The following is a 557,030-nucleotide window of genomic DNA, read 5'->3' on the forward strand; positions in this document are numbered from 1 at the left end:
CAGTGCCCCGCTTCGTTAGCCAGTCGTTAGGAGGAACCTGTGACAGATCTGGGCGAGCGGCCGACTCCCTGGGGACCTGTCCCCTATTGAGAGGAAAACAGCTCTGCTTGCACTGCCACACTCGGCCACCAGAGGGCGCCACAGGGCAGGTGACAGGAGCCTGTCCCGTCTCTCTCTGTGTGCTGCACAGCAATAAGCAACCTGCAGTAAGAACAGGCAAGTGTGATAAAGCTAATAATATTGACAGTTAATGATGAAATGAAGATGAAGATCTCTGGGCTGGACTCTGCTCTCTGGGCTGGACTCTGCTCCCTGGGTCAAGCTCTGCTCTCTGGGCTGGACTCTGCTCTCTGGGTCAAGCTCTGCTCTCTGGACTGGACTCTGCTCCCTGGGTCAAGCTCTGCTCTCTGGGCTGGACTCTGCTCCCTAGGCAAGACTCTGCTCTCTGGGTCAAGCTCTGCTCTCTGGGCTGGACTCTGCTCTCAGGGCTGGACCCTGCTCTTTGGGTTGGACTCTGCTCTCTGGACTGGACTCTGCTCCCTGTGTCAAGCTCTGCTCTCTGGGCTGGACTCTGCTCCCTAGGCAGGACTCTGCTCCCTGGGTCAAGCTCTACTCTCTGGACTGGACTCTGCTCCCTAGGCTGGACCCTGCTCTCTGGATCGGGTTCTGCTCACTGGGCTGGACTCTGCTCGCTGTGTCTGTACGGGCTGCAGGCTGGGACAGGAGCTGCCTCACTCTCTCCCGTCACTCGGGGGACCAGTGTGGAGCAGCTCCTGTGCACCCTTCCCACCCCACTCCGCTGTGTGGCTGTGAGTGGGATCGGATGCCCTGCCTATCTTTCTGTGTGCTGCTGCACTTACTTCACACTCCGCTCCTTCTTAATTACCACACTCGTTTGTTTAATTAACTGGTCGAAATTCCTGTGGCTTCCAGAGGCTCTTTGTATTGGGAAAAAAATAAAACTGTGTAGTTGAATCATGTCCCCCAAGACTCCCCGGCCCAGTCTATCCTCACTCTCTGTCCTCAGTCTGTATGTCCTCCGTCCTGTCTGTCCCTACTCTGTGCTCAGTCTGCACATCCTCAGCCCAGTCTGTTCTCAGTCTGCACGTCCTCTGCCAAGTCTGTCTTCAGTCTGTACGTCCTCAGTCCAGTCTTCCCTCAGTCTGCACGTCCTCAGTCCAGTCTGTCCTCAGTCTGCACGTCCTCAGTCCAGTCTGCATGTCCTCACTCCAGTCTGTTCTCAGTCTGCACGTCCTCACTCCAGTCTGTTCTCACTCTGTACGTCCTCAGTCCAGTCTGTCCTCAGTCTCCCCTCAGGAAGCTGAACACTGAGGAGGTTTAGTAATGAAGGTGTTTAGCAGACTGAGGGATCAACAGCAATAGGTCTTGTACATGAGCTCTGGGTGGTGAGATGCTGGTGTGAGGCAAGTGTTTGGTGCCTCACTAGGACAAGCGATGGGCTTGTGGAGCTGCTGTGGGGAGTCCCTGAGGGACCAGCCCACTCAGGATGGTGACATGCGCAGTGGAGTGCAGTCTGCAAGGACATGGGTCCCCTCTCCTGCAGTGTTTTCCTGCTCGCTGACCGTCAGTCCACGCTGGAGCAGCAGCTGAGGTCGGGGAGAAGCCCAGCACTCAGCACTACGTGTCGATGGGGAAATCAATGGTCAGCAGGACTGACCGCTCACCCCGAGCCCCACCTGCTGCTCCCGGGCCAAGTCCACATCAGCAACTCACACTGTACCCTGTATTCACCTGTACCCTCTAGCACTGTCTCCAGTCCAGTCAGGTGTGTGGCAGTGTGTGAATTCAGGGGGAGTGTGAGAGGAGAGGGACAGCAGTGTCTCCAGTCCAGTCAGGTGTGTGTCAGTGTGTGAATTCAGGGGGAGTGTGAGAGGAGAGGGACAGCAGTGTCTCCAGTCCAGTCAGGTGTGTGTCAGTGTGTGAATGCAGGGGGACTGTGAGAGGAGAGGGACAGCAGTGTCTCCAGTCCAGTCAGGTGTGTGTCAGTGTGTGAATTCAGGGGGAGTGTGAGAGGAGAGGGACAGCAGTGTCTCTAGCAGTGTCTCCAGTCCAGTCAGGTGTGTGTCAATGTGTGAATTCAGGGGGAGTGTGAGAGGAGAGGGACAGCAGTGTCTCTAGCAGTGTCTCCAGTCCAGTCAGGTGTGTGTCAGTGTGTACAGTATGTGATGATGTCATCATTCATTGACCCTATATATTTTTAAAACTTTTTCTTAGATTTATTTAATTCCCTTTTCATACATGGTATGCATGGTATGTGACCATGGTCAAAAACTCTGCTCCCAGCTGTAGCCTTAGTACTGTCCCAGCAATGGATATATGAGGACCCCTGAGCGCCCCCTGGAGGATTGAGAACACTGCTGGCCACAGGGTCCCGGGGGCCCAGTCTAGTGACACAGCTGGCCCGGACTGGACTCGCGGTGTCCTGACGCTGGGGCTCAGCCCGCTCCGTGTTCCGGGCCGGGGTTTCTGCTGCGTGTCTCTGCGGTTCTTCCTCGGGCCTGTGGGCTGGGATGAGTGAGTTGTGGTGGAGAGGTCGTTAATCGGGTGCTGGGAAGTGCTGATGGCGAGTTCATAGTGCTTACTCCACAGCTCAGGCCTGATTGATCAGCACATCAATTAATACACAGTCAGGACTGGCATGGCCACCTTTAAAAACAGCACAAAACAGCCAAAAGCACAGCAGAGACCAATCTTCTAATTACTCTGGGCTGGTGATGTGTGTGGAGACCGCTGACTATCTATCTGTGTGTGTGTGCGTCTGTTTCTCTTTGCCTGCCTTTCTTTCTGTATTTGTATTAGTCTTACTCTGTATTTCTCTGCCTACCTGTCTGTCTCTCAGTGCCTGCCTATCTATCTCTCTATATTTCTCTCCCTGTACCTGCCTGTCTCTCTCTCTGTGACTGCCTGTCTGTCGGTCTCTTGCTGTGGCTGTCTGTCTCTCTCTTTGTCTATCTCTCTCTGTGCCTGTCTGTGTGTTTCTCTCACTTCAATTCAAGGTGCTGTATTGGAATGCCCGATGAGTACAATCAGTGTTGCCAAAGCAAAACAAATACAATTAACATAAAACAAAAAAAAATCAACAGAGATTTACAGACATTTACAATATAGACACATCATAAAATATTTACATATACACATATGGAGCATTATAGGAAGACAGACTCCCTGTTCCTCAGGCTGTGACAGGAGAACACATACTGGGCTGCCAGTTCAACTGAGTTCCCTCCTCCCTCTCCCAGTACGATTGGGACCCGTTGTCTCTGTCTCTCTCTGTGCTGCCTGTCTTCTGTCTGTGTCTGTACACCTGTCTCTATCTCTGCGCTTTCTGTCTCTCTGTGCCTGCTTGTGTCTCTCTCTGTTGTGTCTGTCTCTCTCTGTGCCTGCCTGTCTCTCTCTTTGCGCCTGTCTTCTGTCTGTGTCTGTATGCCTGTCTCTCTCTGTGCCTGTCTTCTGTCTGTGTCTGTCTCTCTCTCTGCGCCTGTCTTCTGTCTGTGTCTGTACGCCTGTCTCTCTCTGTTGTGTCTGTCTCTCTCTGTGCCTGCCTGTCTCTCTCTTTGCGCCTGTCTTCTGTCTGTGTCTGTATGCCTGTCTCTCTCTGTGCCTGTCTTCTGTCTGTGTCTGTCTCTCTCTCTGCGCCTGTCTTCTGTCTGTGTCTGTACGCCTGTCTCTCTCTGTTGTGTCTGTCTCTCTCTGTGCCTGCCTGTCTCTCTCTGCACCTGTCTTCTGTCTGTGTCTGTACGCCTGTCTCTCTCTGTGCCTGCCTGTCTCTCTCTCTGTGCCTGTTGTCTGTCTGTGTCTGTACGCCTGTCTCTCTCTGTGCCTGCCTGTCTCTCTCTCTGTGCCTGTTGTCTCTCTCTGTCAGTCTCTGTGAAGCACCCCTCTGCAGGGCTCTCTGGGCTGGGGCTGTGGGGCAGGGTGTGCTGTGGGCACTGGAGAGCGGTCAGGAGGCAGGAGCTGCTGCTCGGAACAGCAGCGTCTTGCCCTACTTGCCAGCCGCTGGGCACTGTGGGAACTGTTAATAATTGCAGCTGTTTAAAAATGCATCTCGCTCACTGCTGCAACACGAGTCTGCGTCAGCCCATTCACACGCCAGCCCCCTCTGACTGGACCGGGCCGGAGAGCCGCCTGGACTGCCCTGTCAGCACTGACCCACTTCAGCCTGCTTTCGGAGTAACTGAAGGAGCTGTCAGGATAACGCCTCTTCTCTTTTTCTGCCAGAAGTGAATGTGCTAAACCGTAGTGTAGAGAGAAACTGAATTCCTGACGCCAGGCTCTCCTTGGCACTACACTGAGCTGTACTGGAATCTGTCCTACTGTGCTGTACTGTACTCTGTCCTACTAGAGCTATACTGAGCTGTAGTGCACTCTGCCTTACTGTACTGAGCTTTACTGGGCTGTTCTACACTCTGCCCCACTCTACTGGGCTGTACTGAGCTATTCTGAGCTATACTGGACTCTGCCTCACTCTACTGTGCTATACTGGACTCCACTCCACTGTACTGAGCTATACTGGACTCTGCTCCACTGTACTGAGCTCTACTGAGCTATACTGGACTCTGCTCTACTGTACTGAGCTGTACTGAGCTATACTGGACTCTGCTCCACTGTACTGAGCTATTCTGAGCTATACTGGACTCTGCCTCACTCTACTGTGCTATACTGGACTCCGCTCCACTGTACTGAGCTATACTGGATTCTGCTCCACTGTACTGAGCTGTAATGAGCTATACTGGACTCTTCCCCATTGTAATGAGCTGCACTGGACTATACTGAGCTGTACTGGACTCTGCACCACTCTACTGAGCCGTACTGAGCTGTACTGGACTCTTCCCCACTGTACTGAGCAGCACTGGACTATACTGAGCTGTACTGGACTCTTCCCCACTGTACTGAGCAGCACTGGACTATACTGAGCTGGACTGGACTCTTCCCCACCGTACTGAGCTGCACTGGACTATACTGAGCTGGACTGGACTCTTCCCCACCGTACTGAGCTGCACTGGACTATACTGAGCTGGACTGGACTCTTCCCCACCGTACTGAGCTGCACTGGACTATACTGAGCTGGACTGGACTCTGCACCACTCTACTGAGCTGCACTGGACTATACTGAGCTGGACTGGACTCTGCCACATTGTACTGAGCTGCACTGGACTAAGCGGTACAGTAGTGGATTTGTATCGATGTCATGTAAGAGTGAAGCAGAGACAGCCCCTCAGCCCGGGACCTGGGTGACTGGTCCAGACTGCGGGCTCGCAGCCCACTGCGTGACGTCACCCTGAACGGGAGTAGGCCAGGGGATGTAGAGCCTGCACGAGGACAGCGCCCTCTGGTGCTGGTGCACGGCTGTCAGTGAGAGCGTCTTCGCTCCTCCAGCTGTGGAGGGTGGAAGGTGTACAGGGGCTGTAGCCACGAGCAGCGGCTGGTGCCAGATAGCAGGAAGTGTGAGAAGACAATGATGCTCCTCACACCGTGTCGTACTCAGGGTGTGTAGACGAGAGGTAAGATGGTTACTGAGGGTGGACCTTCAGGATGAATTCTGTGCTGCCTGCTCTGCGCTCTGTGGTGTATATTTTCTGCTCTGCACTCTGTTCTGTGTGATTCCTGCTCTGCGCTTTGTGGTGCTGTGTTACTACCTGCTCTGTGCTGTGTACTACACTCTTACCATGAAATCCCACTTTAAACCTTGATAGGGGACACACACACAGCCTTTTGTTCAGTCTCCAGAGACCCTGCTGTGCAACTATAAATACCTTGCTGGTATACAGAGAAGCCAGAGGAAGACAGAGCTCTGTACTATAAAAGCATCTCAGCATATCTCTGCTGCTGGGAGCCCAGGGGAGGCGCACACACCAGGACACGAACCAGTTCCAGTCGCACTCATCCTACCACTGCGATCTGCCTGGGCTCGGCATCCCTCTTCCTACAGATCCATGCATCTTCAGTCTGTGTGGGTGCTCTCTGTCTCTCACACGCTGTTTCATCATCAGATGAATCTGTCTGTCTGCGGAGTGCAAACCCGGGACTGTGTTATTCTGCTTGCTTCTGATCAGCCGCGGCATGTGTCTGCCCTGCTCAAGGTGCTCCTCGTTTCACAGGTTCAAGCAGAAGCATCGGAGATAAGATTAGGCAACCTGGTATCCCCCACTGCACCCCGGCAGCTGCGAGCTGTAGCAGAGGCTGAGTGAGTGGACTGACGCTCACAACCCTCCCCCACCTCTCTGTGTTCACTCAGAACCCCTTCCCTACCTCCTGCTCTTGGGCTCGGCAGGAGGGTAGTCGGTGCAGTGGAGTAACCGGCTGGAGCAGAGAGGGGATTAGTGCTTGAAAGGGAAGCAGCAGGCGGTGTTGGGCACACCTGCTGAATGACAACGCTGCATGCCGAGATCTCATCACAGTGCAGTCTGAGTCCGGGGACACTGTGCCTCCCACCCGCTGCAGTATACAGCACACAGGGCACTGACACTCACTGACACACGTGGGACAGAGAGCACTGACTCTGCTACAGACCTGGGACGCAGAGCACTGACACTCTCCTACAGTACATACTTGGGACAGAGAGCACTGACACTCTCTTACACACCTGGGACTGTCCTACACACCTGGGACTCAGAGCACTGACACTCTCTTACACACCTGGGACTCAGAGCACTCACACTCTCCTACATTACATACCTGGGACAGAGAGCACTGACATTCTCCTACACACCTGGGACTCAGAGTACTGACACTCACTGATACACCTGGGACACAGAGCACTGACTCTGCTACACACCTGGGACGCAGGGACTGACACTCACCTACAGTACATACCTGAGACAGAGAGCACTGACACTCTCTTACACAGCTGGGACTCAGACCACTGACACTTTCCTACACACCTTGGACAGAGAGCACTGGTACTCTCCTACACACCTGGGACACAGATCACAGACACTCTTCTACACACCTGGGACACAGAGCACTGATTCTCTCCTACACACCTGGGACACAGAGCACTGACACTCTCCTACAAACCTGAGACACAGAGCACTGATTCTCTCCTACAGACCTGGGACTCAGAGCACTGATGCTCTCCTACACATCTGGGAGTCAGAGCACTGATACTCTCCTACACACTTGGGACACAGATTACTGACACTCTCCTACACACCTGGGACTCAGAGCACTGATTCTCTCCTACACACCTGGGACACAGAGCACTGACACTCTCCTACAAACCTGAGACACAGAGCACTGACTCTCTCCTACACACCTGGGACAGAGAGCACTGATGCTCTCCTACACACCTGGGACTCAGTGCACTAGCACTCAGTGACACACCTTGGACACAGAGCACTGAATCTCTCCTACACACCTGGGACACAGCGCACTGACACTCAGTGACACACCTGGGACACAGAGCACTGATGCTCTCCTACACACCTGGGACACAGAGCACTGACACTCAGTGACACACCTGGGACACAGAGCACTGATGCTCTCCTACACACCTGGGACACAGAGCACTGACACTCAGTGACACACCTGGGACACAGAGCACTGATGCTCTCCTACACACCTGGGACACAGAGCACTGACACTCAGTGACACACCTGGGACACAGAGCACTGATGCTCTCCTACACACCTGGGACACAGAGCACTGACACTCAGTGACACACCTGGGACACAGAGCACTGATGCTCTCCTACACACCTGGGACACAGAGCACTGACACTCAGTGACACACCTGGGACACAGAGCACTGATGCTCTCCTACACACCTGGGACACAGAGCACTGACACTCAGTGACACCCCTGGGACACAGAGCACTGATGCTCTCCTACACACCTGGGACTCAGAGCACTGACACTCAGTGACACCCCTGGGACACAGAGCACTGATGCTCTCCTACACACCTGGGACTCAGAGCCTTGAATCAGCGCACGGACACCTGACTGCGCCCCCCTGGGATTTATTAACACTGTATAGCCGTAATACTAACGCGCAAATCCGGCGGTTCGGGGTTTGGCGGACGGGGCGGCCGGTTCGGTGCGAGGGTTAAAGCGGCGTGGAGGGGGGGGGGCGGGGTGGAGAGGCCGCGCGAGCAAATCAGCGGCCGCAGCGCGCGTCATGTGCTGCGAGGCTCGGCCGGGGATTTGGGGACGGGCGCTCGTGCAGTGTTAAATTGATCAGGCTCTCATTACTGCTCAGCCTGCCAGCTCTTCGGAGGCGCTCCGTCTCTCTCTTTCTCTCTGTCCCGGGATTGTCTTTCGGCTCGGAGATACCCAGCCCGGCACGGCCGAGCCGAACACGCAGCGCAGCGCAGCAGCAGCGGCGGCTCAGAGGAGGAGGAGGGGTGGGGGGGGTGTGCGCGCGTGTGTGTGGAGGAGTCCGAGCATGCGGGACTCGCGCGGGCTTGCGGTTCCTCTGTAGCGCCCCGAGCTGCTCTCGAGCTGTCGCGACCGGCCGTGTGGGTCTCCGCTCGCCGCCGGCTGGACTGACGATGTCCCAGCTCCGGCTCGTCGAGCCCCGCGGACCGCGTCTCTGCCGGATGTCCCCGCTGGCTTTGGAGATCAGATGATGGGAATGACAGCCAGGATGTTGCCTTGTTTTTGAGGAGAAAAAAAAACCCGAAAAGATCCACCGCGTCTTTTTTTAAAATAAAGTAGATATACAGCAACGAGCGAAAAGGCTGCGATAGCAGAATTCCGCCGAGCCCGAGCCCGAGCCCGAGCCTCCCGCCCGGCGCGTAGTCACAGATGTCGGTGTCTCGGGGAGTGCTCGCGGAGCTGGGAGGAAGCAGGTCGCTGGACTGTGTCAAACATTGCGGATCTGGCAAAAAAATAAATAATTAAAGTGTTTTTGTATAGTCAAGCCTCGGATGGTTTTTTTTTTGTTTTTTTTGTTTTTAAAAAGCCCACATTCGAATCGAAGATGCACAGCTGAAGCCACGAAAATCCAGTCGTTCCCCTCCTGTCGACTCCGGCGTGTAATTGGGGGCTGATGCGGGGGTCCTGCGCCCGGAGCCCTCAGGGTAAATCTGCGGAATCCGAGCAGCGCCTGCGGGGCACCGAGAGCGGTGGGGAGGCTTCGCCGGGAGGACGTGGGGGATATCCGATCTAAGAGCGGGGCATAGGAGCGCGCAGTTTGCTTCGAGTGCTTGAGCCGCGAGGCGGGGGAGCGCGGAGGGACCCAGGCGCACACGCGACCCGCCAGCTCGCGCCGAACCCTTGGTGTGGAGCACGGTGGCCGATGGGCCGTGATGTGGCAGTGCTGCTCCGTATATTCGCCTTCTCTGCTGCTGCGTAACGACTGGCGCTTGGCGTCGTTAGAATGGCTCGGTTCGGAGACGAGGTGCCGTCCAGGTATGGCGGAGGACCCGGCCAGGGGGGACCCGGACGCGGGGGCAGCAGGCAGGGGGGCCCGCCCGGAGCCCAGAGGATGTACAAGCAGTCCATGGCCCAGCGCGCCCGGACCATGGCCCTGTACAACCCCATCCCGGTCCGGCAGAACTGCTTCACCGTCAACCGCTCCCTGTTTCTCTTCAGCGAGGACAACGTGGTGAGAAAATACGCCAAAAAGATTACTGAATGGCCATATCCTTTACCGCTGCCTAGCGCAGTGCGGGGCGCCCTGCGCGCTGCGGGCGAGGACGCGGGTGCTCTCTGGTGTAGAGACGGGGGTGAGCGGTGGGCGGGCGGGCGCTGCTGTGCCGGCCGCAGGACAGGGGCTACTGGGCTCCCAGCTGTTGCTACAGCTGGCAGGGGAGGACGGAAAGGGACATTTTATCGAATGAGAGATCATTGCATAAGATGGTAGGCTACTCATCGCAATATTACTGCATATTGCTGCCTCTGCCGCCCTTAGAAATACGAACAGCGTGTTAAGCAGGCGGATTATCCTTCTTATCGCCGTTCTGCACCAGTGTTGATGTGTTTATTAACAGGCTTATGTTTTAGGATGGAGACAGCAGGTATCCGTTTACAGAGCCGGGCGATAAGACGCGCTGTAGGAGAGAGAGAGAGATTTCGATTTCCTCTCGTGTGCGCGGGGAAGAGTGCAACAGGACCGCCGCGCTGTTCTCGGTTTCTCAGGATGCATGACCTTAGCGGGGTGCGCGTGTGTGCGTGTGAGAGAGAGAGAGAGAGAGAGAGAGAGAGAGAGAGAGAGAGAGAGAGAGAGAGAGAGAGAGAGAGAGAGAGAGAGAGGCGCGTGTGCTCGGTGCACGCTCAGACACAAGCACGCACGGACGCGGGCAGAGCAGCGCAGTGGAGCAGCGCGTGGGGGAGTCGGTGGATCTGGGCTGCGTTCGCGTCCGCGCTGGCTGCTGCTGCTGCTGCTGATGTCAGCATGTGTGACTCTCAGCTGCTGGCAGGGAGGGAGGCGCGCCATCCATTTCTGTGGGCTCTGTGCAAAAACAACCTTAGGCTGTGTGTGTGGCGGGGTCCGGCCGTGTGGCCACTACCACACCCTGGGTGACGGTGCAGCACAGGTGTGCAAGCATGTGTGCAGCAGGCAGGAGGATCTCAGGATACCTGTCGTGTTCCGAGTGCGAGGACAGTGGCTCTCTGCGGGCAGAGAGGCAGAGCTACAGTCTGGGTCTCTTCCTGGGCCGCTTGAGCGATGAGGGTGGTGCAGAGTAGCACATGAAGGAGCTCTGCTTGCAGTGCCTCTCTGTAGGGCCTGCTGACAGGCTGTGGGGCGTTACTGGGCCCGAGAGGCACAATACACACTGGCTGAGCCAAAGACAGCAGGGAAGAATAGACCCCGATGATGACCACTGCCTAGAAACTGGACACAGGCAGACCTGGCTGTCCAGAGAGGACAGGCTCAGTGACCACAGCCTGGCCATAGTAACTGGACACAGGCAGACCTAGCTGTCCAGAGAGGACAGGCTCAGTGACCACAGCCTGGCCACAGAAACTGGACACAGGAAGACATGGCTGCCCAGAGGGAACAGGTTGTGCTCCTGCTGCCAGCAGGGAGAAGTAGAGAGGTGCAATTTCTGCTGAAGTGTGAGAAATACTCTTGGATCAGACAAACATTCTTCCTGAAAATAACAAAACTAATCCCAGAATTCCCCCACCTGTCAGAATCAGAACAGCTTCCAATCCTGCTGGGGGAAGAATCTGGAGCTGCAGCCCAGTAAGTGATCCCCTGTCGCAGCTTGAGGATCAGAGTGCCAGTCTCCATAATATGGGTATGCTGTTGTTTTAAGTATTTACTGTTATTGCATTAGCAACACTGTAATTCACTGGAAGTCAGGCCAATGAAGCAATCTGAAGTTTAATTTTAGACAAATATATATCTTGTGATTCTGGCCTGGTCGAATCTGGTACTTGCAGGACACTCAGGTGTTTGTCAGTTGTCAACAATCCAAGTCCTTAGTGATCTCAACAGTGGTGCTATTTGTCTGTACTGTACTGGAGCTGTAGATCAGTGGTGTTGCAGGTCTGTACTATACTGGAGCTGTAGATCAGTGTTGCTGTTGTTCTGTACTGTACTGGAGCTGTAGTTCAGCTGTTGGTCTGTACTGTACTGGAGCTGCAGATCAGCTGTTGGTCTGTACTGTACTGAAGCTATAGTTCAACTGTTGGTCTGTACTGTACTGGAGCTGTAGATCAGTGTTGCTGTAGGTCTATACTGTACTGGAGCTGTAGATCAGCTGTTGGACTGTACTTTACTGGAGCTGTAGCTCAGTGTTGCTGTTGGTATTTACTGTACTGGGGCTGTAGTTCAGCTGTTGGACTGCACTGTACTGGAGCTGGAGCTCAGTGTTGCTTGTTGGTCTGTACTGTACTGGGGCTGTAGTTCAGCTGTTGGTCTGTACTGTACTGGAGCTGTAGATCAGCTGTTGGACTGCACTGTACTGGAGCTGCAGATCAGTGTTGCTGTTGGTCTGTACTGTACTGGGGCTGTAGATCAGCTGTTGGTCTGTACTGTACTGGAGCTGTAGTTCAGCTGTTGGACTGTACTGTACTGGAGCTGTAGTTCAGCTGTTGAACTGCACTGTACTGGAGCTGTAGCCCAGTGTTGCTGTTGGTCTGTACTGTACTGGAGCTGTAGTTCAGCTGTTGGACTGTACTGTACTGGAGCTGTAGGTCAGCTGTTGGACTGCACTGTACTGGAGCTGTAGCTCAGTGTTGCTGTTGGTCTGTACTGTACTGGAGCTGTAGATCAGCTGTTGGACTGGACTGTACTGGAGCTGTAGATCAGTGTTACTGTTGGTCTGTACTGGAGCTGTAGATCAGCTGTTGGTCTGTACTGTATTGGAGCTGTAGTTCAACTATTGGTCTGTACTGTACTGGAGCTGTAGTTCAACTGTTGGTCTGTACTGTATTGGAGCTGGAGCTCAGTGTTGCTGTTGGTCTTTACTGTACTGGGGCTATAGATCAGCTGCTGGACTGTACTGTACTGGAGCTGTAGATCAGTGTTGCTGTTGGTCTGTACTGGAGCTGTAGATCAGTTGTTGGTCTTTACTGTACTGGAGCTGTAGATCAGCTGTTGGTCTGTACTGTATTGGAGCTGTAGTTCAACTATTGGTCTGTACTGTACTGGAGCTGTAGATCAGCAGTTGGTCTCTACAGTACTGTAGCTGTAGATCAACTGTTGGACTGTACAGTACTGGAGCTGTAGTTCAGCTGCTGGACTGCACTGTACTGGAGCTGTAGCTCAGTGTTGCTGTTGGACTGTACAGTACTGGAGCTATAGTTCAGCTGTTGAACTGCACTGTACTGGAGCTGTAGCTCAGTGTTGCTGTTGGTCTGTACTGTACTGGAGCTGTAGATCAGCTGTTGGACTGTACTGTACTGGAGCTGTAGATCAGTGTTGCTGTTGGACTGTACTGGAGCTGTAGATCAGCTGTTGGTCTGTACTGTATTGGAGCTGGAGCTCAGTGTTGCTGTTGGTCTGTACTGTACTGGGGCTGTAGATCAGCTGTTGGACTGCACTGTACTGGAGCTATAGTTCAGCTGTTGGACTGCACTGTACTGGAGCTGGAGCTCAGTGTTGCTGTTGGTCTGTACAGTACTGGAGCTGTAGATCAGCTGTTGAACTGCACTGTACTGGAGCTGTAGCTCAGTGTTGCTGTTGGACTGTGCAGTACTGGAGCTATAGTTCAGCTTTTGAACTGCACTGTACTGGAGCTGTAGATCAGCTGTTGGACTGTACTGTACTGGAGCTGTAGATCAGCTGTTGGACTGCACTGTACTGGAGCTACAGATCAGTGTTGCTGTTGGTCTGTACTGGAGCTGTAGATCAGCTGTTGGTCTGTACTGTATTGGAGCTGGAGCTCAGTGTTGCTGTTGGTCTGTACTGTACTGGGGGTGTAGATAAGCTGCTGGACTGTACTGTACTGGAGCTGTAGATCAGCTGTTGGACTGCACTGTACTGGAGCTGTAGTTCAGCTGTTGGACTGCACTGTACTGGAGCTGTAGCTCAGTGTTGCTGTTGGACTGCACTGTACTGGAGCTGCAGATCAGTGTTGCTGTTGGTCTGTACTGGAGCTGTAGATCAGCTGTTGGTCTCTACTGAACTGGAGCTGTAGATCAGCTGTTGGTCTGTACTGTATTGGAGCTGTAGTTCAACTATTGGTCTGTACTGTACTGGAGCTGTAGATCAGCAGTTGGTCTCTACTGTACCGGAGCTGTAGTTCAACTGTTGGACTGTACAGTACTGGAGCTGTAGATCAACTGTTGGACTGTACAGTACTGGAGCTGTAGCTCAGTGTTGCTGTTGGTCTGTACTGTACTGGAGCTGTAGATCAGCTGTTGGACTGCACTGTACTGGAGCTGCAGATCAGTGTTGCTGTTGGTCTGTACTGGAGCTGTAGATCAGCTGTTGGTCTCTGCTGAACTGGAGCTGTAGATCAGCTGTTGGTCTGTACTGTATTGGAGCTGTAGTTCAACTATTGGTCTGTACTGTACCGGAGCTGTAGTTCAACTGTTGGACTGTACAGTACCGGAGCTGTAGTTCAACTGTTGGACTGTACAGTACTGGAGCTGTAGTTCAACTGTTGGACTGTACAGTACTGGAGCTGTAGATCAACTGTTGGACTGTACAGTACTGGAGCTGTAGTTCAGCTGTTGGACTGCACTGTACTGGAGCTGTAGTCTAGTGTTGCTGTTGGACTGTACAGTACTGGAGCTATAGTTCAGCTGTTGGACTGCACTGTACTGGAGCTGGAGCTCAGTGTTGCTGTTGGTCTGTACTGTACTGGGGCTGTAGATCAGCTGCTGGACTGTACTGTACTGGAGCTGTAGATCAGCTGTTGGACTGTACAGTACTGGAGCTGTAGATCAGCTGTTGGTCTGCACTGTACTGGAACTGTAGTTCAACTGTTGGACTGTACAGTACTGGAGCTGTAGATCAGCTGTTGGACTGTACAGTACTGGAGCTGTAGATCAGCTGTTGGTCTCTACTGTACTGGAGCTGTAGATCAGCTGTTGGACTGCACTGTACTGGAGCTGGAGCTCAGTGTTGCTGTTGGTCTGTACAGTACTGGAGCTGTAGATCAGCTGTTGGACTGCACTGTACTGGAGCTGCAGATCAGTGTTGCTGTTGGTCTGTACTGTACTGGAGCTGTAGTTCAGCTGTTGGACTGCACTGTACTGGAGCTGTAGCCCAGTGTTGCTGTTGGTCTGTACTGTACTGGAGCTGTAGTTAAGCTGTTGGACTGCACTGTACTGGAGCTGTAGCTCAGTGTTGCTGTTGGACTGTACAGTACCGGAGCTATAGTTCAGCTGTTGAACTGCACTGTACTGGAGCTGTAGATCAGCTGTTGGACTGTACTGTACTGGAGCTGTAGATCAGCTGTTGGTCTGTACTGTACTGGAGCTGTAGATCAGCTGTTGGACTGCACTGTACTGGAGCTGTAGTTAAGCTGTTGGACTGCACTGTACTGGAGCTGTAGCTCAGTGTTGCTGTTGGTCTGTACTGTACTGGGGCTGTAGTTCAGCTGTTGGACTGCACTGTACTGGAGCTGTAGCCTAGTGTTGCTGTTGGTCTGTACTGTACTGGGGCTGTAGATCAGCTGCTGGACTGTACTGTACTGGAGCTGTAGTTCAGCTGTTGGACTGCACTGTACTGGAGCTGGAGCTCAGTGTTGCTGTTGGTCTGTACAGTACTGGAGCTGTAGATCAGCTGTTGAACTGCACTGTACTGGAGCTGTAGCTCAGTGTTGCTGTTGGACTGTACAGTACTGGAGCTATAGTTCAGCTGTTGAACTGCACTGTACTGGAGCCGTAGATCAGCTGTTGGACTGTACTGTACTGGAGCTGTAGATCAGCTGTTGGACTGCACTGTACTGGAGCTGTAGTTCAGCTGTTGAACTGCACTGTACTGGAGCTGTAGCTCAGTGTTGCTGTTGGTCTGTTCTGTACTGGAGCTGTAGATCAGCTGTTGGACTGCACTGTACTGGAGCTACAGATCAGTGTTGCTGTTGGTCTGTACTGGAGCTGTAGATCAGCTGTTGGTCTGTACTGTATTGGAGCTGGAGCTCATTGTTGCTGTTGGTCTGTACTGTACTGGGGCTGTAGAGCAGCTGCTGGACTGTACTGTACTGGAGCTGTAGATCAGTGTTGCTGTTGGTCTGTACTGGAGCTGTAGTTCAGCTGTTGGACTGCACTGTACTGGAGCTGCAGATCAGTGTTGCTGTTGGTCTGTACTGTACTGGAGCTGTAGTTCAGCTGTTGGACTGCACTGTACTGGAGCTGTAGTTCAGCTGTTGGACTGCACTGTACTGGAGCTGTAGATCAGATGCTGGACTGCACTGTACATGAGCTGTAGATCAGCTGTTGGACTGCACTGTACTGGAGCTGCAGATCAGTGTTGCTGTTGATCTGTACTGTACTGGAGCTGTAGTTCAGCTGTTGGACTGTACTGTACTGGAGCTGTAGTTCAGCTTATGGTCTGTACTGTACTGGAGCTGTAGATCAGATGCTGGACTGCACTGTACTGGAGCTGTAGATCAGCTGTTGGACTGCACTGTACTGGAGCTGCAGATCAGTGTTGCTGTTGGTCTGTACTGTACTGGAGCTGTAGTTCAGCTGTTGGACTGCACTGTACTGGAGCTGTAGCCCAGTGTTGCTGTTGGTCTGTACTGTACTGGGGCTGTAGAGCAGCTGCTGGACTGTACTGTACTGGAGCTGTAGATCAGTGTTGCTGTTGGTCTGTACTGGAGCTGTAGTTCAGCTGTTGGACTGCACTGTACTGGAGCTGTAGATCAGCTGTTGGACTGCACTGTACTGGAGCTGCAGATCAGTGTTACTGTTGGTCTGTACTGTACTGGAGCTGTAGTTCAGCTGTTGGACTGTACTGTACTGGAGCTGTAGTTCAGCTGTTGGACTGCACTGTACTGGAGCTGTAGATCAGATGCTGGACTGCACTGTACTGGAGCTGTAGATCAGCTGTTGATCTGTACTGTACTGGAGCTGTAGTTCAGCTGTTGGACTGTACTGTACTGGAGCTGTAGTTCAGCTGTTGGTCTGTACTGTACTGGAGCTGTAGATCAGATGCTGGACTGCACTGTACTGGAGCTGTAGATCAGCTGTTGGACTGCACTGTACTGGAGCTGCAGATCAGTGTTGCTGTTGGTCTGTACTGTACTGGAGCTGTAGTTCAGCTGTTGGACTGTACTGTACTGGAGCTGTAGTTCAGCTGTTGGACTGCACTGTACTGGAGCTGCAGATCAGTGTTCTGTTGGTCTGTACTGTACTGGAGCTGTAGTTAAGCTGTTGGACTGCACTGTACTGGAGCTGTAGCTCAGTGTTGCTGTTGGACTGTACAGTACTGGAGCTGTAGTTCAGCTGTTGAACTGCACTGTACTGGAGCTGTAGATCAGCTGTTGGACTGGACTGTACTGGAGCTATAGATCAGCTGTTGGACTGCACTGTACTGGAGCTACAGATCAGTGTTGCTGTTGGTCTGTACTGGAGCTGTAGATCAGCTGTTGGTCTGTACTGTATTGGAGCTGGAGCTCAGTGTTGCTGTTGGTCTGTACTGTACTAGGGCTGTAGATCAGCTGTTGGACTGCACTGTACTGGAGCTGTAGCCTAGTGTTGCTGTTGGTCTGTACTGTACTGGAGCTGTAGATCAGCTGTTGGACTGCACTGTACTGGAGCTGTAGCCTAGTGTTGCTGTTGGACTGTACAGTATTGGAGCTGTAGTTTAGCTGTTGGAGTGCACTGTACTGGAGCTGTAGCTCAGTGTTGCTGTTGGTCTGTACTGTACTGGAGCTGTAGATCAGCTGTTGGACTGCACTGTACTGGAGCTGCAGATCAGTGTTGCTGTTGGTCTGTACTGGAGCTGTAGATCAGCTGTTGGTCTCTACTGAACTGGAGCTGTAGATCAGCTGTTGGTCTCTACTGAACTGGAGCTGTAGATCAGCTGTTGGTCTGTACTGTATTGGAGCTGTAGTTCAACTATTGGTCTGTACTGTACTGGAGCTGTAGAACAGCAGTTGGTCTCTACTGTACTGGAGCTGTAGTTCAACTGTTGGACTGTACAGTACTGAAGCTGTAGATCAGCTGTTGGACTGTACAGTACTGGAGCTGGAGCTCAGTGTTGCTGTTGGTCTGTACTGTACTGGGGCTGTAGATCAGCTGCTGGACTGTACTGTACTGGAGCTGTAGATCAGCTGTTGGACTGCACTGTACTGGAGCTGCAGATCAGTGTTGCTGTTGGCCTGAATTGTACTGGAGTTGTAGATTAGCAGTTGGTCTCTACTGTACTGGATCTGTAGTTCAACTGTTGGACTGTACTGTACTGGAGCTGTAGATCAGCTGTTGGACTGTACAGTACTGGAGCTGTAGATCAGCTGTTGGTCTGTACTGTACTGGAGATGTAGATCAGCAGTTGGTCTCTACTGTACTGGAGCTGTAGTTCAGCTGTTGGACTGCACTGTACTGGAGCTGTAGATCAGATGCTGGACTGCACTGTACTGGAGCTGTAGCCCAGTGTTGCTGTTGGACTGTACAGTACTGGAGCTGTAGTTCAGCTGTTGGACTGCACTGTACTGGAGCTGGAGCTCAGTGTTGCTGTTGGTCTGTACTGTACTGGGGCTGTAGATCAGCTGTTGGACTGCACTGTACTGGAGCTGCAGATCAGTGTTGCTGATGGTCTGTATTGTACTGGAGTTGTAGATCAGCAGTTGGTCTCTACTGTACTGGAACTGTAGTTCAACTGTTGGACTGTACAGTACTGGAGCTGTAGATCAGCTTTTGGTCTGTACTGTACTTGAGCTGTAGTTCAGCTGTTGGACTGCACTGTACTGGAGCTGTAGCTCAGTGTTGCTTTTGGTCTGTAATGTACTGGAGTTGTAGATCAGCAGTTGGTCTCTACCGACTGGAACTGTAGTTCAACTGTTGGACTGTACAGTACTGGAGCTGTAGATCAGCTGTTGGTCTCTACTGTACTGGAGCTATAGTTCAACTGTTGGTCTGTACTGTATTGGAGCTGTAGTTCAGCTGTTGGACTGTACAGTACTGGAGCTGTAGTTCAGCTGTTGGACTGCACTGTACTGGAGCTGTAGCTCAGTATTGCTGTTGGTCTGTACTGTACTGGAGCTGTAGTTTAGCTGTTGGACTGCACTGTACTGGAGATGTAGCTCAGTGTTGCTGTTGGACTGTACAGTACTGGAGATGTAGATCAGTTGTTGGTCTGTACTGTTCTGGAGCTGTAGTGCAGCTGTAGGTCTGTACTGTACTGGAGCTGTAGATCAGCTGTTGGACTGTATAGTACTGGAGCTGTAGATCCGCTGTGCTGTAAGTCTGTACTTTACTGGTCCTGTAGATCAGTGGTCCTATTGGTCTGGACTGTACTGGAGCTGTAGATCAATGTTATACAATATCTGTTGTATACTCGATCTTTAGATCACAAGTACTGTTGGTTTCTTCTGGAGCTGTAGATGAGCTCTGCTGTTGGCCTGGACTGTATTGCAGCTTTAGATTAGCTGTGCTTTGTGTCTGTACTGTGCTGGAGTTCAGCAGTGCTGTTGGTTGTAATGTACTGGACTTGTGTTGTTTGTCTGGACTGTACTGAAGCTTAAGATCAGATACAAAGTAGGACAGTAGATCAGTGGTGCTTTTGGTCTGTACTATAGTGGAGTTGTAGATCAGCTGTTGGTCTGTGCTTTATTGGAGCTGTAGTTCAGCTGTTGCTCTCTACTGTACTGGAGCTGTAGATCAGTGTTGCTGTAGGTCTGTACTATACTGGAAATCTAGATCAGTGTTGCTGTTGGTCTGTACTGGAGCTGGAACCAGCAGTACTGTTGGTCTGTACATTATTGGAGCTGTAGTTCAGCTGTTGCTCTCTACAATACTGGAGCTTTAGATCAGCTATGTGTTTTCTCTGTATTGTACTGGACCTATTGATCAGCTGTACTGTTAGTGTGTACACTGCTGCTGCTGTAGATCAGTTGTGCTGTTGGTCTGTACTTGCTGGAACTGTAGTTCAGTGTTGCTGTTGGTCTGTACTATGATTTGTCAGAAATCTAACTCAGATGATTACAACATTCAACATTGGGTCGTTCTTACCAGACCTTTAAATGGAAAATCAAACATACAAATTGTACACTTTCATTTGCTTTGCCTGTCCTAGTCATACATTCACACGTGAAGTCCTGTTCTTCTGCAGTACAGTTAACTTCATCAGGAGGTGTTTTCATGAAAGAGCGGAGAAGATGTGCATGTGAAAACTGATTACTCCTGGTGTTTTCCAGCATTGCCAGAGATTCCCTGGTATGTAGCCAAGACCTCCCAGACCACACTGTAGCCCTTGGAAGTAATGGCTTCATGCAGAGCAGTAATCTAGAGCAGTAGCTTTGAGCTGCCTGACAGAGCTGTCATCAGCTCAGTAGATCCACAGTCAGACTGCAGTTTGGGCTCATTCCTAGTTGTATAATTCCAGGTCTCTTCCTTTCAGCCGTTCCTGGAACTGGACGTGAAAGGCTGAAATGGGCCGCCTGCTTGTCGGGCGAGGCTGGGTTCTGGTGGGTCCGTTTGGTGCTGCCTGTCTCCTGTGGCTTCTGGTTGTGGCCATTGCTGTTTCAGTTCATGTGCTGTAGCGCTGGGAAAGTGTACAGCACCGCTTGTCCAAGAGCGTGTCACTGTATCCTGGCTGCTGTGATTCAGTCTGGTGTGAGAGAGTGTGTCAGTGTGTCCTTGCTGCTGTGATTCAGTCTTATGTGAGAGAGTGTGTCAGTGTGTCCTGGCTGCTGTGATTCAGTCTGGTGTGAGAGAGTGTGTCAGTGTGTCCTGGCTGCTGTGATTTAGTCTGGTGTGAGAGAGTGTGTCACTGTGTCCTGGCTGCTGTGATTCAGTCTGGTGTGAAAGAGTGTGTCAGTGTGTCCTGGCTGCTGTGATTCAGTCTGGTGTGAAAGAGTGTGTCAGTGTGTCCTGGCTGCTGTGAGTCTGGTGTGAGTGTGTCAGTGTGTCCTGGCTGCTGTGATTCAGTCTGGTGTGAGAGTGTGTCAGTGTGTCCTGGCTGCTGTGGTTCAGTCTGGTGTGAGAGAGTGTGTCAGTGTGTCCTGGCTGCTGTGAGTCTGGTGTGAAAGAGTGTGTCAGTGTGTCCTGGCTGCTGTGATTCAGTCTGGTGTGAGAGAGTGTCAGTGTGTCCTGGCTTCTGTGATTCAGTCTGGTGTGAGAGAGTGTGTCAGTGTGTCCTGGCTGCTGTGATTCAGTCTGGTGTGAGAGAGTGTGTCAGTGTGTCCTGGCTGCTGTGATTCAGTCTGGTGTGAGAGTGTGTGTCAGTGTTTCCTGGCTGCTGTGATTCAGTCTGGTGTGAGAGAGTGTGTCAGTGTGTCCTGGCTGCTGTGATTCAGTCTGGTGTGAGAGAGTGTGTCAGTGTGTCCTGGCTGCTGTGATTCAGTCTGGTGTGAGAGAGTGTGTCAGTGTGTCCTTGCTGCTGTGAGTCTGGTGTGAAAGAGTGTGTCAGTGTGTCCTGGCTGCTGTGATTCAGTCTGGTGTGAGAGTGTGTGTCAGTGTGTCCTGGCAGCTGTGATTCAGTCTGGCGTGAGAGAGTGTCAGTGTGTCCTTGCTGCTGTGATTCAGTCTGGTGTGAGAGAGTGTCAGTGTGTCCTTGCTGCTGTGAGTCTGGTGTGAAAGAGTGTGTCAGTGTGTCCTGGCTTCTGTGATTCAGTCTGGTGTGAGAGAGTGTGTCAGTGTGTCCTGGCTGCTGTGATTCAGTCTGGTGTGAGAGAGTGTGTCAGTGTGTCCTGGCTGCTGTGATTCAGTCTGGTGTGAGAGAGTGTGTCAGTGTGTCCTGGCTGCTGTGATTCAGTCTGGTGTGAGAGTGTGTGTCAGTGTGTCCTGGCTGCTGTGATTCAGTCTGGTGTGAGAGAGTGTGTCAGTGTGTCCTGGCTGCTGTGATTCAGTCTGGTGTCAGTGTGTCAGTGTGTCCTGGCTGCTGTTAATCAGTCTGGTGTGAGAGAGTGTGTCAGTGTATCCTGGCTGCTGTGATTCAATGTAGTGCAAGAGAGCGTGTCAGTGTGTCCTTGCTACTGTGAGTCTGGTGTGAGAGAGTGTGTCAGTGTGTCCTGGCTGCTGTGATTCAGTCTGGTGTGAGAGTGTGTCAGTGTGTCCTTGCTGCTGTGAGTGTGGTGTGAGAGAGTGTGTCAGTGTGTCCTGGCTGCTGTGATTTAGTCTGGTGTGAGAGAGTGTGTCAGTGTGTCCTTGTTGCTGTGGTTCAGTCTGGTGTGAGAGAGTGTGTCAGTGTGTCCTGGCTGCTGTGAGTCGGGTGTGAAAGAGTGTGTCAGTGTGTCCTGGCTTCTGTGATTCAGTCTGGTGTGAGAGAGTGTGTCAGTGTGTCCTGGCTGCTGTGATTCAGTCTGGTGTGAGAGAGTGTGTCAGTGTGTCCTGGCTGCTGTGATTCAGTCTGGTGTGAGAGAGTGTGTCAGTGTGTCCTGGCTGCTGTGATTCAGTCTGGTGTGAGAGAGTGTGTCAGTGTGTCCTGGCTGCTGTGATTCAGTCTGGTGTGAGAGAGTGTGTCAGTGTGTCCTGGCTGCTGTGATTCAGTCTGGTGTGAGAGAGTGTGTCAGTGTGTCCTGGCTGCTGTGATTCAGTCTGGTGTGAGAGAGTGTGTCAGTGTGTTCTGGCTGCTGTGATTCAGTCTGGTGTGAGAGAGTGTCAGTGTGTCGTGCTGCTGTGATTCAGTCTGGTGTGAGAGAGTGTGTCAGTGTGTCCTTGTTGCTGTGATTCAGTCTGGTGTGAGAGAGTGTGTCAGTGTGTTCTGGCTGCTGTGATTCAGTCTGGTGTGAGAGAGTGTCAGTGTGTCCTGGCTGCTGTAAATTCAGTCTGGTGTGAGAGAGTGTGTCAGTGTGTCCTGGCTGCTCTGATTCAGTCTGGTGTGAGAGAGTGTGTCAGTGTGTCCTGGCTGCTGTGATTCAGCATGGTGTGAGAGATTGTGTCAGTGTGTCCTTGTTGCTGTGGTTCAGTCTGGTGTGAGAGAGTGTGTCAGTGTGTCCTGGCTGCTGTGAGTCTGGTGTGAAAGAGTGTGTCAGTGTGTCCTGGCTGCTGTAATTCAGTCTGGTGTGAGAGAGTGTGTCAGTGTGTCCTGGCTGCTGTGATTCAGTCTGGTGTGAGAGAGTGTGTCAGTGTGTCCTGGCTGCTGTGATTCAGTCTGGTGTGAGAGAGTGTGTCAGTGTGTCCTTGTTGCTGTGATTCAGTCTGGTGTGAGAGAGTGTGTCAGTGTGTCCTGGCTGCTGTGATTCAGTCTGGTGTGAGAGAGTGTGTCAGTGTGTCCTGGCTGCTGTTATTCAGTCTGGTGTGAGAGAGTGTGTCAGTGTATCCTGGCTGCTGTGATTCAATGTAGTGCAAGAGAGCGTGTCAGTGTGTCCTTGCTACTGTGAGTCTTGTGTGAGAGAGTGTGTCAGTGTGTCCTGGCTGCTGTGATTCAGTCTGGTGTCAGTGTGTCAGTGTGTCCTGGCTGCTGTGATTCAGTCTGGTGTGAGAGAGTGTGTCAGTGTGTCCTGGCTGCTGTGATTCAGTCTGGTGTGAGAGAGTGTGACAGTGTGTCCTGGCTGCTGTGATTCAGTCTGGTGTGAGAGAGTGTGTCAGTGTGTCCTGGCTGCTGTGATTCAGTCTGGTGTGAGAGAGTGTGTCAGTGTGTCCTGGCTGCTGTGATTCAGTCTGGTGTGAGAGAGTGTGTCAGTGTGTCCTGGCTGCTGTGATTCAGTCTGGTGTGAGAGAGTGTGTCAGTGTGTCCTTGTTGCTGTGATTCAGTCTGGTGTGAGAGAGTGTGTCAGTGTGTCCTGGCTGCTGTGATTCAGTCTGGTGTGAAAAAGTGTGTCAGTGTGTCCTGGCTGCTGTGATTGAGTCTGGTGTGAAAGAGTGTGTCAGTGTGTCCTTGTTGCTGTGATTCAGTCTGGTGTGAGAGAGTGTGTCAGTGTGTCCTGTTTGGTGTGATTCAGTCTGGTGTGAGAGAGTGTGTCAGTGTGTCCTGGCTGCTGTGATTCAGTCTGGTGTGAGAGAGTGTGTCAGTATGTCCTGGCTGCTTTGATTCAGTCTGGTGTGAGAGAGTGTGTCAGTGTGTCTTGGCTGCTGTGATTCAGTCTGGTGTGAGAGAGTCTGTCAGTGTGTTCTGGCTGCTGTGATTCAGTCTGGTGTGAGAGAGTGTGTCAGTGTGTCCTGGCTGCTGTGATTCAGTCTGCTGTGAGAGAGTGTGTCAGTGTGTCCTGGCTGCTGTGATTCAGTCTGGTGTGAGAGAGTGTCAGTGTGTCCTTGCTGCTGTGGGTCTGGTGTGAGAGAGTGTGTCAGTGTGTCCTGTCTGGTGTGATTCAGTCTGGTGTGAGAGAGTGTGACAGTGTGTCCTGGCTGCTGTGATTCAGTCTGGTGTGAGAGAGTGTGTCAGTGTGTCCTGGCTGCTGTGATTCAGTCTGGTGTGAGAGAGTGTGTCAGTGTGTCCTGGCTGCTGTGATTCAGTCTGGTGTGAGAGAGTGTGTCAGTGTGTCCTGGCTGCTGTGAGTCTGGTGTGAGAGAATGTGTCAGTGTGTCCTGGCTGCTGTGATTCAGTCTCGTGTGAGAGAGTGTGTCAGTGTGTCCTGGCTGCTGTGATTCAGTCTGGTGTGAGAGAGTGTGTCAGTGTGTCCTTGCTGCTGTGAGTCTGGTGTGAGAGAGTGTGTCAGTGTGTCCTGGCTGCTGTGATTCAGTCTCGTGTGAGAGAATGTGTCAGTGTGTCCTGGCTGCTGTGATTCAGTCTGGTGTGAGAGAGTGTGTCAGTGTGTCCTGGCTGCTGTGATTCAGTCTGGTGTGAGAGAGTGTGTCAGTGTGTCCTGGCTGCTGTGATTCAGTCTGGTGTGAGAGAGTGTGTCAGTGTGTCCTTGCTGCTGTGAGTCTGGTGTGAGAGAATGTGTCAGTGTGTCCTGGCTGGTGTGATTCAGTCTGGTGTGAGAGAGTGTGTCAGTGTGTCCTTGCTGCTGTGAGTCTGGTGTGAGAGAATGTGTCAGTGTGTCCTGGCTGCTGTGATTCAGTCTGGTGTGAGAGAGTGTGTCAGTGTGTCCTGGCTGCTGTGATTCAGTCTGGTGTGAGAGAGTGTGACAGTGTGTCCTGGCTGCTGTGATTCAGTCTGGTGTGAGAGAGTGTGTCAGTGTGTCCTGGCTGCTGTGATTCAGTCTGGTGTGAGAGAGTGTGTCAGTGTGTCCTTGCTGCTGTGAGTCTGGTGTGAGAGAATGTGTCAGTGTGTCCTGGCTGCTGTGATTCAGTCTCGTGTGAGAGAGTGTGTCAGTGTGTCCTGGCTGCTGTGATTCAGTCTGGTGTGAGAGAGTGTGTCAGTGTGTCCTTGCTGCTGTGAGTCTGGTGTGAGAGAATGTGTCAGTGTGTCCTGGCTGCTGTGATTCAGTCTCGTGTGAGAGAATGTGTCAGTGTGTCCTGGCTGCTGTGATTCAGTCTCGTGTGAGAGAGTGTGTCAGTGTGTCCTGGCTGCTGTGATTCAGTCTGGTATGAGAGAGTGTGTCAGTGTGTCCTGGCTGCTGTGATTCAGTCTGGTGTGAGAGAGTGTCAGTGTGTCCTGGCTGCTGTGATTCAGTCTGGTGTGAGAGAGTGTCAGTGTGTCCTGGCTGCTGTGATTCAGTCTGGTGTGAGAGAGTGTGTCAGTGTGTCCTGGCTGCTGTGATTCAGTCTGGTGTGAGAGAGTGTGTCAGTGTGTCCTGGCTGCTGTGATTCAGTCTGGTGTGAGAGAGTGTGTCAGTGTGTTCTGGCTGCTGTGATTCAGTCTGGTGTGAGAGAGTGTGTCAGTGTGTTCTGGCTGCTGTGATTCAGTCTGGTGTGAGAGAGTGTGTCAGTGTGTTCTGGCTGCTGTGATTCAGTCTGGTGTGAGAGAGTGTCAGTGTGTCCTGGCTGCTGTGATTCAGTCTGGTGTGAGAGAGTGTGTCAGTGTGTCCTGGCTGCTGTGATTCAGTCTGGTGTGAGAGAGTGTGTCAGTGTGTCCTGGCTGCTGTGATTCAGTCTGGTGTGAGAGAGTGTGTCAGTGTGTCCTGGCTGCTGTGATTCAGTCTGGTGTGAGAGAGTGTGTCAGTGTGTCCTGGCTGCTGTGATTCAGTCTGGTGTGAGAGAGTGTGTCAGTGTGTCCTGGCTGCTGTGATTCAGTCTGGTGTGAGAGAGTGTGTCAGTGTGTCCTGGCTGCTGTGATTCAGTCTGGTGTGAGAGAGTGTGTCAGTGTGTCCTGGCTGCTGTGATTCAGTCTGGTGTGAGAGAGTGTGTCAGTGTGTTCTGGCTGCTGTGATTCAGTCTGGTGTGAGAGAGTGTGTCAGTGTGTTCTGGCTGCTGTGATTCAGTCTGATGTGAGAGAGTGTGTCAGTGTGTCCTGGCTGCTGTGATTCAGTCTGGTGTGAGAGAGTGTGTCAGTGTGTCCTGGCTGCTGTGAGTCTGGTGTGAAAGAGTGTGTCAGTGTGTCCTGGCTGCTGTGATTCAGTCTGGTTTGAGAGAGTGTGTCAGTGTGTCGTGCTGCTGTGATTCAGTCTGGTGTGAGAGAGTTTGTCAGTGTGTCCTTGCTGCTGTGATTCAGTCTGGTGTGAGAGAGTGTCAGTGTGTCCTGGCTGCTGTGATTCAGTCTGGTGTGAGAGAGTGTGTCAGTGTGTCCTGTCTGGTGTGATTCAATCTGGTGTGAGAGAGTGTGTCAGTGTGTCCTGGCTGCTGTGATTCAGTCTGGTGTGAGAGAGTGTGTCAGCGTGTCCTTGTTGCTGTGATTCAGTCTGGTGTGAGAGAGTGTCAGTGTGTCCTGGTTGCTGTGATTCAGTCTGGTGTGAGAGAGTGTGTCAGTGTGTCCTGGCTGCTGTGATTCAGTCTGGTGTGAGAGAGTGTGTCAGTGTGTCCTGGCTGCTGTGATTCAGTCTGGTGTGAGAGAGTGTGTCAGTGTGTCCTGCTGCTGTGATTCAGTCTGGTGTGAGAGAGTGTGTCAGTGTGTCCTTGCTGCTGTGAGTCTGGTGTGAGAGAGTGTGTCAGTGTGTCCTGGCTGCTGTGATTCAGTCTGGTGTGAGAGAGTGTGTCAGTGTGTCCTGCTGCTGTGATTCAGTCTGGTGTGAGAGAGTGTGTCAGTGTGTCCTGGCTGCTGTGATTCAGTCTGGTGTCAGTGTGTCAGTGTGTCCTGGCTGCTGTGATTCAGTCTGGTGTGAGAGAGTGTGTCAGTGTGTCCTGGCTGCTGTGATTCAGTCTGGTGTGAGAGAGTGTGTCAGTGTGTCCTGCTGCTGTGATTCAGTCTGGTGTGAGAGAGTGTGTCAGTGTGTCCTTGCTGCTGTGAGTCTGGTGTGAGAGAGTGTGTCAGTGTGTCCTGGCTGCTGTGATTCAGTCTGGTGTGAGAGAGTGTGTCAGTGTGTCCTGCTGCTGTGATTCAGTCTGGTGTGAGAGAGTGTGTCAGTGTGTCCTGGCTGCTGTGATTCAGTCTGGTGTCAGTGTGTCAGTGTGTCCTGGCTGCTGTGATTCAGTCTGGTGTCAGTGTGTCAGTGTGTCCTGGCTGCTGTGATTCAGTCTGGTGTGAGAGAGTGTGTCAGTGTGTCCTGGCTGCTGTTATTCAGTCTGGTGTGAGAGAGTGTGTCAGTGTGTCCTGGCTGCTGTGATTCAATGTAGTGCAAGAGAGCGTGTCAGTGTGTCCTTGCTACTGTGAGTCTTGTGTGAGAGAGTGTGTCAGTGTGTCCTGGCTGCTGTGATTCAGTCTGGTGTCAGTGTGTCAGTGTGTCCTGGCTGCTGTGATTCAGTCTGGTGTGAGAGAGTGTGTCAGTGTGTCCTGGCTGCTGTTATTCAGTCTGGTGTGAGAGAGTGTGTCAGTGTATCCTGGCTGCTGTGATTCAATGTAGTGCAAGAGAGCGTGTCAGTGTGTCCTTGCTACTGTGAGTCTGGTGTGAGAGAGTGTGTCAGTGTGTCCTGGCTGCTGTGATTCAGTCTGGTGTGAGAGAGTGTGTCAGTGTGTCCTGGCTGCTGTGATTCAGTCTGGTGTGAGAGAGTGTGTCAGTGTGTCCTGGCTGCTGTGATTCAGTCTGGTGTGAGAGAGTGTGTCAGTGTGTCCTGGCTGCTGTGATTCAGTCTGGTGTGAGAGAGTGTGTAAGTGTGTCCTTGTTGCTGTGATTCAGTCTGGTGTGAGAGAGTGTGTCAGTGTGTCCTGCTGCTGTGATTCAGTCTGGTGTGAGAGAGTGTGTCAGTGTGTCCTGGCTGCTGTGATTCAGTCTGGTGTGAGAGAGTGTGTCAGTGTGTCCTGGCTGCTGTGATTCAGTCTGGTGTGAGAAAGTGTGTCAATGTGTCCTGGCTGCTGTGGTGTCAGTGTGTCTTTGTTGCTGTGATTCAGTCTGGTGTGAGAGAGTGTGTCTGTTTGTCCTGGCTGCTGTTAGTCTGGTGTGAGAGAGTGTGTCAGTGTGTCCTGCTGCTGTGATTCAGTCTGGTATGAGAGAGTGTGTCAGTGTGTCCTGGCTGCTGTGATTCAGTCTGGTGTGAGAGAGTGTGTCAGTGTGTCCTGGCTGCTGTGATTCAGTCCTTTGTCCCGTCCAGAGCGTATCCTGCCTTGTAGCTGTAGCTTGCTGGTTCTCCCCTGTGACTGTGTATTGGATAAAACAGTTAGAATATGGGTGAATGGATTTCTTTGAAATCTGCTTAGCCTGTCCATGGGTCAATTAGACGCACACATTTACAGAAAGGTCTTCTGAAAGATTACAGGAAGGTATCTAAAGAGGTAAATCAAAGGAGACTCCTTCTGCACTCCAAATGCAGAGCAATTTGATCCACTGCACGTTTTAGTGTTGTCAGTCAGACTCTAACTGCACAGTAGTCTGATAGATTGCAGGGTTCTTGTGCAAACAGGAGTGGGAGAGCAGGAAAGCAAGACATGACCTAATGTCCACTGTCCAGGGTTTATGAGGTTAATCCTACCAACACTTTTCAAAAGAGCTGTGGCTCCCTTAAATGTCCCTCTCCATGCTCATCACCGTGATAGATCTCTCAGTCATTAATCACTCAGAATGAACCTTGAGGAGCTTGGTTTGGATGCAGGTCACCAGTGTTAAGCACTTTATATTTTTCTGTGTGTAAATTTTCACACAGAAGAGGGTCATCAACTTGGACTCTGCATTTCCTGGTGTCAGTCTTTTTACCAGAGGCACACAGCTTCTGAAACTTGGACTGGCTCAGACTGCAGAAGAATTGGAGTCTGGTCTGGCCAGTGATGTAGCATTTAAAGGGCTTTGGTTCTTCCACTTTGTTTCTGGTGTCAGTGTGTCTTTGTCCGTGTGTAGGAGGTGAGATTTTATTAACATTGATTGCATTAGCATGCACTGATACTCTTTGTCAGGACCCAGAGCTCACTTTTGGCTGTTCACTTTTCAGATGTATTAGGAATTGCTGTTTTATATTTATCTACAGAAGATATGCATCTTGTGTAGCTGTTTGGATCTGAGGTAGTTAAATGTGGGCAGGATTTGTCAGAGCTGTGATCTATGGGAGTGTGGTGTCACTTGTACAGTCTGTGTGCTGTACAGCACTAGGGCTTTGCTGTGCAGTGCAGATGTGCACTAGGGCTGTGCTCTGCAGTGTAGATGTGCACTAAGGCTGTGCTGTGCAGTCATTGTCCTGTGCAGTGTAGATGTGCACTAGAGCTGTGCTGTGCAGTGTAGATGTGCACTAAGGCTGTGCTGTGTAGTCAGTGTGCTGTGCAGTGTAGATGTGCTATCAGTGTGCTGTGCAGTGTAGATGTGCACTAGGGCCGTGCTGTGCAGTGTAGATGTGGACTAGGGCAGTGCTGTCCAGTCAGTGTGCTGTGCAGTGTAGATGTGCACTAGGGCTGTGCTGTGCAGTCAGTGTGCTGTGCAGTGTAGATGTGCACTAGGGCTGTGCTGTGCAGTCAGTGTGCTGTGCAGTGTAGATGTACACTAGGGCAGTGCTGTGCAGTGTAGATGTGGACTAGGGTTGTGTTGTGGGGTGTATATGTGGACTATGGGCAGTGCTGTGCAGTCAGTGTGCTGTGCAGTATAGATGTGCTATCAGTGTGCTGATCAGTGTAGATGTGGACTAGGGCCATGCTGTGCAGTCAGTGTGCTGTGCAGTGTAGATGTGCACTAGGGCTGTGCTGTGCAGTCAGTGTGCTGTGCAGTGTAGATGTACACTAGGGCAGTGCTGTGCAGTGTAGATGTGGACTAGGGCAGTGCAGTGTAGATGTGAACTAGGGTTGTGTTGTGCAGAGTAGATGTGGACTAGGGTTGTGCTATCAGTGTGCTGTGCAGTGTAGATGTGCACTAGAGCTGTGCTCGACAGTCAGTGTGCTGTGCAATGTAGATGTGCACTAGGATGGTTCTATGCGGTCAGTGTGCTGTGCAGTCAGTGTGCTGTGCAGTGTAGAAGTGCACTAGGGCTGTGCAGCGTAGAAGTGCACTTGGGGTGTGGTGTGCAGTGTAAATGTTTAGCAGGGCAGTGCTGTGCAGTCAGTATGTTGTGTAGATGTGCAGTAGGGCTATACTGTGCAATCAGTAGTGTTGTGCTGTGTAGATGTGCACTAGGGCTGGGCTGTCATTGTGCTTTGTAGTGCAGAAGTGCATTAGGCGTGTGCTTTGCAGTGTAGATGTGCGCTAGGGATGTGCTGTGCAGTCTAGATGTACACTAGGACAGGATTGTGCTGTCAGTGCGCTTTGCAGTGTAGTTGTACACTAGGGTTCTACTTTGCAGCATAGATGTGCATTAGGGCTGTACTGTTCTGTTAGTGTGCTGTGCAGTGCAGAAGTGCATTAGGGGTGTGCTGTTCTGTGTAGATGTGCACTTAGGCTCTGCTGTGCAGCTTCTTCTGCTCCTCTGCTCACTGTGTGGACTAACTGACCCAGCAGTCTCTGTGCTGCAGCTTGTGGACTGACTGACCCAGCAGTCTCTGTGCTGCAGCTTGTGGACTGACTGACCCAGAAGCCTCTGTTATCTGGCCTGTGGACTGACTGACCCAGCTGTCTCTATGCTCCAGCCTGTGGACTGACTGACCCAGAAGCCTCTGTTATCTGGCCTGTGGACTGACTGACCCAGCTGTCTCTGTGCTCCAGCCTGTGGACTGACTGACCCAGAAGCCTCTGTTATCTGGCCTGTGGACTGACTGACCCAGTGGTCTCTGTGCTCCAGCCTGTGGACTGACTGACCCAGCAGCCTCTGTTATCCGGCCTGTGAAAGCAGTGATCAAGATTCAGCCTGCAGAATCTAAATTATTTATCATCCCTCTCTAGTGAGATCCTGCCTGCTGATAATGTAGTGGCTGTCGAGCCCTGGCTGGTGTGCAGAGGTCTGAGTAACAGGCACCAGCTCTGGGATATAGACTGGGTTTGCTTGTATACCTCTTTCTATCTGCTTGTTTGTTTCAGCAAACATGTAGAGAAGGAGACCCTAGACACTCTCCCTGAATCTCCCCCTCCTCTTCTTCACTTCTTGTTCCTCTCCAGACCCTCCATGTTCCTGTCTCTATCTGCTTCAGTGTCCCCCGGAGTGTTCCTCTCCTTCACTGTCTCCCCCAGGTGTCTCCTCTCTCAGGGCTGTACCCCCTGGTGTCTCCTCTCTCAGGGCTGTACCCCCTGGTGTCTCCTCTCTCAGGCTGTACCCCCAGACCTCTCCTCTCTCAGGGCTGTACCCCCAGGTCTCTCCTCTCTCAGGGCTGTACCCCCAGGCGTCTCCTCTCTCAGGCTGTACCCCCAGGTGTCTCCTCTCTCAGGCTGTACCCCCAGGTGTCTCCTCTCTCAGGCTGTACCCCCAGGTCTCTCCTCTCTCAGGCTGTACCCCCAGGCGTCTCCTCTCTCAGGCTGTACCCCCAGGTGTCTCCTCTCTCAGGCTGTACCCCCAGGTCTCTCCTCTCTCAGGGCTGTACCCCCTGGTGTCTCCTCTCTCAGGGCTGTACCCCCTGGTGTCTCCTCTCTCAGGCTGTACCCCCAGGTGTCTCCTCTCTCAGGGCTGTACCCCCTGGTGTCTCCTCTCTCAGGGCTGTACCCCCAGGCATCTCCTCTCGCAGGGCTGTACCCCCAGGTGTCTCCTCTCTCAGGGCTGTACCCCCAGGTGTCTCCTCTCGCAGGGCTGTACCCCCTGGTGTCTCCTCTCTCAGGCTGTACCCCCAGGTGTCTCCTCTCTCAGGCTGTACCCCCTGGTGTCTCCTCTCTCAGGGCTGTACCCCCAGGTCTCTCCTCTCTCAGGCTGTACCCCCAGGTCTCTCCTCTCTCAGGCTGTACCCCCAGGCGTCTCCTCTCTCAGGCTGTACCCCCTGGTGTCTCCTCTCTCAGGCTGTACCCCCAGGCCTCTCCTCTCTCAGGGCTGTACCCCCAGGTCTCTCCTCTCTCAGGCTGTACCCCCAGGCGTCTCCTCTCTCAGGCTGTACCCCCAGGCGTCTCCTCTCTCAGACTGTACCCCCAGGTGTCTCCTCTCTCAGGCTGTACCCCCAGGCCTCTCCTCTCTCAGGGCTGTCCCCCAGGTGTCTCCTGTCTCAGGGCTGTACCCCCTGGTGTCTCCTCTCTCAGGGCTGTACCCCCAGGTCTCTCCTCTCTCAGGCTGTACCCCCTGGTGTCTCCTCTCTCAGGGCTGTACCCCCTGGTGTCTCCTCTCTCAGGCTGTACCCCCTGGTGTCTCCTCTCTCAGGCTGTACCCCCAGGTCTCTCCTCTCTCAGGCTGTACCCCCAGGTGTCTCCTCTCTCAGGGCTGTACCCCCAGGTCTCTCCTCTCTCAGGGCTGTACCCCCTGGTCTCTCCTCTCTCAGGCTGTACCCCCAGGTGTCTCCTCTCTCAGGCTGTACCCCCTGGTGTCTCCTCTCTCAGGCTGTACCCCCAGGCATCTCCTCTCGCAGGGCTGTACCCCCAGGTCTCTCCTCTCTCAGGCTGTACCCCCAGGCCTCTCCTGTCTCAGGGCTGTACCCCCTGGTGTCTCCTCTCTCAGGGCTGTACCCCCTGGTGTCTCCTCTCTCAGGGCTGTCCCCCAGGTCTCTCCTCTCTCAGGCTGTACCCCCAGGCCTCTCCTGTCTCAGGGCTGTACCCCCAGGTGTCTCCTCTCTTGGGGCTGTGCCGTGCACTCTCTGTGGGTAGTGTGCGTGATCGGGCCCAGTGAGGGAGGACTGCTTGCTGTTGCCTGAAGAGCATGAGGAAAGATTACTATGCAGATTTATCCCGGGAATTCCGGGAATAGAAATATTGGCCGAGCTGCCTTCCGAGGTTCAGAGTGTTAGACTGTCAGCGGCCGTGGCAGTGCCTCTCAGAATTATGCATTCCCGATTCCAAGTGGATGCTGCGATCCAGGATACAGGAATCCGGAAATGCTGCTCTTTAATAAAGGAGCTGATGGATCCTTCAGGTCAGGCGACAGGAGTTCTGTGTCTCCTGTCCCCTGGTCCAGTGAGCTCCCGCTCCTGTTATCTCTCTGTGCCCACGGGGCTCCATCTGCCACCGAGCTCCTCGGCATGGGGCGTCCCTTAGGGAACCCCGAGGCTCAGAGTGGGTGTGTCTGGCGCTGTCCTGCCCCAGGGACAGAGGGGCCGGGGCTTGGGGCGGACCTCCTCCTGCCCGATGGCCCCCCGGGCGCGGCTGTAGACGCCTGTCCGTCCCGTTTCTCTCGCCCGGCTGCGGGGGGGTCCGCGCCCCGCTCCGCGCTGCCTGTCTGCTCGGCGTGCCACGCGTGTGAGCTGGCTGTCTCCCCTCCTCGCTGCCCGTGAATAATTCAGGGGCGCAGGCCTCGCTAGTGTGCTGGTGTGCGGCTGTGCAGTGACGCGGGAGCGTGGCTATTTTTGGGAGCTGAGCTCTGAGAGCCGGTGTGATGGATTGATTTTTCATGCTCGTGTTCGCGGAGTCACATGTGGTTCTGCTGCTGCTGTCGAGCCCAGAGACCAGCCAGCAGACCTGCTCTCCTGCGGCTGCCAGGGCCCGAGATTCCTGCAGCTGGGAAAACCTGGAGCTGCGCAGTTGGAGTCTGAATAACACAGTAAAACCTGGAGTGGATCAGACTGTTCTACAGTTGGAGTCTGAATAATACAGCAAAACCTGGAGTGGATCAGACTGCTATACAGCTGGAGTCTGAATAATGATACTGTAAAACCTGGAGTGGATCAGACTGCTGTGCAGTGGGAGTCTGAATAATAATACAGTTAAACCTGGAGTGGATCAGACTGCTGCGCAGTGGGAGTCTGGTCTGATTCCTTCTAGTCTTGCCCTGCTTGAAGAGTACTGTGTCCTTCCTGGCGGCAGTTTCTCCTGTGTTCTCTCTTCACCTGTTAGTCTGTAACAAATGTGTCTCTCTCCTGTGTGTCGGCTGCCTCCCTGCTGGCCTCATTCTGAAGTTCTTGGGAAAATGTCAAGGAGGTGTTTATTCGTAGAGAAGCTATAAAGACCAGGCCTGGCAGTCAGAGAGCCAGTGTGTGGGATTGTGAAGCCCCGGTCTCTTGTGTTGGGGGTGAACTGCGGTTCTGAGGGGGTGTCTGCTGTCCAGGCCCTTCCCTTTACAGCAGTTAATGGGAATCCCAGGTTGAATTCTGGGGTTCAGGGAGTCTCCCCTGTTGTCTGTTGTGAGGGCCTCTGCTGACATGGTGTGTCGCTGAAGGGCGTGATGCACTCTGATCCGCCCCAGCTGTCACTGGCTGCAGCGCTCTTGTATCGAATCCAGAACCTCCTGTACTGTGGAGATTTCAAGCCTGTTCATTTGCTGTGGTTCCGAATTGATGCAGACAAAGGTCGTGTGTGCCTTGTGGAATAGTGTGTGCAAAGTGCCAGACGACAGGTCTTGATCTCCCGAGCTGGGCTCTGGGTGACACTCAGGGGGCTGTGCAGTAGGGGTACCCACTTTCACGGACTGGCGGCCCCCTCACAGTAAGGGGAGCTGGAGAGACCCAGCCTGTCCACCTCCCTGTTGGGCGTCTGTCCCGCTCCCCTCTTCCAGCATGCTCTGCTCCTGCCTCCAGACAAGCCTGGGTGACTGGGGTCGAGGGGTGTCCGGTGCAGCCGTGCCCTGAGTCCTGGCTTTCAGACACTGGCAGGGCGCAGGGGGCGGACAGGCGAACTTGGCGCTCCTGACGGAGTGACGCAGGAGCAGGGCGGGGCTCCTGTGGCCTCGGGGTGCTCACAGCTGAGCCCCGCTGGCCCGTGCCATGCTGTTCCAGGCATCAGGGCGGCTGTAGAGGGTCTTCTTATCCCACCTGCCCCCAGGCAGGATCCGGCACGTGGCTGGATTAAATTGGGTCACTGCGGACCTCAGCCAGAAAGCTGGGATCTTGTGAGATACAGCGCAGGGAAAGTGCTGGAGTCTGGGAAAAGACGCTGCTTTAAAAAGGCAAGCGAGAGGGCGAGAGAAACGCACGTTCCCTTCCCTGCTCCGAGGACTCGCCTCGCTATTTATAGCCGCGCGGGGAGAGCAGCAGAGACTCCCAGCGTCCTGGCAGCCGGACCTCTTCCGGAGCGCCGGGCCGGAGCACGCAGGAGTGCAGCAGGGGCGAGGATCTCGGGTTTCGGCCCGGCCTCTTCCGATTCCTGCTCATCGATCGCAGAGAGTGAAGGGATACGGCCGTCGGGCAGCCCGATCCTCCGCTGGTCCTGCTGTGTGCCTGCGAGCAGGAAATGGTTTTGGCCAGGCTCAGCTCTCGGCAACAATCCTGCACTGAGTGGCCCCTCTGTCCCCCTTGTCCCCCCCGGCACGTTCACCGGTTCTGATCTGGGTCCAGCACCACACCCCTCTGTCCCCCTGTCCCCTCTTGCCCGTTCACCGGTTCTGATCTGGGTCCAGCACCACACCCTCTGTCCCCCTGTCCCCTCCGGCCTGTTCACCGGTTCTGATCTGGGTCCAGCACCACACCCCTCTGTCCCCCCTGTCCCCTCCGGCCCGTTCACCGGTTCTGATCTGGGTCCAGCACCACACCCCTCTGTCCCCCCTGTCCCCTCCGGCCCGTTCACCGGTTCTGATCTGGGTCCAGCACCACACCCCTCTGTCCCCCTGTCCCCTCCGGCCCGTTCACCGGTTCTGATCTGGGTCCAGCACCACACCCCTCTGTCCCCCTGTCCCCCCCGGCACGTTCACCTGTTCTGATCTGGGTCCAGCACCACACCCCTCTGTCCCCCCTGTCCCCTCCGGCCCGTTCACCGGTTCTGATCTGGGTCCAGCACCACACCCCTCTGTCCCCCCTGTCCCCTCCGGCCCGTTCACCGGTTCTGATCTGGGTCCAGCACCACACCCCTCTGTCCCCCCTGTCCCCTCCGGCCCGTTCACCGGTTCTGATCTGGGTCCAGCACCACACCCCTCTGTCCCCCTGTCCCCCCCGGCACGTTCACCGGTTCTGATCTGGGTCCAGCACCACACCCCTCTGTCCCCCTGTCCCCTCCGGCCCGTTCACCGGTTCTGATCTGGGTCCAGCACCACACCCCTCTGTCCCCCCTGTCCCCTCCGGCCCGTTCACCGGTTCTGATCTGGGTCCAGCACCACACCCCTCTGTCCCCCTGTCCCCTCCGGCCTGTTCACCGGTTCTGATCTGGGTCCAGCACCACACCCTCTGTCCCCTCTTGCCCGTTTACCGGTTCTGATCTGGGTCCAGCACCACACCCTCTGTCCCCTCTGGCCCGTTCACCGGTTCTGGTCTGGGTCAGTGTAAAACCTGGAGCAGATCAGAGCGCTGTGCAGTGGGAGTCTGATTCGCAACCCCGTTGGTGTCTGACTCCAAGCTGAGTCCTGGGTCCAAGTGGAAAGTCTCCATGAGTCTGATTGGATAGCTGCCTCTCTCACCATCGATTTCTGACCCCTGGGTGTGGGAATTAATTAAATGTCGGAGTCGGAACGTCGGGAATCAGCGCCCCCCCCCCCGAGCCCGTCCACTGACTCAGGCTCTGTGTCGGAGCGCCGCTGGCCCCTGCCTGGCTGAGTCAGTGCTCGGAGCTTTTTAAGAATGAACGGGGCGTCTCTGCGTGCCAAGCCGTCCTGCGAGAGCCAGCCCTGCCCGTACCGCCCCGAGATCCGCAGGCTGGCTGCTGGCTGCCGACCGCGTCTCCGAGCCACTTTAATTAAACAGAGAGGCTCGGCTGAGCGGCTGGGGGGGAGGGCTGGGCCATCACTCTTGCTGATTATATTGATACTAATTGGACACAGTGGAAGTTTTATTTCCTCTTACAGAACACACAGGGCCATTACTCAGACCACGCTCCGGGGCTGGCAGTGCCCCCAGCCAGTCCCAGTTACAGCTGCCAAGAGGACTAAGACCCGGGTCCTATCCCAAGGGAAAAATTCCATTCCCGGACACTTCCGCTCTGTTCCAAACTCTAGTTACCATTACTTGAGTCAGCAGGCTGATCGCCACAGTGTTCTTAATTCCCTTAAATTCCTTACCTAGGACTGTGGACTGCTTTAACAGAGTAGCACACTCCAGTGCAGCAAAGCCTAGTGAGATCAGGGTAAAAGCACAGTGCAGTGCAGTGAAGCCCAGTGTCAATGTTGTAAAAGTGCAGGGAGGCCCAGGTGATCATGGTTAAAGTGCAGTACAGAAGGGAAAGACCTGGTGAGACAGTTACACACACCAGGCCACAGGGAGACACACTGCAGCGCAGGGCTGTGAGTGAGCGTGTTCATGAAGCAGCAATGTGAGCTGTAGGGCCTGGGCTGACTGAGTGACTTGGACAGATATCGCCATCTCTTAATGGGATGCTCGTTAGTCGCTTAGCTCTGATTAACTTCTCTTCGGGCTGGGAGAGCAGCTCCTCACCCATGGTCTAGGGTGCTCACTTCCTTACCCAGGGAGGTCGAGTGCCTAGTTCCTGCAAGATCCAGCCCCTGTCCAGGCCAGCGTGCTCACCGTGGTATAGAACATGACTGGACGTGTATTTCAGTCTGAGAGCAGGGGGGAGGGGCATCTGTTCTCAGCTCTGCTTGCGATTTGGAGAAGGTTCTGAAACAGGCGTTCAGGCTGGGAACGCTTTAGTGCCCCCTCTCTGATGGACAGTGCGTTCGCTCTGTTGTTTTCCTTAACCTTGCCTCCCTCACTCCTTTTGAATACATGATCTTAGCTACCATCATTGCCAACTGCATCGTCCTGGCTCTGGAGCAGCACCTGCCTGACGGGGACAAGACCCCAATGTCAGAACGCCTGGTGAGTAACACCCCTTCCCTACTGTTACAGATGATAGATTTATTAGCCATATACAATTTCTTGTATTAGGAATTTGTCACATACCCCATCTTGCTCTCCATGAGACACACAGACAGGGATAGAAGCGCAGGGTCAGCCATTTATACGGCACCCACTGGAGCAGCTGGGGTTAAGGGCCTTGCTCAGGGGCCCAAAGGAGTAGGATTCCTCTGCTGGCCGCGGGAACTTAACCACAGAGCCACCGCACTGCCCCAGAATATACAGAGACTGTTACCCCTGCAGGACAGCTGGTCCAGTGGGTAAGATACAGGACTGTCAAACCAGGAGGACAGTTGGTCCAGTGGGTAAGATACAGGACTGTCACACCAGGAGGACAGCTGGTCCAGTGGTTAAGATACAGGACTGTCAAACCAGGCGAACAGCTGGTCCAGTGGTTAAGATACAGGAAAGTTACATGTGTGTTGTTATGTACTGTATACTTTGGTATGTTGGTGATGTTGTGTTGCCATTGCAGGACGATACAGAGCCCTACTTCATTGGGATCTTCTGTTTTGAAGCTGGGATTAAGATTCTGGCTCTGGGCTTCGCTTTCCACAAGGGCTCCTACCTGCGTAATGGCTGGAACGTCATGGACTTCGTGGTCGTCCTCACTGGGTGAGTGCCTTGCCAGAGGGTTGCAGTACTTGCACATGTCCTGGGGTGAGGACAGTGGCTCCTGCACCATGCATCATGGGTCCTCAGTCTTTACTGAGCTGCAGACAGGCAGTACACGTAGTACAGCACACAGCTGTCTGAGGGGGTGTGTGTGTTCTGCAGTCTGTCCTGTATCTGAGGTGTGTGTGTTCCTCTGTGCTCTTTGAGTAAACACACACAGCTATCTGTCTAGTGAGTGTGAGAGTGTGTGTGTGTTATTCTGAGCTCTATGCTTAAACACACACAGCTGTCTGTCCTGTGAGGCTGTACTGTATGTATCTGAGACTGTGTGTGTGTGTTATTCTGAGCTCTGTGGTTAAACAAACACACAGCTGTCTGTCCTGTGTCTGAGGTGTGTGTTCCTCTGTTGTCTGTGATTAAACACACACACAGCTGTCTGTCCTGTGTCTGAGGTGTGTGTTCCTCTGTGCTCTGTGGTTAAGCACACACAGCTGTCTGTCCTGTGTCTGAGGTGTGTGTTCCTCTGTGCTCTGTGATTAAACACACACAGCTCTGTCCTGTGTCTGAGGTGTGTGTTCCTCTGTGCTCTGTGATTAAACACACACAGCTCTGTCCTGTGTCTGAGGTGTGTGTTCCTCTGTGCTCTGTGATTAAACACACACAGCGGTCTGTCCTGTGTCTGAGGTGTGTGTTCCTCTGTGCTCTGTGATTAAACACACACAGCTCTGTCCTGTGTCTGAGGTGTGTGTTCCTCTGTGCTCTGTGGTTAAACACACACAGCGGTCTGTACTGTGTCTGAGGTGTGTGTTCCTCTGTGCTCCGTGGTTAAGCACACACAGCGGTCTGTCCTGTGAGGTGTGTGTTCCTCTGTGCTCCGTGGTTAAGCACACACAGCGGTCTGTCCTGTGAGGTGTGTGTTCCTCTGTGCTCCGTGGTTAAGCACACACAGCTCTGTCCTGTGAGGTGTGTGTTCCTCTGTGCTCCGTGGTTAAGCACACACAGCTGTGTGCCCACTCTTCCTGGAGAGAGACAGGGGTGCGTGCGGTGAGGCCCATGCCAGGCGCTGGGCTGTGTTTGATTAGCGCAGCTCCTCTCCCTTGACTTAATGAGGACGGAGTTCGCAGGGAGACATCACAGCGTCACAGCGGGAGAGACTGGCTGGAGCTGCAGGAAATGTCACTTCTCCGTGCGGGGAGGGAGCGGGGAGGGAGCAGGGAGGGAGAGGGGCCAGGGCGCACCTGTAGCCTCCTCTGGGGTGACATCTGGGCAGGGGGCGCAAAATAACCGCCGAGCTCCAACCCCCTCTGTAAGAACCCCTTGGCAGAGGGGAAACTACTTGTGAAGTGGAATCCCCGGAGCTTACAATTTCGGGTGAGAGGCCTTTGTGGAGCTGGTCGCCAGTACAGTCCCTCTGCGGGGTCAAGACACGGTCACTCTGTAGCGCCCCCCAGAGGCCACGCCTGGCACACACACGAGGCTAGCTGCACTCCGCCCAGGCAGGGTCACGTGGGGCAGTTCCACCCATCGCGGCTCCACTCCGCGCAGGGCGGGTGGCCTGGCGCTCGCAGGCGTCTCCCTCGGATCGCTGGCAGCTGGGCCGTTCTGCTCTCGTCAGCGGTCCACTAGCTGACTGGTCCAGGCACAGCTCTGAAACAGTCAACTGCTCGGATCCGGATCCCAGAGACCCTGCCATGAGCTCTGGTGCCGTTTTCTTTACATCTGACGTCGACCCGTGTGCTTTTCGGCTGCGTCCGGGGCCGGGTGAACATGCAGGGAGAGAAGTGGACACAGACGAGGACAGATAGGTGGATGCATGAATGAAATATTAAATGGGCGGCCGAGCAGCGCGGCTGGTTACTGTAGTGTTGCAGTGCCTGAGTGCCTGGAATGCCACGTGACTCTGTGCGTCTCTCCACTCCCTGGGGCTTCGGCAGAGCAGGAGGGGGGAGGGGGAGGGGGTGGGATTGGAGCGCCAGAGATGGAGAGAGAGGAATGAGAGTAAGTTGGGAGACAGGAGAGGGGTGGGGAGAAACACAGAGGGGGAGATACAGAGAGAAGGAGCAAGATGTGGAGGGAGGGAGGGAGTGAGAGGGGGCTGAGAGAGAGTGTGATGCTGCAGTAACCTGTTTTCTGCTGCTGCAGATGATCAATCATCCATTGCAGCCCTGAGACACTGGAACACCGAAACACACAGCTGTAGCATACACATATATATACACACACACGTACACACATATATACACACACATACACACACAGCTGTAGCATACACATATATATACACACACATACACATATATACACACACATACACACACAGCTGTAGCATACACATATATATACACACACATACACATATATATACACACACACATACACACATATATACACACACAGCTGTAGCATACACATACACACAATATACACACACAGCTGTAGCATAAACACATATATACACACACACACGTACACACATATATACACACACATACACACACAGCTGTAGCATACACATACACACATATATACACACACAGCTGTAGCATACACATATATATACACACACACACGTACACACATATATACACACACATACACACACAGCTGTAGCATACACATATATATACACACACACACGTACACACATATATACACACACATACACACACAGCTGTAGCATACACATATATATACACACACACACGTACACACATATATACACACACATACACACACAGCTGTAGCATACACATATATATACACACACATACACACATATATACACACACATACACACACAGCTGTAGCATACACATATATATACACACACACACGTACACACATAAATACACACACATACACACACAGCTGTAGCATACACATATATACACACACACGTACACACATATATACACACACATACACACACAGCTGTAGCATACACATATATATACACACACACGTACACACATATATACACACACATACACACTTATATACACACACAGCTGTAGCATACACATATATATCCACACACATACACACATATATACACACACATACACACTTATATACACACACAGCTGTAGCATACACATACACACATATATACACACACAGCTGTAGCATACACATATATATACACACACACACGTACACACATATATACACACACATACACACACAGCTGTAGCATACACATATATAAACACACACATACACACATATATACACACACATACACACTTATATACACACACAGCTGTAGCATACACATATATACACACACATACACACAGAGCTGTAGCATAAACACATATATACACACATATACACAGAGCTGTAGCATAAACACATATATACACACACATACACACAGAGCTGTAGCATAAACACATATATACACACATATACACAGAGCTGTAGCATAAACACATATATACACACACATACACACAGAGCTGTAGCATAAACACATATATACACACACATACACACAGAGCTGTAGCATAAACACATATATACACATACACACAGATATACACACACATACACACAGCTGTAGAATACACACATATAAACAAACATACACATATACACACAACTGTAGCACACACACATATACACACAGCTGTAGCATACACACATACACACACATACACACACAGCTGTAGCATACACACATGCACACACATACACACACAGCTGTAGCACACACACATGCACACACATACACACACAGCTGTAGCACACACATATACACACAGCTGTACCACACACACATAGCTGTATCGACAAACACACACATACACAGCTGTATTGACAAACACACACATACACACACAGCTGTACTGACACACACACAAATATACACAGACAGCTGTATCAACAAACACACACATTGAGACACACAGTGATATACACAGCACAAGCACACACAGCAGTACTGCCATACAGACACACATACACAGACGGCTGTACCACACACATACTCACACATAGCTGTACCATACACACATAGCTGTATCGACAAACACACACAGATGTTCCACCACACACATACCCAAATATACACAAATAGCTTTAATGAGACACAGACACACATAGACTTGTACCAATACACACTCCATACACACACCTATATCGGCAAATGTCCACAGCTGTACCACCAAACACACTCCTACACGCATATACACACACAGCTGTAATAAAACACAAAAAAACACACACACATAGCTGTACCACCACACATAAACACACACATTTGTACTGCAAACACACAGCTGTACTGACATGTGCAGCTGTATAGAGGCTATTTTAGAAACACACAAATATATGCACACAGCTATGCCACCACACACAGCCGTATACTCACTGCTGTACCAACAAAAGTTACTCACTTGGCACAGTGTACCCTTGCATGCTCTGTACAGCTGCCTACTCTTGGACCAGTAACTCGTGCGGCATGGTGGACTCTCACTCTGTACCAGTTACTCATGCGGAGTGGTGTATTCTCACTCTGTACCAGTTACTCATGTGGCGTGGTGTACTCTCACTGTACCAGTTACTCATGCGGAGTGGTGTACTCTCACTCTGTACCAGTTACTCATGCGGCGTGGTGTACTCTCACTCTGTACCAGTTACTCATGCGGCGTGGTGTACTCTCACTCTGTGCCAGTAACTCGTGTGTCGTGGTGTACTCTCACTCTGTGCCAGTAACTCGTGTGGCGTGGTGTATTCTCACTCTGTGCCAGTTACTCGTGCGGCGTAGTGTACTCTCACTCTGTGCCAGTTACTCATGCGGCATGGTGTACTCTCACTCTGTACCAGTTACTCATGCGGCGTGGTGTACTCTCACTCTGTGCCAGTAACTCGTGTGTCGTGGTGTACTCTCACTCTGTGCCAGTAACTCGTGTGTCGTGGTGTACTCTCAGTCTGTGCCAGTAACTCGTGTGTCGTGGTGTACTCTCAGTCTGTGCCAGTACTTGTGCAGTGGGGTGTATTCTCACTCTGTACCAGTTACTCATGTTGGGGGGGGGAACTCTCACTCTGTACCAGTAACTCGTGTGGAGTGGTGTACTTTCACTCTGTACCAGTAACTCGTGCAGCATGGTGTACTCTCACTCTGTGCCAGTACTCGTGCGCCATGGTGTATTCTCACTCTGTGCCAGTTACTCATACAGCGTGGTATATTCTCACTCTGTACCAGTACTCGTGCGGCGTAGTGTATATTCACTCTGTACCAGTACTCGTGCGGCGTAGTGTACTCTCACTCTGTGCCAGTACTCGTGCAGCGTAGTGTATTCTCACTCTGTACCAGTACTCGTGCAGCGTAGTGTATTCTCACTCTGTGCCAGTACTCGTGCGGTGTGGTGTACTCTCACTCTGTACCAGTACTCATGCGGCGTAGTGTACTCTCACTCTGTGCCAGTACTCGTGCAGCGTAGTGTATTCTCACTCTGTGCCAGTACTCGTGCGGTGTGGTGTATTCTCACTCTGTGCCAGTTACTCATACAGCGTGGTGTATTCTCACTCTGTGCCAGTACTCGTGCAGCGTAGTGTATTCTCACTCTGTGCCAGTACTCGTGCAGCGTAGTGTATTCTCACTCTGTGCCAGTACTTGTGCAGCGTAGTGTATTCTCACTCTGTGCCAGTACTCGTGCAGCTTAGTGTATTCTCACTCTGTGCCGGTACTCGTGCGGTGTGGTGTACTCTCACTCTGTGCCAGTACTCGTGCAGCGTACTGTAGTGTATTCTCACTCTGTGCCAGTACTTGTGCAGCGTACTGTAGTGTATTCTCACTCTGTGCCAGTACTCGTGCAGCGTAGTGTATTCTCACTCTGTGCCAGTACTCGTGCGGTGTGGTGTACTCTCACTCTGTACCAGTTACTTGTGCGGCGTGGTGTACTCTCACTCTGTTCCAGTTACTCGTGCGGCGTGGTGTACGTTCACAGTTGTATCAGTACACACACAGTGCAGGGGGATTAACACTGTCTGGCCCAGATGTCCTCTCATCACAGTGTAGCACAAGGACAGAGTGTCGCCCCTCTTTTCCCCCTCTCTTCTAAATCCTCTCCCTCTCTTGGCCTTTTGTGAGTTTACTGTTGATGTTTCTTTCATTTCCAAAGCGCTTTGAAGATGAAATGATTCTCCCCTCCGCTCTGCTCTCCTCTCCTTCCTGCCCTGTGCCTTTGATTTCTATTTACGGCCTGACCGAATCGCACTGGCACGGCGCCCCTCCCTCTCTGGCATGCCGATCCTGTTCCCCACGCCCGTGGACACGGAATGCCACTCTCCCGATGCCTGTTCTCCTGGTCTCCCTGCAAACCCTGGCCCGCTGGGGACGGACTTTCAGACGTGGCAGCGTGTTTGTGTCTTGGCTATAGTAGCTGTGTGTCGTGACTGTGCCCGGCTGGCACGGCATCTGTCTCCCCAATTTCACTGCCGGCACGGCTAGCAGCACCAGGCTTGCTGAATAGACACGGTGCCTTACGCCACACGCTGGCAGGCTCATGACTGGGAGGCCTGGACTACTGCCCCTGTGCCCCCCCCCTCTCTCCCTAATGCCCTTGTTCAGCCCCTGGTCTCTGGCATCTCGCTGTGTCTGGTGTTGAGTATCTGCGCCGATCCCGTGTTCACAGCGGGGTGAGGGACTGGAGAGAACAGCAACTCGCTGAGTGAGCAGCACTAATGGAGAGAGAGAGGAGGTGGAGCTGGTGTAGCTAATGGAGGCTGTGTGTGTGTAAGAGACAGAGAGCTGAAGCGAAGGATGGAGAATTGTACTGTATTTTTTGCTTTTTCTGCTGCTTTTGCTCCTACTACAGCTCTGCGCAGGGGGAAGGGGGGAGGGGGAGGGATGGGCAGTGGGGAAGGAGGGAGAAAGGGAAGAATGCGAGTCGACAGGGGAGGGAGAGGAGAGCGACAGGCAAGCCACTGGAAATGATGGAGAGCGAGAGAGAGGAGGGAGGGGGAGGGGAGAGGGGGGAGGGGGAGAGAGGCAGTTTGGCACAGGCTGGGTGCTGGGCTATCAGCTGAGTGAGCCTGTTCTGCTGAGTTCAGCAGGAACGCAGGAGAGGGAAGAGAGAGGGGCAGAGCGAGTGTGCGAGAGCTTGGAGGGGGATGGTCTGAGGACACAGGCGGATGGAGAGATCGCACACGAGCTGGTTTATCCGGTATCGATCCTCCGGCTCGCGGCACGCCTCTGGGCTGCAGTGGGCTCTTCCGATTAAGGGATCTTCCCCATACGCTGTGTAACAGGCTGTACTAACGCTGCAGATCAGGGGGGCGGTAGGGCAGCGGTGACACGTGTTCACTACTGAGGGAGCCTGCCAGCACTGCTTCACGACGGGCCCAGTATCTGTTCTGTAGCTCTCCAGCCTGCCCTCTCCCTCTCCACTCTGTCTCCAGCCAATGGGGAGCTTTCTTTCTCCGTTTCGAATCAAACAGTTCCAGTGAATTTGCATCTATCAGTTTTTCCTTGTGCAGGCACCATCTAACATATGTATACTGTATATCATTAACAATGCACCAGGGTGGCTGGTATTTCTAACATGAAGCACCAGGGGGCGCTTGTCTTGAGCTGTGAGTTTGCTATTGCATGCGGAATGTGTGCTGATTCTTCCCTTCCCTTCCTGAACCGGACGGGTCTGTGTGGGTTGATGGGAGAGACACAAGCTCCCCTGGGAAAGGCAGGACTTCTATTCCAATTTTCTTGAAATTCTGTAGTGTTGTAGTATTCCGGTATTCCATAGTAAAGGGAACTTGGCAACAGAAAAAAAATGATTTTTGCAGTAGTCTTTGTCATAATAAATATTAAGGAACTTTAATTGTTATTGTTACTTTATTAATTTTGGCTAACTATCAAACTACATTAACAGCACCTGCTGAAGCATTAAATTATTAATTTTATTTTTAATAAATATATATTTTTTATTTTATTAATCACATTCAAAAAGTTTTAAGGCTGATCAGGAGGAAGAAGAGAGTAAATGAAAGATATTATCCTTTAGGCAATTAAAATCTTCACCTTAAAGAATAACGCACGTGAGGTTCTGGTCAGTTGTTCACACTAGGTTGACTGCACAATACAGACGGGTCTGGAGCTGTCCATGGTTCTGAAACTCAGTTTTCCCTGACTTACAGGCCAGCGTGCACTGTACAATATAGACGGGTCTGGAGCTGTCCATGGTTCTGAAAGTCAGATACAGGCCAGCGTGCACTGTACAATACAGATGGATCTGGAGCTGTCCATGGTTCTGAAAGTGAGATACAGGCCAGCGTGCACTGTACAATACAGATGGGTCTGGAGCTGTCCATGGTTCTGAAAGTGAGATACAGGCCAGCGTGCACTGTACAATACAGATGGATCTGGAGCTGTCCATGGTTCTGAAAGTCAGATACAGTCCAGCGTGCACTGTACAATACAGACGAGTCTGGAGCTGTCCATGGTTCTGAAAGTCAGATACAGTCCAGCGTGCACTGTACAATACAGATGGATCTGGAGCTGTCCATGGTTCTGAAAGTCAGATACAGTCCAGCGTGCACTGTACAATAGACGGGTCTGGAGCTGTCCATGGCTCTGAAAGTCAGATACAGTCCAGCGTGCGCTGTACAATATAGACGGGTCTGGAGCTGTCCATGGTTCTGAAAGTCAGATACAGTCCAGCGTGCACTGTACAATACAGACGAGTCTGGAGCTGTCCATGGTTCTGAAAGTCAGATACAGACCAGCGTGCACTGTACAATACAGATGGATCTGGAGCTGTCCATGGTTCTGAAAGTCAGATACAGACCAGCGTGCGCTGTACAATACAGATGGATCTGGAGCTGTCCATGGTTCTTACTGTCAGATATATCTATACGGCCTAATCAAGCAGGTAGCCAATAGTTTCTAAAGATTTATTTTTGCATAATATAGTTAATTTTGAACAAACATCTAAATATCTGAAGGACCAGTGTTTCCTTAATTGAATTGCATGCATGTTTTCTTAATTGCCTTGTTAAATTGAACAATAACTTACAGGTTTTACAAGTATTTTGAAACAGATTATTCAGGATGCTCTATAATACGTTCTACATTGGTACTATTGAACTGGATACTCCAAGTACGGAATATTAGAGTGTGGAAATATTCTGTTTCTGTATCCTAGCTATAGAATAGCTATAATACGGATAGTGTACTGACAAAATAGAAAAGAAGCTGTGTGCCAGTGAAAGTGCAGAGCTGTCCATTGGGCTCATTGCCATACAGTACAAGTGAGAGTGTGCAGAGCTGTCCATGGTGCTGACCACCATGCAGCACAAGTGAGAGTGTGTGGATCACATGGAATACAAACCAATGCACACAGGGATTAAATTACAAAAGTAGGATGTGGTGCTGGAGATTAGAGCTGAGACCCAGGGAGTGGGTAAGGGAGGCAGTGTGGTCTGGAGATTAGGGTTCAGGGAATGACCCAGGGAGTCAGTGTGGTCTGGAGATTAGGGTTCAGGGAATGACCCAGGGAGGCAGTGTGGTCTGGAGATTAGGGTTCAGGGAATGACCCAGGGAGGCAGTGTGGTCTGGAGATTAGGGCTCAGGGAATGACCTAGGGAGTCAGTATGGTCTGGAGATTAGGGCTCAGGGAATGACCCAGGGAGCCAGTAAGGTCTGGAGATTTGGGCTTAGGGAATGACCCAGGGAGTCAGTGTGGTCTGGAGATTAGGGCTCAGGGAATGACCCAGGGAGTCAGTGTGGTCTGGAGATTAGGGCTCAGGGAATGACCTAGGGAGTCAGTATGGTCTGGAGATTAGGGCTCAGGGAATGACCCAGGGAGCCAGTAAGGTCTGGAGATTTGGGTTTAGGGAATGACCCAGGGAGTCAGTGTGGTCTGGAGATTAGGGCTCAGGGAATGACCCAGGGAGTCAGTGTGGTCTGGAGATTTGGGCACAGGGAATGACCAGGAAGGAAGTGTTGACAGGAGATCAGGGCTCAGGGAATGACATGGGGAAGCAGTGTGGGTTAGTGGCTGGTAGAAAGGGCTAGAGAAAGAGGCAGCATGAAGGCGAGAGTCTGAGAGCTGCAGTGTGGCCCATCAGAACAGCAGCAAAGTTCTGATGACCCACTTCGGCAAGTATGTCTCTCTGTGTCATTGGGAGAGGGCTGGGCTCCTCCTGGCGGAATGAGTCATTGGCGCGCGGAGCAGTGAGCCTGGCGCGCAGCAGGGTGGCTCTGAGTGGACAGGCGCCCACACTGAGTGAACACATGGCACTGCCACATTGCCAACCACACACACACTCACGCGCACGCACGCGCACGCACACACACACACACACACACACACACACACACACACTGATACCGAGGCATTCACGTCTGGGACACACTGCAGAACGCGCAGCTCTGTAAGTGTGTCCATCTGTGTTTGAAAATGTCAGGTTTTGTTATTGTGTCATAAAGCATATATTTAGAAACAGGGAGCATTCTGAGTTTTAGTGTCTCTGTGTTTTTGTGAATGTGTCTTCTGTAGCAGCAGAGCAGAGACTCCAAGCCTTTCAAAAAAGAAAAAATAGAAATCAATAGCATGGGCCCCTCCCCTGGTCCCGTTGCCGCGGCAATGCTGAACGGGCTCAGAATACTGATGCCTCCCCAAGATTCTATCAATGAGCAAGGGCCCTGTTGCCGTGGAAACAGTTATGAATGAGAAGAGGCCAGTAACCGTGGAAACTGTGTGAATGAGAAATGACCGGTTGCTATGGAGATGCGGTGAATGGGAATGGGAAGAGACCCAGAGAGGTGGTGTGATGCAGTCAGAGAAACTACGTTGTTAATAATAATAATAATAATAATAATAATAATAATAATAATAATATCCTCCAAATATAATACACTTTTATGCCTAGGCATGCTCACACACTTACTACAAATATTGTAATAATAATGATGATAGAGTAAACTTTTGTTATCATGTTACACTGTACCATCCAGAACATCTCAGACAGAAAGCAAAGCTGAGCTGAAACGATAGTATTAAAAATAATTATCCTAAACTGTAATAATAAATCCAATGCAATGCATAAGTGACATGATTGAGGCTGTAGCTCCTGCAGGGGTTTCCATCACTTTCCTCAATCTCACAGACACACTAACACACACACGCTAAAGCACATGTACACACTAACTCAAACAATCTCACAGACACACTAACACACACACGCTAAAGCACATGTACACACTAACTCAAACAATCTCACAGACACACTAACACACACACGCTCAAGCACATGTACACACTAACTCAAACAATCTCACAGACACACTAACACACACACGCTCAAGCACATGTACACACTAACTCAAACAATCTCACAGACACACTAACACACACACGCTCAAGCACATGTACACACTAACTCAAACAATCTCACAGACACACTAACACACACACGCTCAAGCACATGTACACACTAACTCAAACAATCTCACAGACACACTAACACACACACGCTAAAGCACATGTACACACTAACTCAAACAATCTCACAGACACACTAACACACACGCTCAAGCACATGTACACACTAACTCAAACAATCTCACAGACACACTAACACACACACGCTCAAGCACATGCACACACTAACTCAAACAATCTCACAGACACACTAACACACACACGCTAAAGCACATGTACACACTAACTCAAACAATCTCACAGACACACTAACACACACACGCTAAAGCACATGTACACACTAACTCAAACAATCTCACAGACACACTAACACACACACGCTCAAGCACATGTACACACTAACTCAAACAATCTCACAGACACACTAACACACACACGCTCAAGCACATGTACACACTAACTCAAACAATCTCACAGACACACTAACACACACACGCTCAAGCACATGTACACACTAACTCAAACAATCTCACAGACACACTAACACACACACGCTCAAGCACATGTACACACTAACTCAAACAATCTCACAGACACACTAACACACACACGCTAAAGCACATGTACACACTAACTCAAACAATCTCACAGACACACTAACACACACGCTCAAGCACATGTACACACTAACTCAAACAATCTCACAGACACACTAACACACACACGCTCAAGCACATGCACACACTAACTCACCAGAAGTACAGAAACACACTAATGCACACATTCTTATAGAAACACTTACACACAAAAGCACATGCACACACTAACTCAAACAATCTCACAGACACACTAACACACACAAGCACACACACATGGTAACTCACACAATCTCACAAACTAACTCGCACAAGTACACGCACACACTAACGCACATAAATCTCACAGAAAAACACCTGCTGGACAATATGGAGAATCAAAAAAGGATAATCAACACATGAAAGCATAGAGTTAAAATGCAGAATTGAAATCAAAGGATTTGTGTTTAAACTGCACAGTGCACTAGTAAGATGTCATTCAGTATTATGTGCAGCTTTCTTTACCATATTGAATAAAAGTTATTGATGCTATGGAATCAATCAAGAGAAGGGCCACCAGATATATTCCTGGATTTAAGGGAATGTCATATACTTGCAGGCTGAACCAACGGAACCTTTTCAGGCTTGAACAGAGAAAACTGTGGGAGGACATGATTTAAGTTTTCCAGGTTCTTGCTGATACATTTAACCCAGAAGACTCCATCAGAATGTTCAGTAAAACACCGGAGGCCTAAAGCGAAAACTACTAAGACATAGTTTTTTTAATTGAGAATTGGAGGCATTACTTTACATACAGGGTGGTGGGAGTGTGGAACAAGCTGCCCAGCCATGCCCTGGCTTCATTCTCGAGACAGCTGGATGAGATTCTTGTATCATCCATCCTTTCAGCCACTTCATCCAATTCAGGGCCGTCAGGGAGCTGGCGCCTATCCCAGCAAGCAACGGGCACCAGGCAGGGTACACCCTGGACGGGATGCCAGTGCATTGCAGGGCACAAACAGACACACTCACACCAGGGCCTGGAGGAAACCAAAGCACCAGGAGGACACCCACATAAACACAGGGAGAACATGCAGACTCTACACAGATAACATCTCAGGTTTTCAACCCAAGGCCTCAGTGTTGCCAGGCAGCAATGCTAAGCACTGCGCCACCGTGCCACCCATCCTCTGATCAATAAACTACCAATTACCAAACAAGCGAGGTGGTCCAAGAAGACACAGACAAGAGGCACAAGTCTCCAGTGCAAACGCTGAGATGTGTGTCTGAGCTGTGGCTCCAGGGCGGATCCGGTTCGGTCCGGCGCGCAGCTGGGTGGGGAGAGAGCTGCAGGCTGGCAGCTGGTGCTGCTCCTCTGCCTGGCAGGAAGGAGATTGGCAGTGAGTCCCTGCAGAATTCCTGGGCTGACGGCTCCACAAACACCTCATCTCTCCACTGATGTTCCTTCAGAGAGTGTGAATCCCTGTGTTTAACCCGGCGCACACAAGCTATCACTTCCCTCCCCTGGGTGACTCCTGTTAGACTACCTGCGTCTCACTGCTGCTGCTCGACTCCCGTTTCTCACCCCTCTCCTCCTCTCATTCCTCTCTCTCTCACTCCGCTCACTCTTCTCAATCCTCTCTCTCCCAGTCCTCTCTCTCACCTCTCTCACTCCTCTCACTCCAACCTCTCCCACTCCTCTCTCTCCCACCTCCTGCTTCTCTCCCACCTCTCACTCCTCTCCCTGTCACTCCTCTCTCTTCCACTCCTCTCTCTCCCACCTCTCTCACTCCTCTCTCTCACTCCTCTCTGCTCCGGACTCTCTCCCTGGATGTGGCTGTGTTCCCCAGATGCTCTCGATGGGGCTGTAGGAGAGACCAGGGCTGACTCACAGGGCTCGCCGCTCTCTCTCACTCCTCTCTCACTCATCTCTCCTCTCTCACTCTCTATCTCCTCTCTCACTCCTGTCTCACTCCTCTCTCTCCTCTCTCACTCCTCTCTTACTCCTCTCTCTCTCCCCTCTCTCCTCTCTCACTCCTCTCTCTCTCCTCTTTCACTCCTCTCTCACTCCTCTCTGCTCCGGACTCTCAATTCAATTCAATTCAAGGTGCTTTATTAGCATGACCGATGGGTACAATCAGTGTTGCCAAAGCAAATAAAATAATGAAATTCACATGAAACAAAACAAAAAATAAAATTAATATAAAATCTACAGACATTTACAACAATGACATATTATAAAATATTTACATATACTGTAGACAGAAGAATGAGAGAGACTCTCTCTCCTCTCTCACTCCTCTCTCACTCCTCTCTGCTCCAGACTCTCTCTCTGGGCCAGACTTGGCTCTTTGGCCTGTGAGGAACTACAGTCCAGCTCCTCGCAGGGCCTGGGCCTTTCCGTCCGCGTCTCCTCCCAGCGTCTTGGCTCTGTCCCATCCCTGCTGGGGTTCCTGTCCCTGGTACCGGAGAACCCGGCAGTTGGGTCGGACAGTGGGCAGGAGGAGCAGGGCTGGCCAGAGAGGCCAGGGCAGACCTACCGCCCAGTGTGCGGCCTGGCCCGGCCCAGATTCAGCCCTCGGCCACGTGGGTTTGAGGAGCAGGGAGCTGTGTGCTGCCGTTTGACTTTAGGAGCGCAGCTGTCTGTTGTGGAAAAGAATATTAATCTGATCTGGCTGTTTTATAGCACTGCGGCGACAGAACCACCAAGAGGTTCTGGTTCCCCTTTTGTGTGAATAAGGTCACACTTAGCAGCCACAGACAGCTGCTCCACCAGTATCTAGGTGCGTCAGTAAGACATATCCGACTTCCAGCAGGGAAAAGGATGTGCATGCCGATCTAACCATCGACAAGTTTAACAATTCAGCTGTTACACAAAACTGCTGTAACACCATAACCCTGAAAGGTGTTCCTCGTAGGACACCAGTGTGTCTGTCTGGAAATTGAAGACATACCTGCCTGTTCCCAGTGTCTGTATGACCCTGTACTGAGGCCAAGATCAAAAGCACAGTCTGTACCAGCTCTCTGTCTGCGGGGACTCCGGTCAGTGCAGCACCCCCTCTTGTGGCCACTCTGTGTCGGTGCAGTGGAGGAGACTACAAAATTCTCCATGAAAAGCCCCTAAGCCTCCACCGTGACCACAAAAAGAGCCAGTATGAAGGATGGGGAACACGTTCTCTCGACTGTGGGGGAGGGAGGGGCAGTTTTGGTACAGAAGCAGTGTAGTAGTGCAGTAGTGGAGTGGGGTGTCTGGTGTGCAATGCAGTGTCTGGTGTGGTTCTGTAGTGTGCAGTGGGGTGTCTGGTGTGGTTCTGTAGTGTGCAGTGGGGTGTCTGGTGTGATTCTGTAGTGTGCAGTGGGGTGTCTGGTGTGATTCTGTAGTGTGCAGTGGGGTGTCTGGTGTGGAGTGGGGTGTCTGGTGTGGTTCTGTAGTGTGCAGTGGGGTGTCTGGTGTGGAGTGGGGTGTCTGGTGTGGTTCTGTAGTGTGCAGTGGGGTGTCTGGTGTGGAGTGGGGTGTCTGGTGTGGTTCTGTAGTGTGCAGTGGGGTGTCTGGTGTGGAGTGGGGTGTCTGGTGTGGTTCTGTAGTGTGCAGTGGGGTGTCTGGTGTGGTTCTGTAGTGTGCAGTGGGGTGTCTGGTGTGGTTCTGTAGTGTGCAGTGGGGTGTCTGGTGTGGAGTGGGGTGTCTGGTGTGGAGTGGGGTGTCTGGTGTGGTGCTGTATTGTGTAGTGGGGTGTCTTGTGTAGCAAATTGTGTTATGTTGCATGAGCTGTGTAGCAGATTGCTCAGTTGATGCCCAGGGTACATCTGTCATTTGCAAGGAATTGATGAGCTATGAGGAAATCAGGTCTTGATTGAGGGAGGGTGAATTCCGTCCTGTTGTGTCTCTGCTTTTAGCTGACTCAAGTTTTCGGTTGTGACCCCCTCCCAGGTTCAGCAGTTAAATAGCTATTGATTGAGTGAGTGGCTAGGCTGTAGATCACAGCTGCTAACAAATGAGCTTTTACCAAAATTAACAATCTTGCAGGTCGAGCACAGAGTGGCCAGTGGGCCAACAGACTGACACACTGCTGGAGTGAACAGACTGTGAATAGAGCACACTACAGAACAGTGTGAATACAGCTCACTGCAGGACAGTGTGAATACAGCTCACTGCAGGACAGTGTGAATACAGCTCACTGCAGGACAGTGAGAATCCAGCTCACTACAGGACAGTGTGAATACAGCACACTACAGGACAGTGTGAATACAGCTCACTGCAGGACAGTGAGAATACAGCTTACTACAGGACAGTGTGAATACAGCTCACTGCAGGACAGTGTGAATACAGCTCACTGCAGGACAGTGTGAATACAGCTCTCTGCAGGACAGTGTGAATACAGCTCACTGCAGGACAGTGTGAATACAGCTCACTGCAGGACTGTGAATATAGCAGACTACAGGACAGTGTGAATACAGCTCACTGCAGAACTGTGAATATAGCAGACTACAGGACAATGTGAATAGAGCAGACTACAGGACAGTGTGAATACAGCACACTGCAGGACAGTGTGAATACAGCTCACTGCAGGACAGTGTGAATACAGCTCACTACAGGACAGTGTGAATACAGCACACTACAGGACAGTGAGAATACAGCTCACTGCAGGACTGTGAATATAACAGACTACAGGACAATGTGGATACAGCTCACTGCAGGACAGTGTGAATACAGCTCACTGCGGGACTGTGAATATAGCAGACTACAGGACAGTGTGAATACAGCTCACTGCAGAACTGTGAATAGAGCAGACTACAGGACAATGTGAATAGAGCAGACTACGGGACAGTGTGAATACAGCACACTGCAGGACAGTGTGAATACAGCTCACTGCAGGACAGTGTGAATACAGCACACTACAGGACAGTGAGAATACAGCTCACTGCAGGACAGTGTGAATACAGCACACTACAGGACAGTGTGAATAGAGCTCACTGCAGGACAGTGTGAACACAGCTCACTACAGGACAGTGTGGATACAGCTCACTGCAGGACAGTGTGAATACAGCTCACTACAGGACAATGTGAATAGAGCAGACTACAGGACAGTGTGAATACAGCTCACTACAGGACAGTGTGAATACAGCTCACTGCAGGACAGTGAGAATCCAGCTCACTACAGGAGTGTGAATACAGCTCACTGCAGGACAGTGTGAATACAGCTCACTGCAGGACAGTGTGAACACAGCTCACTACAGGACAGTGTGAATACAGCTCACTGCAGGACTGTGAATATAACAGACTACAGGACAGTGTGGATACAGCTCACTACAGGACAATGTGAATAGAGCAGACTACAGGACAGTGTGAATACAGCTCACTACAGGACAGTGTGAATACAGCTCACTGCAGGACAGTGAGAATCCAGCTCACTACAGGAGTGTGAATCCAGCTCACTGCAGGACAGTGTGAATACAGCTCACTGCAGGACAGTGTGAATACAGCTCACTGCAGGACAGTGTGAATACAGCTCACTGCAGGACAATGTGAATAGAGCAGACTACAGGACAGTGTGAATACAGCTCACTGCAGGACAGTGTGAATACAGCTTACTACAGGACAGTGTGAATACAGCTCACTGCAGGACAGTGTGAATACAGCTCACTACAGGACTGTGTGAATACAGCACACTGCAGGACTGTGTGAATACAGCACACTGCAGGACTGTGTGAATACAGCACACTGCAGGACTGTGTGAATACAGCTCACTGCAGGACAGTGTGAAGGGCACAGATAGGGCACTAACATCATACATTTACACCCATCTTCTCTCTCTCCACAGTATCCTGGCAACAGCTGGGGCAGAATTTGACCTGAGGACCCTGCGAGCTGTGAGAGTCCTGAGACCCCTGAAACTGGTGTCAGGGATCCCCAGTACGTGAGGGGAATAAGCAGGGATGGAAGAGGGGGGGAAGGGTTGGTTGGTGGGACAATATCCCAGAAAATGTCCTTACGGTGTAAATGACATTTCTTATGACCCAACGGCATCTTCTTGTAAACCTGTTTGTTTCAACCCTTGTCGAGGTTCAATTGAAGGAAGGTTGGAATAGTAAATAAAAATAAAAATAAAAATTAGCCTGTCATAAACCCCTCAAACATAGGAGTGCAGCTATATACACTATAAGTGTTCGTGCGTCAGTGTCTTTCTCCTTCTTCCTAACACTTCTCCTCATCTCCTCTCTCCCACTCTCTCCATCCCTCTCGATGTCCCTCTCTCTCTGTCCCTCTCCCCCTATGAATCTCTCTCTCCCTGTTCCTTCTCTCTCCCTCTGTCTCTGTCTCTCCCCTGTTCCTTCTCTCTCCCTGTCGCTGTCCCCCTTTCTCTCCCTCTGTCCCCTAACTCCCCTCTCTGTCTCTGTCCCCTCACTCCCCTCTCTGTCTCTCTGTCTCTGCCTCTGTCTCCTCATTCCCCTTTCTGTCTCTCTTCCTCTGTCCCTCTCCTTCTCTGTCTTTGTCCCCTTCTGTCTCTCTCCCCTATGTCCCTCTCTGTGTCCCTCTTCCTCCCCTCTCTGTCTCTCCTCTGCCCCTGGGCCTCTGCTCCCCAGGTCTTCAGGTGGTGCTGAAGTCGATAATGAAAGCCATGATCCCCCTGCTGCAGATCGGCCTGCTGCTCTTCTTCGCCATCCTCATGTTTGCCATCATCGGCCTGGAGTTCTACATGGGCAAGTTCCACAAGACCTGCTTCGACAACATCACCGGTGAGTCCTGCCCTGCCATGCTGGCATTGGAGCAGTCCTGTCTCTCTCCTCTCTCCTCTCTCACTCCCTCTGTCCTCCACCCAGCTCTCCTCTCCTCTCTCTTGCGTCCTGCCCTGCACTGTCTGCTCCAGCTTTAGAGAGCTGCCCACAGCTCTGTTAGCTCATTGATAGAGATGTTGAACAGTGTTGGACCAGGAGTTCAGACTGTTCCCACAGCTCTGTTAGCTCACTGATAGAGATGTTGATCAGTGTTGATCAGGAGCTCAGACTGTTCCCACAACTCTGTTAGCTCATTGATAGAGATGTTGATGAGTGTAGGACCAGGAGCTCAGACTGTTCCCACAACTCTATTAGCTCATTGATAGAGATGTTGATCAGTGTTGGACCAGGAGTTCAGACTGTTCCCACAGCTCTGTTAGCTGACTGATAGAGATGTTGATGAGTGTTGGACCAGGAGTTCAGACTGTTCCCACAGCTCTGTTAGCTCATTGATAGTGATGTTGATCAGTGTTGGCCAGGGGCTCAGACTGTTCCCACAGCTCTGTTAGCTCATTGATAGAGATGTTGATGAGTGTTGGACCAGGAGCTCAGACTGTTCCCACAACTCTGTTAGCTCACTGATAGAGATGTTGATCAGTGTTGGACCAGGAGTTCAGACTGTTCCCACAGCTCTGTTAGCTCATTGATAGAGATGTTGATGAGTGTTGGACCAGGAGCTCAGACTGTTCCCACAGCTCTGTTAGCTCATTTAAAGAGATGTTGATCAGTGTTGGACCAGGAGCTCAGACTGTTCCCACAGCTCTGTTAGCTCATTGATAGAGATGTTGATCAGTGTTGGACCAGGAGCTCAGACTGTTCCCACAACTCTGTTAGCTCATTGATAGAGATGTTGATCAGTGTTGGACCAGGAGTTCAGACTGTTCCCACAGCTCTGTTAGCTCATTGATAGAGATGTTGATCAGTGTTGGACCAGGAGTTCAGACTGTTCCCACAGCTCTGTTAGCTCATTGATAGTGATGTTGATCAGTGTTGGCCAGGAGCTCAGACTGTTCCCACAGCTCTGTTAGCTCATTGATAGAGATGTTGATGAGTGTTGGACCAGGAGCTCAGACTGTTCCCACAACTCTGTTAGCTCATTGATAGAGATGTTGATCAGTGTTGGACCAGGAGTTCAGACTGTTCCCACAGCTCTGTTAGCTCATTGATAGAGATGTTGATCAGTGTTGGACCAGGAGTTCAGACTGTTCCCACAGCTCTGTTAGCTCATTGATAGAGATGTTGATCAGTGTTGGACCAGGAGTTCAGACTGTTCCCACAGCTCTGTTAGCTCATTGATAGAGATGTTGATCAGTGTTGGACCAGGAGTTCAGACTGTTCCCACAGCTCTGTTAGCTCATTGATAGAGATGTTGATGAGTGTTGATCAGGAGCTCAGACTGTTCCCACAGCTCTTTTAGCTCATTGATAGAGATGTTGATGAGTGTTGGACCAGGAGCTCAGACTGTTCCCACAACTCTGTTAGCTCATTGATAGAGATGTTGATCAGTGTTGGACCAGGAGTTCAGACTGTTCCCACAGCTCTGTTAGCTCATTGATAGAGATGTTGATCAGTGTTGGACCAGGAGTTCAGACTGTTCCCACAGCTCTGTTAGCTCATTGATAGAGATGTTGATCAGTGTTGATCAGGAGCTCAGACTGTTCCCACAGCTCTTTTAGCTCATTGATAGAGATGTTGATGAGTGTTGGACCAGGAGCTCAGACTGTTCCCACAGCTCTGTTAGCTCATTGATAGAGATGTTGATCAGTGTTGGACCAGGAGCTCAGACTGTTCCCACAACTCTGTTAGCTCATTGATAGAGATGTTGATCAGTGTTGGACCAGGAGTTCAGACTGTTCCCACAGCTCTGTTAGCTCATTGATAGAGATGTTGATGAGTGTTGGACCAGGAGCTCAGACTGTTCCCACAGCTCTGTTAGCTCATTAACAGAGATGTTGATCAGTGTTGGCCAGGAGCTCAGACTGTTCCAACAACTGTTAGCTCACTGATAGAGATATTGATCAATGTTGTTTCACCACAGGACTCTGAGTAAAGAACTTACTGATTGCTGAGAACAATGACTTTGATGTTGTAAGGTTTACTCTCACTCCCCTTGAGACGTTTGTGAATCAGTACTTCATGCCTAATTGAATCAATGCTGTGCAAAAAGAAGTAAGACAGGTAAGTTTTTTTGTCCTTTTTCTCATTCCTAACCCCTTTTCCTTTCTGTTTTCTTCTTGTCTCTGTACCAATCACTCAGGTGAGATCCGGGAGGAATTCCCCTGTGGAAAGGAATCTCCTGCACGACTGTGTCCGAACGGAACAGAGTGCAGGGAGTACTGGATCGGTCCCAATTATGGCATCACTCAGTTTGACAACATCCTGTTCGCAGTGCTGACTGTGTTCCAGTGCATTACAATGGAGGGCTGGACAGACCTGCTGTACTATGTAAGCCATTTCTAAGAGCCATCTCCTCCTCTCCTGTCTCTCTCCTTTCTCTCTGACCCTCTCTTCCTCTCCTGTCTCTCTCCTCTCTCCTCCCTCTCTGACCCTCTCCTCTCCTGTCTCTCTACTTTCTCAATTTTTTCAATTCAATTCAAGGTGCTTTATTAGCATGACCGATGGGTACAAATCGGTGTTACCAAAGCAAATTAACATGGAACAAAACACAAACATATAATAAAATATTGACATATACTGTAGACAGATGGAGCATTATTGGGAGACGGACTCACTGTTCCTCAGGCTGTGACAGGAGATCACATACTGGGCTGTCAGTTCAATTGAGTTCCCTCCTCCCTCTCCCAGTAGGATTGGGACCCATTATGATTCTGGCAGGTGTGGGAACTCTGGGATTAGATTTCTGAGTTTAGGGAAGAATGTTTCTCTAATCCCAGAGTATCTGTCACAGTGCAGTAGGAAGTGCACCTCTGTCTCTATTTCTCCTCGCTGTCTCCTGTCTTTGACGTTGACTTGGAGTGAGTGGACAGGCAGGGAGAGGGAGTGAACTCTGTCTCCGGGGTTAACAGGGCAGAGGTTCGTGAGAGCGACACAGAGAAACAAGCCAAGCAGCTGCATTGTCCTGTCTTAGAGGGACCTGTAGGACACAACACTCTGCTCTCTCAGCCCGCTGTTCTGAGGGTGAGGTGGAATGACTGCTTGTCTGTCTGTCCAGAGCAATGATGCCGCAGGAAGTGCCTGGAACTGGCTTTACTTCATCCCCCTCATCATCATCGGCTCCTTCTTCATGCTGAACCTGGTGCTGGGTGTGCTGTCTGGGTAAGTCTCTCTCTCCCTGCCTGTCTCTCTATCTCCATCTATCCCTGCCCATCTTAATCTCTGTCCTTCTCTGTCTCTCCCTGACTGTGTCTCTCTCTCCCTCTGTCCCTGCTTGTCTCTCTGTCTCTATCACTCTCTGCCCCTTCCTGTCTTTGTCTAATGGTCATACCTGTCTCATGTTCTCTGTCTGTCTTTCCAGCTCTCTGTGGTTTCTTGTCATGTGTGTCTGTGTCCATTCTGCTGCTCAGACTGTGTGTGTGTACAGTACTCCTCTGTGTGCTGCTCAGACTGTGTGTGTGTACAGTACTCCTCTGTGTGCTGCTCAGACTGTGTGTGTGTACAGTACTCCTCTGTGTGCTGCTCAGACTGTGTGTGTGTACAGTACTCCTCTGTGTGCTGCTCAGACTGTGTGTAAAGTACTCCTCTGTGTGCTGCTAAGACTGTGTGTGTGTACAGTACTCCTCTGTGTGCTGATCAGACTGTGTGTACAGTACTCCTCTGTGTGCTGCTCAGACTGTGTTTGTGTACAGTACTCCTCTGTGTGCTGCTCAGACTGTGTGTGTACAGTACTCCTCTGTGTGCTGCTCAGACTGTGTGTGTACAGTACTCCTCTGTGTGCTGCTAAGACTGTGTGTGTGTACAGTACTCCTCTGTGTGCTGATCAGACTGTGTGTACAGTACTCCTCTGTGTGCTGATCAGACGATGTGTGTGTGTACAGTACTCCTCTGTGTGCTGATCAGACTGTGTGTGTGTACAGTACTCCGCTGTGTGCTGATCAGACTGTGTGTGTGTACAGTACTCCGCTGTGTGCTGCTCAGACTGTGTGTGTGTACAGTACTCCTCTGTGTGCTGCTCAGACTGTGTGTGTACAGTACTCCTCTGTGTGCTGCTCAGACTGTGTGTGTGTACACTACTCCTCTGTGTGCTGCTCAGACTGTGTGTGTGTACACTACTCCTCTGTGTGCTGCTCAGACTGTGTGTGTGTACAGTACTCCTCTGTGTGCTGATCAGACTGTGTGTTTGTGTACAGTACTCCTCTGTGTGCTGCTCAGACTGTGTGTACAGTACTCCTCTGTGTGCTGCTCAGACTGTGTGTACAGTACTCCTCTGTGTGCTGCTCAGACTGTGTGTGTGTACAGTACTCATCTGTGTGCTGATCAGACTGTGTGTGTGTACAGTACTCCTCTGTGTGCTGATCAGACTGTGTGTACAGTACTCCTCTGTGTGCTGCTCAGACTGTGTGTACAGTACTCCTCTGTGTGCTGCTCAGACTGTGTGTGTACAGTACTCCTCTGTGTGCTGCTCAGACTGTGTGTGTGTGTACAGTACTCCTCTGTGTGCTGCTCAGACTGTGTGTGTGTGTACAATACTCCTCTGTGTGCTGCTCAGACTGTGTGTGTGTACAGTACTCCTCTATGTGCTGCTCAGACTGTGTGTACAGTATTCCTCTGTGTGCTGCGCAGACTGTGTGTGTGTACAGTACTCCTCTGTGTGCTGCTCAGACTGTGTGTGTGTACAGTACTCCTCTGTGTGCTGCTCAGACTGTGTGTGTGTACAGTACTCCTCTGTGTGCTGCTCAGACTGTGTGTGTACAGTACTCCTCTGTGTGCTGCTCAGACTGTGTGTGTGTGTACAGTACTCCTCTGTGTGCTGCTCAGACTGTGTGTGTGTGTACAATACTCCTCTGTGTGCTGCTCAGACTGTGTGTGTGTACAGTACTCCTCTATGTGCTGCTCAGACTGTGTGTACAGTATTCCTCTGTGTGCTGCGCAGACTGTGTGTGTGTACAGTACTCCTCTGTGTGCTGCTCAGACTGTGTGTGTGTACAGTACTCCTCTGTGTGCTGATCAGACTGTGTGTGTGTACAGTACTCCTCTGTGTGCTGATCAGACTGTGTGTGTACAGTACTCCTCTGTGTGCTGCTCAGACTGTGTGTGTACAGTACTCCTCTGTGTGCTGCTCAGACTGTGTGTGTACAGTACTCCTCTGTGTGCTGCTCAGACTGTGTGTGTACAGTACTCCTCTGTGTGCTGCTCAGACTGTGTGTTTGTGTACAGTACTCCTCTGTGTGCTGCTCAGACTGTGTGTGTACAGTACTCCTCTGTGTGCTGCTAAGACTGTGTGTGTGTACAGTACTCCTCTGTGTGCTGATCAGACTGTGTGTACAGTACTCCTCTGTGTGCTGATCAGACGATGTGTGTGTGTACAGTACTCCTCTGTGTGCTGATCAGACTGTGTGTACAGTACTCCTCTGTGTGCTGATCAGACTGTGTGTGTGTACAGTACTCCGCTGTGTGCTGCTCAGACTGTGTGTGTGTACAGTACTCCTCTGTGTGCTGCTCAGACTGTGTGTGTGTACAGTACTCCTCTGTGTGCTGCTCAGACTGTGTGTGTACAGTACTCCTCTGTGTGCTGCTCAGACTGTGTGTGTGTACACTACTCCTCTGTGTGCTGCTCAGACTGTGTGTGTGTACACTACTCCTCTGTGTGCTGCTCAGACTGTGTGTGTGTACAGTACTCCTCTGTGTGCTGATCAGACTGTGTGTTTGTGTACAGTACTCCTCTGTGTGCTGCTCAGACTGTGTGTACAGTACTCCTCTGTGTGCTGCTCAGACTGTGTGTACAGTACTCCTCTGTGTGCTGCTCAGACTGTGTGTGTACAGTACTCATCTGTGTGCTGATCAGACTGTGTGTGTGTACAGTACTCCTCTGTGTGATGATCAGACTGTGTGTACAGTACTCCTCTGTGTGCTGCTCAGACTGTGTGTACAGTACTCCTCTGTGTGCTGCTCAGACTGTGTGTGTACAGTACTCCTCTGTGTGCTGCTCAGACTGTGTGTGTACAGTACTCCTCTGTGTGCTGATCAGACTGTGTGTGTGTACAGTACTCCTCTGTGTGCTGATCAGACTGTGTGTGTGTACAGTACTCCTCTGTGTGCTGCTCAGACTGTGTGTGTGTACAGTACTCCTCTGTGTGCTGCTCAGACTGTGTGTGTACAGTACTCCTCTGTGTGCTGCTCAGACTGTGTGTGTGTGTACAGTACTCCTCTGTGTGCTGCTCAGACTGTGTGTGTGTGTACAATACTCCTCTGTGTGCTGCTCAGACTGTGTGTGTGTACAGTACTCCTCTATGTGCTGCTCAGACTGTGTGTACAGTACTCCTCTGTGTGCTGCGCAGACTGTGTGTGTGTACAGTACTCCTCTGTGTGCTGCTCAGACTGTGTGTGTGTACAGTACTCCTCTGTGTGCTGATCAGACTGTGTGTGTGTACAGTACTCCTCTGTGTGCTGCTCAGACTGTGTGTGTACAGTACTCCTCTGTGTGCTGCTCAGACTGTGTGTGTACAGTACTCCTCTGTGTGCTGATCAGACTGTGTGTGTGTACAGTACTCCTCTGTGTGCTGTTCAGACTGTGTGTGTGTACAGTACTCCTCTGTGTGCTGATCAGAGTGTGTGTACAGTACTCCCCTGTTGCTGCTCAGACTGTGTGTGTGTACAGTACACCTCTGTGTGCTGCTCAGACTGTGTGTGTGTGTACAGTACTCCTCTGTGTGCTGCTCAGACTGTGTGTGTGTACAGTACTCCTCTATGTGCTGCTCAGACTGTGTGTACAGTACTCCTCTGTGTGCTGCTCAGACTGTGTGTGTGTACAGTACTCCTCTGTGTGCTGATCAGACTGTGTGTGTGTACAGTACTCCTCTATGTGCTGCTCAGACTGTGTGTACAGTACTCCTCTGTGTGCTGCTCAGACTGTGTGTGTGTACAGTACTCCTCTGTGTGCTGATCAGACTGTGTGTGTGTACAGTACTCCTCTGTGTGCTGATCAGACTGTGTGTGTGTTCTGACAGGGAGTTTGCCAAGGAGAGGGAGCGGGTGGAGAACCGCAGTGAGTTCCTCAAGCTGAGAAGGCAGCAGCAGATTGAGAGGGAGCTGAATGGCTACTTGGAGTGGATCTGTAAAGCAGGTACGGAGTACTTACATACACTAATATACACACAGCCACACACACACACACACATATATATATACACACTATATATACAGATATGGAGTGGATCGGCAAAGCAGGTTCAAAGCTGTGACACACAAAAAGAAATTCACACCCCCATACACATACTGTATATACATAAACAGACACAGCCGTATTCTCGTCCAGAACGCCTCTATTTGATTTAACCCCTTTCATTCTGTTTAGAAGAAGTGATCCTGGCGGAGGATGAGAATGATTCGGACGACCGGATGCCCTTCGATGGTATTTGTGCCGTGTGTTTCGGGCCGTGCTTGCTCGCCTGGGCACGGCAGTGATATATATACACACGCCTGTATATATGGATCCACCTGCTCATCTGCTATCTCTCTGAACCTTCTGCTGACACGTGTGATGAGGGAAGGGGTATCTCTGACACACAGCTACTCTTGTGTGTGTGTGGGGGGGGGGGTTGGGTGGTATTGGGCTTTCTCACACCAGGGCACGGATCAGAATCAACAGAATCCAGAGATGAGTGGCTGCTGCTTCTCTGTCTGTCTGTCTCTTATTCCTCCTCCCATTTGCTTCATGGAGGAAGAAGGCCTCCAGCTTTAGCTCACAGCTTCTGCTCTCCCTGACTGTGTGTGAGTGTGTGAGTGTGCACAGTTTATGTGTGTGAGAATGCGTGTGCACAGTGCACGTGTCAGAGTATGTGCGAGGGAGAGTGTGCATGCACAGTGCATGTGTGTGTGAGAGCATGAGAGTGAGAATGCATGTGCACAGTGCACAAGTGTGAGAGTGAGAATGCATGTGCACAGTGCACGAGTGTGTGTGAGTGACTGAGAATGCATGTGCATTGTGCATGAGTGTGTGTGCGCCTCACTGTCCCTGTGCCACCCCAGGATCCCGGAGGAGAGCCACCATTAAGAAGAGTAAGACGGACCTGTTGAATCCAGAGGAGGGCGAGGACCACCTGGGGGACATCGCCTCTGTGGGTGAGCGATGGGGGGGGGCCCACAAACCAGCTCTAAACTGACCCCCACAGCTACCATTCCAGCCCCAGACCTGACCCAGCCCACCACCAGTCCCTGCTCCAGTGTGCCTGGGTCATCAGATGATCGTACTAAGACTGGCCTGTAGTTGCCTCCAATGTATTGGTGCCCAGGGATGCCCTGATGCAGTCTTGCACTGAACTGGTCATCAATAAAGCAACACAGCACACAGTGCACAGTGCAGGGGCCACTATCACAGTGTGCATCCTGAACCCTTCAATGTGCACCATAAGACTAAACCCATCTTCCTTCTGCCGCAGGCTCGCCCTTCGCCCGTGCCAGTATAAAGAGCGCTAAGCTGGAGGGCTCTTCGTTTCACAAGAGGGAGCGTCGGCTACGTTTCTTCATCCGCCACATTGTCAAGACTCAGGCCTTCTACTGGACTGTGCTCAGCCTGGTGGCTCTCAACACGCTATGTGTGGCCATCGTGCACTACAACCAGTCTAAGCTGCTGTCCGACTTCCTCTGTGAGTCCAACTGACTCTCCCCGATCTCTACCCTGTGTTTATGATTGGAACTCTAGACCCCTTGCTCCTGATCAGTAATCTCTACATCAGAAACTATACTTTTCACCCCTGATCTGTAAACCCCACAACTGATCGAGACCTCTCACCCCTGATCTGTAAACCCCACAACTAATCTAGACCCCTCAGCCTGAACTATAAACTCCACAACTGATCTAGAACCTGTACCCCTGATCTGTAAACTCCACATTTGACCTTGAACTTGCACCCCTGACCAGTAACCTCAAGAACTGATCTAGAAACTTTCAACACTCATCTGGAAACTCCAACTCTGATCTAGAAGTTTCACCCCTGACCTGCAAACTCTACAAGTGATCTAGACCCCTCACCCCAATCTGTGAACACCACAACTGATCTAGAACCCTTGTCCCTGATTTGTAAACTCAACAGCTGATCTAGAACCCTCACTGTTGGCCTAGTACGTCTTCTCAGCTCTGATGAGTTCTCTCTCCTCACCCTGTCTCCAGACTTTGCGGAGTTCATTTTCCTGGGACTCTTCATGTCAGAGATGTTTATAAAGATGTATGGTCTGGGGACCAGGCCTTACTTCCACTCATCGTTCAACTGCTTTGACTGTGCGGTGAGTTACAAACGCACACACACACATACTCTGACACACAGCACTGCGCTTTCACAGACACACAAAAGTAGTTATGAAGGCCGAGTATTGTACTGTTTTTCATTGGTAGCTGATGGGTGAGTGCTTTACTGTGTTCCATTGGTGTCCTGTGGATTGTGTGTCCCTGTGGTGCGGAGGACTGATGGATGAGTGTTTTGCTGTAACATGTTCCAGGTCATCGTTGGCAGCATTTTTGAGGTGATCTGGGCCGTGGTGAAGCCAGGGACCTCCTTTGGGATCAGTGTCTTACGAGCTCTCAGGTTATTAAGGATCTTCAAAGTCACCAAGTGAGTCTGTTGGCTGTTCTGAATGTCTACCTTGCATAACTGTACCTGTTAGCTCTGGACATTACTCTTTCTTTCATGCCCTCTATGTCCACTGACCACCACTCTCTCTCCCAGTGACCTCTGTCCAGTGACCACCACTCTCTCTCCCAGTGACCTCTGTCCACTGACCACCACTGTCTCCCACTTCCACCCTCTGTCCAGGTACTGGGCCTCCCTGAGGAACCTGGTGGTGTCTCTGCTCAACTCCATGAAGTCCATCATCAGCCTGCTGTTCCTGCTCTTCCTCTTCATCGTCGTCTTCGCCCTGCTGGGCATGCAGCTCTTCGGGGGGCAGTGAGTACCCCATCTTTGTCTCTCTCCGTACCTGTGCCCCGCCTCCCCTGCACCCACACTGCCCTCCAGCCTCTCCCTCTCTCTTATCCCGTCTCTCGCTCTGTTTTCCACGGCTCAGGTTCAATTTCGACACCGGAACACCTCCAACCAACTTTGACACCTTTCCTGCAGCAATAATGACAGTGTTCCAGGTAAGGGGAGGTGGGCGGAGTGGAGGGGTGTGTGTGTCACGGACTCTGCCCAGAGTGATGCCGCTGTATGTCTCTGTGCACAGATCCTGACGGGAGAGGACTGGAATGCTGTGATGTACGACGGGATCGAGTCTCAGGGCGGAGTGAACTCAGGAATGGTCTTCTCCATCTACTTCATCGTGCTCACACTCTTCGGAAACTGTATCCTGACAGCACGGTCCTCGAGCGCACAAGACACACACAGTTAAACACTCTGTTTCATATACACACTCACAACACAATCCCCTGAACACAACACACACACAGTAAAACACACTGATGGACACTCTCAGTAAAGCATAGCGATGCACACTCTCAGTAAAACACAATGATGCACATACACAGTTAAACACACTACTGCACGCACAGTCAAGTAAAACACTTGGATGCACACTCTCAGTAAAACACTGTGAGGCAGACTCTCAGTAAAACACAGTGATACAAACTCACACTCACAGTAAAACACACTGATTCAGACACACAGTAAAACACACTGATTCACACACTTACACACACTCAGACACACTAGTGACACTGCCTAGTTGTAGGATAGGTTTTTAAAACGGCATGAGACTCAGGTGCTATGTCTGTTGACTTTGACCCCTGACCTCAGACACCCTGCTCAATGTGTTCCTGGCCATCGCCGTCGACAACCTGGCCAATGCACAGGAGCTCACTAAGGTACAGCGCAGCTTCGCTCCATTAATAAGCTGTGAAGAACTGCATTACAATTATGTAGATAGAGCCTGTTCTGGTAAGATTAGAGCATTGGGCTCTAAAAACTTCCTGGAGTCAGCTTAAATTTCACACAGTGGAAGCAAACAGTGCAAGGACTGCACCTGCAACAACCACAACTTTTCTGAGAAAAGGGTTAGAATTCACAACGCAGCAGAACGAAGCAGCTCATCGGTTGCTACTTGCGATGTGACCTGTAGAGGGCGGTGCTGTAGCATAGTGTTGGTGACCCCGGTTTATAAGCTGGTAAGGTGGAGAGCAAGGTCACATGATCAGGAATGAGATTTTAATGCTGGATGAGTTTTGAGGGGTTGATGCTTTCCTGGCAGTTGTATTCTGTATTCTTCCTCATCCTGGTGCAGCTCAGCCCCACAAGCTCACAGAAACAAACTACAACTCACGTTCCTCAATGACTGAAGGACAGGAAATAGGAGTAGTAACACCAATTTAGGCATTAAGACCTCAAGCAGAGATGAACCAGCAGACCTTGTGCCTCCCTGGGACCAGGAGTATAGATCACTTATTCAAATAATCAATCACCGAGTACTGGATCAAATAGTCATGGGAGGTCATCAGGGGAATCGATCACTGAAAACTGGATCAAATGGTCATGGGAGCTCAGCAAGTGAATCGATCACTGAATACTGGATTGAATGATCATGGGAGATCAGCAGATGAATCGATCACTGAATACTGGATCGAATGATCATGTGAGATCAGCAGATGAATCGATCATTGAATACTGGATCAAACGGTCATGGGAGCTCAGCAAGTGAATCGATCACTGAATACTGGATCAGATGGTCATGGGAGCTCAGCAAGTGAATCAATCACTGAATACTGAATTGAATAGTCATGGGATCTCAGCAAGTAAGTCGATCACTGAATACTGGATTGAATGTTTGTGGGAGCTCAGCAAGTGAATCGATCACTGAATACTGGATTAAGTGGTCAATGGAGCTCAGCAGGTGAAATAGTTCAGTTTGAGGGAGGAGGTACTGTGTCCTGTATACTGTACCCTGGAGGAGAAAAGGGGCTGACTGATGCTGGGAGTCACTGTAAAGCACAGTATTGTCTCTCTCTCCCTCTCTGACCAGGATGAGCAGGAGGAGGAGGAGGCGACCAATCAGAAGATCGCTCTCCAGAAAGCCAAGGAGGTGGCAGAGGTCAGCCCCCTGTCTGCGGCAAACCTGTCCATTGCAGCGTAAGTGTCCCACAGTGCCTCTGCTTCTCTATGGCACGTCCCCCAGCTTTCTGCAGCACGTCCCCCCCTTTCTCACCTGCTGCCTGACTGTCTGCCCTGTGCAGGAAGGAACAGCAGAAGAACCAGAAAGGGGTGAAGTCAGTGTGGGAGCAGCGCACCAGTGAGATCCGCCGGCAGAACCTGATGGCGAGTCGGGAGGCGCTATATAACGAGCTCGACCCCGAAGACCGCTGGAAGGTGAGGGCACTCCTTTTCTCCTCCCCCAACAGTGTGACTCTTCCTCCCCTGTCTTCCCCCTGCAGGTGTGACTCTTCCTCCCCTCTCCTCCCCCTGCAGGTGTGACTCTTCCTCCCCTCTCCTCCCCCTGCGGGTGTGACTCTTCCTCCCCTCTCCTCCCCCTGCGGGTGTGACTCTTCCTCCCCTCTCCTCCCCCTGCGGGTGTGACTCTTCCTCCCCTCTCCTCCCCCTGCAGGTGTGACTCTTCCTCCCCTCTCCTCCCCCTGCAGGTGTGACTCTTCCTCCCCCTGCAGGTGTGACTCTTCCTCTCCTCTCCTCCCCCTGCGGGTGTGACTCTTCCTCCCCTCTCCTCCCCCTGCAGGTGTGACTCTTCCTCTCCTCTCCTCCCCCTGCGGGTGTGACTCTTCCTCCCCTCTCCTCCCCCTGCAGGTGTCGTACTCTCGGCACATCCGGCCAGACATGAAGACCCACCTGGACCGGCCGCTGGTCGTGGACCCCCAGGAGAACCGGAACAACAACACCAACAAGACCCGGCCCAGTGACACCAGCTCGGAGCAGCGGCTCAGCCAGCAGCGGGCCGAGGAGTTCCTGCGCAAGCAGGCGCGCTTCCACGAGCGGGGCGGGGGCGGGGGCGGCGGGGGCGGGGGGGGCATGCCGGGCCGGCCGTACGAGCGCGCCGACTCCACGGAGACTCGGAGGCTGGGCGGCCGCAGCAGCAGCAAGGAGCACGACCCCGGGCCCCCCCACCCCCAAAACCACATGCACCCCGACTGCCCCGAACCCTCCCCCGGGGAGAGAACCCGGGACCCCCATCGCCGGCACCAGCACAGGGCCCCCGCCGGCCGGGGAAAGGACGGGCGTAGCATGTCTCCCCGCGGGGAGGGGGGCGCCCCCGAGCCCCGCCGGCCCCGCCCGCACCGCCGCGCCCCCGAGGACGAGGACGGAGGGGGCGGGGGCCGCGGGGGCCGGCACAGAGGGGGAGCAGGGAGGGGGCAGGACGGAGGGGGCGGCGACTGCGAGCAGCCGGACCTGCCGGACCTGGCCGAGAGGAGGAGGCGCCATCGCCACGGCGCCCAGTCCACCATGGACAGCGACGGCCGCCGGGACGGGGAGAGGGATCGCCGGCACCGGAGGAGGAAGTGAGTGACCGGGGAGGAGGGGGGCGCCACACGCCTGCCGGCTGCCCGCGGTGCTCTGACCGTGTCCCTCTGTCTCTCTCTGTCCCCCTCTCAGGGAGGGGCTGGGCAACGGGCCGGCGTCCGGCCCCAGCCTGTCCACCACGCGGCCCATCCAGCGGCAGGACAGCCAGCACAGCGAGCACATCGACAACATGAAGAACAGCCAGCTGGCCACGCAGCCCCCCGCCGCCCGCAACCACGCCAACCACAGCCCCTCCGCCGTGCCCAGCCCCGCCAAGCCCGCCAACCACGCCAACCCACCCCCCTGCTCCGCCCTGCCCAACACCCACAACGCCCTCAACCGCAAGACGCCCAACAGCCCGCAGCCCCCGGCCGGCAGCCCGGGCAAGACGCCCGAGAGCAGCCTGATCCTCACCAACCCCCCCTCCACGCCCAGCGGCGCGCCCAAGAGCAGCGCCAAGAAGCCGGAGCACACGGCGGTGAACATGCCGCCTGTCTTCCCCAGCGAGAACGCCACGCTGCAGGGTGAGGGAGCCTCTGGAACTCTTTAACGGGAGTGCCAGCTCTTGGTCGTGTCCTGTACCCACCCGGCTCGTCAGATGCCAACCGGATATGGCCGGCTGGCAATGACCTATGACCTTTGACCTGGGCTGGCTGGCTGGCTCCTCTGTTGAAACCCTAACCCCAATCCTGTCAGCGCCCGTCTTCGGGCAACAGTGCCCCGTTCTGTGGGCCTCGGCCGCTGACCCAGGCTGCGTGTGGGTCTCTGAGAGGCTAATCAGTGTGCCTTTTCTCTCTCTCTGCCTTTCTCTGCTTTTTTCCTTTTCTACCTGCCCCCTGTGTTGCTCTCCTTGTGCAGAGAATAAGAATGCCAACACGGAGCCCCTCCCGAAGAAGGAGGAGGAGAAGAAGGAGGAGGAAGAGGACGATGAGAAAGGAGGGGAAGATGGACCCAAGCCCATGCCACCTTACAGCTCCATGTTCATCCTGTCCACCACCAACCCGTGAGTCAGTGTCGTGTCAGGTAGGGGTGGGCGGTGCCTGTTGGCAGTGTCAGGTAGTGGTGGGAGGTGCCTCTTAAACAGTGTCAGGTAGTGGTGGGAGGTGCCTGGGCAGTGTCAGCAGTGGGCTGAGCCTGTTGGCAGTGTCAGTTACCAGTAGGGTGGGCCTGTTGGCAATGTCAGCAGTGGGCGGTGCCTGTTGGCAGTGTCAGCAGTGGGCGGTGCCTGTTGGCAGTGTCAGTTAACGGTGGGCGGTGCCTGTAGGCAGTGTCAGCAGTGGGCGGTGCCTGTAGGCAGTGTCAGTTAACGGTGGGCGGTGCCTGTAGGCAGTGTCAGCAGTGGGCGGTGCCTGTAGGCAGTGTCAGCAGTGGGCGGTGCCTGTTGGCAGTGTCAGTTAACGGTGGGCGGTGCCTGTAGGCAGTGTCAGCAGTGGGCGGTGCCTGTAGGCAGTGTCAGCAGTGGGCGATGCCTGTAGGCAGTGTCAGCAGTGGGCGGTGCCTGTTGGCAGTGTCAGTTAACGGTGGGCGGTGCCTGTAGGCAGTGTCAGCAGTGGGCGGTGCCTGTAGGCAGTGTCAGCAGTGGGCGGTGCCTGTAGGCAGTGTCAGCAGTGGGCGGTGCCTGTTGGCAGTGTCAGTTAACGGTGGGCGGTGCCTGTAGGCAGTGTCAGCAGTGGGCGGTGCCTGTAGGCAGTGTCAGCAGTGGGCGGTGCCTGTTGGCAGTGTCAGTTAACGGTGGGCGGTGCCTGTAGGCAGTGTCAGCAGTGGGCGGTGCCTGTAGGCAGTGTCAGCAGTGGGCGGTACCTGTTGGCAGTGTCAGCAGTGGGCGGTGCCTGTAGGCAGTGTCAGCAGTGGGCGATGCCTGTAGGCAGTGTCAGCAGTGGGCGGTGCCTGTTGGCAGTGTCAGTTAACGGTGGGCGGTGCCTGTAGGCAGTGTCAGCAGTGGGCGGTGCCTGTTGGCAGTGTCAGCAGTGGGCGGTGCCTGTTGGCAGTGTCAGTTAACGGTGGGCGATGCCTGTAGGCAGTGTCAGCAGTGGGCGGTGCCTGTTGGCAGTGTCAGTTAACGGTGGGCGGTGCCTGTAGGCAGTGTCAGCAGTGGGCGGTGCCTGTAGGCAGTGTCAGCAGTGGGCGGTGCCTGTAGGCAGTGTCAGCAGTGGGCGATGCCTGTAGGCAGTGTCAGCAGTGGGCGGTGCCTGTTGGCAGTGTCAGTTAACGGTGGGCGGTGCCTGTAGGCAGTGTCAGCAGTGGGCGGTGCCTGTTGGCAGTGTCAGTTAACGGTGGGTGGTGCCTGTAGGCAGTGTCAGTTAGTGGTGGGCGCTACCTATTTTAGCAGTCTGACAGACTGCTATGCTGTCTCCAGATTCCGGCGGGTCTGTCACTACATTGTGAACCTGCGCTACTTCGAGATGTGCATCCTCATCGTCATCGCCATGAGCAGCATCGCACTCGCTGCTGAGGATCCCGTCCAGCCCGACTCCCCACGCAACAATGTAAGTCCATCTGACTGTTCAGGGCTCAGTGTCCTCAGCTCTGCCTGTCTGCCTGTCTGTCTTCCTTTGCCCGTACACTGTCCTCTGTTCTGCCGTGTGTAATGTCTGTAAAGCTGGGGTTGTACCCTGAAGGTCTTTGTGTTTGGCCTGCAGGTTCTGCGGTATTTTGACTACGTCTTCACAGGAGTGTTCACTTTTGAGATGGTGATCAAGGTGAGGCAGCCTCTCCTGGGCAAACATACACACAACATTTGACACAACAGCTTGTTCTTCAAGAAAGGCAGCTTTGTGTGGACAGCGGACAGTGTGGGCAGTGAGTAGTGTGGGCAGTGTGGACAGTGTGCAGTGTGGAAAATGTACAGTGTGGACAGTGAGTAGTGTGAGAGAAATGTGGACAGTGTGAACAGCGAGTAGTGTGGACAGTGGACAGTGAGTAGTCTGGACAGTGCACAGTGTGGACAGTGAGAAGTCTGGACAGTGTGCAGTGTGGAAAATGTGCAGTGTGGACAGTGAGTAGTCTGGACAGTGCGCAGTGTGGACAGTGAGTAATGTGGACAGTGTGCAGTGTGGACAGAGTGGACAGTGAGTAGCTTGGACAGTGTGAGAGAAGTGTGGACAGTATGAACAGTGTGCAGTGTGGACAGAGAGACGTGTGGACAGGGTATGAGATACACTGGAGTCCAGCTGTAATGACGGTCTCTGTTTCAGATGGTTGACCTGGGCCTGGTTTTGCACCAGGGGGCATATTTCCGGGACCTGTGGAACATCCTGGACTTTATAGTGGTTAGTGGTGCCCTGGTGGCCTTCGCCTTCACGTAAGTGTCCCCTGAACCCCTCCCTCCTTCTCTGCTTGCCTGCTGACCCACACTGTCTCCCCCTGCTGGTCACATGCCACAGTGCAGCCTTGTCCCGCTGCCACCCTGGAGCCAGTGCTCCTTCCTCTCATCACTCAGTCTCACTTCCTGCCAGATTCTCTCATCCTTCATCCTCCAGCAGTCTGCACTGTCCCTCTGCACTGTCTCCTCTCTCTGTCCCTCTGCACTGTCTCCTCTCTCTGTCCCTCTGCACTGTCTCCTCTCTCTCTGTCCCTCTGCACTGTCTCCTCTCCCTCTGTCCTTTTGCACTGTCTCCTCTCTCTCTGTCCCTCTGCACTGTCTCCTCCCTCTGTCCCTCTGCACTTTCTCCTCTCCCTCTGTCCTTTTGCACTGTCTCCTCTCTCTCTGTCCCTCCGCATTGTCTCCTCTCTCTGTCCCTCTGCACTGTCTCCTCTCCCTCTGTCCTTTTGCACTGTCTCCTCTCCCTCTGTCCCTCTGCACTGTCTCCTCTCTCTGTCCCTCTGCACTGTCTCCTCTCCCTCTGTCCCTCTTCACTGTCTCCTCTCTCTCTGTCTCTCTTCACTGTCTCCTCTCTTGGTCCCTCTTCTGTCAGTCTCTCCCTGTCTCTCTCACTCCTCTAACCCCTCTCCTCTCTCAGTCTCTCCCTGTCTCTCTCACTCCTCTAACCCCTCTCCTCTCTCAGTCTCTCCCTGTCTCTCTCACTCCTCTAACCCCTCTCCTCTCTCAGTCTCTCCCTGTCTCTCTCACTCCTCTAACCCCTCTCCTCTCTCAGTCTCTCCCTGTCTCTCTCACTCCTCTAACCCCTCTCTTCTGTCAGTCTCTCCCTGTCTCTCTCACTCCTCTAACCCCTCTCCTCTCTCAGTCTCTCCCTGTCTCTCTCACTCCTCTAACCCCTCTCCTCTGGGCTCATGCACTCTCGTCCACCTGCCCTCTCTCACTCCATCCCTCATTCGGGATCCGGGGCAGTAGTCCGCGCAAATCCGCCCCAGACTCCCATCAGCATCCCCCCACCCCCCCCAGAGCCGCCGCACCCTTCCGTGTGAGTGACGACCCCAGGCACCTGTAACCCTTTAGTGCCCAGGGCTGTTCTAGCTGTTCATGTCCGTCGGAGCAGCTGTGCGCGGGATCGAGGTATTTCACTTGTCCTTTACTCTGCACGGCGGGAGCAGGGTGTGGGGGCGGGGCATAGCAGGTGGGGTGGGGCAGGGCATGGGGTGGGGCGGGGCGCGGGGTGGGGCATATCGCAGGGGCGGGGCGATTGGGAGGTAACAGGTGGAATGGTTTCTTGTGTGTGTGCTTTGCCCTGTATGTAGACAAATAGATCTCTCACCACCTATCAAAGATATATGATGTATATACAGCAGAATGGCCAGAGTGCATATATAAAGTATATATATACTGTGTGCCTATATACAGTCTGCTTCACCAGCGGCTACTGCACTGCTGATCGTCAGACATACTCTTAACGAGAAGCTGTTCATCAATACTGGGACACTGGTAGGAGCTCCAGGGCTGTTTGTACAGAGGGCGGGCTTGTGAAGCAGGCTGCATATACCTTTCTCTGTATTTCTATATATGTTTGATAGGTCTGTCTCAGGGCTCCGCTGGGGGAGCGAGAATCGGAATCACTCCGCCCTGCATCGGCTCCGGCATGTTTTCCGGAGGGAAACCCCTCCCTTTCTCCCTCTCTCCCCCTTGGCCAGTCTCCTGGGGGTCAGACATGTGCCACCTTAATGAGGGCAATAGGAAAAGGGGGAGAGAAAGGAAATCTCCGAGTGTAGGAACATAGGCACGAGACAGCTGCCCCAGATCGACAGGTGCCCCAGGGTGACAGCGGTGCCCCCTGCCTGTGAGCCTGGTACCTGCCTCCCCCCTCCTTCCCCTGTCTCCGTGCTGTATGTGGACTGGGATCTGCTGGCTGTACGTGCGTCTGTGTCCGTGTCGGGCCTGGGTTAGGGACTAACCACAGCAGCAGCGTGTTCGGTCACAGCCCAGGCCACAGCGACCGCACAGGTGAGGCAGCCTGCATGTCCAGCCCGTGGGAGCCCAGGACCTCCCGAGAGCATCCGATAGACGAAGCATCAGGACAGTGACACCAGGCTGCTGGCTCTGAACGCCAGCTGATTCGGTCTGACTTCGATATGAGAAATATGCTTGACAGATGGACGGGCAGATACATACCTAATAGATGGGCGGTGTTATCTAGACTGACAGCAGCATTTCCACCTTGAGGCTGAGCAGGGCTCAGCAGGGCCAGCCCGGGTCTGGAGCTCTTTGGAAAATCAGCTTGCTGCTGTAAGTGGTGCTGGTGGACCAGTAGGTGGCCCTCATCCTGCTGGACCAGAACCCCTAAACCAGTGTCCCAGTACAGGGACTGGGGCCACGCGGCTGTGGGAGCTTCCTTCAGAACCTCCTTTGGATGAGACATTAAATGGAGGCCGTGAGGTGGCCATTAAAGGTCCCAGGGCACTGTTTGTCAGAGTCTGGTGTCGTGGCTAAACGCCATTCTTAGCCTCATCAGTCTGGCCCCTCTGCTGTCCCCTTTACCCAGCTGGTGCAGCAGTTTTTTCCTGGGAGGGACTGCACCTCAGTGGGGAGGGATGCGGGTGCCCTGCTCTAGGCCCGGTCCACCGAGATCCTTGTGAATGAAACGTGCTATTCACACGTTCGCCCCTCGAGTGCAGATGGAGGACCAGGGGCCCAGGGGGACAGGGGAGCTGGCCGGAGAGACGAGTCTGGACAGTAACAGGTTTGGTCCAAGGCCAATCGATTCGTCCCCAAGCTCAACCCACGAGAGCCACCTCCGTCTGGAGCTCAGCGGACCGTGCCAGGGCGCTGAGGAGCTGCCGAACAGTCGGATCCGATTCGCTGGTTGTTTGGATGTGGTTCTCTGCAAGCTGAAAGATGCATGAGTATTTCTGACTGGCTGGCCGAGCGCGCCTGCCTGCCTGCCTGCTCTGCAGGACTGAGCTGAGGCTGCGATTGTCATTCTAGGCTGGGGACAGAGAGCCCAGCAGCAGGGGACTGCCTTCCACACACAGGCCTGTCTCTCTTTCTCTCTGTCTCTCTCATGTCAATGTGTTTCCTCCCCTCCTCTTTCTCTCTCTCTCGCTGTCACTGACCCTCTCTCATCTGTCTCCGCCTGGTCACCCACACAGGAGCAGCACGCGGTAAAGTTCCTCTTTCTCTCTCTCTTGTCTCAATGCTGTCAGACAAACGATGGCCTGTCTCCCCCTCTGTTCCCTTTCCTGCTGTTAAGCTCTCTCTCTGTCTCTCTGGATCTCCTAATTTGTCTTTGGTTCAATTCTGATGTTTTGAGTCAGATGAGTCACAGTGAGAGCTTTTGCCACTGTATCTTCCAATATTTCTACCTGCTGTGGGTTTTTTTTCTCTTGGCTAAATCAACCAATCAATTAATTAATCAATTAATCCTTGGTTCTAACACAATTAGCTCTCCATCTGGAGCACTGCTAAAGTCTCATCAATAAATACCTCTAGCGGCAAAAACTTGGCAAACACAGGGTGCCTACATGTGTCACAGGCCATCTGTTTCATTTTTTTACTGTGACATGTTTTTTACCAGCCCATGTTTTAGAAGTAAGCAAAGAGCAATGGGCTCTGGATGTGTAGCTCTGACCATGGAAACCAGGAGCAACCAGCCAGAATCACAGCACAGGAAGTAGAATTATAGAGCAACCAAAGAGGATCACACTACAGGAAGTAGACTTATAGAGCAACCAGAGAGAATCACACCACAGGAAGTAGAATTATAGAGCAACCAGAAAGAATCACACCACAGGAAGTAAGGTTTTGGACCCGCAACATCAAAGGAAGGCAGCAAGGCACCAGAGGAAACACTAGAGCACAGGAAGTAGAATTATAGAGCCACCAGAGAAAATCACACCACAAGAAGTAGAATTATAGAGCAACCAAGAGAATCACACCACAGGAAGTAGAATTATAGAGCAACCAGAGAGAATCACACCACAGGAAGTAGAATTATAGAGCAACCAGAGAAAATCACGCCACAGGAAGTAGAATTATATAGCGCACAGAGAGAATCACGCCACAGGAAGTAGAATTATAGAGCAACCAGAGAGAATCACACCACAGGAAGTAGAATTATAGAGCAACCAAGAGAATCACACCACAGGAAGTAGAATTATATAGCGCACAGAGAGAATCACGCCACAGGAAGTAGAATTATAGAGCAACCAGAGAGAATCACGCCACAGGAAGTAGAATTATATAGCGCACAGAGAGAATCACACCACAGGAAGTAGAATTATAGAGCAACAAGGGAGTATCACACCACAGGAAGTAGAATTATAGAGCATACAGAGAGAATCACACCACAGGAAGTAGAATTATAGAGCAATCAGAGAGAATCACACCACAGGAAGTAGAATTATAGAGCATACAGAGAGAATCACACCAAAGGAAGTAGAGTTATAGAGCAATCAGAGAGAATCACACCACAGGAAGTAGAATTATAGAGCAACCAAGAGAATCACACCACAGGAAGTAGAATTATAGAGCAACCAAGAGAATCACACCACAGGAAGTAGAATTATAGAGCAACAAGGGAGAATCACACCACAGGAAGTAGAAGTATAGAGCAAACAAAGAGGATCACACCAATGGAAGTACAATTATAGAGCAACCAGAGAGGATCACCACAGGAAGTAAGGTCTAAAGCTGCAGCACAGGACGTGCTGTTATAGAGGTGTGATAATGAAGGGAGAGCAGTGAAGACTAAGACCTCCCTTCTCAAAACAGTATAGTACTTTGTGAGTCATATGACGTAATTTATCCTATGGAAATGCCACCACAAGAGGTGACAAGATCTGATCTTGTTTTAGTCATGTGTGCAGCAATGAAGGGGTTAAAGTGTTGAGGGCATGGCTGTGTCTCCTTTCGAACCCCAAGCCCCAGTCTCCTCTCCCTGTGGAGCTCTATCTGGAGAGCAGAGTGCAGGGAGCTGCCTTCTCTCCACAGTAACAGTGGCTAACACTCTGGTCACGGGCTCTAGGGCTGACTGGTCTGTACCCATGCTGCCCTGCGAGAGGACGGGTGATAGGAGACACAGCCAGCCCGAGGCTGTGTGAGTGAGCTCAGGGCAGGGCGAGTGATGGATCTGTAAGAAGTCATGTCACGTAAAGCCATTGCTCGTGTAGTGCGCCAGGGTGACAGTGTCCCCAGCAGCCTCTGGGGGATGGCGCTGTATGGCGCCCATCAAGCCCAGTGCCTGCCTGATTGGCTGTTCCTTGTCCGGCCTGCAGGGGGAGCAGCAAGGGGAAGGACATCAACACCATCAAGTCCCTGCGTGTCCTGCGAGTGCTGAGGCCACTCAAGACCATCAAGCGCCTGCCCAAGCTGAAGGTATGAGTCGGAGCGCACGCGTGTTCCTGTCCCGCGCCTTATAGGTGTCACAGGGCGGACTCGTGCGTCTGACCCCCGTGCCCGGGCCTGTCCCTGTCCCCGTCCCCACAGGCAGTGTTTGACTGCGTGGTGAACTCCCTGAAGAATGTGCTCAACATCCTCATCGTCTACATGCTCTTCATGTTCATCTTCGCCGTGGTGGCTGTGCAGCTCTTCAAGGGCCGCTTCTTCTACTGCACCGACGAGTCCAAGGAGTTCGAGCATGACTGCAGGTGAGGGGTGTGGAGTGTAGTGGGGGTGAGGTGTGGGGGGGAGTTGGGGTGTAGCCTCAGGGTGTGGTGAGGTGTAGCCAGGGTGAGGCTGCAGTGTGGTGAGGTGTAGCCTCAGGTTTGTGGTGAGGTGTAGCCGGGGTGTGGTGAGGTGTAGCCTCAGGGTGTGGTGAGGTGTAGCCTCAGGGTGTGGTGAGGTGTAGCCGGGGTGAGGCTGCAGTGTGGTGAGGTGCAGCCTCAGGTTTGTGGTGAGGTGTAGCCGGGGTGTGGTGAGGTGCAGCCTCAGGGTGTGGTGAGGTGTAGCCGGGGTGAAGCTGCAGTGTGGTGAGGTGCAGCCTCAGGGTGTGGTGAGGTGTAGCCTCAGGGTGTGGTGAGGTGTAGCCGGGGTGAGCCTCAGGGTGTGGTGAGGTGTAGCCTCAGGGTGTGGTGAGGTGTAGCCTCAGGGTGTGGTGAGGTGTAGCCGGGGTGAGGCTGCAGTGTGGTGAGGTGTAGCCTCAGGGTGTGGTGAGGTGTAGCCGGGGTGAGGCTGCAGTGTGGTGAGGTGTAGCCTCAGGTTTGTGGTGAGGTGTAGCCGGGGTGTGGTGAGGTGTAGCCTCAGGGTGTGGTGAGGTGTAGCCGGGGTGAGGCTGCAGTGTGGTGAGGTGTAGCCTCAGGGTGTGGTGAGGTGTAGCCTCAGGGTGTGGTGAGGTGTAGCCGGGGTGAGGCTGCAGTGTGGTGAGGTGTAGCCTCAGGTTGTGGTGAGGTGCAGCCTCAGGGTGTGGTGAGGTGTAGCCGGGGTGAGGCTGCAGTGTGGTGAGGTGCAGCCTCAGGGTGTGGTGAGGTGCAGCCTCAGGGTGTGGTGAGGTGTAGCCGGGGTGAGCCTCAGGGTGTGGTGAGGTGTAGCCTCAGGGTGTGGTGAGGTGTAGCCGGGGTGAGGCTGCAGTGTGGTGAGGTGTAGCCTCAGGTTTGTGGTGAGGTGTAGCCGGGGTGTGGTGAGGTGTAGCCTCAGGGTGTGGTGAGGTGTAGCCGGGGTGAGGCTGCAGTGTGGTGAGGTGTAGCCTCAGGGTGTGGTGAGGTGCAGCCTCAGGGTGTGGTGAGGTGTAGCCGGGGTGAGCCTCAGGGTGTGGTGAGGTGTAGCCTCAGGGTGTGGTGAGGTGTAGCCGGGGTGAGGCTGCAGTGTGGTGGGGTGTAGCCTCAGGTTTGTGGTGAGGTGTAGCCTCAGGGTGTGGTGAGGTGTAGCCTCAGGGTGTGGTGAGGTGTAGCCGGGGTGAGGCTGCAGTGTGGTGGGGTGTAGCCTCAGGTTTGTGGTGAGGTGTAGCCGGGGTGTGGTGAGGTGTAGCCTCAGGGTGTGGTGAGGTGTAGCCGGGGTGAGGCTGCAGTGTGGTGAGGTGTAGCCTCAGGGTGTGGTGAGGTGCAGCCTCAGGGTGTGGTGAGGTGTAGCCGGGGTGAGGCTGCAGTGTGGTGAGGTGTAGCCTCAGGGTGTGGTGAGGTGCAGCCTCAGGGTGTGGTGAGGTGTAGCCGGGGTGAGGCTGCAGTGTGGTGAGGTGCAGCCTCAGGTTTGTGGTGAGGTGTAGCCGGGGTGAGGCTGCAGTGTGGTGAGGTGTAGCCTCAGGGTGTGGTGAGGTGTAGCCGGGGTGAGGCTGCAGTGTGGTGAGGTGCAGCCTCAGGGTGTGGTGAGGTGCAGCCTCAGGGTGTGGTGAGGTGTAGCCTCAGGGTGTGGTGAGGTGTAGCCTCAGGGTGTGGTGAGGTGTAGCCGGGGTGAGGCTGCTGTGTGGTGAGGTGTAGCCGGGGTGTGGTGAGGTGCAGCCTCAGGGTGAGGTGAGGCCGCGGGGCGTGTGGGTTAGCCGCAGCGATGACACTGCCGCAGTCACTGGATGTGTGCTGTGTGCCCACAGGGGGGAGTACCTGGTGTACGAGCGGGACAACGAGGTGAAGGCGCAGAGCCGCGAGTGGAAGAAGTACCAGTTCCACTACGACAACGTGCTGTGGGCTCTGCTCACGCTCTTCACCGTCTCCACCGGCGAGGGCTGGCCTCAGTGAGTACTGCCGCCGCACACACAGCCGACACGTCCCTCGCTGCGCCCAGCCACTGACCTCCTGTCTCTCTCTGTCCCTCTGCCTCCTCCTGTCTCTCTGCCTGTGTCTCTCTGTCCCTATGTCTCTCCTGTCTGTCTTCCTGTGTCTCTCTGTCCCTCTGTCTCTCCTGTCTGTCTGCCTGTCTGTCTCTCCTGTCTCTCTCTGTCTCCTCCTGTCTCTCCCTGTCTCCTCCTGTCTCTTTGTCTCTCTCTGCCTATCCTCTCTTGCTCCTCCTCCCCTTCGCCCCATCTCTCTCTCCTCGCCTCAGAGTGCTGAAACACTCAGTGGACGCAACTTATGAGAACCAGGGTCCCAGTCCGGGCTACCGGATGGAGATGTCCATCTTCTACGTGGTCTACTTCGTGGTGTTCCCCTTCTTCTTCGTCAACATCTTTGTGGCCCTCATCATCATCACCTTCCAGGAGCAGGGAGACAAGATGATGGAGGACTACAGCCTGGAGAAGAATGAGGTGGGCAAAACAGGACACAGACACCTACCTGTGCTTGTCTGCGTGTGTCTGCGTGTGTCTGCGTGTATGTACATGTATCTACGTGTATCTGTGTGTATCTGTGAGTATCCGTGCCTGCACATGTCTGCGTGTATCTGTGTCTGCACATGTCTGCGCATATCTGCGTGTATCTGCATGTATCTGTGTCTGCACATGTCTGTGTGTATCTGTGTTTGTCATGTCTGTGTGTATCTGTGTCTGCATATCTGCGCATGTCTGTGCATGTCTGCGCGTGTCTGCGCATGTCTGCACGTGTCTGCGTGTATCTGCATGTATCTGTGTCTGCACGTCTGTGTGTATCTGTCTGTGCATGTCTGCATGTAACTGTGTCTGCGTGTGTCTGTCTGTCTGCCTGTATCTGCGTGTCTGCGTGTCTGCGTGTCTGCGTGTCTGCGTGTGTCTGTGGTTACCCCAGGGTAACCTGCCTGCTGTGTGTCTGTGTGTCTGTGTGGTGTGTGTGTGTCTGTGTGTGTGTGGAGTGTTTGTGTCTGTGTGTGTATGTGTATATGTCTGTGTCTGCATGTGTCTGCATGTGTCTGTGTGTGTATGTGGATGTGTATGTGTCTGTGTGTCTGTGTGTCTGTGTGTCTGTGTGTCTGTGTGTGTATCTGTGTGTGTATCTGTGTGTGTGTATTTGTGTGTGTATGTGTCTGTGTGTGTATATCTGTATCTGTCTGTATCTGTGTGTGTGTGTGTCTGTGTGCATGTATCTGTATCTGTCTGTATTTGTGTGTGTGTATGTGTATGTGTCTGTGTGTGTGTATCTGTATCTGTCTGTATCTGTGTGTGTGTGCGTGTGTGTGTATGTGTCTGTGTGTGTGTATCTGTATCTGTCTGTATCTGTGTGTGTGTGCGTGTGTGTGTATGTGTCTGTGTGTGTGTATCTGTATCTGTCTGTATCTGTATACGTGCGTGTGTGTGTGTAGTAACTGCCCTGCTCTGTCCTCTCCAGAGAGCCTGTATTGACTTTGCCATCAGCGCCAAGCCCCTGACCCGCCACATGCCGCAGAACAAGCAGAGCTTCCAGTACCGCATGTGGCAGTTCGTGGTCTCGCCGCCCTTCGAGTACACCATCATGGCCATGATCGCGCTCAACACCATCGTGCTGATGATGAAGGTGACAGCTCGCCACTGCAGCGCTGCTCCGCGCCCTGACTCCGAGCCGGCTCGGGTGCTGACTCTCCTCTCTCTCCCCTGTCTGTGTCTGTGTCCGATGCCTCCAGTACAATGGCGCCTCTTTGACCTACGAGTCAGTGCTGAAGAACCTGAACATCGTGTTCACCACCCTGTTCTCCATGGAGTGCCTGCTGAAGATCATTGCGTTCGGGATCCTGGTGAGTGTCCTCCGGGCAGGGCCCCCTCACTGCGCTGCGCGGGACAGCTGACTCACACTGTTGTGCTTTCTCTCTGTCTCGCCCCTACCCCTCTCCCGACAGAACTATTTTCGGGACGCCTGGAATATTTTTGATTTTGTGACAGTCCTGGGCAGCATCACAGACATTTTAGTGACTGAGCTCGGGGTAAGTGCCCGCACGGGAGTGTGTGCGTGCCCTGCGCAGTGTGCGTGTGTCAGTGTGGAGAGGGGCAGAGGGCTATGTAAGTGTCCCTGCTGGCTGAGCCCAGCCTGAGGTATGATGACACCCTTGAAAACCCCCCCATCCTGCTACAGGACCCCCCCAGTTCGGGCCAGGAGATAGCGGCCATCAGCCAGGTCGCTGCTCTTGCCTGGAGTTTCCCAGTTCTCCCAGTAGAGCAGTCTGCAGTTCCCCAGTTCCTCCAGTAGAGCAGCTCTGTCTGGAGTTCCCCAGTTCCCCCAGTAGAGCAGTCTGCAGTTCCTTAGTTCTCCCAGTAGAGCGGTCTGGAGTTCTCCAGTTCTCCCAGTAGAGCAGTTGTGTCTGAAGTTCCCCAGTTCTCCCAGTAGAGCAGTTGTGTGTGGAGTTCCCAGTTCCCCCAGTAGAGTGTTTGGTCTCTCCTGGGGATTCCCAGTTCTCCCAGTAGAGCAGTCTGCAGTTCCCCAGTTCTCCCAGTAGAACAGTTGTGTCTGGAGTTGCCCAGTTCCCCCAGTTGAGCAGTTCTGTCTGCAGTTCCCCAGTTCTCCCAGTAGAGCTGCTCTGTCTGTGTTTCCCCAGTCCTCCCAGTAGAGCAGTCTGCAGGTCCCCAGTTCCCCCAGTAGAGCAGTTGTGCCCAGGGGTCCCCAGTTCTCCCAGTAGAGCAGTCGTGTCTGGAGTTCCCAGTTCCCCCAGTAGAGCAGTCTGCAGTTCCCCAGTTCTCCCAGAAGAGCAGTTATGTCTGGAGTTCCCAGTTGGCCCAGTAGAGTGTTTGGTCTCTTCTGGGGAGCCCCAGTTTTCCCAGTAGAGCAGTTGTGCAGAGCTCGTCTGTCCCTCTCTGAGTGTTTCCACCTGGTGTGTGACTGAGCACTGTGTGAGCTGCTTGTCATGTGCAGTATTCTTGAGATCAGTGTTAAACCTGTGTTAAAGAACTAAATGTATACATGCAATTATACTTTATTGTATATATAGATGATTATATATACAGCATCTAGTGTAGCAATTATTTCGCTTTTTAGTTTGTAATATTATAATGATTATTTATTTCTTGTTTTATCTTTTTACATGCTTTCTTTAAACTGTGCTTTATTGGCGCCTACGCCTCTGATAAATTCATCCAATCAAAATGCACTATGAAACTCATGTGTCCATCCATGAACTGGTCTGTGTGTTCATGCCAACTTAATCTTTACACACTGGTTGCAAATCAAACCCCCTCTTCCCTCCCCTAAACCCCCTGCCCCCCCCCAAAAAAATGCCAATATAAACCATTCATCTACAACATCTACCTGTAGAACCTGGTTGGTTTGTAATTTTTGTAGCCCTAATGCAACCATTGACTTATCTAGACCCTCTGCATGTGCTTCTGTCTGCGTGACCCCTGACCTCTGACCCTGCTGCCTGAGTGTGCTCAGTCTGCTCCGACTTCCTCCCAGCGTCACAGCTGCGCCACAAGGACACACTGACCCGCGCTCGCACGCACACACACGCACCGACGCCTCCACTCTGCTCTACTGGGTTGTGTCGCGTTTTTCTCACTGCTGCAGCACTTTCGAGACTCGCTGCCACCATGAGCTGCCCTCGGCCTTTCCGACAGAGCCCACCTCTCTGTTTCTACTTCCTTTTCTGTGTTGCAGTTTCAATACAGACAGATGCTAAACACCTAGAGGGAGTATTTCGCTGTAATTATGCCTGCCTAAGCCAGAAAACACTCGGTCCAGTTCTCTGCGAGTCTAATTCAGGAGCTCAATCAGAACTGAGCTCTTGGGCTTCCCCGTGTGAGTTCCACATGTCCTAGCCGAAGAGGGATTGTCCGCGATTTCCTTTGCTCACTGCACCACAGCGCCCCCATGTGCTGACTGGGGCACTTGTGAGCCTGCAGTGCTGTCAGTGAGAGCTGTGTCCCTCCTGCAGGGGGCGCTCACTCTGCTGTGGGCCTGCAGCGCTGTCAGTGAGAGCTCTGTCCCTCCTGCAGGGGGCGCTCACTCTGCTGTGAGCCTGCAGTGCTGTCAGTGAGAGCTGTGTCAGTCCTGCAGGGGGCGCTCACTCTGCTGTGGGCCTGCAGTGCTGTGAGTGAGAGCTGTGCCCCTCCTGCAGGGGGCGCTCACTCTACTGTGGGCCTGCAGTGCTGTCAGTGAGAGCTGTGTCCCTCCTGCAGGGGGCGCTCACTCTGCTGTGAGCCTGCAGTGCTGTCAGTGAGAGCTGTGTCCCTCCTGCAGGGGGCGCTCACTCTGCTGTGAGCCTGCAGTGCTGTCAGTGAGAGCTGTGTCCCTCCTGCAGGGGGCGCTCACTCTGCTGTGAGCCTGCAGTGCTGTCAGTGAGAGCTGTGTCCCTCCTGCAGGGGGCGCTCACTCTGCTGTGAGCCTGCAGTGCTGTCAGTGAGAGCTGTGTCCCTCCTGCAGGGGGCGCTCACTCTGCTGTGGGCCTGCAGTGCTGTCAGTGAGAGCTGTGCCCCTCCTGCAGGGGGCGCTCACTCTGCTGTGAGCCTGCAGTGCTGTCAGTGAGAGCTGTGCCCCTCCTGCAGGGGGCGCTCACTCTGCTGTGAGCCTGCAGTCCTGTCAGTGAGAGTTGTTGATTACAAAAGGTCAGTGCTCTAGATCTAAACTAACTACTAACTCACACCTGCCAGCACACAAACACAAAGGCCTGCAGCTCACAGAGAGCCAGTGGGCTGTTAGGGGTGACACCCGGCAGGGAAGTTGCCTCTCCAGTGCAGCTGGGATTGAAGTAAAGAGTCAGACTCCCTTCCCATGAGGAGTGTGCCCAGCTTCTTGTGCATGCTCTGAAACTGCAGGCCTGTCTCTGGCTCTGTGACAGTGAAATATCCACACCCTGACTCCCTGACACCCTGACACTCTGACACTCTGACCTGGACACACTGACACCCTAACAACCTCACTCCATTTTACACTGGCACGCTGACACCCTGACACTGACACCCCGACTCTCTGACACTCTGAGACAGTTCTATTCTAACACAGACACCCCGACTCTCTGACACTCCAGACACTTCTATTCTAACACAGACACCCCGACTCTCTGACACTCTGGACACTTCTATTCTAACACAGACACCCCGACTCTCTGACACTCTGGACACTTCTATTCTAACACAGACACCCCGACTCTCTGACACTCTGAGACACTTCTATTCTAACGCAGACACCCCGACTCTCTGACACTCCGGACACTTCTATTCTAACACAGACACCCCGACTCTCTGACACTCCGGACAGTTCTATTCTAACACAGACACCCCGACTCTCTGACACTCTGAGACAGTTCTATTCTAACGCAGACACCCCGACTCTCTGACACTCTGAGACAGTTCTATTCTAACGCAGACACCCCGACTCTCTGACACTCTGAGACAGTTCTATTCTAACGCAGACACCCCGACTCTCTGACACTCTGAGACAGTTCTATTCTAACACAGACACCCCGACTCTCTGACACTCTGAGACAGTTCTATTCTAACACAGACACCCCGACTCTCTGACACTCCAGACACTTCTATTCTAACACAGACACCCCGACTCTCTGACACTCTGGACACTTCTATTCTAACACAGACACCCCGACTCTCTGACACTCTGAGACAGTTCTATTCTAACGCAGACACCCCGACTCTCTGACACTCCAGACACTTCTATTCTAACACAGACACCCCGACTCTCTGACACTCTGAGACAGTTCTATTCTAACGCAGACACCCCGACTCTCTGACACTCCAGACACTTCTATTCTAACACAGACACCCCGACTCTCTGACACTCCAGACACTTCTATTCTAACACAGACACCCCGACTCTGACACTCTGAGACAGTTCTATTCTAACACAGACACCCCGACTCTCTGACACTCTGAGACAGTTCTATTCTAACACAGACACCCCGACTCTCTGACACTCCAGACACTTCTATTCTAACACAGACACCCCGACTCTCTGACACTCTGGACACTTCTATTCTAACACAGACACCCCGACTCTCTGACACTCCAGACACTTCTATTCTAATTCAGACACCCCAACTCTCTGACACTCTGAGACACTTCTATTCTAACGCAGACACCCCGACTCTCTGACACTCTGAGACAGTTCTATTCTAACACAGACACCCCGACTCTCTGACACTCTGGACACTTCTATTCTAACACAGACACCCCGACTCTCTGACACTCTGAGACAGTTCTATTCTAACACAGACACCCCGACTCTCTGACACTCCGGACACTTCTATTCTAACACAGACACCCCGACTCTCTGACACTCTGAGACAGTTCTATTCTAACACAGACACCCTGACTCTCTGACACTCCGGACACTTCTATTCTAACGCAGACACCCCGACTCTCTGACACTGAGACACTGTTCTCTCTGGCACCCTGGCGCCCCGACTCTCTGACACTGAGACACTGTTCTCTCTGGCACCCTGGCGCCCCGACTCTCTGACACTGAGACACTGTTCTCTCTGGCACCCTGGCGCCCCGACTCTCTGACACTGAGACACTGTTCTCTCTGGCACCCTGGCGCCCCGACTCTCTGACACTGAGACACTGTCCTCTCTGGCACCCTGGCGCCCCGACTCTCTGACACTGAGACACTGTTCTAACTCTGGCACCCTGGCGCCCCGACTCTCTGACACTGAGACACTGTTCTCTCTGGCACCCTGGCGCCCCGACTCTCTGACACTGAGACACTGTTCTCTCTGGCACCCTGGCGCCCCGACTCTCTGACACTGAGACACTGTTCTCTCTGGCACCCTGGCGCCCCGACTCTCTGACACTGAGACACTGTTCTCTCTGGCACCCTGGCGCCCCGACTCTCTGACACTGAGACACTGTTCTCTCTGGCACCCTGGCGCCCCGACTCTCTGACACTGAGACACTGTCCTCTCTGGCACCCTGGCGCCCCGACTCTCTGACACTGAGACACTGTTCTAACTCTGGCACCCTGGCGCCCCGACTCTCTGACACTGAGACACTGTTCTCTCTGGCACCCTGGCGCCCCGACTCTCTGACACTGAGACACTGTTCTCTCTGGCACCCTGGCGCCCCGACTCTCTGACACTGAGACACTGTTCTCTCTGGCACCCTGGCGCCCCGACTCTCTGACACTGAGACACTGTTCTCTCTGGCACCCTGGCGCCCCGACTCTCTGACACTGAGACACTGTTCTCTCTGGCACCCTGGCGCCCCGACTCTCTGACCCTGAGACACTGTTCTCTCTGGCACCCTGGCGCCCCGACTCTCTGACACCGAGACACTGTTCTCTCTGGCACCCTGGCGCCCCGACTCTCTGACACCGAGACACTGTTCTCTCTGGCACCCTGGCGCCCCGACTCTCTGACACCGAGACACTGTTCTCTCTGGCACCCTGGCGCCCCGACTCTCTGCCACTGAGACACTGTTCTCTCTGGCACCCTGGCGCCCCGACTCTCTGACACTGAGACACTGTTCTCTCTGGCACCCTGGCGCCCCGACTCTCTGACACCGAGACACTGTTCTCTCTGGCACCCTGGCGCCCCGACTCTCTGACACCGAGACACTGTTCTCTCTGGCACCCTGGCGCCCCGACTCTCTGACACCGAGACACTGTTCTCTCTGGCACCCTGGCGCCCCGACTCTCTGACACTGAGACACTGTTCTCTCTGGCACCCTGGCGCCCCGACTCTCTGACACTGAGACACTGTTCTCTCTGGCACCCTGGCGCCCCTCAGGGTGTCTCTCAGAGTGTGGATATTTGCATCGCTGTGCTGTCATGCCGGTTCGTCTCGCTGCCGTGTGCAAGCCTGGTGGATCAGCATGCTCTTGTCAGGAACCGCATGCCCCCCTCCCCCGGCCCCCCCTGTGTGTCCCGCTCGCCGCGCAGCAGGGGGCGCTCACGCATGATCACTGGAGTCCCATGTGTCGCTCCCCTCCGCCGGGCGCCAGTGTGAGTGTCGGTCAGCCAGGGCGGGCGGGAGCCGTAGTGCCCAGTGCAGGGGGGGGCTCCAGTCCGGCGGGTCCGGGCCCCTGGGGGGCTCCAGTCCAGCAGGCCGCGGGTCGGTGTCGGGCACTGCAGAGCGATTCTGGACTGGGGCTCTCCGGGACCGGGGCTGCAGTAGTGGAGCGGAGTGGGGTAAATCCCGGAGCCGGAGCCGGAGCCGGAGCCGGAGCCGGAGCGACGCGTGCACATGTGCGGGATCTGTGGGCACTCAGGCGTGGCGCCTCCCTGTGTCTGTGGCTCTGACACGCGTGACAGACTCCATAGTGTGTGGCCTGCTTGTCTCCGAGATCAGTGCATTTGGTTGTTTCAAAAAACGCAACGCTACTTAACCTGATTGGATGATGGTGGTTAGAGACTCCTCTGTTTGCTTCTCAGTTTCGTCCTTCTTTTGGGAGATGTATGTGTTTTTGTTTTTGTTCTGTCCTCTGTCTTCCCTTTACTTTCCCTTCCTTTTGGTTCTGTTTCGGTGAGTCTCTCGTTTCGTTCCTCCTCTGCGTTCTCCTCCTCCTCTCTCTCCCCTGCCTCGTGTGTCTGTCCGCTGTCTTTGCTTTGGGTTTGCTGCGTGTGGGGGGGTGGGGGTGGGGGTGGGGGGCGTAGGCTGATGCAGCCTCTCTGTCTCTCTCTCTCCCGCCTGTGTTTAAACGCCCTTGTGTTTGTAGAACAACTTCATCAACCTGAGCTTCCTGCGGCTGTTCCGGGCCGCGCGCCTCATCAAGCTGCTGCGCCAGGGCTACACCATCCGCATCCTGCTCTGGACGTTCGTGCAGTCCTTCAAGGTGCTCCCTCCCTCCTCCTCCCCATCTCGCCCTCCAGCTCCTCGGGGCGCCCGTGACCCCTGACCTCTCTCCCTGTCTCCCCAGGCCCTGCCCTATGTCTGCCTGCTTATCGCCATGCTGTTCTTCATCTACGCCATCATCGGGATGCAGGTGAGTGGGAGAGAGCTTAGCGTGTGTGCAGTGTCTTCAGGACAGGGTGTTCGTGGGATGCAGTGTGTGGACAGTGTGTGCGTCGCCTAGTGTGCAAGGTGTCGCACAGGTATGGACAGTTTCCATCCAGTTCGCTGTGCAGTGCTGTCTGCAGTGCAGTACGTGCGCACTGCAGTCCGCAGCAGAGTGTGTATGCAGTGGAGTGTGTGTGCAGTGTGTATACAGTGTAGTGCAGAGTGTGTACAGTGAGTGTGCAGTGTGTATACAGTGTGTGTGCAGTACAATGTCAGTGTATCACTGTGTAGTGCAGAGTGTGTGCTGTACAGTGTTTACAGTGCAGTTCAGTGTGTATACTGTGTATATACAGTTTGTACATTATACAGTGTGTACAGTGCAGTTCCCTGAATATACAGTCTATGGTGGTCCTCAGGTGTTCGGGAATATTGCAATTGATGAAGAGGATGAAGAAAGCGCCATCAACCAGCACAACAACTTCAGGACCTTCTTCCAGGCTCTCATGCTGCTCTTCAGGTCAGTCAGTGTTTCCATCTGTATGTCAGTTTGTCAGTGTATCACTCTGTCAGTGTATCATTGTGTCAGTCTGTTGTGTCAGTGTAACACTGTCAGTGTATCATTGTGTCAGTCTGTTGTGTCAGTGTATCACTGTGTCAGTGCTCAGGTGTGCCAGTCTGTTGTGTCAGTGTATCACAGTGTCAGTGTATCACTGTGTCAGTGCTTAGGTGTGCCAGTCTGTTGTATCAGTGTATCACTGAGTCAGTGCTCAGGTGTGCCAGTCTGTTGTGACAGTGTATCACTGTGTCAGTCTGTTGTGTCAGTGTATCACTGTCAGTGCTCAGGTGTGCCAGTCTGTTGTGACATTGTATCACTGAGTCAGTGCTCAGGTGTGCCAGTCTGTTGTGACAGTGTATCACTGTGTCAGTGCTCAGGTGTGCCAGTCTGTTGTGTCAGTGTATCACTGTCAGTGCTCAGGTGTGCCAGTCTGTTGTGTCAGTGTATCACTGTGTCAGTGTATCACTGTGTCAGTGCTCAGGTGTGCCAGTCTGTTGTATCAGTGTATCACTGTGTCAGTGTTCAGGTGTGCCAGTCTGTTGTGTCAGTGTATCACAGTGTCAGTGTATCACTGTGTCAGTGCTCAGGTGTGCCAGTCTGTTGTGTCAGTGTATCACTGAGTCAGTGCTCAAGTGTGACAGTCTGTTGTGTCAGTGTATCACTGAGTTAGTGCTCAGGTGTGACAGTCTGTTGTGTCAGTGTATCATTGTGTCAGTGCTCAGGTGTGCCAGTCTGTTGTGTCAGTGTATCACAGTGTCAGTGTATCACTGTGTCAGTGCTCAGGTGTGCCAGTCTGTTGTGTCAGTGTATCACAGTGTCAGTGTATCACTGTGTCAGTGCTCAGGTGTGCCAGTCTGTTGTGTCAGTGTATCACAGTGTCAGTGTATCACTGTGTCAGTGCTCAGGTGTGCCAGTCTGTTGTGTCAGTGTATCACTGAGTCAGTGCTCAAGTGTGACAGTCTATTGTGTCAGTGTATCACTGAGTTAGTGCTCAGGTGTGAAAGTCTGTTGTGTCAGTGTGCCAGGGTGGCAGAGGATGAGTGTGGTCTTGTTGCTCTCAGTAACCCCAACTCCCTCCACCTCTCTCTGTGCCAGGAGTGCCACGGGTGAGGCCTGGCATGACATCATGCTGTCCTGCCTGGGCGGCAAGCCGTGTGACCCCCGCTCTGGCATCCAGGCGGATGAGTGTGGGAACGAGTTTGCCTATTTCTACTTCGTCTCCTTCATCTTCCTCTGCTCCTTCCTGGTGAGTGGGCACCCTGCCTGTGTCTCTTGATCGATGAGCGAACGAGTCGGATTCAGACTGATGAGCAGGATGTAGAAATGTCTGCTCGGTCTAAGGAACGCCAGGGCTCAGTGCTGTCCTGGAACTGTGCTCCGTTCCGCCCCTGTGAGCGTGTGTCTGTGTGCAGATGCTGAACCTGTTCGTGGCCGTCATCATGGACAACTTCGAGTACCTGACCCGGGACTCCTCCATCCTGGGGCCCCACCACCTGGACGAGTACGTCAGGGTGTGGGCAGAGTACGACCCTGCAGCCTGGTGAGTGGCACCGACCACCTGAGCGGAAACACTGACAGACTGGCACACCTGAGCACTGACACACTGGCACACCTGAGCACTGACAGACTGGCACACCTGAGTACTGACAGACTGGCATACTTGAACACTGACAGACTGGCACACCTGAGCACTGACAGACTGGCACACCTGAGCACTGACACACTGGCACACTTGAACACTGACAGACTGCCACACCTGAGCACTGACACACTGGCACACTTGAACACTGACAGACTGCCACACCTGAGCACTGACAGACTGGCACACTTGAACACTGACAGACTGGCACACCTGAGCATGGACACACTGACAGACTGGCACACCTGAGCATGGACACACTGACACACTGGCACACCTGAGCACTGACTCACTGGCACACCTGAACACTGACAGACTGGCACACCTGACTGCTGATGCACTGACATACTGACAGACTGGCACACCTGAGCGCAGACACACTGGCAGACTGACACACCTGAGCACTGACAGCCTGGCACACTGACGGACTGGCACACCTGAGCATTGACACACAGACAGACTGGCACATCTGAGCATTGACACACTGACAGACTGGCACACCTGAGCGCTGACACATTGGCACACTGATGGACCCAAGCGATGGCAAACTGATGGGCAGGCTGACGCCTGCTCTGTCACAGCCGGGTACAGCCTCACTGGCACACAGTGGTACAAAGTCTCTTTGAGCCTGGTGCTGTGCCGACTCCAGCCCTGTTTAGCCAGCTGGCTGACAGAGATGACGCCAACAGCGCCAACTGCGCCGTTTTGCAATGCAGAAAGGAGGCTGGGTATCAAGTGGAACCCGCTGCCCTTCTCCTCTATTCTGTATAACTCACCTGTACCCCACCCCCCTCCGCCACCACTGTGAGGAGGGGGCAGAGGCAACACGCTCCAGACCCGGGCCTCTCTGATCCATAGCACCGCAGTGAGGGATTGTGGGAGGACAATCCCGCTGTGCACTAATGGCCGCAGTGGAGCCGGGCTCTGCCGGAGCTGGACTCTGCCGGAGTGACTGGAGAAGAAGACCATGAAGCTCCCCCGTCTCGGAGGGCCACTGTGCCTCCCTGTCACCCTTCCCATCTGCCACCAGGGCTAACAGCACTCTGCTCAGTGTCGCCCCCTGTCTGCAAGCGGACTGCCTGTGCCTTCTCTGATGCCAAAGGGCCAGCTGACCTCCACTGGCAGGTGGGGTGGAGGCTGACCCCCATCAGCCACCTCCCTAACCCCCACTTCTGTCCCCCAGATCGCAACCTCCCCACCCAGGTGTGTGTGAGTTTGTGGGGTGGCTGGATGTGGGGGCTCAACGAGAGCCAGGATCACAGTGTCTGCAGTGTACTGCTCCTTCCCCCCTTCTCCTTTGCCCTCTCAGGCTGTCCAGTTTGGTAGTGGTGACCGATCCCCCCCTCCCAGCTGGAATCTGCATACCGCCCAAACTTATTGTGCCCCCTGCCCCCCAACTCCCCACACACAGGATAAGTTTCCTGGTATCGGATTTCCAGGGCCGAGTGCCCGTCGTCCTGGTGCTGTTCTGGAGACTGGACAGTAGGGGGCAGCAGTGACCATAGCAAGAAGAAGACACAGCCTGGCCGACAGGAAGAGAGGAGAGAGGAGGGGGGTGCAGGGGGGCTCAGAGCCTAGAGCAGAAAGAGAGTGAAGGAGGCAGGACAAGCTACCAGGGCTGTGCCAAAACACTGTCAGAGTGCCAGGAGAGGGCCACAACAGGGATGCCTAATCAGTTCTAGGAGAGTGCTGAAACTGAGCCAGGCAACGCTAGAACAGTTCCCAAGCAGTACCAGAGCAGGTCCAGAACAGTTCTCGAGCCGTGCCAGTACAGGCCCAGTAGCCCTGAGCGGTGCCAGTACAGGTCCAGAACAGTTCCTGAGCAGTGCCAGTACAGATCCAGTAGCCCTGAGCAGTGCCAGTACAGGCCCAGTAGCCCTGAGCGGTGCCAGTACAGGTCCAGAACAGTTCCTGAGCAGTGCCAGTACAGATCCAGTAGCCCTGAGCAGTGCCAGTACAGGCCCAGTAGACCCGAGCAGTGCCAGTGCAGGCCCAGTAGTCCCGAGCAGTGCCAGTAAGGGTCCAGAAAAGTTCCTGAGCCATGCCAGTACAGGTCCAGAACAGTTCCTGAGCAGTGCCAGTACAGGCCCAGTAGCCCTGAGCAGTTCCAGTACAGGCCCAGTAGTCCCGAGCAGTGCCAGTACAGGTCCAGAACAGTTCCTGAGCAGTGCCAGTACAGGCCCAGTAGCCCTGAGCAGTTCCAGTACAGGCCCAGTAGTCCCGAGCAGTGCCAATACAGGTCCAGAACAGTTCCTGAGCAGTGCCAGTACAGGCCCAGTAGCCCTGAGCAGTTCCAGTGCAGGCCCAGTAGTCTTGAGCAGCCAGTGCAGGACCAGGACAGGTGCAGAGCAGTTCTAGAACCGTTCCGGGTGGGGGTTGGGTAGAGGTCTAGATCAGCTTAGGAATTGTGCCAGGACTGTTCCAGAGCAGTTCCAGACCTGTGCCAGGACCGTGCCCAGGGAGGGTGAACTGCTGTGAAGGAATCTGTGTGACTTTTGCTGTGTTTTCTCTCTCCGACTGTCCCTGCTGTGTGTCTGTCTGTTCTAACTCCCTCTATTCTTCTTTCAGCGGGCGAATTCATTATAAGGATATGTACAGTTTATTGCGTGTTATCTCCCCCCCTCTGGGCTTAGGCAAGAAATGTCCTCATAGGGTGGCCTGCAAGGTTTGACTTCCACTAAAACCTACAACCTGCTCGCATTGAAGCGGAATGAATGTCGCTTTCTTACTTCTCTCTCCATTTTCTCTTGCATTCTGACACAACCAAGAATGTGCGGGACAATGCAGTCACCTGTAGAAGCATGGAGTGCACTGACCTTTTTATGTTGTTAGGCCACCGAACAGGAAAGGCCAGCCCCAGCCATCTCTGCTTGCTAGACGTTATGGGGATAGGAGCGTGCATTGTTCTCGCTGGGGGGACAGAAACTGCATTGACAAATACCTGCCACCCCTCCGCACTCCCACAGGGGGCGCTGCCTGCTGTGGAAGCCCACGGCTGTTCTATGCAAGAGTTGGATTTGCATAGAATATTGTTCTAATACCACAAGCAAATATATATATATATATTTTGAGATATATATACTTACCAACGTCTATCATTATAGATCTATGAAAACGTCAGATCAACTCAATTTTCTCTCACTGACAAGCCCAAAATAACCTTGTTTTGTTTTGTTTTTGTTACTTTTCTTTTCCGTATCTTTGATTTACATACTGTTTTTCTTCCTTTGCCTGTTATCTTTGTTAATTTGGCCCCCTGGGACCTTGTACCTTCCCTGTTGTTTTGGTGGTATTTTTGTATTTTTTTAATGTTTGGCTCATTACCGCCCTCCAGTGGCCGCATCAGTTACAGTGATATGTATGAGATGCTCAGACACATGTCTCCGCCGTTAGGCCTGGGGAAGAAATGCCCAGCCCGGGTCGCATACCAGGTAGAAGGTCCCTTCCTGGCAGCGCTGTGTTCTGTAGTGTTGGTGTTTTGGAGGGGAGCGCTCTGGGGTGGGAGCTGTAGGGGTCAGAGGTCAAGAATCCACAGGGGCAGTGGAGTGACTCGGGGTGAAAGGGACCCCTGCTGTGTGGCACTCACCTCCCCTTACCTCGTTTCTCCTCTTTGCAACAGGTCTGCACACACACACACACACACACACACACACACACACACACACACACACACACACACACACACACACAGATCATACAGGTCTGCACAAACACACAGATCATACAGGTCTGCACACACACAGATCATACAGGTCTGCACGCACACACACACACACACACACACACACACACACACACACACACACACACACACACACACACACACACACACACACAGATCATACAGGTCTGCACACACGCGCAGATCGTACAGGTCTGCACACACACACACAGATCATACAGGTCTGCACACACGCACACAGATCATACAGGTCTGCACACACACACACACAGATCATACAAGTCTGCACACACACACACAGATCATACAGGTCTGCACACACACACACACACACACACACACACACATACACACACACACACACACAGATCATACAGGTCTGCACACACACAGATCATACAGGTCTGCACACACACACACACACAATGATCATACAGGTCTGCACACACACAGATCATACAGGTCTGCACACACACACAGATCATACAGGTCTGCACACGCACAGATCATACAGGTTTGCACACAGGCACAGATCATACAAGTCTGCACACAGGCACAGATCATACAGGTCTGCACACACGCACAGATCATACAGGTCTGCACACACGCACAGATCATACAGGTCTCCACACACGCACACAGATCATACAGGTCTGCACACATGCACAGATCATACAGGTCTACACACACACGGGCTGATCATACAGGTCTGCACACACACACACAGATCATACAGGTCTGCACACACACGGGCAGATCATACAGGTCTGCACACACACACACAGATCATACAGGTCTGCACACACACACAGATCATACAGGTCTGCACACGCACAGATCATACAGGTTTGCACACAGGCACAGATCATACAAGTCTGCACACAGGCACAGATCATACAGGTCTGCACACACGCACAGATCATACAGGTCTGCACACACGCACACAGATCATACAGGTCTGCACACATGCACAGATCATACAGGTCTACACACACACGGGCTGATCATACAGGTCTGCACACACACACAGATCATACAGGTCTGCACACACACGGGCAGATCATACAGGTCTGCACACAAACACACAGATCATACAGGTCTGCACACACACAGATCATACAGGTTGACACACACGGGCAGATCATACAGGTCTGCACACACACACACAGATCATACAGGTCTGCACACACACACAGATCATACAGGTCTGCACACGCACAGATCATACAGGTTTGCACACAGGCACAGATCATACAAGTCTGCACACAGGCACAGATCATACAGGTCTGCACACACGCACAGATCATACAGGTCTGCACACACGCACACAGATCATACAGGTCTGCACACATGCACAGATCATACAGGTCTACACACACACGGGCTGATCATACAGGTCTGCACACACACACAGATCATACAGGTCTGCACACACACGGGCAGATCATACAGGTCTGCACACAAACACACAGATCATACAGGTCTGCACACACACAGATCATACAGGTTGACACACACGGGCAGATCATACAGGTCTGCACACACACGCGCAGATCATACAGGTCTGCGCACACACACACATGCGCAGATCATACAGGTCTGCACACACATACCCAGATCAAACAGGTCTGCACACACACACACTCAGATCGTACAGGTCTGCACACACACACGCGCAGATCGTACAGGTCTGCACACACATACAGATCATACAGGTCTGTACACACACATGGGCAAATCATACAGGTCTGCACACACACACACAGATCATACAGGTCTGCACACACACAGAGATCATACAGGTCTGCACACACACGCACAGATCATACAGGTCTGCACACACACGCACAGATCATACAGGTCTGCACACACATGCATAGATCATACAGGTTTGCACACACGGGCTGATCATACAGGTCTGCACACACATGCACAGATCATACAGGTCTGCACACACATGCACAGATCATACAGGTCTGCACACACGCAGATCATACAGGTCTGCACATACACACAGATCATACAGCTCTGAACGCACAGACACAGATCATACAGCTCTGCACACACATGCGCAGATCTATAGGTCTGCACACATGCACAGATCATACAGGTCTGCACACACACACGCAGATCATACAGGTTTTCACACACACGTGCAGATCATACAGGTCTGCACACACACACAGATCATACAGGTCTGCACACACACACACACACAGATCACACAGATCTGTGCACACACACGCAGATCATACAGGTCTGTGCACACACACACACACACACACACACACACACACACAGATCATACAGGTCTCCACACACACAGATCATACATGTCTGTGCACACACGTGCAGATCATACAGTTCTGCACGCACACACACACAGGTCATACAGCTCTGCACACACACAGATCATACAGGTCTACACACACACAATAGTGACCCTTGCAGGAGGAGGGCGTGGCACTGTGGTGGGGTGGGATCTGAGGCGGGGAGCCTTGTCGTTTAATCCCTGACCTCAGGAGTGCTCTGGTTCCTGTGGATTGACATGTACACGTGCACACTCTCACACTGCTCTCTTGTTAGCGCGATAGAAGACTGACGAACAGAGATTGTTAATGGTTTCACTGCCATTCATAGAAGGACAACGATAAAAGCAACGAAAAAAACAAATAAGATCCATGGTGAAATTACCTCTCCATTTACGCAAAGGACAGTCCAATACAAAAACTGCCACTAACTTTTCCACCTGTCCTCTGTTTCTCTCTGTCAATGCAGTTCTAGTCTGTTTCCGGTCCCTCCTCTCTAACGTACTGTGCCCAGCGACCTGTTCCTCCTCTAGTGCATGCCCACTCTCACCCTGGCTCAGTCATCTCCACCTCGCACCCGTGCTCGCCCTCTGTCACTCTCGCCGTGCCTGTCGGTTTTGTGGCTGATGGAGACTCACTGTCCGCCCCCCCTGCCCCTCCTGTCGCCCTCTGTCCTCCGCGCTCTCCTCTCTCCCTCCTCTTCCTCTCTCCATCCGCCTGCCCTCTCTGGGGCAGCTCTTCCTCTCGATCTTTTAGCAACGCGCACGCACACACACACACACACACACACACACACACACACACACACACACACACACACACTCACAGGCCCCCCCATACCCACCTCTTCGGGATTCCTGCCCAGTTTAGTCCAGCCTGGCTGTCAGGTGCCAGTCCTGGAGAGGGCTGCCCCCTACAGGTGGGTGCGGGAAGAGAGACCCGCTCAGCACTCAGAGTCCTGGTTTGGACTGGGGAGAGGCCGGGCTCTGGTGGTCCTGCTGGCCTGGCTCAGTTCAGACCCGACTCCTGCAGCCCAGCTCGTGGCTGGGCAGCCCTGTGCTGTGCCCATCTGCGCGCCCACAGGCCGGCCGCCCTGACCTTCGCTGGCTCCTCCGAGAGAATGGTGCCGTCAGCTCAAAGCCTGGCTCCAGGGAGAGAGAGCAGCTCCTGTCTGGACCAGGGTTCAACCCTGGATCTCCTGATCCGCCGGGGTCATGTGGCCTGGTCCAGGGTTCGACCCTGGATCTCCTGATCCACCGGAGTCACGTGGCCTGGACCACGGTTCGAACCTGGATCTCCTGATCCACCGGACCAGGGTTCCAGAGTAGGCTGATGTTATAAGTTAGGAGCTGTCCGCCCCTGTAAAGACACACTGTGGGCAGCCAGACTAGCGGCTCACCCTACAGTCACACCCTCCCACCCCCATCTCTCTGTCTGCCCCTCCTGCCCCATGAGCCTGCTGCCCCAGTCTCCCCCTGCCCCTATTCACCGTCAAGGAAGAGAAAGTGAAACGATTTCAAAACCACTCACAGGCTGGTCTGGATTTAAGATCACCTGTTCTTACTGGTTGCTCCAGTCTGGCTCCAGTCTAGTTTAACCTGCTGCAGGTGAGCTGTGCTATAGATCTAAACTCCTGTTTCTCTGTCAGTGGAGCTCTGTCTGGGACAGTGACCCCTGTATCCTCACACCCTGTATCTCTATGTGGGACAGTGACCCCTGTATCCTCACACCCTGTATCTCTATCTGGGACAGTGACCCCTGTATCCTCACACCCTGTATCTCTATCTGGGACAGTGACCCCTGTATCCTCACACCCTGTATCTCTATCTGGGACAGTGACCCCTGTATCCTCACACCCTGTATCTCTATGTGGGACAGTGACCCCTGTATCCTCACACCCTGTAGCTCTATCTGGGACAGTGACCCCTGTATCCTCACACCCTGTATCTCTATCTGGGACAGTGACCCCTGTATCCTCACACCCTGTATCTCTATCTGGGACAGTGACTCCTGTATCCTCACACCCTGTATCTCTATGTGGGACAGTGACCCCTGTATCCTCACACCCTGTATCTCTATCTGGGACAGTGACCCCTGTATCCTCACACCCTGTATCTCTATCTGGGACAGTGACCCCTGTATCCTCACACCCTGTATCTCTATCTGGGACAGTGACCCCTGTATCCTCACACCCTGTATCTCTATGTGGGACAGTGACCCCTGTATCCTCACACCCTGTATCTCTATCTGGGACAGTGACCCCTGTATCCTCACACCCTGTATCTCTATGTGGGACAGTGACCCCTGTATCCTCACACCCTGTATCTCTATCTGGGACAGTGACCCCTGTATCCTCACACCCTGTATCTCTATCTGGGACAGTGACCCCTGTATCCTCACACCCTGTATCTCTATCTGGGACAGTGACCCCTGTATCCTCACACCCTGTATCTCTATCTGGGACAGTGACCCCTGTATCCTCACACCCTGTATCTCTATCTGGGACAGTGACCCCTGTATCCTCACACCCTGTATCTCTATCTGGGACAGTGACCCCTGTATCCTCACACCCTGTATCTCTATCTGGGACAGTGACCCCTGTATCCTCACACCCTGTATCTCTATGTGGGACAGTGACCCCTGTATCCTCACACCCTGTATCTCTTTGTGGGACAGTGACCCCTGTATCCTCACACCCTGTATCTCTATGTGGGACAGTGACCCCTGTATCCTCACACCCTGTATCTCTATCTGGGACAGTGACCCCTGTATCCTCACACCCTGTATCTCTATGTGGGACAGTGACCCCTGTATCCTCACACCCTGTATCTCTATCTGGGACAGTGACCCCTGTATCCTCACACCCTGTATCTCTATGTGGGACAGTGACCCCTGTATCCTCACACCCTGTATCTCTATGTGGGACAGTGACCCCTGTATCCTCACACCCTGTATCTCTATCTGGGACAGTGACCCCTGTATCCTCACACCCTGTATCTCTATCTGGGACAGTGACCCCTGTATCCTCACACCCTGTATCTCTATCTGGGACAGTGACCCCTGTATCCTCACACCCTGTATCTCTATCTGGGACAGTGACCCCTGTATCCTCACACCCTGTATCTCTATCTGGGACAGTGACCCCTGTATCCTCACACCCTGTATCTCTATCTGGGACAGTGACCCCTGTATCCTCACACCCTGTATCTCTATCTGGGACAGTGGTTCTCTTGCACACTGACTCCACTATCCTCTCAATCTTTTGCCCTTTTTCTTCGAAACCCCTCTAACAATGTCAGACACCCCCTGTCCTGCACCCCGAACCCCCGCCATGCCGTCTCTCTCTCTGTGTTTGATAGTTACCCCCCTGCCGCCACCCCACGGCCCCGTGCCTGTAGCGTAGCCTGTAGACTTGCACCACTGCACTGAGAGACACGTCTATAGCACAGCTAGGAGTCTCGGCGACGGGACAGCGCATCGACACCGGGAATACCGCGGCGTCCGCTGCACGGCTGCTCGTCCTGTGACGCGTGCTGCTTGGCTCTGCATGCTGCATGTGACTGTGCACGGGTGTGTCTGCACGGCTGGGGTGTCCTGTCCAGCGGCGATGGCGATGGCGCTTGTGTGCCCAGCGAGCTCGGCCCTCCGCGGCTCGCGAATGCTCGGCCCTTCCCAGGAGCAGCCGTCCGATAACTAAGGAAACAAACGCAGTGGCTCCCCCCACCCCACACCCTGTCACTGGGCCTGTTTGCTTACTTATCGGCGGGTCGAAGTGATCGCTGTGGTCAAGCTGAATTCTGTGAGACCAGCGGACCTCCACCAGGGGGCGCTCTGTAGCTACGGCCTCAGCACTGCGAGTCTGTGAGGTTGGTCTCCACCCACCAGTGGAGCATGGGGAGGCACGGTGGCCGTGCACAACTGTGCACGGGGGGGACACGTGCACCAATTCCAAATTGAAAAGCAAGCACGTCGGAAAAGCACCGCAATCAAAACAGACACGTGTCACATTATCGGTTGCCAATCAGGTTGGTGTTTACTGCCCCTGCGCCTGTCGCCCCCACTGGGTGCTTGTGGACTGATCTGTGCCCAGGCGAGGCCTGGTGAACTGCGGGATCTCTGTGCCCGACAGGGATATTTCCATGTTGGAATGTTGGAGAATCCGGGCAGAGTCTCGAGTCAGCAGAGCAGGCCGGTGTCCAACAGAGCGCCCCTAACCCTCCCCACCCCCCCACTGCCCCCCCCCCCCCCCGGAGGTTCCGGACGTGCAGCCCCACCCCGGACACGCCCCTCTCTCACCTGCTCTGCTGTGCTCCCCACAGCGGCTGCTACGCATGGACCTGCCCGTCGCCGACGACAACACGGTGCACTTCAATTCCACCCTCATGGCCTTAATCCGCACGGCGCTGGACATCAAGATCGCCAAGGGTATGGGAGCCGGGGCCTCTCCGGGCCTGGGGAGGGTGAGGGGCGTGAGCAGGGCACCCAGGCGAGCCCCGGGTTCGAGCCTGGCTCAGTGGAAGAGCACTTCTGGACAGAGAAGCAGCTGCAGTTTGTTTAAATCACTCAGTGCAAATTCCCTGTCTGTCCGCCTGTGTCCGCCTGTGTCTGTCTGTGTCTGTCTGGGTTCACCTGTCTCTGGATGTCTCTGGATGTGTCTGTGTCCGGGTGTCATGCTGTGTGCATCGGTGTGTGTTTGTGTGTCTGCCTGTGTCCATTTTTGTTATGCTGTGTATGTCCGTGTGTGTATCTGTGATTATGGATGTGAGTTTGTGTGTCTGTGTGTGTTTATGTGTGCTTTATGTGTGTCTTGTTCCCAGGAGGTGCAGACAAGCACCAGATGGACGCAGAGCTGAGAAAGGAGATGTCAGCCATCTGGCCCAACCTGTCACAGAAGACCCTGGATCTGCTTGTCACTCCTCACAAGTGTAAGTTCCCAGGACACTGTATCACCCTTCGGTAGAGAGAGCAGTTTCTGCTGCTCACCGCTCACTGCCCACATCTCACTGGTCACTGCCCACATCTCACTGCCCACTGCCCACTATCCACTGCCCACATCTCACTGCCCACTGCCCACTGTCCACATCTCACTGCCCACTGCCCACATCTCACTGCCCACTGCCCACATCTCACTGGTCACTGCTCACTGCCCACATCTCACTTCTCACTGCCCACTGCCCACATCTCACTGCTCACTGCCCACATCTCACTGCTCACTGCCCACATCTCACTGCCCACTGCCCACATCTCACTGCCCACATCTCACTGCTCACTGCCCACATCTCACTGCCCACTGCCCACTATCCACTGCCCACATCTCACTGCTCACTGCCCACTGACCACATCTCACTGCCCACTGCCCACTGTCCACATCTCACTGCTCACTGCCCACTGCTCACATCTCACTGGTCACTGCCCACATCTCACTGCCCACTGCCCACTATCCACTGCCCACATCTCACTGCTCACTGCCCACTGACCACATCTCACTGCCCACTGCCCACTGTCCACATCTCACTGCTCACTGCCCACTGCTCACTGCCCACTGCTCACTGCCCACATCTCACTGCTCACTGCCCACTGCTCACATCTCACTGCCCACATCTCACTGCCCACATCTCACTGCTCACTGCCCACTATCCACTGCCCACATCTCACTGCCCACATCTCACTGCCCACATCTCACTGCCCACTGCCCACATCTCACTGCCCACTGCCCACATCTCACTGGTCACTGCCCACATCTCACTGGTCACTGCCCACATCTCACTGGTCACTGCCCACATCTCACTGCCCACATCTCACTGCCCACTGCCCACATCTCACTGGTCACTGCCCACATCTCACTGCTCACTGCTCACATCTCACTGGTCACTGCTCACTGCCCACTGTCCACATCTCACTGCCCACTGCCCACATCTCACTGCCCACATCTCACTGCCCACTGCCCACATCTCACTGCTCACTGCCCACATCTCACTGCCCACTGCCCACATCTCACTGCTCACTGCCCACATCTCACTGCCCACTGCCCACTGCCCACATCTCACTGCCCACTGCCCACTATCCACTGCCCACATCTCACTGCTCACTGCCCACTGCCCACATCTCAGTGCCCACTGCCCACTGTCCACATCTCACTGCTCACTGCCCACTGCTCACTGCCCACTGCCCACATCTCACTGCTCACTGCCCACTGCCCACATCTCACTGGTCACTGCTCACTGCCCAATGCCCACATCTCACTGCTCACTGCCCACATCTCACTGCTCACTGTCCACATCTCAGTGCCCACTGCCCACTGTCCACATCTCACTGCCCACTGCCCACATCTCACTGCCCACTGCCCACTGCTCACTGCTCACTGCTCACATCTCACTGGTCACTGCCCACTGCCCACATCTCACTGCCCACTGCCCACTGTCCACATCTCACTGCCCACTGCCCACATCTCACTGCTCACTGCCCACTGCTCACATCTCACTGGTCACTGCCCACATCTCACTGCCCACTGCCCACATCTCACTGCCCACTGCCCACATCTCACTGCTCACTGCCCACATCTCACTGCCCACTGCCCACTATCCACTGCCCACATCTCACTGCCCACTGCCCACTGTCCACATCTCACTGCCCACTGCCCACTGTCCACATCTCACTGCTCACTGCCCACTGCTCACTGCCCACATCTCACTGCCCACTGCCCACATCTCACTGCTCACTGCCCACATCTCACTGCTCACTGCCCACTATCCACTGCCCACATCTCACTGCCCACTGCCCACTATCCACTGCCCACATCTCACTGCCCACTGCCCACATCTCACTGCTCACTGCCCACTGTCCACATCTCAGTGCCCACTGCTCACTGCCCACATCTCATTGGTCACTGCTCACTGCTCACTGCCCACATCTCACTGCCCACTGCCCACATCTCACTGGTCACTGCCCACATCTCACTGCCCACTGCCCACATCTCACTGCCCACATCTCACTGCCCACTGCCCACATCTCACTGGTCACTGCCCACATCTCACTGCTCACTGCCCACTGCCCACATCTCACTGGTCACTGCCCACATCTCACTGCCCACTGCCCACTATCCACTGCCCACATCTCACTGCCCACTGCCCACTGCTCACATCTCACTGGTCACTGCTCACTGCCCACTGCCCACATCTCACTGCTCACTGCCCACTGCCCACATCTCACTGCCCACTGCCCACTATCCACTGTCCACATCTCACTGCTCACTGCCCACTGCTCACATCTCACTGGTCACTGCTCACTGCCCACTGCCCACATCTCACTGCCCACTGCCCACATCTCACTGCCCACATCTCACTGCTCACTGCCCACATCTCACTGCCCACTGCCCACTATCCACTGCCCACATCTCACTGCTCACTGCCCACTGCCCACATCTCAGTGCCCACTGCCCACTGTCCACATCTCACTGCTCACTGCCCACTGCTCACTGCCCACTGCCCACATCTCACTGCTCACTGCCCACTGCCCACATCTCACTGGTCACTGCTCACTGCCCAATGCCCACATCTCACTGCCCACTGCCCACATCTCACTGCTCACTGCCCACATCTCACTGCTCACTGTCCACATCTCAGTGCCCACTGCCCACTGTCCACATCTCACTGCCCACTGCCCACATCTCACTGCCCACTGCTCACTGCTCACTGCTCACTGCTCACATCTCACTGGTCACTGCTCACTGCCCACTGTCCACATCTCACTGCCCACTGCCCACTGCTCACTGCTCACTGCCCACTGCCCACTGCTCACTGCTCACTGCTCACATCTCACTGGTCACTGCTCACTGCCCACTGTCCACATCTCACTGCCCACTGCCCACTGCTCACTGCTCACTGCCCACTGCCCACTGCTCACTGCTCACTGCTCACATCTCACTGGTCACTGCTCACTGCCCACTGTCCACATCTCACTGCCCACTGCCCACATCTCACTGCCCACATCTCACTGCCCACTGCCCACATCTCACTGCTCACTGCCCACATCTCACTGCCCACTGCCCACATCTCACTGCCCACTGCCCACATCTCACTGCTCACTGCCCACTGTCCACATCTCACTGCCCACTGCCCACTGCTCACTGCTCACTGCTCACATCTCACTGGTCACTGCCCACTGCCCACTGCCCACATCTCACTGCCCACTGCTCACTGCCCACTGCCCACTGCCCACCTCACTGCCCACTGCCCAGTCACAGTGCTGGTAAATCCTGGCAGCGGGAGTCCCAGTGTGGCACTTTGTGCCCGAGCCTGGCTGCGGCCTTGTTGCGGCCAGCCCCATCTCCTGCTCCAGGGCCCATCTCGCCCCCCGTCATCGTCCAGGGTAACTTGTCTCTCCTCCCGGCAGCGACGGACCTGACTGTGGGGAAGATCTACGCGGCCATGATGATCATGGAGTACTACCGGCAGAGCAAGGCCAAAAAGCTGCAGGCTCTCCGGGAGGAGCAGGTACTGCCGTAGCGACGATCACTCGCACAGCCGCAGAACAAGCTAACTGCATTCAGCAAATTCTCCTCCTGCTGTCAGAGCTGTAACAAAGAGGACCACTCCCCGCCCTCCAGATCCCAGCGGATTCTCCCAGCACATCCCAGTCCCCAGAGGGTTGCGCCTGATCCCAGCACAGTCCATCTCCCTTCCGGCACAGAATTCCCCGCCCCAGTCCCATCAGGATCCCCCTGCCCTGGCCAACTCCCAGCCGAATCGTCCAGTGGTCCCTCCGAAGTCCAAACGCTCACCCCACTTGCAGCAGAGTTCACCCCAGCTCTCCCAGCAATTTGCCGACAGAATTCCCTGATCCGTGCGAGCCTGTTAATCCCGGAGTTTTCCCCAGCTGGTAGGACAGGTGTCCATCACAGCGGGAGGAAGAGGCACCGCGGGGGACCGGCGCCCCCCTGCTGTCACCCCGGAGAAGAGATGGCCTCGGTTTGGCCTGTCGGCATTCCCAGTCTCTCCTCGGATCAGCAGGCTTCCTGGCTTCATCCGCCCCCTGGCTCCCGAACTCCAGCCAGGCCTTGCCCCCTGCACGCAGCCCGAGGATCAGTCCAAGCTCCCTGATGCAGAGGGGCGCAGTTCGGGGGTGAGGGACTGGATTAGAATAAGGACTGAGGTGACTTGTAGGAGGATTAGGGGTTCAGGGTCACGCCCAGTACTGGGAGTCAGGATCAATGTCAGAGGAACTTAGGAATTGGGGTATGGGGGTGATGAGCAGGTTAGGGGGCAGAGGTGGGATCGCTGGGGCGAAGCCTCACCCTGATCTTAACTCCAGAGCAGCCCGACGCTGAGAGGGAGGAACTGTGACAGCCGCTCCAGGGCCAGGAAGTCGAACCCAGGGCCAGGGGCCGTCTCTTTGTTACAGCTCTCCCAGGCACCTCTGAACCTGCTGTGCTTCCATTTCCAGCTCCCTGATGTCCAGCCCTCATTCCTCCCCCCTCTCCTGCCATGACTGTGTCCCGGACTGTAGCCCTCCTCCCTCCTGCCCGCCTCCCTCTGGGGCTCCTGTCGCCCTGTGCCGCCCACTGAGAACCTGTACATATGTAGCCTGACGGTTTGTAAAACTTTGATTTGAAACGTTCAAGTGAAGTAAAATAGAATCGAGTCAGAACCAGATCTGAGGTGCTGAGCCTTCTTCTTCCTTTTGGGTTCCTGGTGCCCCCTGTGGCAACACGAGTCTTCCTGTGCTGCACTTACCCCTCTGCTGTAACGTCGGTGTGTCCCCGAGACCCCCGCCCCCCACTGGTGGGGTCCGTTCTGTTCTGGGGCAGCGTCGTGAGAGGCAGCCCGCAGGACCGCGTGACCCAGGCAGAGCTCCGATCCACCCCCCCACCCGACGGGGTTAAAAACGCCTCCTTTCACCCCTGTTTTGGTCCCCCTTGGCCTTAGCAGCATCTCTGGGGTAACCCCCACTTCAGCACTAATATTCCCCTGTCTCCATTCGTCCTGTTCAAGAGGCAGCCTTCCAGATTTGGGATGGGGAGGGAGCCGAGAGGGAGGCTCTGTCTGGGTCCGCAGTCCCAGGCGCCAGACCAAGGACGTCTGTTTTAAAGCAACACTCCACACAAAACTGTCTGCAACACTGGCTGAGTCTCTGTTCATGACCTCCAGTCCTCTGGAGGAAGGGTGCGTCTTTGTGCAGCAGGGGTGTAGGTGGGTGGGGAGGCAGAGGACAGGGACGTTGTGATGTATGACATCACACTTTGAGCCAGAGTGGCATCACACATTGAACCACAGTGACATCACACTCCAATCCAGAGTGACATCACATATTGAACCACAGTGACATCACACTTCAATCCAGTGTGACATCACACTTCAATCCAGTGTGACATCACACTCCAACCCAGTGTGACATCACACCTTGACCCAGAGTGACATCACACTTCAATCTAGAGTGACCTCACACTTCGACCCAGAGTGACATCACACTTTGACCTGGGCCTGTGGCTCTTTGATTCAAGATTTCATACCTTTGTTCCTTCATGACACTTCTGCACATGACCAGCCTGACCTGTCCTGATGAAATAGAGGCTCTGCAGGCCATTGGACAGGTTGGAGATCAATCCCCGAAACAGAGAATGCTAGGCCCCCTGCTCGATCTTCCCTGTGGGTCCTGTATCGGGTCAAGGGTCACACTAGCTACACCCCCTCTCCCAAGTCTGACTGCAGCTTTCCGTCGAGGAGCACCTGAATGCTCTGCAGGAGTCCCCTCTCTCCCTCCCTCCTCTCTCCCCCTTCTCTTTTTCTCCTGAACTTCATGCTGGAAGAGTGTTGCATTCCTGTCCCTGAAGTCACCCGCCACCATCAGACTAACACACCCACCACAGTCACGCGCACCAGCTCCTACCTCCATTCTGCCTTCACATATTCCAGTCGGCCGCCATGTCGAAACAGCCAGGCGCTAGCCAGCCGGCCAGACACCACAGTCCGGTACCTTCCACTGAAATGACCGGTTTTCCTGGGTCAGTCTGCCAGCAGCTGAGACAGCTCTGGTGGATCTACCGGACCACAGGTCATACGACTGCTGAATTACTGGAATGAACCGAATCAGTCACACTGGCGAGCAACCTGGACTGGTCACTACGGGGCCCACTGGAGCACAGCACCCCCTGCTGTGAACTGCGGGATCTGCACGTCTCCTCAGTGCCGGATCTTGGAAAGCCTGCCAGGAAGTGAAATGGGATGAACGTCTCCGCTTGCTGCTGTTGTTTTTTTGGGCTGGGGAGAAGCAGGGGGAGAATATGGTGGCCTGCAGTGCCACTGCCGCTGTTAAACTGTTCATCTACAATGATGTCGACCAGGGCTGCTGGAATCTTGGAAAAGACACAAACACAGGGCTACTGTCTGTAACAGAGCTCAGTGTTGACGAGTAAAACCAAGGCAATGTGTGTCTGTAAACCCCCAGAGAAGGAGAGAGACAGGCTAGTGGGGCCATGCTCCAGTGAAGACAGACAGAGCAGAGCTGGGTGACGATCTGATGCACAGACAGACAGTAACACACACAGACAGACACACAGACACACAGACACAGACAGACAGACAGTAACACACACAGACAGACACACAGACACACAGACACAGACAGACAGACAGACAGACAGTAACACACACAGACAGACACACAGACACAGACACAGACAGACAGAAACACACACAGACACACAAACACAGACAGACAGACAGAAACACACACAGACAGACAGACACACAGACAGACAGACAGACAGACAGATGGGATTAGCGTGAGTCCCAGCAGATACACAGACAGACAGGGTTAGAATGAGGTCCCAGCACACAGCAGTTCCCAGCCGGGTTTGGGGAGAGCTGTGCTCTGCTAGGGTGTCACAGTGAGCAGAGGCCCTGAGAAAGAATGAAGCATCTCTGCTCATTAATCACAGAGGTTTGTGAAGCGAAGGACCTGAGTGCCAGGGTGGGCAGCTCGAACCCTGGGCCTCTGCAGTGCTGTGGGACACGAGCCCTGGATGCTAGACTCCCGCTCTCTGCTCCTGTGGCAGCCCACGGGCCTGGGGTCAGGACGCAGACCAACAGCTTGACTGGCTCAGACCACAGCACAGCAGGAGTATGGACAACGCAGACTCAGCCCTGCTGCTCCCTCACAGCCGGGCTCTGACCAATGGCCTCTGACCTCTGACCTCTGACCTCTGACCTCTGACCTCGGCGTGGGAGCCCACCTCCAGAGGCTCTGGCCTCTACCTGTTCCTCCCCCCCATCTCTGCCCCCACCTGTCTCACCTGTCCCTCAGAGGGCCGCTGGGATACGCAGGGCAAGTCTTTCCTGTCCTGCTGTGAGCTGCAGCCGAACAGGAAGTAGAGAGAAGATGAGCGAGAAGACAGGACGCCGATTTTGCAGATGCTGAGGCATCCCAGAACGGGTCACGGATCAGGATCGGACAGGACATGAGGGGCTCCGTAACGGCATGGGGATCGGCTAAGATAGGGGTCACTCCATGCTGCGCCTCTCCCCTCCAGGACTGTGCAGCTCTCCTTCCATTGGGCTCCCCCACCCCATCGCTCAGCCTGTCCAGTAGGGGGCAGTGCTGCCCTTTCCCGGCTCTTCCCGGCGTGTCCCAGATTCTTTTTTCTCCTTTCTTTGATTTTTCTTCTCCTGGTTTAACCACTTTGCTGCTAGAGGTCTGGGTCAGCAGGTGTGCTTGGGTTTGCCCTGCCGGGGCACAATTTCGGCACAGTGGGGTGAAGGGGCGGGCAGTGGCAGGTCCTGATTCCCCCAGGGGGGCTGCCAGGCTCGGGGGGGGGGGCCGCACCACCTGCGGTTCAGCACAGCAGGACTGGTAACTGAGCCAGGGTCTGGTCTCCCTGATATTTCTGCAAGGGCGGGTCGCTGCAGGCTCAGTTCTGGCCCACTGTGGTCGCAGCTCTGCCTGGCACGGGCCTGTGATCCTGCCCTGCCCTGCTCCAGGAGCAGCTCCTGGCTGAGGATCCGGGCCAGCCCAGCAGTGTGGTAGGAGCTGTTTCGGGGCAGGGTGTGTAGGTGACAGCCCGCACACATTCCCGGGAACGCCAGTATCCCCCCCCACCTCCTCCTCCACGGATCCCCACACTCCCAAACCTGAGTGAAGCGTGAATCCAGACCCGCCACACCGCTGCCCTCACCCCAGCACCCAATTGGTTACTCCTGTCCGTGCACTGCTCGGGGGGCAGCGGGCACCCCCCCTTCCGGACTCCAGACGGCGCGGCCGCGAGGACTGCATGCGGACCCCAGACGCCGCAGGACCCCCAGTTCCCACAGTGCCTCCCGGCCGGCCCCGCGGTCGCCCCGCAGCCGGCGGAGCCCCCATTTGCACTCTGGATGTTGTGACTCCATTTCCCATAAGTCTGTCTGATACCAGCTGTAGGCCATGTTGTATCTCACACAGAATCGAACGCCATTAATGTTTCAGCGCATGGAGCCCCCTTCCCCACCCCAGGACGCTGGGCAGGGAGTCAACAGTCTGCCAGAACCACAGCAAGACCCCTCCGGCAACCTGTAAGTAGCCTTCTCCCGTCTGTGTCCCGGGTGCCCAGGTTCCGATCTCGGGGTGCTGCCCCGGCCCTCCTGTCCAGTTTTCTGCCGCAGCAGCTTCTTTCCAGGGAATGAAAGAAGGGCGCAGGTGCCGAGGGTTTAATTGCTCGTGCTGGCGGTGGGAAGGCCAGCTTCGTGGAGCTGAGACAGCAGCCTCCTTCTTGACATGAAGCTGTACAACAGTCCAGCTCCCGGGAGATAATAATAATAATAATAATAATAATAATAATAATAATTACTTACACTTATATAGCGCTTTTCTGGACACTCCACTGAAAGTGCTTTACAGGTAATGGGGACTCCCTCTACCACCATCAATGTGCAGCCCCACCTGGATGATGTGACAGCAGCCATAGTGCACCAGTGTCCTCACCACACATAGCTCTCAGTGGGGAGGAGAGCAGAGTAATGAAGCCAGTTCAGACATGGGGATTATTAGGAGGCCATGATTGGTAAGGGCCAATGGGAAATTTTGGCCAAGATGCAGGGGTTACACCCCTAGATTCCTGTCCCCCCCCCGTCCTGCGAGTGCGGCAGGCGGGGAGCTGCTACCGCTGGGATCCCGCTCACCCAGAGGCGAGGTGCTCAGGGCAAGCTGCCTGCTGCGCTTGGAGGCTCCCCCAGACATACTCGAGAGGGGTTCGAGTTTGGGGGTTCACACACACCCACCCCGGTGTTTCAGCTTCATAGCTGGTGTGCTTTAGAAAGCAAAAGGGGCCTTAACACAGCCCCCCCAGCTGCTGCAGGGTACGATGACAGACGCGCTCGTCACGAACAGTCTGCTCTGTCAATAGCTGGTCAGCCATGCTGCTCACCTGCACCGCAGCCAGACAAACCCCATTCTCGGAACAGACCAGACCCTGCAAACCTCCACTTCCTGGTTTGAAATCATGTGACGAAGGAAGGCAGGTCCTTCCAGAGCTTTGTGGGAAATGTAGTTCGGACGAGAGTCGCCATCTTGCCTGAACCCACCGTCTTCTCACTCGGCCTCTGGACAACGGGAATGGGGGAACGAAAAGGAACTGCTTTGCAGTCTTTTCTGTGGAGTGCAGACGTGTGTTTGCGTGTGAGCCTGCGTGTGCCGCGAGAGTTTAAAAACAGGGCCCAGGTTCAGGACAAGTGCCAGCAGTGCCCCCATCCCTGCCCTGGGGAGCAGTGGAGAGTGGCGCCACCCTGCAGGACAGTGCAGGCTCCGTCTAACCCCCTTCTCTTTCCCCCAACCCCTTTGTCCACAGCCCCCAGCAAGGGGGGATGACGGAGAGCCAGTCGTGGGTGACAGCCAGGGCGCAAGAAATGTTCCAGAAGGCAGGAAGCTGGAGCCCGGAGAGGCCTCATCCCGACGACGTGCACAACAGCCGGCACAACCCGCAGGTAGAGCCACGGACGGCTGTAGGCGCGTCCGCTCAGAGGGCCACGGGAGCTGTTAAAACACTCACACAGACCTTCCGCTAATCCTCTCCTGGGGAGGGGGGACAGGGCTTTGCTGAGGGGCGCTCAGGCCTGCCGCGAATCGAGCTGCTCGCCTCCATCTGTCTGGTTCCCCGCTTCATCCCCATCCACAGGCAGACGTCGGCAGAGCCGAGCTCCCTCCCCCCAGGGAAAAGGGGCCGCCTGTCCCTCCGTTTCCCCACCCCCCACCCACTCCGGTGGGATTCCATACACCACCCTCACCGTCACTCTGTCTCTCTCTCTGTCTGTCACTCTCACTCTCACTCTCACACTCGCTCACTCTCGGAGTCGGGGCCCAGTCCACTGTCCCCTCAGCTCATGTCACTCCATGGCCACTCCTCGCCCCCTGCTGGGGCTCCCCCGGCCCAGCCCCATGCCCGCCAACACAGGCACGTCCAGGAGGTAGCCCCCCCAGCGCAGCTCTCTCTCGGAAAACCAGAGCCCCCTGGCTGCCCTCTCTCAGAACAGGGGTGCTCCTCTGTTGTCAGCAGCTGGGTGGCGCCATTGGCACCCCGAGAACAAGCTACAAGCAGAATCGCAAAGAAGGCCCCCCAAGGCTCTACTGCTGCCCCACCTGCAGCTCGTAACATCTGCACCACCACGGACTTAAAGACACCCCAAAACTGATCCACAGACACCCCACAGACACACTCTGTCTCCAGTGATATCCCAGTACTGATCCACAGACACTCTGTCCCCACTGATACCCCAGATACTGATCCACAGACACACTCTGTCCCCAGTGATATCCCAGTACTGATCCACAGACACACTCTGTCCCCAGTGATACCACAGTACTGATCCACAGACACTCTGTCCCCAGTGACACCCAGTACTGATCCACAGACACACTCTGTCCCCAGTGATACCCCAGTACTGATCCACAGACACTCTGTCCTCAGTGGCACCCCAATACTGATCCACAGACACTCTGTCCCCAGTGACACCCAGTACTGATCCACAGACACACTCTGTCCCCAGTGATAGCCCAGTACTGATCCACAGACACTCTGTCCTCAGTGACACCCCAATGCTGATCCAAAGACACTCTGTCCCTAGTGACACCCAGTCCTGATCCACAGACATTCTGTCCCCACTGATACCCCAGTACTGATTCACAGACACACTCTGTCTCCAGTGATACCCCGATACTGATCCACAGACACACTCTGTCCCCAGTGATACCCCAGTACTGATCCACAGACACTCTGTCCCCAGTGATACCCCAGTACTGATCCACAGACACTCTCCATGATGAGAGCTGATCCATGCTACTGAAAGATACCCCAAATCACTTTCTGTCGCCTCTGCGTCTGGTGGTCCTGGGATTTAAGGCTCTGCAGGAATCTACTCGTTAGTTCAGGTGGCCTGCGGACGTTCGTGCCCAAGCCTAGAGACCTCCCCCAGGAGGGGGCGCCGGTCCATTACAGGGTTCCCCCCAGCAGTGCTCGAGCCCACAGCCCAGGGGCGACAGCGGAGACGTTGCCGGAGCCCGCCCCCGTGTGTCGGGGTGCTGCGTCAGTGTGTACCCCGGAGGTGGTGACGCTGATCTCCCTGTGTTTTGCAGTCGGTAGAGATGAGGCAGATGGGGCGCGACGTGCTCTCCGACACTGAGCGCCGCCCCCCAGTGGAAGGGCACGGGAGGGCAGCTTCCATGCCGCGACTTCCTGCAGACAACCAAGTGAGCACCTTCATCCTCTCGCACCCGCATCCCTCCTCCTCCTCCTCCTCCTCCTCCCCAGCTCGCGCTATCCGATCTGCCCTTCAGAAGGTCCGGGTCGCGCAGTGGAGATGGAGAGAGGGCCGCCCCGTATCGGGGTTCAGAGGCCACCCCAGGTTTGTTCTCCAAGTCCGTTCCTCGAACCCCTGTCCCTCTGTCCCACCCCAGGAACTTCTCCCTATCGGTCTGTGTCCAGCTTCCCCCCCCCCCCCCCCCCCCGGGGTCCCCCCTTCGCGTTACCGGGACGCCCCGAGGTGCTCAGGTGTGCTGAAGGCAGACCGGATAGCCCTTCTGTCTGCGGCAGAGCTCTTCCTCTTCCTCCTCCTCATCGACCTCAGGATCTCATCGCCTGTGTGTTATAGCTGTTGTTCACCCATGGCCATCGCTCGAGCGCGCTCTCTCTCTCACCCTCCAGTGGGCGCCAGTGCACCCCTCGAACCGTGCACCTACACAACATGTGGAAGCTCTCTCCTCTCCTCTCCTCTCCTCCCCTCCCCTCTCCTCCTCTCCTCCCCTCCCCTCTCCTGCTCTCTCCCCTCCCCTCTCCTCTCCTCCTGTCTCCTCCTCTCTCTCCTCCCTTCTCTTCTCCGTCCCCTCCTCCTTTCTCCCCTCTCCTCTCCTCCCCTCTCTCCTCTCTCTTTTCCTCTTTACTCTCTCCTCTCCTCCTTTTTCTCCTCTCCTCCCCGCTCCTCTTCTCTCTACTCTCCTCTTTCCCCTCCTCTCTCCCCTCTCCTCCTCTCCTCCTGAGCTCCTCTGCGCCCCTAGCTTGGCTCCTCACAGGTGAAGGTCTTTGTTTCAAGCTGTCCTGCTCTTACCTCACACACCTGGTTTCCATCCGCTGCTCTGGCCCCAGAAATTAGTACCTGTCGCAGCAGAGGTCACGTGACCTTACAAGTGTGTGAGTGTGCACAGACAGGCGAGTGAGTGTGTGAGTGTGTGCACAGACAGGGGAGTAAGAGAGTGTGTGAGTTTGCACACAGACAGGGGAATGAGTAAGTGTGTGAGTATGTGCACAGACAAGGAGAGAGTGAGTGTGTGAGTGTGTGCACAGACAGGGGAATGAGTGAATGTGTGAGTATGTGCACAGACAGGGGAGTGAGTGAGTGTGTGAGTGTATGCACAGACAGGGGAGTGAGTGAGTGTGTGAGTGTATGCACAGACAGGGGAATGAGTGAATGTGTGAGTATGTGCACAGACAGGGGAGTGAGTGAGTGTGTGAGTGTGTGCACAGACAGGGGAGTGAGTGTGTGAGTATGTGCACAGACAGGGGAGTGAGTGAGTGTGTGAGTACCTCCTGCTCTTACCTCCTGTCCTGCTCTTACCTCACACACCTGGTTTCCATCTGCTGCTCTGGCCCCAGAAATTAGTACCTGTCGCAGCAGAGGTCACGTGACCTTACAAGTGTGTGAGTGAGCACAGACAGGCGAGTGAGTGTGTGAGTGTGTGCACAGACAGGGGAGTAAGAGAGTGTGTGAGTTTGCACACAGACAGGGGAATGAGTAAGTGTGTGAGTATGTGCAGAGACAAGGAGAGAGTGAGTGTGTGAGTGTGTGCACAGACAGGGGAATGAGTGAATGTGTGAGTATGTGCACAGACAGTGGAGTGAGTGAGTGTGTGAGTGTATGCACAGACAGGGGAGTGAGTGAGTGTGTGAGTGTATGCACAGACAGGGGAATGAGTGAATGTGTGAGTATGTGCACAGACAGGGGAGTGAGTGAGTGTGTGAGTGTGTGTGTGCACAGACAGGGGAGTGAGTGAGTGCGTGAGTGTGTGCACAGACAGGGGAGTGAGTGAGTGTGTGAGTATGTGCACAGACAGGGGAGTGAGTGAGTGTGTGAGTGTGTGCACAGACAGGGGAATGAGTGAATGTGTGAGTATGTGCACAGACAGGGGAGTGAGTGAGTGTGTGAGTGTGTGTGTGCACAGACAGGGGAGTGAGTGAGTGCGTGAGTGTGTGCACAGACAGGGGAGTGAGTGAGTGTGTGAGTATGTGCACAGACAGGGGAGTGAGTGAGTGTGTGAGTGTGTGTGTGCACAGACAGGGGAGTGAGTGAATGTGTGAGTATGTGCACAGACAGGGGAGTGAGTGAGTGAGTGTGTGCACAGACAGGGGAGTGAGTGAGTGTGTGAGTGTATGCACAGACAGGGGAGTGAGTGAGTGCGTGAGTGTATGCACAGACAGGGGAGTGAGTGAGTGTGTGAGTGTGTGCAGAGACAGGGGAGTGAGTGAGTGTGTGAGTGCGTGCACAGACAGGGGTGTGAGTGCGTGAGTTTGTGCACACACAGGGGAGTGAGTGAGTGTGTCAGTATGTGCACAGACAGGGGTGTGAGTGAGTGCGTGAGTTTGTGCACACACAGGGGAGTGAGTGAGTGTGTCAGTATGTGCACAGACAGGGGTGTGAGTGAGTGCGTGAGTTTGTGCACACACAGGGGAGTGCGTGAGTGTGTCAGTATGTGCACAGACAGGGGTGTGAGTGAGTGCGTGAGTTTGTGCACACACAGGGGAGTGAGTGAGTGTGTCAGTATGTGCACAGACAGGGGTGTGAGTGAGTGCGTGAGTTTGTGCACACACAGGGGAGTGCGTGAGTGTGTCAGTATGTGCACAGACAGGGGTGTGAGTGAGTGCGTGAGTTTGTGCACACACAGGGGAGTGAGTGAGTGTGTCAGTATGTGCACAGACAGGGGTGTGAGTGCGTGAGTTTGTGCACACACAGGGGAGTGAGTGAGTGTGTCAGTATGTGCACAGACAGGGGAGTGAGTGTGTGAGTGTGTGCACAGACAGGGGAGTGAGTGAGTGTGTGAGTATGTGCACAGACAGGGGTGTGAGTGAGTGCGTGAGTTTGTGCACAGACAGGAGAGTGAGTGAGTGTGTGAGTGTGTGCACACACAGGGGTGTGAGTATGTGCACAGACAGGGGTGTGAGTGAGTGTGTGAGTATGTGCACAGACAGGGGTGTGAGTGAGTGTGCACAGAAAGGGGAATGAATGAATGTGCAAGTGAGTGAAAGGTGCCTGCAGGAGTGTGTGTTCAAGCAGAGTTTTTGTGTGTATATGTAAGTATGTGAGCCTCGTGAGTTTGTGCATTGTGTATGTTAGTGCGTGTAGTGCGGGTGTTTGTGGGTGTATTTAGTAAGTGTGTGCAGTGTGAATATTTGTGGGTTCAGTGTTAGTATTTTTGTGTGCAGTGTGAGTGTGTGTTTGTGGGTGCAGTGTGTGCAGTGTGAGTGTGCAGTGTGCGTTTGTGTGTGCAATGTGGGTGTTTAAGTGTGCAGTGAGTGTTTATGTGTTTATGTGTGTCTGTTTGTGCAGTGTGAGTGTGTGTGCAGTGTGTGTTTGTGCAATGTGTTGTGTGTGCAGTGTGTGTTTGTATGTGCTGTGTGACTGTATATGTGACATTTTTATGTGGGTGCAGTGTGTGCAGCCTGAGTGTTTATGTGTGCAGTGTGACTGTTTGTGTATGCAATGTATTCATGTGTTTGTTTGTGTCTGTGGGTGCAGCGTGAGTCTTTATTTGTGCAGTGTGTGCCTGTGGGTGCAGTGTGCGTATGCAGTGTAACTGTTTGTGTATGCAGTGTGTTTGTGTGTGCAGTGTGAGTGTTTATGTGTGCGGTGTGACTGTATTTGCAGTGTGAGTGTTTATGTGTGCATTGTGTGTTTGTGTGTGTGCCTGTGGGTGCAGTGTGAATGTTTATGTGTGCAGTGTGTGTGCCTGTGGGTGCAGTGTGAGTGTTTATGTGTGCAGTGTGTGTGCAGTGTGTGTTTGTGTGTGTGCCTGTGTGTGCGGTGTGAGTGTTTATGTGTGCAGTGTGTGTGTGTGTTTGTGTGTGTGCCTGTGGGTGCAGTGTGAATGTTTATGTGTGCAGTGTGTGTGCAGTGTGTGTGCAGTGTGTGTGCCTGTGGGTGCAGTGTGAGTGTTTATGTGTGCAGTGTGTGTTTGTGTGTGTGCCTGTGGGTGCAGTGTGAGTGTTTGTGTGCAGTGTGTGTGCCTGTGGGTGCAGTGTGAGTGTTTATGTGTGCGGTGTGTGTGCAGTGTGTGCAGTGTGTGTGCCTGTGGGTGCAGTGTGAGTATTTATGTGTGCAGTGTGTGCAGTGTGTGTGCCTGTGGGTGCAGTGTGAGTATTTATGTGTGCAGTGTGTGCAGTGTGTGTGCAGTGTGTGCAGTGTGAGTGTTTATGTGTGCAGTGTGTGTGCAGTGTGTGTTTGTGTGTGTGCCTGTGGGTGCAGTGTGAGTGTTTGTGTGCAGTGTGTGTGCAGTGTGTGCAGTGTGTGTGCCTGTGGGTGCAGTGTGAGTATTTATGTGTAAAGTGTGTGCAGTGTGTGCAGTGTGTGTGCCTGTGGGTGCAGTGTGAGTATTTATGTGTGCAGTGTGTGCAGTGTGTGCAGTGTGTGTGCAGTGTGAGTGTTTATGTGTGCAGTGTGTGTGCAGTGTGTGTGCCTGTGGGTGCAGTGTGAGTGTTTGTGTGCAGTGTGTGTTTGTGTGTGCCTGTGGGTGCAGTGTGAGTGTTGCTCAGTGTCTCAGTGTGTCGTTCCTCCCTGTGCTCTGTGCCACAGCCTGTGTGGTCTTGCTCTGTGATCTGTGGCCTGGGCCAGGTGCCCCTGTCCCCACTGTGTCCACACCTGCTGGTAAGTGTGTAGCTCTGAGCTCTGTTCTGTCTGTCACTCTGCTGCTTAGTGTCTAACTGGGGTCTCTTCTCTGCTCTTCTCTTCCTTCTTTCTTCTGTCTCTATTTTGTTTGTTTTTTATTGTTTTTCTCCTCTACTCCTCCCTTCCCTCTTTCCTCCCCACTTCTCCTGTCTCTGCCCCTTTTAACCTCTCCTTCTATATCACTTCCAACCATCTGCCCTCTCTCTTCCCTCTCCCTCTATCTTTCTCCACCTGTCCATCCCCCCATCTCTCTCCCCCGTCTCTCTCTCCCCCTGTCTCTCCCTGTCTCTCTCTCCCCTGTCTCTCTCCCCCGTCTCTCTCCCCCGTCTCTCTCCCCGTCTCTCTCCTGTCTCTCTCTCTCCCGTCTCTCTCTCCCGTCTCCCTCCCGTCTCTCTCCCGTCTCTCTCTCCCGTCTTTCTCCCTGTCTCCCTGTCTCTCTCTCCCTGTCTCTCTCTCCCTCGTCTCTCTCTCCTGTCTCTCTCTCCTGTCTCTCTCTCCCGTCTCTCCCTCCTGTCTCTCTCGTGTCTCTCTCTCCCGTCTCTCTCTCCCGTCTCCCTCCCGTCTCCCTCCCATCTCTCTCCCTGTTTCCCCGTCTCTCTCTCCTGTCTCTCTCTCACATCTCTCCCCTGTCTTTCTCTCCCGTCTCTCTCTCCTGTCTCTCTCCTGTCTCTTTCTCCTGTCTCTCTCTCTCCCGTCTCTCCCCTGTCTCTCTCCCGTCTCCCTCCCGTCTCTCTCCCTGTCTCTCTCTCCCCTGTCTCTCTCCCTTGTCTTTCTCTCCCGTCTCTCTCCCCGTCTCTCTCTCCCTGTTTCGCCCGTGTCTCTTTCTCCCTTGTCTCTCTCTCCTGTCTCTCTCTCCCTGTCTCTCTCCCGTCTCCCTCCTGTCTCTCTCTCCCGTCTCTCCCCTGTCTCTCTCTCCCGTCTCTCCCCTGTCTCTCTCTCCCTGTCTCTCTCCCGTCTCCCTCCCGTCTCCCTCCCTGTCTCCCCCTGTCTCTCTATCCCCTGTCTCTCTCCCTTGTCTCTCTCTCCCTTGTCTCTCTCTCCCGTCTCTCTCCGTGTCCTGTGACTTCGTGTGTGTGAACCTGGTGTCTGACTCTTGCCAGCGGAGGAAAGGCAGACCACGCGGGAATAACCTCAGTGTATGTACCCTGTCTCGCTCTTCCCTTCCTCCTTCATTTCCTTCAGCCTTCTCTCGCTGTCAGCGCTCTGCATGTATTTCCCATCTCTGTCTGTCCACTCTGTTCGTCCACCCTTGTCCTCTCTCTCTGTCCACTCTGCTCGTCTACCCCTGTCCTCTCTCTGTCCGTCCCCTCTGCTCGTCCACCCCTGTCCTCTCTCTGTCTGTCCCCTCTGCTCGTCCACCCCTGTCCTCTCTCTGTCTGTCCACTCTGCTCGTCCACTCTGCTCCTCCAACCATGTCCTCTCTCTCTGTTCACTCTGCTCGTCAACCCCTGTCCTCTCTCTCTGTTCACTCTGCATGTCTGTGCATGTCCTCTCTCTGTCTGTCCTCTCTGCTCGTCCAACCTTGTCCTCTCTCTGTCTGTCCCCTCTCCTCGTCCACCCCTGTCCTCTCTCTGTCTGTCCACTCTGCTCGTCCACTCTGTCTGTCCACTCTGCTCGTCCTTTCCTGTCTGTGCTTGCCTCAATGTGTGTGCGTGAGTGTGTGTGTGTGCATGGGCGTGTGTGAGTGTGGGGTCAGTTTGAGAAAGTGGCCCCTCGGGTACAGTGTGGGGGATCTTTAAATGGACACGCATGCACACTGGTTCGGGTGAGTAGAGACCTGGGTCCCCACAGAGGCAGGAATACAGATGTGTGTCAGGGGTCATCCGGACGTCCCGCCAGATCCCAGAGAGGCCCCAGGACAGCTCCTCCTTGTCAGAAGCCCCTTTCCATCATTCTGTTAGACACCCCCTCTCCTGCCCCTGCGCCAGACTGTCAGGACCATGTGCTGGCTCTGCATGGCAGGCGCAGTGCTCCTTTCTCACCACCAGGGGGCCCCCTCATCCTGCAGACTGGGGGGGTGCTTGGGGCTCTGGGGGGGGTACAGGGGCGCCCGGGCAGAGCAGGCAGCACAGGTAAGACAGGGGTGCATGCTGGGGCATGGCCTGCGATCAGCCCTTTGGGGGCAATGTGAGAGAGCAGGGGAGGGGGCGCCAGGGTCCCCCTCCCGGTCTGACCGTCTCTCGGGTCCCGCATCGCCCCGGCCCGACGGAGACAGACCCCCGCCTCGCTCTGTCCCGCAGACCATCGCCGACGCCAGCCCCATGAAGCGGTCGGCGTCCTCGCTGGGCCACGGGCGCTCGCGGGGCCTGCGGCTGGACGACTACTCCCTGGAGCGCGTCATCCCCGAGGAGAGCCAGCGGCACGGGCACCGGCGCAGGGAGCGCAGCCACCGCGCCTCCGAGAGGTCGCTGAGCCGCTACACGGACGCCGACACAGGTCAGGAGGACAGCTGGGAAAGGGAGCTGGGCCAGGCGCGTGCTGGGAAAGGGAGCTGGGACAGAGGCATGCTGGGAAAGGGAGCTGGGACTGGCGTGTGCTGGGAAAGGGAGCTGGGACTGGCGCGTGCTGGGAAAGGGAGCTGGGACTGGCGCGTGCTGGGAAAGGGAGCTGGGACAGAGGCGTGCTGGGAAAGGGAGCTGGGACTGGCGCGTGCTGGGAAAGGGAGCTGGGCCAGGCGCGTGCTGGGAAAGGGAGCTGGGACAGAGGCGTGCTGGGAAAGGGAGCTGGGACTGGCGCGTGCTGGGAAAGGGAGCTGGGACAGGGGCGTGCTGGGAAAGGGAGCTGGGCCAGGCGCGTGCTGGGAAAGGGAGCTGGGCCAGGCGCGTGCTGGGAAAGGGAGCTGGGACTGGCGCGTGCTGGGAAAGGGAGCTGGGACAGAGGCATGCTGGGAAAGGGAGCTGGGACTGGCGCGTGCTGGGAAAGGGAGCTGGGCCAGGCGCGTGCTGGGAAAGGGAGCTGGGACTGGCGCGTGCTGGGAAAGGGAGCTGGGACTGGCGTGTGCTGGGAAAGGGAGCTGGGACTGGCGTGTGCTGGGAAAGGGAGCTGGGACTGGCGCGTGCTGGGAAAGGGAGCTGGGCCAGGCGCGTGCTGGGAAAGGGAGCTGGGACTGGCGCGTGCTGGGAAAGGGAGCTGGGACAGAGGCGTGCTGGGAAAGGGAGCTGGGACAGAGGCGTGCTGGGAAAGGGAGCTGGGCCAGGCGCGTGCTGGGAAAGGGAGCTGGGCCAGGCGCGTGCTGGGAAAGAGAGCTGGGACTGGCGCGTGCTGGGAAAGGGAGCTGGGACTGGCGCGTGCTGGGAAAGGGAGCTGGGCCAGGCGCGTGCTGGGAAAGGGAGCTGGGACTGGCGCGTGCTGGGAAAGGGAGCTGGGCCAGGCGCGTGCTGGGAAAGGGAGCTGGGACTGGCGCGTGCTGGGAAAGGGAGCTGGGCCAGGCGCGTGCTGGGAAAGGGAGCTGGGACTGGCCAGTGGGACGGACTGGGTAGGTGAAAAACAGGAGTTTCACTGGGGAAACCGTGATCGAGGAGCGGCAGGCAGCTGGATTAAGGAAAAGCTAATCTTATTTTAGGGAAAACATGCATGACGGAGGAGCAGGATGCTACCGGATCTGTTGTCGGGCTCCAGGGGTGGGATTGGGGAGCGGAGGTGTGGAAAGTTAGGGAGCTGGCTCGGAGCTGGAATTGGGTCGGGGAGGGTGCGTGCGGGGTGCCGAGCCAGCCGTGACCCGTTCTGACCCGGCAGGGCTCGGCACGGACCTCAGCACCACGACGCAGTCCGGCGACCTGCCGCCCAAGGAGAAGGAGCGGGAGCGCGAGCGCGAGCGGGAGCGCGGCCGGCCCAAGGACCGCCGGCACCACCACCACCACCACCACCACCACGGCTCGCTGGAGGAGGAGCGCTGCGGCCCCGAGCGGCCCGAGCACGGCCACAGGACACGGGACCGGCGCTGGTCGCGCTCGCCCAGCGAGGGCCGGGACTGCCGGCCACACAGACAGGTGGGCCCTTCCCTCCAGGCACGGGGCCGTGGGGACACGGGGACACTGGCCCACGGTCACGAGGACATGGGGACACTAGCACTGGCACACCGGTCACAGGGACACTGGCACACTGGCTCACTAGTTCTGGTACACTGGCCCACGGTACCCTGGCACACTGGCACTTGCACACTGGTATACCAGGGTCAGGACATTATTACACATGCACATGGGACATTGGCACACTGGTACACTGGCACACAAGGCACAGCAGTACACTAGCACTGGCATACTCACACACTGGTACCCTTTATGGGGGCTTCAGGTGGATCAAACAGTGCCAGGGGGTGTTTGGAGATCTGGCTTAGGGTATTAGTGGATTTCATTGAGCAGCAGGCAGCACCACTGATTTTGGGTAGATGCAATGCTGTCAGTGAGAGCTGTGCCCCTCCTGCAGGGGGCGCTCACTCTGCTGTGAGCCTGCAGTGCTGTCAGTGAGAGCTGTGTCCCTCCTGCAGGGGGCGCTCACTCTGCTGTGAGCCTGCAGTGCTGTCAGTGAGAGCTGTGTCCCTCCTGCAGGGGGCGCTCACTCTACTGTGAGCCTGCAGTGCTGTCAGTGAGAACTGTGTCAGCCCTGCAGGGGGCGCTCACTCTGCTGTGGGCCTGCAGTGCTGTCAGTGAGAGCTGTGTCCCTCCTGCAGGGGGCGCTCACTCTGTTGTGGGCCTGCAGTGCTGTCAGTGAGAGCTGTGTCCCTCCTGCAGGGGGAGCTCACTCTGCTGTGGGCCTGCAGTGCTGTCAGTGAGAACTGTGTCAGCCCTGCAGGGGGCGCTCACTCTGCTGTGAGCCTGCAGTGCTGTCAGTGAGAGCTGTGTCCCTCCTGCAGGGGGCGCTCACTCTGCTGTGAGCCTGCAGTGCTGTCAGTGAGAGCTGTGCCCCTCCTGCAGGGGGCGCTCACTCTGCTGTGGGCCTGCAGTGCTGTCAGTGAGAGCTGTGTCCCTCCTGCAGGGGGTGCTCACTCTGCTGTGAGAGCAGTGGGGTTCACAGTTCAGTTAGGTCGTGAGTTTTGGAGGAAGGGGCCAGTCCCTCTGCCTCCTACGCTGGTCCAGTAGGAGTGACCAGGCTGTCTGACAGGATAAGGACACTAGGGGGCGGTCTCAGACTGAGCTGGGCTAGGGCCTGTGCTTGCATGCCCATTATTGCAGCTGCACTTCTGCTTAGTTGTATGATAGCTGCTTCTTCACTTTATCAGCGGTTTCTTATTTTGCCAGAAGAAAACATACATATAAACATGTGCAGGGCTGAAGTGTATATATATTTGCATAGTTGTATATACAGTGTGTGTGGTGGACTCCCAGCATGGCCAGGTGCAGATCCCAGTGTTCTGGGCCGCAAAGACACTGTCCGCCTGCGGCAGCGATCCACACAGTGATCCTGTGGCCCAGCTCAGGCTCCAGCTGCTCTGGACTCACCCAGTGTTAAAGCCCTTCCGTATTAACTAGAGTCCTGACTCCAGTCTGTCAATGAGCAGTGAGGACAGACAGACTGGAGACTGAAGACAGAGGAGAGACTGAGGACAGAGGGGAGACTGAAGACAGACTGGACTGAGGAGAGACTGAGGACTGAGGACAGACTGGACTGACGACAGACTGAGGACAGAGGAGAGACTGAGGACAGACTGGACTGACGAGAGACTGAAGACAGACTGAGGACAGACTGGACTGAGGACAGACTGGACTGAGAACAGACTGACAACAGACAGACTGAGGACAGAGGGGAGACTGAAGACAGACTGGACTGAGGAGAGACTGAAAACAGACTGAGGACAGATTGGAGACTGAAGACAGACTGGACTGAGGAGAGACTGAAGACAGACTGAGGACAGAGGGGAGACTGAGGACAGACTGGACTGAAGGAGAGACTGAAAACAGACTGAGGACAGATTGGAGACTGAAGACAGACTGGACTGAGGAGAGACTGAAGACAGACTGAGGACAGAGGGGAGACTGAGGACAGACTGGACTGAGGAGATACTGAAAACAGACTGAGGACAGATTGGAGACTGAAGACAGACTGGACTGAGGAGAGACTGAAGACAGACTGAGGACAGAGGGGAGACTGAGGACAGACTGGACTGAAGGAGAGACTGAAAACAGACTGAGGACAGATTGGAGACTGAAGACAGACTGGACTGAGGAGAGACTGAAGACAGACTGGACTGAGGAGAGACTGAAGACAGACTGAGGACAGAGGAGAGACTGAAGACAGACTGAGGACAGAGGGGACACTGAGGACAGACTGGACTGAAGGAGGCTCTCAGTGATGTGGGAGTGGAGCCGTCACTCAGCCACAGACTGGCAGTGTCTGGCTGGACAGAGCTGGGAGACAGCTGGAGTGTGTGTGTGTGTGCGCGTGTCCGTGTGTGTGTGTGTGTGTGTGTGCGCGTGTCCGTGTGTGTGTGTGTGTGCGCGTGTCCGTGTGTGTGTGTGTCCGTGTGTGTGTGTGCGCGTGTCCGTGTGTGCGCGCGTGTGTGTGTGTGCGCGTGCGTGTGAGCCAGCCCGCTGGACAGCGAGACTCATCAATCTCTCTTCACTTCTCTGTCTCTCCTGTCTGTGCCTGTCGCTGTGTTTGCTGTCTGTTCCTCCTGGGCTCTGCGTGCCGGCCGGCCTCCCTTCCTCGTTAATGGTGTTGTCCTTCTTTGATTTGCTCTGTTTGGTTTTCATGTAGGGCAGTAGTTCGGTGAGTGGGAGCCCCGTCCCTTCGACCTCGGGCACCAGCACCCCCCGTCGCGGCCGCAGGCAGCTCCCCCAGACCCCCGCCACCCCCCGCCCCCACGTCACCTACTCCCCCGTGGTCCGTAAGGCCGTGGGCACCCCCCCGTTGGGGCCCCCGCACCCCCACTCCGGCCGGGTCCCCACCCCGGCGTCCCGGCGCTTCTCCCCGCCGGGGCACGAGCCCCCCGAGCGCCCCGAGCGCCCCGGCGGCTCGCCCCGCGGGCCCCGGCACGCGCGCTGGTCCGGCTCGCCGGACGGGCTGGAGGACGACGGCTGCTTCTACCACCAGGACTACGATTACGACCCCCCCTCCTACGAGCCGGGGACCCCGGGGGGCAACCCCCACCCCCGCTCGCCCAGGACTCACCGCCGCGGCCCCCCAGGCCGGCCGGCCTCCGCCTGCTCCCCCCCGCCGCGGCACTGCGCCCCCCGCCGGCTGCCCAACGGATACCGGTCCTCCTCGCCCTCGCCGCACCACGGGACGCCCCACAAGCCCCCGCCGCGGGGGGCCCCCCGGAAGGGTCTGCACGAACCCTGCAGCGAGACGGACGAGGACGACTGGTGCTAGCGGCCCGCCACGCCACAGACTCCCGGGGGGGACGTCCGCCGTCGCCCGCGCCGCCCGCTCCGGCGGACAGGAAGTGGACAGGAGGGGGGCGGGCCGACCAGGCATGTTTCTTTCTTCTGCTGCTCAGAGTGGGTTTGGGGGGGGGTAGGGGAGGGCCGGGGGGGTCGCTGCACGGAACCAGACGAAGAGGAGAAGAGAGGGGGGCACTCCGCCCCCCAGGAGCCCAGCTGCGGCGACCGGGACCAGAGTGGCCACGCTGGCCTATATCGATGAGTTTTATCATCTGCGTCCACCTGGGAGGACAAGGGCCACAGTGTGAGCGCGGGCACCGAGGATGACCCCCGCGCCGGCGGCCAGGGCACCGTCTTCTTCAGGGCTCCCTCCTCCTCCTCCTCCTCCTCCTCCTCCTCCAAACATTTGCTTGCTTTGTTATTCTGTTGCTACTGTTCAGGCTGCTTGGGACTTCCCAGAGTCGAATCCCAGTGGGTTCCTGCATGAGGACGGGACACAAGGTCCGGGCCGGCTGGGGGGCTGGGGGGGTGGGCGGGCGTCGACGGGTGGGTCTGCTGGAGTTCTCTCTCGCGGCTCCCCTCTCTCGCTGTGGGTCATGGGGGTGAAACAGGGCCTCGAGCTGCCACATCTCTGGCCTCTACAGCTGCTGGCAGGAAAGCCCTGAAAGTCAAACCCCCTCAGTAATAAACCTCTTCAATATTGAACCCCTCAGAATTAAACCTCTTCAATATTGAACCCCTCAGAATTAAACCTATTCAATATTGAACCCCTCAGTAATCTCTTCAATATTGAACCCCTCAGTAATAAACCTCTTCAGTATTAAACCCCTTAATACTGAGCCTCAGTTTTAAACCCTTCAATATTAGAACAGACTGAGGACAGACTGAGAACAGACTGAACTGAGGAGAGACTGAGGGGAGACTGGATAGAGGACAGACTGAGAACGGACTGAACTGAGGAGAGACTGAGGGGAGACTGGAGAGAGGACAGACTGAGAACAGACTGAACTGAGGAGAGACTGAGGGGAGACTGGATAGAGGACAGACTGAGAACGGACTGAACTGAGGAGAGACTGAGGGGAGACTGGAGAGAGGACAGACTGAGAACGGACTGAACTGAGGAGAGACTGAGGACAGACTGGACTGAGGAGAGACTGAGGGGAGACTGGATAGAGGACAGACTGAGAACAGACTGAACTGAGGAGAGACTGAGGGGAGACTGGATAGAGGACAGACTGAGAACAGACTGAACTGAGGAGAGACTGAGGGGAGACTGGATAGAGGACAGACTGAGAACAGACTGAACTGAGGAGAGACTGAGGGGAGACTGGAGAGAGGACAGACTGAGAATGGACTGAACTGAGGAGAGACTGAGGACAGACTGGACTGAGGAGAGACTGAGGGGAGACTGGATAGAGGACAGACTGAGAACAGACTGAACTGAGGAGAGACTGAGGGGAGACTGGATAGAGGACAGACTGAGAACGGACTGAACTGAGGAGAGACTGAGGGGAGACTGGAGAGAGGACAGACTGAGAACGGACTGAACTGAGGAGAGACTGAGGGGAGACTGGAGAGAGGACAGACTGAGAACGGACTGAACTGAGGAGAGACTGAGGACAGACTGGACTGAGGGGCTCTGCAGACTGCAGCCTGCTTTGTGAGAGACAGTGAGTGACTGCTGTCCACAGCACCTAGAGCAGCCCAGCGCTCAGGCCCTGAGAGCAGAGCTTGAGGGGCTGACTAACCCCAAAGCCAAACACCCAGACACAGCGCTGTGGGCCAGGGGGTGTGAATCGGACATCCAGAACAACCTGTGCTTCCAGTTTTTCATGGGCTTCCTGCAAAGAGAGAGGGGGTGGAGAGAGAGAATCCGTTAACACCAGCAGGAATAACGATGAGAGCATGAACCTGTGTAGATACATTTCACGGTTTGTCTTGTTCTTCTTCGAGTTGTCTCTGTGTCTGTGTGTTGCCACTGAGGGGGATTCTGTCAAGAATGGTGTGCCGGTCCTGGGGGTCGGGTACGGTCGGGCCAGGTTCCGGCTGAATGAGCCCTGGCCTTGGGTTGTGACAGGGGCATTGTGGGACCGCTGTCTCCCTGGAGCTCCAGTGTGGCAAAGGCCAGAAACGCACACTGCCATCTGGCGCCACACTTCCCCATCCCTCCCGCTGGCCTGCCCCGGGGGGCGTGGCTGGCCTGTGCGCTGGGCTCACATTGCCGTTATCAGGGGGGTGCTGTGCCCCGCCAGCCAGCTGTTGCCCTCCCCTCTGTGTCGGACCACATCTGTTCACAGCTGGACTGCGCTGTGTGCAGCCTCCCGACCCTGCGGCAGTGTTCATGAAGCAAACACTGCGTCAGCCGGTTCTTCGAGACAGCGCCTTGTCAAACTGAGGGAAGTGCTGAGGAGGTCTGCGAACCTGATGGCTGGCTAAACTGTCATCTGGTTAACCTGCTGTCTGGTTAACCTGATCATCAGGTGGAACCCACTGTCTGCTTAACCACACATGGTTAATCTGGTTGTTTTGTCTGGTTAACCTGATTGCCTGGTCAATCTGTTGGCTGGTTAACCTGTTGTATGGTCAATCTGTTGGCTGGTTAAACTGTTGTCTGGTTAACCTGTTGTCTGGTTAATCTGCTTGTCTGGTTAATCTGTTGACTGGTTAACCTGTTGTCTGGTTAATCTGTTGTCTGGTCAGTCTGTTGGCTGGTTACCCTGTTGTCTGGTTAATCTGTTGTTTGGTCAATCTATTGGCTGGTTCAGTCCACAAGAAAGCAGGACAGCCCGAGAACTTCAGGACTGGTGGAGACACTCAGGGCTCTTGACTTCTTAAAACAAACACAAGATAAAAAACAGACAGGAGACAGAGAGAAAAGAGGGTATGAGAGTATATGTTATATCACCTCTAGCTCCTCACCTCCCTAACTCTGACTGACCCTCTCACACCCCTGACACCACCCCCCACCCCCCACCCCAACACTCACAGGGTGAATTGGTACTGTCCTGGTTATGCATTTCACTTTCTGAGGAGGACTGGGAGAGCTTAACTTTTAGGGGCTAGGGGGGTGTCATCTTCCTGTCCATCTCCTGTGTGACAGGACACAGGTCACAGTACAGGGGCAGGATGGGACACTGAGTCCCTGGGGGAGCACAGCTGGAGAGATGGGATCTCCCACTAAGAGGAACGTCCTACAGACTGCTCAGTAGTCACCAGTGTATGGAATTGAGAGGGGACATGTCAGCGACTGATGCCATTTTGGCTCAGAGAGAGGGATTCTAAAGTATTACAACAGAGGAGCAGCTGGAGCCAAAATGGCAGAAAGGGGATCCAGTTGCCAAATCTTCTGCCACTGAGCAGCGAACCTAATAAGATGATACAGAACGTGTACATTCATTACCAAGTATTTTTATAGTATTATTATTCTGAAATTCATTAGCATGAAAATGCAACACAAGCCTGTCTGATTTTCCAGAACTGCCAGCCTGTTTTCTGAAGTTCCTTTCTGCGCTGTAAGGGTGCTGCTCTCCCACTCTCTCTGGAATCACTGCAGCCCGGGGGGTCAGGGGCTGGGAGCCAGTGGAACAGGCAGTGTGTGTGTGTGTGTGTGTGTGTGTGTGTGTGTGTGTGGAGAGAGAGCCTGTGTGTCAGCCTGTTGCTGTGCAGAGAAACTACCAGGACCCTTTCTGTCTGTCCCTCCTCTCTCTCTCCTCCATCTCTTCCTCCTCTCCCTCCTCCCTCTCTCTGTGTCTCTTTCTCCCTCCTCTCTGCTTTCTCTCTCTCTCATCACTCTCTCCGACTCCTCCCTCTGTCCCTCCACATCATTCCTTTCTCTCTCTCCCTCCTCTCTCTCTCACTCCCTTCACTCCTCTCTCCCTCCTCTTCCCTCTATCTCTCCTCCCTCTCTCCGTCTCTCGGTCTCAGTTACAGTGAAACAGCCAGTGGGTTGGGGTCCCCGGGGGAGGAGGGGGGGGTGCTGGGTGTGGCTCTGTGAGGCAGGGGGCTGCGCTGAGCCACTTGTGGCCTCCACCGTCTCCTGCTCTGTAACATCCTGTCTGTCTCCTGTGCGTCCTGTATACGTCACCCATAAACCTCCAGAAACAAGCGCTGTGTCTGTGCTGTTCCATTCTGTCTGCTGCCTCGTCTCTGTGCTCCATCACGCCACACTATCACTCTGTCTCAGCCAGGGAAGCAGTGCATCCACAATCCCACTCTCCGCCCGTTATCCCTCCAGTGACCACAGGAGGGGAGCTGCACTGAGGGCCAGTGAGTGGCCGACCTGCTCAAGAGTAGAGTTGCACGCAGCTGAAGGGCTCTTCACTCACTGGCTCTGGGCCTGATTCTCAAAAACCCTGCTGGGATGCGGCCCTTAGGTCCGTTCTGGGGACCGCTGGTCTCGAGAGAGTTCTGATCCGGTCCGCAGTCTCAGTGAGTGACCGCTGGAAGCGGAACTGACCCAGCCCAGGTACAGGTGTCCCACAAGGCAGAGAGCGGGCCTGAGCAATTAGCTACCTGCAGCTCCGATGGGTATCTGGGTGCTGCCCCCTAGTGGCCAGTGAGTGTAGCTACCTTTTCATGAGTCTCAGTCTGCTGTGAGGAATCACATGCAGTACAGAGTGAAGCGAATAATTCGCAATGTCATTAACAGCTTTTTTGCCCTCAGGGATGAGTGTTGAGGTTCCCCACTCCAGTTACATACTGTCTGTCACACCTGTCTGTCTCTACTTCCCCTATCTGTCTCTGTCATACCTGTCTGTCTCTGCTACCCCTATCTGTCTCAGTTACACCTGTCTGCCTTTGTTACACCTGTCTGTCTCTGCCGTCTGTCTGTGTCTCTTTGCTTGTGTGTGAGCTCTGTCTGTCTGTCTCTACTTCCCCTATCTGTCTCTGTCACACCTATCTGTCTGTAACACCTGTCTGTTTCTGACACACCTGTCTCTCTCTACCTGTCTGTCACACCTGTCTGCCTCTGTCATACCTGTCTGTCTCTACCTGTCTGTCAAACCTGTCTGTCTCTGTCACACCTCTCTCTCTCCCTGTCTGTCTTTGACACACCTGTGTATCATGGACACCTCTAACTACCTTGCCAGTCAGTCTCCACCTAACTGTGCACCTCAAACACACCTGTCTATCTCTACCAGCACTGTGTGCCTCCTGCTCACTTCTCTGACCCTATCATACCTGTATGCGCCCACCTCTCTATCGCAACTGCCACCTTCCTCTCTTTAGTGTGGAAGCACCACTCATCATCTGCCTAAAACCTGTCTACCTCTTCAGAAAACACTACCCTGAGCTGTGACGCTAACCCTGAAAGTGAAGCTGCATGCTAACTGCCACACAAGCCCTGCTGTTAGTCCTCACTCCGTCCCTAATTAATAACAGCCATCAGAGTTACTCTTTAAGAGGGTTAAAGGGCTGATCTGAGGCCCCTGAAGACAGCACTGTCACCCCAGAACAGAGCACATTGGCTATAGCACTGTCTCTCTCTCTCCAAGCGTGTGAAACTCTCACTCTCTCCAGAAGTCCCTCTCCTCCTGTACTGCCCAGTCTCACTCTCCCAGTGCCCCGTCTCACACGGCCACTGGGGCACTCTGTGTGAACTCTATCATACTGACTCTATCACACTCACAGACTGACACTGTCATACTGAACTCTATCACAAGGACTGACACTAACACTGTGTGACACTAAACTCTATCACACTGACAGACTGACACTAACACTGTGTAATACTGAACTCTATCACACTGACAGACTGACACTGTATCACACTGACAGTAAAAGATTGATACTGTCACACTGAGCTCTATCAATCTTTTACAGTATGATTGACACAGTCATAATGCCACCTGAGGGGTGATAGGGCATTAGAGAATCAGACCATAATAAATGTCTGTCTGACATTAGAAGAATAAGGATAGGAATAAAATCACTATCTAAATACTAATCAAAAAATCCCCATCTGACAGCACTGTAGTTTTCTTATATCACACACTCAAACTCTGACCAGAACAAACAGCCTGGGCTCCTTCAGGTTCCAGGTTTGTACATGAGTCACTGGCCTTGTCAGGACCCCTCAGCTGTCAGTCGGGAGTTACCGGTTCAGTGAGGAGGGACACTCTCTCAGACACACAGAGGTCAGGGGTTACGAGCCGCCTCTCAGCTGCCACCTGTCTGAGGCCTGTCATGGATAAGGAAAGTCGCTGGAGCTCGGGATATCGTTGGGCACACGCGACACAATCTGGAAAGACGTTGTCATCCAGTGTCATCACCTCCTGTCTGGGGGGAACGCCCAGGGGACCCGATTCCTCCACCTGCGTCCATCAGAGCCCACCAACCCCCCTCCCCGGCGTGCCTGCAGGTGCCATTAGAGGCACAGGCACCAGGGGGCGCTGTGTTTGGCCCCGGGTTAAGGCAGGACGTGAGCGAGTGCTGTGTTAAGCCCAGGAGTGGGGGATATAAGGGCGGCAACTGAGACAGGAACAGCGGAGCATTGCACTCTGACCTCTGACCTCTGCACCAGCTCCCTCGACCCGTATCCTGTGCGTGGGGCTCGCAGGGTCCCCGAATTCGAGGGGCAAAGACTACTGTTTCTCCACACCCCACTTCTTGAGCCACACTAACTCCCGACCCCCAGATGCTCACAGGCAACGGAGTACAGAGACCCCCCACACCCTGAAGGCCTGAAGAAGGGGAGAGCAGCTCGGACCTCCAGGAACAGGGGAGTGAAAGAGGGAGAGTGTGTCCGCGCAGGTGTGTGCGTGAGCGCGCATGTGTGTGGGGCTGGTGATGTCACAGAGCTCGGGGTCACGAGGTCACGTCTGTCTGTTTCACTGCATTCCCAGACTGCATCAACATTCTCACATCCACTGACGAAAAATTAATCAATTCATTAATTACAAATGTAGGAGCCGCTATGGAATTAAAAAAAAAAAGAATTAAAACTAAATGACAAAAAGAAAAAAAAGTATTTACTTACAAAACTGCATGTGCAATGTGCATGCTACAATATGGGTTATAATGTCATCTTCAGGACAAGTATATATATATAGCGATAGATGTTTTTAAAGCAATGTGTTTCTTTTTCTCTTCTATTTTTAAAAACAAACAGAAAAACAGAAAAAAAAACTTTGGTAAATGAATTAATTAATGGAAAGTTTGTTTGTTTATATTCAGAGCTGTTACTGAACTGGGTGAGATGAGACACAATGTCAAACGCTAAAAAACGATTTCAGAACAGACCCTCCACAGAGCTGTTCCCTACTCTGGCTATGAGACCTCTCTCTGCTCTTTCTACCAGTGCATTTTGTAATTCCAAACAGAATCTTCCTAATGAACCTGAATAAAATCAGAGAGAATGCACACTCCTGTCTGTCTGTGTCTCCCTTCTCTTCCTGTGCTGAACGGCAAGCTCACCTCAGCTCTCCTGCCCAGAGGGGCCCAGCTGTTAGCTGCCTGCCTGTCCCTCCTCCTCCCCCTGTTGAGGAGATACGCTTCCTGTCCCCACATTCCTCCCGCCCACCACGCCTCCTGCTTCCTGTCCCACATTCCTCCCGCCCACCACACTTCCTGTTTCCTGGACTCCCAGACACCAGCAGTGTGGGTGGCTAGCCCCACTCACACTGAACCACACTGTTACACAAAGACACACACTGGTACACACTTTCACAATAACTCACACTAGTACGGCTGACTCACTGATTACACCGATTTACACTGCTACACCGGTTCACAATGACTCACAGCTACACTGTGGCACAACACCAGTTCACAGTGACTTGTGCTGGCACACACTCATAAACAATGACTCACAGCTACACTGTGGCACACACCAGTTCACAGTGACTTGCGCTGGCACACACTCATACACAATGACTCACAGCTACACTGTGGCACACACCAGTTCACAGTGACTTGCGCTGGCACACACTCATACACAATGACTCACAGCTACACTGTGGCACACACCGGTTCACAGGGACTCCCACAGACACTCATACACAATGACTTAGTTACAATGTGGTACAGTGACTGTTCTCTGCTCCCCCAGACTCCACACAAGGTGACAAGAGACCAGAGCAAACTCTGGAGGCTGCTGGGTGGAGACGAGTCATTTCCCTTGAGAGGGTGTCTCCTTCTGCATTATTTTTACTTATACTACATGCCCCCTGGGACACTGACCCACACAGGAACAGCTGGTACAGCATCCCACTGACACAGCTTCACGAACGCACAGTCCAGGGCAGTAAAGCCCAGTGAGATCAGGGTAAAAGCACAGTGCAGTACAGTAAAGCCCAGTGAGATCAGGGTAAAAGCACAGTACAGGAGTTTAGCAAACCACTTCCTGATCTCGAACGTGTCAACATGTTTACCACAGGCACATGCTCTGCTCGCAGTGAAGACGGGACAAGAAGGCGTTGTTTTGATTCAGATATTTTATTAATAACTTAAGGACATATGTACACACTGAGTTATGAGCCAATAACTCTGTACACACAGAAGCAGCTTGGATTTCACACAAGTTAAAATAATCAACCCCTCCCCTACACACACACACAACGCCTCAAGGCGTCTCTTGAGTCTTACAGCCCTATCACATCCCCCCCAGGATGAAGTCAGGTCACTTTCACGAGTGGAGAACCCCCACCCCACCCTCTACTCTTCAAGTGTCCCCACAGCTCCGGTGGGCGCGCTGATGCAGGACTGTATACAGACCAATACGGTACACGACCGCGACAGTGTACACGCATTCCACGCGTGACTGAGGGGGTCCCCATACCCCCAGTGCTCACAGTCAAGCGCTTTGAGCGGTTACAGCGAGATCCATCTCCCGCGCTCCAGCTGTCAGTCGGACGGAACCGCCTCAAGCCGCGTGCGACTTCCCGAGTCACGCGACCGGCTTGGAATGCCGCTGCGGCGCGAGTCCCATGACTGATGACGCACTGCCCTCCCCGCGCGCTCATCGCCAGACTCGCTCCCTTCAAACACAGTGTTCCAACAGTCCCTCTCGCTGGCAACTCTCCTCCGTGTCCGGAAGTTGTCCAGAGCCGATTTTCTGCGGGATCCCCTCCCCGCACACAGCTGCCGGAGAGAGCGCGGCAGGTTCGGACCCGCTGGGTCAGTCCCGGGCGGAATCAGCCCGCGAAGGGCCGACATTCGGTCCGTCAGCCCCCGTCCGCGGCCCCCTCGGAGCCTGCCGGTCGGCGCTTGTCGCCTCGCCGGCGTGTCGGTCAGTGTCCATGTCCGTGTCCGTGTCCTCCGTGGGCGCTCAGAAGGCCACGATGGCCCGGGACAGCGGCATGGCGCTCAGGGTCTCTCCGGCGCGGTGGCACCGGAGCGCAGCGAGCCGGCTGGGCGGCTGCTCTTCGCCGGCCGCCTCCATCCGCGCCCTCTTGCTGGGCAGGAACTCGGGCTCGGCGGCGGTCGTTCCCGGGCGCTTCCGCGCCAGCCGGCGCTGGCCGGCGGGGCTGCAGTTCTCCTTGTCTGACGGGCCGTCGCTGCCGTACGGAGCCCGGGGCTCCCCGCCCTGCGCCGCGCTGGTGTTCTCCAGCCTTGGCGCCAGCGGCCGGCCGGGGGGCGCCGGGGCCCCGGCGGGCGGGCTACCCGTGTCCATGCGCTCCTGCCCCGGGACGGCCGCGGCGGCCTGCGCGCTGCAGGCGTGGTAGATCTCCCGGGCGGAGCGCACGACCAGGGACAGCAGCAGGCTGCGGTGCAGGCGGCAGCCGCCACGCTGACTGCGGGAGCTGTAGAGCTTGCCCAGGGACACGGCCACGATCCTCTTCGCGTCGCAGGTCATCTCCATTCTGACTCTCTGGCGGGCGGCGGACGTGCCGTGTGGCTCAGGGAGTGCTGGGCTCGGGTGCGCGCTGTCAGCTCGCCTGTGGCCCAGCTGTTGTCACCTCTTACGAGTACGCTGGTAGGCTGAGCAGGGCGCTCTTATGTAGCCTCGCTGACGTCACAGGCGCTGTCTTCGCCAATCGACGCCTACAGGGCCCCTTGATTGACAGGTGCAGGCCGCCACACCCCCCTGGTGTTTCCTGTCCGGAGGGACTCTTGACATCTGGGCTACGTAATAATAAAATAATAAAATAATAATGCAGTTGTATCCCGTGCATAGACGCGGGCTTTGTGACCTCTGCACGCTGGAGGTTAGCGCAGTGTGGATGAGCCTCTGCGGGTCTCCTACAGGAATTCTGCGGGGATGTTGCGTGTGGGACACACATACTGACACGTCTCGCACCCGCGTGTCTGTGGACGGCGTGCGTACACTGCTGTGCGCCGTGTCGCGGCTTTGTGAACCGGCACCGTGCCGGAGGTGGCTGGGGTGGATCTGGGCTCTGTGCCTGCTGTACAGATGTCGGATCTAACCGCCCCCCTCTCTCGGCTCGTTATTCCCCGGGGGGTATTTCCTTGGTGACGTCGCCCCCGTACGCCCATACAAGGCGCTTCCGGGCTCCCGGGTCCCGCGCAGTGGAAAAGCCGTGACGCAAGGCGGCTGTACTTCCCTGCTTACCTAATTCAGCAGCAGCGGGCTGGAAGGGGCGGGGCGGGGAGGGAGCGTCAGCTCTCGCCTCCTTATATGGCGCTGTCGCCGGCTGCGCCCGCTTCCTTTGCCCAAATATGGGAGGCGCCTGAGGCGAGGCAGCGGCCGTGAGCGCCCTGTCCCTCATGTGTGTTACTGCTGCTGTAAATAACTCATAACTGGTACTGGACCTGGAGCGGAAACTTATTAAATGTATAAATGTGACTCCGCTAGCCAGGTTTGCAGATATTTTAAGTAAGCTAACCTGCGTGTAAGAAAGTGTGACACTCTATTCCTGACGTCATTACGGTTTTGGTTCATATGAAACCATCATTATAGCGCCACCGTCATGTGACAGGGGTGAATTCTTCAAAGCGTCATGTGACAAGAGTGAAGTGCGCAGGCCCTGGTCATGTGATGGAGGAGTGGCGGGGGAGAAAGAGCTGGAGGAGGGAAGTGTGTGCTGGGTCTCTCAGACTGTCGCTGACGACATGTCGCTGGAGGACCCGTTCTTCGTGGTGAAGGGGTGAGTTTACACGAGTAAAACATGAATGTATACGTACACAGTGTAGGCGCTAACAGTAATGACACTGATTTTTCCTAGACACGGGGCACTCGCTGGCGGGACAGTTAGTGTTTCGGCGAACTGAGCAGGCGGGGTGTTGAGAGCCCCAGTCCTGTATCAGCGTGTCTGTGACGCGCCGGTCAGCCAGGGTGTAGGCAGCGAGTGTGTCAGACACTCAGGGTGTAAGCAGCGAGTGTGTAAGACACTCAGGGTGTAAGCAGCGAGTGTGTCAGGCAGCGAGTGTGTCAGGCACTCAGGGTGTAGGCAGCGAGTGTGTCAGGCACTCAGGGTGTAGATAGCGAGTGTGTCAGGCAGCGAGTGTGTCAGGCAGCGAGTGTGTCAGGCACTCAGGGTGTAAGCAGCGAGTGTGTCAAGCAGCGAGTGTGTCAGGCACTCAGGGTGTAAGCAGCGAGTGTGTCAAGCAGCGAGTGTGTCAGACACTCAGGGTGTAAGCAGCGAGTGTGTCAGGCACTCAGGGTGTAAGCAGCGAGTGTGTCAAGCAGCGAGTGTGTAAGACACTCAGGGTGTAAGCAGCGAGTGTGTCAGGCAGCGAGTGTGTCAGACACTCAGGGTGTAAGCAGCGAGTGTGTCAGGCAGCGAGTGTGTCAGGCACTCAGGGTGTAAGCAGCGAGTGTGTCAGGCACTCAGGGTGTAAGCAGCGAGTGTGTCAAGCAGCGAGTGTGTAAGACACTCAGGGTGTAAGCAGCGAGTGTGTCAGGCAGCGAGTGTGTCAGACACTCAGGGTGTAAGCAGCGAGTGTGTCAGGCACTCAGGGTGTAAGCAGCGAGTGTGTCAGGCAGCGAGTGTGTCAGGCACTCAGGGTGTAAGCAGCGAGTGTGTCAGGCAGCGAGTGTGTCAGACACTCAGGGTGTAAGCAGCGAGTGTGTCAGGCAGTCCGGGCGTAGATAGCGAGTGTGTCAGGCAGTCCGGGCGTAGATAGCGAGTGTGTCAGGCAGTCCGGGCGTAGGTAGCGAGTATGTCAAGCAATCGGGGTGTAGGTAGCGAGTGTGTCAGGCAGTCAGGGTGTAGATAGCGAGTGTGTCAGGCAGTCAGGGTGTAGATAGCGAGTGTGTCAGGCAGTCCGGGTGTAGATAGCGAGTGTGTCAGGCAGTCCGGGTGTAGATAGCGAGTGTGTCAGGCAGTCCAGGTGTAGGCAGCGAGTGTGTCAGGCAGTCAGGGTGTAGATAGCGAGTGTGTCAGGCAGTCAGGGTGTAGATAGCGAGTGTGTCAGGCAGCGAGTGTGTCAGGCAGTCCGGGTGTAGGTAGCGAGTGTGTCAGGCAGTCAGGGTGTAGATAGCGAGTGTGTCAGGCAGCGAGTGTGTCAGGCAGTCCGGGTGTAGGTAGCGAGTGTGTCAGGCAGTCCGGGTGTAGATAGCGAGTGTGTCAGGCAGCGAGTGTGTCAGGCAGCGAGTGTGTCAGGCAGCCAGGGTGTAGGCAGCGAGTGTGTCAGGCAGCGAGTGTGTCAGGCAGTCAGGGTGTATCAGGCAGTCAGGGTGTATCAGGCAGTCAGGGTGTAGGCAACGAGTGTTGCCTACAACACTCGTGTAGGCAGCGAGTGTGTCAGGCAGTCAGGGTGTAGATAGCGAGTGTGTCAGGCAGCGAGTGTGTCAGGCAGTCCGGGTGTAGGTAGTGAGTGTGTCAGGCAGTCCGGGTGTAGATAGCGAGTGTGTCAGGCAGCGAGTGTGTCAGGCAGCCAGGGTGTAGGCCGCGAGTGTGTCAGGCAGTCAGGGTGTAGGCAGCGAGTGTGTCAGGCAGCGAGTGTGTCAGGCAGCCAGGGTGCTGTCAGGGAGGTGCAGGAGTGTAACTGGAGGTGTGTTGCTGTGCTGTCAGGGAGGTGTGTCGCTGTGCTGTCAGGGAGGTGCAGGACTGTAACTGGAGGTGTGTTGCTGTGCTGTCAGGGAGGTGTGTCGCTGTGCTGTCAGGGAGGTGCAGGAGTGTAACTGGAGGTGTGTCACTGTGCTGTCAGGGAGGTGCAGGAGTGTAACTGGAGGTGTGTCACTGTGCTGTCAGGGAGGTGCAGGAGTGTAACTGGAGGTGTGTCACTGTGCTGTCAGGGAGGTGCAGGAGTGTAACTGGAGGTGTGTCACTGTGCTGTCAGGGAGGTGCAGGAGTGTAACTGGAGGTGTGTCACTGTGCTGTCAGGGAGGTGCAGGAGTGTAACTGGAGGTGTGTCGCTGTGCTGTCAGGGAGGTGCAGGAGTGTAACTGGAGGTGTGTCGCTGTGCTGTCAGGGAGGTGCAGGAGTGTAACTGGAGGTGTGTCACTGTGCTGTCAGGGAGGTGCAGGAGTGTAACTGGAGGTGTGTCACTGTGTTGTCAGGGAGGTGCAGAAGGCCCTGTCCCGGGCGCAGGGGCTGTATGCACGCTGGGAGGAGCTGCTCCAGGGGGAGGCGCTGGTCAGTCGGGATGAGATGGACTGGAGTGCCAACGAGCTGAGGAACAGCCTGAGGGGCATAGACTGGGACCTGGAGGACCTGCAGGAGACCATCTGTATCCTCAGGGAGAAATGGGGGGAAGGGGCGGAGGGAGAGACTGGGAGGAGAGACAGGGAGACAGGTGTGGGAGGAGGGAGAGATAGGGAGACACAGGGGTGTGGGAGAGATTGGGAGGAGGGAGAGGGAGACAGGGAGACACGGGCGGGTGGAAAGATTGGGAGGAGGGAGAGGGAGACAGGGAGACACGGGTGGGTGGAAAGATTGAGAGGAGGGAGACAGGGAGACACAGGGGCAGGAGGAGAGATTGGGAGGAGGGAGAGGGAGACAGGGAGACACACGGGCGGGTGGAGAGATTGGGAGGAGAGACAGGGAGACACACGGGCAGGAGGAGAGATTGGGAGGAGGGAGAGAGAGACAGGGAGACACGGGCCCTGGGAGAGATTGGGAGGAGGGAGAGGGAGACAGGGAGACACAGGGGCAGGAGGAGAGATTGGGAGGAGGGAGAGAGAGACAGGGAGACACAGGGGTGGGGGGAGAGAATGGGAGGAGGAAGAGGGAGACAGGGAGACACAGGGGCAGGAGGAGAGATTGGGAGGAGGGAGAGGGAGACAGGGGGACATGAAGCCAATTCTTTCAAGAAAGGGATCAATTAGCTTCTGAGTATCCAGTGAGCTAGGGAGGGAGAGACTGACAGAGGAGAGTGGGGACTGTTTGTGAGTGTGTGAGACTGGCAGCCACAGTTCCTCTCTCCAGGCCAGCCCATGTCCTTAGCCTCTCAGCCATCGTGGAGTCGAACCCGAGCAAGTTCCGCCTGGAGGAGCAAGAGCTTCAGGACCGAAAAGACTTTGTTGACAGGACCCGACAAGCTGTGCAGGTGCCACGTGTCTCTGTGCTTGTGTGTGAGCACCGTCTGTCTGTGTCTCTGTGCTTGTGTGTGAGCGCCGTCTGTCTGTGTCTGTGTCTCTGTGCTTGTGTGTGAGCGCCGTCTGTCTGTGTCTGTGTCTCTGTGCTTGTGTGTGAGCGCCGTCTGTCTGTGTCTGTGTCTCTGTGCTTGTGTGTGAGCGCCGTCTGTCTGTGTCTGTGTCTCTGTGCTTGTGTGTGAGCGCCGTCTGTCTGTGTCTGTGTCTCTGTGCTTGTGTGTGAGCGCCGTCTGTCTGTGTCTGTGTCTCTGCGCTTGTGTGTGAGCGCCGTCTGTCTGTGTCTCTGCGCTTGTGTGTGAGCGCCGTCTGTCTGTGTCTCTGCGCTTGTGTGTGAGCGCCGTCTGTCTGTGTCTCTGTGTTTTAAGTGCCTGTCCAGTGTGTATTATTCAAGCAGTATGTCACTCTGTGTCTGTCGTACAGGAGATGAAGGAGCACTTGTCCAGCCCTGAAGCCCAGGCACAGACCGAGAGGAGGAGTCGACAGGTCAGTGAGGACAGAGAGAGCTGTCTTACATCACATTGTACTCTGTCACACTCTGTAGTTTGCTGTCTCCCAGACCTTCTCATCTGTCCCAAAGAAACTAGTGTTAATGTACTGTAGTGTCCAGTCAGTCAGTGTGTCTGTATGAACTCCTCTCTCTCAGTGCAGTGTTAATGTACTGTAGTGTCCAGTCAGTCAGTGTGTCTGTATGAACCCCTCTCTCTCAGTGCAGTGTTAATGTACTGTAGTGTCCAGTCAGTGAGTGTGTCTGTATGAACCCCTCTCTCTCAGTGCAGTGTTAATGTACTGGAGTGTCCAGTCAGTCAGTGTGTCTGTATGAACCCCTCTCTCTCAGTGCAGTGTTAATGTACTGTAGTGTCCAGTCAGTGAGTGTGTCTGTATGAACCCCTCTCTCTCAGTGCAGTGTTAATGTACTGTAGTGTCCAGTCAGTGTGTCTGTATGAACCCCTCTCTCTCAGTGCAGTGTTAATGTACTGTAGTGTCCAGTCAGTCAGTGTGTCTGTATGAACCCCTCTCTATCAGTGCAGTGTTAATGTACTGTAGTGTCCAGTCAGTGAGTGTGTCTGTATGAACCCCTCTCTATCAGTGCAGTGTTAATGTACTGTAGTGTCCAGTCAGTGTGTCTGTATGAACCCCTCTCTCTCAGTGCAGTGTTAATGTACTGTAGTGTCCAGTCAGTCAGTGTGTCTGTATGAACCCCTCTCTCTCAGTGCAGTGTTAATGTACTGTAGTGTCCAGTCAGTCAGTGTGTCTGTATGAACCCCTCTCTCTCAGTGCAGTGTTAATGTACTGTAGTGTCCAGTCAGTCAGTGTGTCTGTATGAACCCCTCTCTCTCAGTGCAGTGTTAATGTACTGGAGTGTCCAGTCAGTCAGTGTGTCTGTATGAACCCCTCTCTCTCAGGCTCTCCTGGGGGTTCCTGGTCCTCGGGGAGGTCTTCATTCAGATCAATACCTTGTGTCAGCAAACTCCCTCTACCTGGAGGAGCAGCAGGCACAGCAGCAGGTGGGCACGTCGGCGGGGCAGCGGCCAGGGCAGCCCCCCGGCGCCACACTGCTCACTGCCTGTCCCTCTCCCAGCTCATCATGCAGGACCAGGACACGCAGCTGGAGCTGGTGTCCGGCAGCATCCGGGTGCTGAAGGACATGTCGGGACGGCTCGGGGACGAGCTGGAGGAGCAGGCCCTGTGAGCGAGCGGCACGGTCTCCGCGGCAGCGGCGCGAGTCATGACAGCAGCTGTCCTGTAGGGGGTGCAGTGGTTGGGGGTGGTTATTGAGGCACTGCACAGGGCACCTCTGCACAATGTGGGGTGCAGCAGAGTTAAAGATGCAGAAGCTTTCATCCCAAAATCTGTAACTGAAATGCAGCTGAAATCACCACAGGACAGCAGCGTGGGGCCCTGGGCTTTCTTTCTGCTCATGTGTACAGGGGTGTACATGTGCAGGCGTGCGTGTCTGTGCATGTGTCTGTGTGTGCTGCATGCGTGCACTTGTGTGTGTGTGTCTTCTTGTAGGCTGTGTGTGTGCGGGCTGTAGTCCATGTGTGTGCGTCTGTGCAGGCTGTAGTCTGTGTGTTTGGGCTATAGTCCATGTGTGTTCGTCTGTGCAGGCTGTAGTCTGTGTGTTTGGGCTATAGTCCATGTGTGTGCGTCTGTGCAGGCTGTAGTCTGTGTGTTTGGGCTATAGTCCATGTGTGTGCGTCTGTGCAGGCTGTAGTCTGTGTGTTTGGGCTATAGTCCATGTGTGTGCGTCTGTGCAGGCTGTAGTCTGTGTGCCGAGGCACAGCTGAACCATGTGGTTTCTGCAGGATGCTGGGTGAGTTTGCTGAGGAAATGGATCACACCAGCTCCCGGATGAACTCTGTGCTGAAGAAGATGGAGAAAGTCTCTCACATGACTAGCAGTGAGTCTGTCTCTCACGGTGTGTCCTGTCTGTGGCCGAGTCGGAGTCTGTGAGTCTGTCTCTCTCACAGTGTGTGTGTGTCTGTCACCGAGTTGGAGTCTGTGAGTCTGTCTCTCTCACAGTGTGTCCTGTCTGTGGCTGAGTTGGAGTCTGTGAGTCTGTCTCTCTCACAGTGTGTCCTGTCTGTGGCTGAGTTGGAGTCTGTGAGTCTGTCTCTCTCACGGTGTGTCCTGTCTGTGGCCGAGTCGGAGTCTGTGAGTCTGTCTCTCTCACAGTGTGTGTGTGTCTGTCACCGAGTTGGAGTCTGTGAGTCTGTCTCTCTCACAGTGTGTCCTGTCTGTGGCCGAGTCGGAGTCTGTGAGTCTGTCTCTCTCACAGTGTGTCCTGTCTGTGAGTCCGTCTCTCTCACTCAGTGTGTCCTGTCAGTCTCTCTCCCTCACCATGTCCTATCTGTCCCTTTGTCTGTCAGGCCGGCGACAGTGGTGCGCTATTGGGGTTCTGGTGGTGACTGTGCTCATCGTTCTCATCCTGATCTTCGCACTTTGATCCCTGACCTCCCCACTCCCTCCTGAGACCAGGCAGCGATGGACAGGCTGAGAAGATGGGCGCTCCTTTTCCTTCACCCCCTCCTCCGTCTCTCCCTCCACCCCTGGGACTCTGGGTCCTATCAGTGCATTCGTCCAGCTGGGCGCCTGCTTTTTTTAGACGGTTTTAGCTTCAGCGCTTCTGTGTCTGTGTGCCCTCGACCAGGGCAGCTCTCTCTCTCTGTTTCCAGACCAGAAGTGATTTTAGGATGCCATTGGATGAGGGTTGAGGGTCAAGGGTCACTGACCCCAAGCACAAGTAGAATGGTCTGTTGCAGCTGGACCACTCTGTGGGTACCCGGATTGGACCCGGAATCCCCCGAGGGTTGTGGGATCAATAACGAGGTGCTGCTTGGAGTGATCCTTCTGATTAACTCTTTCGCTGCCAGCGAGCCTGTTGCCCTCCCCTTGGGAAGCCCCGGTGTCTCCAAGGCGAGATGGGAGAGGTACCAGCAGGTCACCCCACCCTGACCTCACAGTCTCCCTGACCTCTCATGCAGCCCAGTCCCGGCGGTGAGTCCTCTTACCCCCAGTGCTTTGCTGAACTAGCTGCTGGTTACCTGTAAATTTGAATGTTTTATAGCCACTTACTTGAGCCTTGACAGAGCTGAAGCTGCAGTGCTGCTGTTCCACAGCTGTTAGCTGGCAGGTTCCCTCGTCCTGGAACCAGCTCAGCCGCCATGCTGTTGGGGTACCCCCTCCCCGAATCCTTATGGAGCAACACCGCGGATCCTCGGGACTCCCCCACCCCATTTCCTGCCTGCGAAGGGCTCTGTGGATCTGGGCCGGCCCTTTGGGAGTGTGGGCAAAAGGCCCGATCTGACAGTTGTTTAATTAAGGGCTGTGATTAACAGGCCTGGGGGAGATCTCCTGGGGTGAGTGCCTGAGTCCCTACGTACACAGTTGCTGCTGATGTAGGGCGGGTCCAGACAGGCCCGCTTTTTAAAAGAGGGCAGATGGCTGCTGTGTGCTGCCGTCTGACAGGTGTTTAGCGGGCTTTTCTGATTAATGGGCCTGGGTTCTGCTAACAGGACACAGCTCTGCAGAGGGCCCTGGGCTGTGTTGAGGGGACACAGCTCTGCAGAGGGTCCTGGGCTGTGTTGAGGGGACACAGCTCTGCAGAGGGCCCTGGGCTGTGTTGAGGGGACACAGCTCTGCAGAGGGCCCTGGGCTGTGCTGATGGTACTGCACTCTGCTGTGCCCTAGGCAGAGAAGATTTCTGGTCTCCAGAAATGTATTTACGGTTTTATATTTGTAAAATATCTTTTATTACAGGACTGTTTTATAATACACCTTGATCTTGTCAATACAGCTGTACAGTTGTTTTTGAAGTGCCGTTTGTTTGCATAAGGGGGGTGTGGGAGGCTGTTGAGTACTTTTGGGGGGTACAGCTTTCTGCAGGGGGGTCACACTTCACTCCAGCATTCTAAACATCCCCTCTCATGACACGTGCCAAATGTACCGCACCTTCACCATGAACCGCGGGCCCTGACTTCGCTGCCGTACCCCGTGGCGCAGGGGTCTGCGCGTGTGCGTCCAAGCTCTTTCTCGACGGCGTCTGGCCCCTGCGGACAGGAGGGTTGGGGACGGGGCTTGGACGGGTGACTTCACGCGCGGTGGTGGTGTGACGCATGGAGGAGTCCAGGCTCGTTTCTCTTCAAGCGCTGGACCGATCCCGACGGGCCTGGGCAAGCCAGGGGCTTCAGAGAAAGATCCAGCTCCATTTCCCCAGCAGCCCTTTCCACCGCGGTGGGCGAAACGGGCACGCTCCTCTCCCACGCCCCTCTGCCCCTGCAGCGGCGGTAGAAAGAGCAGGACACCCCCCTTTTTTTTTTTGTTACAAACTTTTTATTAAGATATTCAGATTTTTTTTTTACAGTAGTTAATGTGCAATTATCTTTATTATTGGGTCACAGTTAGGAATTCACAAAGTTATTGGCACTTTGAACACAGAATAAACACTGGCGTTACAGGATTCACAGCGGGGGGGCTTTGACATCAGTAGAGGCTACTGCGTTGGTCTGGAAAGCGCTTCTGGATTAATACCTCATGCTGTGAGTGCACAACTAACAATCAAACTTCATTAGTGCTTCTATGTATAATATACAGTATATATAGAGTGAAAGGACCTGCTGGCCCCTGCTGCACTGCTGGGAGGGGCAGGGGCTCGGCCCCTGGGGGAGAGCGGATAGGCCCGCTCTCCTTCCCTCAAGACACCCCGCTTCTGGCTGAGCGAACCCCTCCCGCCGGCCGGGGGCTGGAGGCAAGGAAGAGGAGCTCCCGGACCGAAGGGGGGCGAACAGAGCTCCTCTCGTCTCCCGCGGCTCCCAGCACACCCCCGCCCCCTCCCGGGGCACCCCAGACGGCCCCGAAACAACAAGCCGGAAAAACTCCTCGTCCCACACCGACTCTGGCCGGGATACAACGTGCACGGCCCTTGGAATGACGGGAAAGGGGAGAGCTCTCCCGGAACGCTCCAGAGCCGTGGGGGGATGCCACAGCCAGGCAGGGGCCGGCTGTGCACGCCCGCCCCCTGGTGGCTGTGCACTGCGACAGCGGGCTTGGGCCCCCCACTCCAGGCACACAGACCCCACGCCCCCCCGGCCTGGGTGGGTGGGAACTTTGCAAAAGATTTTCAGCCCTAAAGCGGCGGGGGACTGGAGAGCGGGAGGGCCGATGGGGGTCCGGGGGCCGTGTGCCGAGGCCTGGCCCGTGCCAGAGAGATCTCGCCCCCAGGAGGGTGCTGGGACTGGAGTGGCGGCCGAGCGGCCCCCTCTGGTGTCACCTCCACCTTCGCTCGTGCGTTCGGGGTGGAGTCCGACTGGGGCCTGTACTGCCCTCCACCATGTCCACAATCCCGTCCTCTTCCCCGCCACCGCACACCTCACAATGGGCAACTCTACTGGTTAATCATGGATTAGTAGTATGTTTTTTTACAGCCTAATACTACGGTACTTCGAAAAAGGAAAAATAAAAACCGGAAGAAGAGACAAGAGACGCCCGCTCTGCTGTTCCAGAGACCAGTATCTCCCCACAGAGCTGTGACCCTGGTGAGCACCCACAGCTCCACACTTCCTGTGTGCATCTGTCAACGGCACATCAGCGATAGCCACCAGACTGCTGACAGATACCGATGAGCAACAGTAAGGCAACAGCAGTTAGTCCCTCTACCCTGGAGGGAGAAAGACATCACAAACCAAACTGCCACTTTGAAATCTACACCAACACGCTGTTACACACCGAGAAGAACATCACACCGAGAAAATATCCCTTCACTGTTCTGTCTGAGCTGTGTCTGTCCTGCCTTGACTCTTATTACAGGGCCCAGTGCTCCACACCTGACAGGCCCTGTCTCTCTCTCTACTGCACACTGACCCAGTGCTCCACACCTGACAGGCCCTGTCTCTCTCTCTCTACTGCACACTGACCCAATGCTCCACACCTGACAGGCCCTGTCTCGCTCTCTACTGCAAACTGACCCAGTGCTCCACACCTGACAGGCCCTGTCTCTCTCTCTACTGCACACTGGTCCAGTGCTGCACACCTGACAGGCCCTGTCTCTCTCTCTACTGCACACTGACCTAGTGCTCCACACCTGACAGGCCCCGTCTCTCTCTCTACTGCACACTGGTCCAGTGCTCCACACCTGACAGGCCCCGTCTCTCTCTCTACTGCACACTGACCCAGTGCTCCACACCTGACAGGCCCTGTCTCTCTCTCTGCTTCAGGCTGGGCCCAGTGCTCCACACCTGACAGGCCCTGTCTCTCTCTACCGCAGACTGGCCCTGTCACTCTCTGCTTCAGGCTGGGCCCAGTGCTCCACACCTGACAGGCCCTGTCTCTCTCTCTGCTTCAGGCTGGGCCCAGTGCTCCACACCTGACAGGCCCTGTCTCTCTCTCTGCTTCAGGCTGGGCCCAGTGCTCCACACCTGACAGGCCCTGTCTCTCTCTCTGCTTCAGGCTGGGCCCAGTGCTCCACACCTGACAGTCAGCGTCAAACTCTTGGCAATCTGTTACATTTTCAATTAACACAGTTCTCTGACAGAAAACAACAATAAAAACAGTATCAGTAAGACAGTCTTGCTAATATTTACATTAGGAATCACTTTGACTCAGAAAGACGGCACTGCTTACATTCCAAGAAAGCCCAGCCTCTGAAACATGGAACAATCACTTTACAGAAGGTGCAGATAAACACAGACTCTGCAGAGAGCCTCACAGGACTCCACAGACTCACCCCAGGCCTGCTTGACACAACACACATCCTCAAAGAGCCCCAGTCACACACTGGACACACGCACGTCCTCAGAGCCCTCAGCAGTCAGACAGTGGACACACACACAGAGCCCTCAGCAGTCGGACAGTGGACACACACACACGTCCACACACAGAGCCCTCAGCAGTCGGACAGTGGACACACACACACACGTCCTCACAAAGCCCTCAGCAGTCAGACAGTGGACACACACACACACGTCCTCACAAAGCCCTCAGCAGTCACAGTGGACACACACACACACGTCCTCACAAAGCCCTCAGCAGTCAGACAGTGGAAACACACACACGTCCACACACAGAGCAGTCGGACAGTGGACACACACACACGTCCACACAGAGCCCTCAGCAGTCAGACAGTGGACACACACACACACATCCACACACAGAGCCCTCAGCAGTCAGACAGTGGACACACACACACACGTCCACACACAGAGCCCTCAGCAGTCAGACAGTGGACACACACACACACACGTCCACACACAGAGCCCTCAGCAGTCAGTCAGTGGACACACACACGTCCACACACAGAGCCCTCAGCAGTCAGACAGTGGACACACACACACTTCCACACAGAGCCCCAGTCACACACTGAACACACACACATCCACACAGAGCCCCAGTCACACACTGGACACACACATGTCCACACAGAGCCCCAGTCACACACTGGACACACATGTCCACACAGAGCCCCAGTCACACAATGGACACACACACACGTCCGCACAGAGCTCCAGTCAGGCACCCAGATGTCAGGCCATTACACACACACTCGGGTTTGTCTCTCTCAAACTTCTCCTTGCGGTCATTAGTTGTGTTTGTGTGTCCGCACACACACTCAGAGCCTAACACAGGCACCGCCAACAGACAACAGACACACCCCCAGACTCCCACACCTGCTCCTGTCTCTCCAACTCCCAGGCACAAACTCTTTCATTAAGGCAGCATTGAAACACGTTTTAAAAGTGTGCAAATTTTCTCCTCTCCTGCTTCTGGTGAAACTGGACCAGAGGAAGTTGTCTACCTAGCGCCTAGCGGACAGCTGGCAGCTCTGAACCCACAGCCCCTCCCCCAGCTCACATGCTGGGACCTGGGAGGACCCCAGACACAGCTGATGACACCCCCCCCCCCCCCGGCACGGCAGCTACCCGATAACCCAGAGACACGCTGCCCCAGTCAAGGCCAGGGGGCCAGCACCAGGCCATCGGTAGCGCTGTGATTGTACCTCCCAGCCACAAGGGGGCGGCAGCTCTAGTGCAACTGCTTTTTTAACTTCTTAATCTCTCAAGGAGAGCAAACTCGTTTTTCTCGCAGGGTTGAACGAGTTTCTTACAAGCGTGACCCCCTCCTTCTATCGCCCTTCAGAGCCAAGGCTGCCTTTCAGCAAAGCCACTTGACCCCGCAGGGGGAAAATGACTGTCGTTCCTCTGAAACTGCAGTAAGAGAACGTTTCTCGGACACCCGAGTATTTCCCCCACTGTACTCCACCCCCTGCCTGATTCCAGCTGCCCTCTGACCTCTGACCTCCCAGCCCCTCCTGCACGTCAGGCTCGTACTGGTGTGTGGCACCCCGACCCACACACACGCGCGCGCGCGCGCGCACCCACATCCTGGCCATGCCCCGTGGGACACCCCCGCACCCCCAAACCCTGAGGGGGGGGGGAAGGCCGGCGGGACAGGGGGCCTGTTCTGAACTAAAAGCAGCTGCTGCCCTGTGAGCCTGGGGCAGAAACGGACACGCCACGGGACACACAAACAAAAAGGAACATTTGGATAGATCTGCAAATGCAAAAATATTCTTTTTTCGTCATTTTCTCATAAACTTTAGTGGGAATTACCTTCACAAACAATTCAGTCTGAAAACGAGATTTTAAAACAATCCCTCTCTTTCTCTCTATATACGCACGCACAGAGACGCAGGTATATAATTATATATATATTCTAAAAAATATCCGACAGTCTTTTCTCTCTCCCCGTGTCTTCAGTAACTTGCTCCTCTGTCTCCGGGTTCTTGGCATGTTGCTTACGCACAAGAGAATTAAGCCCAAAACACAATTTTGTATAAAAGAAAAAAAACAAACAACAAAGTAATTAAAAGAAGAGAAATGGTCAATGTTCTGGTCAGAATGTGCCACCCAGAATTCAGAGGAGGGGCGAGTGGGGGGGTGACTGGAACGGCCGTGACACAGACTGACGGACACGAATCCGCCCGTCACGTCAGGGCGGCTGGCCAGCGCAGCCAATACTGCCGTCAAATACATTCAAGAATCAGGACAGTGTTTCAGAGCAACGTGCAGACTCCCCCGCGCTCTCCCTGGCCTCGAGTGGGGAATGTGTTTCTTCGACTCGGAGAAGAGGTCTGGATTCGAATCGCAGGCCGTGATCGCAGCTCTTCCCCAGGGTAGGCGGACCGGACCCGACCGGCCCGGACCAGGAGTTTAAATTAAAAGCAAACTTAAGAGCAGATGAGGTGGGCAAGGGGCCTTTCTTGCGCTGAAAGGGTGCATTAACCTCTCGTTTGCTGTACCGCAGCTACCCCCTTTCCCATAACCCCCTGCCTCTCGATACGCCCCCCCCAACTCTTCCAGAGCTGAACTGTGGGTGACACCTGGAGTTGGCGGGGGGGGTGGGGGGGGTCACTTACTAAAACAAAGTGCTGCTGTCTCCGGCCCCCCCCTGCAGGGCCTCGCTGGAGCCGCCCCCCTCGCTGGAGGCCGTGGCCTCCAGGCCGCCCCCCTCGAAGCCGTGCTCCGCGCCCAGCCCGTCCGCCTCCATCTTCACGCTGTCCGGCAGGAAGTTGGGGTACGGCTCGCCCTCCGCCATCAGCATCTTCAGCTTGGGGATCCAGCTCTTCCGCACGACGCGCCGCGCGTTGGTGCACATGTCCGCCGCGATGGCGTTCATCTCGCTCTCCTTGAAGCTGGGGGCGAAGTTCTGGCAGTAGACTGGCGAGACAGGAGGAGGTCGCAGTGAGAAAAGCCCACCCAGACGGCCCCCTTTGACTGAAGACCAAGCGTTTCTATCCGCTTCTTGCAACTCGGGGTCTTGGCGGAGCCGAGTCTAGCCCAGCATGCAACGGGCACAAGGCAGGGTACACCCTGGACGGGGCACCACACCGTCACAAGGCATACAGACACACACTCACACCAGGGCCAGTTTTCCCAGAAGCCCCTTAAGCTGCCAGCATGTGTTTGGACTGTGGGAGGAAACCCAAGCGATTACGAGGAGGACAAGCTCCTGAACCCAGGGCCCCAGGGCTGTCTTAACTCATTTCCACTGATATGCAGGGCTTCAGGAACAAACAGTGCCCCCTGCTGTAACAAGTTGGTATTGCTAGCAGGGCCAGGTCTGCCTGTCGGTGAAGCTGAAGATCGGTGTAAACACGAGTCACTCACACTTGACCGCGTGCAGCACGCGGCTGTCCAGCGGCTTGCGGCTCGGGTCGTTGGTGGACGAGCGGATCCCGGTCCCACAGCTGTTGGCCAGAGTGTTCCTGCGGGGACAGGGGTTCAAAATCAAGCTTGGAAAGCCATCACAGAGCAACAACACAGCGTGCAACACACATGATGATCATTCACATGAAACAAAATTGTTCTGTCGCCTGTCGCCTGACACCTGTTGAGCCATCTCTGGGCTTGTCGAGCAGTTACAATGGCTACAGTCGCCTGTCGAGACGTCTCCGCGACCGCGGACGCCTGTCGAGCTGTCTCTCTGCTTGTCGAGCAGTTACAATGGCTACAGTCGCCTGTCGAGCCATCACGGCGACCGCGGACGCCTGTCGAGCTGTCTCTCTGCTTGTCGAGCTGTTACAATGGCTACAGTAGCCTGTCGAGCCGTCACGGCGACCGCGGACGCCTGTCGAGCTGTCTCTCTGCTTGTCGAGCAGTTACAATGGCTACAGTCGCCTGTCGAGCCGTCACGGCGACCGCGGACGCCTGTCGAGCTGTCTCTCTGCTTGTCGAGCAGTTACAATGGCTACAGTCGCCTGTCGAGCCGTCACGGCGACCGCGGACGCCTGTCGAGCTGTCTCTCTGCTTGTCGAGCAGTTACAATGGCTACAGTCGCCTGTCGAGCCGTCACCGTGACCGCGGACGCCTGTCGAGCCGTCACGGCGACCGCGGACGCCTGTCGAGCCGTCACGGCGACCGCGGACGCCTGTCGAGCCGTCACGGCGACCGCGGACGCCTGTCGAGCCGTCACGGCGACCGCGGACGCCTGTCGAGCCGTCACGGCGACCGCGGACGCCTGTCGAGCCGTCACGGCGACCGCGGACGCCTGTCGAGCCGTCTCTCTGCTTGTCAAGCAGTTACAATGGCTAGTCGCCTGTCGAGCCGTCACCGTGACCGCGGACGCCTGTCAAGCCGTCACCATCACCGTGACCACGGACGCCTGTCGAGCCGTCTCTGTGCTTGTCGAGCAGTTACCATGGCTACAGTCGCCTGTCGAGCCGTCACCGTGACCGCGGACGCCTGTCAAGCCGTCACCATCACCGTGACCGCGGACGCCTGTCGAGCAGTTACCATGGCTACAGTCGCCTGTCGAGCCGTCACCATGACTGCAGCTGTAGGAGCTCACCTGTCGAAGAAGGAGGCCAGCAGTCTCCGCAGCAGCACCTTGTGCCGCGTGCCCGCGCTGACGTGGCAGTTCATCAGCTGGGCCCGGGTGATGAACACGCTGGTTCCTGCAGCACCAAGAAGCAGGGATCAACTCACAGAGCACACTGGGCCACACACAGCTCACAACTGGAAACCCACTGGAGCTCAGCAGGTGTGAGTCTGGCCAGTACCTGCTGGTAGAGGTGTTAGTGGGGCCAGCAGGGGGCGCTCACCCTGCTGTCTGTGTGGGTCCTAATGCTCCAGTATAGTGATGGGGACAATATACAGTAAAAAAAAAAAGCTGCCGTCCTTCAGATGAGACTTATAACCACGGTCCTGACTCTCTGTGGTCATTAGAAATCCCAGGGTGTTTCTTGAAAAGATTAGGGGTGTTACCCCGGTGTCCTGGCCTAATTTCCCCCCGGTCTTTAAAAATCATGGCCTCTTAATAATCCCCATCTATGAACTGGCCTCATCACTCTGTTCTCCTCCCCACTGAGAGCTGGTGTGTGGTGAGCATTCTGGTAAAGTACCAGTAAAGTGCTTTGAGTGGAGTGTCCAGAAAAGCGCTATATAATCATAAAAATAATTAATACCTGGGAACTGTGGATCATCTGGGAGTGACGCAAAGCTTCCTAGCCCATGTAGCCCCTACTGTTCTACTGCACTGGGACTGTAGCTCCTATTGTAACAGGACTGTTCTACTGCACTGGGACTGTAGCCCCTACTGTAACAGGACTGTTCTACTGCACTGGGACTGTAGCCCCTATGGTAACAGGACTGTTCTACTGCACTGGGACTGTAGCTCCTATTGTAACAGGACTGTTCTACTGCACTGGGACTGTAGCCCCTACTGTAACGGGACTGTTCTACTGCACTGGGACTGTAGCTCCTATTGTAACAGGACTGTTCTACTGCACTGGGACTGTAGCTCCTACTGTAACAGGACTGTTCTACTGCACTGGGACTGTAGCTCCTATTGTAACAGGACTGTTCTACTGCACTGGGACTGTAGCCCCTACTGTAACAGGACTGTTCTACTGCACTGGGACTGTAGCCCCTATGGTAACAGGACTGTTCTACTGCACTGGGACTGTAGCTCCTATTGTAACAGGACTGTTCTACTGCACTGGGACTGTAGCCCCTACTGTAACAGGACTGTTCTACTGCACTGGGACTGTAGCCCCTATGGTAACAGGACTGTTCTACTGCACTGGGACTGTAGCTTGTAGGTGTGTCTGACCTGTGACGAGCTCCAGTTTCTCAGCAGGGTCCCCCTCCTCATACAGTTTGGGGTGGCAGCGGTTGCCGATCTGTGTGATGAGCTCAGCGGGCAGCGAAGCCAGGTCCTGCCGCACGCGCATCCGATTCCGGGTGTCAGACGTCAGGTGGTCCGGCAGAGCGTCCACCCGCTCACCAGCTGAGCGCAGGGAGACAGGAGGCGACAGTCAGGCACCGCGAGCCCAGCGTGAGCGCCCCCTCTCCCCCTCTCTCCCCCTCTCCCGTCTCCCGTCTCCCGTCTCCCGTCTCCCGTCTCCCGTCTCCCGTCTCCCGTCTCCCGTCTCCCGTCTCCCGTCTCCCGTCTCCCGTCTCCCGTCTCCCGTCTCCCGTCTCACCTGCGGGGCCCACGTTCAGCATGCTGTACATGGTGTACATGTTGCAGATCTGCCGGTACTGCTCCTCCGTGCCCTCCTCGCCGCCCTCCTCCTCCTCATCCTCGTCGTGGTAGGAGTTGGGGGAGTCGCTGGTGTAGGCGCTCAGCGTGCCGGGGCTGGTGCCCTCGGAGGCGCTGTTGTTGCTGTTGTTGTTGGGGGTGGTGGTGGTGGTGGTGGTGGTGGTGGTGGAGGAGCTGGTGTTGCCCCCCGCGTGGCCGCCGCCGGCCGCCCCCTGGGTCTGGATGGCGCCGCCCCGGCCCGCCTCCTGGGAGAAGCGGGCCGCCTTCCTCATGCCCCCCCCGCCCCCCCCGCCCGAGCCCCCGCCGGCCTCGCGGTTGCCCCCCTCCCACAGCCGCTTGGCCACGGGGGTGCAGACCACCGAGTAGGACGAGGCCTCCTGCTGCTCCATCTTGACGCGGGACACCAGGGGCAGGGCCGTGAGGCAGGGGGAGGGCCGCCCCGCCGCGGCGCCCCCCCCGGCGGCCGCCCCGCCGCCGCCCCCCCCTCCGCCGCCCGCCGAGGTCTGGGTGACGGGGCTCTGGGGCTCGGAGGGGGGCGTCTCCTCGGCGTGCAGGCCCTGCGAGTCGCAGCTGGGGGAGCTGACCTTGAGGAAGAACTCGGTGCCCTTCTCCATGATCTGCTGGATCTGCAGGAAGCCGGCCGTGTACATGAGCAGGAACTGGTCGCCCACGTTCATGCTGAGCCGGCCGGTGTAGCAGAAGGCCAGGATCTGCTGGAAGCTCTGGGGCTGCACGGCCGAGGGCAGCTCCACCACCGAACTCTTGCCCCCCGTGTTGAAGAGGTCCCGGAAGTAGGAGCTGCTGGCCGCCAGCACCGCCCGGTGGGCCTTGAAGGAGTGCCCCTTCACCACCACGGACACGTCGCAGTACAGCCCCTGCAGCCGCTGCTCGTTCAGACACTCCAGGATGTTGTTGCCGAAGTTGGGAATCGCCATCTGCAGCGTCTGAGCCATGGCGCTACGCCCAACACCACAGTGTCTGCAAACACACACAGAGAGAGAGAGAGAGAGAGAGAGAGAGAGAGAGAGAGAGAGAGAGAGAGAGAGAGAGAGAGAGAGAGAGATTCATACAGACACACTGACTGACTGGACACTACAGTACATTAACACTGTGCTGAGAGAGAGGGGTTCATACAGACACACTGACTGACTGGACACTACAGTACATTAACACTGCACTGAGAGAGAGGGGTTCATACAGACACACTGACTGACTGGACACTACAGTACATTAACACTGCACTGAGAGAGAGGGGTTCATACAGACACACTGACTGACTGAACACTACAGTACATTAACAGTGCACTGAGAGAGAGGGGTTCATACAGACACACTGACTGACTGGACACTACAGTACATTAACACTGCACTGAGAGAGAGGGGTTCATACAGACACACTGACTGACTGAACACTACAGTACATTAACACTGCACTGAGAGAGAGGGGTTCATACAGACACACTGACTGACTGAACACTACAGTACATTAACACTGCACTGAGAGAGAGGGGTTCATACAGACACACTGACTGACTGGACACTACAGTACATTAACACTGCACTGAGAGAGAGGGGTTCATACAGACACACTGACTGACTGAACACTACAGTACATTAACACTGCACTGAGAGAGAGGGGTTCATACAGACACACTGACTGACTGGACACTACAGTACATTAACACTGCACTGAGAGAGAGGGGTTCATACAGACACACTGACTGACTGGACACTACAGTACATTAACACTGCACTGAGAGAGAGGGGTTCATACAGACACACTGACTGACTGGACACTACAGTACATTAACACTGCACTGAGAGAGAGGGGTTCATACAGACACACTGACTGGACACTACAGTACATTAACACTGCACTGAGAGAGAGGGGTTCATACAGACACACTGACTGACTGAACACTACAGTACATTAACACTGCACTAAGAGAGAGGGGTTCATACAGACACACTGACTGGACACTACAGTACATTAACACTGTGCTGAGAGAGAGGTTACTTTTCACCAAATTAAGTACAAAGCTTTCACAACACTTAATCAGTTCGTTAAAATATTACGTAAACCTTAATTTAACACATGGTGTTAAAGTAAGACTGTGAATAAATTCACCTTGCGCTCAGTGAAAATTAAACACGTGAACCTGATTACATGTGAGAGCTATCAACATAACTGGAGTGCATTTTTTTTTACATTTTTTTATCTTACAATAAAATCCAGCCACACTTCCGAAACTACAATCATGTAAAATACTCTTCATGTGCATCATTAATGGCTGATCTTTGTATCCTTTATATTTCTAGTGTTGTCAACAATCCAGAGTAGCCCTCTGCAAAATCACCTGGAATATCCAGTATTTTCAATTAGTACTCTGACCCGGCGTGTATTTCCCAACATGCACTGGCCCCAGACTGACCTCTGACCTCCAGCGCACACTGGGCCTCAAACACAGACCTACAGCCAGCTGGCATTATTACAGTTGCTTGGTGAAGTGAAACTAAACCACTTTCACAGCTGTAGTGCAGTAAAGCAATACTTGACACACTGATTCACCAAATTCATTCTGTTAATGTTCAAGTATAACAGCAGCAGAGCAGGAAAGTTGGGCTACCGTGTGAGATAACCATGTACCTCAGTCCATCCCCACCACTGACACACAGTGACAAAGTGTTCTTTCTTTAGAAGATTTAAATATTTTAGTCAATTCAATTTGTACAGACAGACAGCCCCAGGCACTGGAAGAGAGACAGACAGATACAGACAAACAGCCCCAGGCACTGGAAGAGAGACACACAGACAGCACCGGGCACTGGAAGAGAGACAGACAGATACAGACAGACAGCCCCAGACACTGGGGGAGAGAGAAAGAGAGAGACAGACAGATACAGACAGACAGCCCCAGGCACCGGGAGAGAGAGATACAGACAGACAGCCCCAGACACTGGGGGGGGAGAGAGAGAGACAGATACAGACACAGTCCCAGACACTGGGGGGGGAGAGAGAGAGACAGATACAGACAGACAGCCCCAGACACTGGGGGGGGAGAGAGAGAGACAGATACAGACAGACAGCCCCAGACAGTGGGGGGGGAGAGAGAGAGACAGATACAGACAGACAGCCCCAGACAGTGGGGGGGGAGAGAGACAGATACAGACAGACAGCCCCAGACACTGGAGGGGGGGAGAGCAAGAGACAGATACAGACAGACAGCCCCAGGCACCGGGAGAGAGAGACAGACTGACAACACCAGACAGACAGCCCCAGACACTGGGGGGGGAGAGAGACAGATACAGACAGACAGCCCCAGACACTGGGGAAGAGAGAGAGAGAGACAGACAGATACAGACAGACAGCCCCAGGCACTGGGGAAGAGAGAGATAGACAGACAGATACAGACAGATACAGACAGACAGGCCCAGAGAGGGTGGGAGACAGAAAAGGTCTGAGAAAAACTGAAAAGGAGATGACATTTAGGAGAAGACGGAGGAAGTGGAACAAGGTCATGTCAGGTCATACAGCGACTTGACAAAATCAAGCTGACTCCGAGGTGTTCAGACCTATTTCTCAAATCAGCATTTATCTACAGTAATAACCACGTCCGTGAAATAACAACCGACTCATTTCGATTCGTGTCGAAGTTCCTGGAAACTGAGTTTTCTCCAGGATGTGGGTGGTCTACAGAATTCTCAGGACTTCCCGGACAGCTGAAAGAGTCGGTACCACCTGTGTGTGTCCGGGCCTGCCTGTCGCTCGGGAGTTGGACTGGTAGTCCACCCTCTCTCACAGTAACCTATCCCAGCCGCCTGCCAGCTTCACCCCTCAGAAAAGCGTTTCCTTCACCGCAGACCTGCTCATTTCCTGGTTCACGTGAAGCCTGTTCCGTTTGCCCTAATTTGAGCGATCTTAGCTCGTCGGACCCCGTGTCCGATCCTCGGTTCAAAACATGCCCGCCCCGTCTTCATGGGCTCCGCTCGCGCACGACCGAGAGAAACAGCCCGAGCCCGCCCGTACCGCCGTCTTGTCACGCGTGGAGAACCGTGGGACAGGATGGTTCTGCAGTAGCGACACGGCGATGCGATCATTTCATTTTTATTATTTTTTTTATTTTTTTTAATCGGGGAGCACGGAGAGGGAGAAACCGGAAAAGAGGCGAGAAAACGGGGCATCGGGAGGAAGGACGGGCGAAACGCAGTTCCACCCCGGGAGCGGGTCCCGGGGCCGGGGGCGGCAGTCGGGCAGAGCCCCCGAGTGCCAGCCTCTCTGCCCGGCCGAGGTGGTGGGCAGGGAAGCCGCGGAACAAAAACAGAAAAACCGACCCCCGGCCAGCCGTGTCGCCCCGGCCGAGCCCCGGCCGGGGCCGAGAGGCGAGAGGCAGCCGCAGTCGCCCGGTGTGTGTGTGCCAGCGCCGAGCGCCGCCTCCTCGGGCCTAGAGCGGCGGGACGGACCGACGCGCTCGGCTCCGGCTTCAGCGGCTGGCACAGAGATCGCCCCGGCTTTTGTTTGCGAGGGGGGGGCTAAGGTGGTGTGGTGGGGGAGGTGTGTGTGTGTGTGTGTGTGTGTTTTTGCGGCGGCGGTGGTCGTGGTGGTGATAGTGGTGGTGTGTGTGTGTGTGTGGGGGGGGGCTCAGATCGGGGTGGGTTTGGGGGGGGCAGTTTACCTGCATCCACACACGCACCCCCCCCCCCCCAAAAAAAAATAAATCAGACCCGCCATCCTCCCAGACATCAACAGGTCAGCTCGGGACAGACGGAGCTACCGGGGACGAGCCAGACGAGAGCAGAACGGGGAGAGGGGAGGGAGGTGAGCAGCCGCTAGCCAAGACACGACTTTTAACCACTTGTCGCCACTCCGGGATGCGCGCAGTGCCAGCCTCCCGATCCTCGCCCGGGCTCTCCACTTTCTCTCCCCCGGCCGCCCGGGGGACACGGCGGCGGGTGCGAGCTGCTCCCGACAACAAAGTTGCGCGATCGCGCCGGAGCCGCTGGCCCGGAGCAGCGGGCTGTGTTTTTCGCCACTGAAGTGGTTAAAGTTTGGCTGGTGCCGTTCCTGCCAGCCCATCCCCCATCGCACACCTTCCCAAAAACAATAACCCCCCAAAACCGCTCCGAAGAGCACCGATTTCTCCCCAAAGGGCGAGCCGCCGGGGTCGGGCGGGCTGCCCACACCCGCCCCACGGGCCCCCCTGCCCTCAGCGACCCCGATCGAGCGGCGTGGCGCCGGGAAAAACTCACCCCCTCACTGTAAGCTGTTGGAAAGTGTTTCAATGGAGGAGTCAGAGGCTTTCTCTCTCTCTCTCTCGCTACAGGCAGCCATTCATTGTGAGCACAGGCGAGCCGCCGAGCGCAGAGTTATCGAGGGCAAACACTCTCCCAGGGGGAGCCGAGCGCAGAGCCACCGATCGCAGGACCGCACGGCCGCCTCCGCGTGGAAACGCCTCCCCGCACGGGCCCGGGCCCGCGTGCCCCCTCCCCACACACACACACACAAGCCGCGCGCGACGGCCCCACCCGTGTCGGCGACGCAGCTGGTGTCTGGGCTCCGGCAGCCCCGGGGATGTCATTTGCTCGGAGTTTTGAAGTTGTGTTATTATTAAAAAAAATAATGGTAATAAAACTGAAAAAGGGCCACTTTACATAGAGACGGGCTGTTCTTTTCAAACACCTTGGAAGGTTTTTTCAATTTACTTAAAGGTGCAAACCTACCGCGTCTTTTTCTCCAACATTCATTTAAAGTATTATTATTATTATTATTATTATTATTATTATTATTATTATTATTATTTAAAGTAAGTCTTGTATAAAGAAGGTCAGTGTCCACAGACAGGCTCGCTGTGTCCAGTGTGTCCTGAGTGGATCAGTCCCTGTGGTTCTGAAGCAGGTCAGTGTCCACAGACAGGCTCGCTGTGTCCAGTGTCCAGCGTGTCTCGGCTGTGGTCAGTCCCTGTGGTTCTGGAGAAGGTCAGTGTCCACAGAAAGGCTCGCTGTGTCCTGAGTGGATCAGTCCCTGCGGTTCTGAAGCAGGTCAGTGTCCACAGACAGGTTTGCTGTGTCCAGTGTGTCCTGAGTGGACCAGTCCCTGCGGTTCTGAAGCAGGTCAGTGTCCACAGACAGGCTCGCTGTGTCCAGTGTGTCCTGAGTGGATCAATCCCTGGGGTTCTGAAGCAGGTCAGTGTCCACAGACAGGCTCACCGTGTCCAGTGTCCAGTGTTTCTCGGCTGTGGTCAGTCCCTGTGGTTCTGAAGAAGGTCAGTGTCCACAGAAAGGCTCGCTGTGTCCTGAGTGGATCAGTCCCTGCGGTTCTGAAGCAGGTCAGTGTCCACAGACAGGTTCGCTGTGTCCAGTGTGTCCTGAGTGGATCAGTCCCTGCGGTTCTGAAGCAGGTCAGTGTCCACAGACAGGTTCGCTGTGTCCAGTGTGTCCTGAGTGGACCAGTCCCTGTGGTTCTGAAGAAGGTCAGTGTCCACAGACAGGCTCGCTGTGTCCAGTGTCCAGCGTGTCTCGGCTGTGGTCAGTCCCTGTGGTTCTGGAGAAGGTCAGTGTCCACAGACAGGCTCACCGTGTCCAGTGTCCAGGGTGTCTCGGCTGTGGTCAGTCCCTGTGGTTCTGAAGAAGGTCAATGTCCACAGACAGGCTTGCTGTGTCCAGTGTCCAGCGTGTCTCGGCTGTGGTCAGTCCCTGTGGTTCTGAAGAAGGTCAGTGGCCACAGAAAGGCTCGCTGTGTCCAGTGTGTCCTGAGTGGATCAGTCCCTGCGGTTCTGAAGCAGGTCAGTGTCCACAGACAGGTTCGCTGTGTCCAGTGTGTCCTGAGTGGATCAATCCCTGGGGTTCTGAAGCAGGTCAGTGTCCACAGACAGGTTCGCTGTGTCCAGTGTCCAGCGTGTCTCGGCTGTGGTCAGTCCCTGCGGTTCTGAAGAAGGTCAGTGTCCACAGACAGGCTCGCTGTGTCCAGTCTGTCCTGAGTGGATCAGTCCCTGTGGTTCTGAAGAAGAGGAATGTCCAGAGTGTCCAGTTCAAACCTTGAGAGGACGTGCTCGAAACCCCTGCTTCCTGATCAGTCAGTCTGTCACCACAGGGTGTCACTGTGTTGTTGTGTGTCACTGTAGCACGTCAATCATTGTCACTGCGGTGTGTGGCTGTAGTGTGTCACTGCACTGTTGTGTGTCAATGTAGTGTTGCGTGTCACTGTAGTGTGTTAGTGTAGTGTCACTGTAGTATGTTGGTCATTGTCACTGCAGTGTGTCACTGTGCTGTTGTGTGTCAGTGTAGTGCATTAGAGCAGCATGATACTGCAGTGTTTCAATCATCGCAGTTTGTTAGAGTGTAACTCCAGTGTGCCACCGCGGTGTGTCACTGTACTGTGTCTCTCCGTCAGTGTCGCTTACACAGTGCGTGACTGTCATTCATCCATTAAGAGCTGGACAGTGTTGTACAGTCTATGAACAGTGATAAGTTGTAAGGGGCAGTATGGTGGCACGTGGGGTCATAGCTCGTGGTGGACTGAGGTGCCTTTGGTGTGGAGTTTGCACGTTCTCCCTAAGTCTCGTGGGGCGTTTCTCTGGCTTCTCAAGCTTCGTGCCGGCAGGACGTAGGCTCCGGACAGCCCGACTCTTCCGGGAATCAAGTTCGAGTTTATTGTCATTATACTCATATACAGGTATATGGTAAAACGAATGGCTATTTAGCTAGCTCTCAGACGGTAAGCAGTAAAAACAACAACAACAACAATACAATTGTATATGAAAAGAAAGAGACAACAGGCAAGATGCAAAACAACAACAGGCAATGTGCAAACCAGAATCAGCTTCCTGGTGAAACATCAAGGCGATTCGCCAGTCTGCTCTGCGAGACGCGCCCCAAAAGACGAGCATCGCGTCTCTCGCGTTTTTTAATCCGTGTGGGCTTCCGTAGTTGCAATCTTCACGCGACTGCTTCCATGTGAGAGCGTGCGGCTTGTTGTTACTGCGTCTTTACTCTGGGACTCAAAACCGAAAGAGCTTAAACTCGGACTTTGGTGACATCTTTTGTAGAGACGGGCAGTTTTGTACAGACCGCTTCAAACCGGTAGCTGTGAAGCTCGACACGACTGCTGCTGTGTGAGTGGGGTGAGTGTCGCACAGGGTGATTCTGCTGTGCAGAAACGCGCCGTTCGTGTCGTGTCTGTGTCTCTGCGCGTGTGTCGGGGGGGGTCGCACTGTAACTGACTGTGGGGGAGGGGGGCGTGCGAGAGTCACGTTTCTCAGTGCGTGCCCGGGTCAGGGACTTTGTGGTTTTGAGGGCACCAGTGGAACCTGTGAGGAAGTGGGTTTAAAAGCCAGAGAGCAGGAGGCACCTCTTTACCCAAAGGGTGGTGGGAGTGTGGTACTGCCTGCCCTCCCGTGCTCTGGAGCTGATATCTTGGTTTCTTTCAGTCGTCAGCCAGGTGATCCACTAGCTGCTCTGTGTCAAACAGGCCAGCGGGGCTGGACGGCCTGCTCTGGGCTGTTGGATTGTGGCTGATCTCTTGCCTTCTGTCGGATTTTGCTCTTGGTGGGTGTGTCTGCCCAGGCATGGCTCCGCCCTGTGTAAGTCTGCGTGCGAGGGTCACAGGCTGTGTGTCTGAATCCTTCCCCAGACTCTCGGGCAGGCCTGAGGGCGGCTCGGAGTCAAATTGGAGCAGACCCCTCCTCTCGATGGAGGCCCAGAGGCTGCGTCCACACAGGGTGTTCCCAGGACGGGCTGACGCGCGCTCCTGTGTGATTTTCAGGCGCCGCTCCATGCTGGTGGGCCCCGCCCGGCTGGTGCGCTGTGCTGCCCTGCGTCTGCCCCTGCCCACAGTGAGGCGCTGTGCTCCGACGCCCGTCGCTGCCCAGAGGAGGCTGGTGAGTATGGACCCTCAGTCCGACCGCCCGGGCTCCCAGGGCGGCCCCCACGCAGCGCCACTGGACGGCTCCGCGGACTGCCCCTCCGTGGCAGCGGCCACGCCCGCGCCAGTCCCGCCGGAGGAAGGGCACTCTCCGGCCGGACTGGGGAGCGGGCTGGAAAAGGACCTCGCCCACTCGAGATGGGCCACACCCGTCCACAGTGGCATGGCGAAAACAGAGCCGGGGTCTGCCCCGCCCACCCAGGACACACCCATGGATGCGGAGCCCGGGCTGTTGCCCGGAGAGACAGTCATCAGGGAAGGAAAAGCCTCCATTCTGTTCCCCAGTGCCAATGAGGTTTTCTACAACCCTGTGCAGGAGTTCAACAGGGACTTGACGTGAGTGCAGGCCGACGGTGACGCCACCCCGGTTTCACCCACGGTGCCGATCTCCTGCGCTCCTGCGGCCCCCTCTGCGTGTTGAGCCCCCGCCTGTCTTGTCTGTCCTCCCAGCTGCGCGGTCCTCACCGAGTTCGTGCGGGAGCAGCTGTCGGCTCGCGGCGTGCGCGTGGAGGTGCCGGGAGAGGAGAGCCGTGTGGTCGTGCACCTGGCGGAGGACAGCGCGAGCCAGGGGGAGGCCAGGACTGCGGTGGTGGGGGAGTGCTGTGAGGTAGATTTATAGGGCTGTAGCCAGACCAGCAGCGGGGCAGGGCCTGTAGCCAGACCTCCAGCAAAACAGGACGGGGCCTGTAGCCAGACCTGGAGAGTGGTGGGGCGGGGCCTGTAGCCAGACCTGGAGAGTGGTGGGGCGGGGCCTGTAGCCAGACCTGGAGAGTGGTGGGGCGGGGCCTGTAGCCAGACCTGGAGAGTGGTGGGGCGGGGCCTGTAGCCAGACCTGGAGAGTGGTGGGGCGGGGCCTGTAGCCAGACCTGTAGAGTGGTGGGGCGGGGCCTGTAGCCAGATCTGTATAGTAGGGGGTGGGGCCTGTAGCCAGATCTGTATAGTAGGGGGTGGGGCCTGTACATAGACCTGTGGTTGGACGGGGCCTGTAGCCAGACCTGGAGAGTGGTGGGGCGGGGCCTGTAGCCAGATCTTTGGTGTCTGAGATTCTCTGTCTGCCCGCATGTCTGAGAGTCTCTCTCGTCTCAGGATGGCCTCAGGGTTTTGGAAGGTCTGGCCGCATCCGGCCTGCGCTCAGTGCGTTTCGCCCTGGAGGTGCCAGGGTTGCGCAGTGTGACGGCCAACGACTGCTCCTCCCGCGCTGTCGACCTCATCGCCCGCAACGCCCTGCACAACAGTGTGTCACACCTGGTGACGCCCAGCCACCGCGATGCCAGGTACCTTGACTGTTCTGTACACTGTTACTGTACTGTGTGAGTAAGTAAATACTGTGTAGAGTCACAGTCCAGTACGTTAGTGTTTACTGTGTGAGCGTTAGTTTTTTACAGTGTTACTCAGTACCGTCCTCTCCTGTTTTCCCAGCATGCTGATGTACGAGGCGCGCGGGCGGAAGGAGCGCTATGACGTTATTGACCTCGACCCCTACGGCAGCCCTGCCCCCTTCCTGGATGCTGCCGTGCAGGCCGTGAGCGAGGGAGGTCAGAGGTCGCTCCGTCTCGCTCCCTGTCTCTCACTGTTACATTCCAGCTGGACCCTGGGCAGACCCAGATGTAGGCCATCTCTGGAACCGGGCCGGGCCTGGGTCACTCTCTGGTATCGCTGTGCCAGGGAGTCGTCCCCAATCTTGCCAGGAGCAGACTGGTGATCAGGCCCCTGCTGCACTGGTGACAAGTGTAACACCAGTAATGTCACAATAATGACCATCGCCTCTGACGGCAATGGTCATCAGTGTGTTTAAGGACTGTGGAGATTCTTGCTGCTGTAGTTGCTTTAGGGGTTTAGCCACATGGTACAGGCTGGAGTTCCTGCTGGAAGTGTCCTCCTGTGTTTGTGGCACAGGGTGGGCTGAAGGCTTTCCCTAGTCAGCAGTGCTGACATCAGGCTGCTAGTGACTGATCTGCTGAAACACTGCAGGCTGGACCTGTGCTTGTGTAGTAAGCTTGCACGCCCCGTGCTGACAAGCTGACCCGTCGCCCTCTCCCTCTCAGGGCTGCTGTGCGTGACCTGCACTGACATGGCGGTGATGGCGGGGAACTGCGGGGAGACCTGCTACAGTAAATACGGCTCTGTGTCCATCAAGGCCAAGTACTGCCATGAGATGGTGAGCAATGGGCTCGTCGACGCTTAAAAATTGGAAAGTGTCTTGTCTGTGCTTACAGCATGCTTTAATTGACTGTGTTAGTTAGCGTAACAGACGTTAGTGTCACAGTGCTGTGTGTGTTACTGTACCACTTGTCAGTGCGTCACAGCATTGTGCTGTGTGTCAGAGTGTCAGTGTGTCACGGTGATGTGCTGTGTTGTGTCACAGTATCCGTGTGTCCTCAGGCCCTGCGGATCATCCTGCACAGCCTGGACCAGAGGGCCGGAGTGTACCAGCGCTTCATCGAGCCCCTGCTGAGTGTCAGCGTGGACTTCTACATCCGAGTGTTCGTCAGGGTGCGCACGGGGCAGGCCAGGGTCAAGAGCTCGGCCAGGTACCCCGCACACGCAGACTGTGCTGCAGCAAACAGGCTCTGTGAGGAATGAGGATGGCGTGGTGTTGTGGTGCAGTAAACAGGCTCTGTGAGGAATGAGGATGGCGTGTTGTTGTGGTGCAGTAAACAGGCTCTGTGAGGAATGAGGATGGCGTGGTGTTGTGGTGCAGTAAACAGGCTCTATGAGGAATGAGGATGGTGTGGTGTTGTGGTGCAGTAAACGGGCTCTGTGAGGAATGAGGATGGTGTGGTGTTGTGGTGCAGTAAACAGGCTCTGTGAGGAATGAGGATGGCGTGGTGTTGTGGTGCAGTAAACAGGCTCTGTGAGGAATGAGGATGGTGTGGTGTTGTTGGTGCAGTAAACAGGCTCTGTGAGGAATGAGGATGGTGTGGTGTTGTGGTGCAGTAAACAGGCTCTGTGAGGAATGAGGATGGCGTGGTGTTGTGGTGCAGTAAACAGGCTCTTTGAGGAATGAGGATGGCGTGGTGTTGTGGTGCAGTAAACAGGCTCTGTGAGGAATGAGGATGGTGTGGTGTTGTGGTGCAGTAAACAGGCTCTGTGAGGAATGAGGATGGTGTGGTGTTGTGGTGCAGTAAACAGCCTCTGTGAGGAATGAGGATGGTGTGGTGTTGTGGTGCAGTAAACAGGCTCTGTGAGGAATGAGGATGGTGTGGTGTTGTGGTGCAGTAAACAGGCTCTGTGAGGAATGAGGATGGTGTTGTGGTGGAGTAAACAGGCTCTGTGAGGAATGAGGATGGCGTGTTGTTGGTGCAGTAAACAGGCTCTGTGAGGAATGAGGATGGCGTGTTGTTGCGGTGCAGTAAACAGGCTCTGTGAGGAATGAGGATGGCGTGTTGTTGCGGTGCAGTAAACAGGCTCTGTGAGGAATGAGGATGGTGTTGTGGTGGAGTAAACAGGCTCTGTGAGGAATGAGGATGGCGTGTTGTTGGTGCAGTAAACAGGCTCTGTGAGGAATGAGGATGGTGTGTTGTTGGTGCAGTAAACAGGCTCTGTGAGGAATGAGGATGGCGTGTTGTTGCGGTGCAGTAAACAGGCTCTGTGAGGAATGAGGATGGCGTGTTGTTGCGGTGCAGTAAACAGGCTCTGTGAGGAATGAGGATGGCGTGTTGTTGCGGTGCAGTAAACAGGCTTTGTGATAAATGAGGATGGCGTGTTGTTGTGGTACAGTAAACAGGCTCTGTGATAAATGAGGATGGCGTGGTGTTGTGGTGCAGTGAACAGGCTCTGGTGACGAATGAGGATGACATTGTGTTGTTGTGTTGCAGTAAACAGGCTCTGGTGTACAACTGCACTGGCTGTGGTTCCTTCCATCTGCAGAGGCTGGGAAAGAGGACGAGCCAGGGCAACCAGTAAGATACCCGTCTCCCCCTGTCTCCCCTGCAATTCAGAAGTTCTACATCACACTGAAAAATCGGTTAATTAAGTACATTTCTGCTGAACTGTAAAAATCTAGAGCCAGAAAAGCTAAGTATGTTCAGCTTTAGTAGAATAAGAAAAATAAATCCTCTTAATGATACTGGGCGGACTGTCTCTTTCGCAGAATGAAGTACTCTGCTGCCTCAGGGCCTCCTGTCGGCCCGAACTGTGAGCACTGCGGCTACAAGCACCATGTAAGTGTGCGAGCGAGCGTGCGCCTGTGTGCAAGCGTGTGTCTATGTGCATGCACGCTTCTCCACTGTTTTTGTTCAGAGTCACAGTGGCTGTGTCCCTGGGGGTTCCGTCTGTGAGGTGTCTTGATTCTCCCCTCTCCCTCTAGCTGGGGGGGCCTATCTGGGCTGAGCCGATCCACAGTCCAGAGTTTGTCCAGAAGGTTCTGTCTGCAGTGTCGGCGAACCCATCCAGATTTGCGACGTCCCGCCGCATCGAGGGAATTTTGAGCGTGATCACTGAGGTCAGTGCGGTGCTGGATAGAGGTCAGAGGTCAGTGTGCCAAGGCAGTACACTATGTGCTGTAGTAGTGACACAGTTGTGTGTGTTTCAGGAGCTGGAGGATGTGCCCTTGTATTACACCTTGGACAGTCTGAGCAGCACGGTGCACTGCAACACCCCTTCACTGCTGCAGGCCAGGTAACACACTGCAGAACAACACAATACACACACACACAGCAACACCCTTTCACTGCTGCAGGCCAGGTAACACACACTTCAGAACAACACAACATACACACACTACAACACCCCTTCACTGCTGCAGGCCAGGTAGTGTGGGTCCTGCCCAGCCCACACTCTCGGGGTACAGTACCTTCCTCAGGGTGCTGAGTGCTGACCTCTCTCCCCGTCTCTCAGGTCGGCCCTACTCCACGCTGGACACAGGGTGTCGCTGTCCCACGCGTGCAAGAATGCTCTGAAGACTGACGCCCCTGCCAGTGCACTCTGGGACATCATGAGATGCTGGGTGCGAACAAGGGAGGGAGGGTGTCTGCATAGTACAGTATCTGCACAGTGCTCACAAGTGTGGCATACAGTGTGTGTATATTGTGTACTATATCCAATGAGTTTGAGTCATGTAGAAAGTGTGTAGTGTGTGGTGTGTACGGTCTAGAGTCTGGACAGTGTGCAGTGTGTACAGTGTGTAGTGTGTGCAGTATACAGTGTGCATTATCGAGTGTACAGTGTGTAGTACATGTACAGGGTGTTCAGTATACAGTGTGTATTGTGGTGTGGTGTACAGTACACTGTGACGCAGTATTGACACATGCGGCCCCAGTAACAGCAGTGTCTGTTCTGTGCGCTGCAGGAGAAAATGAACCCAGTGAAGAGAGAGAAGCTGTCGGAGACGAGCCCCGCCTTCCACATCCTGTCCACTGCGCCAGTGTGAGTTCAGACGGACTGTCCAGCGTGCTGGACTGAGGATCGTCCTGCCTTACTCCTCTCTCTCACTCCCCACCCTGCCTTCACTCTCCTCTCTCTCTCTGCGTCCTGCCTCACTCTCCTCTCTCTCTCCCCACCCTGCCTCACTGCTCTCCTCTCTCTCTCCCCGCCCTGCCTCACTCTCCTCTCTCTCTCCCCACCCTGCCTCACTGCTCTCCTCTCTCTCTCTCCCCACCCTGCCTCACTCTCCTCTCTCTCCCCACCCTGCCTCACTCTCCTCTCTCTCTCCGCCCTGCCTCACTGCTCTCCTCTCTCTCCCCGCCCTGCCTCACTCTCCTCTCTCTCTCCCCACCCTGCCTCACTCTCCTCTCTCTCTCCCTGCCCTGCCTCACTCTCCTCTCTCTCCCCGCCCTGCCTCACTCTCCTCTCTCTCTCCCCACCCTGCCTCACTCTCCTCTCTCTCTCCCTGCCCTGCCTCACTCTCCTCTCTCTCCCCGCCCTGCCTCACTCTCCTCTCTCTCCCCACCCTGCCTCACTGCTCTCCTCTCTCTCTCCCCGCCCTGCCTCACTCTCCTCTCTCTCCCCACCCTGCCTCACTCTCCTCTCTCTCTCCCCGCCCTGCCTCACTCTCCTCTCTCTCCCCACCCTGCCTCACTCTCCTCTCTCTCTCCCCGCCCTGCCTCACTCTCCTCTCTCTCCCCGCCCTGCCTCACTCTCCTCTCTCTCCCCGCCCTGCCTCACTGCTCTCCTCTCTCTCTCCCCGCCCTGCCTCACTCTCCTCTCTCTCCCCGCCCTGCCTCACTGCTCTCCTCTCTCTCTCCCCGCCCTGCCTCACTCTCCTCTCTCTCTCCCCGCCCTGCCTCACTCTCCTCTCTCTCCCCGCCCTGCCTCACTGCTCTCCTCTCTCTCTCCCCACCCTGCCTCACTCTCCTCTCTCTCTCCCCGCCCTGCCTCACTCTCCTCTCTCTCCCCGCCCTGCCTCACTGCTCTCCTCTCTCTCTCCCCGCCCTGCCTCACTCTCCTCTCTCTCTCCCCGCCCTGCCTCACTCTCCTCTCTCTCCCCGCCCTGCCTCACTCTCCTCTCTCTCCCCGCCCTGCCTCACTCTCCTCTCTCTCCCCGCCCTGCCTCACTCTCCTCTCTCTCCCCACCCTGCCTTCACTCTCCTCTCTCTCCCCACCCTGCCTCACTCTCCTCTCTCTCTCCCCACCCTGCCTCACTCTCCTCTCTCTCTCCCCACCCTGCCTCACTCTCCTCTCTCTCTCCCCGCCCTGCCTCACTCTCCTCTCTCTCCCCGCCCTGCCTCACTCTCCTCTCTCTCCCCGCCCTGCCTCACTGCTCTCCTCTCTCTCTCCCCACCCTGCCTCACTGCTCTCCTCTCTCTCTCCCCACCCTGCCTCACTCTCCTCTCTCTCCCCGCCCTGCCTCACTCTCCTCTCTCTCTCCCCGCCCTGCCTCACTGCTCTCCTCTCTCTCTCCCTGCCCTGCCTCACTCTCCTCTCTCTCTCCCCGCCCTGCCTCACTCTCCTCTCTCTCCCCGCCCTGCCTTCACTCTCCTCTCTCTCCCCACCCTGCCTCACTCTCCTCTCTCTCCCCACCCTGCCTCACTCTCCTCTCTCTCTCCCCACCCTGCCTCACTCTCCTCTCTCTCTCCCCACCCTGCCTCACTCTCCTCTCTCTCTCCCCGCCCTGCCTCACTCTCCTCTCTCTCCCCGCCCTGCCTCACTCTCCTCTCTCTCCCCGCCCTGCCTCACTCTCCTCTCTCTCCCCGCCCTGCCTCACTCTCCTCTCTCTCCCCACCCTGCCTCACTGCTCTCCTCTCTCTCCCCGCCCTGCCTCACTCCCCTCTCTCTCTCCCCGCCCTGCCTCACTCTCCTCTCTCTCTCCCCGCCCTGCCTCACTCTCCTCTCTCTCCCCGCCCTGCCTCACTCCCCTCTCTCTCTCCCCGCCCTGCCTCACTCTCCTCTCTCTCTCCCCGCCCTGCCTCACTCTCCTCTCTCTCTCCCCGCCCTGCCTCACTCTCCTCTCTCTCCCCGCCCTGCCTCACTCTCCTCTCTCTCTCCCCACCCTGCCTCACTCTCCTCTCTCTCTCCCCACCCTGCCTCACTCTCCTCTCTCTCTCCCCGCCCTGCCTCACTGCTCTCCTCTCTCTCTCCCTGCCCTGCCTCACTCTCCTCTCTCTCTCCCCGCCCTGCCTCACTCTCCTCTCTCTCTCCGCCCTGCCTCACTGCTCTCCTCTCTCTCCCCGCCCTGCCTCACTCTCCTCTCTCTCCCCGCCCTGCCTCACTCTCCTCTCTCTCCCCGCCCTGCCTCACTGCTCTCCTCTCTCTCTCCCCACCCTGCCTCACTCTCCTCTCTCTCTCCACCCTGCCTCACTCCCCTCTCTCTCTCCCCGCCCTGCCTCACTCTCCTCTCTCTCTCCCCGCCCTGCCTCACTGCTCTCCTCTCTCTCTCCCCGCCCTGCCTCACTCTCCTCTCTCTCCCCGCCCTGCCTCACTGCTCTCCTCTCTCTCTCCCCACCCTGCCTCACTCTCCTCTCTCTCCCCGCCCTGCCTCACTCTCCTCTCTCTCTCCCCGCCCTGCCTCACTCTCCTCTCTCTCTCCCCGCCCTGCCTCACTCTCCTCTCTCTCCCCGCCCTGCCTCACTCTCCTCTCTCTCTCCCCGCCCTGCCTCACTCTCCTCTCTCTCTCCCCACCCTGCCTCACTCTCCTCTCTCTCTCCCCGCCCTGCCTCACTCTCCTCTCTCTCTCCCTGCCCTGCCTCACTCTCCTCTCTCTCCCCGCCCTGCCTCACTCTCCTCTCTCTCTCCCCGCCCTGCCTCACTCTCCTCTCTCTCCCCGCCCTGCCTCACTCTCCTCTCTCTCTCCCCGCCCTGCCTCACTCTCCTCTCTCTCTCCCCACCCTGCCTCACTCTCCTCTCTCTCTCCCCACCCTGCCTCACTCTCCTCTCTCTCCCCGCCCTGCCTCACTCTCCTCTCTCTCCCCGCCCTGCCTCACTCCCCTCTCTCTCTCCCCGCCCTGCCTCACTCTCCTCTCTCTCTCCCCGCCCTGCCTCACTCTCCTCTCTCTCCCCGCCCTGCCTCACTCCCCTCTCTCTCTCCCCGCCCTGCCTCACTCTCCTCTCTCTCTCCCCACCCTGCCTCACTCTCCTCTCTCTCCCCACCCTGCCTCACTCTCCTCTCTCTCCCCGCCCTGCCTCACTGCTCTCCTCTCTCTCTCCCCGCCCTGCCTCACTCTCCTCTCTCTCTCCCCGCCCTGCCTCACTCTCCTCTCTCTCTCCCCGCCCTGCCTCACTCTCCTCTCTCTCCCCGCCCTGCCTCACTGCTCTCCTCTCTCTCTCCCCACCCTGCCTCACTCTCCTCTCTCTCCCCGCCCTGCCTCACTCTCCTCTCTCTCTCCCCGCCCTGCCTTCACTCTCCTCTCTCTCCCCGCCCTGCCTTCACTCTCCTCTCTCTCCCCACCCTGCCTCACTCTCCTCTCTCTCACTCCCCACCCTGCCTCACTCTCCTCTCTCTCACTCCCCACCCTGCCTCACTCTCCTCTCTCTCCCCACCCTGCCTCACTCTCCTCTCTCTCCCCGCCCTGCCTCACTCTCCTCTCTCTCTCCACCCTGCCTCACTCCCCTCTCTCTCTCCCCGCCCTGCCTCACTCTCCTCTCTCTCTCCCCGCCCTGCCTCACTCTCCTCTCTCTCTCCCCGCCCTGCCTCACTGCTCTCCTCTCTCTCTCCCCGCCCTGCCTCACTCTCCTCTCTCTCCCCGCCCTGCCTCACTCTCCTCTCTCTCCCCGCCCTGCCTCACTGCTCTCCTCTCTCTCTCCCCGCCCTGCCTCACTCTCCTCTCTCTCCCCGCCCTGCCTCACTCTCCTCTCTCTCTCCCCGCCCTGCCTCACTCTCCTCTCTCTCCCCGCCCTGCCTCACTGCTCTCCTCTCTCTCTCCCCACCCTGCCTCACTCTCCTCTCTCTCTCCCCGCCCTGCCTCACTCTCCTCTCTCTCTCCCCGCCCTGCCTCACTGCTCTCCTCTCTCTCTCCCCGCCCTGCCTCACTCTCCTCTCTCTCCCCGCCCTGCCTCACTCTCCTCTCTCTCCCCGCCCTGCCTCACTGCTCTCCTCTCTCTCTCCCCGCCCTGCCTCACTCCCCTCTCTCTCTCCCCGCCCTGCCTCACTCCCCTCTCTCTCTCCCCGCCCTGCCTCACTCTCCTCTCTCTCTCCCCGCCCTGCCTCACTGCTCTCCTCTCTCTCCCCGCCCTGCCTCACTGCTCTCCTCTCTCTCTCCCCGCCCTGCCTCACTCTCCTCTCTCTCTCCCCGCCCTGCCTCACTCTCCTCTCTCTCCCCGCCCTGCCTCACTGCTCTCCTCTCTCTCTCCCCGCCCTGCCTCACTCCCCTCTCTCTCTCCCCGCCCTGCCTCACTCCCCTCTCTCTCTCCCCGCCCTGCCTCACTCTCCTCTCTCTCTCCCCGCCCTGCCTCACTGCTCTCCTCTCTCTCTCCCCGCCCTGCCTCACTCCCCTCTCTCTCTCCCCACCCTGCCTCACTCCCCTCTCTCTCTCCCCGCCCTGCCTCACTCTCCTCTCTCTCTCCCCGCCCTGCCTCACTCTCCTCTCTCTCTCCCCGCCCTGCCTCACTGCTCTCCTCTCTCTCTCCCCGCCCTGCCTCACTCTCCTCTCTCTCTCCCCGCCCTGCCTCACTCTCCTCTCTCTCTCCCCGCCCTGCCTCACTCCCCGCCCTGCCTCACTGCTCTCTCCCCGCCCTGCCTCACTCTCCTCTCTCTCTCCCCCGCCCTGCCTCACTCTCCTCTCTCTCCCCGCCCTGCCTTGCCTTCACTCTCCTCTCTCTCTCCCTGCCCTGCCTCACTCCCCTCTCACTCGCTGTCCTGCCTCTCTCTCTCCCTGCCCTGCCTCACTGCTCTCTCACTTGCTGTCCTGCCTCACTCTCCTCTCTCTCTCCGCGCCCTGCCTCCCTCTCACACACACACTCTCTCTCCCCGCCCTGCCTCCCTCTCCCCTCTCACTCGCTGTCCTGCCTCTCCTGTCCCAGTCTGCAGGCCTGCTTCACCGTGCGGGAGGATGCGAACCCCCAGTCTCGCCGTCGTCACCTGACCCGATTCCAGGAGAACCCCCAGGCCAACTGGGGGCCTAAGGCCCGGGCCAAGGCAGGGTGAGCAGCCAGTCACGGTGGGGGACACAGGGCTGTAGCCAATGAGAGAGAGGGTCACGGGGGTCAGAAAGATCACACGATGCGCTCTGGTTCAGCCCAGGGCTGGATGAGTCTGGGAGGTCCTGACAGGACAGTCAAGCTGTTAGTTCCGTTTCTCAGTTGTTTCCTACTTGGCCTCACCCTGCAGTCCAATTGTCCCTCCCCCTGTCCCTCTCTGAGCCATCTGTAACTCTCTGTCCCTGTCCCGTCTCTCTGAGCCGTCTGTGACTCTCTGTCCCTGCCCCTCGGTCTGCCTGTCCCTCAGGGGGGGGCTGTCGGAAGCTCTGGAGCAGCGCAGGAAGCAGCTACAGAACAAGAGGAAGAACCGCAGTGCGGAGACACCAGCCCTGAAGAGCTTCCCCTGCAAGAGGTTCCGCCAGGTGAGGACCCCACTCCCACTCCCACTCTCAGACCAGCCCTGCAAGAGGTTCCACCAGGTGAGGACCCCACTCCCACTCCCACTCCCACACCCACTCTCCTGCCAGGTGAGGACCCCACTCCCACTCCCACACCAGCCCTGAAGAGCTTCCTCTGCAAGAGGTTCCACCAGGTGAGGACCCCACTCCCACTCCCACACCCACACCCACTCTCGCACCAGCCCTGAAGAGCTTCCCCTGCAAGAGGTTCCACCAGGTGAGGACCCCACTCCCACACCCACTCTCACACCAGCCCTGAAGAGCTTCCCCTGCAAGAGGTTCTGCCAGGTGAGGACCCCACTCCCACTCCCACACCAGCCCTGAAGAGCTTCCTCTGCAAGAGGTTCCACCAGGTGAGGACCCCACTCCCACACCCACACCCACTCTCGCACCAGCCCTGAAGAGCTTCCCCTGCAAGAGGTTCCACCAGGTGAGGACCCCACTCCCACTCCCACTCTCACACCAGCCCTGAAGAGGTTCCACCAGGTGAGGACCCCACTCCCACTCCCACACCAGCCCTGAAGAGCTTCCCCTGCAAGAGGTTCCACCAGGTGAGGACCCCACTCCCATTCCTCCCACACTCTCTCACTCTCGCCTTGTCCCAGGGCACCTGCACGCAAGGGGAGCAGTGCTGCTATTCCCACGACGACCAGCAGGGGCAGAGCGCGGCCGGGGAGAAGTCCGAGTGACAGCACCAGGAGGGAGGGGTTACCAATCGGCCCACTCCACTGCCTGACACCACCCAATTAACTAATTAACGGCTGCAGGGGGCAGTGACCTTGAGTGGCGCAGCTTTGTGTGGGAGTGAGGCCTCAGAGTTTTTAACTGTAAGCGAGCACAATAAAGACTGTGCTACTCCCTCTGTGTCCGTGTCCATCTGTCTGGGGGCCCGAGACCAGGGAATGGCCACCTGGGCGCTATATTCGCCCTACAGCGGCGGCGCTTGTGTCCTCATCATTCCTGCTGCCAGGTAACAGCTTTTTGATTGAACGTCTTGGTTGTAAAAATGTGCAAATATCTATATATGCCCTCTGAGCAGTCAGCTCATCCCCACCAAGCGAACAGGGGAGCCTTATGACCTCTCGTATGCTGCCCTTCGGGGGTGTCAGGGCTACACTGCCTGAGCTCAGAATAACAGTCCAGCGGTCTCTCCGCGTCCCTGCTCTCCTTCAGGAGCCCGATTCTCCCTCTCCGAGAGGCTGCAGGGAGCAGCTTACACACGTGTGCTCCAGGTACCTAGTGTGCTTTGTGCAAGTCTCCATTCGCTGTGCCCATCACTCCCTCAGTCTTTCTCTACTCTCAGTGCTGGAACAATACTCTGTCTCTTACACACCAATCTGTCTGTCTGTCTGTCCCTCCACAGCAGTCGTACAACACAAATACACAGTGTGTGGGGATGCTTGCACTCTCTTCCACACTGATCTGTCTGTCCCTCCACAGCACTCGTACAACACAAATACACAGTGTGTGCGCTCTCGTCCACACTGATCTGCCTCTGTCCCTCCACAGCGCTGCTACAACACAAACTGTGCGTTTGTGCGTGTGCACATGTGGAGGGACGGACAAACCCACTGAGCTGGGTTTGTCCATCCCTCCACACTGCTGGTATGACACACACACCTCAGTGGGTAAGAAACACACACAGGCTCTGTTCCTCCCTCATCAATGCTAGTACAACACCGGCTCCTCCCACTCTAAATGAAACAGAATTTTTATTTTGTTTGCTCAGAGCAATCTTATTCCCAGCATGTTTTACAGCAACAACAGTTGTGAGATTTTTCTCTCTGGATTTGTAATATAAAAAAGGCACATTGGTCTAAGAGACAGACAATAAAAATCACCCCTCGTACACAATGCAGGAGCTCTCAGCTAAGGAGAGAGAACTGGAGTGAACAAGGAGGGATTTGTCTTCACAGATTGATTAGTGGTTATTGATCTCCAGCAATTGGCTATCGCAGTCTCACTCTCAGCAGGAAGGTCCGAATCTCCATTGGCTGAAGCCTGACCACTGCCGCTGAGGGGTCTCCAGGCCTGCCATGCAGGGGCTCCCACTCTGAAAGAGCCAGCCAATCACAGCTTCAGTACTAAGCACATGACTTGCAAAGGCCAATCACATACTTCAAATGCGTAGCTGCTGCTGGGCTGCGTTGTGCAGTACAGAACAGGAGATTGGCCCACCTGCATCACCCCGCCAGTCCAGACGCCTCACATCCTCTTTCCACTGATTGGCTGCCAGGCTCATCTCGGACACGCCCACCACCTCCAGCGTGGAGAAGAGTTTCTGGGGGAAGAGAGCGAGGGAGTCAGGGATATGATTAGCCATGACCATCCTGGTTCAGAATCCCATTCCCTCCCTCCTGTGGGCGATGACCCTGCCTCGATCCAGAAGGGATCCCGAGAGGGCGGGGTACAGGAGGACTTGCCCTCCAGCCCCCGGTCCTGCACACAGAGCCTCCGGCCGGCCCAAAGAATTAGCACCTGCTCTCCGCTCCAAGACCACAGCTCTGAGCCACAGCCTGCGTGCTCACAAACTCCACCCGCACAGCGGCGGGGCACTTACCTGCAGGTCCACAGTGACGGGCTGGGAGTGGGTCTGGCTGTCTCCCTTCTCAAACTGGTGCTCCAGCCTGACCAGTACCGAGTCGCTGTCCCACTGGGACACTGTCAGCAGGTGGACAGCAGGGGGCAGCTCAGCTTGAAGCCCTGAGAACTGAGGGGAGAGTTTAACAGAAAATGTAAAAACATACAAAAAAAATCAGACCCTTCTGCTAGAAAACGTTGCCGTACAGTGACAAGGTGTACAAGACCGCCGAGACGAACTCTTTTTCACTCCCTCCGTCACCCCCCTTCTCTCACCTCAAGCAGGGTGCCCATCTCTCTCTCTCTCCCTCCCCCTGTCTCGCCTCAAGCAGGGTGCCCATCTCTCTCTCTCTCCCCCTCCCCCTGTCTCACCTCAAGCAGGGTGCCTGTCTCTCTCTCTCTCCCTCCCCCTGTCTCGCCTCAAGCAGGGTGCCCATCTCTCTCTCTCTCACCTCAAGCAGGGTGCCCATCTCTCTCTCTCTCCCTCCCCCTGTCTCGCCTCAAGCAGGGTGCCCATCTCTCTCTCTCTCCCTCCCCGTCTCGCCTCAAGCAGGGTGCCTATCTCTCTCTCTCTCCCTCCCCCTGTCTCACCTCAAGCAGGGTGCCTGTCTCTCTCCCTCCCCCTGTCTCACCTCAAGCAGGGTGCCTGTCTCGCTCTCCCCGGGCTGCAGTGATAGCAGGGGCTGCAGGGCCTGTCTCTCTGCCTCGGGGCGGTGGGTGTCGGCCGCAGTCCCAGGGGGGGTCAGCGACACCAGCAGCTTCCCTCTCACCACCAGTCCGTCGTAATAATCGCCCGGCTCCGAGAGGGGCTCCCCCACACCCCGGAAATCGTCGTACAGCAAGCGCCTGTGCAGCTGCGAGAGACATAGGGGTTCATACACAGAGAGAGGGGGCGAGCTGAAGAAAGAGAGGTGTCTACAGAGCGAGAGGGGGACAGGAGGTGGGAGGGGGTAGTCTCACCATGAGCTCCAGAGACCCGTCCCGGATACTGCTGCCCCCTAGGGATCGATCAGTCAGCACGGTCAGCTGGGACTGCTTGTCCTGCAGCGAGAGAGAGACAGGCACAGAGGACGAGGTTGAGCCAGAGAGAGGCAGACAGTGAGAGAGACAGGGTGAGGACATGAGAGAGAGGGAGGGAACTCAGTTGAACTGGCAGCCCAGTATGTGTTCTCCTGTCACAGCCTGAGGAACAGTGAGCCTGTCTCCCAGTAATGCTCCATATGTTTACAGTATATGTACATATTTTATGACATGTCTCTGTTGTAAATGTCTGTAGATTTTATTTTACTTTTATTTTGTTAAAAATTGAAAAATTGAACCCAGTGTCAGTATTGGTACAGTATCAAACCTGAGGAATACTAGGTGCCTGACGGCAGTTATTTGCACTTCAGTCAGAAGGGAGGAAAAAAAAGCTTGTTTTGTATTACTAAATGCAGCAGGATGTAGTGACTTCTGCAAGGTACTAAATATTGTGAGTTTTAGTATTGTTAATCTTAAAATTAAGGTGGACCAGCTAATGGTAAACTCCAGTTCCTTTTAGAAACAATAGTTTCACAAATAGGAGCTATCTAATATAATAAATAGCAAATATAAGGGTTATTGACAGAAATTGCTTGATAACTTAAAAGCTTTCAGGTGAACCTGTATTTTCTGGGCCTGGCAAACAAATCCAGTTTACTTTCAGTGTCAAGACAAAACATGTTAATTTTATTATTTTTATTATTTGCTTTGGCAACACTGATTGTACCCATCGGTCATGCTAATAAAGCACCTTGAATTGAATTGGAATTGAATTGGAATTGAATTGGGAGAGAGACAGGTAACAGCAGGCAGGCAGATGACCTTCATGTAGATGCGGGTGTTGACAGGGTAGTAGTTTCCAGCAACTGGCTCAGTCTGTTTCAGGTCCCAGGTGGGGCGGAAATCCCTCCTGCAACAACATCAGGAGCGTTAACACAGAGGAAGCCCGCAAGCAGAAATCAGGAAACACCAGGAATGAAGAGACTGCTCTACTGCCGAGGGCGCAAATTCACTGCTGTCCACCAGGGGGCGCACACAATCCATCGCAGTCCCCACGAGGGCCAAGGGTGCACCGGCCCAGTCCGGCTCGGCCCAGCGGCTCACCTGCGCTCCAGGATCTCCCGGCCGTTGGAGTCGGTGTAGAAGAGCCCGGAGGTGTTCATGCGGGAGTCGAATCGCGTGATCACCTCTTTCCCCAGGCCGTCCCTGTGAGAGAGCAGGGGCGAGGAGGATGAGAGACGGAGGAGGAAGAGGAAGAGGACGAGGACAGACAGAGAGAGCGAGGAGGGCGAGAGACTCACTCCACAGGGATGGGCCCCACAGTCCACTCCAGCTCCAGCTGCCTCTGCCCGCGGGACAGCCGCACCACCTGGGACACCCAGGGGCTGAACTCCTGGTACACCTCCGTCAGCAGGGGGGTCTGGAGCAGAGGAGGCAGTGACCAGCCCGCACAGGACGGCATTCGGTCCCCCAACATCACAGCCCCCGAGTGCACCCTGCTCCCAGGCCTGACCGAGCCATGTCTGCTCATGTGACGACGGTGCACCCAGAGCAGCATGATGGCTAGCCCGTCCCAGCAGCCCCCAGCAAGCAACAAGGCCCCCCGAGCCCAGGAGGGGGCAGCACGGAGCCACACGGCTCTTCCACTCAGAATCGACTAGGCCGAGGGGCGCCGGCCCACAGGGCAGGAGGCCGTGTCTGCCCCCGGCTCGGCGTGACGTGTACAGTGTGTGGGGGTCACGAGGGTCCTACCTGCAGAGTGCGTGCCCGTGCCCTGTGGCAGAGGGCGAAAGGTGTGGAGGAGTTGGGTCTGAATATGTAGGCACCTGAGGTCTGGGGGCTGTCTTCATTCCCAGAGCTCGCATTGTACCTGCAGGCAGGCAGACGGGTCAGACAGACAGACAGACCAGTAGAAGCCCTGGCTGAGCTCCAGACAGACAGGCAGGTCAGACAGACAGACCAGTAGAAGCCCTGGGTGAACTCCAGACAGACAAACAGGCAGGCAGGCAGGCAGGCAGGCAAGACAGACAGACCAGTAGAAGCCCTGGCTGAGCTCCAGACAGACAGGCAGGCAGGCAGGCAGGTAAGACAGACAGACCAGTAGAAGCCCTGGCTGAGCTCCAGAGAGACAGACAGGCAGGCAGGTAGGTAAGACAGACCAGTAGAAGCCCTGGCTGAGCTCCAGAGAGACAGACAGACAGGCAGGCAGGTGGGTAGGTCAGACAGACCAGTAGAAGCCCTGGCTGAGCTCCAGCGTCTGCTTGGTCTCCAGGTTACTGATGCTGCTCAGCATGCCGGTGTGAGGGTCGAAGGTCACCTTGAGGAACTGCAGCAGAGAGAGGGGTGAGGAGGGGTGAGACACTACCGGACGGGGGAGAGGAGCACGCAGCGGGGCGGCACACTGACCTCATTCTGGATGGAGGGAGGGGTCCCGGGGCGCGGAGTGTGGGGGTGCCGCCTGCTCCCCAGCAGCAGGGAGACGGAGTAGGTGCTGAAGCCCAGGGGAGGAGCCCCCACCTGGAACAGAAGCTCATTGACGGCGTACCCCCTGTCCCTCCGCACAGCTTGCGTGAACGGGGACACTGGCACCACCTGAGCGAGAGGAGGAGAGTCAGTGCCGCTGTCCACACACACACACACACACACACACACACACACACACACACACACACACACACACACACACACACACACACACACACACACACACACCTGAGCGAGAGGAGGAGAGTCAGTGCCGCTGTCCAGACACACACACCTGACCGGGAGGAGGAGAGTCAGTGCCGCTGTCCAGACACTGTCTCACACACACACTCTCACCTGCGTGTCCACAGCCTGGCCCCTGGGGTCAGTGACTCTGTACCCGGTGCCGTTGACCGGGAGCCGCACTGTCCAGGTGACAGAGCGAGCCAGGGGATTGTAGATGGTGACGGAGAACTGGGACAGACAAGAGGGGAGAGAGAGGGGAGGGTCAGTCTGTCCACGCGGCCACGATGCACAAAGTATCCTGTGGGCTGGAACGCTACCACAGCCTGGGTTACCTGCGAGTTGTTCTCGGAGGCAGGACACACGCTGATGTTGAGATTCTCGCAGTAGAAACGAGGGGTGACTGACCGACTCAGGGTGGAGAGAGAGTTACTGACCAGCACCTGAAACAGAGAGCAGACAGCAATCAAACACTGGTTACACCTGAGAAACAGTGACCAGAACTCCTTCCACCACAAGGCCCTGCTGAGCCCAGAGGAGAGCCCCCAGTGTCAGCTGGTTCTGAAGCTCACTGACCTCAACCAGCCTCAGGACAGCACAGCTCAAACCCAAATCACAACACAAACCAAGCAACACTGGAATACTACAGGACCTTAAACAGAGAATACACACTAGCTGAGTAACCGACCAGGGTAAGAAACAGCAAAGAAAAAAGACTCTGACGAAGTACAGGCACAGTGACCACAAGCTGGCCATAGATACTGAACACAGGCAGACCTGGCTGTCCAGAGAGTGTAATAATAATAATAATAATAATAATAATAATAATAATAATAATAATAATACAGCGTGTGATCTCCTGTCCCAGCCTGAGGAACAGACAGTGAGCCTGTTGATGTAGATACAATCACGCGGGGACAGCGATGGAGAGAGACAGGCTACCTGGCAGCGAGCCCAGCCCATGGCCAGTCTGCGGGCGTAGTCGTTGGCGACATGCTGCTTCTCCGTCCCCGACACAGCGTCGTGATGCTGGGCCACAGCCATCGCCTCCCCTGCCAATCAACACTCGGGATCAAGCGGGAGGCGGCCAGTTACCACACAGAGCACACCCGTCTCGGAGACGTGCACACACACACACACACACACGACTCACTGAGCGCGTCGCTGTCGCCGTCGCCGTAAGGACCCTTGCGTGACGACGGACCCCCCAGGACCTCCAGCTGATTGCAGGCCTGAAACACACAGCGTCACGTCACCGAACCGCCGGATCCCCGCACGCGCGCTCGCCGGCGCGTGTGTGTGCGTGCGCGCGTGCCGACCTGCAGGACGTTGTTGCTCAGCCGCTCGTAGCGCTTGAGGGCCGGCCGGCTGGTGAAGTACCCCGTCCAGAAGTTGTACGCCCCATCGGCGTAGGGGAAGAAGTCGTCCCTCTTCACCGACCTGCAGGGGGCGACAGGCCGTGAGCGGGTGTCCTCTGCCCCGGGCGAGGCGCGGGCAGCGGGGCGGGCGCGCGGACGCACTCACCAGCTGAGGTTGGCCTGGTGCAGCTCCTGCAGGTAGCAGGAGGGGGTGGAGTAGAGGACGTTGACGTTGCTGCCCACGGACTGCTGCAGGTCACACACACACACACAGGGCAGGAGTCAGGAGCGCCACGCGGCGAAGAACCAGTCACCCTCCGGCACAGTCCCATCCAACACGACAAGTACAAGAGTGCCGCAGGAGACAAGAGAACTGCTCTACACCGTTTGAGACATACTTCAGCGGGGACGACAGATGCCCCAAGCCTAATTCCATTACACCTAGGGACACAGAGTGTGAATTCACTGTGGAGGGTGCGAGACACACTCACCATAATGCTCTCGGCCTTTATTACAACTCTTTGTTTGTAGCAGGTATGCAAGTTGATTTGATTTGCCCCAGTTGCTTTGCTACTTATTTCCACTAATCTGCCCAGCCTGTTATAACTGGCACTGACGTTGCCAGACCAACAAGCGAGATATTCACCAGTAATCCAACATGGAGCAATCAGTGAATTCATGCTGATCGATAACCAATTGTCTAAACGCTAATAAACAGTGAAGCACCCACAAGCGTGGGGGGATGGAGGTCACAGGGAAGACCCAGGCTGGACTGGGGGTACAGGAACGGAGTCAGGGATGAGCTCGAGCCCACACTGCCCCCCAGTGGCTGACCTGCACATTGACGTAGCGGATCAGCTTGTCCAGGTTCTTGTACCAGAGGTTGGCGTTCTCGTACTGGAAGTCCGAGCCCATCGTCATGATGATGTGATTGGTCTTGTACATCTCAGCCTGAGACACAAGAGAGAGTCACGCAGACTGGACAGGGAGCGTGTGTGACTGTGTGTGTCAGCGTACAGGTGTGACTTTTTCTGAGATCTGTATCTAACTCCTGGCAGACCGGCGCTGGGTGGACAGCTCGGGGGGGGGGGGGTCAGGTGATCTTTTGAGTGAAATGAAATCGAGTCAAGATCAGAAAGCTGCAGATCCCTAAAAGCCAAGCCGTCCAGAGCAAGGCAAGACAAGACCTCCTCCACCAGACGAGATGCCAGTCCTGCACAGGGCACACCAGGGGCAGTTCAGAGACCCCAGTTAACTCAGCCAGCTTGTCACCTGGAGGAGCAGCCAGAGAAAGCCCCTAAAGACGCATAGAGAACATGCAAACTTCACACAGAAGGCATCCCAATCCAGAATGTAGCCCAGAGCCAGCTGCCAGCACAGTTTCACCTCTCCTGATGCATCCAACAATACACACTTCTTACTGCATCATCAAATGGCAGCGGCCTTCAGAACTCATGAGTGTATCCGACAGAGGTCCACCGGACTTCGGCAGTACTGGCCTGGTTGCGAGCCACATCCAGGAAGTTCTTCACCACTATGTCCGCGTTGTAGTCTTCCAGCTGCGGGTCATCCTGGATAGGCGGGTCAGAACAGGACTGGTCCCAGCAGAACCCAGCGGGTGGGTTATAGCCATTGGGCAGCACACCTGGAGAGGAGGGGGGCAGGGGCAGAGCACCCCCAGAGAGAGGTGTTAGGTGTTAGGGATACATGCACAGGAGATCAGGATTCGATTGAGGAAGTGATCTACCCTTCACTGATGTACATGAAGAGCAGAGCCCAGGACAGTCCTGTTCTCAACTAAAGAGCCGTTTAGAAAGAACCATATTTTATACCGCTTTGTCAAGCAGAAAGCAAACTCAGAGAAGCAAAGAGAGGAAGTTAGACTTCCTAAAAGGAGCTGTTTGTTAGATTTCACTGAGGCGTTGTCTGTCACAGGAAACCATTTGAGATACTCGCTACAGTTACATCCTATTCTTGAAGCTGCCTTGCTTTAAAAATAACATCAAACATGACAGAACATAAAAACTATTAGACAAAGAATCTATATGAAATTAAAAGCGGGGTCAGAGCACACCCAGAGGTGAGAGGTGAGAGGTGAAAGGTGAAAGGTGAAGGCCCAGTACCTGTGAAGAGGTCGGCGCCAGGCGGCTGCAGGCTCTCGCTCGCCCTCCACAGCAGCTCCATCTCCTTGTCCTTCATCCGCCTGCGCTTGTCCTGGTAGTCCAGCCGGCCGAAGAAAAACCCGTCAAACCCCATCTGGGAGAGGGAGGGGGACAAGCACACTGGATTACAGAGGGAAGGGGACAGCGAGAGCAGAAGATGGGTGCGTCAGGGGCTCAGGGGCCCCCACCCGGTACCTGCGCGAACAGCGAGGCCTGCTCCCGGGAGTGCCCGAAGGGGTCGATGTGCCAGGCTACACGCGGGCGCCCGCACGGGCCGAAGGTGTCGTTCAGGAAGCGCAGGCCCAGGGTCATCTGGTCAATGATGGCACTGTAGTGTGTCGAGGCCTCGTCGTTCATGCACCAGCCGCCGTTGACGAACTCCAGTCGGCCTGCACACAGACACAGGGCCACACTCAGAAGCTGCGCTCACTCTCTCCCTCACACCGGCGCAGGGCCACACTCAGACCGCTGCGCTCACTCTCTCTCTCTCGCACGCCTGCGCAGGGCCACACTCAGACCGCTGCACTCACTCTCTCTCTCTCGCACGCCTGCGCAGGGCCACACTCAGACCGCTGCGCTCACTCTCTCTCTCTCGCACGCCTGCGCAGGGCCACACTCAGACCGCTGCGCTCACTCTCTCTCTCTCGCACGCCTGCCCAGGGCCACACTCAGACCGCTGCGCTCACTCTCTCTCTCTCGCACGCCTGCGCAGGGCCACACTCAGACCGCTGCGCTCACTCTCTCTCTCTCGCACGCCTGCGCAGGGCCACACTCAGACCGCTGCGCTCACTCTCTCTCTCTCGCACGCCTGCGCAGGGCCACACTCAGACCGCTGCGCTCACTCTCTCTCGCACGCCTGCGCAGGGCCACACTCAGACCGCTGCGCTCACTCTCTCTCTCTCGCACGCCTGCGCAGGGCCACACTCAGACCGCTGCGCTCACTCTCTCTCTCTCGCACGCCTGCGCAGGGCCACACTCAGACCGCTGCGCTCACTCTCTCTCTCGCACGCCTGCGCAGGGCCACACTCAGACCGCTGCGCTCACTCTCTCTCTCGCACGCCTGCGCAGGGCCACACTCAGACCGCTGCGCTCACTCTCTCTCTCGCACGCCTGCGCAGGGCCACACTCAGACCGCTGCGCTCACTCTCTCTCTCTCTCTCTCGCATGCCTGCGCAGGGCCACACTCAGACCGCAGCGCTCACTCTCTCTGTCTCGCACGCCGGCGCAGGGCCACACTCAGACCGCTGCGCTCACTCTCTCTCTCGCACGCCTGCGCAGGGCCACACTCAGACCGCTGCGCTCACTCTCTCTCTCGCACGCCTGCGCAGGGCCACACTCAGACCGCTGCGCTCCCTCACCCTGCTGCACGAGCTGCGTCACCGTGGCGCGCATCTGGGCGCCCTGCTGTCTCCACCAGCGGTAGAAGAAGGCCGTCTCCACGTAGATGAAGCGGCGCCGGGGGTCGGCGAGCAGCTGCTCGATCACCGAGTCCAGGATGTACTGCACGCCGGCGTGCTGGATGTCGTTCCGCGCTGGGCACGAGAGAGGACCACAGGTTACTGACCCGGGCAACTTACTTCAGTCACCCACCACCCTTAGCGTAATGAGGAAATCCTTCCAAATTCGCCTATAGCATCCAGCAGGGGCCCCAGGCCCCTCACTGCTGGGCACAGTCCCCCCAACCCCACAGAGCCCCCCCATTCTCCCGCGCTCAGGGGAGATTCAGCGCCTAGAGATCGCGTTCGACCCAGACGGGCAAGAGACACAAAGCCCATCAGAAACTGGGCTGGGGCTGATGAGCGGTTCTCTCTCCACTTTTCTTCCTTCCGTTTTCGGGGTTTTTAAATGTGCAGTCCCAACACCCGCAGAGAAGAGGAACTGGAGCTCCTATCTGTCCTCCTATCTCTGCTCTTATCTGGCAGCTCAAAGTGGGGCAACAGACTGCAGCTGCACTGTCTGAGCTGCGATCACACTGCAGCCTCCCGGCCCCCACCCAGGCCCGAACCCGCCGGCACAGGGACGCGCGGGCGAGCAGGGGAGAGAGAGCCCCCAGCCGGGCAAGACCCAGAACGACCCCAGCTCCACACCGGCACCCCCTCACCTCCGTAGTAGTACTGGTCCACAGTCTTGAGCCAGCCCACGTCGTCGTGCGTGTGGGGCACCAGGTGCACGTTCAGCATGGAGGGCCGGGTAGCAGGGCAGGACTGCACACAGAGCAGAGAGACACCAGGGTTACCCCAATACAGGCCAGAATCACCCCCCTCTCTGAGCTCCCAGCTCACCAGGGCCCTGGACAGAAGGCTGGGGTCCCCACGACTCCCAGCTCCGCAGCGCCTCCCCGGGGGCGGAGGCCCACACAGGGGGCTCTCCCAGCCCGGAGGTCCTGCGGAGGGGAACCCCGCTATTACTGTCCCAGCAGCACTGTAACAACCGAGAGCAATTCCGAACAATTCCGATCACACCGAGAGCCGTAAACCATCGTTAATTTAAGAAGCACTAATCGTTTGCGTTTTACTCTTCATGTAATTAGCTCCCAGCGCAAACACCGTCCGAGAAAGGACAGCCTTCATCTCGCTAATCGCGGCGGCTGAGCTCCCCTCTCTCCCATCATCACCTGGTAGCCGCAGCCCGGAGGGTCGTGTCTCGGCGAGCGGGCAGGGAAGCCCCGAGTCCCGGTTACCAGCAGCAGGAGCAGAAGGACACTCGCAGCGCCAACTGCCATCTTCAAACTGCAGCCCCCAGCCAGAGGCGCGGGGTCATATGACAGGGCTCGGCGTCACCTGACCGCAGCGCGAGCAGCTGACGGCTCGTGGGCGGGGGCAGGCCAGGGGAGGGGAGGGGCCTGTGCGCGTCACCTGCTCGTGGGCAGAACAACCGGAAGACCACTAGGGTCTGACGCTTAAAGACTGCTCCTGAGGTTTCTGCTGTTTCCCAGCTACGTCGATCTTCAAGCTTCCTCTGAGGTTCTCAAGGATCCTCTCCTCCAGCTTCCTCGCCCTTCTTTCTGTGTTGTGCTGGACGAGAGTGTTCTTCTCTCCGGAGGAATAGGCGCTGCGTGTCGTGTTATTACTGCAGCACGCAGCCTGCAGGAGCTGTGAAGGGCATGGGCTTCCTGTGTGGACGTGTCACCGTGGGCCTGCTTAAACGTTTACCACGGGATACCATAACTGCACGTTTCCTTGACAACGCCGCGACTCCGCTTCGGCTCCAGCCCCTCCCCCTCTGTGTGGACCAGAGGACACGGTGCGCCAGGGGCAACCGCCTCCATCCGGGTGGGCGCAAGCGGAGTGGCCGCTGTCTGCTTGTTGCTGTTGTGATTGTAACAGGCACCTGTTTCACAGTTTAAAAGAGCCTCCCACCCCATCTTTCCTGTTTCTGAAGAGTGTCACACCCCTTCTCCCTCACACTCTCAATTCAATTCAAGCTTTATTGGCATGACCATTGAATTTCAGTGTTGCTAAAGCATGTACAATTAACACAGCATCTACAAACATTTATTATATAGACACATCAAATCTTTCACATCACACTCTCTCTCATCACAGAACATCACACTCTCTCCCATCACACTCATCACAGAACATCACACTCATCACAGCACATCACACTCTCTCTGTCCCTCACACTCTCTGGCTCGTGTGTCTGATTGTGGTGTATTTCTTGCAGTGAGTCTCTCTCTCTCTGGTCAGTTATTTAGCTGGTTTGTCTTGTCTTTTTAGGGTCCTGTAGCAGTTGAGTTTGTGTGTCCAGTGAGTGAGGAAGTATTGTCCAGTGTGTTGTGTGTGTCCAGTGGGTGTTGAGTTTGTGTTTCCAGTGGGTGAGGTAGTATTGTCCAGTGTGTGTTGAGTATGTGTGAGTGTCACTGTTGGTCCTGTGTTGTGATTCTGCTGACTCTGATCTGCAGTGTAGTAGCTGTTCTGTCCTGAGGCTGGCTGGTGTCAGTGGCAGTGAGATTTAGGAACAGCTGGCTGAGTTGCTTTTCTCAAACACTAGCACTCTGTTTGAGTGCCTGTGTCAGATCCTGTAATATGCAGAAAGAAAGGCCTTAATTTTACCAGGTGCAGCAATGCTGTGTTTTTGTCTGCTCTGTTTTGTGCTTAGTGTTGTGCCAAGGGAATGCTCAGTCAGTACTCACAGAAGTACAGGACAGGATTCACTGTGGATGTTAAGCCAGTAGAGGGAGCCCTGACTCTATAACACAGCATGTACAGCAGACCTTCCCATTCCTGGTGTCTAGATCTTAAACAATGTAATAGTTCTAACTAAATAGTCTACCTTCTGTCAAAGGCTGAATTAAGTTACAGTCAAATCCAGGAGACCAGCCCTTACACACAGCCCTGCTATACAGTCATGATTACACTGTATATCCCTTATACACAGCCCTGATATACAAACCTGTTACATAATCCTGATACAGACCTGATACACAGCCCTGTTATACTGTATAGCCCTGATACACAGACCCCAGCAGAGAGCAGCACACTGCTGAAAGACGACTCATCTGGATCTTACCTGCTCTGGGCCACTGTAGGAGCAGTTTTTTCACCCAAAACCAGAGGAAATTTTTGGGATATTTGGGATGTTTGAGCTTCCCATGAGGGGAAAGAACAAGGCCCGTCTCTGTGCTGGGAGGTAAACACTATCCCAGGCCAGGGAGCGCAGAATCGGAGTCGAGGGCTGGGGAAAGGTTTCACCACATCCCTCCCAAACTCTGAGTCCCAATTCCGGGAGTGTGTGTCACATCATGGAGCAGGACAGTGGAACTGCAGAGACCCAAGAGGAGAAAGAGGAAGGTTCTTATGGCTCCTATTTCCACACAAAGATCCCCAAGATCTGAGATGAGCCCCTACAGCCCAGAGATCACAGCCGGGCTCCCAGTCTGAGATGAGCCCCTACAGCCCAGAGATCACAGCCGGGCTCCCAGTCTGAGATGAGCCCCTACAGCCCAGAGATCACAGCCGGGCTCCCAGTCTGAGATGAGCCCCTACAGCCCAGAGATCACAGCCGGGCTCCCAGTCTGAGATGAGCCCCTACAGCCCAGAGATCACAGCCGGGCTCCCAGTCTGAGATGAGCCCCTACAGCCCAGAGATCACAGCTGGGCTCCCAGTCTGAGATGAGCCCCTACAGCCCAGAGATCACAGCTGGGCTCCCAGTCTGAGATGAGCCCCTACAGCCCAGAGATCACAGCTGGGCTCCCAGTCTGAGATGAGCCCCTACAGCCCAGAGATCACAGCTGGGCTCCCAGTCTGAGATGAGCCCCTACAGCCCAGAGATCACAGCTGGGCTCCCAGTCTGAGATGAGCCCCTACAGCCCAGACAGCACAGATGGGGTCACTCCCAGTGTATGCCTGTCTCACTCCCCTCTCACTCCCAGTGTGTCCCTGTCTCACTCCATCTCTCCTCACTGTGTCCCAGTCTCACTCCCCTCTCTCCTCGCTGTGTCCCAGTCTCACTCCATCTCTCCTCGCTGTGTCCCAGTCTCACTCCATCTCTCCTCGCTGTGTCCCAGTCTCACTCCCCTCTCTCCTCGCTGTGTCCCAGTCTCACTCCATCTCTCCTCGCTGTGTCCCAGTCTCACTCCATCTCTCCTCGCTGTGTCCCAGTCTCACTCCCCTCTCTCCTCGCTGTGTCCCAGTCTCACTCCCCTCTCTCCTCGCTATGTCCCAGTCTCACTCCATCTCTCCTCGCTGTGTCCCAGTCTCACTCCCCTCTCTCCTCGCTGTGTCCCAGTCTCACTCCATCTCTCCTCGCTGTGTCCCAGTCTCACTCCCCTCTCTCCTTGCTGTGTCCCAGTCTCACTCCCCTCTCTCCTCGCTATGTCCCAGTCTCACTCCATCTCTCCTCGCTGTGTCCCAGTCTCACTCCATCTCTCCTCGCTGTGTCCCAGTCTCACTCCCCTCTCTCCTCGCTGTGTCCCAGTCTCACTCCCCTCTCTCCTCGCTGTGTCCCAGTCTCACTCCCCTCTCTCCTCGCTGTGTCCCAGTCTCACTCCCCTCTCTCCTCGCTGTGTCCCAGTCTCACTCCCCTCTCTCCTCGCTATGTCCCAGTCTCACTCCATCTCTCCTCGCTGTGTCCCAGTCTCACTCCCCTCTCTCCTCGCTGTGTCCCAGTCTCACTCCATCTCTCCTCGCTGTGTCCCAGTCTCACTCCCCTCTCTCCTTGCTGTGTCCCAGTCTCACTCCCCTCTCTCCTCGCTATGTCCCAGTCTCACTCCATCTCTCCTCGCTGTGTCCCAGTCTCACTCCATCTCTCCTCGCTGTGTCCCAGTCTCACTCCCCTCTCTCCTCGCTGTGTCCCAGTCTCACTCCCCTCTCTCCTCGCTGTGTCCCAGTCTCACTCCCCTCTCTCCTCGCTGTGTCCCAGTCTCACTCCCCTCTCTCCTTGCTGTTCTGTGCAGGCTGAGAGATCGTCTCTGTTCCTTACTGGGCTTCTGTTTGGGCAGCAATCACTGGAGTTCCTGTGCTGCTTTAAAAATAACCCTGGAAGTAGCACATTCCTCCCTCCCTCCATCTACTGTGTCTTTTATTCATTCCCTCCCTTGTTCTCCTGTTTTGGAACGGCATGTACTCTCTCTCCCTCTCCCTCCCTCTGTCTCCTGTATTCCTCACTGTCCTGCTCTCTCTCTCTCTGTCTCCTGTATTTCTCACTGTTCTGCTCTCTCTGTCTCTCTCTGTCTCCCTCTGTCTCCTGTATTCCTCACTGTCCTGCTCTCTCTGTCTCTCTCTGTCTCTCTCTGTCTCCTCTATTCCTCACTGTCCTGCTCTCTCAATTCAATTCAATTCAAGGTGCTTTATTAGCATGACTGATGGGTACAATCAGTGTTGCCAAAGTAAATCCTCTCTCTCTGTCTCCTGTATTCCTCACTGTCCTGCTCTCTCTGTCTCTCTCTGTCTCCTGTATTCCTCACTGTTCTGCTCTCTCTCCCTCTGTCTCCTGTATTCCTCACTGTCCTGCTCTCCATGAGAGTCTCTCCACACTCCTGAGTATGTCTCCACATCCTATGTATCACTCTATCCTGTTGAATATCACTCTACACTCCTGGGTATCACCCTGCAATCCTGAGTACCACTCCACACTCTTGAGTATCACCCTGCACCCCTACGTACTACTCTACACTCCTGAGTATCACCCTGCACTCCCGAGTACCACTCCACACTGAGTACCACACGTCACCCCTGAAAATCAGCCTGCACTCCTGAGTATAGCCCTGCACTTGTGAGTATTGCTCCACACTGAGGTATCTCTTGCAGTTCTACCCCACAGACCCATTGCCTGTCTCCCTCCTGCGTGCCATACTGGTAATGACAACAACACCAGTGATCAGAGCGGTTTGCTCCGGTAGCAAGCAGGGACTCTCTGGGCACTCTAGTTGCACTCGAACAATGACAGCAGATGCCTTTGTGTTGCTCTGGACACCCACAGCCATGGCAACAGAGAGGAAGGTTGGGAGGGTGAGGTTAAAATAATCCACAGCTTCTACAGATCCCTCTCCCCCACTAACCCTCCATTTTCTTTCTCCTGTTTTTCTGGCTCTATCTGTTCAACATCTCCCTCCCTGTGCATCTTCCTGCCCCATCACTATGTTCTGAATGTAATTCTTCCCTTTTCTTGTGAGTAAAAACTGATGATAACTTTCTCTTCTCTGTGTGTATTTATTTGTGTAGAAGACATAGAAAAAAACATTTTCTTTCAGTTTTCCCCCTCCAATCTCTCCCTTCAGAGAGGGAGAGTGTCCCTTACCAGACTCAGTGATATCGCTCGGTCTGTGGCCTGAACAGACGGAGCACTTAATGAACGAGAGACCTGAGCCTGTCAGTCTGTCTGATTATTGCAGAGAGACCTGAGTCTGTCAGTCTGCCTGAGTCATTGCAGAGAGACCTGAGCCTGTCAGTCTGTCTGATTATTGCAGAGAGACCTGAGTCTGTCAGTGTGTCTGAGTCATTGTAGAGAGACCAGAGTCTGTCAGTGTGTCTGCGTCATTCCAGAGAGACCTGAGTCTGTCAGTGTGTCTGAGGGATTGTAGAGAGACCTGAGTCTGTCAGTGTGTCTGAGTCATTGTAGAGAGACCTGAGCTTGTCAGTGTGTCTGATTATTGCAGAGAAACCTGAGCCTGTCAGTCTGATATGTACAGAGCGAGGTGAGTCTCGAAGTGTGTGCAGTTTGGGCCACATGCTTATACCAAACTCCCTGTGTGTATGACTGTCCACGCTGGGCTGCAGGTCACAGCCAGTGAGTGCGTGAGCAAGCGTCTGTGTCTGCAGCAGAGAATACAGGGGCAGTCAGGCAGCGTGTTTCCTGAAGGTGCTGACCTGTGGTGGCTGGGCGATCTCACCTCCCTCTTCCCAGAACATTCCTCACATACCGCTGTCTCAGGGACAGGGTCTGTGTGCATTCAGAGAGGGAGAGAGAGGAGGGAGAGAGGGAGAGGAGCTGAGAGGAAGGGGGCGTAGCTGTTGTTGCGCTCTTTGATTCGTTACACTTTTGGTTGTATTTTGTTTTGGATGCTGCTGTATCACACTGATATTTATTTCTCTACCAGACCTGTATCCTTATCGTGGTGCTCAGAGGGCTGTTGGTTGAATGATGTGCACTTTCACTCACCTATAAAGTAGAAACGATGTTTTTCTCCTGTCGAAAACTAGACAAACACCTTCGATCGGACTTCTGTGGAATGTAGTAACTCCTAAATTTATGAATGACTGCATTCATTCCCTTGACCACGCCCCTCTGGCCCGCTGTCCACTTTGGAGTCCCCGACCCCTCCCAGACACGCCTTCTTGGCGCGTGTATTGGCCGGCCTTCTGCATGGCCATTGGCGGGCTGCCTAGCGGTAGGCGGGGCAGCTGGGGACAGCACGAGGGCAGTATATAAAGCTGCTGCGAGGTTTTCCAGCAGCAGAGACCTGACAGTAGGCGGGGTGGTGCGCACTGAAAGACGATATTGTTGTTGTGGGGGAACCTATTTTGGACTGTAAACTGTTGCAAGATTATCTATATAGAGAGATTGATTTTCCGGCAACCACGGATCCACGAAAATAGTAGACGCTGGTTTCAGTAGAAAGTCAGTTTGTTATAAGTACCATTGATTTACATTTTTATTTTTATTTATTTTAATAAACCACAATGGAGAAAATATTCTACGTGGCTCTTTTGACAGTTGCGAGTGCCTGTTTGGTAAGTTGACTATTTTTGTTCTACAAGAGACAGTCCAGCAAGCGGCGCGGCCGGAGGTGTTGTCGGGCTGAGCAGACGTCGCGTGCCGCTCACAGGACTTGATTGTCTAATCATTTTTGTTGGTTTTAGCACATCCGCTTCTCCAGTCATATTTTACCACGACTTTGTCTGCTTTTAAATTTTATTTGTCGTTTGCTCTCTTTTTCCTTTTGCTATTTCGCCGTTATTTGCCTCAGTTCGTGGTTCGTGGTCGGTTTCAAACTCGTCACCGCCAGGAAAGGGTTAACCCCGAGGTTACTGCCCCTTGCTGCCCCACAGCCACCACACAGCCCCGTACGGCCCCTTACTGCCCCTCAGACCCCACACTGCCCTATACTGCCGTCTGACTGTGACTGTACTCTCTCCCTGGACACAGGTGTGTGGTCAGTGTCCAGCAGTCTGACTGTAACTGTACTCATCTCTCTCTCTCCCTGGACACAGGTGTGTGGTCAGTGTCCAGCAGTCTGACTGTGACTGTACTCTCCCTGGACACAGTCTGACTGTGACTGTACTCTCCCTGGACACAGGTGTGTGGTCAGTGTCCAGCAGTCTGACTGTGACTGTACTCATCTCTCTCTCTCTCTCCCTGGACACAGGTGTGTGGTCAGTGTCCAGCAGACTGACTGTGACTGTACTCTCCCTGGACACAGTCTGACTGTGACTGTACTCTCCCTGGACACAGGTGTGTGGTCAGTGTCCAGCAGACTGACTGTAACTGTACTCATCTCTCTCTCTCTCCCTGGACACAGGTGTGTGGTCAGTGTCCAGCAGTCTGACTGTGACTGTACTCATCTCTCTCTCTCTCCCTGGACACAGGTGTGTGGTCAGTGTCCAGCAGTCTGACTGTGACTGTACTCATCTCTCTCTCTCTCCCTGGACACAGGTGTGTGGTCAGTGTCCAGCAGACTGACTGTAACTGTACTCATCTCTCTCTCTCTCCCTGGACACAGGTGTGTGGTCAGTGTCCAGCAGTCTGACTGTGACTGTACTCATCTCTCTCTCTCTCCCTGGACACAGGTGTGTGGTCAGTGTCCAGCAGACTGACTGTGACTGTACTCTCCCTGGACACAGTCTGACTGTGACTGTACTCTCCCTGGACACAGGTGTGTGGTCAGTGTCCAGCAGACTGACTGTAACTGTACTCATCTCTCTCTCTTTCCCTGGACACAGGTGTGTGGTCAGTGTCCAGCAGTCTGACTGTGACTGTACTCATCTCTCTCTCTCTCCCTGGACACAGGTGTGTGGTCAGTGTCCAGCAGTCTGACTGTGACTGTACTCATCTCTCTCTCCCTGGACACAGGTGTGTGGTCAGTGTCCAGCAGACTGACTGTGACTGTACTCATCTCTCTCTCTCTCCCTGGACACAGGTGTGTGGTCAGTGTCCAGCAGACTGACTGTAACTGTACTCATCTCTCTCTCTCTCCCTGGACACAGGTGTGTGGTCAGTGTCCAGCAGTCTGACTGTGACTGTACTCATCTCTCTCTCTCTCCCTGGACACAGGTGTGTGGTCAGTGTCCAGCTGTGTGTCTGTGCCCAGGCACCCCTCCACGCTGCCCACCCGGAGTAAGCTCTGTGCCGGATGGCTGTGGGTGCTGTAAGGTGTGTGCGCGCCAGCTGAACGAGGACTGTGGCCCCGGCCTGCCCTGCGACCACCACAAGGGCCTGGAGTGCAACTACGGCAATGACCTGCAGGGGGCGCATGGCATCTGCAGAGGTAAGTGGTGATGCACCTCTCCTGGTGTCTTTAATTGAACCTTCAGTTACATCGATCATTTACTTCAAGCGGAACTGTAGTCCCATTTTCCCAGACAGGTTATTAAATCTCGGTAACAAAATAAATTCACTGAAGTTATAGGGGGAAAAAAAAAGAGACATTTTGAATTAAGCACAGAATTGTGAACTTTGTGAAAGTACTGTAAGTCACCATGTTGATGCAACTCGCGTTCCCACGAATTGCCACGTGATGCAGCCCTTCCTGCTCACTAGACTCCTTAATGAATAATGTAAAGGAATGTAGAAGCGATTAAATACAGGCTGTGCAGCAGACATTTCACCTCAGAAATGCTCGATGTGATCTGCGTGCAGAGTTAACAAGTAGTGTCAGCAAAACCATATTAAAATCGAAAGCGATATTTCGCAAGCAACAGGCGCAAGGCAGGATACACCCCGGACAGGACGTCTTTCCATTGCAGGGCACACAGACACACACACACACACACACACGCACCAGGGCAAGATTCCCCAGAAGCCAACTAACCCGGCAGTGTGTCTTTGGACTGTGGGAGGAACCCCATGTGGACCTGAGGAGAACGTACAAACTCCATACAGACAGGTCTGGAACTGAACCCGGGGCCTAGAGCATTCAAATTTGAAAAGATGTGAGATTGAACTTTTTAAAACATTTAGTTCAATTAGATTTTGGTTAAAACAAAATCACCGTCATGTGATTTGTGAACCTCCATTGGTCACGCAGCAGGTGAGCACTGCTGATTCGGATATGCCCACATACAGGGAACGCTGATTAATTAGCTCGTTAGGAAATGAATGAATCCTGCTCATTTAACAGCAATAACAGACAGATGCACACGTGGACACAAGACTGCCCTCGCTGTGAGAATGTGCTGGGGGGAGGCTCGACAACTCGGGCTTGGCCCACAGGGGGCACTGGGGAGGTGGACTGGGACCACAGCCACATTGTGAACGAGCCCCGAGTTCCTCCGAGCTCTAATAATAGAGTAGTTCACAAAAACACAGGATAGAGTGTCTCTCTCCTGTTCCTTCTCTCGTTATAGAGATTCACACAAAGGTTCAGGAGGAGGTCAGTTAAACACCGATGAGAAGACGAATCTGTATTCCTGCTGCTCTGCATTAATTAGTGATTGTCTTCAGCACGTCTGGGTCTGGGTCTGTGAAGGGGTCTGGTGACCTGTCTGTGTGTCCATGTGGGTGTCCTGTTGTGCAGGTAGTCATGAGCTCAGTGTACAGGAATGTCACCCAGCCTGTCAGACACATTACTGTGTGGGGGAGGGGGCTGTCTGGTGCAGGAAAACCAGTTCCGCTAGTGAAACTGATTCCCATCTGAAATTGTCATTATAATATCACACTGTATAATACATAGAACATGACATCTAATGTCAGTTGCATTGAAGTGTGTATGACGACAAGGAGCAATTGTTCAATAACCCTGGGTCACTGAAGTGTCTGTCTCAGGTCTGTTCACCTCACATTTCCTGAGAACACAACTTTATCAACCCCAGTGTCTCTCTCTCTCAGTGGTAGTGTACAGGACTGTCTGTATTAACCCCAGTGTCTCTCTCTCTCTCAGTGGTAGTGTACAGGACTGTCTGTATTAACCCCAGTGTCTCTCTCTCTCTCAGTGGTAGTGTACAGGACTGTCTGTATTAACCCCAGTGTCTCTCTCTCTCTCAGTGGTAGTGTACAGGACTGTCTGTATTAACCCCAGTGTCTCTCTCTCTCTCAGTGGTAGTGTACAGGACTGTCTGTATTAACCCCAGTGTCTCTCTCTCTCTCAGTGGTAGTGTACAGGACTGTCTGTATTAACCCCAGTGTCTCTCTCTCTCTCAGTGGTAGTGTACAGGACTGTCTGTATTAACCCCAGTGTCTCTCTGCAGCTAAGCTGGAGGGCCGGACCTGTGAGTACAATGGCCGAATCTACCAGAATGGGGAGAGTTTCCAGCCCAGCTGTAAGCACCAGTGCAGCTGTATCGACGGGGCAGTGGGTTGTGTGCCCCTCTGCCCCATTGAATTGCCCCTCTCCTCACCCTCCTGCCCCACTCCCCGCCTTGTCAAGCTGCCCGGGCACTGCTGCCACACTCTTGTCTGCCAAGAGGGGGTGAAATGGAAACCAAAAACAAAAGTGCACCCCCACAAGAGCCTGGGCACCAGCGGGGACGAGCGAGAGGGGAACGAGCTGCTGGAAGTGGGGAAGTCGAGTGAGAAGCACCCTGGATACAAACACCTGGCAGGTACAGAGCAGGGAGAGGAGGGGAGGGGGAATAGGAGGAGGGAAGAGGGGAGGGGGAATAGGAGGAGGGAAGAGGGGAGGGGGAAGGGGGAAGAGGGAAAAGGGAAGAGGGAAGAGGGGAGGAGGCAGGAGGAGGGGAGGAGAGAGGGGGAGCAGGAAGGGGAGGGGGAGGGGCAGGAGCGAGGGGGAGGGGAGGAGGAAGGGGCAGGAGGAGGGGGGAGGGGCAGGAGAGAGGGGGAGCAGGAAGGGGAGGGGGAGGGGCAGGAGAGAGGGGGAGGGTAGGAGGGAGGGGCAGGAGAGAGGGGGAGCTGGGAGGGGTGAGGGGCAGGAGAGAGGAGAAGGGGCAGGAGGAGGGAGGAGGGAGGAGGGGCAGGAGGGGAGGCCAGAGGAGGAGCAGAAGGAGAGGGAAGGGACTGGGGCGATTGAAAGCTATAAGAGTGTTTATATGGTATCAAACTAAGCTCCCTCTCCCTCTCCCAGCCTGGAGGTCAGCAGGGGGCTGGTCACCTGTCCGCCGCTGCGTCGTCCAGACGACCGACTGGTCCCCGTGCTCGCGCACCTGCGGCATGGGCGTGTCCTCGCGCATCACCAACGACAACGCGCAGTGCAAGCTGGACCGCGAGGCCCGGCTGTGCAGCGTCAGGCCCTGCGGGCAGAGGCTGGCCCCTCTCCAGGTACGAGCCACAGGGAGCAGAGCCAGCCGCGGGGGGCTGCCCCCGGAGCGGTTCTGGTGATGGCACTACCCCAGATCACAACAAGTGCTCTTCTGGACCTCAGTACCTCCTGGATATTGTTTGTGCTGAGCTGATTACTTCATTGATCTATTAATTGGACTTTAAAATCCCCCAGGCAGAGAATCCTACATGCAATTGTTAATGAGATCAATTATATAGACAGGTTCTACTGAATCTCCCAGCAGGTGTTTGATATCGACAGGGATCAGGCAACTGTGTGATCCGAGGGTGCAGTCTGGTCTGTAAATGACTGCCCTGAGTAAATAAAGACTCCCTCCCCCATCACATCCTGCTGTGTCCATACAGCCAGGGAGCTGGTGTGTCTATATTAATCTGTCTCCCTCTCTGGAGTGTTATGTTAATGTGCAATTTTATCCACTCGCTCTCTCAGTGCAGTGTTAATGTACTGTAGTGTCCAGTCAGTCAGTGTGTCTGTATGAACCCCTCTCTCTCAGTGCAGTGTTAATGTACTGTAGTGTCCAGTCAGTCAGTGTGTCTGTATGAACCCCTCTCTCTCAGTGCAGTGTTAATGTACTGTAGTGTCCAGTCAGTGTGTCTGTATGAACCCCCCTCTCTCTCTCTCTCTCTCTGTTTAGAAAGGGAAGAAATGCACTCGTACCCAGAAGGCCCCAGAGCCCCTCAGGCTGTCCTACGCTGGATGCCGCAGTGCCCGTCTCTTCCGGCCCAATCAGTGTGGTCAGTGCGTGGACGGGCGGTGCTGCGCCCCTCAGCGCACGCGGACGCTGGCCGTGCTCTTCGTCTGCCCGGACGGCGAGCGCTTCGAGAGGGCGGTCATGATGGTGCAGTCCTGCAAGTGCAGCTTCGAGTGCGGCCCCCTGAACGACGTGGCCCTGCGGCCCCGGCAATGGCTGCAGGGGGACACGCACAAGTTCGCCGACTAATCCACGCCTCACCGGACCCGGGCCGTGTGGCGCCGGTTCTGCAGGGACAGGGGGACGGACCCCACCGGACGGCAGTCGGGGCCCGGCCACGGCCCCGTTGTCCGCTCGGCTCTGCCTGCATCTCATGACTGCCTCGGTGATCCGAACACTGCTGTTCTGATCCGCTTCCACGCCGGGCCGAAGGATGATACCGCGCGGGGGGGTCCGCCGCAGCTAGCGCCCCTCCCCGTGCCGGGAGACGCTGCGCTGGACGAGAGTGGTCAGTCTCAAATCCTTCCTCCTTCCTGCCGCTCCGGATCGGATCGCCCTGCCTCCCGCGCCTCCGGACCGGGCTCGTTTCTCAACCAGGGCTGGAGCCCGTGCGAAGCGCAGCCCCAGAGCTGCAGTCTGGATTCGGGAGGCAGCCGCCTTGTGTGTTACAGCAGGCAGACAAGTGGGAGCGTGTTTGTCTGTCTCCTGGGTTATTGCGAAGCGTAGCTGTCTGTACTGTGCGTCCGTCTGCTGCCGACGGAGGAAACTTGTGAAGATGCCTTGATGTTGGCCGAGAGACCAGTGGAGTTGTCGCTGTGCGACGATTCTGTCCTTAATTAACCTTGCAAGAGTGTCCTGGGTCCTGGAACCTGTGCTGCAGTGACCCCACTGTCAAACCGTCCCAGGGACTGGTCAGTCACAGGAGAGATCCTCCTCTCAGGTGCACAGGCTTCTGTGCCTCTTAAGTGGAGCCTAGTTTTGTTTCCCTACGGTAGTATGCTGTATAATAGTTTTTTGAAATTGTTGAACAATAAATTTTATAGTTGGTCTGATCATTGGCGTGGTTTTGTTTTTGATTAAAGGAGGACAGCAGGAGTAGGGCCTCTCTTCCCAGGCCATGCTGTGGTCCAAACTGGACACGTAGAAGTGGGGACTCAGCCTCACACTTTCAGCACCATCAACCCCAGGAGAGGCACGCAGTGCCCCAACAGGACTCCTCCAGCCAATCAGAGCTCAGAATGAGGGCAGTATAGATCTGAGACAAGTACACTTCCGGGCAATCGGAGCTCAGGCCAAGGGCAATATAAGTCATACGGCATGAGCACACCTCCATCCAATCGGAGCTCAGGACAGATTATACACTAACATGACACCTCCAGCCAGTTGGATCTCAGCAGAAGGGTAATACGACACCAACATGACACCTCCAGCCCATCGGAGCTTCTGTGTGAAGGTTACATGTGAACATAAAGTTAAACATACAGTAAGGCCCTTTTCAACTCTTTGAGAAGGGAGCAGCGTCTTGACTCTGGCCATTGGTGTCGCTTTAACCCTGAGCAGCTGGCAAGTAATCTGGCCGGACTGCCAGCTCTATTTTAACAGCTCGCCTCCATCACAGGAAACTCTTCCAGGACCCGTTTCTAAGTTTGAACGGGAAGAAAGGAGACTCCAGATACCGGACACCTGGCTAAGAGGCTCCGCGCTGGCGCAGCCCTGGCTCAGTTTGCACCCTGTGCAATTTCAGGAAAGGGGAATTTATAGAAGCCCCTATTTTCTACAAGATCGCAAGACACTGGTGACCTTTAGCTCACTTACATCTATTTTCTCCTTCAGCTGCTGGACACCCAGCGGAGAAGATGCGTGCGCGTTTTGGCACACAGGGGCGCCCCCTAGAGGCAATAAGCCTGTACCAGGAAACTCCAGCCCGGGCTGCCCCTTCCCAGGATCCCACCCCCCACTGAAACGGCCTCTGCTTCTCACTTGAGCCACACTTTGCCCTGTCCAGAGCTCCAAGCACAGCCCCCCACCCCTCTACCACTGTAGCCCCAGCCGTCAACACACAACTTCAGATCCTTGGCCCAAACTCAGCCCACAGGAGCTCCTGGACAAACGCATCAGGCGACCCGCTAAAGCTCCTCTCTAAAAACAAACCGCTCTCTCAAAGCTTTAATGAAAGAGACGCATCCTGAGCTGTAGCTCGAGACAGAAAGGCACCCAGAAACTAGCCCTGCCTTCACATGGCAATAAAACAATACAGTAAACCCATGTCGTATAAAAAACAGTTTTAATCTCATGGAAACAAAACGAGTGCGATTAAAAAAAAATTAAAACTGCGTACACCCCCCACCCCAGCGCTGGTGAAGTCAGAGGGGAGCGAGGGAGGAGGGAGGAGAGTAAAACACATTCAGAGGTTCTTCAGAAACGGAGGTGGTCCTGGGGAGACCCTCACAGGAGCAGGGGCTCATCTGGACTGCTCGACTGCGGAGACACGGGGGGGGAGAGAGCGTTACAGCGCGGGCGGGCGAGGCCTGGTGCAGCGGCGGTCCCGGCCGCGGGCGAGCGGACACTCACTGTAGGTGGAGATGTCGATCTCCTCGGGCAGCTCGGCCACGTTGACCTCGAAGCGGTCCTGCACATCGTTCAGGGTCTTGGCGTCGGTCTCGTCCGACACAAAGGTGACGGCCAGGCCCTTCGTCCCGAACCGGCCCGCACGCGCCACCTGGTGGGGAGAAGCAGGAACTGCTCAGACAAACCCATCCGTTTTCTCCCACCTCTTGTCATTTCACAGTGTGGGGGGGGGGGGGGGGGGGTAAAATCACCTGCAGGTTTCCACCCCGCTCATAACTACCTCAATCGGCATGTTAATAGGCGTGACTGGTCCAGCTGACCCTCGCCCTGCCCTTGGGGGCAGCTGGAACACACACTGATGCCCCAGGACGAAGATCGGACGCCCAAACCCCCACCGCGCTCACCCTGTGCAGGTAGGTGTCCGAGTCCTCCGGCATGTCGTAGTTGAAGACGATGTTGACCCTCTCGATGTCCATCCCGCGGCCAAACAGGTTGGTGGCCACCAGGATCCGCCGCTGGAAGTCCTTAAACTGCTGATAGCGGGACAGCCTGCAGGGGGCATGGGGACAAGGGTTCTCTCCATTATCCAGATCACCAGCTGCAGACTACAGTACTATGGTCTGCCCTCAGGCTCATTAACTAAAATTACTACTTCTCCAGATCACCAGCACACCAGACCACAATCACCTCTGTTCTAGCACAGCTGCACTGGCTGCCCATCCAGCAGTACTGCTCCCAGACAATAAGGCTGTACAAGACAAAGGTTCCCTTCTACCTTCCTGACCACTCTCAGACTCCACCCTGGTCTTTAAGATCAGGTCAGTTTATTCTGCTGCAGGGCCCACAAACTATCTGTATACCAGCTGTGGTGACCTTTGTTCTCTGCTCCTAACTCTGAAACCTTTAAAAAGGACGTTAACACCCGTCTCCACCAGCAAGCCTCTCTGCTTCAAGGATAAATTACCAATCTTTTGCTTCTTAGTTGTCAAGCTCCTTGACTTCTACTTTAAGATAAGATCACTTTATTGGCCATATACAATTTAGTGTATTAGGAATTTGTCTTTTCGCATACCCCAACTTGCTCTCCAATGAGAGAAGCTTGGGGTCAGAGCGCAGGGTCAGCCATTTATACGGTGCCCCTTAAGCAGCTGGGGTTAAGGGCCTTACTCAGGGGCCCAGTGGAGTAGGATCCCTCTGCCTGCCGCAGGATACAAACCGGCAACCTTCCAGCCACCCATTTTTTGTGAAGCACATGGAGAGTCAATGCATTATTAACATTGAGGACCCCCAAACTCCTGGGGATGAGGGCCTAAGGGTTTCTGTGTCCCCAGTGAGGCCAAGCCAGGGCCTCTCGCTGTAGCCCTGGAACCTCCTGGATCCGCCACCCGGCCTCACCGGGACAACCGCAGCCCAAGGCCCAGCCTCCAGCATGGAGCACAAGGAGGTGCCAGCCTTCGGACAGCTGTACTGGGCCCCTCCTGACGGCGGTCCCCGACACACGCAGGCGAAGGTCAGTAAATCCCAGAGCTGGGAACGGGCCTCACCTCTCCTCCTGGGCCATGCCCCTGTGGATGGCGATGGCAGGGAAGTTCTGCTCCACCAGCAGCTGCGAGAGGGCCACACAGCGCTGGACCGACTTCACAAAGATCACCACCTGCCACGCAGAGAGGGATACGCTCAGCTCAGAGAGGGATACCTCCCAGGGCAGTTTTTACCCCCTATGGCACCCCCCCGCATCAAGTCCCCCCCAGTCTCGCAGGGCAGGATGGTTCAGGGCCTGAGCCTCAGGCCTGGTGACCCGTGGGGTAACCATGAGCCTGAGCCAAGGCGCCCCAGTCCATGAACCCTCCTGCCCAGTTCAGAGCTCGAGAAGGGGCCCCAAAGCAGCCCAGCTGGACCGCAGGGCAATCGGAGACAGAATCCCCCGGGGCTCCGGGCCGGACCGGACCGGCTCTGCAGTACCTGGTTGAACTCCAGCACGTCCAGCAGGTCGAAGAGCTTGCGGTTCTTCTCGCTGTCCTTCAGCTTGCAGTAGTACTGCTGCAGGCCGTGCAGGGTGAGCTTGGTCTCATCGTCCACGAACACCTCCATGGGCTGGGCAGGCAAGAGCACAGGTTAGCGCAAGGGGCTGTGCCGTCACCTGGGGGCTGCAGGTTCAAGCGCCTGAGCTGCTGCTGCTGCAGCAGGTCAACCAGAGGGAAGTGGCCAGGCTGCGATACTGACTCCTCAACACCTCACACACTGCCAACAATCACTCCCACACAGCAGGACCATCAGGATCACCCAACCCGACCTGCGGGCCCACCCTCTCCCCCAACCCCACTCACATCCTGCATGAATTTCCGGCAGACGGGCCGGATCTCCTTGCTGAGCGTGGCGCTGAACATCATGCACTGCTTCTCGTGAGGCGTCAGCCGGAAGATGTCCTGGACGTCCCGCCTCATATCTGCGGCACAGACGCACAGAGGCAGGGAGAGGTAAGCAGAGTGCAACGCCCACCACAACCACCAGAGGGGTGGACAGGACTGCAAGCAGAGCGAGCTCGAAGGACATTTTGTCCCCTCATCCCCAGGAGTACCTGCACCTCTCCTAAATCCCTCTGGGAAGGGCGAGGGGGGGAGACTGCAATCCCAAGCCAGGCTATAGATTAGTGTAACATGCTCAGGTGTCTGTTGTCAATGGGACGCTCCAAGTTTCCAACAGCCAACCAATGTTAAGAAACACAAAAGGGAGCCGAGGTCTCTGTGGGCCGAGAGAACCAATTCCCACGATTCAGGGCGCCCCCACGTCCGGGGTGACTTCCAATCGGCATGAAGGCTCCTGTCCAGGCAGGAGTGCCCCGTCCTGGATTATTTAATGGGTGGGCACCCTATCCATAACCCTGGACTTCAGACAAACAGGAGACTAGAAGCGCAACAGAAAGCGAGCTGGATTCCTGGCCGTATCCAGAAGGGCCCTTCCCCTTCAAAATCCTACACACGACAGCAACATGCCACTTCAGGGACAGCTATCAAAGGCCCGGGCTTGCAGACTTCCTTCAGACACGTAACTGGGGGGCAAAACACCGGCAGAACTCCCCAGTGGAGAGGGGTGTGCGCTTCTCCCACCATCGTGGCTGACCCCACAGCGACCCCGGCACTCACCCAGCTGCTCCAGCATCTTGTCGCACTCGTCCAGGACGAAGTGCTTGACGTTCTTCAGGCTGAGCGTCTTGTTGCGGACCAGCGCCAGGATGCGGCCCGGCGTGCCCACCACGATGTGCGGGCAGTTCTTCTTCAGGACCTCCTCGTCCTTCTTGATGGACAGCCCCCCGAAGAACACGGCCGCCTTGACGGTGGGCATGTACTTGGAGAAGCGCTCGTACTCCTTGCTGATCTGGAAGGCCAGCTCCCGCGTGTGGCACATCACCAGCACCGCCACCTGGGGACAGAAGGGGACACTGTCAACATGGCCACGGACACTTGGGCGCAGGGGCCGCCACGGCCCTCACCAGCCTCCTGACGGGGGAGGGGGAGCCGATCATGGCCGACCACCGCTGAAGTCACTGCTATAGTCACAGAACCGGCCTGTCAGAACGTGCTTCCCTGTCTGTGTGCTGCGGAAATCTTCCTTTCGCCTCACCGAGCCGCTAAAGTCTGTGCGACACGTACTCCGAGTACACAAACCATCCAGTCGACTTTACAGATGGGTACAACTGATGCAAAACAAAACTTTGGTGCAGAAAAACCGAGATGTTCGCACATACAGTGGTGCTAGAAAGTTTGTGAACCCTTTAGAATTTCTGCACCTAAAATGTGATCAGATCTTCATCCAAGTCATAAAAATAGATAAGGAGAAGCCAATAACACACAAAAGGATATACGTTTCCATTCATTTATTGATCAAAATGATCCAACATTAAATGTCTTTGTCAGAAAAAGTATGTGAATCTCTAGGATTATCAGCTCAGTTAAGGGGATAATTAGTCAGGAGTGCCAATCAATGGGATGACAATCAGGTGTGAGTTTGGGTGGCTGCGCCCTATTTAAAAAACAAACCTGAGTCTTCACTACCAAAGTCTGGTCTTCACCAGACAGGTTTGTGAATGCATGCCATGCCCCGATCAAAGGAGATTTCTGAGGACCTCAGAAAAAGGGTTCTCGATGCTCATCACGCTGGGAAAGGTTACAAAACAATTTCTAAAGACCTTGGGCTTCACCAATCCACTGTTAGGCAGATAGCGTACAAATGGAGAAAATTTACACCATTGTTGCTCTCCCCAGGAGTGGTCATCCAACAAAAATCACTCCAAGAGCAAGGCGTCTAATATTCCAGGAGATCACAACGAACAGAGTAACGTCCAAGGATCTGCAGGCCTCTCTTACACTGGCTAATGTCAGTGTTCCTGAGTCCACCAGCAGGCAAACGCTGAACGAGAAAAGTGTGCATGGGAGGACAGCAAGGAGGAAGCCACTACTCTCCAAGAAGAACATTGCTGCCCATTCAAAGTTCGCTAAAGACCACCTGGGTGAGCCAGAAAACTACTGGAAGAATGTTCTGTGGACGGATGAGTCGAAAATAACCTTTTGGCTTAAAGGAGAAACATCATGTCCGTCCGTGAACTGAAGCTCTACAGAAGGTGGGTCTTGCAGCAAGACAACGACCCTAAATACATAAGTCACCCAACCAAAGAATGGTTGAAGCAGAAGAAATTTTGTGTTTTGACAATTCTATCGGATTAAGGTCTGGACTTTGGTCCAGACCTTAATCCAATAGATTTGTTGTGGCAGGACCTGAAGCGGGTCCGCCAACATCACCGAGATGAAGCAGTTCTGTAAGGAGGAATGGGCCAAAATTCCTCCAAGCCGATGTGCGGAACCGATCAACAGTTACCCTGAACGTTTGGTTGAAGTCACTACTGCTTAAAGGGGTCACACCAGTAACTGAAAGCATAGGTTCGTACCTCTTCTGACAAAGACATTTAATGTTGGATCATTTTGATCAATAAATGAATGAAAAAGTATATCCTTTTGTGTTGTTTTACTGGGTTCTCCTTATCTATTTTTTTATGTATAGTTTCTAGCACGTGCTGTCAACACAATGACAGAGGATACTGGTGCCTACTACCTAAGAGGATAAGAGTAACAGCACTCAGAATGAGTGACTACTTAATGTTTTTGTAGCCTCTTGGTGCTTTGAAGCATCATCCAGGTGGTAATTCTTAGATTTAGGGAGTGCAGTGGACGTGAAGCACAATTTACTCTTAACACTGCTCTACTGCAAACGCTCCTGGTACAGAAGTGGCTTAAACGGCTGTTTGCAGCCAGTGATCTGGCTGCCTGCGTCTCCAACCCGAGCCCTGACAGAGTCTGGTGGAGAGGTGCACTGGCCTGCTCCCCTGCAGTGGTTTGCAAGTGAAGACCAGCTCCTCTTGGCCCCCTCGTGGCCACACGGGAGAGGCCGTGTCCAGATGGACAGCCGGCCCAGGACACTGACCTGTCCGTCCACAGGCTCGATCTGCTGCAGGGTGGCCAGCACGAACACGGCCGTCTTGCCCATGCCCGACTTCGCCTGGCACAGGATGTCCATGCCCAGGATCGCCTGCGGGATGCACTCGTGCTGCACTGGGAGAGGCAAGGACAAGAGACGGGTCACCTGGATCCGCGGGATTCACAATCCCCCCACCCCCCCCTCCAGCCGCGGAGCGGGGCGGCGCACTCACCCTCGGAGGGGTGCTCGAAGCCGCAGTCCACAATGGCCCGCAGCAGCTCGGGCTTCAGCAGGAAGTCCCGGAAGCCGGAGCTGTGGATGGAGACGTAGGAGCCCTTCACCTCCTTCTTGCCAGCAGGCACGGCGCTCTCCGGCGCGGTCTGCGGCTCCTCATCCTCCTCGTAGTCCAGCAGCTCATTCTCAACGTCGTTCTCTGCCATGCTGGGGGGGAGGGGGCAGCAAGCGAGGAGATCGTTAGAGCAGAGCCCCACACCTGAGAGCAGGCACTCCAGCGAGGAGAAGACCTCATCATCCCCACACCACACTCAAGACACACACCGAGAGGAGAAGACCTCATCATCCCCACACCACGCTCAAGACACACACCGAGAGGAGTTCATCATCCCCACACCACGCTCAAGACACACACTGAGCCCCAGCGAGGAGAGGCCTCATCATCTCTCAAGACACTGAAAGCCACTCAGTGCACCCAGTCTACACAGGACACGAGCGCTGCCGGCCAGCTATACTTGACCCCTACACAGTCTAAAACCCGTCCAACAGCGTCAGCAGTCTCACTTGGCGGTAATTTGAGGGCTGACTGCCTGTCCAGCACTTTCTGCAGAACAAGTATCAGGACCCCCCGGACAGGTCACCAGCCGTCACCCTCCCGCCCGCGGAGGGTTTCGATTTCAACACCACTGCGAGCGCTGAAGACCGATACTCGAAACGCCTGGACAGATAAACCCTTCCCCAGCAGCGCGTTTCAGAAGCGAAGGAAAGGCTCTAAAACGGCAGAGCCGCTCGGCCCGGGCGAAGGCACAAAGCGACAGGCCGCAGCCCGAGCACCGCTCTTTCCTGAGCGCCCCGACCGGGGGAGGAAGTGCCCTCTGCCCGAACCGAACAAAGACTGAAAGCGGGCCGCGAAGGCCCGAGCGCGGAAAAAAACAAATACTTATTTAACCAATGAGAAATGCGCCCTTAAAAAGAAAAGGCAACGCGTGGAAGAAAGACAAAAAACCTCTTGCTAAAGCGTTCCTTTCAAACACGAAAGGCAAAGTTTTAAGTAGCAAAAGTCGACTTCGCACGACGGACTTTCGGAAACGCCGAAACACGTTGTAGCTAAAAGCCACAGGTCACCGGCGCCGGGAGGTCACAACCCCTGACCCGGTTCGGCATATCGGCCCAGACCCCGGAGCAACGCGTCCAGAAGCACTGTTCACCCCGCAGCAGGCGAGCAACGCCGCCGGGAACAAGTCACCTTTCAAGGAGAGCGAGGAGGAGAAACAGCAGCTGGTCGGCAGCGGCAGGCGAGCCCGGGACAACAGCAAGCGCTCGGCCGGGCTGCAGCTGCCATGACGCTCCGCAGCGAACAATGGGAGGTCGAGTCTGCTCCTTCCGCCGGCCCGCAACACCGGCCCGCCGGCCTGCCCCGACAGCGGGGCTGCTCACGGCTGTCCCCGGCCCTCCTGCAAGCGGCCCGCCCGGCCCGGCTCGGCCCGGCTCGGCCCGGACGGAAAAGCAGGTACCGGACTCAATGAAGCCGGCAAACCGAACTGCCGTCCCCCCTCCTTTCTCACCGACTCGCACAGAAAAACACAACGATTCGTGGACTAGTGCCGCAAGAAAATTTCAATTACCCTCCTCCTAAATAAATCCCAGAGACACCACAACCCCAACAAAACGAAAAACTGCGACTTGGAACAAACTAAACCCCGAATTTCCCGTTTCTCACCTCTCAGCTCAAACCCCAAACAGCTTCAATCCGCCGCTGAAACAACACACATGGCAAGGCCGCTTGGTTTATACAAGCTTCCGGAACTACCGCCTCCGGGCCAGCTGAGGCTCCTATTGGCTAAAGTGATCTTCAATCACATGAAAACTCTCCGTAGCCCCTTTCTATTGGCTTATTCATGTGTCCATCACGGAAGTACTCCTATCGGATTGGTTTGATTGTTGGGGTAAGAGGCGGGTTCTACTTTGCCCGCTCGGAAGGAGACACAAATGCCGTTCCACCGGGAAATGAAATGAGAGGAGGGTTTTCGTCTTCGGCTTTGCGAAGTTCATAGTTGTCACACGTGGAATAACTTACTTTAAACTTTAACTAGTTAGAAAAATAAGAGTCTAGATTAAGCGACCTTTCTGGTATTTATACAATAATTGTTAAGGGGACGATTATTTTATTAATGAACTTGTCCAGTGGTTAAGATACGGGACTGTCACAGCAGGGGGACAGCTGGTCCGGTGGTTAAGATCCAGGGTATATGAGAGCTGTGCATTAGAACTATTACAATAGAGGAGTTAATTGATCCTAGGATCAGGATCAATAACTTGGTGACAATTTCTTCCAGATCCCCACAAGCCTTATTTACAATATTAACAATTCTAAAATAACTGCCTTTGTACAGCACGTTTCATCTCAAAGGATCCCAAAGCCCTTCGGAATAAGACGGAACCCACTTCACCCCGCTGTCCAGAGGCCAGGGGTGGGAGTGACCTGTGCTCCTGCTCCAGGCAGGTTAAGGGGTCAGCAGGGAGGCCAGTCTGTTCGAGCCCAGAGTGGGACTGATGCAGGACAATCCCCTTACAAACAAAAGTATCCCAAGATCTTAAATATAATAATAATAATTGCTTACACTTATATAGTGCTTTTCTGGACACTCCACTCAAAGCGCTTTACAGATAATGGGGACTCCCCTCCACCACCACCAATGTGCAGCCCCACCTGGATGATGCGACGGCAGCCATAGTGCTCCAGTACACTCACCACACATCAGCTATCAGTGGGGAGGAGAGCAGAGTAATGTAGCCAATTCATAGATGGGGATTATTAGGAGGCCATGATTGGTAAGAGCCAATGGGAAATTTGACCAGGACACTGGGGTTACACCCCTACTCTTTTCGAGAAACACCCTGGGATTTTTAATGACCACAGAGAGTCAGGACCTCGGTTTTACGTCTCATCCGAAGGACGGCGCCTGTTTACAGTATAGTGTCCCCGTCACTATACTGGGGCATTAGGACCCACATGGACCTCAGGGTGAGCGCCCCCTGCTGGCCCCACTAACACCTCTTCCAGCAGCAACCTTAGTTTTTCCCAGGAGGTCTCCCATCCAGGTACTGACCAGGCTCACACCTGCTGAGCTTCAGTGGGCTGCCAGTTGTGAGCTGCAGAATGATATGGCTGCTGGCCAAGTAGGACCAAATGACCAAGTAGGCAGTACTTTGATTTAATTGATTTAATGTCTCATCAGTTACAGGATCTGTTACATAGAAGGACAGCAGTTCCACAGTCATTCACAATGCACAGTTTCCACAATACTGATGTGGAAATTCCTGTCCAGAGGGCAGAGTCCAGAAGGTAGAGCGCCACCTACTGGTCCACCTGCACCACTTACAACAGCAACTCTCCCATCCCAGTGCTGACCCGGCCCAGCCCAGCCCGGGCCCAGGTGCTGGTGCCCATGTCAGGAGGAGAGGTACACAGGTATAGCTGAGGAGGAGTGAGGAAGTGAGCGGGGCAGGGAGAAGAGTGTGAGTGTGCACCTGTGTGAGTGTGGGTGTAGGTGTGCCCCTGGGTGAGAGTGAGAGTGGGTGTGCACCTGTGTGAGTGTGGGTGTAGGTGTGCACCTGTGTGAGTGTGGGTGTGCTCCTGGGTGAGAGTGAGTGTGGGTGTGCACCTGTGTGAGTGTGGGTGTGCTCCTGGGTGAGAGTGAGTGTGGGTGTGCACCTGTGTGAGTGTGGGTGTGCTCCTGGGTGAGAGTGAGAGTGGGTGTGCACCTGGGTGAGAGTGGGTGTAGGTGTGCACCTGTGTGAGTGTAGGTGTGCACCTGGGTGAGAGTGAGTGTGGGTGTGCTCCTGGGTGAGAGTAAGAGGGGGTGTGCTCCTGGGTGAGAGTGGGTGTAGGTGTGCACCTGTGTGAGAGTGAGTGCGGGTGTGAGTGTGCATGACAGTGTGCTTGTTGTTTGCTGGTCAGTAGCTGTGAAAGGAGACACAACAGTGTTAGACACGGGCACTGCTAACACTATCAGCAGAACTTGTGAGACTGCTGCTGCTACTGATCACACTGCCCCACCACCTGGCCCCACCCCACCGCCCTGTCCTGCCCCGCCCTGCCCCGCCCCACCACCCGGCCCCACCCCACCGCCCTGCCCTGCCCCGCCCTGCCCCGCCCCACCACCCGGCCCCACCCCACCGCCCTGCCCTGCCCCGCCCTGCCCCGCCCCACCACCCGGCCCCACCCCACCGCCCTGCCCTGCCCCGCCCTGCCCCGCCCCACCACCCGGCCCCACCCCACCGCCCTGTCCTGCCCCGCCCTGCCCCGCCCCACCACCCGGCCCCACCCCACCGCCCTGTCCCGCCCCACCACCCTGTCCTGCCCCGCCCCACCCTACCCCACCGCCCGGCCCCACCCCACCGCCCTGTCCTGCCCCGCCCCACCCTACCCCACCACCCGGCCCCACCCCACCGCCCTGTCCTGCCCCGCCCTGTCCTGCCCCGCCCCACCCTACCCCACCACCCGGCCCCACCCCACCGCCCTGTCCTGCCCCGCCCTGCCCCGCCCCACCACCCGGCCCCACCCCACCGCCCTGTCCCGCCCCACCCCACCCTACCCCACCACCCGGCCCCACCCCACCGCCCTGTCCTGCCCCGCCCCACCCTACCCCACCACCCGGCCCCACCCCACCGCCCTGTCCTGCCCCGCCCCACCCTACCCCACCACCTGGCCCCACCCCACCGCCCTGCCCTGCCCCGCCCCACCCTACCCCACCCCACCGCCCTGTCCTGCCCCGCCCTGTCCTGCCCCGCCCCACCCTACCCCACCACCCGGCCCCACCCCACCGCCCTGTCCTGCCCCGCTCCACCCTACCCCACCCCACCGCCCTGTCCTGCCCCGCTCCACCCTACCCCACCCCACCGCCCTGTCCTGCCTCGCTCCACCCTACCCCACCCCACCGCCCTGTCCTGCCCCGCCCTGTCCTGCCCCGCCCCACCCTACCCCACCCCACCGCCCTGTCCTGCCCCGCTCCACCCTACCCCACCCCACTGCCCTGTCCTGCCCCGCCCCACCCTACCCCAACACCCGGCCCCACCCCACCGCCCTGTCCTGCACCGCCCCACCCCACCCCACCACCCTGTCCTGCCCCGCCCCTACCCCACCACCCGGCCCCACCCCACCGCCCTGCCCCGCCCCACCCCAGCTGGGCCCTCTCACCTAGACAGTCTGTGCGGAGTCCCCGTTGTGCCCCTTCTCGTTGCTCACCAGGCTCTGGGGCAGCAGAGTCGATCTCCCAGCACCTGCCCCGCTCCGCATTTCTCCTGCCCCCCCTGGGTACAGACCCCGCACCCCCTGCGCCGGCTGGGCAAAGCCCCGCGAGGGAGGGGGGCTGACGGAGGCAGCGCCCGCCCTCACCCTGCTCCTGGGCACAGAGGGCAGCGGGGGCATGTTGAGGGGCAATGCCACCCCAGCCCGGGCGTGCCCGGGGAAGAAGGGCCTTGGGGGGAAGGGGGGGTAGGCTGAGAAGATGGGGTGCGGGGGGCCCATGAAGGAGGGGTAAGGGAGGTACTGGGGGTGTGGCAGTGCTGCATTGAAGTAGTACGGCCTATAGAAGGGTGGGGTGCAGGGAGGCCGAGGGGGGTGCCCGTTATGGAGGGAGGGGTCTCTTGGTGGGGTGTCCAGTCTTGGGATGGGGCCAGGGAAGGGGAAGTGGGGTGCACCAGGACCTGGGAAGGGGAAGTGGGGTCCTCCAGGGCCAAGGAAGGGGAATTGGGGTGCACAAGGACCAGGGAAAGGAAACTGGGGTGCACTGGGACCTGGAAAGGGGAATTGGGGTGCATCGGGGCCAGGGAAAGGGAATTGGGGTGCATCGGGGCCAGGGAAGGGGAATTGGGGTGCATCGGGCCCAGGGAAAGGGAATTGGGGTGCATTGGGGCCAGGCTCATTCTGGATGAATGGGTTCTGTGGTGCCGTGGGGCTGGGGAAGAGAGGAGGGGGAGCTGGAGTGGGGGATTTCGAGGTGCCCCCGGGACCAGGCAGCGGGGACTCTGTGGGGGAGCCCTGCTGCCCAGGGGGGGTCCGGACCTGTTGGCCACACAACAGCAGGAGACAGCAGAGAGAGAGAAAGGTCAGCCTCAGTGCCCACCCCAGCGCTAGGCTCGTTTTTGCTGGAATTGTCAGTGGGCATGGCTGGTGTCTTGTAGGGGTCTGCAGAGGCATGCTGTGCCCTCCCCGTGTTCCCTGTCCCTCCCAGCAGAGCCAGTAACCAACACCCCGCCAGGCTCACAGCTCTCTATTCTAGTCCATCACAAAGCCTCTTTGTGTCTGGATCTGTCCCTCACAGCAGGGCCTCACTGGGCACAGCGGCCCCTTCAGGCTGATTCTGAGCACTCGCGCGCTCCTGTGGCTCTAGGATCCCAGTCTTTTTCATGTGTTGCCCTTAATTGTCTGTTTCTAATCTTTGGGTAGATAAATTTATTAATTGCTCAAATAATAGGTATGTACCCTATTACAGGAACTCTGGTCCTTGATTTCTGACTATTTCTGTTAAATAACTTCTAAAGTGTTTAATTGACCAAATCACTTGCAACTGATCACAAATTTGGCGTCTTGGCCAAATTTCCCATTGGCCCTTACCAATCATGGCCTCCTAATAACCCCCATGTCTGAACTGGCTTCATCACTCTGCTCTCCTCCCCACTGATAGCTGGTGTGTGGTGAGTGTACTGGTGCACTATGGCTGCTGTCACATCATCCAGGTGGGGCTGCACATTGGTGGTGGTGGAGGGGAGTCCCCATTACCTGTAAAGCTCTTTGAGTGGAGTGTCCAGAAAAGCGCTTTATAAGTGTAAGCAATTATTATTATTATTATTATTATTATTATTATTATTATTATTATTATTATTATTATTATTAATTAACTTGTTCCAGGTCTTCAGTATCTCTGCTACACTGGAGAGGCATGTGCTAGGACCTTTTTAACCACAAGGGGGCAGTGTTACCTTTCTCAGCCTCAGCTGACCGTTCTTCTGAAAGATCTGAAAGATAAGGGAGCAGGGAGGAGGCGATGAAAAACACTTATGTGTCGTCTCTCAGTGCTTCCTCTCGGGTGAACAGTCCTGCGTCTGCCCACGTGTTCTACACAGAGACACTCACCGAGGCTGACAGCGCAGTGCCCAGGACACACAGCAGCACAACGACCACACGCATGGCGAGATCACTCTGGAGCACCACCTGCACGACAACAGCAGGCGGTCAGGGAGACGAGCAGCCTGAGGACTGTGGCTTCCTGGGAACATCACTGCCCTGTTCATGGTGCTAGTTCTCGTCATGGCGAGAGGTCATGAAAGTGTGCGTTACTTGTGTTCTGTTTGGCAGCTTCCAGACTGAAATGTCCTGCAGTCCAGTGGCTGCCTGTTTTCCCTAAGAGCTGCACTCTCCATGCAGAACACAAGGCACGCACACAGAGCTCAGAGGAGCTTGGATCCCACAGGACAAGACGGAGCTTGGATCCCACAGGACAAGATATAGCTTGGATCCCACAGGACAAGACGGAGCTTGGATCCCACAGGACGACGGAGCTTGGATCCCACAGGACAAGACGGAGCTTGGATCCCACAGGACAAGATATAGCTTGGATCCCACAGGACAAGACGGAGCTTGGATCCCACAGGACAAGATATAGCTTGGATCCCACAGGACTCACACGGGCCAAGACAGTGCTCAGAGCTAGACAGAGCTCAGAGGACAAAACTCAGTGCACAGTGCAAGAAGCAGAGAGGATACACAGGATAACACACAGCTCAGAGCACAGGGTGTGAGGCACCTGTATATAAAACTATTACACTGCACACCTGGAGTACAGAAGCCGAATACAGGACGAGACACGACAAGACAGAGCACTAGGCTTGAAGCACAGAGTACACAGCATGGGACACACATCTTGGAGCATGCGCCATGAAGCACAGAGCTCAGAGTTCAAGGCATGAAGCACAGAGCACATAGCAGTGAGATAACCGACACTAAACCAACCTGCAGCAGTGAATCTGTGAGCAAAATCGTCCAAGAGTGAATGCGTCTGTCTACAGTAAAGTGCTACAGCTGTTACTACTCATACCATTACTGCAATGACTCTGATCTCCCCTCACAGTCTCCCATCACACCAGTCAGGATCAAGAGCTCCATGTCCACCCCAGACAGACAGAATCCGGACGAATCACTTTCTCCTGTGCTGCCATCTGGTCTTGTGTAAAGGCACAGGTGTGAGTAAACAGTCTTACCTGAGTTCAGCTCTCTGGGTGTACTGTATGTCTGTCTCTGCTGGGCTTCTCTCCTCCTCTGACTGCCTTTAAACCAGGGGTACACACCCCTCCACACACACACATCTTCACAAACACATTTTCGCACACTCCCCCTTCTAGACATACCGTTGCACTTACACACACATAGACCTGCAAACACACGCCGGCTGTTGGGATTTCAGATTCCCTGTTTCCCTATTCCCTATTTGCTCTGTCTGTGAGACAATCCTCCAGTGCTTTCTCCCTTGTTAAAAACTGCACACCTGGTTTATAGAAATCTAATATACGGCACACACTGCACACCTGGTTTATATAAACCTAATATACAGCACACACTGCACACCTGGTGTATATAAACCTAATATACTGCACACACTGCACACCTGGTGTATATAAACCTAATATACTGCACACACTCCTGGGGTATATTTACTGTCTATGATGCACTCCTGGGGTGTATTTACTGTCTATGATGCACTCCTGGGGTGTATTTCCTGTCTTTGATGCACTCCTGGGGTATATTTACTGTCTGTGATTCACTCCTGGGGTGTATTTACTGTCTATGATGCACTCCTGGGGTATATTTCCTGTCTGTAATGCACTCCTGGGGTATATTTCCTGTCTGTAATGCACTCCTGGGGTATATTTACTGTCTATGATGCACTCCTGGGGTGTATTTACTGTCTATGATGCACTCCTGGGGTATATTTCCTGTCTGTAATGCACTCCTGGGGCATATCTGCTGTCTATGATGCACTCCTGGGGTATATTTGCTGTCTATGATGCACTCCTGGGGTATATTTCCTGTCTGTAATGCACTCCTGGGGCATATCTGCTGTCTATGATGCACTCCTGGGGTATATTTGCTGTCTATGATGCACTCCTGGGGTATATTTGCTGTCTGTGATGCACTCCTGGGGTGTATTTACTGTCTGTAATGCACTCCTGGGGTATATTTGCTGTCTGTGATGCACTCCTGGGGTGTATTTACTGTCTATGATGCACTCCTGGGGCATATTTACTGTCTGTGATGCACTCCTGGGGCATATTTACTGTCTGTGATGAACTCCTAGCTCTGACATGCTGTAGAACATACGGGGTGGAGATGCTGCCCCATCTTGACTGGGTGTTTACCTGCATTCCTGAGGTGAGAGCGGACTCCTGCCAGGGAGTCTGGATGTTTGGGGCTTGTCTGCAGGAGCACCCACATTCTCGCGGCCTGGCACCCTGCCCCCAGCTCCTCGCTAGTCGCTCTGTCTCCCAGCCCCACAGGGACATGTCTGGATGTGCCAGGCTGTTTGGTACAGGGGGCACAGGCCTCAGGAACGCAAACTGAGAGCTGGGGGGCAGTGCTGAGGGCACAGGAGTAATGTCTGCCCGTCCCCGATAATCACAGGGTGTGTGCTTGAGTGTTTCACCTGTGTATGGGTTTTTCCCAGAGCACATGCTGACCTGAGAGGGAGAATATGTGTGTGAGCGCGCGTGTGCATTAGTCTGTTTGAGTGTGTGTAAATGTGCATTAGTGTGTTGATGTGTGTGCATTAGTGTGTTTATGAGTGTATGAGTGTGCATTAGTGTGTTTATAAGAGTGTGTGCATGTGTTTGACTGTGTGTGAGTGTGCATTAGTGTGTTTATAAGAGTGTGTGTATTAATGAGTGTGAGTGTGCATTAGTGTGTTTATAAGAATGTGTGTGTGTGCATAAGTGTGTTGATGTGTGCATTAGTGTGTGTGAGTATGCATTAGTGTATTTGTGAGAGTGTGTGTATAAGATGCCCACAGTGGGCTACAGGTTATAACCTAGTCCTAATTCATTGTTTATGTGTCTTGATTTTGCTGTGGTGAAGTGTCTGAGAGATGATTCGGAGAAGATTACATCTTCTGATCTCCAGTGCTGTGCTCCAATCTCGTGCTCTTGGTCAGAAATGAAATGTATTTTCCCTTAAAACACCCCTATTCCTGCTGGCTGCTGGGAGCTCCATTACCCAGATCCCGCACCCAGGACTCCCCAGATGACAAAGCCGATGAAAAAGCAGGTGTGAGCTGAAGAGGTTTATTAGGAAAGCGCCTCCTGTCCCTCACAGCCGGGGGGCGCTACACTGCACACAGCTCTGACACACGCCTGAGGATTGTCAGTGAAGTTCAAGTGACCACGACTGAGCTAGTCCCGGTGTCTCCAGACTGCGGTGGGCAGGCCGATCAGGGCGGAGTCACTCCCGCTGTTTCCAGCACTGGGATTTCATTCTCACTCTGATCGGGATTAGCCCGGAGCTGCTGATTCCGGTGCTGCGGACGGACTCTGGAGAGACTCAGGGTGGGCTTTCCCTGGGGTGTCCACCTGGCAGTGCCCCTTCAAGTTACACACGATGCTCTCCGCAGCCGCGCCCAAATGGCAACACGACCTGGAGGCCGTGGAGCCCGATGTGTACTGGGGACACCGGCCCAGTTCCCAGTCCCGCGGAGGGAGGGGGTGAACACGGTTTACACTCCGCACCTGCGCCAGTCCGCTGCGGGCTTCACATGACCTTTCACCTTTGACCTTCCTGCAGGCGGAAGAGAAGACCCGGGCCGGATCCGGACCTATATCTGCGACTCCAGCGCCCAGGAGGGGCTGAGCTCGGGGACGAGGACGGTGGCGGGCGGAGCGTCTGGCGTGCCGCTGGGGGCGCTCTCCGGCCTCTGGAGGGCGTCGCGGACGCCGGGGGGCAGCGTGTCGAACAGCCAGTCCTCCACCAGCAGCCCCGCCCGCCTCAGGCTGGCGCAGCGGCCCAGCTCGGCCGGCAGCGCGTCCAGGCTGTTCCCGCGCAGGTCCAGGTGCGCCAGCCGGGCCAGGTGGCGCAGGCCGGGCGGCAGGGCGGCGAGGGGGTTGCGGGCGGCGCAGAGGCGGCGCAGGCGCAGGCAGCCGGAGAACAGCTCCGGGGGCAGCGACTCCAGCCTGTTCCCGCCCAGGTCCAGCTCGGAGAGCAGCGGCAGCCCGCCCACCTCTGCGGGCAGGGCCCCCAGCAGGTTGCCGGCCAGCTGCAGGCAGCGCAGCCGGCGCAGGGTGAAGAGGGCGGGGGGCAGCGCCTGCAGCCGGTTGTGGGACAGGTCCAGCAGCTCCAGGCCGCGCAGCAGGCCCACGGCGGGCGGCAGCGCCGGGATGCGGTTGCGGGCGAGCCTCAGCGCGGTCAGGCGGCGCAGCTGCGCCAGGCCCAGCAGCTCGTCCAGGCCGCGGAGGGCGTTGCCGGACAGGTCCAGGCTGTGCAGGCCGGTCAGCGAGAGCACGGCGGCGGGCACGTGCTCCAGCTCGCAGCGCCGCAGCGCCAGCTCCGCCAGCCCGCTACCCAGCCTGCGCAGGCCGCCCAGCGCCAGCAGCCGCGTGCCCTCGTTGTGGACCTCCAGCCGGGCCAGGCTGCCCGCCAGCTCGCCCAGCTCCCCCGGCACCCGGCGCAGGCCGCCCCGCAGCGACAGCATGCGCAGCTGGCGCAGCTCGCGCAGGCAGCCCAGCCCGCCGGCCAGCCCGCCCGCCAGGTGCAGCTCGCGCAGGCCGCGCAGGGCGTAGGCCCAGCCCGGGATCTCCGCCGCCTCGGCCACGCGCAGGTGCAGCGACTCCAGGCGGTCCCGCAGGACGCGCAGCGACTCCGGCTCCAGCCGGGCGGGGCAGTGGTACAGGTGCAGCTCTCTGGGGGGAGAGAGCGGAACACCAGCAGTTATCCTGGTTATCACACACTCACACACTCTTTCACACTCTCACTGACACACAATCACACTCACACACAATCACACTCACTCATACTCACTCACACTCTCACTGACTCACACACTCACACGCACACATGCATACTCACACACACTCTCACACTCACTGACACACAATCACACTCACACACAATCACACTCACTCACACTCACACTCACTCACACACACTCACTCACTCACACTCACTCTCTCAGTCCCGTACCGGAGTGCGGTCATGCGGGACACCTGTGCGGTCAGCCTGGCCTCGGGGATCAGCTCCAGCTTCAGCACCTCCAGCTCACAGGACACACACTCTCACACACTCTCACACTCACTCACACTCACTCACACTCACACTCACTCACACTCACTCACACTCACTCACACTCACTCTCTCAGTCCCGTACCGGAGTGCGGTCATGCGGGACACCTGTGCGGTCAGCCTGGCCTCGGGGATCAGCTCCAGCTTCAGCTCCTCCAGCTCACAGGACACACACTCTCACACTCACTCACACTCACACACTCACTCTCTCAGTCCCATACCGGAGTGCGGTCATGCGGGACACCTGTGCGGTCAGCCTGGCCTCGGGGATCAGCTCCAGCTTCAGCACCTCCAGCTCACAGGACACACACTCTCACACACTCTCACACTCACTCACACTCACACTCACTCACACTCACACACTCTCACACTCTCTCAGTCCCGTACCGGAGTGCGGTCATGCGGGACACCTGTGCGGTCAGCCTGGCCTCAGGGATCAGCTCCAGCTTCAGCACCTCCAGCTCACAGGACACACACTCTCACACACTCTCACACTCACTCACACTCACTCACACTCACACACTCTCTCACTCACTCACTCACACTCACTCACACTCACTCACACTCACACTCACTCACACACACACACTCACTCACACTCACTCTCAGTCCCGTACCGGAGTGCGGTCATGCGGGACACCTGTGCGGTCAGCCTGGCCTCAGGGATCAGCTCCAGCTTCAGCACCTCCAGCTGGCCCAGGGAGAAGAGGGCGGGTGGCAGGCGGGGCAGGCCACACAGGTGCAGCTGGGTGCGGCCGCGGTGGTCCCGGGACACCAGGCCCCGCAGCCTCTCCGCGCCCCACTGCTGCTCCAGGCTCTCCTCCAGCAGCCGCGTCTCGCTGCCGGGCGACAGGAAGACGGCCAGCCGCTGGCCGGGCAGCGGGTCGTACTGGTCAGCCAGGTGCAGCAGGAAGGCAAAGTCGTTCCTCACGTCCGGCACGTCGCGGATCGAGCTCTCCTCACGCACGCGCTGGAAAGAGTACTCCCGCAGGGACCTGCAGCGGGACAGCGGCACCGCAGACTGGACTGATTCCCAGACTGGACTGAGCCCACACTGGACTGATCCACACTGGACTGAGCCCACAGTGGACAGAGAGACAGACAGACTAACAGAGACATAGAGACACACTTGGACAGACCTGCGGAATATCCAGCAGAGAGTGTAGAGCCCCAGCAGCCCGTACAGCCACACCAGGGCCAGGTAGGACAGCAGCAGCTTGCGCAGGACGCTGGCCAGGTCGTGCGTGCAGCGGAAGGCGCTGTAGCCCGTCAGCGCGTGGATCTGCGGCCGACACTCGTGAGTGAAGGAGATGGAGCCCAGCAGGGGAGAGGTGTAGCTCACGATCAGCACAAACTTCACAACCTTGAACACCGTCTGAGCCACATACACCTCGGGAGACACAGCACCACAGTACAGAGCTCAGCAAGTAGTAATACCATGTGCAGTCAGGTCAGCATTAAATAGTGCACTACAGCACCGTGCGTCACAATGTAGTACACTACAACACAGTGTAACACAATATAGTACACAATAATGCAGTGCCACACGGAGCAATTTAACACAGGGCAATACAATATGGTATGCTATAGCACTGTGCAGTTTAGCACGGTGCAATTTAGCGCACTGCAATCCAATATAATACACTGTAGCACAGTGAAATTTAGTACAGCACAATACAATATGGTGCACTATAACACAGTGCAATTCAATATTGAGCACTATTGCACAGTGCAATTTAGTACACTGTAGTGTGGTGCAGTTTAACAAAATGGAATACAAAATAGTACACTATAGCACAGTGCAATTTAGAACAGCACCATACCACATAGTATGCTATTGCACAGTACAATATAGCACAGTGCAATTCAATATGATGCACTGTAGTGCAATTTAACACAATGCAGTACAATGTCGTACACTCTAGCACAGTGTAGCACTGTAGAGCAGAATGAGCAGAGCAGGGAGAAGACACTGACCTTGTACACCAGGTCACCCTCCTCGCTGTGCGCCCGGAACCTGCGCACCCTCTCGAACAGCGCGCGGGCCGTCTCCCCATCGCTGCGCTCCAGGCTGGGCGGGGGGCCGGCGGAGGGCGTGGCGTCGGCGGGGGGGGGCGCGAGGGACAGCCGGGGGGAGCAGGAGGAGGAGAAGGAGCAGAGGGAGGCCGTGGAGGAGAGAGAGAGGGAGGACGAGGACAGGGGCTGGGGGTGCAGGGACGGGGACGGGGACGGGGGAGGGACGGGGGCTGCGGCGGGCGCGCTCCCCTCCCGGCCCAGCAGGGGGCTGTCGGTCCCGGAGTCCAGGCTGGGCCGTCCCGCGAGGGAGTTGAGCCGGAGCCGCGTCCCCTCGGCCCTGGTCTGGGTGGAGTCCTGCCAGGCCGTGTGCGACAGCGCGCGGGACGTCCAGGGGGACTCGAAGCACTTCCCCAGCACGGCGATGAAGTGCTCGATCCTGGCCGAGGTCTTGGGGTACTTGAACCAGAAGCTGCCGCTGGCCAGCAGAGCCAGGGAGTGCAGCAGAGCCACGTAGGGGAAGAAGCGGGAGTACCAGGGCAGGGCGTGGTGGTAGCACACCTGGCTGATGTACACGTACTGCTGGTAGTCGAGGTGGGTGCGGCGCCCCCTGGGGGTAGGGTGGGGTACTGCAGGGGAGGTCTGGGGATGGGAGTTGGAATTGGAGGGCTCCTGGCGAGCGCGGGGGGGCTCCTGACTGGGCTGGGACCCGTTGCCCGGAGCCTGGGAGGGGGGGTCGGAGGGCAGACACACCACCTGGTCGCGGGACAGCAGCAGGGTGCCCGCCAGCACGGACACCATGAGCATCAGCAGGACCAGGTACTCCATGAAGACGTCCCACCAGGGCTTCAGGATCTTGTAGCTGCTCTGCCTCTCGCTGAGGGAGGCCAGCTCTGTCAGAGTGAACATCGTCTGCGGCAGAGAGAGGGAGAGGAGGGCTCTGATTAGTCACTGCTGCCCCTATTGTAACAGGACTGTTCTACTGCACTGGGACTGTAGCTCCTATTGTAACAGGACTCTTCTACTGCACTGGGACTGTAGCTCCTATTGTAACAGGACTGTTCTACTGCACTGGGACTGTAGCTCCTATTGTAACAGGACTGTCCTACTGCACTGGGACTGTAGCTCCTATTGTAACGGGACTGTCCTACTGCACTGGGACTGTAGCCCCTATTGTAACAGGACTGTCCTACTGCACTGGGACTGTAGCTCCTATTGTAACAGGACTGTCCTACTGCACTGGGACTGTAGCTCCTATTGTAACAGGACTGTTCTACTGCACTGGGACTGTAGCTCCTATTGTAACAGGACTGTCCTACTGCACTGGGACTGTAGCTCCTATTGTAACGGGACTGTCCTACTGCACTGGGACTGTAGCCCCTATTGTAACAGGACTGTTCTCCTGCACTGGGACTGTAGCCCCTATTGTAACAGGACTGTTCTACTGCACTGGGACTGTAGCCCCTATTGTAACGGGACTGTTCTACTGCACTGGGACTGTAGCCCCTATTGTAACAGGACTGTCCTACTGCACTGGGACTGTAGCTCCTATTGTAACAGGACTGTCCTACTGCACTGGGACTGTAGCCCCTATTGTAACAGGACAGTTCTACTGCACCGGGACTGTAGCCCCTATTGTAACAGGACTGTTCTACTGCACTGGGACTGTAGCCCCTATTGTAACAGGACTGTCCTACTGCACTGGGACTGTAGCCCCTATTGTAACAGGACTGTCCTACTGCACTGGGACTGTAGCCCCTATTGTAACAGGACAGTTCTACTGCACCGGGACTGTAGCCCCTATTGTAACAGGACTGTTCTACTGCACTGGGACTGTAGCCCCTATTGTAACAGGACTGTTCTACTGCACTGGGACTGTAGCCCCTATTGTAACAGGACAGTTCTACTGCACCGGGACTGTAGCCCCTATTGTAACAGGACTGTTCTACTGCACTGGGACTATAGCCCCTGTTGTAACAGGACTGTTCTATTGTGGAATAATTGTAGCCCCTAATTTAACAGGACTGTACCACATACTATATAGTATATACAGGACTATATACTACATCCATCCATTTTCTAACAGCTTCTTCCAATTCAAAGTCCTGGCAAGCAACATAACCCACCAGCATGTCTTTGTTTTTGCAAACAAGAGAGACCATACAGACTCCACACAGACAGCACTCCAGGTTCAGCACAGACCCAGGGCCCCAGCACTACAAGGCAGCAGCGCTAACCACTGCGCCACAGCGCCGCCCATAATTTACTACATTGTTAATGAAAGAGTTTTTGCGTGTAAAAGAAACGTACCTTTGAAATTTCTCGCGGCGATTCCTCGCAAAGTTTTCTCCGAAGTCGGGAGCTGTCTCCGCCCGCGCGAGCCGCTGCTCTTCCACTGGAGGTTCCTGTGGGGGGCCTGCGCGCGACCCTGGGAAAGGGGAAAGCACGCGTGATTGGGGGCCCCCAGAGCGGTTGTCATAGCGACGCGATGCTGAAACAGAGCAGGACCAAATTAGCACCGCAGACACGTAGCCTCGTCCGGCGGCAGACCTCGCCGTCCCGTCCCGCTCCTGTCTTCGGGGCTGATTTATTAACTGCAGACGTTCCACCGAGTATTCGTGCTCCTGAGTTGTTAAAACCATCAGGAGATTTTATTTCCACGCGTTTCACTTCATCGCCTTCTTTCGCTGTCGTCGTGATCATTTCAGGGAAAGTTGAACAGGATCGTCCCCTCGGACTGACTTTTTCAGTGCGGAATCGCCACGGAGGTCCAGTACCTGAGATCCGCCACACGGGGTCACCCTTTTCTCTCCCACGCGCCCAGGCGGCACGTGAATCGCACGACGCACTGTCCTATCTAATACTTAATAGTAATAATTGCTTACGCTTATATAGCGCTTTTCTGGACACTCCACTCAAAGGGATTTACAGGTAATGGGGACTCCCCTCCACCACCACCAATGTGCAGCCCCACCTGGATGATGCGACGGCAGCCATAGTGCGCCAGTGCCCTCACCATAGACCAGCTCTCAGTGGGGAGGAGGAGAGTGATGAAGCCAGTTCAGAGATGGGGGTTATAAGGTGGCCATGACTGGTAAGGGCCAATGGGAGATTTGGCCAGGACACTGGGGTTACACCCCTACTCTTTTTGAGAAACACCCTGGGATTTTTAATGACCACAGAGAGTCAGGACCTCGGTTTTACATCTCATCCGAAGGACGGCGCCTGTTTACAGTATAGTGTCCCCGTCACTATACTAGGGCATTAGCACCCACATGGACCGCAGGGTGAGCGCCCCCTGCTGGCCCCACTAACACCTCTTCCAGCAGCAACCTTAGTTTTTCCCAGGAGGTCTCCCATCCAGGTACTGACCAGGCTCACACCTGCTGAGCTCCAGTACACTACTTAACCCCCCAGGCTCTAGCAGCACGGCCAATCACGCCGTTAGAGAGCAATTAAACACCTATATTTCTGGATCACAGTCCCACTGAGGGCCATAACCCACTAGTGCATGTGGTCACCATCCAAACTGTGCAACGTGGTTGAGGCATTTATGGGGTGTAGAGAAACTAGTACGTTAATTATGGGTGTGAGTATGAATTAGCTGGATAATTATTAATTACCTGGTCCCCACCAGCTTACCGGGTCAGAGGCTGCTATTTCCATGGCAACCCCAGCGGCGGAGGGTCCTGTTGCTGGTGGGATTTACAGACAGGTGGGACTGAAAGACCACAGGACAGGTGCTGATGCTGATGTCTCTCCCTGCCCTTTCTTTCTCTCTGACTCCTCTCGGACTACCCTACTGCCAGGGTACCCAGTCTCCAGCTGGGGAGGTTTTCGTCTGTCCTGGGGGACCAGGTGGGGACAGGGGGTGCTGGGGTCTGGGGTTAGGCAGGGGATCGTCGGGGAGTCAGATATACCGTATATCACAGGCCAGTGATCTCCAGTGCTGATGTGATCATGCTGTGGCCTGCTCTTTCCTGGCCACAGAGTTTCTGGAACTCGAGTTCTTGCAAAACTCTGTGGCTGATTTGCATGAACGTGCACAAAATTAAGACCACAGAGCTTAATATAGAGCTCAATATATAAAATTGAGAAGTGAAATTCTCAATTTTGTAAATAAATTTACAGAAACGTGAGCAAGACTTCCCACAAAAACATGCACATCAGCTGCAGTTCATCAAAGAGTCAAAGTGGCAAATATATTCTCTTAGTGCATGTGCAGCACACTGACACAGCCCAGTCACAGGCTCTAGACTCTTCTAGTCCCTTTGGAGTCCAGTACACTGACACAGCCCAGTCACAGGGCTCTAGACTCTTCTAGTCCCTGTGGAGTCCAGGACACTGACACAGCCCAATCACAGGGCTCTGGACTCTTCTAGTCCCTGTGGAGTCCAGGACACTGACACAGCCCAGTCACAGGCTATAGACTCTTCTAGTCCCTGTGGAGTCCAGGACACTGACACAGCCCAGTCACAGGCTATAGACTCTTCTAGTCCCTGTGGAGTCCAGGACACTGACACAGCCCAATCACAGGGCTCTGGACTCTTCTAGTCCCTGTGGAGTCCAGGACACTGACACAGCCCAGTCACAGGCTATAGACTCTTCTAGTCCCTGTGGAGTCCAGGACACTGACACAGCCCAGTCACAGGCTATAGACTCTTCTAGTCCCTGTGGAGTCCAGGACACTGACACAGCCCAGTCACAGGGCTCTGGACTCTTCTAGTCCCTGTGGAGTCCAGGACACTGACACAGCCCAGTCACAGGGCTCTGGACTCTTCTAGTCCCTGTGGAGTCCAGGACACTGACACAGCCCAGTCACAGGGCTCTGGACTCTTCTAGTCCCTGTGGAGTCCAGTACACTGACACAGCCCAGTCACAGGGCTCTGGACTCTTCTAGTCCCTGTGGAGTCCAGGACACTGACACAGCCCAGTCACAGGGCTCTGGACTCTTCTAGTCCCTGTGGAGTCCAGGACACTGACACAGCCCAGTCACAGGGCTCTGGACTCTTCTAGTCCCTGTGGAGTCCAGGACACTGACACAGCCCAGTCACAGGGCTCTGGACTCTTCTAGTCCCTGTGGAGTCCAGGACACTGACACAGCCCAGTCACAGGGCTCTGGACTCTTCTAGTCCCTGTGGAGTCCAGGACACTGACACAGCCCAGTCACAGGGCTCTGGACTCTTCTAGTCCCTGTGGAGTCCAGTACACTGACACAGCCCAGTCACAGGGCTCTGGACTCTTCTAGTCCCTGTGGAGTCCAGGACACTGACACGGCCCAGTCACAGAGCTCGAGAGTTTTTTACCATGATGTCATTGGACGTTAGTGCACTCTTCAGGGAACATGTCAGAGCTGTGAGGATCAAAGATCTCTCCTCTCTCCCTGTTGATCCACTCTTCCCCACCCCCACAGCCACGATCTTTCTGATCTCCCAGTCTGCATCCTCACAGAGGGGTCTGGGAACTCCAACTGCAGGAAGACATCAGAAACCAGAATTATCCTTCCAGTTGGGTCCCGTCCTCCCGTTTCTCTCACTGACAGCCTCAACTCTTCGAAATCCTTCCTATTCCTCGGCCCTCTCCTCCTGTCCTCCCCGAGACACTCATTCTCCCCTCTTCATGCCCGTTTGCCCACGTGCCCCCTTCCCCACCCCTCCTGACCTGCTCTGTCTCGTGCTCCTCTCTCCCTCACACCTGAAGAGCACTCCACAGCCAGGATGTGCTATTTCTATGGGACAAATCCTTATCTGTTCCTTTACCGCACTCTACTATGCTTCACCATTGTGGACCCCTGGGGACTGAGGGCACCCCCAGCCAGCAGCTCCAGTCTCCTCATCCTTCATTCACATTCTGCACGTTCGACAGACCTTCTGGAGCCCAGGGGACACAGCTAAAGAGCCTTGAAGAGGAGAAAAGAGCAGCTCAGCAGTGAGGAATTTTTAGCAGTGATGATGTGGTTGAGTGAAGTAACTCTGCTGTTCCGGGCAGGTCTGCCAGATTTCTGTTTCTGTTCCTGGAAGCCCCCCCTCAGATGGACAGGGGTTTTCCCCATGTTCTGGGGCTCCAGGAGCATATATATCCAGCGACCCAGGCGCCCAGCGAGACTGAGGGAGCAGAGCCGGACCCACTGGATTCTTCAGCACACCACTGACGCAGGTAACCGCTTGGGCTTAATAAGGGTGTGTTCTGGGTGTTGTGAGCTGAGGCAGCAGCCCAGGGCACTTCAGAGGGCACCGGGGGCTCCAGGAGAGACAACCGGCCAGCAGGGGGCAGTGCCAGCAGCCCAGGGCACTTCAGAGGGCACCGGGGGCTCCAGGAGAGATACCCAGTCAGCAGGGGGCAGTACCAGCAGCCCAGGGCACTTCAGAGGGCACCGGGGGCTCCAGGAGAGATACCCAGTCAGCAGGGGGCAGTACCAGCAGGCCAGGGCAAATCCCAGGGCACCAGGGGCTCCAGGAGAGACAACCGGCCAGCAGGGGGCAGTGCCAGCAGCCCAGGGCACTTCACAGAGCACTGGGGGCTCCAGAAGAGATACCCAGCCAGTAGAAGGCTGGCAAAAGAGGAGAGGCTCCGCAGGGCAGGGGCACAGACATCTTGCTCGTTTCTTACTGTGCTGGCAGTGCCGACGTGCCCAGGTGGGCTGACCTGTTACTCTGCTGTATTCTGCACAGGCTCGGGTACGATGATGTGGGCTTTCTTGGCACTGTGCTTCCTGCTGTGCCATCCTGCCCAGGGGGCAGCGAGCGCAGGAGAGCAGAGGGGCCTGGGGCAGAGGGACAACAGCCCAGAGGCGCAGGAGGGGCGCGGCTGCAGTTCCACGCTGGCAGAGGTGCTGGGGCAGCTGCTGAGGCAGTGCCTGACCTGGAAGGGAGGCTGGGCGGAGCTGACCTGCGACCCCACCGAGATGGGGTTCCACGGCTTCACCCCGGAGCCGAACTCCAGCAGCTCCTTCCCCTGGTACAGCTTCCTGGTCCAGAACCGCATCCGCTACTACCACCTGCGCAAGGCCAACGCCAGCCTGTCCAAGTTCGAGCTGTCGCCGGACGACCGCCACACGCTGGTGGGCCTGTCCCTGCTGCGCCCCGCCAATGCCTCCTCTTCCTCCTCGCCCAAGGTAGGCTCAGTCTTCCTCTCGGACCCGTGCAGCGACTGGGGCACCGTGCCCATCCCGGCCGCCGCCCTGCAGCCCCTGCGCGGCCTCCCGCCGGCCCGGTTCCAGAGCGCCCTCTCCAGGCTGCAGGCGGAAGCGCAGCGCCCCCGCCGCACCAAGCGCTGCCTGCTGTGCAAGATCCTGCCGCTCATCTACGTGAAAAGCAGCGACCAGCACGACGGCACGGCGGTGGTCCACTGGCAGAACATCCACGATTCGGACGAGTACAGCCGCGTGGCGCTGTACCCCAACGCGGACTCCTCGCCCTGGGGCTTCCTGACCAAGGCGAACGCGGAGGGGGTGACGGACGGGTATCTGCGCACCCGCGTCCTGGTGCACCCCAACATGGAGGCGCGCTTCTACCTGGACCCGCTGCTGGTGCTGCTGGAGCGGAAGAGCAAGGGCTACCACCTGTCCTGTTACGAGGACCCCACTTACGTCAGCATGTCCATGAGGCTGCAGCTGGTGGCGCAGCATGGGCAGGCCTGCGCCCGCGTCTTCATCGACGTCTCCCAGCACCCCAACTGGCGCAATGAGGTCTACTACTGGTGGGTGGGCTTCTACAGCAGCCGGAACAGGGCCGCCAACGAGCACCAGGAGTACCAGTGGGTGACCAAGGCCTCCTACGTTACCTCCGTCTTCCTGGACGAGGAAATTTTCAGGGTGTACGACGTGGGCTGTGGGGGCCACATTGGCCCCCGGATGAATGTGCGCATCTTTGGGAGCCGAGATTACTCCAGAGAGAGGGCCCGCACCCCAGAATGGGACTGCTGAGAGAGCCCCGCCGACGCACAGAAATCCCACCGCTGACTCACTAATGCACAGAAATCCCATAGCTGACCCACTAATGCACACTCTCACTGGCATACTTACAGAAACACAAACTGACACACTAGTGCACACACACTCACTGGTATACTTACAGAAACACAAACTGACACACTAGTGCACACACACTCACTGGTATACTTACAGAAACACAAACTGACACACTAGTGCACACACTCACACTGGTATACTTACAGAAACACAAACTGACACACTAGTGCACACACACTCACTGGTATACTTACAGAAACACAAACTGACACACTAGTGCACACACTCACACTGGTATACTTACAGAAACACAAACTGACACACTAGTGCACACACTCACACTGGTATACTTACAGAAACACAAACTGACACACTAGTGCACACACTCACACTGGTATACTTACAGAAACACAAACTGACACACTAGTGCACACACTCACACTGGTATACTTACAGAAACACAAACTGACACACTAGTCCACACACGCTCACTGGCATACTTACAGAAACACAAACTGACACACAGACACACGGACACACTAGGATACCCAGAGTTTCCTGCCTTATTTCTTAAAATAATAATAATAATAATAATAATAATAATAATAATAATAATAATTGCTTACACTTATATAGCACTTTTCTGGACACTCCACTCAAATAAATCATGCCCGACAATCTCTGACCAGAGACCAGACCATGAAAGAAAGAGAAACTGTCACCCCATTGATGTCACTGTGAGCACTGTTACTAACACTGTATGATTTTTGTATGATTTGTATGATTTGTATGATTAGACAGACAGCCTTTCTGTAACATCAAGTCCTGGGTTTCTCAGCTACAACTGATGAACTGGCTTCGCAAGCTCTGTACTGCTTTGTTGATTCCTAAATAAATATAACATATTACACTCTCTGCTGGCTGTTTATGTAGAATTATTTCTGTGTTGTGTTTCACAACACCTACAGCCTGTACTGAATTTACTGTGAGCTGGATTAGTTATTAACTGTGATTATAATCGGACTCTATTTACACTGATGGAGCAGTCTGGGACTCTCCAGGCTGGACTGAACTGACTGTACTGTGAGCTGGATTAGTTACTAACTGAGATTATAATCAGACCCACACTGACTCTGACAGAGCAGTCTGAGACTCTCCAGGCTGGGCTGGACTGGACTGACTTTACTGTGAGCTTTATTAGTCATTAACTGAGACCAAAATTATATTTAGACATACTGTATACTGTATATTTTCCAATTTTTATATTTTGTCAAATCTATAACGACATACGTATTTTTGTCATTAATGTAGTCAGGTTTACCATGTTCTAATGTGAAACATGGAAAACAGGTCATGATAGGAGATGAACGTGGAAATATACGAGAATGTAATTATTCAGCGAAGAATCACTTTCTGATATCTTACGTCCTGTCCCCAAAATGTCGCATACAACACAGAGCGTGTCCGTGTGTCGATTCCTGCAAAATCACGATTCCTACGGCTGCGACATATGCCTGTTAGTAGTGTGAATTTTGAAGTGAGACGATGCGAAAGGGGTACTTCGTATCTCTAAAATACTAGGGCCAGACGCAGAATCAATCCTTATTTAAAGATAGACGCGTCGCCATTGTAAAAAAAAACCTATTTTGTCGCCTGGCTGTAGAATAAAAACTTCCTGCTATTGGCTAATACTTTTGTCTATCAATTGCTTTCCTGCTGTCTATTTGTCAAAGCCTTTTCAGTCAAGAAAATAGTTTTTTGTGATTGGTGGGCTTCACCTCCTGGAGGCTGGATCAAAATACTTTGAGTCGCAGCAACACGCAGGATTATCTGCAATATGATTGGAGCAATGTCCTGCCTCTTAAGCGAAACTGATTTTCTATTGGTTAATATTCAAATCAATCAATAGTGTAACTCGTCTATCAGCCAACGCCAAGGGGCGGGTCAGACAATATTATTGGATATCAGTCCGTCTAGGGGCGTGTCAGTGGGCAGTTCGACCTCGCGTGGGCGTCGCCTCGAGGTCTCCTTGAGGAAGCTCGAGCGAACTGACAGCTTGAGGTTTTTTTTTTTTCAATTTAACGAAGTGACCGCCTTCGGGCGCCGCTTCATAATAACAACAACAATAATTATTATTCTTATCGTGAAACGCTAGTAGTTGTAATTCATATATTTTCTTTCCAAGGCCGTGTTTTCTTGTCCTCACGTATTTTATGCGCGCACGGCGAACCGCAGCTTCTCGGCGATGCCCGCCGCTCTCAGGCGAGGTCCGTGTGTCTGAGCTGGCAGACTCGCCCGCCCACGGCAGCCCGGCTTCAGGTGTGTTACTGCTCCGTTTCCTCGGTTTTCCGGCTGTCGGGACGGCGGTTTGTGTGAGGGAGGGTGGGCGGTTGTGTGCGGATGGCTGTGGGCTCCGAACAAAGCGAGGCGGCGGGCGGAGTTGTGCTTTTATAGGGACGAACACCGGTTCGTTTGTGTGTGTGTGTTCCGACACAACACACACACACCCCTGCGCTGGGTACGACACACACATACACCCCCCACCCCTACACTGGATACAGCTGGATAGAGGCAGAGTTGGGGTGACACACAGAGATATTGGGTATATAAGCCAGTCTAATATCTGTACATACTGTCAGAGACACAGAGTTGGGGTGACACACAGAGATATTGGGTTAATATGCCAGTCTAATATCTGTACATACTGTCAGAGACACAGAGTTGGGGTGACACACAGATATATTGGGTATATAAGCCAGTCTAATATCTGTACATACTGTCAGAGACACAGAGTTGGGGTGACACTCAGAGATATTGGGAATATAAGCCAGTCTAATATCTGTACATACTGTCAGAGACACAGAGTTGGGGTGACACAGAGATATTGGGTATATAAGCCAGTCTAATATCTGTACATACTGTCAGAGACACAGAGTTGGGGTGACACTCAGAGATATTGGGTAAATATGCCAGTCTAATATCTATACATACTGTCAGAGACACAGAGTTGGGGTGACACTCAGAGATATTGGGAATATAAGCCAGTCTAATATCTGTACATACTGTCAGAGACACAGAGTTGGGGTGACACTCAGAGATATTGGGAATATAAGCCAGTCTAATATCTGTACATACTGTCAGAGACACAGAGTTGGGGTGAGACACAGAGATATTGGGTAAATATGCCAGTCTTATATCTGTACATACTGTCAGAGACACAGAGTTGGGGTGAGACTCAGAGATATTGGGTATATAAGCCAGTCTAATATCTGTACATACTGTCAGAGACACAGAGTTGGGGTGACACACAGAGATATTGGGTATATATGCCAGTCTTATATCTGTACATACTGTCAGAGACACAGAGTTGGGGTGACACTCAGAGATATTGGGTATATAAGCCAGTCTAATATCTGTACATACTGTCAGAGACACAGAGTTGGGGTGACACACAGAGATATTGGGTATATATGCCAGTCTAATATCTGTACATACTGTCAGAGACACAGAGTTGGGGTGACACAGAGATATTGGGTAAATATGCCAGTCTTATATCTGTACATACTGTCAGAGACACAGAGTTGGGGTGACACTCAGAGATATTGGGTATATAAGCCAGCCTAATATCTGTACATACTGTCAGAGACACAGAGTTGGGGTGACACTCAGAGATATTGGGTATATAAGCCAGTCTAATATCTGTACATACTGTCAGAGACACAGAGTTGGGGTGACACACAGAGATATTGGGTATATATGCCAGTCTAATATCTGTACATACTGTCAGAGACACAGAGTTGGGGTGACACAGAGATATTGGGTTAATATGCCAGTCTAATATCTGTACATACTGTCAGAGACACAGAGTTGGGGTGACACTCAGAGATATTGGGTATATAAGCCAGTCTAATATCTGTACATACTGTCAGAGACACAGAGTTGGGGTGACACACAGAGATATTGGGTATATAAGCCAGTCTAATATTTGTACATACTGTCAGAGACACAGAGTTGGGGTGACACACATATATATTGGGTAAATATGCCTGAATTCCTGGCTATTGAGGGAGAGAGCAGATGGCTATTCTTCAATGGCTTTCATGAAACCGATTCAAACAAAGATGTCTGAAAGTGCTTTGAAAGAGAGAAGAAGGGAGAAAGGGCAGGAAGACTGAGATGAGGAGTAGATATGGGAGAGATGGGGGTAAGAAGACAGAGATAGGGGACTGGAAGGGAGAGATGGGGGGGGTAGAGAGGAGTTAGATGGGGGGCGGATTTAGAGGGGAGAGATGGGGGCTGAAGGGATGATTAGAAAGATGGGAGACCAGGGGACAGGCAGGACAATACTGTTTCAATAATTGCTGTGTGTGCCACTATGTGCTATGTGTGCCAGGAGCCAGGGCTGTGTGGGGACTCACAGGGGAAGAACAGCAAGCAGGCAGACTCCCCAACAATGACAGTATTGTACACAAACCCTGGCGGATTCAGAGTTTGAAAAGGAAAACCCATCTATCTGCATTATTGAGAGAGCACCTAGACTGGACAGTTAGTCTGGTGGCTCACAAACTGTAGGGTGGAATGACAATGAAGAAAATTTGAATGCTTTTATTTTTTTCTCAACTTCCTGTGTTCTGTATTAGGGAGCCCTGAGTCAGTAGTTGTACTGGGAGCCCTGTATTAGGGAGCCCTGTGTCAGTAGTCTGTACTGGTTGCCCTGTATCAGGGAGCCCTGTGTCAGTATTCTGTACTGTGAGCCCTGTGTTAGGGAGCCCTGAGTCAGTAGTCTGTACTGGTTGCCCTGTATTAGGGAGCCCTGAGTCAGTAGTCTGTACTGGGAGCCCTGTATTAGGGTGCCCTGAGTCAGTAGTCTGTACTGGTTGCCCTGTATTAGAGTGCCCTGAGTCAATAGTCTGTACAGTGAGCCCTGTATTATTGAGCCCTGTGTCAGTAGTCAGTACTGGGAGCCCTGTATTAGGGAGCCCTGAGTCAGTAGTCTGTACTGGTTGCCCTGTATCAGGGAGCCCTGTGTCAGTATTCTGTACTGGGAGTCCTGTATCAGGGAGCCCGGAGTCAGTAGTCTGTACTGGGAGTCCTGTATTAGGGTGCCCTGAGTCAGTAGTCTGTACTGGGAGCCCTGTATTAGGGAGCCCTGTGTCAGTAGTCTGTACTGGTTGCCCTGTATCAGGGAGCCCTGTGTCAGTATTCTGTACTGTGAGCCCTGTGTTAGGGAGCCCTGAGTCAGTAGTCTGTACTGGGAGCCCTGTGTCAGTAGTCTGTACTGGTTGCCCAGTATTAGGGAGCCCTGAGTCAGTAGTCTATACTGGGAGCCCTGTATTAGAGTGCCCTGAGTCAGTAGTCTGTACTGTGAGCCCTGTATTAGGGAGCCCTGTGTCAGTAGTCTGTACTGGTTGCCCTGTATTAGGGATCCCTGAGTCAGTAGTCTGTACTGGGAGCCCTGTATTAGGGAGCCCTGTGTCAGTAGTCTGTACTGGGAGCCCTGTGTCAGTAGTCTGTACTGGTTGCCCTGTATTAGGGAGCCCTGAGTCAGTAGTCTATACTGGGAGCCCTGTATTAGAGTGCCCTGAGTCAGTAGTCTGTACTGGGAGCCCTGTATTAGGGAGCCCTGTGTCAGTAGTCTGTACTGGTTGCCCTGTATCAGGGAGCCCTGTGTCAGTATTCTGTACTGTGAGCCCTGTGTTAGGGAGCCCTGAGTCAGTAGTCTGTACTGGGAGCCCTGTGTCAGTAGTCTGTACTGGTTGCCCAGTATTAGGGAGCCCTGAGTCAGTAGTCTATACTGGGAGCCCTGTATTAGAGTGCCCTGAGTCAGTAGTCTGTACTGTGAGCCCTGTATTAGGGAGCCCTGTGTCAGTAGTCTGTACTGGTTGCCCTGTATTAGGGATCCCTGAGTCAGTAGTCTGTACTGGGAGCCCTGTATTAGGGAGCCCTGTGTCAGTAGTCTGTACTGGGAGCCCTGTGTCAGTAGTCTGTACTGGTTGCCCTGTATTAGGGAGCCCTGAGTCAGTAGTCTATACTGGGAGCCCTGTATTAGAGTGCCCTGAGTCAGTAGTCTGTACTGTGAGCCCTGTATTAGGGAGCCCTGTGTCAGTAGTCTGTACTGGGAGCCCTGTGTTAGGGTGCCCTGAGTCAGTAGTCTATACTGGGAGCCCTGTATTAGAGTGCCCTGAGTCAGTAGTCTGTACTGTGAGCCCTGTATTAGGGAGCCCTGTGTCAGTAGTCTGTACTGTGAGCCCTGTATTAGGGAGCCCTGTGTCAGTAGTCTGTACTGGTTGCCCTGTATTAGGGAGCCCTGAGTCAGTAGTCTGTACTGGGAGCCCTGTATTAGGGTGCCCTGAGTCAGTAGTCTGTACTGGGAGCCCTGTATTAGAGTGCCCTGAGTCAGTAGTCTGTACTGTGAGCCCTGTATTAGGGAGCCCTGTGTCAGTAGTCTGTACTGGGAGCCCTGTATTAGGGAGCCCTGTGTCAGTAGTCTGTACTGGTTGCCCTGTATCAGGGAGCCCTGTGTCAGTATTCTGTACTGTGAGCCCTGTGTTAGGGAGCCCTGAGTCAGTAGTCTGTACTGGGAGCCCTGTGTCAGTAGTCTGTACTGGTTGCCCTGTATTAGGGAGCCCTGAGTCAGTAGTCTGTACTGTGAGCCCTGTATTAGGGAGCCCTGTGTCAGTAGTCTGTACTGTGAGCCCTGTATTAGGGAGCCCTGTGTCAGTATTCTGTACTGTGAGCCCTGTGTTAGGGAGCCCTGAGTCAGTAGTCTGTACTGGGAGCCCTGTGTCAGTAGTCTGTACTGGTTGCCCTGTATTAGGGAGACCTGAGTCAGTAGTCTATACTGGGAGCTCTGTGTTAGGGAGCCCTGAGTCAGTAGTCTGTACTGTGAGCCCTGTATTAGGGAGCCCTGTGTCAGTAGTCTGTACTGGGAGCCCTGTATTAGGGAGTCAGTAGTCTGTACTGGGATCCCTGTGTTAGTTACTAGTCTGTACTGGGAGCCCTGAGTCAGTAGTCTGTACTGGGAGTCCTGTGTTAGTAGTCTGTACTGGGATCATTGTGTTACGGAGCCCTGTGTCAGTAGTCCGTACTGGGAGCCCTGTGTCAGTAGTCTGTACTAGGAGCACTGTGTTAGGGAGCCCTGAGTCAGTAGTCTGTACTGGGAGCCCAGTGTTAGGGAGCCCTGTGTCAGTAGTCTGTACTGGGAGCCCAGTGTTAGGGAGCCCCGTGTCAGTAGTCTGTACTGGGAGCCCTGTGTTAGGGAGACCTGTGTCAGTAGTCTGTACTGGGAGCCCAGTGTTGGGGAGCCCTGTGTCAGTAGTCTGTACTGGGAGCCCTGTGCTAGGGAGCCCTGAGTCAGTAGTCTGTACTGGGAGCCCAGTGTTAGGAAGCCCTGTGTCAGTAGTCTGTACTGAAAGCCTGTTGTTAGTGTTCCCTGTGTGGGTAGTCTGTACTGGGAGCTCTGTGTTAGGGATCCCTGAGTCAGTAGTCTGTACTGGGAGCCCAGTGTTAGGGAGCCCTGTGTCAGTAGTCTGTACTGGGAGCCCTGTGTTACAGAGACCTGAGTAAGTAATCTGTACTGAAAGCCCATTGTTAGGGTTCCCTGTGTGGGTAGTCTGTACTGGGAGCTCTGTGTTAGGGAGCCATGAGTCAGTAGTCTGTACTGGAAGCCTAGTGTTAGGGAGACCTGTCAGTAGTCTGTCCTGAGAGAACTGTGTCAGCAGTCTGTTTTGGAATCCCGGGCACACACTGAACTGGGTTATTCCAAGGTTTTGATGGTAAACGTATGGAGTGTTTCTTTATAATGGGAGAATGCAGAATACAGTATACGAATAGCTAATAATGTCATCGGGATGTCAGGCAGCAGTTAGATCCTTTCCATTGTGTGTTTGTGAAAGACAATTTTCTGCTCATTCTTCCTTGTGTTGTTTGTGTAGCTGACGTGAGGTGCTGTGATACCTGCGCCAGGTAAGAGGAGAGAGGAGGAAGCCCCAACCCTTGCCCCCCCGTAGCCTACCCAGAGTGCAGCGCTGCAATTATGGCCAGCCCCAGAAGCAGCCCCCCACCTCCCTCGGACTCGGATCCAGCAGGAAGCCCAGAGCAGGACCCCGAGAGATCCCTGTCACCTCCTGCCCTGGACCCAGATCCCCCATCCACTGGTAGCCCCGTCCTCAGCCCTGACTCCTCCTCCCAAGATGCTATGCTGTCGGCGCCGGCCTGCTCCCCTGCCGACTCGGAGAACCTGAGCCCTGATGAGCTTGAACTGCTGGCCAAGCTGGAGGAGCAGAACAGGTGAGATAGGAAGCATATCTCTGTGAAAACGGGTGCCACACTTTTAATATCTGCTGTCGGTACAAGCAGTGTATTGTTATTGATTAGGTCTTCTATCACAGGTACTGCTCTGTTAATACAGATACTCTACTGTCAATACAGGCACTGTACTGTTCAGACAAGGACTCCCTGTGCTCCCTGCTGCTGCTAGAACAGCAGTACCTTCACTGCAGGGACTTGTATGTGTAGAACAGAGGCTGTGCCTTTACCATATGTTCTCTCAGGTTTCAACAGGTGAGTCTCAAGCAATCTCTCTTTCTCTCCTTTCCCTCCTTCTTCTCTCCTCCTGTCTCCACCTCCCACCCCCCTTCTATCTCTCTTCCTCCTCCTGTCTCCTTCCTTCCTCCTCTTCCTCTCCCTCCTCCACTTCTCCACCTCATATGATCTCTCCTTCCTCCTCCTCTCTCTCTCCTTCCTCCTTCTTTGTCCTTTCATCCTCTATTCCACCTCCTGTTCTGTCTCTTTCACTCCTTCTCTGTCCCACCTCATATTCTCTCACTCTCCCTCCTCCGGTGTCCCTCTCTCCCCCTCCCTCTTCCTTTCTGCTCTCCTCCTCTCTCCCTCTCTCTCAGGCTTTTGGAGGCAGACTCCAAGTCCATGCGCTCCATGAGTGGCTCCCGGCGGAACAGCGGCTCTTCGCTAGTGTCCAGCTCCTCCGCCTCCAGCAACCTCAGCCACCTGGAGGAGGACACCTGGATCCTGTGGGGCCGCATCGTCAACGAGTGGGAGGAGTGGAGACGCAAGAAGGACAAGCTGCTCAAGGTTTGAGAGAAGGAGGGTGAGGAGAGATGGAGGATGAGAAGAGGGAAGAGGGAGGGTGAGGAGAGAGAGGAGGGAGAGAGGTAAGGTGAGAAGAGAGGAGGGAGTGAGAGAGGGTGAGGAGAGAGAGGAGGGAGTGAGAGAGGGTGAGGAGAGAGGGAGTGAGAGAGGAGGGAGAGAGGGATGGTGAGGAGAGAGGAGGGAGGGTAAGGAGAGAGAGGGGGGAGAGAGGTAAGGTGAGGAGAGGGGAGAGAGGGAGGGTGAGGAGAGAGGAGAGGGAGTGAGGGAGGGGAGGGTGAGGAGAGAGGAGTGGGAGTGAGGGAGGGTGAGGAGAGAGAAGAGGGAGTGAGGGAGGGTGAGGAGAGAGGGGAGGGTGAGGAGAGAGGAGAGGGAGTGAGGGAGGGTGAGGAGAGAGAAGAGGGAGTGAGGGAGGGTGAGGAGAGGAGAGGGACTGAGGGAGGGGAGGGAGAGAGAGGAGAGAGGGACTGAGGGAGGGGAGGAACAGAGGGATAGAGAGGACAGGGATTGAGGGAGGGCAGGAACAGGGAGTGAGGGAGAGAGAGGTATTGAGGGAGGGAGGGAGAGAGGAGAGAGGGAGTGGGGGAGGGAGAGAGAGGGGAGAGACGGATTGAGGGAGGGGAGGAACGGAATGTGGGAGGGAGAGAGAGAGGGATTGAGGGCCATGAGGGAGAGAGAGAAGAGAGGGATTGAGGGAGAGGAGGAACAGGGAGGAAGAGAGAGGAGAGAGGGATTGAGGGAGGGGAGGAACAGAGGGAGGGAGAGAGGAGTGAGGGAGGGAGAGAGAGAGGGGAGGGAGCTCTTCAAGCTCTTCAAGAGGAGAGAGGGATTGATGGAGGGGAGGGACAGAGAGGGGAGGGAGGGAGCTGCTGTTATACATGTGACCTAGCTGTCTCCCCTCTCTCTCAGGAGCTGATCCGCAAGGGCATCCCCCACCACTTCCGGGCCATCGTCTGGCAGCTGCTGTGCAACGCGACCGACATGCCGGTGAAGAACCAGTACTCGGAGCTGCTGAAGATGTCCTCTCCATGCGAGAAGCTGATCCGCCGGGACATTGCACGCACCTACCCCGAGCACGACTTCTTCAAGGGCCAGGACAGCCTGGGCCAGGAGGTGCTCTTCAATGTCATGAAGGTAGGGGGGGCTGCGGAGCCGATGTGCCCCACGCTCAGTATTTGCTAAAAATCCCACAGGGAAACAGAACTGGAGATTCCTGCTGCACAGCAGTGTGGTCCTTTCAGGTTTATCCAGCACCACTGACGAAACGGAAAGAAACGAAGTGTCTTTTTAGTGCTGTGTCGTTTTTACTGATGCGTCTGCAGTGTACAGCCAGCAGTGGTAAAAAGCTGAGAGTGCAGGCGTTGCTGTGACTGGGCGCCTCTGTCTGTCTCCAGGCCTACTCCTTGGTGGACCGGGAGGTGGGCTACTGCCAGGGCAGCGCGTTCATCGTGGGACTGCTGCTCATGCAGGTAGCCGTGCGGAGACAGCGATGGACTGAGCCACAGGCGGGGCCGGGCAGCGCTGTTGTCTCACTCTCCGTCTCCCTCCCCTGCCGCGCTCAGCCCTCCTTCCCGAAGGCTGCTTCCCCTTTCCCTTCCCCCTCCCCCTCCCTGCATCACTTGTACCCCCGCCCACAGCACACAGATCCAGAACTTTATTGTGGACTTATTCTCCCTCCTCCAAACAAAGTGTGGAGCCTGTAATCGGCAAAGTATTTTTCTCTCTCTTTTTTCATCCCCATATGCCTCTTTGCCCTCCTCACCCTATCACTGTCTCCCTCTCTCTCACTCCTCTCCCCCTCTCTCCCTCCGTCTCTCCCTCCGTCTCTCACTCTCTCCCTCTCCCTCCCTGTTCCTGCCCCTGTCTGTGCACAGATGCCGGAGGAGGAGGCCTTCTGTGTGTTTGTGCGTCTGATGCAGGAGTACAGGCTGAGGGAGCTCTTCAAGCCCAGCATGGCTGAGCTGGGACTGTGCATCTACCAGTTTGAGTACTTGCTGCAGGTGAGATAATTTACAGCAGTGCAGGAGCAGGGAAATACAGAAACACAGATGTAGATGTAGTCATGTCAAAATCCATATCTTTGAAAACTTAGACTAAATCTTAACTCTTCTGAGACACAGTGCCTCACGCTACAATATTGATATCTACTGCTATGTGTTGTATGCTATTACTTTCTCTTAAATTTTACCTTGTACCTTGTACCTTATTTACCTTGCAGCAGAGTAATATTGAGTTTAAAAGTGCAGTTGGCTGATAGGGATGCTGCACTGGCGCTCAGCTCAGGCAACTGCAATAATGGTTCTTTCCACAGGGTGGTGACAGATACATACAACAGTAGTCCCAGACACTGCTGCTGAGATTTTTGCTCTTTTTCATTATGATTTCAGGTTTTTTCTCGTGTTTCCTAAGATTCTCTTTATCAGTTGGTATTTACAGTAAATGTTTTTTTTGTCTAGGGTCTTGTTTTCACACTAAGTGCAATGTTAGCGACAGTAGTGTTGTCAGTATAAACCAACAACCAACAGTGGTGACTAATCTGGCAGTATTGTGATCTCTGTGACAGTGCCGTACTGATACAGTGGTGATTAATCTGGCAGTTTTGTCTCATCTTGGACAGAACTGTGTTGAGATACAGTGTTGATTAATCTGACAGTTTTGTCTCCTCTGGGACAGACGTGTATTGAGATACAGTGGTGATTAATCTGACGGTATTGTTTCCTCTGGGACAGAACTGTGTTGAGATACAGTGGTGATTAATTAGACAGTATTGTGTCCTCTGGGACAGAACTGCGTTGAGATACAGTGATGACTAATCTGACAGTATTGTCTCCTCTGGGACAGAAATGTGTTGAGATACAGTGGTGATTAATCTGACAGTATTTTCTCCTCTGGGACAGTGCTGTACTGATGCAGTGGTGATTAATCTGGCAGTTTTGTCTCCTCTGGGACAGAACTGTGTTGAGATACAGTGGTGATTAATCTGACGGTATTATCTCCTCTGGGACAGACGTGTATTGAGATACAGTGGTGATTAATCTGACGGTATTGTGTCCTCTGGGACAGAACTGTGTTGAGATACAGTGGTGATTAATTAGACAGTATTGTCTCCTCTGGGACAGAAATGTGTTGAGATACAGTGGTGACTAATCTGACAGTTTTGTCTCCTCTGGGACAGACGTGTATTGAGATACAGTGGTGATTAATCTGACGGTATTGTTTCCTCTGGGACAGAACTGTGTTGAGATACAGTGGTGATTAATTAGACAGTATTGTGTCCTCTGGGACAGAACTGCGTTGAGATACAGTGATGACTAATCTGACAGTATTGTCTCCTCTGGGACAGAAATGTGTTGAGATACAGTGGTGATTAATCTGACAGTATTTTCTCCTCTGGGACAGTGCTGTACTGATGCAGTGGTGATTAATCTGGCAGTTTTGTCTCCTCTGGGACAGAACTGTGTTGAGATACAGTGGTGATTAATCTGACGGTATTATCTCCTCTGGGACAGACGTGTATTGAGATACAGTGGTGATTAATCTGACGGTATTGTGTCCTCTGGGACAGAACTGTGTTGAGATACAGTGGTGATTAATTAGACAGTATTGTCTCCTCTGGGACAGAAATGTGTTGAGATACAGTGGTGACTAATCTGACAGTATTGTCTCCTCTGGGACAGTGCTGTACTGATACAGTGGTGACTAATCTGGCAGTATTGTCTCCTCTGGGACAGAAATGTGTTGAGATACAGTGGTGATTAATCTGACAGTATTGTCTCCTCTGGGACAGTGCTGTACTGATGCAGTGGTGACTAATCTGACAGTATTGTCTCCTCTGGGACACAAATGTGTTGAGATAACAGTGGTGATTAATCTGACAGTATTGTCTCCTCTTGGGACAGTGCTGTACTGATGCAGTGGTGACTAATCTGACAGTATTGTCTCCTCTGGGACAGTGCTGTAGTGATGCAGTGGTGACTAATCTGGCAGTATTGTCTTCTCTGGGACAGTGCTGTACTGATACAGTGTTATTATACAATGGTGACTAATCTGACAGTATTGTCTCCTCTGGGACAGTGCTGTACTGATGCAGTGGTGACTAATCTGACAGTATTGTCTCCTCTGGGACAGTGCTGTACTGATGCAGTGGTGACTAATCTAACAGTATTGTTTTCTCTGGGACAGTGCTGTACTGATGCAGTGGTGACTAATCTGGCAGTATTGTCTCCTCTGGGACAGAAATGTGTTGAGATACAGTGGTGATTAATCTGACAGTATTGTCTCCTCTGGGGCAGTGCTGTACTGATGCAGCGGTGACTAATCTGACAGTATTGTCTCCTCTGGGGCAGTGCTGTACTGATGCAGTGGTGATTAATCTGACAGTATTGTCTCCTCTGGGACAGTGCTGTACTAATACAGTGGTGATAAATCTGACAGTATTGTCATCTCTGGGACATTGCTGTACTGAAAAGTGGGGATTAATCTGACAGTATTGTCTTCTCTGGGACAGTGCTGTACTGATACAGTGTTATTATACAGTGGTGACAGCATTGTTGTTACTGTACTGTCATTACTGTCATTGTCATTACTTGTACTGTCTGTAATCTGACAGTACTGTCTTCTCTGGGACAGTGGTGGTGACTATTCTCCTGTGTTTCTGTCTGTGTCTCTCAGGAGCAGCTGCCAGAGCTGAATGTGCATTTCCGCTCTCAGAGCTTCCACACCTCCATGTATGCCTCCTCCTGGTTCCTCACGCTGTTCCTGACCTTCCTGCCGCTGCCTGTGGCCACGCGTGTCTTTGACATCTTCATGTACGAGGTCAGAGCGCCAGTTTGTGGAAGCCAGCTTCTCCAGCTCATCAGTAACCTCCAGACACACTGCCTGACCCCGGGCCAGTGTTTCCTAATTCCAGTCCCTTGATATGTGTGTTCCAGACGTGTGTCAGCGGGCTGATGTGCGTGTCAGCGGGCTGATGTGCGTGTCAGCGGGCTGATTTGAGGGTCAGTGTGCTGATGTGCGTGTCAGCGGTCTGATTTGTGTGTCAATGTGCTGATGTGTGTGTCCCTGCAGGGGCTGGAGATTATTTTCCGTGTGGGGATGGCCATTCTACAGAACAACCAGACTGACCTCATTCAGCTGGACATGGAGGGAATGTCCCAGGTACAGGTCCCTGAGACCACTGAGAAACACACTGAGCTCTGGCTCCTTTATCTTCATCGTCTCCAAGTCCTTTTCTTACTGTTATTAATCCGCCTTTTGGGTGGCTGTTGGTGGTGTGGCGACATCTCTGGATTTTGAGGGTCTAATCTCTCTAATGTGTCTCCCCAGCACTTCCAGAAGGTCATCCCCCACCAGTTCGACAACTGGCCTGACAAGCTCATCCTGAGGGCCTACCAGGTCAAATACAACCCCAAGAGGATGAAAAAGTATGCAGAAAACAGCACAGCAGCACAGCATGATACAGGGCCACACGGCTTAGCATACAGGACATTAGAGTGGTAACAAACGAGAGGAGGCCTTTCAGTAGCTCATTGTTCCCAGGATCTCAGCCAGCCATGTCTTGAGAGAAGTCAGGGTTAGCCAGGACAGTTTCTTACAGACTCACACAAACTGGTGGTTGAAATGCACAGACCAGGGCAGCACAGCACAGGGAACAAACAGAGCACAACACAGCATAGGGTAACATCACAGGGCAGCAAAACACAGTGCAGCAACATAGGGCAACAACAGAGCAAAACAGTGCAACAACACAAGGCAACACAGCACAGGGTAACACCAGAGCACAACATAGCAAAGGGTAACAGCATAGCACAGGGCATCAACAGAGCACAACACAACATAGTGTAGGACAGAACTCTTTAGTTTGATAAAGTGCAACTCTGTACACTTTATAGCAGCACAAACTGCACATATACTGATTTATCTGATACAGGAAAGCACAGGATGGTATCGTACAGAATATTTCAGGACTAGCTGCTGAGTTTTGTGTGTGTGGTTGTGTAAGTTTGCGTGCCAGGCACTTCCTTGTGTCCACTGTAGTGAAGTTTCATTGTTCCTTGCCCTTTCACACATGGAGAGGGAGATAGTGCAGTCTGTTTCGTGTGACAGTACTGTGCTGTCACTGAGCACAGGGAGCTGTGCTGAGGCTATGTCCTGTGTCCCCAGGCTAGAGAAGGAGTACACCACCATCAAGAACAAAGAGATGGAGGAGCAGATAGAGATCAAGGTGACTGTTTCTGTCTTTATTTTGCAAATTGTACCTCAGGGCCTGCATGAGCAGCATAAATGGAGATCACCTGTGTTATACACAGTGGGAAGCCTCCACGCAGCACTGGGTCTGGAAAAGTTTGTGGTTCAGTCAAGACCTGACTGCTTGTGTTTTCTGAGAAAAGAGTGAGTAATTCAGCATAAACCTGAAAAGAGTGAGTAATTCAGTGTTGTGAGAAAGTCTCTCAGGTTTGCTGTTGAAATTGAAGAAATACACTATGATACGGATGCAGGTACTGTATAATACAGGAGCTGCTTGCAGAAATCGGTTGGAGTGAAACAGTGTAAGAAAAGGAGCATGGCCACACTGCAGCAGGGTACAGTCAATAGGTGTGAAGCAGGCACAGAGTATAGGACAGACAGGTGAGTCCAGTGCAGTGGAGTAAAGTCAGGTGGGCTGTATCTGTGTGTGTCAGAGACTCACCCCCAGACCCTATGATCTTCCCCCACAGAGGCTGCGCACAGAGAACCGACTCCTGAAGCAGAGGATTGAGACCCTGGAGAAGGTGGGAGAACTGGACATGCACAACCTTTCTTTGTGGGGAGAAGAGATGCCTTTACTGTCCTTTAAAATAAGTGAATGCACTTTTGGCGTCTGACAACGTTTTACACTTTTCTTCTTGAGATAGTGACAGAAAAGGATGGAGACAGCCGGGGACTTGGCGTCCCGTGATGCCAGAATCCTCTCTGGTGGTAGAGCCCATTAGTGCCAGAGCTCCCTGATGTCAGAGCACATTAATGTCAGAGCCATCTGGCCAGAGGTCCCTAGTGCGTGAGTCCCCTGGTGCTAAAGATCCCTGGTGTCAGAGATCCCTACTGGTGAAGCCCCCTGGTGCCACACATTCCTAGTTCCAGACCCACCTGGTGTCAAAGATCCTTATTGCCAGAAGCCCCAGGTGTTGGAGATTCCTGGTGTCAGATCCCCCTGACATCAGAGCTCATTAGTCCCAGAGTCCATCAGAACCAGAGCTCCCTGGTGTCAGATCCCCCTTGCATCAGAGCCCGTTAGAACCAGAGCCCCCTGGTGTCAGAGGCCCGTTAGTCCCAGAATCCATCAGAACCAGATCCCCCTGGCATCAGTGCCTGTCAGTGTCAGAAGCTATCAGTACCAGAGCACCCACTGTCTGTTAATTGTGTCCCGGGTCAGATCTTTAGCCTGTGTGCGTCAGTGCTGTAGATTAGTGAGCTGGGCTGTAGACAGTGTCTCTGGCTGCACAACTGACTTTTCCTCTGCTTTCAAAGCCTGGTTTCCAGTTGTCCCTGTTTTATGCCTTTTCCCTTCCTTTTCCCTCTCTTGTTTTCTGTTCTTTCTCCTCTCTCCTCTCCCATCTCATTTTTTTCTCCTCTGGTTTTCTCGTCTTTCTTGAATCTCTCATCTCCTCCCTCTATCTGGGCACACTCTCTGCTGACCTTTACTTCCTGTCTTTCTTGTCGCTGTCTCTCTGTGTTACGCCACCTCTCTCTCGCTCCCTCCGTCTCTCTGCGACGCTGTAGGAGAGTGCCGCTTTGGCAGACAGACTGATCCAGGTACCGTATTTAAACAACATCCCCTCCATACCTCCCCCTTCCCCCCGTCTCCTTGCACACAGATAACACAGCCTCCTCACTCCTGCATGAGAGACTGCCTGTGTGTCCACCTGTCCACCATTTGCCCATCTGTCTGTCCAAGGCTGGGATGAATGAGGTGAATGAGGACCGACGGCTCAGCTGCTGATATGTGCTAAAATTGCCAAGATGGCCAGTGTTAACAGAATAGGCCCTTATTGTGGTGAAAATAACAGCAGCCATATCACCGTGCAACTCACTGGCAACCCACTGAAGCGAAGCAGGTGTGAGTCTGGTTAGTACCTGAATTGGGAGACCTCTTGGGAAAGCTAAGGCTGCTGCTGGAAGAGGTGTTAATGGGACTCGTAGGGAGTGCTCTCCCTGCAGTCTGTGTGGGTCCTAATCCCCCAGTATAGTGATTATATATACAGTATTTATACTGTACAAAAGTGCTGTCCTTCAAAAGAGATGTAAAACCAAGGTCCTGACCCTCTGTGGTCATTAGAAATCCCAAGGCATTACTCAAAAATAGTAATCCTGGTGTTCTGGCCAAATTTCCCCCTGGTCTTTACCCATCTTGTCCTCCTAATAATCACCCATCTATGAATTGACTTCATCACTCCGTTCTCCTCTCCACTGATAGCTGGTGTGTGGTGAGCGTTCTGGTGTGCTATGGATGCAACACATCATCCAGGTGGGGCTACACATTGGTGATGGTGGAGGGGAGTCCCTATTACCTGTAAAATGCTTTGAGTGGAGAGTCCAGAAAGGCGCTGTAGAAACATAAGATATTATTATTATTTACCTCCTTGTTAGAGAATTTTGCCCTTTGTCGAAGTGATAAGGGAGAAATTATTCCAGTTCCAGCCTGACAGACTGATGGGTACACTTACTCCACTAGTAACTGCCCTGCCTGCTCGCTGTGTTGTGCTGTGCTATGCCGTCCGGGGAGCAGAGGGAGGGGAGAAGGTGTGTCAGATCCTCATTTTCTGTTTGCGATAGCCGTAATGTTCAGTGGGGGGTCCTGTGTTCACTGCTGAAGTCCACTGTGCGAGTTCTTCAGAGGTAGAGTGTGTGGCATCTTTGTGCTATGAGCTGCTGTGGGTTTGGTACCCTGTTTAAAGGCCACAAGGTGGCGTCTCGAGCTCCCATTCACATTCTATCATCTGAGTGCAGCTGTAGCAGGATCCTAGTCTGAGATGAGCCCCCACAGCATAGTCCAGGGTCCCAGTCCAGGATGAGCCCCTGCAGCCCAGAGATCACAGCTGGGGTCCCAGTCCAGGATAAGCCCCCACATCCCGGACTGGGGTTAAAATCCGAATTGGTCCCCCAAAGCCTGAAGATCACAGCTAGGGTCCTGGTCTAGAATGAGCCTCCAGTGTTTCAGGCTGGGCTCTGGCTCACTCACTGTGGCAAGGTTGCCTCTCCCCTCACGTACAGCTGATCTCAAGGAAGACACAGACTGGGATACACAAAGACAGCACCAGTCTGGAGCCTATGCAGTCAGGGCTACAGTGCACCCTGTTGTGTGCTGGGGCTTTAATTGTCTCCTCTCTCCCCTTTCCTCTGCACTTTGCTCTTTTTCTGTCTCCCACTCTCCCTCTGTCCGCCTGACCCACCTCTTCCTCTGTCCTCTCCCACTCAGGGTCAGGTCACGCGAGCTCTGGAGGCAGAGGAGAACTATGTGATCAAGAGGGAGTTGGCAGTGGTGCGGCAGCAGTGCAGCACAGCCAGCGAGAGCCTGGAGAGAGCGCAGGACACCATCAGGGAGCTGCAGCAGCACCAGGTACTTCACACAGGGCACAGTAATGACAGTCATAGACACACAAATGGGAAGAGCAGCACACAGTCAGGCCAGACAGCAGGAGGAGCCAGCGAGAGGCCGCCAGGGACAGTTTACTGTTACAATTACTGCTGCTGCTGGTTTTGAGCTCGGTGATAATGTTATCTGTAATAATTTTGGGTGTCAAGAGAGAGAGAGATGGGAACAGAGAAAAGCAGTGAAAGAGAAGGAGAGAGAGGGAAGGTGAGGCAGGCGTGAGAGAGGGGGGGAAGAGTGAGAGAGCATGCTCTGGGTCTGAGATTGCACCTCTGGAGGGGCTGAAGTTGTTCTTTTGTACCAACGATGAGAGCGCCCAACCGCCTCTCGCACCCCGCCCTATCTCAGGCACATTACGCTGAAAATAGCAGCACAGATCAGGCCTGGAAACTCCCAGCACTGTCAGGTCCTGCAGCTATTTTGGGGTCTACTAGACTCTTCATGCCTCCTTCAGGCTGCACGGATATTGTGCAGCCCGCCATGATGCCCTCCGCACCCCTCAGCTCACATGGTCAGAGATCCCAGCCAGCCACCACATGCAAGAGGCTGAATCTGAGCTGAAAAACACTTCCTGCAGTTCTTGTCTACCAAACCCACAACTGCCGACAGAACACCAGCATCTATCTCAATAGTGCCCGTGAAGCGAGGAGATTCACTTATTTATCAAGAGTAATGAAGGCTGTTTCCTGAAGCACCCTGGTTCATCAGAAAGCAGCTTTTCTGAGTGTATCGAAAAGTCACTTACACCAGCAAGAGGAGCAAGATATCCTAACATTTTTTTTCCATTTTACGAGCAGTGCTAATGTCTGTAATGGTATTTAAAATATAAGTGAAAATATACTGCTCTCCGCACTGTTATTGTTTAAAAAAAGAGTGCAGAATAAGCCCTCTGTCTCCAAAGCCAAACGGGAATCTTCTTCCAGGTCCAGGATTTATGTTGGGACTCTTCCGTGGCCGTAGAGGAGGTAGTGTAGGCCCGACTGAGGCATCTAGATGATTTTCCACTCTGAATACAGAACTTGGGCCTCTCCTGAGTGCTACTGTCTTCGTGTTTCTCCAGAACGCTGGGCGTTGGGTCTTATTAAAAGAGCTGAGAAGCTGGTCAAGGGAGAGGTGCTGGCAGGTGGAAAGACACATCACTCTTGGCGCAAGCTGCTGTCCGGCTGCGCTTGTTCTCTGACGAATTAACTTTCTGACTTCCTGGCAGGGAGCGCGCTGTGAGAACGAGCACGGTGGGAGGGCAGGTGTGAGGTGTCTGCAGTGCTGTGTGGTTTGTGTGCTGAGATGGTACGAGATCTGGTCACAGGTTAGCGCTGGCTGTGCTGCAGCATTTATTTGCTCAGAGAGAGTGCACGTCAGTGTGCTTGTGTCTATGACACCGTGTGTGTCTGTGTGTCCCAGTTTGTGTATCTGTGTGTCTTGATGTGTATTTCTCGTTGTGTGTGTGTGTACATGTGTCTCAGAATGTGTGTCTGTGTGTCTCAGACCGTGTCCGTCTGTGTCATGGTGTCTGTGTGTGTATCTGTGTGTCTTGGTGTTAATGTATATGTGTGTCTCGGTGCATGTGTGTCTGTGTGATTTTACTTCTGTGTATCTGTTGGTATGTACAGTAGGCAGCTCGTGCTTGTTTGTGCTCGCTGTGTTGCCCAGTTTGTGTATGCGCACACACGGGTGAGAGAGAGGTCTCGCCCTCCTCAGCTGCAGTCTCAGCAGTGTGCTGAGCAGTGTACTCGCTGTGCTCTTTCAAAAGAAGCCCCAGCTGGCCGGGGGGCCCACTCTGTGGCTCGTCAGGTTTAACGGGCCGACAGGCAGGTGTGCTGGCACCGTCGCTCCTATCTGGGTCAGTGCCAGTCACCTGGCGGAGTGCGGTGTGGCCCTGGCGCGCTGCATGGCGCTCCTCACTTGTGTGTGTGCCTGCCTTCCCTCCACGGGACTTCCTCCTGCTCCAGGTGCCACAAGCCGCCATGTTGTGCTGCTGGTTTAAAGAGCTCAGAGCTCTGTGTCTCATGATCACTGTTGTTCAGTTAAAAGCTGGTGGGGTTCCCGAGAGCCTCAGTGAGTAAAGGCACATGTCCAACCCTATGGTCCCGACACTGCTAGTTCCAGTTTGTGTTTAGGTCACTGGCCCTCTGCAGGGGTGCCTTAGGGACTGGTTAACCCAGACAGTCATTCTGTGCCCAAACCTCTTTCTCTGGGCACTGCCCTCTCGGGACCTTGAACTCTGTCTTATGATCGACAAAATGCTGGCCCTTCTGCAACCTGTGTCCTGTCACTCTCCAGCCATGGCTTTAGTATGGCGAACGCTTGAAGGTGAACTGGTTGATGTTCACCAGTGCGGATAGGAGGGAAAGCTCTCCTCTTAGAATCCCTGGCTGCACCCCTGGCCAGTTGTGACAGCTGTTACCCAAAACATATGAAGCTTGGTGGGCCTTAGCTGAGACCGTGGGCCCGCTGTGCCAGTCCCTGCCCACCCTTGTCCTTCAGTGAGAGTGGCGCCAACAGCAGAGCAAGGCTGGCACAGCATGAAGGTTGTAGTGGCATTGAAAAGTGATTGAGGGGGAGGAGGGCATGAAAAACGAAGAATAAAAGGCAAATGTAAATTTGGGAGGTCAGCGTAATGACACTGATTGCCTAGCTCTCGGTCACGAGATCATAGGTTCAGGCTTCGGTGGTGCTGTGCTGGAGCTTGAGCTTGGCTCTAGTTCCTACCCCGAGGTAAGGTGAGTCTGCACCGGAGCCTCAGTATGATTCTTCAGGGAAACCAGAGGCAACAGGATGAAAAAAATGCAGATAAAAGCATGAGGCAGCTGCGAAATACAGTTACCAGTCTTTTCTTCTCAGCTTGTCCGCCATTTTTTGTTATCTGATGAGAAAGAAGCCTGTAAGAGCAGCTGCGTGCTTGTGTGTGAGAGCGCATCAGTATATGGGACTACAATTACCATTGTGTGTATGGGAGATTTCTTCAGTATTTGTGTCTGCAATTAGCGTTGTGTTTGTGAGAGACGGCTTCAGTGTGTGTGACTGCAATTACCTGAGTGAGCTTCAGTGTGTGTGACTGAAATAACTATTTCCAGTGCCTATGGGTGATGATTTTGTCTGTGTATTCTATTGTGAATTAGTTTTATTGGAATGAGTTTGCATTAGTATATGAGTGGGTAGGGTTACAGCAATGAGTGTGTATTAGCATGTGAGAGTCTTTGTTAGAGTATGAATCTCTGAGGGTGTCAGCACGCCTAAGTGCATGTGTCTTAGTTTGTGTATTTTAATGGTACAACAATGAGTATAAGTTAGCCTGTGTATGTCTTGGTTTGTCTTTTGTATGAGTGTGCAGATGTGACTGTATCGCTGAACCCCATATGAGAAAGTGTCTGGCATGACTAAGACAGTAACTCCTCATATACTGGCTCTGGGAGGACAAGGCAAGTGGCTCATGTATTATTAAGGGAAAAAAAAAATCCAAACCTACATGGCCCTGTGTGAAAAAGTGATTGCCCCCCCTGTTAAAACATAAATCAACTGTGGTTTATCACATCTTTGGAAAGCTGAGTTCAATTTCTCTAGGCTTGATTACTGCCACACCTGTTCTCAATCAAGACATTACTTAAATAGGACCTGCCTGACAAAGTGAAGTAGACCAAAAGATCCTCAAAAGCTAGACATCATGCTGTGATCCAAACAAATTCAGGAACAAATGAGAAACAGAGTAATTGAGATTTATCAGTCTGGAAAAGGTTATAAAGCCATTTCTACAGCTTTGGGACTCCAGCAAACCACAGTGAGAGCCATTATCCACAAATGGCGAAAACATGGAACAGTGGTGAACCTTCCCAGGAGTGGCCGCAGCCAGACAACTCATCCAAGAAGTCACAAAAAACCCCACAACAACATCCAAAGAACTGCAGGCTTCACTTGCCTCAGTTAAGGTCAGTGTTCATGACTCCACCATAAGAAAGAGACTGGGCAAAAATGGCCTGCATGGCAAGACGAAAACCACTGCTGAGCAAAAAGAACATAAAGGCTCGTCTCAGTTTTGCCAGAAAACATCTTGATGATCCCCAAGACTTTTGGGAAAATACTCTGTGGACTGATGAGACAAAAGTTGAACCTTTTGGAAGGTGTGTGTCCCATTACATCTGGCGTAAAAGTAACACAGCATTTCAGAAAAGGAACATCATACCAACAGTAAAATATGGTTGTGGTAGTGTGATGGTCTGGGGCTGTTTTGCTGCTTCAGGACCTGGATGACTTGCTGTGGTAAATGGAACCATGAATTCTGCTGTCTACCAAAAAATCCTGAAGGAGAATGTCTGGCCATCTGTTCGTGATCTCAAGCTGAAGCGCACTTGGGTTCTGCAGCAGGACAATGATCCAAAACACACCAGCAAGTCCACCTCTGAATGGCTTAAGAAAAACAAAATGAAGACTTTGGAGTGGCCTAGTCAAAGTCCTGACCTGAATCCGATTGAGATGTTGTGGCATGACCTTAAAAAAGCGGTTAAGGCTCGAAAACCCTCCAATGTGGCTGAATTACAACAATTCTGCAAAGATGAGTGGGCCAAAATTCCTCCACAGCGCTGTAAAAGACTCATTGCCAGTTATCGCAAACGCTTGATTGCAGTTGTTGCTGCTAAGGGTGGCCCAACCAGTTATTAGGTTAAGGGGGCAATCGCTTTTTCACGCAGGGCCATGTAGGTTTGGATTTTTTTTTCCCTTAATAATACAAACCTTCATTTAAAAACTGCATTTTGTGTTTACTTGTGTTATCTTTGTCTAATATTTCAATTTGTTTGATGATCTGAAACATTTCAGTGTGACAAACATGCAAATAAATAAGAAATCAGGAAGGGGGCAAACACTTTTTCACACCACTGTATAAACCAGATGGCACCTTCTTGAGACCCGAAGGAGCCCAACTGTTTCTTCTGCTCTTCTGTCACCCGCTGTGGAGTCTGATTAGGGGGTGTAAAGAACAGTCAGTAACAGAATGAGGGTCGGTGGGTGGGTTCCCACAGAGCTGGAAATACAAGCATATGTGCGCTCTAGCGTGTTCGTGCTACTGTACTGAGCGTGTGACAGTGTTACAGTACTGCGTGTGAGCGTGTTCTTGCTAGGCTGAGTGGTGCTGGGTGGTTTCACACTCGCGCTGAGAGCCGAGGGAGGGTGTGGCGCGTGTGAGAGAGCGCTGACACTTGCTCTGTACATTCCGGGGTGACGAGAGCCGCTGCCCCCCTCCCCTTTGTGATTTCTCCCAGATTCATCAAGTCGAACCCGCCTTGCTGTTCAAGCTCTTTGTTCATCAGTTCAGACTGGTGTCTGATTGAGTGTTGTGTACTGGTGCTGGGATAGTTCCATTTTGTGTCAGAGCAGGTTGTGTATAATAACCCGATACTACAACTAATAACAACAGTGACTATTCACATCACATAACTACTTTTAGGATATTAATAGTAAGATTTAACCAAGCGAAATATTTATTCAGGTGATTTATACCAGAAAGCTGGCTTTTCTTTCTTGATCTAATAAAATGATGTTAGATAGGATCTCATAATAACCTATTATGAGAAAGACAAACAGCTACTCATTTAAAAATTATTTCTATCATCCTTTCATTTTATGTGCTGATCTGGGCTTTCTCCTCTGACACCCACTCCACAGTTTGCCAGATTGTGCCTGTATGGAGCTCTGGAGGTCTTTCAGAAAGTGTAATTTTAAAGTCACTAAATGCTGAGTGTCGAAAAACTCCAAGGAATGGTTCTTGCATGATGGTTGAAGTATCTGTACTGTCTTTGCGACAGAGTGTCTTTATATTTCATGGTTCCCACTACAGTGCCTACTCAATGTCCACTTCAGGACTGTGGACTGTTAGATCATGGGTTCTGTTGTGTGTGTGTGTGGACAAGATTGTTAGATCATGGGTTCTGTTGTCTGTGTGTGGACTGATAGATCATGAGTTCTGTTGTGTGTGTGTGTGTGTGTGTGAACAAGACTGTTAGATCATGGGTTCTGTTGTCTGTGTGTGGACTGATAGATCATGCGTTCTGTTGTGTGTGTGTGTGTGAACAAGACTGTTAGATCATGGGTTCTGTTGTCTGTGTGTGGACTGATAGATCATGCGTTCTGTTGTGTGTGTGTGTGTGTGTGTGAACAAGACTGTTAGATCATGGGTTCTGTTGTCTGTGTGTGGACTGATAGATCATGCGTTCTGTTGTGTGTGTGTGAACAAGACTGTTAGAACATGGGTTCTGTTGTCTGTGTGTGGTGTGGCATTGCGGTGTGGACAGAAGTGGCTGTATGGGAAAGCTGTTGAGAAGAGAGTTGTGGGTGAGCAGGGAGTATGTTTTACACGCATGGTTATATATAGACAGGCACAAAGGCTTCCTGTACATGCTGTATCCCACCCAGTCACCCTCAGAGGAGACTGACCTCTTCTGGCTGTGTTCTACTTCATTTCTCCCAAGACAAATCAACAGTGAATCAATAACGGAGCACATTTTCTCAGAAAATGTTTTCTTTCCCATTCTGTAGATAAATAGACAGTTGGTAGATTTTTGTAAATTCACAATTCTGAACCCCAGGCTGTGAACAGCTCTCTACTGCGTTGATAGTACAGAAACGTTCTGTTACTGCACTTTCATTAAAAATATATTGGCTCTATACTTTATATACTTTATAAGTACAGTTAAGTCATCATTCTCTTTTATCTTGCTTTCTTTACATAACTGTAATCTCCCTAGATATGAATTAAAACTCTTTCAATTAGATAATTAATCCATCCTGATATGGATTAAAGCATTGACAATTGTCTAAGAAAAGCCCTTTCTTTGCTTGCCTTGCTACATTTTTCTTTCTGAAAGTGTTGATATGAATGAGCATGAAAGAAAATGAGTGCACTTTAGCCTTGTGTTACAAACACATAATGGTTAAAATGTGTGTCATTTCCCTTTGCAGTATTTATGAAATCCAGCACTGAAGGTTTTTTAGAACCTTCTATCAATAGTGAATAGACCTTAAAGCATGCTCCCTGACGCACAGCGAAGAGCAAGAGAGTGAGCACACTGCTCCATGGAGGCGCTCTGACAGCTCAGGGTTGTCACGGAGCTGTGTCTGCGCTGCTCTGTGCTGTCTGCTGTTCTTACTGCAGTCAGAGCTCCTGCACCCTGTTTGTAGCGCTGGGTGCTGAGCAAGCAGTGTTGCCAGAAGTGTGAGTGTAGTGCCCTGGTTTTTGAGTTTGTTCTGCCTTGTTCTCTCCTGTATCCTGCCTCCTCTCTTTCCTCTGTCCCGTCTCATTTCTCTGGTCTTCTGCCTTTTCTCTCTACTGTCTCCTTTCTCTCCTTTATCCTGCCTCCTTTCTTTCCTCTCTCCTGTCTCTTTTCTCTTCTTTCTTTCAGTTGGTCTTCTGCCTCCTCTCTCTCATCTCTGCTTTCCTTTGTGCATCCTAAGGGCCATGCTGCGCAGTCTGATTGACCCCGCTTTCTCTGGCTTGGCGTGAGTGAGCACTGAAACTGATGACGTGTTGTGTGCAGGCCGGTGTAGCTCCGTTCACACGCTCTGGTTCAGAGTAACGCAGGTCACACACAGGACGCCAGCCTGCCACCCCCTCAGTGTTACACACAGGAGTGCTAGTCCAGGGAGCCTTGCTGTGTTACAGATACAGTATGCAGACAAGGTTGAGGGGGACAGATTGTGATCGTGAAGGGGAATGCCCGTGCTCTGGTGTGAGTGGATGCCTTGGGCTTCAGCGAACTGTGGGAACAATAGCAGTTTGTGTGCATTTAAGGGTGTGTTCAGGAAGAACTGTTATTTCCCACTATGTGTGAAAATCAGTTTTGTGCCTCTCACGCTGTCCTTTTTTTAATCTCTGCTATTTTCGTGAAGCGCGTTTGTCCTCGCTTCTTCCCCCTCTCTCTGTTGATGTGGTGCAGATGCCACCCTGCGTGCTGGCCAGCTCCATCAGGGCCCAGCTCCTCGCGACTCAACCTGCCTCACTGCCTCTCTCTTCTCAGTTTTTCACCTCTGTCCCCCACTTCTCTCTTTCTCTGCCTCTCTCTCGCGGGATCTGATTGCGCTCTTCTTTCCCACGCCCCCGGTTTTCTTAAAAGGACAACCTGTAAAACGTCTCCTCTCCTCCTCTTTTCTGAGCAAAAAAGGGCCAAAGTGAGACAAGTGGCACTCTGAAAGTGACTCGGCCTCTCTGTGACCCTTTCACCTCGTGCCCGTCATAGCAACAGGGGTGAGAGGAGGGGGGAGCTCTGGACCGTGAGAAAGTGCCTTGACTTCTGCTTCTGTGCCATTGTGACTCAAACCACAGCCTTCTGCTCTGTCGCCCCAACCACAGCTCCTCTCATTGAGCCCGTTCATCAGACTGCCTTCTCGTCTTGGGCCGAATGAGAGGCCTTAAAGGAACTAGCATGGTCCAAGGGCAAGATTGGAACCAAGAACTCTCCCGTGTCTCCCTCTGGGGATCCCTTCTGGTTCTGAAACCCACCAAATAGCCTCACCAGCAGCTGCAGAGGTTTTTTCTGTGTAGTTTGCTGCCATGTTTCCGCTTTGTCTCCTCTTGTGTTTTCACTGCAAAGTGTAAAGAGAGTTGTTGCTGCACACTCAGAGTTCGCAACGTGTGGGAAAGTTTGCAGACAGAGCTGGAGCAGTCCACTGACCCATCTGTCTCTCTCAGTACACAGAGCAGTTTGTCAGTGGCTTGCAGACCGAGCTGGAGCAGTCCACTGACCCCTCTCTCCCTCAGTACACAGAGCAGTTTGACAGTGGCTTGCAGACAGAGCTGGAGCAGTCCACTGACCCCTCTCTCCCTCAGTACACAGAGCAGTTTGTCAGTGGCTTGCAGACCGAGCTGGAGCAGTCCACTGACCCATCTGTCTCTCAGTACACAGAGCAGTTTGTCAGTGGCTTGCAGACCGAGCTGGAGCAGTCCACTGACCCATCTGTCTCTCAGTACACAGAGCAGTTTGTCAGTGGCTTGCAGACAGAGCTGGAGCAGTCCACTGACCCCTCTGTCTCAGTACACAGAGCAGTTTGACAGTGGCTTGCAGACAGAGCTGGAGCAGTCCACTGACCCATCTGTCTCTCAGTACACAGAGCAGTTTGACAGTGGCTTGCAGACAGAGCTGGAGCAGTCCACTGACCCCTCTGTCTCTCTCAGTACACAGAGCAGTTTGACAGTGGCTTGCAGACAGAGCTGGAGCAGTCCACTGACCCCTCTGTCTCTCTCAGTACACAGAGCAGTTTGACAGTGGCTTGCAGACAGAGCTGGAGCAGTCCACTGACCCATCTGTCTCTCTCAGTACACAGAGCAGTTTGACAGTGGCTTGCAGACAGGGCTGGAGCAGTCCACTGACCCCTCTCTATCTCTCTCAGTACACAGAGCAGTTTGTCAGTGGCTTGCAGACAGAGCTGGAGCAGTCTCGACTGCAGGAGGCTGAGTTGCTAGCTGCTCTGAAGGAGATGCAGGACAAAGTTTTGGAGCTGGAGAAGGTGAGACTGAATTTGGACATGCAACCTCTTTCATTCCTCGATCACCCTTCAGTCACTCCTGCATCACCCCTTTATCACACGCATAACGTATGACGGCTCAGTGAAGGGCACTAACCACATCATTACCTGTCCCGTCACTCCTCTTTTTAACCCAGCCTTTCTGACTGGAGTTATAGCCAGCATTTGTGAATTTACTTCTACAGAGAAATACACAGGCTCATGATGAGTCTGGATGTTAGCAAGAACAAATGTACTTAATTTTCAGAGTTAGTCAGGAGTAGCTTGGCTCGTAGTCATAAAAGACACAAATGAAACAAAACGTTCTTCCAAGGAGCATCTGAAAGTAGTCTCTTCCCCACCAGAACACAAACCTGTGTACACATCAAGTCTGTGCTTGCCGTTTGATCTGGCACGCTTTTGTGAGTAACTTACACCAGATTTATCAAAATAAAAGCTGAGGTTTGTTAATAACCAGGAAATATGAAGTGTTACTAAAACATGAAAAGGAAAAAAGGTTTTGTTGTGAGCAGCACTACAGGGGGGTTTCAGAGAATGTGGTTTGGCCTTTTTGTAGATGCACGCACCAGCCACACCAGCCTTTCCCTGTGAGAGTGGAAATCTCTGATCAGAAAGAAACTCTGTAAACTGGCCCAAATCATACAGACTTGTCTCTCATTCCTTATTTTGTACCAGCTGATGCTGTTGTCCATGGTGACTTATTCACAAGACCTATCTGGAATTTGAACCCACAGCCTCCTGGTTGCTGCTCAGTGTGTGGGTGGGCGCTCATTATCAGACTTGTTGAGCTCAAACCAAAGCTTTAATCCAGCGCTCTACTAAAGGGGCAGGAACAGAGAGGCTGTTGACTCTTAATGACCCCAAAGAGCACATGAGGGAGACAGGAAGCTAGGAGGCGAGAAGAGTGAGCCCTGCTCAGGGAGAAAGCAGGTAATCCTATGTGCATGAGAGAAAGTTGCTCTGTATAACCCCCAAACCCAGATCCCCCTCCCCCCCCCCAGCTGCACTCCGCAGTTCCTAGAAACCCAGGGCTCACCGCCGGCGCTTTGCGCTGCACATGAAAGCCTACAGGCGGGGCGCGCAGCCCCCCATCCTGGAGGCACAGAAACCCACCAGCCCACAGCTGCGCCTCACCAGCCCCCCGCCAGCCCCTTGCCGCGCTGACTCCCCGGGACAGCTCTCCGCAGCAACGAGGGGGGCTGCCTGCACACCCCATCTCCCCAACCGCAGTGCACTGGCACCCCACTCTACTGACACACGGAATACACACTCACACCCGGCACACCTGAAGAAGGCTCCATAGCCGAAACATTGTCTCTTTTCTTTTCCTTTCAGCACGGAATAAACCTTTAGCTGTTCCTTTGAATACACACTCTACTGATAGTCACTGTACTAAATAAACAGCACCCACACTCTACTGACACACAGCTCATACACAGCACACATACTGTACTGACGCACAACTGATACACAGCACACTGTTCTACTGACACACAACGGATACACAGTGCACACTGCTGTACTGACACATGACAGATACACAGCATACATACTGTACTGACACACAGCTGATACACAGTACACTGCTCTACTGACACACAACTAATACACAGCACACTGCTGTACTTACACATTATACACAAATACACAGCACACAGCTGATAACACAGCACACTGCTGTACTGACGCACAACTGATACACAACACACTGTTCTACTGACACAACGGATACACAGTGCACACTGCTGTACTGACACATGACAGATACACAGCATACATACTCTACTGACACACAGCTGATACACAGTACACTGCTCTACTGAAACACAACTGATACACAGTGCACACTGCTGTACTTATAATACACAAATACACAGCACACTGCTGTACTGACACACAGCTGACACACAGCACACTGCTATACTGACACACAGCACACTGCTGTACTGACACACAGTTGACACACAGCACACTGCACTGACACACAGCACACTGCTGTACTGACACAGCTGACACACAGCACACTGCTATACTGACACACAGCACACTGCTGTACTGACACACAGCACACAGCTGTACTGACGCAGCTGACACACAGCACACTGCTATACTGACACACAGCACACTGCTGTACTGACACACAGCACACTGCTGTACTGACACACAGCTGACACACAGCACACTGCTGTACTGACACACAGCACACTGCTGTACTGACACACAGCTGACACACAGCACACTGCTATACTGACACAGCACACTGCTGTACTGACACACAGCTGATACACAGCACACTGCTATACTGACACAGCACACTGCTGTACTGACACACAGCTGATGCACAGCACACTGCTATACTGACACACAGCACACTGCTGTACTGACACACAGCTGATACACAGCGCACACTGCTGTACTGACACAACTGATACACAGTGCACACTGCTGTACTGACACACAACAGATACATAGCACACATACTCTACTGACACACAGCACACTGCTCTACTGACACACAACTGATATACAGTGCACACTGCTGTACTGACACACACAGATATATAGCACACATACTCTACTGACACACAGCACACTGCTGTACTGACACACAACTGATACACAGTGCACTCTGCTGTACTGACACAACTGGTACACAGCACACACTCTACTGACACACAACTAATACACAGCACACAACTGGTACACAGCACACACTCTACTGACACACAACTAATACACAGCACACTGCTCTACTGACACACAACTAATACACAGCACATTGCTCTACTGACACAGCTGATACACAGCACACATACTCTACTGATGTACACTTGATCCATGAAAACTGATTACTTGTTTCAGTGTTATAGATGACCTAGCCTCAGCCTGGCCTCGTGCAGTGGTGTCTGACTCCAGTGTGTGAGGCTCTGTCAGGGTTAGAGATGAGCTAGCCTGAGCCTGGCCTCGTGCAGTGGTGTCTGACTCCACTGTGTGGGGCTCTGTCAGTGGTACAGATGAGCTAGCCTGAGCCTGGCCTTGTGCAGTGGTGTCTGACTCCAGTGTGTGGTGTTTCATCCCTTTCTGTGTGTGTGTCCCAGAGGAACAGCTCCCTGCCTGATGAGACCAATCTGGCGAGGCTGCAGGAAGAGCTGAAAGCAGTGAAGCTGCGAGAGCTGGAGACTCTGAGCTCCTTCAGGGAGATGCAGGAGCAGGTCACTGAGCTGAACCAGCGCTGGCAGGTACAGTACTGAGAGAGGGATGGGTCACTGAGCTCAACTGGCGCCGGCAGGTCCAGTACTGAGAGAGGGATGGGTCGCTGAGCTGAACCTGCACTGGCAGGTCCAGTAATGAGAAAGGGTCACTGAGCCAAACCGACGCCAGCAGGTCCAGTACTGAGAGAGGGATGGGTCGCTGAGCTGAACCTGCACTGGCAGGTCCAGTAATGAGAAAGGGTCACTGAGCCAAATCGACGCCAGCAGGTCCAGTACTGAGAGAGGGATGGGTCGCTGAGCTGAACCTGCACTGGCAGGTCCAGTAATGAGAGAGGGATAAGGGTCACTGAGCCAAACCGACGCCAGCAGGTCCACTACTGAGAGAGGGATGGGTCACTGAGGTGAACCTGCACTGACAGGTACAGGACTGAGAGAGGCTTGTCTTTCACTCCCCCTGTCCTTTCTCCCTCCCTTCTCTCTTCTCCCCTCTCTTCCCGTTTCCCAGCATCACATGTCCCGGGGTGGCGGGGGGGGTCACTGGAAGGAGTCCCCAAAGAAGAACGCCCTGAACGACCTGCAGGACCGGCTGATGGGGGTGCGGCTGAGGGAGGCCCAGGCCCAAGCCGAGCTGAGGGAGCTGAGGCTGAGGGCCCTGCAGCTGGAGAGCCAGGTACTACATCTATCACACAGCCTTAGATTCCTGGGAGGAAGAGTACAGGGTACAGTACTACTTCCATCTCTACTTATCCATCTTTTCCTTTCTTTCTTGCATTCTGTCCCTTCCCCTCACTCTCTTTTAATTTCAAATTCAAATCCAAAAGAGCATTATTGGCGTGACAGATGAATAACAGTGTTGCCAATGCAGATACTATAAGCACATTTACAGACATTTAAAGTTCAAACATATAATTAGGCACTTCTATAGAACACATAAAATATAAACCGTTATTGAGAGCCAGGCTCACTGTTCTTCAGGATGTAACAGGGGATCCCAAACTGTGTTGCCAGCTCAATTGAGTTCCCTCCCCCTTTCCCAGTAGGATTGGGAGCTGTTTTGGTTTTGGCATGTGTCAGAATTCTGGGATTAGATTTGTTATTTTGGGGAAGAATGTTTGTCTAATCCCAGAGTATTTCTCACTGCATCAGGAAGTGCGTTACTACCAGTTTTTCTGGGGTTTGTATGTGTGTGTCTCAATGGGTCTTTCCCTCACTCCCTAGTTCTCTTCCTCGCTTTCTCTGCCTCCCTCTTTTCTTCTAATTTCTGTTCAGTTAATTTCAGAGGTGTGTTGCTGGAAGTGGCCCACATTAGCAGTGTTACCAAACCAGAAACAGAGCCCTACTCAATTAAGAGTAGTGTAAAAGAAAAGAATGCAAAAAAAGTACAAATGAATACCTGTTGTTAAAACAGAACACTCCTCCCTCTTTTCCTCTCTCCCTCAGAACCAGATTCAGATTAACCTGGTGAGCCGCCAGGAGCAGGAGAGCGCCGCCCTGCAGGAGAGAGTGCAGAGCCTCACTGCACAAAACAAGGCCCTACAGGGCCAGCTGGGAGAGATGAAGAGGAAGCAGGCTGAGTCTGACTGCAAGGTACAGCTGGCTCAAGCTCTGCAGCCTGTCGAGTTCAGCTCTCGAAGAAGAAGCTCTTCTTGCATCTAAGTCTCTCTTCTCCCTTCCTGTCTCTCCGGCCCCTGTTCATCTGCTGCCCTCCCCCCTGCCTCCCGCTCCCCTCTGTCCTCTCTCAGAGCAAGGAGGAGGTGATGGCTGTCCGTCTGCGGGAGGCGGACAGTATGGCTGCCATGGCCGAGCTGCGCCAACGAATCGCTGACCTGGAAATACAGGTGCTTGTCTTCCCACAGTGCACTCTTGTGGGGTGCGTCATAGTATGCTTCACTGCGTATCACGGCTTTCCAGTGTGTCTCTTCATGTCAGAAAGTGTCAGTCTGTTACAGTGACAGTGAGTTTAACAGTGTGACTGTGTTACAGTGCCAGTGAATGTGAAACAGTGACAGTGAGAGAGTGTCAGTGTGCTACAGTGACAGTGGGAATGTGCAAGTGTGTAACAGTGACAGTGAGTGTGTTGCAGTGACAGTGTCAGGGTGCTACAGTGACAGTGGGAATGTGCAAGTGTGTAACAGTGACAGTGCACATGGGAATGTGTAACAGTGACAGTGGGAGTGTGGTACAGTGACAGTGGGCATGTCTGTGTCCACTATTGCCTCACACTCTGCCGACTGTGCTTTGACAGAAGGAGGAGGGCCGGATCCAGGGAGAGCTGAACCACTCCGACTCCAGCCAGTACATCTCGCAGCTGAAGGAGCAGATCGCAGAGCTGAAGGCGGAGGTCAGGAATTAGAGCACTAGCCCTGCTTCATTAAGAACATTCACCCTGGCTTATTAACCTAGAGACTGTGATCCCCTGCTAGAGAGAGAGGCTGTGATCCTCTGGGAGAGAGGGAGAGGCTGTGATCCCCTGGGAGAAGGGGAGAGGCTGTGATCCCCTGGGAGAAGGGGAGAGGCTGTGATCCCCTGGGAGAGAGGGAGAGGCTGTGATCCCCTGGGAGAAGGGGAGAGGCTGTGATCCCCTGGGAGAGAGGGAGAGGCTGTGATCCCCTGGGAGAGAGGGAGAGACTGTGATCCCCTGGGAGAGAAGGAGAGGCTGTGATCCCCTGGGAGAGAAGGAGAGGCTGTGATCCCCTGGAAGAGACAGAGACTGTGATCCCCTGGGAGAGAGGGAGAGGCTGTGATCCTCTGGGAGAGAGGGAGAGGCTGTTATGCCCTGGGAGAGAAGCTGTGGCCCCCTGGGAACTGACTGCCCACAGGGTTCCCATATCATGAAGAAGCCTCTGTGTGGGGCAACAGGGTGTCTTTTCCATGACAGTCATAGAGTGATGTTACTGTCAGAGATTCCCAGGCACAGGGGGAGTAACTTCACACACTGGGGGAAACCCCTCGCGTGCACGCACACACATTAATTTGTTCACACACACTTCAAGAGCACAGTCCCTCTTCGTTCGCTGGCTCAGCCCATCCAGGACCTCGGGGCTGTGCACGGGTGTCATACCTCAACACCGGAAACACACCCTGGTTCTGGAACTGTTAGAATTATTCCCCAACGTCAGCAGGTTTAGGCTGCACCCTGTGAAGTCAGGATTGCCACTCTGAAGATGTGTCTTACTGTCAGCATGGAAAACAGGCCAGACTACGTTGTCAGAGCTCTGCCGAAATGAGGAGCAGGGAACTGTCACCAAAGTCCTCACGATTGGCACCTCCATCTTATTTTTTACCCTTGGGTGGCTGAATGCTGAGAAGAAATTTATTTGGGGGCTCCTGAATCAAAAGATCGTATGCGTTGTCTCTGAAATCCCTTTGTGTGAAGTTTAATGGTGAGCGTTATTTTCCCCTGCTGCTAGGGCAAAGGCTTTGATGTGTTTTCGCTGCTTGTAAAATCTTTCTCACAGCAGCGAGGAGCAGGAAACCAGACCGCGGGGCACAGCAGCAGGTTCTGTGTTCATCTCTGTTATGGTTCAAATCACGGCCCTGGCGTGGGGCTCCTGAATGTTACCGCTCTCCCTTCTGCTTGCTCATCTAGAGAGCACATGTGCGTGACAGCGCGGCCGCCTGCGTGGGGAGGGTATTTCTTTGCCGTGCAATCACGGGCGCCGGGCTTTCTGTTCCGAAACGCCCTGATTTTGTCACTTGTCACTTGTGTGGAAGCAGAGATACAGGCCTGAAATTTGACAAGCAGGAGCTTGCCGGAACCTGATTCTCGGAACCTTGCGCGCGGGCATCTGTCAGTTCAACAGATATTCCAAAATGACTGAGCTCCGCGTGACAACAACTCTTAAACAAATGGCTTGTTTAATTGATCTATAACTTAAATAATCGAAGAGTTGATCCTGCTAGACTCAGGCCTCTCTTGGACGCAGGTTTGAAATCCTGCCCTGATTCTGACATGCTAGCAGAATGTTTTTACAAATCCAAGTTTCTGGAGTTCTAGGTAAACATTGTATATCCAGGTCATCCTGCAACAGCTTGATGTTGAGGAGAACAGTGAAAAGTGTTGAATTCAAGGCAAGAAATGGAGGGAAGATCCTGTGAATAAAGCTCTATAATGAACTAGTGAGACCTCATTTTGAATATTGTGTACAGTTTTGGTCACTACTTTATAAAAATTATTACTGCTCTGGAATCTGTCCAGAGAAGAGCAAGCACATGTGTACTGGGGCTGAAGGGAATGTCCAGCACTGACAGGCTGGGGGAGCTGAGAGTTTTTAGTCTTGAACAGAGAGGAGTATGAGGGGCCCTGGTTCAGGTATTCACACGTATTTAAAGACTGGAAAAAATGTAAAAGTGAATTTCAAATCAAGAACAGGTGGTGCTTCTTTCCCCAGAGGGTTGTGGGAGATCCTTGGTTCAATAAGCTGCTAACTACCAAACGGACTAGATGGGCTGAACAGACCCTGGTCTGTAACCGTTCTTTTGTTACCGCAGCGCGGTCAGCCTTAGAGGTGTTTCTGATTCAGTCATGACTCAACGAGGGTGCAGGCCTCTGGAATTTCCCTGTGTCAAGTTTTAGATTCCTCTGCGTTCGCTCAGGTAGAGCCTGCGTTCATACAGTCGGGTCGCCAGTCTGGTTAGAAGACTGTGTGATGGGCAGCATGGGGCAGAACGTGGCTTTGCAGCACATCTGTGTGTCCTACTGTACCTCTGTGTTCCTGAACGTGGCTCCACGGGCAGATGTGTACCAGGCCGGCTTCTGATACAGAGCGGTGATCCAGCTCTTGATATGTTGACACCCAAGCCTGTGTTATTAATTCTGCGTAGTTTCATTGCATGGAATAATATCATACAAGTAGCCGGCTCAGTGTCTGCGTGTATAAAAGTCACAGAGTTGAAAACCAATACCCTGCAGCATTGTTCAGTCTCTCTCTTGTAGATCTTGTGAGCACAATGAGAAATGTTCTGTGTTGAGAGCTGGTCTGGTAAGGCCTGGTTCTGTATTTGATGAAGACTCTTGTCTGTGCAAGGTGCAGCACAGCTGTGTTCTAAAACAAGTGACCCCAAAACATGCTGCTCTCCCCACTGCATACTTCAGTATTTCAGCACATTTGTTATCGGTGTTGATCTGGTTGGTGACCTTCTGTGTCAGGCCCTGCATGGGGCAGCTGCCCTCATGTGTGCTTCTCTTCCTGTGTGGTAAGATGCTGTGCCAACTGTCTTGTATGCCAGAGCCTTACGCTTACAGCGCTTGACACAGAACAGAGAATTTGTTGGCGTGAAGTAGAACACTCCCTGTGGCCTTTAGTTCTCCCTGTAGCCTAATTATTTGTCTACAGAGCACAAGTCCGCACGTCTGAGAATGAGCGATGCTGGGGAACAGTTAAGCAGCCACAGCCCCACACAGAATAGCACTGGAGAGGGGGTTAATGGGAGGCGGAAGGCAGAGGGCAGATATTAGTAGGGAGGAAGCAGGAGTGCTTTGATGCGTCTCAGTCATTTCTAGCGTTTCACTGGTGAACCACAACCCCCCCACACCTCCTCCCCCACCGCAGTGAAGGAGTGTTCTGGAGAAGAGTGCGTCTGTGATTTACTGCCATGCTGCACTGGGCCTGACTCACACTGACGCACAGAGACAGGCTGCGGCCTAGCGCTGTCACGCAAGCCTTAACCTTTATACAGAGAGTCACACAGGGCCAGCAGGACACGTGTGTGTGTGTACCCGTACACGCAGGAACAAACAGTGGAAAGAGACTCACACAATCCATACATGATGCATACACAATACACACTCATACACACAGAAAGTAGACACATCCACTCACACTCCTCTGTATTTCTGTCTCTGTAGGGACCCTCCCACTGACCCACATTCTGTTGTAATTGACGGTCCTTTACACCCACCAATCAGACTCCATAGGTGATAAGAATAAATAGCTTGCCCTTTTTTAGGTTAAAAAAATTACTGTGAGGGCATCTCCATGTCATCTATCTGTCAGGAGTTAATGTGTCTGTGGGCTCATTTTCTCAGACTCCCATTGTTTCTTTGATACATTGATAGTAACACATGCCCACAAGACACACACACTGCAGACACACAAACAGCACAACATACATGGACAAACACACTCACACAGTCAGAGCAGTACTCAGATCACACCTCTGCTCCCAGATTAGGTTTACAGTGAGTTTCAGATAAACTAATCTCAGCCTAACAGAGAAAAATGCAAATAATCATTCAGATTATCTGCAGTTTATTTGAAGGCTGAGTAAAATTTAGCACCAGAGTAAAAACGATAAAAATAAACCATATTTTTAAACACGAAGGTCCTCTCAACAGAAATCATTGGAAATCAATCAGAAATCCCCATCTACTCATTTGTCTCTTGCCCAGATGGCCTCCTCTCAGTCCCACTCAGTCCCTTGTGCTCCGTGCTGGAGCTGAGAGATCAAGAAAGTTTTTTCCAAACAGCAGAAACCAGAGCCACAGATCCGTACAGCACTGTCCTGGCTATATCCTCCTGGTGTGACAGTCCTGTATCTTAACCACTGGACCAGCCGTCCTCCTGGTGTGACAGCCCTGTATCTTAACCACTGGACCAGCTGTCCTCCTGGTGTGACAGCCCTGTATCTTAACCACTGGACCAGCTGTCCTCCTGGTGTGACAGCCCTGTATCTTAACCACTGGACCAGCTGTCGTCCTGGTGTGACAGTCCTGTATCTTAACCACTAAACCAGCTGTCCTCCTGGTATGACAGCCCTGTATCTTAACCACTGGACCAGCTGTCCTCCTGGTGTAACAACTTTTGAAAATGGAAAAATCTGTATAATCCAGGCCATGCAGCCCTGATTCCCTGGAACGCCAATAGCCTCAGGTGCTGCCCCTGCCAGGGTCAAGCCCTGGCCCTCTCAGATTCATGATATGAGCTGGATCAATTAGGAATAATGTTACTGTTAATGAGTTTAGAGAGGAGGAATTAACAATATTGAAATCACTGCACACATATACAGTGCCTTGCGAAAGTATTCAGCCCCCTTGAACTTTTCAACCTTTTGCCACATTTCAGGCTTCAAACATAAAGATATAATTTTTTTAATTTTATGTGAAGAATCACCAACAAGTGGGACACAATTGTGAAGTGGAACGAAATCTATTGGATTTTTGAAACTTTTTTAACTAATAAAAAAATGAAAAGTGGGGCGTGCAAAATTATTCGGCCCCCTTGCGTTAATACTTTGTAGAGCCACCTTTTGCTGCGATTACAGCTGCAAGTCGCTTGGGGTATGTCTCTATCAGTTTTGCACATCGAGAGACTGAAATTCTTGCCCATTCTTCCTTGCAAAACAGCTCGAGCTCAGTGAGGTTGGATGGAGAGCGTTTGTGAACAGCAGTTTTCAGCTCTTTCCACAGATTCTCGATTGGATTCAGGTCTGGACTTTGACTTGGCCATTCAAACACCTGGATACGTTTATTTGTGAACCATTCCTTTGTAGATTTTGCTGTATGTTTGGGATCATTGTCTTGTTGGAAGATAAATCTCCGTCCCAGTTTCAGGTCTTTTGCAGACTCCAACAGGTTTTCATCCAGAATGGTCCTGTATTTGGCTGCATCCATCTTCCCCTCAATTTTAACCATCTTCCCTGTCCCTGCTGAAGAAAAGCAGGCCCAAACCATGATGCTGCCACCACCATGTTTGACAGTGGGGATGGTGTGTTGAGGGTGATGAGCTGTGTTGCTTTTACGCCAAACATATCGTTTTGCATTGTGGCCAAAAAGTTCGATTTTGGTTTCATCTGACCAGAGCACCTTCTTCCACATGTTTGGGGTGTCTCCCAGGTGGCTTGTGGCAAACTTTAGACGAGACTTTTTATGGATATCTTTGAGAAATGGCTTTCTTCTTGCCACTCTTCCATAAAGGCCAGATTTGTGCAGTGTAAGACTGATTGTTGTCCTATGGACAGACTCTCCCACCTCAGCTGTAGTTCTCTGCAGTTCATCCAGAGTGATCATGGGCCTCTTGGCTGCATCTCTGATCAGTCTTCTCCTTGTCTGAGCTGAAAGTTTAGAGGGACGGCCAGGTCTTGGTAGATTTGCAGTGGTCTGATACTCCTTCCATTTCAAGATGATCGCTTGCACAGTGCTCCTTGGGATGTTTGAAGCTTGGGAAATCTTTTTGTATCCAAATCCGGCTTTAAACTTCTCCACAACAGTATTACGGACCTGCCTGGTGTGTTCCTTGGTCTTCATGATGCTCTCTGCGCTTTCAACAGAACCTTGAGACTATCACAGAGCAGGTGCATTTATACAGAGACTTGATTACACACAGGTGGATTCTATTTATCACCATCAGTCATTTAGGACAACATTGGATCATTCAGAGATCCTCGCTGAACTTCTGGAGTGAGTTTGCTGCACTGAAAGTAAAGGGGCCGAATAATTTTGCACGCCCCACTTTTCATTTTTTTATTAGTTAAAAAAGTTTCAAAAATCCAATAGATTTCGTTCCACTTCACAATTGTGTCCCACTTGTTGGTGATTCTTCACATAAAATAAAAAATTTATATCTTTATGTTTGAAGCCTGAAATGTGGCAAAAGGTTGAAAAGTTCAAGGGGGCCGAATACTTTCGCAAGGCACTGTATACATATACACATATATAGTCACATACACATGAGAAACTGCTGCCAATGAGAAATGTTAATGTACTGAGGATGCCAGTGTTCCTATCTTAACTCCCTTCTATCTTTGTTTTCCTTTCCACTCCCTTCCTGCCTCCTTCCAGATCAGACAGTTGAAAGGACCGTCCCAGCGTTTCAAGGACCCAATGCGGTCATTCGATGGGCTCCACATGGTGGGCCAAGTGTCAGCAGGGGAGGGCGACTCTCTCAGCTCGGACGACGACCTGCTGCCCAGCCCCCTCCCACCAGGCGCCCTTTACCCCTCTGGCTACCCCTGTGGCCTGGGGGCTGATGGGAAGGACAGCGAGGGCAGCACAGACAGTGAGGCGGACGAGCAAAACGCCGAAGATGCTGGCTTGGCTGAGCAGGAGCTGTACACCCACAGGGGCTGTGCTGATGCCCTGGAAAACTGAGGCCCTACAGAGGGAGAGAGGTAACAAAGGAGACGCCACCTCTCTCCCTTCTCACTGTCTTTCACAGAGTCAGGTCTCCTGCTTCAGTGTTGTACATTTTCCCTCTCTCCACTTCTTCCCCACTGCTCCTCTCTCTCTTGTGCCTCCTTTCTTTGTCTCAGACTTACAGGCATGGTGCTCAGCGGCTACAGGAAGCTCCTAGGCACTTTTTTTATACTTCACCATCTTGCAATCCAAGCACTGTTGGCCTTTCCTCTGTCTGTCTCTCCCTCCCCGCTTCCTTCTTTATCACACACACAGACACATCTCCCAGGGGTCTGTAACCAGGGAGAGTCCTATCATCTCTCTCTCGAATCCCTTGATATTTCCCTCTCTTCCTGTGTCCCGCCCCTTTCCAAGTAGTCAGTGCTGTGCTGAAAAGAGTTTCCCTCAGAGAGACTCTTCTTCACATCGAAAACCCCTACACACCCAGCTCTGGCAGAGCAGTCCAGAGTCTCGTGGCTGTGGAGCTCAGCCTTGGCTCTGGGAGCCCAAGGGCCTGCTGTGTGTTCAGAGCGTGTGTTGGGGGGATTGTAGGGGACAGGCACACAGGATATCAGGAGTGTCCTTGGTGCTGCTTCTTAAGGATTTGTGGGAAGTAATACCTCACCTTCAGTCTCCTGGCTTGCGTCAGACTCCTCTCTTTCCACTGCCATCGTCAGCGTGGAGCACGCTACCCAGCCACACGTTGAAACCGGTTTGCCGGGGCCACTGAAACACATTGTATTCTAGATCGGACAGCAGAGCACCCTAACCCTTCATAGGCGCATCTGTTTGTGTCCGCCACCTTCCCTCCCAAGAGCTTCCTCTTCTACAAACTGTGCCCCGCATGGCCATACCTGCCATGACACATCCACAGTGATGGGAGATCAGGCTCCTGCTGCACAGCTGTTTTAGCCGTTCCAGATTTCACCTGCTGCACTGATGGAGCAGAAAAGACAGCATTAGAAACGTCACATTAATTCCATCGAACACTTTTTTGCTTCAGTGCTGTTTGAAATCGCTAGGGTCTGGTACTGGCTTCTGTATAAAGGCCCTGCAGCTATAGTATGTGAAACCTAGGGAAGGTTAGATCACTGTGCATTCAGAGCCTATTGGGTATTTCTGGTTTCCCTGCATCCTTTGTGTGTCCTCAGAGGCTGAACTTGCCCAGAGACTGGGAAGTGTATTTTTTTGCATGACTGTTTCTGTTCTCGATGAACTGTCTTCAGCACGCACTGGTAACCAGTGACCTCAACACATGTTGCAAACATGTCCCCCACCCACTTTCACCCACTCAGACAAAAGGCTTAAGACTTTGTCTTCAGTCTTCAGAAATTCAGCTCTTGGTGCTTCCAGTGAAAATCTCTCCTGTGTTGTAGTTTAGAGCAGTTTGAAATGAGCTCAGCGCAGCCTCCACCAGCCAGTCTCTGTCTCCCTTTCCTTCCTTGCTTTCCTCTTCTCCCTCTCGCAGTCTCTCTCACTCTTTCTCTCCCAGTCCCTCCCAGTTTCTCTCTCTCCTTCTCTCCCAGTCTCTCAGTTGCTGCTCTCTTGGTGTTAACAGGCTGCTACAGACTCTGCCCAGCTCTGCCACTGCCTGCTGTGAAAACACTACACAAAAAAACAAGCTGCTTCACAGACCAGAGAAAAACTCAAAGACCATTTCACAAACTTTCTTAAAAGAAGTTTACACTCCCATGTATTGTGTAAAGGACAACACTTGTGCATTCCTCAGACTGTCCAAGACTCTTTTTAAAAAGGAGACCATAGCTCTCGATCTCAGTAGCCTCAGGATCGTCCACCAACCTGTCGTCTGCAAGCTTTTAGAATCTTGGAGTCCTGGAAGCGAGCATGTCCGTGTGTTGGAGTTTTTGTGAAATGATGTCTGTCACGCTCAATAAGCTTGGAAACCAGAGATGCGAGGTTCTGTATCACGTGCTGGAATCGCACCTGTCAGTGCTGAGCTCAGCACAGAGAGAGGGAAGAGGGGAAGAACTGAAAGGAGAGTTCCAGAAGTTAAGGGACAAGTGACAGACAGGGTCATTTCTCCTTTGGCTTTGAAAAAAGATGTTTAAAAGGTTCCACAAGAAACACAATGCCTACAGTCGTTGTCCACTGTCTTTGACGCTGTCAGGAAATGGATTGCATCTCCATTCCCACAGCTGAGTTGCGACTCAGGGTTGAGGCCTTGTGAACTCCCATGTCCAAGCGATCTTAAGGAAGCTGGATGTGGTGTTTCAGGAATACTTCCAGTGGAGCAGGGGGCAGTGCTGAGGCTTGAGTTTGTTAACAGAGCCCCTTGAGTTGAAGCTCAGGGCTTGAGCCTGTGCTGGAGTGCATCTCGGACAGCCAAATCTTGTCGTTTGTAACTGCTCAAGCTACCCACCGGCAAACCACTCATATGTTGATAAAACAGATCTATCTGCATCGAGTTGGACTCTGAAGAGCCTGTTCCCCACTCCGCACTGAAAACTGTGGCAGACTTGTTCGTTGTTGTTCATAACTTAAAATGCAGTTTGAAAAACACGCTTTGTGCAAGTTCAAACTATCAGTCAAGCTGTCTGCAGACAGGACTTTCATTCTATGAAGATTACTCTGAGTGGTTTGTCTTAGTGATTTGTCTTTGTCACTCAGTGAGAGGAGGGCGGACTGGTTTTCTTCACGAAGACCAATGCCAGGAAAACAATTAGAGATTGAGTTTGTCTCAGTATTTAGGTGACAGAAATAGCTTTGGCAAAACTAATACTCAACTGTAAACACAGATAGAGAGGGCAGAAATAGGTTTAAAACAAGCAGCCAAGGTACAGTAGCTCTGAACAGAACTCCGTTGTCTGGAGGCTTGGGGCTGGACTGTGTTAAAACAGTGTTATGCTGAGTGGTTCTGTGCAGTTCCCTTTCGGTCTCTCTCCGTGTCCAACCAGGAATGGGTAAATATCCCCTTTGCCCCTTGCACTGCACGCTGCCCACTGCCTCCTGCTGGAGAAAAGAAATCAGAAATGCCAGAAATCGAAGGTGAAAATGAGGAGTGTCTGAGGAGCTCCAATCCTGCTGGGGCCTCTTTCAGAGTCGTAAAGCATGGACTCTTCTACATATCTATAATAGGGGTATTACTAGATAATATAATAGATTATACTATAAATACCTATATATAAACATAACTATGTATGTGTGTATATTTGTCTTAAACCATACAGATGAGGAGAGAGAAACCTTCAGTTTCTCACTTGTAAAACAAAGATCATCAATTAACTCAAAACCATGGTGCCAAATCTGTTGTCGTTGTTTCTTTTTTTTTCAATGTGATGGTTTCTGTATTCATTTTTTTTTTAAAAAAATTTTTTTTACAAGAACTTTCTTCCCTGTGCCGTTGATGTATTGAGAGTGCCAAGTGGTGCTGACCCATGTGGCTCAGTCCGAGCGTGTGCGTCCCACTCTGTTTTACTGTGCAAGCAAGAGGTGCACTGACCAGGGCACCGTGAAACCCACAGCTGTTCCTCACAGAACCCAAACACCACTTTCCATTTCCTGAAACCTCTGCCAAACTGGTGCCATGGCCAGGCTATACCCCAGTCAGTCACCATGAAGGCCCAGTCTATGCCCACAGGGCTGCCCTGTCTCTTAGGGTCAATGGGCATGGTTCATTACATAGGCAGCAGCGATGGCCAGCCTGGTCATGGGGATCCTGAGCCCAGCGGGTTTTTAGGTCATCTCAAAATCACAGCAGGGTCCACACTGGCAACCTGAGGCAGCTTGAGTGAGGCAGCTAAGAGGGCACAGTAGTTTAGCCAACAAAAATGTCTTCTTCAAGGCACTTGCCTAAAACAAGAGCTAACATTCAGCAGTCGTTTTGAGTGAAAACCAGGCCCTGCTTCTCTGCAGTCCATGGAGACCTGACTGTTCTCCCCAGGAATTGTAGTGGGAGGATTTAGGAGGGACCTGTACGCTCTGCTGAACACAGTCTGCCCAGGACGAGAGCTGGCCAGTGTTACAGGACAATAGTGGCAGCTGTAGGTTTCCAGTGTGTCACCTGGCATCGCTGCTGTGAAATAGATGGGCAGTGGAGCGCTTGTACTGAGTGATCTTGCATTTGCCTTGTTTTTGCTCAGTGTGTCACTGGGAGTGTGTATTGATCGGCTGTGTCACTAGGCTGGGTACAGGAATGGGCCACAGGAGGCGGCAGCAGTATGTGTCTGTGACCCAGGCCCAGGCTGCCGAGTTAGTGCCTTTGGAGTGTATAGCAGTTTGTACCTTGCCTGGTGACTTCTCCCTCCCCAGTAACAGAGGGAGCTCTTCAGTAGTGCCTTGCCTCTGCCTTGGGGCTCTCTCTGTTATACAATTCTCCATTCTAACCTTTTCCTGTCTGTAATACAAAAATGCCTCAATGTCACCAATAATACTGAGGAACTGCATTGTGCAATCTCTTTAACACTAAAATATTCTGTTGCCATATCTCACTTTCCCTGAAACTGAACATATCTGCCGCTCCACACTCCATTCTGGTCTCACTTTACAGTATAACAGAGACACTTCTTTACTCTCTGACAGTGAAACGCTCCATTCTGGTCTCTCTCACTTTATAACAGTCACTCCTTCACTCTCTAACAGTGAAATAGTTAAACAGTGTCTCTCATTCCCCAGTCTCGTTCTTTCTCCTGCCACTGATCCACTCAGTTCTTCTCTCTCTCTCACTCTCAGTCACAGGCCTGTGTATGAGGGGCGTCTGTGGGCTGTGGTCCCAGTGCAGACTGTGTTGCTTCTGTAAATGCTGTTGAGAGAGGAAGGAGGCGGTGCTGCGCTGGGTGTGCTTTTAGATCAGTGCAATCTGGAGTGGAAAGGGCTGTACAGGGTACCGGGCTGGCTACGTGTCTTCATCTTTCAGAGTTGTCCTCTCTGTGTCCTGGCGAGAGCAGCGCTCTGTGTGTCTGGCAGCCATCATGCACCGTGCCTCCACCTGGGCAGCCCTCTACAGTGTCCGAGCAATCCGCAACCAGCAGGCCTCTCCCAGATCCACAGCTCCTTGAGACTGCCAGGACCGTGGAAACCTCCCTTAGTTCTTGACACAGAGAGCTGTGGGAGTCTGGGACAGGCTTTCCCTGCTGTGCTGTGTCCTGGGCTCCATCACAGGGAGGCTGGATGGGATTCTGGGATTGATTGGGTGAACGGAATAAGACGGGCCAAACAAAGCTGCTTTCTTTCAATCCTATTGGACTTCCTTGCCAATAACAGGGTGGAATATTGAGAATAATCCGGAAACGCTTGGATCAGCGCTTTTTTTTCAAGAAAAAAACCGCTTCTTCACCCCGCCTGATGCTGGTGGTGCAGCCTGGGGACAGACGGACCGCAGAGCGGGCAGTCTGACACGGACCTTGCTGTCCAGGTCTTGTTACTGACCGGCAGCACACCACACTGCTGGACAATGATGGTCCTGGTCATTACTCACTAATGATTAGAATAGTAATAATAATGATGATGATGTGCACTGATTTCATAAAGATTATTAATATTATTTATTTATTTATTTATTCCAACTACTGTATTTCATTTCTCTCATGGCGATGCTGTGTCCTGCTCAGTTAATGTCCATTTCTCTGTGCATTTTACCAGTTTAGGTGTTGTGTAATAATAACGATAATAACAGTGATGGACAAGATGGTGCCAGTGGTATTAATGAATATGATGGATAATGGATATAATTGAAATATTTCAGTGTTCTGTACTTGAAGAGAATGATATGAGATAAACATTTACACAATAAATTCTTACAAAACCTCATTGTTGCTTCTGTGCCTATGTTACTGTTGTTCCTGTGAATGGCTTTGTCAGACTGTATGTTTGCCATGTGTCAGTGTGTTGAGGGACTAGGATTATACAGTATACTGTATGATAGTACCTGTCAGTGTATATATATGATAGTGTCTCAGTGTGTGTGTCAGTGACTGTGCTGTGTCTCGATGAGTGTCTCATGTGCTGTGTCTCATTGCATGTGCCAGTAGAAGTACTGGTGTCTCGGTTTGTGTGTGTGTCAGTGAGTGTACTTGTGCCTCAATGAGTATACTGGTGTTTCAGTGCATGTTCCAGTGAGAGTACTGGTGTCTTGGTGTGTGTGTCAGTGAGTGTACTGGTGTCTCGGTGTGTGTGTGTGTGTGTGTGCCAGTGAGTGTACTGGTGTCTCAGTCCGTGTGCCAGTGAGTGTACTGGTGTCTCAGTCCGTGTGCCAGTGAGTGTACTGGTGTCTCAGTGTGTGTCAGTGAGAGTACTGGTGTCTCAGTGTGTGTGTCAGTGAGTGTACTGGTGTCTCAGTGTGTGTGTGTGTCAGTGAGTGTACTGGTGTCTCAGTTAGTGAGTGTACTGGTGTCTCCGTGTGTGTCTGCGACTTCACTGGAGTCTCGGTGTGTGTCGGTGTGTGAGAGTGGCGGAGAGCTGGTTCTCAGTGGCTCTAGCTGCAGACAGCAGGCTGTCCGCCCCCTTGCTCACCGCACGCCCAGGAGAGCACTTTCAGGCTGACTGGTCTGAGCCGAGTTGCTCCCTCTGCAGCTAAACTGAAAAATCACTGCTGTCACGCAGCTGCGGTCACGTCGCCACCCGGGGTTCCCCCCCTGCCCCGTTGCGCTCTCATTCTCTCTCTTTCCATCTCTGTCTGCTCTCCTTCCTCTCCATCCCTCCCTCGTCGTGCTCCACACGCTGCGCGAGCCACAGGCGGCCCAACTCTGACATGGCCGCCGGTCTTCTCCCTCCCTGCACAGCTCTGGCCCTCTCACTCTCTCTCGCATGCGCTTTCCTTCTCTGTGACTTTCTCTCTCCATCCCTGCTTACCCCTCTCTCTGACCGTCGGCACGTTTCTTTTTCTCTCTCCCCTTCCTTCCTTCTGTGCGTGTGGCTTTCTCCCCCCCCTCACACTTCCTACCCCCACCCCCTCTCAGTTGGGGCGCTGTGGCCGTTTGACAGTTTGGGCCTCTCTGAGTTCCCGATTGGCCCTGCTTGAGAAACACTCAGCCCCTTCCCCCGCTCCCCCCCCGTTTGAATGCCCAGCCCGCGTCAGACGCGTCCGGGTCTGAGGTACCATCTCCCTGTCCTGCTGCGTCTCCTCTACCCCGCGATTTCTGCAGCGACAAAGCCTCTGTCACCAACACACTCTGTATCTACGACTTGTTGATAATGGCTGATGAAATCTGAGCCGCAATGACTTGATTTTATTTTTTTGCATTGGATAAAGATTTCAAGATCTAGAATTCAGATTATAGCTCCTACTGTAACAGGACTGTTCTACTGCATTGGAACTGTAGCTCCTACTGTAACAGGACTGTTCTACTGCACTGGGACTGTAGCCCCTATTGTAACAGGACTGTTCTACTGCACTGGGACTGTAGCCCCTATTGTAACAGGACTGTTCTACTGCACTGGGACTGTAGCCCCTATTGTAACAGGACTGTTCTACTGCACTGGAACTGTAGCTCCTACTGTAACAGGACTGTTCTACTGCACTGGGACTGTAGCCCCTATTGTAACAGGACTGTTCTACTGCACTGGGACTGTAGCCCCTATTGTAACAGGACTGTTCTACTGCACTGGGACTGTAGCTCCTATTGTAACAGGACTGTTCTACTGCACTGGGACTGTAGCCCCTATTGTAACGGGACTGTTCTACTGCACTGGGACTGTAGATCCTACTGTAAGTGGACTGTGGTCCCTGTTGTCACATGCTGTCTCTGTGATGCACTCCTGCAGGCTTGGCCAGAGCAACAGCTCTCTGTGTGCTCACGGATTGACTGTCGGACTGGTGTCAGCTATGCCTGGGCATGGTTTCACAAGAGGAAACTGACTGTGGTTTGATGCTGCAAGGCGATGCTGTGAGAGAGAGAGAGGGTTTGGGGGGAGAGGGAGAGAGGAGGAGGAGTGTGACTTATCGCTGAAGAGGTACGAAAGTGGCTGTGCGCACGCTCCCCTGCTCAATCGACTCTGCCTGGCGCACTCCCTTGTGTCCTTCGTTAATTAGTTAATTACTGCTGTTACTCTCACCTTTGCTGCCTGAGTCTGGGATCAGGACCTGCCTCGGTCGTGCACAGGGACCCTCGGGCAGAGCTTCTCCCGGCTCAGAATTCATCTCCTCGTCTCCTGGAAAGTTTGGGGTTCTTCATCGGTTGGTCTGTGTGCTCTCTGTGCGGAGAAAGTCGCGGTAAGTGCTGTCTTTTTTATAAAACACACTTTATATTTCCAGAAATACCACAAATGCTGTTTTGCATTGGAGTTTTGGTCCAGAGAAACTCCTCTCTCCTGGTTTGGACTTGTTTTTCTAGTTTATTTTTATATATTTTTTTAAAACAGGAGTACATCAGTCGGTACTAGACTAGTCTTTACTAAAATCAGTTTGAACCAACACCAGCATTCTTACCTGTATTGAGTATGAAGAGAAGGAGCAGTCCTCTGCAGTGAGCAGATTGAGAATCCAGACAGTGCCCATGTATGTGCGGAAGTCCTGTTAAATCTCACGCACCTGCCCAGAGATCACACTGCTGCAGACGTGTCTCTGAGCCGCGGGACAGCGCTCCTGACCTCCTGGTCAGACTCTGCTGTCCGTGTCACTAGCGCTGCTCCAGATCTAGAGTTAAAGAGTTAACTGTGGCACCGCTATCGGAGCTCATCGCGATCTGGCAACAGAGGCAGTGCACAAAGCGCTGAAATGAGTAGTAGGATCGGGAGTGCCCAGTCCCTCAGTCCCGCTCATGGCTGCGTTCATGGTGTGGAATGGGAAGGCTTTCTGGTCTGTTGAAGTATGATGTGATCATGACCAGAGACAGTGGTCCTGGCAGGTTTTGGGGTGCTACAGGGTCAGGCTGAGGGGTGAGCCCCCATGATGAACAGGGCGACGGGGGAAGTGAATGTAGGCAGGTGGGCAGTGGCATTCTGGTTTGTGTTTTTTCTCTCTTCATATTTTCCACCACAAGCCCAGACCAGTGAAAGCTGTAGTATGACATGTGATGCTTTTCTGACCCTGTGTTTCGTCTGCTGTGCTCCCCGAGCCGCCTGTGAGCACACCCATACACCTGTACACCCATATACTCACACACTCGCATACCCATATACCCGTACACCCGTATACTCGCACACTCGCACAATCACATACCCATATACCCGTACACCCGTATACTCGCACACTCGCACAATCACATACCCATATACCCGTACACCCGTATACTCGCACACTCGCACAATCACATACCCATATACCCGTACACCCGTATACTCGCACACTCGCACAATCACATACCCATATACCCGTACACCCGTATACTCGCACACTCGCACAATCACATACCCATATACCCGTACACCCGTATACTCGCACACTCGCACAATCACATACCCATATACCCGTACACTCGTGTACTCACACACCCGTACACCTGTACACCTGCACAATCACATACCCATATACCCGTACACCCGTATACTCACACACTCGCACAATCACATACCCATATACCCGTACACCCGTATACTCGCACACTCGCACAATCACATACCCATATACCCGTACACCCGTATACTCGCACACCCGCACAATCACATACCCATATACCCGTACACCCGTATACTCACACACTCGCACAATCACATACCCATATACCCGTACACCCGTATACTCGCACACTCGCACAATCACATACCCATATACCCGTACACCCGTATACTCGCACACTCGCACAATCACATACCCATATACCCGTACACCCGTATACTCGCACACTCGCACAATCACATACCCATATACCCGTACACCCGTATACTCGCACACTCGCACAATCACATACCCATATACCCGTACACTCGTGTACTCACACACCCGTACACCCGTACACCTGCACAATCACATACCCATATACCCGTACACCCGTATACTCACACACTCGCACAATCACATACCCATATACCCGTACACCCGTATACTCACACACTCGCACAATCACATACCCATATACCCGTACACCCGTATACTCACACACTCGCACAATCACATACCCATATACCCGTACACCCGTATACTCACACACTCGCACAATCACATACCCATATACCTGTACACCCGTATACTCGCACACTCGCACAATCACATACCCATATACCCGTACACCCGTATACTCACACACTCGCACAATCACATACCCATATACCCGTACACCCGTATACTCGCACACTCGCACAATCACATACCCATATACCCGTACACCCGTATACTCGCACACTCGCACAATCACATACCCATATACCCGTACACCCGTATACTCGCACACTCGCACAATCACATACCCATATACCTGTACACCCGTATACTCGCACACTCGCACAATCACATACCCATATACCCGTACACCCATATACTCACACACCCGTACACCCGTACACCTGCACAATCACATACCCATATACCCGTACACCCGTATACTCACACACTCGCACAATCACACACCCATATACCCGTACACCTGCACACCGGCACACCTGCACACCCATATACCCGAACACCCGTACACCCAGACACACTTGCACACCCATATACCGGAATACCTGTATACTAGCACACCTACACACCCGTACACCCGTCCCGCAGGCTGTCTGCCCGGGAGCCCCAGGGTGCAAGATCACGGCGTCCCTCTTGCGGGTGGATGCGTTGCCATGGGGTGGAATCTGGTGAAGCTGGGGGGCTCGTGAGCCTCACGCGGTCTCACCAGGCGTGTGTGACCAGGAATCACGGGGGACCCGCAGGAAAATCATACTCCCTCAGCGGAGAAAATAGGGGCGCAGAGACGCTCGGTGAAGTTGGGGCGCCTCGGGGCGAAGGACTGGGCCACGTCGCTGTCGAGAGAGTGCAGGGTCACGCGGTGGGGGGAGGGGCGGCGAAAGTGGCGTTGCGTTGGTCTGGGGTACTGGGGCGTGCTGGGGCTCAGTCAGCTGTAGATTTCACCAGCACCTCCCAGACCCCCGGCACTCTCCTGTACTGTACATCTACCAGCCCTCCATCCCCTACAGCTGTAGAATTAACGAGTCATTAACACCCTGCTGTTAAATTAACAAACCATCGATACTCAGCTGTAGAATTAACCAGTATTGTTACTCTGCTGTGCAGTTCACAAAGCCTCCGTACTCTCCTGTACATTAACCAGACATCAATACTCGGCTGTATAATTAACCGGTCGTTAACATCCTGCTATAATTACTCAGCTGTGTTATTAACAATAATTGCCAGGTTGAATATTTACAAGCCTTCTATACTTTTACTGCATAATTAATGACCCATCATTATAATTTACATAATTCATTAATAATAATATAAAGTAGCCATTACTACTCTGCAAAATAACTAACAGACAGGTTTCGATACCTTGCTGTATGATTAATGAATTATAACTACTCATTTACATAATTAACCAGGCACTTCCATATGTGGGCAAAGTTTTTTGTTACACCCAAGTCAGACTCTGCTTGTTTAGTGACACTTTGCAGCTCTTCTCCAAATTCTAAAGAGTTTGTGCATTGGCTACGATAATTCAGACTCACCAGGCATGATCCATTGTCTACGATAATGTATTGTGAAGGCAATGGACAATTTGCAGCTTTCACAATTAATTGTTACTCACTCTCTTAAACTTTCAAAACTGTGTGCAAGAAGTCGCATATTATTTCTTCATCATTTTCATTGACGTTATCTGCTGTTAGAGCTACCCCATATTCCTTACTGAACAGGTCTAGCATCACAGTGCCGACTCTACCGGTCTGTCTGCGATGTCTGTAACAGCTGTAAAAATAGAGAGTTCATACTTGTTCTTTCTGTGACATTGTAGGACATTGAAAATTGGCCAGATTGGACTCCTGGTTTGTTTCACGCTAGAGGGCAGGGATGCGATTAGTCCCAGGGCAGGTCTGGGAAGGAGGTTTGAAGTGAGTTTATGACAAAGGCGTTCGAAGAGCTGGGCAGAGAAACGCCTATTCATCATCTGAACGCCCTAGGGCACAAGACAGTTGACAAAAAAGCCCCTTCGATTGCTAGTATCTCACACATCCAAAGATCGCACTGAGCTGTTGCTTGACATAAGCCAGGGTATCGGCTTCAACAACAAGGGTGGGTAGTTTGTTCCACACTCCCACCACCTTTTGTGTAAAGAAGGGCATCCTATACTTGGTTTTAAAAGCAGTTTCATGCACAGACAGCACTGTGTGCATCCATACATTCCATACCATGACAACCTGTGTTCACGTAGCAAGAACAACAGGTTGCATTAGGAAAAAGGACATGGCTGTACAATAGACTGTATGTTCATCAAGAGCATTAGGCAGCTAAATAAGAACCCAAGAGTCACATCAAGGGTGTAACCCTTTAAACCTGATGAGAAAACCAATTAACTCTAAACAATCTCTACAAAAGCCAGGATTGTGTGTGTGTGTGTGTGTGTGTGTGTGTGTGTGTGGTGGCATTGATGTACAGACTGCGCTGTGTGCAGTGGGAGGGACCTGGAGGAAGGAACTCCAGATCTCATGATTACAACTGCAGACAGCACATAATTCATCTTTTCAAAAAAAAAAACCCTGGTGCATCAGTCTCGTTGCGTTAAGAAAGGAGTACAAATTCGGGCGACCCGAACGCACTGCCGTACACTATAGACCCACACTGCTCTTCAACCCTAGCTCCCCAGCTCTCCCCAGCACACCCCGACCGCCTCCGGAGCGATTCTCACGCAGCCCCCACAGGCCTGGGGCAGGGGCTCTCCTGTCTTGGCGCCTTCAAAAGGAGGAAGCAATCTGCCGATGGTGTTCAGATAATACAGAGAATCAGGAAATCAAAGCAGTGCCTCAGCCAACATGATGTGGAAGATAGGAGCATTAGTTTGATGTTACAGATAAACTCAACAGTTACTCTACAGATGGTGATGGGGTGTTAATGTGAAGATACAGAGGAGCTGGACTGAGTGTCTCTACAGTTACTCTACAGGTCTGAGGATGATGATGATGATGGGGTGTTATTGTGAAGATACAGAGGAGCTGGACTGAGTGTCTCTACAGTTACTCTACAGGTCTGAGGATGATGATGATGGAGTGTTAATGTGAAGATACAGAGGAGCTTGACTGAGTGTCTCTACAGTTACTCTACAGGTCTGAGGATGATGATGATGGGGTGTTAATGTGAAGATACAGAGGAGCTGGACTGAGTGTCTCTACAGTTACTCTACAGGTCTGAGGATGATGATGATGGAGTGTTAATGTGAAGATACAGAGGAGCTGGACTGAGTGTCTCTACAGTTACTCTACAGGTCTGAGGATGATGATGATGATGGAGTGTTAATGTGAAGATACAGAGGAGCTGGACTGAGTGTCTCTACAGTTACTCTACATGTCTGAGGATGATGATGATGGAGTGTTAATGTGAAGATACAGAGGAGCTGGACTGAGTGTCTCTACAGTTACTCTACAGGTCTGAGGATGATGATGGGGTGTTAATGTGAAGATACAGAGGAGCTGGACTGAGTGTCTCTACAGTTACTCTACAGATCTGAGGATGATGGTAGAAATAGAGGCTGATGAAAATTCAGTAGAGATTTTTCTAATCGAATGCCACAAAAGGAATTGATTTCAGTTTGTTTGAGATGCTGTACGAAGGGCTGTGTGGCGAGGACGTGTCGCCGCTCTGTGCCATGGCAGGTTTACCACATGGCGCCCCAAATAGAGCCTGTGTCACACTGTGCACGAGAGAGCCCAGTGTGACACAGAAGGCTGAGGTCTGGGCTTTCAGCACAGCAGTGTGACGCCCACACAGGGGCGAGGTGTGCTTGTGTGGAGGGGACAGCCTCGTCTCATCTTCAAAGCTTGTCAGGAGAGAGGTTTCAGGCCTTGCCTACGACTTCTCTCACTCCTCCCACAGGTGGTCCAGCTGACGTGCTCCTCTGACACTGCTGCCCGGTCGTGATGCACTGTGGGGTCCCCCCCGCACCCCCTGCAGAAGAGGGGGTGTCCCTGCTGGAGAGTTTATTTCAGAGTAACCAGCCCACCACCCGAAACGCCCTCCAGCACACGAGGGTGGAACTCAGCCACAGCATAATGAAAGATTTAAACCACACAGAGTTCCTGAGCGGGGCTCCTTGATGCGGAGTGACCCCAGTTCATGACGGGTTCCTTCTAGTTCAAGCCCCTGTAGCGCGAGCAGAGCCTTGACATCTCTAATGATGCAGCAGTCAAGACCTCAGATTAACGGCTCAGCTGGAGGACGGCTCCTCCTACAGCCCTGTGTCCCCGGTCATGTTACTGGGACACTGGTTTCGAGGTTCTGGTCCAGAAGGAGGAGCGCCACCTACTGGTCCACTAACACCACTTACAGCAGCATCCTGCTGAGCTCCTGAGATCTGAGGAAATCGGCCTGCAAGGTGCTAACACTTGTGCCTTTTTTGTGTTTCAGGGGTCTCTATCCTCCTGTCCCCCCTCTCTTCTATCCTCCTGCCCCACCTCTCTCGCCCTCTCTGCCTCAGTCCCTCTCTCTCCCACCATGCCTCGCTCATTCCTCGTCCGCAGCAGGAAGGGAGGATCTTACCCTGGTCTGAGGTTCATGGGGGACAGTGACTGCAGAGCGGAGGAGCCTGGAGAACAGGGTGAGAGAGAGGAGGAGGAGAGGAGGGAGGGTGAACAGGGTGAGAGAGAGGAGGAGAGAGGAGAGAGGGTGAACAGGGTGAGAGAGAGGAGGAGCGAGGAGGGAGGGTAAACAGGGTGAGAGAGGAAGAGAGGAAAGAGGGTGAACAGGGTGAGAGAGAAGAGGAGAGGAGAGAGGGTGAACAGGGTGATAGAGAGGAGGAGAGAGGAGGGAGGAGGAGAGGATGAGAGGGAGGAGGAGGAGGAAATGAAGAGAAGGAGAGGGAGGAGTAATGAGAAGAGAGGGAGGAGGAGAGTGGAGGAGCAGAGGGTGAGAGGGAGGAAGAGGAAGTGAAGAGAAGGAGAGAGGCAGGAGTAAGGAGGTGAAGAGAGGAGGAGGGGAGAATTAGGGGGAGGAAGAGGAGAGAGGGAGGAGGTGGAGAGAAGGAGAGAGGGAGGAGGGAGGAGAAAGGGAGGAAGGGAGAATTAGGAGGAGAGAGGGAGAGGGGGGAGGTGGAGAGAGGGTGAACAGGGTGAGAGGGAGGAGTGAGATTGAACAGGGAGAGAGAGGAGGGAGGAGAGAGGGCAGTCTGGGGAGGGAGGGAGCAGGCAGACAGGTGGGTGGTGTCGGGCTGCAGTCTCCCCATCATGGGTGAGTTCAGACGTGTTAGCGAAGGCTCATGTGCGCTCCCTCTCTCCCGCAGGGCGAGCTCCCTACAGAGTCGTGAGCTGCGTGCAGGAGCTAAAGGGGAGCCCCGAGCTGAGGACCCCCCATAGCTGGGAGCCCCTGTACACACCCAGTGCCTTCCAGGAGCCGGCCGAGGCGCCGGCCTCGCCCCCGGGCCCCCAGACGGCCCTGCCCCACGCTGCCTCGCGCACGGAGCAGGGCTGTGGCCTGCCTCTGGCTGCAGGTGAGCCCGACCGACTGCTCCTGCAGGCTGCGGGGTCCTGGCCTGTGCTGACCCCGGCGGTGGTGAAGTCAGGGAGTTCTGCCCTCTGCCCTCTGACCCTCGTCTGTCTCCCCCTCCAGAGGTGCAGTCTGCGCTGTCGGCCCCGCGCCCCCCCTGCCTGCCCTGGGCTCCTCTGCAAGAGAGTCCGGAGAGGGAGGGGGACCTGGAGAGACTCCTGCGCGCCCTGCTGAGCGAGAGCCGTGGGCAGGGCGAGAGCGGGGAGCCCCTGGGCTGCAAGCTGGCGCCCGGCCGGTGTCCCCTCTGTGGGAAGGTGAGTGAGGTCGAGAGTGGCGCCGCAGCCCAGCCGTGTGCCCACTGAAGAACGTGACAAAGCAACAGCACGGGTCTGTCACGAAGCTAATGAATCTGTTATTGATCCTCCCCCAGCTCTTCTCCTCCTCTCCTGGCCTGGAGACACACCTGCGCAGGTCACATGTCAGCAGGCTGGCCCTCCCATTGGCTGGCTACACCAAGGCTAGCAGCCAATCGTATGGCTTCAGGCCGGAACTGGGCATCCAGTGCAGGGTCAAGGTAAGGTCAAAGAGCAAAGGGCATTTTCAGGAGTGTTGTCGTCTTTTGTTGCCTTTCAATGTGTTTTTATAATTGTAAAGCTGGAGATATCATGAAGGACTCAGTGTGAAAGCGGGAATCTGGTATTTCTAAAGCTCTCACTTTTAATACTACAGTATGTTACAAAACAGCGAGGCTGAACTGGAAAATGTGATAACTGTGCTGTGTGTTTCAGGAGCGCAGTTTCAGCTGCAAGGTGTGCGGAAAGGTGTTCAAGCGCTCGTCCACGCTGTCCACTCATCTGCTCATCCACTCGGACACACGGCCCTACCCCTGCCAGTACTGTGGCAAGAGGTTCCACCAGAAATCTGACATGAAGAAGCACACCTTCATACACACAGGTGAGCAACTCCTGTTATTGTCTGTATTAACCCCAGTGTCTCTCTCTCTCTCTCCCTCAGTGGTAGTGTACAGGACTGTCTGTATTAACCCCAGTGTCTCTCTCTCTCTCAGTTGTAGTATACAGGACTGTCTGTATTAACCCCAGTGTCTCTCTCAATTCAATTCAATTCAATTCAAGGTGCTTTATTAGCATGACCGATAGGTACAATCAGTGTTGCCAAAGCAAATAAAAATAATAAAATTAACATAGAACAAAACAAAAAATAGAAGTAAAATAAAATCTACAGACATGTTACAGACATTTACAACAAAGACATATTATATAATATCGACATATACTGTATTCGGCTGGAGCATTATTGGGAGACAGACTCACTGTTCCTCAGGCTGTGACAGGAGATCACATACTGGGCTGCCAGATCAACTGAGTTCCCTCCTCCCTCTCCCAGTAGGATTGGGACCTGTTGTGGTTTTGGCAGGTGTGGGAACTCTGGGATTAGATTTCTGAATTTCGGGAAGAAAGTGTCTCTCTCTCTCTCAGTGGTAGTGTACAGGACTGTCTGTATTAACCCCAGTGTCTCTCTCTCTCTCTCTCTCTCTCTCTCTCTCTCTCTCTCTCTCTCTCTCTCTCTCAGTGGTAGTGTACAGGACTGTCTGTATTAACCCCAGTGTCTCTCTCTCTCAGTGGTAGTGTACAGGACTGTCTGTATTAACCCCAGTGTCTCTCTCTCTCTCAGTGGTAGTGTACAGGACTGTCTGTATTAACCCCAGTGTCTCTCTCTCTCTCTCAGTGGTAGTGTACAGGACTGTCTGTATTAACCCCAGTGTCTCTCTCTCTCAGTGGTAGTGTACAGGACTGTCTGTATTAACCCCAGTGTCTCTCTCTCTCAGTGGTAGTATACAGGACTGTCTGTATTAACCCCAGTCTCTCTCTCTCTCTCAGTGGTAGTGTACAGGACTGTCTGTATTAACCCCAGTGTCTCTCTCTCTCTCTCTCTCTCTCTCTCTCTCTCTCTCTCTCTCTCTCTCTCTCTCTCTCTCAGTGGTAGTGTACAGGACTGTCTGTATTAACCCCAGTGTCTCTCTCTCTCAGTGGTAGTGTACAGGACTGTCTGTATTAACCCCAGTGTCTCTCTCTCTCTCAGTGGTAGTGTACAGGACTGTCTGTATTAACCCCAGTGTCTCTCTCTCTCTCTCAGTGGTAGTGTACAGGACTGTCTGTATTAACCCCAGTGTCTCTCTCTCTCAGTGGTAGTGTACAGGACTGTCTGTATTAACCCCAGTGTCTCTCTCTCTCAGTGGTAGTGTACAGGACTGTCTGTATTAACCCCAGTCTCTCTCTCTCTCTCAGTGGTAGTGTACAGGACTGTCTGTATTAACCCCAGTGTCTCTCTCTCTCAGTGGTAGTGTACAGGACTGTCTGTATTAACCCCAGTGTCTCTCTCTCTCAGTGGTAGTGTACAGGACTGTCTGTATTAACCCCAGTGTCTCTCTCTCTCTCTCTCTCTCTCTCTCTCTCTCTCTCTCTCTCTCTCTCTCTCTCTCTCTCTCTCTCTCTCTCTCTCAGTGGTAGTGTACAGGACTGTCTGTATTAACCCCAGTGTCTCTCTCTCTCTCAGTGGTAGTGTACAGGACTGTCTGTATTAACCCCAGTGTCTCTCTCTCTCAGTGGTAGTGTACAGGACTGTCTGTATTAACCCCAGTGTCTCTCTCTCTCTCTCTCTCTCTCTCTCTCTCTCTCTCTCTCTCTCTCTCTCTCTCTCTCTCTCTCTCTCTCTCTCTCTCAGTGGTAGTGTACAGGACTGTCTGTATTAACCCCAGTGTCTCTCTCTCTCTCAGTGGTAGTGTACAGGACTGTCTGTATTAACCCCAGTCTCTGTCTGTCAGGTGAGAAGCCACATGTGTGTCAGGTGTGTGGGAAGGCCTTCAGTCAGAGCTCCAACCTCATTACTCACAGCCGCAAGCACAGTGGCTACAAGCCCTTCTCCTGCCCCTCCTGCTCCCGAGGCTTCCAGCGCAAGGTGGATCTGCGGCGCCACCAGGAGGCCCACTGTGGGTACAGCATGGCTATCAACACCCAGAGCTGAAGTGGGTGATGCCCACAGTGGGTCACGGGCCTGGCTTCACACACATACACTCTTGTTGAGTGTCTTAGTTTCTGAGCTCCATCTGGGCAGTTCAGATGCCTCCCTGTGTCTCCATTCTACTGGACCAGAACCTCAGGGCCCAGGGCAACCGACTTCAAAACACCTGTCCCACTGCGTTCAGCCTTTAAAGACTCACTCTGGACAGGGACCGCAGCTGTGCTGTCTGGGCTGTAGGGGCTCATCTCAGACTGGGAGCCCAGCTGTGATCTCTGGGCTGTAGGGGCTCATCTCAGACTGGGAGCCCAGCTGTGATCTCTGGGCTGTAGGGGCTCATCTCAGACTGGGAGCCCAGCTGTGATCTCTGGGCTGTAGGGGCTCATCTCAGACTGGGAGCCCAGCTGTGATCTCTGGGCTGTGTGGCTTATGCTGGACTGGGACCCTAGGAGGTTGCGTGATCTGTGCTGTGCCATGTCCAAGACATTAAACCAAGGGCTTGACTTAGAGGTCATTAAAAAATCCTGTTTTTAAAAAAGGGTAGTGGTATTAACCCCAATATCCTGGTCAAATTTCCGCCTGGCCTTTCAAAGTCATGGCCTCCTAATAATCCCCATTTCTGGACTGACTTCATCACTCTGTACTCCTCCCCACTTAGAGCTGGTGTGTGTGGCGAGTGTACTGTGTCACTCTGGCTGCTATTGCATCATCCAGGTGGGGCTACACACTGGTGGTGGAGGGGAGCCCTTATTACCTGTAAAGTGCTTTGAGTGGAGTGTCCAGAAAAGCACTGTGTAAGTATAATAATAAGAAGAAGGATAAGCAGAAGCCAAATGACATTTGCTGCTTTGCTCCCTAGAGGTAATGTGATCTAGATGTGGGACCTTTCCTTGTACATTATTATTTTTTATTTTTGAGCACATTTTTTTTATGTTCTATTTAATGTTAAATAAGAAAATAAAAACAACTACAACTCCAGAGGTGCAATTCCCAAGTCTGCCCACAAGAGGGGGGGTACAGCACAAACTCCAGATAGGACTGTGGTTCCAGCCTGAGTGGTGCTGGGACATCTAATGGCAACAGCTCTGAGGTTTCAAAAACAGCCGAGCAAAAAAAATAATAATTCCTTCTCCGGCCAGCACTGAGGCTCGTATACTTGCTGCCTACCAGCCTGACCAGCGTGCACGACCAGCTGGGCAGAAGGTTGAAGGTCAGGGTGTAAGAGGTAGGTGTGTGTGTGTGTGTGTGTGTGTGTGTGTGTGTGTGAACAGAAACACCGCACTATCACACTGCTGGGTTTTGCGCAACACTGTAACACACAGAGCACTTTTTATTGAGAAACCAGATAGTAAAAGTTTAAAACAAGAAAAACCAGCAGCTGAATAGTTACACTACAATAAAAATATAGGGTCTTACATTCATGTAGTCGTTCAGAAACTCGTCGTCGTTCAGAACTGTATCTCACCAAACACTTTGCTCTGCCAGGGTTCAGGATTTGACAGCTGGGCTCTCAAACACTCCTCTCACTGCTCTCTCGCTCTCTCTCACACACACACACACACACACACACACTGGAAAGAGATCTGCTATCCTTCCCTTCTTCTGTGCTTCTGCGGTCTCTCTCCACACTGGAAGAAAGGTAATAATTCAATCCAATGTGTGTGTGTGTAAATTACATTGCTACCAGTGTGTATAACGACATGTGTCCGGATCAGTGTGTGTGTCTGTGTCAGTGTATATCTGGATCAGTGTGTATAACAGCGTGTGTCTGAAACAGTGTGTATAAGACTGTGTGTGTCTGTCAGTATGTATAACAGCATGTGTCTGGATCAGTGTGTGTAACAGTGTGTGTGTCTAGGACTGTGTGTGTGTCTGTGTAAGTGTGTATAACAGTGTGACTGGAGCAGTGTATAACAGCGTGTGTCTGGATCAACTCTGCTTAGACTGCCCTTATTTGAAAACTTGGAACTATTGTTTATTCTTGGGAGCAGAATGTTTGTGACAAAAACTATTTGTCTGTAGGCAGGGGTATCAGTAATTCCTGTCTGTTATAGGTGTTGGCGAGTATCAGTGTTTGTGTGTCCCCCATACCTCAGTGTTTATACAAACTCTCCCACCTCTACAGAGAACAGCTGGAATGTTCCACCAGGATAGGGGGGTTCCGGGAGTCCACAGTGGTTCGATCCGCCTTGTTTAGGGAACTCTTCCTTCGTTGCTCTGGTGTCCCTTCAACAATTGTTTTAGCAATTGTTAATTAAATCTGACAAAAAATCATCAGAATTCAGAGAAACATCTCAGTTTATAATTAATCCAGCTCACAGTACAGTCGGTCCAGTCCAGCCTGGAGAGTCTCAGACTGCTCTGTCAGAGTCAGTGTTAGTGTGAGTCTGATTATATTCTCAGTAAATAACTAATTAAGATCACAGTTAAGTCAGCCCAGTCCAGCCTGGAGAGTCTCAGACTGCTCGGTCAGAGTCACTAGGTTAGTATTACCAGTTTTGAAGTAGATGCACCACAGCACCCCCGTGAGACTGACACCGATCAGAAAGGCTATGAAAGAGATTCCTGCCACGACTGCAGTGTCCAGACTCGCCGGACCTGAAGGTTGGAGAGAGGCAGCAGGGAGAGGCAGGTTAGGTCATATGTCGACACTGAAGTCAAGAAAGGCCATTAGCAATCACAGCGCAAGAGGCACGTACTGGAGACTGCAGGGCTCGGAGTGGACAGCACAGCCATCCTGGGATTGGGGACCCTCTGCCCTGCAGACACGAGACAGCAGAACAAGCAGGGTGGTTTACAGAGAGCTAGAGGACAACAAGCAGGCTGAGAGAGAGAAGGGAACTGCATGAGGGCAGTGGGAGAGTTCAGAGAGGGAACAGGCGAGAGAGAAGGAGGCAGTTCAGGCATGTGTTGCATGTTGTATGGAAATGGCCTGCAATTGTTTGTACTGTAAATGCCTGTGGATGTATTGGCTGTGTCTGCTTTGGCAACACTGTCATTCATCAGTCATCCCAATAAAGCTGTTTGAAATGTGAATGTGAGAAGGAGTGGGAGGAGTTTTGCACTGACCAGCAGTGTGAGCAGCAACCTGGACCACTTCAACAGACTGAGTGACCAGCATGGGCCGAGAGACTGTCCAGCTGAACTGGGCACACTCGGGGCACTGGGACACGGAGGGCAGGGAGGGGAGACGGCCTGTGCACAGCTCATCCAGAGAGAGACACTGAGAGAGGGACAGAGAGAGAGAGAGGGATCGAGGGGGAGAGGGGGAGGGACAGAGAGGGAGAGAAAGGGGGATAGAGGGAGAGAGAAGGGGGGACAGAGAGATAGAGGGAGAGAGAGGGAGGGAGGGACAGAGGGAGAGAGGGAGAGAGACAGGAGGGAAGAGAGAGGTAAAGAATAACAGATGTAAAAGGAGTAAATGAGAAACCTTGTATATTCCTGTGATGAATTAGAATGAACAGATCCACACCTTCTCCCTACCTGGGGAACTGAGGAATTCTGGGCCAGTTCAAGCGTCTGGGTCTGCCCATAGCATCTGCTGGGGGTGCTGTCTGGGATCCCCCTTTTCCTGTGGCCCCCAGCGGTGGTGCCTGAGGGCCCTGGCCCAGCTGGGCTCCCCTGAGAGACCAGGCACTGCCTGAGCCGACAGTGCAGGAACTGGACGGAGTTATTATAGACTGGCCGGAGGACGAAGCTGAACCGCAGTCTGTGCTCCTGCCCCTGTCCTCCTGTCCTCCTCTCTCTCTCCTGCTTTCCTCCTGACCTCTCCCCTCTCTCCTGCTCTCCTGCTGTCCTCCTCTGTCTCTCCTGCTCTCCTCCCTCACACATGATCTGTGTCAATATGTCTTGCTCTCTTGCTCTCTCTGCTCCTGTCTTGCCCTCCTTTGCTGTCTGTCTCCTCCTCTCGTCCTTCCTGGCTCGTCTGTCTCCCTGTCTGTCAGGGGTACCTCCTCTCTCTGTTGCTGGCTCCCCCCCTCCCTGACTCTCACTCTCCTCCTGTCCACTGTAAAAGGTGACAGAGGGGTCCTGTGGACAGCCACCCTCTATGACTGTCCAGCCTGGCTCAGCCTGGGGGTCAGAGTGGGGTGACAGCATGCAGGACTGCACCCTCACACCCAGCCTGCCACACCCCTCCAGCACCGACACCTGCAGAGACATAGAGAGACATTAACACTGAGAGAGGAGTTAATACAGTCACACTGACTGAACACTACAGTACATTAACACTGCACTGAGAGAGAGGGGTTCATACAGACACACTGACTGGACACTACAGTACACAGTACATTAACACTGCACTGAGAGAGAGAGGGGTTAATACAGGCACACTGACTGACTGGACACTCCAGTACATTAACACTGCACTGAGAGAGAGGGGTTCATACAGAGACACTGACTGACTGGACACTACAGTACATTAACACTGCACTGAGAGACAGGGGTTCATACAGACACACTGACTGACTGGACACTACAGTACATTAACACTGCACTGAGAGAGAGGGGTTCATACAGACACACTGACTGGACACTACAGTACATTAACACTGCACTGAGAGAGAGGGGTTCATACAGACACACTGACTGGACACTACAGTACATTAACATTAACTGGTAGACAGTGGGTTACTGCAAATAATGAAGAAATAGGACAGTTCTAGACTTAAATCATAATCTACATGTAAACACACAACTCTAGAAGTGAGTATGCCAGATCAAAAGTGAACACACAGCTCTAGAAGAATCAAGGTGTAAACACAGCTCTAAAAGAGTGTGCCAGATTGAAAGTGTGAACACAGCTCTGGAAGAGTGTGCCAGATTGAAAGTGTGAACACAGCTCTAGAAGAATCAAGGTGTGAACACACAGCTTTAGAAGAATCAAGATGTGAACACACAGCTCTAGAAGAGCGTGTGCCAGCTCTAGAGGAATCAAGGTGTGAACACACAGCTCTAGAAGAATCAAGGTGTGAACACACAGCTCTAGAAGAGCGTGTGCCAGCTCTAGAGGAATCAAGGTGTGAACACACAGCTCTAGAAGAATCAAGGTGTGAACACGGTCCCTGAGCCCAGAGTGATGGACAGGTATGGTGAGTAGAGGAATGCGTCTCTCACCTCCGCAAAGACCCTGTTGTTGGCAGCAATGACACAGGGCCCTGCCTCTCTCTGCTGGAAGGTCTGCGATGCATACAGCTCCAGGGAGAATAGGGGCCCTCTCTCACCCCTCTGGCTCCCAGGGGCCCCCCTGTCCAGAACACTCCCTGGGCGTCTGGCCTTGAGGCGTGGGAGGGCACTGGGAGCACTGGGCCGGGGAGGGACTGGAGCCAGACAGCTGAACTAGAGAGACACAGGGGTCATTACAGTCACTGACTGGACACCACACTGCCCATTAACACCCCAGCTAACACCCACTGACTGGACAGCACACTGTCTGACTGGACTAACACCCACTGACTGGACAGCACACTGTCTGACTGGACTATCACCCACTGACTGGACAGCACACTGCCCATTAACACTCCAGCTAACACCCACTGACTGGACACCACACTGTCATACTGGACTAACACCCACTGACTGGACACCACACTGTCTTACTGGACTAACACCCACTGACTGGACAGCACACTGTCTGACTGGACTAACACCCACTGACTGGACACCACACTGTCTTACTGGACTAACACCCACTGACTGGACAGCCCCCAGCAGAACCTGCCAGAATCACGGACCTAAAGTGCTAGACTGATCAAGGACCTGCTTGACTCACTGCAGGTACATGACTAAGTAACCGACTGACTCGTTGACTCAATGAATCACAACTAACAATTCCCCCAAATTAGCAATTCTCTCACCGACCTGCTGACCAAGGCACTGGTCCTTCAGATGAGACTCTGAAGCAAGGCCAGTCCTCCAGCTTGTCCAATACTCAGCTGTCTAACTGACTTCAAATCCCTACGGGGCAGTCTGAAGAATGAGCAATCAACAGTTTCTTACAGGAATGGCCAGGGGTGTCTGTCCCAGACCCCAGCTGTCCTCAGAGCCTGTGTCCTGCGTCTCGTTTCCCACAGCAACCGGGTAGGTGGGTCTCCATAGCAACACCTAGACAGGAGAGAATTCTGATGACACAACTGTGAGAAAAACATTTTGTATTCTTCCATTAGGGCCAATTAATTAGAGCCCATCAACTCCAGAGCAGGCAGATAAGGCTGTCTGTGTCTCACCGGGACTCGTTCTGTCAGTGCCTTTATATTATTCTCCTCCACTCTCCCATCATTCTCTCCCTCCTATTCCCCTGTGAGAGACATCTCATTGGAGCTAATGGACCTCACGCCAACTTTGTAAAGCTGTGCAAGAAAAAGTGCAACGTGACCTGGGTCATCCCTGACACTCTGGTTCCCTACAGAAGCATGAATGTGAAACGTTTATGTAGCGATATTAGACCTAATCATGCTAACTGGAGAGATTGTACAGAAGATACAGGACTGTCACACCAGGAGGACAGCTGGTCCAGTGGTTAAGATACAGGACTGTCACACCAGGAGGACAGCTGGTCCAGTGGTTAAGATACAGGACTGTCACACCAGGAGGACGGCTGGTCACTTTTTGTCACAGGCTCACTCTTCTCCCCTTACCAGGGCTCAGGTCTTAGTAGGTGCTAAATTATACCAATCCACAATAAAAAAATCTTAATTTATTTATGAGGCAGCAGACAGTTACAAAAAGACACCAAACTGCATTCCTCCAGTGGCCATTAGCACTTCCTCCCTGGATCCCACAGGAGAACTGTCCCAGCAGAGCTGGGCCTCTGTCTTTGACTGTGGAGGCTCCTGTAACCTCCACACACTGAACCAAAGGCATGGGGAGACCAGCTCCCCTCTGGTCCAGAAGAGGGCGCTGTGAAAACAGACCATCCAGCAGCTGTTTCCCAGGGTTTAAATGTGGCCCTGACTCTGAATGTGGTTTTGACTCTAAAGCAGGTATGGGACCTGACAAAGAATGTCTGCAGCTACCAAACATTTCCACATTCACCCATTGTATTTCTCCTATTTTCTCTATTATTTTTTTTTGGCCTCCTACCATAATACAGTCCACAAACAAAAAGGTAAGCACTCTTTAAGTTTCAGCTGAAGTTCCCCGCCATTTTGACCTGAAATAAATTAATCAGCGGTGTCACGAGGCGGGCGTGTCCTCACCGTGTTACGATACAGCACGCTGCGCGGCGCGTACAGAAACTCCGCCTCTGTCCCACAGGAAATGACCGGATACTCCAAAAAGAAGTGTGTCCCATTGGACTGTGCCCCGCACCGGGGGTCACTCAGGGTCACTGCTGACACAGGCTGCATGAGAACAATAACAATAATTAACAATTGCTTATATTTCTATAGCGCCTTTCTGGACTCTCCACTCAAAGTGCTTTACAGGTAATAGGGACTCCCCTCCACCACCACCAATGTGTAGCCCCACCTGGATGATGTGTTGCATCCATAGCACACCAGAACGCTCACCACACACCAGCTATCAGTGGAGAGGAGAACGGAGTGATGAAGTTAATTCATAGATGGGTGATTATTAGGAGGCCAAGATGGGTAAAGACCAGGGGGAAATTTGGCCAGAACACCAGGGTTACACCCCTAATCTCACACACCCTGGGATTTTACCACAATGACCACAGAGAGTCAGGACCTCGGTTTTACATCTCATTTGAAGGACGGCACCTTTTTACAGTATAGTGTCCCTGTCACTATACTGGGGCATCAGGAACCACATAGACCGCAGGGTGAGCGCCCCCTGCTGGCCCCACTAACACCTCTTCCAGCAGCAGCTTTAGTTTTTCCCAGGACTCTTGCACCCAGGTACTGACCAGGCTCGCACCTGCTGGGCTCCAGCGGGCTGCCAGCTGTGAGCTGCAGGGTGAGCAGAGAAGGTGGGGCAGGGTGTTTTTACAAACACAGACAGCAGGACAATGCTAACAGCTCTGAGGAGCACTGGCGGGGACTTACCTCTACAGTCTCCCTGTCGATGGTGATGGACAGCGCCCCCCACTGGCACAGCACAGCACATGCATTGCCTGTGCTCCTTCCTCCTCCTCTCCCTCATTCCCCAGCAGCCCCCCGCGCCCTGCCCCCTGCCTCAGCCACTGCTGCACCTGCAGCGCCTCGATCCCGGGGCCAGGGGCCTGCTGGGGCCACAGCCTGGGGCCGGGGACCGGCTGGGGCTGCCCTGGGGGTCGGTCTGCAGAGAGGGATATTTTTTTAGATTTTTTTTATTTTTTAAATACAAAAGGGGAAAATGCCACAAACGGGGGTACAGTTCATACATACAAATATACAGATGACAAAAGTAACGTCAAGCGATTGGAGCAGGAGAAAGACTGTCCACAGCACAGAGGTTATGTGGTGTTATATAAGTTTATATTCCAAAAGATTTTTGTAGATCAACTCACCAATCTTATTTTTACTCTAGACGTATGTATGTAGAATTCTGCCAACATGAAAATGACATTTTCCATTATACAGACTTCTTTGTTTGGATTTGGAACACCCAAGAACAATTTCCTTAAAGATTAGAGGTACACGAATATTTAGCCAAGAACCTACAGAGTGCCAGAAAGCTGTTGAATGCTGTCATGATAAAAAAATGTGTTGTTTCAATATCTGATTCGCAGAATCAGATATCTGTAATCAGGTGTTACAAAGTTGAACTGTTTTCTCAAAAATTCTTTAGAGGGTGATGATATCAATCTCTCGGCCATAATTATATAAAATATCGTAAGTACCCATTTTAATCTCCAGTAGAAGGGGAATTATATTACCCTGGATTGTGGAATGTTTTCACCAATGCCAGAAGAGCAGGTGGAATTGCATAAAAAATTTTAAAAAATTAAATTGCTTTGGGTTGGATTCAATGTAATATTTTTTAGCAAAATCAGAATACTCATAGACTTCTCCATTAGCTTCTAATAGATGCACCGCTGACCAAATACCTTTATTAAACCAGGACTCATAAAATATGCTCTTTTTTTTGCAGGATTTATATGTTGTTCCATATAATAGAATTATGTGGGGTGACGTTATGGTTATATAACAATTTCCAATATAACAGTACTTGTTGATGGAAAGCACAGAGTCTCATTGGGAGCTTATTTATATGAAAATCACATCTGAACAAGAGGTCAATGTCACCTAATTCTCCCATTACTCTCCTAGGACTAGCAAAGCAGAAGCTGTCTTTGTCATTCATAAAAGTACACAACCATTTGATCTTTAGGGCACCATTCATGATATCAAAGTTGATCATATTGGCACCACTCTCTTCATACGATTTAATCATTTTTCCTTTTCTTAATGTGTTTTCTTTTTCCAGATGTAGGAGAAATGTAATGTATTTATATTTTTACTTATTGCGGTGGGGATGGAGATTGATGCTGCTGGGTAAATAAATCTGGAGATACTTTCTGTTTTAACCAGAGATATCTCTTTGTAACCAGCTATTCAGCCTAGCCTGAGTTTTGGAGATGTTGCTAGCTAGATAATGATTCATCCTATCTTCTACCTTTTGACTTATGCAGAGCCCCAAGTATTTGACTTGCAATTTAATTGGTTTGTAGAAAGTTCGAATTTCTACAAGTTGGCTATCATGAATAGTCATTAATTCACGTGTTAATGTTTAAAGATAATCCTGAAGTGTTTGAAAATGTCTCAATAGTTTCAATTGCCAACAAAACCTGATTTTATCTTTTAGAAATAATGTTATGTGGTCTGCCATTTGGCTAATAATAATAGGAGTACCCATGGCCTTCAACGGCTTAACGTTACTGTTGTTGATTAGGATTGCTAATGTTTCTGCAGCCAATATAAATAATAATGGAGAAATGGGGCAGCCTTGTCTAACTCCTCGATTGATGAGAAAGCGTGGTGACGTTCCATTAGGAAGACATACCGAACTGTTAATTATATAGTAGTTAATTATTGTAATAAATTTGGAGCCAAACCCAAAAAATTTTAAGGTTTGAGCAATTAATGCATGTCCCAGTCTGTCAAAAGCCTTGTAGAAGTTGAAAAATAATATTAAAACCATCATCAGATATTACATTTCGATAATCTAACAAATCCAATACTAAACATATATTATTTTGGCTATTCCTTCCTATTATAAATCCTGATTGTGTCTCACTAATTGCCTGCGATAAGCCATTTTTTAATCTTTTTGTATTGTCATACGAGAAAATCTTGTACTCTATATTTATTAATGAGACTGGCCTCCAGTTATCAATCTATCTAAACATTTTACCTGTTTTAGGGATTAATGTAATAACACCTGTCTCTTAGAAGTAGACAAAGTATTATCGGATATGCACTCCAAAAAGGTTTGATATAAAAATTCTCTTAAGTCTTTCCAAAAGAATTAATAAAGTTCCATGGTTAATCCATCTGTGCCTAGAGCCTTGCCCTTAGCTAGCTTCTTAAATGCCAGATAAACTTCTTAAATTCTTAATTCTTAATCATACCTAGCTCTGAATTTTGGTGCCTTTGTCTCAATTTTGTTAAAAAAGAGCTCAGAATTCTTTTTTGAGAACTCCGATTTGTATAATTCTGAAAATAATTTTACTTCCATAGAACTTCCATAGAAATTTGTCTCTGGTCAGATATCCATTTTGCTCTTGATCTCACATAGGCCCCTCTTGCTTTTCTAATATAAATATCATCCAACTCATTAAGACATTTATTGAACCATACACAAGCACTTGAGCAAACGAATGCAATTGGCTAGCGGCTACGCTACCTCCTCCCACCAACTTTATGACAAATCGATTGGCCAGCTCCGCCTCCGTGTATGAGGTCAGGTTGGAAAAGCCCATCTGATTGGCCCAGGCCAGGAGGTCAGAGGTCATGAGGAGGTCAGTGGAGATCTGGCTGGTCAGAGTCAGACGAGGGTCGGGGGCCCAGCGAGCAACAACATTGCTGGAGGACTGAGAGAGGGAAGGAGAGGGAGGACAGACGACTATCACTGTTATCACCTGGACAGAAAGGAGCAGCAGCACAGCACACTCACTACAAACACACTGAGCAAAACTGACACTGGGCAGAGCTTCTCTGACACTATCCTGTCCGTCTGGTACCTGGGACTGAATGTACAACCCACTGTGTGTCTGACAACAGCTACTTATTATTACTAATTTATTTGACTGTCCCTTTCATCCAATGTGACTTCCATTCACACTCATTTAAACACCTGGGTGTATCACTGGAGCACCCTTCCCCCTGGGGTTTGAGCTCGGAACTCTGCCCACTGTGCCACGCTGGGGCAAAGAAGAGAGAGACACTCACAAAGGTGGTGACGTGGGTTTCCAGATCCCTGGCCAGGAGGGCCCAGCTGACGGCTGACCTGCTCCTCAGAACCAGAACCACCCCCCCCCACAGCGCCCGGCCTGCAGTGGGGGGCTGCAGAGACACCTCCACCTCCACCTGCACAGAGCTGAGAGAGGAGAAGACACACACCTCTCAAAAAGCATGGATATGATCACCCCCTCTCCAGAGCACAACACTGATGGATGTGAATTAGTGAACAATTAATCAATAATCAATAATTATAATTAATAATTAATTAATAATGCTTAAATAGTGCCTTCACCCACCCGCAAAGCGATGATCCCGCTGAGTGGAGATCGATCACATGCACTTCCGGGTTGTGACCCTGCCTGGGGCTTGAGCAGCCCTTCACTTCCTGTGGCTGGAGGTCAGAGGTCAGGTAGTTCTGGGACAGGAAGAGGGGCTGCAGCACACAGGCACTCGGCATCATGGGATCTGCAGGGCACAGGAAGACATACCCTTCGTCAGAGCTGGCTGGTACCCACTCTCTGCCTCACGCCAGGCACTTCACTCACCACTGCCCAGCCGGATGTAGATGTGGTTGGCACGGGGGGTGTGAACGAGGGATGTGACAGAGGAGTGCTCATTCAGAGCCCAGAGCAGCAGAGTGCGGGGCCGAGAGGGCAGACCCCTGACTGACTGTACTGTGACAGACCCCCCAAGGGCTGTCCAGTCCACACTGGAGCTCTCCGACACCTGGCACAGACAGGGAGAGAGGCCAGAGTCAGACACACTGGTGGTGCAGGGGCCAAGATGGCAGGAGAGAGAGCAGAGAGGTGAGAGGAGAGAGACAGACCTGGATGAGTGAGAGAGAGGAGAGAGGAGAGAGGCAGACCTGGATGAGGTGAGGGAGAGGAGAGAGGCAGACCTGGATGAGGGAGAGGAGAGAGGCAGACCTGGATGAGGTGAGGGAGAGACAGACCTGGATGAGGTGAGGGAGAGGAGAGAGGCAGACCTGGATGAGGTGAGGGAGAGGAGAGAGGAGAGACAGACCTGGATGAGGTGAGGGAGAGGAGAGAGGCAGACCTGGATGAGGTGAGGGAGAGGAGAGAGGAGAGAGCCAGACCTGGATGAGGTGAAGGAGAGGAGAGAGGAGAGACAGACCTGGATGAGGTGAGGGAGAGGAGAGAGGAGAGAGGCAGACCTGGTTGAGGTGAGGGAGAGGAGAAAGGAGAGACAGACCTGGATGAGGTGAGGGAGAGATAGACCTGGGTGAGGTGAGGGAGAGGAGAGAGGAGAGAGGCAGACCCGGATGAGGTGAGGGAGAGGAGAAAGGAGAGACAGACCTGGATGAGGTGAGGGAGAGGAGAAAGGAGAGACAGACCTGGATGAGGTGAGGGAGCCCCTGCTGCACTCTCTCGGCCTGCAGTAGCCAGCGCACTGTGTGTTTAGAGCGCAGAACCAGGGCCAGGGGGCGACTGTGAGGGAGAAACAGGGACAGAGGGCGGAGGAGGACAGTCACCTGCAGAGAGAAAACATGGGTTCTAATACTGCTGCAGTCACACACTGACAGAGGGACATGCTGACTGACACGCTGACTGAAGGGCACGCTGACTGAGGGACACACTGACTAAGGAAAACACTGAGGGACACAATGACTGAGGGACACACTGACTGAGGGACACACTGACTGACTGAGGGACACACTGACTGACTGAGGGTCATGCAGACTGACATGCTGACTGACACACTGACTGACTGAGGGACACGCAGACTGAGGGACATGCAGACGGACTGAGGGACATGCTGACTGACTGAGGGACACACTGACCGAGGGACATGCAGATTGACTGATGGACACACCGACTAAGGAAAACACTGAGGGACGCGCTGACTGACTGAGGGACACACTGACCGAGGGACATGCATACTGACTGATGGACACACAGACTAAGGAAAACACTGAGAGACACACTGACTGACTGAGGGACACACTGACCGAGGGACATGCAGACTCACTGAGGGACACACTGACTAAGGAAAACACTGAGGGACACAATGACTGAGGGACACACTGACCGAGGGACATGCAGACTGACTGATGGACACACTGACTAAGGAAAACACTGAGAGACACGCTGACTGACTGAGGGACACACTGACCGAGGGACATGCAGACTGACTGATGGACACACAGACTAAGGAAAACACTGAGGGACACGCTGACTGACTGAGGGACACGCTGACTAAGGAAAACACTGAGGGACACACTGACTGACTGAGGGACACGCTGACTGACTGAGGGACACGCTGACTAAGGAAAACACTGAGGGACACGCTGACTGACTGAGGGACACACTGACTGACTGAGGGACACGCTGACTGGCCCTGTATGACACTGGTGAGGCTGATGCAAGGTTCACACCTCGCGACTGGGGCTCCGGGTGGCTCGTCCTATGCTGATCACATGTGTCTCCCTCTCACCCAGTCCCCTCGAGGCACAGCCTGGCCCTGCCCCAAACTTCTCCAGCAGTCCCTGCACTGGGTGCAGCGCCCCTGCTGGAGAAAGATGGCATTGTAACTCTCCTGAACACCCTGGATAGAGAGAGGGAGGAACAAAAAGAGGGAGACAAGGGGAGAATTTTTCATCACCGATTTTTTAAATATTTCAGAATCTGCCATCAAATTTCACCCGGCAGCTCCCTGCCCACTCAGGGGTCTGGGGTGTAATCCGACTGGTTCCCATCTTAATACAGTACTCTCAGCCTGCTCCTTGGTGTGTGAGGGGAAAGCACTGAGCCAGAGTAGAGGGTGGACACAATGTAAGCCCACAGGGCATATCTACAACATGTCCATACAGCGTGTGTGTTGATACATAGTGTTTGAAACAGTGTATGGTGTTATCTGTCTCTGTACATACTGTACAGTGTTTGTTAATGTATTTGTGTTGATGCAGTGTATGAGTTCATGTGTGTCAGATGATGTATGTTAATGCAGTGTGTGTAGATGCAGCGTGTGAGTTGATGTGTGTTAATGCATTCTTTTTTTAGATGAAGTGTGTGTTAGTGCAGTGTGTGTGAGTTGATGTGTGTTAGTGCAGTGTGTGTGGATGCAGTGTGTGAGTTGATGTGTTTGTAGATGCAGTGTGTGTTAGTGCAGTGTGTGTGAGCTGATGTGGGTTAGTGCAGTGTGTGTGGATGTAGTGTGTGTGAGTTGATGTGTTTGTAGATGTAGTGTGTGTGTTAGTGCAGCGTATGTGGATGCAGTGTGTGTGTGTGTTGACGTAGTGTGTGTGTGGATGCAGTTTGTGAGTTGATGTGTTTGTAGATGCAGTGTGTGTGTTATTGCAGTGTGTGTGAGTTGACGTGTGATAGTGAGTGTGTGTGTGGATGCAGTGTGAGTTGATGTGTTTGTAGATGCAGTGAGTGTGTTAGTGCAGTGTGTGTGAGTTGATGTGTGTGTGGATGCAGTGTGTGAGTAAGTGTAGTGTGTGTAAGCTGATGTGTGATAGTGCAGTGTGTGTGTGTTGAAGTAGCGTGTGTGTGGATGCAGTGTGTGAGGTGATGTGTTTGTATTTGTACAGAAGAGGGGTGACTCTGCTGGGTGAACTGCCACTTATCCCACCACATCTCTAACTCCCCGCCTCCTCCTGTGCTCCTGAGCAACTCTCTCTCTAGAAGTATACTGTATAGAAAGTCTCTTCCCTGTCTCCATCCTTCCCTTGGTCTTTCTCTCTAGCCATCCAACCACCTAGTATATAGATCAACCCTTCAATATTCCTCACCTGCCATTCCAACTGTCAACACCAGGAGGCAGAGCAGAGTCAGTCCCTTCAGGGACGCCATGATTGTGTTTCCACGGCTCGAGGCTTCACTGAGGATGAGACTGTGGCCTCAGCTCCCAAAACATGCTGGGAAAAGATGAGTAGAACAGTAGGGGCTACAGTCCCAGTGCAGTAGAACAGTCCTGTTACAGTAGGAGCTACAGTCCCAGTGCAGGAGGACAGTCCCGTTACAATAGGAGCTACAGTCCCAGTGCAGTAGAACAGTCCTGTTACAATAGGAGCTACAGTCCCAGTGCAGTAGAACAGTCCTGTTACAATAGGAGCTACAGTCCCAGTGCAGTAGAACAGTCCTGTTACAATAGGAGCTACAGTCCCAGTGCAGTAGAACAGTCCTGTTACAGTAGGAGCTACAGTCCCAGTGCAGTAGAACAGTCCCGTTACAATAGGAGCTACAGTCCCAGTGCAGTAGAACAGTCCCGTTACAATAGGGGCTACAGTCCCAGTGCAGTAGAGCAGTCCCGTTACAATAGGGGCTACAGTCCCAGTGCAGTAGAACAGTCCCGTTACAGTAGGAGCTACAGTCCCAGTGCAGTAGAACAGTCCCGTTACAATAGGGGCTACAGTCCCAGTGCAGTAGAACAGTCCCGTTACAATAGGGGCTACAGTCCCAGTGCAGTAGAACAGTCCCGTTACAATAGGGGCTACAGTCCCAGTGCAGTAGAACAGTCCCGTTACAATAGGAGCTACAGTCCCAGTGCAGTAGAACAGTCCCGTTACAATAGGAGCTACAGTCCCAGTGCAGTAGAACAGTCCCGTTACAATAGGGGCTACAGTCCCAGTGCAGTAGAACAGTCCTGTTACAATAGGGGCTACAGTCCCAGTGCAGTAGAACAGTCCTGTTACAGTAGGAGCTACAGTCCCAGTGCAGGAGGACAGTCCCGTTACAATAGGGGCTACAGTCCCAGTGCAGTAGAACAGTCCCGTTACAATAGGGGCTACAGTCCCAGTGCAGTAGGACAGTCCCGTTACAGTAGGAGCTACAGTCCCAGTGCAGGAGGACAGTCCCGTTACAATAGGAGCTACAGTCCCAGTGCAGTAGAACAGTCCTGTTACAATAGGGGCTACAGTCCTAGTGCAGTAGAACAGTCCTGTTACAATAGGAGCTACAGTCCCAGTGCAGTAGAACAGTCCTGTTACAATAGGAGCTACAGTCCCAGTGCAGTAGAACAGTCCTGTTACAATAGGAGCTACAGTCCCAGTGCAGTAGAACAGTCCCGTTACAGTAGGAGCTACAGTCCCAGTGCAGTAGAACAGTCCCGTTACAGTAGGAGCTACAGTCCCAGTGCAGTAGAACAGTCCCGTTACAATAGGGGCTACAGTCCCAGTGCAGTAGAACAGTCCCGTTACAATAGGGGCTACAGTCCCAGTGCAGTAGAACAGTCCCGTTACAGTAGGAGCTACAGTCCCAGTGCAGTAGAACAGTCCCGTTACAATAGGAGCTACAGTCCCAGTGCAGTAGGACAGTCCCGTTACAATAGGGGCTACAGTCCCAGTGCAGTAGAACAGTCCCGTTACAATAGGGGCTACAGTCCCAGTGCAGTAGAACAGTCCCGTTACAATAGGAGCTACAGTCCCAGTGCAGTAGGACAGTCCCGTTACAATAGGGGCTACAGTCCCAGTGCAGTAGAACAGTCCCGTTACAATAGGGGCTACAGTCCCAGTGCAGTAGAACAGTCCCGTTACAATAGGGGCTACAGTCCCAGTGCAGTAGAACAGTCCTGTTACAATAGGGGCTACAGTCCCAGTGCAGTAGAACAATCCTGTTACAATAGGGGCTACAGTCCCAGTGCAGTACGACAGTCCTGTTACAATAGAGGCTACAGTCCCAATGCAGTAGAACAGTCCTGTTACAATAGGGGCTACAGTCCCAGTGCAGGAGGACAGTCCCGTTACAATAGAGGCTACAGTCCCAATGCAGTAGAACAGTCCCGTTACAATAGGGGCTACAGTCCCAGTGCAGTAGGACAGTCCTGTTACAGTAGGAGCTACAGTCCCAGTGCAGAAGAACAGTCCTGTTACAATAGGAGCTACAGTCCCAGTGCAGTAGAACAGTCCTGTTACAATAGGAGCTACAGTCCCAGTGCAGTAGAACAGTCCTGTTACAGTAGGAGCTACAGTCCCAGTGCAGTAGAACAGTCCCGTTACAATAGGAGCTACAGTCCCAGTGCAGAAGAACAGTCCCGTTACAATAGGGGCTACAGTCCCAGTGCAGTAGAACAGTCCTGTTACAGTAGGAGCTACAGTCCCAGTGCAGTAGAACAGTCCTGTTACAATAGGAGCTACAGTCCCAGTGCAGTAGAACAGTCCTGTTACAATAGGAGCTACAGTCCCAGTGCAGTAGAACAGTCCTGTTACAATAGGAGCTACAGTCCCAGTGAAGTAGAACAGTCCTGTTACAATAGGGGCTATAGTCCCAGTGCAGTAGGACAGTCCTGTTACAATAGAGGCTACAGTCCCAGTGCAGTAGAACAGTCCTGTTACAGTAGGAGCTACAGTCCCAGTGCAGTAGAACAGTCCCGTTACAATAGGGGCTACAGTCCCAGTGCAGTAGAACAGTCCTGTTACAGTAGGAGCTACAGTCCCAGTGCAGTAGAACAGTCCTGTTACAGTAGGAGCTACAGTCCCAGTGCAGTAGAACAGTCCAGTTACAATAGGAGCTACAGTCCCAGTGCAGTAGAACAGTCCCGTTACAATAGGGGCTACAGTCCCAGTGCAGTAGAACAGTCCTGTTACAATAGGAGCTACAGTCCCAGTGCAGTAGAACAGTCCTGTTACAATAGGGGCTACAGTCCCAGTGCAGTAGAACAGTCCTGTTACAACAGTCCCAGTGTAGTAGAACAGTCCTGTTACAGTAGGAGCTACAGTCCCAGTGCAGAAGAACAGTCCTGTTACAATAGGAGCTACAGTCCCAGTGCAGTAGAACAGTCCTGTTACAGTAGGAGCTACAGTCCCAGTGCAGAAGAACAGTCCTGTTACAATAGGAGCTACAGTCCCAGTGCAGAAGAACAGTCCCGTTACAATAGGGGCTACATTCCCAGTGCAGTAGGACAGTCCTGTTACAGTAGGAGCTACAGTCCCAGTGCAGTAGAACAGTCCCGTTACAACAGTCCCAGTGCAGTAGAACAGTCCTGTTACAATAGGGGCTACAGTCCCAGTGCAGTAGAACAGTCCTGTTACAATAGGAGCTACAGTCCCAGTGCAGTAGAACAGTCCTGTTACAATAGGAGCTACAGTCCCAGTGCAGTAGAACAGTCCTGTTACAATAGGAACTACAGTCCCAGTGCAGTAGAACAGTCCCGTTACAATAGGGGCTACAGTCCCAGTGCAGTAGAACAGTCCCGTTACAGTAGGAGCTACAGTCCCAGTGCAGTAGAACAGTCCCGTTACAATAGGAGCTACAGTCCCAGTGCAGTAGAACAGTCCCGTTACAATAGGGGCTACAGTCCCAGTGCAGTAGAACAGTCCTGTTACAGTAGGAGCTACAGTCCCAGTGCAGTAGAACAGTCCTGTTACAATAGGAGCTACAGTCCCAGTGCAGAAGAACAGTCCTGTTACAATAGGAGCTACAGTCCCAGTGCAGAAGAACAGTCCCGTTACAATAGGGGCTACATTCCCAGTGCAGTAGGACAGTCCTGTTACAGTAGGAGCTACAGTCCCAGTGCAGTAGAACAGTCCCGTTACAACAGTCCCAGTGCAGTAGAACAGTCCTGTTACAATAGGGGCTACAGTCCCAGTGCAGTAGAACAGTCCTGTTACAATAGGAGCTACAGTCCCAGTGCAGTAGAACAGTCCTGTTACAATAGGAGCTACAGTCCCAGTGCAGTAGAACAGTCCTGTTACAATAGGAGCTACAGTCCCAGTGCAGTAGAACAGTCCCGTTACAATAGGGGCTACAGTCCCAGTGCAGTAGAACAGTCCTGTTACAGTAGGAGCTACAGTCCCAGTGCAGTAGAACAGTCCTGTTACAATAGGAGCTACAGTCCCAGTGCAGTAGAACAGTCCCGTTACAATAGGAGCTACAGTCCCAGTGCAGTAGAACAGTCCCGTTAGAATAGGGGCTACAGTCACAGTAGGATCACTGAAATATGACCAGTAAGGCTAAAAAAAATCCTAAAACACAAGATGCTTCCAAATGTGTAATGTGTAATCATTCAAGCAGTAACTTATTTGGCTTTGCAATGACTACAACACGGGTTATGAAAACAAGCCGAACGCTATTTACTGAAATTTGATCTTTCAGAAATCTGTGTCGGAACAGAGCCCAGCACCCGGTCCATGAGTGCACACAACAGCCACATCCACCACGGCGTCGTGTGAAATGAGACACGACAGACAGATCTCCCTCCGTCCCCAAAGGGACATTGGGTGTTTAGAAAAAATATATCGGGTCAAAGACGAAGCAAGAATACGAGAGGCTGTTTTTTTCCCAGTAACGCAATACCGGCTGAGTGGAGTTGGTCTTGGCTGCGGTAGTGTCTGGAGCGAAAAACGCTCAAAAGCCACACTAATCCACGCCACGCGTGGCAATACACGCTCGCTCGCAGAGTCACAAGCAAAACGGGGCGCGATTCTTCTCCGCGGGAGAACGGAGCTCACGCGCATGGTCCTGCCTTTTTTTTAAAAAAGAGAGAAAGACACCCCCCCCCCCCAAACTCACACACTCACACACGCAGACCCACACCCTCGCGTGCTCGGCTCTCACCTCGGCGGACAGCGTCTGTACTGGCTGCGGCAGAAACGACAGAAACTCACCGTCCGCTCGGTACCGACTGTTTACACACTAAAGCTACACACACACACTCCTCCCTCTGTCACACACTCATACAGACACTCTCCCCCTCCCTCCTCTCCCCTCTCCCCAGAAGCACAAAGGAGAGACCAGCCAGTTTCAAACTCCGCGGCTGCGGGAGATGCCGAACTTGCGCGAACTGTAGCGCTTTCTGCCGCCGCGCCGCTGTTTCGTGTCTGCGCGTGTCCGCGCGTCTGGGCGCGCCGTGAGGAGAGTGATGGAGATCAGGGGTGAGAGAGAGAGGAGAGTGATGGAGATCAGGGTGAGAGAGAGAGGAGAGTGATGGAGATCAGGGGTGAGAGAGAGGAGAGTGATGGAGATCAGGGTGAGAGAGAGAGGAGAGTGATGGAGATCAGGGGTGAGAGAGAGGAGAGTGATGGAGATCAGGGTGAGAGAGAGAGGAGAGTGATGGAGATCAGGGGTGAGAGAGGAGAGTGATGGAGATCAGGGGTGAGAGAGAGAGGAGAGTGATGGAGATCAGGGGTGAGAGAGGAGAGTGATGGAGATCAGGGGTGAGAGAGAGAGGAGAGTGATGGAGATCAGGGGTGAGAGAGGAGAGTGATGGAGATCAGGGGTGAGAGAGAGAGGAGAGTGATGGAGATCAGGGGTGAGAGAGAGAGGAGAGTGATGGAGATCAGGGGTGAGAGAGAGAGGAGAGTGATGGAGATCAGGGTGAGAGAGAGAGGAGAGTGATGGAGATCAGGGTGAGAGAGAGAGGAGAGTGATGGAGATCAGGGGTGAGAGAGAGGAGAGTGATGGAGATCAGGGGTGAGAGAGAGGAGAGTGATGGAGATCAGGGGTGAGAGAGAGAGGAGAGTGACAGAGATCAGGGGTGAGAGAGGAGAGTGATGGAGATCAGGGGTGAGAGAGAGGAGAGTGATGGAGATCAGGGTGAGAGAGGAGAGTGATGGAGATCAGGGGTGAGAGAGGAGAGTGATGGAGATCAGGGGTGAGAGAGAGGAGAGTGATGGAGATCAGGGGTGAGAGAGAGAGGAGAGTGATGGAGATCAGGGTGAGAGAGAGAGGAGAGTGATGGAGATCAGGGGTGAGAGAGAGGAGAGTGACAGATCAGGGGTGAGAGAGAGGAGAGTGATGGAGATCAGGGGTGAGAGAGGGCCAACAAAGATTTCAAATATTAGTACTAGTTGGGATTTTAAATAATGCTGTAAACTTTACAGCCCCTGATGAAAATGAAATGCATCTATAATAATAATTACAGTAATAATACCTGCACCACTCACCGGCTGCTTGGACAAGTCGTTCCAGTGCTCATCTGTCCACAATCGCGCAGGCAGTCCACATCTCCATGGCAACCTCCAACACAAAACAGGTCATTTCACCCTCTGACCTCTCTACCTCCTGCCTCTCCCATCGCTCTTCCTCTCCTCTCCCCGAAAGTGAACACACCGCAGAGGGTGCTGCAGGAACGGAGGGAGCCTCCTGAGATGATGGGGCACCCCCCTCATCTCAGGAGGTCAGAGGAAGTCTCATGGCATCACTTGCCCCGAGTCCGGACTCCGCAGCCCCGTCAGAGACAGGGAAGCGACTCGGGTCTGGGGATCCCTGCAGGAGTGACGTCTCTCCCGGGCCAGCTGACAGCCTCCCGGCATCCCCAGCTCCAGCACACTTCCCCCAGGCCCAGCGGGTGCTCTCCCGGGGAATCAGCACGGCGCTGGACAGACGTGCCGGACCACAGCCGAGCGAGACGGGCTGACAGAGAAGCCCAGGGATCTGTACTGCGGCCAGCGACCACGTTCCCTGGTGACACCAGACCAGGGGGATGGGAAAACGGGATCTCGCTTAGGATATTGTGGGCAGCTCACTCTGTCCACAAACAAGATGGATAGTGCTGATCGCAATCGCTCCCAAAGAGTGAGCCGATACATTCCAGGGCTTAAAGGAACGCCCGCCCCACCCACAGGCCCAGAAATCCAGGAATGGAGAAGAGTACGAGGGGACTCAAAAATTCAAAATTCCCCAAGGCATCAACACAACCCACCCAGGGGATGTCTTCAGCGCTTCCCAGGAGAACACACACGGGGATGTGTGTTTAGAAGCGAGGGCAGGAGGCACTTCTTTACACAAATGGATGCAGGTGTAGAGAACAAGCTGCCTGGCCGCACTGTTGAAGTCGATTCCTTAATGTCTTGAAAGGAGCCCGGGCGAGGTCCTTTGATCAGAGTGCTTCTGGTGACTGCAGAAGAGACATGGGCCAGCCGGGCTCCTCTCGGCTGCAAGCTCTCTCGCCTACTGAAGTGTTGGTGCTGTGTATGTGAAAGTGCTGTACACCGGCAGACTGATTACACGACACATTGTTGTAAGTGAAAACAGAGAAAGAGAGCAGGAAAATAAACAGGCTAGCCCGCAACACAAACTTTTAGGAAGTTTTTATTCATTTTTTTAAATTTTGCTTTATTTCTCAAAAAATCCTGAGGTATTCACAATATAATGGCATTTCTTCTTTTTGAAATATCAAGGAGACAAGACAGGGAAAACAAAAAATAATTAAACAATAAAATGGAAACGGGATACAACAACACAGCTTTACAGTTTCACAAATGGACAAACACGTAGGATAGGAGGTGTGATATAAATAACTATGAGGCCTTGTAATTTGTATTTTTCCCATTTTCAACAGAAACCATGCAAATCATTGTACTGTTAAAGCCCCGCCCCTTCCCCCAAATGACACACCCAATACATCAACCCCTCCCCCTTTCCGGGGTAAACCCCGCCCCTAAGCAGGAACGGACTCTTCTATTGGTTAATCAACGCAGCAGTGCAAAGATAGGCATGATTGGCTTGAGCTTTGAAAAAAAAAAAGATTTTTGCAATAACTGATTTAGCATTAGCAAATCATCACCATTATAAATTTGCTCCAAAGTGCTTTTTTTGGGAAGGGAATTAGTTAGATGGGATGGTAGATCGATCTTCCATTGTCTGTGCTGCCTCCTACTAACATGAAGAATAACTGTCTGGACGAGTACAAACAGACCTGACCATGTTTCTTGGAAATAACGGCAGGCCTTCCCTGTGCTTCCCAGAACAGAGAGGGAGGGTCTGTCTGGGATGGCTTTGTTCTGGGGCTGCTGGGCTATATGGTCTTGGGACAGGTAAACAGACACACATTGTGCAGCACTGTACAGAGAAACACACTGTTCTTCAACTGCTGCAAATTTGTGGGTGTCTGTCAGTGTACTTGTCTGTTTGCGTGTGCATTTCTGTTAGCATATGTGTCCGAGTACCCCTGTCTATGTGTGCATGCCTGTTAAAGTGTGTATGGGTATCCCCGTCTGTGTGTCTCTCTCTAGGTCTCTGTGTTCCCTCTCTCTCCCCTGGCTCTCCACTCCTGGAAACGAGAGATGCTTCTGACTCAGAAAGCAGTGTCCAGCTATCACAGTCAGGGGGAGGGGGGTGCTGGGATTCACTCTCCCAGTGGAAATTTGGCTCTTGGAGAGAAACCACAGCTCCAGCCTGTGCTGATTAATCCCAGAACTCCAAAAACAATGAAGTGTACTTTCATTTCCCTCATCTTTTTTTTCCTGACACTTGGAGAGAAAAGCCGTACGTCTCCTCCGGGGGCACCAGGCCCCCAGCCCGAGAGAACCCAGCAAACCCCAGCCAGAGAAAACCCAGCAGCAGCGCTTTCAAAGATTTAGATTCATTTTTTTTAACCCTGAAATAACAGCAAAGACAACAAGTTTCAATAACACAATCAGTATCTGCGGTTTCCTATCCACTGTCTGTGAACAGAAGCTTTGTGGGTGCGCTCACGCCCCCCACAGGACAGGGGGGGAGGGGCTGGGGCTGTCTGTGGGGCAGAGGGGAAGGGCTGCCCCTACAGGACTGACCAAGGCAGGAAATCCAGACAGTAACAGTTAAAAAATTAAATTAAAATACACAAAACCAACAACAACAGTTTAGCAGTGAATTCACTCTCCTCTCTCAGAAGAAAAGACACACCTTTGTCGTGTTGGGTAAGAAACCAGTATTACACCCAGAAACACTCCTTTCATTCTCATCTTCTGCAGAAAGGGGACTTGAGTATTTTATGTATTTGGTGTGATTAATCATTGCCCTGAATCAAACACACAGAATTACACAGTGTACGTCAGCCACACTGCAGACCCTGGTGCTCTTTACAGCACCTGACCCTGCCAGTCACATACGCAGACAGACAGCAGCAGCACAAACTTGGGGTCACCTCTGATTCCACACAGAGAAGTGTGTACCAGCTGTTCCAGCGCTGTGACAGACTGAACCCCACTGACTCTCTCCTCACTGTACCAGCGCTGTGACAGACTGAACCCCACTGACTCTCTCCTCACTGTACCAGCGCTGTGACAGACTGAACCCCACTGACTCTCTCCTCACTGTACCAGCGCTGTGACAGACTGAACCCCACTGACTCTCCCCTCACTGTACCAGCGCTGTGACAGGCTGAACCCCACTGACTCTCTCCTCACTGTACCAGCGCTGTGACAGGCTGAACCCCACTGACTCTCTCCTCACTGTACCAGCGCTGTGACAGACTGAACCCCACTGACTCTCTCCTCACTGTACCAGCGCTGTGACAGACTGAACCCCACTGACTCTCTCCTTATTGTACCAGCGCTGTGACAGACTGAACCCCACTGACTCTCTCCTCACTGTACCAGCGCTGTGACAGACTGAACCCCACTGACTCTCTCCTTATTGTACCAGCGCTGTGACAGACTGAACCCCACTGACTCTCTCCTCACTGTACCAGCGCTGTGACAGACTGAACCCCACTGACTCTCTCCTCACTGTACCAGCGCTGTGACAGACTGAACCCCACTGACTCTCCCCTCACTGTACCAGCGCTGTGACAGACTGAACCCCACTGACTCTCTCCTCACTGTACCAGCGCTGTGACAGACTGAACCCCACTGACTCTCTCCTCACTGTACCAGCGCTGTGACAGACTGAACCCCACTGACTCTTCCCTCACTGTACCAGCGCTGTGACAGACTCTCTCCTACACACTGCAGGATTAAGAGCTCAGATCAAAGTGAACAACTTTCTAAAAGACAACAATGCTGAGAAAAAATATTTATATCTAATCCAGGCGAAAATCTCAAAAAATAGACGTCACGGAGGCAAAAGTGTGTCTTTCTTGCATACACAATTTTAACACTTTGCAAAAGATATAATATAATATATATGTAAAAATTATAAATAAAGATAAGAGTGTGCCCACCCCTCCCTTACCCCACTGCCATTTTGCCCCTTTATCCTAAAATCAATAGCAGTTACATCTGTGACAATAACATGCGATTGATGTAGTTACAGCATTGGACTACCTACCTCACGATAATCCCTCCCTCCCCCAACTACCCCCACCCTACAATCCTTAGACAATCACTCCGGAAGCCCGCCCCCATCCCAGCGGCTGTTCCCGTACACTCCAGCAACAGGGACCTTCAGGGTAGTGCCAACTGCGTGCGCACGCAGCACCCGCCCTGCAGGGGGCGACGCAGCAACAGAAGTGAATGCTGGCGGCTAAGGAGAAACCGGGGCTAGTTTCACCCGCGAGCCCCGGAGAGTCCGTCTTGGAGCCGCTGGGAAAGAATCTGTGGGTGAAAATGGTTCTACTGACATTGCGGGCGGCCAAGGCACAAGCCCAGACTCTGGTACCGGCCTCAGATTTGGCGAGACACTTCCTCCAGGCCTGTCCCCTCTGCACTAGACTGGAGTGCCACTGGGGGGGGGGGGGGGCTTGGGACGCAGAAGGATGAAGAAACGCAGGCCCCACGGGCGAGCCAGACGCTCGCTCGCCCGCCCGCTCGCCCGCCTCGTCCATCCGCTGGAGTGCACGGGGACAGCCGCTCGGGGACAGAGGGAGGAAGGGACGTCACACTGACAGGGACACTCCTGTGCCCCGCTCGCCCTCCTGCGCTCAGCGCCATGGGGGACCGGCCTCCGCTACTTAATGCTCAAGACTGGGGGCTCCAGAAACAAGACCAGTGCCAAGCTCTGTCTTGAGGTCGTGCCCCAGGTGCGTGGTCGCAGTGCCAGCGGGTCGGATTGAGCGCGTCTAAAATCGGGGCTTTTACCAGAGCCACACTAGCCACCCCCGTTATTAAGAACCCCTCTTAAAATTAAAAAGCCAGCAGGTTAATCAGTTTGTCTGGCAGCTCAACGTTTCCAAAGGAGTCTCCCCTCAGTATGGACGCCACAGGCCTGACGGCCCCCTCCAGAGACTAATCTACAGAGATTTGTATATATAGAGCATCATCAGAAGAACAATTTTCTTTTCAGTTTTTCTGTACTGTTGACACCTTTGGTGTGTAACGCTGTGACCCCTCCCCCTCCCCCTGTTGGTTTCCATGACAGCAGGCTTTGCTGAGACCACGCCCTTGCCCCACCCCGCCCCGCCCCAGACAGACATCACTACTGACAGCACCTCTTTGTATGAAATGAGAATTTCAAATAAATTAAAGCTCTTGAGCAAGACGCTCTGATGCTCCATGCCTTATCGTTAACGTTTAATGAACCAGTGTGAATCCCAGATCAATGCTCAGGTTGCAGGCTGGGAGTGTGTGTGTGTTTAAGGCAGAAATAATCAAACACCTGGTACGCTCATCTGCTCTGGGGCACATCCAGTTCCTTAATTAAAACAATCAGCAATTAACCACGGAAGGAGGCGGCAGTGCTGAGGCCTGGGGCTGATGCCGCTGTGCCTTGAACGAACACGGAGCGGAGAGATTTAAATCAGGCCCTCAGCCCCCTTTGCTCCCTCGCAGCTCTTTTCTCTGTAAAAAGATGTAAGCCACATCGCCAAGGGAGCGTCCCAGCCAGGCACAGACACGCAGGGAGAGAGTGGAGGAGGAGGCAGTGACTGCACAGCAAGCAGACTCACAGACAAACTCTCCCAGGGCAGAGCTGAGGCTCCTTCAATCTGTACACCACTACTGGTGGACAATAAGTGTTATACATTTCTTAAGGTGCTGTACATTGCATGCAAGATAATGTTTAATATTTTACAATAGGTCTGTATCCCAGGTGTGTCTATACAGTGTGTCCAATAAGAGGCTGTACTACAGCTGTATCTATACAGTGTCTCCAGTAAGAGTTTGTACTGCAGGTGTGTCTATGTAATGGGTCCAATAAGAGTCTGTACTGCAGGTGGGTCTATACAGTGAGTCCAATAAGAGTCTGTACTGCAGGTGGGTCTATATTGTGTCCAGTAAGAGTCTGTACTGCAGGTGTGTCTATACAGTGTGTCTAATAAGAGTATGTACTGCAGGTGAGTCTATGCAATGTGTCCAGTAAGAGTCTGTATTGCAGGTGTGTCTATACAATGGGTCCAATAAGAGTCTGTACTGCAGGCGTGTCTATACAGTGCGTCCAATAACAGGATTTAATAAGACACTCGAGGTGTATATACATTGTTTCTAATAAGAGGCTGTACTGCAGGAGTGTCTATACAGTGTGTGCAATAAGAGGATCCAATAAGACACTCCAGGTGTATATATACAGTGCCAGTGTTGCCAGACACTATGGAGTAAGCCGCTCCACTGTGTCCCGACTGCCGAGAAGGTTTCAGCAGACCAGCACGACAGATGACCGTCCAAGATGCGGTCGCCCTCGAGTGACCGACACATCAGACTGGTCCATCTGAGAGATCGTTTCAGATCTGCCACCTGTACTGCTGCTGAAACTGCCAGCAGACACAATGCCTGCATCAGCGATAGGACAGTGAGGCTCCATCCTGCTGGCCTTAGAGCAAGGCGGCCTGTCAGAGGCCCTCTGCTCACACCTCCTAGACATCACGCCAGACAGAGGCTGCGAAAGACTCGTCAGCAGTGGCATCAGGTCCTCTTCACGGATGAGTCACTCTTCAGCCTGTTCCACACGGAACAGGGAGGGGGAGGTGTTGTGTTTCTTTTTTTCCATTGGTATATGTTGCTTTTAATAAGAGTGTGTACTGCAGGTGTGTCTACAGTGTTTCCATTAAGAGGCTGTACTGCAGGCGTGTCTATATATATATATGTCTACTATATATGTCACTTTATAGCCACATACAATTTATTGTATTAGGAATTTGTCTTTTCACATACCCCAGCATGCTCTCCATGAGACACACAGACAAGGTGTCAGAGCGCAGGGTCAGCCATTGTACAGCACCCCTGGAGCAGTTGGGGTTAAGGGCCTTGCTCAGGGGCCTAAGGAGTAGGATTCCTCTGCCAGCCACGGGACTTGAACCGGCAACCTTCCAGCCACAGGCACAGATCCTTAGCCACAGAGCCACCGCTCCACCCATATAGTGTGCCCATTAAGAGTCTGTACTGCAGGCGTGTCTATATAGTGTGTCCATTAAGAGTCTGTCCTGCAGGCGTGTCTAAACAGTGTGTCCATTAAGAGGCTGTCCTGCAGGCGTGTCTATACAGTGTGTCCATTAAGAGGCTGTCCTGCAGGCGTGTCTTTATAGTGTGTTCAATATGAGTCTGTACAACAGGTGTGTCTATATAGTGTGAGCAATATGAGTCTGTACTACAGGTGTGTCTATATAGTGTGAGCAATATGAGTCTGTCCTGCAGGTGTGTCTATACAGAGGGTCTAATAAGACACTCCTGGTGTATATACATTGTTTCTAAAAATAGTCTTATTGCGGGTGTGTCTATACAGTGTGTCCAATAAGAGGCTGTACTATACCATATCTAATAAGAATCTGTAGCTCGGTACATTACGGTAGAGTAGGTTGTAAGTTGAGGTTGAGGCAGAATAGTTAGTAGTTACTGGACAGCTACCAAACATCTGTAATGTTGACACATGGTTCTGTCTAGTCATTTCATAGATCTGCAGAGTAACACTCAGTCCAGCTCATAGCTTCACATTATTACTCCATCTTCACCATCATCATCCTCCTCCTCAGATCTGTAGAGTAACTGAGACACTGAGTCCAGCTTAACTGTATCTTCACATTAACACTCCATCACCATCATTATCAGGTCACGAGTAGAGACACGCAGTCCAGCTCATGAAGGAAGTGACACTGCGAGCTGCTCTTCCTGGACAGCTGAAACATGACCAGTGCCACCTGGTGGACTGGACTGGAAACTGCCGCATCTGAGTTGCTAAGCGCACAAGCTGAAATGAACAAAGCAGCTTTCCAGCCTGAGGGCTCCTGTCATTTTTAACACCGCAACCTGAGTTACATTGTACTAGTGGTCCTACTCTATCTGACTATGAAGGCAATTTAGGCTTACAGCACAGAAAAGCAGTAAAACCTGCTTGCTTAACCTATAAATTAGTCAAAAGGCAAGTAATTTTAACCAAAAAAAGTAACTAAAAAATGACTATTGTGACATTGTGACACACGGTCTTTGCAAAATGGCCCGAGTCTGCAACAATACATTCATATATAGGGTAAAGGAGATGATCTGCGTTTGACAGCGCGAGCAGGCTCCCACAGGTTGGGGCTGTTCTCTGGTCCAGAGCACAGATCATCTCTCACCGAACCCGGGCTGGCCCACATCGACCCGGATCCTGAAGACTCAGCAGGGCCTGGAATTAGAACCGAGCCCGATCTCATCAGAACCCCGAAGCTAAGCTTAGCGGATCCCGGTCGGGACCGGGGCGGGAGACCTCGGATGTCAGCTCGACAGCCGCAGCTCAGAAAACTTAAAAATATCGGGAAAACAAAAAGATTTGTTCTCTGAAAAATTTGTCAAGCACATCTGTTACAGCTAGATAGTGAGTCTATACAATCATAGTATTTACTTCGATTTTATGTTTTTATATTTAACATATTGAATTACGGTAAGAGGTTAGTAGGATTTTTATAAGGCAGTAACATCTGACTCTATGAGAATTTGTCTTAACGCACCACTCAGAATCGCTAACGTAGGGATGAAGGGTGCTGGACAGACTCAAGGCAATAGTTATTAAGCCTCTAGACTCCTCTCTTTCTCCCCCTGCCGTGATGTCTCTATCCATTGCTGTCTCCTCTCTCTCTCTCTCCCTCTCACACGTTCTGTTTCTCTGCATTTCATCTATCCCAGCTTTCAACTCCTGCTCTCTCTTCCTCCATCTTGCTTTCTGCCCTTTTAAAATACCCCTCCCTTCGGTTTTACCCTCTCCCTCTCCCTCCCACTGGGTCGACATGCCCTGTTCCTTCATCTAGACGTCTCTCTCCTTTTCAGTCCTCTCCATCCCAGCACCGTGATCCAAATGGGAAAATCTGCCTAGTAACACTTTAAAACTACAAGTGTACTAAGAATACTTCTATACTTTGTAACAAGGCAACAGTGAAATTACAAAGTCCCCTAAAGGTCTAAAAACATTTACAAGAGTTATTCCAGTTCTAGATTTGGAGCTGGACTGAGTGTCTCTACAGTTACTCTACAGGTCTGAGGATGATGATGATGGAGTGTTACTGTGAAGATACAGAGGAGCTGGACTGAGTGTCTCCACAGTTACTCAACAGATCTGAGGATGATGATAATGGAGTATTAATGTGAAGATACAGAGGAGCTGGACTGAGTGTCTCTACAGTTACTCTACAGGTCTGAGGATGATGAGGATGATGAAGTGTTAAAGTGAAGATACAGAGGAGCTGGACTGAGTGTCTCTACAGTTACTCTACAGGTCTGAGGATGATGAGGATGATGAAGTGTTAATGTGAAGATACAGATTTGCTGGACCGTCTTCTATTCTAACTGCCTTACTGGTGTACCTTCAATGATTTTTTTAAAGAAATCAAAAAAGAAACCAGGTGTTTCTCATTTTTGTGGGGGAAGGCGGCAGCAGCACAGAGCTTGAGAAGAGAGAGGAAACAAACAAAAGAAGGAGACAGAGAGAGAGGAGAGTGGGAGTCTCCAGGCCGCTGTGACCTCTCTCTCTGCCAGAGACAGGCTGCCGCTCCCTCTCTCGAGGTCCTCATCTCTCAGTTCTGCAACAGGCTGCTTCAAGCCCTCACTCCTGCTCCCTCTGCCCGTGGACAGGGAGGCCGGATTAAGCCCACAGAGCAGGAGATGGAGGAGACAGAGTCTGGCCTCCTGCATAGCCAGGCTCCCGGGCTGTGTGACCTCCCTCCCACTAGAGCTCACAAGCTCCCCTGTCTTTCACATTCCCACCCAGTCCCTCCCTGTCTTCCGCAGGCAAGGTCAGCCCAGCTCGTCCGCAGCTCCAGAGGGGTATTCTCACCCTCCCGCACCGGGGCTCGCTCCAGACCACCTCTGCCACAGCAGTGCCGCAGAGCGCCGAGTGGGACGCAAGCTCATTGTTAAAGAGCCAGAGAAGACAAAGAAAGCACATCCTGTACAATAAACAGCGAAACGTTTCACGACCGCACTGAGCAAGGTTGTACCAGGTCAGTGTCAGAGCAAGCAAGCGCTCAGAGCCCTGATGCAGACATGGGTCCCCAATGTACTGACACAAGACACAGCTCTGCAGCAGAAACACTGCACCCTCTGACCCACACAACTGTTAGAGCTGCTAGGGGTTCTGAAGGCTGTGTGACCAGCACTGTGTGTGAGGGAGATGGACAATCACTGTAGGTGAGAGTGACCAGCTGTGCGTGAGAGAGCTGGACAATCAGTGTAGGTGAGAGTGACCAGCTGTGCGTGAGAGAGCTGGACAATCAGTGTAGGTGAGAGTGACCAGCTCTGTGTATCTGAGAGAGGTGGACAATCACTGTAGGTGAGAGTGACCAGCTTTGTGTATCTGAGAGAGGTGGACAATCACTGTAGATGAGAGTGACCAGCTGTGTGTGAGAGAGCTGGACAATCACTGTAGATGAGAGTGACCAGCTGTGTGTGTCTGAGAGAGCTGGACAATCACTGTAGGTGAGAGTGACCAGCTGTGCGTGAGAGAGCTGGACAATCACTGTAGATGAGAGTGACCAGCTGTGTGTGTCTGAGAGAGCTGGACAATCACTGTAGATGAGAGTGACCAGCTGTGTGTGTCTGAGAGAGCTGGACAATCACTGTAGATGAGAGTGACCAGCTGTGTGTGTCTGAGAGAGCTGGACAATCACTGTAGGTGAGAGTGACCAGCTGCGTGTGTCTGAGAGAGCTGGACAATCACTGTAGATGAGAGTGACCAGCTGCGTGTGTCTGAGAGAGCTGGACAATCACTGTAGATGAGAGTGACCAGCTGCGTGTGTCTGAGAGAGCTGGACAATCACTGTAGATGAGAGTGACCAGCTGCGTGTGTCTGAGAGAGCTGGACAATCACTGTAGATGAGAGTGACCAGCTGCGTGTGTCTGAGAGAGCTGGACAATCACTGTAGATGAGAGTGACCAGCTGCATGTGTCTGAGAGAGCTGGACAATCACTGTAGATGAGTGACCAGCTGCGTGTGTCTGAGAGAGCTGGACAATCACTGTAGATGAGAGTGACCAGCTACGTGTGTCTGAGAGAGCTGGACAATCACTGTAGATGAGAGTGACCAGCTGTGTGTGTCTGAGAGAGCTGGACAATCACTGTAGGTGAGAGTGACCAGCTGTGTGTGAGAGATGAACAATCACTGGCCTCTGTATACTCTGTATAACACAACCTGTCACAGACCGAGAGAGGCTGTCTGAAGACCCTGGACTGCTGGCCATTTCTACACTCTGTGTGCCTGTTGACAACCCCTGTCAAAGTGTTCTGTATAATTCTCCTGGATCTCCAGGTCATCCTTAAACAGATGACTTAATTCTCTGTGTGTACTGTCTATTGCACCATTCTGTTCGCTTTGGCAATCCTGGCGTCGCACTGACGTGCCTGCAAAGCTATCCGACACCTGAATGTCGAGCCTCTCAGCAGAGAGGAGAAACACCTGTCTGTATTATAGACCCACGCTCAGAGAGAGGACACAAGGATGAGTCTGCAGGTGTCTGTCCGTCTGTCTGTGCTCACTGCCACTCGGTCACCACCAGTGAGTGCCTGTCTGTCCGTCGGGTCCCACCCACCCTCCCTGTGCCTCTCTCCGTGTTGCCCCCTCCTGGCTACCTGCTGAACAGCGAATGCAGGTGCTGTTGGCTGTAGAGCTGACTGGTGCGCGGTGACTCTGTCCGCTCCATCACCTCCTGGAACCAGCCCGCCACATCCACTTCCAGAACCTCATAGCGCCGGATAAAACTGTGTTCCTGTGCAAGACAGAGAGACACTGGGGTTAATACAGACAGTCCTGTACACTACCACTGAGAGAGAGAGACACTGGGGTTAATACAGACAGTACTGTACACTACCACTGAGAGAGAGAGACACTGGGGTTAATACAGACTGTACTGTACACTACCACTGAGAGAGAGAGACACTGGGGTTAATACAGACTGTACTGTACACTACCACTGAGAGAGAGAGAGAGAGACACTGGGGTTAATACAGACAGTCCTGTACACTACCACTGAGAGAGAGAGAGACACTGTGGTTAATACAGACAGTCCTGTACACTACCACTGAGAGAGAGAGAGACACTGGGGTTAATACAGACAGTCATGTACACTACCACTGAGAGAGAGAGAGACACTGGGGTTTATACAGACAGTCATGTACACTACCACTGAGAGAGAGACACTGGGGTTAATACAGACAGGCCGAGTGGTGTGAAAAAAACACATCAGACACACTACTTACAAGCAGCTTGTGGTATTTTGGCCTTTTCCTGTGATCCTTTGTAAGGCTGTGAAGACAGAGGGAGAGACGGATCAGCACATCTGTCGCAGCGACCGACTGGCTGAGCTGGTGGCGTGCGTGGGCCGGTCCCCTCACCAGTCTTTGACGAAGGACTGGAAATCCAGGGAGAAGCCCATGCTGAGAGGGAGCAGGGGAGGCTCTTCCTGGAGAACTTTGGTCAGCACCTCAAAATCCGTCTTGCAGTTCTTGTAGGGAAACTGGCCAGTCGCCAACTCCACCTGAGGGGGTGAGGGACAGAGAGAGGTTCTGCACGTAAGCACTGCGCCAGACCAGCGAGACAGGCACAGAGCGAAGACAGGCTGAAGGAGGAGAGTCTCACCAGCGAGATGCCCAGACTCCATACGTCAGCTCTGATGTCATAGTCTGGCTTGCTGGGGTCAGGGGGGTCTATCCTCTCAGGCTGAGAAAACATAGCAGGTCACACAGAGGGCACCCACACTGTACACACACAGCAGGTCACACAGAGGGGACCCACACTGTACACACACAGCAGGTCACACAGAGGGGACCCACACTGTACACACACCGCAGGTCACACAGAGGGCACCCACACTGTACACACACAGCAGGTCACACAGAGGGCACCCACACTGTACACACACAGCAGGTCACGCAGAGGGGACCCACACTGTACACACACCGCAGGTCACACAGAGGGGACCCACACTGTACACACAGCAGGTCACACAGAGGGGACCCACACTGTACACACACAGCAGGTCACTCAGTGGGGACCCACACTGTACACACACAGCAGGTCACTCAGTGGGGACCCACACTGTACACACAGCAGGTCACACAGAGGGGACCCACACTGTTCACACAGCAGGTCACACAGAGGGGACCCACACTGTACACACACAGCAGGTCACACAGAGGGGACCCACACTGTACACGCAGCAGGTCACACAGAGGGGACCCACACTGTACACACACCGCAGGTCACACAGAGGGGACCCACACTGTACACGCAGCAGGTCACGCAGAGGGGACCCACACTGTACACACACCGCAGGTCACACAGAGGGGACCCACACTGTACACACAGCAGGTCACACAGAGGGGACCCACACTGTACACACACCGCAGGTCACACAGAGGGGACCCACACTGTACACACACCGCAGGTCACACAGAGGGGACCCACACTGTACACGCAGCAGGTCACGCAGAGGGGACCCACACTGTACACACACCGCAGGTCACACAGAGGGGACCCACACTGTACACACACCGCAGGTCACACAGAGGGGACCCACACTGTACACACACCGCAGGTCACACAGAGGGGACCCACACTGTACACACACCGCAGGTCACACAGAGGGGACCCACACTGTACACACCGCAGGTCACACAGAGGGGACCCACACTGTACACACACAGCAGGTCATGCAAGAGGGGACCCACACTGTACACGCAGCAGGTCATGCAAGAGGGGACCCACACTGTACACACACTGCAGGTCACGCAGAGGGGACCCACACTGTACACGCAGCAGGTCACACAGAGGGGACCCACACTGTACACACGCAGCAGGTCATGCAAGAGGGGACCCACACTGTACACGCAGCAGGTCATGCAAGAGGGGACCCACACTGTACACACACTGCAGGTCACGCAGAGGGGACCCACACTGTACACGCAGCAGGTCACACAGAGGGGACCCACACTGTACACGCAGCAGGTCACACAGAGGGGACCCACACTGTACACACACCGCAGGTCACACAGAGGGGACCCACACTGTACACACACCGCAGGTCACACAGAGGGGACCCACACTGTACACACACCGCAGGTCACACAGAGGGGACCCACACTGTACACACGCAGCAGGTCATGCAAGAGGGGACCCACACTGTACACGCAGCAGGTCACACAGAGGGGACCCACACTGTACACACACTGCAGGTCACGCAGAGGGGACCCACACTGTACACGCAGCAGGTCACACAGAGGGGACCCTCACTGTACACACACAGCAGGTCACTCAGTGGGGACCCACACTGTACACGCAGCAGGTCACACAGAGGGGACCCACACTGTACACACACAGCAGGTCACACAGAGGGGACCCACACTGTACACACACCGCAGGTCACGCAGAGGGGACCCACACTGTACACACACCGCAGGTCACGCAGAGGGGACCCTCACTGTACACACACCGCAGGTCACGCAGAGGGGACCCTCACTGTACACACACTGCAGGTCACGCAGAGGGGACCCACACTGTACACACGCAGCAGGTCACACAGAGGGGACCCACACTGTACACACACAGCAGGTCACGCAGAGGGGACCCACACTGTACACGCAGCAGGTCACACAGAGGGGACCCACACTGTACACGCAGCAGGTCACACAGAGGGGACCCACACTGTACACGCAGCAGGTCACACAGAGGGGACCCACACTGTACACACACCGCAGGTCACACAGAGGGGACCCACACTGTACACACACCGCAGGTCACACAGAGGGGACCCACACTGTACACACACAGCAGGTCACGCAGAGGGGACCCACACTGTACACGCAGCAGGTCACACAGAGGGGACCCACACTAAACACACAGCAGGTCACACAGAGGGGACCCACACTGTACACACACAGCAGGTCACACAGAGGGGACCCACACTGTACACACACCGCAGGTCACACAGAGGGGACCCACACTGTACACACACAGCAGGTCACGCAGAGGGGACCCACACTGTACACGCAGCAGGTCACACAGAGGGGACCCACACTAAACACACAGCAGGTCACACAGAGGGGACCCACACTGTACACACACAGCAGGTCACACAGAGGGGACCCACACTGTACACACACAGCAGGTCACGCAGAGGGGACCCACACTGTACACACACCGCAGGTCACACAGAGGGGACCCACACTGTAAACACACTGCAGGTCACGCAGAGGGGACCCACACTGTACACACACCGCAGGTCACACAGAGGGGACTCACACTGTACACACCGCAGGTCATGCAAGAGGGGACCCACACTGTACACACACCGCAGGTCACGCAGAGGGGACCCACACTGTACACACACCGCAGGTCACACAGAGGGGACCCACACTGTACACGCAGCAGGTCACACAGAGGGGACCCACACTGTACACACACAGCAGGTCACACAGAGGGGACCCACACTGTACACACACAGCAGGTCACACAGAGGGGACCCACACTGTACACGCAGCAGGTCACACAGAGGGGACCCACACTAAACACACAGCAGGTCACACAGAGGGGACCCACACTGTACACACACAGCAGGTCACACAGAGGGGACCCACACTGTACACACACAGCAGGTCACACAGAGGGGACCCACACTGTACACGCAGCAGGTCACACAGAGGGGACCCACACTAAACACACAGCAGGTCACACAGAGGGGACCCACACTGTACACACACAGCAGGTCACACAGAGGGGACCCACACCGTACACACACAGCAGGTCACTCAGAGATAAAATATTAACACTGCACAATTTCCACAATTTTACTAACACCCAACATGCAGGTTTCTAACCTCCAAAACTGTTTAAGCACATTTTACAGTATTGTGGAGTGCAGAATTCATTGGTATACTCACCGCCATGTATGCTGCACAGCCAGCACTGCGGGTCTTAGCTTTGGAGTCAACCAGCCTGCCACTGATGCCGAAGTCACAGAGCTTGATCTGGCCCTTGGCATCCAGGAGGATGTTGGAGGGCTTGACATCTCTGTGGATCACACCATGCTTCTCCTTCAGATACAGCAGGGCCTTCACTATCTACACACAGACAGAGAGAGAGAACACACCTCTCCTTCAGATACAGCAGGGCCTTCACTATCTACACACAGAAAGAGAGAGAGAACACACCTCTCCTTCAGATACAGCAGGGCCTTCACTATCTACACACAGACAGAGAGAGAGAACACACCTCTCCTTCAGATACAGCAGCGCCTTCACTATCTACACACAGACAGAGAGAGAGAGAACACACTTCTCCTTCAGATACAGCAGGGCCTTCACTATCTACACACAGACACTGGAGACACTCACGGCTACGGTCATCTTTCCCAGGATGCGCTCAGGGATGGGTCCCTGGATCCTCTTCTTAAGCTTCTCTGCACATGTCCCCATCAGCTCCATGGCAATAAACACGTCCGTCTGCACATGCAGTGAGAATACAGAGAGAAACAAACACACGTTCACATGTGTATATAGTGTGTTAAGAAAGAGGAAAAGACCAAATCAGAGCAGTAGTTTCACACGGTGTCCAAATTTAAAATCTTAAATCAGGTCTGCAGGTCTCCACCTACCCCCCACTGTGCCTCTGCAAGTCTATTCCTACCCCACAATGCCTGCCTATTCCCCACCCCCTCGTTTCAGACTCCACCCCCATGACAATCTCCACCCCCCAGGGCCAGGCTCCACCCATCCCTAGGACCCATCTCTGCCCCCCCCGGTGCCTGTCTCTGCTCACATTAGTGACAATGGCGCCATAGCACTGTATGATGTAGGGACAGTCGTGGCTCTTCAGAACCACATCCAGGTCCATCAGGATCCTCTTGTTCTCGTCCTTGTTGCCCGTCCGTCGCATTTGCTAAAACAATTGAAAGTAAAATCAATCCTGACATCAGTCACCAATGTTACAAAAATAAGAATGAGAGCAACAGGATTCAGATTTATTCCTGTCAGTTCTAATCTGGGGCTCTCAGACTGACTATCTATCTCTTAACAACGTCTCACTCTCTCTCCCCAGGTGAAGGGCTCACTCTGTCTCACTTTCCCAAGCTGAATGCCTTTCCCTCTCAATCTCCCCCACAGAGAAGTGCTGCCTCTCTCACTGAGCGCCTCACTCCCTCCCAGTGAGGGGCTCCCTCACTCCCAGCGTGTGTGTGCTGACCTTGACGGCGATGATGTGGTCGGTCTTCTTGAACCGCACTTTGAACACCTGTCCACAGGTGCCGCTGCCGATCTCCCCCTCGTTGATGAGGTCACTGACCTCGGCTGGGTACCTCTGGGGCGCACACAACAACGACATCATCACAAACGAGCAACGATATCACAACGGCCCGTCAGAAACTGTCACCCGTCTGCTCTGCACCGGCTCACCCGACCACAGAGAAAACGCACAATGGCTACTGTCCAGCATCCCTATGGACAAAGGATGCGTCTAAAAGCCACTAGACTATGATCAGCCATAATTTGGCCAGCAACACTGTCAGGGTCTCCGCAGAGCCCTGCTGGGGGACTCGGGCCGACTGGAGAGGAGCCTCGGGCCGTCCGAGGAGCCAAGACCCAAGGGAACGTGCCGGGAGACACTTCCACAGGCCGAGGCCGAACAGCACCCCGTCTCTCATGTTCTGAGCCCTGCTGGACCAAAAGACCTGCTGTGCAATCGCAGGAGATCCTGGCACTGACCTGGCCGTCGATCTTCAAGTATCCCGTCTGCTTCATGATCTCCTGCAGCTTCTGGTCGATCTCCGCACTGCGCAAGAGAGAGAGGGACAGCACTGCTCACCCAGAGCACAACACACTGCTGCACAGTACGGGATGTACAGTGAGAGAGGGGAGAGCGCAGACACGGATGAGCTGTACAGCTACTCTACAGATGATATACGGTGTGAAAATACAGAGGAGCTGGACTGAGTGTCTCTACAGGTCTGAGCATGATGATGGAATGTTAATGTGAAGATACAGAGGAGCTGGACTGAGTGTCTCTACAGTTACTCTACAGGTCTGAGGATGATGATGATGGGGTGTTAATGTGAAGATACAGAGGAGCTGGACTGAGTGTCTCTACAGTTACTCTACAGGTCTGAGGATGATGATGATGGAGTGTTAATGTGAAGATACAGAAGAGCTGGACTGAGTGTCTCTACAGTTACTCTACAGGTCTGAGGATGATGATGATGAGCAGATATAGAACAACTTTATTTAAACCTCACTTCTGTCTACTCACATTTAGTTAAAATTATAATCACAACATACCCAGTACATGTTCTGGTTTATTCAAATACACTACATCTGATGGTAAAACCTGGAGTGGATCAACCTGCTGTGTGCTGGGAGTCTGAATGACGACCCTGTAAAACCTGGAGTGGATCACACTGCTGAGAACTGGGAGTTTGACTACCAGGCCTGACTTTGAATCTAGTTCAGGTGCAAGTACCCAGGGGAATCTTACTTCTCCAAGCTCTTCTGCAGGCTGTAGGGGGGAGTGGGTAGAGTCAGCATGTGGCGTGGGCGGCTCGGGTGCGAGTGGTGCTGGGGGGAACTCTCCGATGACGACGACCGACTGCCCCCGTCATTGGCCAGGGGGAGCTGGAGAGCTGGGGAGAGAGAGGGAGAGGCGGCGAGGGGCGAGGGGAGGGAGGTGGGGATGGGCAGCAGGAAGACAGGCAGGAAGTGGGGTTTAAGGGAGAGACAGAGCACAGCGTGTCAATCAACAGATCAAACTTGTCCTTCAGTTCCTTACTCAGCTCGAGAAACACCATCTGCAACAGGACACTGTGCGAATCTGATTATAATCTCAGTAAATAACTAATTAAGATCACAGTAAAGTCAGTCCAGTCCAGCCTGGAGAGTCTCAGACTGCTCTGTCAGTGGAGTCCGATTTAATTATCAGTTAGTTATTAATCCAGCTCACAGTACAGTCAGTCCACTCCAGCCTGGAGAGTCTCAGACTGCTCTGTCAGAGTCAGTGGAGTCTGATTATAATCTCAGTTAGTAATTTATCCAGCTCACAGTACAGTCAGTCCAGTCCAGTACAGTATGGAGTACGGCTCTGTTAGTAACAGTATGAGTCTGATTATAATCTCAGTAACTAATCCAGCTCACAGTACAGTCAGTCTAGTATAGCCTGGAGAGTCTCAGTCTGCTCTGTCAGTGTGGGTCTGATTATAGTCTCAGTAACTAATCCAGCTCACAGTACAGTCAGTCCAGTCCAGCCTGGAGAGTCTCAGACTGCTGTCTGTTAATTTTTGTATTAAAAGGCAGTTAAAAGAAAACTGAACTATGAAGTAAATTAAAACAAAAAATAAATTAGCGGTGAGTGTTAGCATGTCCCAGCATGCACCAGGCGATCTCAGCTCAGTCCGTGAGGATGCAGTTTCACAGCGCGCGAGGACTCTGCCACTCCAACCTCTAAACGCTCCTCAAGAGGTCCCCTTTTCCATAAGGGTCACTCAGAGGGAACAGGAGGCACTTCTTTACCCGGACGGCGGTGGGAGCGTGGAACAAGCTGCCGAGCCATGTGATCAATCTCTTGACCACTGCTTTTAATCCTGACAGCCTCACTCTTTACTGAAACCACAAACTGATTGCTTGACACACACTTAGTAGACAGAATAACTAGCTTTCTCAGCCGACCCAAGGGTGGGATGGGGGGTGGCTATGTGTGCTGCACAGCACTCTGAAGACCACTGCGTACAGGACAGCCCAGTACAGGTGTGCTGAACCCTGTGCAACACGCTCAAGCCCACCCCCCACCCCGCCCGGCTACAACAGGGGGACTCCTCAACCGCTCTGTGCTCCGTTTCTCCGCCCTGGAGCGCCGGCGGCTCACAGGGAGCTCGTGCAGAGCCGCGGCCCGGCGGCCGGCCCACGCGACCAGGCCCCGCGCTCTCTGCCGCGAGCCGGCAGCCTCGCCTCTCGGCGACTCCCGGCGCAGATCTCAGCAGGGCGAGGACTCGGTTAGTCAGTTAGTCAGCGCTGGCAAACACCGGCCCCCGGTTACGCCATGACACCCATCGTTTGTCGGCAGAGTACAGTCGCGCGCAAACAGGACGGGGGTACAGCCGCAGAGAGCCCACGACGGTCACCGGACAGCTCCTGAGCTCGCCAAGGGGAAATCCAATCCAGACAGAGGGAGAGAGAGAGCTCAAGGCACAGAGGGGCGGCGGGCAGGCAGGTGACGCAGAGTTAAGACGCGTCTGTAGGGCGCCATGCACTGCTGTGAAGCTGACATGCTGAGTGTCTCGCCAATACAGCAAACCAGGGGTTAATACCAACACGCACACTAGTCCCGCCACTGCACCCAAACGTAGACAGGGGGTGCCAGAGAGGAGAAAGAATGAGGGGAGGGGGACTGAGGGATGGTCTGGACAGAGACAGGACAGAAAGGAAGAGGGGAAGAGTGGAGGAATAGCTGGAGTGAGGAATGAGCTATACTGAGTGGGGCTGGAGGAACAGGAGCCCACAGAAGGCAGCAGTGCAGAGAGAGAGAGGGACAGGCTGGACAGAGAGGGAGAGGGAGAGGGACAGGCTGGACAGAGAGGGAGAGGGAGAGGGAGGGACAGGCTGGACAGAGAGAGAGAGAGAGAGAGGGACAGGCTGGACGGAGAGAGAGAGGGAGAGGGAGGGACAGGCTAGATGGAGAGAGAGGGAGGGAGAGGGAGAGGGAGGGACAGGCTGGACGGAGAGAGAGAGAGAGAGGGACGGACAGGCTGGACGGAGAGAGAGAGAGAGGGACGGACAGGCTGGACGGAGAGAGAGAGAGAGGGTATAGGGCTGCAGTGGCCGGAGTGAGGGATGTATTGAAATGGTACCTGCGCGCTGGGAGGGGGCTGGAGCGGGACTGAGCTGGATCACGATGACTGGACAGGGAGAGGAGAGAGAAGACACACACATTACTGTACACACTGCTGTACAACTGTATATACTGCCGCACACATTGCTGTGCACACTGCTGCACAACTGTGCACATATTACTGTGCACACTGCTAAAACCAGCTGTACATACTGTCCACTCTGCTATAACCAGCTGTTCACACTGTCCACTCTGCTATAACCAGCTGTTCACACTGTCCACTCTGCTATAACCAGCTGTTCACACTGTCCACTCCCACACACACTGTGCACACAGCTACAGTGCAGTCCCTAAGTATTTGGGCAGTGACACAATTTTGGTTGTTTTGGCTCTGTACTCCAGCACATTGGATTTGAAATGAAACAATGACTATGAGGTTAAAGTGCAGAATGTCAGCTTTAATTATAGGGTATTTACGTCTATATTGGGTGAACCATATAGGAATCACAGCCCTTTTTATATGTAGTCCTCCCATTTCAAGGGATCAAAAGTAATTAGACAAGTGGCTGCTCAGTTTCTGTGTGTTGTTGCATCGTTAGTTCATGCACAAAAGGTCTCGAGTTGATTCTAGACGTGGCATTTGCATCCGGAGTCTGTTGCTGTTGCCTCTCAACATGAAGACCACAGAAGTGTCAATGCCAGTAAAACAGGCCATCATGAGGCTGAAACATCAGAATAAACCAATCAGAGACGTAGCCAAAACATTAGGTGTGTCAAAATCAACTGTCTGGTACATTGTTAGGAAGCAAGAACGCACTGGTGAGCTTAGCAACAGCAAACGACCTGGTAGACCACAGAAGACCACAGTAGTGGATGACAGAGGAATACTTTCAATCGTGAAGAAAAACCCCTTTTCGACTGCTGAACAGATCGAGAACACTCTCCATGTAGGCATAGATGTGTCAAAGACCACCATAAAGAGAAGAATACACCAGCATGACCTCAGAGGTTCACCACAAGACGCAAACCACTGGTAAGGTAAGCCTCAAACACAGAAAGGCCAGGTTACAGTTTGCTAGGAAGTACATAAAAAAGCCTGTGGAGTTCTGGGACAAAGTCTCATGAACAGATGAGGCGAAGATGAACCTGTACTAGAGTGATGGAGACAGGAAAGTGTGGAGAAAAAAGGGAACTGCTCATGATCCAAACCATACCACCTCATCTGTGGAACATGGTGGACGTAGTGTCGTGGCTTGGGCATGTATGGCCGCCAGTGGAACCAGTGGAACTGGCAGTCACATCACCAATACCAGCAGCCATATCACCCTGCAACTCACAACTGGCAGCCCACTGAAGCTCAGCAGGTGTGAGCCTGGTCAGTACCTGGATGGGAGACCTCCTGGGAAAAACTAAGGTTGCTGCTGGAAGAGGCGTTAGTGGGGCCAGCAGGGGGCGCTAACCCTGCGGCTCATGTGGGTCCTAAAGCCCCAGTGTAGTGACGGGGACACTACACTGTAAACAGGCGCCGTCCTTCGGATGAGACGTAAAACCAAGGTCCTGACTCTCTGTGGTCATTAAAAATCCCAGGGCGTTTCTCGAGAATAGTAGGGGTGTAACCCCGGCGTCCTGGCCAAATTTCCCATCGGCCTTTATCAATCATGGCCTCCTAACAATCCCCCTCTACAAATTGGCTTAATTGGCTGCTCTCCTCCCCACTGATCACTAATGTGCGGTGAGCGTCCTGGCGCACTATGGCTGCCGTCGCATCATCCAGGTGAGGCTGCACATTGGTGGTGGTGGAGGGGATTCCCCATTACCTGTAAGGCGCTTTTAGTGGAGTGTCCAGAAAAGGCGCTTTTAGTGGAGTGTCCAGAAAAGCGCTATATAAATGTAAGCTATTATTATTAATAAAGACAAGTAAGCCAACAGCAGCAGCAGGATGAATTCTGAAGTGTACAGAAGCATCTTATCTGCTCAAATCCAACCAAATGCCACAAAACTCATTGGACTACACTTCACCTTGCAGCAGGACAATGACCCCAAACATACTGCCAAAGCAACTATGGGGTTTTTCAGGGTCAAGAAGTGGAACGTTGTTGACTGGCCAAGTCAATGACCCAACCTGAATCCCACTGAGCATGCATTTCACTTACTGAAGACTAAAGGCAAAAAGCCCCCGAAACAAGCAGGAACTGAAAATGGCTGCATTACAGGCCTGGCAGAGCATCACCAGGGAAGTTACCCAGCTTCTGGTGATGTCTACGGGTCGCAGACTTCAGGCAATCATCAACTGCAAAGGACTTGCCACAAAGTACTAAACATGACCATTTTATTTAAGATTATGTTAATGTGTCAAATTACTTTTGGTCCCTTGAAATGGGAGGACTATGTATAAAAAGGGCTGTGATTCCTATATGGTTCACCCAATATAGACGTAAATACGCTTGAATTAAAGCTGACATTCTGCACTTTAACCTCATAGTCATTGTTTCATTTCAAATCCAATGTGCTGGAGTAGCCAAAACAACCAACATTGTCCAAATACTTAGAGACTGCACTGCTATAACCAGCTGTACACACTGTCCACTTATATACACACTGTCCTCACTGCAATAACCAGCTGTACTCACTGTCCTCTTCCATACAGACTGGCCACACTGTTGTAACCAGCTGTACAAAGTCCACTTCTATACACACTGTCCAGTGCTTTAACCAGCCGTACACTATCCAATTCTGTACACGCTGTCCACTCTGCTATAACCAGCCATACCAACTGTCCAATCTGCTATAACCAGCCGTATACACTGTCCAGTCTGCTATAACCAGCCGTATACACTGTCCACTTCCACACACTGTCCAGTCTGCTATAACCAGCTGTGCATAATGTACACTGCTACACACGGTTATAATGAAATATACACACTGTATATCCACAGACAGCTATGCAAACTACAGCATACACGGTTGTAATCGCCGTGTGCACCGCTTTGCATCACTTGCACACACACAGCTACTCTCGCAGTGACCCCACGAGTAAATGCTGTTTCTACAATCAACAAACCCAGGAGGCGGGATAGAAGAAACAACTCCTTCGGTGTGTTCATCTATAATTATGGTGCCAGTGTTTTAGCTCCAGTGTCTACTGTCCTACTGTGCGTTTCTCACTGAAGGATTCTGTTACTTCCTTGGTCTCCTGTCCTATTGCACATGTAGAACTGAGGGATCCTGTCCTGTCTCCTGTCTCTCCCTGTACTGCTGTGTGCATATCAGTAAACTATGCCACTGTCAGACAGACAACCACGTTTAACATGCCGAATGACTACTTTCTATTTCAGATGACCGACAAACGCAAGCCAATCCAAACACACGGGTTTACAATCCCGGCACTCTTCTGCGGAGTGAAGACAGCTCCTCCACCTACAGACCTTCTCAAACACGCCTGCGAGACAGGAGCTGACACCCGTACGGATGTTTTCACGCGTCTTGCTGAGCTTTGTGCTCAAGTCCAAGACAGAAGCTGCAACGTAACTTAACCCGTCACAAGGTCGCGCCACGGCGGTCCCGTCACGGCTGCGGTGTTTACAGGAGGCGACAGGGCCGCCCTGCCGCTTCCTTGGTCACATTTTAAACCACTAAGCCCGAAAATGAAATGAAACTGAAAAAAAAAAAAACAAGAAACCAGACAGCGGCGCCGGGAAGCGACGGGACTGGACGACCAGGCAGAGCCGCGGCCTGCAGGTCCGAGTCCAGACCCGCAAACCGCAGACGAACTTCACTCGTGTCCGCTTCAGGTCCCGAATACCGGACCCGTCCGGCACCCAGGGTCCGGCGGGCGCTGCGGTTTGTGTAGAAATGTCTACAGATTTTCGATCTCCCCTCCTCCTCGTTCCCCTCCCTCTCCCCGTCCCTGTCCCGAATTCCTGCCGGCCCCCACCACCGCTCCCGGCTCTACCGGCTCCAAGACTCACTGGGTCGGGGTCGGGCACGCTGCGGGCTCATATCGATGTTGAGGTCGATGCGCCTTCGCGCTTCTTTATTCTCCTGTTTTAATTTCTCCTCGATTCGGGAGAGTCTCTGCTCCAACGACGACATTTTGGAAAAACTGAGAGGTACCATCGAGTGCGCACAATCTCTCCACAGACTCTCCCTCAGTGGCATGCTGGGATAGTGGATGACTACACTACCAACTATCCGGTGCCATAGATATCCAGACAGTGTAGCATTTACGAACCGACAGAGACAACCCTCATGATAATGATGACGATAAATACAATGATACTGACATTATGAGAGGAATGCACTCTACCATTGTGGAGACAAATAAACACTGTATTGGGACATTTTGTACTTGTTTAAAATAAGAGTAATATGCCGTGTTAGAGCGCCTCACGTGGTCCTGGAGGACTGACAAATCAACATATTTCGTAGGATTTTTTTTCAGAGTATAATTATAGAACACATTGTATCTCTAATCATTATCATTAGTGCTGTTGTATCACGGGTGAATTTGTTTCAGAATTATGGGGAAAGATGTTGTCACTCCACAGAGGCTGTGGACAGTATGTGTGAGAGGAGAGCTACAGCCAGGAGACTGTGGACAGTATGTGTGAGAGGAGAGATACAGACAGGATTCTGTGGACACTGTGTGAGAGGAGAGAGAATACAGACTAGAGACTGTGGAACCAGCCTTCTGTGAATACTGCATAAATCCTGCATGAACCCTTTATGAATTGTGTTAGTCCCATGTGAATCCCCTGTGAACCCTGAGTAATCCTGCCTGAACCTCCTGTGAACCCTGAGTAAATCCTGTGTGAACCCTCTGTACTGTGAACCCTCTGTAATTCCCATGTAAATACTACATGAACCCTGTGTAAATACTGTGAACCCTCTGTAATTCCCGTGTAAATACTACATGAACCCTGTGTAAATACTGTGAACCCTCTGTAATTCCCGTGTAAATACTACATGAACCCTGTGTAAATACTGTGAACCCTCTAATTCCCGTGTAAATACTACATGAACCCTCTGTAAATACTGTGAACCCCGTGTAATTTCTGTGTAAATACAACATGAACCCTCTGTGAACCCTGCATATATCTAGCTTGAAACCTGGTAAATCCTGCAATCCCCTTGTGTATCTTGTGTAAATGCTTTGTAAACCCTGTGTGAATCCTGCGTAAATCCTGTATGTGCTCTTTGTGAACCCTGCATAAATTCTTTGCACCTTACGTAACTCCGGCCTGAATCCTCTGTGAACCCTGCATGAATCCAGCCTGAATCCAGCCTGAATCCTCTGTGAAACCTGCATGAATCCAGCCTGAATCCTCTGTGAACCCTGCATGAATCCAGCCTGAATCCTCTGTGAAACCTGCATGAATCCAGCTTGAATCCCCTGTGAACCCCTCCATAAATCCGGCCTGAATCCTCTGTGAACCCTGCATGAATCCGGCCTGAATCCTCTGTGAACCCTGCATGAATCCAGCCTGAATCCTCTGTGAAACCTGAGTAAATCCTGCAGGAACCTTCTGTAAAAACTCCACATGAACCCCATGAACTGCACAGCTGGCCAAGGTTAAATGAAACCAGTCCAGGAAACAGGAGACTTCCTCTTGGAAGGGTTTCAATAAGATCCCATTATTGGGGTACAATTTGGTACAATGCTGATTTTGGGGTGACATGGATCTTTGGGTCACCTGAGAGAGATTCCTGAGACTGCTTGCTGTATGTTTTCCCAGTGACACTAAACACACTTGTGTAAGAAAAGCCCTTTATAAAAAAGATACATTAAACAGGAAAATTAAGAGTAAAAATAAAAATTTAATCATTCAGTCCTTCACTACTTCCACAATGTTTTTTCTGCATAACGTACTCAGTATAATTTACACAACTTTGTTAATATCATCATTAATATTATTTTAAATCCTGAAACTAAAATTTCACTTACTGTAAAATAATAACAGAACTTTTCAAACCTTCACAAGCTCCACAAGAACCAGGTCTGGAGTGACCACTCCTTCTCCACATGATCCGGACCTTCAGAATCGGGTCTGGAGTGACCACTCCTTCTCCACATGATCCGGACCTTCAGAATCAGGTCTGGAGTGACCACTCCTTCTCCACATGATCCGGACCTTCAGTATCGGGTCTGGAGTGACCACTCCTTCTCCACATGAACCGGACCCTCAGAATCGGGTCTGGAGTGACCACTCCTACTCCACGTGAACTGGACCTTCAGAATCGGGTCTGGAGTGACCACTCCTTCTCCACATGATCCGGACCTTCAGAATCGGGTCTGGAGTGACCACTCCTTCTCCACATGAACCGGACCTTCAGAATTGGCCCTGGAGTGACCACTCCTTCTCCACATGATCCGGACCTTCAGAATCGGGTCTGGAGTGACCACTCCTTCTCCACATGAACTGGACCTTCAGAATCGGGTCTGGAGTGACAACTCCTACTCCACGTGAACCTGACCTTCAGATTCGGGTCTGGAGTGACCACTCCTTCTCCACATGATCCGGACCTTCAGAATCGGGTCTGGAGTGACCACTCCTTCTCCACATGATCCGGACCTTCAGAATCGGGTCTGGAGTGACCACTCCTTCTCCACATGAACTGGACCTTCAGAATCGGGTCTGGAGTGACCACTTCTACTCCACATGATCCGGACCTTCAGAATTGGGTCTGGAGTGACCACTCCCGATCCCGGCTGGTTGTGTCTCCTTCATGTCCTGCTCATCCGCTCTGCTTGATAACCCCCCCCCGTTCACACACACACACGTACTAAAAGCATTTAAAAATATAATTGGAGCGACTCGTTCCTCCAGCGCTGCAGGCTTCAGTCTGCAAACCTCTCGCTCTACTCATGCCAGCCCCGCAAGACAGCTCTCGAAACGTTAAGGCTTCGGTCGGTGCTACAGCCCCACCCCTCACCACCTCTATCACAGTATAACCGGAAGTCTCTTGCTCCTCCTCCTCTCTCTCAGTGTTTAGGCGGAAAAGCCACACTGCCTGCCCACCACCCTACCACACCTTGTGCTGCTCAGTCCCCTCCTCCCTCCTTCACTGAGGACCCATGCCACACGAGCTGCCGCACCGGGGCTGGGTCTCTGCTCGAACCCCGTCACCTCTCCCTCTCTCCTTCTCTGCAGCTCGGCCTGCACGCGGGAATATGTCATTCCCGAGAGTCCGCTGACCTAATCCACATCCTCTTGTCCGGAGAAGGAGAGGGACGAAGGCAGCACGCAGGGAAGCAGAGGAGGGAGCGCTCTGGGAACAGTCCAGGGTCCAGGTGTCCAGGGGCAGACACACAGCCCAAAGTCTCCCTCGGTCGCAGCGCCGAGACGGACAGGCAGGCAGACAGCGCCCCCTCTGTCCAGGCGCAGCAGGGCTAGCAGAGGTCGGAGACGTAGTCAAAGTCCTTGAAGCTCTCCTGCTCCTTGCGGGAGAGCGGGCGGGGCTCTCGGGGTGGGGTCAGGGTGGGCGCCTCTGTCGTGAACTCCTCGTCGAAGTTGCTGACGTCCTCCTTCCCCACGATGGAAGGCACGAAGGGCGGCTTCACCTGCCGCTGGAGCAGCGCCTCCCAGTCCACCCCCTGGGAGAGAGAGACAGGTTAGACACAGCACCTCCCAGTCCATCCTCGGAGAGAGAGAGACAGGTTAGACACAGCACCTCCCAGTCCATCCTCTGAGAGAGAGAGACAGGTTAGACACAGCACCTCCCAGTCCACCCCCTGAGAGAGAGAGACAGGTTACTCAGCACCTCCCAGTCCACCCCCTGAGAGAAGAGACAGGTTACTCAGAACCTCCCAGTCCACCCCCTGAGAGAGGAGACAGGTTACTCAGAACCTCCCAGTCCACCCCCTGAGAGAGCGAGAGACTGGTTAGACACAGCACCTCCCAATCTACCCCCTGGGAGATGGATGGAGCAAGGACGAGATAAGGAGTAAAGATCAGAGAGGGAAGAGAGCAGAGAGATCCAGGCAGTGGACACACAAACCCGGAGATAGAGAGAGGTTAGACACCAGAGGGCAGAATGAGGGAGAGCTTACAGACAGCGAACAAGGATGATGAGAGAGAGCTAGACAGTGTGACGCTTACCCTGAAGAAGGGCTGCTTCTTCACATCGTCGGCATCCCTCTCAGTGGAGCCCAGTCTGCGCTCTGGGTTCCTCCGCAGGAGCTGCACACAGACAGTGCCCACAGTGCATCAGTGGGACGACACAATAATCATGAGTGGACCACGGCCACCCCCCACAGGCCAAGAGGAGGTCCAGCTGTGTGGCTCAAGCCCATAACAGAAACAGCTGGATAAGATCCCGGGACAAATCCCTGGCAAGCAAACTCAGTGTGCTGAACAGCGTCTTCTCATCTCTGACCTTTTGTTAAGTTCTTCTAATGGGTTCTCATTTAATAAGAGACACGACAGCAGGAGCTGGTGTTTGATTTGCCTTTTCTAGGTGGCTGACGGCACAAGGCCGGCCTGTGATTGGCCAAGGGGAGAACCTCACCCGTCTCATGATGCCAATGGCCTCGGTGGAGAGGAATCGTGGATAACGGACTTCATCATTAACGATGCTGTCGAACACCTCCTCCTCATCGTCACCTGGGAAAGGAGACTGAAACACAGGCAGCGTGTCGGTACGGTTGTAATTCCACAGGCTGTTAAGCCCCGACAGTTCCACGCAGTACGTTAATAACGCAGAAAACGACAAAAAGAGAGAGGAGCACAGGGACTCGAATGCCGTGACGACAGAAACAAACGGCCCCTCACCTCGCCCACCAGCATCTCGTACACCAGCACCCCCAGCCCCCACCAGTCCACCGCCCGCGTGTACGATGTGTCAGTCAGCACTTCGGGGGCCAGGAACTCCGGGGTCCCACAGAACGTACTGGTCCGGTCGCCGTAGCCCATCCCTGACGCAGAGAGGGGACAGCAGTGAGGGACAAGCCAGCTGACGGGACACACTGGCCGTCGGACCGAGCAACACGGCCAGGCGCGCACACACCTTCTTTACACAGGCCGAAGTCCGCAATCTTCACATAGCCCTCCGTGTCCAAGAGCAAGTTGTCCAACTTCAGGTCCCTGAGGAGGAGAGGAAGACACCGTGAGGGACAGCGGTGACAGAGGGAGGAGACTGAGGGAGAGGAGGAGGAGAGGAAGGCTGACAGCAGTCTAGTGACATGAATGAGAAACAGGGAGGGAATCTTGGTACTCACCGGTACACAATCTTGTGATCGTGCAGGAACTGCAGCCCCAGAACCACACAGGCCGCATAAAACCTGCAGACAAAGAAGAGAGCCCAGTGAGAGACACCCACACAACGCAGATGCAGACCAAGAGACACCCATACAACCCAGACACACTCACACAACCCAGACACAGACCCAGAGACACTCACACGACCCAGACACAGACCCAGAGACACCCACACAACACAGACACAGACCCAGAGACACCCACAGAACCCAGACATAGACCCAGAGAAACACACACACTCACACAACCCAGATACAGACCCAGAGAAACACCCACACAACACAGACATAGACACAGAGACACTCACACACCCACACAACACAGACACAGACCCAGAGACACCCACACAACACAGACACAGACCCAGAGACACCCACACAACACAGACACAGGGACAGAGACAAGAGCCTAGTGAGACACAGACACTCACACAATACAGACACAGGGACAGAGACAAGAGCCTAGTGAGACACAGACACTCACACAATACAGACACAGAGACAGAGACAAGAGCCTAGTGAGACACAGACACTCACACAATACAGACACAGAGACAGAGACAAGAGCCTAGTGAGACACAGACAGACACAGACAACGGGATGTACTGACACAGCGCGCGTCTCTGTGAACACATCGGAGTGAATGTGCATCATGAGGTCGCCCCCTGCAGTGTACTCCATCACAAAACACACGTGTTCCGGCGTCTGGAAACACGCAAACAAGTTCACCAGGAACGGGTGACGAGAGGTGTTCACTGTCTCAAATATCCTCTTCTCACACATCAAACTGAGAGAGAGGAAAGAGGGAGAGAGGAGGAGGAATCAGAGGGAAACACAAACATGTATTTAGTATGTGCTTAAAATGATACGTTTTAAGTATCGATGTACTATAGCACGGCTGTGCTGTGTTACTGTGTGCCCTGTCCCGGGCCAGGCTGGTGCAGAGCCGCTCACTCTGAATTGACCTGGCTGCACAATGATGCTGCCCTGCAGGCCACTGTGTGTGCTACAACAGGGTAGCTCGCCCGGAACGAGAAGATCTCACCTCTCAACCTCGTCTCTGGCCACGATGTCTCCCTTCTTCAGGGCCTTGATGGCGTACATGGTACCCGTCTTCTTGTACTCCGAGAGCAGCACCTGGGACAGGCCAAGCACACACACTCAGTCCCACACCCCACTACAGCAGACTGTGTGTGACTGTCCCCAGAGCCCACTGCCCAGACAGATCCACTACAGCAGACTGTGTGTGACTGTCCCCAGAGCCCACTGCCCAGACAGATCCACTACAGCAGACTAAGTGTGACTGTCCCCAGAGCCCACTGCCCAGACAGATCCACTACAGCAGACTGTGACTGTCCCCAGAGCCCACTGCCCAGACAGCTCCACTACAGCAGACTGTGTGTGACTGTCCCCAGAGCCCACTGCCCAGACAGATCCACTACAGCAGACTATGTGACTGTCCCCAGAGCCCACTGTCTAGACAGATCCACTACAGCAGACTGTGTGACTGTCCCCAGAGCCCACTGCCCAGACAGATCCACTACAGCAGACTGTGTGTGACTGTCCCCAGAGCCCACTGCCCAGACAGATCCACTACAGCAGACTGTGTGTGACTGTCCCCAGAGCCCACTGCCCAGACAGATCCACTACAGCAGACTGTGTGTGACTGTCCCCAGAGCCCACTGCCCAGACAGATCCACTACAGCAGACTGTGTGACTGTCCCCAGAGCCCACTGCCCAGACAGATCCACTACAGCAGACTGTGTGTGACTGTCCCCAGAGCCCACTGCCCAGACAGCTCCACTACAGCAGACTGTGTGTGACTGTCCCCAGAGCCCACTGCCCAGACAGCTCCACTACAGCAGACTGTGTGACTGTCCCCAGAGCCCACTGCCCAGACAGATCCACTACAGCAGACTGTGTGACTGTCCCCAGAGCCCACTGCCCAGACAGATCCACTACAGCAGACTGTGTGTGACTGTCCCCAGAGCCCACTGCCCAGACAGATCCACTACAGCAGACTGTGTGTGACTGTCCCCAGAGCCCACTGCCCAGACAGCTCCATTACAGCAGACTGTGTGACTGTCCCCAGAGCCCACTGCCCAGACAGATCCACTACAGCAGACTGTGTGACTGTCCCCAGAGCCCACTGCCCAGACAGATCCACTACAGCAGACTGTGTGTGACTGTCCCCAGAGGCTGGCCTACCTTCCCAAAATGGCCACGGCCCAACACTGCAATCAGCCGGAAGTCCTGTAGGCAGAGGGGGGCTCTCCTCTGCTTGCTGGCGGGGCAGACAGACACATGTGCAGGTCAGACCGGGAGAGGTAGGGTACACACACATGTACACGCACACACACACACTCCTGGGGAGAAGCAAGCAAGGGCGACCGAGCTGGATGGCCTGTGCTGCTTTTGCCAGAATCACCCTTGTTCGTTTCTGACATGAGCTGGTTACTGCTGCTACCTCTCTTTCCTTGCCTGGTGCGTTAGCCCCCCCCAGGGTTCTGAACTGGGCCAGAACGGATCCCCCTACCACTATCCTGACTGCACTGCAGATGACAGCTCCAGATGGGCCGGAACCAGCAGGCAGGGCTCATCTCACACACACACACACCATCCACCGGTTCACAGGTGCAAGAGCCTCGTTCTCTGAGCTGGCCTGCCCCGAGGCCTGCTGGGTAATACCTGTTCTGAGAGCTCTGGGAGGGCGTCCGGGCCGGCCGCTCCCCGGCAAGGCTGGGCGGGGACAGGGGTTCGACAGCAGGCACGCGCTCTCCCTGTGGAGGAGGGGAGAGACCGTCACAACAACGCAGCAGAACGGCTTGCGGCTGGAGGTGAATTTCCGCCTCACCTTGCCTCCCCCCGGTGCTTATTAGTTTCCTCGCTAATGAATCCGGTGGTCACGCTGGCCGAGCCATCTGCCGGCTGGCCTTGCGGGGAGGGGCTGTGTGTTAATTACTGCCGGCGCTCTGCACCAGCACGAGTCTCTCTCAGCGCCCCCCCTCCCCCTCGGAGTGTAAATATCCCGGCCTCGTCAACGAGCTGCGAGAGGGGCCGGCTGCATCGCGGACTGAACCCCGATTTTACCCTGGCCTTACACTTATTTTACCATGGCCCTATCCTGGTTTTACCCCGATTTTATCCTGGTCTCACCCTGATTTTACCCGGTCTTATCCTGGTCTCACCCCGTTTTTATCCCGGTCTCACCCCGATTTGACCTCGGTCTTATCCTGGTCTCACCCTGATTTGACCTCGGTCTTATCCCGGTCTCACCCTGATTTGACCTCGGTCTTATCCCGATCTCACCCTGATTTGACCCCGGTCTAATCCTGGTCTCACCCTGATTTGACCCCAGTCTTATCCTGGTCTAACCCCGATTTTACCCTGACCTAATCTTGGTACTACCCCGCTGGGTCTTACCCTGATTTTACCCTGGCCTTACCCCGATTTTATCCTGGTCTCATCCTGATTTTATCCCGGTCTTACCCCGATTTGACCCGGTCTTATCCCGGTCTCACCCCGATTTGACCCGGTCTTATCCAGGTCTCACCCCGATTTGACCCGGTCTTATCCCAGTCTCATCCCGATTTGACCCCGGTCTTATCCCGGTCTCATCCTGATTTGACCCCGGTCTTATCCCGGTCTCATCCTGATTTGACCCCGGTCTTATCCCGATCTCATCCTGATTTTACCCCGGTCTTATCCAAGTCTTACCCATATTCTACCCCGGTGTTATCGTGGTCTCACCCCGATTTTACCCCGGTCTTTTCCCGATTTGACCCGGGCATTACCCCGGTCCTACCCCAGCCCGACCCCGGTCCTACCCCCTGCCCACTCACCGGGGTGTGTGGCTCGGAGTCTCTCTGGGGCTCGGCTCTCAGAGGGGAATCGCTGTCCAGGCTGAGCTTCTCCACCGAGATCTCCCTGGAGCAGGAAGACACACGCACTCGGTCACCCGCCCTGACCACTCACACTCCAGCTGTCCGCACCGGCACCGCTGCCGTGTGAGCAGAGCGGTCAGTGTGGTCAGTACAGTTACCCGGTGCTGTGGGAGTGTGTGGAGTGGTCAGTGTGGTCAGTACAGTTACCAGGTGCTGTGGGAGTGTGCGGAGCGGTCAGTGTGGTCAGTACAGTTACCCGGTGCTGTGGGAGTGTGTGGAGTGGTCAGTGTGGTCAGTACAGTTACCCGGTGCTGTGGGAGTGTGCGGAGTGGTCAGTACAGTTACCCGGTGCTGTGGGAGTGTGCGGAGTGGTCAGTGTGGTCAGTACAGTTACCCGGTGCTGTGGGAGTGTGCGGAGTGGTCAGTACAGTTACCCGGTGCTGTGGGAGTGTGCGGAGTGGTCAGTGTGGTCAGTACAGTTACCCGGTGCTGTGGGAGTGTGTGGAGTGGTCAGTACAGTTACCCGGTGCTGTGGGAGTGTGCGGAGCGGTCAGTGTGGTCAGTACAGTTACCCGGTGCTGTGGGAGTGTGTGGAGTGGTCAGTACAGTTACCCGGTGCTGTGGGAGTGTGGGGAGCGGTCAGTGTGGTCAGTACAGTTACCCAGTGCTGTGGGAGTGTGTGGAGCGGTCAGTACAGTTACCCGGTGCTGTGGGAGTGTGCGGAGTGGTCAGTGTGGTCAGTACAGTTATCCGGTGCTGTGGGAGTGTGCGGAGCGGTCAGTGTGGTCAGTACAGTTACCCGGTGCTGTGGGAGTGTGCGGAGCGGTCAGTGTGGTCAGTACAGTTACCCGGTGCTGTGGGAGTGTGCGGAGCGGTCAGTGTGGTCAGTACAGTTACCCGGTGCTGTGGGAGTGTGCGGAGTGGTCAGTGTGGTCAGTACAGTTACCCGGTGCTGTGGGAGTGTGCGGAGCGGTCAGTGTGGTCAGTACAGTTACCCGGTGCTGTGGGAGTGTGCGGAGTGGTCAGTGTGGTCAGTACAGTTATCCGGTGCTGTGGGAGTGTGCGGAGCGGTCAGTGTGGTCAGTACAGTTACCCAGTGCTGTGGGAGTGTGCGGAGTGGTCAGTACAGTTATCCGGTGCTGTGGGAGTGTGCGGAGCGGTCAGTGTGGTCAGTACAGTTACCCGGTGCTGTGGGAGTGTGTGGAGTGGTCAGTGTGGTCAGTACAGTTACCCGGTGCTGTGGGAGTGTGTGGAGTGGTCAGTACAGTTACCCGGTGCTGTGGGAGTGTGTGGAGTGGTCAGTGTGGTCAGTACAGTTACCAGGTGCTGTGGGAGTGTGCGGAGCGGTCAGTGTGGTCAGTACAGTTACCAGGTGCTGTGGGAGTGTGTGGAGCGGTCAGTACAGTTACCCGGTGCTGTGGGAGTGTGCGGAGTGGTCAGTGTGGTCAGTACAGTTACCCGGTGCTGTGGGAGTGTGTGGAGCGGTCAGTGTGGTCAGTACAGTTACCCGGTGCTGTGGGAGTGTGCGGAGTGGTCAGTGTGGTCAGTACAGTTACCAGGTGCTGTGGGAGTGTGTGGAGCGGTCAGTGTGGTCAGTACAGTTACCCGGTGCTGTGGGAGTGTGTGGAGCGGTCAGTGTGGTCAGTACAGTTACCAGGTGCTGTGGGAGTGTGTGGAGCGGTCAGTGTGGTCAGTACAGTTACCCGGTGCTGTGGGAGTGTGTGGAGCGGTCAGTGTGGTCAGTACAGTTATCCGGTGCTGTGGGAGTGTGCGGAGCGGTCAGTGTGGTCAGTACAGTTACCCGGTGCTGTGGGAGTGTGCGGAGCGGTCAGTGTGGTCAGTACAGTTACCCGGTGCTGTGGGAGTGTGTGGAGTGGTCAGTACAGTTACCCGGTGCTGTGGGAGTGTGCGGAGTGGTCAGTGTGGTCAGTACAGTTACCAGGTGCTGTGGGAGTGTGTGGAGCGGTCAGTACAGTTACCCGGTGCTGTGGGAGTGTGCGGAGTGGTCAGTGTGGTCAGTACAGTTACCCGGTGCTGTGGGAGTGTGCGGAGTGGTCAGTGTGGTCAGTACAGTTATCCGGTGCTGTGGGAGTGTGCGGAGCGGTCAGTGTGGTCAGTACAGTTACCCGGTGCTGTGGGAGTGTGCGGAGCGGTCAGTGTGGTCAGTACAGTTACCCGGTGCTGTGGGAGTGTGTGGAGTGGTCAGTGTGGTCAGTACAGTTACCCGGTGCTGTGGGAGTGTGTGGAGCGGTCAGTGTGGTCAGTACAGTTACCCGGTGCTGTGGGAGTGTGTGGAGTGGTCAGTGTGGTCAGTACAGTTACCCAGTGCTGTGGGAGTGTGCGGAGCGGTCAGTGTGGTCAGTACAGTTACCCGGTGCTGTGGGAGTGTGCGGAGCGGTCAGTGTGGTCAGTACAGTTACCCGGTGCTGTGGGAGTGTGCGGAGTGGTCAGTGTGGTCAGTACAGTTACCCGGTGCTGTGGGAGTGTGCGGAGCGGTCAGTGTGGTCAGTACAGTTACCAGGTGCTGTGGGAGTGTGTGGAGTGGTCAGTGTGGTCAGTACAGTTACCCGGTGCTGTGGGAGTGTGCGGAGTGGTCAGTGTGGTCAGTACAGTTACCCGGTGCTGTGGGAGTGTGTGGAGCGGTCAGTGTGGTCAGTACAGTTACCCGGTGCTGTGGGAGTGTGTGGAGTGGTCAGTGTGGTCAGTACAGTTATCCGGTGCTGTGGGAGTGTGCGGAGTGGTCAGTGTGGTCAGTACAGTTACCAGGTGCTGTGGGAGTGTGTGGAGTGGTCAGTGTGGTCAGTACAGTTATCCGGTGCTGTGGGAGTGTGCGGAGTGGTCAGTGTGGTCAGTACAGTTATCCGGTGCTGTGGGAGTGTGCGGAGCGGTCAGTGTGGTCAGTACAGTTACCCAGTGCTGTGGGAGTGTGTGGAGCGGTCAGTACAGTTACCCGGTGCTGTGGGAGTGTGCGGAGTGGTCAGTGTGGTCAGTACAGTTACCCGGTGCTGTGGGAGTGTGCGGAGCGGTCAGTGTGGTCAGTACAGTTACCCGGTGCTGTGGGAGTGTGTGGAGCGGTCAGTGTGGTCAGTACAGTTACCAGGTGCTGTGGGAGTGTGCGGAGCGGTCAGTGTGGTCAGTACAGTTACCCGGTGCTGTGGGAGTGTGTGGAGTGGTCAGTGTGGTCAGTACAGTTACCCGGTGCTGTGGGAGTGTGCGGAGTGGTCAGTGTGGTCAGTACAGTTACCCAGTGCTGTGGGAGTGTGCGGAGCGGTCAGTGTGGTCAGTACAGTTACCCGGTGCTGTGGGAGTGTGTGGAGTGGTCAGTGTGGTCAGTACAGTTACCCGGTGCTGTGGGAGTGTGTGGAGCGGTCAGTACAGTTACCCGGTGCTGTGGGAGTGTGCGGAGTGGTCAGTGTGGTCAGTACAGTTACCAGGTGCTGTGGGAGTGTGTGGAGCGGTCAGTGTGGTCAGTACAGTTACCCGGTGCTGTGGGAGTGTGTGGAGCGGTCAGTGTGGTCAGTACAGTTACCCGGTGCTGTGGGAGTGTGTGGAGCGGTCAGTGTGGTCAGTACAGTTACCCGGTGCTGTGGGAGTGTGTGGAGCGGTCAGTGTGGTCAGTACAGTTACCCGGTGCTGTGGGAGTGTGCGGAGTGGTCAGTGTGGTCAGTACAGTTACCAGGTGCTGTGGGAGTGTGTGGAGCGGTCAGTACAGTTACCCGGTGCTGTGGGAGTGTGTGGAGCGGTCAGTGTGGTCAGTACAGTTACCCGGTGCTGTGGGAGTGTGCGGAGTGGTCAGTGTGGTCAGTACAGTTACCCGGTGCTGTGGGAGTGTGCGGAGTGGTCAGTGTGGTCAGTACAGTTACCCGGTGCTGTGGGAGTGTGCGGAGCGGTCAGTGTGGTCAGTACAGTTACCCGGTCCTGTGGGAGTGTGGGGAGCGGTCAGTGTGGTCAGTACAGTTACCCGGTCCTGTGGGAGTGTGGGGAGTGGTCAGTAGAGTTACCCGGTGCTGTGGGAGTGGGCATTGGGGCTGTAGGTCCCTGTGCTGTTGGCTGTAGGTATTGCCCTCCTCAGCAGTCTGACCCAGGTGGCGATGTCAATGTTCATCTGTCGAGCCCGCAGGAACGCCTTGCCTACACAACACCACAGTGACACAACAACACCCCGTCACTACACATCAGGACACTAGAGTCGCACAACAACACCACAGGGACACAATAACGACCCGTCACAAAACAAAAGGAGTGAATGTCACCCTGACACCAGGAACAGCGCCATGCCCACCTCTGAACTGGATGACACAGGCGCTGGGTCTGTGTCTCCATCACAGGCCTGACCAGGCAGGTTCAGGCAGCTCAGCAATGGAGGGTTATAAAATCGCAATAGCAGATCCACCCACCAGATGGTGCTAAAGTAGAGAGTAAAGCCCTCTCCCTGATGCTTTGACATTAGGACTACAGGGCTGCACGGGTTCTGGTATGTGGCTAGCCTGATGTGCACACATGCACACTCGCTCTCTCACCCTGCTGCTTGGAGAAGACCTTCTTCTGCCTCTGCAGCTTGGGGATCCTCTCGATGATGGGGTTGAAGAACCTCACCTGAAACCCACACAGGAGAAATGAGACAGGGCTGACACACACAGGGATGAACCATGCAGCTGATGTCACAGATCAACAGCAGTAATAAGTTAATCATAGCATTGATAGCATAATGTAGACCCTACTACCATAGATTTGTACCAATGGAAATCACTAATATATAGATAAGATGATCAATTCTGTTAATGAGGGTGTTCATTGTATTTTGCTCTCACTCCAGAGTGCACTTCAGGAGTGTAGCCATGTGTGACTTCAGTGAACGAGACCCGTACCTCAGCCAGCAGGATGCCCTGAGGCTCCAGCTCCAGCTGAACTCTGTGTCTCTGGTTATCTAGGAAATCCTCCAGCTTCAGGTACTTCAAAGCACAGAGAGAGCGATAGTCTCTCCAGTACACTGCAATCTCCATCTCCCTGGACTGAGAGAGACACTGGGGTTAATACAGACAGTCCTGTACACTACCACTGAGAGAGAGAGAGACACTGGGGTTAATACAGACAGTCCTGTACACTACCACTGAGAGAGAGAGAGACACTGGGGTTAATACAGACAGTCCTGTACACTACCACTGAGAGAGAGAGAGAGACACTGGGGTTAATACAGACAGTCATGTACACTACCACTGAGAGAGAGAGAGACACTGGGGTTAATACAGACAGTCCTGTACACTACCACTGAGAGAGAGAGAGAGACACTGGGGTTAATACAGACAGTCATGTACACTACCACTGAGAGAGAGAGAGACACTGGGGTTAATACAGACAGTCCTGTACACTACCACTGAGAGAGAGAGAGAGAGAGAGAGAGAGAGAGAGAGACACTGGGGTTAATACAGACAGTCCTGTACACTACCACTGAGAGAGAGAGAGACACTGGGGTTAATACAGACAGTCCTGTACACTACCACTGAGAGAGAGAGAGACACTGGGGTTAATACAGACAGTCCTGTACACTACCACTGAGAGAGAGAGAGAGAGAGAGAGAGAGAGAGAGAGAGAGAGAGAGAGAGAGAGAGAGAGAGACACTGGGGTTAATACAGACAGTCCTGTACACTACCACTGAGAGAGAGAGAGACACTGGGGTTAATACAGACAGTCCTGTACACTACCACTGAGAGAGAGAGAGACACTGGGGTTAATACAGACAGTCCTGTACACTACCACTGAGAGAGAGAGAGACACTGGGGTTAATACAGACAGTACTGTACACTACCACTGAGAGAGAGAGAGACACTGGGGTTAATACAGACAGTCCTGTACACTACCACTGAGAGAGAGAGAGACACTGGGGTTAATACAGACAGTCCTGTACACTGTTGTTAGTTTTATTCTTATTTACCCTCTCCAGCTCCACAGTGAAGGTCTGGTCCCAGGACTGCTCCCCCACACTCTTCCAGGCTGTCTGCCACACCACTGTGTTCTCCAGCTTGAGCACAGCGCTCACCTCCACTAAGAGAGAGACACAGTTAGGCAGGCAGCTGCTTGACAGACTGACAGACTTCCATATAGACAGATTCTCACACAGTGTTACTCTGACACGGACAGGACAGATAGTCAGTCTTGCTGGGTGTACAGACAGACACTGGGACAGACTCACGGGACAGCTCGTCAGTCTTGCTGGGTGTACAGACAGACACTGGGACAGACTCACGGGACAGCTCGTCAGTCTTGCTGGGTGTACAGACAGACACTGGGACAGACTCACTGGACAGCTCGTCAGTCTTGCCGGGTGTACAGACAGACACTGGGACAGACTCACGGGACAGCTCGTCAGTCTTGCCGGGTGTACAGACAGACACTGGGACAGACTCACGGGACAGCTCGTCAGTCTTGCTGGGTGTACAGACAGACACTGGGACAGACTCACTGGACAGCTCGTCAGTCTTGCTGGGTGTACAGACAGACACTGGGACAGACTCACGGAACAGCTCGTCAGTCTTGCCGGGTGTACAGACAGACACTGGGACAGACTCACTGGACAGCTCGTCAGTCTTGCTGGGTGTACAGACAGACACTGGGACAGACTCACTGGACAGCTCGTCAGTCTTGCCGGGTGTACAGACAGACACTGGGACAGACTCACTGGACAGCTCGTCAGTCTTGCCGGGTGTACGGACAGACACTGGGACAGACTCACTGGACAGCTCGTCAGTCTTGCTGGGTGTACAGACAGACACTGGGACAGACTCACGGGACAGCTCGTCAGTCTTGCCGGGTGTACAGACAGACACCGGGACAGACTCACGGGACAGCTAGTCAGTCTGGCCGGGTGTACAGACAGACACCGGGACAGACTCACTGGACAGCTCGTCAGTCTTGCTGGGTGTACAGACAGACACTGGGACAGACTCACTGGACAGCTCGTCAGTCTTGCCGGGTGTACAGACAGACACTGGGACAGACTCACGGGACAGCTCGTCAGTCTTGCCGGGTGTACAGACAGACACTGGGACAGACTCACTGGACAGCTCGTCAGTCTTGCTGGGTGTACAGACAGACACTGGGACAGACTCACGGGACAGCTCGTCAGTCTGGCCGGTTGTACAGACAGACACTGGGACAGACTCACGGGCCAGCTAGTCAGTCTGGCCGGGTGTACAGACAGACACCGGGACAGACTCACTGGACAGCTCGTCAGTCTTGCTGGGTGTACAGACAGACACTGGGACAGACTCACGGAACAGCTCGTCAGTCTTGCTGGGTGTACAGACAGACACTGGGACAGACTCACTGGACAGCTCGTCAGTCTTGCTGGGTGTACAGACAGACACTGGGACAGACTCACGGGACAGCTCGTCAATCTTGCTGGGTGTACAGACAGACACTGGGACAGACTCACTGGACAGCTCGTCAGTCTGGCCGGGTGTACAGACAGACACTGGGACAGACTCACTGGACAGCTCGTCAGTCTTGCTGGGTGTACAGACAGACAGACAGACAGACTCACGGGACAGCTCGTCAGTCTTGCTGGGTGTACAGACAGACACTGGGACAGACTCACGGGACAGCTCGTCAGTCTTGCCGGGTGTACAGACAAACACTGGGACAGACTCACGGGACAGCTCGTCAGTCTTGCCGGGTGTACAGACAGACACTGGGACAGACTCACTGGACAGCTCGTCACTCTTGCTGGGTGTACAGACAGACACTGGGACAGACTCACGGGACAGCTCGTCAGTCTTGCTGGGTGTACAGACAGACACCGGGACAGACTCACGGGACAGCTAGTCAGTCTGGCCGGGTGTACAGACAGACACCGGGACAGACTCACTGGACAGCTCGTCAGTCTTGCTGGGTGTACAGACAGACACTGGGACAGACTCACTGGACAGCTCGTCAGTCTTGCTGGGTGTACAGACAGACACTGGGACAGACTCACGGGACAGCTCGTCAGTCTTGCCGGGTGTACAGACAGACACTGGGACAGACTCACTGGACAGCTCGTCAGTCTTGCTGGGTGTACAGACAGACACTGGGACAGACTCACGGGACAGCTCGTCAGTCTGGCCGGTTGTACAGACAGACACTGGGACAGACTCACGGGACAGCTAGTCAGTCTGGCCGGGTGTACAGACAGACACCGGGACAGACTCACTGGACAGCTCGTCAGTCTTGCTGGGTGTACAGACAGACACTGGGACAGACTCACGGAACAGCTCGTCAGTCTTGCTGGGTGTACAGACAGACACTGGGACAGACTCACTGGACAGCTCGTCAGTCTTGCTGGGTGTACAGACAGACACTGGGACAGACTCACGGGACAGCTCGTCAATCTTGCTGGGTGTACAGACAGACACTGGGACAGACTCACTGGACAGCTCGTCAGTCTGGCCGGGTGTACAGACAGACACTGGGACAGACTCACTGGACAGCTCATCAGTCTTGCTGGGTGTACAGACAGACAGACAGACAGACTCACGGGACAGCTCGTCAGTCTTGCTGGGTGTACAGACAGACACTGGGACAGACTCACGGGACAGCTCGTCAGTCTTGCCGGGTGTACAGACAGACACTGGGACAGACTCACGGGACAGCTCGTCAGTCTTGCCGGGTGTACAGACAGACACTGGGACAGACTCACTGGACAGCTCGTCAGTCTTGCCGGGTGTACGGACAGACACTGGGACAGACTCACTGGACAGCTCGTCAGTCTTGCTGGGTGTACAGACAGACACTGGGACAGACTCACGGGACAGCTCGTCAGTCTTGCCGGGTGTACAGACAGACACCGGGACAGACTCACGGGACAGCTAGTCAGTCTGGCCGGGTGTACAGACAGACACCGGGACAGACTCACTGGACAGCTCGTCAGTCTTGCCGGGTGTACAGACAGACACTGGGACAGACTCACTGGACAGCTCGTCAGTCTTGCCGGGTGTACAGACAGACACTGGGACAGACTCACGGGACAGCTCGTCAGTCTTGCCGGGTGTACAGACAGACACTGGGACAGACTCACTGGACAGCTCGTCAGTCTTGCTGGGTGTACAGACAGACACTGGGACAGACTCACGGGACAGCTCGTCAGTCTGGCCGGTTGTACAGACAGACACTGGGACAGACTCACGGGCCAGCTAGTCAGTCTTGCCGGGTGTACAGACAGACACCGGGACAGACTCACTGGACAGCTCGTCAGTCTTGCTGGGTGTACAGACAGACACTGGGACAGACTCACGGAACAGCTCGTCAGTCTTGCTGGGTGTACAGACAGACACTGGGACAGACTCACTGGACAGCTCGTCAGTCTTGCTGGGTGTACAGACAGACACTGGGACAGACTCACGGGACAGCTCGTCAATCTTGCTGGGTGTACAGACAGACACTGGGACAGACTCACTGGACAGCTCGTCAGTCTGGCCGGGTGTACAGACAGACACTGGGACAGACTCACTGGACAGCTCGTCAGTCTTGCTGGGTGTACAGACAGACAGACAGACAGACTCACGGGACAGCTCGTCAGTCTTGCTGGGTGTACAGACAGACACTGGGACAGACTCACGGGACAGCTCGTCAGTCTTGCCGGGTGTACAGACAGACACTGGGACAGACTCACGGGACAGCTCGTCAGTCTTGCCGGGTGTACAGACAGACACTGGGACAGACTCACTGGACAGCTCGTCACTCTTGCTGGGTGTACAGACAGACACTGGGACAGACTCACGGGACAGCTCGTCAGTCTTGCTGGGTGTACAGACAGACACCGGGACAGACTCACGGGACAGCTAGTCAGTCTGGCCGGGTGTACAGACAGACACCGGGACAGACTCACTGGACAGCTCGTCAGTCTTGCTGGGTGTACAGACAGACACTGGGACAGACTCACTGGACAGCTCGTCAGTCTTGCTGGGTGTACAGACAGACACTGGGACAGACTCACGGGACAGCTCGTCAGTCTTGCCGGGTGTACAGACAGACACTGGGACAGACTCACTGGACAGCTCGTCAGTCTTGCTGGGTGTACAGACAGACACTGGGACAGACTCACGGGACAGCTCGTCAGTCTGGCCGGTTGTACAGACAGACACTGGGACAGACTCACGGGACAGCTAGTCAGTCTGGCCGGGTGTACAGACAGACACCGGGACAGACTCACTGGACAGCTCGTCAGTCTTGCTGGGTGTACAGACAGACACTGGGACAGACTCACGGAACAGCTCGTCAGTCTTGCTGGGTGTACAGACAGACACTGGGACAGACTCACTGGACAGCTCGTCAGTCTTGCTGGGTGTACAGACAGACACTGGGACAGACTCACGGGACAGCTCGTCAATCTTGCTGGGTGTACAGACAGACACTGGGACAGACTCACTGGACAGCTCGTCAGTCTGGCCGGGTGTACAGACAGACACTGGGACAGACTCACTGGACAGCTCATCAGTCTTGCTGGGTGTACAGACAGACAGACAGACAGACTCACGGGACAGCTCGTCAGTCTTGCTGGGTGTACAGACAGACACTGGGACAGACTCACGGGACAGCTCGTCAGTCTTGCCGGGTGTACAGACAGACACTGGGACAGACTCACGGGACAGCTCGTCAGTCTTGCCGGGTGTACAGACAGACACTGGGACAGACTCACTGGACAGCTCGTCAGTCTTGCCGGGTGTACAGACAGACACTGGGACAGACTAACGGGACAGCTCGTCAGTCTTGCTGGGTGTACAGACAGACACTGGGACAGACTCACTGGACAGCTCGTCAGTCTGGCCGGGTGTACAGACAGACACTGGGACAGACTCACTGGACAGCTCGTCAGTCTTGCTGGGTGTACAGACAGACACTGGGACAGACTCACTGGACAGCTCGTCAGTCTTGCTGGGTGTACAGACAGACAGACAGACTCACGGGACAGCTCGTCAGTCTTGCTGGGTGTACAGACAGACAGACAGACTCACGGGACAGCTCGTCAGTCTTGCTGGGTGTACAGACAGACAGACAGACTCACTGGACAGCTCGTCAGTCTTGCTGGGTGTACAGACAGACACTGGGACAGACTCACAGGACAGCTCGTCAGTCTGGCTGGGTGTACAGACAGACACTGGGACAGACTCACTGGACAGCTCGTCAGTCTTGCTGGGTGTACAGACAGACACCGGGACAGACTCACGGGACAGCTCGTCAGTCTTGCTGGGTGTACAGACAGACACCGGGACAGACTCACAGGACAGCTCGTCAGTCTTGCTGGGTGTACAGACAGACACCGGGACAGACTCACGGGACAGCTCGTCAGTCTTGCTGGGTGTACAGACAGACACTGGGACAGACTCACGGGACAGCTCGTCAGTCTGGCCGGGTGTACAGACAGACACTGGGACAGACTCACGGGACAGCTCGTCAGTCTTGCCGGGTGTACAGACAGACACTGGGACAGACTCACTGGACAGCTCGTCAGTCTTGCCGGGTGTACAGACAGACAGACAGACTCACGGGACAGCTCGTCAGTCTTGCCGGGTGTACAGACAGACAGACTCACGGGACAGCTCGTCAGTCTTGCCGGGTGTACAGACAGACACTGGGACAGACTCACTGGACAGCTCGTCAGTCTTGCCGGGTGTACAGACAGACAGACAGACTCACGGGACAGCTCGTCAGTCTTGCTGGGTGTACAGACAGACACTGGGACAGACTCACAGGACAGCTCGTCAGTCTTGCTGGGTGTACAGACAGACACTGGGACAGACTCACTGGACAGCTCGTCAGTCTTGCTGGGTGTACAGACAGACACTGGGACAGACTCACGGGACAGCTCGTCAGTCTTGCTGGGTGTACAGACAGACACTGGGACAGACTCACGGGACAGCTCGTCAGTCTTGCTGGGTGTGCAGACAGACAGACAGACAGACAGACAGACTCACGGGACAGCTCGTAAGTCTGGCCGGGTGTACAGACAGACACTGGGACAGACTCACGGGACAGCTCGTCAGTCTTGCTGGGTGTACAGACAGACAGACAGACAGACTCACGGGACAGCTCATCAGTCTTGCTGGGTGTACAGACAGACACTGGGACAGACTCACTGGACAGCTCGTCAGTCTTGCTGGGTGTACAGACAGACACTGGGACAGACTCACAGGACAGCTCGTCAGTCTTGCCGGGTGTACAGACAGACACTGGGACAGACTCACTGGACAGCTCGTCAGTCTTGCCGGGTGTACAGACAGACACTGGGACAGACTCACAGGACAGCTCGTCAGTCTTGCCGGGTGTACAGACAGACACTGGGACAGACTCACTGGACAGCTCGTCAGTCTTGCCGGGTGTACAGACAGACACTGGGACAGACTCACAGGACAGCTCGTCAGTCTTGCCGGGTGTACAGACAGACACTGGGACAGACTCACTGGACAGCTCGTCAGTCTTGCTGGGTGTACAGACAGACACTGGGACAGACTCACTGGACAGCTCGTCAGTCTTGCTGGGTGTACAGACAGACACTGGGACAGACTCACTGGACAGCTCGTCAGTCTGGCTGGGTGTACAGACAGACACTGGGACAGACTCACTGGACAGCTCGTCAGTCTTGCTGGGTGTACAGACAGACAGACAGACTCACTGGACAGCTCGTCAGTCTTGCTGGGTGTACAGACAGACACTGGGACAGACTCACAGGACAGCTCGTCAGTCTGGCTGGGTGTACAGACAGACACTGGGACAGACTCACTGGACAGCTCGTCAGTCTTGCTGGGTGTACAGACAGACACCGGGACAGACTCACGGGACAGCTCGTCAGTCTTGCTGGGTGTACAGACAGACACCGGGACAGACTCACAGGACAGCTCGTCAGTCTTGCTGGGTGTACAGACAGACACCGGGACAGACTCACGGGACAGCTCGTCAGTCTTGCTGGGTGTACAGACAGACACTGGGACAGACTCACGGGACAGCTCGTCAGTCTGGCCGGGTGTACAGACAGACACTGGGACAGACTCACGGGACAGCTCGTCAGTCTTGCCGGGTGTACAGACAGACACTGGGACAGACTCACTGGACAGCTCGTCAGTCTTGCCGGGTGTACAGACAGACAGACAGACTCACGGGACAGCTCGTCAGTCTTGCCGGGTGTACAGACAGACAGACTCACGGGACAGCTCGTCAGTCTTGCCGGGTGTACAGACAGACACTGGGACAGACTCACTGGACAGCTCGTCAGTCTTGCCGGGTGTACAGACAGACAGACAGACTCACGGGACAGCTCGTCAGTCTTGCTGGGTGTACAGACAGACACTGGGACAGACTCACAGGACAGCTCGTCAGTCTTGCTGGGTGTACAGACAGACACTGGGACAGACTCACTGGACAGCTCGTCAGTCTTGCTGGGTGTACAGACAGACACTGGGACAGACTCACGGGACAGCTCGTCAGTCTTGCTGGGTGTACAGACAGACACTGGGACAGACTCACGGGACAGCTCGTCAGTCTTGCTGGGTGTGCAGACAGACAGACAGACAGACAGACAGACTCACGGGACAGCTCGTAAGTCTGGCCGGGTGTACAGACAGACACTGGGACAGACTCACGGGACAGCTCGTCAGTCTTGCTGGGTGTACAGACAGACAGACAGACAGACTCACGGGACAGCTCATCAGTCTTGCTGGGTGTACAGACAGACACTGGGACAGACTCACTGGACAGCTCGTCAGTCTTGCTGGGTGTACAGACAGACACTGGGACAGACTCACAGGACAGCTCGTCAGTCTTGCCGGGTGTACAGACAGACACTGGGACAGACTCACTGGACAGCTCGTCAGTCTTGCCGGGTGTACAGACAGACACTGGGACAGACTCACAGGACAGCTCGTCAGTCTTGCCGGGTGTACAGACAGACACTGGGACAGACTCACTGGACAGCTCGTCAGTCTTGCCGGGTGTACAGACAGACACTGGGACAGACTCACAGGACAGCTCGTCAGTCTTGCCGGGTGTACAGACAGACACTGGGACAGACTCACTGGACAGCTCGTCAGTCTTGCTGGGTGTACAGACAGACACTGGGACAGACTCACTGGACAGCTCGTCAGTCTTGCTGGGTGTACAGACAGACACTGGGACAGACTCACGGGACAGCTTGTCAGTCTTGCTGGGTGTACAGACAGACAGACAGACTCACTGGACAGCTCGTCAGTCTTGCTGGGTGTACAGACAGACACTGGGACAGACTCACAGGACAGCTCGTCAGTCTTGCCGGGTGTACAGACAGACACTGGGACAGACTCACTGGACAGCTCGTCAGTCTTGCTGGGTGTACAGACAGACACTGGGACAGACTCACTGGACATTACAGACAGACACTGGGACAGACTCACTGGACAGCTCATCAGTCTTGCTGGGTGTACAGACAGACACTGGGACAGACTCACTGGACAGCTCGTCAGTCTTGCTGGGTGTACAGACAGACACTGGGACAGACTCACTGGACAGCTCGTCAGTCTTGCTGGGTGTACAGACAGACACTGGGACAGACTCACTGGACAGCTCGTCAGTCTTGCTGGGTGTACAGACAGACACTGGGACAGACTCACGGGACAGCTCGTCAGTCTTGCTGGGTGTACAGACAGATACTGGGACAGACTCACGGGACAGCTCGTCAGTCTTGCTGGGTGTACAGACAGACACTGGGACAGACTCACGGGACAGCTCGTCAGTCTTGCTGGGTGTACAGACAGACACTGGGACAGACTCACGGGACAGCTCGTCAGTCTTGCTGGGTGTACAGACAGACACTGGGACAGACTCACTGGACAGCTCGTCAGTCTTGCTGGGTGTACAGACAGACACTGGGACAGACTCACGGGACAGCTCGTCAGTCTGGCTGGGTGTACAGACAGACACTGGGACAGACTCACGGGACAGCTCGTCAGTCTTGCTGGGTGTACAGACAGACACTGGGACAGACTCACGGGACAGCTCGTCAGTCTTGCTGGGTGTACAGACAGACACTGGGACAGACTCACTGGACAGCTCGTCAGTCTTGCTGGGTGTACAGACAGACACTGGGACAGACTCACTGGACAGCTCGTCAGTCTTGCTGGGTGTACAGACAGACACTGGGACAGACTCACTGGACAGCTCGTCAGTCTTGCTGGGTGTACAGACAGACACTGGGACAGACTCACTGGACAGCTCGTCAGTCTTGCTGGGTGTACAGACAGACACTGGGACAGACTCACAGGACAGCTCGTCAGTCTTGCTGGGTGTACAGACAGACACTGGGACAGACTCACTGGACAGCTCGTCAGTCTTGCTGGGTGTACAGACAGACACTGGGACAGACTCACTGGACAGCTCGTCAGTCTTGCTGGGTGTACAGACAGACACTGGGACAGACTCACGGGACAGCTCGTCAGTCTGGCTGGGTGTACAGACAGACACTGGGACAGACTCACGGGACAGCTCGTCAGTCTTGCTGGGTGTACAGACAGACACTGGGACAGACTCACGGGACAGCTCGTCAGTCTTGCTGGGTGTACAGACAGACACTGGGACAGACTCACTGGACAGCTCGTCAGTCTTGCTGGGTGTACAGACAGACACTGGGACAGACTCACTGGACAGCTCGTCAGTCTTGCTGGGTGTACAGACAGACACTGGGACAGACTCACAGGACAGCTCGTCAGTCTTGCTGGGTGTACAGACAGACACTGGGACAGACTCACTGGACAGCTCGTCAGTCTTGCTGGGTGTACAGACAGACACTGGGACAGACTCACTGGACAGCTCGTCAGTCTTGCTGGGTGTACAGACAGACACTGGGACAGACTCACGGGACAGCTCGTCAGTCTGGCCGGGTGTACAGACAGACACTGGGACAGACTCACTGGACAGCTCGTCAGTCTTGCTGGGTGTACAGACAGACACTGGGACAGACTCACTGGACAGCTCGTCAGTCTTGCTGGGTGTACAGACAGACACTGGGACAGACTCACGGGACAGCTCGTCAGTCTTGCTGGGTGTACAGACAGACAGACAGACTCACGGGACAGCTCGTCAGTCTTGCCGGGTGTACAGACAGACACTGGGACAGACTCACGGGACAGCTCGTCAGTCTTGCTGGGTGTACAGACAGACACTGGGACAGCCTCACTGGACAGCTCGTCAGTCTTGCTGGGTGTACAGACAGACACTGGGACAGACTCACTGGACAGCTCGTCAGTCTTGCTGGGTGTACAGACAGACACTGGGACAGACTCACTGGACAGCTCGTCAGTCTTGCTGGGTGTACAGACAGACACTGGGACAGACTCACTGGACAGCTCGTCAGTCTTGCTGGGTGTTCTCCCGCTCACACTTCCGCTGCGGCCGTACAGTCCTTTCCCGCTGCGCATGAAGGACCTGCCCTCGCCGGGACTGTACGATGGCAGCACCACGGCGGTGCCTCGGGCTCGTCCTGGCACCACCTCCAGCAGCCCCACACAGCCCAGCAGACGCACCTCCAGAGTCCCTGCGCACAGAGAGACACAGTGACACCCCACCCACAGACACAGTGACACCCCACCCAGCACCTCCAGAGTCCCTGCGCACAGAGAGACACAGTGACACCCCACCCACAGACACAGTGACACCCCACCCAGCACCTCCAGAGTCCCTGCGCACAGAGAGACACAGTGACACCCCACCCACAGACACAGTGACACCCCACCCAGCACCTCCAGAGTCCCTGCGCACAGAGAGACACAGTGACACCCCACCCACAGACACAGTGACACCCCACCCAGCACCTCCAGAGTCCCTGCGCACAGAGAGACACAGTGACACCCCACCCACAGACACAGTGACACCCCACCCAGCACCTCCAGAGTCCCTGCGCACAGAGAGACACAGTGACACCCCACCCAGCACCTCCAGAGTCCCTGCGCACAGAGAGACACACTGACACCCCACCCAGCACCTCCAGAGTCCCTGCGCACAGAGAGACACAGTGACACCCCACCCACAGACACAGTGACACCCCACCCAGCACCTCCAGAGTCCCTGCGCACAGAGAGACACACTGACACCCCACCCAGAGCCAGTGACACCCCACCCAGCACCTCCAGAGTCCCTGAGCCCAGAGAGACACAGTGACACCCCACCCAGCACCTCCAGAGTCCCTGAGCCCAGAGAGACACAGTGACACCCCACCCAGCACCTCCAGAGTCCCTGAGCCCAGAGAGACAGAGTGACCGACAGCAGGCATCAGTTACCTGTGAGGGGTGAGGGCTTGCTCAGTGTGCTGTACTGGTTCTGCAGGTAGGGGCCGCACTGCCGGGCGCTGAAGGCCGGGGAGGAGTCCAGTACCAGCTCCTCCTTGATCAGGAAGCTCTTGGGATGATCCTCCGGCAGCTCGGTCAGCCGCTGCTCCAGGGAATGGCGCAGGAGGTCCATCCGCTGGGAAGACTCACTGAGCTTTGTCTGGGCCTGGCAAAGAGCAGTCGAAAGCTCAGCACTGAACCGAGCCAGGACTGGGCCTGGGACAAGGGGAAAACCGAGCTGGAGCAGGCCTGGGACAGGGAAGGACCGAGCCGGGACTGGGCCCGCAAGAGGGTATCAGTCGGGCCCAGCGTCCGCGCGGGACCGTGCGGCCGTCGGGCCCAGCGTCCGCGCGGGACCGTGCGGGTGTGGGTCCCAGCGTCCGCGCGGGACCGTGCGGGTGTCGGTCCCAGCGTCCGCGCGGGACCGTGCGGGTGTGGGTCCCAGCGTCCGCGCGGGACCGTGCGGGTGTGGGTCCCAGCGTCCGCGCGGGACCGTGCGGGTGTGGGTCCCAGCGTCCGCGCGGGACCGTGCGGGTGTGGGTCCCAGCGTCCGCGCGGGACCGTGCGGGTGTGGGTCCCAGCGTCCGCGCGGGACCGTGCGGGTGTGGGTCCCAGCGTCCGCGCGGGACCGTGCGGGTGTGGGTCCCAGCGTCCGCGCGGGACCGTGCGGCCGTCGGGCCCAGCGTCCGCGCGGGACCGTGCGGCCGTGGGTCCCAGCGTCCGCGCGGGACCGTGCGGGTGTGGGTCCCAGCGTCCGCGCGGGACCGTGCGGGTGTGGGTCCCAGCGTCCGCGCGGGACCGTGCGGGTGTGGGTCCCAGCGTCCGCGCGGGACCGTGCGGGTGTGGGTCCCAGCGTCCGCGCGGGACCGTGCGGGTGTGGGTCCCAGCGTCCGCGCGGGACCGTGCGGGTGTGGGTCCCAGCGTCCGCGCGGGACCGTGCGGGTGTGGGTCCCAGCGTCCGCGCGGGACCGTGCGGGTGTGGGTCCCAGCGTCCGCGCGGGACCGTGCGGGTGTGGGTCCCAGCGTCCGCGCGGGACCGTGCGGGTGTGGGTCCCAGCGTCTGCGCGGGACCGTGCGGGTGTCGGTCCCAGCGTCTGCGCGGGACCGTGCGGCCGTCGGGCCCAGCGTCTCTCTCTCTGTGTCGGAGAGCTGTACCTCCAGCATGGCCTTCTTGTCGTGAGCCTTGCACGCTCCCAGCAGCCTCTGCACGTTCTTGGCGCCCTCAACCACGGCGTGCTCCACGCGGTAATGATGGCGCAGCTCCTCGATCCGCAGCTCCACCGCCGAGAGGTCAGGCTTCCCTGCGTGAGGGAGAGAGGGGTCAGGCCCGCGCCGCGGTGAAGAGGGGAGAGTGCAGGTGGAGAGGGGCCGCACAGAGCCGACGGGGTGACCCAGCCACACAAGGACGCAAAGCCTCCTTGGAAAATGGTGCTTCGCCAACCCTGCCGGAGAGCTTGGCGACAGCCTCCCTTCGTGTGTGTGTGTGTGTGTGTGTGTGTGTGTGTGTGTGTGTGTGTGTGCGTGCGTGCGTGCGTGCGTCAGGGCTGCGTCTGGGGATGAACGCCGTCCTCTCCTAAAAAGGCCAGGAGCAGCCAGCCAGACACCCCAGCGGCTCACAGACAGCGTGCGCTCACAGCTCGGGTTCAGCGCAGCACACACAGCAGTGCGCCGGGGCGAGTGTGAGTAAACACTGCCACGCACCGAGTACAGTATCCAGAAATAACCCGGACCCCCCAGGCTGTGGTCCTCCCTCCCCTCCCTCTCTCTCTCTCCCCAGAACCTGGGAGCACAGGCCCAGCGACAGGAGGGGGAACAGGAGCTGTCAGATTGCTGAACTCCACCGCTGCCTCTGACTAAACTCATCGACATCACTGCTCTCACTGATCTGCTCTGTCTCTTCTCACACTGCTGGTGCCGGCTTGCTTTTCTAAGGCTGTATGTTATTGAGCCTGGTGTTGCTGCCGCTGCTGCTGTTCTGTGTTGACGTTCTGGCGATTCCTTAATGTCTCTGGATCGGAGCAGCCGTATCAATAAGCGTTTCCCTGCACGTGTGCGGATGACACACGTGCCGAGCCGAGCTGTGGCGGGACAGGCAGCTCACAGACACGCAGGGACGGCACGGCTGGGGTCTCTCTCTGCGGAGACCATGGCATCACCTCGCGTCTCGCCTCGCTCCAGCCCGGCCCTGTGCGGCCCCGGGGGCTCTGCTGACCCCTCTGTTGGGGTGGGGGGGGGGGGGCAGGATTGATTTGCAGCTCCATCTAAGTGGCCTGCAGCGGCGGTCGATAGCTGGGCATCACTCCTGATGCGTGCTGGAGACGGATGTCTCAGCAAATCAGCACTACCCCTGGTCCCTTCGGCCCTTTAATGAGCTCTTAATGAGGGCTAATGGTCACGTAAAAGGCTCTGGGATGGCTCTGTGAGTGCTCTCTTGATGACAGCACTGATCAATCTCCTGTGCTCTTTTCCTGTCTGTATCTGGGCGAATACAGAAGGGAAAGCAACAGCGGTGGGCATCGCGGCTTCCTCAGCTGCTTCCCAGTGGACTGACCCTGGCTCAGTGTCCAGCTCATCAGACAGTGATACAGACAGTGACACAGACTGACCCTGGCTGTCCTCAGTGTCCAGCTCATCAGACAGTGATACAGACAGAGACACAGACTGACCCTGGCTGTCCTCAGTGTCCAGCTCATCAGACCGACACTGGACTGACCCTGGCAGTCATCAGTGTCCAGCTCATCAGACAGTGATACAGACAGAGACACAGACTGACCCTGGCTGTCCTCAGTGTCCAGCTCATCAGACCGACACTGGACTGACCCTGGCAGTCATCAGTGTCCAGCTCATCAGACCGACACTGGACTGACCCTGGCAGTCATCAGTGTCCAGCTCATCAGACAGTGATACAGACAGAGACACAGACTGACCCTGGCAGTCATCAGTGTCCAGCTCATCAGACAGTGACACAGACTGACCCTGGCTGTCCTCAGTGTCCAGCTCATCAGACAGTGATACAGACAGTGACACAGACTGACCCTGGCTGTCCTCAGTGTCCAGCTCATCAAACAGTGATACAGACAGAGACACAGACTGACCCTGGCTGTCCTCAGTGTCCAGCTCATCAGACAGTGATACAGACAGTGACACAGACTGACCCTGGCTGTCCTCAGTGTTCAGCTCATCAGACAGTGACACAGACTGACCCTGGCTGTCCTCAGTGTCCAGCTCATCAGACAGTGATACAGACAGAGACACAGACTGACCCTGGCTGTCCTCAGTGTCCAGCTCATCAGATAGTGATACAGACAGAGACACAGACTGACCCTGGCTGTCCTCAGTGTCCAGCTCATCAGACAGTGATACAGACAGAGATACAGACTGACCCTGGCTGTCCTCAGTGTCCAGCTCATCGGACGGTGATACATACAGAGACACAGACTGACCCTGGCTGTCCTCAGTGTCCAGCTCATCAGACAGTGATACAGACAGTGACACAGACTGACCCTGGCTGTCCTCAGTGTCCAGCTCATCAGACATTGATACAGACAGAGACACAGACTGACCCTGGCTGTCCTCGGTGTCCAGCTCATCAGACAGTGATACAGACAGTGACACAGACTGACCCTGGCTGTCCTCGGTGTCCAGCTCATCACACAGTGACACAGACTAACCCTGGCTGTCCTCAGTGTCCAGCTCATCAGACAGTGATAGAGACAGACAGAGACACAGACTGACCCTGGCTGTCCTCGGTGTCCAGCTCGTTGGCCTGCACTGCCTTGCGGATCTGCATGCGGATGATGTCGATCTTGGTCTTGCTATCCTGCAGCATCTGCTGTGCCGTCTGGAGGAGCTTCCGGTCCTGGAGCAGAGAGAGGGAGAGGGAAGCACGAAGGCCTGAAATGTGTCTGAACTAAAGAAGGGCAGAGCGAGTCTACGGTGGCAGAGTCTACATGAGAGCACCAGGAAGGAAAGAGAGCGAGTGCTGGAGAGCCATACCTTGGTGGAGCCGTTGGAGTACATGTGAATCATGTTTTCTGCCCCCTGCTTGACCTTCAGCTCAATGTTGAGCTGCTTCTCCAGAGCGGCGATGCGGTCTTGGTTGGCAGAGGAGCGGCTCACTGTACCAGGGGACTGAGGGGCATCTGGGAACAGACAAACAGCTTGTCTCTTACACAGTTCCGACAGTGCACCAGGCCTTCACTGTCACTGTGCTCTGTGCTCTGTTACTGTGCTGCCTGCTTTGTCACTGCACTATACCACTTTGTCACTGTGCCATGCTCTGACACTGCGCTCCGTCACTGCGCTCCGACGGTACGCTCCGTCACTGCGCTACAACGGCACCGTCGCTCGCAGAGCTCCAACGGCACCCTCGCTCCTGGAGCTCTGACGGCACACTCGGTCACAGAGCTCCGACGGCACACTCGGTCACAGAGCTCTGACACTGAGCTCTGACGGCACACTCGGTCACGGAGCTCTGACACAGAGCTCTGACGGCACACTCGGTCACAGAGCTCCAACGGCACACTTGGTCACAGAGCTCCAACGGCACACTTGGTCACAGAGCTCTGACACTGAGCTCTGACGGCACACTCGGTCACAGAGCTCTGACACTGAGCTCTGACGGCACACTTGGTCACAGAGCTCTGACACTGAGCTCTGACGGCACACTCGGTCACAGAGCTCTGACACTGAGCTCTGACAGCACACTCGGTCACAGAGCTCTGACACTGAGTTCTGACGGCACACTCGGTCACAGAGCTCTGACACTGAGTTCTGACGGCACACTTGGTCACGGAGCTCTGACACTGAGCTCTGATGGCACGCTCGGTCACAGAGCTCTGACGGCACACCCGGTCACGGAGCTCTGACACAGAGCTCTGACGGCACACTCGGTCACGGAGCTCTGACACAGAGCTCTGACGGCACACTCGGTCACAGAGCTCCAACGGCACACTTGGTCACAGAGCTCTGACACTGAGCTCTGACGGCACACTCGGTCACAGAGCTCTGACGGCACACTCGGTCACAGAGCTCTGACACTGAGCTCTGACGGCACACTCGGTCACAGAGCTCCGACGGCACACTCGGTCACAGAGCTCTGACACTGAGCTCTGACGGCACACTCGGTCACGGAGCTCTGACACAGAGCTCTGACGGCACACTCGGTCACAGAGCTCCAACGGCACACTTGGTCACAGAGCTCCAACGGCACACTTGGTCACAGAGCTCTGACACTGAGCTCTGACGGCACACTCGGTCACAGAGCTCTGACACTGAGCTCTGACGGCACACTTGGTCACAGAGCTCTGACACTGAGCTCTGACGGCACACTCGGTCACAGAGCTCTGACACTGAGCTCTGACAGCACACTCGGTCACAGAGCTCTGACACTGAGTTCTGACGGCACACTCGGTCACAGAGCTCTGACACTGAGTTCTGACGGCACACTTGGTCACGGAGCTCTGACACTGAGCTCTGATGGCACGCTCGGTCACAGAGCTCTGACGGCACACCCGGTCACGGAGCTCTGACACAGAGCTCTGACGGCACACTCGGTCACGGAGCTCTGACACAGAGCTCTGACGGCACACTCGGTCACAGAGCTCCAACGGCACACTTGGTCACAGAGCTCTGACACTGAGCTCTGACGGCACACTCGGTCACAGAGCTCTGACGGCACACTCGGTCACAGAGCTCTGACACTGAGCTCTGACGGCACACTTGGTCACAGAGCTCTGACACTGAGCTCTGACGGCACACTCGGTCACGGAGCTCTGACACTGAGCTCTGACGGCACACTCGGTCACGGAGCTCTGACACTGAGCTCTAACGGCACACTCGGTCACGGAGCTCTGACACTGAGTTCTGACAGCACACGGTCACGGAGCTCTGACGGCACACTCGGTCACAGAGCTCTGACGGCACACTCGGTCACAGAGCTCTGACGGCACACTCGGTCACAGAGCTCTGACACTGAGTTCTGACGGCACACTTGGTCACGGAGCTCTGACACTGAGCTCTGATAACACGCTCGGTCACAGAGCTCTGACGGCACACTCGGTCACGGAGCTCTGACACTGAGCTCTGACGGCACACTCGGTCACGGAGCTCTGACACAGAGCTCTGACGGCACACTCGGTCACAGAGCTCCAACGGCACACTTGGTCACAGAGCTCTGACACTGAGCTCTGACGGCACACTCGGTCACGGAGCTCTGACACTGAAGTCTGACGGCACAGTCGGTCACGGAGCTCTGACACTGAAGTCTGACGGCACAGTCGGTCACAGAGCTCTGACACTGAGCTCTGATGGCACACTTGGTCACAGAGCTCTGACACTGAGCTCTGATGGCACGCTCGATCACAGAGCTCTGACGGCACACCCGGTCACGGAGCTCTGACACTGAGGTCCGACGGCACACTCGGTCACAGAGCTCTGACACTGAGGTCCGACGGCACACTCGGTCACGGAGCTCTGACACTGAGGTCCGACGGCACACTCGGTCACGGAGCTCCGACACTGAGCTCTGACGGCACACTCGGTCACGGAGCTCTGACACTGAGGTCCGACGGCACACTCGATCACAGAGCTCTGACACTGAGCTCTGACGGCACAATCAGTCACAGAGCTCTGACACTGAGCTCTGACGGCACACGGTCACGGAGCTCTGACACTGAGCTCTGATGGCACACTCGGTCACGGAGCTCTGACACTGAGCTCTGATGGCACACTCGGTCACGGAGCTCTGACAGTGAGCTCTGACGGCACACTCGGTCTCAGAGCTCTGACGGCACACTCGGTCTCAGAGCTCTGACGGCACACTCGGTCTCAGAGCTCTGACGGCACACTCGGTCACAGAGCTCTGACGGCACACTCGGTCACAGAGCTCTGACACTGAGCTCTGACGGCACACTCGGTCACAGAGCTCTGACACTGAGCTCTGATGGCACACTCGGTCACAGAGCTCTGACACTGAGCTCTGATGGCACACTCGGTCACAGAGCTCTGACACTGAGTTCTGACGGCACACTCGGTCGCAGAGCTCTGATGGCACACCCGGTCACTGAGCTCTGTCTCAGCACAGTGCTGCTGTTACCTCTGATCTCGTCAGGGCCCTTGACGACGATGTGTGCGTCCAGCTCCTGCAGCTGTGCGTGCAGCTCGTCCAGGCGGCGGTTGGAGCTCTTCAACATGGTGTCCACGCTCTGCAGGTTGCGCTTGTCCGTGGTGGCCCGCCGCAGATTCTCCGCCCCTTCCTTGATCTTCAGCTCCCGCCGGATCTCCCGCCGGATTCGCTCCCGCTCCTCGTCCAGGCGCTGCTGCACGCTGGTGTCCGAGAAGTCCGCATTCTGGTCCAGGCCCAGCTGCTCCAGAACCGACAGGCCCGCTGGATCACTCTGTAAGAGAGCAGGAGAGGAGGAGGTATTGTGAGAGACTGAGGGAGAAGCCAAGAGAGTGCTGTGCTCTGAGCTCAGCTGCTGCGAAACTGACAACACACCTCTGTCCACATGTCACTCAGGGAAAGAGAGAGGGAGGAGAGGGTTGGAGAGAGGGAGAAAGCAGGGAAAGATGCAGGAGACAAAGGGACAGGGAGAAGAGAGGGAGGGAGAAGGAGGAGAAAGGGGTAAAGAGAGGGAGAGAGGATGGAGAGATGGAGATGAGAGAGAGGGAGAGAGCTAGGAGGAAAGAAGTAGGGAAGCAGCTGACAGCCATGTCCACAGAGAGAGGGATTGTGGGACAGAACAGAAAAGGCTTGTGGGGGAGGAAGGCAGAAACAGAGAAAGAGCAAGACAGGGACAGAGCTCCGTCACTGTCTACAGTTCACTCTTGTGCCCCCTGAACACTCTTCCCAGAGACACAGCGCAAACACAAACTACAGAAGACAGTCTGGTCTAAAGCCCTGCAGGGGCCCATCAGCCCTCGGCCTGCAGCGCAGACTGACTCACTTCCTGCTTCCTCCGAAGGCCTTCCGAGAGCAGCACCGGGCTGCAAGACTGCTGCAGAGTAAAGGATTCTGTTTCTTTATAGAGACGGACGCTGCACTCTCTCTGACCCAGGCTGGATTGGAAAGCCCCTGCCTTCTGCATCCTCCGAGAACAGACAGGACAGCGTTTCTGAAACTCTAAAAACTTCGCCAGTTATTGTTTCCACACCTCCGCTTTGGGGGACACCCAGAAGGCAGCGTGTCCATCTGCTCTTCCCATGTTTCCTAGAGCAAACCTGACTTCTGTGCTGTGAAACATGTCTTGCGTTCAGCCCATCAGGAGGAGCTCTGTGAGCGTGAGGTCACTGGTCATGTGACTCGCAAGACGCCCATGTCTACAGAAGATCTGGTCTCCTCTCTCTCCACGCAGCACAGCTTTGGTTCTGCGCTGAAAGTTTCCTCCTTCATTTACATAATTTTATTGCAACTGTACAGAACCACACCGCAATAATGCCTTTGTCTATTGTGTAACCTGATGCCTGTAAAACTGAAATCCGTTTTTCCTGATATTTCTCACAACATTCCAGATCCTCCTAAGTGAGCATGAAGAGGCATGCCGCTCCTCTGTCGCTCCATGAACCACAGAGGGCAGACAGAGAGGTGGCAAATACACTGCAAACTCACAGGCTGCCTCAGAGCACGCTCAGCAGATCTGTCTAAGTGTCAGGACCCTTAGGATAGCCCAGATCTGAGCCAGCGAAGTCCAGGCGGAAACAGAACCCTGTGCCAAACTGTACATGTATTGGAAGTAGGGGGTGTGGAAGGGATTTGACTACATCCCCTCGTGCCTGTCACCAAATGCTCTGATAGTAGGAGAGTTCTCTCGGTTAATTCGTTATTAACTAATCCAGCTCATAGTACAGTCAGTCCAGTCCAGCCCTGGAGAGTCTCAGACTGCTCGGTCAGTGTGAGTCTGATTATAATCTCAGTTAGTAACTAATCCAGCTCACAGTAACACCAGTCCAGTCCTGCCTGTGCTCTGTGATGTCAGGAGGAGACATGCAAGGCTGTTATCTATTCCTGCTCTCAGCAGATTAGCACTGGGTTTAACAAGTATGAGTTCATATAACAACTAGTGAGTCACATAGTAATGAGACACATTCAGGATGACAACTCTCTGGAAAACTGAAGCCTGTTGACCTTTCAAATCGATGACAATTGAATCAGAAAGAAAAATAAACAGATTAGGATGGAAGTGATCCCTGCGCGGTGCCGAGCCTGCGCCTGGCCGTCCTGACAGCACCCTCCTCTCCCCTCCCCCATCGCACACACACAGGTCAGCCCCGTCCCTGGAGGCTGAGGCCCGGGGCCACGCGGGGCCACACACACACACGGGGCCCCGGCGGGGAGATGGGAGTGGCCGACACAAGAGAGCAAGCAAGAGAAGGAGAGGGACGGCGGCGAGAAACCGAAAACCGCGACGTCAGCCAACGGACACTGGAGCGCCGGCGGCCGCGGGGCCGAGCTGCCCTACCGCGGTCTCGATCTCCGGAGCGTCGGCCACGCTCTCCTCCGCGCGCGGCCCGGGCCCTGGGCCCTCCTCGCTGGACATCGCTGGAATCCCACAATCCCACGCTCCCAGGCCTCCCCCCACCCCTCCCTCTCCGGCACGCGGCACTGGGCGACTCCCACCCGGACTGGATGTGCAGGGGAGGGAGGACAAAAAAAAACTTGGAACAAAATAAAGAGCACAAGGTCCCGAGCTGCCGCGCGAGAAACGGAGAAATAATCTGCGCCAGCCCCACCCGGGGACTTCCTGTTCTCTAACTGCTGATGGAGGGACGGCAGGCAGAGAGAGAGAGAGAGAGAGACTGAGCTGGTACGTGTTGCAAGCTCAGCCACACAGCTTCCTTCCTGCTGTCACTGGCTCCGGGAGGCGAGAGGTCGAGACGCTCCGCTCGTCTCGCGCTTCTGAAAACGCAGTGGTGGGGGTGGGGGGGGAGACGTCAGACCGGTGCGCGGGGGGCTCGGCTCAGCCGGGGCGCTCCTGTTGCCCGTACGGAAGCTGCAGGAGGCCGCTTCCACGCGCACGGACGTGTGGCGGCATCTCTCTTGCTCTCTTGCCCCCATGGCTGCCTCCCCCTCCCGGCCACCACTGCAGGGTCCGAGCGGGCCGCCCGCGTCTGCTAGCGCCCCAGCTCTCCGCCCCCTTCCTCAATCCGGACGCACGCGGACCGGAGGGGAAACTGGGAACCGAGAAGAGGGAACTGGCCGCTGAAACACGACGCGCTTCAGAGCAGGAACGAGAAGCCGGAGCAGAGACGCGGGGAACAGGCCGCAAGATCAATGGGCTCCAATGCATCACCGCTGGCGAACGGGATCTCAGAGCGGCCAATAGGCACAGCTCAGCCCGCAAGGCCCGCCGGGCCGCACAGGGCATCCGACACTCGGGCACGGGCGCACAGGCAGGCAGGCCGAGAGACGGCGCCGAGCTCGAGCACCGCTTGCGTCTCATACCGATGTGCTTAAGCTGTTTGTCAGCTCAGCCAGTCCCTGTTTCAAACCCAGCCTGTGTTTGTCAGCAGGCCCCTGTGTCAGTGAGTGAGATAGTCACAGTCGGCAGGCCCCTGTGTCAGTCAGTCAGTCACAGTCGGCAGGCCCCTGTGTCAGTCAGTCAGTCACAGTCGGCAGGCCCCTGTGTCAGTCAGTCAGTCACAGTCGGCAGGCCCCTGTGTCAGTCAGTCAGTCACAGTCGGCAGGCCCCTGTGTCAGTCAGTCAGTCACAGTCGGCAGGCCCCTGTGTCAGTCAGTCAGTCACAGTCGGCAGGCCCCTGTGTCAGTCAGTCAGTCACAGTCGGCAGGCCCCTGTGTCAGTCAGTCAGTCACAGTCGGCAGGCCCCTGTGTCAGTCAGTCAGTCACAGTTGGCAGGCCCCTGTGTCAGTCAGTCAGTCAGTCACAGTCAGCAGGCCCGTGTCAGTCAGTCAGTCACAGTCGGCAGGCCCGTGTCAGTCAGTCAGTCACAGTCGGCAGGCCCGTGTCAGTCAGTCAGTCACAGTCGGCAGGCCCCTGTGTCAGTGAGTCAGTCAGTCACAGTCGGCAGGCCCCTGTGTCAGTGAGTCAGTCAGTCACAGTCGGCAGGCCCCTGTGTCAGTGAGTCAGTCAGTCACAGTCGGCAGGCCCCTGTGTCAGTGAGTCAGTCAGTCACAGTCGGCAGGCCCCTGTGTCAGTGAGTCAGTCAGTCACAGTCGGCAGGCCCCTGTGTCAGTGAGTCAGTCAGTCACAGTTGGCAGGCCCCTGTGTCAGTCAGTCAGTCACAGTCGGCAGGCCCGTGTCAGTCAGTCAGTCACAGTCGGCAGGCCCCTGTGTCAGTCAGTCAGTCACAGTCGGCAGGCCCGTGTCAGTCAGTCAGTCACAGTCGGCAGGCCCCTGTGTCAGTCAGTCAGTCTGCTGTATCAGCATCAGTGTCTTGTCTGCTCCTGCGCTGCTCTGCGTGCCGCAGCAAGAGAGGAAGGGCAGGCAGAGGGGCTTCACCGAGTGAGGCGATCAGAAGAGAAGGGACGTCCGTCCTCGAACAGCAGGAGAGGAACTCTGCGCACAGAGCGCAGCCGAGGCAGGTCAGCGGGCACCGCTGCCCTCACCCATCCCCCAAGCGACGCTCCCCCAAGGCCAGACCCGGGTCCGGTCCCCCCGTCTGCAGAGGACCCCGAGTCGTCTGCGAGCCTCTGCGGAAGTGGAACCGCCAGCGCACAGCGGAGCACTTCCTGCTGCCGCGCGCCGGGAGCAGGAACAGGCTTGCGGAGCAGCAGAGAGAGCCGGGCCGGAGGAAACGAGAGCACCTGGCCCGCCGACCCCTCTCCCCCCCGGCCGGTCGGCCCGTCGTCGTGGCGGGGTACCTACACTCACAGTGATCCCCATCCATGCCTGCTGTGTCCCTGCGTGGGCACGCGTCCGCTCGGGGCTCCACGCTCGCTCCCTCCCTCTCTCTCTCAGGCCACAGAGCACGCCACAGCCGGGGGACTGATCGCTCATCGCCGCTCTTAAAGAGACAGCAGCACCCTCAGCCCCGCTGGACTGGCTCAGACGAGGCTGGAGCCCTCTCTCACACACACACACCTCTGCTCCTGGTGGACTGGCTCAGACGAGGCTGGAGCCCTCTCTCACACACACACACCTCTGCTCCTGGTGGACTGGCTCAGACGAGGCTGGAGCCCTCTCTCACACACACACACCTCTGCTCCTGGTGGACTGGCTCAGACGAGGCTGGAGCCCTCTCTCACACACACACACCTCTGCTCCTGGTGGACTGGCTCAGACAAGGCTGGAGCCCTCTCTCACACACACACACCTCTGCTCCTGGTGGACTGGCTCAGACGAGGCTGTAGCCCTCTCACACACACACCTCTGCTCCTGGTGGACTGGCTCAGACGAGGCTGGAGCCCTCTCTCACACACACACACCTCTGCTCCTGGTGGACTGGCTCAGACGAGGCTGGAGCCCTCTCTCACACACACACACCTCTGCTCCTGGTGGACTGGCTCAGACAAGGCTGGAGCCCTCCCTCTCTCTCTCACACACACACACACCAGGCCTGGTCAGCACTGGGATCTGCTGTGAGTGGTGGACCAGTATGGAGTCAGTAATTACAGCCTGGCCACAAAAACTGGACACAGACAGACCTGATTGTCCATAGAGGACAGCTCAGTAACCACAGCCTGGCCATAGTAACTGGACACAGACAGACCTGATTGTCCAGAGGACAGGCTCAGTGACCACAGCCTGGCCACAGAAACTGGACACAGGCAGACCTGGCTGTCCAGAGAGGACAGGCTCAGTGACCACAGCCTGGCCACAGAAACTGGACACAGGCAGACCTGGCTGTCCAGAGAGGACAGGCTCAGTGACCACAGCCTGCCCACAGAAACTGGACACAGGCAGACCTGGCTGTCCAGAGAGGACAGGCTCAGTGACCACAGCCTGGCCACAGAAACTGGACACAGGCAGACCTGGCTGTCCAGAGAGGACAGGCTCAGTGACCACAGCCTGGCCACAGAAACTGGACACAGGCAGACCTGGCTGTCCAGAGAGGACAGGCTCAGTGACCACAGCCTGCCCACAGAAACTGGACACAGGCAGACCTGGCTGTCCGGAGAGGACAGGCTGTGCTCCTACTGCCAGCGGGGATACGCAGAGAGAGAGATCCACTTTCTGCTGCAGTGTGACAAACAAATTAGACAAACATTCTTCCCTAAAATAAACCTGATCCCAGAATTCCCCCACCTGCCAGAATCAGAACAGCTCCCGGTCCTGCTAGAAGAGGAAACTCAACAGAGCAGAAGCCAGGTATGTGATCACCTGTTACAGCCTGAAGAACAGAGAGCATAATAATAACATAATAGTAATCTGTTCTATGGTATAGATGTGGTCTAATTGTTGTTGCTTTAGAACTTTAGAGAAGTCAGAAAAGGCCGAGCGAGAGGAAGAGAAGAGTCTCCAGCAGCTGGGACAGTCTGGGAAGCACCAAGAGCAGCACCTGTCTCACAGTTCTGAAACACACACTCACACTCTCTCGTACACACACACTGAATCTCACACACACTCTCACTCTCTCGTAAACACACTCATTCTCCCATTCTCTCATACACACACACACTCATAGCGCTACACACACGCTCACTCTCACACACACACTCATAGCACTACACACACGCTCACTCTCACACACACGCTCATAGCGCTACACACACGCTCACCCTCTCACATACACTCTCTCACACACATGCTCACTCTCTCACACACGCTCACTCTCTCACACACACTCAGCGCTACACACACGCTCACTCTCTCACACACATACACATAGCGCTGCACACACGCTCACTCTCTCACACACACACTCACCCTCTCACACACTCATAGCGCTACACACACACGCTCACTCTCACACACACACTCATAGCGCTACACACACCCTCACTCTCTCTCACACACTCATAGCGCTACACACACACTCACCCTCTCACATACACTCTCTCACACACACGCTCACTCTCTCACACACGCTCACTCTCTCACACACGCTCAGCGCTACACACACGCTCACTCTCACACACATACACATAGCGCTGCACACACGCTCACTCTCTCACACACACACTCACCCTCTCACACACTCATAGCGCTACACACACACGCTCACTCTCACACACACACTCATAGCGCTACACACACCCTCACCCCCTCACATACACTCTCATTCTCTCACACACGCTCACTCTCTCACACACACACTCACCCTCTCACACACTCATAGCGCTACACACACACGCTCACTCTCACACACACACTCATAGCGCTACACACATACTCACCCCCTCACATACACTCTCATTCTCTCACACACGCTCACTCTCTCACACACACACTCATAGCGCTACACACACGCTCACTCTCTCACACACACTCAGCGCTACACACACGCTCACTCTCTCACACACATACACATAGCGCTGCACACACGCTCACTCTCTCAAACACATACACATAGCGCTGCACACATGCTCACTCTCTCACACACACACTCACCCTCTCACACACTCATAGCGCTACACACACATTCACCCTCTCACACACACTCATAGCGCTACACATACGCTCATAGCGCTACACATACGCTCATAGCGCTACACATACGCTCATAGCGCTACACACACACTCATAGCGCTACACACACACTCATCCTCTCACATACACTCTCATTCTCTCACACACACATGGTCATGGGATCCTGCCTGCACTCTGACACCCCGACACTCCCCTCGCGCAGGCGCTGCCCTCGAGCCAGCTGCCCTGGCCGCCCCTCACAGTGCCGGGGGCTGGGGGCGGATCCCTGTCCCAGTGTGTGGAGGAGAGCTGGCCCGCGAGATGGCGGGTGCGAACAGGTGCTTCATCTGGGAGGCCAGGGCCCTGACAAAGGCAGCAGCCCCACGGGCCGGCGCTCCGCCTGACTCCACTGCGCTCAGAGCACACGGGGGAGAGCAGACGCCACTGCAGGGCTGGAGAGGCAGTCTGTCAGGGGTCCGTGTGCAGGACCGGCCCGGCTCTCCCGAATCACACAGCACTGATCTCACAAGGGCGGGCTTGTGTACTGGACAGAGAGACACACACTGCTACTGGACAGCAGCACACACAAACACAGTTACTGTACAGCAGCACAAACACACACACACACAAACACACACACACACACACACACACTACTACTGTACAGCAGCACACACACACACACACACACTGCTACTGTACAGCAGCACACACACACACGCACTGCTACCGTACAGCAGCACACACACACACACACACACTGCTACCGTACAGCAGCACACACACACACACTGCTACTGTACAGCAGCACGCACACACACACTGCTACTGTACAGCAGCACGCACACACACACACACTGCTACTGTACAGCAGCACACACACACACACTGCTACTGTACAGCAGCACACACACACACACACACTGCTACTGTACAGCAGCACACACACACACACACACTGCTACTGTACAGCAGCACGCACACACACACACTGCTACTGTACAGCAGCACGCACACACACACACACTGCTACTGTACAGCAGCACACACACACACACACTGCTACTGTACAGCAGCACACACACACACACACACACACACTGATATAAAGCCACAGCTTTGAAACACCATCGCTCACAGACACTAACAGATATCTAGAGGGCCACAGTGTAACAAAAACAACAAAGAGAAAGTAGTACAAGACATAATGAGACAAGCCCCAACACAATTGTTACATCTTTAGCAAGCCAATATTAATCCACGCAGGCACAATGTTAATGGTTCACAGGCCTCTGGGCGAGTGAGTGCTCCACAATTCTGGAAGTGCTTGTGTCTGCTTTGTCTCGGGCGAGAAGTCAACAGGAGATAAAGTTGGGGGAGATGGAGAGGGGGTGGGGCGGCGGGGGGCTTGCTCAGTGTGAGAAAGGCCTGGAGACTGGCTGGAGCGCGGCGAATCAGGATGAATGGGGCTATTGTCTCTCCGGGAGAGAGGACGGGCAGGCACAACGCACACACACTCGTCTGTATTCCCATCTCTGCGGGGATTTTCCATTGACCCTCATTCTATTTTCATTCAGTGATCTATACTCCTCCGCACGAAACTCCACACGGGGCGAGAACACACAGCTCTGGCACTTCGGATTTAAAAGAAGCCGCCTCCTGGTTTGGTGAAAACCTCGCTCCCACATCCTCCGTCTGTCGGCAGGCATCCTTGGGGGGAGATTTCCTCAGAGGTTCCCCCATACTGGTATCCAGACAGCCCCAGTGCCAAGGTCTCTGCCAGCCCGGGCCAGGACCAGCCCTGACCCCTGTCCCCTGTCCCCTGTCCCCTGTCCCCTGTCCCCTGTCCCCTGACCCCCTGACCCCTGACCCCTGTCCCCTGTCCCCTGTCCCAGCGGCAGCCTTCCCCCTCTCCCTCATCCTGGCACTAGCTCGAACCCTAGTCCTGGCCCACTAACACGACGGCAAGAGCTACAACATGCTCATGCTCTGGTACAGAGACCAGACCCAGCGGTGCTGAGACAACAGGCCCGCAGAGCAGGTCCAGCCCAATCAGGACCAGACCCAGCTGTACTGAGACAGAACAGGCCCGCAGAGCAGGTCCAGCCCAACCAGGACCAGCCGCAGAGCAGGTCCAGCCCAATCAGGACCAGACCCAGCTGTACTGAGACAGAACAGGCCCGCAGAGCAGGTCCAGCTCAACCAGGACCAGCCGCAGAGCAGGTCCAGTCCAACGAGGACCAGCCCGACCAGGACCAGACCCAGCTGTGCTGAGACAGACCAGTTCCAACCTAACCAAGAATAGACCGGACCCTGGACCCTCACTCTCGGACCCAGGGCTGATAAACAAGCTCATCCCCAAACAGTTCCTTGTTGCTTCCAGACACAGCCGTACAAGCTGAGCCGGGAGAGCAAACACTCCCAAAACCTGTCTGACCAGGGAGGCGTCCGTCTCTGCCGCAGAGCCACCAAGGACGCACGGCCACAGGGGTTCGAGGGAGCACCAGCACCCTTGGCTGTGTGCCAGCGAGCTCGCTGTGACGTCAGCAGGAAGTGCTGTATGCCTGCGCACACAGGAAGAACCAAATAAACCTGTCAGAGCAGACTGAGGAAGGACAGAGCGCACACACACACACTCACATCCCCCTCGCTGTCCTGACAGAGCGCACACACACACTCACACACTCCTCTCTGCCCTGACAGAGAGAGCACACACACTCACACACTCCTCACCATCTTGACAGAGAGAGCACACACACTCACACACTCCTCGCCGTCCTGACAGAGAGAACACACACACTCACACACTCCTCTCTGCTCTGACAGAGAGAGCACACACACTCACACACTCCTCGCCATCCTGACAGAGAGAACACACACACTCACACACTCCTCTCTGCCCTGACAGAGAGAGCACACACACTCACACTCCTCGCCGTCCTGACAGAGAGAGCACACACTCACACACTCCTCGCCGTCCTGACAGAGCGCACACACACACACTCCTCGCTGCACTGACAGAGAGCACACACACACACTCCTCGCTGCACTGACAGAGAGCGCACACACACACTCCTCTCTACACTGACAGAGAGCGCACACACACACTCCTCGCTGCCCTGACAGAGAGCACACACACACACACTCCTCTCTACACTGACAGAGCGCACACACACACTCCTCGCTGCCCTGACAGAGAGCACACACACACACACTCCTCTCTACACTGACAGAGCGCACACACACACTCCTCGCTGCCCTGACAGAGAGCACACACATACTCCTCGCTGCCCTGACAGAGAGCACACACACACACTCCTCTCTACACTGACAGAGAGCGCACACACACACTCCTCGCTGCCCTGACAGAGAGCACACACACACTCCTCTCTACACTGACAGAGAGCGCACACACACACACTCCTCTCTACACTGACAGAGAGCGCACACACACTCCTCGCTGCCCTGACAGAGAGCACACACACACACTCCTCGCTGCCCTGACAGAGAGCACACACACACTCCTCGCTGCCCTGACAGAGAGCACACACACACTCCTCGCTGCCCTGACAGAGAGCACACACACACACTCCTCGCTGCCCTGACAGAGAGCGCACACACACACACTCCTCTCTACACTGACAGAGAGCGCACACACACACACTCCTCTCTACACTGACAGAGAGCACACACACACTCCTCGCTGCCCTGACAGAGAGCACACACACACTCCTCGCTGCCCTGACAGAGAGCACACACACACACTCCTCGCTGCCATGACAGAGCGCACACACACACTCCTCGCTGCCCTGACAGAGAGCGCACACACACACACTCCTCGCTGCCCTGACAGAGAGCGCACACACACACACTCCTCTCTACACTGACAGAGAGCACACACACACACACTCCTCGCTGCCCTGACAGAGAGCACACACACACACACTCCTCTCTACAATGACAGAGAGCGCACACACACACTCCTCGCTGCCCTGACAGAGAGCACACACACACACTCCTCTCTACACTGACAGAGAGCACACACACACTCCTCGCTGCCCTGACAGAGCGCACACACACACTCCTCGCTGCCCTGACAGAGAGCACACACACACTCCTCGCTGCCCTGACAGAGCGCACACACACACTCCTCGCTGCCCTGACAGAGCGCACACACACACACACTCCTCTCTACACTGACAGAGAGCGCACACACACACTCCTCGCTGCCCTGACAGAGAGCACACACACACTCCTCTCTACACTGACAGAGAGCGCACACACACACTCTTTGCTGCCCTGACAGAGAGCACACACACACACTCCTCTCTGCACTGAGAGCGCACACACACACTCCTCGCTGCCCTGACAGAGCACACACACACACTCCTCGCTGCCCTGACAGAGCGCGCACACACACACTCCTCGCTGCCCTGACAGAGCGCACACACACACTCCTCGCTGCCCTGACAGAGCGCGCACACACACACACTCCTCGCTGCCCTGACAGAGAGCACACACACACACTCCTCGCTGCCCTGACAGAGAGCACACACACACACTCCTCGCTGCTCTGACAGAGAGCACACACACACACTCCTCTCTGCACTGACAGAGATCACACACACTCACACACACACACACTCCTCTCTGCACTGACAGAGAGCACACACACTCACACACACACACTCCTCTCTGCACTGACAGAGAGCACACACGCACACTCCTTGCTGCCTTGACAGAGCACACACGCACACACTCCTCTCTGCACTGACAGAGAGCACACACGCGCGCACACACACACACACACTCCTTGCTGCCCTGACAGAGTACACTCTCCACCAGGGGCCAAGCAGTTGAGTTGGGAGGTACAGTAGTTCTGATTCTGATTCTTGTGTATAAGTAAATCAGATTTCAATCTTGACAGAGTGGGGAAAACCACAAACAATGAGGACTTCTAGATAAAGAACAAAACACAAGAAAGACCATGTCGGTACTTCTCTGCAGCTACATAATCACACCAATCCGCGCCCCGGCCTCTCTGACACCAAGTCCTCGAATACCGTATACCAGTGGTTCTCAACCTGTGGTACACGGAGCACCCCCAGGTGGTACGCCAGATGACCCTGGAAATTTGTTGTGTGCACTGAAAAATTGGGAATTAAAAATCAAATAATTAAAAATTATGTACATTTTTCCATCTGTGATTCACTTAATCGGTTTCTGAAAGCTTGAGACAGGTTTTTATATTTTCTATGTTAATCAAATTAGTTTATGTGTCAAATACATAGCCTACGTACTTAACTACGTTGAGACAGCGCGCGCTAATACTTGAGTGTTCGCACTCCTCTCGAGCTTTCAAGAAACGCAGCTGAGCGCCACCTTCGCCAACAGAACAAGCGACCGAAAATGAACACCTCGCAAAAATCAAGTATCATGTCATGGCTGAAAGGAACAGACGCCAAGAGTACTGACGCCAGCACCGGTAGATCACGCTCACCCGCTGAGAACGAGGAGGATTACACATCTGCCACTAGGGGTGCCATTTCTGACACCCTGAAAAACTTTCCTGTTGCCTTATCTGGGAAGGGGGTCGGGATGGAGAGGGTTTTCAAAATATCCCACGGTTTGTGTTCATCTGTAAAGTAACTGTGATGATGTTTAACTGTGAAATGCACAAGCCCCCTCTGCTGCAATAACAGAATCCTCTGTTTTGCTGGCAGATTTTGCAAAAGAATCTGTTACGTTGCCTTTTTGTGTTTGAGTCGACATGAGCTTGCAAGTCAAGTCCACCTTTATCTGCCACGGAGACAGAAGTACCAGGCGTGCACACACCAAACACTCAGCTTCCCCCTCTTCTCTGCCACTTCGGAAACACGGAAATGTCCGTTTTAGTCCTGCTGTGAATTTACACTGTCGCTTCGAGGGCAGGAAAACGAGAAACAAAACAGGGAGCCTCTCGAGGGACTGCTCCTGCACTGCACAGACTGGGAACAGACACCGATACTGGCGCCCGATTTCGCCCTCTCGTGACACAATCGTACACGCACAGGACCAGAACCGAACGACAGCGTAGGGCGAGAAGCCAACTAGAGAAGTTGAGAAATTCTCTCTCTTTCCAACTGTCTTTATAACTTTTGTTCATTATTCTTCACGGTGAAAATAATGGGACCGAAATCCCGGACATTTCGGGATATTTGAAAATCCCCCCCGGACGGAGATATAAGGATCAAAATAGAGGACACGGCCGGGATAATCCGGATGTGTGGTAACCCTCTCGGCCACCGACACTAGCTCTGCTGCTGAACCTGCTGAACCTGACAGGCAGCGCTGCTCGTGTTAGCAAGCGTCGGGAATTCGCTACAGGGCGGTGCGATCCAAATGATCTCGGTGCTCAGTGCTGTTTGTATTACATGCGTGTGTGTGAGTTCCTGAGAGAAGATGACTTGGAGGTGGTACTTGGTCCAAAAGGTTTGAGAACCACTGGTGTATACAGTACACGCGTGTTTGTCTGCAGCACGGGCAGCTCTGCAACACGCAGGAACTGTCTCTGGGCCTGAACGTCAGTGTCCGTCTGCATCGGGCTCCGCGCTGCCACACGCTGCTGTGTCTGTTTGCGTAGGCGACGCTGCTTAATAATATATGCGACTTACACCACCCCACCGCTGAAAAGGGTGCTGGTAAGTCAATACCCTCCTGGGTACGTTCTGAGGGCTTGATGGGCCCCAGTGTCCCACCTCATCCCTCAACTCTCACTGCCCCCGCAGAGCCGGTATCCTGGGAACGTCCCGGGCCCCGCCCACCCAGCTGACAGCCACTCGACCTCATCCCGGATCGGCAGTGGAGAGCCGTCACCTTGACGACGTGGCTCCAGGTAACCAGACGCAGTCACCTGTGCTGCGCTCCTCCCTCTCCCTCATGTAACCACAGGTGATACTCGCCTCGCAGGGCAGCCTGCTCAGCAGCTCGGTGCGACACTGCGCCAAGTCCCACTGCTGCTACAGCTCAGGCTGCTCGCTGGAAGGTACAGCACAGGCAGAGCTTTTTATGAGACTAGAGTCAGCTGTGCACTTCAGAGTCAGAAGAGCCTATTAACATATCATCATAATAATAATAATAATAACAACAATAATAATTGCTTACACTTATATAGCGCTTTTCTCGACACTCCACTCAAAGCGCTTTAGAGCTAATGGGGTCTCCCCTCCACCACCACCAATGTGCAGCCCCACCTGGATGATGCGACGGCAGCCATAGTGCACCAGTACACTCCCCACACACCAGCTCTCAGTGGGGAGGAGAGCAGAGAGTAATTAAGCCAATTTGTAGATGGGGATTATTAGGAGGCCATGATTGGTAAGGGCCAATGGGACATTTGGCCAGGATGCCGGGGTTACACCCCTACTCTTTTCGAGAAACGCCCTGGGATTTTTAATGACCACAGAGAGTCAGGACCTCGGTTTTACATCTCATCCGAAGGACGGCACCTGTTTACAGTATAGTGTCCCCATCACTATACTGGGGCATAAGGACCCACATGGACCTCAGGGTGAGTGCCCCCTGCTGGCCCCACTAATACCTCTTCCAGCAGCAGCCTTAGTTTTTCCCAGGAGGTCTCCCATCCAGGTACTGACCAGGCTCACACCTGCTGAGCTTCAGTGGGCTGCCAGTTGTGAGTTGCAGGGTGATATGGCTGCTGGCATATAACAAATAACCCACTCACACTGATGTGAGTACTCTGTCCTGTATCTGTCACGAGTAGGAGCAGGGCAGTGCTCTGTGCTGTATCCTTCACGAGCAGGAGCAGGGCAGTGCTCTGTGCTGTATCCTTCACGAGCAGGAGCAGGGCAGTGCTCTGTGCTGTATCCGTCAGAAGCAGGAGCAGGGCAGTGCTCTGTGCTGTCAGTCAGCAGCAGGAGCAGGGCAGTGCTCTGTGCTGTCGGTCAGCAGCAGGAGCAGGGCAGTGCTCTGTGCTGTCGGTCAGCAGCAGGAGCAGGGCAGTGCTCTGTGCTGTATCCGTCAGAAGCAGGAGCAGGGCAGTGCTCTGTGCTGTCAGTCAGCAGCAGGAGCAGGGCAGTGCTCTGTGCTGTCGGTCAGCAGCAGGAACAGGGCAGTGCTCTGTGCTGTCGGTCAGCAGCAGGAGCAGGGCAGTGCTCTGTGCTGTCGGTCAGCAGCAGGAGCAGGGCAGTGCTCTGTGCTGTCGGTCAGCAGCAGGAGCAGGGCAGTGCTCTGTGCTGTCGGTCAGCAGCAGGAACAGGGCAGTGCTCTGTGCTGTGGGTCAGCAGCAGGAGCAGGGCATTGCTCTGTGCTGTCGGTCAGCAGCAGGTGCAGGGCAGTGCTCTGTGCTGTATCCGTCACGAGCAGGAGCAGGGCAGTGCTCTGTGCTGTCGGTCAGCAGCAGGAGCAGGGCAGTGCTCTGTGCTGTCGGTCAGCAGCAGGAGCAGGGCAGTGCTCTGTGCTGTCGGTCAGCAGCAGGAGCAGGGCAGTGCTCTGTGCTGTCGGTCAGCAGCAGGAGCAGGGCAGTGCTCTGTGCTGTCGGTCAGCAGCAGGAGCAGGGCAGTGCTCTCTGCTGTCGGTCAGCAGCAGGAGCAGGGCAGTGCTCTGTGCTGTCGGTCAGCAGCAGGAGCAGGGCAGTGCTCTCTGCTGTCGGTCAGCAGCAGGAACAGGGCAGTGCTCTGTGCTGTCGGTCAGCAGCAGGAGCAGGGCAGTGCTCTGTGCTGTCGGTCAGCAGCAGGAGCAGGGCAGTGCTCTGTGCTGTCGGTCAGCAGCAGGAGCAGGGCAGTGCTCTGTGCTGTCGGTCAGCAGCAGGAGCAGGGCAGTGCTCTGTGCTTCTAGTATCCATTCAGCTCTACTCCACAACATAATGCATTCAGGAGCTCCCCTGCTCTGCCTATTCTTCAGTCACTAGCAGGAAAGACAAAATGTGTTCCAAGCACTGTTCAGGGGTGATCCTTGTACATCCCATAATCACACAGGCTCATTTTAAGGCTTTATAGCATAAGCTGCTGCCGACACGTTGCAACCAAGGCAGACTGGAGTCAGGCATTGGCCCTGTGCACTGCAGGGGAACACAAGTGTGGACAGGGAGGGTCGACTCGAGAGACATGTCAGAAATCTGTATGAACTGAAATCACACCAGCTATTTTTAGCTCGGGTCCACTGCAGGCCAAGCCCATCATTACAGACCCACCCAGGCACCCGGGACGGCCAGGCTGAGACTCCCCGTGCTGGCAGGCACGGCCAGACCACAGCAGTGCGATAAACCACATGCAGACTGACACCCTGCTGGAGCAGAGCGGCACACAGCTGCACACTGGAGTCACAGCCCAGCGCAGCCCGAGCCAGAGATCCACAGCCGGCAGCGCACAGGCACCCACAACACAGGAGGAGGCATCGCTTCCAGGCACACAAGAGCTGGGCCGGGTATCTGTTAATCCTGCACAGAACAGGTGGACAATCTCAACAGTGCACTTCTGACAGTTTCCGTCAGATGTACGAAGCACATGGAGGCGAGAAGAAAAACAGAAAACATGATTAAGCGAACAGACTGAGCGAGTATTCTCTAGCAGGAGCTCTAACAAAGCATTAATGACCTCATTACAGGGCTTTTGCATCCATTCAGGGCATCTGGCCAGCTGAAGATGCAGACGGGCACAAAGCCCCAAAACAACTGGAGGCAACACGATCGCAGCGATCAGGTTACAGGGCAGCTCGTGTTACCCCAAGATCCGGAGTCATACCCATCTGGGGCTGCAGCTGGAGCCTCAATTCTCTCACTGCTGGCAATGGGGAACCAGGAAACAACACGGACCCCTGCTGCTGTAGCTGACAGTCCCTGTGGAGTCCAGGACACTGACACAGCCCAGTCACAGGCTCTAGACTCTTCTAGTCCCTGTGGAGTCCAGTACACTGACACAGCACAGTCACAGGCTCTAGACTCTTCTAGTCCCTGTGGAGTCCAGTACACTGACACAGCCCAGTCACAGGGCTCTGGACTCTTCTAGTCCCTGTGGAGTCCAGGACACTGACACAGCCCAGTCACAGGGCTCTAGACTCTTCTAGTCCCTCTGGAGTCCAGTACACTGACAGAGCCCAGTCACAGGGCTCTGGACTCTTCTAGTCCCTGTGGAGTCCAGGACACTGACACAGCCCAGTCACAGGCTCTATACTCTTCTAGTCCCTGTGGAGTCCAGGACACTGACACAGCCCAGTCACAGGACTCTGGACTCTTCTAGTCCCTGTGGAGTCCAGGACACTGACACGGCCCAGTCACAGGGCTCTGGACTCTTCTAGTCCCTGTGGAGTCCAGGACACTGACACGGCCCAGTCACAGGGCTCTGGACTCTTCTAGTCCCTGTGGAGTCCAGGACACTGACACAGCCCAGTCACAGGGCTCTGGACTCTTCTAGTCCCTGTGGAGTCCAGGACACTGACACGGCCCAGTCACAGGGCTCTGGACTCTTCTAGTCCCTGTGGAGTCCAGGACACTGACACAGCCCAGTCACAGGGCTCTGGGCTCTTCTAGTCCCTGTGGAGTCCAGGACACTGACACAGCCCAGTCACAGGGCTCTGGACTCTGTTGTTCGGTCTACAGGTAGCCTGTTCCACAGTCCCACAGGTGCCTCCCATTCTCAGGTATAGAAGCACTTTCACACAGTTTCCACACTTGTGTCCTCTGGTTCACGTTCACTGTCGATTCTGAAGACGTCCCCTGTGTGTGCTGACTCAGTCACTGTCTCTGAGGACTGTCACAGGATATTACAGCTGACTGACCGCTGGGCACGCAGGAGAGGAACACAAACCCTCCCAGTGGGTTTCAATTCTGTGCCTCTACCTCTCAACCCTGACATTCCACTATCCTTTATTTCTTTTCCACCTTGTCTAGAAGATGAAAGAGATGTGTCCACATGAGCACCCAGGTCTTTTCGCCCATGTCCAGCCTGCACCACCCTGCTGGTCTCCAGGTGAAGGCAGGGTTCGCGGTGGTGTGGCCACAGGGCAGGGGGAGGAGGGGAGTTACACTGTGATTGAGCTCTCCGCAGCCCTGGAGGGAGAGAGAGGGGCTGGAAAAGACTGTGTCCCCCTGCAGACGGAGAGAGAGGGAGAGTGGGATAGACGGACAGGGAGAGCAAGTGGGACAAAGAGACATGGAGAGAGGGAGGGGATAGACAGAAGAGAGGGAAACAGAGAAAAGAGATAGGGAGGGAAGAGAATAGACAGAGGAAAGGTGGAGGGAACGTAAAGATGAAGAGGTCAACAGAGATACAGGCAGCGGCTAACTTGACTTACTCGGCAGAACAACAACAGCTTCTAACCCACACTACAACTTGTACCGGCCCAACGCAGCTGTAAGGCCCCCTGGGAGGGCGTTCCAGTGAGATAGCTTCTGAGCCCCTGGGGTCCTTAGCCTCTGGGGTGTTGACCCCTGAACCCCTGAGGTCCTGAGCCCATGAGCCCCTCAGCCCCTGCAGTCCTGAGCTCCTGAGCCTCTGGGGTGTTGACCCCTGAGACCCTAGGGTCCTGAGCCCCTGAGTCTCTGGGGTCCTGAGCCCCCCAGCCCCGGAGCTCCTGAGTCTCTGGGGTCATAAGGCGCTGAGCTCCTGAACTCCATAGCCCCTCAGTGCCTGAACCCCTAAGACTCAGAGCTCCTCCTGCAGCGGTGGCTTGGCATGCCGTCCAGCTCCAGCTCGAACCCCACACTCTCCCAAGCTCCTGTACAATAGTGCGCACTCTGCGTGCTTCCCCTAGCCTGTCCTGCTCCCCTGTGCTCCCCAGATGATTCTGGGGCGCAAGTGTCCGATCAGGCTGCTGTGTACGCTGATGCGTCTCTGTGACGGCCCGAGAGGCTCATGGGGAGAGACTCTCGCCTCCCTGCTGCAGTATCTTCCTTTCACCTCCTTCAGGATAGGAAGGGCTTGAACAGCTACTCAGAGCCCAGCCGAGCCGAGCCGCTGGAGTGTATTATAACAACGAGGTTGTTGGAGAGCTTTTCAACAAAGCACTGTGCACTACTGTCCACACGGGACACACAGACACCAGTAAGAAAAGGAAATGGAGGAAAAGGCCCAGCAGACTGACGCAGAGGAGCCCCGCCGCACAGAAGGGACAGGTCTGTGTTTTCAGTTGCCACAAGGCGTGAAGCAGCCCGATTCCAGAGACAAGGGCGAGAGGCAGAGGGCTGAAGGACTCGGCAAACTGCCACCCACTTCCTGTGGGGAAGAAGAGCTCCAGCCAGCGGCTGCTACACAGCCCAAGACCCCACTCCTGTCTGCGGGTTTTTAATAACCAGGATCAACAAGAGCTCTGCAAGGTGTCAACTGGCACAGGGCCCAGAGTCTGGCTGTAATATTTAAAACACCCAGGGAGCAGCAAGCTGGTGAGACACACAGCACACTCGTGACTTCACCCAGAGAGCACAGAGCTCCAGTACAGCGCGCTGACTTCACCCCGAGAGCGCAGAGCTCCGGTACAGCACACTGACTTCACCCCGAGAGCACAGAGCTCCGGTACAGCACGCTGACTTCACCCCGAGAGCACAGAGCTCCGGTACAGCACACTGACTTCACCCCAAGAGCACAGAGCTCCAGTACAGCACGCTGACTTCATCCCGAGAGCACAGAGCCCCAGTACAGCACGCTGACTTCATCCAGAGAGCACAGAGCTCCAGTACAGCACGCTGACTTCATCCAGAGAGCACAGAGCTCCAGTACAGCACGCTGACTTCATCCAGAGAGCACAGAGCTCCGGTACAGCACGCTGACTTCACCCAGAGAGCACAGAGCTCCAGTACAGCCCGCTGACTTCACCCCGAGAGCACAGAGCTCCGGTACAGCACACTGACTTCACCCCAAGAGCACAGAGCTCCAGTACAGCATGCTGACTTCATCCCGAGAGCACAGAGCTCCAGTACAGCGCGCTGACTTCACCCCAAGAGCACAGAGCTCCGGTACAGCACGCTGACTTCATCTCCGAGAGCACAGAGCTCCAGTACAGCACGCCGACTTCACCCCGAGAGCACAGAGCTCTAGTACAGCACACCGACTTCATCCAGAGAGCACAGAGCTCCAGTACAGCACGCTGACTTCATCCAGAGAGCACAGAGTTCCAGTACAGCACACTGAATTCATCCAGAGAGCACAGAGCTCCAGTACAGCACACTGAATTCATCCAGAGAGCACAGAGCTCCAGTACAGCACACTGAATTCATCCAGAGAGCACAGAGCTCCAGTACAGCACACTGAATTCATCCAGAGAGCACAGAGCTCCAGTACAACATGCTGACTTCACCCCGAGAGCACAGAGCTCCAGTACAGCACGCTGACTTCATCCAGAGAGCACAGAGTTCCAGTACAGCACACTGAATTCATCCAGAGAGCACAGAGCTCTAGTACAGCACACTGAATTCATCCAGAGAGCACAGAGCTCCAGTACAGCACACTGAATTCATCCAGAGAGCACAGAGCTCCAGTACAGCACACTGAATTCATCCAGAGAGCACAGAGCCCCAGTACAGCACGCAGACTTCATCCAGAGAGCGCAGAGCTCCAGTACAGCACACTGAATTCATCCAGAGAGCACAGAGCTCCAGTACAGCACACTGAATTCATCCAGAGAGCACAGAGCCCCAGTACAGCACGCAGACTTCATCCAGGGAGCACAGAGCTCCAGTACAGCACGCTGACTTCACCCCGAGAGCACAGAGCTCCATTACAGCACACTGACTTCACCCCGAGAGCACAGAGCCCCAGTACAGCATGCTGACTTCACCCCGAGAGCACAGAGCTCCAGTACAGCGCGCTGACTTCACCCCAAGAGCACAGAGCCCCAGTACAGCACACTGACTTCACCCCGAGAGCACAGAGCCCCAGTACAGCACACTGACTTCACCCCGAGAGCACAGAGCTCTAGTACAGCACACTGACTTCACCCCGAGAGCACAGAGCCCCAGTACAGCACACTGACTTCACCCCGAGAGCACAGAGCTCCAGTACAGCACGCTGACTTCACCCCAAGAGCACAGAGCTCCAGTACAGCATGCTGACTTCACCCCGAGAGCACAGAGCTCCAGTACAGCTCACATCACCCCACAATTTACTTTTATATTATCCTTACAAACTTATCACAAAACCGTTTAAATCGATTTTAAGAAACATCAAAAATAAGATTGTTCAAAACTTTCCTAAAAGGGAACTTCCCTACCAACCCGTCACCTTGTTAATACAGTCCTGCGCGGAACCTGCAGCCTAGACACCCGGCCTGAGCCACCTGTCCGCCGGCACTCCAGGAATCAGCTGGGTACCCCGGCTTCCAGAGCCCCAGGAGCCCGCCGGCTCTTAACTCCACGCCGAAGAAAATCCCCGTCCGGACCGGGCTCGGTTTCGCACCATCCCGGACGGAACCCGAGGTCGACGACACGACCTCTCTCATGACTCTCGAGGACAGACCCCGGACGCACAGACCCATCCGTCACCCACGGGCACTGCCAATACGGCGGCTTACCTGCACAGCGTCGCTGGCCATCCTGCGAGTCCCAGCAGAGCGGGAAGCGAGAGCGGCTTCACCCGCAGCAGCGCTGTGTGTGTCCGGCGCGCAGCCTCCTGCCTCCTGCCTCCTGCCTCTCTCTCTCTTTCCTGGGAGTCCGTCTGCGTCACCAGCAGGGCTCAGACAGGCTCTCGCCGCAGCCCGCCGGGTCTCCGCCGCCGCCCCGTCGCCACCCGCAGTCACCGCGGCCGGAGCCCCCGGCGCGCTGCCTCATGTCCTCCCCGCCGCCCCGCTGCCGCTTCCGCCCCCGGCGACACACGGGGGACCCGCACAAAGAGCCGGGACGGCGCGAGCGGTGCCCGCCGAGTCACAGCCGCGCCGCGTCAGGACGCAGGACTGTTGTTTCCCAGAGGCACGTGCAAGGCGCCCCGTGCCGCTGTCCACGCGCACCGCAGAGGAGGCACAGCCGGTGAGCTCGCGGGGCCGGGCAGGCGGACAGAGACAATCCGCATCGGTGTCAGACTGGAGCTCCTCTCCTCTCCTCCTCCTCCTCCTCTCACTCTCTCTCTCTCCCCCCTCCTCCTCCTCCCTCTAGCGCGACTTCGCAGTCACAGCCCAGCGAGCTCCGCAGAGACTCATCAATCCCTTTATCCGACCGCGAAAGAAATGAAACCCCCCAGTTTTCAGAATCGGCGAGGCGTTTTCTCTCTCGCTGAACTGGAACTTCTCAGCTGCTGTTTTGTTTTATTAAAGGGTGTAGGAGGGTAAAATCTGAGTTTGTTGTGTCTTTCCTTTGGGCTGATGATCCTCGAGCGCCGTCTAACTGCCGCTGCTGTGGCTCGAGCGGGCTGGGGCTGGTCACTCGAGCGGAGCTGCAGATGGTGCTCGAGCCGGATAGGGAGAGCGCGTGGAGGTGACGGGAGCGCGCCTGAGGAGGTCATGTGACCCGTCGGGTTTTCTTCTGCAGATTAGTGGCGTTTTATTCCTGCCACAAGAGAACATTGTTGCATTAAAGTCATGTAAATAGCGCACACTGACTGATTTTGGAGTATTATGTGGTCTGAAATACCTCTGTATTTTTTACACTCACACTCGTACAAAGGCACATTCTCGAAACTTCGCATTGTTAAACTCGCGGTGCCAGTTCCCCCTCACCCTCATTCTGTTGTTACTGACTGTTCCTTACACCCCTAAACCGGACTTTTCACGGGGTGACGCCAGACCGGAAGAAACAGTGTGGGCTCCTTCGGGTTTCAAGAAGAAAGTCCTCTCAGAGATTTCAAATTCAAACAGTTTAATTGGCCTGACTGGTGAATTACACAGTGTTGCCAAAGCAGACACAATCAATACAACATCTACAGACATTTCCAATACAGACCCATCACTGGACAGTGCCTGTCTGTCAGCAGTTACTGTCTCAGTGAGCAGAGACACTGGAGAACCTGAACACACTCACGCACACACAGTCACACGCTCCCTGGTCCCTATGGGCTGTGAGGCAGTGGGGTGCCTGTATGTCAGGGACAGAGAGACAGGAAATACGTTACTGTCCTTTCCTGCTCACAGGAAGTCTGTCTGTTTCACTTTTTACCCAACACTCCACTCCAGCCCTTCACACTTACTGCAGTTCAAACACACACACTCCTAAATACAAACAACCACACATGAACAAGTACATCAAGCGCGCTGCCAACGCCTTCGCCACACACACTGAGAGCTGGACACATTGTTAATACCAACACAAACTCAGGAAAGAAAATGCTCCATGCAAATTGGAAATTTGCTTCTTGTCAGATTCACCCAGAGCAGTGTACAGTGTACAGAGGCTGCAGAGAGTCCGCAGTGCTGGGGAAGTTCAGACACTACTCTTGTTTTAGAGGAGGGAGAGAGTGAGGGGGAGGGTCTGTCACTGTGATACAGCACAGCTGTGTTCCTGCACTGTGCTGTTTGCACACTGCCCTGTGATGCAGCACAGCTGTGTTCCTGCACTGTGCTGTTTGCACACTGCCCTGTGATACAGCACAGCTGTGTTCCTGCACTGTGCTGTTTGCACACTGCCCTGTGATGCAGCACAGCTGTGTTCCTGCACTGTGCTGTTTGCACACTGCCCTGTGATACAGCACAGCTGTGTTCCTGCACTGTGCTGTTTGCACACTGCCCTGTGATACAGCACAGCTGTGTTCCTGCACTGTGCTGATTGCACACTGCCCTGTGATACAGCACAGCTGTGTTCCTGCACTGTGCTGTTTGCACACTGCCCTGTGATACAGCACAGCTGTGTTCCTGCACTGTGCTGATTGCACACTGCCCTGTGATACAGCACAGCTGTGTTCCTGCACTGTGCTGATTGCACACTGCCCTGTGATACAGCACAGCTGTGTTCCTGCACTGTGCTGTTTGCACACTGCCCTGTGATACAGCACAGCTGTGTTCCTACACTGTGCTGATTGCACACTCCATGCCTGAGACTCTAAGACTCACTGACGCCACATCACTGTTGTATTTATATATAAACACGGTAGCAGCAGCAACAGCACTAGTGGAATTATAACCAAATCTAAGAGACATCTGCTTTGTTGCACTGAGAAGTAACATTCTGAGATCCCTGCCGTGTCAACTATAGGCAGTCGTTTAGGCGCCGCCTTGCGGCAGGAGCGGGAATCGCTCAATGCGGGCCATCATACAGCACGATGTGTGCGAAGGACAGTCATCCGAGGCGAGGGGCGAGGGGCGAGGGCTCTGACTCTGGGGTGGGGAGCAGATCTGACCGCCACAAAAAAAAAACACGCAACAGCATTTCCACAGAGAAAATGGCAGCTGCTGTTGACGGAAGGAACTAGTGGCGCACGGGTATGTTTACAGTATACTGTATATAAGCGGGTACTTATCCTTGACCTTGCCGAACCTGCAAAATGTTTTGACTCTTTTCCCCCATTCCGCGCACGCTTTCCCACAGTGGCTGTCAAGAGTTATCTACCTCTCAGCCGAAACGCTGTTTCCCTGCTTCTCTTTTCAGCATGGAATTAACCCTGTACTCGTTCCTTCGCACCCCGCAGTGATCTCTGTTTACTGCTCTATTCCGGTCATGCTGGTAAGACACGCCCCTGCCTGAACTGGGGGAGGCCGGCTGTACTTATCAGCCAATAGGATTGCAATACACCCTCTGCGCGGGCCGGCAGATCACGTGCGGCGCCGGAGGCGGTGCCCCGAGGCGCGAGGGCGTGGTGAGTAACGCCGTTGGACTTTTATCGAATGAAATTTATTTTTCTAAGTACGGTTATCAATACTTTCTCCTCACATCCGCGACCACACTACCTTGTTGCGGATTTTAGGAGCGAGGGTCAGCGAAAACATCCAACATTTGTTTTGATATGGCTAAAATTATGTTCTTGTTATTATTAGCATCAGTTTTTTAAATATAATTAGTCTCATTATATACGATCAATTTGTAAAATGGGGCGGGTACATTACGCTATCATTGTATAGTCCAAACCATTGTAATAAACTAATATTGTTATAAGTTTGAACGAGGATCCTAAATGTGTTGTTGTTTAATACCGTAGTTACAGTATAAAGGTTTTCGTTGTTATAGTATAAATGTATTTTACATGGTATACCACAGTTAACTATGTTGTAGTAAAGTGTTATATAGCTGACTACAGTTTGATGTGGTGTAGTTTATTACAGTTCGCCATGGTGTATTATAGTTTACTATGCTGTAGTATAATTTATTATAGTATACTAGAGTTTACAATGTAGTATTACAGTTTAATATAGTTACAATATAGTTTACCATGGTGTAGTACCCACAGGTAAGGACACCTCTGATTTTGCCCTATTATACCACAGCTCCGCTGGTCTTTACTGTGAGTTACTACAGGAAGACATGGAGACTGGTCTAGTGCTCTTTAGCACAGAGTGTGAGGTCTATGTCAATCCTCAGCTATGAAGTTTCTGATTGTCTTATTGAGAGCCCAGCTGTGTTTGGGGCTGAGCAGAAGAGACTGCCAGGGGACCTGCCCCAGAAACAGGAAATTGAGAGCTGGAGTGTGTAGGCGAGCAAGAGACAAGCACTTCTTTACAGAAGCAGGTATTTCTGTTGGGGTCTGTGGCAGTCTGCCTGCCTGCCTTCGCTGTTAAAGATCCGACTGTGTGTGAGAGAAATGATTCAATAATATTTCAGAATCGATTAGCTATTGATCATCAAACAAGCAGGGCAGATCGCTTCTGGTCTTTAAACCATCTTGTGTTCTCAGAACAGCTGCTTGTTTGTGTGTGTTTAGCTGTCAGAGTGTGTTTCAGATAGACCCACTAGAGACAGCAGAAGGCAATTGTATCCTCCCCACTCTGGGAGATGACATCCGTCAAGGCCCAGTCCCAAGGGAATGAGCCAGGGGATTTTCCTGAAGACGACCCCAGGCAAGAGACCCTGTTCCTAGGCACCAGTCAGGGAGAGACACTGGAGCAGCCAGCTGCCTGGGATGGTGAGAGAGCCTGGGGTCATCTGATCCACACCGAAAGACCTGCACATCAGTGTGAGGCTCTTGTCTGTCCACAGCGATCTCTCCAAACTGTGATTGAAAGTGGTCTTCACTCTCTTTGCTTACACTATCTGTTGGATCTCCTCTTTGACACAAACGAGAGTCGTTCCCCTCCTACACCCAAGGAGCTCTAACAGGCAGTTCTGATTGTGAGTGAGTGTGCCCTTCCGGTAGTCCAGCTTGTTCACGGCAGGCCTCTCTGCCCTGCCAAAGCAGCACACTGCTCTGCGTGTGGCTGCGTGTCTTTGGCTTGACAGATGGCTCCAGGAGGGTGGGAGCTACAGGCATGCTCCTGTCGTTGAGTGTATTGCTGCAGACCGAGCCAGCCACAGGCCGCCCCCTGGCTGTGAGGAGTACTGCTGTCCGCCTCTGTCCACAGAGCTCCCTGGGAGCCACCCCTACACCTACTGCCGCGTCAGCACCGTGGACGAGAAGCTGTGGCCGATCGAGCACCACCTGCAGTGCCTGCTGAAGAAAGTGGACGAGTTTCAGATGCACCTGCTCTACAGGTGGACAGGATCACACTTCTACACCAGCTTGTACTGTACTTTGTGATGCTATACACACCAGTACACTGTACTGCAGTGTATAGTGCAGTATACTACAGAGTAATGCTGCAAAGTGTACTGTAGTTCTCCGCAGTCTAGTACAGTGTAGTACTACAAAGTGCAGTATGTTCAGTGCAGTCTAGTACAGTGTAGTACTGTATAGTCCAGTAAAGTCTAGTACAGTGTAGTACTGTGAAGTGTAGTGCAGTCCAGCGCAGTCTAGTATGGTGTTTTACTGTGAAGTGTAGTATGTTCAGTGCAGTGTAGTACTGCAAAGTGTAGTGTAGTTCAGTACAATCTAGCACACTCCACCAGGGGACATTACCCAACCTGTAGTAGTACTGAAACAAACTACAGTGCAGGACAGCAGCCCAGTGCTACAGGGGGCCTAACCCATTCAGTTTAGATCCAATGGACCCCCCATGTTTCAGATTCCGAATGAATAGAAAAGTACTGCTTAGCCTAGTTGTGTACCCTCAGAGGCTCTCCCAAGCCACACACCACATCCACAAGTGAGGGGATCCCTGATGTAACAGGGGAATTGAGCACAGGGTCCCCCTGTGCAGTGCAGTGCAGTCCTGTGACTCTGATGTCTATCCGTCTCCGGGCTGCAGTCGAGATCGGATGCCGAAGGAGGGCTTCACCGAGGCTGTGCTGACCTTCTTCAGGAGCTGCCAGCCCTACTTCGCCTACCTGGAGTCGACCGCACGCAGCGTGGCCCCCAGCCACAGGCCCCTGCCGCAGCCCGTTCGGACACGGGTGAGAGACCAGACAGGCGGGCTGAGCCCGGGAGGGGGAGAAGGGCGAGAGAGTGGGGAACGCAAGGACGGTAACATGGAAGGTAGCAGAGAGAGGAGGTACTGCAGTAGATGTGATCACCCAATAGTCTTACCTTTCACCTTCTCTCTGTGTCCGTGTCTACCTCTGCCTGTCTGCCAGCTGTTACAGTTTTCCCACCTACTGTGCAGTCGATTGGAACAGCTGGTGCTGATGTATGCCTCCCTTGGCCTCCTGTCCCTGGAGGAGACTGACCCCTGCAGGTACACCGTAGTACTACACCCGCACTGCTCAACACCCCACACACAGACCCCCGCTCGCTCTACTCCCTTCCTCAGCCTGGCCAGTGTACTTTCTCAGGGTCAGCAGCGAAGCCTAGAAATCTGAGAGGAAGTACATTTAAGAGCAGGGGGCTCAAGAGAGGCTCGGGCAGCAAAGACCAAGTGCCCTAACAGCCAGTGTCAGTGGTCCTGATGTCCCTAGCTGCCTATGATATAAACAAGAAAACAACTGTGACATACTGTGCAGAACACAAAAATAAAACCGAATGAAAAAAATTACTGGAGGGTGGGAGCATGAATTAGTTTACCTAGTCATATGGTCCCAGCCACTACCTTGCCTCCCTGGCAAGTTATATCAGGTAAATGGGCTCGACTTGTTCAGGGACCCTCTCTTGAGTTGTTCTGCTACCCCCCCATCTCTCTCAGTCTCTCTCAGTTCCACTGCGGCGAGGTGCAGCTCGGGCCGGGCTGCCGCGTCTCGGCGTTCCGCTACTGCCGCCCCTCCCCCTTCCACGCCGGCGGCGCCCCGGGGCCGAGGAGCGGGCTCTACAAGTGCGTCCGCTGGAACGTGGAGAGGGCGCCGGGGCGCAGCTGGAGGGAGGCGGCTGGAGGATGGGCAGAGGGCGCGATGGAGACGGGCGTGGAAAACGAGTAGTGAGTGAGGCGAGGCGGGTGGTACGCGGAGTCCGAGCAAGAGAGGATGAGGACTGAATGAGCGGACCCTAGTCTCATGGCAGAGCATGGTTTCCCCTCTCACCCCTGCGTGTTTCTGCAGCTACTTCCTGTGCTGCGAGCTGCCAGCAGGCGGGCTGAGCAAGACGGAGAGCGGGGGCGGAGTGGCCAGCAGTCCACTCAGACCTCCGTGCGCCTGGTCCATCGGGCAGTGGGTCCAGATCGACCCTGATCCCGAAAGGAGTGACATCTATGACTGGTAAGAGGAGGGAGGGGCAATGTAAGTAGTACTGCTAATGCCGAGCGCTGCTTTACGTTGAGCAGTAGGTGGCGCTCCTCCCTCTAGATTGTAACTTCCACACCCATGGTGACCACAGCAACTGTACTGTAAGAAATGCTGTTCTTTGGATAAGATATTAAATCAAGTTCCTGACTACTTGGTCATATCTGTTGGTCAGAGCAGAGGTGTTAATCACACTGGACTCCTTCTAGCCCCCCCTTACCTGAACTGCGGCAGCAGTTTCTTGCTGCTCATTGGGACTGCACTTCAGTCGGAGGTGAAGCAGAAGTGCACTGGGATGAAAGTCATTCTTCATATACAAACTGTACTGGTGCTTAGAACAGTGACAACAGCAGTGCGTGTCCAGAACAAGACTCCTACAGGTCTGCATCTCTTTCTCTCAGGGTGTTGTGCGTTGTGCCCAGAGGGGAGTACAGGCCACTGCTGTTTCTGGGGGAGGAGGAGCCCACGGTCAGCACTGCCACCGACTACCTGTTAGGGGTGCTGCTGAGACAGGGCCTGGGGAAGCCAGGGACCGAGGGCTACTGAGGTCCCTGCGACAACATGCATCAAAGCCACAGCACTCAGACAACCACTGCAACAAAAATTCATGATTTATGTATAAACTTGCTCTTCCACTTCTAACAGCAGCTCAGGTCACAGGTCTTCAACACTGCCATCTAGCAGGCCACTTGTGGTACAGCATCCTACACTGCACTTCTCACAGGGCTGCACTTCCAAGATATTTACAGCTTTCTTACATTAATACGAAGACCTATCATATTTCGTACACAAGTTCTTAAAAAGCATATTAAAATTGGTAGACTTGCTATTAAAATACACCCTGACCGGTCTCCTTTCTTACATTCTTCAAATTAATTTAGCTTTATTTGTCTATATGGTGCTTTTCACTTACCTTTCCAGAGATCAGGATACAGGACTTGGCTCGCTTGCCGCTTTATGACACGCAGGGCAGTCAAAGGCGACAGAGTGCAAGAATACTAAAAACAAGCACAGCCGATGCAGTGTGGCCTTGTTTTCACACAGGGTCTCACAAACACCTTCCTCTGGCCCAACTTAAGACCACTGGAATTGTTCTTTGACAGGATTGCCTTCCATTCTGCCTCAGTGGCTCTTTCAGTTTCTCAGGAGCTGCCCAATCCCAGGATCTCACCCATATCCATCAACAACGACCGCCATCTTGTGAACCTGATACCTCTTTATTCCCCCTCAGCCCCTCATCCTGAACTGCAATATCCTGCCTCTAGAAGGGCTGTCTCTAGGCCTGTAGTCTGACCACTGGCACAAGGTCACAATGTTGACCTTCAGAGCTCTCTGGTGATCTGGCAGCAAGAGACCTCATGATGGAAGATCACCCCAGCGGAGCACAGGCTTGACCCAGTACACTAAGTGAACTTTTCTTGATTCATTTTCTTGTATGTTTATGTGTACACTTTTTAGTGAAAGAACAATTGCAGAGTTTTATTAAAAAAACATTTTATTTTAGGAAAAATGAAATAACTACATATTTTACATAAATCAAACAAAAAATTAAACAGTTTTCCAAATTCAAGAAAATCAACCTTTATATAAAATCACCTCCCTTCCTTCCAGCTGAACCACAGCCTCAATTACAAAATAAACTTTCCAACACTGGAGAAAAATCACATTTAGCTGCCATTTCACAGAACCTCGAACCTCCAGCCTGAGGCCCATGCGTCTCCCCTTTCCCTTTTTCTTTCAAGTTACAGGAGGCGTTTGACCTAATTATTAAATTGCACAACTACACAAAAGCACAACCATTTACTGAAAACACATCCTAAAAGATTGAAGACTGGCCTATAAAACGCTCTTCTTCAGTCTGTAGGGTAAACAAATGACCTGACCTGAGCTACTGCACACAAGCATTCAAACATCAGAATGAAAAAAACCTGCCTTCTCCCGAAGTCTATAAGACTTAGGTTCAGGATCAGCTGAACACATTTCTCTACTACACGTTTGTATTTGCAAGTTTCAATCCCTTCTGTAGTGCGCTCAGTAACTTCTAAGTTCCTTACTTAAAACCTACTTCACAGCTTTTCATCTGCCCTACAGTGGAAATAAAAACAACCTGCATTCCCTTTTCCCGATGTCAGAAATGCACAGGCACTGCCATCTCCCTTCTGTCAGAAAATAGAACTGCAGAAAAAAGTCCAGCTTTTATTCAAACATTTACTAAGGTCTAAACAGGGAATTTATGTTCTTGCATTAAGGACAGTCTACTAAATAACAGTTCAGCAAATAAAACTAGTTCCTATTGTTATAAGCACCTGCAGTGCATTGGCTTGGCACAAAAGTTCATGCTTAAGTCTTTAATTGTTAGAACAATACTATCTCCAGAAGTCCTTCTGATACACGCATGCTGTGCTACAATCCAGTAGTACAGTGCTGTTTATTCACATTTTCACAGTATCCTGTGTGAATAGATCGTACCATCTGACTGCTGTCCCACCCTGCGCTGCTAGAGCCCCGAGGTGTCACAGGTTTCGAGTGCGGTCTTGAGCCTGCTCTGTAAAGAGCACCCGAACAGGAGTACCCAGGGGTTTGCTTTATACAGAACAGTAAAAGCCACCTTTAACTCAGGACACCGTTGAAAGCCATTGGTCCTCGTACCATTTGAGACTAATAAATCTTTAAGCACATAAATTAAATTAAATGTGGTATCGTACCAGAAGTGTTCAGAGTGTAAGCAGGTGTGTAAGATAAACCTGAAAGAACTACACAACCATAATCTCCCCTTCCCTCCTCCACTGTGACAAGGGAGGGCTGCCAAAAAAAACTGGAGTCTAGAAGAGGAAGCCCATTACAGGGCCTCACTGATCCCTGACTTGGCCAGTTGCTCCCTCACTATGAATCAATTGTCAAAAACAGTAGGGAAAAAAAGGAGAAAACGCAGAGATCCACAGAATTACGGAGAAAATAGTGCAATAGATAAAAAGTGGAAACTCTTATCATTTAGGTGATTAACCTCCAGAGTTCACAACTGCCCCTGGTTCAACGTGCCAGCATACATCACTGGTTTTGAAAACCGCTTCTGCATCACCCTTCTGTTAAAAAGAGTCCATTAGGAACTACAGCAGCTCAACTCTGCAAAAATGTTCAGTTCACTGGAGCTTTGTCCACTGACCATTATTCTTCAATGGTCTAAAGTACTAGAGAGCAGAACCACAGTATCATTGCTAAAGAACCCTGGTACCGGACTCGAAGTACTGACAGTGGGAAAACAATCCCGAACGGACAGACATCTTCTGATCTGCAGTGAGATCACCTTTCCTGTAGCTTTGGAAACAAGGCTCAGGATTTAAGCATGCATTTCAACAGGCAAGACTTTTGTCTAAAACCTGAATTTCATGCTCAATTTATTTCAGCCCTGTATCCCTGAAATGTATCCTGTCATCCCTGAATCCAGACTGGCACAAAAACCATACGAGTCTCCTGAAGAATAAGTGCCGTAAAAATGTAATAGCTGCTTCAACAGGCACAACACCTGTAAACAGAATATTAACCACAGAACATGCTGCATTCAGGAGAGAAAATATTAAAAGACAAATGCGGAGAAAGCAAATATGCTGCAGACAGAGCTGACTCTTGCTGCTGATGCTAGCTCTCTGAGCCACACACCAATCCCACTGTTCTCAGAAACTTGGGCTGGCCAGCTGTCTGCCTTCTTCATTGTTACAGACCTCTCTCTTCCCCATGAGGTACCCTACACCCTTTTTCTCCCTCTCTCTCCACTCTCAGCTCCTTCTACCCCTCTCCTTTGACTAAGCCCTGGCCTAGCCAGCCTCTCTTGCTCCCACTGTGCCCCTCTGTCTCCAGTCCACACCAACCAAATTCTTCAATAGCTAGACATGGTCTATGCATTGGCAAAAATTCAAATCTGCTAACTTGTTGCAGGAGTAGAAACACTGCTGCCCCATAAAGATAATGAGCTGTTTTTCTCCCCCACCCCCCCCTTCAGTCCCCTCTCTCTCTACTGCAACACAGCCCATCCTCCTCTCCCCTCCCCCTCACTCCGTTCACCCTTTGTTCCTCCACTCCTCTGTTCTGATTATGACATCAGCAACCGCAGCGTCCCCTCAGACAGAAAGACCCAGGAAATTATGTCATGGCCTTGGAATGCCAAGAGGCCTCCCACACACAGACTCCTCTACAGCACATCGCCAACAAAACAGCACAGATGAAGCCTCTATCCCTCCATCTCCCTCCCAAAGGAGAGAGGAGAAAGAATTTCAAACTCTCATTTTACTGCCGTCATGTTACGCCCAGAGCCCAACCAGATTAAAGCATGACCTTCGACCTCTCCCTTCCCAAAACCCACTTCCAGTGTTGTCGGCAGGATGGCAGCACTAATGTTGTAAGCTGTTTGCCAAGAGGCTTCAGCTCTGTTTTTTAGTTCACTGCCTGTTCGAACAGCACAAGGCTCCGTCCCTCTGCCCGAGATCCTTCCTTCTGCAAAGGAAAACAAGACTGATACCAAGTCCAGCAGTCAGGAGTCATCCTTCAATTAGAGATCATCATTAATTAAAAAAAAACACATTATTAAAGTAAACACTATCAAGAACCCCAGCTGGCAGTGATTCATGTTTTCCGTGCAGGTGTTGCCTCACGCCGGGAGGATGAGGTATTGCACCTGTAGCCTGATTGATGATTGATAGCTGATGGATCTCAGATGTGTCTCCAGCCCAAAACCATATCAGTTGTTGATTAGGAAAGCCAGAGCAGACAGCCCTCATCTGATTACAGATTCCTTAGATCCCTCAGATGGCTTTTGCTTCCTGCTGCAAATTGACAGTTCTGACGATTATACATTAGACACTTAATTGATTGCTGATCAGTTTTCAGATTGAAATTGATTGGTTGCCGACTGCTCTCCCTCCTTCCAGTAGTGATTATAAATAAGGTGCCGATTGGTGGTAGGGTGGTTTTTCACCCTGTCGCTGACCAGGGGTGAATTATCGGTTATTGATCAGTGATGGATAAGGATATTGCTCAGTGGCGTGTCTTTTGATTGAAGATGATTTCAAGTTATCAATCAGTGATGCTTCCAGGTTTTGGAATGGAACTGAAGTGAATGAGCTGAAATGAGCAGCGCTGGACGGCGGGTTATTGATCAGTGATGAACAGGTATTGATGGCTGGCGTGCTCCCGGCTGTGCCTCAGTGGTGAGTCTCCAGTTCCACCACGGTCCAGTCACCCTGGCTGCAGCCGTGGTCCTCGGGGGAGTAGCTGGTGACGGCGGTGATGCTGGCACCGGGGGGGTCAAGCGGAGAGAGCAGCTCGGGCCAGCGGCTCGACTCCAGCGGGCTCAGCGTGCCCCCCGAGCCGGTCAGCAGCAGGGGACAGCGCTCCCCCGCCAGCAGCAGCGTCTGGTTGATCAGCTGCTGGACCATCTCCGCCTTGTTGACCCAGTCCAGCTCCAGCAGGGGGCGCTGCGGGTCGGGCCGCTCCTGGCTGTGCAGGTCTTCCTCCTTCCCCGTCGCCGCCTGCAGCTCCCCACACTCCTCTGCCCCCTCCCGCCGGATCCACACCCCTTCTCCCTCCTCTTCCTCGTCCGTGGTTTCCATGGCCTCGTAGATGGTGCTGAGCGCGGAGGACGGCGAGAGGAGCACCGCCACTGGTGCCGTTTTGTTCTGCTGCTGCTGCTCCTTGCACTCCTGTTCCTGGCGACATGCTGGCTGCGTCTCCTCGCATGGGATCTCCCAGTGCAGCGGGGCTTCTCCACCCTGCCGCTGCTGCTGCTGCTCCTCCGGCTGCGGCTGCTCCCCTCCCAGGAGTTCAGGGCTCCATCGGAGGAGGTGGCCGCCCTCGTTCTGCCCCCCGCCTGCAGAACAGTCAAGATCTCTTGGGAAAGTGTTGGAGGAGAAGGACGAAGGGAGGGACGTAAGGGAGGAAAGGGATCACAGGCAGAGGGAAAGGAGAAACGAAGGGAGGTGAAGGATAACAGGCAAGGAGAAAGGAGAAACAAAGGGAGAGGGAGGGAGGATCTCAGGCAGAGGGACAGATGGTGAGAAAAAATGAAGTAGAGATGAATAGAGGGCAGGCGGTGAGAGAAAGCTGCCCTGGGTGAGTCCAGACAGACACCAGGCAAGCAACAGGATGGCCAACACAACAGCAGCAGGAGATGAGTGTGATCCTTCAGGAGCTAGATGTGAGAGACTATCACCTATCCCTGGTGTCTGTACAGATAAAGAGGATGATGGAATTACAACAGGATTTCCTGCCCTCCACACTACCAGGAAATATGCCAACATGCCAGGTTCAGTGGAGCAAATCATTAGGTGAAAATAAATGCCGACATTGAGCAGTGCTGTTCATTAATGACAATTACGCATGTAATGGATTGTCTTTATCAAATACTTAAGACTGCAGATACAGCACAGAGTATGCAGGCCCTGTCATAACCAATTATTTTCGAAGAGACTGTACATGTGGAGGACATGGACTCATTCACTGTGAACAGCGCCGCTGCACTGCAGGCATCCTACAGTCCTCTGTCCGGCAGGCGTCCTACAGTCCAACAACAGCTGTTCCCCCTGTCCGGCAGGCGTCCTACAGTCCAACAACAGGTGATCTACAGTCCTGGTTCTTGATACGAGACTCAGTGGCCTCTGACCTCACCATCAATGAATCGGTGATTATCTGAATGAAACCAACTAAATTATTCAGTATTAATTAGCAAACAATTGGAAAAAAAACGTATTACTTGAGGACTGGTATGAGCTATCCCTGACCTAATCCATCAATGCCAGAGAGGAACATATGCAGATCAGAGCTTGTCAACTACTACCCACTCCACCTAGTTCCACTCCAGGGCTTGAATACAACAAGGCCAGCACCTATATGGCGATGGTCATCCTGCTGAGGGGACTGTTCAAGAGGTGCTGGGAAGGCTGGTTAGATCCTATTGAGAAGGACTCCTCTTTTCCCAACCCAGGGAGCATCCCGCTCTATACCGCACACACCTTAAAGGAAACAGGACAGAGACCCACACTACTACAGCAACAACAGCCATTTCCATAGTCAGAGAGCACCGGCCTCTCCCAGGAGGAGCGCAAACGTGTTTTGCAACACAGCTCAGAAGCCCCCTGAGCACCATTAACAGGAACACAGATTGTAAACACCCAGGGCCGAGGACAGGACAGAAGACCCAGAGCTCTCACCCTCCCTTCCCCCAAGACACCCATGATCAGTACAGAGCACCAGGCAGTTCCTGGATGAACACTACACACCAGCTTGAACAGAGACAGGCAGACGGGTGGAGCAACAGATCGACAGCAAGAGAGCTACAGGCAAAAAAAACCCACCAACACAGAGCGTGCAAGTGCAACAGGCTGGCGGGAGAGGGCAGGGGGTTAGCCAAAGCAGAGCGCAGAGGTTCCGTCAACACAAGAGAATAAAGGAATTCGGATCGAGAGCCAGTTTTGTGCAATGAAGTGGCCACTCCTGTATATGCAGTAACCACAGAACAGAGTGCAGAAACTCGGAACAGGAGAAAGGAGCCAGCCAGCGCCGTGAGAGCGTGCGCACCATGCAGGGAAACCGGGCCGGGCTGAGCCGAGTCTCCGTGCTCCTCTTCGGGGAAGCGGGCCTAGCGAGGAGGGAAGAAAGGGCGTTGCTGTCAACATGCGCGTTAAGATAGCAGCACAGCAGGCCTGTCTGCAAAGAGAGACGAGTCCCAGGAACAGCACCAGCAGAGGGGCTCCAGTGAGGACAGGAGTCACCCCTCCTTAACAGCAGCACCAGGCCCTCTCCTGTCCCTCGGGGGGCAGATCCAGGCCCGGTCCTCTCCTCTGTCTGTGGGGCAGATCCAGGCCCGGTCCTCTCCTGTCTGCAGTGCAGCGCCCGGCCCGGCCCTCTCCTCTGTCTGTGGGGCAGATCCAGACCCGTTCCTCTCTCCTGGAGGCAGCGCCTGGACCGGTCCTCTCCTCTGTCTGTGGGGCAGATCCAGGCCCAGTCCTCTCCTCTGTCTGTGGGGCAGATCCAGGCCCAGTCCTCTCCTCTGTCTGTGGGGCAGATCCAGGCCCAGTCCTCTCTCCTGGAGGCAGCACCAGGCCCGGTCTGGTCCTCCAGCGCCGAGCAGTCAGAGCAGCAGAGGGAAGGCAAGTGCTCACCTCCCTCCCCTGTGCATGCGCTGCTGGGGGTAAAGGTCACACACACACCCCTGTACGTAATGAATGAGCAGGGACGAATCTAGGGTAAGTGGAGAGTGACATGTGCCCTTAGACATGTCCAGGACACAGGGATCCTGTGGGCTAATCGCTAGTGCTACTATACTTTCAGATTTGACCATCTATATAAGTGTTTGTCCAGCAGGTGGGATGTAGTCTGTGATGAATCTGCTCCCCCAACACCACCATTCAGATAAACACAGCTTCTAAAGAAAGGAAAAGGCTGAACATGAGCTTGTGGCCAGAATTGTCAGATCTCAGTGCTGGATTAAGTTTTTTTTTTGGGGGGGGGATATTTTGATTTGCAACAGCTGCTGGAATATGGGATAAATTTACTGGGCATCAAAATCGAGCCTACACAGAGCTCACCATGACAGGATCCCCCCCAGTGAACAGTTTAAGACATGTCTGCTCTGCCCTACATTCAGTCCGATTTTCACCGATAAAGCTACTGATGGGCTTTAAAAAGGTTCAGATCGAACAGACATGCACACCAAGAGAATACTCTTTCCGTTCGGCCAACTAAAAAAAACGATGAGTACCCTTTTGCAGACTCCATGTTTCTACCACTGGCTTCTGATGAGCTGTGTCCTGTCACTGGCCCAGCCGACGGGCTCTGAGCACCCCCGGGAAAAATCCCAACTCAAGGGACACACACGGATCACAAGGATGGACTCTGGGAAGGACACGGGGTATACAGTGAAAATGCAAAGGTAGGGAATCTAGCCAAGACGCTATCCCTCTTCTCGCTCCCAACCCTGAGAAGAACTTCGTGCATCCACAGCTCCTCTGTGATCGGAGCACGGCCCTGCAGACTAAACTCACGCATTCCCTCAAACAGTCCTACAGCATCGGAAAGTCGGCAGCAACCCAGCTGCCTTCGCCCCCAGTGAATCGATGATAAAACGTCAGAGTGGGACGATGCTCACTCAACACATCACCGTGTTCAAACCGCATTGATCAGATTGATCAGGCCGCCTACTGACTTTCACTTGGCACCCTCAGCCTTTTTAAGAGATCCAGTAGAAAGCTATTAACAGGAAAAAATAGGCGTGTTGATCATACCAAGGGAAAGAAAATTCCCCGTTTTGTCTGGGAATCGGAATGAGTCTTGGAATGAAGCTTAGATTCAGCGACAGAACTGAGGCACATCCTCCTGGCAGGGCCAGTCTTAAAGCAGAGCCGACATCTCATCTTTATCTTGCCCAGGCAGGAAACAGGCACAGGGCTCCCTGGAGAGACCGTTCCTGCACTGGGAGCACCTGGCCACTCTCGCCTCCTGAGAACTCCCACAGACCACTGCCCCCTGCCTGGGCAAATTCAACCAGCTCTGCAACTGAGGGCCAGCACCCGAGCCCAGAACAGGTACAGGGTCTCTCAGGGAACTCAAGGATCCCCCCCCCCACCTCCTTGCCTCCCCCCCAATCCCCTCCTCCCAACACCCCCTGCGTTAAACAAACTGTCCAGGAAACCCGCAGTAATGTTAAATATCTAATCTTTATTCAAAGCTGTAAAGAAATCCTCAACAATCAAACAAGACAGACACGGCCGGGTACAAGTCATTCTCGAGGTGGGTAAGGGGGGGCGGGGGGGGGGGGGGGGGACAGGGGGAGGCGGAGGGGGGCAGTGCTTGGAATTACAAAAAACAAGGATAAAAGTAAGCGCTCGTCTTCCTGGTAAAAACAGGAGGAGAAACCGGGCGAGGAGTCCTCTCTCTCTCTCTCTCTCATCGCATTAAGAGCTTCATCCGGACAGCGCCAGGCCGGCGCGGCGAGTTAAACACAAGGTGGGGGGGGTGGGTGGTGAACGGGGCGACGAGCGGCGCTCTGGCAGCAGGGGAGCAGTGGCGAGAGTAGTTATTGCACATACAGGAGTTTACGCCATGGACTGGAGTGGGTGATCGCGCAGAGAGACTAACAGTCGCAGGACGAGGCGCTGGGCCTCCCCCCTCCCCTCCCCGCCTGCACGAAAGGGACCGCGGGTCTATACGTTACCTGCCAGCGCGCTATCAGTCTTTTCGCACAGGGCCGCGTAGCAGGGCAGCACGGGGTCGCCCTCCTGTCCCGGGGGCGGAGAGGCGGGGCTTTCCGGGGATCCGGGGAGGGGAGAGGCCTCCCGGCCGACCCCACCGCCGCCAGCCTGGGGGTACCCCGCCTTCTCGCAGAACAGGTACTCCTGCTCGCCCTCGCCCTCGCCCCCCCCCGGGGCGGAGAGCTCCAGCGCCCCCTCCTGGAGGGGCAGCAGGTCGACGGGCGGCCCCACGGCCTCCCCGTCCCCCTGGCCCGCGGCGGCCCGCAGGTTGAGCTCCTTGATCTCCTCCGGGAGCTGGTCCTCGTTCTCCAGGGAGAAGATGCCGGGGCTCTTCCCGCAGCTCTCCGTGGTGGAGTGGGCGTTGGAGTCGAAGACGTAGGACGCCGCCGAGTTGGCGGACTGCGGCGTGTCGCCGTCCCCCTCCCCGCCCATCAGGCTGGCCTCCTCCTCCTCCTCCTCCTCCTCCTCCTCGGCTGCCTCTTCCTCCAGGGCCGAGAGCGCGGCCGCGGTGTCTCCCGCCGCCGCCGCCACCGCCGCCACCTTCTCGAAGGCCAGGTTGTCGACGCCGTGGGGGTCCGGCTCACCCACCTGCGCCTCGCCCTCGGTGTCGCTGGCCTCGTCCTCCGAGGACGCGGCGGAGCGCGAGCGGGAGGAGGGCGCGGAGGCGGGCTCGGTCGGGGCGTCCCCCAGGACCTCGTCGGCCGGCAGCGTCTCCGCCTCCTCCTCTTCCTCGTCCTCGCCGTCGCCCCTCTCCAGGTGGATGCCCAGGTCCTGCTCGACCTCGGGGCGCCCGCCCGGCGGCCGCTGCTCGGGGGGCTTCTCCTCCGAGCGGGACTCCACCCCCGAGCTGCTGTCGTAGTCCTTCAGCTCCTCCGGCGTGCTGGTCTCGCTGCTGCTCTGGGCCGCCAGCTCGGCGCCGCTCAGCGTGCTGGACTTGGACAGGCCCGGGGCGCCGGGGGGCTCGGGCTCGGGCTCCTGGCCGGGCACCTCGGCGTCGGCCCCACGGGGCCCCACGGGGAGCGACTGCGGCTTGCCGGCGGGCTGGGCCTCGGGGCTGCTCTGCTCCAGCCAGGCCTCGGCGGCGGTCTGGGTGGGGCTCTCGGCGGCGGCCCGCCAGGGATCAGCGCTCACGCCGGCGTCCCCGGCGCACTGCCGGGCCCAGGGCTCGGCGAAGGGGTTCGTCGCGGCCCACGGGCCTCCCGCTGCGGCGGGGACCAGAGCCGGGGGCGGCGTCTGGCGCAGGCGGTTGAGGTTGTCCACGGCCCGCTCTTCCTCCGCGAAGTCGTCCTCGTCGGCGTTGCCGTAGCTCTCCAGCCCGCTCTCCGTCACGCCCTCGCTGGCCATGTCCACATCCTCGTCCTCCTCCTCCTTCAGGGCCTGGCGGGGGTCCTCCGCTCTCTCCGAGCCCACCTCCATGTCGCACACCCGGTCCCCCTCTTCCTCGTCTTCCTCCTCCTCGTCCTCTTCCTCCAGCTCGTTCCCGGGGATCTCCGGGACCGCCTCGATGTCGGGGGAGCCCACCGACGCCCCCTCTCCCTCAGCGCCTTTCAGGCTGGCGTCCCCCAGGTCGTCGATGCTCTCCGTCCCCTCCAGCAGGCCGGCGTCCGACTGCGGCGCGCTCAGCTCCGACACCCCCTGCTGGCTGCAGCTGACGTCTTCCGAGTCCATCTCCGACACGGCCGCGCCGCCGCCGCCCCCGGACTCGCTCCTCTCCCGCGCGTCCGGCAGGCTCGGGGCCGCCCCGCTCCCGGCGTAGCCCTCCTCACCCTCGTCCTCCTCGGTGGGCTGCGTCTCGCTCATCTCCGACACGGAGACCGGCTGGCTGCCGTCCTTCTCCTCCTCATCATCATCGTCGTTGATCTCCTCGTCCGCTTTCTCGATCGCCACCTGCCGCTCCTCGACCTCGTCCTCCTCCTCCTCCTCCTCCTCTTCCTCGTCCTCCTCCTCCGGTTTCGGAGTCGATCTAAAGAAGTCGGGCGCTGGCGCGGGCTCCGGCTCCTCCTGTGGTCTCTGCGGCTCCACCGCGGCCACGGGCTTCGGGACCTCAGCCACGTGCCGCTCTTCCTCCTGCCCCGGCTCGTGCTCTTCCAGAACCGGGCCCGCGCTGGGAGGCGGGAGCCCCTCGCTGTCCGCAGTCAGCTCCGGCGGCGTGGCGGGCCGGTCCTGGCCCAGGACGGCCTCCTCCGGCACCGCGCCCGTCGGCTGAGAGGGCGGGGGAGGGGGAGGAGGAGCCTCCTCTTCCGGAGTCGACCGCGCGCTGGGGAACGGCGGCGACGGCGGCCGAGCTGCCTGCGCCTGCAGGGGCTCCGCGGCGGCAATGTCCAGCAGGGGGGTCTCCGGGGCGCTAGCGGGTGACTCCGCAGGCTCGGCTGCGACTCCTGCTTCGGCCGCGGTCGCCGCGCTCTCCAGGGAGGGCTGCGGTGCCGACGCCGCGACTACCGCGGTGGCCGCGGCAACAGTGGCGGCGGCGGCAGCGGCGGCAACGGCAGCTTCCGGCGCCGTCGGCTTCTTGGCCGGCTCCCCGCTGGCCGCCAGGGGCTGGACAGGCTGCGTGGGCCGGGGGACACGTTTGACGGGCATGGGGGCGCTGCTGCCCACCGGCTTCCTGGGGCTGGGCGAGGCGGGCTTGCTCAGCGCCGCCCTGCTGCCCGGGTGCCGGGGGCTGGCTGCCGGCTTGGCGTCCTGCGTTTTGGGCCGGGCCGGTTTCTCGGCCGGCTTGGCAGCAGCGGTGGGCTTGGATGGGCCGGCGGCGGCGGCGGCGGCAGCCTTGCTCGGTTCCGTTCTGGTGGGCTTGACCGGGGCGGGCTTGGTCGCAGGGGCAGCAGGTTTCTTGGGTCCAGCGGCGGGCCGGGCGACATCTTGGCGAGAGGGAACGAGAGGATACAGACCGTTACTGCACAGAACCAAAACACCAGGGCTCACTGACACCGAGACCAGAACACGGACCCAGCTCCAATCCAACACCGGCGCCAGCAGGCCCCCGGGCGATTGGCAACAACTCAGGACTGTAGCTCTAGTCAGTGAAGTTTTAACTACGTAGCAACATTTCCACACGGTATTGAACATGAACTCTGCACTACAAACCCTTCTCAGTTCCCTCTTCATGAATCAATAAAGTGAAACTATTAAAGACACGCAATTCAGACAATGACTCCTCTGAGCACGAAGCTGAAACTGTTTGACATCCACGTCTCCCTCTTTCCTGATGAAAGAGGACGACAGAGGAAGAGCTTGTCACCTTTCTTCACCGGCGCTGCAGTAGTTCTGCTGGGCTGCGATGCTGCACTTCGGCCACCAGGGGCTGCTGTGGCACCAGGCCTGGAAGAAGGCGGCCGGCTGGAAGAGGATGCTGCAGTCTTGGCTACGGTCGTCGTGGGAACAGGGCGAGAGGAGGCAGTGCTAGACACAGGCCTGTGGGAAAAACAATTGTTAAGATATCGCAGAGAGAACCATTACACTCCATCTTAATGTTTTTATGGCACGTCACTTGAAAGACTTAAGTCACATCTAAGGTAAAAAAAAAACGAGCTCTCCTCACACCCTGAATTCACACACTGACACACACCTGACTGGACTGGAGACACTGCTGTCCCTCTCCTCTCACACACACATAGACACAAACACCTGACTGGACTGGAGACACTGCTAGAGACACTGCTGTCCCTCTCCTCTCACACTCCCCCTGAATTCACACACTGACACACACCTGACTGGACTGGAGACACTGCTGTCCCTCTCCTCTCACACACACATAGACACAAACACCTGACTGGACTGGAGACACTGCTAGAGACACTGCTGTCCCTCTCCTCTCACACACACACATAGACACAAACACCTGACTGGACTGGAGACACTGCTAGAGACACTGCTGTCCCTCTCCTCTCACACTCCCCCTGAATTCACACACTGACACACACCTGACTGGACTGGAGACACTGCTGTCCCTCTCCTCTCACACACACATAGACACAAACACCTGACTGGACTGGAGACACTGCTAGAGACACTGCTGTCCCTCTCCTCTCACACACACATAGACACAAACACCTGACTGGACTGGAGACACTGCTAGAGACACTGCTGTCCCTCTCCTCTCACACTCCCCCTGAATTCACACACTGACACACACCTGACTGGACTGGAGACACTGCTGTCCCTCTCCTCTCACACTCAGCCCTAATTTCTCCAGCACATACAATCACCATCTCTCCTCCAAGTCTGAAATCTGCCTTTCTGACAGCAGCTCTCAGGCCTTGAACTGAGAAAGTGGTTTGTAAACGCATGTGGTTGTGGTCCGACAGTGAAAACCCACAACAGCACAGGCAGGTCAACAGTGCATCGATTAGTTCTGGCTGTGGAAGAGAGCACAAGGGAGGGACGGGTAAGCGGAGAGCAGCTGTGACATGAATCGATTCGTCATCCTTGCTCATGCTCTTAAGGCACTCCGCCCTCTGCTCAGGCAATCCCAGGCTCGCACCCCAAGACACCCCCACCACGCACTGCGCCGGCAGAGTGGCAGGTGTGTGCGGGTGTGCGTGTGCACACCGTCGAAGGCGAGATGGGGCTCGTTTCACACGCGCACGCACACACGCACACACCCAGCCCTCGGGACAGCCCGCGCCTGTTGGGTCTGGTCCCAGCCAAGCAGTGCTGCTGCCGAGCAGAGCTAAAGTCTGCAAAACTGACGCTCGTCACACTGCTTCACCAATCCAGTGTGCAGGGTGTCAACAGGGTCTAGAACCCAGGACCTCAGTAATCTGAGGACCCCCCAAACACCACCATCCGACAGGCTGCCTTTGTGTGGCATGCAGGACCTGACGAGCACATCCAAGCAAAGAGCTAGTACTCTTCCATGATCTCAAATTCCTCGTTTCCAGCAGGGAGATTAAGGCCGTCTGATTAGGTCTGATCGGTCACAGATCTCCCCAATCTCCGAAACGGATTTCCTCCCAGTCGCCACAAGGAAGGAAATTCACCAAGGCTGTGAAGATTTAATTACTCCTGTCTGGAATTTCGACACGGATTAGGGCGGATTGCTTGCAGGGAAAGGAGAAAGATACACATACAATAAGCTTTTTAGGACATCCTATTAAAAGATATTAAACTAATTTCACCGTCCCATTAGTTAAAAGGCTTTTATACCGATTGCCAGGCACTAAATGAAGTAATTTCGCAGCTCAAAGATAAGTTAATGTAACAGGACTGTTCTACTGCACTGAGACTGTAGCCCCTATTGTAACAGGACTGTTCTCCTGCACTGGGACTGTAGCTCCTATTGTAACAGGACTGTTCTCCTGCACTGGGACTGTAGCCTCTATTGTAACAGGACTGTTCTACTGCACTGGGACTGTAGCCCCTATTGTAACGGGACTGCTCTACTGCACTGGGACTGTAGCCCCTATTGTAACGGGACTGCTCTACTGCACTGAGACTGTAGCCCCTATTGTAACAGGACAGTTCTACTGCACTGGGACTGTAGCCCCTATTGTAACAGGACTGTTCTACTGCACTGGGACTGTAGCTCCTACTGTAACAGGACTGTTCTACTGCACTGGGACTGTAGCTCCTACTGTAACAGGACTGTTCTACTGCACTGGGACTGTAGCCCCTATTGTAACAGGACTGTTCTACTGCACTGGGACTGTAGCTCCTATTGTAACGGGACTGTTCTACTGCACTGGGACTGTAGCTCCTATTGTAACGGGACTGTTCTACTGCACTGGGACTGTAGCTCCTATTGTAACAGGACCGTTCTCCTGCACTGGGACTGTAGCTCCTATTGTAACGGGACTGTTCTACAATAGGGGCTACAGTCCCAGTATGGTTTCCCTGTAAAAATAGCTGTTTCTTCACCTCAGTCCCTGTCCGACTCATGGTTTCTCAGTATCTCAGAAGCAGTTTATTTTCTCCTGTGAGTTTGCATGCAGTGCAGAGAGTTAAATTTGAAAAGCAAATCTCACTGTTTGCATACAAGGTTGTATCACCAGTGAGATCACTGCCATCGCAGACATGACACATTAAGATGCAACACACACCCACAGACAAACTAGAAAAACACCCAATAATCATTAGACTCCAACTGACACTGACAGAGCAGACTGAGAAACTCCAGACCATACTGGACTGACTTTACTGTGCTCTGGATTAAACAAGATTATAAATCAGACTCCCTCTGACATCCCATTATAAAAGCAAATACAAATATAGCCCCAGACAAAGGGTTACTTTCATCACAAAAGCAATCTTATCTGCACCAGGTTTTATTACAGCCAACAACAGGGGATGGAAAAGTTCCTGCTCATCTCATTCAGGCTCAAATGGACCCAAACAAAACAGTTCAAATATTACTTTCTGCTTCCTCACTACAGTTCGCACAGGAGCGCTGCTGCTAGCAAAACCCGGCCCGGCCAAGTGGAACAGGAGTCTACCCCCAGGTCTGAGGGCCCCAGATGACTCTCACAAACCCACAGTGCCCCGCAACCCCTCCTCACCTGGTTGTCTTGGAAACAGCAGGCCTGTCGGGCTTGGCCCCGGGTGCGGTGTTGGTTTTGGGTGCCGCAGCGGAGGCAGGCTTGGGGGCTGAAAGAGGGGAGGAAACCGTTAAACTGTGGAACGGAGAAGACGGAGGAAGGGAGTGCTCAACACTGCCACATGCCCGAGCCCAGCAACGGTCAGAGGACTGACCACAAGCCGGTCCTCACCAGTACTGACCCACGACAGGACAGCACCTCCAGCAGACTGACCACAAGCCGGTCCTCACCAGTACTGACCACAAGCCAGTCCTCACCAGTACTGACCTGCGACAGGACAGCACCAGAACAGACTGGCCACAAGCCGGTCCTCACCAGTACTGACCTGCGACAGGACAGCACCAGAACAGACTGGCCACAAGCCGGTCCTCACCAGTAGTGACCCACGACAGGACAGCACCTCCAGCAGACTGACCACAAGCCGGTCCTCACCAGTACTGACCCACGACAGGACAGCACCTCCAGCAGACTGACCACAAGCCGGTCCTCACCAGTACTGACCCACGACAGGACAGCACCTCCAGCAGACTGACCACAAGCCGGTCCTCACCAGTACTGACCCACGACAGGACAGCACCTCCAGCAGACTGACCACAAGCCGGTCCTCACCAGTACTGACCCACGACAGGACAGCACCTCCAGCAGACTGACCACAAGCCGGTCCTCACCAGTACTGACCCACGACAGGACAGCACCTCCAGCAGACTGACCACAAGCCGGTCCTCACCAGTACTGACCCACGACAGGACAGCACCTCCAGCAGACTGACCACAAGCCGGTCCTCACCAGTACTGACCCACGACAGGACAGCACCTCCAGCAGACTGACCACAAGCCGGTCCTCACCAGTACTGACCCACGACAGGGACAGCACCTCCAGCAGACTGACCACAAGCCGGTCCTCACCAGTACTGACCCACGACAGGACAGCACCTCCAGCAGACTGACCACAAGCCGGTCCTCACCAGTACTGACCCACGACAGGGACAGCACCTCCAGCAGACTGACCACAAGCCGGTCCTCACCAGTACTGACCCGCGACAGGGCAGCGTTCTGGTGGAGCTGGCCGAGGGGACTCTCTCTGATTGGCGCCCCCTCCTGCCCAGAGCACTCGTCTGGTCACGGCAGGCCCTGTGGACTCACCGGCACTGCTGGGCCGCACCCGGGCAGTGTTGGTCCCGCCCGCCGGCTTCTTGTTGGGCTGGGCCGCCCCCGCCCCTGCCTTCGTGCCGTTGGTCGATGTGGAGTTGGCGCCGGCCGCCGAGACGGGCCGGGCAGACCCTGTGGGCTTCCTGTCGGCCATCTTGTTGGGCGTGCTTGAGGAAGAGGCGGTGCCAGCGGCCGAGCCAACCGGCCTCTTCGTCGGCGCCACACTCGCCATGGTCACTTTCTTCTTCTCCGTGCCAGTGGCGGCCGCGGTCGCTTTCTTCGCCACCCCATTGGCCAGGGGCTTCTGGACGCCGTTAACCGCAGAGCGGTTCTGCGCCGTCCCAGGTCGGGAGCCGGGACCCGCAGCACCCGCAGCCTTCCCGCCAGTAGAATTGGCCTTGCCTTTAGCTGGACCACCCGCCTGGCCTTTCGGCTTGGCCTTCCCGGCCGCGAGCTTGCTGTTCCCCTCCTTGGCTGCAGGGGGAGCCGTCTCCTCAGCCAGCTGCTTCTCCTCGGCAGGCTGCTTCTCTTCGGGGGGCGGGACCTGCTCCTGTGGCTCCTCCCCTAAGGGTGCTGCCTCGACGACAGGCCCCGCCTCCAGTGTCTCTGTAGATTCCATTGCTGCCGTGGCAACCCCATCCGGCTTCATCTCCCCCAGGAATGGCTGTGTGGTGTCCCTGTGCTACTCTTCACCACTGCAGGAGCAGCTCACTCACTTCTCTTCCAACCAGACTGTGCCTTCTGGACAGGAAGACTTGCTCTGCATGCAGAGAGAACGGTTCACCTGCAAGAGAGGAGAGGAAGGAGTTAAACTTGAGTGGATCCCTTGAAATGTTTCTGGGGAAAAACGAGCCCAGGCAGTTTGCACAGACTTGCCTGTTCAACAACTCCAGTCTGGAGTAGAAACGGCACGCGTCACAAAACTCAACGCTCAAGGGTGGTGAAGTAAACGCTCAGCCAGGTCACGCCCTGCAGCCTGGGAACACAGCCAGAACAGGAAGTGACATCAGGTCCAGGGGGAAGCCACTGCAAACGCCACCCCCAGCCCACCAGAACAGAGGCCTTCTGGGACATGGGGAGGGACGCAGAGCACCTCCAGTCACACTTCAACAGAGACTCTGACAAGGAACACCTGGTCACCCAGGAGAGCACTCCAACAGTGTGCACTGCCAGTCCTCACCCCCCTCAGCTAGAACAGCCGCCCAGGACCCCCAGCGCCCCGGCCCTGTGCACTCAGGGTGAGACATCACCCCCAACACCACAGTGTGCACGACCCTGTGCATCCAGGGGGAGGGACAGCACCCCCATAAACAGCAGGAGACAACAGCAAACTGCGATCGGTCCCTCACGACCTGGTGAAGCCGCCATGCAACTCCTGTCGAACCCCTGTCGCTCACACACTCCTGCAGAGAGCAGAGAGAATTTCCTCCCATCACACTGCACACAAGGAGCTGCCTCTTTCTCCACTAATAACCAGCAGCGCTGCCTGTAACCCGTCTGTGCAGACTGCTCTCAACCCCCACCCTGTGTGTGAAGCACCCTGACCCCTGACCCCTGTGCCCAATTCAGGATAAAGCCTGGAAATAACTCCCCCCACACACAGCCCCTCTGACCTCCAGCTGCCACCTGGGCTATCCCATCAGCCCCCTGGAGACTGCCGCGCTCTGTGGTCAGAGGACACCTGTTTACACGGGTGGGGGCTCTGCAGTCCCCCCAGGACAGCTGCAGTCCAGGGAGGTCAGTCCCCGACAGCTAACTAAACAGATACGGGACTGGACAGGGATGACAATGGAGAAAAACTGGCTGATGACCACTGCTGGCCAGAGGGCTTTTCTCAGCTGACCAGTCAGAGGCAACGTCTGGAACCAGCTGGTCTCCTGCAGCCTTGGGCTTGCAGTGCTGTCCGAGAGCTGTCTGTCCTCCAGGGGGCGCTCACTCAGCTGAAGCAGCAGCACAGGGCTCTGACCGGCTGCTTTTAGCAAAACTGACCCCCCATGCTTGGATAGGGGTGATCCCAAATGAACTACTTAAACTGCTCAAAAGTGCTCATCACTCTCATCCTGACAGCCGCGCTCCAGTCTGGCCAGACTTGGGCACTGTAACTCCGCCTGTCTGAACAACGACCCGCTCCACACACACGGCCCAGTCCCCCTAGCAACAGAACCGAACCTCTGACCCGCAGCCACTGACCTGACTCTTGTGATACAGAGAGGAGAGGACGGGCCAACACAGAGACAGATCAGACCAAAAACCACGAGGCCCAGGACAGTCCTGTACCGAACTTCGCAAGCCTACAAACGACAGGGTGAGAGGACAGAGGACACCATCGCACAGCCGCCAACCAGCAGTGTATCAGCAACACCCTCCCATGATGCGCCACAGGCTGAAGAACACGCCATCACTCCCATTCGATATCACTGGTACACGGAGAGCAGCTCCTGAAACAGGATGAGGGATGTACACTCCCAACAGAGTCAATAACTCCATCAACTACCAGAGCAGATGACATCACCTGCTGAGGATCAGGATTCGACACCCCTGCCAGTCATCTGACAGCTAGTGTGTCTGTGCACTAGATCAGCTGTATGTAACTGTCCAGCACTGTTTGCACTGCAGATGTGTTAATCTTATGAGCTTTGACAACACGAAGCCATCAGCCATGCCAAAAAAGCTTTGTTAATTTGAATTCCTGCCTGTAGCGACAGCCCCCGGCCAGCAGCCCAGCCCAGAGCCAGAGCGCCTGTAGCGACAGCAGCCCAGCCCAGAGCCAGAGCGCCTGTAGCGACAGCAGCCCAGCCCAGAGCCAGAGCGCCTGTAGCGACAGCAGCCCAGCCCAGAGCCAGAGCGCCTGTAGCGACAGCAGCCCAGCCCACAGCCGGAGCGCCTGTAGCGACAGCCCCCCGGGCACCAGCCCAGCCCACAGTCGGAGCGCCTGTAGCGACAGCCCTCCGGCCACCAGCCCAGCCCACAGTCGGAGCGCCTGTAGCGACAGCCCTCCGGGCACCAGCCCAGCCCACAGTCAGAGCGCCTGTAGCGACAGCCCCTTGACCACCAGCCCAGCCCACAGTCAGAGCGCCTGTAGCGACAGCCCCCCGGGCACCAGCCCAGCCCACAGTCGGAGCGCCTGTAGCGACAGCCCTCCGGGCACCAGCCCAGCCCACAGTCAGAGCGCCTGTAGCGACAGCCCCTTGACCACCAGCCCAGCCCACAGTCAGAGCGCCTGTAGCGACAGCCCCCCGGGCACCAGCCCAGCCCACAGTCGGAGCGCCTGTAGCGACAGCCCTCCGGGCACCAGCCCAGCCCACAGTCGGAGCGCCTGTAGCGACAGCAGCCCAGCCCACAGTCGGAGCGCCTGTAGCGACAGCAGCCCAGCCCACAGTCGGAGCGCCTGTAGCGACAGCCCCCCGGCCACCAGCCCAGCCCACAGTCAGAGCGCCTGTAGCGACAGCCCCCCGACCACCAGCCCAGCCCACAGTCAGAGCGCCTGTAGCGACAGCCCTCCGGGCACCAGCCCAGCCCACAGCCGGAGCGCCTGTAGCGACAGCAGCCCAGCCTACAGTCTGAACGCCTGTAGCGACAGCCCCCCGACCACCAGCCCAGCCCACAGTCAGAGCGCCTGTAGCGACAGCCCTCCGGGCACCAGCCCAGCCCACAGCCGGAGCGCCTGTAGCGACAGCAGCCCAGCCTACAGTCTGAACGCCTGTAGCGACAGCCCTCCGGGCACCAGCCCAGCCCACAGTCGGAGCGCCTGTAGCGACAGCCCTCCGGGCACCAGCCCAGCCCACAGCCGGAGCGCCTGTAGCGACAGCAGCCCAGCCCACAGTCTGAACGCCTGTAGCGACAGCCCTCCGGGCACCAGCCCAGCCCACAGTCGGAGCGCCTGTAGCGACAGCAGCCCAGCCCACAGTCGGAGCGCCTGTAGCGACAGCCCCCCGGGCACCAGCCAAGCCCACAGTCGGAGCTCCTGTAGCGACAGCAGCCCAGCCCACAGTCGGAACGCCTGTAGCGACAGCCCTCCGGGCACCAGCCCAGCTGACTGTCAGCGACTCTGACAAGGGCGGCGCAGTGAGGCAGGGTGCTGGAGCTATGCTGAGAATGCCAGCTATGTGGTCACCAAGCACAATGCAGGACTGCATTCCAACATCAGAGCAAAATATCAGCCTTCATACCAAGAATCCCTGGAATACACCCCAAAGAAAGTGAACCAGAGATCTGGACTGACACTGTTTTTGCCAGTGGATTGGAAGCATTCTCCAAGCCCTCACAATAATCCCCGGAAATACATCACTGGTGGAGCAGCTGGACTCCCAGAACTGGAAGAGTTCCAAGTGACAGGAGCACTTTCGGGAAAGGCAACAGAGAGAGGGGAGGCGAGAGAGAAGGGAGCTGAACGGACGGAGGACTTGGGAAAAGAGATGGAGAGGGACAGGCTAGACAGAGAGGGAAGCTTGAGTGGAAAGCTGACAACATGTCCTGCTCCAGTCTCAGAAGAGGGGGGGTGAGGGGCTACAGCTGGCTCTCTTACCATACAAGGCAGCGTTGCCTAATCCTGTGTGATCATCTCACTGCAGCCCAGCGCCACGAACACAGAGAGAGAGACTGCAGGACTGTTCTACTGCACTGGGACTGTAGCCCCTATTGTAACAGGACTGTCCTACTGCACTGGGACTGTAGCTCCTATTGTAACAGGACTGTTCTACTGCACTGGGACTGTAGCTCCTATTGTAACAGGACTGTCCTACTGCACTGGGACTTTAGCCCCTATTGTAACAGGACTGTCCTACTGCACTGGGACTTTAGCCCCTATTGTAACAGGACTGTTCTACTGCACTGGGACTGTAGCCCCTATTGTAACAGAACTGTTCTACTGCACTGGGACCAATACTCCTGTACAGCGCCCTTGTAACATAACATTTGTGATGGCCAAGCAGGCTGCCATGAATAATCCTTTCTGCTGTTTACAAACCGGCTGCACCAGCTGCTGAAATCCAGGCTGATGCCCAAGGCTGGCACCGCCCTGCTGACAGACAAGTCTGCACCCCCGCCCCCCCCTCCGGCTGGGACGCCGATGGATCAGCAAGGATCTTTCCCATAGCCCCCGAATTCCTCAGCACCCACAGCGGAGAGGACACGAGCCACGGCGGCCTCCACCCGACGCCCTGCTCGGCGGAATTCCTCCGGGAGCACGGGAGGTTGGGATCGGGATCCTACGGCACGCGCCGTTGCAAAACGGACGCCCACGGCAGCGCCAACAAACGAGGTCACGCCGGGGGAACGCCGTCGCCACCGGGGCTCGGCTCAGGCGACTCAGAGAGCGCGGGATTTATTACCCACAGAGCTCGTTAACCCTGGACAAAGACTGACACTAATCCCACATTATCTGCGGTCCTGCCGCCGGTCGGAGGGAGGGAGGGGGTCTAAAAGAGGAACGAGCCAGAGGAAGAAGGGCAGGTGCCGTGGTTACACAGACTGGGCTAAGTCCACCAGGATCAGGGCACTGCTGCACACGCTTGTCATCACTGCCCCCCCACCCAGCGCTGGACCGCCCCAGAGGAGAGAGCAGAGGTCACACTGCAGGCCCCCGAATTCCCACTCCTCGGCCCGGGTCTCTGGAGGCATGGCCAGCAGGAGCCCAGCCAACACCCTGAGCCACCGGGCTCGGAGCCAGGACACAGGCGGGTACAGACAGCACGCTGCAGTACCAGCGCAGACCTGCGGGGGGCGGCAGAGGCGGACCTGCAGTCTCCGTGGAGACGGTGCTCGTGCGCGAAGGCTGACAGGAACAATGCCGGGAGTCCCAGCCCGGAGCAGCGAGGCGCCAGCAGGAAGAGGGCTCCACCAGCAGCTCCGCAAGGAATGCCAGCGAGGAAGCAGGGGGTGAGGGGGCGTCTTCCTCCGCGGACAGACCAGGGGACACCACTGCAGCGCAGCTGAGCCAGGAGCCCCATCAGTGACTACTGCACTGGTCTCTGCACTCACCCACTGGGAACCAGTTCAACTTCAATCAGTGACTACTGCACTGGTCTCTGCACTCACCCACTGGGAACCAGTTCAACTTCAATCAGTGACTACTGCACTGGTCTCTGCACTCACCCACTGGGAACCAGTTCAACTTCAATCAGTGACTACTGCACTGGTCTCTGCACTCACCCACTGGGAACCAGTTCAACTTCAATCAGTGTCTACTGCACTGGTCTCTGCACTGACTCACTGGGAACCAGTTTAACTTCAATCAGATCGTCAAACAAAATAAGCAAACTAGCTCATTCCGGGTGAACCAACCCTGGTCCAGGTTTATGTGCAGCGCACCACTACACAGTTCAGTACCAACCGGGCCGACACTGCTCACATGCACTACAGCACACAGCCAGAACCGGGCCGAGACACACCCAAACCACAGAGGAACTCCCGGCCCCGGCGTCCATCCAGCCTGCCTGATCCGGTTCCCAGTCCCAGTTCCTGCTCTCCGGTCGGGAAGGGCTCGGATGAGGGAAGTGAAAGACGCGCCGACCCTCAGCCACGGCGACAGAAAACCTGTCCGACCACCTGCCCGCAGTCCCAGCTCTCGCGCACACCTGCTGCCCCGCGGCTGCTCCGACACCTGCCCGTCTCGCTCACCCCGGACCCCCGAACACCGGCGACCCTCGTGCAGCGCGGCACTCTCGCGACCCCCCCACCCCGCACAGAGAGAAACTCCCACCAGCCGCCGTCAAGCCAGAAGGGCGGATACGGGCTCCGGTTCGCTCGCATCGATCCCGGATTGATCAGCGGGTGATCAGAGGGGAATCCGGATCGATACGGTCGCCACAACCGTGCGGGCCCGGCGGCGTGATCCGACGAAAACAACAACTAATAAAATGACACTTTTCATCTGTAACTTCATGCTGCGAGGTACAGGGTGTCTAACACTGTTTTCCCCAGAGCTGCCGTACCGTGTCGCCTCCGGCTCCTGCTGTAAAAGGGGGAAAGTTCGCTCGCCCGTCTGCTCCTTTATCTCCTCGGATTCAGCGTCTGAATCACATTCTGTTCTGCCGCTGAGACGCGCGCGCGTCCGGCACCTTTGTTCGCCTGTATTGAGCGAGAGCGGCCGCGCGGGTGGGGGGGGAGAGGAGGAGGGGGGGGGGCGGCGGCAAGGCTGCGATTCTGGTCCTGAAGAAAGGAGCCGCTTTTCAGCCCAGCCGAGCGGACAGCGCGATTACCGCCGCGCGATTACCCGCCCGGCTCCCCGGGGCGGAGAGGCGGCGGCGGCGGCGGCACGCAAGACGAGCCCAAGCCGAGCCGAGAGTACCCGTCTCCCGTCAGCGCGGCTGGACCGCGTCCCCGTGTCCCCGGATCGTCCAGGGGTTCGGGAGGACCAGTCGCACCATTGCGCTTTTGTTGGAGTCCGTCTGTCCCCGCTAGTGTCCGGTCCAAGCGCATCTTCAACTGCGGTCCAGTACAAACCCAGCCACACCGGCACCGGCCATCACCCGCAGCGACACACGCCCAACCCCCCCCTCCTCCTCCTCCTCCTCCTCCCCGTACCCCAAAACCCACACCGCCCGGCCCCAAACAAAAGGACTCCCGAAGGTACCAGCCCAGCCCGGGCCCGGCTGAGGAGACTTTCGTCTGCAGCCGTCAGAAAGTCAGAACACGAGCAATTTCATCTCCCCCGCCACACACGCCCTCCCCGCTGCCCCCAGACACACAACTTGCCTCCCCGGGTTTTCCGAACAGGCGCTGCGGCCCAGATACCATGAAGGGGGAATGAGGGGCAGCCTGCTGAGCGCAGAGCAGCCGAAACCCAGCGAGCGCCGCAAATGCGCACAAAGACAGCGAGCGCCGCCAGCAGCCCCGCCGTGGGCGGGCGGGCGGGCGGTGGCGAGACCGGATTCAGCACGGCACTTTCTCTGGGCTGGGAGCCGGCTTCACACGGGACGACACAGACAGCCGAAACCTCGCTCGCTATAACCACGACAAAAGGGGCGTAGGCGCAGACAGAACCCGGCGGCCTCAGGGTAAAAGGACGGCGTGCTCGGCACACAGCGAGTCCCTCACCTCCAGCGAGCGGGGCCGGCGACAGAGCAGGACAGAGCCGCTTCTACAACGCCCAGCGCTTCACGAACACAGGCTCCTCCGCCGCGTCTCTAACGGCGCCGGTACCGGCTGCAGACACACCGACTCGAGCGAACAGGGAGCGGTGCTGATGGGCCTCCAGTCCGACCGCCCCGGGCGCTGGGCTCACACACAAGAGCTGCCGATGGGCTCCGGATCGCGGACAAGAGAGAGGGAGTGACCGCGCCGACGGGATGGAGGCGGGGGACGAAACTGAAAGAGAAAAAAAGCAGGATTTTTTTTTCAAAAAAAAAAGGGGGAAGAGAACTTCCCAGCATCTAGCCAGCGAGCCAGCGCCCAATCACTGCCGGAGCCGTGATTGATTTCAGAGAGAAGATGATGTCATCCTCCCGGCCGGCGCCCCGCCCCTCCCTTTCTCCCCTCAGCTACCACCGCCTACTAATCCTCCCCCCCCCCGTCCGTCCTCCGCTGTCTGTGTTCCACAACAATGGCGTGGAGAGTCTGGCGAGGCGCAGACACCTGACACTAACACGGGCGGCCCGCAGGCGACACTCCCCGCCCGGGACCGGCTCTGTGGGCTGTCGCCTGAAAACTGGCCCTGGATAAAATGCCAACAAACTGTCATCAAAATCCCCTGTCTCTCCCCAGAAAACCCCGGATTCAAGCGGAACAGAAAAGAGAACGAATTTAAAGAGAGACAATCCTTTGTTTTTCCTGTCTGTGCTCTCTTGGAAACTGAGTATCTGATCTCCCACACACTGCAGAAACAACCACATACAGCCACTTCACAGGTCTGATGATGATGGAGTGTTACTGTGAAGATACAGAGGAGCTGGACTGAGTGTCTCTACAGTTACTCTACAGGTCTGAGGATGATGATGATGGAGTGTTAATGTGAAGATACAGAGGAGCTGGACTGAGTGTCTCTACAGTTACTCTACAGGTCTGAGGATGATGATGATGGAGTGTTAATGTGAAGATACAGAGGAGCTGGACTGAGTGTCTCTACAGTTACTCTACAGGTCTGAGGATGATGATGATGGAGTGTTAATGTGAAGATACAGAGGAGCTGGACTGAGTGTCTCTACAGTTACTCTACAGGTCTGAGGATGATGATGATGGGGTGTTAATGTGAAGATACAGAGGAGCTGGACTGAGTGTCTCTACAGTTACTCTACAGGTCTGAGGATGATGATGATGGAGTGTTACTGTGAAGATACAGAGGAGCTGGACTGAGTGTCTACAGTTACTCTACAGGTCTGAGGATGATGATGATGGGGTGTTACTCTGAAGATACAGAGGAGCTGGACTGAGTGTCTCTACAGTTACTCTACAGGTCTGAGGGTGAATATCAGTGTCATGGAAGTGAAGGAGAGGGAGGCTCAGTACACTTGCCCAAACCCTGACAAATGACAGATGAATTCCCACAGCATTAGATCTTATCTCAGCTAGCGTGACATTTTTATGGGCATCAAGCGCAGCACTGCTGCAGGCTGTACACGTTCAGAGTGAACTCCTGTCTGCCAGCCTGTCAGCCTCCTCCTGCTCAGGGAGACAGGCTCCTGCACTGCTTCCTGAAGGAGGAGAAGACCATTAAAACACTGTGCTGACACCGTTACAGGCATGTGTCTGCAAGGGGCGCTCACTGTAGCTCATTTAGTAGACATGAGAGAGAGGGGTTAATACAGACACAGTGACTGACTGAACACTCCAGTACATTAACACTGCACTGAGAGAGAGGGGTTCATACAGACACACTGACTGACTGGACACTACAGTACATTAACACTGCACTGAGAGAGAGGCGTTCATACAGACACACTGACTGACTGGACACTACAGTACATTAACACTGCACTGAGAGAGAGGGGTTCATACAGACACACTGACTGACTGGACACTACAGTACATTAACACTGCACTGAGAGAGAGGCGTTCATACAGACACACTGACTGACTGGACACTACAGTACATTAACACTGCACTGAGAGAGAGGCGTTCATACAGACACACTGACTGACTGGACACTACAGTACATTAACACTGCACTGAGAGAGAGGGGTTCATACAGACACACTGACTGGACACTACAGTACATTAACACTGCACTGAGAGAGAGGGGTTCATACAGACACACTGACTGACTGGACACTACAGTACATTAACACTGCACTGAGAGAGAGGCGTTCATACAGACACACTGACTGACTGGACACTACAGTACATTAACACTGCACTGAGAGAGAGGGGTTCATACAGACACACTGACTGACTGGACACTACAGTACATTAACACTGCACTGAGAGAGAGGCGTTCATACAGACACACTGACTGACTGGACACTACAGTACATTAACACTGCACTGAGAGAGAGGCGTTCATACAGACACACTGACTGACTGGACACTACAGTACATTAACACTGCACTGAGAGAGAGGGGTTCATACAGACACACTGACTGGACACTACAGTACATTAACACTGCACTGAGAGAGAGGGGTTCATACAGACACACTGACTGGACACTACAGTACATTAACACTGCACTGAGAGAGATAGGTTCATACAGACACACTGGATACTCCAGTAGTACACCACCTCATTAGCGCAGTGCTGTGCCTGGGACAGACAGAGGGTGATCGGGGCTGTGGGTGGGAGTTTGCCGTGGTGATAACAGTTTGTGCGGAGGCAACAATGAGAGGAAATTTTCCTGAACGCCGTGACGGTGGAGCGCGGATGTGGCTGCTCTCTGTGAGCTGATTTATTTCTCAGGCGATTGTTTCATGGCTGTAATATTCCTGAGCCTTGCTGAGGCACAGAAACAGTGTTGGCCGCCCCCCCGCCTCTGAGGGCCGCACCCCAGCTGGGATCGCAGGGCAGGCATGTCACTGTGTGAACTGACATCCCATTGATTATTCCAACACTCCGGACTGTGTTACCACCACCCACTTACACACTCCCAGTCATGCACTCGCACACTCACACACATACCCACGCACACTCACACTCACACATACACTCACACTCGCACACATACCCACTTACACACACTCACACACACTGACTCTCAACACACCCATGCACACTCACACACATTCACACTCACACTCGACACACACACTCACACCCATACCCACTCACACTCATATACTCGCACACTCACACACATACCCACGCACACTCAAACTCACATATACACTCACACACATTCACACACACTGACTCTCAACACACCCATGCACACTCACACACATTCACACTCGACACACACACTCACACTCATATACTCGCACACTCACACACATACCCACGCACACTCAAACTCACATTCACACTCATAAACACTCACACTCACATACCCACTCACACACACTGACTCTCAACACATCCACTCACGCACACCCACACTTACCCATTCACACTCAGCACACCCACACACACTCCCACACTCCCACTCTGTACTCCCGTCTCTGTGGGGACCCTATTGACCGTCATTCTGACTGGTCTCTACACCCCCAAAACAGACTCTACACAGGGAAACAACAGCCCTGAAACCAGAAGGTGGAGCTCCTTCCCATTTCAACATGCTGCCAGATCCCTAAGAGTCCTTTCCACTGTGGGGTGTCTCTCACTCGGGGGTTACTGTCACTGTGGGGGTGTCTCTCTGTCAGGAGGCAATGTCACTGTCGGGATGCCTTTCTGTCTGGGGGTACTGTCTTTGTGGGGGAGTACTGTCTTTGTGGGGGCGTCTCTCTGTTGGGAGGTACCGTCACTGTGGGGGTGTCTCCCAGTCGGGGGTTGCTGTCACTGTGGGGGCTCTCTCTGTCGGGAGGTACTGCCTCTGTGGGGGTGTCTCTGTGTCAGGAGGTATTGTCCCTTTGGCGGCTTTGTCTTAGATGTTGTTCCCCCAGTGAAAGTAACACCTGTACAATCACACTCACACAGACGCACACTCGCACACAAAGTGCTCAATTAAACACAAAGATTAATAAAGTTGTGTACTATAGTAAACCTATAAACTGAAACAGATACACTCTGAATGTACAGTAGATACCATAATGCTCAGTATGACCTAATATTTTTCCCCAGCAGCTAGCTTCAGTAACAGTGACAGATGAGATAGATTGACCTCTTTGTGAAGCCTGTGAGTGTGCAGGGAGCCACTCCCAGCTTCCTATCTCCACTGGGAATTGCTGGGAATGATTGATTGCCCTGCAGTGAGCCTGTGCACAGGCACCGTTGGAAATTCCCTGTGCAATCGGATGCTCTCAAGCACGGCCACCGCAGAGCACATTAACGGAACCGCAGCCATCCCTGTGACAGAGATGGAGAGATGGAGACCGAGGACTGGAGAGAGAGACCAAGAGGGTCTGCAGTCCCCCTCATTGATGAGCCTCCCCTGTGGAAAAGCAATGGCCCGAGTTCAGCCCAGTTAGGAGTTTAATGATTAATTAAGAGAGTGTGGAAACAGAATGAGAATGAGTACAGTACTGTAGTAATAATAATAATAATAATAATTGCTTACACTTATATAGCGCTTTTCTGGACACTCCACTCAAAGCGCTTTACAGGTAATGGGGACTCCCCTCCACCACCACCAATGTGCAGCATCCACCTGGATGATGCGACGGCAGCCATAGTGCGCCAGAACGCTCACCACACATCAGCTATCGGTGGGGAGGAGAGCAGAGTAATGTAGCCAATTCATAGAGGGGGATTATTAGGAGGCCATGATGGGGTAAAGGCCAGGGGGGAAATTTGGCCAGGACACCGGGGTTACACCCCTACTCTTTTCGAGAAGCGCCCTGGGATTTTTAATGACCACAGAGAGTCAGGACCTCGGTTTTACGTCTCATCCGAAGGACGGGTATGCTGTAGTGAAGTGTACTTTACTGTAGTGCACTGCAGTGAGTTATTGTACTGAACTATATTACACAGCAGTGTAGTGAAGTGTACTTTACTGTAGTGCACTGCAGTGAGTTATTGTACTGAACTATATTACACAGCAGTGTAGTGAAGTGTACTTTACTGTAGTGCACTGCAGTGAATTACTGAACTGAACTATATTACACAGTAGTGTAGTGAAGTGTACTTTACTGTAGTGCACTGCAGTGAGTTATTGTACTGAACTATATTACACAGTAGTGTAGTGAAGTGTACTTTACTGTAGTGCACTGCAGTGAGTTATTGTACTGAACTATATTACACAGCAGTGTAGTGAAGTGTACTTTACTGTAGTGCACTGCAGTGAGTTATTGTACTGAACTATATTACACAGCTGTCAGGGTGATGACTGGGAGAGATCGGGGTGAGATCGGAATGTGGGTCAGGGTGATGACTGGGAGAGATCGGGGTGAGATCGGAATGTGGGTCAGGGTGATGACTGGGAGAGATCGGGGTGAGATCGGAATGTGGGTCAGGGTGATGACTGGGAGAGATCGGGGTGAGATCGGAATGTGGGTCAGGGTGATGACTGGGACAGACTCGAGTGTGGATTTATGCACTGGTCTCCTGTTGCTTTAACTGACTGTCGACTTCCTCGCCTCCAGTTCATCAAGAGCTGCCGAGCTGCCGGCCCGGCTGAGATCAGGCCCTATAAATACCGGCGCTGTGGGGCGGCGTGGCGCACACAGACGGCACAGTGTTTACAAACAGGCTGTGTCAGCGCAGCACAAAGGGCCCACTGTGCGCTGATCAGCTGGGCTCGGACGCCCACGGGTGCAGGGCTCCTTGCCAGCCTGGCTGTCCTGCGTCTGCAGCAGGACACAGAGTTCACTGGCCTGGGAGACGCCAAGGAAATCGAGGGGGATCCAGGAGATCATCAGATTGTCCACTCTCTCCGCTGAGACACTGACCGCCTCTGGGCGACAGACAGACACACAGACTGACACACCAACACACAAACACAGACACACAGACTGACACACAAACACAGACAGATGCACAGACTGACACACCAACACACAAACACACAGACACAGACTGATACACCAACACAGACACAGACTCATCAACACACAGACACAGACTGACACACCAACACACAGAGGCAGACAAACACACAGATTGACACATCAACACAGACAGACACACAGAGGCAGACAGACACACAGACTGACACAGATAGATATGCAGACACACAGATTAACACACTTACACAGAGACATGCAGACTGACAAACTGATACACCAACACAGACAGAGGCAAGCAGACACACAGACATGCAGAAGGACAGACTGACACGAAGAGATATGCAGATAGACAGGCAGACAGCTGGACACACATGCTGAAAAGGGTCAGGTTCTCATGTCCTTGTTGCATCTCTTACATCTTTTATCTCTCTGCAGACATCTTCTGATTACCAAGAGCCTCCTCTTCGGCTCCACACAGAACAAAACCCGGACTTCCGGTCGCTGCCGTCCTCTAGTCGATCATGTCTGGCCTCCTGTCTCCATCTAGTGGTCACCTTTTGCATTTGCAGTTCATGAGGCACAACGCGCTCCTTCCGGTCGGTGTCTTATGGCGCTGTTTCCAGGCAAAGGCACACGCCCGTCTACTGCAATAAAAGTGCTGAGCGGCACGCAGACAGCTGCTAATACACACCGGTTCTGTCTCCGCAGTGTGTTCTGATCAGGAAATAAAAAGAGCCCCAGCCTCTTCGCCATTTCTTTTTCCATTGCAACACTATAGCACGTACACCAATGAAACAGGGTAACTAGACAACAAAAGGTAAGATACGATCATTTCATTAGCCCTATACAGTTTCTTGCATTAGGAATTCGTCTTTTCACACAGCCCAGCATGCTCTCCATGAGACACACAGACAAGGAGAGAGAAGCTTGTGGTAAGAGCGCAGGGTCAGCCATTTATACGGCACCCCTGGGGTTAAGGGCCTTGCTCAGGGGTCCAACGGAGTAGGATTCCTCTGCCGGCCATGGGATTTGAACCAGCAACCTTCCAGCCACCGGCGTAGATCCTGAGCCACAGAGCCACCAGTCGGCCATAAATTCAGTTAATTGAATTCAATAAATTGAATTACTGAATAGATTCAATAAATATGGAACTTACTGTCAAGACATGGGCATATATCTCCACTGTCAGAATCTTTCAATTGTCTCCCCTTTTGTCATGGGGCAGACTCTAAAATACTCTTTCTGACCCATAAACACTAAACGCTCACTCCTGCTAGCAACTGCTAGCATCTGCTAGCATCACTCAGACCAAGCAGGACACTCTGGTCAGGGGACAGCAGTTACTTAGTATTTCAGAGAATCTCCAAAATCACCGTAAGTGGTAGAGCCCTAGCTGCAGGGAGACCATGCAAACTCCACACAGACAGCACCCTGGGAGTCGAACTCAGGGCCCCAGCTCTGCAAGGCAGGAATAGTAACCATTGTGCACCACCCCACCTGTTATGGTTAAACCTCCTGACCCCTAGAGGGCGCCTTGAGCCCTGGTTGCTGGCCAAGCTGTGCCTGTATTTGTCATATAGAAAAAAATAAACATATGACAAAAACTAAATGCTATTGTGATTCTGTCACTACAATGTCTATTATCATGGACGTACAGGCAGTCATAGTGAGTGAGCCCCCTGCTGATCCAGTCGGGATATCAGCCTGCTCCGCTGCCACAAACCTGGAGGGGTCCAGGAATGCCCGCGGTCCCTGGCTCCAGGAGCGCGCTCGCAGGAAGGGGCTGGAGGGCGGCTCTTCTGCTCCATGGGGCTCTTCCTGGGAGGCCGGTGGTGAGCTCTCGGGGCCACAGCGCCTCTCCGGATGGGGGGCTTCTCCAGCACCCCTGCTGTACTCCGCGCTCCATACTAAGGCCGCTGCTTGCAGAGGGTCTCGGTGGTTGGTGGTGTCGCACCGGCTCTTCCCAGGTCTCGCCTCACTCCTACCGTCAGCCCAGCTAGAGCTTCGTAACTCCTTCCTGCTCCACTTACAGTACGTGCCCGGCCCTTCCCGACCGCCGCGTCCGGCCCGCTCCCCCGGGCCCCTGTACGCACCCGGCCCTTCCCGACCGCCGCGTCCAGGTGATGGAGACTAAGACACTCCATAATCCCTGCAGCACGCCGGGTTCACGGTCGTTATTCCTAGTTAATGATCACATTGTGGACTGTATCGACACCCCGCTCAGAGAGAGGAAACGAAACAGAAAGCCGCAGTGACTACTTCTTCATGTCTGCCCAACCGCAGCGTCACTCGCCTGTCTCTTTGCCAAGTCATCATGCTCCCATCATGCTCCCATGTCTTGCTCACCAGTGCCTTCGACAAGTCCCTCACGTCTAACGAGAGGGAGCGTCTTCTCCCTTTCTCTGCTCGGGGAGCAGCCTGACTCTGAAAGCTCTCGGCCGGTCGGACTCGGCCACGACCCACAGCTCCCTGAGCGATCCTGGCTTCCTGTTCTCCCACGCCGCCTGCGGCTGGAAGGAGGCTGGGTCCGCCCACTCACCCGACGCCAGAGTGGCGAATCGGCCCCAGAGCCAGCTGGGCGGGGACCAGGCCGGAGGCAGGTTTGTGGCCCCAGAGAGACGGTTCGATTTTTAAGAACTTTATTTTCCTTTCACAAAAAAAATACAGGACATCACAAATTAGAAAGCTTTACATTAATATACATACTTAAAACAGTATATATGATCACATCTCATTACATTTTGACACGGTACCAGTTACATAGCAACAATTTCTTTTTTTCTGGTGCAAATCACATTCTTAGTTAAACATGATAATGTTTCTCACAGTTTCTTGAGATATTGACCTATGCTCTCTATTTCCCACAGATTTTCTGCTTCCTCCTTCCCTTCTCTCCACAGATCTCTGAGGTAATAGTTCTCTCGGGTGATGAACAGGGCCAGGCTACCTGCTGCCTTGACTGGGACCTCGATGCCTTTGAACAGCCCCATGTTCCTCACTCTCCACAGGGCGTCTTTCCCACTGTTCACCACGGCCCAGATCCTGTCAAACACGTCAGGAGGAAGTTTGACAGGAGAGATGCCGTATATGACGAAAGCAGCGGTCAGGGTAAATTGGGGCGAGAGAGCTTGCAACCAATCTTCAAACTGTGCCCAGAAGGCCTTAGCAAAAAAGCAGGACCACAGGAGATGGGTCACAGTCTCCTCCGCGCCGCAGCCCACCCTAACGCAGCGAGGGCTGGGGGTGAGGCCCCTACGGTACAAGAAAGTTCGGACCGGTAAGCGCTGGTGGACGACAGAGAGACGGGGGGTCTTGTCCTGTCAGCTCCACAGCTGCGCAGTTGGCCAGGAGAGAAAGGAGGATCACCATGTGGGGGAGCTATGACTCAAGGTCATGGGGGCAACGACAGTGCATAACTCCAGTGGGGGCAGCTGCCTGTTAGAATATTTTAATATTACCCCCCCTGTCGAAGTAACCAGACTCGTACTCACAGCTACCTTCTTCTCACTGGTCTTCTTGGTTTTCAGACAGAGAGACGTTCTGGTCCTTTAACACAGTCGGGGGCTGTGGCAGGTCAAAATCCAAATGAATATGCAAAGATAACAACGCTACTTATCGCGCATTATCTTCTAACAACATGCTGGCTGTGAGCTTGGAAGGTCCCAGACATCACTGCTGGCCCATGTCGCGACTGGCAGGTGTGTCTGTGTGCGGGGGGCCATCACAATATTGCATCCTGCCAGAACTCACAATACAACTATTGTGACCCTGAAATATCGACTAATGTATATAAAAGATACATTTTTGGAAGATGTTTAAGTTTTTGTGATGCATATCACTTATTTATGTACTTTTATTTTAACTAACTAACCTAATAAATATACTAGTTATATTATATTTGATCAGCACCTCCCAGGAGGTCAATAAGACTAGTATATTGCTTACAGTACAGTACAATTTATCAAGCACAGTCCTTTGGACTAAGCTTGATCAATTCAAATTTTGTTAGCATAGCACTTTACATCAGCTTTAGAGATTTGCAGTTGCTTATTATTATTATTATTATTATTATTATTATTATTATTGGGAGCTTCTAACGAAAGTTAGGGAGGGATGACTCAGCTGTCAGTAATTAGGTTTCACCCCTGCTGTCATCTCCTCACCTGAAACACTATACTGTAAACACTGCAGGTGCAGTGAACCCCTTCTCTCCCTCGCGTACGTCTGTCTCAATCCCCCCTGCGCCCCATCTCCAGCGCTGCAGCTGCCCCCGGGCTCCTCCTCACCCTGCCGGGGATCCCAGCCCCCTGGTCCTGGGCCGGGAGCTCGGTACCTCAGCCAGGCGGGCTCAGCCCAGGAAACACTCCATAATCCCTGCAGCACGCCGGGTTCACGGTCGTTATTCCTAGTTAATGATCACATTGTGGAATGTATCGACACCCCGCTCGGAGAGAGGAAACGAAACAGAAAGCCGCAGTGACTACTTCTTCATGTCTGCCCAACCGCAGCGTCACTCGCCTGTCTCTTTGCCAAGTCATCATGCTCCCATCATGCTCCCATGTCTTGCTCACCAGTGCCTTCGACAAGTCCCTCACGTCTAACGAGAGGGAGCGTCTTCTCCCTTTCTCTGCTCGGGGAGCAGCCTGACTCTGAAAGCTCTCGGCCGGTCGGCTTGGGGGGACGCGCTCTGGTGAGGACTCGGCCACGACCCACAGCTCCCTGAGCGATCCTGGCTTCCTGCTCTCCCACACCGCCTGCGGCTGGAAGGAGGCTGGGTCCGCCCACTCACCCGACGCCAGAGTGGCGAATCGGCCCCAGAGCCAGCTGGGCGGGGACCAGGCCGGAGGCAGGTTTGTGGCCCCAGAGAGACGGTTCGATTTTTAAGAACTTTATTTTCCTTTCACAAAAAAAATACAGGACATCACAAATTAGAAAGCTTTACATTAATATACATACTTAAAACAGTATATATGATCACATCTCATTACATTTTGACACGGTACCAGTTACATAGCAACAATTTCTTTTTTTCTGGTGCAAATCACATTCTTAGTTAAACATGATAATGTTTCTCACAGTTTCTTGAGATATTGACCTATGCTCTCTATTTCCCACAGATTTTCTGCTTCCTCCCTCCCTTCTCTCCACAGATCTCTGAGGTAATAGTTCTCTCGGGTGATGAACAGGGCCAGGCTACCTGCTGCCTTGACTGGGACCTCGATGCCTTTGAACAGCCCCATGTTCCTCACTCTCCACAGGGCGTCTTTCCCACTGTTCACCACGGCCCAGATCCTGTCAAACACGTCAGGAGGAAGTTTGACAGGAGAGATGCCGTATATGACGAAAGCAGCGGTCAGGGTAAATTGGGGCCAGAGAGCTTGCAACCAATCTTCAAACTGTGCCCAGAAGGCCTTAGCAAAAAAGCAGGACCACAGGAGATGGGTCACAGTCTCCTCCGCGCCGCAGCCCACCCTAACGCAGCGAGGGCTGGGGGTGAGGCCCCTACGGTACAAGAAAGTTCGGACCGGTAAGCGCTGGTGGACGACAGAGAGACGGGGGGTCTTGTCCTGTCAGCTACACAGCTGCGCAGTTGGCCAGGGAGAGGCCAGGAGAGAAAGGAGGATCACCATGTGGGGGAGCTGTGACTCGAGGTCATGGGGGCAACGACAGTGCATAACTCCAGTGGGGGCAGCTGCCTGTTAGAATATTTTAATATTACCCCCCCTGTCGAAGTAACCAGACTCGTACTCACAGCTACCTTCTTCTCACTGGTCTTCTTGGTTTTCAGACAGAGGGACGTTCTGGTCCTTTAACACAGTCGGGGGCTGTGGCAGGTCAAAATCCAAATGAATATGCAAAGATAACAACGCTACTTATCGCGCATTATCTTCTAACAACATGCTGGCTGTGAGCTTGGAAGGTCCCAGACATCACTGCTGGCCCATGTCGCGACTGGCAGGTGTGTCTGTGTGCGGGGGGCCATCACAATATTGCATCCTGCCAGAACTCACAATACAACTATTGTGACCCTGAAATATCGACTAATGTATATAAAAGATACATTTTTGGAAGATGTTTAAGTTTTTGTGATGCATATCACTTATTTATGTACTTTTATTTTAACTAACTAACCTAATAAATATACTAGTTATATTATATTTGATCAGCACCTCCCAGGAGGTCAATAAGACTAGTATATTGCTTACAGTACAGTACAATTTATCAAGCACAGTCCTTTGGACTAAGCTTGATCAATTCAAATTTTGTTAGCATAGCACTTTACATCAGCTTTAGAGATTTGCAGTTGCTTATTATTATTATTATTATTATTATTATTATTATTATTATTATTATTATTATTGGGAGCTTCTAACGAAAGTTAGGGAGGGATGACTCAGCTGTCAGTAATTAGGTTTCACCCCTGCTGTCATCTCCTCACCTGAAACACTATACTGTAAACACTGCAGGTGCAGTGAACCCCTTCTCTCCCTCGCGTACGTCTGTCTCAATCCCCCCTGCGCCCCATCTCCAGCGCTGCAGCTGCCCCCGGGCTCCTCCTCACCCTGCCGGGGATCCCAGCCCCCTGGTCCTGGGCCGGGAGCTCGGTACCTCAGCCAGGCGGGCTCAGCCCAGGAAACACTCCATAATCCCTGCAGCACGCCGGGTTCACGGTCGTTATTCCTAGTTAATTATCACATTGTGGAATGTATCGACACCCCGCTCGGAGAGAGGAAACGAAACAGAAAGCCGCAGTGACTACTTCTTCATGTCTGCCCAACCGCAGCGTCACTCGCCTGTCTCTTTGCCAAGTCATCATGCTCCCATCATGCTCCCATGTCCTGCTCACCAGTGCCTTCGACAAGTCCCTCACGTCTAACGAGAGGGAGCGTCTTCTCCCTTTCTCTGCTCGGGGAGCAGCCTGACTCTGAAAGCTCTCGGCCGGTCGGCTTGGGGGGACGCGCTCTGGTGAGGACTCGGCCACGACCCACAGCTCCCTGAGCGATCCTGGCTTCCTGCTCTCCCACGCCGCCTGCGGCTGGAAGGAGGCTGGGTCCGCCCACTCACCCGACGCCAGAGTGGCGAATCGGCCCCAGAGTTCTTACATTGATGGGGATGTGATTTATTTGGGGGGGTTACCGGGTTTAATTTCGACTTGTGTCTTTAAAAACCGTTCCAAACATCCCCCGTTGACTATGAGCTTGAATCCTTCTTGAGCATGCAGTACTCCTGGGAATCCTGATGTTCCAACAGTACAGCCGAGAGCAAGCTTATCTTCAGCTACAGGGGGCGTGCGGGGTCCCGGGGGAGAGAGGGAAGATGGGGAGACCCCTTACAATACGGTGTCCCCAAAGTGCAAAGCACCAATTCTTTTGCACCAAGAGGAGTAGGGCGATACCTTCTGTTAAAGTCAATGCTCGTTTAGATGGGACAGTCTTATTGCATATCGCAAGATATGAATGTAGTATTCATTCCCGATGAAATAAAGTACCATTTTCACAAGTCGGAATTCTTAGGCACAGCCCTCAGTGGACAGTCTTCTAAAGTCTAAGAAAAGATGACTGCAGTAAAAAACACTGCACCAATGCAATGCTAACTCCTTCAACATCCTTTTGACTTACGTGACCATCGTGTTGGTTTGGTTTCGTTTTCATTTCTTGGTTAGAAAACCGTCAGCTTTGTTTCCTTTTCTCTCTCTGGGTGCGACACTTCTACAATTCCACGTCACAACACGGAACACGAAGTGTTGTGGTCGTGGGCTTATTTCCAGATCTGTGTTGCTGTCTGCGTGGAGTTTGTATATTCTCCCCGTGTTCGTGTGGGATTTCTCCCACAGTCCAGAGAGGTGCTGGAGGATTAATTGGATTCTGTGAAAATTGGCCCTGGTGTGAGTGTGTGTCTGTGACTGTGTGCCCTGAGATGGACTGGTGTCCTGTCCAGGGGGTACCCTGCCTTGTGCCCGTTGCTTGCTGGGATAGGCTCCAGCTACCCCGTGACCCTGAATTGGAAGAAGCGGTCTGAGAGTGGATGGGTGTCTGTACTGTAAGCACTGGTCTTATTGACATCCTGGGGGGGTTTCATTAAATATAATACATTATACTGTATTTATTAGTTTAGTTATAATAAAAGTACACAAATATGGCATATATATCACACCAACTTAACAACATTCCAAAGAAGTATTTTATACATTAGTCGATATTTAATGCTCACAGTAGCTGTGTTGTAAGTTATGGCAGGATACAGTTTGTTTAATACCCCTCCCCTCACACGCCTATCAGTCGCGCTCGTCCAGTCAGCACATTGCTAGAAACTATCTTTGCAAACTTTCGGATTGTGAACTGCCACACCCCCGCGACAAGTATAAAAGGAACCCAGAACTCCCCCGTCTGTATCGATGAAAAGACGAGCGATGAAAAGGAGGAAACCGTGAGTATGAGTTTGGTTACTTTTACATGGGTTGACTGGGGTGGGTGCAATGATCATATTCAGTGCTGTCCATCCTCCGGTATACTTCCTTATTTCACTCTTTCGTGAACACTTGTTTTCAAAGCTGGGGAACTGGAACCCGCTCTTGTTGGCGATGAATCAGAAAAAAAGTGTCTGATGTTCAACACATCTGTATATGGAGAACGTTTGTTTGCTACATTGCATGCTATACACTTGGCACAAATAAAAAAAAAACATCTTTCCTCACAAGACTATTGTGAGGCGCTATTATTGTCACAGGTATCGTCTTTGCACATTGTTTATAAAATGGATGAATTAAGTGGGTGTATTCTTCAGACAGTTGCAAAAGAGATTAGAAGTCACCACAGTCGTCGTATCAACTACTGATTTGGTATTGTGTCTTGTAAAGAGAAACGCCGTTTGTTGCTCTGTGAGTTCCTGTCTGGACTTCCTACAAACAGCGCAGTGAAAGACCGCATTCGTTAACCTGTTAACTGCAGGTGTGAGCACCGCAAGATATATACCGAGATAAAGCGCCTTCTTTTGTGTGACGTCACCCTAGATCTGCGGTCTCTGACTTGCTGTCTCTAGGGATGGGTTGAAAACAGAGTTGCGGCGTTTCCCTCAACAGATTTTGTGTTTTTTTTTTTAAGGTCAAAAAAGGTAGAAGAGCTTCAACGAGGTAAGTAAAGATTAATTTCCTGCTGAGCAAGCATGCCAGCCTGAACGTCAACAGCGTTGCTACTGTGAGCTCTGCTGAATTCCTCAATGTCCTGATCGGAGATATCCTGCTTAGCTCTGAAGAGCTAGCTGTGGTGTATTCCGAGTATTTTCTGCAGCTGCCCTTATTGTGACCTTACTACCCTGTGGACTGTCACAGTTTCACAGCAGGAAAAGAAAGAAAAACTCAGCCGCTGTCTGAATCCATTAATCGGTTCAAGAGTCTCTCCTGCTGCATTCCAGTGTCGGGGCAGATATACCCTTATACACTCTCATCGTCCCCAGTCTCACTCTCCAGCGTGCGGCCTGATCCCAGGACGAGCGGCCCCTCTGCTCCCGGCTGTTGCACTGTTTCTGTTCCGTGTGATTTCAGAAAGGAAGGGTCCCCGGAAGAAAGGGAAACTTGGTCCTCAGGGGCCCACAGCAGGTGCTGTTGGAGCCCCTGAGGACCAGGTCAAAGAAAACCTCATCTGTCCAGAGCGCGCCTGTGTCATCTCCCCAGAGGAAGAAGCAGAGACCAGAGACGGGTCTAGCACACCGAGTATATCCCAGGTACCCTTCCCTCCGCTCTCCTTCCCTGCATCCGCCCGCGCGCTTCAGGGAGGAGGGGCGCCTGTGATCCACGCTGGGCCCGGCCGAGCTCACGCACGCAGCAGTGACTGCAGGTGGCAGCGACCACCTGGAGGAGATCCCATCATCGGTGAACTACAGAGCTGCCGATGGGCCAGACAGGCCTAGCGGCTCCTCTCGCTTACAGCCTTTCTCCTGTTCTCATGTCCTTGCCGAACGACGGGGGCAGTTTCATATCAAACCTGGTCATCAGTGATTTTGTGCAATAAGCATGCTAGCAGGGTACACAGCAACAGCCAGCGGGAATCAGTCAGGGGGTGTAGGAATGGATGAAGAACAAATATCTGCCTCTGCTCAGATTGTCAATCCAAGCCCGGCACAGGGTGTGAGGGCTTGAGTCTAGGAGGTGGCCCTCTGCTGCCAGAAGGACTGAACTGCAGCTTTTCTGTGAATTCAATCCTCCTTCTGTAATGATGCAGGTGACAAAGCAGGAAGGCGAACATCAGGAAGAAGAAGAAGATATTTCAGAACTAAAGGTAAATCTGGACCTTTCTGTATGTGAGCCTCAGTGCTGCAGTAACCCACAAAGTGAAACCAAATCTTCTAAAACATACACCCAGATATATAACTAAATTCTATATACTGTATGGCAATGACTTGGGTTTTGGAAGATTGGAAGATAGTATAGATAATATACTCTTTGAAACGTTTGGTATGTTCATTGCGTGTGTAGTGCCATAACTGGAGAAACATTTTCTTGCAACACAAGTGAGCAGTACTGTGCCGTGTGTCTGTGTGGCCAGCAGTCTCCCTGTACAGCACTGGTGGCAGAGGCAGTTCACTTCGGGATATTAATCCTCTTCTCTTCTCTTGACAGGCTGGGGAGATACACAGATGGCCTTGTCTTATTTTACCTACCCGTTATAAAAAAAATAATTTCTTTTTAACTCCTAATCCAAGTGAATCTCTACATTTGTATTTGGGAGAAAAATATATTAATGTTATTGAGCCAAATTCAAATAAAATAGTTGAATTTATATTATGTTATAATTGGAATAGCACTCATTTGGAATCAGCAAAACTATTCCAGAAAGACCTGACCTCAGTATTCCGATCTGAAGCCAATATTCCTTCAGAAACAGTAGACATAGCCGAGTATGAAGATGTAGATGTATATGAATATAAAACTCGAAACAAAATAAAGATTAAAGCATTAAACTTTGTTAATGAGGCCAGTTATACATTAATTTTAAAAATGTTAATTTCCAAAAAGGACAAAAAAGATATTTATTTTAGGGTTAAAGATTTTGTAATGCGACTGAACCCTGAAAATCTCTATATAGAACCATGGGGTACAACAGATGAAGGAAAAACCTGGCACTGGAAATACAAAGACCTAATTTATGATAGTCTTAAAATTGCTTCTGGTAGAAACTTTAGTCAAGCCTTGAACGTGCTGGTCAGGGGGGATTTCGATAAAAGACAGGATAGCTTTAGTAATGTCAATATTCATGAGGTTGTGGCTATGCTTGCGGTCTTGATTTCCGAAGCAATTCGAAACCCCAGCACTTATTACATCAACTTGATCATGATGAGATGGAATTTCAATTGGGAGCAGTTTAAGGACTGTCACCCCATGGTTCAGGGAGGGTCGTGGAAAAATCAGAAGACCTATTTTAATAGTGGCGAAATTATTGATGAGGAATTTGACCCCCCAGATAAAGTGTCACAAAGATTTCTTACAATTATTAATAAATATATGGAAGAATATAAATACTTGCATTCTTATGAATGTCAAGAGGAACCCGTTAAGGTCGTTTGCAGGAGTGCGGGAGAGAGGTCAGGTTCTAATGAAGGTGGCGGAGAGGTAGAATCGGAGGGTAGTTGGAGGGACTTAGCTGGGGGACAGGACGCCCAAACCCCCTTCGCTCCAGCGAGGACTGAGCCGGGGGGGGTTGCAAGAGGAAGTCCTGGGTGCGAAACTTACTGTTTAGACAGTACGTAAGAGAGGAAGTGTGTGAGATTAGAATCTAACCCTGCTCCCGAACTTCTCCTATAAACTCCATCTTAAGTAGGGCGCCCCAAGATCCCCAAGTTTTTTTCTTCATTTTTCCAAGAAAATTGTTCTCCCCCCCCCCCAAGTATATTGTTTTATGATACATTAAACATTCTCCCAGAAAACTGAGTCCGATGCTTTTTTTCTTCTCATCTCTAGTGAAAGTGTATGATCACAATACGGTAACAACCCTGGCTGAAAAACAAGGACATCTTTATTAGCTACACCCCTGTAGGGACAACGGTCTTGAGGGACAGCCCTGTAAAGACCCCCCTTGAGAAACAGACCCTAGAAATCCCCCCCCCCCCCCCAAAGAACAACCCAGCCAGAGACTCCCCCTAGAGTCCCCCCCGAGGAACCCCTAGAAATCCTCCCCCTTCACGAAGAGCCCCACAGCGCCCAGGTCCCAGCCCTCCAGGAGCTGCACTGGAACAGAGATCCCCAGAAACGAAGCCAAGAGCCGAGCTGGAGGGTCCTTTAAAAAGTGCTTTTAATTCGATGAAAGGCTGGGGGAGCGCACAGGTCTGTCTCCCCCAGCGCGAGGCAGGTCTCCCGCGTGTGCAACGACCTCCTACAACAACTCTGACGTCTTACAATAAAAACAGAAAACGCGAAATTAAACATTAGAATTCAGCAACACAGGAGGAGAAACACCTCCCCCTAGAAGCGGCTGAGTTGACAGCTGACATCCTGACAGTGACAGGAAGCGACAGAGAATTGCAGCGCAGGCACAGACCGTACCTCTGTACACCTCGGTGTTCGCTGTACACATAAATATATTTACACACACTACTACACTCCTGAGACAAAGAGAAGGCTCCGTCTCTCTCCGTGGTCCGAGCACTCGGAGCCTGTTGTGCGTTTCAGAAGAAAAGAAGATCTGTGCTCCCAAATGGATCGGACACCTGTGGAGGTGCTACTTCAGCTACAGTCAAAGGGGCACTCACTCCCTCTGAATCCCAACAGGATCAGCCAGCAGGGGGCGCTCACTCCCTCTGAATCCCAACAGGATCAGCCAGCAGGGGGCGCTCACTCCCTCTGAATCCCAACAGGATCAGCCAGCAGGGGGCGCTCACTCCCTCTGAATCCCGACTGGATCAGTCAGCAGGGGGCGCTCACTCTCTCTAAATCCCAACTGGATCAGTCAGCAGGGGGCGCTCACTCCCTCTGAATCCCGACTGGATCAGTCAGCAGGGCACTCACTCTCTCTGAATCCCGACTGGATCAGCAGGGGGTGCTCACTCCCCACGAATCCCAAGCAGATCAGTCAATGTTGAGTTACTCACTCCGAATCCCAGTTGAGGTGTTATCCAGGCTCCACGGGTTCCAGCCTGGGTCACATCAGTGTGTGGAGCCTTGTCTGCACTTCCTCCTCCTCATTGTGGGGTAGTGGGGTGCCCCTGCAAGCTGAGACACAGCTTGGTGGGGTTGTTAATAGCAAAGAACAATGGCAATTGTAAAGTAAAACAAATACAAAACAAGGGAGATGCGGTCAGTTCTCATGAATCCATGATTCTGATGATCACAGAAGGGTGATGGCAGTCTCGAGCCACCCCTCCCCCCAAAACAAGAAGTCCCCAAACTCCCCCCCCCCATCTGCTTACTCCCAGCCTCTGACTCTGCGAGTAGTTCCCCTGACAGGTCAACTGCTGATCAGACAGGTCTTGTGTAACAGGTGCTCTGTGAGCGATTAGAAGGCCTTGCACACTTTCAGCCACTACTCAGGTCTGCATGAGGGAGGTGGATGATGGCCACCCATCCCGTCTGGCTGCTTTCACCCACAAGAGGTGATGATGGTCACTCTTGCGGTCACTCCTTTATTTCCGGATTTATAGATTGCACTGCTGACTTCGTTACTGAATGAGAAATTCTTCTGGGTCTCCACTGTCTGTCCATCATTTAGACCCAGAGGTGCCATGATGGCCTGCATCTACCCCTACTCTCAGGTTTCTCACTGGTCACAGGAGCGAGGATCAGCTCAGGATCTTGCTTGCTGTTGCCCGAACCATCTGGTGTCATCCAGTGTTTACAGATTAAAAAATTAAAAAACAACCCCCCCCCCCCATAATGAACAATTCAAGCTCTACTGCTACAGAAATTTACCTTCTGCCATACAGGGATCAGAGGGACCCAAGAGGCAAACTGGCCATGGGACTAGACATACACACAAAGAACAAAGACCAAAAACAAAAATAATACTTTAAAATTAAGGGAACTGGAGTAGACGCCCACTGCATGGCAGTGTATTCCACTCCAGGCACTAGCAGCTGCAGGAGCAGGAAGAGGTCTGTGTAGACGTGTGGAGCAGCACTGAAGGAGTGCTCAAGGGTCAGAGGTCGACTCTGGCTCTGACCTCCGACCCGGAAGAACTCCCAAGGGTCTGTTAGCTGTGAAGGCGCTCTAGAGGATGAGGAGGGAAAGGGGATTCGCTCACTCACTGAGCTCTAAGCGACAGGCTAGCTGCTGGGCAGGTTGGTCCAGGACTGACTGGACGTTTCAGGTCACTCGCCCACAGGTGCAATTTCATAAAAGAGAGTCGGCCTGCAGCTGGAAAACCTGGAGCGGATCAGAACACTGTGAACCTGGAGTCTAGTCTGCTTCCCTTAAATAAAATAGAACAAAAAGAAATAAAATAACGTCCACGGGGAATAAAGACATCCTGCTTCTCTACCGTCCCTGTGCATGGCCTGGGAAGGGGATTAAGTTTAAAAGGAGATGCAGGGCAGGGAGAGCTCCCACACGCGTGCTCTGTGTGAGCGGGCAGTGTGTCGAGGCAGGTGTGTTGGCATGTGGTCGGCGTGTCGCAGGGAGGGGCCGCTTCTCTTCCAGCGTCAGCGCACTGCAGTGTCCAGCAGGGCTGGTGCAGTACCGGCTCTGACCAGCAGAGGGCACTCCAGCCCCAGCCAGCAGCCCCGGTCAGTTCACCAGGAGCACGTCCTCGTACGTCGTGGTTCTGGAACCAGAGAACACACAGCCACCGGTTCTGATGTCAACAGGCCCGTTTCTACTGGAGAGACACCATGCATGAGCACACGCACACACGCACGTGCGCTCACCTGTCAAAGCAGCAGAAGATGGAGCAGGCCGAGGTGTCCAGCCCCCGGAACTTCCCGGATCCGGGCGTGTCCGTGCACTCGGCGATGAAGGCCTGCAGGTCCGTGATGTGGGCAGTCTCCATGGTCTGGTGCTGGAGACAGAGAGAGAGCGAGAGAGTGAGAGTGAGGGAGCAGAAGGGGTGTCTTTTACCCCCCACCTACCCAAACCGCACGTCATCTGCCTCTCCTCCTCCCTCTACATAGCCTCTCGCACTGTCTCCTCCCTCTTCCCACTGCCCCCTCCCTCCCCCTTCTACCCCCTCTCCATCCGTCCCCTCTCCCTCCCCTCTCTCCGTCCACTCCCTCCCCTCTCTCTGTCCACTCCCTCCCCTCCCCCTCCGCCTCCTTGTCCACTCTCTCCCCCTCCGCCCTCCCTGTCCACTCCCTCTCCTCTTCCCCCCCTCTCTCCGTCCACTCCCTCCCCTTCCCCTCCGCCCTTCCTGTCCACTCCCTCTCCACTCCCTCCCCTCTCTCCGTCCACTCCCTCCCCTCCCCCTCCTTGTCCACTCTCTCCCCCTCCACCCTCCCTGTCTACTCCCTCTCCTTTCCCTCCCCTCTCTCCGTCCACTCCCTCCCCTCCCCCTCCGCCTCCTTGTCCACTCCCTCCCCTCCCCTCCCCCTCCCCCTTCTTGTCCACTCTCTCCCCCTCCGCCCTCCCTGTCTACTCCCTCTCCTCTCCCTCCCCTCTCTCCGTCCACTCCCTCCCCTCCCCCTCCGCCTCCTTGTCCACTCTCTCCCCCTCCCCTCTCCCTGTCCTACTGTACCTTGATGCACTCATAGGCGCCGGTGATGAGTGCGATGAAGAGGCTGAGCACCATGTAGATGAAGAGGGAGATGAAGGTGTACAAGTACACCTGGCTGAACCACCACACCAGCAGGCTGCTGTCCTGCATCTCGGCGAAGGTCACGAACATGTCGTCCCCGTTGATGAGGGAGAACAGGCACTCCGACACCATGGACAGTGTGCGGAACTGCAGGCACACAGGGGGAGGAGGAGCCATGACTGGGACTGCTGCTGTGGAGGGTTGTGCGGTGTTCTTATGCAGTGTTGTGTTACCTTGACGTGGTAGGGCCCCAGCACTGTGCTGAAATTCATAAGTGAGACTGGACTGCGTGCAGCGTTGTGCAGCATTGTACTACCTTGATGTGGTAGGGCCCAAGCACTGTGCTGATATTCGTCAGTGAGACTGGACTGTGTGCTGCTGTGCAGTGTTGTGCAGTGTTGTGTTACCTTGACGTGGTAGGGCCCCAGCACTGTGCTGATATTCGTCAGTGAGACTGGACTGTGTGCTGCTGTGCAGTGTTGTGCAGTGTTGTGTTACCTTGACGTGGTAGGGCCCCAGCACTGTGCTGATATTCGTCAGTGAGACTGGACTGTGTGCTGCTGTGCAGTGTTGTGCAGTGTTGTGTTACCTTGACGTGGTAGGGCCCCAGCACTGTGCTGATATTCGTCAGTGAGACTGGACTGTGTGCTGCTGTGCAGTGTTGTGCAGTGTTGTGTTACCTTGACGTGGTAGGGCCCCAGCACTGTGCCGATATTCGTCAGTGAGACTGGACTGTGTGCTGCTGTGCAGTGTTGTGCAGCGTTGTGTTACCTTGACGTGGTAGGGCCCCAGCACTGTGCTGAAATTCATAAGTGAGACTGGACTGTGTGCTGCTGTGCAGTGTTGTGCAGTGTTGCGTTACCTTGACGTGGTAGGGCCCCAGCACGATCCAGCCACAGAAGCAGTAGCCCAGGTAGATGACGGCGGCGCAGCAGCAGAAACGGATGACGTTGGGGAAGGCGGCCCTGAGGGTGATGATCAGGATCTGATCCGGGCATACAGGACAGGGGAGAAAGAGTGGGTCAGCTAGAGACGGGAAACCCGACGGGCCAGTCCGGGACCGACACGGCGACGCTCACGCACTCACGTTGTACTTCTGGAAGAAGCTGAGGTACCGGATGACCCCGACCCACACCAGCAGGGTGGACGTTCCCAGCAGGATCCCGCACACATCATAGGAGGACAGGTTCTGTTTGAGACAGGGAGACCGAGCCGACCCATCAGCAGAGCCAATCAGCTCGCAGGCGGAGAAGCCTAACGAGCTGGGTCCAGTAACGAGGCTGACCTTAGACTCGATGCCGATCTTGATGCAGCTGCCCACGATGATCAGGATGTCACTGATGACCAGCAGGATGTACCAGCCGTTCACAAACTCCAGCCTGTCCTCCCAGCACACCCTGCGCCCCAGCTGCTCGCGGAAGAACCGCGCAAACTCCTGGGCACCGCAGCGGAGAGGGAGCAGAGCACACTGGTCAGCGAATACACCCCCAACACTGCTCCGCTCGAGAACACACCCCCAACACTGCTCTCCCCGAGAACACACCCCCAACACTGCTCCGCTCGAGAACACACCCCCAACACTGCACTCCCCGAGAACACACCCCCAACACTGCTCCGCTCGAGAACACACCCCCAACACTGCTCCGCTCGAGAACACACCCCCAACACTGCTCTCCCCGAGAACACACCCCCAACACTGCTCTCCCCGAGAACACACCCCCAACACTGCTCTCCCCGAGAACACACCCCCAACACTGCTCTCCCCGAGAACACACACCCAACACTGCTCTCCCCGAGAACACACCCCCAACACTGCTCCGCTCGAGAACACAGCCCCAACACTGCTCTCCCCAAGAACACACCCCCAACACTGCTCCGCTCGAGAACACACCCCCAACACTGCTCCGCTCGAGAACACACCCCCAACACTGCTCTCCCCAAGAACACACCCCCAACACTGCTCCGCTCGAGAACACACCCCCAACACTGCTCTCCCCGAGAACACACCCCCAACACTGCTCCGCTCGAGAACACACCCCCAACACTGCTCCGCTCGAGAACACACCCCCCAACACTGCTCCGCTCGAGGCCCTAATGAGCTGGTCAGCAGTGTCCGCGTCTGTGGCGCCCCCAGTCTGGGTACCTGCTGCAGCAGCACCCCCCGCAGGATGGACCGGCCGCACAGCAGCAGGGACAGCACACACACGATCACCACGATCACGTCGAACGCCAGGCGCGTGTAGTTCTCTGCTGCGGGGAGGACGGGGAGACGTCAGCAGCCCCTCTGGTCTGGGTGATGTGCAGAGTCAACAGATCTGCGCGTGTGCTTGCGTGTGTGTATTTGCGTGTGCATGTGCATTTATGTGCTCGTCTCTCTCACTCTGTCTGGCCCATTGCTCTCACCACACTCCTTTCTCTTCTGTCACCCTCCTCTTCCCTCTCCCCCTCCTCTCCTGTCTCTTCCCTCTCTCCCCCTCCCCTCTCCCCTCTCTCTCTCCTGTCTACTCTCCCCATTTTAACCCCAGTGGTGCCTCTGTACAGATCCCTAGGCTGCGACAGGGTGAACCCCAGGACCCCTGACTGTGTGCCCAGGCTGCGACAGGCCCTGCGCCCCTCTCACCATGTCCAGACACACTGGGGTCTCTGCACTCCTTGATTGTCGCCTCATTGTTGAGGCTGATCTTCACTCTGCCGCTGTGGGCCTTGTTATCGTAGACGATCTGTCAAGGACACAAGGCTCATGAGCATTTACACAATGTGCACAACGGTACACTATACTGCAGTACCATGCAATACACAACTGCACTTCACTACAGACACACTACAGTACAGATCTCAACACTACACACTACTGCACTACACTGCCATACACTACAGACCCAATACAGTACAGATCTCCACACTACCAACACACAACTGCACTACACTACAGACACACTACAGTACAGATCTTGCCACTAAACACACTACTACATTACACTACAGACACACTACAGTACAGATCTTGCCACTAAACACACTACTACATTACACTACAGACACACTACAGTCCAGATCTTGACACTACACACTACTACATTACACTACAGACACACTACAGTACAGATCTTGCCACTAAACACACTACTGCACTACACTACCTTACACTACAGTACAGATCTTGACACTACACACTACTGCATTACACTACCATACACTACAGTACAGATCTCGACACTACACACTACAGTTCAGATCTTGACACTACACACTACTACATTACACTACCATACACTACAGTACAGATCTCGACACTACACACTACTGCATTACACTACTACTACACTGCCATACACTAGACTCACTACAGTACAGATCTCGACACTAAACACACTACTGCACTACACTACTACTACACTGCCATACAGTACAGACACTACAGTACAGATCTCGACACTAAACACTCTACTGCACTACACAGATGACAGATGTGCTGAGCGCCGAGCGCACTCCCCTGCGGGTAACAGCACTGTCACACAGGGCCTGCGCTGCGGTCCACTCACTGTGATAGTGAAGGTGTAGCAGTCTGGGATCTCGTTGTTTATTATGGTCTGGATATTGATGGCCTTCAGGCGGAACTGGACTGTGACATTGATGAGCCTGAGACCCAGAGAGAGAGGGGTGCAGAAGGAGGAGAGGGGTGCACAGGGAGAGGAGAGAGAGGGGTGCAGAGGGAGAGGGGTCAAGCAGAGAGAGGGGTGCAGAGGGAGAGAGAGGGGTCGAACAGAGAGAGGGGTGCAGAGGGAGAGAGAGGGGTCGAACAGAGAGAGGGGTGCAGAGGGAGAGAGAGGGGTCAAACAGAGAGAGGGGTGCAGAGGGAGAGAGAGGGGTCGAACAGAGAGAGGGGTGCAGAGGGAGAGAGAGGGGTGCAGAGGGACAGAGGGGTCGAACAGAGAGAGGGGTGCAGAGGGAGAGAGAGGGGTCGAACAGAGAGAGGGGTGCAGAGGGAGAGAGAGGGGTCGAACAGAGAGAGGGGTGCAGAGGGAGAGAGAGGGGTCGAACAGAGAGAGGGGTGCAGAGGGAGAGAGAGGGGTCGAACAGAGAGAGGGGTGCAGAGGGAGAGAGAGGGGTCGAACAGAGAGAGGGGTGCAGAGGGAGAGAGAGGGGTCGAACAGAGAGAGGGGTGCAGAGGGAGAGAGGGGTCGAACAGAGAGAGGGGTGCAGAGGGAGAGAGGGGTCGAACAGAGAGAGAGGGGGATGGTTAAGCAAATGTGGAAACAATAAAAAAGACAATGCAGGGATACAGAGTTTAAATCAAACCAAAGGACGTTATATTAAAACTGACAACAGACTAAGGCAAGGAAGGGCTTGTTCAGAATGCTGTGTATACTATTGGTCCTCATGCTACAGAAAAATCACTGCTGCTCTGGCACCAGTCTGGAGAAGAGCAGGGTGACTCCCAGGGTGTCCTGCAATAACAGGTTAGGAGAACTGAGGCTCTTTAGACCTGACGGAGAAGACGATGAAGGGACATGACCCAAGTATTCAAAATCCTCAACACAACCAGCCCAGAGGACCGCCTCAGTCCATACATGAATGAGAGGACACCAGCGGGAACTATGTGGAAGCAGGGGACACTTCTTTACACAAAGGGAGGTGGGAGTCTGGAACCATCTACCCAGCCATGTTGTTGAAGCCGGTACCCTGGTTTCCTTCAAGAAACAGCTGGGTGAGACCCTCGGATCAATTGCCCACTAACTGGGTGGACGGCCTCCTCTCCTCTGAAACCCTTTTTTACGTCCTTCTTTGATTACAGGAAATAACAATGTCAAGAAAACACACGACATGTGTCCTCGTGTCCACAAGCCTCACTTGTGAAACTTGAGAGTGAAGTTCTTGTAGCTGTCCGTCAGCAGGTGGGGCGTGGCCAGGGGGTTCACTCCGACACACTCTGCCAGGAAAGAGAGATGGAGACCCACGCGATCAGGGCTGCAGTTTCCCCTCAGCATGGCGGGGGGCAGGGTCAGGGGTCAAGGGGTAAGGGGTGTGGAACAAGGGGTGGGGTCAGGGGTGTGTGGGACAAGGGGTGGGGTAAGGGGGTGGAGAACAGGGGGCAGGGTCAGGGTGTGTGGGACAAGGGGTGGGGTCAGGGGGCGGGATCAGGGGTGTGGGGACAAGGGGTTGGGTCAGGGGGTGTGGAACAGGGGGGCGGGGCCAAGGGTGTGGGGACAAGGGGTGGGGTCAGGGGACAGGGTCAGGGGTGTGGGGACAAGGGGTTGGGTCAGAGGGTGGGAAACGGGTTGGGGGCAAGGGGTTGGGTCAGGGGATGAGAAACAGGGGGCGGGTCAGGGGTGTGGGGACAAGGGGTGGGGTAAGGGGGTGTGGAACAGGGGGGCAGGGCCAAGGGTGTGGGGACAAGGGGTGGGGTCAGGGGTGTGGGGACAAGGGGTTGGGTCAGAGGGTGGGGAACAGGGGGCGGGGTCAGGGTGTGTGGGACAAGGGGTGGGGTCAGGGGGCGGGTCAGGGGTGTGGGGACAAGGGGTGGGGTCAGGGGGTGTGGAACAGGGGGGCGGGGCCAAGGGTGTGGGGACAAGGGGTTGGGTCAGAGGGTGGGGAACAGGGGGCGGGGTCAGGGGTGTGGGGACAAGGGGTTGGGTCAGAGGGTGGGGAACAGGGGGCGGGGTCAGGGTGTGTGGGACAAGGGGTGGGGTCAGGGGGCGGGTCAGGGGTGTGGGGACAAGGGGTTGGGTCAGGGGGTGTGGAACAGGGGGGCGGGGCCAAGGGTGTGGGGACAAGGGGTTGGGTCAGAGGGTGGGGAACAGGGGGCGGGGTCAGGGGTGTGGGGACAAGGGGTTGGGTCAGGTGCGGGTTCAGGGGGTGGAGTCAGGGGTCGGGTTCAGGGGGTGGGGCTGGGGGCAGGGATTGGTGAGAAAGGGAGGGGAGGGAAAGGTGGGCCAGTGGTCGCTACACACCTGTGACTACCCTGGGGTCGATGTTGAAGGTGTCATTCGCTGGGTCAATCCTGCCCCTCTTGTAGTACTGCTGACACAGATAGAGGGCGCTCTCGTTCACGTGCTCCCCAAACACATAGGCATAGCGCCCCACTGTGGTCTCTGGCAGGGCTAGGTACTGCAGGAGAGAGGAGAGACTAAGAACCACTGCAGACTATAAGAAACAGACTCCAGTAAAGCTTCCTGCAGGAAGACTACTTCAGCGAGAAGGAGTAAGTCTTTCAGCCACGTGGTTTCGCCAGGGGTACCTGCTCGATGGCGTGGTGGATGTGCTCGTACACATCAGTCTGCGTGTACACCGCCAGCGTGTCTTCTGAGCCGTCAGCGTAGTCCTTCAGGAACAGGTGCTTGAAGGACATGGTGTTCTCATCCTTAAACGTAACCACCATCTGATTACTGAGGCCAAAGAACACCAGCTGAGGGAGAGGAGAACAGAGGGGGAGAGAGGAGAGACAGAGGAGAGGGACGGGAGGAGAAGTGAAGCGAACAGAGGAAGAGGAGGGGAGAGGAGGAGGGTGAGGGGAACAGGGAGAGGAGGAGGAGAGTGAGGGAAACGGGGGGAGAGGAGGAGAGAGGAACAGAGGGAGAGGAGAAGAGTGGAGGAAACCAGAGAGAGAGGAGGAGAGAGAGAAAGGAGAGGTGGGGTTATTCAGAGGCTGAGGATCTCAGTGCAGTTTAACAGAACAAGCTGCTCCACACAGCACCCTGCAGGACTGTCCTCCACCCCTTCCAGTCAACACCAAGCCACAGCCCCCCCAGTGGAGGGGCCAATCATTCTCACGAAAGAGTTTTTATTTCAACTGCTATTTGTGAACTTGATCTGACATGAAGGGAAAACCATTTTCACTTTTAACAACACTGAAACACTGAAACTCGAGATGATTGAAGACGTTGCCTCAACCGTTATCGTGCTTGTATTTGCCACATGTTTTGAAACTCTCAGCTCTGTGGAAGACAGAGCGCAACACAAGTCAATTTCAACATCAGGTTTTTTCCTGCGCTTAGTTTTGATCATGGAAAGTGCAGACTAATGTGGTGTAAGGCATATGCAATGTGTTGAAATGAATTGTTATGTTTTATAAGGTGTATGTAATGTGCCATAAGATGCCGTAACGTTAATGGAAGGTATTCTACCATGGATCGTACACAGTACTGTCTGTAATGTGCTGAAAGGCACTGTCATGTGCTGTAAGGTGTATGCAATGTGCTGAAATGAACTGTAGCGTGTTGTAAGGTGTATTTAATAGGCTGTAAGATGTGTGTAACGTCAATGGAAGGTATTCCATCATGGATCGTACGCAGTATGTAACGTGTTGTAAGGCGTATGCACTGTTAACGGAAGGGATTTGGTAGCTACAGTACCTGCACAGTCACAATGATGATCTTCAGCAGCTGCAGAATTAGTTTGTAGGGCTTGCGGCCCTTGGCGTGGTACTTATCACAGGGGCTCATGAAGAAATACTTCAGCTTCCGGCGAAGAGCCTCCTCCTCCTGCTTGGGCCCCAGAGAACCACTTCCTGGGGTCGCCCGAGAGTCCCCCGAGTCGTCACTGTGGCCCTGAGAGCCATACCGGGTCACAGCGGTCAACAGCCTGTCCCTCTCTGACGAGCGGAGGGGGAAGAAAGGAAGACAGAGGGAGATCAATGCAGGCCTCCTGACCAGTTCTGTACAACGGCACAGCGACAGGAGTGCAGCCCCGGGCTGATCAGGACAGAGCAACAGCAGCAGATACAAAACACCCGCCCAAAGGTCAAAGGTCAAAGGTCAGCCGGACATACACGGCAGTCACACAGAGGTAAAGATCTGGGAAAGATGGAGCTCAGCAGACCGGGAAGAGGAAATGAAATGCCTGCCTGTGAGCACCGGAGGATACAGCCAGAAAGGCAGCACAGAGGCACGCCGGCCGCCCCTGTATCGAACAGCCAAGGTCACTAGACGGCTCACAGCTGAGAGTAGGCCAACAGGCCCCGCCAGATCCTCAACGCTTGGGAGGATCTCAAGCAGCTGCTCCTGGAGAGAAGCCAGGGTATCGGCTGGGCGGCTTGCTCCCCACTCCCACCACTCTGTGTCAAAAGAAGCTCTGCCTGTTCCCTACGTCTCTCTGGGCTCCCTGGGCCCGTCAGCACGCCCTGGAGGATTGTGTGTTTGTCTGGGGTCCCCCTCCACACGGGGGCTCTACAAAGACTGAGCCCCCCCCCACCCTGCTGGTGCCCCGGGAACTGCCCTCTTCGGGACGGGAACCCTGTGCTGCTCAGACGGGCTGACCCGCGTGAATCGGGGTGCAGGCAGGGTCTCCGACTACTGCCCATACTGAGATATCAGACATCCCCCCCACCAATCCCACCAGACCAGTCCCCTGCTCCCATATCCAGGAATCTGATCGGGCTCCGGCCCTGATCCGCTGGCTCATTCGCGAGACCAGCCCGAACCCCTTTCCCGCACTCTCAGGTGGAAGCTGTCCGCCGCTGACATGGCACCACGCCGAGGGCGTTTTACAGGGATGCCAGTTTCTCCGGCTGTGGGCTGTGGTGGAAATCTTTCCCGAAAAACACGAAACTAACTTTACGACGCACTCGGAATAAAACACACACTGCTGTTCATAAAACCTGGAGTGGACCAAGTGGCTGAGCACTGGCAGTCAGACTGACAGCACTGTCACACCCGGACTGGATCAGGCTGCTGTGTGGTGGGGGTCTGACTGACAGCACTGTCACACTGGACTGGATCAGGCTGCTGTGTGGTGGGGGTCTGACCGACAGCACTGTCACACCGGACTGGATCAGGCTGCTGTGTGGTGGGGGTCTGACCGACAGCACTGTCACACCGGACTGGATCAGGCTGCTGTGTGGTGGGGGTCTGACCGACAGCACTGTCACACCGGACTGGATCAGGCTGCTGTGTGGTGGGGGTCTGACCGACAGCACTGTCACACTGGACTGGATCAGGCTGCTGTGCGGTGGGGGTCTGACTGACAGCACTGTCACACCCGGACTGGATCAGGCTGCTGTGTGGTGGGGGTCTGACCGACAGCACTGTCACACCGGACTGGATCAGGCTGCTGTGTGGTGGGGGTCTGACCGACAGCACTGTCACACTGGACTGGATCAGGCTGCTGTGCGGTGGGGGCCTGACTGACAGCACTGTCACACCCGGACTGGATCAGGCTGCTGTGTGGTGGGGGTCTGACTGACAGCACTGTCACACCCGGACTGGATCAGGCTGCTGTGCGGTGGGGGTCTGACTGACAGCACTGTCACACCTGGACTGGATCAGGCTCTGTATAGAGGAACTGAAAGTACCAGACTTCTGTGCTCTCAGGTCACCGAGATGAATCTCAGTGTGCTACTTTACAGCTATGACCAACATCAGAATGGGGAAGCAAATTTCCTGAGCCACACAGTACAACCATCGTATCAAAAATCTGCTTCCTCTTTTACAACAACTGTAGTGTCCAGTCAGTGTGTCTGTATGAACCCCTCTCTCTCAGTGCAGTGTTAATGTACTGTAGTGTCCAGTCAGTCAGTGTGTCTGTATGAACCCCTCTCTCTCAGTGCAGTGTTAATGTACTGGAGTGTCCAGTCAGTCAGTGTGTCTGTATGAACCCCTCTCTCTCAGTGCAGTGTTAATGTACTGTAGTGTCCAGTCAGTCAGTGTGTCTGTATGAACCCCTCTCTCTCAGTGCAGTGTTAATGTACTGGAGTGTCCAGTCAGTCAGTGTGTCTGTATGAACCCCTCTCTCTCAGTGCAGTGTTAATGTACTGTAGTGTCCAGTCAGTCAGTGTGTCTGTATGAACCCCTCTCTCTCAGTGCAGTGTTAATGTACTGTAGTGTCCAGTCAGTGTGTCTGTATGAACCCCTCTCTCTTAGCACAGTGTTAATGTACTGTAGTTTCCAGTCAGTCAGTGTGTCTGTATGAACCCCTCTCTCTCAGTGCAGTGTTAATGTACTGTAGTGTCCAGTCAGTGTGTCTGTATGAACCCCTCTCTCTCAGCACAGTGTTAATGTACTGTAGTGTCCAGTCAGTGTGTCTGTATGAACCCCTCTCTCTCAGTGCAGTGTTAATGTACTGTAGTGTCCAGTCAGTCAGTGTGTCTGTATGAACCCCTCTCTCTCAGTGCAGTGTTAATGTACTGGAGTGTCCAGTCAGTCAGTGTGTCTGTATGAACCCCTCTCTCTCAGCACAGTGTTAATGTACTGTAGTGTCCAGTCAGTGTGTCTGTATGAACCCCTCTCTCTCAGTGCAGTGTTAATGTACTGTAGTGTCCAGTCAGTCAGTGTGTCTGTATGAACCCCTCTCTCTCAGTGCAGTGTTAATGTACTGTAGTGTCCAGTCAGTCAGTGTGTCTGTATGAACCCCTCTCTCTCAGTGCAGTGTTAATGTACTGGAGTGTCCAGTCAGTCAGTGTGTCTATATGAACCCCTCTCTCTCAGCACAGTGTTAATGTACTGTAGTGTCCAGTCAGTGTGTCTGTATGAACCCCTCTCTCTCAGTGCAGTGTTAATGTACTGTAGTGTCCAGTCAGTCAGTGTGTCTGTATGAACCCCTCTCTCTCAGTGCAGTGTTAATGTACTGAAGTGTCCAGTCAGTCAGTGTGTCTGTATGAACCCCTCTCTCTCAGCACAGTGTTAATGTACTGTAGTGTCCAGTCAGTGTGTCTGTATGAACCCCTCTCTCTCAGTGCAGTGTTAATGTACTGGAGTGTCCAGTCAGTCAGTGTGTCTGTATGAACCCCTCTCTCTCAGTGCAGTGTTAATGTACTGGAGTGTCCAGTCAGTGTGTCTGTATGAACCCCTCTCTCTCAGTGCAGTGTTAATGTACTGTAGTGTCCAGTCAGTCAGTGTGTCTGTATGAACCCCTCTCTCTCAGTGCAGTGTTAATGTACTGTAGTGTCCAGTCAGTCAGTGTGTCTGTATGAACCCCTCTCTCTCAGTGCAGTGTTAATGTACTGTAGTGTCCAGTCAGTCAGTGTGTCTGTATGAACCCCTCTCTCTCAGTGCAGTGTTAATGTACTGTAGTGTCCAGTCAGTGTGTCTGTATGAACCCCTCTCTCTCAGTGCAGTGTTAATGTACTGTAGTGTCCAGTCAGTCAGTGTGTGTGTATTAACCCCCCTGTATTAAACAGAACTATGTCATTACATATTAAACTTCCTGTCTAAATCCCTTTACTGAAAGACAGTTGTATCTGATCAGTGCAGTCAATCCTGGTGTGATAAGAAAACTGGAGTCTTCCCAACAGATATCCTATCTCTCAGGTTTCCATGAGCACAGGAATAAAGAATCCAGACATTCCGGCTGCAGACAGCAGCTCATATCTGCAGCGCCACATTCCACTAACAACCATGACAGCATTAGAAAACCACAATCTGCACCTGCCAGCTGGACCAGCCCAATCCAGGCCTTACTGAGGGACAGTACAGTTCCCAGAATTCCAGGTGCCGAAGTCAGACACGAGCTCAAAACACCAGGCCAGGGACACAGCTCTCACTGACAGCACTGCAGGCTCACAGCAGAGTGAGCGCCCCCTGCAGGAGGGGCACAGCTCTCACTGACAGCACTGCAGGCTCACAGCAGAGTGAGCGCCCCCTGCAGGAGGGGCACAGCTCTCACTGACAGCACTGCAGGCTCACAGCAGAGTGAGCGCCCCCTGCAGGAGGGACACAGCTCTCACTGACAGCACTGCAGGCCCACAGCAGAGTGAGCGCCCCCTGCAGGAGGGGCACAGCTCTCACTGACAGCACTGCAGGAGGGACACAGCTCTCACTGACAGCACATCAGGTGTGTGCGCGAGTGTGCGTGGGTGTATCTGGGCACGCGCCAGGTGTGTGCCAGCTCTGTTCCTGCTCCCTGCTGACTTTGTGTTTCTGTTTCGCCGAGAGCTGCCATGAGTTTCGGGGCCCAGCTCACACGGTCCATCATCACGCCAGCGCACCTCTCCTCAGGCTGACCCCCCCGGACCTGCCCTTCCTCGGGAGGAAGACCGCAGGCTGACTCACAGAGGGGGCGCGCTGAGGCAGACGCTCGCTCACCGTTCCCAGGCCAGACCGAGCCGGAGTAATAACAGCGTCTGCGCGCTCCTGCCTGTCGCCCCACACCCAGCAGCCTCAGCGGTTTCACCCGCGGCCCTGGGAAAGGATTTGAAACCAAGGCTGACCTGGAGTCATCATCAACCGCGGAGCACACTCAGCTCCTGGAGAGCAGAGCTGCAGCTCATCCGTCAGCTGGAGAGCGCTCAGCTCCGACGCGCCGCGTCACGAACCTCGTGTGTCAGCAGCAGCGGCCAGTTGGCGGCTTAAAGCCGATACAGCAGGGATCACAGTTAGAGTCAAGACACCCAGGCCACACTGAGGAGCAGTGAGGTCAGATAGAAGCACAGTACAGCCCACAGAGATCAGGGTAAAAGCACAGTCTAGTGTAGTAAAGCCCAGTGAGATCAGGGTAAAAGGACAGTCCGGTACAGTAAAGCCCACAGAGATCAGGGTAAAAGCACAGTCTAGTGTAGTAAAGCCCAGTGAGATCAGGGTAAAAGGACAGTCCGGTACAGTAAAGCCCACAGAGATCAGGGTAAAAGCACAGTCCAGTGCAGTAAAGCCCAGTGAGATCAGGGTGAAAGGACAGTAAAGAGCAAAAAAAGCCCATGGAGATCAGGGTAAAAGCACAGTCCAGTGCATGAAAGTCCAGTGAGATCAGGGTAAAAGGACAGTAAAGAGCAATAAAGCCCAGTGAGATCAGGGTAAAAGCACAGTCCAGTGCAGTAAACCCTGCAGAGATCAGGGTAAAAGCACAGTCCAGTGCAGTAAAGCCCAGTGAGATCAGGGTAAAAGGACAGTAAACGGATCTTTTTTTTTTTTACAGAAACCTTGCATAACAATAGCGACACGCTCTCGCGGGAGAAGTAAGGCGAGTCGAGTAAGGCGATCTCGCGCTGCATGAAGCCAGACCCAGCTCGCACGAGCCGAAGTTCTGCGATCCGGACGGTCCGGAGACGCCGGCGGCAGGCGGCGAACTCGTGCGCACAGAAACTCCTGACACAGCAATCCGTGCGAGACAGCGCGAGGTGCCGCCGGGGGAAACCATAGCAACGGGGTGCGAATTAGAGCACAATTAGAGCTGGAACCCATCAGGGCACTAACCTGAGCCGCGGCGGGGGTTGCAGTTTTTACAACCCGCAGAAGCCATCCCCGTTTCTTAAAATACATCAATTACTGTGTTAAAATAAAGACGACTTGAAGGAAAAAAACGACTTCTCTGTCATAAATAAATAAAAAAACAGGAACTGTGGCTCTCTGGGTCCCTTTCTGGCTTAATCTTCACGCGTATATTCACGGTCCCATGAAGACAGTCCGCCCTCTGGCTCCAGCGCAGCAGCGACAGCACGGATGGCCGCTTCCGCGCGGTCATGTGACCCCCCGGCACGTGACCGGGCACGCCCCTCGCCGCTTGCAGACCAGCGCGCGGGGCCGGCTGACGCTGGGCTTTCTCGCGTCTGGCGCGCGGTTGGGTGAGATCCGCTGGACGCGGCGGCCCTTTCGGACCCAGCGCCCTCGGCCGGCTCAGAGCGGTTCTCCTCTGGGGTTTTTTCTATTTTCTCGGGGTGTGGGGGGGGAGAGACGCAATCCTGGGATTTCTATTTCTCTGCGTTTGGCAACGTGTTGCAAAACGTCTCCGCTTCCCCCTGCCAGTTACACTGCCTGCGTGTGACGCTCGGATGATTTCAATTTGCCTGTTATCTTAATCCATCCAGGCGAGCAGCGATGCAACTGGTCCGGTTTTACAGCGTTCTCGTGTATCACACCGTAACGCCGAGGTCGCTAGCAGATGAAAATGAACAGGAATTCTCCAGCAGGGACAGACGGGACGCCCCAGGACGCGGCTGTGACGAAACGTCTCAGTGTCGCGAAGGGGAAGTTAGTTTTAAGTAACCTGTCACTGCAATAATTACTTTTTTGGAAGAAGAAGTGACGTTCGTCCACAAGGTTTCTTTTGCTGGTTTTGTAACTCGCGGGGGGGAGGGTGGGGGCATGCTGGTGTGTGTGGAGTCTGCATGTTCTGCATGGAGTCCAAGTGCTTCCCCCAGCTCGACCTGGGCTGCAGGTGGACTGGTTGTGAGAAATTGTTGGTTTCCAGGGGAACCAGTAGTGGATCTGGTCTGTAGGGATCCCAGCAGCAGCAGGGAGTAGGGCTGTGCTGACCCCAGCTGTCCTGGGTCAGTCCCACTCGGGGTTCCTACAGTCCTCCCTGCTCTCCCTTCAGCCAAGGCCCTGACTCCGCGGTCAGTAAAGACCCCAGGGCACTGTTCGTGAGGGGTGTGCTGACCCCAGTGTCCTGGATCAGTCCCACCAGGTCAGTCTGCTGCCCCCCTTCCTGTATCTCACCCCTGCCCCTGACCTGTACTGTGTGCCCCCCCAGGGGGAGGACAAGGGTGAGATATCCACTGGGCATCGAAGGTGCTGTAAAAACACAATCCATTAATGAGCACGCGACTTGTCAGCCGCCTTCGGTGAGCCCAGCAGACAGATGGAAGGGCTGTGCCTCAGCAGTCCGGCACCGACGCAGAGCAAGGAAATCAGACCTCCAGTCACGGCTGCTCTTGTTCGTGGTTTTATTTTTCTTTAGCCTTTCATCCTCGCTACAGAGGCAGAGCCCCCCACAGGCACGCCCTGCAGGGACTGGAGTACCCCCACCCCGCACCCAGTGGAACTGCTCCGCTTTTCCCCAGTGGTGTAAATGCAGTCCTCTGCTGCTGGGTGCTGCTGGGTTTGTGCCTCCTCTGCCTTGTGCTTGGTGTTGTGGCACACATTTACACCCGGTACAGACTGCTCATTTTAATACGGCAGAGGCTCTGGCAGCCTTACAGATCAAAAGGGCTGTATATATATACACACACACACACAACACAAACCCCCATGGTCGGGAAAAAAGAAACATGGAAGTCACTTTGATAAAGGAAAAGCTACTTAAAACCAATATGTTATATTAATTCAAGGTAAGACTTTAATTTCAATAAAAGGGCCGTGGGCAGTTTGCTTGAGCAGCAGGGAACACTACAGACAAACACTGCCAGGGAGACAACCCACCTTTCTTCACTTTGCTCTGTAGACTGATAAAACCTGTCTGTACACAGACCAACATGCCGTCGTGTATACAGTCGAGATACAGGCAGACTGTGGACAGTGATACAGATGGCACACAGAAACAGATACAAATATAGATTTGCAGACAGACAGCCCATAGACAGACAAAAAGCCTCTGTGCAAACACATATAGACAGCCAGACAGACACATACATACAGACAGCCAGCCCACAGCCAGATAGACACATACATACATGCAGCCAGCCAGCCCACAGCCAGACATACTGTATATACAGACAGACAGGCAGCCAGCCAGCCCAGAGCCAGACACATATATACAGACAGACAGGCAGCCAGCCAATCCACAGCCAGCCATATATACAGACAGACAGGCAGCCAGCCAGCCCACAGCCAGACACATACATACAGACAGACAGGCAGCCAGCCCACAGCCAGACAGACACATACATACAGACAGCCCACAGATAAACACATAGATCAAGTGGCTCCCATTGTCTGAGGTTCCCCAGCTCCAGCCAGCCCATGGCTCTGGTTCCCCCTGTGTGCCACCCAACCAGAACCGGGCCAACACCAGCCCACCCTCTGCCCAGAGTCCGTCTGGACGCCGGTACACCCGCGCGCGGCCCTATCTCCCGTCCAGCGCCTTGTCCCTGGCGATGACGGACTCGTCGAACTTGATCATGAGCGTGGTGCCCTTGTGCCAGTGCGCGGTGACCTTGGCGGGGAAGCCGCTGTGCGTGAGGATGGCCTCCACGATGCCAGCGGTGAAGGAGGCACAGTTGAGCGTGCTGTTCTCCTTGGGCACCGAGATGAAGGCGTTGATCAGCGGCTCCTTCTCGATGATGTAGTAGGTCTTGTCGTCGTCGTTGGCCTGTTCCAGCTTGTCTGCTTCCTTCCCAAAGAGTGCCTTCCACACCGACACCTGCAGACACACAGACACGCTGTGGGAATCTGCCCAGGAAGGACTCACTCCCTGCCACCCCAGGGACAGATACCCCCTGCCACCCAGGACAGAGACACCCCCTGCCACCCCAGGGACAGAAACCCCCTGCCACCCAGGACAGAGACACCCCCTGCCACCCCAGGGACAGATACCCCCTGCCACCCAGGACAGAGACACCCCCTGCCACCCCAGGGACAGATACCCCCTGCCACCCAGGACAGAGACACCCCCTGCCACCCCAGGGACAGATACCCCCCTGCCACCCAGGACAGAGACACCCCCTGCCACCCCAGGGACAGATACCCCCCTGCCACCCAGGACAGAGACACCCCCTGCCACCCCAGGGACAGAGACACCCCCTGCCACCCCAGGGACAGATACCCCCCTGCCACCCCAGGGACAGATACCCCACTGCCACCCAGGACAGAGACACCCCCTGCCACCCCAGGGACAGATACCCCACCGACACCCAGGACAGAGACACCCCCTGCCACCCCAGGGACAGATACCCCACTGACACCCAGGGACAGATACCCCACTGACACCCAGGACAGAGACACCCCCTGCCACCCCAGGGACAGATACCCCACTGCCACCCCAGGGACAGATACCCCACTGCCACCCCAGGGACAGATACCCCACTGCCACCCAGGGACAGATACCCCACTGACACCCAGGACAGAGACACCCCCTGCCACCCCAGGGACAGATACCCCACTGACACCCAAGACAGAGACACCCCCTGCCACCCCAGGGACAGATACCCCACTGCCACCCCAGGGACAGATACCCCACCGACACCCAGGACAGAGACACCCCCTGCCACCCCAGGGACAGATACCCCACTGACACCCAGGACAGAGACACCCCCTGCCACCCCAGGGACAGATACCCCACTGACACCCAGGGACAGATACCCCACTGACACCCAGGACAGAGACACCCCCTGCCACCCCAGGGACAGATACCCCACTGCCACCCCAGGGACAGATACCCCACTGCCACCCAGGACAGAGACACCCCAGGAGAGAGATACCCCACTGACACCCCAGGGACAGATACCCCACTGACACCCCCAGGAGAGAGACACCCCCTGCCACCCCAGGGACAGATACCCCACTGACACCCCAGGGACAGATACCCCACTGACACCCCAGGGACAGATACCCCACTGACACCCCCAGGAGAGAGATACCCACTTCGTAGGGGGCTGAGGCCAGACGAGGCCGTACGCACCTTGATGAAGAGCAGGATGTTGAGCACCTTGGTCTCCCTCTTTCCGTTCTTCTCCCTCAGCACCAGCACGTCCAGGACCCGGGAGCCCACCTGCTGCCCCAGCTCGGCCAGCCGCGCCTGCAGCTCGGACACCGAGTACACCCGGCTCTGGCAGTACTGCACCATCTCCGAGAAGAGCAGGGCGAACGCGCTCAGGCTCACCTCTGTCTTAGGCCGCGTCAGCGAGCGCTCCAGGATTGCAGACTTGCCCCGGGTGAACCGCGTGTCCATCTTTGGGGACAGAGAGGATGAGGGTAAAAGTGAACGAGAAAGGAAACCTTCGATAAAGGCATGTCTTTGGCAACAGAGACCACTGTAAACAATGCCAGCTTTAAGACATAGAACTGTCACAGCAGGAGGACAGCTGGTCCTGTGGTTAAGATACAGGGCTGTCACACCAGGAGGACAGCCGGTCCAGTGGTTAAGATACAGGACTGTCACACCAGGAGGACAGCTGGTCCAGTGGTTAAGATACAGGGCTGTCACACCAGGAGGACAGCCGGTCCAGTGGTTAAGATACAGGACTGTCACACCAGGAGGACAGCTGGTCCAGTGGTTAAGATACAGGACTGTCACACCAGGAGGACAGCCGGTCCAGTGGTTAAGATACAGGACTGTCACACCAGGAGGACAGCTGGTGCACCAGAAGGTTAAGGTGACTAAACCCCAAGTTCTCCATCCTACAGAGATATCAGGCCGAGGTCTCGCTGTCTGAGACTTCGCCACGGTTCGCCACCAGGTGTCTATATCTTAAAGTTTATGATGAGGGCAGGGTCCAGCCCCAATACCACCTGGTCCCGGATACATCTATCCTGAAACAAAACGGAGGTCTGAAGCTGCCCCTGGACTCAAGTAAATTAACGACTGCACCATATTCTGGGAACTGTTAATGCCGTATGCATCACGCTTAACCGTTTATAAAAATAATCCTGATTAAGACGTAAAGGAAACAATCTGAGTGTTCAGACTACACGTCGTCTTCACTACGAAACCTGAGACATTCGGCGTCACCTTTCACAGATTCACCTTTTTCTGCGAGAATGAATAGAAAGAGACAGACATTTCATCCGGAACACAATCCGTCTATTAAAAACAGCAACACTAATTTCCAAATATCTCAAACAAGATGATAAGAAACAGCGCTGGCCTGCTAGATCAAAACATCTAATCGTATTCATTACATTACATTACATAATCATACATTTTGTTAAAATTATTAGAAATCTTACCTTTTTAGACCAAATGAAGTCGTCGGACCAAACGTAAACACAATAATTTCCGCTTCCGGGTTAAATGTCCCTCGCCTCTTAAAGGTGTAGTGCCCTCTGTCGCCGTAAATATAATTACGACAGCCATGCTTTTCCAAATGTGTAAACCGATTCTTTTTAAGAATAATGTATTATAGCATTAACTATCCAAACTAACATCTGCACATTAAAATCTCCACTCGTACCAGTGCACAGAAAAATGATTCCAATTCTGTTTTATGATAAAAAATGCTTGATGCTATTCTCTTGTAGTTTTATCACAACATTTATCTATATTTCGTATTCACAGCACTACACGCAACATAGAACGACACATAGCATCATGCCTAGAGATGTTAACATGTGTATTTGAGTCTGCATGTATTTATCTATTGACGATCAATCTATATTTCCTCGCAGGTGTTGTTGCCAGGAAACCGAGCGCTGGTATCTGGTGCTGAGCAGCTCCTGCTTCACCGCACCATGAGGCGATGGTGGGGGGGACTCACTCTGACACATTCCATCAATTTTAGTGGGCTATTATTTTTATTATTATTGAGACTCACTGTCAAGAGACAAGAGATCACATACTCTTGACAACAAATCACATTACAGCCCTGTCTGTCAATCACCCAGTTTCTATGGCCAGGCTGTGGTCACTGAGCCTGTCCTCTCTGGGCAGCCAGGTCTGCCTGTGTCCAGTGGGTGTTGTGTTTGTGTAAGTGTCCCAGTAGGTAATGTTGTCCACTTTGTGTGGTGTTTGTGTGTGTCCCAGTGGGTGAGGTAGTGTTGTTTGGCTTGTGTTGGTTGGTTTTGATTTGGGTTTAGGTCTCTAAATATTAGCCTAATTGAGTGCTGAGATTAGTGTTTGGTGCTTTTCCCTGCACACAAGGTCTTCCGCCTTCCTCCCCTCTCTCTACCCCCTCTGTTGACCCCCTCTCTCTCTCTTTCTCTCTACCCCCTCTGTTGACCCCCTCTCTCTCTTTCTCTCTACCCCCCTCTGTTGACCCCCTCTCTCTCTTTCTCTCTACCCCCTCTGTTGACCCCACTCTCTCTTTCTCTGTTCCACCTCTCTCTCCTCCACTCTCAATTCTCAATTCAATTCAATTCAAGGTGCTTTATTAGCATGACCGATGGGTACAATCAGTGTTGCCGAAGCAAATAAAATAACGAAATTCACATTAAACAACAAAAAATAAAAGCATTCTCTCTTTCACTCCCCCTGCACTCCCCCTGCACTCTTTCACTGCCCTCTCTCACTCCCCCTGCACTCTTTCACTGCCCTCTCTCACTCCCCCTGCACTCTCTCAATTCTCTCTCTCTACCACCTTCCCCACCCCCTCTCACTGTCTTTCTCTCTGAAACCTCAGAGACTACACAGTTCCCACAGCGATTCAAGAGCTGCTTTCTTGACTAGCGGATACGTTGACTCTGGTATTATTATTATTATTATTATTAGATAGCTGTATCGGTGAAAGGTGTGTTAACTTGGTTAAACCGCGAGTCTCTGTGTGCTTGTTAACTTATCCTGTCTGTCTGAAGGTTGTGTTAACTCAGTTTAACTGTGTCTGCACACCGTGTTAACTCGGTTTAACACTGTGTCAGAGGGCTGTATTAACTCAGTTTAACACTGTCAGAGGGCTGTATTAACTCAGTTTAACTGTGTCTCTGCACACCGTGTTAACTCAGTTTAACACTGTGTCAGAGGGCTGTATTAACTCAGTTTAACACTGTGTCAGAGGGCTGTATTAACTTTAGTTTAACTGTATATGAAGGATGTATTAAATCAGTTTAACTGTGTCTTTGTGCACCATGTTAACTCATTTTAACTGTGTCTTTGTGCACTGTGCTAACTGTGTTGTCTTAATTCAGTTTAATTCTGAGGGGTGTATTCATTTAATTTAACTTTATTAAATTGTGTTAACTCAGTTTAACTATGCCTTTGTGCACTGTGTCAACGCAGCTTAACCAGTGTGTTTGAGGGCTGTATTAACTCAGTTTAACCAGTGTGTCTGAGGGCTGTTTTACTCAGTTTAACCAGTGTGTCTGAGGGGTGTATTAACTCAGTTTAACCAGTGTGCCTGAGGGCTGTTTTACTCAGTTTAACCAGTGTGCCTGAGGGCTGTTTTACTCAGTTTAACCAGTGTGTCTGAGGGCTGTTTTACTCAGTTTAACCAGTGTGTCTGAGGGCTGTTTTACTCAGTTCAACAGTGTGTCTGAGGGCTGTTTTACTCAGTTTAACCAGTGTCTAAGGGCTGTTTTACTCAGTTCAACAGTGTGTCTGAGGGCTGTTTTACTCAGTTTAACCAGTGTGTCTAAGGGCTGTTTTACTCAGTTCAACAGTGTGTCTGAGGGCTGTTTTACTCAGTTTGACCAGTGTGTCTGAGGGCTGTGTTAACTCAGGTTAACTGTTTGTCTGAGGGCTGTATTAACTCAGTCTAACTGTGTGTCTGAGGGCTGTGTTAGAGGCAGATTCAGAGAGAGACAGAGTGATGTCCAGCAGTCCTAATGCACCAGTGATGTATGCAGACCTGAAGACTGAGACAGTACAGTGGATTCCTCCTCAAGCAAACCCAGCAGGTACTGGACCCCGCCGGGAGCCAAACAAGCTGAAACCCACACGCAAAACTGTACGCTAAGGGCTTGTGATTTACTTTAGGACTGACATCATCCCTGACTCACCAGCACACAGACATATGACTGATCAGCAACGTCATCACGGTGCCGCCTTCCCACTTCCCCTGTTACTTCAGGGGTTGAAATTGTACTTCCAGCAGACGAAACACCGACAAGAAAATACACTTTCAGCCTTAGTTTGTGCCAGTGAAATAAACAAGCATGACGACTTTCATCCTCCTTCCGCGCTGCCTGGCGATGATGTCACGTGTGGCCGTTCTCTGCAATGCCATGATGAGGCACGGTGTCAGCGTGACATCAGACCAGCCGCGCGCGCTCCGTCTGGACAGAATTCCCAGGCGCTGGGAGGAATGATTCAGGACACTAAGTGGAAACTGATCTGAAACTCCCCCTCTGTGAGGGCCACACTCACGGCTGGCTGCTTCTTCCCTCCCTACGCAGCAGCCAGGCCTCCTGAGGACCCCATCGCCCCCCCGCAGAGGCGTCCGGCGCGCTGCCTGCCCTGGTGCCTGCTGGTCCTGCTGTGTGTGGATGTGTGCCTGCTGCTCGCCGGGCTGTGCTGTGGTGAGTGGCGACTGTGCACTAGTGAAGAGCACTGAAGCTCAGTCTTGCACACTCATTAGGTGTAGAACAGGCCATGGGGAACCAAGTGTGCCGAAAAACTTAATATGAGCAAGAGAAAAAAAACTTGGAAATAGAAATGATGTCGTGCCAAATTACAGAAAGCACAATGACTTCCGTTTTGCTGCTCATTTCACCTGTTCAGTACAGTACAGGTGACTGATTGGTGCTCTAACTGATGGGGTGATGGGTTGACCTCAGTTTCAGGTATGGCGGCCCAGCAGCTAGCTGTGAGTGGGGATCTGACTGCATTGAAATTGCAAGGTAGGAGCTGCCATCATTTGTGCATCTGTTTCCACGTGGCTGTGTGTATCTATGTGTGTATCCATGTGTGTGCTTGTGTTTGTCTGTGTCTGTATGTGCATCTGTGTGTATCTGTGTGTCAATCTCTGTGTCTGCATGTGTCTATCTCTGTGTGACAGTCTCTGTGTGCATGTGTCTGTGTGTGTCTATCTCTGTGTGTGCATGTGTCTGCATGTGTGTGTCTCTGTGTGTGTCTATCTCTGTGTGTGCATGTGTCTGCGTGTGTCTGTCTCTGTGTGTGCATGTGTCTGTGTGTGTCTGTTTGACGGTCTCTGTGTGTGCATGTGTCTGTGTGTGCGTACTCTGTCTCACCCCTGCCTGTGTTTCCCAGTGGATTCCTCATTCCAAATGGCACAGAGGACCATCAGTGACTTACAGGAGGACTGGGATACAAGGCTGCACACTGGTGAGGCTCAGGCCCGTCTTGCAAGCCAGCCTGTCTAGGGGGGCGCCAGTCCTGGCGCTGGAGTAGAGCAGGGTCCCGGAAGGCCCGGTGCTGTCCTTCACTGTCGCCCTGCTGGCCTGCTGAGGGAGCGAAGGTTGTAGGGATGCAGGCGTACCTGCTGACGACACAGGGAATCCTGGTCACAACCGGGTCAGGCAGGTCACCGCGTTCAGCCTCTCTCTGATGCCCAGATCTCATCCAGCTGCTCCTGGAAGGACCTCCTGTGGGCTCTGTCCATCCTCGGACACTGGGGTCTCCCGCCAGCAGCCCCCCCTCTCCTGAGAGGACACGCTGAGCGGACACGGGGTGCAGCCCTGCCGCAGTGACCTTTCCCCCCAGTCCACTGTGTCCCAATTGCCACCCGGTTCTTAATTGATTAATTGTATCAATTAAACATAATGAAAGTTCTCAACTGAATTTTGTCAATCGGAATTTGAGGTTATAAAGGTAAACATTAGTTCAAACAGTGTCTTTAAAAGTAGTCACCTCCTGGGGTTTTTTCTAAAATGTATTTAATTCCCTTCCAAATAACTTCCTTTCTTTATCTCAGCTTCTCTCCAGAAGATCCGCAATGTTTCGGATGTCCTGAGGCAATCCAGTAAGTCTCTCCGGAAGAGCGCACTCTTTAATGAGTCTTCGGGTTAATGAGGGAGAGCCGCTGATTGTTAAATGGGTGTGAAATTTGTATTTATTGGAGCAGGTTAAAACAATTTTAATTATAGTTTGAGGTATTGCTGTGCCCACATCAGTTGTGTTGTCTTATATTCAGGAATTGTGAGATATTATAGTCTCCTGTACCCCTGTCCTGTAGACCTGCTGCGATCACAGTGTTTCTCACCTGTCCTGTAGCCCTGCTGCGATCACAGTGTTTCTCACCTGTACTCCTGTCCTGTAGCCCTGCTGTGATCAGTGTTTCTCACCTGTCCTGTAGCCCTGCTGTGATCACAGTGTTTCTCACCTGTACACCTGTCCTGTAGCCCTGCTGTGATCACAGTGTTTCTCACCTGTCCTGTAGTCCTGCTGTGATCACAGTGTTTCTCACCTGTACACCTGTCCTGTAGCCCTGCTTTGATCACAGTGTTTCTCACCTGTACACCTGTCCTGTAGCCCTGCTTTGATCACAGTGTTTCTCACCTGTACACCTGTCCTGTAGCCCTGCTGTGATCAGTGTTTCTCACCTGTCCTGTAGCCCTGCTGTGATCACAGTGTTTCTCACCTGTACATCTGTCCTGTAGCCCTGCTTTGATCACAGTGTTTCTCACCTGTACACCTGTCCTGTAGCCCTGCTTTGATCACAGTGTTTCTCACCTGTACACCTGTCCTGTAGCCCTGCTGTGATCAGTGTTTCTCACCTGTCCTGTAGCCCTGCTGTGATCACAGTGTTTCTCACCTGTACACCTGTCCTGTAGCCCTGCTGTGATCACAGTGTTTCTCACCTGTCCTGTAGTCCTGCTGTGATCACAGTGTTTCTCACCTGTACACCTGTCCTGTAGCCCTGCTTTGATCACAGTGTTTCTCACCTGTACACCTGTCCTGTAGCCCTGCTTTGATCACAGTGTTTCTCACCTGTACACCTGTCCTGTAGCCCTGCTGTGATCAGTGTTTCTCACCTGTCCTGTAGCCCTGCTGTGATCACAGTGTTTCTCACCTGTCCTGTAGCCCTGCTGTGATCACAGTGTTTCTCACCTGTCCTGTAGCCCTGCTGTGATCACAGTGTTTCTCACCTGTACCCCTGTCCTGTAGTTCTGCTGTGATCACAGTGTTTCTCACCTGTACCCCTGTCCTGTAGTTCTGCTGTGATCACAGTGTTTCTCACCTGTACCCCTGTCCTGTAGTCCTGCTGTGATCACAGTGTTTCTCACCTGTACACCTGTCCTGTAGCCCTGCTGTGATCACAGTGTTTCTCATCTGTACCCCTGTCCTGTAGCCCTGCTGTGTGATCAAACTCACAGTGTTTCTTACCTGTGCTGCAGGTATTCCAGCCCTCCTGAACTCTTCTGTCCTGGGCCAGTTTTGCCAGATGACTCCTAGAGAAACTGGTAACACACCTGTGGACAGCAGGCCAGGTTAGTGTGCTGTGGACTCCTGTCCCTTTCAACACACATGGTAGTAATCAGAACTTTCCTTGCTGAAGAAACTTTCCTTGCTGGCTGGATATGATCCTCAGATCAATCAACTACCAGCATGGTAGATAAGCTAGATGAGCTAAAAGGCCCTCTGAGGGAGTCTACATTCCTGACTGGACTGTGGAGCTGAGATGTCCCTGAGAGGCTGCCGTAGAAAGTAGCCATTTCGCCTCAGTCACTCCTTCTGTTTCCCAGAAGAGCAAACATGGCTTCTCTCTCACAGGCCCTCTGTCAGTTGTAGACATTTCTTGTGATCAGAAATATCCAAAATGATTTTGCGTGTGAGAGGCGACCCAGTTCATTCCCCCGGCCAGGCCAGCTCGCCCTGATCCATCTGCTCAGCTGCCCAAGTTGAGTCGACCCGGGGAGAAAGTGTCAGGTACAGCCCTGCTCTGCCAGGCCAGTGCCATGCGGTCATTAATGTGCATCAGTAGGCACCTCCTTCAGCACAGTGTCTCCACTCTCCCTGCTGGGGCTCTGGATTGGAAACTCTGGGCCGGTGGGGAGAGCACCACCTACTGGTCCACCTGCACCACTTACAGCAGCAACCTGGTTTTCCTCAGAGGTCTCCTGGCCCTATACTGCCTTGAAGAGGCTCTGAGACCTAAAGAGTCCTGAAAGATTCATGCAAAACCAGAAATACACTAGCTCAGACGTAGACAACCTGCAGCCGCCCCAATCTGCTACATTTCAGAAATGTACTACAGCTGGCTTCTTAACTGACTAATAGTCAAGAGGGGCAATAGAGCAGTTAATGGGCTGGCTGTATCTGAGTTCTGGGGTGGAGTGGACAGGAAGGGCAGTCTTGCCCTTGCTATGGCTGTCTGGCCCTGATCGTGCAGCGTGTGTCTCCACATTCTGCATCAGGCCAGCGAACGGGGAGACAGCGGTGCTGTGCCCCTTGTCCCGGACTGTTGACTCGTCTTCTGTGTCTGGCAGGGTACAGCTGCTCCCTCTGCCCTGCGAACTGGTCGAGGTTCAGAAGGCACTGCTACCTGGTCTCCACGGAGACGGGGACCTGGGAGGAGGCGCGGGAGGCCTGTCTGTCTCTGAACGCCAGGCTGCTCGTCATCAACAGCCCCGCAGAGCAGGTGAGGCTGGGGGGCAGGGAGACAGAGGAGGGATGGGAGGAAGAGAGAGAGAGAGAGAGAGAAGGACAAGGAGGGATGGAGGGAGAGGAAGGAGGAGATTATTAAGGAGAGAGGGAACGGAAGACAATCAGGCAGGCCGTGCGGGAGGGATGAAGAGGTGTGCCTGCAGATCTCAGACCCCCGCTGACCCCCGGTGACCCCCAGCTCCTCTGTGCTCAGGAATTCGCAGCCACGCTCTCCCCCCATCTCCAGCGCTGGATCGGGCTGAGCGACACCGAGCAGGAGGGCCAGATGAAGTGGGTTGACGGAACTGTGTTGGACCTCAACGTGACTCGAGGGTAATGCCGTTCCTCCGGTACCGTACCCACACGGGTACTGTACCCTCGCCATCCACAGAGCCAGCCTCGGCACAGTAACGGGACTGGCACAGCGCGGACACACTCGTCCACTCGAAACTGGGGGCGTTGTGACTCATTAGTGAAGCCGAGCTCAGACAAACAATCATACTACTGCTAATCCTGTTTATACTGAGACTGCTAATCCTGCTAATACTGAGACTGCTAATCCCGCTAATATTGATCCTGTTACTATTAATCGTTCTGATACAGCTTATCCATCTTATATTGATCCTGTTACTATTAATCGTTCTGATACAGCTTATCCATCTTATATTGATCCTGTTACTATTAATTCTTCAGATACAGCTAATCCTGCTAATACGGACACTGTCACTGCTAATCCTGTTACTGCTGACACTGTCACTGCTAATCCTCTTACTACAGTTGCTGCTGATTCTGCTACTGCTGTTACTGTTACTGTTGTTAAACCTGTTACTGCTAATCCTGTTACTGCTACTGCCAATCCTGCCACTGCTGAGCCAGTGACTGCTAATACAGCCCCTGCTACTCCTAACCCTGCTGCTTCTGACACTGCTGCTTCTGCTACTGTTAGTGCTGATCTTGTTCCTGCTAATCCTGCTAATCCTTGTATTACTGACACTGCCGTTGCCGGCACTGTCGCTGTGAGGCCTGCTGGTTGCACTGATACTGTCACTGCTGCTGATGCAGCTGCCACTGCTGTCAGTACAGCTTTCACACATCGCCCCCCCCTCTCTGGGGCTGCCCCGCCCCATGCCCCGCCCCCAGCCCCGCCCCCTGCCCCGCCCCCGCGTGCTCCTCGAGCCTCCCGTGTGTCTGACTGTGTGTGGGCCGGGGCCCTGTCCCTGTCCCTGTCCCTGTCCCTGTCCCGCCCCCGCGTGCTCCTCGGGCCCCCCGTGTGTCTGACTGTGTGTGGGCCGGGGCCCTGGCCTGTCCCTGTCCCTGTCCCTGTCCCTGTCCCCGCGTGCTCCTCGGGCCTCCCGTGTGTCTGACTGTGTGTGGGCCGGGGCCCTGGCCTGTCCCTGTCCCTGTCCCTGTCCCCGCGTGCTCCTCGGGCCTCCCGTGTGTCTGACTGTGTGTGGGCCGGGGCCCTGGCCTGTCCCTGTCCCTGTCCCTGTCCCTGTCCCCGCGTGGTCCTCGAGCCCCCCGTGTGTCTGACTGTGTGTGGGCCGGGGCCCTGGCCTGTCCCTGTCCCTGTCCCTGTCCCTGTCCCTGTCCCGCCCCCGCGTGCTCCTCGGGCCCCCCGTGTGTCTGACTGTGTGTGGGCCGGGGCCCTGGCCTGTCCCTGTCCCTGTCCCTGTCCCTGTCCCCGCGTGCTCCTCGGGCCTCCCGTGTGTCTGACTGTGTGTGGGCCGGGGCCCTGGCCTGTCCCTGTCCCTGTCCCTGTCCCCGCGTGCTCCTCGGGCCTCCCGTGTGTCTGACTGTGTGTGGGCCGGGGCCCTGGCCTGTCCCTGTCCCTGTCCCTGTCCCTGCCCCCGCGTGCTCCTCGGGCCTCCCGTGTGTCTGACTGTGTGTGGGCCGGGGCCCTGGCCTGTCCCTGTCCCTGTCCCTGTCCCTGTCCCTGTCCCCGCGTGCTCCTCGGGCCTCCCGTGTGTCTGACTGTGTGTGGGCCGGGGCCCTGGCCTGTCCCTGTCCCTGTCCCTGTCCCTGTCCCCGCGTGCTCCTCGAGCCTCCCGTGTGTCTGACTGTGTGTGGGCCGGGGCCCTGGCCTGTCCCTGTCCCTGTCCCTGTCCCTGTCCCCGCGTGCTCCTCGGGCCTCCCGTGTGTCTGACTGTGTGTGGGCCGGGGCCCTGGCCTGTCCCTGTCCCTGTCCCGCAGGCTATGGAACACGGGCCAGCCGGACGACTACCAGGGGCGGGAGGACTGCGTGCACTTCGTCCCCGGCTCGTCCAGGTGGAACGCCCTGTCCTGTGAGGATCGCCTGGCCTTCATCTGCGAGAGGAGGCTCCTGTGACGCCGGCGCAGAGCTAACCCTTAGCGATTAGAAAACTCTAAGCATGTCTTTGTCTTTGAGGGTGTGGGAGGGGGGGAGATAGTGCTTTGGGCCTGTAGGATGAAAGGCGCTGTATAAATGTAAGGTATGAGAGACACACAGACACAGGAGGCCTGGGCCTCACTGAGAACCGTCCGCCAGCTGTGCAGGTGCTGACTGCGGGGCCGAGGCCGCTGGGAGCGAGCCCCCGCGCGCGGCGTGGCCGGCAGCCCAGCCCGGAAGAGTGGGGGGGGGGGTGGTCTGTACCTCTCTGCGGTACGTATCAGACTGAACCTCTGCGGTTGTTTTCGTTCGGTCGCTGGCTTTCGCACTTCTGAAGCAATAAAAGAACAGCACAAAAGCAGCGCGCGTGGTGCATGTTATTGCTGTCTTGTTTTCTGAGTCTTGCAACAGAGCACACTAACTCACACTGGGAGCGTCTCAGATGGTGAAACTGTGGTATCCTGAGGTTAAAGCACAGTAAGCTACAGTAAAGAGTTTGATTCTTGCGAGAAACAGCTGCATGAGATCCTGGGATCTATCTTCTACCGAACAAGAAAGATGGGCCACATGGCTCCTCTCGTTTGAAGCCATTCCTATATTCAGTAAAGCCCAGAGAGATCAGGGTAAAGGCACAGCCTAGTGCAGTAAACCCCACAGAGATCAGGGTAAAAGCACAGTCCTGTGCAGTAAACCCCACAGAGATCAGGGTAAAAGCACAGTCCAGTGCAGTAAAGCCCACAGAGATCAGGGTAAAAGCACAGTCCAGTGCAGTAAAGCCCACAGAGATCAGGGTAAAAGCACAGTCCAGTGCAGTAAAGCCCAGAGGTTGTGGTAAAAGCATAGTAAAGCTATTATATATAAACACCGTATGAATCATGGAGAAACCAGGGTGAGGTCGATGCCCGATGCTGACAAACCGCGAAAACATCCTGTCAGATTTCCTCCTGAATTTCATCAGGGCTCTGCCGCCGACCGCACGCTATCTTCCACAAGCACACCTGTGTGGCGGTTTCTTTGGCTTCATTTTTATCAGGTTCAGGATGAAAAGAGCTGGGCGATAGAGAGACGCGATACTCGAGTGTGCGATACAGTCATCTCCGACATCTGCCCGCCCCGCCGCTCGCGCACCCTGTGGGGTACCGGGTGGAGGGGTGCGAGTGACGTCACGCCCAGCAGCTCGGATCGTTTGCAGGTTTTTAATCAAAATCGTTTCAAAGGCGGAAATTCCGCGGACAGCCGGAGAGCTGAACTCGAAAAACCCCCGAATTCCTTGAACGTCTGGACCCCAGACAAAAGCCTCGTTTCACCCCCGCGTCTCCTACAGCCGCTGGCCGGGTCGGTGTGCTTGAACTCGGGCGCTGCTCCGGCGGGATGGCGAGAGAGAACTTCTACGTCGTTCGCAACCCGAACACGGGCGACGTCAGGGAGGACCGAGCCAGGAAACCGAGAAGGAGCAAGATATGGGTATCAGGTACAGCGACGGCCTGCCCAGCTCTTCGATTTTATTCAGCCGATTGCTGAATTACTTAATTATTTAATTCTCGGAGCGATCGATTATTGATCTACTAATTTGATTGAGCAGTTATTTCATTATTTACTTATTCGATCGGATATTTGTTTATTTTACTGTTTGACTGAATGATCAATCCAATTTCTGTTTGTTTTTTAGTTATTTGATGGCTAATTAGAACATCAACTTATTTATCTTATCGACCTTTTGTTTGGATGGTTATTTAAATATCTAATGATGTATTTAATTCTATTGCGCAGCTATTTAATTATATGCTCCTAGACTTTTATTATGTTAGTTGTTCCGTTATTTATTTGATTGTCGTCTTTAGTTATTTATTATCGGGGTGATCCTTTAATTATCTAATAGCTTGACTGTTTATTTTACAGTCTGAATGACTAGGTATTTAATACTCTGATCGATTCAGTGGTTAGTTGATTGTTTATTTAATCCTGTGATCAATTAACTATTTACCGCTTTATTCTTTAAATAATAATGCGTTATTATTTACTAATTCGATCTCCTATTTCACTTGATTGTTTATCTAATCAATTAACTGTTTTTCGTTATTTAATGACGGATTTGATTATTTACTTAAATATCAGATCGATTGATTGTTCGTTGATTTCATTATTTAATTATTTGGGATTTTACTTTTTATTAATTGTCTAATGATCTAGAGTGTTTATTCACTTGATTATTCACTAATTGACTTGAACTATTGAGTCGACTAATTAATTCCTTAATCAATTGATTATTTTTTTATTTAATTATGCGATTGGGTCACTATTTAGTTATTGTATTTATTCTATCGATTGACTGCTTTTTTGCTATTTTCATTATTAAACTGGTTCAGTATCTACCATGTCTAACAAGCGATTTGAAACAGGCGGGACTGTACAGGGCGTCTTTCCCCCTCACAATCCGAAGTAAAATTAAAAAAAAACTAAACACGAATTTTAATTAAAACAGCCGAGCATTCTCTGTAAAAAAAGAGCTTGGTTGCTCTCCACACGCAAAATCGAGTCCGTGAAAAACACGTTTCTTGACAGCAATACAAACCGTTTTCGCTTTAGACCTATTCAGGCGATGCCGTATCTCCGAAAGTCTTCCTCAGAACGGTTTTATCCACAATTACCTTTCTCGGACCAGGAAGGTTTTGTTTAGCGAAAACAAAAATCTTTTTTCAATACCGTTTGCTCAGCAGTAAATAAACCGCCGCGGCCCGAGTTCACATTCAAGCACAACTCGTCTAACAACAACAACAACAACAATAATAATAATAATAATAATAATAATAATAATAATAATTGTTATTATTGTTTATTTCCCTCGTGTTTGTGTAAATTATTGCCCTGCTAATTTCTGCAGGAAATGCAAAATATATTTATACAGGAACAACAAAAAAAAACAGCAGATCTGTCGCCCCGACCTCCCTCACACTGGCGACGCGTCTCCAGTGGGCTGATTGTAAACACGCCGGCTGGTGTGGTGACAAACTGGAGGATTTCGGAGCCCCGCGTCGCTTAGGTGACTGAACCCCCATCGACCACATTATCTACTGGCCGGTCACCCCAGAGGCCGGAGACCGGGGTGGTGCGGGGTTCGGGCTGAGCGGGAGAAGCACCCTGTTCGGGGTCACAGACACCCCCCGACCTCACCCCCGATCCCCGCTGGACTCAGGCCGCGCCTCTTAAAATGTAAAAGACACCGAAACAGCCACAAATACTTCATCAAAAATCCAGCAGCAGAGGCGTTTTTTTAACAGATCGGGTGGTAGATCGCCCCCCTCTCCTCCCACCTTTGCTCGAAAAATAATTTTCTTCGCTCTGCTGACGTTTTATTTAACACGGCCGCTGATCCTGTCGGCCATTCCCGCCAGTGCAATTATTTGTTTGTGCGTTTAATTCATGCACCCATGTATTACCCGCTGCGCAAAACATTTGAGACTTCCAAATGAGGACTTTTTTTTTAGTCTTAAACGGAGTATTCAAGTAGTTCAAATTCTGCTGACATCAGTCCAGCGAGAAGAAGCACTTCGGAGGACATCAGTGGAAACTATGTTGAAGTGCATTTACAACTGAGAACAGGAGGCGCTTCTTTACACAAAGGGTGGTGGGAGTGTGGAACAAGCTGCTCAGCAATGTTGTTGAAGCCGACACCCCTACTGGAATTTTCCCAGAAAAATCGCTGATGTGTTTTTCTCTCTTGACACAGAGAATAATTTGAATCCTTTGTGCTGCGTAAACAGAAATATATGTATAGAAATATTATAACATCCGTTTAGTTTTATTTTATTTCCGAATGTTATATTTGGATATATGTGGACATGTGTGTTGTTCCTTCTTGCAAGAATGTGCGCGCGTGCCTGAATTCCGCCCTCTCTCCGTCTCTCCCCGGCTCACGCGCGCAGACCGCCTGGCCTCGAGCTCCTCGGCAGAGAGCGAGACGGGGAGGCGTGGCTGGGTGCTGACAGTCGTCTTCCTCCTGCTGTTCCTGCTGTCAATCATCCTGCTGATCGTCATCGCGACCAAGAGTAAGCGCGTTCCTCCCGTTCTTGTGGCTACTCAGCTATTCTCGCTATACGGTATATTCTCGCCCCAGGGCTGCATCCTCGATCGGGGAAGCCCCATGTAGCAGGGGTAAGGAGTCACCGTTAACTCAATAAAATTGTAAAGTGCTTAAGGTGGGACTTTGTTTAATTACCTAATTTCAGTATAATCTGGGATATAAACCTTCTGTTTTCCAGTACCACAGTTCCCTTGACATGCTTAGTTGGTCAATACCTTTCAAGAGCTCCCAATCGTCAAATACCAGCTGATTCAGGGTGACCTATAAGACAGCGGGACTGGAGACCCCTGACATTGGACTCAGTCAAGAACGAGCGCATCTCTGCGCAGTACAGCTCTACCCAGAAGCCTTTGCTTCACCCCCCACCCTCCAAGCATGGTGAATGATGCTTGGAGGTGGTCCTGAACATCTGGCCACAGCTGTATAAAGACTGGACTGAACATCTGGCCATGTCTGTATAAAGACTGGACTGAACATCTGGACACAGCTGTATAACGACTGGACTGCTGCCATATTCAGACCCTGCACCTAGAGCTCTTCTGTCCTGCCAGCTGGAGTGCTGGCAGTCGTTTCTCTTGGAGGGGACAGAGGGAAGCGAGCCCTGTGAGCTGAAGAGCCTAAACGCTCTGTCCTCCATCCCCACAGTGTCCAGGCTGCAGCAGGAGAACAGCCGCCTGCAGGACAAGGCCAAACTACTGGAGAAGAAGAGTAAGACCTGGGCTAGCACACTGGCACACACACACTGACACACTGGCACACACACACACTGGTACACTGGCACACTGGCACACACACACACAGGAACACTGGCACACACACTGACACGCACCAACACACTGGCACACACACTGGCACACACACTGACACACTGGCACACACACACTGACACACTGGCACACACACACACAGGATCACTGGCACACACACTGACACGCACCAACACACTGGCACACACACTGGCACACACACTGACACACTGGCACACACGCACTGGCACACACACTGACACAATGGCACACACACACACACACACACACACACACTGGCACACACACAGACACAGTGGCACACACACAGGAACACTGGCACACACTGACAGACACACACTGACACACTGGCACACACACTGACACACGCACTGGCACACACACTGGCACACACACACTGACACACTGGCACACACACTGACACACGCACTGGCACACACACTGACACAATGGCACACACACACACTGGTATGCATACTGGCATACACACACACTGGTACACACACTGGCACAGTGTCACACACGCACTGGTATGCACACTGAAACACTGGCACATACACACACTAGCACACATACTGACACATACACTGGCACATAAACACACTAGTATGCACACTGGAATGGTGTGTGTGTGTTCGTGTACCAATGTGTGTGTGCCAGTATGTCTGTGCCAGTGCAACGCAGCACCAGACACTGAACTGAATGTGTTTCTGTCTGCACGCTGTCTTTCAGTCCTCAGATACAGGGAGCAAGTCAGCAGGAATGTCAGCACCATCACTGATCTGTCCTACAAGACTGGGGAGAACGGTAAGGCTCTGGGACAAGCCAGCTGGGGGCATCCGTTCCTGACATCTCCAGCAGGTGGCGCTGCTGTTCAACACTAACTCTCCCTTCCCGTCTGTCTCCAGTGTCCAACATGCTGAAGGAAATCACAGACATCCAGAATCACACAACCCAGAGCCTAGATGCTTTCAACACCAGTGAGTATGGACTGAGATGCCACGCTTCTCCAGCTGTCTTTCAGGAACAAGGACAAGCATGCTATGTGGCCGTACAAGGTCTGAATCCTCCAGACTGAATTCAGTGACTGATTAAGCCCAGTGGTGTCGAGAGCAACAGCTGCCTTCTCTCTTCAGCTTCTCGTGGGAGAGCGGCTGGAATCTCACTGCTGCGGATAATGGGATCTCTGCCGACCCTCCTGGCTCACGGGCCGGTCTGGCGTCATGGAACCTCTAGTCCCAGGTTCCTGTAACGCACCCAGGGGACACAGCGAGGGATGAGGGTCTCCTATCTCAGCTCCTGTCTGTCTTCCTCCCACAGCCCTGAAGAACAGCCTGTTGACCCTGCTGGTCAGCTTCCTGGAAAGTTTCACCCTGGACAATAAAGGTGAGTGTGCTAAAGGCTTCCTAACAGGTGAGCTTTCCTATCCCGGCATCCCTGCCTCAGGGATCTCTGGGACACATTCACACGGAGATCCTGACCTGATGGAAGGGCATCAGGACTGTCCAGCAGCATGTCCAGGGCTGTCTGTAGGTTTTAATTCTGACTGTGCCCTTAACGAGCTAAATCAGCTCATTATGGGCTCAATCAGACGTCATGTGCCTTGAAATCCCAGACACGCCGGTCCAGCAGGCCCGGCGCTGGGCGGCCCTGTTCTAGACCTGGCGCTGTGAATCCCGTCCCCTGACGCGGCCCGTCTCGGACCCTCAGGGGCGCCGCAAGCCAGGGGGGACCCAGGACATGACCTCAACTGCTCCGCCCTGCTGGCCAAGATCTGCCCGGAGGGCTGGAGGCTGTGGAAGCTGCACGCATGCTACTACTTCTCCTTGGAGAAGAAAACCTGGGAAGAAGCCCAGAGGGACTGCCGGAGCAGACAAGCCCACCTGGTTATCCTGCAGGATGAGGGGGAGCAGGTACGGCACACTCCTAACAGCACAGCGCAGGATGGGGCAGGACAGCAATGCGGTATTACACAGTACAGGAGGGTGGAGTTTCTGTGTTAGCATGCTAACACAGTACAGCACTGCCGACTGGCACAGCACAGCACCGCAGTTCAGCAGTACAGTACTGCACTCCAAGACACCAGTGGGGCCAGTTACTTCCCTGGGTGACAGGTCTCTCTCTGTGTGTTTAACAGAGCTTTGTGTCCGGGAACAGCAAGGACACAGTGTGGATTGGACTGAACGACACAGCCAAGGAGGGGACGTGGGTCTGGGTGGACGGTACCAATCTCACAGTATCGTAAGACTGACCGCCACACCCTGAGAACTGCACACTGACCAGAAGACTACTGACCTGGCGCCTTGAGACACTGACTGGCACACCAACACACTAAATACCCGACATCTTGACACACTGACTGGCACACCAACACACTCATTACTTGACACACTGACTGAGTAACATGCTGACTCTACTGACTACCAGACACCTCAACACAGTGACAGCTCTACACACTGATTCTACTGACTACCAGACACCTCAACACAGTGACAGCTCGACACACTGACTCTACTGACTACAGACGCCTCAACACAGTGACAGCTCGACACACTGACTCTACTGACTACCAGACACCTCAACACAGTGACAGCTCGACACACTGACTCTACTGACTACCAGACACCTCGACACAGTGACAGCTTGACACACTGCCACATGTGACAGACTTTCTGACTGTTTTCCACTCTTTTCACAGATGCATAGAGCTGTTGATGCTCATTCTGATAACAGACTTCCCTCTCCGCAGATTTTGGCATACTGGTGAACCAAATAACAGTGGTGGTCAAGAAAACTGTGTTGAGCTTCTTACAACTCTGGCCAAATGGAACGATCTTACCTGCTCAATGGTCAGGCAGTACGTCTGCGAGAAGCCCCTGTCCTGACCTGGCGTCCTGCCGGGGCTGGCGTCCTGCCGGGCCTGGCGTCCTACGCGACCAGCGCACATCAGGACCCAAGAGGCTTCTCTGCGTCCAGATCCTGGAGCTGCAGGGCAGACCCATTTCCTGGGCCGCCCCCGCTGTAGCTGTCGCCTGGGTCCTGCGCTGCCGACACAAGGCTGGCGGGCAGAGGGACTGCTGCGACGCCGCGAGCAGAAATGCCCGCCGTGCCGCCTGCTGTCCCCGTGCCGTCTGCCTCTGCCCCTGCTCTGCGGTTTGCCAACAACACCCTCCTCCTCCTCCTCCCCACGGTCCTGCTCGCTAGCTGATTCTGTCTGCTGGCATGCTAGTGCCCCCCAAGGGGGGCGCTGTAATGCTTAAAGAACAAGAGAGAGGGGCACCAACCGAAATCAAATTCCTGCCCAGGGAGGTCCCTGACTGCTGGGCAGGTTAGAATCGCACTGCTCCTCCAGCTTTGCAGCGGTAGTTAGCTGTGTTGTTGTAGGCCGCGCTGTAGCCCTTTGCTCCATGACACACGAAGGGGTGTGTGCTCCTGCTGTTGCCCCAGTAGTTAAGAACCTGAAGGGGAGCTGCAGTCCCAGTTTCTCACACCCGTTATTAAATCTCGGGAGCAAAATAAATTAACTGACGGTACAGGAGAAAAAATGACCAATTCCGAGTCAAGCACAACATCATGAACTCTGTGAAAGTATTGTAACGCTTACGGCCGACAAGCAGTGTGTGTAAGAGCCGGCGTACCAGAGCGGGTGACGTCACCGCCCTTCCCTGTGATAGCAGGACCACAGCTACTGGGCTGTGGAGAGATCTCTCTTTGGCTCACGGGGCTGGGTCGCTGCAGAGAGACGCGGAAGTCCCGGGTTCGAGCCTCCAGTCGGGATGGGGCTGACCAGATGCGGCTAGGGCGCCCGCCTGAGCCCCCGTTGCGTTACATTGGTGTCAGAAGCGGGGCGGGATAGCCCTTCGCCGGGGATGGCGATTTAAGCGGGGGAGAGTGTAACGCTTACGGCCGACAGGCACTGTGTAAGAGCCGGCGTACCAGAGCGGGTGACGTCACCGCCCTTCCCTGTGATAGCAGGACCACAGCTACTGGGCTGTGGAGAGATCTCTCTTTGGCTCACGGGGCTAGGTCGCTGCAGAGAGACGCGGAAGTCCCGGGTTCGAGCCTCCAGTCGGGATGGGGCCGACCAGATGCGGCAAGGGCGCCCGCCTGAGCCCCCGTTGCGTTACAGTATTCTATGTTGTCGCAAACCCCTGGTCGCACCACAGGAGAGAGCGAGAGAGCGTTCACGAGAATTGTGATGTGAAGCTTCCCTTCCTGCTCACTAGTGACTAATGTACTGCAATATACAGGCACATGAATACAGGCTGTGCAGCAGACACCCCCCCGACGTGATCTGGACACAGAGTTAACAAGCATTTGAAGGCAAGACTGTCACGAAGTCGAGAGCAATATTTCGTTCAGATTAAAAGAGCTGGACTCACAAGCCTGCTTGTTTGCAATGTCATAGAAGTTTTGTTGTCTCGTTCTGAATCACATTACATGGCGCTGCGCGTAGCTGGAAATTCCGTCTATTTTGTGATGTTAATTGGAGGTTTTACAAGTTACTGTGCACATTTTACTGTTGTGGTTTGAAATGCGCTCATCGATGCTGATCCTTTCTAATCTCGAAATACGAAAGTAGCGTCGCAGTTCCCCTTGAAGGACGCTCATAAACAGCAGGAAGGCATTCAGTCCATCTGGTATGATGGGTTGCAGCAGCTAATTGATCAGAGGACCTCTTCTGGCCTCTTCTTGAAGCATCCCAGGATATCAGTTTCAGCAGCATGTCTGGGCCTCCTGTTATCAGCTCCCACCACTCTTTGTGTAAAGAAGTGTTCCCTGATTTCAACCCTACATGCGCTCCCTCTAAATTCCCACTTGTCTCCCCAGATGCCTGTTAAACTGTAGCTCCCAAAGCAGTCCAGCAGGTGGAATTAGTCAATATCCGTCGACACTGCTTTTTACAGCTCACTGAACGTCTTGAAATGATCACTGTTGCTGTGTTGCGGTTGTTTTTTATTATTGTCACTCGGGTTGCTTTAAAGCTTGATTGAGATTTTTTTGTTGTGTATTCTGGGCAGCAGTGCTGTGTAGCCTCTTGCTGTGGTGGAACGTGTCTCATTCAATAAAGATGCTGAAAGAGCTTCACTCCGTGTTCTCTGATTTCTCAACAGCCAGACGAGGGAGGAGATGGCTGACTTGATAATGCAGCGTTCGTATTTCACGAGTGTGTCGCTACACACTGCATCAAGCATCAGTGCTTTCTACAGTGATATAAATTTAACTATAAACATTTCTCAGGACTGTGTCGCTGTGCACTGTCTCCATCTGTACACTGTGTCTCTGTACTCTGCATCTATATCTGTGCTCTGTGTCTCTATTTGTTTGTCTGTATCTGTACTCTCTCTCTCTATTATGTATCTGTACTCTGTGGGCCTCTACTTTGTGTGTATATCTGTACTCTGTGTCTGTATCTGTACTCTCTCTCTATTATGTATCTGTACTCTGTGGGTCTCTACTTTGTGTGTATATCTGTACTCTGTGTCTGTATCTGTACTCAATGTGTTTCCACTTTCTGTATCTGTACTTTGTGTATGTATCTATGTGTCTATATTGTGTCTTTCTCTGTACAATGTGTACCTTTTTACTGTGTCTGTATCTCTCTATACTGGGCCCCTGTGCTGTGTTTGTACAGGTACACTGTCTCTCTGTGCAGACTGGGCAGGACAAACAGAAGGGAGACCGAGGACAGACTAGGCTGAGTACAGTTCAGGCTGCGGACAGACTGAGGACAGAGTAGGCTGACTACAGTACAGGCTGCGGACAGACTGAGGACAGACTGTGGTGAGGTCAGACTGAGGACAGACTAGGCTGAGAGGAGTCTGAGGGGGTTTCTGAGCCAGTACTGTATCCAGGTGCTGAGCTTCTCACACACATCGCCTCCTTCCTCTTGTCACTCATTAACCCAGGTCAGAATTTACAGGAAAAGCACTCGCAGATACTGATAGAAGGAAATCATATTCATGGAACAAACTGTTCTGTAGCAACGTCAGAATCGAATCTAAGATCACAGTGCACAGAGGATCACACTAATCTATACACTTGAATCACCCCATATACAGACAGAGACAGACAAACACAGAAAAACTGACTGAAACATACAGATACATACTGACATGCACACACGCAGACTGACACACACAGTACACAGACTGACACACACAAAGATAAAGACACAAACAGACTCACTCAGGCACACACAGACAGACAGGTTTCGACAGAGCAGAGAGCCTGGTGTGTGTGCAGAGAGAGCTCTCTGTCCTTGACCAGGGCAGGCAAACACAGAAGCACACACACTCACACACTCACGCGCTGCTCACAGGCCTCCTGCAGTTCTGTCTGGCTCACGGCAGCTGACACTTTCCCACGGCAGGGCTGTGAGTCTCGGGGTGCAGGTGCGCCTCCTCTACTGTTGGCGATAAAAAATTTGGGGCTCGCGCGCCCCTGGGAACGTGCGCTGTGACCGCAGTGAGACACGCGAGGAAGAGGAAGATGATTCCAGCTCTACTTGTGCTGTGCAGCTTGTGTGTCGGAGTCCACGGTGAGGAAGGTACGTGTGGCTTTGCAATGGTTATTCCGGCTTTCCCAGACCCACAGAACAACCACACAACTTCTTCACAAGATTGCACAACAGAACAATACAACAGACCCTGCCTCTGTGTGTCTCACCAGATCAAGGAGAGGGTCTACACAGTGGGAGAGCTGTCTGACAGGGTCTCCAAGGAGCCTGTTCAGTAGTTAGCAATTAACCACTCAAAGATGTCACCCAGCTGTTTCCTGAAAGAAACCAGGGTATCGGCTTCAACAGCAAAGCTGGTACTTTGTTCCAAACTCCAACAACCCTTTGTGTAAAGAAGTGCCTCCTGTTCACAGGGTTAAACACCCTTTCACACCCTTTCCACTGGTGTCCTCTGGCTGGTGTTTCACTATTGATCCTGAAAAGGGGTGATGCCTCTGAGGATTTTGAACACTTGCATGAGGTCCCCTAACCTGCGGCCTCACCTCAGCGCCCTAGGTGAAGTCCACTGTGGGACGCCTCACAGGGGGGTCTTACAGTGATCAATGGAAACACTGAAATGAGGGGCAGGGAGATTGTGGCGCCCCCCTTGGCATCTAGTGGAACACGCAGCTTCAGAGAGGGGGGGCAAAAAATGTTTCCACCAGTAGCAAGTTCAAAAACCGTGGAGGGGACCCCCTGTCTCAATACTTGTGCTGCCCGAGCGTTTGACAGAATGCCAGCTGCGGGTCAATCTGGGGGCCACCTCGCTGTCTGAGCAGGGCCTCAGGGGCGAGGCCGGCAGACCCAGATGACTTGCAATGAGTCATCGATGGGGTCTCCTGGAACTCTTCAGGAACTCTTGCTCTTACCTGTGACCTCAGGGATCCTGTCCTGGCACCTGGATGATGTCATCAGGGCCGTGGAGCTCACAGAGCGCTCGAACCCGGGGCTGGACATCCTGGGAATCATGAGGACCCTGCGCAGCATGGCCAACCACGATGACAGCTTCCTTCGCCACTTCCTGGGGCCCCTCCCTGACGGCGGCCCCCCGGCTCGGACAGACGAGGCCACCCCGGCCCCAGCCTGGGACCACACCGGATTCGTCGCTGGGATGTTCCGCCACAGAGTGACAGCGGGCGGCCAGGAGGAAGGGGTGGTGCTGACACCGGACGGCACCACGACAGCCGTCGCCCCCATGATGCTCGGCATCGAAGCTGGGCTACAGAGAAAGAGGGGCGCCCCGGAATCTGGGATTCCTGACGCCCTGTATTCCGTGACCCTGGCCAAAGACCTGGGCCTGTCCTTCGTACGTTTCTCAAACTCCCAGCCCGCAGGCCGGCTCGGGCCCGATGGCTGCTGGGACAGCCTGACCGCTCCACGGAACTTCACCCTCTCCGGCCCGCCGGCCCTGGCCACGGACGCGCTCGTGAACGGGGCGATGGACGGCGTGGTTCTGGGGGATCACCTGTCTCGCGAAGAGGACCCCCCTAAGCTGAGCCAACTCCTGAAGCTGTACTTCCACCACAATGGCCTGGCGCTGGATAGCGCCCCCAGGCTGCAGAGCAACTTCCGCAGGGGGAATTTCGGCAAGCTGGCCAATGCCACATTCTTGCAGGAGCAGATCGTGGCCTCCCTGTCGCTGTACAGGGGGCTGATGGGAGACGCGCTGCTGGAGGGGCTGGACTCGGCCGCGCTGGAGTCTGCGGTGAGGGAGGGTCTGCCGGAGTTTGTCCACCGCTACATGGGTGAGTGCCCGGGCTGCATTTCGCCATCTTGACCCACGTCAAGGGCATCAGAGCTGCCAGGCCACGAGCCTGAACCCCACTTCTAGAATTCACCTACTTTTCCGAACAAGAGGACAGGAGGACGTCTTAGGGTAGAATAAGAATTATTGGAAGCAACATCCTTTCCTCCTCCCTCCCAAGCACACTCTCGTTCTCTCTCACTGTCAGTGTGCCCTGCCATCATCCCTCGCTGCATGTGGGGCGCAGAGCCGTACCGGGGCACCCCCACTCCGCTGGTCCTGCCGCTGAGCTTCCTGTACATCCACCACACCTACGGGCCCAGCCTCCCCTGCCTGACCTTCCCGGACTGCGCCCGCGACATGAGGGCCATGCAACGCTTTCACCAGGACGACCGCGGCTGGGACGACATCGGCTACAGGTAGGGCGCCGCAGCCCCAGCCCGAGGGCACAGCTGCGGGGGGGACGTTGGCATCCTGGTCACAGATGGAGCGACCCAAGCTGGGAGAAACTCTGGCGAAGTGGGGAGCCTTTACCCACCAGTGTGCTGTACTGGATAGGTGTGTGGGGGGGGAGGGGTGTTTCTGGTTTGTAGAAGGAGTCCCCGTGCCCCCCCTCCAAGTTTACAACCCAGTGATTTTTAACATTTGCATGATTCTCTCATGAATAGCAGATAGAAACCAGCGGCTCTGTCTCTCCTCCAGCTTCGTGGCGGGCACAGACGGGTACCTGTATGAGGGGCGGGGCTGGCTGTGGCGCGGCACCCACACCAAGTGGCACAACTCGCTGGGCTACGGGGTCAGCTTCATCGGGGACTACACCGCCACCCTCCCAGCGGGGAGAGCCATGGCGCTGGTGAGGGAGCGGCTGACACAGTGTGCAGTCGACGGCGGGCGCCTGGTGTCCAACTTCACCATCCATGGGCACCGGCAGCTGGTGAACACTTCCTGCCCCGGGGACAAGCTGTATACCGAGATCACAGGCTGGGAGCACTTCAGGGTAGGAAAGACCTGCCTCTCACTGCACCAGCTGCCACAGGGTGCTAACTAAGGCCAAGTGAGTCCATGACTGATGTAGTTCAGTCAGTGGGAGATCAATGTGGAAAGAAACTAGATGACCCTATGTTCCTTCAGGAAACTGAGGAGCACTGCATTACACAACAGAAGGCTGTCATTACTGTGCTACAGCTACAAAACAATACTGTTCCAGTTGCAGTTCAGTAGAGTATTGACCAATATTGTTGTTTAATTTCAGGTACAGTACTGTGCAGTATAGACTAAAATCACTACTTAATTAATGCTACAATACAGTACACTATCGACCAATGTCACCACTGAATTACAGGTTTAATACAATACATAATAGATCAAGATCATTGCTGAATTACAGCTACAATACAGTATAATTTACAGCAGAATGGTGTCACTACTTAATTACAGTTACAATATTTATCAGTACAGAACATTGTCATTGCTAAATTACAGCTACAATAGAGTATGCAACAGCACAATTTCACTCCTGAATTACAGCTACAATATAGATCAATACAGACCGGTGTCACTACTGAATTACCCGACAATAAAATAGACTATAGACTGATGTCATTGCTGAACTACAGCTACAATACAGTACGCTATTGACCGATTTCACTGCTGAATTACTGTTACAATACAGTATACCATAGACAAATGTCACTACTGAATTGCGGCTACGATATTGATCAGTATAGACTGATGTGACTGTTACTGCTTAATTACAGCTACAATACAGTACAGTATACACAGATGTCACTTCTTAATTAAATCTACAATGCTGATCAGTATAGACAGATGTCACTGCTGAATAGCAAGTCCACCACAGTCCATGATATCAGAACATTACCACAGAATGGGTGCCATAGTAAGGCTTTATTCCTCCTTTGTTGTTTACAGGAAGTTCAGCCCAAACCACCAGGAGACAGTCGAGCTGGAAACTGACACTTGAGGAACATGCCGCCACAATAAAACAGTTTTCTTAGAAAGACATAGATGGGCTTGACTATTCTTTCTGTTTTGTTTCACCTCAACAGTTTCTCTGCTGTTTTGACAGCTATTACACCAGCTAGATGATATGTTGACAAATTTGGTAGACACTTTTATCCAAAGTGATGTACATTTGCACCTGATTATGCACCTGGCTATTTAAGTGGAAGAGCTCAGGTGTGTAACTTGCTCAAGGGTACAACAGCAGGACCTCTCCTGGGGTTCAAGCCCACAGCCTTCCAGTTAAGAGTCCAGAACCCAAACCAGTGCTCCACACTGCTGCCCCACTTCCCACCTCCGACCTTTCTTGGGTCTTAACTATGAAGCCTTCGCAGATCAGGATAAAAAGTGGTCAACATATTAGAAATAATCAAGCACACACACAAACAGACAGGTTTCGACACAGCAGAGAGCCTGGTGTGTGTGCAGAGAGAGCTCTCTGTCCTTGACCAGGGCAGGCAAACACAGAAGCACACACACTCACACACTCACGCGCTGCTCACAGGCCTCCTGCAGTTCTGACTGGCTCACGGCAGCTGACACTTTCCCACGGCAGGGCTGTGAGTCTCGGGGTGCAGGTGCGCCTCCTCTACTGTTGGCAGTATAAATTTGGGGCTCGCGCGCCCCTGAGAACGTGCGCTGCGACCGCAGAGAGACACGCGAGGAAGAGGAAGATGATTCCAGCTCTACTTGTGCTGTGCAGCTTGTGTGTCGGAGTCCACGGTGAGGAAGGTACGTGTGGCTTTGCAATGGTTATTCCGGCTTTCCCAGACCCACAGAACAACCACACAACTTCTTCACAAGATAACACAACAGAACAACACCACAGACCCTGCCTCTGTGTGTCTCACCAGATCAAGGAGAGGGTCTACACAGTGGGAGAGCTGTCTGACAGGGTGTCCAAGGAGCCTGTTTAGTAGTTAGCAATTAACCACTCAAAGATGTCAAAGATGCTGTTTCCTGAAAGAAACCAGGGTATCGGCTTCAACAGCAAAGCCGGTACTTTGTTCCAAACTCCAACCACCCTTTGTGTAAAGAAGTGCCTCCTGTTCTCAGGGTTATACACCCTTTCACACCCTTTCCACTGGTGTCCTCTGGCTGGTGTTTCACTATTGATCCTGAAAAGGGGTGATGCCTCTGAGGATTTTGAATACTTGCATGAGGTTCCCTAACCTGCGGTCCCACCTCAGCACCCTGGGATCAAGTGGAACTAGATCTGGGGGGGCAAAAAATGTTTCCACCAGTAGCTGAGTTCAAAAACCGTGGAGGGGACCCCCTGTCTCAATACTTGTGCTGCCCGAGCGTTCGACAGAATGCCAGCTGCGGGTCAATCTGGGGGCCACCTCGCTGTCTGAGCAGGGCCTCAGGGGCGAGGCCGGCAGACCCAGATGACTTGCAATGAGTCATCGATGGGGTCTCCTGGAACTCTTCAGGAACTCTTGCTCTTACCTGTGACCTCAGGGCTCCTGTCCTGGCACCTGGATGATGTCATCAGGGCCGTGGAGCTCACAGAGCGCTCGAACCCGGGGCTGGACATCCTGGGAATCGTGAGGACCCTGCGCAGCATGGCCAACCACGACGACAGCTTCCTTCGCCACTTCCTGGGGCCCCTCCCTGACGGTGGCCCCCCGGCTCAGACAGACGAGGCCACCCCGGCCCCAGCCTGGGACCACACCGGATTCGTCGCTGGGATGTTCCGCCACAGAGTGACCGCGGGCGGCCAGGAGGAAGGGGTGGTGCTGACACCGGACGGCACCACGACAGCCGTCGCCCCCATGATGCTCGGCATCGAAGCTGGGCTACAGAGAAAGAGGGGCGCCCCGGAATCTGGGATTCCTGACGCCCTGTATTCCGTGACCCTGGCCAAAGACCTGGGCCTGTCCTTCGTATGTTTCTCAAACTCCCAGCTCGCAGGTCGGCTCGGGCCCGATGGCTGCTGGGACAGCCTGACCGCTCCACGGAACTTCACCCTCTCCGGCCCGCCGGCCCTGGCCACGGACGCGCTCGTGAACGGGGCGATGGACGGCGTGGTTCTGGGGGATCACCTGTCTCACGAAGAGGACCCCCCTAAGCTGAGCCAACTCCTGAAGCTGTACTTCCACCTCAATGGCCTGGCGCTGGATAGCGCCCCCGGGCTGCAGAGCAACTTCCGCAGGGGGAATTTCGGCAAGCTGGCCAATGCCACATTCTTGCAGGAGCAGATCGTGGCCTCCCTGTCGCTGTACAGGGGGCTGATGGGAGACGCGCTGCTGGAGGGGCTGGACTCGGCCGCGCTGGAGTCTGCGGTGAGGGAGGGTCTGCCGGAGTTTGTCCACCGCTACATGGGTGAGTGCCCGGGCTGCATTTCGCCATCTTGACCCACGTCAAGGGCATCAGAGCTGCCAGGCCACGAGCCTGAACCCCACTTCTAGAATTCACCTACTTTTCCGAACAAGAGGACAGGAGGACGTCTTAGGGTAGAATAAGAATTACTGGTTGCACACTTGATCCACTGACGCACACATCGGTAAAATCCTAGAAGCAACATCCTTTCCTCCTCCCTCCCAAGCACACTCTCGTTCTCTCTCACTGTCAGTGTGCCCTGCCATCATCCCTCGCTGCATGTGGGGCGCAGAGCCGTACCGGGGCACCCCCACTCCGCTGGTCCTGCCGCTGAGCTTCCTGTACATCCACCACACCTACGGGCCCAGCCTCCCCTGCCTGACCTTCCCGGACTGCGCCCGCGACATGAGGGCCATGCAACGCTTTCACCAGGACGACCGCGGCTGGGACGACATCGGCTACAGGTAGGGCGCCGCAGCCCCAGCCCGAGGGCACAGCTGCGGGGGGGACGTTGGCATCCTGGTCACAGATGGAGCGACCCAAGCTGGGAGAAACTCTGGCGAAGTGGGGAGCCTTTACCCACCAGTGTGCTGTACTGGATAGGTGTGTGTGGGGGGGGAGGGGTGTTTCTGGTTTGTAGAAGGAGTCCCCGTGCCCCCCTCCAAGTTTACAACCCCGTGATTTTTAACATTTGCATGATTCTCTCATGAATAGCAGATAGAAACCAGCGCTCTGTCTCTCCTCCAGCTTCGTGGCGGGCACAGACGGGTACCTGTATGAGGGGCGGGGCTGGCTGTGGCGCGGCGCTCACACCATGGGGCACAACTCGCTGGGCTACGGGGTCAGCTTCATCGGAGACTACACCGCCACCCTCCCAGCGCAGAGAGCCATGGCGCTGGTGAGGGAGCGGCTGACACAGTGTGCAGTCGACGGCGGGCGCCTGGTGTCCAACTTCACCATCCATGGGCACCGGCAGCTGGTGAACACTTCCTGCCCCGGGGACAAGCTGTATACCGAGATCACAGGCTGGGAGCACTTCAGGGTAGGAAAGACCTGCCTCTCACTGCACCAGCTGCCACAGGGTGGTAACTAAGGCCAAGTGAGTCCATGACTGATGTGGTTCAGTCAGTGGGAGGTCAATGTGGAAAGAAACAAGATGACCCTGTGTTCCTTCAGGAGGAGCACAGCATTACACAACAGAGTAGTGTATTGAGCAATATTGTTGCTTAATTTGTCACCACTTAATTACAGGTTAAATACAATACGCTATACACCAATATCACTGCTGAATTTCAGCCATAATACAGTATAATTTACAATAGAATGATGTCATTACTTAATTACAGTTACAATATTGATCAGTACAGAACATTGTCATTGCTGAATTATAGCTACAATACAGTATAATTTACAATAGAATGATGTCACTACTTAATTACAGTTACAATATTGATCAGTACAGAACATTGTCATTGCTAAATTACAGCTACAATAGTGTACGCCACAGAACAATTTCACGCTTGAATTACAGCTACAATATAGATCAATACAGACTGGTGTCACTGTTGAATTACCCCGACAATAAAATAGACTATAGACCGATGTCATTGCTGAACTACAGCTACAATACAGTACACTATAGACCAATATCACTGCTGAATTACAGCTACAATATAGTACACTATACACCGATATCACTGCTGAATTACTGTTACAAGACAGTACACCATAGACCAATGTCACCACTGAATTACAGCTACGCAGCTACGATATTGATCAATATAGACTGATGTGACTGTTACTGCTTAATTACAGCTACAATACAGTACAGTATAGACAGATGTCACTGCTGAATAGCAAGTCCACCACAGTCCATGATATCCGAACATTACCACAGAATGGGTGCCATAGTAAGGCTTTATTCCTCCTTTGTTGTTTACAGGAAGTTCAGCCCAAACCACCAGGAGACAGTCGAGCTGGAAACTGACACTTGAGGAACATGCCGCCACAATAAAACAGTTTTCTTAGAAAGACATAGATGGGCTTGACTATTCTTTCTGTTTTGTTTCACCTCAACAGTTTCTCTGCTGTTTTGACAGCTACTACACCAGCTAGATGATATGTTGACAAATTTGGTAGACACTTTTATCCAAAGTGATATACATTTGCACCTGATTGTGCACCTGGCTATTTAAGTGGAAGAGCTCAGGTGTGTAACTTGCTCAAGGGTACAACAGCAGGACCTCTCCTGGGGTTCAAGCCCACAGCCTTCCAGTTAAGAGTCCAGAACCCAAACCAGTGCTCCACACTGCTGCCCCACTTCCCACCTCCGACCTTTCTTGGGTCTTAACTATGAAGCCTTCGCAGATCAGGATAAAAAGTGGTCAACATATTAGAAATAATTAAGCACACACACAAACAGACAGGTTTCGACAGAGCAGAGAGCCTGGTGTGTGTGCAGAGAGAGCTCTCTGTCCTTGACCAGGGCAGGCAAACACAGAAGCACACACACTCACACACTCACGCGCTGCTCACAGGCCTCCTGCAGTTCTGACTGGCTCACGGCAGCTGACACTTTCCCACGGCAGGGCTGTGAGTCTCGGGGTGCAGGTGCGCCTCCTCTACTGTTGGCAGTATAAATTTGGGGCTCACGCGCCCCTGGGAACGTGCGCTGCGACCGCAGAGAGACACGCGAGGAAGAGGAAGATGATTCCAGCTCTACTTGTGCTGTGCAGCTTGTGTGTCGGAGTCCACGGTGAGGAAGGTCCAGAACCCAAACCAGTGGTCCACACTGCTGCCCCACTTCCCACCTCCGACCTTTCTTGGGTCTTAACTATGAAGCCTTCGCAGATCAGGATAAAAAGTGTTAAATATATTGGAATGAATCAAATATATAAAACCAATTAACCTGCCAGGGACACAGAGGTGAATGAAGTTAAAGCTGGAGGCAAACTGTGGCTCCATAGTGAATCAGGTCTTCTCCATCGTGCCCGGCAGGCGAGGGGTTAATCTCGTCTTGCCCATGTGCAGTGGGACAGGAAGTGGCTTCATGACAGCAGCACGCAGCCACAGACCTGGCTGCCAGGAAGTGTGAGGGCCGTGAAAGGAAGTAAGAGTGCTAAAGACAAGACAAGAAACACAAACAGAGGACAGGTGCTCTTCTGTGACATGTGTCTGCTCTGTCCAATAAGGATAAGGAGGAGAAAACCGGGAATTCCCTGGAACACAGTCAACAGGGTTCTTCCTGACACCCTGAGACATTACAATACAACCTTACATTTTCTAACTGAAGCAATTGCCATGGCAATTCAACACTAACCGATAGCACTGATGAAGTCATGTCTCCAGTCCAGTCACGTGTGTAAGTGTGTGAAATCAGGGGGAGTGTGAGAGGAGAGGGACAGCAGTGTCTCTAGCGGTGTCTCCAGTCCAGTCAGGTGTGTGTCAGTGTGTGAATTCAGGGGGAGTGTGAGAGGAGAGGGACAGCAGTGTCTCCAGTCCAGTCAGGTGTGTGTCAGTGTGTGAATTCAGGGGGAGTGTGAGAGGAGAGGGACAGCAGTGTCTCCAGTCCAGTCAGGTGTGTGTCAGTGTGTGAATGCAGGGGGACTGTGAGAGGAGAGGGACAGCAGTGTCTCCAGTCCAGTCAGGGGTGTGTCAGTGTGTGAATTCAGGGGGACTGTGAGAGGAGAGGGACAGCAGTGTCTCCAGTCCAGTCAGGTGTGTGTCAGTGTGTGAATGCAGGGGGACTGTGAGAGGAGAGGGACAGCAGTGTCTCCAGTCCAGTCAGGTGTGTGTCAGTGTGTGAATTCAGGGGGACTGTGAGAGGAGAGGGACAGCAGTGTCTCCAGTCCAGTCAGGTGTGTGTCAGTGTGTGAATTCAGGGGGAGTGTGAGAGGAGAGGGACAGCAGTGTCTCCAGTCCAGTCAGGGGTGTGTCAGTGTGTGAAATCAGGGGGAGTGTGAGAGGAGAGGGACAGCAGTGTCTCCAGTCCAGTCAGGTGTGTGTCAGTGTGTGAATTCAGGGGGAGTGTGAGAGGAGAGGGACAGCAGTGTCTCCAGTCCAGTCAGGTGTGTGTCAGTGTGTGAAATCAGGGGGAGTGTGAGAGGAGAGGGACAGCAGTGTCTCCAGTCCAGTCAGGTGTGTGTCAGTGTGTGAATTCAGGGGGAGTGTGAGAGGAGAGGGACAGCAGTGTCTCCAGTCCAGTCAGGTGTGTGTCAGTGTGTGAAATCAGGGGGAGTGTGAGAGGAGAGGGACAGCAGTGTCTCCAGTCCAGTCAGGTGTGTGTCAGTGTGTGAATGCAGGGGGACTGTGAGAGGAGAGGGACAGCAGTGTCTCCAGTTCAGTCAGGGGTGTGTCAGTGTGTGAATTCAGGGGGAGTGTGAGAGGAGAGGGACAAAGGGAGAGAGATACTGAGAAAGCCCCTGCTGCTTTGTTTGGGTTATCACCTTACCACCATCATGAGAAGTTGTGTTGTCATGCTGAAAAGAATGTCTATAGCTAAAAATGGTGAGATTTCCGATCTGTAACAGGTCGGGCGTTACACCCGAGAGCGCTGTGGTTTTCCTGCAGCTTCAAACTCGCTCTGCGATAGCAACATGCCCGTCCTGATTGGACAAAACTAAGGCTCCATGGCAACAGCCGCTTCCTGTCTGAAGAAGAGGTACAGCAAGTGAGACAGAGGTGGGGAGGGGGAAGGACCAAACCACGGAGCTGATGCGAGGGCAGATTAAGCCATTAAGACAACCGACGGATGGAGGAGTGACTGAGAGAAGGGTACACAGACGGAGGACAAAAAACAATCGTGGCCGACAAGAAGAAAGGGCTTGAGCCCCCCGAAACGCAGAGAAAGAGGAGCCCCGAGCGCCACGAGACCAGCGCAGCTCCGGGTCGCTCGGGCCACGCAAGGGAAGCAGAGGGACAGGCAGAGAGGGAGGAGAGACGGAGGGGACAGGCAGTCCAGGAGGACGAAGAGAGCCAGGCGGCTCAGCCGAGGAGCGCTGGCGAAGAGTGCCTTTGGTGTTGGTGGGGCGTGTGTCAAGTTTGTGTAGTGTGCGCGGACAGGAGCGGGAGGTTGCACAACTGCACAGAGCTCCGTCAGAGAGGAAGAGGCCGGCGGCAGCGCGGGGCCGGAGGGTGGCAGTGGATAATAAGAGTGATAACAGTGAGCAGTGAGGGACGGGGACACACTGTGCCCTGGGGGACGCGTGAGAGAGAGACAAGGACACTGACCAGTGGACAGGGACAGAGAGAGAGAAGGACACTGACCAGTAGACAGGGACAGAGAGAGAGAAGGACACTGACCGGTGGACAGGGACAGAGAGAGAGAAGGACACTGACCGGTGGACAGGGACAGAGAGAGAGAAGGACACTGACCGGTAGACAGGGACAGAGAGAGAGAAGGACACTGACCGGTAGACAGGGACAGAGAGAGAGAAGGACACTGACCGGTGGACAGGGACAGAGAGAGAGAAGGACACTGACCGGTAGACAGGGACAGAGAGAGATAAGGACACTGACCAGTGGACAGGGACAGAGAAAGAGAAGGACACTGACCGGTGGACAGGGACAGAGAGAGAGAAGGACACTGACCGGTGGACAGGGACAGAGAGCAGGGAGCAGTCCAGATGGGCACCAGCGGAGAAATGGAAGTGGAGCAGGCGGAGCCAGAGACGCCCGAAGACTCTGGGTCCCTGGAGAAGGCCCCGTCAACTCCCTCGAACCCCGGGCCACCCGAGCCCAGTGACGACGCTTCCTTGCTCCGGACCTACAAGTGGCACACGGGGGTCCGCTCGCCCTCCGAGACAGCGGGGGCGCCTCCGGCGGACAAGGGCGCCAGCGGCAGCGCCACGGCCGCCCAGCCCTCCAAGTGGAGCAGAATGCAATGGCGCAAGGCTCACAGCGAGGACCCGCAGGACAGGGTGGCGCCCCCTAGCAAACCGGAGGACGCCAAAGGCGACAAGCCCGCCTCTGCGCCCCGGAAGAACCCCTTCCGCCGAGCCCTGTCGGAGCCCCCCGGGGCCCTCTTCTCCACCGCCCCCGCCCCCGCGCGAGGCCAGAGCCCCCCCGCCGAGGGCCGCGGCTCCCCGGCCCTGGGGCCGCAGCAGAAGGGGGCCCTGTTTCGGAAGTACCTACGCTCCGTCTCCCAGAAGTTCAAGAAGCCGCGCGCGGCCGCCGGGAAGAGTGGGAACAGCGCCACCTGCAGCACAGAAGGTGAGGGGCAGCAGACCGGCCGCTGAGCTTCTCTCCTCGATAGCCTTCTGTCTGGAGCGCACTTCCTGTCTCTCTCTCACGCACTGACCAGTCCTCAGGGCTCACACACACACTGGGGGCTCACACACACACACTGGGGGCTCACACACACACACTGGGGGCTCACACAGCTTCTGGGGCTCCCCCACACTGAGGGCTCACACACACTGAGGCCTCACACAGCTTCTGGGGCTCCCCCACACTGAGGGCTCACACACACTGAGGCCTCACACAGCTTCTGGGGCTCCCCCACACTGAGGGCTCCCCCACACTGAGGGCTCACACACACTGAGGCCTCACACAGCTTCTGGGGCTCCCCCACACTGAGGGCTCACACAGCTTCTGGGGCTCCCCCTCATACTGGGGACTCACATAGCTTCTGGGGCTCCCCCTCACACTGGGGGTCCCACATACACTGGGGGCTCCCACACACACTGGGGATGTATGTCACCTACTGGGTTCCCTCACGAGGATGTTGACTCCCAGCTGGGTTCAGTCGCTGGGAGTTCAGTCAAAACCCATCTGCCTTGACTGAAATGTCCCTGAACAGATGGGTTTCCTTGACTGACACAGCACAAAACTTCCACCTCTCTGTCGGTGTCAAATTCATGGCTGCTACACGCTATAAACGGTTACACAGCAGCACAAGCATTTCCGGGGGAGCGAGACTGCAGGATTCTGGCCTGGTGGGGAATTTGAGACGTGACTTCAGTTTAATCAAAGTAGGTCAGATGGAAGAGGCCTCCAGTTGAGAAGCTGCTCATGTTGGTGCTGTAGCCCCACCTAGTGGTAGACGTGAGTTATTGTTTGTTTTCTGAGCTCAGAAGGAGAGGGGAGGAGAGAGGGGAGGAAAGAGTATATTTCCGTTTTGTGTTACTGCAAACTTTCTGTACTTGAACTCACTTTAAAGTACTTTTTTTGTACTTGCATGTTGTTTGATATGGCTGATCAGCTCCTGCAGAACACGTTTACTTACTTTTACTGTCCGGCGGGTAGAGGACATAACCCAACACATAACACACTGAACACAACATGCACCTATTAGCAAATAAGCTGTGATGAGAAAGAAAACTAAATATGTGAATAAAGTCAAACATACAATTCACTGTGCAGATGAGGGCAGCACTCAGCTCATCGCGCTGGTCGTATGGCTCAGTAAGCATATTGGTCTGACTGATCACTCGGCGCTGCTGGAAGGATTGCTGGTTATCAGCGTCCACAGCTCTGTTCCAGACTCCCCCTGAGCTGTGTGCTAAAGAGTGCCTCCTGCTCTTAAATACTTCCACTGGTCCTCTAGGCTAACAGACTCCAAGAGGCACACGGTCAGGAACCACTCAGGATCCGGAGCCTGAAATTCCTCTGTCTCACTCTGTACAAAACCAAACTCCTCTGTCCCACACTGAACAGAACCGAACTCCTCTGTCTCACTCTGTACAGAACTGAACTCCTGTCCCACACTGAACAGAACCGAACTCCTCTATCTCACTCTGAACAGAATCGAACTCCTCTGTCTCACACTGTATAGAACTGAACTCCTCTGTCTCACTCTGTACAGAACCAAACTCCTCTGTCTCACTCTCTACAGAACTGAACTCCTCTGTCTCACCCTGTACAGAACCAAACTCCTCTCCCCACACTGAACAGAACCGAACTCCTCTGTTCCACACTGAACAGAAAACGAACTCCTGTCTCACACTGAAGAGCTGCAGTTCCCTGCCCACAGTCTGTCCAGATCCGGCCTGACTCTCTGGACAGCACTCCCTCGAAGCTCTCTGTGGGGTGTGGTGTTGACTCACCATCCTGTTCTGTGTTCTGTGTTGACAGACACCAGCACCTCTGCTTCGCCCTCTGCTGCTGCCCCCACAGCGGCACCCTTTACCCGAATCTCCTGGACACCCCAGCCCGAGGTGCCATTCTGGGACATCTCCTGCTGTGTGCTGACGGACGGACAGATCATGATCTCTCGGGACGACGAGGTGAGAGGAGGCAAGACAGAGGCATAGTGCAAACAGATCTCCTCTTAAAGGGGCACAGCGGCCCCGGTTTCTCAGACCAGTTATTACATCTCGATAACACAATGACATTCATTGATGGTATTGGAAAAAAAACAAATTTCGAAATAAGCACAAAATCATGAACTTTGTGAAAATACTGTAAGTCGCCATGTTGATGCAACTCGCATTCATGTTCCCAAGAATTGATACACGATGCGGCCCTTCCTGCTCACTAGTCTCTATAATGAGTAACGTGATGGGATGTGGGAGCGATTTAATACAGGTTGTGTGGCAGACGTTTCACCGCAGAAACGTTCCAACGTGATCTGCATGCAGAGTTAACAAGTAAGTAGCATTTGACAGCAAAACCGTCTCGAAGGTTTCAATTTTTTCACAAAAAAAGGCAAATTAGTTCCTCAATAGTTTTCAGTAAATGCAGCATGGTTGTGGGGTTAGCTTTGCTGCTCGCAGCGCTGGGGCCCTGGGCTCAATTTCTGGGGTTATTCCCTTGCCTGTCTGTGTGGAGTTTGCATGTTCTACCTGTGTGCGCATGGGTTTCCTCCAGGTGCTCTGGTTTCCTCCCGCAGTCCAGACAGGCTGGTGGGTTAACTGGCTTCTGGGATAACTGGCCCTGGTGTGTGAGAGTGTGTGACTGTGTCTGAGCCCTGGTGTGAGTGTGTGACTGTGTGTGACTGTATGTGAGCCCTGGTGTGACTGTGTGACTGTGTGTGTCTGTGTGTGTCTGTGTCTGAGCCCTGGTGTGAGTGTGTGACTGTGTGTGTGTGAGCCCTGGTGTGAGTGTGTGAGAGTGTGTGACTGTGTGTGTCTGAGCCCTAGTGTGAGTGTGTGTGAGTGTGTGACTGTGTGAGCCCTGGTGTGAGTGTGTGTGAGTGTGTGACTGTGTGCGTCTGTGTCTGAGCCCTGGTGTGATTGTGTGAGAGTGTGTGACTGTGTGTGTGACCCCTGGGGTGAGTGTGTGAGAGTGTGTGACTGTGTGTGTCTTAACCCTGGGGTGAGAGTGTGTGACTGTGTGCGTCTGTGTCTGAGCCCTGGTGTGAGTGTGTGACTGTGTGTGTCTGAGCCCTGGTGTGAGTGTGTGACTGTGTGTGTCTGAGCCCTGGTGTGAGTGTGTGACTGTGTGTGTCTGAGCCCTGGTGTGAGTGTGTGACTGTGTGTGTCTGCCCTGTGATGGGCTGGCGTCCCAGGCTGTACCCTGTTTTGCTCTCGTTGCTTACCAGGAAGATCTCCAGCTCCCCCTCGAGCCTGGACTGGAAGCAGCAGTTAGAAAATGGGTGGAAGTTTGCAATAACGAATTTCAGTTTTAAAATGGGAGGCTGTGCTTTCCTGCATGATTTCTGGCACTGGGATAGTATGATTAGGATACTCCCCAGCACATCAGGGCAATCACTGGCAAACCTTTGGAAAAGTTCAGGAACACATAAAGGACACCGGAGCCTAGCAGGGAGAAAAACCATCACTGAGACCTACAGCAGAACAGCAACGTGTCCCAGCGTCCCCCAGGGGGCTCTAACATCGCTGACACCTACAGCAGGGCACCAATGTCCCCAACATCACTGATAGGTCTACTTGAGGGTGCTATTGTCCCATGAGATTGCGCTCATGCCACTGCTCTCTGGTGGACACTGGTGGATGGTGTTGTCAGCACCACTGTCATGTACAGTATGAGAAGGAGCCCATGAGACAGTGTTCCCATAGTGCCCCCTATGAGCATCTAAGTGCCATTGCTGCACAGTGCACAGTTCGCACCCCTCTCCTCACTACTTCTTCTCTGTGTTCACCTCTCCAGGCATTCTTTCGGACCGTGAACCGCATGAGCGGCTGCCAGTCGACTCTCAGCCTGCAGAACCTCACGGACAGCCATGGAACCCTGGGTCAGTATGGGCGAGACTCAGAGTGCACGCACCAGACACAGGCCAAGACACAGCTCAAGACCAGTCTGAGACACAGGCCAGACACAGGCCAAGACCAGTCTGAGACACAGGCCAGACACAGGCCAAGACCAGTCTGAAACACAGGCCAGACACAGGCCAGACACAGGCCAAGACCAGTCTGAGACACAGGCCAGACACAGGCCAGACACAGGCCAGACACAGGCCAGACACAGGCCAAGACACAACCTGAGACACAGGTCAGGAACAGGCCAAGACGCAGTCTGAGACACAGGTCAGGCACAGGCCAAGACGCAGTCTGAGACACAGATCAGGCACAGGCCAGACACAGGCCAAAATGCAGTCTGAGACACAGGCCAAGACACAGGCCAAGACACAGGCCAAGACCAGTTTGAGACACAGGCCAAGAGCAGTCTGAGACACAGGCCAAGACCAGTCTGAAACACAGGCCAAGACCAGACTGAAACACAGGCCAGACACAGGCCAAGACAGTCTGAGACACACCAGACACAGGCCAAGACCAGTCTGAGACACATGCCAGACACAGGCCAAGACCAGTCTGAGACACATGCCAGACACAGGCCAAGATGCAGTCTGAGACACAGGCCAGACACAGGCCAAGACCAGTCTGAGACACAGGCCAGACACAGGCCAAGACCAGTCTGAGACACATGCCAGACACAGGCCAAGATGCAGTCTGAGACACAGGTCAGGCACAGGCCAGACACAGGCTAAGATGCAGTCTGACACACAGGTCAGACACAGGCCCGACACCAGCCTCACACAGGCTCAACACCGGATTGACACCAGCACAACACAGCCCTGTCACAGGCTCGTCACTGGCTCCCGACACAGACGGAGACATGGGCCCATCACAACACCAAGCACGCAATGGTGCAGCCTCAAACACTACAACACCAGACAGGAAGTGAGGCGCGACCACCTGTCTCATCATCCCCCTGCTAGGGCAACTCAACTCTCCCAGAGGTTCGAAAGTGAGCGGGTGGATTGTGTTTGTGAAGAAGGGGGGAAAGTCTGCTACCTACATGGTTTCCGCTGTCAACTGGCTCAGACTGAGCCCGGTCCCACGCACAGCACAGCGCTGAGACTCTCCAAAACTGGCTCTCGGCAGCACACCTTGAAACGTCTGTGTTTACACTCCCGGACAGAGGGGTCTAGACATCTTGAACGTGCATGTGAAGATCCTGACCTGCGCTGAGGCACGAGTCGCGGTCAGAGGGTTTTCGGCTCGGATGAAATCCTCTGGGCTCTGTTCTGCAGCGTGTGAGCTGCCGCATGTCGGCAGGAAACGCTGACGTGATTTTGCTGCCTCCCGGGTCTCTGACGTTTCCTCTGATGGGCGATAGAGACAGGCTGGGCACGACAGAGCACAGGGGATTGCAGGAGAGCCTGTGCGTGTGGGGCCGTGTGTTTGGACGCCTGTGGAGCAGCTGGCCAGCTGTGCCCCCACCTGGGTCAGACGGGGGGCGTGAGGTGGGCTGTTGGGTATCGGAGAGAGAGGCGCTGAGCTGCAGGGTGCGAACTCTCACACTGTCTGTCTGCGGGACATGGGTTTCAGACGCTGGGCTATCTGCGGAGCCTCTCCCGGTAAGAACAGGGCTGGCGCCCACTGCTGATCATCTCATTGATCAATTGATCGATCCGTTTAACTGCTACATTATCGACTGAGTGTGCCGAGCTTGTCTGTTTGCTTGTGCAGTTTGGTCACTCTGCTGACAGGCATGTTATGTCTTAACAGTCGATCCTCCAGGCTCTTGATAGACTGTGATTGAGGTTATATAGGTTATATATAATCAATATATCTGACTCTGTTCCTGCCAGAGACACAGTCATTGTAGAGTCTACGCCTACACTGTATTTACAAGACTGACTTTCCAGAAGCAAGAATGTAGAATCAACCTTGAACTCAATTACTTGATTAATGAGCTGATTTCTGGTTGTACTGGTGATCCTTTAGACAATGTTTTATAATGTATGTACTTACAGCACACTCCAAGATCAGAGTGTAGTTGTGCAGCAGCTGCTTGTAGCTTTGGGACTCCTTGGGATGAGGTGCTTTTTAAATGCAAAGAATTATTATTTCTTCTTTTGCTACTACTAATAATAACCAATTAATAGAGCTTAGTCTGTTATTACAAGTTTACAAGTTGATACAACAAGGAGCTTTTACAGAAATAGTGTACAGTATATATATATATGCCAGCAGCCATATCACCCTGCAACTCACAACTGGCAACCCACTGAAGCTAAGCAGGTGTGAGCCTGGTCAGTACCTGGATGGGAGACCTCCTGGGAAAAACTAAGGTTGCTGCTGGAAGAGGTGTTAGTGGGGCCAGCGGGGGGCGCTCACCCTGCGGCTCATGTGGGTCCTAATGCCCCAGTATGGTGATGGGGACACTATACTGTAAACAGGCGCCGTCCTTCGGATGAGACGTAAAACCGAGGTCCTGACTCTCTGTGGTCATTAAAAATCCCAGGGCGCTTCTCGAAAAGAGTAGGGGTGTAACCCCGGTGTCCTGGCCAAATTTCCAATTGGCCCTTACTAATCATGGCCTCCTAATAATCCCCCTCTATGAATTGGCTACATTACTCTGCTCTCCTCCCCACTGATAGCTGATGTGTGGTGAGCGTTCTGGCGCACTATGGCTGCCGTCGCATCATCCAGGTGGATGCTGCACATTGGTGGTGGTGGAGGGGAGTCCCCATTACCTGTAAAGCGCTTTGAGTGGAGTGTCCAGAAAAGCGCTATATAAGTGTAAGCAATTATTATTATTATTATTATTGAGATAGTGCGTCTGAAAAGCACTGCAGATGGATCACTCACATGGATCAACTGGCACTAAAAAATGACTTAAAATAGTGGGTGGGCACCTGAATCATGTCTTCTCTTTGGGCTGGTATTTGATACGTGGCCAGAGAAAACATCAACACCAGCCATCACAGGACCACAGACCACCACCCGTTCTGACCAGTAGGGAGAGATTAAATCATTGAGGTCAGGGTAAAAGCACAGTCACGGTCAGTAAAGTCCAGTGAGATCAGGGTAAAAGCACAGTCCAGTGCAGTAAAGCCCAGTGAGATCAGGGTAAAAGCACAGTCCAGTGCAGTAAAGCCCAGTGAGATCAGGGTAAAAGCACAGTCCAGTGTAGTAAAGTCCAGTGAGATCAGAGTAAAAGCACAGTCCAGCGTAGTAAAGTCCAGTGAGATCAGGGTTAAAGTACAGTCCAGTGTAGTAAAGTCCATTGAGATCAGGGTAAGAGCACAGTTAAGAGCAGTAAAGTCCAGTGAGATCAGGGTAAAAGCACAGTCCAGTGTAGTAAAGCACAGTCCAATGTAGTAAAGCCCAGTGAGATCAGGGTAAAAGCACAGTCTAGGTCAGTGAAGCCCAGTGAGATCAGGGTAAAACCACAGTCCAGTGTAGTAAAGTCCAGTGAGATCAGGGTAAAAGCACAGTCCAGTGTAGTAAAGTTCATTGAGATCAGGGTAAGAGCACAGTTAAGAGCAGTAAAGCCCAGTGAGATCGGGGTAAACAGCACAGTCTAGTGTAGTAAAGCCCAGTGAGATCAGGGTAAGAGCACAGTGCAGTAAAGCCCAATGAAATTGGGGTAAAAATACATATTCTAAAACCTGAAGTGAGTCAGACAGCTTTGCACTGTGGGAGTCTGTTCTTGTTTCTGAAGAATCTCTAGAGACCTCAAGCAAACCACAGTTCTAATCCCAAGGTGAAATAATTAAACGTATTACATGAAGAAGCTCAAGATCTGAAAAGCTGGGTTTCTACTTTCCTATCTAATTTTCCACCTGCTTGAACCCCATGAATGAATGAGCTTGTTGACAGAGGGGTTCCGGTTGTGTTCTGACTGGGTGGGTCAGGCTTGGCTGGTCCTCACGCCCTCCCTGCTGCGGGCCTGTGCAGGAGGGTGAGACTGCTGAGTGTGAGAGGAGCTCAAGCCACATCCTGTGACAGTCTTCCTCACAGATTCAGCTGAGCACCTCTAAGTACTGTATATAGCTGAGTTTGTGTAGCTGACACCTATAAGTACTGAAAATAGCCGAGTCTGTGTAGCCGACACCTATAAGTACTGAAAATAGCTGAGTCTGTGTAGCTGACACCTATAAGTACTGAAAATAGCCGAGTCTGTGTAGCCGACACCTATAAGTACTGAAAATAGCCGAGTCTGTGTAGCTAACACCTACAGTATAAGTACTGTATATAGCTGAGTCTGTGTAGCTGACACCTATAAGTACTGTATATAGCTGAGTCTGTGTAGCTGACACCTATAAATACTGTATATAGCTGAGTCTGTGTAGCTGACACCTATAAGTACTGTATATAGCTGAGTCTGTGTAGCTGACACCTATAAGTACTGTATATAGCTGAGTCTGTGTAGCTGACATCTATAAGTACTGTATATAGCTGAGTCTGTGTAGCTGACACCTATAAGTACTGTATATAGCTGAGTCTGTGTAGCTGACACCTATAAGTACTGAAAATAGCCGAGTCTGTGTAGCTGACACCTATAAGTACTGTATATAGCTGAGTTTGTGTAGCTGACACCTATAAGTACTGTACAGTATATAGCTGAGTCTGTGTAGCTGACACCTATAAGTACTGTATATAGCTGTGTCTATGTAGCCGACACCTATAAGTACTGTAAATAGCTGTGTCTGTGTAGCTGCACACCAGGCCTATTATACCTAACACACCTGGGGCATATACTGACACACCTCATACTATAGTCCTAGATTGTACAGCTGTACCTCACATATTATATACCTAGGCTATATACTGTACAATATACTTTACAGTTTACTGCCATCTCCATATCCGGGTTCTTGAGACCCCGTAGGGTCTAGTAAAGTGGTTTGTGACAGATCCTGTATTGACGCTCACTTGGACCTGGATTCGAGGCTACAGATCCGCCTGTGAGGGACTGACGTTCTGTTTCTGGCTCTTGTTTGTGCCTTGGCTGTGACAGCGGAAGCACAGGAGGAAATTACCCCCCACCCCCACCAGCGGTCACAGATCGGGCAGTGATTAGATTCCAGCAGCTCTCGGGTACCGCTGACGCAGAGACAGGCGCTGGGAAAGGACAGAGACATGAGTCTGCTGTAAACCAGCGAGCTTGCTCGAGAGTCACAACAGCCTGAGAGAGACAGTTAAAAATCTGTCAAAATCAGGTTTGATGTTTTGAAGAATGTGCATCTGAAACTGTAGCTAGAGGTCCTTACAGGACATACAGCATGAACTACTGCGTAACTTTTATCAGCTCTGATGTTCAAAGGATTAATTTCTGAAAAGGGACTAAAACATCATTGTCTCTCGCAGACCAAGCTGCTCCAGTGGGTCAAAGGTCAAAGGGCCCTGAGGGAGGGGTCAAGGTGAGTCACTGTGCCTCCTATCTCTACTTCTGACTTGACAGAATCTCCCTAGAAACTACAATGTGATTTGCCAGCACGTACTACATTTCCCACAATGCTCTCTTCTCCCCGCCCCGCAGGCGATGATCATCCGCCGGCTCCGGCCGGGCCACGTGCGGAAGAGCTCCACGCAGCTGAACAGACAGGACGGCCACTGGTACACGAGCCGCCCGCGCGCTTCGGCGATATAGCGCCTTGCCGCTCAAGAGAAGCACAAGGCCACTGCTTCCTGGAGGGGAGTTGCCCCCCAGCGCTCGAACTGGCTTAGAGAGGAAGTGGGGGGGAATCTGGGTGGAGCGGGGTTCCCCTGAGACAGATAGAGGTGTATTCTCCCTCCCTCAACATGTACTCTCTCCAAAACACTCTCCCCATGGATCCTTGTCCCCTGCTTATCTCCCCCAAGGCTTCAACCTCCACCTTGTATTCAGCATATCTGGGGTGCAGGGGTACCCCTTGGCACAGGTGTCCAGAACCCGCTCGCCTGCTCACCAGCTCTCTGTCGTCTCCGTCTCTCTCTCCAGCCGGACCAGTCTGCACGACTCCCGGGAGTCGCTGGCCATCCCGGTCAGTGCAGCGGACAGCCTGGACCTCAGCAGTGACCAGACCACAGTGGTGCGGCCCGTCCACAGCTCCATCCTGGGGGAGAAGTACTGCTTTGAGGTGGGCACTGAGCCAACACCTGCCCCAGCTCAGACACCCAGACCTGACCCTGAACCCCTGCCCCAGCCCCAACACCCTGACCTGACCCTGAACCCCTGCCCCAGCCCCAACACCCTGACCTGACCCTGAACCCCTGCCCCAGCCCCAACACCCTGACCTATCCCTGACCCCCTGCCCCAGCCCCGATACCCTGGACTGACCCCCTGTCCCAGCCCCGATGTCCTGTACTGACCCCCTGTCCCAGCCCCGATACCCTGGACTGACCCCCTGTCCCAGCCCCGATGTCCTGTACTGAGCCCTGTCCCAGCCCTGATGTCCTGTACTGACCCCTGCCCCAGCCCTGATGCCTTGGCCTGATAGTGACCCCCTGCCCCAGCCCTGATGCCCTGGCCTGATAGCTACCCCAGCCCTGATGCCCTGGACTGATCCCCTGCCCCAGCCCTGTTGCCCTGGCCTGATAGTGACCCCAGCCCTGATGCCCTGGACTGATAGTGACCCCAGCCCTGATGCCCTGGACTGATCCCCTGCCCCAGCCCTGTTGCCCTGGCCTGATAGTGACCCCAGCCCTGATGCCCTGGCCTGACAGTGACCCCAGCCCTGATGCCCTGGACTGATCCCCTGCCCCAGCCCTGTTGCCCTGGCCTGACAGTGACCCCAGCCCTGATGCCCTGGACTGATCCCCTGCCCCAGCCCTGATGCCCTGGCCTGATAGTGACCCCAGCCCTGATGCCCTGGCCTGATAGTGACCCCAGCCCTGATGCCCTGGCCTGACAGTGACCCCAGCCCTGTTGCCCTGGCCTGATAGTGACCCCAGCCTTGATGCCCTGGACTGATCCCCTGCCCCAGCCCTGTTGCCCTGGCGCGTGCCATGCTGATGATGCCTTCTTTCTGCAGGTGATAAACTCGGAGGGCGGTCACTGTTTCGGCTGCAGCTCGGCCGCAGAGCGGGACCGCTGGATCGAGAATCTGCGCCGAGCCGCCCAGCCCAACAAGGTGAGAGCTGGCCCATGCCCTCCTCCCCTCCCTTCCATTCCCCTCTCCTTATCCCTCACCCCTCTCTTCTCTCTCCCGGTCTGGCCGACAGGATAACTGCGCACGCACCGAGAACGCCCTCAGCCTCTGGGTCAACGAGGCCAAGGACCTGCCGGCCAAGAAGCGCTACTACTGTGAGCTGCACCTGGACGGCACGCTGTACGCCCGCACCACTAGCCGCAGCAGCGCCAAGCGCACGGATGGCGCCGGGGGAGGGGGCGTGGGGGGCGCCGGCGGAGGAGGCGGGGGCGCCGGCGGGGGCGGGCAGCTCTTCTGGGGCGAGCTCTTCGAGCTGGACAACCTGCCCCCCGTCTCCCAGCTCACCCTGCACCTCTTCCGGGAGGAGGACAGCAAGAAGAAGAGCAGCGCCAAGGACGACGTCCTCTGCCCGCTGGGCAGCGTGGGCCTCCCCCTCTCCGACATCACCGGCCGCGCCTTCCAGGAGCGCTGGTATCCCATCCTGCCCTGTCCCGCCAGGGAGAAGGGCGGCGGCGGCTCCTCCGGCGCCCAGCTGGGGGCCCAGGCCTCGGTCCGGATCAAGGCCCGGTACCAGAACCTGCACGTGCTGCCCATCGAGCGGTACAAGGAGTTCGCCGAGTACATCACCTTCCACCACGTGGAGCTGTGCACCGGCCTGGAGCCGCTGCTGTCCGTGCGGGAGAAGGAGGAGCTGGCCGGAGCGCTGGTGCATGTCCTGCAGAGCATCGGGAAAGCCAAGGTGAGGGGGAGAGAGGGAGCAGGGTGTTGTGAGTGAGTGTGCAGCGAGTGTGCAGCGAGTGTGCAGCGAGTGTGCAGCGAGTGTGCAGGGTGTTGGCTGTGAGTGGGCAGTGAGTGTGCAGAGCGTGCAGTGTGTTGTGAGTGTGCAACGAACGTGCCGCAGGTGTGGGTATTGGCAGCGAGTGTGCAGAGTTTGTGTATGGTGTTGTGAGTGGGCAGTGATTGTGCAATGTGTGTGCAGGGCATTGTGAGTGATTGTGCAGTGATTGTACAGGGTGTTGGTAGTGAATGGACACTGAGTGGGCAGTGAGTGTGTAGTGAGTGTGCAGTGAGTGTGCAGGGTGTTGTGAGCGGGCACTGACGGGCTGTGTGCACCTGCAGGAGTTCCTGACAGCCCTGGGGGCAGCAGAGCTGCAGCGCTGTGGAGAGAAGGAGGCTCTGATCTTCAGAGAGAACACCCTGGCCACCAAGGCCATCGACGAGTACATGAAACTGGTGGGCCAGAAATACCTCATCGACACCCTGGGTACGGCCCTGCGCCCGGCTCTGTAACTGCATCTGCCCACTCCACTGCCCGGCTTCCCACGAGGACTGAACCACTGTCTCTCTGCCCACAGGGGAGTTCATAGCGCACCTGTATGGCTCAGGGAACAACTGGGAGGTGGACTCCCAGAAGTGCTCCCCCTCCGAACTGCAGAGCAATCAAAAGAACCTGAGAGAGGGCTGTGAGGAGGCCTTCCAGAGAATCACAGAGACCTACAGGTGAGAGACAGACATGGGTGAGAGAGAGACCGTTTAGAGAGACATGGGGGAGAGATAGACAGGTGTGGGAGAGAGACAGGGTGAGACACTGATCTGTGTTGTTTGAGCTGTGCAGTCCTGAGGCAGGTTGGTGTAAGTGAGCTTCAGAACCAGCTGACTCTGGGGGCTCTCCTCTGGGCTCAGCAGGGCCTTGTGGTGGAAGGAGTTCTGAGCTGAGTCTCTCTCTGTATAAACAGGACGATTCTTGGAATTTCCATTTGAATAAGAGTGATGATAATTCACTGTACGGAATGAATCTGCTAAAACCGATCAGCAGAGTGTGTCCCTCTCTGCTCCACAGCTCGTTCCCGGTGGAACTGAACGAGATTTTCTCAGCGTGGCGCGAGGAGTGCGAGGTGCAGGGGCGTGGCGAGATCGCCCAACGCCTGATCAGCGCCTCCCTCTTCCTGCGCTTCCTGTGCCCGGCTATCATGAGCCCCAGCCTGTTCGGGCTGACCCAGGCGTACCCCGACCCCGGCCCGTTGCGCGCCCTCACTCTCACCGCCAAGGTCATCCAGAACCTCGCCAACTTCACCCCGTGAGTCTGACGGCGCCGCTGGTGCCCACTGCCTGTTGACCACCGCCCACTTCCAGCGCCCGGAGGGGCGGGCACACGTGACACACTCACCAATCTCTCTCCCCCGCAGGTTCGGCGACAAGGAGGAGTACATGCTGTTCATGAACGACTTCCTGGAGCAGCACTGGGAGAGAATGGGCGTGTTCCTGGGCGCCATCTCGAACCCGGACAGTGAGGTGGACATGGCGAGGTTCGACGGCTACGTGGACCTGCCCCTGCGCCTGTGCGTGCTGCACGGGCTGCTCACCGACATCATCGCGCCCATGGAGCAGGTGAGGGGGCGGAGCAGTCGAGGGGGCGGGGCGGGGGCGGGGCCGGGGGCGGGGCCGGGGCGGGCATGCACACCCGCGTGAATCTGCACCGCCTCTTCCCCCTGCAGTGACGCCTCTCCCCTCCTCCTCCCACAGCACACCATAGACGGGCTGCACCCCCTGCCCTCCATCCTGAACGCCGTGGCCGACGCGCTGGGGCCATCCGCCCCCCGCATTGCGGTCAGCAGGTGAGAGTCGTCCTGGCCATGAGCTGGCGCCGTTTTTCACCTGGGATTGCCGACCGCTCTGCAAAGGCTTCGGCGCCTCTCGAATGCGAATCGGCACAGCGAGAGCAACGCCACCCGCTTGACCTTGTGGGACAGTGCCGACTGGAGGAGCGGAGCGTCTCCCGCTCACCGCAGCAGGAGGCGCTGCTGAGCAGAGCAGTTGGGCTCCAGCCACACTGCGGACAGCGTGTTTGAAGTCAGGCTTAATACTGATCCTGTCAGGCCAGTGAACACTTTCATTCCTCAGCTGATGCAGCCAATTAAATGCAAAAAGGGCAAAATCCTCTTTAAGACTCGTGAGTAGTGACCTGGTATCGTACGCACCAGTGAGTCAGGGGGGCTCAGTGAGAGCCCAGAAATTGAACGGGTCTCTCTCTCCTGTTTCCCTGAGTGAGCGCCCGGGGGGGTCTGATCCTTTCGGGGAACCCCCGAGCCTCGGCATGCTCTCCACTTCGATTCCGAGCCCCGCATGGTGTTGGGCTCCGAGGTGCGACTACCCCTGGTCCTTGTTCTTCGTTAAAGGGAAGGAAATACACAGCCCTGGGGATACCCCCCCACCCCGGGTGGCAGGGTGTGGGGACTTTGCGGATCTCGGGAGATGGGAGTCGGGGTGTGGCGTAGCCCTGGGAAGGGGGGGCCCTCTTCTAACCCTGCCTGTTCCCCCCACAGCCTCATCACGGAGCACAGCAAGCCCACCTACGTGCCCCCCCGCGAGCTGAGCAGCCACAGCCCCCTGCATGCCTCCCTGCTGCACCTGGAGGAGGGCCGGGGGCGCGGCCGGGCCGCGGGGCCCAGCAGGAAGCGCGTGCAGCGGACCCAGAGCGTGCCGGACCGCATCAAGCACCAGCGGCGCACCCCCCTCCGGCAGGCCAGCACCGAGAACCTGTCCCCCGAGATGGACGTGGACCGGGACCCCCCGCGACCCTTCCAGATCTCCGAACCCGAGAAAGTAGGGAGAACCCGCCCACCCTTTGATCAGGAAAGGGGTAACTGGTATCCATCCATTTTACTGGATGTAGCCACTAGCTCTGTCACCCTGCAGCTCACAGCTGGCAGCCCGCTGGAGCTCAGCAGTTGTGTGAGCCTGGCCAGGGCCCGGATGGGAGACCTCCTGGGAAAAACTAAGGTTGCTGCTGGAAGAGGTGTTAGTGGAGCCAGTAGGGGGCGCTCACCCTATGGTCTTAATGTTGGCCTTACTGCCAAATGATGAGGAAGGACACTATTAAAGATCCCAGGGTGTTTCTCAAAAAGAGTAGGGGTGTTACCCCAAGGTCCTGCCTAAATCTCCCCCACTGGCCTCCTAATAACCCCCATGTCTGGACTGGCTTCATCACTCAGTTCTCCCCACTGCTAGCTGGTGTGTGGTGAGCGTTCTGGTGCATCATCCAGGTGGGGCTGGTGGTGGTGGAGGGCAGTTCACACTACCTGTAAAGAGCTTTGAGTGGACTGTCCACATAGATAAGCGTAAGCAATTATTATGATGTAACTTCCATCACCATGAACAGTCCTGGTACTTTAACCCCTATGACTGAACCTGGGCTCATTTCCAGACCTGGGGCACTGTGTGTGTGGAGTCTGTATGTTCTCCCCCCTTCACATTGGTTTGCTCCAGATTCCAGGTGCTCAGTGTCCTCCCACAATCCAGAAACATAACTGGGGGGGGTTAATTGGCTTCTGGGAAAACCGGCCCAGGCGGGAGTGTGTCCCCGTGTGTCCTGTGAAGGACTGGAGCCTTGTCAGGAGTGTACCTCACCTTGTGCCCACTGCATGCTGGGATAGGCTCCGGCTCCCCCACCACCCTATGCTGGATGATGAACGTGCGCATGCAGACACTGAACACCGATTCTTCAGTACCGGCCTCTTTCCTTACCCGAGACGGACAGCAATAACATACCACACCATTAGGAAGAAAAGAATGAGGTGGGGCACCTGTGTGCACAGGTGGAACAGGACACGGGTTCGAAATACGACACGTTACCAATATCTTGGCTAGGGAGTGTACATCTCAGAAAGGAAACATTTTACCTTCTGTCTTCCTCTGGCTGAATCTGTTGTTCTTTTCTCCTGTCCCCCCCCCAGAAGGATGTGAGAGGAAAAATCCACCCAGCCCCAGTCCCCTGGATCAAAGACAACAAGGAGTCTTCTCTGGAGAAGACTGAGCATGAAGAATTCAGCCTGCTAGAGAAGGTGAGTAGTCCCCCCCCAACCAGACCAAGCAGCTCGGTTCTTCGCACAGGCACCCAGAAGAGCCAGAGCCCGATCCTCGGCTGGAGGAGTCTGGACTCCAGCCCAGCCTCTTCGTTCTGCGACTGTCAGAGCGATGATTAGAGAAAAGTAGTCCTGGACAGGACAGGACCCTCCAGATTCAGGACGCTGTTCTCTCTCTCGCAGCACGACCAGGAGATCTCGGAGCTCAGGCAGAATGTGGACCTGGTGACAGAGCGGGACCTGGAGCTGGCCAAGAGGCTGGAGGACTTCATCGCCCAGAGCCAGGACCAGAATGCACTGCTGCAGACAGAGGTGCAGGATCTGAAGGCCCAGTTGGCCACCAAAGAGGAGGAGCTCGCCAGCGCCACCTTCAGGTGAGGAGTGAGGGCTACGGACCAGACCAACTGTTGAAATAAACCACCAAGCATGTGAGGCCAGCCGGCTCGGGATCGACAAGGAGCCACAAGCCTCACCAGTGTGCCAATTCACCTACCCCCTGCCCGTCCAGGGTTGAAGAGACTGTCTGTAAGGAATGGGCTCATTTGACTGCCTCCCTCTCCTCTCTTTCTCGGCAGGCTGGGAGTGATAGAGGAAGAGAGGGAGGAGGACCAGACGAAGCTGAGTGTTGCCATGGCTGCAGCCGAGAGGATGGATATGCTGGTAAGAGCGAGGATGGGGGAGGGGTGTGTGTGTGAGTGAATGTACAGGCACCGCTATGCAAGAGCCCAGCGCTCTGGTGCTGAAGGGGTGTGCAATCCCACAGGGCTGATAACTGGCCAGTCCTCCCCAGCTTTTTCCCCAACGCCACTGGCTGCTTGGCTGATTAACAGGGCCAGTAAAATATACTGGGTGAATTAAAGGGAAGCAATTAGTAGGAAAGGAACAGTTTTGGGTCGAAGAGTTCTGGCCGGCAGGATTAGGACTGGATGGACAATGGAGTCTAACATCCCATTTTGGGGTGGGGGTGACACACCAAGGTGGGGTATTCCAGTGTGACTGATGTTACACATCGCCCCCCGAATTCTGTGCAGGGAGCGATACTCGAAACAGGTTTACATTTCAGAGCGCGATCGTGTGAAAAACGCCGTTGCTGTTGCTCAGTGTGAAAAGCCTGCCGATTAAATTACATCACTCAACTATTATCGGGGTGGGTCGACGCTGCTGTCCCCTCGATAAAGAGCTTCACACACGCACAGCTGTAAAACGTGCACAGGCTAAGCCACTCCAGATCAAAGCATCAGCCGACTGAGCGGCAGGCCCGACACAGACACGCGCTCTGACTGGGGGCAGGATCTGCCACGCACGCACATGTACAGCCGTGTTCTCCTCTGCAGGAGAGACAGTTTGCTGACCTGATGAACGAGGTGATGCAGCTGAGAGAAGCTGAGAACAGAAGAAGCCAGACTGCTTCCCTGGGTTCTGAAGAAGAGGTCTCCCAGGCAGCGGGGGGGATCCTAGGATAATAAGGTTATTCCCAGCCCCGTCAGCACTCGGACGCTCGCTTCAGAAGGAACGCAATAGAAAAAAATATAATCATTTGCCTTAGACTCAAGAGATTGTCCTGGGTCGTCCCAAAACAGGGACACAAGGAGGCCAGCTTGTGATCCCAACCGCAGGTAAAAACGAAGAGCCTACCAGGATGGAGAGGGCTCCTCTTCGAGGAGGGGATGGAGTGAGACGAGAAGCTCGTCTCTGTCTGGTGTGCAAACACCCGCGCAGCCGCCGGCGCAGGTCTGACACGACACCCTGCCGGCCACACCGCGCCAGCACCGCGCCGGCGGAGAGGGGCCCAGGGCGCCCTCCTTCAGGGCAAGACGGCTGGGCGACGGAGGCCGGACAATGTTCACTGCACTGCTTCTTTTCAAGTGACGTTTTAAAGTAAGCGTAGGATCTTCGCTTCTATGTAGTAGAGAGGCAGACTTGTCTTGCAATGTACGCAGAATAAAAACTGAAAAAGCAAAATGGTTCCTACAGCTTCTTCTAGCTTAGTACCTAAACCAGAGCTATCTGAGAAGCAAATTGGTCCAGCAATGAGATGTGTAGATCACATTAGATCTGAAGAGTAACAGTAGGGACACCCAATCCAGCTCCTCTGTATCTTCACATTAACACTCCATCATCATCCTCAGATCTGTAGAGTAACTGTGGAGACACTCAGTCCAGCTCCTCTGTATCTTCACATTAACACCCCATCATCATCATCATCATCCTCAGACACGTAGAGTAACTGTAGAGACACTCAGTCCAGCTCCACTGTATCTTCACATTAACACTCCATCATCATCATCATCATCCTCAGACCTGTAGAGTAACTGTAGAGACATTCAGTCCAGCTCCTCTGTATCTTCACTGTAACACTCCATCATCATCATCATCATCCTCAGACATGTAGAGTAACTGTAGAGACACTCAGTCCAGCTCCACTGTATCTTCACATTAACACTCCATCATCATCATCCTCAGACATGTAGAGTAACTGTAGAGACACTCAGTCCAGCTCCACTGTATCTTCACATTAACACTCCATCATCATCATCCTCAGACCTGTAGAGTAACTCTAGAGACACTCAGTCCAGCTCCACTGTATCTTCACATTAACACTCCATCATCATCATCATCATCATCCTCAGACCTGTAGAGTAACTGTAGAGACTCTCAGTCCAGCTCCTCTGAATCTTCCCATTCTGTAGTAAGGTCCAGTCAGTTATCCCAGGCAAAAATAAGTTCCCATCCACTGAACTAAAGAAAATGCTTTTATATATCTATAGACTCCAACTGGTGCAATGCTTATGGTCTTGGGGCACCAGGTACAGTATAAATGTAGATCCCATAGCATGACCATGTCCACAGAGAGGTGATGCAGCAACTCTGAACAACCACTGCGTAACATCTAGACCAACAATGGAGCAGATCGAAGCCGCCATTAATGCACCCCCAAACCCCGCAGAAAATAGAGACAAAGCAGGCAGCGCAACTGGACTCCCCATTGCTTAGCACCCTGATCCATTCCAGGGTTTACCAGCAGCAGGGGTTACCTGAACAAAACTGCAAACATTTCAAAATAAGACTCTGCAGGCTTGTCGGGGATACTGTACTCAAGGTACCATGCATGACATCTATAGCACTTGTGCCGATTTCCACAAGAGCCCTGCAGCTCCAAAACCTGGGCTGAAAATACTGTGCAACAGAAGACTGGCATCAGTTCCATGTAAAACCGCAGCTAGAGATCGCATTCCAGCTTAAAACAACTTTGCACTTTACTTTCAAAAGACCCAAGAACAACCAGCTGCACTGAGAGATCAAACATTACTTTTTTTAATACGTGTCAACAGTGATGAACAATATACACATATCTTACACCTGCCTTCCACCTCTGCTCCCCTCTGGCACAAACGGATTCAGTTATCTACTGACTGATCGATTGAAAAAGCTTTACAATTGTTATTTCTTAAAAAACAGGAGCAATAGTCTAGAACCCAACAAAATGAAATAAAAAAAAAAGTTTAAAAACAAATGCCCCCCCCCCAGATAACGTCTGCAGCCAAACAAATAACATGGAAAACTGCTCCCCCATCTTAGTCATCACTGTTCTTCACAACCACTGGTAAAGAAGTGATTCCCAAATAAGCCTACGCCCCAAGCCTCAGGATCTGTCACTCCCCCAATAACAAGAACCTTGATCTGAATCTTGGGTTAAAGTCCAGAATTCTGGTCCTAACCATGCTGGTACACCACAGTCACACTGTGTGTGTAACTGGCACAGGACTGGTCTGTGCCCAACATCCAGCAGAGGTTTGCAACGTAAAATCTAGGGCACCTAGGGTCCCCAAAAGACAAGAGGTTAACACTCTGGTCTACAAGTTTGAGCTCCAGCTGTCCAGTGTATCAGGGTTGAGGACTGGGGGTACAGAGGATGTGTACGGACGCCCTGTCAGAGCCTTATTGCATACATACAGCCCTGCCACATTAAAATAAGCACGCCAGCGCCCCCCAAAAGCATACAGTGGACTCGCCCCGTTTTCTCTGTTGGACACCCCGCAGCCCTGTGGTATAGCACCAGCACAAGCCGTGCCCAGTGAGCGTCTGCGTCAGGCCCCAGCAGGGCCATGCCTGTGCCCCCTCCAGTTTTGTGCCTGCCGAGTCCCCCCGTGTCTTCACGCGCGCCTTGTCTCAACAGGGCAGGGCTCAGTCTATACACAGATATTTACACATCTCAAATAAAAAAAAAAAAACTACAAATGAACTGAGATGGACATTTCATTCCCCCCCCCCCACAGGATCAGGCCATAGGATTCTCCTCTTCCTCTTCGTCTTCCTCCAAATCTTCCTCTTCTTCCCCCAGCCTCATGCCTTCCCCTGCCTCCTCCTCTTCCTCCTCCTCCTCCTGTCCTCCCAACCCTACATCTCCCTGCTGCTCTTCGGTGGCCGAGCTGTCCATCGGAGCTTCGCTTGTCGGCTCAATCCCAGCGGTCTCTGCCTCTGCCTCCCGCACTCCCTCCCCCTCGCCCTCGCCCACTCCTGCTGCCTCGCCCCCAACCTCTCCCTCCCCCTCCACCTCCACCTCCCCGTGCCCCTCTTCCTCTGCCCCCGCCCCTTCTCCTCCTCCTTCCCCGGGCGTCTCCCCCGCAGCGCCCTCCGCAGGCGCGGCGCCCTCATCCACGTCCACCTCGTGGTCCGCAGCCTCGTCCGTGAACGGGTCCTCTCCCTGGGCAGGGGCGGCAGAGAGGAGAGAGCAGGGATGAGAACGACAGGCAGGAAGGAGGACACATCTAGACCCCCGAGAGCCAGGGGTGGCGAGCCCTGAAGATCCAGGTGGATTCACCCCTCCCCCCACACGTGAACATGCTGCCGTGGGAAATCATGAACTTTGGGAAAACACTGCAAGTCGCCATGTTGATGCAACCTGCATTCACACTCCCAAGAATTGAGACACGATGCGGCCCTTCCTGCTCACTAGTCTCCCTAATGAGTAACGTGATGGGATGCATGAGCGAACAAAAACAGGCTGTGCAGAAGACATTTCACCGCAGAAATGCTCCAACGTGATCTGCACGGATAGTTAATAAGTAGTTTTTGTCAGCAAAACCGTGTTGAAGTCGAGAGCAGTATTTCTATCGGATTAAAACCAATGGATTCACAAACCCCGTTCTTTGCTATGTAATAAGGCCATTTCACGTCACCAGAAGTTTTGTTGCCTTGTTCCAAAACGCATTACATGGCACTACGCCTACCTGGACACTTCATCTATTTTGTGATGTAAACTGGAAATTTTACAAGCTTATGTCTACATTTTACTGTTTTTGCGGTTTGAAATGCACTCATCGGTGCCGATACTTTCGAACCCTGAAATCTGAAAATAGCGCGGCCGTTCCCCTGTGAAGGCCGAACCACTGCAGCATCGCCGGCGCCAGCTCACCTTTAAATAGTTGTCCAGCATCCGCCTGATGTTCTTGTTGTACAGGATGCTCTTCGCGATCGGCAGGCTGGACCTCTTGAACTGATCAAAGAGTCCCTGCAACACAGAGAGATCTCTGGGTCAAGGAACCCCGGACTCGCCTGGCCCTGACCGGACAGGATAACGAAGAGGAGGTGCTAATCAGATCCCCAGGCTCAGAAACGTATCCCCTAGTGGCAGGTGTCCTGAATAACCAACACCTACATGACTACAATCCATCACCACTGACTGCTCATTGTTGCAGGTGTAGCGGAGCTAGTGCGGACACGGTGATGTCATCGCCCTCCCTGCGCGTAGCAGGGACCTCAGCTGCCTGGGCTGAGGGAGGTCTCCTTTAGCTCATGCAGCTGGTTCCCTGTTACGTTACGCCGGAGACCCGGGTTCGCGCCCCAGGGTTCGTGCCCCAGGGTTCGTTGCAGGGTGGAGAGGCAGAGGGCACGAGCCTGCGCGGAACCACGACGGTCACGTTGTCCACTGCACACTGGAGTTTACTGCTGTATACTGCAAACTGTGCATTGTTTTCTTCACCGTACGTTGTATTGCATACTGGCGCTACTCATCTACTTTATTGCTGACTGTTGTCTACTCCTGTCTGTACACCGGGAGACCCAGTGAGAGGAACCGTTCCGACGTCCGCGTTACACGAGGCGGTCCCGCTGGGACCCGGGGCCGTACCTTGCGGTTCATCGTGTGCTCCTGCGACTTCAGGTGGCGCTGCAGCAGGCTGTGCTGCGCCGGGATGATCATGTCGCAGGCCATGCAGTGCGCCGCCTCGATCTTCTTGCAGAACTGCTCCTCCACCAGGCCTGCCAGGGAGCGACAGGTTCAACAGTGACTGACTGCCCTGGGTGTGTGTGACTCACTGAGCGGGTCGGGAATGGTGACCCGAGCGGAGCCAGAAGGAGAGATGAGGGGGGGGGGGGGGGGGTGGGCAGGGAGATGAGGAGAGAGGGAAAGAGTGAGGAGAGCAGGAGGGAGAGAATGAAGTGAAGAGAGAGGGAGGGGGAAAGTGAGCGAAGGTAGGAGGAGGGAGAGAATGAAAGTTCGGAGAATGAAAGGGTGATGAGAGGGAGAATGAAAGAGTGATGAGGAGAAAGGGAGAGAGTGATCAGGAGAGGGAGATAAGAGCGATGAGGGGAGAGGGAGAGGATGAGCGATGAGGGGAGAGGGAGAGGATGAGCGATGAGGGGAGAGGGAGAGGATGAGCGATTGAGTAGAGGGGGAGGGAGCGGGAGAAGGAGAGAAAGTGACAGATGGAGGGAGGGAGAGGGAGAGAATGCAAGTGAAGAGAGAGGGAGAGAGAGTGTAAGTGAATGAAAGGCTGATGAGGGAGAGGGGGAGGGAGCGGGAGAAGGAGAGAAAGAGTGACAGAAGGAGGGAGGGAGCGAGATCTGCGCAGTGACCTTTGAAGGGGTCCACCTTCTCCAGGGGCCCTTCCTTCTCCAGCAGCTCCTGCCGCTTCCGCAGGATCTTCTTGTTCCGGTTCACAGTGTAATCCTGCGGGACACAGGAGCGGGTCATCAGGGCCGCAGCCCGGAGAGCAGCTCGGGACACCCCCACGACAGAAGACCAACACGGGGCGCCCCCCCCCCGCTGCCCGGCAGCTCACGCACCTGCAGGAACTTGACCGTGCCTTCCGGCATCTTGGTGCCGAGGAACTTGAAGATCTCCTTGTGGAACTTGCTCTCCAGGTGCTCCTGCAGGAGGCTGTCTTCGGCGGTACGGAACTTGCAGAGGGAACAGGCAAACAGCAGCCTGAGCGGCGAGAGAGACAGGGGCGAGGTCAAACAGCAGCCCCAACCGCAGGACCGCGCCGACGAGGACCGGGGCGCCTCTTGGCCTCACCCCCGCCACGCTACCTGTGCTCTTTCTGCCGTTTCTCCTGCTTCTTCCTGTCCTTCCGGCGCTTCCTGGCCTCTTCGTCATCCTCCTCTTCCTCTCCAGCTGCGGGAGGGGGGAGAAGGAGAGAAGACGTGAAACGAGGAGACAAACCGAGGATACGGGCAGAGGGAGAGGGGAGGGGCGCAGAGCTCTCTTAATCGGCCGTGCGCATGGGTGAGAAAGGCGTAACCGGATCCACCCCCTTTCAGACCGCTTCTTCCAATTCAGGGTCGCAGGGGAGCCGGAGCCTATCCCAGCAAGCAACGGGCACAGGGCAGGATACACACTGGACAGGACACCAGTCCATCAGACACACACGGACACAGATGCTCACACACTCACACCAGGGCCAATTTTCCCAGAACCCAATTAATCCACCAGCACTTCTCTGGACTGTGGGAGGAAACCCACATGAACACAGGGAGAACATACAAACTCCACACAGACAGGACCCCAGGAACTGAACCCAGAGCTGCAAGGCAGCAATGCTGACCACTGCACCAAAGTGCCACCCTAGCATTGAATTAGTTAATGTCTATTAATGACTTAATAGCATGTTGTTGTCGTTAGTTCAGAGAGAACTGAAGAGGATCAGAACTGCACATAAATGATTCATTTGGTATTTCTCCCTTAGATAACGGACTTTGCACCTAATCAAAGATCTAATGATCGCAGGGCAGACCCACAGGCACAAAATGCATAACAATCAAAAGATCAAAACATAAACCTACTTTTCTTTTTCTTTCCTCCATCTTCTCCACCTTCCTCGCCTTCCTGCAGAAAGAGCAGCGCAACTTGTAATGAGACACATGACCGTAGGGACAAAAGCGTGTCAGTAGCCTTCACAGTGTCCCCCTGCGTGGGCTCGGGGAGAACACACAGGAGCTGACGTGGCTGCACGAGTCACGCCAAGCACAGCGCCCTCTCTCCCTCGCCAGCAGGGATCGAGACAGGACACAGACCGCACTCACCTCGTCTTCATTCTCTTCCTCCTCACCTGGAGACAGAACAAGAGACAGAGACGCCATCAGTGACCGCCATAACTTCCCCTGGGATCCACATCGCGCCACTTCATGACATCAGCAAGCCCAGACACCCGCAGTCCCAGCCAGAGCTGTCATGCCTGGGTGGTGCAGACCCCCGTACCATTCCTCCAGGGATCTGGGTCCCACTCCAGACTGGTGCACCAGTCTGAAACCAGGTTACTGCTGCTTAAAGCCGTCCCTGTCCCGATGGGGAAGAGGGTTTCCCCCTCCCCAGCGAGTACAGAGCTAAAACAGCAAGATGGGACAAATGGCCTCTTCCCACCCGTGGCTTCTCCAATCAGCCCACTGAAACCTGGACACCCTAAGCATTGGCACGCAACTGCCCGAGCACCAGCGATGATTAGTGTCCGAGTCAGCCTGGATGGCCTCGCTCCCTCAAGCCACAGAGAACCCCACCATGGATAGCCGAGGTACCAGCAGTGCCCCACCTCCAGGGGGCGCTCACTGTGCTCAAGGCCTGCTAAACCCAGAGGTCCAAACTTAAAACAAACTGTTCTAAAAGCTAAAATAACCAATTCTGCAAACCACAGCAGCGCAGGACGGTTCACTCAGGACGCCCTGCCCCTGCCCGCAGCCTCACCGTATTCCGAATCCTCTCCTTCCGAGTCTGTCCGCCGGAATTTGCTGTCTGGTTCATCAGATGCCTGGGAATGCCGCCTCTTCCTCCCTTCAAACTGTCGGTACATGGGCCCGCCACGCTGCCTGGGCTGAGCGACCACACACAAGACACACGGGAACAGGGAGCAGAGTTATCAGGCAACATGACAGTCTCTACAGTTACAGGTCTACAGGTCTGAGGATGATGATGATGGGGTGTTAATGTGAAGATACAGAGGAGCTGGGCTGAGTGTCTCTACAGTTACTCTACAGGTCTGAGGATGATGATGATGGGGTGTTACTGTGAAGATACAGAGGAGCTGGACTGAGTGTCTCTACAGTTACTCTACAGGTCTGAGGATGATGATGATGGAGTGTTAATGTGAAGATACAGAGGAGCTGGGCTGAGTGTCTCTACAGTTACTCTACAGGTCTGAGGATGATGATGATGGAGTGTTAATGTGAAGATACAGAGGAGCTGGGCTGAGTGTCTCTACAGTTACTCTACAGGTCTGAGGATGATGATAATGGAGTGTTAATGTGAAGATACAGAGGAGCTGGACTGAGTGTCTCTACAGTTACTCTACAGGTCTGAGGATGATGTTGATGGAGTGTTAGTGTGAAGATACAGAGGAGCTGGACTGGGTGTCTCTACAGTTACTCTACAGATCTGAGGATGATGATGATGGAATGTTAATGTGAAGATACAGAGGAGCTGGGCTGAGTGTCTCCACAGTTACTCTACAGGTCTGAGGATGATGTTGATGGAGTGTTAATGTGAAGATGCAGAGGAGCTGCACCAAGTGTCTGTATGGATAGGAGGAAGAGGATGACGGTGACGAAGAGCACTGCTTACTCACCCTGTTCTCCCTGTCCATGCGCGGCCAGTTCCTGCCGTCCCGCTGCCAGCCGCCCGCCATCGGGCCCCCGAAGGGGCCGCCCATGGGGAAGGGGCCGCCCATGCCGAGCACGTGGGGCGGGGGGGGCCCGGCGGGCATGTTCTGGTACTCCGGGCCCTGCGAGAAGAGGGAGGGCAGGCGGCCGTGCCCGCCCCGGCCCCCGCCGCACATCCCGCGTGGCACCATGAAGTTCATTTCGTTCCAGCGGTTGGAGAGGCGCTCAGACGAGGAAGAGGAGGGGGGGTGGTGCGGGGGGGGCATGCCGAAGCGGCCGTAAGGGGGCGGCTGGTGGAAGTGAGCGGGGTGGTGGTGATGCGGGGGGGGAGGAGGAGGAGGAAGGGGGGGAGGCCCATCTCTGTGGTGATAATAACCGCCGCCGCCCCCCCCGCTTCTGCGGTTCTGGGCTCGGTTCTGCTGCTGGTACTGGTTCTGAATCCTTCCTCCACGGTTACCGGATCCGAACCCATCCCGGTTCCCTCCTCCTCCTCCCCCCCTGGAGCGGTGACCCCCGCCCTGACCCCGCCGGGCCCCCCCGCGGCTCCGGTTGTTCTCCGAGCTCGGGGCACCCCCGCCCAGCCCGGCGCCCCCTCCCGCCCCGCCGGACGAGCTCTTGGACCCCTCCCCGCCCGCCGCCGCCTCCTCCCCGTAGCTAATGCTGGATAGGTACTTCTCCTTCTCCGCGGACAGGTCGTAGGACTCGAAGGACTCGAACCTGAAGGAGCTGGGCAGGGGGAGAGGAAGAAAGAAGCAGGGGTGGTCACGATCATCATCATCATCACTGCCATGCGACGCTGCCGACATGAGGAGCCGGGCTCACGTCGGGCACAGCACCGCGAGGACAGAGGACAGGAAAACTACCCGTTTACCTGCACTGGGGCATCAACAGGCTGACTGAGGGGGAGAGAGGGAGGGAGATGGAGAGAAGAGAGAGATTCTGGGCCAGAATCACAACGGGTCCCAATCCTACTGGGAGAGGGAGGAGGGAACTCCATTTATCTGGCAGCCCAGATGTGATCTCCTGCCACAGCCTGAGGAACAGTGGGTCTGTCTCCCAATTATGCTCCATGGGTCTTTGTTGTAATATGTCTATAGATTTTATTTTAGTTATAGTTTTGTTTCATGTTAATTTCATTTTTATGTGCTTTGGCAACACTGATTGTACCCATCGGTCATGCCAATAAAGCACCTTGAACTGAACTGAGAGAGAAGGACAGGGAGAGGGAGAGAGAAATGCACACAGAGACACACAGAAACAGAGCCAGCTGTGGCCAGGACTCCCCATGCGGCAGATCTCACAGGCTCAGCAGCCCAGTTACCCCCCTGGGATACCCCTCCGAGTGCTGGGCTCGCAGGGGCTCCGGCAAGGCGAGATGAGCCCGCTGTGTGCCTGAAGGCAACGGGTTCACGGGGGGCGGCGTGCCCGACTGGCACCTCTCACCCGTGCATCCGGTTTCAGGCAGAGCCACCTCAGACAGTGAGCCACAGCCTCATCCGGCAGGTACCGGGCACAAGGAGGGTCAAGACCCCGGACGGGACGCCCGTCCAGCAAGGGGCGCACCAGGGGCAGAGCGAAGACCGCAGATGCCTCAGTCAGCGCTTCCGCAGGAGTAAACGGGAGCAGCCAGAGGGAGACAACGCGCAGACTCCACACAGACGGTGCCCCCATGCAGAAGCAAACGCAGGACCAGGGGCTGTAGAGCAGCACAGTCCCCAGGCAGCGGCAGGCCTCACCTCTGATCGCCGTCGCCCTCGCACCCCTCCCGGGACATCAGGTCGAGCCGCTGGTTGATCTTGGCGATGAGGGAGTCGGGGTTCTCTTTCTTGCGCTTGGGCGTCTTGGGCGTGGACCCCTCGGAGACGCCATGGCTCCCGTCCCCCTCTCCGGTGCTCACGGAGCCCGGGACGGACTCGGCCTGGGGAGCCTCCCAGGAGCCGCCGTAGCCGTAGGAGTCCGTGGGCTGGGGGGGGCCAGCGGCTCCTGCAGACTGCGCGTTGAAGTAGTCGTAGCCCTCGTAACCTGGGATACACACACACAGCCGGACCTTAACCCTGCACTGCGGGCACTGGAGCTGCAGCTTATAGCCACTGCAGCGGACAGAGCAACAGCACCCTAACGTTACCACTAACAGGCTCCCAGGGCACAGCAGTTCCAGTGCTCGATTTACACTGGTCTTGCCCATGACTCCCAGCACACAGCAGTCCGATCCAGTGCTGGTTTAACACTGGTCTCGCCCATGACTCCCAGCACACAGCAGTCCGATCCAGTGCTGGTTTAACACTGGTCTCACTCATGACTCCCAGCACACAGCAGTCCGATCCAGTGCTGGTTTAACACTGGTCTCACTCATGACTCCCAGCACACAGCAGTCCGATCCAGTGCTGGTTTAACACTGGTCTCGCCCATGACTCCCAGCACACAGCAGTCCGATCCAGTGCTGGTTTAACACTGGTCTCGCCCATGACTCCCAGCACACAGCAGTCTGATCCAGTGCTGGTTCAACACTGGTCTCGCCCATGACTCCCAGCACACAGCAGTCCGATCCAGTGCTGGTTTAACACTGTTCTGTCCCACTAGTCCCTGAGCGCAGCAGTCCGGATTTTTCCCAACTGCAGGGCCCTTGGACAGACGAGCATGTGTACTTGAGCTCCAAAGCTTGGAGTGTGGTGCACAACGGAGGAACAGCGCCCCGCAGAGGGGGCAGCTCTCCCGGGAAAAGGGTCGATCACGCTGCACCACCCCATTCCGGCTCAGAACCCAGCAGCGCTTCCACCTCTCCGGGAGCGATACACTGCGCTCCAGCTCGGAGAAGGGCCAAACCAGTCCCGTCCAGGCTAAACTGGGCCAGCCCGTGACAACGTCGGACCACGGGGAGCACGACGCCGACGACCACGGCGGCACAAAGACGTGAGTGAGTGAAGGCCTCGCTCTCGCTCTGCAGGACTGGATCAGACTGCTGAGCACTCAGAATCCCACTGGCGATGTTAATAAAGCCTGGACTGGATCAGACTGCTGTGCACTGAGAATCTTGCTAGCAACACTACAGACCTGGAGTGGATCAGAAGGAAGTCCCCTTTGAGACCGATTCATTTTCCCGTTTCCACATCCATCTCACATCTTGTTTATAGATAAGAATCAGACTCCTGCCGCAAAGCCGTTTGATCCATTTCAGGTTTTACCCACCAACCCGAACGGAGACTCGGCCCGGCCCGGCAGGACCGGACACGCCGGCGTCGTGAAACCTTACCTGAGGCACCGACCTCGGCACTGCTCACGCCGGCAGCCGTACTCCAGGAGCCATAGCCTGCAACAGAGCACAGCACACAGGACTGTGAGGCCTGTCCCCCTGCGCAAAGCGCACACGAGCGGGCCGGCACGGACACACACAGACACACACAGACACACACAGACACACACAGACCCCGGCTCGGCGCAGGCACAGGGGTGCGTTTGCGTGTTGGATCAGTAACACTTCTTGAATCCATCCCTTTTCGAACACCTCAGCAGCACCAGCCCGTTTCCTCCACTCTCGGCCCCTGCAGCTCAACCCTCTCCGAGGCCCCACCACAGGAAAGGGTGTCTCCTTCTCCGATTCTGCCGGTTTTAGGGGGTCACCATTATATCACGCCCTTTCCGAAGGTTTGGGACAGCCTCAGTGTGACCTTCATTGTGGTTCCTCATCGGACAGGCCCACCTCTCCATCCCTGTTCAGACCACTTCTTCCAATTCGGGCCTATCCCAGCAAGCAATGGGTGCAAGGCAGGGAGAAACCTTGGAAGGGACGCCTGTCCATCACTGGACACGCACTCACACCAGGACCAATCTTCCCACAGACCAATTCACTCACCAGCAATCGCTCTGGACTGTGGGAGGACGCCCACGTGAATGGCGGGTGGGAACATGCAAACTCCACACAAATAGCACCCCAGGAACTGAACCCAGGTCCCCAGGACTGAGAGGCAGCAGTGTGGACTGCTGCCCTACCCTGCCATCCTAAATGAATTTGTGACTCGCTTACTTCATCAAAGCTGGAGTTTGCGCTCCTGGGAAATGGGGTACGGAGCTACAGACACCCCTACTTAAGACAGACAGGGAGACTGTCGGACATTTCCATACACCCTCCCTGCGGGAGGGGCAGGTGACACAGATTACGCTGCGAGCACCCGACCTGTCAGAGCCCCTGTTGTCTTGGGGTCTCGGACCAGGCTGCCCTCTCGCCTCCATTTTCCAAAATTAAGCAAAGCCATCCCCCCCACCCCCCCCCGCACGGACTCCCGTCAGCACAAAGACACGTACAGGCCGCCGCCAACCCGGCCGGCTGTAACGCCCCGCACGGGTCCGGGCTGGACCGGAAAACCGGGGTTCGAGGGAGCAGTTATTTCGCCCACAAGCCGTCGCGACTAGGGCTCCGGCCTCTCGCACGACGTGACAGGGGGAGAAGAGGTAGCGAGGCGGCCATTTTGAGTCGAGCTGCGAATCCAGCGACCGTCCGGCAGCTCGCCAGCGGCACCCCTCCGCAACAACAACAACACTGACAGCCTCCGTGCTGCTGGCGAGCACGGCGCGGTGCAAACGCTGCGAAGGAACGGAGTTGAAGAGCGCAAAAATAATAATTGTATTCAGAAGCCGCCGCCGCCGCCCCCCCAACAGCAACACGCCTCCTTTCGAGTCCGTACCGTCAGCGAGTTGCTTTCACACATCAGGACACGAGAAACCCCAAAATCAACGCGATTCAATGCGTGCAGTGTATCATTGTGCAAGTTAGCACGCTCGGCAGGTCAGTCGTGACCAATTCTGGCTCCGTGATTGACTCTGCAGAGCCGCGACTCCGATCTCGAACCGGCTGTCAACGTCCGGACAACTAAAAGCCTGAATAATCGACGCTGCAACGTTAACCGCCCGGAACTCCGCTGTATTTCTGCCAGGGTGCCTACACCTCACCAGTCTGCACTGCGCAGGGCTGTTAACCGGGCTAAAAGCGTCTCGGGTCCAATACCATAAAAATGTTCCGACATTACAGAACTGCGTGGTTCCAGACTAGCACAGAGAGCACAGGTATGGGGCACGGGGAATACGGGGGGCTCACGCAGACAGAACAACGATATCGGGGACGGTTAGCGTTTTCTTTTTGTTGAAACCAGCAAAAGATACAAAAATAAGTGCGTAGCTAGCAAAGCGAACAACGTCCATAGATGCAAATGCACTGCGTTTAAAACCAGCTTCTGCGACATGGATTTTGATCAAGGGAGCCGCACCGCAGTGTTTAAGTGTTAGGCACGGAACCCCTTACATTATTATGAAAAATGTAGAAATATAAACAACTTAAAGGTTCATTTCTTCCTGACTGACCTCCGTAATCGTTGCCATCCATTCTCCCCGTCTTCTCATTGGAACCAACTCGAAGAGCCTGGGAAGGGGCGAACCCGCTACGGAAAAACCCTGCCCAGGGGACAATCTCATTGGGCGACTGCTTGACCTGAGCATCACCCATTGGTTTGTAGAGGCATCAGTCATCCACGACATCAGCAGCTGGATTGCAGCGATTGGGTGGAAGCTAACGTCAACGAAGCGTTGCCTTAAGGAAGGAGCATATGAGTTGTCCTATTGGCCAACACTAGTATCAATCACAATTCACTTGCATTGTCATTGGTTAGAATTCCTGTTAGTCACCATGTGCCCGTTAGTCAAGAGCGGGAGAGGGGGGATTCATCTCTGATTGGTGGAGCTGGTCGTATTCATTGTCCAATCAACGCGCCACTGCCTGTAACGCGCCTTTCCTATTGGATGCTGTTTTTCCAGTCACCATGTAGGAGGAGGTTTGGGGTTCATCAAGCAAAAAGACGTCTAATGAATTAATTTACACAGAACGGGATTGTAAAAAAAATGTGACGGGTGTAATAACAGGTCAGGATGAAGTAGTACTTGTCAGTACTATTTCAGTGAGTTTTATACGCCCCTACTTAAAATAATCCACATCAGAACATACGGATCACTTTTCCACCCAATAAAGTGCGTTATTTGAATGCAGTCTTAAAACTGAAACCTGAGCTCCCTGCCTGGAGCCAGTCCAGCACCAGACCTGCCCGCGCCTGATTGCGCTGAATGTACAATATCAACAGGAAAATTCACTGCGGAACTAAAACCTGGACTCCTGTACTCGCACAGTGCGATCGCCCGAACAGCACCGAGCCGAGCGTGGCGACAGACGAGTCTCTTACACACGACCTGGGGTGTTGGGGCAGCTCCCGCCGTCCTGCTCGGTCCCTCAGTTTGGTGAACTGGAGACCCTAATCCCCCACGCAGTCCTGACCCCAGAATCCCCCAGGGAAGAGGCGGTACCGTCTGGGCTCCCGGACTAGGGTCGACTTCCAGAAGCGGTAGGGTAAGCGGGGGCGACGGATTGTACAAATTCAGAACCGAGTCAGTTATTTCCCTTCCAGCAATTCTTTGCGTTTTGCTCTCTCGAAAACCCTCCTTTTCTGAACATTCAAGGGGACACTCGTGTTAATTACCGCTATATAATGGTACGTGATGTATACATAATAGAGTGGTACAGTGGCCAGGACTGTTGCCTCACAGTGCGGGGGTCCTGGGCCCAGTTCCTGGGGTGCTGTCTGTGTGGAGTTTGTATGTTCTCCCTGTTTTCGTGTGGGTTTCCTCCCACAGTCAAAGGAAATGCTGCTGGGTTCTGGGAAAGTTGGCCCAGGTGTGAGTGTCTCTGTGTGCCCTGTAATGGACTGGCGTCCCATCTAGGGTGTATCCTGTTTTGCACCAGTTGCTTGCTGGGATAGGCTCTGTCTCCCCCAAACATTCGAAGATGTTTTTAACAATATATCGCAATTATAAGTATATATGTATGAGGTCTACATGCCAGTCACTGAGCATGCCATTCTTGTCTACCTCTTTGAAAACACAGGTAAATTTGTCTTTAGTTCTGCAGTGAATTTGCACTTTTGTTTCACATTGAGGATAGGGATAGTAGATTTTTTTGTGTGTGGAAAATGAATGAATGGAAAATACCAGACATTTCAAAATATTTGGAAGTTCCTCCAGGATGGAGTTGTAAAGACCAAAAAGGTGGATGTGTCTGGGAAGGTATGGATGGATTTTTGTGGTCGGAATCGGAAGCAGTGATGACTGTTTTACTGCGCAAGGTGATAATAATAATAATAATAATAATAATAATAATAATAATAATAACAACAACAACTCCTTAGGTTTCTATAGCACTTTTCTGGACACTCCACTCAAAGCTCTTTACAGGTAATGGGGTTCCCCTCCACCACCACCAGTGTGCAGCCCCACCTGGATGATGCACCAATACTCTCACCACACACCAGCTCTCAGTGGGGAGGAGAACAGAGTGATGAAACCAGTTCAGAGATGGGGGTTATTGGGAGGCCAGTGGGGGCCACTGGAGGCCAGCAGCCATATCACCCTGCAACTCACAACTGGCAGCCCACTGAAGCTCAGCAGGTGTGAGCCTGGTCAGTACCTGGATAGGAGACCTCCTGGGAAAAACTAAGGCTTCTGCTGGAAGAGGTGTTAGTGGGGCCAGCAGGGGGCGCTCACTCTGCGGTCCATGTGGGTCCTAATGCCCCAGTGTAGTGACGGGGACACTATACTGTAAACAGGCGCTGTCCTTCGGATGAGATGTAAAACTGAGGTCCTGACTCTCTGTGGTCATTAAAAATCCCAGGGTGTTTCTCGAAAAGAGTAGGGGTGTATTCCCGGTGTCCTGGCCAAATTTCCCCATTGGCCCTTACCAATCATGGCCTCCTAATAATCCCCCTCTATGAATTGGCTTCATTACTCTGCTCTCCTCCCCACTGATAGCTGGTGTGTGGTGAGTGTACTGGAGCACTATGGCTGCCGTCGCATCATCCAGGATGCTGCACATTGGATGCTGCACATTGGTGGTGGTGGTGGAGGGGAGTCCCCATTACCTGTAAAGCGCTTTGAGAGAAGTGTCCAGAAAAAGCGCTATATAAGTGTAAGCAATTATTATTAATTAATTAATTAATTAATTAATATAATTTGGCCAGGACTGAATTAACACCCCTACTCTTTTTGAGAAACGCCCTGGGATTTTGAATGACCACAGAAACTCCCATTTTTTTACATCTCATCCATAGGACGGCGTCTTTTTACTGTCCCCATCACTATACTGGGGCATTAGGACCCACACAGACCGCAGGGTGAGCGCCCCCTGCTGGCCCCACTAACACCTCTTCCAGCAGCCTTAGCTATCCCAGGAGTCTCCCACCCAGGTACTGGCTGGACTCACACCTGCTGAGCTCCAACTGCCAGTCGTGAGTTGCAGGGTGATATGGCTGCTGTGTTGAGGTTTGTATGGCGTGGGGGAAAGCTGATCAGGTCGCTGGGCACAAAGGCTGCACAAAGCGCACACCTCCCTCAGGCTCTTAGGTGCTGGGCCTGCAGCTGCAGCCCTTGTGGGCTTAAACCTTATATTTTAACGTCATTTCTCACAAACAGCGCAGAGAAAGTGTCACCTGCGCAGAGACGTGATCTGGCGAGGCTATTACAACAATTCAAATCTTTCTTCACCGCCAGGCAGCTGACGCATTTTAACAAGTGTGTCCACTTTCCAGACGTGTCGGCAGGTGGTCCGAACATTCACAGGAGACGTTTGGAAATGACAGCCCGGAGAAGTCGTTTTACAGAGTTTTTCACGTATTTCTGACCTGTTTAATAAACAGATGAACACGTGTTCGTATCCTTGCTGGAAGGTGTCCGATTCTGTGGAGCGGACCGCGGATGGAAACACTCCGGGATCTCAGGGGCCTCAGACTCTGTCACTGTGGGGCCACAGTGTCTCTGATTCCTCACTGGTGGTCACACACTGGGTCTAATGGATTCATTGATTCAGGTTACTGATTTCCTCTCATTTTGTTTTTTTCTTATCCCAAACTGCTTTGACAAGCCACTTTTACAGGTGCTATTATCATTATTATTATTATTATTATTATTATTATTATTATTATTATTGCTAATAATAAATCAAAGAGCCTTTGCCGCGCTCCGAGGAAGCGCCGGGTTTGCCACACTCAAGATGGCGGCCCGCAGCGGTCATGCCTGCCCCTCCGCCGCCACCCCGGCGGGCCTGCGGGGAGCATTATGGAGTCGCGCCGCTCGTATCCGGGAAGAGCCGAGGACAGCCGAACGCGCCCAGTGACAGCTAAATAGCAGCGACACGGAGACACACACACGCACAGAAAACGCACGCATAACACACGCAAAAAAAAAAAAAGATTACAGCATGCAACACGGCGTTGTTTAAAGGGCCAAGGAGTTAACTCCTTGAAACGCAACCAGGCCATTTTTCCCGTAAGTACTGAACTAGCAGTCCTGCGCAGAACCGGGCGGTTTTGTCTTTTTTTTTTCCCTCCAGGCGTTGTTTATACCAGACTAGAGCCCCGATTACAGCCTTGGCTTTGGCTTAGCTCGCTGGACGAGTCGAGAAAGAGCGACTTTAATTTTTCCTGGATATTTTACTAAGTAATGCCAGACCCTGGCTTGCATGGCAGTCCTTGGGGGCTCCCGCAATGTCTGTATATATATATATTTAAAAAACAAAACAAAAGCGGAGACTTGTTTCCCAGCTGACTGTGCAGAAACACTCACACACACCTTCGAATTTAGGACAGTCTGACCTGCGCTCGCCCGCCGGGAAGGCGCCTCTCTCCGGGATCGGAGCGAGGCCCGCCGGAGGAGCGGCCCCTAGTCCTCACCAATCGCATGTTGCTGTCGCTGGAGGTGTTCCTGCTGTGTCTGCGCTTGTCGATTTTGGCGGCGATGTTTGTCTCGCCGGACAGGGTGCGATGGCGGTGGTGTTGCCACAGAGGGGCGACAGTCGTGATGTTGTATCAGACAGGGGGCGATAGTGGTGGTGATGTAGTTGTATCAGACAGGGGGCGATAGTGCTGACGTTGTCGTTGTTGTTGGATTACACTGGGGGCGATAGTGGTGACGTTGTTGTTGTTGTTGGATCGGACGGGGGGGTGACGTTGTCGTTGTAATTGTTGGATCAGACGGGGGGTGACGGTGGTGACGTTGACATTGTTGTATTGGACGGAGGGGTGAAGGTGGTGATGTTGTTGTTGGATTGGACAGGGGGCAACGGCAACGGTGGTGACATCTTTGTTATTGGATCGGACACGGGGCGACGGTGGTGACGTTGTTGGATCGGACTGGGGATGACGGAGGTAATGTTGTTGGCGTTGGACCGGACGGGGGGCGATAGTGGTAACGTTGTTTTATCACATGGGGGGCGATCGTGGTGATGTTGTTGTTGGATCAGATGGGGCGACAGTGGTGACATTGTCGTTGTTGTTGGATCAGACGGGGGGGCACGGTGGTGATGTTGTCGTTGTTGGATCGGACGGGGGGTGATGGTGGTGACGTTGTCGTTATTGGATCGGACGGGGGGTGACGGTGGTGAGGTTGTCGTTGTTAGATCTGACGGGGGGCGACGGTGGTGACGTTGTCGTTATTTATGGATTGGACGGGGGGTGACGGTGGTGACGTTGTCGTTATTGGATCGGACAGGGGGCGACGATGGTGACGTTGTCGTTATTTATGGATTGGACGGGGGGTGACAGTGGTGACGTTGTCGTTGTTGGATCGGACGGGGGGTGACGGTGGTGATGTTGTCGTTGTTAGATCTGACGGGGGGTGACGGTGGTGACGTTGTCGTTGTTAGATCTGACGGGGGGCGACGGTGGTGACGTTATCGTTATTTATGGATCGGACGGGGGAGACGGTGGTGACGTTGTCGTTGTTGGATCGGACAGGGGGCGACGATGGTGACGTTGTCATTATTTATGGATTGGACGGGGGGTGACGGTGGTGACGTTGTCGTTGGATCGGACGGGGGGTGACGGTGGTGATGTTGTTGTTGTTAGATCTGACGGGGGGTGACGGTGGTGACGTTGTCGTTGTTAGATCTGACGGGGGGCGACGGTGGTGACGTTATCGTTATTTATGGATCGGACGGGGGAGACGGTGGTGACGTTGTCGTTGTTGGATCGGACAGGGGGCGACGATGGTGACGTTGTCGTTATTTATGGATTGGACGGGGGGTGACGGTGGTGACGTTGTCGTTGGATCGGACGGGGGGTGACGGTGGTGATGTTGTTGTTGTTAGATCTGACGGGGGGTGACGGTGGTGACGTTGTCGTTGTTAGATCTGACGGGGGGCGACGGTGGTGACGTTATCGTTATTTATGGATCGGACGGGGGAGACGGTGGTGACGTTGTCGTTGTTGGATCGGACGGGGGGCGACGATGTTGACTTTGTCGTTGGTGGATCGGATGGGGGGTGACAGTGATGACGTTATCGTTTCTTATGGATCGGATAGGGGGCGACGGTGGTGATGTTTTAATTGTTGTTGGATCGGACGGGGGTGACGGTGTTGACGTCATTGTTGTTGGATCGGACGGGGGTGACGGTGGTGACGTTGTCATTGGATTGGACAGGGGGCGACGGTGGTGACGTTATCGCTATTTATGGATCGGACGGGGTCGACGGTGGTGACTTTGTGGTTGTTTATGGATCGGACTGGGGGTGAGGGTGGTGACGTTGTCATTGTTGGATCGGACGGGGAGCGACGGTGGTGGCGTTGTTTTTGGATCGGATGGGGGGCGATAGTGGTGATGTTGTTGTTGGATCAGATGGATAGGACAGGGGCAATAGAGGTAACATCATTGTTGTTGGACCGGATGGGGGGTGATAGTGGTGATGTTGCTGTTGTATAAGACAGGGGGTGATAGCGGTGACACTGTTGTTCTGTCAGACCGGGGGGGCGATTGTGGTGATGTTGTCGTTGGATCAGATGGGGGGCGATAGTGATGACGTTGCTGTTGTGTAAGACAATAGTGGTGATGTTGCTCTATTATCGGACAGGGCGATAGTGGTGACTTTGTCATTGGATCAGATGGAGGGGGGCTGGCAGAGGTGACATCGCCGTTGGATCATATGGGGGGGGCGACAGAGGTGATGTCATCGCTGGACAGGATGAGGGGCGACAGAGGTGATGTCGTCGTTGGATGGGATGGGGGGGCGACGGAGGTGACGTCGTTGTTGTTGGATCAGACAGGGGGCGATACTGGTGATATTGTTGTTTTGGATCGGATGGAGGGCAACAGAGGTAACGTCGTTGTTGTTGGATCGAATGGGGGTGACAGGGTGACGTAGTTGTTGGATTGGAGGGGGGCGACAGAGGTGACGTTGTCATTGGACTGGCTGGTGGGGGGCGACAGAGGTGATGTTGTCATTGTATTGGACTGGGGGGCACAGAGGTGATGATGTCAGATTGGAAAAGGGGGACAGAGGGTGATGTCATTCTGAACTCCAGGTTTGGAAAAGCTCTGGAGGCTTTAGAGCATCTCATATCCGTAGTGGATGCAGTCTGGGAAACAAGGGCTTTTTGCAATAATTCTGGAAGAAATTCACACTGTAGATTTGGAGGGAGAGCTGGTAAACCCTGTTTTTCTAGACACTGGCCGGGATCTTCCAGCAAGTACAGACAGCGGGACACACTTCTGTGTGCATGTGGTAGCATTCCAGGACACATCCCTCTTGTCCTGGCCAAGGCTGAGGATGTTTTCCCTTCACAGTCAGGAATCCCCTCCTTGCGGAGGCGTGCGGAGCACGTGCTCCAGCAGGAGAGGGGAAGCTCCTGGCGTGCAGGAGTAGACATCATGGCGCGTTCATGCACCAGCTCCTCTCCTGGCAGCAGTGAACCCTCTGCACACTTCTGGGGCCTCAGTGCAAACAGCTGCCGCTAGCGCCCCCTGTCTGCCGTGGTGATGAGAAGCACGCACGCGCGTGTGTGCTGCAAAGACTGACCGCTCTGTCCTCTGCCCGTGCCCAGTGGCTGAGGAACCCTGCGCTATGTAGACGCGCCGTGAGGGCATTGGGTGGGAGGACGGTGGCGATCGCGGCGCCATGGAGAGACTGGACGTCACTGCTGTCGCTCCTGCAGACTCTCCAGAAGACCCCCTCAGTCCAGGACGGGCCCCTCCGTCCCCAGCCAGCACTCCAGCACAGGGCTCAGTGGCTCCTCCTGCAGTTCAGCACCGCACCTTACAGGTGAGGCCAGGGTATGGTTTCCATCCAGCGCTGGCAGTCTCCGGGATCCCAGCCCAGAATAATCACCCCCGGATACCGCACTGAGCAAACATCGGTTCATTTTTATTCAAAACGATTTCAGATACCTTTTAAAATAACTTTGGAATTAATAATAATATATTAATATTATAATAATTCCTTACACTTATATAGCACTTTTCTGGACACTCCACTCAAAGCCCTGAGTTAAATAGCTTCTGAGAAAACTGTCCCCTGGCGTGAGTATGTGTCTGTGATGGACTGGCGTCCTGTCCATGGTGTATCCTGCCTTGTGTCTGTTGCTTGCTGGGATAGGTTCCAGCTCCTCTGTGACCCTGAATTGGAAGAAGAGGTTAGAAAATGGGTGGATGGAATTGTCAGGTTATTGTTTTATGCCCACCTGCTTTCGAACCTCCAGGTGTGCCGACTCCCTCTCTCAGGGGGGAGGGAGGGGTGAAGAGACAGGTGAGTGTGCTCCCCGACACGCCCCCTCACTGGTCGCGCTGCCCCCAGGGGGCGCTGTTCGACACATGTCAACTGTCTTACGGTCTCGCAATGTCTGCATCGCAGAGTTTAGCCTGAGCAGCCCTGCTACACCTATAAAATCTCGTTTCTGTCCCTAATATTTTTTCGGCTCAAGAGATCGATTTGACTCTCACACAGTGCGGACATTCGAAGCAGCCGGCTAGGGCCCTGTCTCTCAACCTCACCCTTGTCTCTCCCAGGGCTCCCTCTCTCCTGGCGCCATGGACGAGTTGGCGGGTGACGCAAGCGGGGGCTCCTCGGCGAAGGGGGGGCCTCGCCCCTCGGCGTTTCCCTCCTCCCAGGCCTGGGATTCGGACTCCGAGAAAGACGCGCTGGACGGTACTGACCGCCGCCGGACTGCTCATGGACAGGTTGATTGTCAGGGTGGTGTTTCCTGGAAGAGGCACTGGGAAGATTAGCGCGTTGGTATTTGGCAGGAGGGAATGGGTACGATCTGTGAAATAATCCCGGCGTATTGACGAATCAGCGTCGCATGTCAGAAGAATCAGAGGGCGTCGTTGTATCTTACTCACTCAGGCCTGTGTGACAAGATGACTAGTCAGCATGATTTATCGGCACGCTGCGACAGGCATCGCAGTGTGATGTGTTTTACACCTATCGCTCACAGAAGGTGATCAGTTATTCTTTATTGATTGAGCTGCAGGGTTTTGACTAGATAGAACCACAGTGTGGTGCCAGTGTGTTTTACCACGACTCTGTGTTCTGTCCGACAGAGGAGGAGCTGCAGCACTTTTCAAACCCTCATGGCCTGGCGGCGCACAGCCCTGGACCCACCCCAAGAGCCCCCGGCCTGGGACCGAGGACAGACAAGTGAGCCACCCTGGAGCTGGGGGATAGAGGCAGTCTGTGCATGAGGCAGAGGACAGACAGGAGAGACGCTCTAGAGCTGGGGGATAGAGACAGTCTGTGCATGAGGCAGAGGGCAGACAGGAGAGACGCTCTAGAGCTGGGGGATAGAGACAGTCTGTGCATGAGGCAGAGGGCAGACAGGAGAGACGCTCTAGAGCTGGGGGATAGAGACAGTCTGTGCATGAGGCAGTGGGGAGACAGGAGAGACGCTCTAGAGCTGGGGGATAGAGACAGTCTGCATGAGGCAGAGGACAGGCAGGAGAGACACTCTAGAGCTGGGGGATAGAGACAGTCTGTGCATGAGGCAGATTGCAGACAGGAGAGACACTAGAGCTGGGGATAGAGACAGTCTGTGCATGAGGCAGAGGGCAGACAGGAGAGACTCTCTAGAGCTGCGGGATACTGACTGTGCACGAGGCAGAGGGCAGACAGGAGAGACACTCTAGAGCTGGGGGATAGAGACAGTCTGTGCATGAGACAGAGAACAGGCAGAATAGACACTCTAGAGCTGGGGGATAGAGACAGTCTGTGCATGAGGCAGGGGACAGGCAAAAGAGACACTCTAGAGCTGGGGGATAGAGACAGTCTGTGCATGAGGCAGAGGGCAGACAGGAGAGACGCTCTAGAGCTGGGGGATAGAGACAGTCTGTGCATGAGGCAGGGGACAGACAGGAGAGACGCTCTAGAGCTGCGGGATAGAGACAGTCTGTGCATGAGGCAGGGGACAGACAGGAGAGACGCTCTAGAGCTGGGGGATAGAGACAGTCTGTGCATGAGGCAGGGGACAGACAGGAGAGACACTCTAGAGCTGGGGGATAGAGACAGTCTGTGCATGAGGCAGGGGACAGGCAGGAGAGACACTAGAGCTGGGGGATAGAGACAGTCTGTGCATGAGGCAGGGGACAGGCAGGAGAGACACTAGAGCTGGGGATAGAGACAGTCTGTGCATGAGGCAGGGGACAGGCAGAAGAGACACTCTAGAGCTGGGGGATAGAGACAGTCTGTGCATGAGACAGAGGACAGGCAGGAGAGACACTCTAGAGCTGGGGGATAGAGGCAGTCTGTGCATGATGCAGAGGGCAGACAGGAGAGACACTAGAGCTGGGGGATAGAGACAGTCTGTGCATGAGACAGAGGACAGGCAGAATAGACACTCTAGAGCTGCGGGATACTGACTGTGCACGAGGCAGAGTGCAGACAGGAGAGAAAGTCAGACAAGTCAGAAAGCCCAAAATTGAACACGCGTATGGGCACCCTCAGGGGAGGCGAGGAAGGAAGGTGCAGATCCTCCTGCCTTCCTGCTTGCCTGTGTGCCAGCCGATGTCCTGTCATCAGATCAGGTGGTGTGGGCCTGGCGCTTGATCTCCATTTCCCATCATGCCTCTGTCTTGCTCTCCGCCTCAGGCCCGACAGCGAGGGCGACCACGCACCTGAGAGACGGCAGCCCTCGTCTCCGCGCAATCCCACCAGCGCTGGGTCCGAGGGGGGCCGGGTGGGGCCCAGCACACAGAAAGAGGAGCCAAAGATGCCGCTGTCCACTGGGACGCCCGACTGTAAGTGTCAAGATAGTGACGGTGGAGGAGTTGGAGACTCCCAGTGTCCAGCAGTCTGATCCTCTCCTGTCTTTACAGTGTCCTCAAGTAGACTCCCAGTGTACAGCAGTCAGATCCTCTCCTGTCTTTACAGTGTCCTCAAATAGACTCCCAGTGTACAGCAGTCTGATCCACTCCTGTCTTTACAGTGTCCTCAAATAGACTCCCAGTTTACAGCAGTCTGATCGTCTCCTGTCTTTACAGTGTCCTCAAATAGACTCCCAGTGTCCAGCAGTTTAATCCACTTCTGTCTTTACAGTGTCCTCAAATAGACTCCCATTGTACAGCAGTCTGATCCATTCCTGTCTTTACAGTTTCCTCAAATAGACTCCCAGTGGACAGCACTCTGATCCACTCCAGGCTTTACCAGATGCAGGACTCTCATTCAAATTGTTCAGTTCCTGGGGTGCTGTCTGTGTGGAGTTTGCATGCTCTCTCCCGGTGTTAAGTTGGGTTTGCTCTGGGTGCTCCGGTTCCTCCCACAGTCCAAAGACGTGCTGGTGGGTTAATGAGCTTCTGGGAAAATTGGCCCTGGTGTGAGTGTGAGTGTAGCCTGCCTTGTTTGCATTGCTTGCTGGGATAGGATCTGGCTCCCCCATGACCCTTTACTGGATGAACTGGTCAGAAAATGGATGAATGGCAAGCAGCATAGTAATAAAAAAGATTAATAAGGTTAATTGCCATGTTTAATTATGGGCGATGTGTAGATCTTGGAAGACTCCTGTAAAGATCCCTGGGGACAGGCTTCATCAGCCCTGCTGGGTTATTAGGGTGCCTGTTACGTTCTGCACCCCGATCCTCTTTGCTCTCCTTATCCCCACATTGTTATTCTAACGCTTCTCTCCTCCTCCTCCTCCTCTGCCCTTCCTCCTCCACAGCCGGAGAGGAGAGTGACGGCCCGGGCGCGGCAGCAGCAGCAACCAAACCAAAGGAAGGGCCGGGGCTCGGCTCGGGCGACTCGTCTGGCGGGAAGGGGAGCAGCCTGGAGGTGCAGGAGGACGTGTACCGCTTCCCCGCGGACTCGGAGCCCGAGAGCCCCCCAGTGGCGCCCTGGGCGCACTGCACGTTCATGGAGAGGAGGAAGAGGAAGAGAGCACTCCTGAAGCCCTTCTCCGGCCTGGGGTCGGAGCCAGTCCAACTGCCGGGGCACAGGGGGGGGAGTAAGGAGCCCCCCGTGAGACTGGGGGAAGTGGCGCGTTCCAGCTCTGGCTCCAAAGCCAGCTCCCAGCCCAGGGCAGGCAGCGTGTTCACGGGGAAGCTGAGAGAGGGGAGGTACGGCTTCCTGAAGACGGATCCTAAAGACCTGGGGGGAGGACAGGGAGAAGACCGGGAGCTGGAGGACGATAGAGGTGAAGCGAAGGGAGTACAGGAGGACGTGGAGGAGGAGGAGGAGAAAAGGGGAGCAGGAGAGGAGGAGGAAGAAGCACTTTGTCAAGAGACGTCGGTATACACCTGTGTGGAGTGCAGCATCTACTTCAAGAAGCAGGTCCACCTGCAGGAGCACATGCGCCAGCACTGCCAGCAGGGGGCGACGAGAGACTGGGGTGGCGCGGGCGAGGGGGGTGGCAGGAGAGGGGGCGGCTCAGGCGGCAGTGGGGCGCTTCTGAGAGGAGGGGCAGGCGCGGGGGGCCGGTTCAGCTGTGAGGAGTGTGGCTGGGAGTTCGAGGAGCGGGGGGCGTTGGCGCAGCACTGCCGGCAGCACCAGGAGTCGCGGCAGAGGATCCTGGAGGAGATCCGCAAGCTGAACGAGGACGGGGGCGGGGCCGGGGGCGGGGCCAGGGGCGGGGGGCGGGTCGACACAGGGGGCGGGGCCCTGGTCCTGGGGGGCGCCGTGTCCGCCCCCCACCGGCTGCGCTGCCCCAAGTGCAACTTCGGGACGGACTCCTCCAGGGTGTACGTGGAGCACGCCAAAATGCACATCAAGGAGCGCAACAGCCAGAGAGCGAGAGGAAGGGGGTACGCGCACCCCCATCGCCCCCTCCACCAGCAGCACCCCGGCGCCCGGGGCCCGTACTCCTCCCCCTTCGCCGCCGAGCCCGGCCCCGCCCCCTCGGGCAAGGGCTTCCAGGCGCCCAGCGAGAGCGCCCTGAAGGAGCACGGCCGCTACGCGCACCCGTCCCGCCTGCACGCCGCCCCCGCCGGCGAGACGGGGGCCCTTCTGGAGGAGGGGGGGCTGCCGGGGACCAGCCGCGACTACGCCGGCCCCGGCCTCTTCCCGGGGTTCCGGACCGCCAGGCAGGTGCCCAAGGCTCAGCCTTCGCCGCCCTCCCTGGCCGGGCTCCCGAAGCCGGGGGTGGACCTGGGGCACCCCGCCGCGGTCAAGGGAGGGCCCTACCGCCCCCTGAACTTTGACCCGTCTCAGCCCCGCAGGAGGGACGTGGCCTTCAAGACCATCGGAGCCCGGAGACCCGAGCGAGAGGGAGAGCCCGAGTCAGACCCACAGAGCCCCGAGGAAGAGCCCGAGGAGAACCAGAACCAGCAGAGTGTCTGTTCCGCCAGGCCAGCCGGATCAGAACCAGACCCAGCGGAGGAACCTGAACCTGTCTGTACTCAGTGGTTTCCAGGTAGAGTCGTTGGACCAGTCTGCCCGATTTTTCCTTTTCTCTCAGTCTTGCTTTCGTTGGTTTCTGAATTTTTCCTTCTCCTTCACTCATTTCTCTGTGTCTGTGACGTGATCGTCCCTCTACAGAATCCGTGCAGGTGCCGAAGACTGCGGTGCAGCTGAAACGCAGTTTTGCCCGCAGCCTGCAGGGGGCGGCAGACACCCTGGGCCTCTCGGAGGGCCAGCAGACACAGCTCCGTCACATGGTGCCTGTGGTTGTCATGGAGACCTTCGACTTTGGCCCCCAGACTGTAGCCCCCTTGAATACAGGACTGCGGAAGACCGACCGAGCTACAGGTGAGCTTTCCTTAAAAGCATTTCTAGCCCAAGAAAACATGTAGGTTATTGTTACCATGTTCCTCAAAGGAAGAGTGTGGTCTTCCATCTTCAGAACTGTCATGTACCACGAGTTTTGTGATGGGAATGTGTCAACCCCTATTACATTTTTCTGTCGTACAACCGGGAGAGCAAAGGGCCACCCCTGTTTAATTTTGCCATGGTAAGCCCTGCTGAAAGCACAGCGATGCTGTAAATTTGCGTCTGGGCAGCGGACCTGTTATCGAGGTGGGGGGATCGTGTTTTACGGAAATGCTGTTTACCTTTCCTGTTTTAAACTTTGGGGATAAGTAATACCAGTGTTACAGAACTTGAAAATGTAAGGTTCGGTCCCTTTATAGCACGGCCCAGGGGTTGATTCCTAGGGTGCTGTCCGTATGGAGTTTGCATGTTTTCCCTTTGTTCATCTGGGTTTCCTCTGGGTGCTCCAGTTTCCTCACACAGCCTCAAGACATGCCCGCGGCTTAAGTGGCTTCTGGGAAAACTAGCCCTGGTGTGAGTGTGTGTCTGTGAGGGACTGGCGTCCTGTCCAGGGGGTACCCTGCCCTGTGCCTGTTGCTTGCTGGGACAGACTCCAGCTCCCCCGTGAGGCTGATTTGGATAAAACAGTTAGAAGACGGATTGATCGATAGACGAATGGTCCGACACTTCTGGAGACTCTGTGTCTTGTGCTCTTGCTTTGAGAAATAAGGCGCCTCCCTCGCGTCTTGTCATTCTCCTGCTTCTGACTGTCCCATGATTCCCCAGCCGCGTCTCCTCCCTTACTGGAGCACCTCCTGGCCTCTCGCTCGCCCGGGGCAGACGAGGACAAGGAGGGGGGAGACCCCAAAGACCGCCACAATACCGACGCTGAGGAGGAGGAGGAGGAGGAAGAGGAGGAGGAGGAGGAAGAAGAAGGAGAGGGGCTCTTCTTCCTGGACGAGGACTACCCGGACCACTTGCCCCTGGGGTCGGACCCCTCCCTACTGAAGAGCGTGGAGAGGAAATGCCCCTACTGCCCCGACCGCTTCCACAACGGCATCGGGCTGGCCAACCACGTGCGCGGGCACCTGAACCGCGTGGGCGTCAGCTACAACGTGCGGCACTTCATCTCGCCCGAGGAGGTCAACGCCATCGAGAGGAAGTTCTCCTACCAGAAGAAGAAGAAGAAAGGTGAGGGAGGTGTGAGGCAGTGATGATAATAATAATGACTGCTTACACTTCTTTTCTGGACACTCCACTCAAAGCGCTTTACAGGTAATGGGGACTCCCCTCCACCACCACCAATGTGCAGCCCCACCTGGATGATGAGACGGCAGCCATAGTGCACCAGTACCCTCACCACACACCAGCTCTCAGTGGGGAGGAGAGCAGAGTAATGAAGCCAGTTCAGACATGGGGGTTATTAGGAGGCCAGTGGGAGGGATTTAGCCAGGACACCAGGGTAGCACCCCACTCTTCTCGAGAAATGCCCTGGGATTTTTAATGACCACAGAGAGAAAGAAAAGAAAAAAGAGATAACGTATCCTTAATTCTTGCCATGTGCGTCTCCTTTACTCTTCCCCTTCTCCCTCTTCCCCTCACTTGCCTTCCCACTGTGTCGATTCCTCCGTACCCCTCTCCCCTCTCTGCAGTAGCTAACTTCGACCCCGACACGTTCAGCCTGATGCGCTGCGAGTTCTGCAGCGCCGGTTTCGACACCCGGGCCGGCCTGTCCAGCCACGCCCGCGCGCACCTCCGCGACTTCGGCATCACCAACTGGGAGGTCACCGTCTCGCCCATCAACATCCTGCGCGAGCTCTTCTCCAGCCGGCCCGACCTCGCCCTGGCCCGCGACCCGGCGGCCCCGTCCCCGCCGCACAGCGAGCCCAGCGAGGGCGAGGAGCCGGAGCCGGAGGCGGAGGAGGCGCCAGAGGGCGGCGGAGGAGACGCGCTGTCCCCCTTCCCCTCCAGCCCTCCCCCGTCCTCCGCTCCGCCCTGGCGAGACGACAGCCTGCCCCCGGAAGGTATGTGGACGATGGGAAGAGGTAGGGCACTCAGTTCTTCAGCTCACCTCCCCATCCATCTAAAGAAACTGTGAACAGACACGTGTACAGATGCTTTGCCTAATTGCACTTAACCTGGCACAGTCATCTCCGAATCCTCCTCGCTCTCGCTCAGGGCAGAACCTGCTGCCTGCTTTCACCTCCCCCTCCCCCTTGGGAGGGGGAGGTGCTCACTGTTTCCAACCCACCCAGATCAGGGCGGAGCTATGCTCCCAGCCCCTACTTCAGGGAGGAGCCTTCTCCCAGCCCCCCCCCCCCCCCTTGGGGCGGAGCCTGCTCACTGCTCCCAAACCCACCCAGATCAGGGCGGAGCTATGCTCCCAGCCTCCCCCCCGACACACCTCGGGGCGGAGCCTACTCACTGTTCTCAACCCCACCCAGATCAGGGCGGAGCTATGCTCCCACCCCCACCTCCACTTCAGGGAGGAGCCTTCTCCCAGCCCCCCCCTTGGGGCGGAGCCTACTCACTGTTCTCAACCCCACCCAGATCAGGGCGGAGCTATGCTCCCAGCCCCGCCTCCACTTCAGGGCGGAGCCAGCTTCCAGCCCCCCCTCTCTACACACCTTGGGGCGGAGCCTGCTCACTGCTCCCAGCCCCACCCAGATCAGTGCAGAGCCCTCCACTGGGGCAGAGCCTGCCCCCTACTCCCAGCCCCGGCCCCACCTTGGGGTGAAGCCTCTTCCTGTCCCACCCCCACCTCAGGGTGGAGCCTCTTTCAGCCCCGCCCATATCTCAGGGCAGAGCCTGCTCCCATCCTCCCAGCTCAGGGCGATCCCGGCTCCCAACCCCCCCCTCCTCCTGCAGGACAGAATCAACTCCCTACCATGCAATCACCCCAAGAGCCAACTCCCAACCCTGCAAGTTGGGATCTCCCATTCCTGAATTTTCTTTGGTTTAATAGTCTCATCTCTGCATTGAAATCCACTTCTGTCCATTTGATCCAGGAGTTGTGGTCCTACTGGTTGCCTTGAACCATAACTCATGTGGCGTGGAATGTGCCCGTCTCTTTGTAATCGCTTGATGATGAGCAGTCTCGATTATGGCAGTATTGCAGTCCACCGAAGAGTAATTATGATGCTTCTTGGCGAGACCAGATCTATTCTGCACTAGCATGTGCTATCATATTATTCTGCTCCTGTCCTTCAGCTTCCAACAGTGAGTGTTTTTTTATTGGTGTCAGAGGTGAAGTACTGGCTTGGGCTGGTGATGCAATGGGATAAAAGATGCAGTAGCTCAGTAATAGAAAAGCAAGTAATTGTTACTGTTCTATAGCGGTTTCATCCCAGACGATCACAAAGCGCTACATACTTAAGGTAATGCTCCTGCTAAATCCACAAATAAAAGGCGAGTCAAAATCCGTTCTGCTGGAGAGAGGTTTAGTGTGTAATCGATTAGTCGTGTCGGCGGAGCTGCGCGCTCCCGGGGCCCCATCTTCTCGATCCTCCGCCCCCAGCTCGATTGGCCACGCCTGGCTTCGGCTGCGCATGTGGACGGACCAAGATGGCCGCTTCCACCGCCTCCCCGCAGACTGGCAGGGAGACAATAGCCCGGGCCCCGGAGACGGCGCTCATCGCCAACGGTGAGACCGAGGCGCGGAGCCGGGGAGAGAAGCGAGCCGAGAGCCGGGGGGTGGTGGCTGTGGGGACGGGGGAGCATTTATTACCCGCGGATTGTCGGCCCGCTGTGCGTGTAAGTGCGCGCCCATGGAAGTCGACCGTGAGCAGAAGGGGAAAAACAATTAAAATGAAATGGGGACTGTTGTGTCAATCAGCGCCACTGCTCAGACAGCAAGGTTTGCGTTATTAACAGATGTACACGGGGCTGTTTTAATATCTGGATTCCTCCACACAGATATTGAGGTATCGCTGCAGAAGAGCCCTCAGTAAGGCGCACAGAAGTGATGTGATCTGCGGGGTTTCTTTATTGTCTGAACGCCGGAGAGAGAGGGACAGGCTCCGCTTTGTCTCCGGGTCTCCCGGCGCCTCCGGAGAAAACGAGCGAAGTTACTGTTGCTCTGTTATAATCTCTTTGTTTTGCTTCTCCGTAGGTGTGTTTATTGTTTTGGTGGGTGGGTGGGTGGGGGGGTAAGTTTGAGAGCGAATAGTTTTGTCACATTCAGCAGCACAAGCGAAATCCCGTCCTGACATCCACAAAGACGATAATATTGCAACACCACCTCGCCTCCGCTCTCGCCGGAGACGCGGCAGACGCCGAGGAGAGCTCCTGTTGTTGTTGTGATTATCGAGACCCCCGCGTCCCTGTCCGTGCGGTCCGAGAGCCGGTTTCGTTACGCTGTCGGACTTCAGTGCCGTCGTGATTACGTCAAACCCAGCGCTTCTCGCCGCTCTGGCGTCGCCATCTTTACCACCGGGATCAGGATGACATTCGCTTTCCTGTCTCGGGTTGCGAGAGGGGCGGAATCGCCCGCCTTCCCCAGAAGCGGCTTATATTTTGAGAACAAAGGTGAAAAGACGGAGAAGCCGCCGGTGAGCAGATACGCTCCGCCAGGGAGCCGCGATGAACCCCCTCCCTGTCCGGGGCTGAGCCTGCAGATGGTTCCGCCGGTACCGGTCACAGTCCGGCTCGGCGTGTTCCAGTTGTTTCAGGAGCTGCGCAGTTACTAATACTGCACGTCCGCTCGCAAGGTGTTCTTACTGAAGCGTGTTTTCTGGTCAGCAGCTATAAAGGACCTCCAGAACAAATCCTTTTGACATGTCTGATTGAGATGATGGTCTGCTGTGGTTGGATGGGATATTAGGAGGCCCTGTCTGACACAGTAGTAAAACCCCAAGACCAGGGGTCCTGGGGTGTGTACAGGGCACGAACGGAGTCAGCACAGTGGACTTGCTGGACCAGCAGAGAAACGCGACCCAGAGGACACAAGTGGAGACTGTGGGGAGGTGCCACTTTACACAAAGGGTGGTGGGAGCCTGGAGCAGCCTGCCCAGCCGTGTTGCTGAAGCTGACACTGGCTGGTTGAGATCTGGGATCAATTAGCTACTAAAAACCAAACAACCTAGATGTGCTGAGTAACGCCCCCCACCCCTCTTTAGTCACCATTTTTAATGTTCTCCAGTCCAGGAGGGCTGCTGTGTGCGCAGGCTCTGGTTCCAGCTCAGCTCTTCCTGACCCGACTGAGCCGGGCCTCCTCCGGGTCGAGAGAACCAGGAGCCCTGCTGGGCTGGGGTACCCCTCGGTCTGAGCCACAGGGGGGCAGTGTAGAGCAGTGTCTGGGGCTGGGGTACCCCTCGGTCTGAGCCACAGGGGGGCAGTGTCTGGGCTGGGGTACCCCTCGGTCTGAGCCACAGGGGGGGCAGTGTAGAGCTGTGTCTGGGGCTGGGGTACCCCTCGGTCTGAGCCACAGGGGGGGCAGTGTAGAGCTGTGTCTGGGACTGGGGCACCCCTCAGTCTGAGCCACAGGGGGGCAGTGTAGAGCAGTGTCTGGGGCTGCACCTCGGTCTGAGCTATGCGGGGGCAGTGTAGAGCAGTGTCTGGGGTTGGGGTACCCCTCATTCTGAGCCACACGGGGGCAGTGTCTGGGGTACCCCTCCGTCTGAGCTACGCGGGGGCAGTGTAGAGCAGTGTCTGGGGTTGGGGTACCCCTCATTCTGAGCCACACGGGGGCAGTGTAGAGCAGTGTCTGGGGCTGGGGTACCCCTCAGTCTGAGCCACACGGGGGCAGTGTCTGAGTCTGAGGTACCCCTCAGTCTGAGCCACAGGGTGGCAGTTTAGAGCATTGTCTGGGGCTGGGGTACCTCTCAGTGTGAGCCACATGGGGGCAGTGTAGAGCAGTGCTGGGGGTGGTGAGTTTGAGTTGCTGTTTCCCCACATGCAAGATAATTCTGCCTGTTTGCTCCCAGAGCCGTTTCTTTTCGGTCTTGTGACCCCTTTGAAAGCATGGTGAGCCCGTCAGGTCTGCTGATCAATAATGCGCCAGTTCCCCAGTTCTGGCACGGGGTTGGCTTTGCTGTAGGGGTCAGAGCTGGGGGCACTGTGTCTGCGCGCCCCCTCGCTCTCGGGTCCCATGGGCCTGTGGCTATCGGGCGCCTCGGAAGTCTCGGGCCACGTTTTCCCAGCAGCCTCCAGTGCAGGGGTACGCTCTGGGGCAGTTTCACCCCCATGTTGGGCCAGAGAGCTGCTGAAACACCATTGACACCCTCTGGAACACGGCGTTGCAACTTCGCAAATGAGCGGTTCGCAGGGTCTGGAAAGCCCTGGCGGCACTGCGTTCTTTAGTCCGCAGGAGTCTCTCCTGCCTTAATCGCAAAGTGGTCAGGGGGCGAGTTTCTTTAACTGCTGAAGTCTGGAGCGCGTTTAGGTCGGAAATTCCTGATCCCTGGCAGTTTCTCCCTCATGTGTGAGGTACCCACAGCATTGTGCTGAGCTGACTCCAGGAAGGGCACTTATTCTGAGCAGGACTGGTTCAGGTGGACAGGCTGCCTGTGTGTCCAGCAGTGGGGAAATGCAGTCTGTCTTGAAGTGCCTGTATTTTGGTCTCTGTGAGTCTGCCAGTCTGTCTCTCTTACCAAGGCCTTGATTGTGATTGACTGCTTCCTTGTGTGTCAGTGGTACTTAAGCTGGTTGTTGGGCCACAGACACTCGGCAGACTGTCTGAGCCTGATTTTTTTTTCTCAGGCGGGGAGGAAGACGAGATGCCCGCGGTGGAGGTCGTGACCCCTGCTCCAGGTAAACGGAGTGCGGTGGCGCCCCCCCCAGGAGAAACGGGGCCCAAACCAGCAGACCCTGGCGTTGCCAGAGAGGAAACAGACACCAGGGGTGAGAGGGGATGAGAGGGGAGTTGGTACTGGACAAATGCAGAGATTGGGGTGACAGGAGTCCAAGATGAAGAGTGCTTTGACTCAACAATATCAAAGCTTCCAATCCATGACACAGCTAGCTCTGTGATTGATTATGAAGTTCTGAGCCTCTTATTCATGACACAGCTGGCTCTGTAATTGATTATAATATTGGAGCCTCCAATCCATGACACAGCTGGCTCTGGGATTGATTATAATATTGGAGCCTCCAATCCATGACACAGCTGGCTCTGGGATTGATTATAATATTGGAGCCTCCAATCCATGACACAGCTGGCTCTGGGATTGATTATAATATTAGAGCCTCCAATCCATGACACAGCTGGCTCTGGGATTGATTATAATATTGGAGCCTCCAATCCATGACACAGCTGGCTCTGGGATTGATTATAATATTGGAGCCTCCAATCCATGACACAGCTGGCTCTGGGATTGATTATAATATTGGAGCCTCCAATCCATGACACAGCTGGCTCTGGGATTAATTATAATATTAGAGCCTCCAATCCATGACACAGCTGGCTCTGGGATTGATTATAATATTGGAGTGTCCAATCCATGACACGGCTGGCTCTGTGATTAAACGTTAATCAACTCAGTTACTTACGGTACCTATAGAAAGTCTAAACCCCCCTTGGACTTTTTCACATTTTATTGTATTACAGTATGGGACCATGATATATTTAACTGGGAATTTTTGCCACTCAACACAAAGTACTTTATAATGTCAAAGTAAAAAAAAGTTCCAAACATTTTACTAAATTCATTAAAAATAAAAAACAGAAAATAATTGAATGCAAAAGTTTTGCCCCCCCCCCCCAGAGTTAGTATTTGGTAAGACCACCTTTGGCAGCAATTACAGCTGTGAGTCTCTTTGGGTAAGTCTCAATCAGCATTACACATCTTGACACTGGACTTTTTGCCAGTTCTTCTTGCCAAAATTGCACAAGCTCCATCAAGTTGGATGGGGAATGTTTGTGAGCAGCAATTTTTAAGTTATTCCACAGATGCCCAGTTGGATTGAGGTCTGGGCTTTGACTGGGCCACTCCAGGACATGAACCTTTTTGGTTTTAAGCTCTCCAGTGTGGCTATGGCTGTATGTTTTGGGTCATTGTTCTGTTGGAAGATGAATGGTCTTCCTAGTCCCAGTGCACCTCAGCTGCAGCACGTTTTCCTCCAGGATTTCTCTGTACTTAGCTCCATCCATTTTCCTTCTATCTTTATGAGGTTTCTAGTCCCTGCCGCAGAGAAGCGTCCCCAAAGCATGATGCTGCCACCACCATGCTTCACTGTAGAGAGGGTGTTCTCAGCGTGATGTGCTGTGTTAGGTTTGCACCAAACATAAGAGTTCAGTTTTGGTCTCATCAGACCATAGAATCTTCCTCCAAATTGTTGAGTCTCTCACTTGCCGAGATGTGAGAAACTCCAGCCGAGATGTGAAATGAGTTTTTTTCAACAAAGGCTTTCTTCTTGCCACCCTTCCATACAAGCCAGGTTTATGAAGTGTCTGTGCTACTGTTGTCTCATGCACATTGTCTCCCATCTCTGTCATGGAGGACTGTAACTCCTTTAGAGTTGCCATAAGGCCTCTTGGTGGTCTCCCTTACTATGGCTCTTCTTGCCCGGACACTCAGTTTTGGAGGACAGCCAGTTCTGGGCAGATTCACCATTGTTCCATATTATCTCACCTTTTTATTGATGGACTTCTCTGTGCTTCGAGGTATATTCGCTGCCTTGGAAATGTTCTTATATCCTTGCCCTGACTGGTATTTGTCAAGAACCTTGTTTCAGATCTGCTTGGAATGTTCCTTGGTCTTCATGGTGTAGTGTTTCCTCGGAAATGCACTAAGTGGGGAAGCTCCCAGACACAGGTGTGTTTATCCTGAAATCATGTGAAACACCTCAGCTGCACACAGGTGGATTCGAGTCAAGTAATTGTGTGACTTGGAGAAGAGAGTTGATTACTTCAGAGGTAATTTAGGTGTCAAAGAAAAGGGGTGAATACTTATGCATTCAATTATTTAATGTTTTTTATTTTTAATTAATTTAGTAAAACGTCTGGATTTTTTTGTTTCCCCCTTTGACATTATAGAGAACTTTGTATGATGAGAGGTAACAATTCTCAGTTAAATGCACCATGGTTCCATGTTGTAACAGCACAATAAAATGTGGAAAAGTCCAAGGTGGGTGTAGACTTCCTATAGGCGCTGTAATTCAGGAGATGGTTTTACATGCTGTATACCTGCTGGAATGACAGCGGCGCTTCTGTTCCAGAAAGGCAGCCTGTTAAACGTCCCCCTGAGGCTGAGACCTGGCGTGGAAGTGCTGTGAGTCAGATGGTTAACGTTGGTCCTCCTGTGCCCTGCTCTTTCTCTCCCCCAGCCTCCAGCCTGCTGACGTGCGCGGTGTGTGGCGCCTCCTTCGAGACCCGGAAGGGCCTGTCCAGCCACGCCCGCTCGCACCTGCGCCAGCTGGGCGTGGTGGAGTCGGAGAGCAGCGGCGCGCCCATCGACCTGCTGTACGAGCTCACCAGGCAGCGGGGGGCCCTGGAGGGTGCCTTCCCCTCCCCCGCCCCCTCCCCCTCCCAGCCCGCCTCTGCCAGGAAGCCGCAGCCCCCGCGGGCCGCGCCCACCCCGCCCCCCAAGAAGGAAGCGCCTGGGAAAGCGGGGGCGCCCGAGAGCGAGGAATCCGAGGAGAAACTCGGCCTGCTTCCAGCCAAGGCGGTCCCTTCTTCTTCCTCCTCCTCGTCTTCCTCCACCCCTTCCTCCTCCTCGTCCTCCTCCCCCGTCGTTGCCGGCGTCAAGGCGCGCCCCACCTCCCCCCTGCTGAAGAAGGCGCCCATCTCCTCGCTGCTGCCCGCCTCCTCCCCGCTGCGTGCCCTGGACCACGAGAGGGGGGCAGGCAGGCTGGTGGGGAGCAGCAGCAGCAGCACCAAGCCTCCCCCTTCCTCCCCCAACCCGCCCTCCTCCTCCTCTTCCTCAGGTGCCCTCCCTCCCTCCTCCAAGCCCTTCTGGGCACCCCAGGACACGGATGCCCCCCTCAACCTCAGTAAGTGTTTCTCGCTGCCCAAGAGTGTGCGTGCATTAACGGTCACTGCGTACCCAGTTTCTCTGACCGGTTATTAAACCTCAGCAGCACAACGGATTGACGTTGACGCGGGAAAAAAAGGACAAATTTCTAAGTAAGCACAAAATTGTGGACTTTGTGAAAGTGCTGTAAGTTGCCATGTTGTCACAAACTCGCATTCAAGTTCCCACGAATTGCGACGTGATGCAGCCCTTCCTGGTCACTAGTCACTGTGATGACTAATGTAATGTGATGTATGATTGATTAAATACAGATGGTGCAGCAGACATTTCACCGCAGAAATGATCTGCAAGAGTAGTGTTGTCCACAGAAACTTCGCAGTCGAGGTCTCGAAGTCAAGAGCGATATTTCGACTGGATTAAAAGCGATAGATTCACAAGCCTGCGTGTTTACAATGCTTGTTAACAACACACAGATGTTTTGTTGCCTCATTCTGAATCGCAGTACACGGCGCTGCGCATACCTGGAAATGTAGTCTATTTTGTGGTGTAAATTTACAAGTTACTGTGTACATTTTACTGTTAATGGGGTTCGAAATGCACTAATCGAAGCTGAGACTTTCAACCCCAAAACGTGAAAATAGTGTTGCAGTGTCGCAGTTCCCCTTTAACATGGACCTTGCAGACAGGGAGCTCCAGTAACTCCTGTCGTTTTCTCCTTCTCTTCCTGTCTCCCCCTCTCACTTCTCCCCCTCTTTCTTCACTCCTCTGTTGCCCCTGTCATCCTTCCATCCTTCCTTCCTGCCCTCTCTCTCCCTCCCCAGCTGTCGATTCGGAGAGCAACAAGGACATCGTCTGCAAGCTGTGCGGCGCCTGGTTCGAGACGCGAAAGGGCCTGTCCAGCCACGCCCGCGCCCACCTGCGCCACTTCGGGGTCGTGGACGCCGAGACGAAGGGCTCGCCCATCGACTACCTCAACGAGCTGATCAAGAGCGACGACTTCAAGCACCGCGCAGACGACGCCGAGTCCTCCCGCGAGGCAGGGGGCGCTGCCTCGGAGCGCCCGGCCTCCTCCTCGGCCCTCAAGCGCCCCGGCCCCTCCTCTTCCTCGGTCGGCGCGGCTGCCGGGCTCCACAAGCACCCGGCCCAGTCCCAGGGCACAGGCGGCGGTGGCTCTTCGGGGTCCAAATCGTCTGGCCTCCTGCCCCTGCCCCCCAAGAGGCTGAAGACGACCCCCAGCTCGGAGCGGTCAGCCATGCAGGTGTACCGGTTGAGCGGCGGAGAGCTGACCCCCCTCTCTCACGGTCAGTCGGGGTGCAGGGTTATTATCTCCCCTAGCGGTTCATTTCTTTACTCTTGAGTGGAAATAGTTCATATCTAGTAGGATTCATGGCGTGAGTAAGTAGTGGGGAGTCGAGTAGAGAACAGTGTTGGTGCTGTTGAGTATTCAGGCCTAGTGGACAGCTGTGATACGATTTAAATGCAGTAGTGTCGTCTGTTTTGGTGTAAAGCCAGTCTTTTGCGGTGCAGTTTACTATACAGAATATTGCAGTACATCCATCCATTCCTTACCGCTTTGTAAGAATTCAGGGTTGCAGGTAAGCCTATCCCGGCATGCGCAAGGCAGACATATGCTCGTACCACGGCCAATCTTCCCAGAAGCCAGTTAACCCACCAGCATGTCTTTGGATTGTGGGAGGGAACTGCAGCGCCCCGAGGAAACCCTCACGTACAAGGGGAGAAGATGCCATAATGTAACTCCACACAGACCGCACCCCTGTCCGAAAGCGAACCCAGGGCCCCAGCGCTGCAAGCCAGCAATGCTGACCACTGCTTTCAGTACAGCGCAAGTTCAGTACCGCACAGCAGTAGCTTTAAAGTAGTACACTTGAATACAGTGTGGTTTAATGGAGGACAGTGGTGTAAATACCATGCTGTGAACCAGTGTTAGGCCAGTATAATAAAGTGCAGTAAAGGTTAGTGTAAGAGAAGTGATGGTGCTGTTGTCCTCTCTGTGTGCGTCTGGGCAGTGACGGAGCTGTTGCCCACTCTGTGTGTCCGCCCACAGGAGAGACCGTGAAGGAGATCGGGTGCGAGTTCTGCGGCGAGTACTTCGAGAACCGCAAGGGCCTGTCCAGCCACGCCCGCTCGCACCTGCGCCAGATGGGCATCACGGAGTGGTCGGTCAACGGCTCGCCCATCGACACGCTGCGCGAGATCATCAAGAGGCGCGGCCTGCCCTGCGCCCTGCCCCTGTCCTCCTCGCCCCCGCCCAGCCTCGGCCCCAAGAGGCCCCTGCTCCCCAAATCCGGCTCCCCGTCCCTGGGGGGCGAGAGGGATGCCCCTCGGGCTCCCCGCTCCGTCTCCTCCCCCTCGTCCTCTCCCACCTCGGCCGGCCTGGTCAAGCGCCTGCCTTTCTCCCTGTCCCACTCGCACCCGCCCACCGCGCGGAAGGTGGTGTCTGGGGGCGGCCTGGCTGCCAAGCTGAAGCCAGAACCTGTCCATCTGGAGTTGGGGGTCCACAGCGCCGGGGGTTCAGGGGTTGGGGGTTACCAGGGAGACCCCTTGCAGGGACATCGGACCTGGACCGGGCCGGACACCCTCCTGCCTCTCAACCTGGGTGAGTGTGGGCAGGGAAACCTGCCTCTGTCCCTCGGTGGTGGTGATCTGTGCGTCTGTCACGCTGCCCTGGCAGAGTAACGCCGTTCCGGCACACCAGACGGGGGACACCCGTCCACACGGAGGGCTGGCATTGCCAAGTCACGGGTACGAGTGTTAATGAGCACCTGCCAGCTTCACAGAGCCGAGGAGGGAGCTGCCTCCAGAGTTCTGTGCATGTAGAGGCACCTGTCTGGGATCCTTCCTGCTCCTGATATATTTCTGGGGGATGTGGGAGAGAGAGATGGAAGGAGGAGGTGGCGGTATGTCATGAGGAAGTGTTAGTTGAGATGAGAGTGGAGATCTCACCGGTGCTGGTTCTCAATCTGCAAGGGGGCCGAAGTGCGGCCACGACGGCTTCTTGGGATGCTATCGCCGGACCGGCGAGCAGTAGGTCCACCTTTCGCCCTGCTCTCCTCGCCCATCTGACGGTCCCCCTCTCTCCCCCCCCCCCCCCCCCTCCCTCCCGTCCGCCAGCCCAGGACCACGAGCCGACGCGCGACATCCGCTGCGAGTTCTGCGGCGAGTACTTCGAGAACCGCAAGGGCCTGTCCAGCCACGCCCGCTCGCACCTGCGCCAGATGGGCATCACGGAGTGGTCGGTCAACGGCTCGCCCATCGACACGCTGCGCGAGATCATGCGCAAGAAGAGCGCGGCCTCCGGCGGCGGCGGGGGGGGCGTGGTGGTCAAGCGGGAGCCGGGGGTGGGGGGGCAGGCGTGGGACGAGCTGGCGTTCCCGCACCCCCGACCCTTCCGCAAGTCGCCCCTCAGCCTGCTCCACTCCGGGTCCCGGCTGCTCAAGCCGGGGCTCGGGAGCACCCTCTCCCTCTCCTCCCCCACCTCCTCCTCCTCCTCCTCCTCGCTCAACGGGAAAGCCGGATTCCTCTCTCCGAGCGCCTCCGTCTCGCAGCAGCTGGGAAAGAGGGCCCCGCAGGACGAGGCTGGGCCCGCAGGGGGCTCCAGTGAGCGCCACCAGCCTCACAAGCCCTTCTCCCCTCCGTCGGAGTTCTCCTTCCGAGGGAAAACGGGGGCTTCTCCGGACAAGCATGGAATGGGTAAGGATGGTTTCCCTGTCTTTATCTCTTCCCTCCTCGTGTTCATGTCGGCTTTCTCAATTCAGTGCAATTCAAGATGCTTCATTGGCATGTCCGGTTAGTGCAATCAGTGTTGCCAAAGTAAATTCTCTCTCCTCTCCTTTCCTTGTCTGTGAGATTCAAAGAGCTTTATTGGCATGACTGAAGAATTACACATATACAATAACTATTAGAGAGGCTGTTTTGTCTGATCCCAGAATATTTCTCAGTAGCAGAAAGTGCATCTCTGTCTCTGTTTGTCCCCGCTGGCAGTGGGAGCACAGCCTGTCCTCTGTGGGCAGCCAGGTGTGTGTCCAGGCTGTGGTCACTGAGCCTGTCCTCTCTGGGCAGCAATGCTGCCTGTGTACGGAGTCACTGGCTGGCGTAGGTGTAGTTCAGGCTGTCGGCGAGCTTCAGGACCAGCTGGCTGAGGGCTCTTCTCTTACCCTCTGTGCTGCGGCCCCCCCTCACTCTTCAGGGTCAGCAGTGGTTCTGCTGTGCCAGTCTTCTCTCTTTAGCCAGCAGCTCACAGCTGGCAGCCCAGTGGAGCTCGGCAGGTGTGAGCCTCGTCAGTACCTGGATGGGAGATTCCTGGGAAAGCTAAGGTTGTTAGTGTTAGTGAGGCCAGTAGGGGGTGCGCACCCTGCGGTCTGTGTGGGTCTTAATACAGTACAGTACAGCCCCAGAACAGTACTATAAAAAGGCGCCGTCATCCTTGGATAAAAACTAAAACTGAGGTCCTAACTCTGGACATATCTGACTAATTATAAATCCCAGGGCAAAGGTCTAAATAAGAGAAGGGCTGTTTATCCTGGTGTCCTGGTCAAATCCCCCCCTGGCCTTAACCTGTCATGGCCTCCTAATAATCCCCATATATGAACTGGCTTCATCACTCCGTTCTCCTCCCTGTTAGCTGGTGTGTTGTACTTGGGTTGTATCACCCAACACTTGCCAACCGGCACTGTCCCCAGACTGACCTCTGACCCCAGCACACGTTGGTGGTAGTGGAGGGGCGTCCCCATTACCTGTCCGGCGCTTTGAGTGGACTGTAAGTGTAAGGAAGTGTTGTTGTTGGTGCTGCCCGCTGAGCCCTGCCTGTCCTTCGTTCCGGCAGAT

The 557,030-nt window shown here is 54.1% G+C and overlaps 29 protein-coding genes and 5 long non-coding RNA genes across 90 annotated transcripts in view; 17 read left to right on the top strand and 17 right to left on the bottom strand.

Moving 5' to 3' along the window:
- The first annotated feature begins 8,157 nt into the window (after positions 1-8,157).
- LOC148649971 (voltage-dependent P/Q-type calcium channel subunit alpha-1A-like) lies at positions 8,158-134,791 on the top strand. Of its 4 annotated transcripts, none has more exons than XM_088603245.1 (47): positions 8,158-9,601; positions 37,418-37,524; positions 38,039-38,178; positions 55,963-56,054; positions 56,726-56,878; positions 59,175-59,362; positions 60,090-60,193; positions 64,042-64,157; positions 64,389-64,445; positions 65,063-65,155; positions 65,473-65,679; positions 66,204-66,316; positions 66,530-66,642; positions 66,844-66,975; positions 67,094-67,166; positions 67,250-67,367; positions 67,819-67,886; positions 69,038-69,144; positions 69,249-69,381; positions 69,811-70,520; positions 70,615-71,045; positions 71,380-71,524; positions 72,878-73,007; positions 73,161-73,220; positions 73,716-73,822; positions 79,126-79,225; positions 79,337-79,497; positions 81,369-81,509; positions 81,818-82,019; positions 83,011-83,175; positions 83,282-83,392; positions 83,495-83,578; positions 90,255-90,371; positions 90,456-90,521; positions 90,952-91,052; positions 92,187-92,337; positions 92,504-92,631; positions 96,065-96,161; positions 103,041-103,146; positions 103,539-103,646; positions 107,113-107,213; positions 112,153-112,262; positions 113,534-113,669; positions 115,315-115,428; positions 122,351-122,546; positions 123,846-124,099; positions 126,804-134,791. In XM_088603245.1, the coding sequence occupies exons 1-47, from the start codon at positions 9,340-9,342 to the stop codon at positions 127,416-127,418; spliced, it is 7,323 nt and encodes a 2,440-aa protein (XP_088459371.1). In that variant the 5' UTR covers positions 8,158-9,339; the 3' UTR covers positions 127,419-134,791. The 4 variants fall into 4 exon arrangements, with proteins under 4 accessions (XP_088459371.1, XP_088459370.1, XP_088459372.1 ...); XM_088603244.1 differs by lacking the exon at positions 96,065-96,161 and adding an exon at positions 95,299-95,395 and having other exon boundaries at positions 8,159-9,601; XM_088603246.1 differs by lacking the exon at positions 96,065-96,161 and adding an exon at positions 95,299-95,395 and having other exon boundaries at positions 8,159-9,601; positions 112,177-112,262.
- LOC148649972 (uncharacterized) lies at positions 97,681-99,088 on the top strand. The gene is made up of 2 exons (XR_015925987.1): positions 97,681-98,580; positions 98,723-99,088. It is a non-coding gene; the product is annotated as an uncharacterized LOC148649972 (long non-coding RNA).
- Positions 98,862-107,119, bottom strand: LOC148649973 (uncharacterized). The gene is made up of 4 exons (XR_015925986.1): positions 106,939-107,119; positions 103,018-103,172; positions 99,566-99,862; positions 98,862-98,948 (listed from the first exon to the last, which is right to left on the bottom strand). It is a non-coding gene; the product is annotated as an uncharacterized LOC148649973 (long non-coding RNA).
- A 1,055-nt stretch (positions 134,792-135,846) lies between the features above and the next one.
- Positions 135,847-137,359, bottom strand: LOC148649974 (immediate early response gene 2 protein-like). The gene has a single exon (XM_088603260.1). The coding sequence runs from the start codon at positions 137,229-137,231 to the stop codon at positions 136,698-136,700; it is 534 nt and encodes a 177-aa protein (XP_088459386.1). The 5' UTR covers positions 137,232-137,359; the 3' UTR covers positions 135,847-136,697.
- Positions 137,360-138,329: 970 nt separating this feature from the next.
- On the top strand, positions 138,330-146,185 carry stx10 (syntaxin 10). The gene is made up of 8 exons (XM_088603256.1): positions 138,330-138,477; positions 140,835-141,004; positions 141,729-141,823; positions 142,290-142,352; positions 143,273-143,374; positions 143,449-143,555; positions 144,176-144,270; positions 144,740-146,185. Exons 1-8 carry the CDS (start codon positions 138,443-138,445, stop codon positions 144,814-144,816), a joined length of 744 nt encoding a protein of 247 aa, XP_088459382.1. The 5' UTR covers positions 138,330-138,442; the 3' UTR covers positions 144,817-146,185.
- Positions 146,186-146,679: 494 nt separating this feature from the next.
- On the bottom strand, positions 146,680-160,789 carry LOC148649976 (nucleus accumbens-associated protein 1-like). 7 transcript variants are annotated; one of them, XR_015925984.1, is made up of 7 exons: positions 159,269-159,395; positions 155,347-156,383; positions 154,974-155,150; positions 153,711-153,816; positions 152,531-152,628; positions 148,348-152,080; positions 146,680-148,192 (listed from the first exon to the last, which is right to left on the bottom strand). XR_015925984.1 is itself a non-coding variant. In XM_088603252.1 (6 exons), the coding sequence occupies exons 2-6, from the start codon at positions 156,356-156,358 to the stop codon at positions 151,779-151,781; spliced, it is 1,695 nt and encodes a 564-aa protein (XP_088459378.1). In that variant the 5' UTR covers positions 156,359-156,383; positions 160,653-160,789; the 3' UTR covers positions 146,680-151,778. The 7 variants fall into 7 exon arrangements, 4 of the variants coding, with proteins under 4 accessions (XP_088459378.1, XP_088459379.1, XP_088459377.1 ...); XR_015925983.1 differs by having other exon boundaries at positions 146,680-148,243; XR_015925982.1 differs by having other exon boundaries at positions 146,680-148,243; positions 148,297-152,080.
- LOC148649977 (uncharacterized) lies at positions 160,030-161,053 on the top strand. Its single transcript, XR_015925985.1, has 2 exons — positions 160,030-160,221; positions 160,727-161,053. It is a non-coding gene; the product is annotated as an uncharacterized LOC148649977 (long non-coding RNA).
- A 3,120-nt stretch (positions 161,054-164,173) lies between these two features.
- On the top strand, positions 164,174-176,150 carry trmt1 (tRNA methyltransferase 1). 4 transcript variants are annotated; one of them, XR_015925980.1, is made up of 17 exons: positions 164,174-164,658; positions 164,773-164,929; positions 165,409-165,596; positions 165,742-165,857; positions 166,368-166,480; positions 166,705-166,853; positions 168,141-168,224; positions 168,416-168,485; positions 168,632-168,766; positions 168,857-168,942; positions 169,162-169,270; positions 169,613-169,689; positions 174,718-174,837; positions 175,142-175,361; positions 175,392-175,570; positions 175,636-175,843; positions 175,898-176,150. XR_015925980.1 is itself a non-coding variant. In XM_088603248.1 (15 exons), exons 1-15 carry the CDS (start codon positions 164,174-164,176, stop codon positions 175,979-175,981), a joined length of 2,145 nt encoding a protein of 714 aa, XP_088459374.1. In that variant the 3' UTR covers positions 175,982-176,150. The 4 variants fall into 4 exon arrangements, 2 of the variants coding, with proteins under 2 accessions (XP_088459374.1, XP_088459375.1); XR_015925981.1 differs by lacking the exon at positions 175,392-175,570 and having other exon boundaries at positions 175,142-175,256; positions 175,646-175,843; XM_088603248.1 differs by lacking the exons at positions 175,392-175,570; positions 175,636-175,843 and having other exon boundaries at positions 175,142-175,313.
- An 837-nt stretch (positions 176,151-176,987) lies between these two features.
- On the bottom strand, positions 176,988-187,893 carry man2b1 (mannosidase, alpha, class 2B, member 1). Its single transcript, XM_088603263.1, has 24 exons — positions 187,733-187,893; positions 187,220-187,322; positions 186,477-186,650; positions 185,314-185,507; positions 185,080-185,212; positions 184,456-184,601; positions 183,791-183,907; positions 183,123-183,205; positions 182,918-183,038; positions 182,752-182,830; positions 182,541-182,650; positions 181,934-182,041; positions 181,713-181,829; positions 181,299-181,484; positions 181,121-181,218; positions 180,645-180,762; positions 180,194-180,312; positions 179,997-180,098; positions 179,715-179,802; positions 178,833-178,913; positions 178,505-178,726; positions 177,853-178,002; positions 177,471-177,573; positions 176,988-177,345 (listed from the first exon to the last, which is right to left on the bottom strand). The coding sequence occupies exons 1-24, from the start codon at positions 187,838-187,840 to the stop codon at positions 177,242-177,244; spliced, it is 2,964 nt and encodes a 987-aa protein (XP_088459389.1). The 5' UTR covers positions 187,841-187,893; the 3' UTR covers positions 176,988-177,241.
- Positions 187,894-194,022: 6,129 nt separating this feature from the next.
- On the top strand, positions 194,023-200,757 carry LOC148649980 (CCN family member 1). Its single transcript, XM_088603264.1, has 5 exons — positions 194,023-194,292; positions 195,833-196,046; positions 197,965-198,318; positions 198,798-198,991; positions 199,648-200,757. Exons 1-5 carry the CDS (start codon positions 194,242-194,244, stop codon positions 199,951-199,953), a joined length of 1,119 nt encoding a protein of 372 aa, XP_088459390.1. The 5' UTR covers positions 194,023-194,241; the 3' UTR covers positions 199,954-200,757.
- Positions 200,758-201,971: 1,214 nt separating this feature from the next.
- Positions 201,972-209,814, bottom strand: ddx39ab (DEAD (Asp-Glu-Ala-Asp) box polypeptide 39Ab). The gene is made up of 10 exons (XM_088603265.1): positions 209,696-209,814; positions 207,974-208,182; positions 207,748-207,875; positions 205,416-205,692; positions 204,600-204,718; positions 204,235-204,366; positions 203,817-203,926; positions 202,677-202,821; positions 202,276-202,423; positions 201,972-202,182 (listed from the first exon to the last, which is right to left on the bottom strand). The coding sequence occupies exons 2-10, from the start codon at positions 208,179-208,181 to the stop codon at positions 202,166-202,168; spliced, it is 1,284 nt and encodes a 427-aa protein (XP_088459391.1). The 5' UTR covers position 208,182; positions 209,696-209,814; the 3' UTR covers positions 201,972-202,165.
- A 1,370-nt stretch (positions 209,815-211,184) lies between these two features.
- On the bottom strand, positions 211,185-216,383 carry LOC148649982 (uncharacterized). Of its 4 annotated transcripts, none has more exons than XR_015925990.1 (6): positions 216,238-216,383; positions 215,114-215,191; positions 214,960-214,995; positions 213,176-214,042; positions 211,641-211,939; positions 211,185-211,534 (listed from the first exon to the last, which is right to left on the bottom strand). XR_015925990.1 is itself a non-coding variant. In XM_088603267.1 (6 exons), exons 2-4 carry the CDS (start codon positions 215,165-215,167, stop codon positions 213,176-213,178), a joined length of 957 nt encoding a protein of 318 aa, XP_088459393.1. In that variant the 5' UTR covers positions 215,168-215,191; positions 216,238-216,383; the 3' UTR covers positions 211,185-211,866; positions 211,901-211,939. The 4 variants fall into 4 exon arrangements, 2 of the variants coding, with proteins under 2 accessions (XP_088459393.1, XP_088459392.1); XR_015925989.1 differs by having other exon boundaries at positions 211,185-211,506; positions 211,563-211,939; XM_088603267.1 differs by having other exon boundaries at positions 211,185-211,866; positions 211,901-211,939.
- A 1,913-nt stretch (positions 216,384-218,296) lies between these two features.
- Positions 218,297-225,086, bottom strand: LOC148649983 (volume-regulated anion channel subunit LRRC8D). Of its 2 annotated transcripts, none has more exons than XM_088603269.1 (6): positions 224,621-225,086; positions 222,275-223,222; positions 221,437-221,687; positions 220,983-221,292; positions 220,199-220,266; positions 218,297-219,918 (listed from the first exon to the last, which is right to left on the bottom strand). In XM_088603269.1, the coding sequence occupies exons 2-6, from the start codon at positions 223,217-223,219 to the stop codon at positions 218,838-218,840; spliced, it is 2,655 nt and encodes an 884-aa protein (XP_088459395.1). In that variant the 5' UTR covers positions 223,220-223,222; positions 224,621-225,086; the 3' UTR covers positions 218,297-218,837. The 2 variants fall into 2 exon arrangements, with proteins under 2 accessions (XP_088459395.1, XP_088459396.1); XM_088603270.1 differs by lacking the exon at positions 220,199-220,266 and adding an exon at positions 220,519-220,586.
- A 3,231-nt stretch (positions 225,087-228,317) lies between these two features.
- LOC148649984 (uncharacterized) lies at positions 228,318-231,194 on the top strand. Its single transcript, XM_088603271.1, has 2 exons — positions 228,318-228,466; positions 228,982-231,194. Exons 1-2 carry the CDS (start codon positions 228,361-228,363, stop codon positions 230,232-230,234), a joined length of 1,359 nt encoding a protein of 452 aa, XP_088459397.1. The 5' UTR covers positions 228,318-228,360; the 3' UTR covers positions 230,235-231,194.
- A 1,096-nt stretch (positions 231,195-232,290) lies between these two features.
- Positions 232,291-276,609, top strand: LOC148649985 (EVI5-like protein). 4 transcript variants are annotated; one of them, XM_088603282.1, is made up of 21 exons: positions 232,291-232,598; positions 238,214-238,568; positions 239,180-239,369; positions 240,294-240,518; positions 240,779-240,853; positions 241,259-241,384; positions 244,056-244,199; positions 244,452-244,541; positions 244,710-244,807; positions 245,547-245,607; positions 246,101-246,154; positions 247,143-247,175; positions 248,839-248,979; positions 258,385-258,501; positions 261,618-261,758; positions 262,237-262,401; positions 263,172-263,318; positions 263,474-263,569; positions 263,977-264,072; positions 270,511-270,839; positions 272,402-276,609. In XM_088603282.1, exons 2-20 carry the CDS (start codon positions 238,315-238,317, stop codon positions 270,817-270,819), a joined length of 2,562 nt encoding a protein of 853 aa, XP_088459408.1. In that variant the 5' UTR covers positions 232,291-232,598; positions 238,214-238,314; the 3' UTR covers positions 270,820-270,839; positions 272,402-276,609. The 4 variants fall into 4 exon arrangements, with proteins under 4 accessions (XP_088459408.1, XP_088459407.1, XP_088459409.1 ...); XM_088603281.1 differs by having other exon boundaries at positions 270,511-276,609; XM_088603284.1 differs by lacking the exon at positions 232,291-232,598 and adding an exon at positions 238,710-238,841 and having other exon boundaries at positions 238,441-238,568; positions 270,511-276,609.
- A 1,692-nt stretch (positions 276,610-278,301) lies between these two features.
- On the top strand, positions 278,302-292,423 carry LOC148649986 (zinc finger protein Gfi-1b). 2 transcript variants are annotated; one of them, XM_088603297.1, is made up of 7 exons: positions 278,302-279,010; positions 285,278-285,506; positions 286,149-286,355; positions 286,475-286,665; positions 286,782-286,925; positions 287,140-287,305; positions 289,194-292,423. In XM_088603297.1, the coding sequence occupies exons 2-7, from the start codon at positions 285,365-285,367 to the stop codon at positions 289,391-289,393; spliced, it is 1,050 nt and encodes a 349-aa protein (XP_088459423.1). In that variant the 5' UTR covers positions 278,302-279,010; positions 285,278-285,364; the 3' UTR covers positions 289,394-292,423. The 2 variants fall into 2 exon arrangements, with proteins under 2 accessions (XP_088459423.1, XP_088459424.1); XM_088603298.1 differs by having other exon boundaries at positions 278,317-279,010; positions 285,278-285,467.
- engl (endoglin, like) lies at positions 290,868-309,379 on the bottom strand. Its single transcript, XM_088604918.1, has 18 exons — positions 309,246-309,379; positions 304,484-304,609; positions 303,125-303,294; positions 302,084-302,221; positions 301,275-301,455; positions 301,026-301,194; positions 300,718-300,865; positions 300,173-300,359; positions 297,396-297,622; positions 296,584-296,727; positions 295,385-295,489; positions 294,503-294,724; positions 292,871-293,536; positions 292,457-292,610; positions 292,087-292,146; positions 291,881-291,985; positions 291,505-291,613; positions 290,868-291,015 (listed from the first exon to the last, which is right to left on the bottom strand). Exons 2-17 carry the CDS (start codon positions 304,542-304,544, stop codon positions 291,507-291,509), a joined length of 2,844 nt encoding a protein of 947 aa, XP_088461044.1. The 5' UTR covers positions 304,545-304,609; positions 309,246-309,379; the 3' UTR covers positions 290,868-291,015; positions 291,505-291,506.
- Positions 309,380-311,704: 2,325 nt separating this feature from the next.
- map2k7 (mitogen-activated protein kinase kinase 7) lies at positions 311,705-335,699 on the bottom strand. 7 transcript variants are annotated; one of them, XM_088603288.1, is made up of 13 exons: positions 335,495-335,699; positions 331,546-331,593; positions 329,184-329,328; positions 328,418-328,484; positions 327,900-328,013; positions 327,477-327,596; positions 327,053-327,160; positions 326,600-326,779; positions 323,301-323,381; positions 323,057-323,199; positions 322,922-322,967; positions 322,295-322,431; positions 311,705-314,926 (listed from the first exon to the last, which is right to left on the bottom strand). In XM_088603288.1, the coding sequence occupies exons 1-13, from the start codon at positions 335,682-335,684 to the stop codon at positions 314,707-314,709; spliced, it is 1,599 nt and encodes a 532-aa protein (XP_088459414.1). In that variant the 5' UTR covers positions 335,685-335,699; the 3' UTR covers positions 311,705-314,706. The 7 variants fall into 7 exon arrangements, with proteins under 7 accessions (XP_088459414.1, XP_088459419.1, XP_088459416.1 ...); XM_088603293.1 differs by lacking the exon at positions 335,495-335,699 and adding an exon at positions 334,952-335,031; XM_088603295.1 differs by lacking the exon at positions 311,705-314,926 and adding an exon at positions 316,688-318,979.
- Positions 335,700-337,323: 1,624 nt separating this feature from the next.
- Positions 337,324-391,883, bottom strand: LOC148649989 (serine/threonine-protein kinase N1-like). Of its 9 annotated transcripts, none has more exons than XR_015925993.1 (23): positions 369,934-370,542; positions 369,084-369,384; positions 365,984-366,129; positions 365,723-365,846; positions 363,143-363,288; positions 361,940-362,153; positions 361,003-361,197; positions 350,599-350,708; positions 349,535-349,678; positions 349,187-349,262; positions 348,668-348,797; positions 344,625-344,709; positions 343,471-343,562; positions 342,991-343,066; positions 341,828-341,919; positions 341,393-341,569; positions 340,744-340,806; positions 340,533-340,609; positions 340,298-340,440; positions 340,035-340,142; positions 339,626-339,706; positions 338,197-339,120; positions 337,324-337,853 (listed from the first exon to the last, which is right to left on the bottom strand). XR_015925993.1 is itself a non-coding variant. In XM_088603279.1 (22 exons), the coding sequence occupies exons 1-22, from the start codon at positions 391,030-391,032 to the stop codon at positions 338,917-338,919; spliced, it is 2,805 nt and encodes a 934-aa protein (XP_088459405.1). In that variant the 5' UTR covers positions 391,033-391,883; the 3' UTR covers positions 337,324-338,916. The 9 variants fall into 9 exon arrangements, 6 of the variants coding, with proteins under 6 accessions (XP_088459405.1, XP_088459403.1, XP_088459402.1 ...); XR_015925991.1 differs by having other exon boundaries at positions 337,324-337,951; positions 338,001-339,120; XR_015925992.1 differs by having other exon boundaries at positions 337,903-339,120.
- LOC148649990 (uncharacterized) lies at positions 340,949-341,386 on the bottom strand. The gene is made up of 2 exons (XR_015925994.1): positions 341,095-341,386; positions 340,949-341,021 (listed from the first exon to the last, which is right to left on the bottom strand). It is a non-coding gene; the product is annotated as an uncharacterized LOC148649990 (long non-coding RNA).
- A 2,185-nt stretch (positions 391,884-394,068) lies between the features above and the next one.
- c13h19orf67 (chromosome 13 C19orf67 homolog) lies at positions 394,069-398,930 on the top strand. Of its 5 annotated transcripts, none has more exons than XM_088603299.1 (8): positions 394,069-394,217; positions 395,296-395,477; positions 395,914-396,043; positions 396,697-396,841; positions 397,022-397,122; positions 397,567-397,794; positions 397,916-398,071; positions 398,497-398,930. In XM_088603299.1, exons 2-8 carry the CDS (start codon positions 395,348-395,350, stop codon positions 398,639-398,641), a joined length of 1,035 nt encoding a protein of 344 aa, XP_088459425.1. In that variant the 5' UTR covers positions 394,069-394,217; positions 395,296-395,347; the 3' UTR covers positions 398,642-398,930. The 5 variants fall into 5 exon arrangements, with proteins under 5 accessions (XP_088459425.1, XP_088459429.1, XP_088459428.1 ...); XM_088603303.1 differs by having other exon boundaries at positions 397,567-397,692; XM_088603302.1 differs by having other exon boundaries at positions 394,077-394,217; positions 395,300-395,477.
- A 642-nt stretch (positions 398,931-399,572) lies between these two features.
- On the bottom strand, positions 399,573-404,028 carry LOC148649992 (uncharacterized; the record flags this gene model as incomplete). Its single annotated transcript, XM_088604919.1, has 1 exon — positions 399,573-404,028. A coding segment is annotated over one exon (738 nt), but the record flags the coding sequence as incomplete, so codon positions are not given.
- A 3,752-nt stretch (positions 404,029-407,780) lies between these two features.
- prr36a (proline rich 36a) lies at positions 407,781-424,447 on the bottom strand. Of its 2 annotated transcripts, none has more exons than XM_088603272.1 (5): positions 424,052-424,447; positions 416,009-416,798; positions 414,828-414,915; positions 411,572-411,744; positions 407,781-411,191 (listed from the first exon to the last, which is right to left on the bottom strand). In XM_088603272.1, the coding sequence occupies exons 2-5, from the start codon at positions 416,661-416,663 to the stop codon at positions 408,286-408,288; spliced, it is 3,822 nt and encodes a 1,273-aa protein (XP_088459398.1). In that variant the 5' UTR covers positions 416,664-416,798; positions 424,052-424,447; the 3' UTR covers positions 407,781-408,285. The 2 variants fall into 2 exon arrangements, with proteins under 2 accessions (XP_088459398.1, XP_088459399.1); XM_088603273.1 differs by lacking the exon at positions 424,052-424,447 and adding an exon at positions 422,947-423,074.
- A 13,847-nt stretch (positions 424,448-438,294) lies between these two features.
- On the top strand, positions 438,295-441,903 carry LOC148649994 (uncharacterized). The gene is made up of 5 exons (XM_088603296.1): positions 438,295-438,411; positions 439,086-439,114; positions 439,526-439,704; positions 440,202-440,258; positions 440,600-441,903. The coding sequence occupies exons 1-5, from the start codon at positions 438,380-438,382 to the stop codon at positions 441,725-441,727; spliced, it is 1,425 nt and encodes a 474-aa protein (XP_088459422.1). The 5' UTR covers positions 438,295-438,379; the 3' UTR covers positions 441,728-441,903.
- Positions 441,904-442,244: 341 nt separating this feature from the next.
- mcoln1a (mucolipin TRP cation channel 1a) lies at positions 442,245-459,559 on the bottom strand. Of its 3 annotated transcripts, XM_088603286.1 has the most exons (15): positions 458,819-459,556; positions 453,050-453,288; positions 451,936-452,103; positions 451,649-451,805; positions 450,549-450,627; positions 449,240-449,336; positions 448,318-448,417; positions 447,841-447,947; positions 446,983-447,132; positions 446,785-446,886; positions 446,560-446,682; positions 445,638-445,844; positions 444,835-444,965; positions 444,676-444,731; positions 442,245-444,643 (listed from the first exon to the last, which is right to left on the bottom strand). In XM_088603286.1, the coding sequence occupies exons 1-14, from the start codon at positions 458,862-458,864 to the stop codon at positions 444,695-444,697; spliced, it is 1,743 nt and encodes a 580-aa protein (XP_088459412.1). In that variant the 5' UTR covers positions 458,865-459,556; the 3' UTR covers positions 442,245-444,643; positions 444,676-444,694. The 3 variants fall into 3 exon arrangements, with proteins under 3 accessions (XP_088459412.1, XP_088459413.1, XP_088459411.1); XM_088603287.1 differs by having other exon boundaries at positions 442,245-444,731; positions 447,841-447,944; positions 458,819-459,559; XM_088603285.1 differs by having other exon boundaries at positions 442,245-444,731; positions 458,819-459,554.
- A 1,097-nt stretch (positions 459,560-460,656) lies between these two features.
- Positions 460,657-464,335, bottom strand: trappc5 (trafficking protein particle complex subunit 5). Of its 2 annotated transcripts, none has more exons than XM_088603311.1 (3): positions 464,228-464,335; positions 462,960-463,229; positions 460,657-461,702 (listed from the first exon to the last, which is right to left on the bottom strand). In XM_088603311.1, exons 2-3 carry the CDS (start codon positions 463,227-463,229, stop codon positions 461,406-461,408), a joined length of 567 nt encoding a protein of 188 aa, XP_088459437.1. In that variant the 5' UTR covers positions 464,228-464,335; the 3' UTR covers positions 460,657-461,405. The 2 variants fall into 2 exon arrangements, with proteins under 2 accessions (XP_088459437.1, XP_088459436.1); XM_088603310.1 differs by lacking the exon at positions 464,228-464,335 and adding an exon at positions 464,025-464,075.
- Positions 463,753-474,178, top strand: LOC148649997 (C-type lectin domain family 10 member A-like). Of its 6 annotated transcripts, none has more exons than XM_088603305.1 (11): positions 463,753-463,850; positions 464,666-464,777; positions 466,701-466,825; positions 467,324-467,446; positions 467,705-467,767; positions 468,138-468,212; positions 468,802-468,849; positions 470,225-470,317; positions 471,317-471,468; positions 471,688-471,806; positions 473,664-474,178. In XM_088603305.1, exons 3-11 carry the CDS (start codon positions 466,738-466,740, stop codon positions 473,797-473,799), a joined length of 897 nt encoding a protein of 298 aa, XP_088459431.1. In that variant the 5' UTR covers positions 463,753-463,850; positions 464,666-464,777; positions 466,701-466,737; the 3' UTR covers positions 473,800-474,178. The 6 variants fall into 6 exon arrangements, with proteins under 6 accessions (XP_088459431.1, XP_088459434.1, XP_088459435.1 ...); XM_088603308.1 differs by having other exon boundaries at positions 467,327-467,446; XM_088603309.1 differs by lacking the exons at positions 463,753-463,850; positions 464,666-464,777 and adding an exon at positions 464,816-465,679 and having other exon boundaries at positions 467,711-467,767.
- A 560-nt stretch (positions 474,179-474,738) lies between these two features.
- LOC148649998 (hepatic lectin-like) lies at positions 474,739-482,346 on the top strand. Of its 2 annotated transcripts, none has more exons than XM_088603313.1 (9): positions 474,739-475,291; positions 477,744-477,866; positions 478,547-478,609; positions 479,401-479,475; positions 479,577-479,648; positions 479,989-480,054; positions 480,379-480,581; positions 480,806-480,890; positions 481,418-482,346. In XM_088603313.1, exons 1-9 carry the CDS (start codon positions 475,192-475,194, stop codon positions 481,870-481,872), a joined length of 1,242 nt encoding a protein of 413 aa, XP_088459439.1. In that variant the 5' UTR covers positions 474,739-475,191; the 3' UTR covers positions 481,873-482,346. The 2 variants fall into 2 exon arrangements, with proteins under 2 accessions (XP_088459439.1, XP_088459440.1); XM_088603314.1 differs by having other exon boundaries at positions 474,775-475,291; positions 480,806-480,909; positions 481,418-481,700.
- A 2,347-nt stretch (positions 482,347-484,693) lies between these two features.
- Positions 484,694-488,933, top strand: pglyrp2 (peptidoglycan recognition protein 2). The gene is made up of 5 exons (XM_088603328.1): positions 484,694-485,218; positions 486,049-486,912; positions 487,120-487,330; positions 487,614-487,908; positions 488,841-488,933. The coding sequence occupies exons 1-5, from the start codon at positions 485,161-485,163 to the stop codon at positions 488,883-488,885; spliced, it is 1,473 nt and encodes a 490-aa protein (XP_088459454.1). The 5' UTR covers positions 484,694-485,160; the 3' UTR covers positions 488,886-488,933.
- A 158-nt stretch (positions 488,934-489,091) lies between these two features.
- Positions 489,092-493,287, top strand: LOC148650000 (N-acetylmuramoyl-L-alanine amidase-like). The gene is made up of 5 exons (XM_088603327.1): positions 489,092-489,662; positions 490,392-491,255; positions 491,506-491,716; positions 492,000-492,294; positions 493,195-493,287. Exons 1-5 carry the CDS (start codon positions 489,605-489,607, stop codon positions 493,237-493,239), a joined length of 1,473 nt encoding a protein of 490 aa, XP_088459453.1. The 5' UTR covers positions 489,092-489,604; the 3' UTR covers positions 493,240-493,287.
- Positions 493,288-495,909: 2,622 nt separating this feature from the next.
- On the top strand, positions 495,910-515,342 carry rasal3 (RAS protein activator like 3). 2 transcript variants are annotated; one of them, XM_088603324.1, is made up of 18 exons: positions 495,910-497,462; positions 499,326-499,477; positions 501,303-501,387; positions 506,756-506,808; positions 506,928-507,004; positions 507,369-507,507; positions 508,402-508,500; positions 508,592-509,257; positions 509,638-509,782; positions 509,874-510,018; positions 510,359-510,595; positions 510,705-510,906; positions 511,042-511,133; positions 511,842-512,121; positions 513,252-513,359; positions 513,564-513,754; positions 513,956-514,040; positions 514,715-515,342. In XM_088603324.1, the coding sequence occupies exons 1-18, from the start codon at positions 496,877-496,879 to the stop codon at positions 514,841-514,843; spliced, it is 3,471 nt and encodes a 1,156-aa protein (XP_088459450.1). In that variant the 5' UTR covers positions 495,910-496,876; the 3' UTR covers positions 514,844-515,342. The 2 variants fall into 2 exon arrangements, with proteins under 2 accessions (XP_088459450.1, XP_088459451.1); XM_088603325.1 differs by lacking the exons at positions 495,910-497,462; positions 499,326-499,477; positions 501,303-501,387 and adding an exon at positions 501,948-503,013.
- A 1,330-nt stretch (positions 515,343-516,672) lies between these two features.
- Positions 516,673-528,762, bottom strand: LOC148650002 (A-kinase anchor protein 8-like). The gene is made up of 13 exons (XM_088603326.1): positions 528,606-528,762; positions 526,504-526,560; positions 524,990-525,275; positions 523,220-523,979; positions 522,343-522,469; positions 521,688-521,713; positions 521,448-521,490; positions 520,695-520,779; positions 520,449-520,590; positions 520,239-520,332; positions 519,511-519,641; positions 518,797-518,892; positions 516,673-518,085 (listed from the first exon to the last, which is right to left on the bottom strand). The coding sequence occupies exons 1-13, from the start codon at positions 528,745-528,747 to the stop codon at positions 517,660-517,662; spliced, it is 2,415 nt and encodes an 804-aa protein (XP_088459452.1). The 5' UTR covers positions 528,748-528,762; the 3' UTR covers positions 516,673-517,659.
- A 493-nt stretch (positions 528,763-529,255) lies between these two features.
- LOC148650003 (protein Wiz-like) overlaps positions 529,256-557,030 on the top strand; it is a 32,897-nt gene continuing 5,122 nt past the window's right edge. Inside the window, exons 1-16 of one of the 8 annotated variants that reach the window (XM_088603318.1) lie at positions 529,256-529,638; positions 536,153-536,370; positions 537,114-537,252; positions 537,648-537,744; positions 539,188-539,336; positions 540,254-541,939; positions 542,065-542,274; positions 543,061-543,465; positions 543,927-544,298; positions 545,792-545,917; positions 548,974-549,114; positions 551,539-552,204; positions 553,007-553,486; positions 554,251-554,802; positions 555,318-555,896; positions 557,029-557,030. The exon at positions 557,029-557,030 is cut by the window's right edge and continues 210 nt beyond it. In XM_088603318.1, the coding sequence (XP_088459444.1) occupies positions 536,227-536,370; positions 537,114-537,252; positions 537,648-537,744; positions 539,188-539,336; positions 540,254-541,939; positions 542,065-542,274; positions 543,061-543,465; positions 543,927-544,298; positions 545,792-545,917; positions 548,974-549,114; positions 551,539-552,204; positions 553,007-553,486; positions 554,251-554,802; positions 555,318-555,896; positions 557,029-557,030 (5,748 nt within the window). In that variant the 5' untranslated portion in view covers positions 529,256-529,638; positions 536,153-536,226. Of the gene's footprint in view, positions 529,639-532,301; positions 532,605-533,364; positions 533,483-536,152; positions 536,371-537,113; positions 537,253-537,647; positions 537,745-539,187; positions 539,337-540,253; positions 541,940-542,064; positions 542,275-543,060; positions 543,466-543,926; positions 544,299-545,791; positions 545,918-548,973; positions 549,115-551,538; positions 552,205-553,006; positions 553,487-554,250; positions 554,803-555,317; positions 555,897-557,028 lie in introns of those variants that run through there. The other 7 variants (XM_088603317.1, XM_088603321.1, XM_088603320.1 and 4 more) reach the window with 7 other exon arrangements.
- Positions 531,933-533,261, bottom strand: LOC148650004 (uncharacterized). The gene is made up of 2 exons (XR_015925995.1): positions 532,908-533,261; positions 531,933-532,125 (listed from the first exon to the last, which is right to left on the bottom strand). It is a non-coding gene; the product is annotated as an uncharacterized LOC148650004 (long non-coding RNA).

Source organism: Lepisosteus platostomus, chromosome 13 (assembly GCF_059453375.1).
Source record: "Lepisosteus platostomus isolate fLepPlt1 chromosome 13, fLepPlt1.hap1, whole genome shotgun sequence".
NCBI classification, from domain to species: domain Eukaryota; kingdom Metazoa; phylum Chordata; class Actinopteri; order Semionotiformes; family Lepisosteidae; genus Lepisosteus; species Lepisosteus platostomus.

Bases quoted from the DNA above. Each gene is read 5' to 3' on its own strand.
- LOC148649982 (XM_088603267.1), bottom strand. From the start codon at position 215,167: ATGCGTGTGGTCGTTGTGCTGCTGTGTGTCCTGGGCACTGCGCTGTCA. The intron at 214,996-215,113 runs GTGAGTGTCTCT...CTTATCTTTCAG, and splicing joins GCACTGCGCTGTCAGCCTCG to ATCTTTCAGAAGAACGGTCA. The intron at 214,043-214,959 runs GTAACACTGCCC...TGTGGCCAACAG, and splicing joins GTCAGCTGAGGCTGAGAAAG to GTCCGGACCCCCCCTGGGCA.
- mcoln1a (XM_088603286.1), bottom strand. From the start codon at position 458,864: ATGGCTTCTGCGGGTTGTAAAAACTGCAACCCCCGCCGCGGCTCAG. The intron at 453,289-458,818 runs GTTAGTGCCCTG...TCCGCTCGTCAG, and splicing joins CAACCCCCGCCGCGGCTCAG to AGAGGGACAGGCTGTTGACC. The intron at 446,887-446,982 runs GTCAGCCTCGTT...TGTCTCAAACAG, and splicing joins AGATCGGCATCGAGTCTAAG to AACCTGTCCTCCTATGATGT.
- trmt1 (XM_088603248.1), top strand. From the start codon at position 164,174: ATGCTGGTGGGCCCCGCCCGGCTGGTGCGCTGTGCTGCCCTGCGTCTG. The intron at 164,659-164,772 runs GTGAGTGCAGGC...CTGTCCTCCCAG, and splicing joins GAGTTCAACAGGGACTTGAC to CTGCGCGGTCCTCACCGAGT. The intron at 168,943-169,161 runs GTAACACACTGC...CCCGTCTCTCAG, and splicing joins CCTTCACTGCTGCAGGCCAG to GTCGGCCCTACTCCACGCTG.
- man2b1 (XM_088603263.1), bottom strand. From the start codon at position 187,840: ATGGCAGTTGGCGCTGCGAGTGTCCTTCTGCTCCTGCTGCTGGTAACC. The intron at 187,323-187,732 runs GTGATGATGGGA...CTCTGTGTGCAG, and splicing joins CTCCGGGCTGCGGCTACCAG to TCCTGCCCTGCTACCCGGCC. The intron at 178,727-178,832 runs GTGAGACTACCC...TGTCTCTCGCAG, and splicing joins ACGGGTCTCTGGAGCTCATG to CTGCACAGGCGCTTGCTGTA.
- LOC148649985 (XM_088603281.1), top strand. From the start codon at position 238,315: ATGGCCAGCCCCAGAAGCAGCCCCCCACCTCCCTCGGACTCGGATCCA. The intron at 246,155-247,142 runs GTGGGAGAACTG...GCGACGCTGTAG, and splicing joins GGATTGAGACCCTGGAGAAG to GAGAGTGCCGCTTTGGCAGA. The intron at 264,073-270,510 runs GTCAGGAATTAG...GCCTCCTTCCAG, and splicing joins TCGCAGAGCTGAAGGCGGAG to ATCAGACAGTTGAAAGGACC.
- ddx39ab (XM_088603265.1), bottom strand. From the start codon at position 208,181: ATGGCAGAGAACGACGTTGAGAATGAGCTGCTGGACTACGAGGAGGAT. The intron at 205,693-207,747 runs GTCAGTGTCCTG...TTCTGTCCCCAG, and splicing joins TCGAGCCTGTGGACGGACAG to GTGGCGGTGCTGGTGATGTG. The intron at 202,424-202,676 runs GTGAGCGCGGTG...TCTCCCCACCAG, and splicing joins CGGACACCTACCTGCACAGG to GTGGCGCGTGCGGGCCGGTT.
- LOC148649989 (XM_088603274.1), bottom strand. From the start codon at position 370,074: ATGCAGAAGGCAGGGGCTTTCCAATCCAGCCTGGGTCAGAGAGAGTGC. The intron at 339,707-340,034 runs GTGAGGTTCTCC...GTCTGTGTGCAG, and splicing joins CCATTGGCATCATGAGACGG to CTCCTGCGGAGGAACCCAGA. The intron at 339,121-339,625 runs GTAAGCGTCACA...TCTCTCTCCCAG, and splicing joins AGAAGCAGCCCTTCTTCAGG to GGGGTGGACTGGGAGGCGCT.
- LOC148649986 (XM_088603297.1), top strand. From the start codon at position 285,365: ATGCCTCGCTCATTCCTCGTCCGCAGCAGGAAGGGAGGATCTTACCCT. The intron at 286,926-287,139 runs GTAAGGTCAAAG...TGTGTGTTTCAG, and splicing joins GCATCCAGTGCAGGGTCAAG to GAGCGCAGTTTCAGCTGCAA. The intron at 287,306-289,193 runs GTGAGCAACTCC...TCTGTCTGTCAG, and splicing joins GCACACCTTCATACACACAG to GTGAGAAGCCACATGTGTGT.
- trappc5 (XM_088603310.1), bottom strand. From the start codon at position 464,060: ATGTCTGTCTCTTTCTATTCATTCTCGCAGAAAAAG. The intron at 463,230-464,024 runs GTGAATCTGTGA...CTGTCCCCAAAG, and splicing joins ATTCATTCTCGCAGAAAAAG to ATGGACACGCGGTTCACCCG. The intron at 461,703-462,959 runs GTGCGTACGGCC...GTGTGTCTGCAG, and splicing joins ACATCCTGCTCTTCATCAAG to GTGTCGGTGTGGAAGGCACT.
- prr36a (XM_088603272.1), bottom strand. From the start codon at position 416,663: ATGAAGCCGGATGGGGTTGCCACGGCAGCAATGGAATCTACAGAGACA. The intron at 414,916-416,008 runs GTGAGTCCACAG...CCCCTCTTTCAG, and splicing joins GGTGCGGCCCAGCAGTGCCG to CCCCCAAGCCTGCCTCCGCT. The intron at 411,192-411,571 runs GTGACAAGCTCT...CCTCTCGCCAAG, and splicing joins TGCAGCGCCGGTGAAGAAAG to ATGTCGCCCGGCCCGCCGCT.
- LOC148649976 (XM_088603251.1), bottom strand. The intron at 155,151-155,346 runs GTGAGACGGGAG...CCCTGCGCTCAG, and splicing joins GCTGAACGTGGGCCCCGCAG to CTGGTGAGCGGGTGGACGCT. The intron at 152,081-152,530 runs GTGAGTGACTCG...CTGTCTCGCCAG, and splicing joins CGTGCTGCACGCGGTCAAGT to TCTACTGCCAGAACTTCGCC.
- LOC148649984 (XM_088603271.1), top strand. From the start codon at position 228,361: ATGTTCTGGGGCTCCAGGAGCATATATATCCAGCGACCCAGGCGCCCA. The intron at 228,467-228,981 runs GTAACCGCTTGG...TATTCTGCACAG, and splicing joins TCAGCACACCACTGACGCAG to GCTCGGGTACGATGATGTGG.
- LOC148649998 (XM_088603313.1), top strand. From the start codon at position 475,192: ATGGCGAGAGAGAACTTCTACGTCGTTCGCAACCCGAACACGGGCGAC. The intron at 475,292-477,743 runs GTACAGCGACGG...TCACGCGCGCAG, and splicing joins GAGCAAGATATGGGTATCAG to ACCGCCTGGCCTCGAGCTCC. The intron at 479,649-479,988 runs GTGAGTATGGAC...TTCCTCCCACAG, and splicing joins CCTAGATGCTTTCAACACCA to CCCTGAAGAACAGCCTGTTG.
- LOC148649994 (XM_088603296.1), top strand. From the start codon at position 438,380: ATGAAAAGACGAGCGATGAAAAGGAGGAAACC. The intron at 438,412-439,085 runs GTGAGTATGAGT...TTTTTTTTTAAG, and splicing joins GCGATGAAAAGGAGGAAACC to GTCAAAAAAGGTAGAAGAGC. The intron at 440,259-440,599 runs GTAAATCTGGAC...TTCTCTTGACAG, and splicing joins AAGATATTTCAGAACTAAAG to GCTGGGGAGATACACAGATG.
- LOC148649997 (XM_088603305.1), top strand. From the start codon at position 466,738: ATGTCCAGCAGTCCTAATGCACCAGTGATGTATGCAGACCTGAAGACT. The intron at 466,826-467,323 runs GTACTGGACCCC...CTCCCTACGCAG, and splicing joins TCCTCAAGCAAACCCAGCAG to CAGCCAGGCCTCCTGAGGAC. The intron at 467,768-468,137 runs GTAGGAGCTGCC...TGTGTTTCCCAG, and splicing joins GACTGCATTGAAATTGCAAG to TGGATTCCTCATTCCAAATG.
- stx10 (XM_088603256.1), top strand. From the start codon at position 138,443: ATGTCGCTGGAGGACCCGTTCTTCGTGGTGAAGGG. The intron at 141,824-142,289 runs GTGCCACGTGTC...TCTGTCGTACAG, and splicing joins GGACCCGACAAGCTGTGCAG to GAGATGAAGGAGCACTTGTC. The intron at 144,271-144,739 runs GTGAGTCTGTCT...TTTGTCTGTCAG, and splicing joins AGTCTCTCACATGACTAGCA to GCCGGCGACAGTGGTGCGCT.
- engl (XM_088604918.1), bottom strand. From the start codon at position 304,544: ATGGCGTCCCTGAAGGGACTGACTCTGCTCTGCCTCCTGGTGTTGACA. The intron at 292,611-292,870 runs GTAGGGAGAAGG...TCCCTCTCTCAG, and splicing joins AGAATTCCTCAGTTCCCCAG to TGTCTCTCTCTGGATGAGCT. The intron at 291,614-291,880 runs GTAATACTAACC...CAATTGTTGAAG, and splicing joins GTGCATCTACTTCAAAACTG to GGACACCAGAGCAACGAAGG.
- LOC148649971 (XM_088603245.1), top strand. From the start codon at position 9,340: ATGGCTCGGTTCGGAGACGAGGTGCCGTCCAGGTATGGCGGAGGACCC. The intron at 66,643-66,843 runs GTGAGTCTGTTG...CCCTCTGTCCAG, and splicing joins AGGATCTTCAAAGTCACCAA to GTACTGGGCCTCCCTGAGGA. The intron at 67,887-69,037 runs GTACAGCGCAGC...CTCTCTGACCAG, and splicing joins ATGCACAGGAGCTCACTAAG to GATGAGCAGGAGGAGGAGGA.
- LOC148649983 (XM_088603269.1), bottom strand. From the start codon at position 223,219: ATGTTCACTCTGACAGAGCTGGCCTCCCTCAGCGAGAGGCAGAGCAGC. The intron at 220,267-220,982 runs GTGCTGAAGCTG...TGTGAGCTGGAG, and splicing joins TCTCCCTGGGCCAGCTGGAG to GTGCTGAAGCTGGAGCTGAT. The intron at 219,919-220,198 runs GTACGGGACTGA...CTCTCCCCCCAG, and splicing joins TCCCGCATGACCGCACTCCG to AGAGCTGCACCTGTACCACT.
- rasal3 (XM_088603324.1), top strand. From the start codon at position 496,877: ATGGGCACCAGCGGAGAAATGGAAGTGGAGCAGGCGGAGCCAGAGACG. The intron at 510,907-511,041 runs GTGAGGGGGCGG...CTCCTCCCACAG, and splicing joins TCATCGCGCCCATGGAGCAG to CACACCATAGACGGGCTGCA. The intron at 511,134-511,841 runs GTGAGAGTCGTC...TTCCCCCCACAG, and splicing joins CCCCGCATTGCGGTCAGCAG to CCTCATCACGGAGCACAGCA.
- LOC148649974 (XM_088603260.1), bottom strand. From the start codon at position 137,231: ATGGAGATGACCTGCGACGCGAAGAGGATCGTGGCCGTGTCCCTGGGC.
- LOC148649980 (XM_088603264.1), top strand. From the start codon at position 194,242: ATGGAGAAAATATTCTACGTGGCTCTTTTGACAGTTGCGAGTGCCTGT. The intron at 194,293-195,832 runs GTAAGTTGACTA...CCCTGGACACAG, and splicing joins CAGTTGCGAGTGCCTGTTTG to GTGTGTGGTCAGTGTCCAGC. The intron at 196,047-197,964 runs GTAAGTGGTGAT...GTCTCTCTGCAG, and splicing joins GGCGCATGGCATCTGCAGAG to CTAAGCTGGAGGGCCGGACC.
- pglyrp2 (XM_088603328.1), top strand. From the start codon at position 485,161: ATGATTCCAGCTCTACTTGTGCTGTGCAGCTTGTGTGTCGGAGTCCAC. The intron at 486,913-487,119 runs GTGAGTGCCCGG...TCTCACTGTCAG, and splicing joins GTTTGTCCACCGCTACATGG to TGTGCCCTGCCATCATCCCT. The intron at 487,909-488,840 runs GTAGGAAAGACC...TGTTGTTTACAG, and splicing joins CAGGCTGGGAGCACTTCAGG to GAAGTTCAGCCCAAACCACC.
- LOC148650002 (XM_088603326.1), bottom strand. From the start codon at position 528,747: ATGGGTGATGCTCAGGTCAAGCAGTCGCCCAATGAGATTGTCCCCTGG. The intron at 520,333-520,448 runs GTGCGTGAGCTG...TGTGTCCCGCAG, and splicing joins GCACGGTCAAGTTCCTGCAG to GATTACACTGTGAACCGGAA. The intron at 518,086-518,796 runs GTGAGCTGGCGC...GCCCCTGCCCAG, and splicing joins TGCTGGACAACTATTTAAAG to GGAGAGGACCCGTTCACGGA.
- map2k7 (XM_088603295.1), bottom strand. From the start codon at position 335,684: ATGCCACTGAGGGAGAGTCTGTGGAGAGATTGTGCGCACTCGATGGTA. The intron at 328,014-328,417 runs GTCAGTGCCAGG...TGTGCGCCCCAG, and splicing joins ACTTGAAGATCGACGGCCAG to AGGTACCCAGCCGAGGTCAG. The intron at 327,597-327,899 runs GTCAGCACACAC...CAATTGTTTTAG, and splicing joins ACCACATCATCGCCGTCAAG to CAAATGCGACGGACGGGCAA.
- c13h19orf67 (XM_088603299.1), top strand. From the start codon at position 395,348: ATGACATCCGTCAAGGCCCAGTCCCAAGGGAATGAGCCAGGGGATTTT. The intron at 397,123-397,566 runs GTACACCGTAGT...CATCTCTCTCAG, and splicing joins GAGGAGACTGACCCCTGCAG to TCTCTCTCAGTTCCACTGCG. The intron at 398,072-398,496 runs GTAAGAGGAGGG...TCTTTCTCTCAG, and splicing joins AGGAGTGACATCTATGACTG to GGTGTTGTGCGTTGTGCCCA.
- LOC148650000 (XM_088603327.1), top strand. From the start codon at position 489,605: ATGATTCCAGCTCTACTTGTGCTGTGCAGCTTGTGTGTCGGAGTCCAC. The intron at 489,663-490,391 runs GTACGTGTGGCT...CTGTGACCTCAG, and splicing joins CGGAGTCCACGGTGAGGAAG to GGCTCCTGTCCTGGCACCTG. The intron at 491,717-491,999 runs GTAGGGCGCCGC...TCTCTCCTCCAG, and splicing joins TGGGACGACATCGGCTACAG to CTTCGTGGCGGGCACAGACG.